Source organism: Hypomesus nipponensis, chromosome 9, assembly GCF_054491055.1.
Source record: "Hypomesus nipponensis isolate SF chromosome 9, ASM5449105v1, whole genome shotgun sequence".
NCBI lineage: Eukaryota > Metazoa > Chordata > Actinopteri > Osmeriformes > Osmeridae > Hypomesus > Hypomesus nipponensis.
Genome location: NC_140369.1, coordinates 20,716,888 through 21,293,603, shown reverse-complemented (window position 1 = coordinate 21,293,603; position 576,716 = coordinate 20,716,888). Strand labels below are relative to the sequence as shown.

General features: G+C 41.0%; 6 protein-coding genes, 3 long non-coding RNA genes and 2 pseudogenes across 44 annotated transcripts; 8 read left to right on the top strand and 3 right to left on the bottom strand.

Annotated features, from left to right (window-relative positions):
• The first annotated feature begins 17,204 nt into the window (after positions 1 to 17,204).
• plekha6 (pleckstrin homology domain containing, family A member 6) lies at positions 17,205 to 150,637 on the top strand. Of its 4 annotated transcripts, XR_014766553.1 has the most exons (27): positions 17,205 to 17,616; positions 44,620 to 44,703; positions 46,666 to 46,798; positions 47,176 to 47,280; positions 48,796 to 48,868; positions 87,301 to 87,401; positions 127,492 to 127,670; positions 129,397 to 129,957; positions 130,082 to 130,586; positions 131,136 to 131,222; positions 131,551 to 131,604; positions 133,511 to 133,579; positions 133,755 to 133,835; positions 133,952 to 134,101; positions 134,944 to 135,039; positions 135,276 to 135,387; positions 136,450 to 136,589; positions 138,676 to 138,843; positions 139,748 to 139,847; positions 140,696 to 140,781; positions 144,371 to 144,529; positions 144,715 to 144,867; positions 144,947 to 145,080; positions 145,264 to 145,412; positions 147,038 to 147,136; positions 147,830 to 147,870; positions 148,614 to 150,637. XR_014766553.1 is itself a non-coding variant. In XM_084704564.1 (26 exons), exons 1-25 carry the CDS (start codon positions 17,474 to 17,476, stop codon positions 147,124 to 147,126), a joined length of 3,711 nt encoding a protein of 1,236 aa, XP_084560690.1. In that variant the 5' UTR covers positions 17,205 to 17,473; the 3' UTR covers positions 147,127 to 147,136; positions 148,614 to 150,637. The 4 variants fall into 4 exon arrangements, 1 of the variants encoding a protein (XP_084560690.1); XM_084704564.1 differs by lacking the exon at positions 147,830 to 147,870; XR_014766554.1 differs by lacking the exon at positions 131,551 to 131,604 and having other exon boundaries at positions 17,206 to 17,616.
• On the bottom strand, positions 42,505 to 95,296 carry LOC146273456 (uncharacterized). Its single transcript, XR_014766556.1, has 3 exons — positions 94,848 to 95,296; positions 43,330 to 43,491; positions 42,505 to 43,131 (listed from the first exon to the last, which is right to left on the bottom strand). It is a non-coding gene; the product is annotated as an uncharacterized LOC146273456 (long non-coding RNA).
• A 16,134-nt stretch (positions 150,638 to 166,771) lies between the features above and the next one.
• Positions 166,772 to 182,051, top strand: golt1a (golgi transport 1A). The gene is made up of 5 exons (XM_084705771.1): positions 166,772 to 166,796; positions 167,960 to 168,051; positions 179,438 to 179,616; positions 181,438 to 181,501; positions 181,682 to 182,051. The coding sequence occupies exons 1-5, from the start codon at positions 166,772 to 166,774 to the stop codon at positions 181,721 to 181,723; spliced, it is 402 nt and encodes a 133-aa protein (XP_084561897.1). The 3' UTR covers positions 181,724 to 182,051.
• Positions 182,052 to 248,304: 66,253 nt separating this feature from the next.
• csf1a (colony stimulating factor 1a (macrophage)) lies at positions 248,305 to 393,617 on the top strand. The gene is made up of 5 exons (XM_084704368.1): positions 248,305 to 248,472; positions 311,752 to 311,865; positions 312,114 to 312,176; positions 390,548 to 390,718; positions 393,379 to 393,617. Exons 1-5 carry the CDS (start codon positions 248,452 to 248,454, stop codon positions 393,577 to 393,579), a joined length of 570 nt encoding a protein of 189 aa, XP_084560494.1. The 5' UTR covers positions 248,305 to 248,451; the 3' UTR covers positions 393,580 to 393,617.
• LOC146273450 (uncharacterized) lies at positions 368,830 to 502,303 on the bottom strand. 31 transcript variants are annotated; one of them, XR_014766497.1, is made up of 7 exons: positions 401,566 to 403,492; positions 397,473 to 401,461; positions 396,855 to 396,953; positions 396,458 to 396,541; positions 396,005 to 396,082; positions 395,833 to 395,922; positions 395,138 to 395,443 (listed from the first exon to the last, which is right to left on the bottom strand). XR_014766497.1 is itself a non-coding variant. In XM_084704362.1 (6 exons), the coding sequence occupies exons 3-6, from the start codon at positions 396,909 to 396,911 to the stop codon at positions 369,568 to 369,570; spliced, it is 480 nt and encodes a 159-aa protein (XP_084560488.1). In that variant the 5' UTR covers positions 396,912 to 396,953; positions 397,473 to 401,461; positions 401,566 to 403,461; the 3' UTR covers positions 368,830 to 369,567. The 31 variants fall into 31 exon arrangements, 4 of the variants coding, with proteins under 4 accessions (XP_084560488.1, XP_084560491.1, XP_084560492.1 ...); XR_014766496.1 differs by having other exon boundaries at positions 396,458 to 396,546; positions 401,566 to 403,491; XM_084704362.1 differs by lacking the exons at positions 396,005 to 396,082; positions 396,458 to 396,541 and adding an exon at positions 368,830 to 369,673 and having other exon boundaries at positions 395,271 to 395,443; positions 395,779 to 395,922; positions 401,566 to 403,461.
• LOC146273452 (uncharacterized) lies at positions 432,055 to 441,941 on the top strand. Its single transcript, XR_014766500.1, has 5 exons — positions 432,055 to 432,514; positions 439,473 to 439,542; positions 439,827 to 439,919; positions 440,357 to 440,580; positions 440,743 to 441,941. It is a non-coding gene; the product is annotated as an uncharacterized LOC146273452 (long non-coding RNA).
• tpra1 (transmembrane protein, adipocyte asscociated 1) lies at positions 444,146 to 472,048 on the top strand. Of its 2 annotated transcripts, none has more exons than XM_084704551.1 (11): positions 444,146 to 444,351; positions 457,562 to 457,748; positions 460,284 to 460,416; positions 460,834 to 460,920; positions 463,323 to 463,395; positions 464,223 to 464,302; positions 464,457 to 464,567; positions 464,671 to 464,731; positions 466,938 to 467,040; positions 468,865 to 468,945; positions 470,705 to 472,048. In XM_084704551.1, exons 2-11 carry the CDS (start codon positions 457,573 to 457,575, stop codon positions 470,952 to 470,954), a joined length of 1,155 nt encoding a protein of 384 aa, XP_084560677.1. In that variant the 5' UTR covers positions 444,146 to 444,351; positions 457,562 to 457,572; the 3' UTR covers positions 470,955 to 472,048. The 2 variants fall into 2 exon arrangements, with proteins under 2 accessions (XP_084560677.1, XP_084560676.1); XM_084704550.1 differs by lacking the exon at positions 444,146 to 444,351 and adding an exon at positions 455,771 to 455,788.
• A 10,463-nt stretch (positions 502,304 to 512,766) lies between the features above and the next one.
• LOC146273449 (uncharacterized) lies at positions 512,767 to 516,083 on the top strand (annotated as a pseudogene). The gene is made up of 3 exons (XR_014766690.1): positions 512,767 to 512,775; positions 514,665 to 514,961; positions 515,165 to 516,083. The product of XR_014766690.1 is annotated as an uncharacterized LOC146273449 (transcript).
• LOC146273448 (uncharacterized) lies at positions 515,610 to 529,360 on the top strand (annotated as a pseudogene).
• Positions 529,361 to 535,177: 5,817 nt separating this feature from the next.
• On the top strand, positions 535,178 to 536,671 carry LOC146273447 (uncharacterized). The gene is made up of 2 exons (XR_014766676.1): positions 535,178 to 535,340; positions 536,000 to 536,671. It is a non-coding gene; the product is annotated as an uncharacterized LOC146273447 (long non-coding RNA).
• Positions 536,672 to 539,907: 3,236 nt separating this feature from the next.
• LOC146273446 (uncharacterized) lies at positions 539,908 to 546,139 on the bottom strand. The gene is made up of 5 exons (XM_084705713.1): positions 545,777 to 546,139; positions 541,922 to 542,137; positions 540,771 to 541,811; positions 540,299 to 540,467; positions 539,908 to 540,204 (listed from the first exon to the last, which is right to left on the bottom strand). The coding sequence occupies exons 3-5, from the start codon at positions 541,297 to 541,299 to the stop codon at positions 540,072 to 540,074; spliced, it is 831 nt and encodes a 276-aa protein (XP_084561839.1). The 5' UTR covers positions 541,300 to 541,811; positions 541,922 to 542,137; positions 545,777 to 546,139; the 3' UTR covers positions 539,908 to 540,071.
• Between the last annotated feature and the right edge of the window lie 30,577 nt (positions 546,140 to 576,716).

The window sequence follows — 576,716 nt, the reverse complement described above, 5'->3', positions numbered from 1 at the left end:
CAGCATGAAAACACTCCAGATGTAAAGCAGGCTGAGGAAACAGCATCAGGGCTTTGGGTGAGGTTTATGATAATAAAACATTTTGTTGTTCAGCATTACAGTCTCATTATCACAGTCTCTTTTTCTGGAGAGTGCATATTTTAGATTATACAGTTATACTAGCTCTTTAGGGATAGTATACAGAATGGCATCTCGATTTGCGTTCCGGGGGGGGGGGGTTGATGGGTGGATGTCCCCACCAAGTCTGAGACCACACCTACGCCCTTGCAAACTGGCATATAGAAAGTGAACAAGAAATGTTGGGGAGGGAGAACAGATGAGAGAACAGGATAATGTGTGATAGATGATGGGGGATGGATTATGTAAGGAAGATTAAGGGTAGATGACAGGGGGAGGCAGGAGTTGTACAGTAGCGGACTGGCCGTCAGGAGAATTCCCGATGGGCCAAAGCACTTTTGGGCCGGAGGGCCGCCAGGAGGGCCGCCGGCCCTCCGACCCATAATTTTTAACTACTAATAAAAATGTCGGAAAAAGATTGAGCAACTCGGTTTGCCGGCCCCCCTTTCCCCCAGGCCGGTTGGTCTATTCCAAATGAACGTCTATGCAGCCCTTAGTGCCGCTTATACACAACAGTGACACTGACAGATCGAAGGTTGGCTATAGAGACAATATAAAGATGGAAAACCATGGTTAAGAAACGTAAACGTAATTACCTTCACTAGACAATGTTTTACCAATTGGACAAAAGGCTACGTTTGTTTTACATCAAGCTCAAAAAACGACTTTTCGCTCAAATCAGCCAAAATAATTCGCTTGCGTGCTACGCACGCTCGCATTAAGCGTGGAAGTCCCAAAGCATTAGCCTGACATTGTCATACTCATAATTCTAGTCAGAATATGAGTCTGAAAACTCTCCGGTGGGCTGTGACTACAGGGCGTGTTTCAACCGAACTCGTAAAACAAATGCCTCTACGCTCAATTGGATAGACCTACAACCAATCAGAGCAACGTAATATGTTGTTTGTTGAAAACGAATTAAACCCAAGGGCTCTTTTGTGACGTTGTTGATTATGTTGCTGTTGATCGTCTCTGTCCATCATCGTATAAAGCCCGCCCAGGCAATTTCATTGGTCCGTCCAGATCCTGGTTTTATGTAGTTGTTCCCAATACGAGACCCTCCAGACCCAACTTCCCGACCACATTTTTTTTGTGGGCGGGGAGAAGTTGGGCTGGCAGCCAGGCTATCAAAGCATCACATCAGGCACAGAATTTGCATGCATTAGCAGGGCGCTCGCTGTGGTTTTTTTACTCCCAGTCCGTTCTTGGAGGTGTATGAGGGTCTGTCTTTTTGTCCGAGGTGCTGTTGAATGGCAGCAACAAGGGAGGGGAGGAGAGTGTGTGTAGGAGAGGAGAAGAGAAGCAAAGAGAGGGGAGGAGACAAAGGAGAGAAGACAGGACAATTGTTCAGACATGGAGGCCCCATGCTGGAAGTACGCTTGGCTGATGACAGCCCTAAACATAGAAAGCTCTCTATCTCTCCCTTATGTGTGAGGTGTGTGCAGTAAGTGTACGGTCTGACTAGTCTTGTTGGCTCCGGGCACTCACAGACAACCACAAATAACCTGGATTCCAGGCACCCAATATCTGTGTCTACCTGTCTCTACCTGTCTTTAATTCACAAGCAGACAGGGGCTGATGCCATTTACCACCACCCATCTTACGCCACCCATCCCACCCCCCTCCACACACACATGCAGACACATACATCTTGGGTGAACATGCCTGCACAAATGTTACACAGACACACATATCCTTTTTTACAATTCTCAGTGAAATGGTGAGACCAGGGACCTCATGTATTAACATTGAAGGGGGAGTCAGATGACGGAGCGGTGAGGGAGTCGGGCTAGTAATTAGAAGGTTGCCGGATCGATTCCCTGCTGTGCCAAATGACGTTGTGTCCTTGGGCAAGGCACTTCACCCTACTTGCCTCGGGGGGGAATGTCCCTGTACTTACTGTAAGTCGCTCTGGATAAGAGCGTCTGCTAAATGAATAAATGTAAAATGACTAAATGTAAATGTAACGTTGCGTACGCACAAAAAGATTGCGTACGCTGGTTTTCACGCACACGGTGTGATGTATAAAAATTCACTTGACATGAGGATGTGTGGGCCATCACGGAAACTTTTGAGCAGATGTGGGAATGTGCGGACCATCCGCAAAGTCTTGTCTGGCTCTGTAACGTGGCAAATTCTAACTGAAAAGTGCCTACTCACAAAACATACCAAAACAAAGTTTCCACTATAGTTACTGTCATACGTCTATGATGTTAACTATTCAAAAAACATAACAATGAAAGTTTGATCGTTACAGTTTTTCTCAAATGCTAAAACACATTTCACAAACGTTTCCTCCATGTTCCCCAATGTCTAAACACAACACCCTTTTCTAAAGCTACATAAACACAACCACACCTTCTCACTTCAAAACTCAAACTTTCACACCAAAACTGCAGCTCGAAGCTTTCAAAAATGTAAACACCATACACATTATTAAACACTAGCAAAACAATTGAAAACACAATGCTCAATTTGTTCTTTGTTTCATAACTGCCAATGCATATTTTTTACTTTACAGTAATGGATCTTCTTAGATCTCTGCAGAGGATTAGGCATTTAGATTTGTGAGTTTCATATGAAGAGTATAAATCTATATATATATAAATTCTGCATGTACACTACTGTAACACAACTCAATGCAAAAACAGAATCTATTGCACACAACAGTACTCTTGAAAACATTGTTGTAAGATCCAAGGACAGCATGCCGGTGGACAAGCCCCTCCAAACCCATGGCCGCACAAAGAGTAATATTACCCCCCCGTTGGCCAGGAACCTCAGTGATGGCTCTTTGGCCAATGATGTTACGGCCTCTATGCCTTCGTTTCTGCAGGTTGAAGCCAGCCTCATCCAGGAAGAGGTACTCGTGAGGTCTGGCCATCGCGTCCAACTGTAATATCCTCTGTGAAAATGTGAAAGTGCACAGGTGCTCAGAACAACAGTCAATCAGGTAGCACAGAATTGTCCAGAAGTAATGTAGGCCACACTGAGCAACACAGTATGTCCACTAACTGTACTGTGAACATGGATGTATACTTACTTGCACATAGTCGTAACGTAGGTCTTTGTGTTGCGCAGAGTTGCGCTCAAAGGGAACCCTATAGACCTGGTCTATTGTGGCCAAGCTGACATCATCAATGCTCTCAAAGTTGACATTATCGGCAATGACTTTGTCTCTGATCTCCCGGAGTCTGATGAGGTTGTTCTCACGAACCAATGAGGGTTTCTTGTGCCGCTGTAAATATGGCAACCCTCCCACCTATATGTGGCATTCTTTCAACTCTAAAGAAAGAAACACGTGTTGTCAATTGACATGTTTTACAATACAGTAACAACTGATTTGAAACCAATAGACTACTTTCACAGGCTTGTAAAATTGTATTGTGACAAAGAAAGCAATAGAGTACAATACCTGTTGTGTTGTCTGAATGCCCTGATAATGGTGGCCATGGTGAACCTACTCAGGTTTGGACGGACTCAGTCCTGCTTCAGCCATTGCCATTCCATGGACAATGATATGGTCAATGACTGATGCCCGCATCTCGCCCGTAATGATAGTGCGAGGTTGTCTTGCTCTCCCTCCTGGACCTTCTCCTCTCCCTGGTTGGCCTCCTCCTCTCCCTTGTTGGCCTCCTCCTCTTCCTCATTGGCCTGCTCCTCTTCCTCCTCTGATTTGAAATCCTCTTCCTCGTTGGCCTGCTCCTCTTTTTCCATGGCCAGCTCTTCTGACTCGAATTCCGCTTCTCCTAACTCTGCTTTCATCCATTTTGTTTGTTTGGAATCTTCAGCAAACTGTGCACTCTGAACTTGCTTTCATACATGTGGTCACAGCATTAGCAACAAGTGTCTTCAATTATGAGTCGTTGTGTGTAATGAATGACGCCAGGGGCCTGTACTACGAATCAAGATCAACATGCTCTGGATTACTTTCAGTTACCCGGCTACGCAAAGCCTAACAATCGCAGTCACGATAAGCGGTACTACGACGGCGGATATCAATTCTCTAACTCAACCCAGATCTTTCCAATCTAGAGACGTGCGCGTTCACATAAAGGGGCGGTGTTTGCACCGTATGTCCAATCGCAAACATGGACGAAACAAGAGCAGCATATTTCACGAAGGAGGAGCAGACAATCTTACAAACTTTGTCTGCTTCTCTTGCATGAAATATTGTAATACAATCATATCAGGAATACAGACATATAATATAGGCAAAATTCAACAAAGTCGCTGCAGCCAATCTGGCAGAAAATAGCAGCTGTAAATGCGTAAGCTACATGACTTATTGAAGATGTGATCATAATTACACGTGTGCATTCCACAACGTTAAACTTTTGTTGCTGTATTATTTTAGTTGCAACCCTGCAGTGGCAACCCTGCAGTGGCAAACGATTGTGGGAGCAAATAAAATATAAAACCATAATTCAAAGCGGTAAGCCAATACTTGTACATATTTTAAGGCCAACAAGTGCAAGGCTGAATTGCCTGAACTCGTCCCTTTTTTAGGATATCTATCAGGGTCACCCCATGGTGGAAGGGGGCATTTCTTCAGACCCTGGTGGCAGAAGGTTGGAAGCCCAGGCATATGTATGTTTCAAGTAGCCTAATCTATGTGACCATGTTCATTCAACAATTATTTATGAATATTGTAGGAGTGAAATGTATTACTGTTCTCTGCAGTGACTGTCGTCCCACTGTGCCATACAGAGGTAACAGTGAAACTAATAGTCATACGCCAGTATGTATGCCATATGTGGTTGCTAAATATTGATCCAATATACCATTTACTTTCTCATCCAGGTCCTAGATGACTGCCTGCTCATTTTGGGGGTACACTTTTGAGTTGTATTTACCACAATAAGGAATGAACCTTGTAATAGTCAAATGGACACCTTCAACTTTGACCAAGTGTGCCTTGGAAAGGGACAATGTTCTTTTGTTTCAGGTTGGAGCAGACAATGTGAGGGGCCCTGTATAAAAAAAAAACCCTGGAGCTCGATTATTAGAGGCTTTTAATTTAAAAAACAAGGCTGGAGACAGAAAAACTGGAATATGAGAAGAGATAGTAATTGACTGAATGAATGACACTAAAATTAGTTACACTGACATATTTTTCTGTATTCCTAGGGAAGGGAGAACACATGAGGATGTATTTGTTAAACTTTTTTTTACGTTTTGGTCTTTTTAATACCTTTTTGTGGCTTTCTTGTTGTGCCGTTTGAATCTTTTCTGGGGGTAATAACCACTTATCTCTTTCAATGTCCTAAAAATGCTATAAAAGTGAATGAAACATCAAAATTCAATGAAAGTAGTGAAATGATCATTTATGTATCACTTGTGAAGAGCTTTGTACAGATACCCATTGTTCTTCTTGGTTTGAAAGGTTTTGATTGGGGGGGAAAAAACAAATTTCTGATACGGAAATGATTAGAAAATGGCTCAAAGCACCCAAGGACAACAGCATGGGTTAAGTTGTAAAATATGATATCATTTGCATACATTTCCAGAAGGGAAATCAGAACATTGAGTGAAAAACCTTGTTTCATTTTGTCAACATATTAGAGTCCAAAGTTTTTACAAAGGGCACTTTGGAAATCTCTTTTTCACCACGACATTAATCAGAATATGGTGGCAACAACCATTAAATAAAATCTGTTGCAAATAGCGGAGCAGACCTTGTTCTTGCTCTTGCTCAGGTTCTCTGCATCACCCACACTATCAAAGTACCCATAGCGAAATAACGAAACGATATGCATAAAGTCTGTGGGACTGTGAGTGCACAGCTTCAATGTGTAGCATTGGCCAAATACGGCTCAAGAAGCTGGAAATATACGTAATTCCCTCTGCTAAGAACCTATATCTTTCAGAAAGATACTGATGAGGAAATGCGAAAGGGTTTTGTCAGTCTCTAAATGTTCTGTTTCTTCTGAGTGCACCTCTGACAATCCGCGTACCAAGCTCCATAGGAACTTCTATGAACGGTGACGACATTATCGTCAAGAATGAGTTAATGGGCGGGGTTTTTATACCGGTTGATCTCTGATCTCCAACTTAACCTGCTCCCGACCAGGTTAGCCGTTCAGCATATGTTACCATGGCGATCTACCCCGGTAACAAGTAATCCACCGTCGTAGTACAGAAAACCCTGGGTTGAACCTGAAGTTACCTCGCTAACCCCAAATCTTGATTCGTAGTACAGGCCCCAGGTGTGTTCATTGTGTTCAAATATTGCTGCCTGTGGCAAGCATTTTGCATCACATGAGCTTTCATTTGAGAATATGAGCAGAGTTCTTTTGCAACTTGTGTTTTAACAAGGAAACTTTTGTTAAGATTTATGAGAACGGAGGATTGTGTTTTGTGAATTGTGTCTTCATGTGAAATGTGTTTATGATGTTGGAAAATGATTTAGTAAATGTGTTTAGACAACTGGTCATTTGGTTTAGAGGATTGGCTTTTGTGTTTTAGAATTTGAGAAAAACTGTAATGTGGATGATCATCAAAATGCCAAAACCCTACGCTAACCCTATAGCTGCCATGCTGTTACGATGCTCCACCACTCGTTTCTTAATTTAGAGTTTTACTTCGGACCATTTCTTCTTAATTTCTGCCATGGTCCGGTTCTCCAAACCCACAGCATTTACGGCCATATAATAATAATAGTATTTGTAATGCCCTTTTTATGAGCTAAATCTCTAAGTGCTACAGGTAAAAAAAACAAAAAGTCGAAAATAGTGACAGTTTTACAGTCCGCCGACTTTCTTTTGTCACTAATACCTGATGACAGGCTGCCAAACAGGACACATTTTCTCGCCACCACCTCTGTTGTCAGAACCTCCATCTCACAGTCTGTGAATGTTTTCTTTTTGGCGTGTTTAACCATTTTCCGTGTTTCTTCGAATTAATGCAGCGGCGTTTATTAAATAACGTTAATTTTTGGTGCAGCGTTTATTCAAAGAAATATGGTAAATCAGACCAAAAAATGACCTAAGGAGCGCATTTATATAGTCCATCTGCATATTCATTTATGGGAGGAGGCAAGGCGGGGTCAGTGGCTCGTTCATGTGCGGTCAATCTCACGTTGATTGTGATTTATAAAGGAAAGGTGTGCAGGACCTGGCGTACGACCGGTTTTATGCATGTGAGTATTTCTGTGCGTAGGTACTTTTCAAGTTTTGGCCGTATGCCATCTTCTGGTATGAAAGCTGCGCAATCTTTTAAACATGAGGCCCCAGGTGTGTATGTGTTACATAAGCTCTCACCCCTTCTCCCCCTGTACTCGTCACTTGAGCCGACTCGTCAGCAACTGCAGGCATTGTACACATCCCCCCTTCGCCAACCAGGTCAACGGACTCCGTCTGCGCGACAGGAGGAGTAAAGCCTGGGGAAGAAACAGGCGCCACCTGCTGGGGCCCCCAGGGCTACGGGCAAGGTGTATCTCCTCAATCTGTTGTAGTGCACCACCTGCTCCCGGTCCTCAGAGTCCAAAGGATTTTCAATCCAATAGGTAAACCCACGCTCACCGTGTGAGTCAAGCACCTGAATAACCCTATAAGGTCCCTTCCAGTGAGGGGCCAGCTTCATGCGACTCTCAGTCGGGTTATTCAGCCACTCCATGTCACCCCTCTCATATGGGTGATGACGCACACCCACGTCATAGTAAAGTTTCTGTCTGTCCTGGGCCATTGTACTGTTCAGTATTGCATCACCGAAGGCGCTCTCCAGCCCCTTCACAAACCCCGCCTGCGTCCTGGGTACCTGAGAGTTGAACAGTCTCGGAGGCACCAACACATCCGCTGGAACCAGTGCTTCTCTCCCATGCACAAGGTATAATGGGGCGAACTGTTTACTGGCATGTTTCGAAGTGTTATAAGCAAAAGCCACTTGCCTCGCAAAATAGTCCCACTCACCCCCATGTGACAGCAGCCTTTTAGCCAGCTGGTCAATCAGGGTACGATTATGACGCTCCACCATGCCATCTGACTTCGGATTGTAGGCGGTGGTGCGTGTTTTCTTTATCCCCAGTGGACGACAGAGACTCTGGATGAACTCTGCTTCAAACTGCCGACCCTGGTCACTGGGTAAAGTCTCAGGAATCCCGTGCACCAGCACATCATCTTCAAACAGACACTCTGCGACGGACTGTGCCGTCTGGTTGGGAAAAGCATACAAGTTAACTACCACAAGCACATATCTATTGCCCTTAGTTGTCACCGGAAACTCTAAGATGTCTGCCGCCACTCTCTGAAAAGGGTGACTGGCCAGAGACCCTCCCATTGGGGCCTGTTGTTTAGGGACAGGAAACTGTTGAGTCTGACAAGACTCACACTGCTCACACCATCGTTTAATGTCTCTAAACATAGACGGCCAATAACATGTTCGACGAGCTTTCTCCCACACCCAGAGAAATGCCTTGAAACAGCTCTGCCGTGGAGGTGCTGCAGAATGTCCGGTACGAGAGACGACGGAACAACAGTCTGCAGTAAATTCTCACTGGTTAGTGAGGAGTGCACAGACCGACACAAAAGTCTGTCAATCACTGTAAATCGACAAAATTCAGGCCATAACTTCCTAAGACACACAGACGACCCCCTCAGGAGGCCGCTGGGTGGTTCCAGATCAACCCCTTCAACCCAGCCCAACAACGTGGAGATATCTGGGTCGGCCTGCTGCAACGCCTGCAGGTCCACTGGTTCCAAGTCCACTGACCAGTCTACAGTTGCTTGCGACTGGCCTATGGGCAGAGAGGTAGGGAAGTCATCCGGAACTTCTTGTTGAGTATGGAAAATCCCCGGATGGTCAGGTATGTCCCCTGAGTCAACGGCATTCATGTGAGTAACACTATTGTCCTCCCCGGCGTGCAATGGCACTGTTTGGCCGGACAAAGCATCGGCATTAGCATGACGCACCCCTTCTCGGTGTTTGATGACCCAGTGCAGGGGATCCAGCTCCAGTACCCACCTACACCTCCGCCAGACGGATCATTGTCAATAGACATACGACGCAGACCCATTAAATGCCAATGATCCGTGGTGATGGTAAAAGACGTCAGTCCCACATAGTGTTTGAACTTGCGCACAGCCAACACCACAGCCCAGAACTCTCTATCAAAGGTGGACCAGTGCTTCTGCGTGGGACTGAGGGCCTGATTGGCGTAGACCACAACATGCTAAAGTCCATCCATGACCTGGGCCAGCACAACCCCCACTGACTCCTTAGAGGCATCAGTGTAGACTTTGAAGGGCACGCTTAAGTCAGGCAGAGCCACTACAGGGGCTGTCGACAGTACACCTTTTAAATGGTTGAAGGCTAAGTCACAGTCAGCTGTCCATTCAAACGGCACATTTTTCCCCATCAGGGCCCAGTTTTTCAAAAGTAATCCAATGGGATTTTTGATAACGGATTGGATTAAATCTTGAAAATTGGTTTTTCAAAAGAAAAAACGGATTACATAATCGGATTAGATCACGTGATCCACTCTTAGTTTTGATCCGGATCAAACCTTTAGTTTGGGTTTTTCAGAACTTTTTTGTAGGATTTGGATCACTTTGATAAAAAAAATCTGGATTAAACTGATCCCATCAGAAGGGTGGATTCAGTGTGGATTTCATACCCAAAATGTAATGAAAACTTGTATGTATCAAATAATACTATATATGTATGTATCAAAAAATTTATCAAATAATACTATATTTGGATCATGCAGTATCTGACAAGATATCCTATTTATTCATAAGGTTTTAATTGTATTTGTACATCCGTCAGCCTACAGTGATTAGGTAGGCTTTAACTTATTCAGCCAAAGTACATATCAAAATTGACCAAAAACAATACATTTTATTCTCTCACTAATTGCTATATTCATCACAATCAATTTTTTTTAGTTTTTAGAATATTTATTAGTGATGCATGCAATGATTACAGAATAACCAAATGCAAAGAATGGCAATCTTTTTTTTTTTATCCAAAACAAATCCAAATCAGAAATAGTGTCTAACTATAGCGTCCCTTGTTGCACGTCCTGTTTGCTCGTTCTGGCAGAATGCAGGGGGTTGGTTAGGGTCTCCAAGGGGCTCAGGTGCATCATTGTCTGTACAGAGAGGGACATTGCGCTTAGTAGCGCCTCTTAAGAACTCCATTTAAACGCTCAATTGCACATCTTGTTCTGTAATGAGCAGTGTTGAAATGTGCCTGCGCCAGTGTATTTGCTGTTAGAAAAGGAGTCAGATGTGGTCCTCAACATCATTGGAGGTGAGAAGCCGCAAGCTCTCCATGGTATTCAAGGTGTTGTAGGGGATGGCGAGCCTTGGATTGAGGAGGAGAATCTGCCAGTTCCTCCTGAAGCTGATCCAGAGAGCGTATTTATATTGGATCTCAGCTCTGTTCTTGAGGAAGAAGCTGGATCCTCATTGGTTGAGCCAGTGGTAGTTGCCACAGGATCTCAGAGGAAAAGCTTGAAGTGCCCTTCATCAAACAAAGATGATGATTACAAGGCACATCTGCAAAAAGAGACAGAAAGGGCAGAAGAACAGCTTATGCTGGGGACACACTACAGAATAATTGGGCCGATTTCGCCCCTTCCGACAATCCTAGGTAATGTCCCGATTTTCTTGATGGTTTAACAGATTATCTTATCAAATGTTCCCTTGGTGTGAGGTGTGTCAAGAGTGACCGAATCTGCTCGGAAGGACGTCGGAGGCGCCCCAATCGCGAATCCAAGCTGAGAGAAGACGGAAGCATAACAAACGGAGTCACGGCGCAGCACAAAGTGAAATGGAATTTATTTTTGGCAACAGCAACCCTATTCTTTTTTGCCGTGAATTTTCTGTGAAAATCATTCCAAACACTATCATCGCGATTTCTTGTTAACAGTCGGGTAACTGGTTGGAAATCTGTGTGTGGTGTGCTGTCTTTGTCAAATCATGGCACACCACACACTGTAGGAGCAAAACGGCTAAATTTAGGATTTTTTTACCTCATGTTTGTGGTCTATCACAGTTTGAAAATCTTACAAGATAAAAAAATATTTTGTATGTCCCCAGCATTAGTCGGGCAGAGGAACAACAAACTCTGACCAAACTGCAGCAAACCAAGGCCAGACTTGAGATCCGCCTCCTAAAGGCTACGCTCCGACAAGCTGGTCTCTCCACATCAGATGAGGAAGTCTGAAATGATTGTAGAGTATTGGACATTAAGTCTTTAAAAAAAAAAGACATCTATATTTGAAACTTGTTATAAATATCCTCAATGTACAGTGTTTGTGCTGTAGGCCCCAGATGAGCGGACTGCTGGAAGAGGATGGGGTGGGGGTTTTCTTTTTTTTTGTTTTTTTTAAATGTGTGTGTGTTTTCATTTCAAATTAAAAAACTTATATTGACCCCACACTGGATATTCTACTTGTTGCTCTTTACATATCTATAGTTCTACATTGTGATTTCCTATCCTTTAGTGATCCTGAAAAGTTCCTATGCGGATCAGATTGATCCAATCCAATATTGATTTGAAAAACTGACTCAAAAGTAAGATGATTTACGTGATCACGGATCCCCAAAAAAAGGATCACTAAATCCGGATCAATTTTATCCGGATTGAACCTTTTGAAAAACTGGGCGCAGGTGATTCGGAGGGGCCACATGCTGGGCAAAATTCTGAACAAACGGTCTGTAGTAAGAACACAGCCCTACAAAAGTTCTCACTTCTGATGAAGTCTTGCGAGTAGGCCATTGTTCTACTTTGTCTGTGTTTCTTGGGTCTGACTGCAGACCCCGCCAAGAGACAACATGGCCCAGCAATGTCACTTGATCTCTGGCAAAGTGGCATTTCTTTGAATTTAACCGAAGGCCCGCAGCTTGGATCCTGGTAAACACCTCTTCTTGATTAGAGAGAAACGTGTTACTGTATATCAAAATATGTTCTAGGTAGACCATACATATCTGCCATGGTAGGCCTCTCAGGACAAGTTCCATCATACGTTGGAGTGTTGCAGGTGAGTTTGTCTACCCCATGGGCATAGACCGCCACTGGTAAAGGCCTCGGCAAGTGGAAAAGGCTGTCTTCTTTCTGTCACATTCTGCCACCTCCACCTGCCAGTACCCGTTCGAAAAGTCCAACGTGCTAAACCAGGAGGAGCCCGCAAGAAAGTCCAGAGTGTGTCATCCACCCGGGGAAGTCGGTGGGAATCCTTTATCGTGACTGCGTTGAGTCTGCGATAATCCACGCAGAATCTCCATTCTTCTCCCCCTTTCTTTCTCACCAACACCACCGGAGCTGCCCAAGGGCTACAGCTCTCTTCAATTACACCATCAGCCAGCAGCTCAGCCACCTGACGCTCAATCTCAACTCTTTTCTCAGGAGATGTGCGATTGGCACGTTGTTTGACTGGGGGATGACACCGGTTCGAATGTGTTGTTTCACCAGGTCACACCTCCCCGTATTTTTCTTGCATGCACTGAAAACACCACTAAACTTATGTAAAAGCTTAGACAGTTCTACTCTCTACATTTCAGTGATAGGAGAATCGTCTAGTGACATAGCGAGCATGGCGAGTATTTTTGCCTCTGCAACATTTACCATTTCCTGAGGAAGTGGAGTGAGATCTGACTCTTCCACATGGTAAAACTCACCTAAGTGCATTCCTTGTTTGAGTGTTCACTCATTACATGTGGGGTTAAGCACACGGGCAGCCGTGACTCCATGTTTGGCAGATGTCACAGTGTGCGCCACCACCAGCCCAGTTGTCTCATGCACAAGTAGCTCACAAAGTCACTACCGTTCAAGTCCGCAGACCCAGTCGGACTGATCTTTACAGACACTATTGTCTCACTCAGAGCGGGAATAGTCAATCCAGAAACCAGTGTCACATTACAGCACCTGGGGATCTTGTCCTTACCCGTCAGCAGGAGAACACTGATGCCCCACAGTTGCAGCCGGGCAAATCCCAGCCCAGCAGGACAGCCTGTGTAACGTCCCGGAGCACATGAAACACGTGCTGCCATGTTCCTAAGTCCAGTTGAAGGGTTAATGTGATGGTTCCTAATGTGTCAAGCATCTGACCATTTACAGCCCAAGCTACAACTAAGTCCTTGTTCAATGGGCGGCCACGCAGAGCCAGCACAGACATACGAAAGTCAGCGCTAATCAAGGACACACTAGACCCTGAGTCCACTAACATTGATACCTCTGACCCTTCAATTACACCCCTGATGTAGGATGTAGGAATTTCATCAGTGTCACTCTTTTTTTCAAAGGAACGTACAGAGCAGTCCCTTGTTGATTCTGACATGCATATATTACAGGTAAAAGGGCCCTCCTCAGGACAAGCTGGTGTTTGGGCCATAACACCAGCTACATCTAGTTTCCATGCTTACTTTGTTGGTCCTCCCTTCCAGGAGATCTGAAGCGCACTCCACGCCTCCTTGGGTCTTCATCATAATAAGTCTGTCTACCCGGACTGGGGCTGCGCCCTCTGGCCCCTGCCCTGGGGTAAAACTCACGCCATTGGTTGCCAGCTTGCTGGTTGTCCCTTGCGGAAAAGGACCGACCCTCTCTGGAGTTACCTCTTTGAGTACCCTGGTTACCCCGCGACTGACAACCGTGCTCCCCACAGTTGCACTGACAGCGACCTCTTGCAGTGGGGCGGAAACGCTGCCACTCGCCCTCAGGTTGGCCGTCACCAGCTCTCAGCCTTTGATTCTTCCCTGCCAATCTGTCTCATCTCCATCCTCATAACTTTCATCTCCTCCAATAGCTTGTCAACTGCCTTGGATACGCTATCCACCCCCGACTCGGACTGCACTGCTGCCACAGCCCCATTCGCTTGTGTCATGTAGCCGGTGTAGTAATTAACGGAGTCCATACATAGGCCCTCGCGTGCATTATCACATCTTCCTGCAATAACCAGGGCTTCTTCCAGATCAGTCGCTCCCTGTTCATGGCACTTTGCTCTCAAAACGGGATCGAGACCAGCAAGAAACCTCCTAAATTTCTCCTCTCTTTGGGCCCTGCCGCCATAGTCTGGAAATACCTCGAGAACTAACTTGTTAATCTCCACAGCATACACCTCCAAACTCTCCTGTTGCGCTCGCGGGCGGGCCAACAGGCTTGCTCTAAAATGCTCCATAAACGGTCTGTGTCCAAATACCTCTTTAAGTCTGTCCTTGACAGCTACATAATCCGTCTGGACAGCCTACGGAAGACTGTCTCATAACTGAAAAGCTGCCTTATTCAGTTGAGTAGGTAGAATTCTCACCAGTTCACAATGATAGTCGTCACCATCGGTAAGCGCTCTGACTGCAAATTATCTCGACCAGCTATGGAAGCTGTCACTCCCCTCACCGCTAAAAAAAGGTGGCAAATCAATCTTCACTTTCCCTCGTGATGCGCGGCTTCTGCCTCTCTCCAATTTGCACATGAAAGGATCCTCGTCTCCATACCATATCTTGTCTTAGCTAACACTATTTACTTCACACAAAATAAATTAACTATCTAGAAATGAATCAATTAATTCTGGATGCACCACCGCTGTCACCAATGTAGCCGACTGTTTGGAGTTCATTTGAGGTTACTTTATGTTGTGTAAATAATAGTGCTGTCAGTTTAACGCGTTATTAACGGCGTTAACGCAAACCCAAATTAACGGCGTCAATTTTATTGCGCGATTATCGCTCTTTTTGGCCAAGCAAACTTTGTAGTTTTTTTCACATGCTGTTGCAACAACTGCCAATGTTGGAAAAACTACACCACACCGGATCTAGCTAGACCGGAAACAAAACAACAGGCACACCACACACGAGCACACACACCATTGTTATCTCACATATATATTATTATTGTGAGAATGCAGCATTCTCACTATTGCTTTTCAACTTCTCAGTTCTTCCACCGTTTTTTGGCCTTTAACTAGTCCTGCATACTTTCACCGATTCCTACAATTTTTGTATCAAAACGTTCAGCTCCTTCAGGAGATGATGGCTATGACTTCTGGTATTTCTCACTTTTATACTTTTTAAATAATTAAGGTTTTTGTGCAAATTAAACATTTAGCTCCTTCTTGATTTTTATGATTGAGCAGCCAGCAGAGTGGCACACTGCTGGCTGCTCTTTTTCTGGTATTCAACTAAATTGTCAAACAAATACCTCTGACGTTCATATAGTTTAACTTACAGAAACAAGTTATACCTTAAAATGTAGGAAAACTTGTCCTCTTTCAGCCAATGTAACTACTAAAGAGCTCACATTGACAGATTTTCAGCTTTGAGCCTTGAAGCAAGAGCAGCCTTTCAAATTCTCTCACTAACTTCAATGGAGAGGTGGGTAAAATAAGAGAATTTCGAAAGTAGACGTGTTTTTAAACTGCCGGTAGAGTCGTATTTCTGGACATTCGTATATAAAGGACATCGCTGGTTTCGGGAGAGTCTTGGGTCTCGGAAAATATCCTCATTTTTTGGATTGGACGTATACTTTTGCGTCTAGGTTAACTTGTTTTAGGTGTGGATTCTGGCTACATCTCTCATAATCGAGCTAGCGCGATGGCTCTCTCCATAACTAAAAACGGTTCGAGTTTTTTTCCACCACAATCGACCAAATTGGCAAAACAAGGTATGTTCATTGAGCTTAAAGTGTACATAATCTAGCAGGATCGTTTTTATTTTAGCAAGTTTAGAGAAATATGCAAAAATCGAGGCGCGACTGTCATAACTGACCGTCACGAACAGCCAAACCAGTGCTGGGGTAGCTTAGCTAAGTGTTTGCTGCAGCTGGCGTTAATCCTACAAACAAACGCTTCGTAACTGGAAAGCTTTTACTTTTAATTGACGATATTGAACACAGATGTAAAGTAACTTGTCTTTACTCTAAATATATTCTCCGTTTTTAATTTGAAGTAGTAGATCTACATTCCACTTTGACACACTTGCAAGAAATGATCCGGTGGTTAGATGTAGCATGATCTTGTTATTTACTTTTAAAAAAACTCACCAGGGACAACGACAACATCGGCAACCCTGCACTATGAATTATTATTTTGATGTAATCTTAACTTAAGTGTCTGAACAGGACTGGGTGTGCAGGCACGCATGATTAGTTTCTTCTCCGTTTTGAGATTCTAGGTTAGAAATGTTGCCAGTCTGTTGTCAATGACCAGCGGTTGCTCCGTATTTCCAGCAGTTCCAGTCATTCCAGCTCTACCTGTGACTGGAGTCAAGTGCACATAGCTCTACCAGTGGAGTTAGGAGGCTAAAGCTAAAATGTTTAATTAAGGAGAAGTGGAGACGGTCCAAACATTCTGATCTAAACAGTAGCTTTGCCAAAGAGGCTCTTTGGAAACCAAAGCCGTGAAATGGGTGTTTCTCCTTCCTTTTTAATCTGCTGTTCAGATGGAGTAATAGGGTTTGTTAGCTTGAATGTAGCGGAATGCTACATTCACCTTCTGTATTAGTACCTGCTGCTAAGTTGGGAACAGGTTGATGAGTACCCACCTAAGATGAATGAATGAATAAACAATAATTTAGTGTGGAGGGTAGTGTATTGCATGCCGCACCATGACCACGTGAATGCATACAAATGTCACGACAAAAATGACACAAAGGCCCAAAATGATCATACTTGGAGGATAATTATTGTGCATCTGGTAACACTGAGTCAACCAATGACAGTTCCCTCTACAGTCAGAGCTCGCGCAAGAATTTGGAACGTAAGGGAGATACCCATTTGAAAAACTTGTAAGGGCATAATAACTAGTTTGTCAAATACCCAGAGAAACACAAATATCAGACAAGGCAAAATCCCAGACAATTTTGGAATCCCTGCCGGACTGTAGGTGTGAGGTAACATAATGTGTATTCTATTCTTCTAGGCAGGGCGGACACACACACACACCAGTGTAGAGGTCCCCCATACTATGTAAACAGTTAGTAGCCCATCAGCAGACCACCACGTGTGTGTGTGTGTGTGTGTGTGTGTGAAGGGTAGCTGAAAGGGTTAAGTAATGACCCTGGCAAAAGTGAAAGATTGGAGGAGTGAGACGGGGAAGGAAAGGAGCCAAAGTCCAGCTGGCCTCTGCTGGGAGTGTAATCCATATGTGTGCACGAGGGAGGAAAAACAAAAGATGTTACTACTGCAAAGAAGCAATTGTTTCTGCCTTTCTCTCTTCTGTTTAAATTCCAGTCATACTGGCCCCTGGACTCTGGCTTCCATTCCACAGTCTGAGAGAGGGAGGGACAGGGAGGGATAAATAAGTCTTAGTGATAGAGAAAGAGAAGGCTAAAGAGGAGAGCAATGGGGGACACAGAGAGAGCAATTTAAGAGAGCGACTGCAGAGCAACATTCTGAGAAAAAACGGGGAAGAAAAAGCGGGGTCATGGAACAGACAGAGACAGAAGGAAAGAAGGAAGAAGGGATTGTGGAACAAACAGAGACAGGAGAGAAAAAAGAAAAGGTTGTGGAACAGAATGAGACAGAAGGAGGGAAGGAAGAAGGAATTATGGAGGAAAAATCTATCAGGTAGGACCCATGTGGGGCTTGTTTTGCTGTGCATGCCTGACTGGTTTTACACACGCATAAACATACACACATTTACAGCATCGGAGTGTTTAGACTGGTCTTGGAGCAACTGGAAATCATGTGGTGCTAATGAGGTGTATCAATGGGTGTAATCACCTCCGTCCACTTGGAGACAGTTATGAAACTACATCAATCAGCACCATGCATGTCTCACCCACAGAGAACCTGTTTATCTTCTGCTCCCAGGAAAGCTTTGTGTTACCGTGCTCAACATACTTGGTGTGTTTACACGTGTGACCAGTGGTGTATTAGCCTGACGTTGTCATACTCATAATTCTAGTCAGAATATGAGTCTGAAAACTCTCCGTTGGGCTTTGAGTACGGAGCGTGTTTCAACCGAACTCGTAAAACAAATGCCTCTTCGCTCAATTGGATAGACCTACAACCAATCAGAGCAACGTATTATGTTGTTTGTTGAAAACGAATTCAACCCAAGGGCTCTTTCGTGACGTTGTTGATTACGTTACTGTTGATCATCTGTCCATCATCGTATAAAGCCCGCCCTGGCAATTTCATTGGTCCGTCCCAAATCTGGGTTTTCAGTAGTTGTCCCCAATACGAGACCCTCCAGACCCAACTTCCCAAACAAATTTTTTTGTGGGCGGGAGAAGTTGGCTGGCAGCCAGGCTAGTGGTGTATAGTAACAAAGTATAAATACTTTGTTAATGTACTTAAGTATTTGTTTTAGATATCTGTACTTTACTATTTATATTTCTGTTTACTTTCACTTTTACTTCACTACATTTTGCAAAGAAAACTGATACTTTTAATCCGATGAACTGAAACCTTCATTACTCGCTACAAAATCAAATTTATCTTTGTGGTGGAACACAGACTGCAAGCAAGCAGGTTTGGCGAATCAGTGGCTAGCTTGCAAGTTGAATCATTGGTTAATCACGTTAATGTGCAATTGCAAACAAGTGCTCCCATAGCCGCGGTTTGTTGATTCCCAGTGATGCCCAGGATGCGAGGTAGCGAGCGACTACATGAGTAGAATTCCACTCTACAATAACTGATTTCATAATGAAAGCAGAAATGGGAGCACCTGCTACCCCCGCAACAAATGACGGTGGTGACGAAGACCAACACCCATTGCCATATCTGCAAGAAATGTTTTCTTATGTTGGAGTGAAAGATTCTTCGTACCGGATGAAGTGCCTCTTGTGCTTACCCAAAGCTACTGAAATATTGGCATTCAAAAACTCCACATCCTACCTCAGGAAACAAATTGGGGTAAATCAAGATTAATCCCACGAGCTGCAACGTTAATGTTTAGTTATCATAATTAGCATAAACATACATATTTTTTACACACTCCTTGTCCTTGGTCATGGTGGCCACAGCACTTAAAATAATAAGATTTATAATTCTCAAAATTCTGACCCTTTGCTTTTTTATTAACAGCATTTACTTTTACTTTCAATACTTAAGTACATTTAATATCAGAATATAACTTTTGATACTTAAAAGCAGTAAATATCAGATACTTTAAGAATTTTACTCAAGTAGTATAATTCTAATAGGTGACTTTTTACTTTTACTGGAGTCATTTTTCAGTAAGGCATCTTTACTTTTACTAAAGTATGGCTTTTGGGTACTTAATACACATTGTGGGTGACTGCCCACACGCATGCTGCATATGGACCAAGCCCCTGCCCCTCGGCTTGAAGCAACGGCCCCGGTGGATGTAGGTGGTATTGCATTTACGGTTCGGTTTCCGACTCTTCCGGTCGTTTTTATTCTATTAACTCAAGTCAACATTTACAAAACTATCTCCCCCAATATTTTTTGTTCTATTCTCGAACCTGGCTCATACTACTAGCTTTTTCATAGAATAATTTCTCCCAATTTTGCTAAGTTTGAAACCAATCCGAAATGGGTAAACTAGCACCACATTTATTTGCTTACGTCAATAAAAGTTGCCTGCAAATGTGCTCGCGGATACTAACAGGGCACAAGCACAAAAGTTTACATTGGCCGATAGCCGATTTACATGGAGCTGAATGAGCCATAGACTTATATTGAATGAGCACAGGGAGAAATGGCTTGAGTTGCCTGCCCTGTTCTAGCAAGTTTAGCAAATGGTTGTCACACATAAAATTGTTCACCCCATTCTGCCCATAGATTCTGCAACTGCAATGACATAGCTCACACGCTCGTAACCATATAAATCTATGCTCGCAACTGGTTGTCGCAAAGTATGATGTGTACAGCTAGTTGCAAGCGTGCACAAGGTCTCGGAGCTAGGGAAAAAAAGAGCCACTGTTTAAAGCTAGACCGGAAGACACGGAAGTGGAAAGATGGCCGCGTCCAGTCTCATGCTCTCGCTTGCCTCACTGCGCCACTGAGCACTTTTCATAGAAATGAATGGGGACGCCATCTTGGAAGTAGCTTACTCTAGTGATATTAACTCTATGATATGGACAAAAATCATCTACGTAGCACTTCCAGACTCAATCCTCAGAGGGCGGTAGAGTCACCTGCGCTCAAAGTGCAGTGGTACCAAGCAGAAAGTTAATAGTTCACCAGGTGCCGGTTCTCTCCTGTTCTACCTGGGAGTTCTGTTCCAGTCTGTGTTTGCTCTCAACTCTCTCACCTTGCTATCAGCCGCTCTGCTATTCCGAACAAGTTGTTCCCCTTTCACCTGACATTAATGCTGCTCTCTCATCCAAATCCTGTGTAGTGATCAGGCATGGGGCGGTACCCCAGGATGGGGGGGGGGTGTAAGGAGCAGTAAGGACATAAGTATATATAGCTACAGAACAAGGATATTATTCTAGACTGCGAGGGCGGTCTAGAATGTTTCTGTTTCAAAGGGGGCCCTACTGAAAGAGTTTTAGAACCACAGAGAAATTAGAACAGTTTGCTGTTTAGTGTCATGGTTACCTGTTACGGTTCAGAATCATGGTTCAGAGCCTTCGTTCAGAGGCATGGTCATTTCTCATTGTTCAGAGTCATGACCCCCTGTCATGGTTCAGAGTCATGGTCATTTTTCATGATTCAGAGTACTGGTTTGGTCTAAATGCTATAATGCTAAACTCATTCCTGTGAGATTGGTATTACATGATACTAAAAGGAATTAGGCGGTTGTTCCATGTGGGGGGGTCAGGGTTGAAGGTCAAGGGAAAGCACTGACCTTGATTGGCTGAGCCTGCTCTTTAGCTCCCTGTAAAGCTCTTGCTCAATCCAGAGGGATAGAACTTCACACACACATACATGAGAACACACAGACATGAACACAATGACTTGTACAAGAGAACACAGACACATGAACACACACACAGATATGAGAATATACACACATGAACATAAACGCAAGAACACACACACATGAATACACTCACTTGACACACTGTTCCGGTCCTGTGTTGTGGCCTATTTCATGAATGAGTAACTGACCCTAACGCTGGGAATACAGGCAGCTGTATTAGTCAGTTCACAAGATCAACAAACTTTGCATGGCTGACATTGACCTCCTTTCGATTTTGTATGTGTAGCACCCTGCTAAATGTGTTTATATAATATTCTGTATGTATTTCTGCATCAAAAGAAAAAATGGTTCAGTTGTCCCTGGTGTATAATGACTTTGTATTTTCTTCTGGATTGGGTGCGGTCAAGTGTCAATTTTGTTACTAGTCAATCAGTGCCAATCAGAGTTGGTAACATCGTTTTTTGGAGGGAGGGGGCGTGAATGAAAAGAACGAGGAAACGGATTGATGTTAGTGATTGGAAGTTTGGATCATTTTACTAACACGGTCCTTTGAATCTCGTTCATTAAAATGAACAAATCTTTTTTTGAGTCTTTTGTTCATTACAAGGGGGGGGGGGGGGGGGGGGGGGGGGAGAAAGTTGGGCTAGCAGCCATTTCTGTTTCCTCTAGCTACCAGTACTGAGCCTATGCAGGTCACGTGAAAAATGATCCAAAGACTGGTACACGAAAGAAGGAGGCAATTGTTCACCTCCCGACTGTGTCTTCGGATCAATATGTGCGTTCGACATGGACTGACCATGCAGCGACGGCTGACTTGAAAGAGTGAATTTTGGTTAGACTTTTTGTCCGACTTGAGACAGCGCCGAGCCTAGGTCACTGTGACGTAGCCATCAAAGTACTGTCAGATCGATTCGAGAACTGCCGGCTGTGTAGCCGAGCGCATTTTCTCAAGAGCAACCGCACAGGTTCTAATGACGACACAGCTATTTCTGATTGGCCAGACTCACACACGACAACTTTGACGCATGTTTTGTATTTATTCTGACACCTTCAGTTTTGCCAATGCTCAAATCTGGACCAAAATGTTTAATTGAATTTTTAAAAAATTGAAGAAAGGGTTTTAGTTCGCCTATATATATAATATAGCTGCAAGCAGTAATGAGGTGGCCAAGCAGTCAAGTGACCCAGAAAACGTTTTAGACATCCTCAGAACAGGGTTCCGAGTATATGCAGCAAGTTTGGTGTGAATCCATCAAAGATTTGCTGAGATACGACCCAACTTCCTGTTTGCTGGCTTCCTGTTTTCTTAAAATTCAAAATGGTGGAAAATGTATATAACCGGAAATTGACACCATAGGGTGTGCTGAACTCAACTAATTTTTGAAAATCGGTCACACGGTTCAAAGTTACGTTTGTAAACACAAGTCCAACTTTGACCCGTTGGTGGCGCTACAGTGATCTAATGGGAGACATGAAACTTGGTGTGAATAAAGAAGGGACTGTCTTTAATGAGTGTGCCAAATTTCACAAAAAGTTATCGCATGGATCTAGGGGCTGCCATTGACTCCCATTGCACAAGAATAAAAACTAGAAAGGTACATTTCCTGAAGAAAATGTGTGTTTGCTGAAAGCATTTGAAACCATGGGCGTCGCCGCAATGTAACTTGGGGGGGTCACGTCCCAAAGTCATTTCGACCCCCCCCCCCCACTTTTGCGATCAAAATATTAGTGCATGACTGGTCTACTAGTCCAGAGATCTTTCCATTGCTTCACAATCAAATCCATTCCACTTTATCAGTAGGGAGAATACCCTTAAGCCTAGTTTATACTTATGTCGCCGACACTTTTGAATTGGTCGCAGACAAAGAAAAAAAAGTGTCGCTGAAGCTGCTGCATTTATACTTCGGCAAACATAGCTATGGTTACATTGTTTACGCTTTGTAACCTAGGTGATTGATTGGAGAAAAATGTCTGTAGCTAATTTTGACAGGCATTATAAAGGTGTGGATATGTTCTAACCTGCTCTGCCAATCTCTCCTCTTGTCCTTCCATCTTAAACAGCTGTTGAGCGTTCACTGAAAATTCAAAACAATGCAGTCAACGACGCGTGCCGTCTATCTAGCCTATCTATCTCACACTTGCGCGACACTATGTGACGACATCAGCGCCAGTAGAAATTTGTCCTGGTAGGCGACACTTTCAAGTGACGGTTAAGTGTCGACCGTGACGCCATTTCTGTCGGCGACCTTTTCAAAAGTGTCTGCGACCTAAGTATAAATTGGGCTTCAGCAATAGAATTCCACTCCACGTTTTCTAAACAAACGGCATCACGCACGCAGATTCAACTCACATACTCTTTGATCGACACATTGCACTTGCAGCTAGCACTTCAGACATGACTGTTCCACAGACGAGATGGACATAAGTAGGTTTTTTTCGAGGAAGAGGAAAGTAAGTCAGAGTTGCCCAAGTTTTCCCTTCAGTGGCCAAAGCACCCTTATGAGACATTTTCTGACTATAATAGCATTAGTTAGCGTTAAGTCACAAAGATCCTTCTGCAAACATTAGGATTATAGCTAGCTAGATAAGCAAGCTTTTTACCAACATCTAGTACTAGGCAATAGCATACTTTATTTACCCATTACAAGTGATACAGCATTTGTTGATTTCTTAATCTGGGTCTGAAATATGTTGTGCTTTAGCCGTGTTCAGAGCGTCTGTTTCAGGCAGAAAGAGATGACAAGGATGTTTTTTCCAAGTGGCTACAAAATAAATTGCTGTTTTTTTTTTTTATTGCTATAAAAACCGTGAGCTAATTTGGAGTTAACCTTAGCTAACATGCTAGTTTTTCAACTAGCATCATCAACAGTAACATATTTCACAGCGAGTACAAGACTTAGCTTCGTTATATCTAATCTAAAAGAGCAATGAGTCACTTAATAAGAGTCATTGTGATCCTGGAGGAAACTAACTGACAAGTCCAGCCAAGAATTCTTAAGTGCCGTTGTACTCCCGGAACAAGTGCGTCTTGATGGAGGTGGGGAGCTGGTTCCACCATTGGGGGGCCAGGCAGGAGAAGAGCTTGTGTTGGGACCGGGCAGTCTTGAGCGGTGGGACAACCAGGCGGTTGTCTGAAGAAGCTCGTAGGTGGTGGGTGGGGGTGTAAGGCTGCAGGAGTGACTTGATGTAGTCGGGTGCAGTCCCGTTCACTGCTGGGAAGGTCAGTACCAGGGTCTTGAATCTGATGCGGGCCGTGATGGGTAGCCAGTGGAGGGAGATGAGGAGCGGGGTAACATGGGAGCGTTGTGGTAGATTGTAGACCAGGCGGGCCACTGCGTTCTGAATCCTCTGAAGAGGGCGGGTTGCACATGCTGGGAGACCAGCGAGCAGCAAGTTCCAGTAGTCCAACTTGGAGAGGACAAGTGCTTGGACTAGCAGCTGGGTGGAGTGCTCAGACAGGTATCTCCTGATCTTCCGGATGTTGTAGAGGGTGAACCTACAAGAACGGGAGACTGCAGCAATGTGGGCCATGAGGGAGAGCTCGTCCTCCATGGTAACCCCAAGGTTCCTGGCAGAGGATGAAGGGGTCACCATCGCAGATCCCAGGGTGATTGAGAGATCGTGGGAGATGGAGGGTTTGTCCGGGTTGATGAGAAGTTCAGTTTTGGCGAGGTTCAGCTGGAGGTGGTGCTCGGTCATCCAGGTGGAGATGTCTGTGAGGCAGGCCTCAATCCTAGCTGAGATCCCCGGATCGGTCGGGGGGACGACAGGTACAGCTGCGTGTCGTCAGCCTAGAAGTGGTAGGAGAAGCCATGGGAAGTGATGTACAGAGAGAAGAGGAGGGGTCCAAGGACGGAGCCCTGTGGGACACTAGTGGAGAGCTGGCGGGGGCCTGACACTTTACCTCCCCAGGAGACCTGGTGGGATCTTTCCGACAGGAAGGACGAGATCCACTGAAGTGCAGTGCCAGTGATACCCATCTCAGAAAGTCTGAAGGCAGAGGGGAAAGTGCAGGAAGTAAGAGAAGAGTTGACATGGAGAAGAAAAGTTATGATGGAGGGAGAGATGGTTTGAAAGAGAGGTGAGGGGACAGGAGGTTGGGCGATGAGAAAGAATGAGGTCAGAGATCTCTGCCTCGGACAGGGGAGAGAAAGAGTTTAGACATTTAGTTGGGTCAGTCATTGAGGGTGAGAGGGTAGGAAAGGTGGGTTTAGGGAACCAACTGTTAATATTGGTGGAGGGAGGATGTTACAATAGAGGAGAAATGGGAGGGGGATAGGGAGCGGAGGTTGCGCCGGAAAGTTACGAGGGGAGGGGAGGTAGGAGGAGTTGGAGGGAGAGAGACAGAGAATTGGATAAAGTAGTGATCAGAAATGTGCAGTGGGGTTCCAGAGGTTAAGTCAGTGATACAGTTACGTGTCAGGATGAGGTCTAGGTGATTGCCTGCCTTGTGGGTCGCCGGTGTGCTCAGCAGCGTCAGGTCAAAGGAGGTCAGGAAAGACAAGAAGTCGACGACCTGTGTTCCTTGGAGGTGGATGTTAAAGTCCCCAAGGATTATCAGCGGGGTTCCATCATCCGGGAGGACACTGAGGAGCATGTCCAGCTCCTCCACAAAGTCGGCTAGTGGTCCTGGTGGGTGAGAAAAAACAATTAACCTTTAGAGGAGTGAGCTCTAAATATTACCGATGCTGCCACCAGAGTGAGTTATTTTTTCAAAACGAAAGCTAGCTAGCTTTAGTTAGCTTCCGTTACCAAGCAACCTAGCATAATACTCGTAGCAATGCTACAACCTGCTAGTGTTACTTGTTAGCCTCCTAATTGTAAATTTTGAAGCCATACTATAGTGTTTGTCATATAGTTTTTGTCTATCGGAAAATAGTCGGTTGGAATGTTCAGAATCACATGGGTGACGGTACTCTGTGGGGCCCGCTTTTGAACGATCACATATACGTGACGCTACTAATTAACAGGTTAAGCATGCTTTGATAGGATCAGTTGGCATCACATAATGGTGTTCAACTGATTTAGCAGTAACAGAGAGTGGTGTGGATGTGTATTTAATATGTGGGGAAAGAAGCAAGCCCGGTTGACCGGGGTGTGTGAGTGAAGGAGTGGTTGATGGAGAGAGCAGCTGGAGTTTCAGTGTTCTCTGGGCGGATCCATGTCTCTGTCAGCGCAAGGGCATGAAGAGAAGCTTGGGATGCAAATGCCGGAATGAAGTCTGCCTTTTTCACAGCAGACTGGCAGTTCCAGAGCCCTACGGAAAGAGAGGACAGGTAGACAAGATCTGGATAGGTAGTGAAGGTTAGAAGATGACCGTATATACTTTGTGACATATCTACGTCTAGTCGGGTAGTGTAATGAACAGGAATTCTAAGGAAACGCATGCTAGCTTCTCTTTCTTCCCCTTGAATAAAATTTTTCTGTCCCTTTGGTTACCCTCATGATCTCGCTTTCTTTTTCTTATACTCAGTCTTTTGCATGAATAATTTGATAAAAAAGTGTTGCTTTGATTTTATCGAGCATTTCACAATCCCCCTCTGAATATGCTTCAAACCACAAATAAACACAGTTATCATTCAAGTAACATTGAGAAAATATCTTGACTACACCAATTAATTTGTACAAAAATGTACCTTAACATAAATGCAATAGATTTGTTTAATCAATGAACTTGATAAAAATTGTACACTGTCATTTTCCCATTTCATGCGGTTTCAAGTGTTTCGTTGTTGAAGCAGAAGGGAAACACATCAGAAAGGATTGGCTCCTACTGATAGGTGTGCAATCTTACCCTACTGTAGTCTGGCTTTAGCTAAGTGAGGAGGAACATGAATGGCAGTGTTAGCCACTATTCACTACTCGTGTACATCCCGTTGCCTGCAGACCCAGATAACCTCAACCGTCGCTGTGACGCCTAAACTTAACCGGGCCTCCCAGGCTGCAGCCGTAGAATGGATTTTTAGTTTGTAGTCAAGCTATAAAAAAAAACTAAACCAAAGTAGGAAGGAGAAATAGCGGACCAGACAAGCTTTTATTTTGAAAAGTAGAAGCATGAGACAGGAGGGCATGAGACGGGAGGGCATGAGGCGGGCGGCTGCAGCCATACACTCTTGGAGCTGTAGGGAGGGTGACAGGGAAAGTGCAGTGAACAGTTTCACCCCTGGGTGGAGCTAGTCATCAATCATGAAGACAAGCTATCCCACTCTGCATCGCTCATATGACAGACAAACCAGTTTCCTATTGTTCTTCCCCCAATTTTGGTGTTAATGACAAGTATCTCTTACATTAACCCTGCAGGTCACATTGATTCAAGCATTCAGTTTCAACAACACTTCTACACAGTTTTGTTCAATTTTGTTCCTGTGGCTCAGGTATATGTGTTGTTGGAACTACAGTAACACAAACACCAGCTACCTCACTTCATCAGAATCACCTACCTAGTGTTTATGTGTGTTCAACCACGTGTGTGTGTGTGTGTGTTATGTGCCTGTGTCTGTGTATTTATGGACATAGTGTTGCTGAGCCACCATCACTGCAGAAATCTGCTGTGTTAATAACTTGGTATTCTGGTATCAGACACAACATCCTGTTGACAAAAGACTTGGCTGCCTGTAGTTGCCTTTACTACCTTTGGCAGGGGCGCTGGGAGGGACAACGTCATGGTTTTAGTAATGATGCCAATCCCTCTGGGTGTGAATGGATAGGTGTGTGTGCGTGGGTACTTTTGCAGGGGTGTGTGTGGGTGTGGACGTACTGTATACTGTTAAAAATAATGTGTGCTTTTAACATACTGTATTAAAGTGAGAGAGAAAATGAAAGAGATGGATTTAGGGAGAGAGCCAGGTGTATTTTCTGTGTAGATACAATGTGGTTGACATTCTCAAAAAGACTCAAACCCTCACTCTGTCTTTTTCTTCTGCTGAAACACCTGTAGCAGAAGTCCATATTCACTGTAAACAAATCTCCTTTTTAATCTCACCGATGAGGGGAGCCAAAAATCGCGCTAGTAAGAGTCTGGATCTAATGCTTGTGTTGGCCATTCAGTATCTTTTTAATTAGATTGTCTGAAGCAGGAGAGAGAGTTCTCCTGTCTCCCATTCTCTATATCTGTTTCTGTCTGACATTATCCTTTTCTCTCTCTTTTGTCGCTTATTCTCTCTTTGCATCTCTGTCTCCTCCACCTCTCTTCTTTCTCTCTTTCTCTTTCTGTCTCTTCCTCACTAAGAGCAGTTAATGGGATTGCACTGTGCATGTGTTATGTGCTGTACAGTATATTTGACAAGGGAGCTTCAAAGGGCTTGCTTGAGACAACACATCTCCAAGCAACCTTTTGTCCTCTCCGTTTGTGGCAGGAATTCCAACAAAGAACATCTTGGAAAGTTCTTCAAGATTTCACCTTTACCACAAGAGTAGAAGGTGGAGAATTATGAGAGGAATATTTGTTTATTGTTTGTTACTTTGTTTTAATGTTGTGTCATCTTGATTCTAGTAACTATTCCTTCTTGTTAAAAGATAACCAAGTCATCTTTGGTATCTACATGGAACTAACATAATAAGACAATCATACAGCTATATTTACTGTACAAGGATGTCCAGAACAATATTTGAACACTTTATGAACCAGCTAGAGACCAGTCCACACCTTTGGTAGGTGTGAAGGAAAGAGGGGGAGTTGAGAACCCAGCTTCCCCTGATAAACTTCTGACTTCAGACAGCTCCTCCTCCTAACTCTGGACTGTGTAAAACTTTTAAGATGACCATCGATATCTGAATCAAGCAAAACCAACAATAGCAAGGTAAATGCTGTTAGGATTTGCATTCCAAAGGATCTCGCAAAATGTATCCTGGGATTCAACAAGATTAGTGCCTGTGCAACACTACCTGAACGATTCTACAGAAGAAGTAACCAAAACACAATTCTAATTTTGACAGACTGAGATCACGCAGACTCAGTCTCATGATCCCTGCAGCGCAGATGCGCTTTGACTTTGGATTCTTCAAATGGGCCTCGAACGCCCATTTGATCAATATCAGCATCATTGATCAACCCTGATCAAGCGTAAAGGTCAATTTATCCTTCTGCGTTTTTACGGAGACAGTGAACGCCCTCTCCGTCAAGGAACGCCCTCTCCGAGCCTGACTATCCGTCCATCCGTCATTTTACGGATACCCCTTGGCTGTGATTGGTCCGTATTAAGAACCTGTAAGTACATGTAAATCAGCATCTGACTTAAAATGTGACGAGAAATCGGCAGTGTAGTTGCTGAAAATGTGCTTGTTTTATTGATGAAACGGCTCATTTGTAAATTTGCTCTGACTTTTCGATAATCTAGCTGGCATCGCAGTGCAGCGCCACCTTCCCTTCTGGCAGTGAATTGTTTTCAGCACCCAAAGCCTTCAGGGTACTATAAATTCAACCAATCCGTCCGACTCCGTCCGTCCGTCTGTCCGTAACGGAGTAGTATAAATCGGCCTTAATGCTCTTTCCATCCCGACAAGGCATTGGCGTGAGCTATGATTTGTGAGGAATGTAATCATTAACTGTACTATTTGTCTTTAACTAAGACCATTTCATTCTGTTCATAACTTGTTCATATTTTCCATATTTACTTTAATAAATTATTTGTAAAATTTTTACGTGTGCTTGTTCGCTATTGTTACGATCTGCTCTATACTCTTAGAACAAAGAGCCCTCTCTATCCCTGCGCCTCGTCCATTAATTATATATAGCGGGACAAGTTATCCGTTACTTCTCAGCATGAGAACTACAAGCTGATATGTGAACTGGTTGAAATGCCTGTCTCACTTTGAATGTGTGAGACCAGGGTGCAAATTATACAATGACAATTGGGGGGGGGGGGGGGGGGTCAACATTGTTCCAGGCGGGTGCTTCGGTGAACTGAAGTCTTACAATCCCTACAGTATCTTACTTGTTTCAAGTAATGTCTAGAGTTAGAATACATGTACCGGCGTTAAGTATTCAGAATACAAATTATGAGGAACTGTAGTCTGTTACAGTTACAATTTAAATAGTTGGTATTTAGAATACAGTTACATTGTTGAAATCAATGGATTACATTACAATACTTATCTGTTTCACAAGTTAATTCCCTCTCAAAATAAAGTAAGGCAACTCCATGCATTTCCCAAAACTTCTATCTGGTGATTCCTACACTGTACGAACACAACATCTATCGCTCCCATGTAATTGCCTCTCGTTCGTTCCTTCTGCAATACTATTGGCTAAGCCAATGCATGGCCATCACATGCAAACTCACGTACCATGGTTGGCCAAAGCATGCCTCTCATCCACTCTCAAGTAGTTCTTAAGAGGGTTCTCCTTACGAGCATGTTCGGGAAACGCACGTAAGAAATAACGATGGTCTGTTAATTTGCTCATAGAGAACCCTCGTAACAACTAAGATCCATCGTTATTGGGAAACGCAGTTTAGTAAGCAGGATTTGATGGCCGCGATTCCTACACTTATAAAATGCAATTAAATGTATTCAGTATTCAGAATACGTTACTCAGATTGAGTAACTTAACGGGATACGTTACAAAATACATTTTTGGGCATGTATTCTGTAACAAAATGCGTTTTGAAAGTATCCTACACAACACTGGTCACACACACACTGATCTAAGATGGCAGGTTGAGATAACAGGCTGTTTTCATTGGTGGTTGGGTGATTGGGAGTTTGGGTGGTTGGATGGTTGGTTTGGTGTTTCGATGGTTGGACTGGAGGTATTCATATGAGTAGTAGCACACATGACAGTCCAGGGTTATTGAGTGAAAGCGTATATCATCATTATCATCATCATCAGCGTACAGCATCATTTCTGGATGAATGGGACACACAAATTCTTGAAAGCTTGTGGCTAATCATCTTACAGCAGTTTTGGAGAATTTGGAGCTATATGACAAATTTCAGTCAAGTTTTAGGAAGAGACACTCTTCTGAGACCGCCCTTGTGAGAGTCTATAATGACCTTCAGATGGCCTGTGATGTAGGTTTATGCTCTTTCGTAGTACGTCTAGACCTCAGGTCTGCCTTTGATACAGTTGACCACAATATCATGATTAAGAGATTACATAAATGGGTGGGCATGTCAGAGGTGGCCCTAGACTGGTTTACATCCTATCTTTCAGATATAACTTTTGATGTTTCTATTGGGGATTCCCACTCTGCATCATCACCCTTGTTTTGTGGTGTTGCACAGGGTTCAGTGCTGGGCCCAATATTGTTTACTTTATACATGTTGCCTCTGGGTCAGATTATACGCAATTTTAACATCTCTTTTACGCAGATGACATTCAGCTTAATTTTACCTTCCAGCAAAATGAGTCATCCAAACTCTCAAGGCTCCTACATTGCATAGACGCCATAAAAAATTCGATAAATCCCTATCTTTTGAAAGTCATATCAAATTGCTTACCAAATCTTGTTTTATCCATTTACGCAACATTAGTAAATTGAGGGCTGTAGTCTCTCAGTCAGAACTGGAGATGCTTATTCATGCCTTCATTTCCTCTCGTATTGACTATTGCAACTCTCTCTTTTCCTCACTCAACAAATCTGTTCTTCACCATCTACAATCCATTTAAAATGCTGCTGCTAGGCTACTTACAAGGTCAAACAGGCGAACTCACATCACTCCTCTACTATGCTCCCATCACTGGCTTCCTGTAATTTACAGGATCCAATTCAAATTTCTCACCATAACCTATAGCAAGGGTTCCCAATCCTGGTCCTCGGGCCTCCCTGCCCTGCATGTTTTAAATGTTTCCCTGCTCCAACACACCTGATTCCAATGAATGGGTCGTTATCTAGCTATGCAGAAACCTGCTAACGACCATTCATTTAAATCAGGTGTGTTGGAACAAGGAAACATGCAGGGCAGGGAGGCCCGAGGACCAGATTGGGAACCCCTGAACTCTTGGACTTTAGATGGTCAAGTTCCTGCTTATCTTGCCAATATTATTCACCTACACACCCCCTTCCGGTCTCTTTGATCTATTACATTTTTACATTTAGTCATTTAGCAGACGCTCTTGTCCAGAGCGACTTACAGTAAGTACAGGCACATTCCCCAGAGGCAAGTAGGGTGAAGTGCCTTGCCCAAGGACACAACGTCATTTGGCACGGCAGGGAATCAAACTGGCAACCTTCAGATTACTAGCCCGATTCCCTAACCGCTCAGCCACCTGACTCCCGGACTATAAATACAAATCTGCTATCGACGTCACGCACTCGTCGGAAGACGTGGGGATAGAGCTTTGGCCGCTATGGCACCAAGACTCTGGAATGCTTTGCCAACCAGAATTAGGTTTGCTGAAAATGTTGAGGGTTTTAAGGGACAAGTGAAGACTCACTTGTTCAGGTTAGCTTTTGAGTAATCTCTGTCTTTGGTCTATTGATAATTTGTATCTGTTTTTATTTATTTTATTGTTTATTATTAGACATTTATGTTATATTGAAAATGTACATTGTAAAGCACTTTGTGACCCTGTCTGTGAAAAGCACTGTGTAAATACATTTTACTTTCTTACTTACTTACACCTGTGCTGGAAAACAAATGGATTGAACACCATTAGAACATGTTGTACATAGCTGACATTAAGTGACAGGGTAGCTTTAAATGTGGCCAGCCCTAGGCCAGCAGTCTCCTTGGCTTGTGTTTTTACTGCTGAGCTTGTCTCTCTGTGATACATGAATCTAATTATGGTCCTATGAGGAGCTGGCACTATGTGAGCTACCAGGTGGATTGGAGGGGTTTGGGAAAGGAGGGTTGGGGTTAGGGGAGGTGGGTCTTGGGTGAGGGGATCAGGGGTCCACGGGAGGAGGAGACTGGAAGGAGTCATGTGTGAGTGATGTTGGTGATCAAGAGGAGAAAGAGATACTAGGATTGGGGCCTCATGTGTCTTTCCATGTTTGGTGCCCACTCCTCACACACACACATACACACTAGACCACAGAGGCCAGTTGCATAAAAATAGACCTAATTAAGACTAGACGGGAGGGAATCAGGTGGCTAAGCGGTTATGGAGTCGGGCTAGTACTCTGAAGGTTGCCAGTTCAATTCTCGGCCATGCCAAATGACGTTGTGTCCTTGAGCAAGGCACTTCACCTACTTCAATTTAACTGTTGCATAAAGCTTCACTATCAGTGACTAAGGGTAAAATAATACACTTCTCAAAAAAAGAAAAGATGGAGGACAAAACAGCGACATTTAACGGAGGAAGATCGATACATTTAAACCTGATGAAAACCTATATCTGTTAGAGGAATACAATACTGAAAATGTTGTCTTATTAACAAATAGGCTAGTGTATGCGTTGTTAAGCTTCTTAATTTAACACCAATGCTAATTCCATTTATCAACAACTCCAAAGCAGATGCCGGCTGGTGCTACCGTCAATAAAGTGAGTTATGTTGTCATCTACTCACTCGTTTAATAAAATGACATTTTATTCTGCGGAAAAGCAGAACCCAGTCAACATTTTCTGCAGTTACAAATAACACACTTATTTCCTTTTATAATAAATTATGCTAAAATAATGACGTAGCCTACGAACAGATCGTTGGCATAGCAACTCAGCCCTTACTGCAAGGTTTAGCCAGGGGAGAGGTGGCTAAATGTTTTATCTCAAATTAAGTCAGTCTTACTATTTATTTAACAGACAGGCTTAGACTAGTCTAACCTGACAATTTAAGACAGTCTAAGGCCGAAACCCAATACTCCCCCTTACCCCTTTCCCTTAGTTTTGCGCGTTCCCGTGAGAGCTAGTGGTGTCCCAATACTCTTTTTGAGCTAGGGGTAGGGCTAAGACTAGGGGGTATACACCCCTTAAAACCAAGTAAGATCGGTAGCTTACTTGAAACCTAAGGCATTGTGAATACTGCGCGACTGGCAACAATGGCGGCCTGATCATCCACAGAGTCCGATAAATGTAATATATTCGGCTTAATTAATTGATAACAAAATTGACAGTCTTGTTTTGTGTTATACACAGTCCTGATCATATATATTTGCAACCATTTTCCTAATTGAAACGTTTCTAAAAATCGCTAGTTTGGTACGCTAATCTTACAGTGCTGAATTGCACAACAGTCCCGCATTTTTGACTAGCATGTCTACAGTTTTAAGTAAACTCCATTAGCAGCAAAAAAATAATAATATCAGTGCATAACACTACTTGCTTTGGAGATATCGATATGTGTTAGATGACGTACCTGTAACCAAGTGGTGTCCCATTTCTTAGGGATATGTAGCCCTTACCCCTCAGTTTCGAGGGCCAAGGGCTAGGGGTAAACTAAGGGCTAGAGGGAAGGGGGAGTATTGGGATTCGGTCTATGGCTAAGACTAGTCTTAAACTAAGTTAATGCAACTGGCCCCAGGTGATTATTTTCACCTTATGTGTAAACTTACTGCAGTTGACTCCAGGATCACTGGGTGTGTCTCATTAGTTGACCTAACCCCCTATTTCCACAGACATGATGAAGATGAATGTGTGAAAATGCATGAGGTCTTCCTGCTTTGTGCTGGCTTTCCCAACACTGGAGGGAAAGAATGAAAGTGCCATTAAACTGTAAACAAAAACAATAACAAAGTATGGAAACATAGACAATATGAAAGTGGGGAGAAGTTGTAACTGAGTTTGCCCTGTCAAGGTAGAAATCGTGGTGGACTACTAAACAAAAAGAATGCATAAAGAATGGTAATAATTATAATAAAATACATCAAATTGCACTGGTAACAATGTTGGGCTCTTCATGTAAATGTCTTGGAACTGTGACAGCATCAATGGAATTAGTACAGTATTCTGTAGGCTGCCATTTAGGCCTAGGTTTTTGATGCAAAAAAAATTGTATAAGTAGATGTTGACAGTTGAAAATAATTTTTCTCATCTAGATAATCCAGAGGGGTATTCTTGGTAGTGGGTTTAGTGAAAACTTTGAGTTGGTTAACCCTGAAAAGAGGCAAACTCCGGGTTTTCGGTTCCAGAAAGAAAGGTACCTTAGTGGAATTTCCAGTTCAAATCCAGTGAAAAATCCCAGTAGATATCCAGTTGAACACCAGTAGAAATTCATTTAAAAATAAATACAAATTTCAACTGGTCTTTATTGGTTTTTATAGGGGAATTGGAACACATTTTACTGGTGTATAACTGGTTTCTACTGGAATGTATTGGTCTGTTCCAGTTCAAAAAGAAAATAAATCAGACCATTTTAGGTTATTGGTCTTGTCTTAAAAAAACCTTTTGGTCAGTGTCCATAGTAACTTACTCTGTGAACCTAACCTGCTTGCTAGCAGGTTTTCCATGACAAACTCTGCGTTTCTACCTATCCCCTCCCACTTTCTGAGCTATACAGTTGGCAAACATGGGATGTCCTCAAATCAAATCAAATGTATTTGTATAGCCCTTTTTACACGCAAGCATGTCACAGAGGGCTTCACATACGCCCATAGAACTGCCCCTCAACCAACCTAAACCCTCAAGGAAGACAAGGAAAAACTCCCAACGGGAGAAAAAATGGAAGAAACCTTGGGAGGAGCAATTCAGAGAGGGATCCCCTCCTCCAGAGACGGTTGGTAAGAGAGAGGAGCAGAACACAAGCTAAACATAGTCATACAATGTCAATGGGTTTTGAAACACCAAAAATCCATTGTTTGGCTTTATAGACGTTGGATGGGACCTGGAAACTCGCTGTTGGCCGTCATGGAGGCTGGTTTCCGGTTGACGACCTGGTCCAGCGTTGGTAGACCGACGACCAGGCAGGTCCTGACAGCTCAGACCCCCCACACCACAGGGGATGTGTGGGGGGGACAGAGAGGAGAACAGGGATTAGAGAATGCCAGGAGCAGCTAACAGTTTCAGTCATAATAGAATGAGATCCCTACCGGTCAAGTGTGGACTAGTGCAGCAATTTAACAAAGCTAAGAGGGTATTTGATGCAGCCCCACACACCAAGACAGCGACAGCCCCCCTTGGTTGGAACATGAAATCTGTTCCGGGGGAAACAACTCTAAAATAGGTTATATTTATACGAATAATGATGAAAACAACGAGCCCCCCGTTGTCTCCAACTAGTAAACTATAACAATAAAAATATACAGCAACGGAACTATTACAGTAACAATATACAATAACAGGTTTACTTTATTTGTAACATTTAAATGGGCAGTGTGAACATAAACTAAAATTACAATTTAAAAGTTACATGTGATACACACATAGGCAAACGTACACCCCAGGTTTACATAGAAAGTACACACATACTTAGCTTTAACAATCATAGGATTGACTAAACAAGAACGTTTTTTATCTAGTTTTAAATGTCGAAACAGTATCAGCCTCCCTAATTGAGACAGGTAATTTGTTCCAGAGAAGAGGTGCTCTATATGAGAACGCCCTACCTCCAGCAGTTTTTTTCTTAATTTTGGGTATTACCAGATAGCCGGCATAATGAGATCTTAGAGTCCTTGCGGGGCAATAGGGTGCAAGGAGACCGGAGAGGTACAGTGGTGCCAATCCATGTAGAGATTTGTAAGTTAGTAGTAAAACTTTGAAATCAGCTCTGGCTTGGATAGGGAGCCAGTGTAAAGAGATAAGAGTAGAGGTTATATGATCAAACTTTCTTGTTTTTGTCAATAGTCTAGCAGCAGCATTTTGTACCCGCTGTAAATTTTTCAAGTAGGTAGTTGGGAAGCCAGAGAACAACACATTGCAGTAGTCCAATCGGGACGTAACAAAAGCATGTATTAGTTTTTCAGCATTATCCTTTGAGAGGAATGTTCGTATTTTGGCAATATTACGTAGATGGAAAAATGCTGTCTTAAAATCCTCCCCCAGTGTATAACCAAGCAAATTAAATTTTGTTTTAGATCGGTCGACTGAACCATGTGTCCTTTGTCCTTTCCTGGTTCCTTTCCTGGTTCAGTCGACCAATCTAAAACAAAATTTAATTTGCTTGGTTACACACTGGGGGAGGATTTTAAGACTTCGATTCAGAGGCGTTGTTAGACATAAAACTCTACTGGGGTATAGGCCCCCCTCACTGGGGCACGGGCCCCTATTCATATCCCCCTTTTTGTTCTTTCAAGCTTGCTGTGCACAATGCACAACAAGGCTATAGAAACTCCCCTTGCTTAACCCACTATACAACAGTTCAATGACGCAAGTTTGATATCAGCTTTGGCAGGGACATCAATAAAAAAACGTGCAAGTTTTGCACAAATTACAAAAAAACATCTGGCTGAAAGGACAATTCCCCGCTCGTCTTTTCGTCAGGCTGCCCTGCTGATCTTTTTTGGTGTAGACCGAACTGTAAAATGGTGAATTTATGAAAGCATGGCTGCCGCCTAAGCCTATGCGGTCTTCCTTGGTCCAAACTCACTCCAATTACAAAGACTTTCATGACCCAAATCACAATTCTGAGCCTACAAGTCTGTGGGGAATCGCTTGTTCTCCTAAAAGCTGCCCTCCTCTACCTTTATGATGAAGAATTTGCCGAGATGCTAAATGATTCACTAATTATAAACACAGAGGGAAAAAGCAAGCTATTTTTTGAGTTCGGTTTTCCGTCACTTCATCTAAAGGTCTCAAAGTGCTCAAACCTTCACCATAATTCAAGAGTAGTGTACTTTCACAAACCCAATAATCAATTCTAGCTTAAAATGTGTAAAAATAGGACTTACCAAACATGGCTGCCTCCAACACATCAAGCGATTCCAGTTGAAAACAACAATGGCCACTGAAAAATAATCGGCAAGCTGCGATTGAATGCAAAATGAAACAGGAGCTAAAGACAAAGCGGGGGGGGGGGGCTTGGTCACCTTACCATTTCCAGAAAGGATGTGTGTGCGTCTCGCCAAGCTCGTGCATGTGTCAAGTAGGGTGACCACCTGTCCCACTTTGCGCTGTATCGCACAGCATTTTCAATATGAGACGTGCAGGACAAGGGGTCAAAATGCTGTGCGACACAACGCAAAGCGAGACAGGTGGTCACCCTACTTGTCAAGGGGCAGGATGAGTCTGTGGGAATTTGGAGCGACGCTGTGGAGCAATTCAATTGAATTCAATCATATATTGACATACCAAGGTGAAATTGTTTATGGAACTTTACAGTGATGTCATCTTGAGCCCTATTAGGTTTGAAAAACCATCGGTCAAAATTATATTTGATTTATTTACACAAAGATATTGAGGCAATGTGGACATTTACATCAATACACCCCTTTCAGCCATTTTGAAAGCCATTTCTTACTCCATCTCACCCTCGTCAATTATACACATCTGTACAATATTTCAAGTCAATTGGACATTTGGTTTACGAGGAGATGAATTTTGAAGATAAAGTTTTAACTGTGCAGGAAAATACATCATGGCGGAACTTATGGGTCCTTGAGGCTTTTTTGTTCCCCATGAGAAATAAGGCATGTGTACCAAATTGTAACAAATAATTGGACCAATGGGGTGGAAATGCCATCACTCAGAGTTTAGGGCGTGGCCTGTGGCACCCCCTACAGTCGAAGGTGTCCCATATTTAGTGTGGGGGTACCCACTTGGATGTAGTATCAATGTGCCAAATTAGAACATTTGTGACCATTACATTTAGTCATTTAGCAGACGCTTTTATCCAGAGCTATTACAATAAGTACAGGGACATTCCCCCTGAGACAAGTAGGGTGAATTGCCCAAGGACAAAACGTCCTTTTGCACGGCTGGAAATCAAACCAGTAATCTTCTGATTAATAGCCCGATTCCCTAACCACTCAGCCATCTGACTCCCTATACAATACAATAACATATAGAGTTATTGTGGCACAATGAGAAGATTAATAATTAGGGATGCACGATATGGAATTTTAGCCAATATCCGATATGCCGATATTTACAAGCTCATTTTGGCCGATTGCCGATACCGATATATACACCTCAGCAATATAATGATTGAAAAGTCTCTCCTCTACTAAAATTAATCTGTTATTATGATAGGGTACTTGCTGTAGATATGGGACATTATAAACTTGATTTGTATCATTTTAGAAATAGACATTCACTCATGAAAACTATTGAAATGATTTCAAATATGGCAGATTTATTTACATTCACGTCACAATTTTCATACTTTTCAAACAGTACCTCCTTGAACTTGAACAACTACAGTTTCCTTAACTGTGTTGTTGTTGACAGAAATGCACAGAAATGCAGTTGTAACTCTTTAAACTTAAAATGTACAGTAAAATGAATGAGACCTTCCAAAACTTCAGTTGGGCCTTAAAACCGTAAAAAAAAAAAACTTCAGCTGGGTAGGCCTAACTTAGAATGTTAAAACCCAAATCAAATCAAACTGAGCTATGCAGTGGTTTCATTATTAATGTGAACTTAGTGTGAAGTCACCACCCTTGTGGGACAAGTCAACAAGGAAGACAAACTAGGTATGGTCTAGGATTCAGATAGATTTAACATCAGATGTAGGTTTTTCTGAACAAAGAGAAGCATCTCTGCCTTTTCACAGGCTATTTTATTCCTCTTTCCATCTTTCACATGGGAGGCAACGCTAAATAACCGTTCGCGGTCAACACTTGTGCTGGGTGCACTCAGGTACTTGCGTTCAGCACACGCAAGAGCAGGGAATCGGGCCTGGTTGCTTCTCCAGTAATCCAAAGGGCTGGCAGTCCTAGGAATTGTGGGTTCAGCTGGGTACATGTGTACCTACAAAATAACAGAAATAGCAGACTGAGTTTTGGCAATGATAGAGCATTAAATTAATAAATGTACAGCCCGATAGTTTAATAGCCTAGTGTATAAATTGAGGCGTTAAGCCTACCTGTGACGCAATTTCAGTTTTGGCTTACCCTTCAAACACCACGTTCTCCTCCAGAATTTTTGTCATATGCATCCAACAGCGATCCTGTTCGGGTCTTCTTCTCTGGAGGATTCCCTGTACCGCCATCTCCACTGCTATCCATTTCATTCAAGACTTTCAGAAGTCGCGAACACTGCTCTTCTTCTCCAAATCAAAGTAGCGATCCTTGTAACGACCGTCAAGCATTGTTGCCACCGAATAAAGTGCCTCACGTTGCACACCGTTAAAGCGCTTACGGTGCGTTCACACTGCAGCGGGGCGGGCAGAGCAGGGCGTCGGCTTCCCATTCATTTTCAATGAAAGCAGGCGTTGACGCCCGCGCAGGGCATTGTGGGAAGGCGAGCGGGGCGTCGCCGCTCGCATTGGGCATTGTGGGAAGGCGAGCGGGGCGGCAAAAGTTGGATTTTCTCAACTTTATGTAAATGAGGAGCGTGAAAACGCCAGCGATGGCCAATCGGGTTGGTTTCTTGTAACGTAGCAACTGTTGTTCATGGTAAACATTTCTAGGTTTGACAATTTCAAGATGGAAGATCAACTCATCGTATGTGTGTCTTCATACCCAGTATTGTATGATACATCTATGTTAAATTACAGAGATGTAAACACAAAATATTATGCCTGGCGCAGGGTTGCTGAGGTTGTCGGCGTCCCTGGTGTGTTGTATTTTGTACTTTTAATTCCGTTTTTCACATTACGTAACTTTCTTCTGTGCTAGCTGCATAGTCTAGCTTACCCAGCACACGATTGACATTCAACGCTGAAATGCTGGCTGGCAGCCACTTGCTATCCATACAGTGAATGTGTAGTGGCAAGTCATAATCTAGCGATTGATTTGCAGAGATTTTGAGTAATATAATAAAAGGTTACACATGTCAACGTTTATGTCTGATGCATCTTTTTTTCCAGCCGGAACAAGACCCGTTACTGTACATAGAGTGCGGGTGGCATTTAATCTTTCACTCGGCCTAAAAAAACTGTGGAAAAAGATAACCTATTGTGTGCTGTAGATAAGATCATGTCAGATCCAGAATGCTTATTGGATTTTTGCTTAATGTGTTTAAAAGTTGTATTTTGTCTGCACATTTGCCATGACATTATACGAACTACAACAGTGATTTAAGAGAACTACAGCTCTGAATTAATCTGTCTGACACGCCCCCAAGCATGGTGCACTGTGGGAAGGCCGGTGGTGCAGAGCGGTAAAAAAGTCTGCAGTGTGAACGCACCGTTACACGACTACTTAGCCGGCCCAGTGACACAGACAGGGGCGTACAGACAGCCAAACGTACCCTGTTGGAAGCTCTCAGTAACAGTGCGTTCCCACTGCAGACTTTTTTACCGCTCTGCACCGCCGGCCTTCCCACAGTGCACAACAAGAAACAACAAGAAACCAACCCGATTGGCCATCGCTGGCGTTTTCACGCTCCTCATTTACATAAAGTTGAGAAAATCCAACTTTCGCCGCCCCGCTCGCCTTCCCACAATGCCCTACGCGAGCGGCGACGCCCCGCTCGCCTTCCCACAATGCCCTGCGCGGGCATCAACGCCTGCTTTCATTGAAAATGAATGGGAAGCCGATCCCCCGCTCTGCCCGCCCCGCTGCAGTGTGAACGCACCGTTTAGGTTTTTTTACATTCAAAGATTATTTTTCACATTCGAAATTTGTTTTTTAACCGCTATTCGAATATATATATATTTGAATTTAGAATATTCGTTGACAGCCCTATTGTCTTTGGTGTTTGCCATTTTTTTTACCAACAAAAAGCGGTAGCGATGCTGTCGAAAGTTATGAATATTACAAACTGAAATGCTTTTTCAACGATTTAGAGGCAAAGAATAATGTTGATACAGACGTATAAATACATACACTTTACTGGATTCTTTATTGTAGTAGCTCAAAACTGTTTATGTCTGATAGACTTGGTGAAAAGGATATCCCACACGTGATTTACAATCTACGTAAACAGGTTTGATCATAGAGCTACCTAGACAGAACAACAACTATGAAGACAAGAAGCCCTGTGACATTTTCCAAACCTGGTTAAATGCCACTTCTGGGGAACTGGCATTGATATTGATAACTTGCCCTCCCATCCTTAGTGGGACGAGACAGCATGATCGCGAGAGAGAGATGAATGGATGGAGGATGGAGAGAGGGCAGGGGGTAGAGAATGGAGGAGAGAGGAGGGACGAACAGACAGACCAAGGGGACTGAATAAGCTGAGCCTTGCAGTTCTTTCAGGGTTGAAGTGGAAAGAGAGAAAGAGAGAGAGAGGGAGAGAGAGAGAGAGGAGAGGCTGGGTACAGTATGCATTCTCAAGGAGAGAAAGGAGGACAGCAGTTACTATATCCACCAACCCTACAGCGACAGCAATAAAGCCTCACTCCTGGCAGTGTGAGAGCCAGCCAGCTGCTCTCCTCTCTCTGTCCCTCTCCTTCTATCGTTCTTTTCTTCTCTCTACCCTCCTCTCTTTGTCTCCCTCATTCTGTCTCTCTTTCTCTCTCTCCCTCTTGCTGTCTCTCATCTGTTTTATGACTGATCCGGGGGACAATGCTGAAGTTCCGTGCAGACCGGAGGGTGAGGTAGGAGAGGGGGCTGTGGGATGGGCCAAGGCTGGGAGGAAGTTGACCGTGGTTGGGGTAGGCTGGCAGTGGGAGGGGGACCAGAAACTGGAGGTCAGACAGGACTGCAATGCAGTGTTGGAAAGAGAAAAAACAGGGATCTGTTTTTATGGCTTTTATCGGTTTGTGTGTGTGTTTGAGAGACTAGTACAGTGGATAGTGTGTGTGGATGCATGCAGTGGTGTGTGTGTGTATGTGGGAAGGCTTGACTTTTTAATTAGCTTGACAGTGCTGTCACAGGCTTTGCTTAGATCTTAAGACACATTACAGTAGAGTTGCTGAAGTGTTTATGTCAGTGGTCATATCTCCAGTCATAAAGTGATAATTCACCGGTCATTTTGACGTTTTGCAGTGTGGTTCTGTAAGCAGGCAAAGCAGTCTCATTTTAAATAGGTTTGTAGGTTACACATGAATAGGCTTTCTCAGGCGCAGGACCCTCTGAGACCAAGTCACACACACACACACACACATAAACACACATATACACAGTTAAGCCTTGTCACAAACACACTGACAATCACAACATGCATGCACATGACAACATCACTCAGCAAACCTATAGAAGACGTATGAGTTAGGAAACACCCAGCCACACACACACGCACACACAGTGGCAGCTGCTCATCAGGGGTTTGTTCTGGTTAGATGCATACTGGGCAGAGGGACTCTGATGTGTGTTGTGTTCTGCTGTCAGCCGCTGCATGCCTGAATGTTGTGTTCTCCCACATCCCCTGTCCTCTTTACCTATCAGAGAGAGAGAGAGGGAGGGGGGGGGGCTGGTTCTGCTTAAACACAGCCAATATGAATCACACCGTTCTGGCTCCTAGTATCATGTCTCCTCAAAATTAAAACAGTGACAGCATTCACTTTTGACTGGTACTGTACATAAGAGTGAAGGTTCTGGACAGAGTACTACAGAGAGGCATGAACCAATATGTGTACCTTGTGTTGTTAAAGGGAGGTGTTCATGGGCAGAACCTGGGGGTGTCTCCAATGTTGTTCTGAGTCCGTTCCTTCTGGTTTAGTTCTCCAAACCTGTTCTTGTCCCTCGACGCTGCCTCCATGCTCAGTGGCTGTTATGTAAGGAGCAGGGGAGTTGAGTCCCTGAGGAAACACAGGACATTCCTGCATGGTTGCTGACGCTTCTTCAAGCTGCGCTAGGTATTGTCAAGAAATTCAAATACGAGAAACAGCATCCCCAATTCTTGTCTGAATGTCTACACTTTCCTCTCTCGCCAAGGTCAATTGACAGTGGTTCCACAAAATAACCCAAAGAGGAGGGCTCGCCTTGCAAAAAGCAATTGGCTGCAATAGGATTGCTGTAAAATACAGTAATTTGCTAGAAAATAGCGGGCGGCTCCTAATATTTGACAGTCCACTGGCACTGAGCTGTCTGTGTTGCTAAACAACTCTCAGATGGCCTCATTAGCTTCTTATAAGGGACAAATTGATAGTTGATTTTCAGTATATCTTTTTTTGTTTGGTTGATAATGCTTTGTACACCCATGCCATGATAAATAAACATCTTCACAAATGTTACCAGGAAAAGTACAAGTAAAAAAAAAAAAAAAACGTCTGGAAAGAAAACGCATTATTTTGCATCACAGATTTTAGTGTCCTAGTAAAGCAAACATTATCTATACTTTTAGATTTTAGAACCAAACCACACCCACACACTCCTTCATACACTCCTAGACACACACAAACACCCACACATGCCCCTTGCCTGGGTCCTGGGAGGTGATAAGTTGAAGACACGAGTAGATGATTCAGACCAGGAAGAGTTACCTTACAAACCTTCAGCACTGCCATATGGACACCTGGAAGTGTCAATGTCATGAACCAAGGATATTCAATGTTTTTTAAGGCTCAGAGTTATAATAGAAACAAAATGATCCTATTGTTAACATAAACATCTGGTGCTGGGATTGTTTTGCCCCAAAACCTATTGGCACACTTACACAAAAGCACATTCTTTCTCACACACAATATATATACACACAATCATTTAATAGTCACCCTATTGTATATCGTATGGCTGTGGTTGGCTCGATGCTTTTGCTGTGATGACAGAGATCAATGTGACCAATCCCTGATCAACTGGCAGTGCTGATATACTTTTCTATTTTCTTCCCTCCCTCTCCCTCTCCCCCCTCCCTCTCTCTCTACACTCACTCCCTCTCTAACTCAACTCCCTGTCTCTCCTCTTTCTCTCCTCTCTCTCCTCTCCAGTCAGAATGACCAGAGTAGACCAGCTGGATCATCAGTAATCCAGCTCCAGCTGGAAGAGAGTGCACACATACAGACATACCTGCAGTAAGTAATCGCACGCACTCGCTCGCGCTCGCACACGCTCGCGTATACTATACAGTACGTAACAGTTCTATTACAATATACAGTACCTGACAGTTCAACTGCAATATACAGTACCTGAAAGTTCCACAACAATACAGTACCTGAAAGCTCTACTACAACATCCCTTTGGCATATTTGCCCTACCTACGCACGCTAAGGACTGCCAGTATTTGGGCAGTACAGTATACTGTATTGTATGTCTGAGTTGTTGCCTTTTAGGACTTTTCCATATTTAGTTTCATTGTTGGTGTACATGTTGTATGTATAGGGTTTTAGGAAAGACAGTACATTTGTTGTGGCTCCATTCATGCAGATGTACTTCTCTACTACAGTAGTATGTGCTGAGAGAAAGAGAAATTTGAGAAGGAAAGCATGCTGTATGGCTTACAGAAAGAGAGAGAAAGAGGGATGGTAGGAGAAAAAGAAGAGGGTTTGAAAATCCAACTCCCCTTGTGGCCCTGTGTAATGAATAGCTTATTGGCGTGAGCAGGACTGGAAAGAATCAATAAGTGAAGCAGTATATGTGTTCAGGGCTCAAGGGCTGCTGAGCTGGGATGGGCCTGGCTGGTTGGGCTGTAGTGGGTTGTAGTGGGCTTGGCTGTAGTGTGCTGTGGTGGGCTGGGCTGTAGTGGGCTGGGCTTGGCTGTAGTGGGCTGAGCTGGGCTGGGCAGTTCTAGGCTAGTCTGTAGTGGATTGGGCTTTAGTGGATTAGACCGTGTTCACACTTCCACTTCTTTTTTTAGAAAAAAGCGCTGCCTTCAGCGCCTTTTGAGCGCCTTCAGCGCGAGAATTCTGTAACCTGAACGGAAATCATATATTTTAGCGATACATTGTCATCCATTATTTTTTGTAGGTTACTTATTGACAGCTAGCTACTATGGCAAATAAAATGCAATTATCTGCTTTAGCTTTGGCGTTTGAGGAGCCATAGCCTGGTAACTAAGGTAGAAGGTTACTAGGGAAGGTACACTCGTACCTACTCTCCTCGTCCTGATTGGTCAGCTGTCAGAAAGGCGCTTGACGTCACCCAGCGCTTTTCTAAAAAGTTGAGAAAATTGAACTCAAAAAGGCGTCGGGTGCTGCGCTTTTTCGGCTGACACTTTTAAAAAAGGCGCCCGCCTTTTTCCTTTTCCCATAGGGTTGCATGTAAAAAGGCGCTGAAGGCAGCACTTTTTCCTAAAAAAATAAGTCAAGTGTGAACACGGCCTTATAGATGGCTGCGGTGGGCTGGGCTGCAGTGGGCTGGTCTTGGTTATAGTGGGCTGGGCTATAGTGGACTGTAGTGAGTTTTACTGGGGCTAGGCTGGGCTGTAGTGGGCTGGGCTGTAGTGGGATGGTTTGGTCTGGACTGCAGTGGGCTGGGACAGAGCCCAGGAGAGCAGTCCTCCTGAAGCCTCTTGAAGGTTAGGAGGTAGTCTAGAGCAGTGGTTCTCAATTCTGGTCCTTGGGACCCCCTGCCCTGCATGTTTTAGACGTTTCCCTTCTCAAACACACCTGATTCAAATTAATGGGTCGTTATCAGGCCCATTTATTTGAATCAGGTGTGTTGGAGCCGGGAAATATCTAAAACATGCAGGGCAGGGGGTCCCGAGGACCGGGATTGAGAACCACTGGTCTAGAGCAGGGGTTCCCAATCCTGGTCCTCGGGCCTGCATTACTAGATAACGACCCATTCATTGGACTCAAGTGTGTTGGAGCAGGGAAACATCTAAAACATGCAGGGCATGGAGGGCCGAGGACCAGGATTGGGAACCCCTGGTCTAGAGTAACCCACACAATGGGTAGTCGTTGTACCACTGAAAGAATGTTGTCTATCTGCTCACATGTCTGTATTGTTCACTCTCTCTTTGTCTATCTCTTTCTGGGTCTCTCTGTATCTCTTCTTTTCTCTTTCTCTCTGTCTGTCTCTCTCTCTGGCACCAGGAGTTGTGATTTGGACATGAATGGAAGGGCAGGAGGGAGAAAACCAATAATCTCCAACGCCAGCGACGTCAACTGTAACTTTAACAGGAACATGGTGTCAGACCAGTCTCCAGAGTCCCAGCCCTACACACGGGTCAGTACCACACACACATACAAACACACATACGCACATCATTTTAACACAGACCTAATGATGCTGCAAAATCCATCCTGTTCCACATGCAACACTATTTCTCCTCTACTCCTCTTCTATGTATCCCTCATCTTTTTTTAAATGTACATTTAATCATTTAGCACACGCTCTTATCCAGAGCGATTTACAGTAACTACAGGGACACTCCCCCAATGCAAGTAGGGTGAAGTGCCTTGCCCAAGGACATGTAATTTGCGCGGCCGGGAATCAAACCGGCAACCTTCTGATTAATAGCCCGATTTCCTAACCACTCAGCCATCCCTTTTGTCTTTTGTCTCCTCTTCTCCACTACCTTGCTTCCCTCTTCCCTTCTCCAGGCATCTCGTACCCACAGGAAGGCTGCTACGTTTGGCAAGCGCTCCAACTCCATGCGCAGAAACCCCAAAGCAGAGGTGTCCAAACAGGGTTGGCTGTACAAGCAGGTACCAAACCACTCACCACAACACAGGACCAAAACACTCACCCCAACAAATGCAGAACCAAAACACTCGCCACAACACAGGACCAAAACACTCACCATAACACATGTGGGCCAAAAACACATCATTATACCTAGTGTTCCAGAGGCCTGTTCCATAAAGGCCTGTTCCATAAAGGCCTCAAAAAAGCTGGGGGGTGTTCTATCAACGTAGATTAAGGAAAAGCGAGAGTTATTTCAAGTTTCACTTACTTCAGCGGGTGTTCTGTTCCATTAAGGTGGTTTTTATTTGAGTTCTAGCTACGTAACCAAGGTAACTTATACTTCTGAACTAGCCTGCTCTGTGTCAGGCTAGTAAGTTGAGCTAAAGTAAAGTGTGTTGCAAATCATTTCAAACACGTGGAAACAGAATCTCAAAAGACAGTTCCGTCGAGTAAATTCCTGCGCGCAAAGCATTTTAGTCCGTGTTCGGAAACATAAGTGCAGACATGAATGAATTTACGTGTTTACTTCATCTCCAAAGAATATATTCATTTAAATAAACAAGTTAAAAGGGTCATTGATTGCAGAACCGAATTTACCTTGTCACAGTTGAGTAACAACAGTTCAGTGGGTAAAATGGACATACAGAGAACCCCAAAGTCCATTGACCACTCTTTCCTATGCAAATCTCACAGTTAAAAAATGTAGTAGTAAAACAGTAGATTTTGAAAAAGCCTGACGTCAGTTCGGTGGCTCCACTTTTTTGGCTCTGGTCTACGGTGGCCGACTTGCAAACGCGCTGCAAATTAAGGAAACACATGCAAAAAGACAAAACACAAGCAAATTAAAAAAACGTCATTCATTTGACAACACATGCGTAGCATTCAGCAAACGTGCTGCAAATACACACAACACAACCAAATACATAAACGCGCTGCAAATACATAAAAGCGTGCCGGACGTTCCCCACCCTGGTTTAGAGGGTGTCTGTTTTTTTAATCAATAAAGTAAACGTCTAAAAAAGGACCTCGACCTACGTTTTATTTTGATGAAGCGGTGGATGAGGGAGCTGTCATAGTACACGGCTTAAAGCGAACACGGTTTAAAGCGTATTTCTGGAAGAAGTCACGTGGCCGTGTGCATTGCTTTTTGCCGTGGTTTACCTCTTGGGCTGCTTAAGAATAGGGTGCACGTGCACTTAGCTGTACTACTTAAATCTGACTTGAATTAGTAGTAGTGCGTGAGCTGAAATTGGCCTTTATGGAACCGCTTTAGCTGCACTTGACTAATTAAACTAATTAGAGTCAGTCCAGCTTTTTTGAGCAGCCTTTATGGAATAGGCCTTAGGACTACAGATTTCCTACTGCTCAACACATTTATTTATCTTTATTTACCTCACACGGGCCGGACTGGGACAGCCCGCTGGCCAGGTGTGGCTCGCAGGCTGTAAAATGCCCATGTTTGCTCTAAACTGTGCCGTCTACTGGCCGGAAGCCTCTTTCGGCTAACTTTGTGTTATTGTTTATTGTTGTTCCAGGCAGGCAGTGGAGTCAAACAGTGGAACAAGAGGTGGTTTGTCTTGACTGACAGATGCCTTTTCTACTACAAAGGTCAGTTCCACATCTAGTATTCTCTATAGAGTCTGCTGTTACAATTGTCACATTTATTTGGCATTGAACATTTGTAGTCTTATTACCATTCATTATTGTGGCGAACAGTACTTTGAACCCAGACTAATCATTCCAAACTCACTAATCAGGGGCCAGTTCTCCTTACGTCGCTTATTACATCCGAGATCAAATGACACATCCAAGATGACATCATCTTGCGTTAATTAATACCGATTGAAGCACAGAAATATAAACCAGTGGCGATTTTAGATCCTTTTTAGGGATGCTCAATCACCCCTAAATTTCATTTCAGCACCCCTAAAAAATATATAAAAATTATTATTGTTTATTATCATTTGATTCTGGTAGTTAATGAAGAAAGGGATATCCTTCGTTTTTTCATTCATTCAATATTTGGCATACTAATAAATAAATGTATTAATTGTTATCCAGTGAAATAAGGGATTTAATAGCAAGGGGGTTTGCAAGGCACTGTATTCATGTCACATTCTCATTTGGGGCTGAGCTCCCCTAAAGGTCTGATCCTAGAATCGCCCCTGATATAAACTATGGCTTCCTCAAAATACCACATGTGGAAACCTGCTCCCATTGACTCCAGTGGTGCAAGTCCAACACGAGTTGAGCAGGATGCTAGCCTGGAAACCTTTTTTGCTGAAGTGGACAAAATTAGCGCAACACTGCATAAGGTCGCTTCAGATGTTTCAACGATCAAATGAACTACTGCTGAACTAAAAAATTGCTGTAAATGCACAACCGGGTTTATTGTTGGAATACTGCTTCAGCATTCCAAGTATTGTTCTTTGAATCTTTATTGTTGGAATGCTGCCTCAGCATTCCAAGTATTGTTCTTTGAATTCAGCATCTTCTTCTTCTATTTCTTCCATGACACCTTTCAGCGCCTTCAAATCTTCAGCTATTAAAACCGTTCAACTATCAAAGAATCAGCAGTTTCATGCCATGGGTGCTATGACTTTTCAGCTTTGTACCTCTTATGCTTGAATTAATATAAATCAATATTCATAATATTTTTAACATGGGTTTCCAATGGAGTTTTCTTTCAAATCCTCTCAAACTTCTTAACACTTCTTCAACTTCCAAATCCTTCTTCTTCCTCAATCTTTCAGCTAGAGCCACCATTTAAACTTTAAAGCGTTGACAAAACCATAAACTATGTTTTAATAATTCAGCTTTTTGATATCTATTCAACTTTTTTCAATATCACTGATTATGTTTCATGACTTTTTCAAACTGTTTCTGAGATTTACATTGGTGTGTACGAGAAAGGCTAGAGTGCAGACTGAATCGCTTAGAGTGGAGGGGAGCTTCAGGTGTCATCGAAAACATATTTCGAGTTTGCCAGCATTGCCACAATTTTCGCTCTTCATGCTTTGTTTTTGGATCAATAGATAGCCAATTTTGTGCTGGTCGTAGACAGTTGTCTGTGGAATCCAAAAGACTTACACATTTGTTTAGAGCCCTACGAAAGCGAGACAAAGTCCAACTCTCGCCCCATGAAGTCCAATGCAAATCTGGTGACAAATTCGTCAGAAAGGCAAAAACAACCAGGTTTAGAAACTGCCGGTAGAGTCGTATTTCTGACCGCACAAACATATAAAGGACATCTCTGGTTTCGGCAGTCTTGGGTCTCGGAAAATATTCTTATTTTTTGGATTGGACGTATAGTTTTGCGTCTAGGTTAACTTGTTTGAGGTGTGGATTCTAGCTAAATTTCTGTTATTCTCTTCCCTCAGCACGTTAGCATTCATAGCTGCACCATCACTGTGGCAACCACACAAACGCACTACTCAGTGTCAAACACAGGTGATTGGTGTTAGCTGATTAGTGGAGACACAACAAGCTATTCAGTCAACTCGTCTCATAAAAGACTAAGAGCACCACAACACAACTACTACCACTACTGATACTGCTATATCTTATGCCACTACTACAACTACTAATTCTGCAGATGCTGCTAATATCTCTTTTACTAACTACTATGCGAATAGTACTGTTTTGTTCTACTACGCCACTGAGTGCGTTCACTTGACCATGAGAAACCAGATAGCCATTGTCAGTTTATGCCAATAATACGATTACTCCGTTTACATGTGTAATTAGTTATGCGATTACTCAAACACGTATACATGATTCTTTTAATTAATTCTTGTATGCTCCACAGACAAAACTTGCACCATCATCCTTCTGCAACAAAGTGTCACCGTGTCTTCATGTATCGACCCTACTGCTATATGTTTCATTCAATCAACACATTGAATCCTACTAAGAAAGCCGAGTAAACGCACTCAATGATAGGCTACATCTGCTACTGATATTACTATCCCAACTATAATTTCAGCTGTTCAAACTATAATATTCTTGTTACGACTAGCTAGCCTACTTCAGTTTAACAGTTCAGCTTTCAGCTTCTTCTGCATTGTAGGCTATTTAAGCTCTTAGCTTTGTTGATGCAGTTCAGCTTCCACAACTATTTATTTGCTTGCTTCACAACGTTCAAACTTATTCTCCCGTAGTATTCAGTATTCAATCACTTAGCTTTGTCAGATGATGCAGTTCAGATACCACACTGCCTCTTTTGTGTGACTCACACATTTTAAAAATTAATTTTAGCTTTCAGCTTGCGGATGTTTTCTCATTTCTGTATTTTCAGCCATTAAAAAAATATAATTTCAGATTTCAGCATTCCAACCCATTTTCAGCAGGAAATGCATGTTCTAGTTCAACTTCTTCTATTTCTTCCATGACACCCTTCAGCACCTTCAGATCTTCAGCTATTAAAACTGTTCAACTATCAAACAAATCAGCAGTTTCAGGCTATGCCTGCTATGACTTTTCAGCTTTCTACCTCTTATTTTTGAATTAATATAAATCAATATTCATCATATTTTTGACATGGTTTTCCAATTGAGTTTTCAAATCCTCTCAATCCTCTTAAACTTCTTCAACTTTCAAATCCTTCTTCTTCCTCAATATTTTAGCCACGGTCACCATTTAAACTTGAATGTTGACAAAACCCCAAACAATTTTTTTAATTCAGGTTTTTGATATTGAATCATGCCTAACTTACATCACTGATTATGTTCCATGAGTTTTTAAATAGTTTCTGAGATTTACATGGGTGTGTATGTGGAGAGCCAAGAGTGCTGACTGAAACGCTTAGAGCTTTGAAATCTGTTTCAAAAAGTATTTCTAGTTTGCCAGCGTTGCAACCATTTTCACTCTTCATGCTTAATTTGTGGATCAATAGAGCTAATTTGGTGTTGATCGTAGTAGTGGCGAAAATCTGCTATCAACTTGGGGGGGGCAATTATATGACATTTTCTCAAGAGCAATTTCTGAGGGGGACACCAAAATGATTGCCGTAATACAGCCTACATTGTAATATGTTAAATGTATATTGAGGAACCATAATTAATACTCCTGGATAATTTATAGTTAGTAACTGAAGGGTTGTCTCAACTTGTTCGAATGTAGTTAGAGTAGTGTTTATTATCAGTCAAGTATGAATGCAGGTGTACAGTATTTACAACCAGCAATACTAAGAAAGGCCAGTATGTACTGTACAATGTACGGGTGCAGTTAATGTAATTACAATGGGCATGGTGTTGTCTCATCTGAAATAATCTCAATTGAACCATCATTAAGTCGGGGAAAATTGCTAAACCATTTCTCTTGAAGTGTCAACACTTTGTTGGCAAGAGTCTGCGGTTCTATAAATTGTGGGTGTGGCTGATATGGTTCAGTGCCACCACTGAGGTGACTAGACAGTACTGTGCCACTGTTTCCTGTTGGCAAAAAGGTTGACCCCCGGCCCTGCCATGGCTGTGACACTGTCATCTGAAGTCTCTCCCTGGCTCTTTCCCTTTCACCACCCTCATTGACTCACAGTCTGTCTCCTAGAAATAGACATAAGGTGTTTGCCTTCCTTCTAACTACCAGTACCCAATACTACACAATTAATCACAACAACAAAACCATTGCCTCAAAGTAATGTTGGTTCAGTCACCAGTTCAAGTAGAGAGTGGGGGTATCCATGGCATTGTCCAACTATGTGTCCCTATTTTACAAGTCGAAAGAAGAGAACCCATCATGTGAACCCATCTCTTGCTGAACGAGACTCAACATACTTACCCGAGACCCCCTGTCCCTACCAGTCTTTGCAGCTGTATTGTCTGTTTGTCATCTGGTGCCTCCTCTGCCTAATGGGATTATTATTAAACATTAAATTAGCACATTTCACATCCTTTTAATGAACATTTTAACAACTAATCTTTGAGATTAGGCCACTAGGGTTCTTTCTTTGAATTCTGGTGTCCTGAAATGCTCTAATGTCCATCTTTCTTTTTTTTCTGCAATTTTTCTACCATGCTGGCCTCACACACAATGTGCAGGTTATTTACAGTAGGAGATGAGGTCTATCTTTTATTACCATTCTTCTAGAATAGGCTTCAATCAACCAGGTAGCTAGACAGTTAGGAAAAGTGAAACGGATTGCATTGACAAGGATTGACAGCTGTATGAGTTCACCCTTTACACAACGCAAACTGTAACCTTGTGTCATATTAATATAATTCATGTTTTGGTTTTATATTGGCTGGCCTCCCAGAATAGCTGAATTTGCAGAGCAAGAGAGCCCCAATTCCGTGTGGTATTTGCCATCATCTTTGCTATCGCCAGTTTACTCCAGATCGGCACACAGGTGCTTCAAAGTCCCTATAGACGATTTAGCTTTTGCAACGAAACCATTTAAGATAACTATGACAATGGCAGAATATAGTATAGTTCTGTTCAGTATCACTAACCATGGCAAATGGATTACAGAGAACTACAATATCCGCGCTGATCTTGGAATAAATTGACGATAGCAAAGTTTCCATCTTTTGACAACGCCAAATGGAATAGGTGCTAGCTAATGTTTGCTCGATTGGTTTGTTTGCTAGCTATTCAAATGCAGCTAGTTTAGTGTGTGTGATCATCGTTGAGGTTCGATTAACTGGATTAATTTCATGTTAGCTAGGCCAGAGCCTGTTTAAGGTGAGCCTTGCCACTCCCTATTAAGCCCCATTGTACCGAATTTGGCTGCAGTTCCACCAGAGTTCCACTGGGTGTGATCGCGAGCGAGTGCATGTTGAATGGGAGTCTATGGAGCTAAACGGCTAAATTTGTCTCTTTCGCCTGATTGTCGTTGAAAAATCTCAGATTTGATTGTAGTTTGTGCATGTTCAACATGGATTACAGGTCGAAAGTTGAATTAACGAGTACTTATGTCATTTAGATTTCTTACATGGTGATTTTTTGTTGCCCATAACACGCTAGCATTCTGCTAATGAATGCTGATTGGTTAGTGAAGGACTGATACGACCATAGCTCCCGCTTGATGGCATCCGAAGCGGAATCAGAATGTCAGAGCATTAGCAACATTAACAACAACATTAGCAAGCCAAAACTCTTTATAGCATGTGTATTGACGGGGAGAGCCTAACCTGTCAGCTGTGTTGTCGTTGCCCTGAGAGAAAAAAGTAAGTGACCAGAGCTTGCCGTCAAGCAGTAGCTCTGGTCGTACGATGTGTATGACGTCAATTACATTTTCAAAAGCTTTTTAGAACAGAAAGGCGACTTTAAAACAATCCAACAGCCAGCAGTGTGTATTTTTTTGCCTCCCCTTTCGAATTCAGAATTCGAATTACTTGACCAAAAATTATATCCTGAGAAAAGTGGATTTTGAGGGGTACCATACCATAGACCTCCATTCATTCTGCACTCGCTCATTAGCGCCCTCACATGGAACTTCAACCAGTTCAGAACCCGGAAGTTTCCCGAGAGTGGCAGTTCTCTCTATATTAGACATTCTCTGGCTAGGCCATGCATTTCAGATAGTTGACACTCTGTCACGTTGTCAGATAAGGAACACAACTACTGCATTGCTAGCTTTTCTCTGACTAATTTAAACAGCTGATGTTACTTAGCTAGCTAGCTAACATAATGACCAATGCAGGGAAAATGGTGAAAGTTATGAATGTTTTATTGTATTGAGTGGTAGAAATAAATTGTCAAACCAATCCTTTCTTACAACTACTTACTGGACATCAGCCACCAACAACACAAACAGATACTGTCCGATTTTTACACATGCACCTGCATCACCTGAGGGCTGGGGCTGTGGATCAAACTATTGTGGGACCAAGGGCGGGGTTTGCAATCATTTAAAACTTTAAAAAGCGCCATTGTGTCCACAATCAGCAAAGCGCTTTTATTGCATATTATTAATGTTATTGAAATTAAATAGTTATGTTTACAGTGATTTATTGGGGGGGGGGGGTCTTGTCCCCCCTGTCCCCCCCCGGGATTTCCACCCAAGGGTCTTAGACAGTTGTCTGTGGACTCCAACTGACTTACACATTTTTTCAGAGCCCCACGAAAGCGAGAAGGCTGTGTCCATAGACATAATATATGGAAGCAAATCGTGAACAAAATTCAAATGAAAATGCATTTCCAGAAATGCTTTTTCATTTTAAGAATGTGGCTTTATTATTTGACTAAAAAATCTAATTTGTAATCAATCATCCTATTTGCATTAAAATTTTCTTCTTTAAGACTGCTCATTCTTTCACTTAATTAAAATGAAAACGAAAAAGACATTTGAAATTTAATTTTCAAAATATGCCCCAGCAAATAGATACCAAAATTCAATTTGAAATGTAAAATTCGAAAATTAAAATGCATTTCCAGAAATGTATTTTCATTTTAAGAACGTGGGTGCAAAATCGTGACCACAATTCAAATTCAAATGTATTTCCAGAAATGCATTTTCATTTTCAAGAACATGGCTGCAAAATCGTGACCACAATTCAAATTTTCGTTTTCATGTTCTGCCCGCAAAGAACTGCCCATAATTCGAAAACGAAAATGTATTCTGAGCGGCGCAGCAGACAGACGTCAGTAGCTTCTCTTCTTCAGCTCCCTGCTGACCGAGCTACCCATCTTGTTCGGTAGGGGGCGGTGTACACATACGCATTGCATTACATGGCAAAATTTGCCGGGTCTTTAGAGGACGCATCACAGATTATGGCGCTACCTCAAATTGTATAGATACTTGTAAGGTATTTTCTTGTGGGCCTTTATTGTGACAGGGGTATGTGGTTCTGACGTTGGAAGAAAGTGAGTGGAGTGAAATGCTGTGTGGGGGAGATACAGTAAAGATGTATAAAGTGTGCCCGAAGACCGTGTCCGTCTCTAATGATTAATGCAAATAAACGAACCCAAACAGTCGGCTACATACTGATAGAATTAGCTGAGCTGGTAGAAACTAATAATATATCTGAGTCTGATGCCCGTGACCGAGTAGAACAAGTCACAGAGAGCTTGGCTGCATACTCTGCCGTCACAGACATAGACATATGGTCACAGACGTACACATTAATGAGGTTGCCATAGTAAACCTCTCTTCAGTCCTGGAACGGCTGGATACTGTGGAGCCTCAAATGGGACGGGGATGACCAACCATCCACATCCCGTTCGAGTCCATTGAAAACTATTTATTAAATGGTTCAAAAATAAAGGACATAGTGGGTTTAAATGGTTTGAAAATAAAGGACCATCCGTCGGAGGATGCAAAGCAACCGATTTATGGAGCTAGACGGCTGACAAAAGTATCTGAATTTGAATATGAAAGATCTGAAATATTTTTGTGTCAAATTTAATAAAACTGAAATATTTTGCCGTTTAATCTATAATATCTGAATGATTTGTATGCCGAATTTAATTAAACTGAATTATTTTGATCCAAAAATACACGTTTCAAAAATTCAGATTGCAGGAATTCAGATTCTTGAAATTCAGATTGCAGGAATTCAGATTCTTGAAATTCAGATTCAGATAGCGGAAATTCTGATTTTGTCTGAAATAGGCCAAAGGTGAAACAGCTTGCTTTCACAGGGAAAAGTAGACGATTTCAGAACGACCAAACTTTACCTCAGAACAAAAGCTCAGTTGCTCATTGGAGGAACAGTATGGAGCAAAGTGCTTATGAAACTTGTGTCTTCTCCTTTGCCAAAATCGGCAGTTACTGTTACCAAGTGAGTCGCAACAGACTCGGAGGGCGGTGGAGACCGATGGAAGACGTGGAACAACTGGCAAAGCTATAGCCTATATATTTATGTTTCGTTGTTTTCTTTTCTGTGTTGGAGTTCTTTTAAGAGCTTGATGCCATCAACATCCAGCCTGATATAAAATCAGGAACTTCAATTGTGTCTCTTAATTATAATACCCACACAGAAAATCCAGGTCGAATCAAGTCACGCTAGCTAGCTACTGTATTGCTAATAGCCAATTTTGGATGGTCAAGCATATTTTTCATAGTCTCCTTATTCCTATCAAAGTCAATGTTCAGCCTATAGGCTATGTTAATTTGCTAAGTGACATTTCATATCAGTTATGGATGTGTTGTTTGAGTATCAAGGGTTAGGGTTAGATTCTTCTTCTAGCACCTTTAAGGTCCTACCACTGGATACCCCCTCTACTGGTCACATCCAGTATTACATTGCATATCAACACAATGGATAGTGAAATATTTGATTTCTGACAGATCGGACATAGCCTAGTATTTAACAGCATATAAGGAGTTATCTATCAGAATATATCTGTAGTAAGGCCGGGTGTGGTTTTATTCATCGTCCACACATCGTCTGGAAGTCAGTTTTGATCAAATACCAACTATCTCCATACTACATCTTGCTGACGTATCGTCTACACATCGAGCCGACGTCGGCAAGACGTATGTGTGCTATCCCAGATGATCTGGGTCTTCCTCAAGCAACTAGCAACTCAGTTTGTTCTACTCGGTCACGGGCATCAGACTCAGATATATTATTAGTTTCTACCAGCTCAGCTAATTCTATCATTGTCTGCACAATTTGAGGAAGCGCCATGATCTGTGATGCGTCCTCTAAAGACCCGGCAATTCAATCAATTTCCTGGCAAATTTGGCCATTTAATGCAATGCGTATGTGCACACCGCCCCCCTTCCGAACAACATGGGTAGCTCGGTCAGCAGGGAGCTGAAGAAGAGAGGCTACTGACATCACTCTAGCCTGACGTTGTCATACTCATAATTCTAGTCAGAATATGAGTCTGAGAACTCTCCGTTGGGCTTTGACTACGGGGCGTGTTTCAAACGAGCCTGGAAAACAAATGCCTCTTCACTCAATTGGATAGACCTACAACCAATCAGAGCAATGTAATATGTTGTTTGTTCAAAACAAATTTCACTTAAGCGCTCTTTTGTGACGTGGGTGATTAGTTACTGTCGTGGAAATTTTGCAAACAATCAATCGTTTAAGCTTAAGTCTGGTGAAGTACAGAGTTAATGTTTATTTGACGTAGATTTAAACATAATAACGTTACCAACATATCATCATCAGCAAACAAACATAAGACAATAACACAAAGACAATTCTATACAGCTCCATCTAGCATTCTAGAATGGAACCGGGAGAATCCAGCCCACCAGCACTACTCAGCTGATGGCCCTGAACCCCCCCAGAACATTCTTCCACAGACCATTTTATAGATACAACAGTTCTCAAAAGTGATTGGTCCATCCTACAGACATGACGCTATAGCAAATCTCTTCTGTCATTGGTTTAATCCTTTCGGAAATCCCTTCGGAACAACTGTCTCTTCCCCCCAGGTGACAAGAACTCTTTCAGGTCACCCAGACTTCCTGTCTCCTAGACTTCACGTCTCCTAGTTAGGTGTTATAAAACTACAGGTGGCATCTCTACCAAATGAGTTGAATAAACATACATTGTATCAAGCTTCTTATCCAACTGTAAACTTCTTCTAAAACATTAATTGTACATACGCCCAAAATGTCTTTCACATTACTGTTGATCATCTGTCCATCATCATATAAAGCCCGCCCTGGCAATATCATTGGTACACCCAGATTCTGGTTTTCTGTAGTTGTTCCCCAATATGAGACCCTCCAGACCCAACTTCCCGACCAAATTATTTTATGGGCGGAGAGAAGTTGGGCTGGCAGCCAGGCTAACGTCACTCTGCTGCGCCGCTCAGAATACATTTTCGTTTGCGAATTATGGGCAGTTCTTTGCGGGCAGAACACAAAAATGCATTTCTGGAAATGCATTTGAATTTGAATTGTGGTCACGATTTTGCAGCCCTGTTCTTGAAAATGAAAATGCATTTCTGGAAATGCATTTTAATTTCCGAATTCTACATTTCAAATTGAATTTTGATATCTATTTGCTGGGGCATATTTTGAAAATTAAATTTCAAATGTCTTTTTCGTTTTCATTTTAATTAAGTGAAAGAACGAGCAGTCTTAAAGAAGAAAATTAAAATGCAAATAGGATGATTGATTACTAATTTTATTTGTGTCAAATAATGCAGCCACATTCTTAAAATGAAAAAGCATTTCTGGAAATGCATTTTCATTTGAATTTTGGTCACGATTTGCTTCCATAATAATAAAGAGTAGAGGCCGCATTGGCTGCTGGGCACGAGAAATGCGGCCGGCATCTTGGAAAGGTCAAATTCCCAGTTGAGTAGCAGCAGAATAAACAAGATGCCGCAACACTGTGCAGCATATTCATGCTCTAATTCGCGAACCATCTTAAATAGGGCTCAGGGGATTACTTTTCACAAGTAATATTTACCATTACAGTACTATTTGTTGCATTTTGTGAATAGAATCTTACCAACGTTGAGAAATTTTGAGCTAGAATCTTTGATATTACTGTACATAGGGGGCTAGGCTAGCTTGTCTATGTTTACTGCACCGGCCGGTGTATACATTTTACACAAGTGGCACCAGGGCAGTCGCAATAGTAGGCTAGTGTACTTCTTCCACAATCGACCGAATTGGCCAAACAAGGCGAAACAAGTGAAAGGAATACTATACAGTGACAGAATACATTTCCGTTAAGTTTGCATCATGTGTCTGATTCTTATCGGACTTGTACCCCATTCTGCCACTGCAATACCTTAGCTCACACTCTCGTAACATACAGTCATGGCCGAAATTGTTGGCACCCCAGAAATGTTTCCAGAAGATCAAGTATTTCTCACAGAAAAGTATTGCAGTAACACATGTTTTGCTATCCACATGTTTATTCCCTTTGTGTGTATTGGAACAAAACAAAAAAAGGGAAAAAAAAGCAAATTGGACATAATGTCACACAAAACTCCAAAAATTGGCTGGTCAAAATTATTGGCACCCTTAACTTAATATTTAGTTGCACACCCTTTGGAAAAAATAACTGAAATCAGTCGCTTCCTATAACCATCAATAAGCTTCTTACACCTCTCATCCGGAATTTTGGACCACTCTTCCTTTGCAAACTGCTCCAGGTTTCTCTTATTGGAAGGGTGCCTTTTCCCAACAGCAATTTTAAGATCTCTCCACAGGTGTTCAATGGGATTTAGATCTGGACTCCTTGCTGGCCACTTTAGAACTCTCCAGCGCTTTGTTGCTATCCATTTTTGGGTGCTTTTTGATTTATGTTTGGGGTCATTGTCCTGCTGGAAGACCTAAGATCTCAGACGCAAACCCAGCTTTCTGACACTGGGTTGTACAGTGCGACCCAAAATCCTTTGGTAATCCTCAGATTTCATGATGCCTTGCACACATTCAAGGCACCCAGTGCCAGAGGCAGCAAAACAACCCCAAAACATAATTGAACCTCCACCATATTTCACTGTAGGTACTGTGTTCTTTTCTTTGTAGGCCTCATTCTTTTTTCGGTAAACAGTAGAATGATGTGCTTTACCAAAAAGCTCTATCTTGGTCTCATCTGTCCACAAGACGTTTTCCCAGAAGGATTTTGGCGTACTCAAGTACATTTTGGCAAACTGTAGTCTTGCTTTTTTTTATGTCTCTGTGTCAGCAGTGGGGTCCTCCTGGGTCTCCTGCCATAGCGTTTCATTTCATTTAAATGTCGTCGGATAGTTCGCGCTGACACTGATGCTCCCTGAGCCTGCAGGACAGCTTGAATTTCTTTGGAACTTGTTTGGGGCTGCTTATCCACCATCCGGACTATCCTGCGTTGCAACCTTTCATCAATTTTTCTCTTCCGTCCACGCCCAGGGAGATTAGCTACAGTGCTGTGGATTGCAAACTTCTTGATAATGTTGCGCACTGTGGACAAAGGCACATCTAGATCTCTGGAGATGGACTTGTAACCTTGAGATTGTTGATATTTTTCCACAATTTTGGTTCTCAAGTCCTCAGACAGTTCTCTTCTGCTCTTTCTGTTGTCCATGCTTAGTGTGGCACACACAATCAAAGCTAAGTGAACTTCTCTCCTTTTTATCTGCTCCCAGGTGTGATTTTTATATTGCCCACACCTGTTACTTGCCCCAGGTGAGTTTGAAGGAGCATCACATGCTTGAAACAATGTTATTTATCCACAATTTTGAAAGGGTGCCAAGAATTTTGACCAGCCAATTTTTTGAGTTTTGTGTGACATTATGTCCAATTAGCTTTTTTTCCTCCCTTTTTTCATTTTGTTCCAATACACACAAAGGGAATAAACATGTGGATAGCAAAACATGTGTTACTGCAATACTTTTCTGTGAGAAATACTTGATTTTCTGGAAACATTTCTGGGGTGCCAACAATTTCGGCCATGACTGTAGGCTCGTAACCATATCAATCTATGCTCGCGACTGGTTGTCGCAAAGTATGACGTGTACAGTTAGTTGCAAGCGTGCACAAGGTCTCGGAGCTAGGGAAAAAAAGAGCCACTGTTTAAAGCTAGACCGGAAGACACGGAAGTGGAAAGATGGCTGCGTCCAGTCTCGCGCTCTCGCTTGCCTCACTGCGCCACTGAGCACTTTTCATAGAAATGAATGGGGACGCCATCTTGGAAGACAGAAGTAGCTGTCTGTAGTTATATTAACTCTATGGTTATTTGTAGTTGTTGTTGATATTGAAAATTCTGATTGGTTTGCATGGCTTTATCCTTCACATTACACTGCCGCCTACAGGTTTGGCATAGTTATGATGGCGCTCGGGGGCGTATATGTGGGTTAATGTAAACAGAAACATTTTTGAAAACTTACTTGTGTGTACGACTTTATTTTTGAAAACGTAGGGGCAGAAATATTCGTTTCTGTAAATACCTGGCTATGTGTAAATGTGGCCTAAGTTGTCTTGAGTATCTAGCCTGGTCCTAACCAGACCCTCGTACATCTCAATTGACAAACGTTAACTTCCTTGAAGTTTAAAACTATTGAATCCGCCCAGAGCCACTCTGATTTGCCATAACCAATCGCAAGCATTCGCCTTAGCCAACTCCTTCACCACAACTGTAACGGAGCTAGCTGCCGTAGCTGGAAAATCAAACTTTTCCCGAACCCCGTGGGGAGGAGGGCCACAACATCATGGCCACCAACAAAACTCACCAAGGAATGTTCTTGCTCCGGCTTTAACCTATGGATATTCGGCAGCGTTGCCACAACCGCAGAATAGTTTCGCTCGCATCTGTCTCTGCCGCCAATACTGAACTACTCAAACTAGTGCACAACATTAACGTCATCGTTCTCAGCCACTCCCTGTTCGCTGATTGGACCTACAAAAAAGTTGTTTCTGGAAACCGACTTTAGAGTCGAGCTCCCAGACCTAGTACAGAAGCAAAATCCAAATTGAGCGGAAGTACGTAGGAGGGCAGAGCCAGGCTAATGAGACAGACCATGCACCTGTTGAACTCTGTATAAACATACTGTCAGATAGATTAAGACGAGGCAGATGGACAATGAATACATCCCTACTGCATGATGAAGTATTTAATAATGAACTAGCAGCGGATTTGTCATCATTTTTCGAGATCAATATGGGTAGCACAGACAGTTTGGGAAGCATCAAAAGCTTATGTTAGAGGCAAGATCATTGGACAATATTCCAAGAAGAAAAAGGAAGCGGAATTAAGTGCAATGGAAGGAGAACTAGCCAGACAATATTCTGACTAGGGATGGGACGTATGGCACTGACGCATCAATTTGTGTTGCAAAACCAATACGCTCAGTTTCGAAAAAGTGGTTTGGAGCTTGTGTCAAATGACGATGCCACGTGATTGATGACGTTCAATGCTTCAGACGTCACAAACTGGTTCAAAGTTGTGGTGCACTTCTAAACCTGATTCACAAAACATATCACAAATGTAAGGAATGAGACAGCTATATAAGCAGAGTGGTTGTGTAGGCTACCACTCTGTATCAGCAGTCATTTAATATTTCCATACACTTAAGCATTCTACCACCCTTATACTGTTTGCAGAACATTGCAAAGTGTGGTGTAGACCAGTACATCACAGTAAAACATATTTATTGTATGAAAATTACACAGTTCTCAAATACACATGTATGGTTTTAATGAATGAACATGAAAATTAGATCATCACGTAGCCTTACAAAAATGAACGACATTGAATAATTAACGAGGCGAAGTACCGCCAGGAACTACTGGTACATCGCATTCAGTTGGTTTAAACGGCTGCTATAATTTTATCTGACCACTAGATGTTACTGTGCTCTCCAATTTCAATGCGCCAATAGTTCAGCTCTTTGGTTCGGCACAATCCGGAAGAAACCACCAAAGCTTCACAAGGCATCGTTCACCCATCCTTAATTCTGACAGCTTGTTTAATAACATTTGTAAATGCAAATGTAAAATATAGCTGCAAGCAGCGATGCAGGTTCCTCCACAAAATGGCAAAATATTATAAACATTTACACAGTAGAAGATCGAGACTTGGACAACAAGAGAACAAAACTACATGTTTGGCCAACAACAATAGGCTAAACGGGGATTTGAACTCAGGAGCGTAAGGTTACAAGTTAGTGTCTCGAGCCTCTCTGCTACACATACCAACTGCTGAGTTTTTATGATTAGTAAGGGCTGAATATGAACTTTCCATAGGATATTGAAACTCTTCTTAAGTTGATCTCTTTCCAGACTCTCAGTCAATGCACAACAAACAATAGTCATGTGGGCAACTGGGCTAGAGAAGAGCTCATATTCAACTCCTTGCGAGAATAGCCTGTGGCAGGACAATAGCCGACTCTCTGGTCACATTAAACTACACAACATGCACAATCAGGGTGACCAACCAGATTATATTAACTAACCAACAATAACATTATAAAACATCTAACTGAACGGACACAACAACTGAAATCCCTGGCACGGCTTTTGTAACCAAACTATTTTCTGCAAGTCTGCGTTTTTTGACATGTCGCACTGCATGCTGGGTACCCAAGGGTGCTGACGCTGATTATCTAGCTGTGCTCCAACTGCGTGATATGAGTATTAGTTTTTGGTCAGCTTTGGGACAAAGGTTAAGAAAGGGTTGACATTTCAAGGTGAAATTGCATGAAATTGCGGATGGTATTTCAGAAGGATGTCTGCCTGTTTAACTAAACAATTAATCAAAATTATGACAGGCCAAAAGCCTGTGCCTGGGTTCAAAGCTGTGACTTTGCACTTTATAGGACACTGCTTCAACCCATTGAGCTACCCGCAAGGATGAGAATATTTGGTCAGTTTTTGTATACAAAAAGAAAGCTGTTTCTCCTGGAGCATGGATTGTTTGATTCAGCCCAAGTTTAAACATCTGTAATTCAATGATCTTTTGACATATCAAGTTGAAATTGCGCATGGTACTTCAGAACGATGTCATCCTGTTTAAATAAATATACATTCAAATTCTAACCTACAACCTTATACTTTGCAGGTCACCATTCCAGCTCGTTGTGTTGAATATTGTTGAGTTCAGTTACTGGACAAAAAATTAAGCTGTTTCTCCTGTGGTAAACGTTGTTAGATTCAGCCGATGTTGAAACAGCTCTACGTCAATCAGATTTTGATATACCAAGGTGAAATTGTTTATGGTACTTCAGAGAGATGTCTGATGATCAATTTACTTCATTCAAGCTAATTCAGTTGTTAATCTGATACAACCATACGTAGACTCCAAGTAGCTAGCTACTGTTGTAAACCTGTCTTGTTTTTACAGTCTCACTTAACAGATGATGTGTTGTTATGGGCTCAAATAAACACTCATTGCTATGTTTTACAACCGGAGGATTGACCGGAACACTAGAAACCGTTCTGTCGAAGATTTTTTTTTGCCTCTGACTGGTTTTGAACCTACAACCCTTTGTTTATCAGCATTTCAGCCAATTGAGCCATGGCCAGATCTGGACTCTTGCCATGTTCAGTCATCAACTGGATGATAAAATAAGATGTTTCTCCATTGGAAAGCATTGTCAGATTTGGTCCAAGCTCAAACAGCTGTAATTCAGTCATATTTTTACATATCAAGGTGAAACTTTGCAGGGTACTTCAGGGTGGTGTCATGTTATTTTGGTTTGAAAAACCATCATTCAAAATTACATTCGATTTAGTGACACAAACTTATTGAGGCAATCTGGATATTTACATAAATACACCCCTTTCAGACATTTTGTATTTGATTCAACTGTCTTAAGTAACATTTTTAAATATGTCAATGATTGAATGAAATTTCAAGTCAATTTGACCTTTTTTGTAGGAGGAGATCTATTTTGAAGGTTTTCCCAAATTATCACTGTACAGGAAAATCCATCATGGTGGACCTTATGGGTCCTTGAGGCTTTTTTGTTCCTCATGAAAAATGAGGCAAGCGTACCAAGTTTCAGAACAATTGGAGCAATGGGGTGGAAATGCAACCACTCTGAAAAGTAGACATTTGGGCTTGGCCTGTGGTGCCCCCTATGGTCGGATGTGGGCCAGTCTGTGGTTGGGCCGTATTTATGGCATGTTGTATCAATATGCTAAATTTCAAAACTTTTTACCAATGTGTAAATGAGATAAATTATAATAATAATAATAATAATACCAACAATTACAATAAGGTCCTCCTGACGGAGGAACTCTAATAATAATAATAATAATAAAACTAACGAAAACAATAGGTTCCCTCCTTACGGAGGAACCCTAATAATAACAATAGGTTCCCTCCTACCGGAGGAACCCTAATAATACCAACAATTACAATAGGGTCCTCCTGACGGAGGAACCCTAATTACACAAGATATTTAATAAAAAGGCTGACTATGCTTTGTTTAGATTAAAAACAACCTTTTATGAATCAGGGGAAAAACAGCCAGCCTTCTGGCTAGACAACAAAGCAATGCACATGTAATTCCAGCAATAAGGGGATTCCAAGGGAATCAATGAGGTCTTCAAAAACTTTTATGAGACTCTGTACAGATCATCAGCTACTCCAAACAGAGTATCAGTGCAGAACTTTCTCATGAAGATAAATCTTCCAAACCTTTCACCTGAACAGGTAGCCCTCTTAGACTAACCAGTGACCTAGGAAGAGGTGCCATTTGATCAATGAAAACAGGGAAATCACCTGGAAATGACAGCTTTCCTGTCGAATACTATAAAGAGTATATAGATATAATTACCCCTATACTGACCGATGTATTTGATGGGGCTTTTCAGACTGGTTCACTCCCACTGACTCTGAATGAAACACTTATATCACTGATTCCTAAAAAAGGTAGAGATCATACAGACCCTGCAAATTTCAGACCAATTAGCCTCATTAATGTTGATAGTAAAATACTGGCCAAAGTATTGGCCTTAGGGCTTGAAATGGTTTTACCACACATTATACATACAGACCAAGTGGGCTTTATAAAGGGTAGATCTTCAACTGATAATTTACGAAGGTATCTACATTTAATGTGGCTGAACTCTTGGTTCATCATTGGTTTTGGCACTGGTTTCAGCAAATGGATAAAAAATAATGTATAACTCCCCCAAAGCAGCGGTCATGACAAATGGTGTAACTTCATTTTTTGATCTTTCCAGAGGAACACGACAGGGGTGCCCCCTTTCGCCACTCTTAAATACAATTGCCCTGGAACCTCTGGCCGCTGCCATAAAAGCAAACCCCTCCATTAAAGGAGTGAATGGTTGTGGTAGTGACCACAAACTAATGCTTTATGCGGATGACATTCTTTTCCAGACCAGTGATCATAAAAACTCATTGTCTGCTCTAATGAATACCATAGGTGAATACGTTTTCAGGCTACAAAATCAACTGGACTAAATCTGAAGCAATGCTCATATCCACTGTCATCCACAAGTAATAACACAACATAACTTCAAATGGATTACTAAGGGCATGATCTACTTGGGTATTAAATTAAGCTCAGACCTACATTAGATGGCCACACTGAACTTTGATCCACAAAAAAGTAGGAAAATGGGGGAAGTTAAATCTGACTGGGGTAAAGTAGATGTTGTTAAAATGATAATAGCCCCACAATTTAACTATGTATCCATGATGCTACCGCTCAGCATACCTGATCACATTTTGAAAAGGTATGATAATCTCTTTAAAGACTTTCTATGGGCTGGAAGGTAGCCCAGATTTAAGTTGAGCAAATTGTATGCACCCAAACATAAAGGAGGGCTGGGTTTACCTGATGTTAGACTATATAGTTGGTCTTTTGAAATGGTCAAGATAGCTAAACATTGGAGTGGGACAGAGTCTGGTTTGGAGTGGGCCGCTATTGAAAAGACTTTGGCCGAGCCATTCCAGCCTATACCTGTAATATCCCTGCAGTCAAGTTACAAAGACAGAGACAATAATCCAATTATTAAACACTCTAGGGAGGTCTGGGCAAAGGTTCATAAAATACACAAGGTTCACATTACAGGCAGCAATATGCATAACTTTGGTTAAACTCAAAAGTAAAAACAAAAACAAACTATTTTGTAGAAGATGGATAAGGGAATACATACAATAAGCAATGTCTATAAAGATGGTGTATATAAGTAATTCACTGAATTAGCTCAAGCGTATGATCTGCAAGAGAAAGGGGATTTTTGTAAATACCTGCAGATGAGACACTGCTTAACAAAAAAGTGCCAGGCAAATGAAACAGGCAACCCAGTAACCGACTATCTTCAGAACCCACCCAACCATAAGGCATCAGTATTCTACAGCAATATTAGGTATTTAACCAGCAGCACATGTGACAATTTGAGGATAATGTATGTTCATAAATAAAAACTTTAATTGCTAAAAAAAAAATCGCATTCTTGCGATATTTAGAATTGTAGTATAAGTTTTATTTGATTTGCTATTTTTGTTTGACCTTGAAGCACATTTGCCTTGGTTTGACGGAATTTTCGATGTGGAGTGTATTTTGTCTAAGCGGACCACATTCATGCCGATGCTAATTAATTATATATTTGATGACCCATTCTGCAGGTAACCAATTCGATTTGTTGTTCAAGTTTTATGTCTCGTGCTGTAAAATTATTGTTGTAAAATTACACTGGTGGCGTTGTTAGCATTTTTTATCTAGGATGACTAGTGAAGGCTAACTACTAACTGAGAGTGAGGTCATGCCGGAAAATATCCAACTGAGGCTTTAACGTATCGACCGAGCTTTAACGAGGTTGATACGCCAAAACCGAAGTTATATATGGATAGTAAAAACTCAGACTGATTGCTTTCACTCATTTTGAAATTTTTGTCAGAGGGCATTGCGGATCCGTATTGAGCTGTGAGTAGGTCACCACGTGGATGGCATGACTGCGTATCAGCCAATCGGAACGCTTGTACTTGTGACTTTGAGTCTTTTGGTTTCACTTCAAGTGTTGTGTCATGTGAGGCAGTTGTTTTTTTGTTATAAATAATCGAGTGTGATGATGAAGTACGGTATGGTTATTTTGTACAATTTCTTTATTGATTTTACAGAACAATTACTATACCGTGATATTGTAGGGCTGTTTTGGCAGCCCCTTTGTCACTGGTCACCCAGACACTCTTCTGGGACAGTCGTTGATTTGCATGAATGCTAAAATGACCATCACACCTTAATGATACACCTCTGGAGAGGTGATCTCAACAGTTGAAGCAGAAGGTGGACAGATGAAGACTGACACTATAATTAAAAGTTTGTGTGCACTAAGAACGGACTAAATGCCCAAGGTCCTCTGACATGAAAATTTCACTTTAGGAGGTTATTTAACATATATTACATATGTGTTCCCCTAGCTTGCCTTTGGTCCCCCAGTGGCTAGACATTTTGATAGGTGTAAACCAAGCCCTGGGTATTCTTCTCTCCCTGGGTACTCTCCGATTTGAAAATGTTCAGCTTATGTCGTCATAAAAGGAAAGGTTACCTGTGGAGTTAGATTAGTTTCATAATTCACAAATGTAACGCGATTCACAAATGTATTTAGTGATTCACAAACAAATGCAATGCGATTCACAAATGTATTTAGTGATTCACAAACAAATGACCCCATTACATTTGTTTGAAACCTGACGAACACGAGTTACAAATCGGATGAACACGAGTTACAAATCCCTGAATTGTGTGTGGATATTTTGGAACTTTACTGACGAGCTTAGATTCACAAATGCATTTTTTCTAAAAGATATTCTCTGCAGCCTATCAGATGTCTCTTCCAATTTTAGATTTTTATCACAGCAAGCTTGCTAAACGTTAGCCTAGGAAACACTTAAAATGACTAAACATGGATCCTGCGATTCTCAAGAATATTCAATCACGTTTGATAATCGGTTTAATAAGATTAACAAGCAATATTTCACCTACATGCTTCCAGATGACATTGCTCCTGATCTCAAGGAGACAGTGTCTGTTGCTTCATGAGATGCAGTTTGTACAACTCCTTTACTGGAAATTGGAAATACATTAGATTACATTAAATGTTATGTTTTGAAGATACTGCTTTTGAACAAATATATTCTTCTTGCATCACATCCTGAACGACACACTTGCCACCTGACAAATGCATGATAGAGATCCACTTATCATACACAAACAGACACACACACATACATACACAGACACACACTCACAGACACACACACACAGATAGACACACATACACAGAAATGGTGACCAACAATGAGGTGAAGGAGAGAATTACGAGATGGTGGAGGTGGTCTCTAAAGTGACAGGTCCAGTCTGACATCTCCACATATATGGATGTTGTCTAGCATTTAACTCCCAGTCTACGTGTGCGGAACCTGTGGATATTTAGCAGCTGTTGCTTTTCCTAGCTCTCACAGTCAGAACATCTTTCTCTCTGGTCTGAAAGGTGGGAAATATTTTATTTTTGACACAAGAGCTCAAACATCATGTGGGACATAGTGGCTAATCCACTACACAGACTCTGTGTTTGCTGAGTGACAGATGTTGTTATACTGTACATACCTGTGGCCCAGAAGCCGGAACTTTGTCAGTTGCTCAGTACTCTGAGAATAGTTAATGAACCACATACAGTTACTGTAACTATTGTAACTAGTAGATTCACTGCATTTTTGCAGTTTTTAACTGCGAGAGAGAGAGACAAACACAGACAGACACAAAAAAGAGTGAACTAAGGGAAGTGTGAGAGAAAAGAAAACAAAATTAGACTCTAGTTTGATCCTTCGTTAAATGTGTACATTAACTTCTTTCAATGTTCACCGCCATTCCCTTGAATGACAGTTGATTGTTCAGGTGTATCCCTTGCCTTTTGCACAAATTCATTTCAGTAACCTAAGCCAGGACACATCGCCACTGATGTTAGGCATGATTTAAAATTCATTGTGTCACTAAATCAAATGTCATTTTGAATGATGGGTTTTCAAACCTAATAGGTTTTAAGGTGACACGCCCCTGAAGTACCATAAACAATTTCACCCTAATATGTCAAAATATGAATGAATTACAGCTGTCTGAACTTGGACCAAATCTGACAATGCTCACCATTGGAGAAACAGCTTTTTTTATTATCCAGTTACTAAACTTTGTATTCCATGCCTGAGAATGGCTCAATTGGCAATTGAATCAAATACAAAATGGCTGAAAGACGTGTATTTATGTAAATGTAAACATTGCCTCAATTTTTTTTGTGTCAATAAATCAAATATCATTTTGACTGATGGTTTTTCAAACCTAATAGGGTTCAAGATGACATCTCTCTGACGTACCATAAACAATTTCACCTTGGTATGTTAATATGATTGAATTAGAGCTGTTTCAACCTTGGCTGAATCTAACAACGCTTACCACAGGAGAAACAGCTTACTTTTTTCTACAGTAACTGAACATGCCAATACTCAACACTGAGAATAGCTCAACGAGCTGGAATGGTGACCTACAAAGTATAAGGTCGTAGGTTCAAATCTAGCCACACTGAGTCTGTCTTAATTTTGAATATATGTTTAGTTAAACAGGATGACATCGTTCTGAAGTACCACGCACAATTTCACCTTGATATGTCAAAAGATCATTGAATTACAGCTGTTTAAACTTTGGCCGAATCGAACAAGCCATGCTACAGGAGATACGGCTTGTTTTTTTCTGACAGAAACTGACTATAATTTCTCAGCCTTGCGGGTAGCTCAATGGGTTGAAACGTTGTCCTACAAAATCCAAGGTCACAGGTTTGAATCCAGGCACAGTCTTGGCCTGTCATAAGTTTGATAACTTGTTTAGTTAAACAGGCAGACATCATTCTGAAATACCGTTCAATGCGTAATTTTATGCAATTTAACCTTGAAATGTCACCCTTTTCTTAACCTTTGTTACAAAGCTGACCAAAAACTAATACTCATATCACGCAGTCGGAGCACAGCTAGATAATCAGCGTCAGCACCTTTGGGTACCCAGCATGCAGTGCGGCATGTCCAAAAATGCAAAGACTTAGTTTGGTAACAACAGCCTTGCGAGGGATTTCAGTTGTTGTGTTCGTTCAGTTAGATGTTTGTAATGTTATTGTTGGTTAGTTAATATAATCTTGTTGGTCACCCTGATTGTGTCTGTTGTGTAGTTTAATGGGACCAGAGAGTCGGCTATTGTCCTGCCACAGGCTATTCTCGCAAGGAGTTGAATATGAGCTCTTCTCTAGCCCAGTTGCCCACATGACTATTGTTTGTTGTGCATTGACTGAGAGTCTGGAAAGAGATCAACTTAAGAAGAGTTTCAATATCCTATGGAAAGTTAATATTCAGCCCTTACTAATCATAAAAACTCAGAGAGTCGGCTACTAAACCGTCACAGGTTATTCTTGCAAGGAGCTGAATATGAACGCTGCCCTAGCCCAGTTGCCCACATTACTTTAGTTAGTTGTGCATTGACTGAGAGTCTGGAATTGTTTTTGGCCAAACATGAAGTTGTTTTGCTCTCTTGTTGTCCAAGTCTCGACCTTCTGCAGTGTACATGTTTATGATATTTTGGCATTTTGCGGAGGAACCCGCATTGCTGCTTGCAGCTATATTTATTATTATTCTTGTAATTTAACTCATGAACTAATTGGTAAAAAGTTTTGAAATTTGGCATATTGATACAACATGCCACAACTACTGACCAAACACAGACCCACATCAGACCATAGTGGGCGCTATAGGCCACGCCCAAATGTCCACTTTTCAAAGTGATGGTATTTCCACCCCATTGCTCCAATTCTTCTGAACCTTGGTGTACATGCCTAATTTTTCATGAGGAACACAAAAGCCTCAGGAACCCATAAGGTCCGCCATGATGAATTTTCCTGTGCAGTGATAATTTGGGAAAACCTAAAAAATCTATCTCCTCTTACAAAAAAGGTTAAATTGACTTGAAATGTTGTACAGATATGTATCATTGACGTATTTAGAAACGCTACTTAAGACACTTAAATAAAATACAAAATGGCCGAAAGGGGTGTATTTATGTAAATTTACATATTGCCTCAATATGTTTGTGTCACTAAATCAAATGTCATTTTGAAGGATGGTTTTTCAAACCTAATAGTGACACCCCTTGAAGTACCCGGCACAGTTTCACCTTGATATGTGAAAATATGACTGAATTACATCTGTTTGAGCTTGCACCAAATCTGACAATGCTTGCCATTGGAGAAACGTCTTATTTTGTTATCCAGTTACTGAACATAGCAAAGTCCTGATCTGGGAATGGCTCAATTGGATGAGATGTTGTGCTGGTAAATGAAGGGTTTAAGGTTCAAAACCAGTTAAAGCCATTTTCTTTTACTAGAACGGTTTCTAGTCTTCCGGTCAATCCTCCCTCTGGTTGTAAAACAGAGCAATGAGTGTTTATTTGAGCCCATCACAGCACTCTGATCATCTGTTTAGCGAGACAACAAGCCAGGTTCACCACAGTAGCTAGCTATTTGGAGTCTCACATCGTAGTGTCAGATTCACAACCGAGTTAGCTTTAATTAAGTATATTGATTGTACAAGTGGATCCCTTGCCTGTTGCGCAAATTCATTTCAGAAACGTAAGCCAGGACAAATCGCCACTGATGCTAGCCATGATTTGAATTTCCCTTCCACGACAATTCATGGCACCACAACAACCTTTTTAATGCACTACGAGTAAGCTGTTCTTTACAGCAGCAACCCAGTAATCCCGTTGTCCAGTTTTTATGTCCCATATATAAATAGGAGTAAATTACAGCTGTTTGAACCTTAATTAAATCTGACAATGCTTGCCATTGGAGAAAAGTCTTATTTTCTGATACAAAAACTGAACGATCAAATGTCTAAGTCTGTGAATGGTTTAGTAGGATGAGACGCAGTGCTGATGTGTTGGTTCTAATCCAGTCAGAGGTATAAACATTTAATTTTTATTACGACAGAAATTACCGTTTCAAGTCTTCTGGTTAATCCCATTTTAACTATTATTTCAATTTTACAACATTTTGAAGGAGGAATCCGCCATTGCTGCTTGCAGCTATATTTATTATTATTATTGGTGGCCAAGCAGCGAAGCTGCAAAGCCATTTAAGTTTTTTTTTGTTATTATTATTATTATTCATTTTCTTCTTCCATTACAATCTATGGCAGCCCCTAGAACCATATGGTAAAACTGTTACATTTGGCACACTCTTTGGGGCCAGTCCCCTCATCAATTCAACCAAGTTTCATGTTTCCCATTGGAGCCCTCTAGCACCACCAATGGGTCAGTTGAAGATCTGTTTACACACGTTACTTTTGAACCATCTGCCTCATAAAAAAAAAAAAATGTTAGAGTTGGATTCCCTGTATCAAGACGAATCTTTGATGCATTGACTCCAAACTTGATGTATGGACCCTGTTATTAAGAGGTCCGAAACAGGTAGTGTCATCTGACCTCTAGGGGCTCTACCATAGGCAGAATTGTGTTTCGACCAATAACTGTTGATTTGTTTGTCTTATTTAAGTTATTCCTTTGTGATATCTTAGGAGCGCCCGTGTCTGACACATGAATTAACTGAATTAATGTGGCCACCATTTTCAATGAATGACTAAAACGTTGTTTCCCAACTCCTTCTACAAAATGTATCAAATATTCACCAAATTTGGCACTGATTATCTTCAGACCTATCACCTTTACATGTCAAAATAGGACTGAATTATAGCTGTTTAAACTTGGGCCAAATCCGACAACTGCGTTCCACAGGAAAAACTGCTTGTATTTTTACACAGTAACTGAACACTAATCTCCAGCACTGAGAATAGCTCACTAGAATAAGTTGGTGTCCTGGCAAGGGCAACGTAAGAGGTTTGAATTCAGCCAAAGCCAACAAGCCTGTCGTGTTACTGATATCATACTGTTATCTGTTTAGCGAGACTGTAAGCCACTGCAAAGGAAGCCTGGTACAATGCAGTCGCTAGACCTGTAGTCTAGCTGTATATAGTCAAAGCAATCCTCACACAAACTATCAAAATTATTGTAAATTTTCGAAACCGTTTGTCCGGTACAAAAATCGCCAACAGAGCCGCCAAACAGAAAGTTGTGTCATAACTCAGCAAATCTTTGATGGATTCACACCAAACTTGCTGTGTGTACTTGGAACCCTCTTCTGAGGATGTCTAAGTCTGGGTCATTTGACCTGCTTGGCAACCACATTGCTGCTTGCAGCTATATTTAGGGTCCCTAATAGGGAAACCTATTATTTTTGTTAGTATTATTATTATTATTAGGGTTCCTCTAGTAGGAGGGAACCTATTGTTTTTGTTAGTATTCTTATTATCATATTTCTCCGTTAAATGGCCCAATGGCTCAAAAAGTCCTGGACCCGATTTTTTCAATTTGGCCCAATGATTCAACAGGTCACTCATTACTCCCAGGTGGCTAGTGGCCCATGTGCGCCCATAGGTGGCGCTATAAAACACGCCCAAAGTCTACGTGATTTCCCCAGCGCCCTATTACTCCAAAATGCCTGAAAATTGGTATTCATGCCTTATTTCTCATGGGGAACAAAAAAGCCCTGAGGTCCGCCATGATAGATTTTGCTGTACTGTCCAAATTTAGTACAAGCTTCAAAACCCTTCTACTCATGAACCATAGATCCAATCGCCTTGAAATTTGTTACAGATGTACATGTTTTTATAAAGAGTCAAATTGAATAAGAAATGCAATACAAAATGGCTGAAAGGGGTGTATTTATGTTAATGTCCACATCAATATCTTTATGTCAATAAATCAAATGTAATTTTGATTGTTTTTCAAACCTAATAGGGTTCAAGATGACATCAATCTGAAGTAACATAAATAATTTCATCTTGGTATGTCAATATAAGATTGAATACAATTGAATTGCTCCACAGAGCACGCTCCAAATTTTCACAGACTTATCTTGCCCCTTGACACTAGGGTGACCACCTGTCCCGCTTTGCGTTGTCGCACAGCATTTTCACCCCTTCCCGCGCGTCGTATATTGAAAATGCTGTTCGATACAGTGCAAAGCGGGACAGGTGGTCACCCTACTTGACACGTGCGAGCTTGGCGAGACGCAAACACATCCTTTCTGGAAATGGTGTGCTGACCAAGCCCCCACCCTTGGTCTTTAGCTCCTGTTTCATTTTGCTTCCAATCGCAGCTCGCCGTTACAAATATAAATAATTTTTCGGCGGCCATTGTTGTTTTCAACTGGAATCGCCCAATAGCCGTGTTGGAGGCAGCCACGTTCGGTAAGTCCTATTTTTACACATTTTAAGCTTGAATCAATGATTGGGTTTGTGAAAGTACACTACTCTTGAATTATGGTGAAGGTTTGAGCACTTTGAGACCTTTAGATCGTGAGTTTGAAGTGACGGAAAACCAAACTCGAAAAGTAGCTAGCTTTTTTTCCTCTAGTGTTGTGAATCATTTAGCATCTATGTGAATTCATCAAAAAGGTAGAGGAGGGCAGCTTTTAGAAGAACAAGCGATTCCCCACAGACCTGTAGGCTCAGATATGTGATTTGGATCATGAAAGTCTTTGTAATTGGAGTGAATTCTGACACAAGGGAGACCGCAAGGCTTAAGCGGCAGCCATGCTTTGGTTGCATCATGTTCATAAATTCACAAATTTACAGTTTGGTCTACACCAAAAAAGACGAGCAGGGCAGCCTTCAAGAGATGTGGGAATTGTGCGTTTAGCCAGAGGTTTTTTTTGTGATTAGTGCAAAACTTGCAAGTGGACTGAGACTGCGTCCCGGGGGTACATTGTTTTGACAGTAGTAGTAGTTTCATTTGTCATCTGCCTGAGAAAGCGACCTACAGTAGCCAGGCTGGTTTTTGCCAATTTCACTAGGTCAAACTACTTAAAAGGTCTCTGATAGTCATCATCACTGTTTACAGGCAAAGGTCGAGTTGGGGCCTGTTCCATAAAGCCCGCTCAAGTTGGACTTAAAGTCCCAAAACAGACTTGAATTAACTTAACAAGTCAAGCGGGGCTAAAGCGGTTCCATAAAGGCCAATTTCAGCTCACACAGTCCTACTAATTCAAGTCAGACTTAAGTAGTCAAGCTAATTGCGCGTGCACACTATTCTTAAGCAGCCTAAGAGGTCAAACATGGATCATACAATCCACCACGGCAAAAGCAATGCACACGGCCACGTGACTTCTTCCAGAAAGAACGTTCCCTTTAAGCCTTGTACTGTGACAGCTCCCTCATCCACCGCTTCATCAAAATGAAACGACATGCCATGATTGACGTGAACGATAGGCTACGTCGTCGAGGTGCTTTTGTAGACCTTTACTTCGTTGATTAAAAAACAGACACCCTGTAAACATATGTAAATTGACCAATTAAATAAATTGCCAACTATTAATGAATACATTACCCAGTAGCCTAACTTTTTAACATGGTTGTGTCAGGAAAATGGAGGAGATGTAGCCCATGGATTTTTTTTTGCAATTGCAGACTACTGTTAACAACTATATAGCTATGATATATAAACTTGGATAATTTAGATTGAGATAGGCCTATCCCTGATGCCTAAACATTTGAAATCACAAACTAGGCTAGCCATAGGCAACATTTAACGTGGCGTGTATCAAATCATTGTTCATCATTGTTTAATGCATTAGGCTAAATGTTGTAGCCCATGTAGGCAATTTAATTGATTTTTTATCAATGTTGAACATGTTAAACTGATGGGAATAAGAAAATGAGAATATCCGTGGTAAATCATCATTTTCCCGTTGGGTCAGTGTTACAAGAAGGTCTGCTTAAGCACCAAGTCACGCTAAGCCTGACAGTTAGCCTGCCCCAGACCAGACTAGTTTCACAGCCTAAGTTGCCATAGTAACCGAGTTTGAACTACGTTGAGCCAGCTTTATGGAACCGAATGAACTGGAAATGACACAGACTAACTGACCCAAGTCTGGATTATTCAGTAAACTCGCTTTATGGAACAGGTCTCTGGTCAGATGTGTATATATATTGACCAGTTTTGAGCTAAATAATCTTGTCAGAGCCTGGAATCAAAACCGTGTTTTGACTGACGTGCATGGGTGTCCATCAGGTCAACACATTTGGATTCAAGTTTGAAATAGTGTTCAACTGCATTTCACAGTCAAAACGGTAGGATATATCAAGAGTAGACATGGACCCTTTCTTCACTTATACAGGTCTGGAGGGTCATGCAGAGGCTTGCTCAACAGAGTGCAACAGACCATGCTGAGAGCCACAACAGAGGATACTGGGTGTAAAAGAGGATGCAACATGATGAGAGAAACACAGACCCCTTGCTGGACTTCCCCTCTCAAGCTGGACGGCTTCTCTTCAGCCAGCTGGCCTGCCCCTGCCTGCCAGCCCTCCGGAGACTGACAGTCACCCCACAGACTACTGTGTCTTCTGGCTCTGCAGACTACTATGTTGAGGACATTGATGAAAAAGGACAAACCAACATTTTACCTTGATGAAAGTCTATATGTTTCATCTTTTCCATGCCCCAGCATGCCAAGCTGCTGACCTTGAGTGTCTTAAGTGATGAAACCAGTTCAAGTGATAGACTTTTGACCTGAATCCAATGATTATTCATCTAAATAAAAAACACTCAAGAGAATTACTCCTTGGATGATTTGTGCTACACATCAGTACATCTCCACATTTGCCTTTGTTTCCATGGGATTCATGGAATTGCTAGTTTCTGCTCCACCATAGTATAATAATAAATTTAATTTAGGACAGCTATTACATTTGTGTGTTATCCTTTCGCATTACACACATTTAGTCAATGTTCTTAAACTCAACCAATTATTGTCACTTTACCATACTGTTCATATTGAACAGACATCAGTGTTTACCTGGAAAGATTGCTGTATATTTCCACTTTTGATATGTATTTCCATCGTAAGTTTGGTCTTTAATTTCATTTGGTAGTGGTATCAAAGGGTCTTAAATTTAACTTGTTTGTACCTGTAGACACCCTGTGAAGCCCCCACCCCCCACTCCAGAAACAGTTGGTGACAGAGAAGTGCAGACATTAAGTTAAACATAGTCATGCCTTAAGTGTAGAGTAATGGATGTTGAAACTCAGTTCTCTGAGTTGGTGCATGTCAGTTTAGGCAAAGCCTTTTAAACCTCTAGGTTTAAAAATAATTTAGATTTGATTGAAACGTTGTCTTTTATGCATTTATAGTTGGATTTGACATTCAGACATTTAATTAATTTAGCAAGTTGTTTAACTCAAACAACCATAGCACAGTACATATGGCATGTGTGCTGCAGTCAGATTTGGCAAAATTGTTAGCTTGGATGTTATCTTTAAATATAGATGGGGTCTTGATGATGATGCGCACGCAGCTTCAAGGCAGAAAGATACGTTCCATTTCACCGCCATACGCTCCTTTCTAAATAAGGTTCGACTGATCTGATTTGTTGATTTCCGTTGCTATGAAAACCAGTTTAGCCAAGCTAACTAACATTTGCCGGGTTCCCCAGATTCTTAACGCTAACAGTGCGTTTACACTGCAGCGACGCAAATCGCTTGCCTTCCCACAGTTCACCACGTTCGGGGGCGTATCAAACAGATTAATGTAGAATTGTAGTTCTCTAAAGTCACTGTTGTAGTTGTCATGGCCAAGTGTGCAGACTTGGGTTTACGTACTCGCAACATCGATCCAAGACTTCAAGAAAATAGTTTGGTTACAACAGCCATGCGAGGGATTTCAGTTGTTGTGTTCATTCAGTTAGACGTTTGTAATGTTACTGTTTGTTAGTTAACTACGGTGGCCCTAAAGTGCAAATCACACCCACTAACATGAAAGCATCCCCCAAATGAAAACACTCCCCCCGAATAAGAGTCAACTCCCCCCAAATAGGATTACGTGCTTACCTCCCCAACCCTCTCATACTCCTGCGTATCTTTGACACGGGTTTAAACATCTATTTCGCTGTTTTGCGTGCAGTTTATACTCAAATTCCTCCCATCCATTTTTATCAACAGAAAATGTGTCTCTACCACACGCACAACTTCATTAACTCTTTTTCCATTATACGTCATTTTTTACGATTTTACGGAGATTCATGATATCAAAGCTTCCAAAAGTATTTTTATATGTTTTTGTGGGGCATTTTCACCTCAACCACCTTTAAATAACAACCAATAATTATTATTTGCCACCAACACCAAGCAGCATTCTTGTAAATATAAATAAGAAAAAAAGATAGGCACACAAACACAGGAAATATAAGATGTAGTCTATACAGGCCAGGTTCTTGCCAGCTATGGACGGGTGGGCTGCGGAGATTTTTTTAAATGATTTCTGATTTAACTCTTATAACTTGAGACAACTATCATCTCAATATTTACCGAAGACGTCTAATTAGTGATTTCCGATTTGGTGTATATATGGCACGCACAATAGATGTGTATACCTGTGTCATAGATATGCAGGAGAATGAGACTGGGTTGGCGGAGCGGACGCCATGCCGACTGCCGAGTCTTCTGTCTCTTTGTTAGGCTGTCACTCATAATTCCCGCCTCTGAGTTGAAGCCACGCCCCCTACGCAAAACCGGGCCAAAAAGAAAAAAAACTAAAACTGAAACTGAAAAAAACATGGAGAAGAAAAAAACCTGAAACTCAAAATTCAATTGAAGCCGTAAAAAAAAAGTTTTGAATCTGAAATCATGAAATGTGAAACTGTGAAAATAAGAAACTGAAAAATGATCATTAATAACTTATTCAAAATTATTCCAGAATTGAATCGAAATTGTATTCAACCTGAAAAAAAAATTGTCACACTTATTTTTTCTTTGAATACATGGTTTTATTTTTCAAGTTTTCGACCAAAATGTACATTTTCAAGCTTTAGTTTTTTGACTAAAGATTTGTTTTCGAATTAACAAAACATTTGGCCCTGATTTAGCTCCATAAAAGTGGACCAGGATAGTTGTTTGGCTATCGATTTTTACATTTAACACGCAATACTTTTGCATAAGTAGTCTACCATTTGCTACATTCTTCGATAGCCAAACAACTGTCCGGGTGCACATAACTGTCAGGCTATTGCATTTTGTACTTCTGTCAATCAATTTCTTATTTCTTGTTAGTTAGCCTAGTCTGCATCCAATCAGCGCTGAAGTGTAGTACCTACCCTTTCCGTTAAGAGTTAATGTAATTTGTTTTAGAGTAAATGTAATGTTGTCTTCCATTTAGGGGAGCGTGTTTTTGTATTGGGGGGAGGTGAACAAGTCATCCAACTTGGGGGGAGTTGACTCGTATTCGGGGGGAGTGTTTTCATTTGGGGATGTACTCATTAAATGTGTTTTGCACTTCAGGGCCACCGTAATTAACACAATCTTGTTGGTCACCCTGAGTGTGCATGATGTGTAGTTTATTGGGAAGAGAGAGTTGGCTACTTTGCATGTAGAGGCAGCACTTGCCAGGAGATGATCAGGGGCTGTGTCTTGGCAGTGATCTACGAGGTTATTGTGTCTTGACTGAGATCTAATTAAAAAGGGTCTCCGGTTTTCAAGCCATCTTTGAGAAAGTTTGTGTACAGTGTTGTGGTTGATGTTTGGTTGTGGAAGGCACATCAAAATCTTGAGCGGCTGCTAAAGCAATTAGGGAAACAGCGTGGATGGGGATAGTGTGCAGGCAGATGTCTTAACATGTCCACATTGCCTTTGTGTCAATAAATCAAATATAATTTTGACTGATAGTATTTCAAACCTCATTGGCTTCAAGGTGACATCATTCTGATGTACCATGTGCAATTTCATGCAATCTTACCTTGAACTGCCAACCGTTTCTTAACTTTTTTCCCAAAGCTGACCAAAGCTATTGATGAAATCTCTGCAGTTTGTGTGTAGCAGAGAGGGTAAAGAGACTGACTTGTAACCTTATGCTCATGAGTTCAAATCCCATTCAGCCGATTGTTGTTGGCCAACTACATGAAGTGGTTTGGCTCTCTTGTCCAACTCTTAATCTTCTACAGTGTAAATTTTTATAATATTTTCCCATCTTGTGGAGATACCCGCATCGCTGCTTGCAGCTATATTTTTGTTTTGTTTTTGATGGCTGCAGTGCAGTTTTGCTTTGAAAACACAAGTGCACACACACACACATTTGAACTTGTGTGAGGGTTCTTCCATAAGGGTGTGGCACGGAGGTTCACAGGAATTTTGAAGGGCAGTTGCTCTGGCCTAAAAAAAGCCCCCCCCCCGCCAAAAAATAGCCTACCTACTAATGATAAATTCATGTAATGCATTACTTCCATCATTTATTCTTCTTGTTAAAACAAAATGTTATAAACTAACCATCAGCAGACATGTAGCTTAGTAACTTACCAAAAAATTAGCATGTGATAACGGGCTGGTTGTCTGGTAGCCGTCTGAGGCTAAACGTGGCAATCTGAGCCTGGATTTATGAAGATTTTAATTGATTTTATAGAACTTGATGATGATTGTTTGTTTGTTATACATTTCTACAACTTAAAACTCACCTTTTCTGACAATGTCAAAGCTGTTTTTTATTAACACAGAATAAAACAACAGTCTCCTAAGTGCAAGAAAATGCAGGCTCAGGTGGCGGTTGCGTGCAGTACCGCAGAGTAAACAGAGTAGGGGGCATACCCCCCTCCCCCTTGTGACTTCCACTCTCCTTGCCCATAGGCTTATCAATTGGTGACAAAAAGTGAATTAGGCTACTTTATGAAATGTTTCGGGTGGCAAATCTAGGTCTACATGAAATTCTGCAGCTGTTTAAATTCACTATTATTTATTTAATTTCCTCGGAGGGGCACTTTGACTCGAGGAGGGCAAACGGGCAGTTCCCCGGGCAACCTTAGCCATAGCCTGTGCACGTCCCTGGGTTGTGGAATGTTGCATCTGTGTTTGGAGCTCTGATAGGCCTCTCATCCCATTGTTTGGCATGTGTTTGCACGTGTATATGTCTATGCATGTGTGTATGTGTATACATGTATATGTGCAATTGTGTGTGTGTACATCTGTATGAGTGTGTGTGTGTGTGGTTGCAACCCCCAAAGCAAAACTATGATGGCAGTCATCACAGACAGGAATGTGTGTGTCACAGTAAACCTGTCCCAGCTGAACAACCTTCCGTGTAAACGGCCTGTTTACAGTATTTTGCTAGTGCCATTTTGATACTTGAACTCTGGACAGTGTGTATTTATTTACTGTGTGTGTTTGTCTGTGTATACATTTCCCAGAGTACAGCCTGTACCTAAGTTCTCCTGAAGTGGCAGGGCATATACAATCTGTCAGATTTTCTGTCTGTCTGCTTTGCTGCTTTTGCTTCTTCTCTGCATGGCACCTGTCTGGTTACGTGAGTACACACTTGTGGCATGCCTGCTTCCTATCTTGTAATTAGCTACACAGTATTTCTTATCAAAACATATTCCTCCTAACAGCCTGTTTACCGTATAGCAACAATACACATACTTCAGCTGTTAGGGATGTGCTAGTATGTAGTACAGGTACTGAGTGTTTCTGGGAGCTGTAGGTTAGAGTTGTGACTGATGAAGAGATATACTTGTTTTGAGCTTTAGTTAAAACCCTGGAGGGCGGTTCTGTATCTGCACTCTGGAAAAGTATTTCTTCCCGCCACTAAAACTCAACACACACACTATGCAAATCTGACCTGAATCTGTGTTTTCTAGGTAAAGAGAGCTGAGAGAGATCTTGGGGTCAGATGGCTGAGCGGTTATGAATTGGGCTATTTATCAGAAGGTTGCCGGTTCAATTCCCGCCCGTGAAAAATGTTGTTGTGTCTTTGTCAAGGCACTTCACCCTACTTGCCTCGGGGGGAATATCCCTGTACTTACTGTAGGTCGCTCTGGATAAGAGCGTCTGCTAAATGACTAAATGTAGATAAATAATTTTGTTATAGTTTAGCTCCCTCTTTCTTTCTCCCTCTCATCTACTCATGACTATAGCACAGTCCGTTGAGGTCATGTCCTGCTGTATTCCTGTGCGGCAGCATTCAGAAGCTCATTTTTTCTTCTTCTTTGTTGTCTTCGTTGTTGTCATCGTTTTATTCTTCACATTCTTTGTATACTTCATATTCTTTGTATTCCTCATATTCTTTGTATTCTTCATTTTTTTTGTATTCTTCTTTGTATTCTTTTTTGTATTCTTCTTTTTTCTTTGCATTCTTGTTTCTTCCCTCCTTACACTTATATTCCTCACACGTCCGTCTGCTGTCCTGGCTTCATCCCCTGCTCCCTCCCTGGCCCAGCTGTGCTGTGAAACAGGAGAGGGAGCGAGCGAGCGAAAGGAAGAGGTGACAGGGCAGTTTACCAGCACCATCTCTATGCTAGTGACAACAGAGGGGCCAAACACAGCCAGTGAACAGGGGTGCAACAACCATGGAGATCTGGAGACAGACAGCCAATGAGCTGCTTGCACTAAACAGAACATGTACATGAATACACAGCTACTTTCTGTGAAGTGTACATATATTCAAAAAAAAAAAAAACATTTTATGATTAGAAAACAATCCCTCTACCTTGACTGTCCTCTTTGTAATTACCTTCCAGTCTGTCATCTTTGTTTTATATAGTAATAGTATATAGTAGATACAGTAATCTAGTCATTTTGGAGGGAGAGAGATTTTTTTCTCACTTGTTAGTCTGTCCAGCACCTGGTTGCCTTTCTTCAAGTGATTTTCAAGGTTGCCATCTTTTTCTTCTTTGGTCACTCAGTCCAGTCACAACCTACCAATGATGAATACAGGCAAACTAAACAATGCTGCAAGTCTCGTCTCGTCTCGTCATCTACCGCTTATCCAGGGGTTGGGTCGCGGGGGCAGCAACCTAAGCAAGGAGGCCCAGACTTCCCTCTCACAAAGGGAGATTTAGTTTCCTAAATCTAATCTTAACCCTCTGGTATCTCTCCACCCCACACCTCATTGTGCAATCAGTAGTTCAGATATAAGAATGTTAACCTGTCCGCCTACTTTACAGTCAGTTCAAAACAATTTGACCATTTGAGTCAGTTACATAAAGTTGGTATTCAACCGTGTTGTGTTAGGGTTCTATATGTGTTCAGGTTCTCTGATTTGTTCAGGTTCTGTGTTATGGTGGGGGTTTTTGTGTTCAGGTTCTTTGTTGTTTTCCAGTTAGGTGTCATGTTCAGATTGTAGCACGAAAGATGTCTGTATTGTAGTGTCCTCCAATACAGTATGAATGTTTTTCGTTGTTAGTATTCTTCACCTGCTAGCTAAATTGCGCGTGGCTGTTGATTCGATAGCGATTGCTGAACGCCCTTGCTCACGTTAGTATTTTAGGTGCATTATTATGTTGAAGTAGTTACACTGCATTAAGATAATTAATTAATAGTGGGTTTCTTGTTATTATTTGCTACAGAATGCTTAACCTATATGTCAAGATCAAATTAATCAGACAGTGTACACGTGCTTTAGAGTGGCCTACCTTAATCAATGGGCAAAGATACTGACTATTTACAATACTTTTTTGAGTCAGTTATTAATTGGCAGCATTTATGCCATTTAAAACATACTTTATGAGTGGAAGGGGTGTCTTTAAGAAGCCAAACTTACTGCTTTAGCGGAAATAGGATGAAAATGTGTGCAATATTACATTAGCTATTAGACAGTAGTACATACAATAGTATTACATTAACCTGCTCCGAAATGTAGTGAACTTTGTTTCGCCTGACACACTTACACCATGAGAGTGTAAGTGTGTTTGTACAAAATATGCTGGCCACATAGGAAAAGTGTGAGAGCGAGAGACACAGAGAGGGGTAAAGAGAGAGTGAAAGAGACCAAGTGATAGAGAGGGAATACATTTTGTAATTACACTCGCACATACCCACACTGATATTATATTTGTTTATTATAAAATGTCATCATGTTTGTATGAATGTTTTATGATGAATGGTAATAAGCATTGATGGCTGGTGGTGATATTGGGTGGGTACGCTATTATATATTCATCAATAGTTCACGCTGCAGTAAACTACATCCAAGATACCAAGTTACAACAACAGAAAAGCGGATTATTAGCTACACTTGCCATTAGCCAGTCCTTTCATTCAAACCAATTTGCATACATTGTACGATTTTGTCGTTTGTCCTTTGGTGTCATTTGAACGATTGGACCATGTGTCCCAAGTCGCTTTAGTTTGAATTTTTTTTCCAAAGAAAACAGATGAAAAAGTAAATAATACACCTCAAAAGTCAGTGGCCTGTGGGCTGAATTAATTTAGCCCAAATTAGCAGCAAATCAAGGGGCCGTGCCTCAAAACCTGTCACACACACTATGAAGATGAATGGTAACTGGTGCGTTTTGGGCTGGAAAAAATAAACCCATTTACATCTTTTTGGTTTTTCTTGTGACTATCTGCTGTTTCTGCTCTAGGTGCCACTCTGTTGTAAGGTTTATTAACAATAATTTTCTCAACTTTATTGTAATAGATATGGAGGGCTTAGCCCTGTTCTCCCATTTATACCAGCCGCCCCTGGTGATTAGGTTCTCTGATACGTGTTCAAATTCTATATTGTCCCTTCACTGTGGACTGATTTGGTAGCATTATTTAAGCAGCACATTCATGCCAACAAAAAAACTGAAATGAAAATTGAATTGAGAGAGAGAAACAGAGAGGGAGAGGCGTGGGTGTATGCATTTGTGTGTATGTGGTTGGTAGATTGTGGTTTGGCAGGTAGAATTGGCTGGGGGCCAGTATTCCTGCAACACTTAGTCACATGGGGCTGATCTCACACATACGCACACACGGAGCAGAGAACGGCATACTGTATAATTGCACAAACACCGCCCCCATGGCTCCCCTCCCCCTTTCCTTATCCCTCCCTCTTTCTTTCACATACACGCGCACACACACCGAAAAAAGAGGAGGGCTCTTGTGTCCGCATAGTGAGGAGCTGTGTCTAGAGACAGAGAGGGGGTAGTGCTGGAGCAGGAGAAACAAGATAACGAAGCACAACGAGAGAGAGAAAGAGAGAGAGAGAGAGAAGAGAGTGGAGGACAGAAGGAGCAGCTCTCTGGATTCCCTTCCAGACACTAAAATTTTAATGACATCCTCCATTATTGAATCAGCAAGTGCTTCTCTCATTCCCCCTATCATCACCGCTCCTGTTTTTCTTCTCCACCTGCCGTGGGGTTTGCGCACGGGTGTTTGAGAAAGAGCACGCGTGCATGTGTGAAAAAAAGGGCATGTGTGCGTGCGTAAATGCGAGAGTGTGTGAGGCGTTAACCATCGCTTATCGCTGGACTGTTGGATCAAGATGGATTTCTATTCTAAGGGTTGTCGGGCCTCTCTGGGATTGGAGTGTGTCTCTCTAGCTCTCTTCTCCACCACGCCACACATACACTCGGTTGCAAGAGAGAGAGGACAGTAGAAGCCGCCTGCATTAGCTCTACAACACGGTGTAGGTTTGACTCTCCCCGTCTCCCAATGAGATGGACTTAGTCTCAATACAACTGCTTTCATGACAAATGGATATGAATTCAGTTTTGATTGATTTTAATGCCGTTCTTTATTTTGGAATTTGAAAACGACTGTTTCTTCCCCTGGAGGTGTTTTCCTGTTGACATCCAGGCCCTGATTTTATATTCTGTTGTTTTGTGTTTGCTTCTCAGACGAGAAGGAGGACGTAGTGTTGGGAAGTCTTCCGCTGCTCAGCTTCCAGATTGGGGTGCTGCAGCCGTCCGATAACATCGGCCGCAAGCACGCCTTTAAGGTCAGTCACCCCGCAGCTCGCTCACCCACCAGGAAGAGGAGTGTGTGTGTATGGGGGGGGGGGGGGGAGGTACTATTGATGTTACCAGGTTGACATGGATCTGAGATATTGTGGGGGTTAAGTGTGGCAGAGTGATTGAAAGTGTGTGTATGTGTAGGGGTGTATGTGTGTGTAGGGGTGTATGTGTGTGTAGGGGTGGGGTTGGGGGGGAGGGTCTTAGATGTTGGGTGAGTGAGTGTCACTTGACAGATAGACTTAATTGTTGCACCTGGGACACTGACTGAAGCTTAGAGGTGAAATATCTGTGATGTCCGGAATGACTGGGGAGGGCTGTAAGGGTGTGTGTGAGACAGAGGAAATTGGTTTCAGGAAAAGGAGGTTTGCTCTGTGTCCTATGAAACACAGAGAGTACAGATGAGAAGACCTGGGGATGAGGTGTGCAACTGTTTGCTTGACTAGGCAGATTGAGCAGTCACCCTCTTATCCCCTTTCATAGTGTCGCTTGCAGGAGCTCCATGCACACAAAAAAATTAGGCCAATGTCATTCTTACATAAAAAGTCCACATAATGAGTTAGTGACATACACCATCAACGGTTCACACAGATTTACTACAAAAATCGATAGGGTGAAAATGAGGGAGGCTAGCGGCACTGTCACCCTTAAGCTAGACATCCTTCCGAATGTGTCATGGTTGGGCCTCAGGCAGAAGGAACATATAGTGTCTAGTTATTCTGACATTGGTTATGTTGAGAACAAAGTTTATGTATGTTGTCTTTGTGTTGCTGACATTGATCCAACATGTGTGTGAGGAGTGTGTGTGTGTTTAAGTGCCCACAGCCAGAAGCAGATAATACACGTGCCAGAGAACTGTGATGATGCAACATCAACAATGACATACACCTGTGTAGACCAAGGACCAACTCCTGGAGCCTTGATGGAGTTTCAATCTGCTTTCCAATCCAACTTTTTGGTTTTTATATTAGTTGATATGAGTCATTGGGTCTGGGAGCATTTTGTTTCCAACTATTCTGTGAAATTATCTAAAAATCTTGTAGAGCTTGCCTAAAGCAAGGGGGGGGCGGGGGGGGGGGGGGGCGACGACTATCTGATCACACTGGTTATGTGATCACACATACCCCGAAGGGAATCATAGGCAGCAACGTCAGTGATGGACTGGACAGAATCTCCTTACTGCCCCCCAGTAGGTGACTAAGACCGCATTTGCTTTCTGGCTGTATGTGTGTGTGCGTATAGGGCATATTCCGTGCCCTGGTTTATATACAAAGGGCTCACTAGCATCTGAATATGCCTGTGTGATGATATCAAACCTCTGCATGCACTCAAGCAATTTACATACATTTACAACTGACACAAGTCACGTAGGTCACAACTATGCCACATGAGCACTACATCTAACTCTTTGATAGATATATAGGCATATGTACAGGCAGGTGTTGTTTGTGCTTCGCATACTGTTTCAATGCAGCACAGTAACACCTGTGCACACCTGCCCACCAAGACGCAAGCTCTTTTGGCTACATTAAGGGATCGCTGTTTCGAAATTAGTTTTGTGCCATTAGCTTTCAGTTGCTAGTAGGTCAAATGAAAAGAAAGTGAGTTGGGTAGTCCTCAGTCGCTTTCCTTGTCTGGCAGAGATGGCAAAAGTGCACATCCTTCACTTAAGTAGATGTAGCCTTCCAATACGAAAGTTGAAGTACTGACTACACTTTCACTCAAGTAAAAGTAAAGAAGTATGGGCTCTGACATATGTGCAACCCGCCCTCTCTAGAGGATTCAGAACGCAGCAGCCCACCTGGTCTTCAATCTACCCAGACGCTCCCATGTTACCCCGCTCCTCATCTCCCTCCACTGGCTTCCCATCACGGGCTTCCCATCCCATCAAGTCTCTCCTCCAGCCTTACACCCCCACCCACCACCTACGGTCTTCCTCTGACAATCGTCTGGTGGTCCCACCTCTCAAGAGCGCCCGCTCCCAACCCAAGCTCTTCTCCTGTCTGGCCCCCCAATGGTGGAATCAACTCCCCACCTCCATCAGAGACACTGAATGTCTCCCCACCTTTAAGAAAAGGCTCAAGACGCACTTGTCCCGGGTGTACAATGGTACTTAGGAATGATTTGCTGGACCTGATGTTAGATTCCTCCAGCAACACAATGACTCCTATTGAGGGACTTGTTGCTCTTGTTGGTTAGTTGTAACTGATTTAAATTATTGTACTCGCTGTGAAATACATTATTGTTACTTACTTTTCTACAAGTACACTCTTGCACTTTTTGAGGTTCATGTTGTTTAATTGGGTGTGCTTTGTTTTCGGCAAGGGCACAACCTTTGTTCTCTCACATATATATTATTAATATTATTATTATAATTATTTTCCCACCCCTAAGCCTCAGTCAATATTTGGACTACATAGACAACATTGATGTCAAAGTTTCCTCTTGGTCCCGATTGAGTTGCTTGTATTTTTATTTATGTTCCGTAGCACAGTTTAGGAGGTTATAATGTTTTTGTGGCAAAAAGTGTCTTCTGTCAACAAAGGGTACTCTGTGCTTGCCTACGCCACTACGTCAGCACACGTTAGCAACAACGCATGGGTACAACGTGAGAAACGTTCTAGCACGCAAGTTGGAGCTTGGATTATGAGTGAAAAATAAATTCCCAAACATTGGACTTTGTTGAGAAAGCAATTTCGAGTGGAACTGCCATCTCTTTTTGATTTAGGTTGTGAAAGTCTTTGTAATTTGAGCGAGTGCGGGTCGCCTGTGATACCACCTAGTCTTTTAGGCGGCAGCCATGCTAGAAACCGTCATAGTAGTATTTTCGTGATTTTATAGTTCAATTTTACGCGGAAAAAAAACTGAAAGAGGGAAATGTTATGACGATATGGCTATTGTGAAGACAGCCAGGTGGTGAGATTTTAATGTAGGTTGCTGGAAAAACTGATTTGTTTCCTTCTTGAACCCTGTCAGCCTCCATAGACAATTGCGGCAGCTGTTGTCAATCCGAGTATTTTCTTTCGTACCAGGGTAAATTCTACATCAAAAGGGAGGGCAGTGTTTTAAAGATATGGCGATTGCGAAGACAGCCAGTGGGTCAGCACATTTTTGTGATTTGTGTCAAGCTTGGAATTTGAGTGAGACCGCATCTTGTTTTGACTTTAGCCTCAGAGTCAGACTCGGCTCGCACACTGGCAGTGTGTAGTAGTAGAGTACTGTCTTCAATGCCACAGCTATGGCTAAACTTTATTATGTCAAAAGAAACATTCTAATTTCCGGCGCTTTCAAACAATCAGTTAAGTTTGGCTAGTAACATCACCTAGCTTGCCTCTTGCAAACTGCTTTTGAATTAGCCATGTCCCCTTAAATTAATATCAAACTTATTTACGTTTTGGGGGGCATATTTTCAGTTAGCAGACAGTACTGTTTGAATCGCAGTTCCATCTGAAATACTGCCAGTGACAACGTTGTTACAGTAGCTTGTTTCTAATGGGGTTCGCTTGTTTCAAAGGGTGTTCTTAATGAATTATGCAATATGAGTAGGCTAAATGCTTGAAATTATCACAAGAAGGGAAAATGGACCCACCTGCAGCGACGCAAGCAAGCACACCCTACAATTTCCCCAGAAATTGTACCCTCTCTAGTTGTAACTTGTTTGACTGCATGCTCTTATGGTTCTTCCCTTTGGCACTTTTTGTTTTTTTACAATGTATGCTTCATGTTTTGGCTACCTGCAATGTTTTGCAGGTCTCGTTGTTGTGATCAGTGACCTATGCACTTTTGTAAAGCTCTCTCTTGGAAGACGCTTTGAATAAAAGCGTGTGTTAAATGAATAAACGTAAATGTAAAAAGTAGTGGTGTAGTGTCCTGCTGGTAACTGGAACTCACATAGGGATGCCAACTTTGTCACTATGAAATAAGGGACAAAGAGTGGCCTGCCAAAGCAGTGCGGTATGGTTTTGTGTGAATATACAGTGTATAAACCACGTGTAAGCCATTTGTCATAACGATAGCTATTTGGCAAATTGACGCATTTACTTAACATATACTGATGCATGTGAGTGGGGTCTGTAATTGGATGATGACTGGTGTCTGATCATTTTGTCTTGTGTCTTGACTGCTGCTGCTGTTGTAGTCAATCAGTGGTTATAATGCAATAAATAATGCACTTTATTCACAGTACAGTAAGGTGTTCACACAAGCTACTATTACAACAAGCTGCACCAAGGCTGCGATGTTGTTATAATGCCGTAGGGGTGGGCAATATTGGCCAAAATCTTCTATCACGGTATGAGTAATTTTATATCACGTTTACGGTATACATCACGGTATAGTAATTGTTCTGTAAATTCAATAAACAAAAATGGTACAAAATAACCATACCGTACTTCATTATCGCATTCGATTATTTCTTACAAACAAAAACAACTGCCTTACATGAGACAACACTTGAGTTAAAAACAAGACTCAAAAGTTACGAGTACGAGCGTTACGATTGGTTGATGCGCAGTCATGCCATCCGCGTGGTGACCCACTCACAGCTCAATGCGGATCCGTAATGCACTCCGACGAAAATTTCAAAATAAGCGAAAGCGATCAGTCTGAGTTTTACTATCCATATAACTTGGGTTTCGGCATATCGACCTCGTTAAAGCTCGTTCGATACGTTAAAGCTTCAGTTTGATATTTCCCGGCATGACCTCGCTCTCAGTAAGTAGTTAGCCTTCACTAGTCATCCTAGATCAAAAATGCTAGCAACGCCACCAGTGTAATTTTACAACAATAATTTTACAGCACGAGACAAAACTTGAACAACAAATCGAATTGGTTACCTGCAGAATGGGTCCTCAAATATATAATTAATTAGCATCGGCGTGAATGTGGTCCGCTAGACAAAATACACCACATCGAAAATTCCGTCAGACCAAAGCAAATGTGCTTCAAGGTCAAACAAAAATAGCAAATCAAATAAAAGTTACACTACAATTCTAAATATCGCAAGAATGTGACTTATATGATGGCTTATATACGATACAACAACCAGACATTTAATTGACACGTGTAATACAAAAATATTGTATAAGAGTATACCGCGGTTGAAACGGTAGAGCCAGATCTCTCCCGGTAGACACATTTCTACCGTCGCACGGTATATACCGTCATACTGCCCAGCCCTATAATGCCGGTTACAAAATGTCAAATCAAACTATTATCACTAAATCAACCCTAAAGAGGGCACTCTCAGAAACAAAGACAGAATAAGACCCGTCCAACAAAATGAGTGACACTCAAAACAACACTTGGATGTGGTTTCACATAGGCACACAACAGCAAACCGAAAGCCCTAAACTGCTGTTCTATATGGAACGCCGAGTTAGTCAAAATTAAATCAATAAATAAATAGGTAAATGAATAGATAAATGCATACATAAATAAATACGGCTATGAAATAACCGTTGAGACCTTTACGCACCAATTTTTTTTCCACATTTATTTCCACTCCACATTTATTTCAGTGCTGTATTTATTTAACATCTCACATGCAAACGAAAGGGGCGTGGTTATCGTCAGACCAACGCAGCAGATAGCTATGCTACCTGTATGGGGGTGACAGTGGCATCACACTGCCAAAAAGCATACAATGTAGACAAGCTTTGCCCATAATGTCTGTGTCGTCTCTGCCTTTGTATGGGAGTGATGGCAGTGACTTAGTAGCCTACGTGTGGGGACTTGATCTTTGATAGCTATGAGGTTGCGCTGAAGTTACCATTATAAACATGGCTTTCGCTCGTGTGACGTGGAACTCGTCTGCAAAGCTAACAATCACTGCCAACACTATGTCTTCCTAGGTGGTATGTTGGCTATCACCGGTCTCGAAGTCGGCAACTGTAGGCCAAGTGGCTGGCTATCCGGCTAGCTAGCTGACAAAATAATAAAAGGACGACATCAGTGTGGCCATTTCAGCTAGAGCTAGCTACTGTAGAGCTAGTAGTGTTGTGCTGTATTGGCACATATGAACAGCCAAACCCGTTTTGTCACTGAATGGTCTTTAAAACGAGTCCAGTGGTAGTGGTTTGATTTAATATTGAATAATTCCATAAACCTGTACCTAATATCTGGGTTTGGTTATTGTGTACCGTGTTGAATGGGTCTTGGTCTTGACACGTCTTGGTTAGTTGTAACTTTAAATTGCCAATAATAACAAAGCATTAAGAAACTTGACTTCAATTTGAAGCAGTAGCCTACTGTAAATCCAAAGGTATGGGTAATGTCTGGAATGGTCTGGCTTCACTTCAGGTCTCGTCTCACTAAATGGTAATGCATGGCATAATGGTGAGGCTAGATCGTTATAATCAGGTGCCTTATCGACCTAGTTGTCCACATAATAGCAGAGCGATGTAGCGGTGGTGGCAGTGATTGTCTTCTTTGTTGCTAGCTGTGTTAGCTAACATTACCTGGCACTTATCACCCCCCACTACCTGTACATCTTGCACACGAACAGTGCTCGATAAGTCTCAAACTATTTAAGACTTCAATATCTATGTTCTGTAGAGCACTTATCCGCCCAAGTACCTCTACAAAATCTACTATCTGTGCCAAAATAATATATCCTGACAAGCCATGCCGTTCAGCAGTGTGATTCCACTGTCACCCCCATACAGGTAGCATAGCTATCTGCTGCGTTGGTCTGACGATAACCACGCCCCTCTCGTTTGCATCTGAGATTTGAAATAAATACAGCACAGAAATAAATGTAGTGTGGAAATAAATGTGGCCTGGAAATACATGTGGAAATAAATGTGGCGTGTAAAAGTCCCATGAAATAAATAAATGTTGTCTTTACAAAAACGTCATTTTGAAATAAATAAATGTATTTATTTATTGATGTCGGTAAATGGATTCAGCTATGTAATTATATAATGCTATATTTATATATTTATTGCCATCTTTTTTTAATTTCAGAATTTATTCCATAGCCATATTTATTTATGTATGTATTTATCTATTTATTTACCTATTTATTTATTGATTTAATTTTGACTAACTCGGCGTTCCATAGTTCTACAGTAGTTGCCCAGGAACAGCGAATGGTTTTTAAATAGTTACTTTCATAAAAATCTACAGTGGGGAACAACAGTGGCTACTAATGATTCCTGAAAGTAGCAAACATCATATTAGTCCTTAGTCCATCAAACATACTGGGTTTACATATAATTAAAACATGTCTGCTGCGATGTCATAAACTGCCGATGGGAACAATGTATTTCTAACACGGGGCACTCAAAGACAATAATTGCATAATTGATACAGAGCAGTGGCATTTCCCATTTAATCCCACTATTTCATACACATTGCATTTACCGTCATAGAATCCCAGATAAAACACAAACATCAGTAAACCTAGACTATGTGCTGACGCTTGTCCTTACCCGCTTCACGTTAATCACCAGCGGCCAGCTCTGATTGAAAACAAAAAAACGACTGTGGCGTACCATCTACCTGCGTTTAATTAAAATTAACGTGGTCACGTGAACAGAACCAGGTGAACCAGGTGGCTCCCTGATTTATCCCTCTCCCACATGTCACATCCATAACGTTAGCCATTCTTGTTCTTTAATAGATAAATTACCCAGACAAGGACATGGGAGCGAGAATGTCACAGAGTGGTGTGAAAGAATCCCTTTACCAATAACACCGTATTTCTTTAAATAAACACCACAGCATTTGATCATGATTATTTTTGGTGTGGCTCAAAGTTTGCTACATTGTTCAGCTTTCAAACAGAATGCTGTGCAGAAAGCACTCACCAGTAGCAATGGATCTGTAGCACGCAAACTTGGGGTTGATGAAAGGCGAATTCGCCAGTGGTGAAGTCAGCTACCTTGCTAAATTGTAGGCTACATGTAATTGTGGCAATTACATTATCATAATGTATAATTTATTTTCAACCGATGTCCTCATTTAGAATTATATAATTGCTTTCAGTATTATTAAGTGACTTTATTTAGTAAGAGTACAGTGACTTTATTTTGAAGGCCTTTTGGAACGCCCATGAGTGAGAGTTGACAAGCTAACAGCAAGCAAGCAAAGCACGGACCTTGTTATCGGATGTTAGCGATCTTAGGGGTCTCTATTCCCTCATGTTGTTTTGTGTGTGTATTTTACTTTGATGAACGTTATTTACATAATGCGCATGTCATTGTATGTTCATATTAAGCTAATGAGGTCGTCATTTTCTCGTTATACTGTAGGTTTATTTTTCACGGTGGATTTGGAGAAGTTGTTTCAAACCTGTAGCAAGAAGCCACTTGAGTCTGCCAGTGCTTCGAGGGAATTATAATACACTTGTGATTGACTTGTGTAATAAATACTGTGTTTTAATTTAACCAATTAAATAACCGTTTTCTGAATTTTTTGGTGAGTCGTTTAATCGAGTACAGCGGTTTTTTTTACACAATGTTCATTTTTGGTGCTGTGTTTAATTGAGGGCAGCGTTTATTGCACAATGTGAATTTTTGGTGCAGCTTTTATTCGAGGGCGGCGTTTAATATGGTACTATGTTTTTTGGTATGGCTTTTACAACTGTATAAAACTCTTTAGGATGACATACACATCCATGTTTTAAAGGAGACATGAAATGCTGTTTTTGGATGCTTTTATATAGGCCTTAGTGGTCCCCTTATACTGTATCTGAAGTATCTTTGCCGAAATTCAGCCTTGGTGCATAGTTACAGCCACTACGAGCAGTCCCTCAATGAGCTTTCCTCAAAACGCGCCGTTTCTGTGTCTGTAGCTTTAAATGCTAATGAGGAGGAAAGGGGTGGCAACATGCGCTAATGTTTACAACGGATGTATCGCAATGGCTCGTAGTCCCCGTTGCTGTAAGATGCCTCGAATTTAGCCATTCTCATCTGATTACCCTGGTTTGCAGAGGGGCACACTCAGTCATTTCAATGTGGAGAAAGGCGGATATCGCGAGCCATAACACCAACAGCAGAACGGTTATCCAAATAACAAAGAAGTGTACAACACTGGCGTTACAGCGTATGTATTCACACACACACTTGATGCCATTTATCTTTACATTCGCAACAGTAACTCAGCTGTTAGCTGCAGAGCTAATGTTACAGCCACATTCTAAGGGTAACAAGCTAGGTAACCATATACAGTAAAGCAACAAAATGATTGCGTTAGTTAACTTACTTGTCCAAGGTTTGTAGCTTGACTAAGGAGGTTTAGTAATGATCCAGAATTTAAGTTCAGCAAGGCCAGCTTTGTGTTGGCTCAAGTCGAGGAAACAATAGTGGCTGAAATGTTTGGCGCAGACATACAAAACTTTGGGAAGTTGTGTCGGCGCATTTCCAGCGAAAATAAAATTGAGATATTGATTGTGCAGAGGCTTGGATGAAGGAACTAAAAAAAGATTTGTGCTTGCATTTGTACATCCAAGCACTGAGCAACTGTTGTGCTTCCTCTGTTTGCCCGCCATGTCTCTCCAGGAAAAACCGATATCGCACTTGCCCTTGCACGGTGGTAACTCAGTTTCTCATGGGCGGGCCAGATGATCTGGGCGGGCAAAGCAGAGAGAGGGGAGGTAACCTTTCTCGTATCTATGTCACTTGGAGATTTTCAAACAGAGCAATTGAGCCTTCATTTTGTCAAAGGCGGAGAAGAGCACCCAGGGCTTTGTTTAGACCTATCGAAAATTCTAGCCACTGGGGGACCAAAGGCAGGCTAGGGGACTCATATTAATCTTAAATAACCTCATAAAATGAAGTTTTTATGTCATGTCTCCTTTAAACAAAAATAACAGTAATTAAGAAGATTTAAGATTACCATAATTGTCCATGTCCAATAGGAAAAATGTTTTATATCAAACCCAGTTTTCATAAAATAAAGATTTGTTGTGGTGCAGAACAAAACGATTGTTCCAAATACAAGTTTTGTGTAGACTAAAATTGAGAGAAAATGCTAATTTCCAACAAAAGAGAACTTGGTGATGGAATGCAAACAATTGAACATCTATCACATCTAATTCCAAATAAAATTAAATAATGCAGTGTTACATTTTTGGAGTGGGATAGCAAAGAGGCTGGATGAACACATTTTGAGAGCAGTTCCATTTTAGTTAACAAAACTTTTTTTTTTTTTTTTTGATATCTCTTTGTAGCTTATTAGGATTCCTCGGTCAGGAGGAACTCTATTGTAATTGTTGGTATTATTAGGGTTCCTCTGGTAGGAGGGAACCTATTGTTTTTGTTAGTACTCTTATTAGGGTTCCTCTGGTAGGACATTGACACACATTGATACTACATCCAAGTGGGTACCCCTACACCAAATATGGGCCACATCAGACCATAGGGGGCACCACAGGCCACGCCCAAAAGTCCGATTTTCAAAGTGATGGCATTTCCAAGTGAACAACGATGGACACTACTCGCCCTAACTGGGCGCCATCTTGGTTACATAGCGGAAGAGGAGGAGCCTTTTTGGCAGCTTTTTCCACTTGGGGTGGAGAAGCGCGTTCATTTTGGCAGGTTTCGCGGGTGTTGCGAGCAGATTTGCGTCCGTCACTTCACACAAGTGTTTAACATAAGTGTTCCATTTGAGAGAGCACTTATCAGCGACGGAGTGCACTGAATATGTAAGTGCACTGTATTGCAGTGTACTTCGTAAAGCGTGCGGTAGTAGACACAGCCCAGTTCTATGAGTTTTTGTCTAATGCTCAAGATATTAAGGCCTTACACTTCGGATGCCACACTATCAAAATTGAACAGCCATGTCAATTTATGATGTTTTAATAACTGTAAACCTTCTGGCTCAATGCTAACTTTACCGCGTAAGATAACATGTCGCCGGATCCATAGTCAAAAACGACTTTTGCTGGTACTACAAGATTTAATTCATATTTTCAAAACTTGACTTGTCGCATAGCATGGTATTGCATTTGTCTCTGCTCCACCCATAAAACACTTGAATAATAAATAATAAAACTGACGGCTTAAAAAATGAATGATAAATGTATCAAAGGGTCATAACACAATGTTTAAATCTTTAAATAAGTCTTTATTAACAATTGACTAACTAATAAAAAAATATGTAGCCTATATGTAGGTAAACCTAACCATAATATAGGCCTACTGTTTTTCAAGTCTATATTGTCATGAGATTTTATTGTTGATTGGCCTAACTTTGTATGTAAAAAAATAAAGGCGTAAATATATAGCCTACACTTACATGCAATTCATACAAAATAACGTGACAAAGGTTATTGAGTCATCCAAAGTTGCTGTAGCTAGCTACATGCAATGCTTTGCAGCCTGCTAAACATGACCGTCTTCTTAACCATTCAAGTGCGAGCGCCGTCCATGCAAATCAGGGACGGCACTCTGAACAGCATCGCCGTCCATGCTCTATGCTTCCCGGACGTCCCTGCTAATCAGGGACGGCATTATTGACGTCCATGACGCTCTGAGAGATTTAGCTCCTACTGCTCTGATCTCCAACTTAACCTGCTCCCGACCAGGTTAGGCATTCAGCATGTGTTACCATGGCGATATACCCGGTAACAAGTGATCCACCATCGTAGTACAGAAAACCCTTGGTTGAACCTGAAGTTACCTGGCAGTACAGGACCCTGGGATTCCTGCCAGCCCACATCGAGAACAACACTGCCAGTCTTTGAGTGAAACATTGTATCTGCTTTGGTTAAATTTTCTTGAAATGATTTACAGCTCAGTGAATATATGTCATAACACTGTAGGCTTTGTGGAGACGATGTGTCATGGTAGCTAAGTTTTGGAGTGCACAGGTATGTTTTGTTTTCTGGAACTAGTTTACCCTAGGTAGCGAGAAAGAAACTGAGGGGGGAATGTTTGTGTCTGTTTATGTGCTGAGGAGAGTACCTGGGTCTCTCTCTCATAATACATTATCTAATATATGTACATATGTAGCTGGTGTAGAGCGCTAAACTCACTCCTCTGGTATGTATACAGACCACACGCTCCAGCGAAGTGTCAGATTTTCGTTGGCTTAGTTGGTAGTCACGCTTGGGATGTCGGAGTTGGTGGGTTTGATCCCAGGTGTGGGTGAACGTCGGCATAGTGTAACTCTGATGGGGGCGAGGCCACGTCTGTTACACATATATACAGTATACAGTACATATAAACGTAAATCAAGGTAGCTTACCTGTGGCAATATTTTAACACACTCAAAATGGCTGACCTGACAGAGCCTCACTGGTGTGTGTGTGTGTGTGCGAGTGCGTGTGTTGGTGCTCTCCTCAGAGCTGCAGATAGGACAGATTCAGTGTCTTTTGTTGACTTGTGGCTTCAGTTAGGGATAACCCAGTCATGGGTGTGGTCAGAGAAGAGGTTATTTACGACCCAGGTCTAGCACCCAGGCTTTATGACCCTGCCTTGTTCAGACTTGTATAAGAGGCAGGGTCACCAGCGTATGGCACCTCACAGCATTTTAAAAACTGTGCTTTACCCCACCCACCCACAACCAGTTAACCAGTAAATGATTAAACCTGAATATCTGCCTTTTTGAATTTGTGTTTGTGAAAGGTGTGCATGACCAGTGTATTAGGATTGAGTTACAGCTGAAGGTGTGCCAGAGTATGTGTGTGAGGTGTGTATGATTCCTCACAGACTTGAGGCGCTTCATTGAGTTTTCAGCGACAGGTATGTTTGTGTGTGTGTGTATGTGTGTGTGAGTATGCACATGCATACATGAATGTGTATACTTTGTATTTGTAAGGTTTACTAGTGTCTTTGTGATTGAATTACACATGTGAGTGTGTTTGATAGTGTGCGTATACACTAGGGGGGAGAGGTGCACACTTGGATGTGTATTGTACGTTCGGGTGCACGGCACGCTGAACGCAGTCACGTATCGAATGGCTCCTGAAAAGAGGCTTGTTGTTTCTTGTGGCTGTTTCAGACACTTCCTGTCCATCTTTCTATTCAGTCTTCCAGCACCGGCACAAGCTCAACCAGTTCCTCTGCTATATGATCCCTTCTACAGAAGACTACGATATATCTAGACAGGTGTCTTTGTCTTGACTATCATGCAGAATATCTGGGTGTTCTTATGGCATTTTACAACAAAAATAGGTTTGTGTGTCACTTGCCTGTTACATTGCCCTGCTCAGCCGTAAAGGAGAATGGTGCCATTCCACACAGTGCCTGCTCTATCTTGTTCCCAACAAGCAGTTGCTGCATGACAGGTGTGTTTTCATGCACTCAGGGGTTAGTCAATGCTGGCGGACTGTACCAAGTCTGTCTACAGGGTTGTGAGAACTTTCCAAGAGAGCATTCTCCAAGGCTGCTGAAGATGTAGCGTGGTGGAAGTGTCTGGTCATGTTGTTGTAAGAAAACAGGTGAATGGAGAGAGAGAAAGGGGACACAGAAACAACTTGATTTAGTCAAAGCTCAAATATATGATGATCAATTTCATCATCAAACTTGATCTGCCTGAACCTGTTTCAGCCTGTTTACATTTCAAATCCTTCTATCCTACAGAACATCAGAACCACTATAGTTAGCATGAAGCTTCTTTCAGTGTTAAGATACTTGTATTTGTAAGCATACCTGCTAATGGTTACACCGTAGAGCCTCTTTAGGCTGGGTGTGAGAGTGCCTGCATTATGAGCCATGCAGATCTGAGTGCCAGCCTGCATTCCAAGAGCCTGTGTTGACTGGTGCTGCATTCTAAAAAGTTGTATTGACTGTATGTCTTGCAGGCAAGGCTGGGCTGGGTCAGGCAGATTTCAAAACATGAATGCAAACACACACACACTCCAATGCAGTCTACTGGCTCAGAATAGTGATGATTGAATATTAATGAAGGAAGTCTTACATAAAAGACACATCCTGGCGGATATGTCTTTGCTGCTTTAAGAACCTCTCAGTCACCTTCACATGGCCAGGACAGGCCACATACGCACATATACAAACACTAACACACACGTTGTCTCAGATGATGGTTTCCTAGTCGTTCACTGACAAGACGTATGGTCATACACAGGCAGCTTCTTAGCAAGCTGCTGTCCAGGGCTCCTCCAGGGTCACATTCCCCTTGAGACAGGGTCATCCCCGGGATAGAGATATAGGACTCTTGAACAGGCAGGGCATAGAGATGGAATGTGTAGATGGGCAACATGAAGATGGGAAGAAGATGGCTGAGAGGACAGCTTTGGTTGCTTGGACTTCAGTGTTTCCCACACATAGACTAATTTGTGGCGGTGCGCCACAGAATCACCACCGGCCACCACATATTGCGTTTCATTATAAAAAATGTTTTTAACGCTATCAAAAACACGCAGCGTATTCGTTCAGCTACATTTCCTTTCCCTGCTCTCTCTCCGTCTCTCTGTCACTCATGTGTCTCACATACACACAGTCACAACGTCAGCACACATTAGCAACGACGCTATGCGATATCAGCGAGCCTTCAGCATTCGTACCGTAGGTAAGTCTAGGAAAGTTTAGGTTACTTTTCGCTAGGTACCTACGAACATGTCTTAATCTGCTAGACAAGTGGGTTCCCCATCGTTCTTTTGGTGAGCAGTCTCACAAGCCCTATTTTACCCGTCATCATTGAGCTGACCAGCTAAATAAGTAGTTATCACTAGCGTTGCTACCTGCATTTATGCAGAAATTGTTTGAAATATTTTCAGGCTTCAACCAGTGCTGCTCAAGCATAAAGACAGGGTCAGGGAGAGAAAGAGATAGATTAGTTAGCCATTGAAGAAAGAGTAGGAGAGGAGGACAGCATCCAACAATTCTTGAGATAAGGGACAAAAGTACTTTTGAAAAGTGACAACAAAAAAATCTACACTACATTTAGTTTAATTGGATATCTTCATAAACACGGGTCTCATCTATCATGCAATGAAAAGGAACAGGTTTTTTATTTAACCACTTTCAAAAAAACAAAAAACATTTACTGAGTAACTTGACATTTGTCAACTCCGTCTGACACATGAAAATGATTTTTTTGTGTTAGATCAATTCAACAACACTGTAAAGTCTTAAAGTGTGTAGAAATGGTGTGCCTTAGCAAGGTTAAGTGATAAATTGCATTGTATACACTTTTAATATTATTTTTGTTTATATTATATCGTTTTGGAATCAGCCATCTTAAATTACCTTCATTTAGTTTACACATTTTCATTGGTTCAATGAGTGGTTCAATCTGTGGTTTTGTGCACACAATACACTGATGCATGTATATAAGTTGGTGTTTTAATATATGAACACACTCATTTGAACAAAATAAACATACATTTTTTTATAAAAATGAAAAACCTCAATCTTGCAGTGTTGACACACATTTGACGGTGTGGACACACAATTGACGGTGTGGACACACAATTGACGGTGTTGACAAACTAATCAAGAATCAAACTGATTAAAGATATTTAACTAGTTTTGACTTGGCAAAGGGACAGACTATCAAGGAAAAGGGTCACTACTTCAAACAAAGAGTACCTGATGACAGGTAGCTTACATGTCAACACCGTCAGAAAACATTTCTGACAGAGTTGACGTCTGACAACATAACATGTTTTTCAACTTAATCATGTCTAGTAAATGGTAGCCATTTAAATTGTCCTCAGTTGCCAGCAGCTGTTAAACTTAACCAAAATAACAACTTTTTTTTCCAAAATTCTTGATTGAAATCATCCCTACTTTGAAGACAGGTTTGAACCATAAAAGCTGTGACCACAGGAATTTCAACTTTTTTGCTGAATATTATGCTTTTTTTTACGAGACCATGTGTTGGAGTACTGCATCCATCAACAGAAAGAAGTCAAAGGGAGTCCTCAGGGTTAAAGCTGACCAATATATGCCTGATTTATTTCGAATTAGAAAAATATCTGACGGAGTTTCCATGAATTGATGACAGATTTTGAAAGACTGTTGTTAATGTATAAAATATTGCAATGTTTACTTTAAGTATTTGGTGATATTTTTATTAAGCCATCCAATTAACCTGATATTCATATTTGTGCATTTTGGGATTATTAATTTTTTTATACTGTGACCTCTATGGAGGACGAGTTCATTTGCATGGGCTTTCATAGTACAGTGCTGGTATTTTATAAAATGGCTATGAAATAATATAAATATATACAATTATATAAATATATAAATATACACAAATCTTTCATATACAACTTATAAAGCGTTTTAAAATGAAATAATGTATAATCTTTTAAGTCAAATTGCAACATTTTGATGGGGGACATGTTTAGTCACTTATTTCAAGAATCAGTGAGCTAATACATATTTATACCATGGTCTGGGTGAATACTCGATTCCGATTGGCTGCAGGGGTGTACATTATAGGGTGTTATTACACGGCTGTTCTTAACGCTGTAGAAAGCTCCATTCACTTGAATGTGGCTTCCCAACGTTCTGCGGTCTGATATCTTCTGATAACAGACCGTAGCTATGAATAACAGGCCGCTGTCAAGGAAAGTGGCCTTTTTGCTTCTGATTCACGTCTTTCATAGCACTCCGCAAGTAGTCCGGTAACTTTTCAACCCCAGCGTACTCCGTTGCTTAGCAACGTCAGCTGATTTAAAGCCTAAAGAATGTTAAAAGTCTATGAAGTTCAACGTCTTTGTCAAACTATTTCTCTGATGATCAACACTACGAATGGTAACAAATAAATTGTAAAAAGACACACTGTGTTAAGTAATTTTGTTGGCAAGTAGCCGTGTAATAAGCGGGATAATGTATAGAACGCCAGTCATTATCGGGAAAATAAGCCCCTTCAGAGCGAAACTACACCGCTTCGCGTCGGGGTGCTGTTCGCCCTGTCGGGGTTTATTTTCCCGATAATGACTGGCGTTCTATACATTATCCCTTACATAACGGACACCTACTGCGTCATTGCAGAAAAACTGTATTTTCACCGTTCTAAATTATTCCGCTGGCCACAGGAGCCTGTACAAAATATCTGAATTCTAAAACTGGTTGTTCCCATCCTTGATTGTGATTGGCTATATTGCGTTCCATGCCGTTGTAAAATCCAGCATAACCTCCCAGGTTGTCCTCTTTAACATTCCATATTACTGCGCATCTAATATTTCAAGTTGAAAAAGACGGCAAAGATGTCCATCTGGCTGTTGCGTGGCAACGATTTATGTAGGAACTATACTTTGTAGTAGCGGAAGAATGATGGTTTATTATTAAACTTGTTTCTAATTGTTTTTATTGATGAAACCATATCAAATATTTGTAGTAACAGTTTTTGAAAAGCAATAAGCCCCGTGAGTCCGTGGTTTACGCTGATTTAAGAACAGGTAAGGGCCTCTTGGGGCTTATTGCTTACATAAGTAACCAGAACAACAGTGACGTGGTCAAAGCCTCCATTTACAATTTTGAAAGACTTTAAAAAGCTAACTTGTATTTACAACAATGAGTGACTTCAATATTTATTTTAACCTATTCGAAAAACATATTTTTTCTGAATATAGGCCTAGTGTGTCAATGTCACGTAACCGCTCATCTCACATCCCATTTGCTGTTCACCTCGCTAATGAATCTTCAGACAGGCTGCGGCCAACACGACAGTAGCAGCAACTCTACACATAAAAATCTTGATTTTATTTGGGGACAATGACATGGCTCGATAGCTGGCTAGTCTTGTTGTTAAACATACTGTGAAATTATAGTCACTGTTTGGAGAAAATGTTGATTGAGGCGATCATCTCACATCCATTTGCTATTCAACTCGCAGACTCCACAGGCTGCGGCCATACTGTACTGTACTGTAGCCTAGTACTAGTAGGCTATATTGCAGATATTGTACGTGACAATCTTGATATTGATTTTGGGACAGTGACATGGCTGGTTAGCTAGCAAATCTTATTGTCAAACATACTATAAAATTATATTTACTGTTTGTCAACCGTACACAATGTTATTGCCTTTAAATCTTGCTAGCATTAACGTTAGCTTTTGGGCTAATATCTCAGCCAAGGGAAAGCCAGTGCTGGTTCCATTAGCTGAGCGGACTATAAAATATTGTTGGCTAACGTTAAAAAACGTTACATTTCTGTTGTAAAAAGCCTGAAAACAAATAAATGTTTAAAAAAAAAAAAAAAAAAAACATTAATTTATGTTTTGTGAACTGTCCGACGCTGCGCTGCATCGCCATTTAAGTTCCCTGTTGAAAATGAAAGGAACAATTAGTGGATAGGCTACATTTTGTAAAGAGCCACGCTCATGGAAAGCTTCGGATAAACTCCAACAGCCGTCTCTGCACTGACCATTTCACGGCGGACAGTTTTAACATGGACCAGAGACAGACGGGGTTTACCAGCACATGGCTTCTCTGGCAGCGCCGAGCCGTACCCCCGGCCGTTCATCCTCCGGTTGCACCTGGACCATCCACCACCGCCAGCAGTTCATCACTCAGTTCTGTGTGCTTGTTATAATTATACGAGATAACTTTGCCAGAGGTATCTCTGCTATTATTAGTGCAAACCGCTAACTTGATATTAGGCTACTCAGTGTAGAATGATGGTATTTTGGTGAAATGGTAATGTGCTACAAGTAGTTGGAGAGCTCACTGTTTGCTGTCTCTGCTGTAAATGTTTATGTTGAAACTCGTTTTTAATTCTACTTTACAGGATCTTTAAATGCGAGCTCACACTTTCAGTGCAAAATCGTTTTTGGAGCTTTATCTAGCCTAATGTAAATGTAACTACGTTTGACTCATATTGTTATATTTTCGGGAAATTACAACCCACATTTTTACCTGAAAGATTCAGGGCTTTTGAGAAAACATTTTTCCCACCCTTGCAGGAACCTATGAAGTGACAGCTAGATCTTAATTTTTTTTACCTGGCTTTTTCAGCTCCTCCTGGCATCTTTTTTCCTATCCATTTTATTATTTTCGAATCAGCTTAATCTTGCTAACTCACTCCACAACAATAAATGATGGTTTAGGGTTGTCTCCATGTAAACAACCTTGGTACACGCACTTGTGTTTGAGAAAGAGAGCATGCGCGACAACTGAAAACTGCACTTTTTAATGCACGGTTTGATCATGCGCTTATTTAAATTAAAACATAATGTAGCCTATTAGCTTACTTATCGGTCACACAGTAACCTAACAAACTTAACACATCGTTTTATTCGGTGTGTGAAAAAACAAAGAGAAAGCAGGTGATCTGCTAGCCCAATTTATGAGCGGGCAGAGCGGCCCACCGGGAATTCTCCCAATGCCCACTCTGGGCCTGAATACTATTACTAAATTAGCAATATTTTAGGGGGTGCTATCGGGGTGCTTTGGTCTTTCTTGGGGGTGCTGAAGCACCTGCTAGCCCCCCTAGCGCCGCCCATGGAAGAGACCCTGTCCTTGCCAGCAGTGTGCATGGGCCAATCATGCGCCTTAAAATAGCATCTGAATAACGTGCCACTGATTTTAGACTACTACACACCTTCTCTTTTTGCTGAACCGCCCCCGGAGCGCAAGTTAATTCCCTAATTCACCGATGTGCGTCTGTTGAGGGAAAAGTCCACTGCGCGTCGGGTGCAAAATAGGAATAAAACATGATTTGTGTACAAAGTCAATTGCACTGGGTGCAAGATAGGGCCCACAAGCTCAAAGGCTACAGTATCTGTGTCATAGAGTCTAGTACTATTAGCACTGTCTTAGCAACACATGACAGAGTTATTGGTGTAACTTTTACTGACATTTACTGGAGGGGGAGGAAGAGAGAGGAAAGAGTCAGGCCTGTTTTGAAGCATGCATCAGTCACACCTGCCTGTACCACTGGGACAGTCATCAATAAAACTGAAGCATGATTTGTTTTTGATCATATTTATAGTATCTACTTAGCAGTGGCGGCTGGTCAATTGAGGGCGCTAGGGCGCCGCCCTCCCTGGTGAAAAGTGTTTTAGATTTTTGTTTTTCATCTAATATATTTTCTAAACAATAACTACTCATTTTAAGCATGACTGTGTTAAAAATACACAATAAAGTGTTGTGTATATATATAAAAAAAAATCAGTTTTTGGATCAATTTACTTCATACTCAACATCTGGGGTGCTAAAATAAGCACCCATCAAAACGCCTACCAACCTGCTGGCAATAGGTGAATTGCTGACCGTTGCTAACAAGAAACACATATTTAGCAAATCAGCGTCCTCAAAAATGATGCCTAAAGGAAGCTGGAATTAGCACCCCAAGCAGAGGATTTGGATGGTTACCAAATTGACTGAATATTTCACAGCCCCACCAAGAATAATTTTCACCAGCTGCCACTGCTATTAGGGTCACGGTTTCGTTTCATGGGGTCACTGTTCGGTTTTGGTTCAGTTTGTTTAGCAAATTAGGGGAGTTAATGTAATGTGGTTTTCCATTTGGGGGAGCGTGTTTTTGTATTGGGGGGAGGTGAACAAGTCATCCGATTTGGGGGGAGTTGACTCGTATTCGGGGGGAGTGTTTTCATTTGGGGGATGTACTCATATTATGGGGTGTGTTTTGCACTTCAGGGCCACCGTAGATCTGTGCTCTGATGAGGTAGAGGAAGGCCATCGGAGAGACGTTGTGAGTAACGTTCTGAAACACATGGCATAGACAGAGAAATCAGTATGACCCAAGTCATCCAAGGTGTGGGAGCATTTCACACTAAATACATCGAAAAAGTGTGTTAATTGACCGAGGTGAAGTTAGTTTCATATTTGACATTCGTGTCACATTCGGAAAACGCTACTTTGTAGCATCGCGTTAGGGACCGGGTGAAAACAACCCATACCATTTTGAAAAATATACACTTTTATACATTTTTGGGAAAATAAAACCTCAAACAGACACCAGAGTATCTTAATAATGTCTGGTATACTTCCACAGCCTTTACTTTTTCAATGAAGTTTCAAATAAAATGATAAAAATCACTAATCTTTGAAAATAGCTTAATCCTCGCAAATCTTAATTCATTTCAAAATTGTGTCAAAAAATCTTAAATATACACCAGATTATTCTAATAAAGTGTGGCCTACTTTCACAACCTTTCAATTTTCAATAAAGTTTTAAACAAAACTTGCTCATCTTGGAAAATAGCATGAAATCCATGCTAATATTAATAACTTTTTCAAAATTGTGTGCCTGTTTGTGCACATTCTGAAGATTTTTTGCACTGTCAGTTCTATTTTTTTGAATAAAGGGTTGGAAATGATTATTAAAATAATCGTTAGTTGCAGCCCTACTCCTTATCTCTTTTTTCTTCTCTCCTTCACCTCACCCCACTCACTTTTCACATTGTCCATCACTAACACGCTTATCCCTCCCTCTCAATCTCTCTCCTCCCTCCCTACATATGTCTGTCTCCCTCCTTCTCTGTCTGTCTCCCTCCTTCCCTCCCTCTCTCCCTCTGTTAGGTCACTACGTACAGGAAGTTTAGCATACATTTTTCATCCATCCCTCCATCATCTTAACAATTCGTCTTATTCTGGAGAGCAAGAGAAAGATATAGAGATACAAAGAGAAATACGGAGAAAGAGAGCTATAAAGAAAGTTTAATAGATACAGAGAAAGACAGATTAAAAGCTAGTGAAAGGAAAAAGAACTGGGTGGGAATTGAGAAATGAAATCATCATGAGCGGGGCATAAAATGACAAGGAGACTAGTACAAATGGAGAGAGGAAAAACAGAGATGACAGGATACTGACCATATATCCACCATCCCCCTTCCACTATCAGTCAGTGATTTGTGGCATACAGTTGAGCAAATGAGAAGGAGAGAGAAGAAGAGAGAGACAAGGAAAGGAGAGTGACAGACACACTGGGGGATGGGTGTCATCAACAGAAAGATACCCCACACTGTTTATGTCTCTCCCTCTCTCAATCTCTCTTTTCCCTTACCCTCTCTCTCCCTCCTCCTTCTCTCTGTGTCTCCTCCCATACTGCTACTGTTACCATGGGGTTTTTTCATCCAATTGCATCAGCCTTCTCTCTACGAGCCTCTATGCAATACGCTCCACGTGGAAGGAAGTGATGCGTTCTTACAGCAACAACATAATTTCTTTCCACTACAATGGCCACTCTGATGTAATATCCACTCCTCATCTGTGAACAAGTGCACAAGGATTTGTAATCTGATTCTCCACATGCATTGCTTCGGATGTTGGATTCAAATTTGATGTGAGTGTGTGAGAGAGATAGTAAGATAGGGAAAGGGTGAGTGAAATATTTATTTGAGAGTAAGAGATTTGGTCCCATATGTGTGTACCATTTGTAAGAGAGAAAGATATGGAGCAGGTGCTAGAGAAATTTAGAGGGAGAAGGAGAAAAAAGAAGATGCAGATAGAGACAGAGAGAAACAGGGTTTCCTGCAGCACTTTTTCAGTTAAGGCGGCCGGTTAAGCAACCCCCCCCCCCCCCCCCCCCCCCCCCGTCTGACGGCAAACCCCACCCTAACTACCACCTTAACTAACACATTTTCTGCGGGAAACCCTGGAGAAAGATGGAGAACGAGAGAAAGAGGGAGAAGACAGAGAGAGGGAGGAAGAGGTGAAGACGGAAAGGAGGACCACAAACACACATGCACAACCCCCCCCACCCACACACCACAAGATATCTGCGCTGTCAATCACTTGGCACTAGTCAATGATGAGTGTTTTGTGTTTATCTGGGATAATTTTAATATCACATCACAGCTGAACTGCGCGTGCACACACACTCACATCCATACACACACAAACACTGATTTATTCCACATAACAATCAAGCCCCAGTGGTGTATAAAGTACCCAAAAGCCATACTTGAGTCAAAGTAAAGATACCTTACTAAAAAATGACTCCAGTAAAAGTAAAAAGTCATCTATTACAATACTACTTGAGTAAAAGTCTTAAAGGGGTCATTGATTGCAGAACCGAATTTACCTTGTCACAGGTGAATAACAACAGTTCAGTGGGTAATGGACATACAGTGAACCTCAAAGTACATTGACACCTCTTTCCTATGCAAATCTCACAATAAAAAAATGTAGCTGTAAAACGGTCAGTTTTGAAAAAAACACCGAACTGATGTCAGTACTTTTTTGGCTCTGGTCTGTACCTTTGTCACGCCCCCAAATTTGCTGCACGCTGCTCTGTGTACTTTCACGGAATTACAAAGAACGTTTTTCAAAGATATCGAAAATGGACTACGGTCGTAAATGCAGTGTTCCAGGTTGTACAGGGAATGCTGACACTTTTCCAGAGTCTGAGTCTTCCCAAGGAACCAAACACTCGACAGGCTGTGATGTTTGTCTATGAGAAGATCCCTGTGCAGTTCGACCCTCAATTACACATTTGCTCGAATCATTTCACAGAGGACAGTTTCAAAAACCTGGGACAATGGAAAGCAGGATTTGCTATGACGTTATTGCTGAAAAGAGGTGCTGTTCCGACCTTATGTTCATAACAATCGCAAGCTGTATGAAGTTGTCGTCGGTAACAGTTATTAGCAATGCTAACGTATTCTGCCAGCATCTAGCATCGGTAGAATGTGATAATTTAGTTTATTGGCATGGGGCTAACGTTATTTCATGTCACACATGTTGTCATGTAAATCCAGTGATGGACAGTAGCTTCGCTACTTGTAGCTACGCTACTAGCATAACTACATTTGTCAGTAGCTTGGCTGTAACGTCGCTATTGAAAAAAACAAGTAACTTTTCAGTAGCTAAGCTCTTTTATTGTAGCCTGACGTTGTCATACTCATAATTCTAGTCAGAATATGAGTCTGATAACTCTCCGTTGGGCTGTGACTATGGGGCGTGTTAGTTTGTCCCCAATACGAGCCCCTCCAGACCCAACTTCCCGACCAATTTTATGGGCGGGGCCAAGTTGGGCTGGCAGCCAGGCTACTTTTATTGATCAAGTAGCGCAGTAGCGTCCTCGAAAGCTAATTTCTCCAGGACACATCTGAAAAGCAAAGCATGGAAAAAGCATCTCACATATCCCGTTCTGCAGTTCACGTTACAACCGATCTCACGGGAGCTGAGTACAGTGAGGGCTATGATCGTCTCATCTTCACTCACACAGTGCCTGCACCGCCAGTCTGACTAGATAACAGCAATTGTGTATTAGCATTTTGGATTAGGCTATTGTTCAATAAATACATCTAAACATATTTTAGCCTTTATCTTGCTGACAATTGTGTTGATCACTAAAATTGCATTGACTTGACATGCATTTTTTTTTAAACTGAAAGTAGCTACTAATGTATCAAGCTACTTTTGACAGATTTTTGTAATTTAGCTTGCTACATTTTTATGAGTAGTAGCTTCTGTGTAGTGAAGATGAATTTATTGTTGAGTAGCTAGTAGCTTAGCTCACTACACATATCAAGTAGCTTGCCCATCTCTGTGTAAATCTACAATTCAAGATGCATGTTTGTCTATATCTATTTTTCAGCAAGATAGCTTGAGCTAACTGAAGCTGAGTTGAATCACGATAGTTTGTTTGCTAAGCTGTAGTGCTAACGTTACCCACCAAAGTTTATCCCGTTTGCTTTGACAACAGTGGAAACAACGAACGTTATCATTCTGACTAGTCAATCTGTTGAAAACAGTGTTGTGTAGACTCAATAGATTTATTTATACGTTTTTATATCAAGTCTACACCTTCTCGTTTCAGTGAGTGTTGTTGGCCTTGTTGCATCTTCGCTCCGCAGCTTCAGTCGTTGTAAACCAACCAATCAGCGAGCAGCTCATCTATATGAGCAAACCATAAAAGGGAGAAGACGTCTTGTTTCATTCTGAGACTATTTCACAGGATGCATCAGGGCTCATAGAACAGCACCCGGGCCATTTTCAGCCCCGCCAATGTTACATACCCTATTTGGAGACCTTAAGGAACATTGTGAAATACCCCAAAAACCCAGTCAATCACCCCTTTAAAGTACCGTATTTTTTGGACTATTAGTCGCTCCGGAGTATAAGTTGCATCAGTCACAAAATGCGTCATGTAGGGGAAAAAATATGAATTGCACTGGACTTTAAGTCGCATTTATTTTTTAATGTATTTCACAAAATCCAAGAACAGACATTTAATCTGGAAAGGCAAGTTATTTAACTACACAATAGCACACAGAACAGGCTGAATAGGTTTCCGTTATGTTAACGTAACACGTTAACAGTTATTCAGCTACACAATAGTAAAAGAACATACCTGGGAGGCTGAATAGGTTAAATTAACAAAACAAGCTAGCGAGTCCAACAAGCAAGTTACCGGTAAACTAGTTCACCAAGCCCCTGATCTCATTCCACATCACTGAATCCATTGAACTTGTTCGGTTCATGTCAGTTAGTATGAATTAACATTTAAAAACATGTTAAATTATATATTGATAAAAGTCTAACCTAAGTCGCAGGACCAGCCAAACTATGAAAAAGAGTGCGACTTGTTGTCCAATTTTATTATATTAAATGTATTTAAGTAGCCTATTGAAAGTAAAAGTACAAGGAAATGCTATTAATAAAAACGCAAAGGGTCAGAATTTTGAGAATTATGAAGTTTATTTTTTTACGTGCTGTGGCCACCATGACCAAGGACAAGGAGTTGTGTTGAAAATATTTGTTTATGCTAATTATGATAACTAAACATTAACGTTGCGGCTCATGGGATTCATCTTAATTTACCTCAATGTGTTTCCAGAAGTTGGATGTGGAGTTTTCGAATGCCAATATTTCAGTAGCTTTGGGTAAGCATAAGAGACACTTCATCCGGTAAGAAGAAGCTTTCCCTCCAACATTAAAAAAATATGGCAACCCAGCTAACGAAATGACGTCCCCTGAACGTCCCCGAATGTTATTAGGACATCGCAAGGGAACGTCCCCATTACGTTTTTTGTAGGGTCCCCTGAAAGTCCCGGGGACGTCGCAGACAAACGTCCCCGGGACTTCCATGTAACGTCCTCATAACATTTAGGAGACGTTCAGGGGATGTTTGTCTGCGACGTCATGGGGACGTTCCCTTGCGACGTCCTGATAACTTTTGCATACCAAATGCAGAATCAATTTCTCAACCTTAATTTAAAGTCACATTTATGCATATAATGGATATTTATTGTATACAAAGTATAAAATGCATATTACCTAGTAAAATGTTGCGTATAGTGCAAAACTAAAGTGAATGTGTTTACTTAAACTCAACAATGTAATTTAACTTTATTTTTTATTTTTTTATCAACTTTAAGTACTTTAAGTAAGTAACAGGATGCTGCTAAGTATTGTGTATTGTAGCTTCTTATGTATATGCTTATGAAAAGAAAAACGATTTACAGTATAAACAAACACTTTATTTAAATGCCTTTTAAAAGCCTGAGTTAATTTTTTTATATTTTAATTGTCAACCCCTCCTCCTTCCCCTACTCCTATTCCTCCCCCTCATCCTCTCCCTCGTCCTCCACAAGTTCGTCCGGAATCAACACCTGCAACATGAACATAGCTACAGTTAGTCAGCAGATCAAATGCAAAGAACATAAAGTGGAAGTGCATTTTATCCACATAATGCTCCTGGAGTTATTTTTAGGACCGTAACAAGTGAAACGGAAAGCTTCCCTGACCTTCATTATCCAGATATTTACAACCATCTAACTAATCAACTTTCCTTCATCTACTCATCGTGAATATTTGTCTGACAGTAACAGTAACTAAGAGATCATGAGCATCTGAGTCCATAACCAGGACAACAATGACGCTATGTGGCAATGACAGCCAACTGTCATTATGATACTTTTCTTGCAATTCGTCTTGGTTCATTGTAGCTCTAGTCTAACTGTCCAAAAGTAGCTTGCTTCCTTTGCTCACGTTTGTATTGTAAGTGCATTATTATGCAAAAGTAGTTTTAATTAATAAATATTGGTTTTATTTTTATTATTTGCTACAGAATGCTTAGCCTATCAAGATCAAATGAAGCAGACGGTGTACATGCTTTCGAGTACCTTAATCGATAGGCTACTGACCATTTACAATATACGTTGTTACGTCAATTATTAATTGGCAGCATTTATGTCATTTAGAACATACTTTAGAACATACTCAAAGTCTTATAGCGGGTCCCCCTTGCTGTCGCATGTCCTTCAGATGACCAACACCTATATTTTGGCCTTCTTGCCCTTTGGCCTTGGCTAAACCAGCTTGCCACACTCTCCCTAGCATCAAAATCCCAGCTCCATGGGTTAGCTCCATGGCCCAGCTCTGTAACTTAGGGGTGGACAATTAATTTTAACAAGGGGCCACATGAGAAACCTGAAATGTGTTGGAGGGCCACATCAACAGTAACTTGAACTTAATTCTGCTCACCATTCATATTCTCCCATTGTAAAAAGCAGTAATGTATATATTTTGATTAGCTGCTACTGGTTATCAAAAGAATAAGGATATTCTGTAAATATTTATATAAATATGTAAAATGTTGGTGTAGATCAAAAAGGAAAAGACTATAGAAGTAATAAACAGTAAAAACAAAAACAATCATTACATCAGTGTTTCATTTTATTTGTATCTAGTAAATCTTCACAAACACTAAACAGTTGTTTTGCAGTATGTTAAAGATATGCAATTGATCAACTTTATACAAAAAACAATACTTTTTTTCCAGTTCATTTTGTTCTGTGAGAGAAATCCAGTGGGCTTAAACAAGTGCATCGAAATCTGGCTGAATGTCTGAGGTGGATAAGCGAAGGACAGCTGCAGAGCTGTCAACTCTCACGCATTGGCCGAGAGACAGGCAACGCCAACCTAGTAGTCCTGCTAACGTTGTAAACAGTAATGGACTAGGAACAGGCACACGGAGTGAAGCAACATAGACACGCAAACACCCACACCCGTGAAATGGGTTAGAGGGGGGTTAGAACGCAGCAAAATTTGGGTTGGCCCTACACCAAGGTTTTTTGAAAAGTTGGCAAAAACTAGCAAACCATCAGCGGCCCGCGCCCACTGAATCAGTGAAGTTCTTATTATATCCGCGTTATTTTTTTTTCTATTCAAATTGTAATCTTAACTTTTTTTCTATTCAAATTCTCCACAAACTAAGAACACAGCTTTGACTTTCACCTCAGTAAACATACTTAAAAGTACATGTCTTGTTAAAAACGTGCCAAAGCCGTTTTCCTGAGCGCCAATGACAAATCCCGAGCGCCAAAGGCAAAAAAAAGTCTGCAATGAAAAGAAAAAAAACGCGTGCAATGCATGTCAGCGAATATGTTCTCAACAGCATGTTTCAAGCAGGCTACAGCCGAACCCTCGTTCTGTTTTGATCAATAGTAATCGAGTTGATAAGCGTGTCTTCTTGTCTGAACAATACGCAACTGTGAAGTGCGCGAATGGACAGAGTGGCCACTGAACTGTCATTCTGCTGCGAGGGCCAGCCTGACGTGCACAAATACACCTGTAGAAATGCAAATAGAATTTCCAATCAAAATGCTGACAAAAGTTTGATTTATGATTTCAAACGCAGCCTCCATTGGTATTCTTAACCTGGAATGATAATATATAGTGCAGTGTTTCCTCTATGGCAAAATTTCTGCCGCCACGGTATCAGACATCAGGCTGTACAACATTTTTGGCCATGGTATCAGCAGTGATTGTTAAAGTGCATGTCGGAGAATTGCAAGGACACGCGCTTGACAACGCAATTGAGATTGCGTGTGTGCGTCTTTGAGAACTGTAAGTCATAGCCTATAACTTATGTTGTCAGTTTATGTGAGCCTGTTATTGTATAAGTCTATAGTCCTTGCATGTTTAAATCAAGTTAACTGGTGATTTTCGTTGTATGTATTCTTCCCCTGCTAGCTAAATTGCACATGTCTGTTGATTCGGTAGCGATTTCTGCCCTTGCTCAGGTTTGTATTTAAGGTGCATTATTATGCTGAAGTAGTTTTAATTAATAAAAAGTGGGTTTATTTTTTTGTTTGCTGCAGAATGCTTAGCCTATCAAGATCAAATGAAGCAGGCAGTGTACATGCTTCAGAGTGGCCAACCTTTATCAATTATTAATTGGCAGCATTTATACCATTTAGAACATATTTTGAGTGTAAGTGTCTTTAAGTAGCCTAACTTTATTGCTTTGCGGAAACAGGACAAAAATATGTTGGGTTGGGGGAGAAAAAAAGGTATATATATACATAGGGTGATTTCAAGTAATGTGGGACACTTTTTGGTAGAGGCTCCAGTAGACTTACAAAATAACTGTTAACTCGCCCCAGTGGTGTTTTTGTAAATTGTTTTAGGGCTTAAGAACATTTTCATGCTGGACTGAAATGGGAATACACAATATTTTAGAAGCTACACACTTTCAAACATAACATGATCCCCTCTCTCACTCAGGCAGTATTTTCAGGTAATGTGGGACAGCTTGTCTGGTAAAGTGGGACAGTCATTGTCTGTCGGCCTAGTCTGCTGATATAATAATTATTAGTTTATATACAACAATACTAGGTGCAAGGGTGTGGCAAGATTCATTTAGTTGTGGGGGTTGACTTATACAATAGGCATAAAGTGTAACTGATGTAAACCTTAGTGATTTGCAGTCCATGTGCTAGCTAGCTAGTCCCGCTGCGTTAGCATTTTGTTGGACTACCGTTTGCGGTCACGCTTACAAGTCTGAAAGCGCTGGTTCAATGACAGTGTAAGTTGTTATTTAGTTGGGAACTTAAGTGCAGTATGATGCATTGGTATAAAACATTTGACAACTGTCGAATTCAATTATTTTTATAGCATAAACACAGCATTACTAGATGTCCCACTTTACCTTAAAAATGCTGTCCCACATTAACTGACATGATCAGGTATGTGGGACAGTCACATAAAATGCCTTTTTTCTTCTAATAAAGCATTATTTTACAAATGTTTGTGTGTGTTTCAATCAGTGGTTAAACCCCTTCAATATGCTGCAATAGTACTCATTGTAACTTCATTTAAATTCCTTTGCCAGCCTTATCATTGAGAAATATAATGTCATATGCCGCTGAACTTTCGATGCGTTTTTTCTGTATATACCTCTTGTCAAGCCAGATCATGCCTACTCTGATGATGTCAGACAAATAAAAACCACTGCATAGTGACTAGAAGTGTTATATTTATGAGTCAAGATCAGCTCTGGTGATTGGATATATATTTTTTTTTTTTTGAGCACCGAAGACCCATTTTGACACAGGAAAAACCCTGAATATAGGTGCTCCTGTCTCGACGAAAATACAGCTTATACACACATGTTGAAGGAATCAGATACGCTGACTACGAGCATAATCTTGTCAACTAGGCTATTCAGCACTTCGTACATTTTTTTGTAACATTTGCTAGATTATGGCCACTACACATTTACTGTATGGCTAGCGAGTGACTGCCAACCAGCATTTCAACGTTGAATGTCAATTGTGTGCCGGGTAAACTAGACTAGCTAGACTACTGTAGTATGCATCTGGCACAGAAGAAAGTTAGAGCTACGTACTAGCTAGCTAATGTGACAAGAATGAATTTTAAAGTACAAAACACCAGGGACACCGACAACCTCTGCAACCCTGCGCCAGATAGAGCTATATATTTTTTTGTTAACTTTTCTTCAATCGTACAGAGACGTATAAAACAAGACTGGTTGTGTAGACACAAACAGTTTCTCCTCTGTGTTGCCAACCCCTCAGTAAGGAAAGTAGTTATTGGTTGTCCTAAAAGTTGCTAAATGACGTCATCGCCCAATTTGCATATTCGTAATGGCTGCTGTGAGCAATAGTATCAAGGCTGCCTGCAGAGCCGGTGGAGAGCTGCTGGTGACAAAATATATTGTCACTAAATTGCAACAAGATAAGGCTATTTGCATGGTTTTAGAGGCAAGAAACAAGGAAACTGGGGAATTTGATTATTAAGATATGGATATATTTAAAATAGTTGCCAAGTGCTTTATTGTCTTAATTAATTATTGTCTTGTCTTAATTAATTATTGTCTTGTTTGGCGTATAATTCAGCCTTACAATACAGACAGTATGCCCGTGTATCATCACCAATAAACGGTTTCAACCAGCCTTTAAACTCAGTGTTTGATTCCCACTCCTTTCTGTATTATTGCGAGTACAGTTTTGACTTCGACGACATAACTAGCTAGCAAGGGTTTCACAAGGAGGTGAGGTAAAATGTGGTGATCAATTTCAGTGTGACAGTGAAGACATATTTATACTTATGTACAATATTTATTTTGCTGTGTAAGCCACGGCAGGAGCAACGGTGGCTTAACACATGCATGATTCATTTGCTGTCTGGATGCGGAGTGTGTGGGTCTGCTACTGTCCGCTCTGACTGCTATTTGTTGTGAGACTGGCCGCCTGTGTGTGCTCTGGGAAGGAGCTCACGGCAGCACCTGCTGATCGCTAACAGTACGTGTCCACTGCAGCGACGCGAATCGCTTGCCATCGCTTGCCTTCCCACAGTTCACCACGCTCGGGGGCGTTTCAAACAGATTAATGTAGAATGTAGTTCTCTAAAGTCACTGTTGTAGTTGTCATGGCCAAGTGTGCGGACTTGGGTTTACGTAGTTGCAACATCGATCAAAATACAACTTGTTTACAAAATACAAAACTGTTTAATAGACATACACGTTGACATGTGTAAAAAACCGTTTTACTATATTCCTCAGTCTCTGCTAATCTGCCGATACGATAGGGAGTTCCAGCCCGGCTAGCTAGCTAGTTAGCACAGAACGAAGTTACGTAATGTGACTAAACTGAATTTGAAAGTACAAGCCCCCACAACTTCGGCAAACCTTGCGCCATGCATCGTTTTTTTGTATTAACATCTCTGTACGAATACAGATATGTATCGTACAGGACTGGGTAAGCAGCCACACAAACGATTAGTTTCTCCTCCAGCTTGAAACCTAGAAAGCTAGAAATGTTTACCATGGTTGGTACGTTACGAGAAACAAGAAAACAGTCCGATTGGCCATCGCTAGCGAAAATCGCTCCTCATTAGCATAAAGTTGAGAAAATCTCAACTCAAATCGCTTGAATCGCGTCGCGTCGCTACCCACAATGCACCACGCAAGCGATTCGCCTGGCTCCATAGTAAATGAATGGAAAACATGTTGTCACTCGCATCGCGTCGCTGCAGTGGACACGCACTGTAAGGCTGTACTGCAAAACTATCCGTATTTTCGCATCAGTTTCCAAAACACCATCAAGTCTCCAAAATCGGAAAAGTCGATAGATTTGTCGCTAGTCGCTTTTGACAATAAAAGTCGCCAGGAACATTGCCAGATCTAGCCAACCTAGAAAATGTTTACCATGAGCAACGGTTGGTACGTTACAAAAAACAAGAAACCAATCCGATTGGCCAACACCAGCGTTTAACGCTCCTCATTTACATAAAGTTGAGAAAAATCCCATTTACAACGCTCTGCTCCCATAGAGTTAATATCATAAACATAATGTCTATGGTTTATATAACTAGAGATAGCTACTTCTGTCTTCCAAGATGGCTTCCCCATTCATATCTATGAAAAATGCTCAGTGGCGCAGTGAGGCAAGCGAGAACGCGAAACTGGACCGCGCCATCTTTCAACTTCTAACTCTTCCGGTCTAGCTTTAAACAGTGGCCAGAGAATGTCTGCAGTGGCTCTTTTTTTTCCCTAGCTCTGAGACGTCGTACACACTTGCAACTAGCTGACATGATGCGAACTTTACGGAAATCATACCTGCAAACTTGTCACTTTTAGGTGAAAATAGCAGTTTGGAATGAAAAAAATGTCATTCACATGAATCCTGTAGATCCGTAGAGTTTTTATTTGGGGGGGGGGATACAATTTTCCATAAACGGGAGTTTCAAAAACCGACTACGGTCGTCTTCACAAAAAAGCATCTTTGGCGATACGTCAGGCGATCAAGTGAACTGTGAAGGCTATAGTAGTCAGCTTGTCGGCTAGTCAGCTTTAGTGATGGGAAGTTCGGACCATTTTACTAATTCGGCTCATTGAATCTCGTTCAGTAAAATTAACAAATATTTTTTTGAGTCATTTGTTCATTTTCATGGGGTTTGTATGATTTGGTAATTTATTATCACACTAGCATTTAATTATCACGGCAAACAATTACACTGCACTAAACTATAAGTGGAAATGTAAAGTGAAAATATCAAAACGGGGGGGCTGGGCTGTATAAAATGTGTCATCTTTTTCAGCCCCTCAGAGTTTGCAGGTATGGGAATGTATGCTGTCACTGTATAGTATTCCTTTCACTTGGTTTTTAGAAATAGGCTATAGGGCCAAATATAAATGGATCTCATCACATATGTTGCTGTTTTTCTTTGTGATATGAGTATGATTTCCAACACATTGTATTGGATTAAATAAACTGTTAACATGAACAGCTCCGTCGTTCTCGCTAGGCAAAGTACGTTTAATAGTTATTTTGGTAACAGAAATCTTCCATAATGAAGACGTACCATAGCTTACTGTCAACTTAATATACAAAAGAAATGCCACGAAATTCACACTGCCTTCAATTTAACATCAGTGTAGAAATGTGGCCTGTGTTTTACATGTTCATCCTACAAAACCAAACGCCTATTAATGGATAAAACGGGATCTAACAAGAATTGTTAATAATGTAATAAATAAAAGCTTTAGAAGTGTGTCTAAAATATACTTTATTGAACATTTGTCTTTGAAAGGGAAATATTAACAGAACTATACCACAAGACGTTTCCATCAGTTATAGTCACTGAGGACCTTCATTGTCCCACAAAAGCAGTCTGGCTTGATGACACGATCAAAAAAAGAATAATTGGTGTGTTTAACAAAAGCTTCTGAAGGCAAAACTAATATTATTTAAATATATGTAATTTCCTCTTGTGGTTATCAGTTAAAGTATTGATCTTTGCTCCAGATATAGACATGTCAACAATCTATGCTCGTGCTTAAGATAATATATTTGCCATCATGTCATTCACGTTTTTACGAAAAATAAAATCTGTTTTAAAATAACGGGAATAAACTATATTAACAACATTTCATGTATGTGTGACAACTAGTGCTGTCAAACGATTAAAATATATAATCGCGATTTATCGCATTAATGTCATAGTTAACTCGCGATTAATCACAATTAATCGCACATTTTTATCTATTCTAAATGTCCCTTGATTTCTTTTTGACCCTTAATTTCTTTTTGTTCTTTTTGGAAAAGTGGTTCGGATTGCTTCGTGCAAATATATATATATTTTTAAACAACATTGCAATCGCCTGGCTTTGACGAGGGGGCGGAGAATTTGTATCAGCTGTGTGCTTGGCCATCAAGTGGTATTTCAGACTGGACGTGCTGCGATGATAGCTCAGTTTACAACGACAAAACACACAGATTACTTATTTTCAATGGAACCATTTGGCAACTTTTTATTCAGAATCTTATTGGCGTCCATTTCGGCGTCTCGCGCTCGCCATCCACTCAAAACGTAACGTTAGCCTACTACCAGAGAATGTCTAATATCCGTAAATGGGCTCTGCTACTACTCTTTAGCCGGTTCGCAAGCCAAACAAGTGTGAGTGCGTGCCTGTTTTTTGTTTACGGTCTAGCTAGATCCGGTGTGGTGTTGTAGTTATTCTAGTGTTGGTAGTTGTTGCAACAGCATGTGAAAAAAACTACAAAGTTTGATAGGGCAAAAAGAGCATAATCGCGCAATAAAATAATATACGCCGTTAATTTGGGTTTGCGTTAACGCCGTCAATAATGCGTTAAAACTGACAGCACTAGTGACAACCATTTGCTAAACTTGCTACAACAGTTGACACCTATAACAGTGAGACCTGGAGGGGCGTGATTGGGAGGAACGGCCCCCCCGATCTGAACCCGAGTGGTGTTCTGTTGTTGGACTTCTGTGCTAAACACGGCTTGTCCATAACGAACACCATGTTCAAGCATAAGGGTGTCCATATGTGCACCTGGCACCAGGACACCCGAGGTCTCAGTTCGATGATCGACTTCGTAGTCGTGTCGTCGGACTTGAGGCCGCATGTCTTGGACACTCGGGTGAGGAGAGGGGCGGAGCTGTCAACTGATCACCACCTGGTAGTGAGTTGGCTCCGATGGTGGGGGAGGACGCCGGTCAGGCCTGGCAGGCCCAAACGTAATGTGAGGGTCTGCTGGGAACGGCTGGCGGAACCCTCTGTCAGAAGGAGCTTCAACTCCCACCTCCGGGAGAGCTTCGATCATGTCTCGGGGGGGGCCGGGGACATTGAGTCCGAATGGGCCATGTTCCGGGCCTCCATTGTTGAAGCGGCTGACCGGAGCTGCGGCCGCAAGGCATTCAACATGCACTCGCTCGCGATCACCCCCAAAGGAACTCTGGTGGAACTGCAGCCAAATTCGTTACAATGGGGCTTAATAGGGAGTGGCAAGGCTCTCCTTAAACAGGCTGTGGTGGGGGCTTGTCTGCTCCGCTCCGCTCGCCTTCCCACAATGCCCTACGCGACCGCCAATGCCTGGTTTCATTGAAAATTAATTGAAAGCCAACACCCTGCACCGCCCGCTGTGGCGCGGAGCGGCGGCTTCCAATCCATTTTCAATCAAACCGGGCGTTGACGCTTGTGTAGGGCATTGTGGGAGCGTATGCGAGCGTCAACGCCCTGTTTCATTGAAAAATAATTCCGCTGCGCTGTAGTAGACACTCACCGTAACAGTGCATTTTTTTACGCTCTGCACCGCTACCCTTCCCACAGGACACCACGCTTGGGGGTGTGTTAGAAAAGTTAATACAGAGTTGTAGTTCTCTTAGGTCACTGTTGTAGTTTGTGTAAAACGGTGTCATGGACAAGTGTGCAGACTTGTTCATGTACTTACAATATCAATCATTATTGATATAAATATAGGTGCTCCTTTCTCGATCAAAATACAGCTTTTACACTGCATGATGCAAGGAATCAGATACGCTGACTAGATGTTGCATGATCTTGTCAACTAGGCTATGGGTACAGTACTGTACATCACCTCAGTAACATTCGCTCGGTTATGGCCACTACACATTTACTGTATTGCTAGCGAGTGACTGCCAAGCAGCATTTCACCGTTGAATGTCAATCGTGTGCCGGGTAAACTAGACTTCTGTAGCTAGACTAGTACAGTATGCAGCTAGCACAGAAGAAAATTAAAGCGAGGTTACGTACTGTAGCTAGCTTAAGTGACGAGACTGAATTTAACACACCAGGGACACCGACAACCTCGGCAACCCTGCGCCAGGTATAACTTTATTGTTAACGTCTCTTTAATCGTACAGAGACGTATAAAACAAGACGATGAGTTTCTCTTCCATCTTGAAATGGTCAAACCGAGAAATGTTTACCATGACGAACAGTTGCTACGTTACAAGAAACAAGAAACCAACCCGATACGCTAGCGTTTTCACGCTCCTCATTTACATAAAGTTGAGAAAATCCAACTTGCAACGCTCCGATCGCCTTCGCACAGTGCCCTACACCAGCGTCGACGCCCGTTTTAATTGAAAATGGATTGGAAGCCGACGCGCCGCTCTGCTCCGCTGTATTGGACACACATCGTAACTCTCCTGTCGGTGAGGTTGCGCATGCGCACATATGTAAATCCCCTGATCACTGTAGTCTTTCGCGACAACATATTTACTACCACTCAACACATTTATTTTTTATTTACCTTACACGGGCCGGATTGGGAAAGTGCGTGTGCCGGTTGTGGCCCGTGGTCTGCCATAACTGATTCTCTGGTGCTCAGGTCGTAATTTCAATTACACAGCACGGAGCATTGTAGGCCTACAAGAATATCTGGAGCACAGCCAATCAGAGGCAAAGACCTGCCTCATCTCTTTCTCTGATTTAGACCACGATATGATCCAACTATGAGTGTGAGTTCCGTCAAAGGAGAACAGACGCTTCGTTTGTGGAGAGGCAGCGGATGCGAGGAGGTTAGGTGCACCCAGGGGGGGGGACTTAGCAGGGGCGGATCTAGAGATTTTCATTCAGGGTGTCAATGGGGTGGCAGAAGGAAGTTGTTGGGTGGCCTCCTGGAGGCAAATCAAACCCAAAGTAGGGGGGTACAGTACTCCCGATGGTAAATGATTAGGCTAGAACATTGTAGTTTATATTAAACAGTAACATTATTATTATTTATTGAAATGTTCTGTAATGTAGAAATAATCTTTTTCCATGGGAAGATTGAGGTTCATGTTGTTTAATTGTAACTTGTTTCACTACATGCTCTTATGGTTCTTCCCTTTGGGACTGTTTTTTCATAATGTATGCTTCAATGCTACCCGCATTGTTTGGGGCTCTCGTTTGGGGGTCTCGATCAGAGACCTATGCACTTTTGTAAAGCTCTATCTTGGAAGTCGCTTAGGGTAAAAGCATCTGCTAAATGCATATACAAAAAAATAATATATATATATATATATATAAAAAATAAAAAAATTTGGGTGGCAATATTTTTTATTGGGGTGGCAGCTGCCACCCCTTAGATCCGCCACTGGAACTTAGGGGGACCAAGCTGTCAGCAAATGATTCCAACTCAATAAGTTATTTTGCGAGAAGTAATATATATGAATATACATCATTGTTTCCCACAGATTGGAAAATAATTTGTGGCGTGAGACTGCTCACCAAAAGAACGAAGGGGAACCTACTTGTCTAGCAGATTAAGACATGTTCGTAGGTACCGAGTAAAAAGTAGCCTCAACTTTCCTAAACTTTAAGCTACGGTACTAATGCTGAAGCCTCGCTGATATCACATAGTCGTTGCAAATGTGTGCTGACGTTGTGACTGTGTGGGAGAGCAGGGAAAAGAAATGCAGTTGAACAAATATGCTGCGTGTTTTACAATAAAAAATAATGAAACGCAATATGTGGCGGCCGGTGTTGATTCTGTGGAGCACCACCACAAATTAGTCTGTGTGGGAAACACTGTACATATATATATATATATATATATGCAATGTTTATTGCAGCTTCAGTATATGAAGGGGTCACATGGCTGAGCGGTTAGGGAGTAGGGGTAGTAATCAGAAGGTTGAGCAGTTCGATTCCCGGCCGTGCAAGTGACGTTGTGTCCTTGGGCAAGACACTTCACCCTACATTTCAATTTTAAGCAGCCAAACGAACGGGGCTACTAATGTCATCTCCATGACAACCAGGAAGACGCCAAGCCTAAAAGCACAAACGCCGGCTCCAAAAATACTTTAAATAAGCATAATACACTTTTTTCTTTCCAAAGTGTTGTAGTACTTTTGTGTGGCCAACGTTACACACGCTAACATCGCCTAATCAGCTGTGTAGTTATGAATTGATGCTTGTTGCCTTACTTAGATAGAGTGGTGGGGACGGATGGGACCAAATTGGTCGCACTGAAGAGCCCTGATTCTACACTTCAATCAAATTGTATCTTATTCTTATTTTTTAAAGTGTTTTAAGTGTTCATGAACAGCAAGAAATGTATGCTTTTTAATCAATGCCATCTTCATAAATGATAACTATGCATATTTATTCAAAATATACAGAAATATCAGTTGCAAAATATAAGTACACCCATGGAAATTCTCCAAATGTTTGATAGTAGTTTAAACAATAGGTTTGGAGGTGATATAGTAAAAAAAAAAAAGTACCAGCTGCAACCGACGCAAGCACTTTCCGTCAAATTCTGTTTGACGGTTTAGGCTTGAAATACGTTTTTGTGGCAAAAAGTGCCTTGTGTGGCACAAGGTAACTCAGTGCTAGCCTTACGTCACAACGTCATCACACGTTAGCAACGACACATTGATACAACGTTCGAGTAAGACAGACAGCGATAACAGCGACCCCTCAGCATTTCTACTGTAGCTAAAAGTCTAGGAAAGTTGAGGCTACTTGGTTCCACCTTGTACTTTTGGTGAGCAGTCTCACAAGCCCTACTTACCCGGCGTCATGGAGCCGACCAGCTAAATACTTATTGAGCACTAGCGTTGCTACCTGCATATACCTACAGCTGGCAGCTGTGCTCCGTTTTGCTCCTAGATTCAGACCGAGCTCCGGTAAATTGTAGACCTAGCTAACTACTACACTTATGTTGTGTGGGAATCACAGCAGCTAACCAGTCGAAGGGCGTACAAAAATACAGGAGCACAGCCCACATTTTCCCCAGAAATTATACCCTCTCAAGTTCTAATATGCCTTTCTCCAAGATGGGTCTGTCTCTGATGCCCTCCAGTGGTTGGTCAGAGCATTTGACACAAATGTCTAACCAGATCCTGAACAATAAATTACATGTCATTTGGAATTTGGATATCTTCCCCCATTTTTATCTTTCAGGATTGTTTCTAAAAGTAATCTTTTAAAGACCCTCACGACTAACTCTGAACCCTAATGTTGACCAATCAACATTCTGACCTCTGAACTTTGACCCTTCACCTAACAACCTCATTATAACCAGTCTCTCTGTTTCCTTCCCTCCACCATCATTGCGAGGACCCCTGAAAATAGCCATCCTCTCTTTTTGCCTCTGTTAAACTCCACAGAGGAGATATGTGTGAAGTAGGTAGCATTCAATCACTCTTTCCTCAACCTAGCTGCATGGGTGTTCTGCATGCTGGACACACTCCAAGCACAAACACACACTCTTGCGCGCACACACACACTATCACACACACATGGTTTGTGATATGCTTTTCTTTTCCTTGGTTCATAATGTTTACCGTAATTGATACTTTGCATGAATTGTTCTACCTAGCGGGTATCGAAACAAGTTGATATGGCTGGTGTGAGCCACTGCTGCAGATACTCACACAACACTCAGAGGAATCTGACATGTATTTTGTTGCTGTCGTGCATGAGTTTGTGTTTTGTCTACCTGCATGACTTGGGGGATGATGACAATGATGATGAAGATAACGTAGAGGCACCCGACAAAGAAGATAAGACAGAAATCTAGATTTTGATGAATGCTTTAGTCTAATGTGTGTCAATTTTTTTTCTCTCTCTCTCCCTCTCTCTCTGTCTCTCTTGCTCTACTTCTATATCTTTCTATCTCCCTCTCTGTCTATACCCATCTACCTCCCTCTCTGTGTCTGTCCTGTCCCCAGGTGTGGTACGAGGAGGAGGAGGAGGAAGGAGACTTGAAGGGTGCCATTGTGTTCTGTGTGCAGGCAGAGCACGCAGGCACGCGTACATACTACTTCAGCGCTGAGAGCCAGGAGGAGCAGGAGCAGTGGGTGGCGGCCATGAGCGAGGCCACGTGGGTCAAGCCACAGCCGACACAGAGGTACACGCACGCATACACACACCCACCCACGCACTCACACACACTTATGGGGCGCAATGCGGTTTGTATGCAAAGGGTTCACTAATACGTTGGTCGAGATGTGTTAACGCTTTGCAAAAGCCGCAACACAAACGCTAAAGCTGTATATGGGTTGCAGGTTCACTCAACAAAATGGACAAAACATAACCTTCCAAAACAAAAAGGGAAACAAAGTTCAGGCTATAAACCCATGGCAGCTAGTTCTCAAACTGGGTGTAGGAACCCCTATTCTGTCCATGGGGACACCATTAGGCTAATATTGGGGGGTTCAGAGAACACCTTTTTTTATTGATATCTGTGGGTTATAGAGGAGACATAACGCTATATGATGCTATAATACACTGATTGACAGAGGCACAATAGATTAGCATCATTAAACTACCCCCAACTGACCAGAGGCCTGTTCCATAAAGCAAGTTTACCGCATAAGCCAGATTTATGTCAGTCTGACTCATTTCAAGTTCATTCGGTTCCATAAAGCTAGCTCAACGTAGTTAAAACTCGGTTACTATGGGAACTTATGCTTTGAAACTAGCCTGGTCCGGGGCAGGCTAATTGTCAGGCTTAGACTGTGTTCTTGCTTAACCAGACGTTCCTAACACTAACCCAACGGGAAAACGATGATTTACCACAGACATTTTCTTTTTCTAATCAGTTCAATATGTAGGCTACATTTATAGAAAATCTACTTAAATGTTTTAGAAAGTTAGACCCCTGGATAATGTATTGATTAATAGTAGGCTATTTATTTTAAACAATGTCAAAAAAGTCTAAATCTAAACCCTCAAAATGTGTTTAGAGGGTTTCTGTTTTTTAATCAATGAAGTTGATTGATCGTTCAGACTTCATGTCAGTCATGGCGTGTCATTTTATTTTGATTGAAGCGGTGGATGAGGGAGCTGCATTGTACATGATTTAAAGGGAACGTTCTTCCTGGAAGAAGTCACGTGGCCGTGTGCATTGCTTTTGCCGTGGTGGATCGTATGATCCATGTTTTACCTCTCGGGCTGCTTAAGAATAGTGAGCACGCGCAATAAGCTTGACTACTTAAATCTTACTTGAATAAGTAGGACTGCGTGAGCTGAAATTGGCCTTTATGGAACCGCTTCTGCCCCGCTTGACGAATTCATCTAATGCAAGTCAGGTTTGGGACTTTAAGTTTAAGTTTTTTTAAGCGGCCTTTATGGAACAGGCCTCAGTTAGGCTGAGTATTACATTTATCGTGCTGGCGATGGGCACGCGTATTTAGAAGACACCTGCACGTGTGGGTAGTGTACACTACACCTGACATACACCACAAAGGCGTGCGTATAGGCAGGTGTTATTTGTGCTTTGCATACTATTTTTCAGCACAGTAACACCTGCACACACCTTTGCGCTTAGACGTGTCAGTTATTTAGGCTAGCTTACAACAAGGGATTGCTGTTCTGAAAAAACATCTTAATATCTTAACCAAGTTGTTATTACGTAGATATTTCCAAACTATAAGGTGTAGTGTTCATGTGGGGTCTGCTACAACTCGCCAAAGTACACATACTTCACTATAACAGGTACTCTGAATGCACTGTGTGCAGTTGTGCCAGGCACGGAATATGCCCCATACACACCTGCACACACGCACTTACATGCACACACATGGACAAACACACATGTACATTGCCTTCTGATCCCTTCTCCTTTCTGACAGGATAAACTCTGAGACCGCGCCCACAGCAGAGCTCAGCCATACCATGGGGACCAGAGGACCCGACACACACTCACAGCACCCCGACACACACTCACACACCAGCAAAGAAGATAACCTCCACACCCCTACACATCCGCAAATCAACGGGATTGATGACATGGAAACCCCGCCCCCTTCCACCCCCCACTCTGAGCAAGACATTTGTGGAGAAAAAGACAAGGTTGGAGACAGAGGAAGAGACGGACCTTCCCCTGGGTCGTGCCCACCTCCTCTACCTCACCAGCAAGGCAACGGCTGGAGCAACTACAGAGCACTTACCAACCCCCACCACGCCAACGCCCCTCTGCCGGGTAGCCATGGCAATGTCTGCTCCCCGCAGTGTCCGGCGGAGGGTGGGGGTGGGCTGAGGGTTGGAGAGCAACCAGAGAATGTGGTGTTGAGACGGGGCTTTGTGCCTCGGACTGCTCCTGAGAGGATGGCACAGAGGAAGAGCTCCATGACCCAGCTGCAGCAGTGGGTGAACCAGCGCAGAGGCCTGGCCGCACACGAAGACATGAACAGGTGCTCCTCCAATTACCTTCTACTTTTAGACAATGCAATGGAATGAAGAGATAGATAGATTGATAGATAGTCAGACAGTTATTGAAGTAATTATGAGAACACTCTCACTTTCCCCCTTCTCCAGCCCCGCACGGTACTACACAGTGAACCGAGGCGTGCCTTCTGACTGTTACGGTGTCTACGGCGGGGGGCCTCCTTATGTGGAGGAGTACCCCCTCTACCCTCCAGGGGTCCGCCCGGACAGCATCTGCTCCGTGTCCGCTGTGAGCTACGACCACCTGCCCCCCCGTTGGGCAGAGGCAGAGAAGCAGCGCTCACTCCGGGACGGCCCTGCCCTCTACGGCCTGGCACCACAGTCACCCTGGGCCCATCCCGGCTACTACCGGGGACCTATGGACGCGGCACAGACCTCCCTGAGACGGCTGTCTATCCAGCCCCGTTCCCGTTCGGTGCCCCGGTCCCCGTCTTCGTCCTCGGGGGGGCCCTACTCACCAGGCCCCCACAGCTTTGCGTCCCCCGCGAGGTCCCCCTCGGCCAGGCTGGATCAGCTACCGAGCAGGATGAGGGAGGAGGGGATCTATGCAGACCCCTCTGTCTATGGCTTGAGGAGGTCTCTCAGCTCCCCCAAGGTGAGGGGGGGAGTATAAGAGTGTGTGTGTGCTTGTAGATGTATGTGTTTAGGCATAGGCGATTTTACTGGGGGTGCATTTGCACCCCCTACTGTTGGGATGAAACAACATTAAAGTGATGTCAGAGTTGTGTGTTCAGTCATGGTCTGTTTTACTCTAATGATCTAGTATTCATTTTAAAAAAACACTACCCTTTGCACCCACAGTTTTAAAACCTAGAATCGCCTATGTGTTAAAGGTTTGTGTAGGAGTGTGTTTTGTTTAACTACCCTTTGACCAATGTCCAATGTCCTCACAAGTATAAATGCTAAAAGGTTTACCTTGTGGGGCTCTTTTGCTGACACAATGCTGACCCTCTTTTGACTTAAAATAATTTTTTAAGTTTAGAGTTAGGTTTAAGGTTAGGGCATTTGTTAAAAAGTGTGTGTATGTAGGCATATCTAAGTGTGATTATTTAAACTTTTTCTTTTGTGTGTCCTTCCTGTCAATGATGAGAGTGCTTTTTATTTGTATTTTGTTTTCTCATCATGACAAATTATTTTCTTTCAGTATGACTACCCTGGGGACAGGATGTCTCTCAGCCAAGGACCATATCACTATAACTACCCGGCCTCCCCCTCTCTACACAGCAAAATGGTATGTGCCACTTGTCAAACTGTTGAAAATCCAGAAAATGCTAAGATAATTATGTAAAGGTAATAGTTATACACACATTCAGTGTATATATGCAACCACACACAGCTGTCATTGGCGTCTGCAGCTATCTACCTGCTCTTGTAACATGCTTTGCTACTGTTGCCTACACAGTGTGCATGTTTATAACCCTATGTCCACTGTCAGTATCTGTCTTTCTTTCTACATTTCCCTCTTCTCTGCTCTCCTCTCTTCCATGATATCCCACACCTCTTGCACTCAATCACTCTTTCGTCATTGTTTCTGCTCTTGTTACCGCTATGTGGCGTAGGAGGACATATTAGACCTGCAACTCCAGAGAAAGCTGGAATATCTAGACCAACAGGTAGGCTTCTGGGGGGGCCATAACATGACTTTTGTTGCAACACGTTCCATTCTGACACAGCACTAAAGAAAAATCCACAGATGTGTGTCTTCCAACTGCTTACCTCTAGAGAGGGCTCTACTCCCTCCTTTATTCCTTCCTTATTTTTCTATTCTTGCTTCCTAGTCTCCCACCGCCCTGTCTCAGTGTCTGACCACTTACACCGTCCAATAATCAGTAGCTACTAACCTGTCTGTCATGTTACATTTCATTTGTAAAGTTGAAGACATTTTGATGGCAATTTTGGTATCACCAATATCACATATTGAGGATAGGCATTTCTCAAGTTGATGTGTTCTACATGCGTGGTGGTTCTTCAGGTAAACAATCAAGATCACTTCACCAACATGGTCACACACATGATGGAGCATTCTTCCCTTAGAGCAAAGCTCTTCTCACAAGTAAGAGAGGCCAGGGTGAGCCCTGAGAGGCAGGCTTCAACTAGATCATCAAAAACAGTGGGATAATTCAGCAGGCACTTAGCAAAAGGCACAGTCACAGATTTTAACTTGGCACCTTTTTGATCTGCAGTCAAGTGCTCTAACACTGAGCTGTACCTACACCTCATATCCCCCACTATATACATACATAATGATACTTTAACTTGTCTTATTAATAAGATACAATGTACCAATGGATTGACATTTAAATATGTCTGGATCTTCTCATTTCCGTAAATACACTGTACTTTTTTCTGCCCTGATCCACTACATGTTGCATCATTTATGGAATTATTCATTCATGTACACACATTCTGTACATCCACACTTCACTGGAAAGGTGATTACATACTAATGTTTTCTTATGCTTATAAAAGGATATATGTGGGCCAGTGTTACCAAGCCTAACTTGGGTCAGTGTTACTAAGCCTAGCCTAAACTAACCTGAGTCAGTGTTACCAGCCTAAGCTTTACCAGGCCAGTGTCACCAACCCAAGCCTGCCTCTCTCTCCTCTTTCCAGTCCTCTTCTCATGCATGTTTTATTGGGTGCTTTCCAACAGTTATATTTGTTATGTAAGGGATAATGAATAGAACGCCGGTCATTATCGGGAAAATAAGCCCCGACAGGGCGAACAGCACCTATAGCTTCGCTCTGAAGGGGCTTATTTTCCCGATAACGCTTTCTACAGCGTTAAGAACAGCCGTGTAATACATAAATATTAATATTTCCTTTTTTTTCAAGCTATTATGTTCCTTTACAGTGCTGGACTGTTTTACCCATCACCACAGTGTGACCTTTCTGCGCAGTACTGAGTTTGTCTGTAGTTGCTTGGCGTCTCCATTTCTGTCTTCACTGTGATTCTTCATCCACCTCTCACATCCTATCAAATCATGTCACTTAAAAGGTCATAAATGACAAGGATATAACCTTTTCTCAGGGGGAGGGTTTAATTTCAGTTGCTCACCCCATTGGCTGATGATGCTGCAGTCTGTTAACAACAAAACATATATACATGGCAAAAAACATATGTTATTTGTTAATTTTATATGATAACCTAACCATCATTGCTACATTTTTATTTACTGATGCTTTTATCCAAACATATTATTATATTATTACATTTACATTTAGTCATTTAGCAGACGCTCAGATTACTAGCCCGGTTCCCTAACCGCTCAGCCATCTGACTCCCTATTATCCCTATTATTAGGATGGTTGTGGTATTTAGATTATTTGCGGTGTTCACTGAAAGTGTTGTTTACAACTGTTTGGATTTTGGCGGTCATGTGGAGTCATGTGGATTGGGGAGGCAGCTGTTCTTGTTGTGTGACTGTATGAATCCTGGAGGAATGATTCCATGTGAGGCAACAGGTTTCCATGGTGATTGGTGTGGTTTCTAAGTGTATGTGATCTCTGTGTTTCCAGGTGCCTCCATTCCACGATGTCTACAGGGACCTTCATCCAATGTTGAAGTTCAACGAGATTGAAACCAGTGTATGACCACAACCCCCCAAGCCCCACTCTCTTCAGCCTACATCCACATGCTCCACAACTCACCACACTGTGTCCCTCCTGTTCACACAACAGTCCCCACAACACACGAACATACTCTGTCTCCGTCTTTCTTTTTAAACTCCTTCTACATTTCTTTCTCTCTCTTTCTGCACAGAAACTTCTGGGTCGTCTGTGTGAGCAAAACAGACTTCTGAAGGACCAGGAAGCTGTGGTCCATAGATTGAGAATGGACAAAGTAAGTACAGATAGCACTAGATACATTCGTTAGTTGGGTTTTGTTTTTTTACATCTTTGATCAAACAAATGGCCAGAAATTCTATCTCCGTGTGGTTTGTGACCTGCGGTTCCCAGGACTGTCTGGAGGGGGCGCTAGTGGCCACACACCAGGAAATGGAGATGTACCCGGCGCAGCCTCTAGCCAGGGAGAAGCTGCTGCTGAAGAAGGAATCCCTTCAGAACCAGCTCATTAACATCAGAGGAGAGCTCTCACAGGCCTCCAGTGTACGTAACAGAAACCCATTTATTTACACTGATATGCATTCTCAGTCCACAAAAAAGAAAATAAACTAAATACTTGGAGAGAAACACCACTATGGGTTTTACTTTTGAAGATATTATAATGTAATAGAGTATTTGTTCAATATCATCTTTTGTTTATTTTTGTTTTTTCAAGATGAATAACCCCCGCTGTTAAGTAAAGCTGGGGACAGACGGAACCTTAATGGATCCTGTTTTTTAGTTTACATTACATTTACATTTAGTCATTTAGCAGACGCTCTTATCCAGAGCGACTTACAGTAGGTACAGGGACATTCCCCCCGAGGCAAGTAGGGTGAAGTGCCTTGCCCAAGGACACAACGTCATTTGGCACGGCGGGGAATCAATCCAGCAACCTTCTGATTACTAGCCCGACTCCCTCACCGCTCAGCCATCTGACTCCTGACTCCTAGTGGATTTTCTTTTGGTCTTCCAGCTTATTCTTTTGGGACCCAAGTCTTGCATGGTGCTTTCTCAAATATAGACCTGTTATCTAAACCTAGGCCTCTACTCCGTATGGTAAAAAAAATCATCTTCAACTACAAAAATTGATTTAGCAGGCACCTTTGGAATAACATATAAGGATCCCCTGTTGTCTAATCTTTAAACTATGAATACCAGCTATGCTCTTACTATGTAAAGTATAGATTAGATTACTTGTGATTTTGTGTGGGACTCAAGACTTTAATCATATTAGATGCATCGTCTACAATGAGCTTTGGTGTAGAATTGAGTTTTTGTTAAGTATGAACGTACAGGGTTGTGGGTTGAAGTCTGAAGGCATGTGTTGTTGTTGTTGCTCCCAGGCTATGACAACTGCACGTATGGAGTTTGAGGCCATGGAGGATGAAGCCAACGCCATCCACGGTGACTTGTGGGAGCAGCTCAATGCAGGCGGACAGGTGAACACAGAGCACATCCACCTAGATTTGCTATCCATTCAATTGTCTGAAAATATTCAGTCAGAGGAAATGTAGGTTTTACGATATGAGGTAAAAAATATCACATAATTTTCCATTACTGTAATTTAGTCATTCGTGGGCAGCAATAAAAAAAAAACTGTAGGTTGCTCTTATCAGGTAAAACGGTGGCTGTGTTTCCCTCACTTATCTGTCATTCTCTCTCCCTGTGTGTCCAGAGTGAGTTGGTTCACAGACACATCCAGAAGGAGTTTTGGAGGGTTCAGGATGTGCTGGAAGGACTGCATAAGACTAACCCGTCCAGAGGCACGGACACTGCCAAGCACCGAGGTGAGACACCACAACCACACAGTGACACCACGTCCTGTTGCAGTGGTACTGACACTAAATGGAAAATACAAGTAGACAGATTTTCAAAAAAATAAGTTTTACCGTTTTTTGTCTGTTGTCTCACTGCCCTCTTTGTCTGACCCTCTCAGGGTGGCCGTGGGTCCTTAAAAAGTCTTAAATCACTTTTCCTAAAAAATAAAGCCTTAAAAAGTATTACATTGTCTTAAATTCAGATTGGATGTGTCTTAATTTTTTGTGTCATGTCACTGACTGGGAAAATGCAGGCAATGTGTTCTGCCAGGTCGAATATTTTTTTCCGGTCGGCTATGCGCTGCGTTGTTTATGGTTAGGTCAGAGCGTAGCCAACTGCGCAGCTTTTGATGACGAAAAGCATCGGCCATACAGGTAATACAGGTTAATAGCCACTCAACTTAGAAACATGGGGAAATGCAAGTTCAATAACAAATGGCTTGAAAAGAACAAGTATTCTTGGTTAAGGTTGGTGCCTGGAAATGCTTATCAAGCGACTGTGTTATGTGTCGGAAGAATTTCAAACTTGGGACAATGGGGATCAGAGCGGTGGAATCACACTTGCAGAGCAAAAACACAGACTACATGAAGGCACGCCAGCAGCCTGCAATTGCTAGTTTCTGCTCCACCATTTCCACCGCTAGCAACAATGTAAACGCTACAATTATCTACAGTTAACTTGCTTTATTATTGTCATCTTACCATGTTGTTAATTTTGAACAGACAGTGTGTTTACTTGGAAAGATTACTTGGAAAGATATTTCCACTTTTGATTTGTATTTCCATCGTAAGTTTGGTCTTAAATTTCATTTAGAAGTTGTATTAAAAGTTCTTAAAAAGTCATAAATTGAACTTGTTTATACCTGTAGACACTGTATCTATTTATGTTGACCATGTATGACTCCAGTTTATTTTGCTTCTCCTTCTGACTATAACATAACTTCCTGTTACTTTCTCCCTCATTCCCAACCTCCTCTCTATTATTCTCTACTCTATGTCCTGACCTCCTGACCCTCCCCTCTCTCCCCACAGTTGCCAGCGGGGTGTCTGGCTCCTTTAGCACCAGTAGTCCTGCCAGTCCCCTCAGCTCCATCAGCCTCACCAGCCCTCTCAGCCCCTTCTCCCCGGTGCCTGGCTCCCAGGCATCCCCATCCAAACAGCTGGGCCCGGAGGTAAGCACCGGCCCCCCTTCCCACCCATGCCCCTACCTGGCCCGCCACCCCGCCGTCTTCCCAGGGTCCAGCCCCAACACCCACCCAAGGTGTCATCCTAGGTCCCACATGAGGTCTAGTGCCGTCCCTCACCTGAGGTCTACACCCAGCCCTAACCCATGGAACTCGATACCATCCCATCCTTGGGGTTTAGTCCGAGTATCCAGCACAGATCTAGTCCCAGTCCCTTTGCAAAGCCCACCTCGGGCCCTGTAGAGACTAAAGAAACACAGCAACACCCTCCCCCTGAAACCCACCACCAAAGCTATAGTGAAATGAAAGATACAAACTCATGCTTTGACCTTAGCGCTACCCACGGCTTGAATCAAAGTAATCAGCTGTCCCCTAGAAACAGCAATAATCCCAACCAAGCCAGTGCTGGAGTACAGAATAGACTCTGTCAAGTAGATACAAGGACCTCCACCCACTCTGCAAAAGACACCCATCAGTATGGGTCTTCAGACCTTAAGCAGACCCCCCAAACACTAGTAGACCATCCACTAACTTCCAAGACAGCAATTGGCTACAGAAAAGACCCTCACCCAGTTTCCTACTCTCTTGTAAACGCTTATTCCTCTTGTAAATGCTTATTCCTTTCTCACAATACTAACCGGAATAACCAGCTACAGTTTTACAGGTAACCACATTGTACTCACTCCCTTGCTCACCGCCGGTTCAAGGTGGCTAACCCTGACCAACAGTACTATCTCTACTTATGTGAAACAAGAGAATCCACCAGCATTTCCTCCCACAAGCATCTGCTTACCTACCCAGACAACAATTTAGCTTGAGGTTAGCTTCAATGCTACTGCTGTCTTATCCAGAGAGAAACATCTCTAGGCATAATGAGTCTTCAATCGAGGTTAACAGGCAAACTCATCTTTAAACCCAGTGACACCAATGATATGCACTTGAACACATGGGAAATCCTTTACTTCCTTCCAATTCAATCAATATAAGTGTAATTTCTTGTGGAACGTTGATGCAAAACAACATTCCTCAAGCATTGGGATTTATGGGAACTGAACTTTTTTGTACTCAGTGAACATGTATTCTCAAAGCAACAGAGCAAGGTTGTTTAAAGTAATTCAAATGGACGCCATTTCAAAAATAAACCAAAAAATATCATTGCATGCATCAGAACTCATGACGCAAATCCTTTAAAAGCCAAATGCCTTTTTTTGTCATCTGAAATATTCATATTTTGATATATGCTAACTGTCCTATGATCCTTTTGTGCTCTGGCAGTCCACCCTTGCTGCTGCTGGTCCAATGAGGGGCTTGTTGTTCCCCAGACAGACTTGTCTGTCTGTCTCCATGAGCCAACAGTAGCTCTTTTATCTGCAGCAGATCAACTTTGGCATGATTTGGTTAGAGTTGGTTATGTTGATGAGGTCCATGGGGGGATGATAGTTTGAACCTTTCTACACTATTTCTGAGGACTATTTTAGTTGGCTGTCTTAAGTGAACCTAATTAGATCCCTGTAGACGTAATGAAACCTTATGATCTAAACAGAAGTCAGTCCATAAAACCTGCAAGGTCTTGAAATGTCAATGTATGACTCCTTAAGTTGAAACCATTGTAGCGGGTGCATCTGGGAAACCTTGTTGGGGCTGATCGAAACAAAGGGCTACTGTAAACAAGTTGTCCCTTCCTTGTCTGATGGAAAATGTCACTTTAAACCAAGACACTCACATAGGATTAGAGTGTTCAAGCTACCATTTATAGAATTCTGCACTATGCGTGCTATAATTATTGTTTTATGATTCAAGTGTCTATGCTTGGAAAGGGAAGAGCCTTATGCTTTTGGTAACGTTTTTTTTTGTTTTTACTATACTGATTGGTGGGACTGAAAAATGTGTGCACTCATTCACTCCCTGACCTCACCTCACCAGGGAGGTAAGCCATTCCTCCGATTGTCTCATTATCCTCTCTGCTCCGCACTTCCACCTGGCTTTCTATCACTCTTGCTGATGCATAGCGCTCTCTCTTCCTCCTCTTCCTCCCTCTCCTTTCTATCCTTATCTCTTTCCCCTATCTCTTTAGGAGATTGGTCCCCCAAGGCCACCCCTCCCTAAATCCTACTACCCCCTGGAGTCTCCCTCCGCCCTCCCCCCCTCCATCCCCCCTCTGCCCTACGACAGCGCCACCTGGCTATGCAGCTTGGGCCTGGACGACGATTATCCCGACGATGAAAGGTCCCGCAGCAGAAAGGTATTTGGTGACAGTTGGGGCACAGGAAAAGGGAGATTCCCTGCCCTTACTGTGAACGGGAAAATATCTGCCCCTGAAACCCCGTCAACAACTGTCCTTAGAAACCCAAGGCTCCTTCCCCACCCTCCACCCATCAAGGATAGGTAGACCACTAACAGATAGCCTTCAGTCCACACACACACACACACACACACACACACACAGACAAACTCAATTTCCATCACACTCATCTCACACTCATACCTTTCTTTCACTTCTCCTTTGTATTTATCTTTATTTCCCTATTTATTTTCTAAATCAAACTCAGTCTGGGTTCACTTTCCTAAAGCATCTTGTCAATACTGATTTTGCAAATACTTATAGCACAAGTTTGGCTACTCAATCACACGATAAATAGATATTTTTTGGGGGTGGAAGTTGGAATAGTATAAATCACAAATATCCATTGAAATATATTTTACTCCTAACTGATTACTATATATCTAGAAGGGACCATGATTCTGATTAGTTTGGTGCTTTTGGATTTAAGTTTTTAAGGAACACATAGATCTGCATAGGAGGAAGAAGTTATCACAGTAGTCTCTTTACCATTCTCCGTCCAGTGCCAGTTGGTTTAGTGATGTGGTTGTGATGTGGTTGTGCTAGTCTCTGTTTGCGTGTGTCTGTGCTGTGTAGACCTTTCCCTTCAACTTATGCTGGATCTCCAAGTGTTGGCTTCCAGGTATATCCAGCAATGGACGATCTAAACATAATCTCACCTAAAATATCCACATTAATGCATATCTGATGCATTAATTGTTTGGATAACAAAGTGGCTGAAAGCTTTGAAAGGGTAGACGGAGCCTACTAGTATATAAATATCTTGGGTTTGTTTTGATAACGGTAATGCCGCTTTGTTTTGCAGCACAAGTTTGGCCACCGCCAGGACCAGTTGCCTGAGGAACGGACCAGTAGCAGCGATGTTCACGAAGTCGATCAAGACAGGCAATCCAGTACTAATAAAGGTTAAGTACAATGTCCATATTAGATTAGATTCAACTATATTGTCACAAGCTCAGATCCAAGCTCATGTGACGGTATGTAACAGACGTGGTTTTGCGAGTTCCGTCAGACTTTTCCGGACCGTGTCCACCCTTCACCGAGGGTCACGCCATCTCTGACTTCCCAAGTGCCACCACTACCAGCTACGCCAAAGATAAGCTAGCTATTCGTTGACGCGGGTGGCCCATTATATACCTGAGGAGTGAGTTTCACCGATTCACATCGGCTACACTCAGAGCCATAAGGCATTTTATGCCTTAAGCAACCAGACATGCAAACATCCAATGTATTTAATCTAGCACAAATTTTCTCCTGTAGGTACATCTTTATTCCTCACTTCATGTATCACATACATGATCCAGTACTGTGAAAACTGATTTTTCTTGTTCGTAAAAGGTTGTACTGATGATGAAGAAGGGTGCACTGTCTGTCTGTGTATTACCTCCAGTTGTTTTGAATGAAAGCAGTTGGTACCAACCGTAACCTGAACAAGGATATTTAAACATGTGGTACTAGTTCCAGTTCTCTTCGTACAACCCTGACCCCCTCAGAGTACCAGTAGTTTTATTAGTAACATCATTACCAGGAGTATTTTCCAGGAACACCTATTGATGCTACAGCAGTTTCCATGCTGTATTATTAGTGATGAATGTTGTGTGCAACCAAGATAATGTAAACTAACAAGTGTTACCACAGCCCAACACGTAGCTTGGGTTAAATACACTGAGATTGATTGAATCCTGATGGAGGGGCTTGCTTACCCAGAGATCAAATGGTCTTAATGTTTCCTGCTGATTTTGTCTGTTTGCAGTTGGGATTGTCCCTCCAAGGACCAAGTCTCCAGTGGAGGTAGATGTGTCCAGACGGAATGGCAGGGTGCCAAACGGTGTCTCCAGGGTAGGCTTACAGAACCCACCAGGCTATGCCACATGGTTTTCTCATGATTAAGCAATAGATGAGATGAATGTGGAGCACACTCAATGCATACTTATTTCAGAAGCTTTAAGTTCTGCACAGCAACCACAGTAATTAATTACTGGTCCATTTACCTTTTTAACTAATCATGTTGTGGAGAGGCCATAATCTTGTCACAGAGCAATCCCATGTCCACATTAGTATTGGAGTAATTGTTTATTCATTTTGTAGTTATTTAAATAGAAGGTTAAAATCCAGTTACCTGAACACATGTAATGCTACACTTGCATTCACAAATTTAAAGCTGGAAAAGCTTAAGGTTTTGAATGCTATTGAGTTACTTTTTTTTAGCTACAACTAATATACAGATCTCATGTTAAAGAAATTAAAATAGTTAAAAACTAATTAAATTGCTCAAAGAAAACCTGGGGCCTATACTACAAATCAAGATTTGGCGTTAACGAGGTAACTTCAGGTTCAACCCAGGGTTTTCTGTATCACACCGGTGGATTACTTTTTACCAGGGGAGGGAACCATGGTAACACATGATGGACGCCTAACCTGGTCGGGAGCAGGTTAAGTTGGAGATCAGAGATCAACCGGTATAAAAGCCCCGCCCACTAACTCGTTCTTGAGGATGATGTTCATAGAAGATCCTGTGGAGCTTGGTGTGCCATTTAGAGACCGATAAAACCCTTTTGCATTCCCTGATGATTATCTTTATGAAATATATAGATTCTCAGTAGGGATGGGGGATATGGTCTAAAATCCATATTGCGATTTACATTGCAGCCTCTTGCGATAACGATATATATCACAATATATAAATTATAATAGAACCATTTCAGAACAGGTTACATAGAGCCCAGTGTTTCCCTCACAGAGTAATTTGTGGCAATACGCCACAGAATCAACACATATTGCATTTCGTCATAATTTTAACTTTTCGCTAGGTACCTACGAACATGTCTTCATCTGCTAAACAAGCGGGTTCCCCATCGTTCTTTTGGTGAGCAGTCTCACGAGCCCTACGTGCCCGGCGTCATGGAGCCGACCAAATACTTATTTAGCACTAGCGTTGCTACCTGTATATAAATTGTTTACAATATTTTGAGGTTTCAACCAGTGCTGCTCAAGCAGAAAAACAGGGCCAGGGAGAGAAAGAGATAGATTTGTTAACCTTTTAAGAAAGAGTAGGAGAGGATGTAATACATACATATTTAATAATGTATGTATTACACCCCCCCCCCCCCCCCCCCAGTAGTTTGCTGCTGCTCGTCGGACTGCTTGAATCCGAATCAAGTCCATATAATGGATGTTGCACTGGTCTTTTTCACCAGCTTTCGCTTTCAGCCATAGCTACTCAAGATGATTAATACGATGATGCGATGCAGCTCATGGCTCTAAATTTCACGGGTAGATTGCGCCCTAAATGCATTATCGCGATGAAGTGCAATAGAATTTAAATCTCTATCATAGGCCAATTTTGTATCGTTTATATTGCATGTCGTTTATATCGCCCATTCCTAATTCTCAGCAGAGGGAATTACTTATCTTTGCCAACTTATTGAGCCGTATGTTGCCAATGCGACACATCGAAGCCGTGCGCTCACAATCCCACAAAATCTATGCATAGTGTTTCGTTATTTTGCTACAGGTACTTTTATGTAGTGTCATGTTGATGGTATCTCTTTTCACTGGGGTGTCTCCCCTTAACCCCTTCTGTTGTCCTTGGGTTGCTTTGACCAGGGCTGTCCCCACTCAGTCGACTTGTCGATTTTCTGGTCGATATGCTCTTGGTCGACTAAGATTTTTTTAGTCATACATTTCACTCCTACAATATTCATAAATAATTGAACATGGTCACATAGATTACTTGAAACATACCCTGTTCATATGTCTAGGTTCCCAAGCCGCTGCCACCAGGTTCTGAAGAAACGCCCCCTTCCACTCCTTGCATCATGGGGCAACCCTGATTGCTGGAGGGGGCTAGCTCCTCAGCAGGAGTGAAGTCCTGTGGAGGAGGGCCCCCTCCAGTTTTCTTTGCCTAATTTGTCTTCCTGTTGGCTGCAAGCAATTTCATTGTTCAATATGCCCTTTGTATACCAATATCCTACAAAAGGACTGACTCAATTCAGCAATTGTACTTGTTGGCCTTAAAATATGTGCAAGTATTTCCTACTGCTACTTACCGGTTTGAATTTAGTTTTTATATATATATATTTTTTTGCTCCCACGATCGTTTGCCACTGCCAGGGATGCAACTAAAATAATACAGCAACAAAAGTCTAACGTTATGGAATGCACAAGTGTAGTTATGGTCACATCTTGTGCCGGGGGCAGTGATATCAAAGGTCATGTAGCTTACGCATTTACAGCATCTGCTATTTTCTGCCAGTTTGGCAGCAGCAACTGTGTTACTTTTTGCCTGTATTATATGTCTGTATTCCTGATATGTTTGTATTATAATATTTCACGCAGGAGGAGCAGACAAAGTTTGTAAGATTATTGTATGCTCCTCCTGCGTGAAATATGCGGCTCTTGTTTTGTCCATATTTGCAATTTGGACATGAGTTATTGACCCAGAACAAATGTCAGCAGTTTTATTTAGAACATGTCAGTTATCAGAAGACTTGTTTGGATATATATTTGTCTATTTCAAAGCTTTCAAGACCCAAGCACACAGACTACGTTCAGAGATAAAATAATTCACAAGTTCTGAACCGTAACAGGGTTTACATTAGGAGTGTGGGAATTGAAAACCTTTTAATATACAGTCTTGTTAAAAATCTCAACAATATCAACCTTGTTCTTGACTTTATCAAAATCCATGACCAGATGATCTAGGAGGGCTGAGGAAATGTTGGAGCCTGACAAAGATTTTATAAATAACCAGATTAGATGGGCTCAGATGTTTTTGAGAAGTCTTCTTCAAAAGAAAATTAGATTTCCTGGTCAACCCCGACCTTTTATCTGCCAGGGCTCAATGAGAGACAGCACTGTTAAACCTTACCATGGCTTAATACGTATCTGTCTAATTTATAGTATCCAATGCCTGAGAACATTGCCAGATTTTTCCGTCAACAGATGTATATTTCACAACAGAAGCATGTCTATCACAGTCACAGAGATAATTGTATTAGTGGTCGGTACAGGCTCATTGTAGTTTACTTCAATCCACTTCTACAAACAATGCTGAAAGACCTGCTCAGCAAAATGATCGAAAAGTACCTTGCAAGAAAAGTTGGATTTTGCTTTTAGGGAACCTTCCATTTTGTAACACTATACATTAGTGTTCCTGTCATCGTCATTTAAATGTGCAATATAACATACACATGCATAGGTAGATGATGTTACAGTGATGAATTACAGGTCCCACATGTTAGTTTATTAGTACACACCTTGCTAGTATGTTAGCAAGGTGTTAAATCTAGCCGAACATATGCTGCCTGGACAGCTTGAGGTCACCTTGGGATGGATCCTCTATGCTGGAGAGCACTGTATGTGAGGGCGGGTGTTTGGATGATTTGTGACATCTACTCCTTTTGGTGTTAATCCTTCATTGTCTTAGGAGCGTCCTAAGAGTGCAGTTTTTCCTGCGGAGGTAAAGTCCAAGATGAGCGTAGAGGAGCAGAATGAGCGTATCCGCAGAAACCAGAGCAGCTCTGTGAGGGACAAGAGACGCAGCCTGAACCTGTCAGGGGGCCAGTCCACTTCCAGCTACAGAGTGGTACGTTGCTGACAGACACTCTCCTACCATTGTTTGGTGTGCTTTTCTTCTGATCTCCGGACCTGGCTCAAGGGAGGCGTATTTCCTGACTGCCAGTGCCAGTTCCTGACATCTAGTTGGCTGGCTTTTGGGCCTGGTTTCCTGACCTGAAGCTCATTGGTTGTCTCTGTGATGTTGCTGGTCAGGTGCGTCGGCGGCTGACGGCCCACGAGGTGGACATAAAGGACTTAGAGGCAGCGGTGCGTGGTGAGGGAGTGGAGTCCCCCAGGGAGGAAATTGCCAGGCTGAGGCGATCGCAGATTGAACCAGACCACTACGACCTGGATATTAATAGCGAAGTGAGTCTGAGCAACATAATACCTTGGCAGTCACTCAGCTCCTGGTGCCAAACCTTGATTTTTGTGATGCTGTTTGCAGCTGTTGGCCCCAGACAAGGTTTTGATTCCGGAACGGTACCTGGACGTAGAGGAGGATGCCCCTCTGAGCCCAGAAGAGCAGAGGGAGAAACAGAAGAAGGTGGAAAGGATCAAGACACTCATTGCTAAGTCAAAGTATGAGTCCCACTGCTGTCTTCCCCATGCACACACGCATAGAGAACAAGGCCCTGAACAACACTTATCTGGAATGTGAAATCGGGTCTCTCTCTCTTTCTGCACACCTCTCCCATCTTCATCCCTCACTCTCCCCAACCTCTCTTTTTTATCCTGTCTTTCTCTGTGTCTTTCCTATGCCAGTCTCCAGAATGTGGTGCCCTTATTGGATGGTCCGGCTGAGGGGAGGAGCCAGAGCCACCCAGAGCAGCAGCTACAGGAGCAGGAGAAGCGCATCGAGATCTCCTGCGCCCTGGCCGCTGAGGCCTCTCGACGCAGTCGCCTCCTCTCTGGTGAGGACACCATCTACTACACCTCCCCACCCCTACCCCATTTTCACGGTTACAGACTCCTAACATCATCAATGCCCTGCTGTTCTGAGGCGAGTTTAATTACTTTAGTTTCAAGACATTTTGCAACATATTCCATGCCGAGGGTGCGGAGTACAGAAAAGCCCTCTTTCCAATTTCCGTACGGGCATAAGGTACAGATAGCATGACGCAGTCCTGCGAACGCAGAGAGTATTTCCCGTCACTTTCCTGCTTTATAAGGACACACAAATAGTATGGGAGCAGACCAAGAATGGCCTTATATATAAAGGCATACCAATGACAGAGCCTACGGGTGGTCAGAGCAGGCCATCCTACCCGAGAGTATAACTCACTCTCCTCCACCACACAAAAAACCTACACATATCATTGTGTTAAATCAAACACAAATTACAACACTTGTCCAGGGTTAAATCCTTATTTGAGATTATTTTCAGATACAATTTCAAATGAGGATTTGGCTTTCTTTCACTGTCTAAAACTGTCTACCAATATCAAGCCTGGGTCTAATCGAATAGAAACTCTTTAACACTCAAATTCAAATGGAATAATGTGTCTCAGTATACCCAGGAATGCCGATGTCACTGTCAACTCTTCCCAAACAACCTGACCCTCATGTGCTTATGTCTACTGCAGTTACCCAAAATCTTTCACACTAACAGTACCATCAGGTTGTAAGGCCATGCTTGCTCTGAAAATGCTTAATCACTCCTTAAAGATGAGTTAATGAACCCACTAATATGGCTCCAGCTCTTGAATTCTTCCAGGCCCTTTAGTTTATGATCAACTAACCTAAACCGTTTGTGTCAAATTAATAAATTTTCTAATGGCAAGACCATCCAAACTTTAGAAAATCTTTTTAAATAGAATGTTTTGGGTACAGTAGGGTGAAATGACAATGGATAGGAGCTTGACATGTGCAGTCTACAGTTGCACATTGTCACCACACTCCCTCAAAACCAACTATTGGTGCCAAAAATATTAAGCATATCTTAACATTTTCTTGCATATATTTACAGTTTCTTCATGACTCACGCCATGCTGTTAATAACTATACTATACAAGCACATTTTGTATTGACGTAACAAGGTGTTGGTTGGTCAAGGACTCCAATATTGAATTCCTCACAAGAAAATGCGTTGGTGTGTATCTATGATACAAATGTAATATCCAGGTCAAATGTTATTAGTGAGTATGGTTTAAAATGTCCGATTTTAAAGCCTTATGAAACATCCTTTGACTGGGTTGGCATAGATATTTCACTCATTTGCTCTCACACAATGTGAAAAACCTGTTAAAAAAACTATTTTCCAACATTATTATCCATCTGTGGGGAATATATGTAGGTCCTATGTAAGATTGCATGTGTTAAAATGGGGCCTTTCTTGTCCTGCTTGCTGATGCAGCGCTGAGCCTCAAGCCCAGAGTCACATCTCTTCTATTGAGATGTGGTCTTCAGTAACTCCCACCTCCAGTCACCCCCCACCACCTCTCATCTTCTGCTGCCCCTTTCCTTTGCTTGGTCCTAGTTTTCTTTCTCTCTTTTGTATTCACTGCTCCTCCCACCCCCTTCCCACATTCCATTCCAGCCCAGTGTGCCCCCAGTCCCCCCACTTCCCCGACCAGCCTGGCCCCTCTCCCTTCCTCCGCTGACTCCGCCCACATCATGAAGGTGTGAATTTGTGAAGGTGAGTCCCCCCGTCCACCACACAGCTTCCACCGACCAAACCTACCCCCCATTCTACCCCTCCCTCTTCTTAAAGTCCAAGATGAAAGTAAAGTAAAGAAACTCACCCCCACCTTCTCCCTCTCTGTCACATTATGGTTTGTTTTCATATTGTAGGCATTTGCATCTTTTTTTATTTTGAACAGAAAGGTTTCAATCCCACTCACAATATAGGTCAAGAACAGAATATTTTATTATCCTAAGGTAACATTTGAAATTCATATTGAGACTATCCATGTTTAATGCTGTCGCTTAATGCCTGTCGCTTAATGCCTTAATGCCTGTCGCTATACTTTCCGGAAGCATCATATTAGCTGACATGATCTGGTGCCACGCATTTCATATTGGATTTGCAATTACTTAATTATTATTTTTAACAGCAAGATGAAACAACGGTGCCATAGTGTCTAGCCATTAACTTGATTTGTCCAGCAGTCAGAACTGTTTAAGGAGGAAGCAATCTTATTAAATGAAAGGAGTGCTGCAGTCCAAACAAACTTCATCCATCTGCAGCTCACAACATCAGCACTGGGCAAAGCAGTAATTTCTGAAAACTGTCAACTGTGCTGTCTTCATTGTGCTTCTTATGGCTTTTTAATCAAAGCCATGAACCAAACCAATAAACCAAAATGTATTTGATTTTGATTCCCTACAGGCTGCCAGCAAGGATGTGAATCTTCATGATGTTCTTGCAGGGTGAATATTGGCAGTTTTACGTGCTGAATGGGGCACTATTTAAGTGGGATGGGAATACACTGCCACCTAAATTATTTAATTGTCAAGTCTAATATGGGTTTGAGGTATCACCACTAAATAGGACCCTAATTCAGAGTGACTATGGCTTATAGAAAAAAATGTAAACATGCAGAAGATGCACGCACACAAACACGCTAGTTACCCAAAGGATTTATTTTCCTGCAACAAGTATTTGGCAAAAACAAATCCAGCCTTCAACCCCAACTTCCAGCACTAGCAGAGACACACATGGAACCACTGCCGTTTTAATCCGTTCTGGTCATGGCCATTCCAAAACAAGGACAACCCAAATTGAATGCAGATACCAATACTTCTTGTATGAGGTCCTGGAGTAGTACTTCCAAAATCTAACTATCTAATCTCTGCATTTTTCACCAACAATTTTGTTGCATACATGCTTCTGTTACATGCATCTGTTCTGTCAACTGGAACAAAATGTAAAATTATTCTGCATTTTCAATTGCTTACAATTTCAAACATAAAGCCTAACAATTATAACATTGTGTCTTATCGATTGAGTAGTTCAATAGTTCATTTGTGGTGTCAGTCGATCAGATGCTTGTGAAATTGCATGCTGCTATTTTTGGGATGTGCTCATTGCTAAATAGAACCACGTCTAAGACCAGGTAGCCTCAGGTTTCTGAAATAAATGAAAATATTTTTCTTTCTTTTTTAATGTCTAGCTCAAGCCCTAGCATCAGTCAAGTTTGACGGAGCATCCTTTTGAACCCCAAAGAAACTTCTTTGTACCACCAGACCAGTGTAACAGTGCAACGGTCCAATGACAAAATACCAAGAAGATGTAACAGGAAGCTATGAGAAGGAGACGGCAACCCAAAATGTGTGGCAAGACTGAAAGTTCACTCCTCCCAACTCTGGAGGCCACTGTAATTGTGTGCTTCACCTTTCATTTGGTCATTCACTGCACTCACATGCTTGTTCTACTCAATCTCAGCCTGTCACAAAGCAGTTTTATGAATAGAGAACAGCAATTCCAACAACAACATTTCAGGTACACGAGACACAGGAAGGGCTAAACCATAAAGTTGAAGAAGATCTTGCGTGCTACTCTGTAGTGCTCCATAGAACCCTGGTCAGTGAAACTATTTTTCACCCTGTCACCCTGCTCAGGGGGTGAATTTGCTGAAGAGAGATTAAAAACCCCATTTGAGTTTTGAGTTGAAATTTGACTTTATTTTGGACTAAATGTTCCAGGAGGGAACTTTCTGTATGTTGTGCAAGGTTCTCGGGTAAGGAGTCCATGAACTGATGTAGAAGCTGATCCTCCATAGAGGATGGGATGAGGAAAAAGAAAGCTAGAAATTGGTATAAGGAAAGTGATCAGATCAATCAGAGGTTGTCTGCAAAGGGCTGAAGGACAGTGCAGATGCTGGATCAATAGGCTGAAGAACAGTATAGATGCTGTACCAATAGGGGTTTAAATAGAAAATAGAAGCACAAGGCGAGGCTGTGTGGTAAAATAACGCCTCATCTATACAAATTCTTAGAAACAGCCCATGAACTTTGATCTGCTGAAGTTACTCCAAACTGACAGAAACAGAGTCCCCCAGGTCCAAGACCTTCTCCCCCCATCCCAACCCACCCTTGTAACATCTGGATCACTGTGATGCTTCCCTACAGCCCCCAGTCACACACCACTCTCATCTGTGTTGTTAGATCCGGCCTAGTTGTGACTGTTTAACATCAACATCATAAGTGCTCCCTCTAACATTTAACATCAAATCCATTGGACTTCTCACAGTCCTCTCACTGTTAACAATAACCGTACGTAAAAATCTTAATGTGGGTAAAATACATTTAGATTTATTAATGTTTTTATAGTATGTGGGAAGACATCAGTGAATAAAGTGACCTTAGAATTGTAAGTCTGTTAGTTAAAAACACTTTAGTTAAATGGGCCAGCAATTTCCATTTTACCAGTTGACAAGAACCTATAGTGTATATCAATGAACATATCATATCCTACATTATCCTAAAATAGTGTGCCATATGTTTTGATCCATGGTTGGGTGTATTCTCAATTTTGTAGTGCAAATACATGCAATTCCAAGTGGTAATGTAATTTAACTTTTCCTGCATTAAGATCTGCAATAGAAATCCTAAAAATTGGGACAGTCCCATTGAATTGGAGAAACCCTAAATACGTTACCAAAACATATGTTTCACAAAAATCTGATATCAACAATATAATTGTATTTGGGTCTAAGTTTGTCATCATTGTCATATGATAAAGTTAACCTTTCATATTGTTGTATTGTTGTTGTTTTTAGGTGTGATGTTTTGGAAAGATATTCATAAAATCATGACGTTTCAAAGGGTATTATTTTGCAATGCTATAAATTGGACTGGAAACATCTCCTGAGTTTATTCCATCCTAATGCATTTTTACTATGTCAAGTGCAAGCTGAAGTTGGAGTTTTTATTAACTTTGTAAAAACAGTATTTTTCTATTCATTTCGATTTATTTTATGGGAACACCCAGTAAGCTTTCTAAACTGCTGTATAAAGAACAAGTATGTTGTCTACTCAGGATCAGGCATCTGGAGGGACTGGTGATTGGACAGAAAGACTCAAATGTTTTAAATCAACATTCTATAACCCCTTTATTCAGTAGAAAGTAACTTCACATGGACAATTTCAGTTTCCTACAGACTTAATTCCCAAACATTAAAGTAGTTTATTCCTCCCTCTGGACTTTCATGTTTTGTCTCTTGGTAAGGAAAATTATTTTCTCTGTCATGTTCCATTTGCGTCTGTAAAAGTGAACCCTTCTGCTGGTAAACCTCTAAATTTCCCCTGTCACCCCCTATCACAGTTCGTCACTCCTATTAGTCATGACTTTCCCTCCCGTGTGCCAAACTGGCAAACAAGCTTTTTAGTATAATAAAAAAAGGTTGACTCATAAACAAGTTTGAAAGAAATATGGAGAATGAATGGGAAGGAATTTGTTTTTACAAAGCAGTTAAAGGATTTAACAAGGCATAAAATACAGTTTAAAGAATACAGCTTATACAGTATATAATATATTTTCAAAAGTTTTTGTTTTATTTAGTTTTTTTGTTTGTTTAGAGAATCGTAAGGTCAAAAGATGCAGTACATATTTTTTTAGTAGCATGGGTATGTTAAGTCAAACAAATTATGTTTTCAGTAAAAAATATACATTTTTAACACATAATCAGGAATGCGTTTTCCACAATAGCGGAGAAAAATAAGTATAGCTGATATATTTTTTATTTATTGCTTTTGAGCATTGTCTTGAAGGCCTTGGTTTATGGGGATTTACAATATAAAGGTAGTTTTGAACAATTGGTTTTGAATGCGTTAAGAAATGCAATACAGCCAAAAAAGGATGGTTCGATATTTGATACTAATGTAGCATTAATGATAATGAGATTTAGCACATTGGTCAATGTACATATTTTAATTTCAACAACATGTTACAGTTAACGTCTTGCTTCTTTGGGAAAATACACAACTGCTTGAACTATGCAAACATATATATATATATATATATATATATATATATATATATATATATATATATATATATATAAAACAATGGTATGCTTGCTTTAGGAATACCTTCTTGCAATAAAGTGAATGTAAACACATTATATGCGTTTCTCTCAACTGAAGATGGTTTCAGAGTTGTCCATCAGATTTTGTAAAAGCATCTTAAAAACTGTCTCACTCTCTTGAAGGATTATAATATTTGTTTAATTTTTATCTTGTTATTGATATTGAGTATCACTGCCAAAAATAATTATACTACTGAGGACCTTTTCTTCCATATGCTAATTGACAAGAATAACTTTTGTCCTACCATGTGTATGTCTGGATAAATAAAGTTTAAAAAAAAAACGGTCTCTCTTTTGGTAAACAAGACTTTATGTATGTTGGGGGGATGAAGTGGTGCATTTGACACCACTTTTATTAGGACACATTGGTTGGTTAATGCTTTGTTTCTTGTTTAGTTTTTTCTCCAAGATTTAAGCGACTATTTGTTAGTCCTAGAAATGATAGCATAGCAAATGAAGGCAGGGAAGCAGGCAACTATATCATCATTCTTGGGTTCAATCAGGATAGCAATCAACACATGGAAAGTCATCCACTCTAATTCACACCAATTTGCCATTTGAAACTATGAAGGTATGAGAAATAATAGACTGATCATCAGAATCAGAAAGGGTGTTAATCGCCATGAAAGTTTGGACAAACAAGGAATTTACTTTGTCAGGAAGGTGTATACATTCAACATATAGGAATTATAAATTATAAATCTTAAATATGTGGTCTAACTATACACTGTACAAGTCCAATACTAACCAACTAATACCAAGGGGCTAAAGTTTGTAAAAATGTAGAATAAAAAAATAAAATAGCCATAACATACAATATAAAAATACAAAAAATACAAATAGTGTAACAGTGCAATTTGCAATATGGCATGGTGTCATTGTGCAGATAGTGATTAAAGTCTGTGTGAGCCCTTGGCCTTGTTGAAGAGCCCAGCAGCAGATGGGAAAAAAACGTTTTTGTGGCGTGTAGTATTGGTTCTGATGGACCAGAGCCTTCTGCCAGAGGGGAGTGGCTGAAACAGTGTGTCCAGGGTGGGAAGAGTCAGCCACAATCTTCCTCACTCGCCTCAGGGTCCTCGAGGTCTCCAGGTCCTCGATGGTAGGCAGCGAAGCTGCGAGGCACCTATTGTTTTGTTAGTATTATTATTACGGTTCCTCCGGTAGGAGGGAACCCTATTGTTATTGGTGGTATTATTATGGTAGTCCTATGGGAGTCAATGGCAGCCCCTAGACCAGAATGGTAAAAAGTTGTGAAATTTGGTATGTTGAAACTGCAGCACATTAGTAACTACCATACCAAACATGGGTCACTTTAGACAGAAGGTGGCGCAACATGCCAAACCCAATTTGACAATTTTCAAAGTGATACCATTTGCTTCCCATTTGTCCCAAAATTCAAACATTTTGTAAACATGCCTTATTGCTTATGCTAAACAAAAAAGCCTCAAGAACCTATAACGGCTGCCATATTGGATTTTTCTGTACAATTAAGGTTAAGGAAATACGTTTTTTTGCTACTCCTCCTTCAATTCTGGTCCAATCTTCCCCAGAATCAAAATGTGCAACAAAGCAACCAAACAGGAAGTTGGGTCAAACCTCAGCAAATCTTTGAGATATCAACACCAAAGTTGGTATATCGGTGGAAGACACTACAACATGTTACCATGTGCAAAGGCAGCTTCATACCTCCAAAAAGGATTGATATAAAGCAGTGGTTCTCAAACTTTTCACACCCCGTACCACCTCAGAAAATATTTGACTCTCCAAGTACCACCATTATGACCAACGTTAATATACAGTAGCGTATACCCTTTTGGCCTCCAGACAAACTTTTTTTACTCGGAGCACAGTAGCACCTGACTGAATTTTTTTGGAGCGCAAGCAGAAAACTAGGGGTACACCTTATATTGACCTGCAATGTAATTATTAATGTAGAGAAAGTACAATTTCTAGGGAAATTGTGGGGTGTGCTTGCGTCGGTTGCAGATGGGTCAGTTTTTTTTTTTTTACTGACATTTTTACAACTGATATACAACAACGCACCACACAAACTTGAGTTTAAATACATTATATAATGTGACATGACATACTGTACATGCAAGTAAAAGCTAAATGACTTAAATGTATGATGCAGCGCTTTGCGAACAGTCCTCCTATTCCACAACACGATACTTGCTGATTATAACAGCACAACAACGCAAATACAGGCAGGGATACAGTAGCTAACAACGCTAATGCTAAATAAGTATTTAGCTGCTCGGCTCCATGGGAAGGGCTCATGAGACTGCTCACCAAAAGAACGAAGGGAAACCCACTGGTTTGGCAGATTCAGACATGTTCATAGGAACCTAGCGAAAAATAGCCCAAACCTTCCAAGACTTTTAGCTACGGTACTAATGCTGAGGGCTCACTGATATCGCTGTAGAACGTCTTATCTATGCGTCGTTGCTAACGTGTGCCGACGTTGTGCACACCCAATAAATTCAAAATTTGTAGGTTGCACCTGCGTAATGGTGCGTTCACACTGCAGACTTTTTTACCGCTCTGCACCGCCAGCCTTTCCACAGTGCACCACGCTCGGGGGCGTTTAAGACAGATTCATTCAGAGCTGTAGTTCTCTTAAATCACTGTTGTAGTTCGTATAATGTCATGGCAAATGTGCAGACAAAATACAACTTTTACACACATTAAGCAAAAATCCGATACGCATTCTAGATCTGACATGATATTATCTACAGCACTCAATAGGTTATCTTTTTCCACACTTTTTTTAGGCCGAGTGAAAGATTAAATGCCACTCGCACTATATGTAAAGGGTCTGTTCCGGCTGGAAAAAAGATTCATCAGACATAAACGTTGACATGTGTAACCTGTTATTATATTACTCAAAATCTCTGCAAATCAATCGCTAGATTATGACATGCCTCTACACATTCACTGTATGGATACCGAGTGGCTAGACTACGCAGCTAGCACAGAATAAAGTTACGTAATGTGAAGAAACTGAATTAAAGTACAAAATACAACACACCAGGGACGCCGACAACCTCAGAAACCCTGCGCCAGGTATAATTTTTTTTGTTTACGTCTCTGTAATCGAACATAGACGTATCATACAATACTGGGTATGAAGACACACATACATGAGTTGCTCTTCCATCTTGAAATTGTCAAACCTAGAAATGTTTACCATGAGCAACAGTTGCTACGTTACAAGAAACAAGAAACCAACCCGATTGGCCATCGCTGGCGTTTTCACGCTCCACATTTACATAAAGTTGAGAAAATCCAACTTTCGCCGCCCCGCTCACCTTCCCACAATCCCCTACGCGAAGTCGCCGCCCCGCTCGCCTTCCCACAATGCCTTACGCGGGCGTCAACGCCTGATTTAATTGAAAATGAATGGGAAGCCGACGCCCCGCTCTGCCCGCCCCGCTGCAGTGTGAACGCACCGTAAGTGCTTGTAAACAATGCTTGCTCTGTCTCAAAACTGGTCACAAAATGCAACCATTTGGTCGCAGTGTGAAGCCCTGCCCTATTGAGCTACACAGTTCGTGCAGTAATCGTGGATGTTTGCATGAGCCACTACCCAAGAACCATCAGGTAGTTGCGCGGGCCAACATTTATTTTTGTTTCGAAACAAAGATATTATAGGGAAAGCAAAACTTTTAAAAATTACATTTCAATTATATCATGGCTAATGTATTTAAATATTTCTAAGATTCTTCCGCGTACCACTAGAAGGGGGCACATGTACCACCAGTGGTACGCGTACCATAGTTTGAGAACCACTGATATAAAGCAAATCAAATTTATTGCTAACGCTAAAATAATGCTTTACACATCCGCCGGCCAAAAACTGATACTCCGATTCAATCATAAGTTCATATGAAGACTCTTGAGAATGTTCAGTTCCAAAATCTGAGAAAAAGTTGACGATGAGATGAGATGTAAGACGATGTAAGATGAAAAGTTGATTTTTAGTGAACGTTTGAAACATGCATGCTTGGCTAATTGCTAGTGAAAATTCCAATGAAATGTCTCCCCTGCTCCTCAGCGCGCTCTCCACATTCTCACACTCAGCCTTTCTCTTGACACACGCGCAAGCTTGGCAAGACGCAGACACAACATTTGATGAGATTGTGGGCTGACCAAGCCCCCACTCATTCCTTGGTCTTTAACAAAAGCCCATGTGTACGGTGGCCCACGGGTGCACACCACAGCAACATTAGCGAAGCAAACAAAAGTTGAAAACACAACAACATTAAAACACAACGACATTAACAAAAACGAAACATTTATAAAAACGCTACATTTCATAAAACCTACTACTAATCTATTACTTACAACACAACAGCATTGGTTCACACGACCAACATCAGCCGAGAACACGAGCATTAGCCAAGAACACCGCAGCATTAGCACAAAACATAACGACATTTGCAGAAACACTGCATTTCAAGTTCACACCCAATATTAGTATACTGCGTATCCATCCAGTCTGCAGATAAGTCAAGTAGCAGAGGCCTTGACTGAAAAATATCCTTGTCTCAAAGAACCAGGGTCCTTTAATGGATGTTATGGATGGACACAGCGCCTGAAATTCAAGATGAACAACTTCAAACTGCGAGGTCTTGGCTGTCCGGAACTTGACGTAAATTCACTCAAGAGGAAGGCAGTACACGATCGGACTCTTGCAAGGAATGTGAAAAAAAAAAAAAAAAGGCTGAGGTCAACTACCTACCACCTCATGCTCAAGGTGAAACTACTGAAAGTTTGGAAAAAGAGCGAGAGGAGCTCTTAAATTAAGTGATGAAAAGAGACAACTCCAATGTGAAAGCTCAGAAGATGGCCAAAACCTTTTCTCTTCGCAGGCAGGAAATAGTCAATGAAGCCCCTGCCATCAGTGACTTGATGAAGCGATGGCCTGCACTTTTTAGTGCAGCACAGGTGAGACTGTTCTGTAACATTAGAAAATAAATGTTGTTATACTAGCATTTTTGTATTATGGATGTATACAGTGTAGTTAACAACTGCTGTGGACTCAAGTGCACATTTATCTTAAATCATGTATATTTTGTGTGCCATGCAGATCTGCCAAGAATTCAAGAGGATAACAACGGTTGGCCTTGAATCAACCTTTTTGGCCAAGCTTGACCAGTGCACTTCCAAACTGATGGCCTTAGTCCAGGACAAGGGTGGAAATGCAGGCCAGAAGATAAGGAAAATAAAGGACATGCTTCTTGAATTAAATAACAATTATTAGTCTTTATTTCTTTAAATATATTGCCATCATTGGTGTACTTGTGCATCAGATTTTTCTTAAACCACTGTTTTTTTGTGTGAATCAGGACGACACAGATGAAAAACGGAGAGAGGCTGCCATCCGCTGCCTTGCGGTTTATCTGGAAGAGAAGGAGGAAAACCTTTTCAAAACGCACAGTGTAAGTAATGCAGTACCCTTTAAAGGTTCGTGTTATTCTGTGGGTACTTTCCAAGTCACACTGATTTATTGTAGTGTTTTATCGACGGAACACATTCTAAAAAAGTGGAGTAATTGAGACAGTGTGTGATGTAGTCTATGTATGGAGTAAAATGTGTCCATTGGTCCATTGGGTTCATTAAATAACACATGGTTTAAAAATTGTGGAAATGGTAACGGAATGGAATATAGTCAGTACACTGTAAAATGTTACCAGGATTTAACAATATTTATCTGCAATATTTCACAATAACTCATCGTATTATAACTTAAAAGGCATATCATGTTGTAATGTAGAATACATAGGAGACAATCACTGCAAAAGAGCTGCAGTTCCGGTGCAGACAGGAGAACCTAGCAGAACGCCTTCTCTGTAGCATTCCATCCAGTCCAGAACCCGGGGTCCTACAGTCTCGACACTTCCGATACTCAAACGATGCGATGTTAATATACCTCTCTGATCTAACGAGTCTGGCTAACTGTCATGACCTCTCAGGTGGGCTATGGCTGCGATGGAGAGCTGGAGAGATGATTGTTCTGCTAGGTTCTCCTGTCTCTGCACAGGAACTGTAGATCTTTTGCAGTGATTGTTAACGGGCCTTATGACTAATCATGGTCAGAATTATGATGGCACATGCTACACCCCTTCACCAGATATTACATATTAATGGTGTCTTTTTGCAATAGAAAACTATGCATTGAATCTATCATTTCATTAAGTTACCATTTTAATAACCATGGTTAAGTCATCATAGAAAAAAGCTTGCCTTTTCGTCAACATTCTGACAACTTGTAATTTCTTCTACAAGGACATGGAGGAGCTCGAGGCAGATCTAATGACACAAGTCATGAAGATTGCCATCATCGGTGATGATAATGCAATTGTTGTTGTCGAGGGAACCAAGATCCTGCAGGGGATTGATGTCGCCACATCCTGTGCTTTGCTGATGGGCGTAATATATGCTGTCAACCTCAGCTATCCTAAGGAGTTGAAGTAGTGAAGGTTTTTCAGAAGCTGTTCCTTGAACTTGATGAACAAAAAGCCAGCTCGAAAATAATGACTGTCAAGTCCTGTCTTTTCTGACTGCTCTGAGCACTTGTTTGATTTTGGAAAGTTCCATATCTATTTTTGTAATGGTAATCCATTACAAAAATGTAAATATAAAAAAGAAAACAAATGGGTACATTTAGTTGTAAATAAGTTGCACACTGGTTTAAAAAAAGAAAACGGTAGCTGGCAGCTGGGGTTAATAGAACTTAACAGTCGAAACTATGTTTAAGATTATGGTACTATAGTTATTTGTACATTTACGTATACATTTCCATGTTTACATGGAAATTCATATTCATGCTTACATGAATAGTTGTTGCCTTTTTGGAGATATTCTTATGTAGAACAACATACAATTTGTTTAATTTAACCCCCAATCTTGGTGTTACAAGTGCTATACTACATTCTACCAACTGAGCTACACAAGACCGGATTGTAGACTCAATTCTATGGGTGAAGAGTATAACTTGTTTCTTTAAGTTTAACTATTTGAAAGGTAGAGAACTTAGTTTGACAATTTAGTTGAATATTAGAAAAAGAGCAGCCAGCTGCTCATGCATAAAATCAAGAGGACGCAAAAATTGTCATGTATTTCAAAGTGTCATCATTCCAAAATTGCTGAATATTTGAAAAAGCTGAATCATTTGGGAATAGTTGAATGTATTGTGAACATTTTAAAGGTTGAATGGTGTCTCAAGCTGAAAGTATGCTGAAGAAGTTAAGTTTGAAAGAGGAGGAAGCTTTTTAAATGATTTGAAAGGATTTACCATTACGTTTAATGGGAGCATAATTTGCACAAAAACCTTAATATATATATATAAAAATAAGAAAAGTGAGAAATAAGAAAAGTAATAGCACGCATTTCCTGAAGAACCTGAACGTTTTGATACCAAAGCACACCCAACTAGAGAGGGTACAATTTCTGGGGAAATTTTAGGGTGTGTTTTTCTTTTGACAAAGTTTAGGCTGTGGCACTGAAGCCAGCAACGCACCACACAAGCTTGAGTTTAAATACATTCTTTAATGTGACATTACTTACTGTACATGCAAGTCTTGATTTGCTTAAATGTACATGTATGATGCTGCTAGTACACCACGGTAGTGATGTGTCGTTTGTGAACGATTCGTTCAATTCTTACAAGGACTCGGGAGTAACGAGTCCTCTCAAAGAGTGATTCGTTCATTTTCTTGTAGCCACGCATCGGGACTTGCATAGGCTCGTCCAAGTAAACAGAAATGATTCGTTCATTTCCCGACTCGGTCTTCGGATTTGAGTCTTTGGATAATTTTTCACATGACCTGCATAGGCTCTGAACTGGTAGCTAGAGGAAACGAACGATTTGTTCATTTCCCGACTTGGTCTTCGGGTACGAGTCTTTGGATAATTTTTTACGTGACCTGCATAGGCTCTGTACTGGTAGCTAGAGAAAACGAACGATTTGTTCATTTCCCGACTCGGTCTTTATACCAGTCTTTGGATCATTTTTCACGTGACCTGCATAGGCTCTGTAGTTAAAGGAAACGAACGATTCGTTCATTTCCCGACGGTCTTTCTAGGAGTCTTTGGATCATTTTTCACGTGACCTGAATAGGCTCTATAGCAAGAGGAAACGAACGATTCGTTCATTTCCCGACTCAGTCTTTCTGCACGTTGTATCCATGCGTCGTTGCTAATGTAACAACATTGTCACCGGCAGTATTTCAGATGGAATCGCGATTCAAACAGTAACATCTGCTAACTGAAAATTTCCCCCCAAAAACGTAAATAAGCTTGACATCTATTTAGGGAGAAATGGCTAATTCAAAAGAAGTTTGCTACAAGCAAGCTAGTTGCAGTGGCTAGCCAAACTTCACTGAGTGAGGGGATTGTTTGAAAGTGCCGGAAATGATAACGTTTGTTTTGACATAAAGTTTAGGCTGTGGCACTGAAGCCAGCGACTCGCCACACAAGCTTGAGTTTAAACTTTACATACTGTCACATATCGACTGAGTCTCAACACTGTTGTTGCTGCCGCAATCGTCAATGGAGGCTGACAGGCTCTCACGTAGCAAACAAATCAACGTTTTTACAGCAATCTTAAAATCTCACTACCTGGCTGTTTTCACAATAGTCATATCGTCATAACATTTCCCTCTTTCAGTTTTTTCGTGTAAAATTGAACTATAAAATTAGCTACAAAAAATACCACTATGACGCTTTCTAGCATGGCTGCCGCCTAAAAGACGAGGCGGTCTCACGGGCGACTTGCACTCGCTCAAATTTCAAAGACTGTCACGACCTAAATCAAAAATGCGAGATTGCAGTTCCACTCGAAATCGCTTTCTCTACAAAGCCAAATGGTTGTGATTTTTTGGGGGTGGTATTTTTAACTCGTAATCCAAGCTCCAATTTGCGAGCTAGAAAGTCTCTCACGTTGTATCCATGCGTTGTTGCTAACGTGTGTTGACGTGGTGACGTAGCTAGCACAGGTTACCCTTTGTCGAAAAAAGGCACTTTGTCCCCACAAAAACTTTGTAACCTCCTAAACTGTGCAACGGAACGTAAATCCAAATACAAGCAACGCAATCGCTAGCAAGACAAAACTTTTGACACCTATGTTGTCTATGTAGTCCAAAATATTGCCGGATCCTTAGGGGGGGCAAAAATAAATACAAAATAAATATATATGTGAGATTACAATGGTTTGTGCTGCCGAAGGCAAGCACACCCCAAAAAACATCTAACTGAACGAACGCAACAACTGAAAACCCTTGCATAGCTATTGTAACCAAACTATTTTCCACAAGTTTGGGCGTTTTTTGACATGCCACACTGCATGCTGGGTACCCAAGAGCGCTGACGCTGATGATCTAGCTGTGCTCCGACTGCGTGATATGACGAGATGCTAGTGACGTGCTAAGGTCTTGGAGTCTCCTTAAATGGAATGCGTCTTTTTGCCTTAAAGCTGCGTGCGCATCAAGACCCCATATATATGGCAAGATAACATCCAAGCTAACAATTTCTCCAAATCTGACTGCAGCTTTGTATACCATATGGTCTGTGTTATGGTTGAGTTAAACAACTTGTTTAATGAATTAAATGGCTGTTAAATGTCAAATCCAACTATAAATGTATAAAAGAGAGAGTTCTAATCGAATCTGAATTATTTTTAAACCTAAAGGTTTAAAAGACAACCTTAAACTGACATGCACCAACTCAGTGTCAACATCCATTTACATTCACATTTAGTCTCTATTTTTTACTCTACACTTAAGGCATAACTATGTTTAACTTAATGTCTGCACCTCTCTGTCACCAACTGTTTCTGGAGTGGGGGGTTGGAGCTTCACAGGGGGTCTACAGGTGTAAACAAGTTAAATTTAAGACTTTTTAAGACCTTTTAATAACACTTCCAATTGAAATTAAAGATCAAATGTACGATGGAAATACAAATCAAAAGTGGAAATATACAGTTATCTTCCCAAACACTGATGTCTGTTCAATATGAACAGTATGGTAAAATGACAACAATCGGTGGAGTTCAAGAACATTGACTAAATGTGTGTAATGTGAAAGGATAACACAAAAATGTAATTGCTGTCCTAAATTATATTTTTTATTACACATGGTGGGGCAGAAACTAGCAATTCCATGAATCCCATGGAAACAAAGGCAAATGTGTGAGATGTACTGATATGGAGCACAAATCATCCAAGAAGCAGTACTTCTCTTGAATGGTTTTTATTCAGATGACTAATCATTGGATTCAAGTCAAAAGTCTATAACTTGAACTGGTTTCATTACTTAAGACACTAAAAGTCAGCAGCTTGGCATGCTGGGACATGGAAAGGATTAAACATTTAGACTTTCATCAAAGTAAAAAATGCTGGTTTGTCCTTTTTCATCAATGTCCTCAAAAAAGCAGTCTGCAGAGCTACTGTGTCTGTGGGGTGACTTTCTGTCTCTGGAGGGGCAAGCAGGGCCTGCAGGCAGGGGCAAGCAGGGCCTTCAGGCAGGGGCAAGCAGGGCCTGCAGGCAGGGGCAAGCAGGGCCTGCAGGCAGTCAGTCAGGGCAGGCCAGCTGGATGAAACTGTCCTGGGGTCAGGGCTGAAGAGAAGCTGTCCTGATTCTGATTCTGTCCAGCTAGAGGGGGGGGGTAGTCCAGCAAGGGATCAGTTTTTCTCTCAGCAGCCTCTGTTGAACTGTGTTGAGCAGGCCTCTGCATAACCCTCCAGACCTGTAAAAGTGAAGAAATTATCCATGTCAGTTGTAAAAAATGAAGCTTTTTACATCTACACTTGACATAAACTACAGTTTTGACTGTGAAATGCAGTGGCATCACTTGAACTTTAATCCAAATGTGTTGAACTGATGGAGACCCGGCCATGCAAAGTCACTCCAAACATTTGGCTCGATTCCAGGCTCTGGTAAGAGTATTTAGCTCTAAACTGGTCAATATACACATCTGACCAAAGACCAACTCGCCCTTTGCCTGTAAACAGTGATTCTGACTGTCAGAGACCAGTACGCTGACCGAGTGAAACTAGCCTGGCTAACGTAGGTCGCTTTCTCAGGAAAATGACAAATGAAATAGGCTTGTTTTGAAAGATCTTATATACTGGCTATCTTCAGCAGACTCTTGTCTACAAAAAGCAGCCCTCCCTGATGTTTTAGGAGTAGAATTGAGTGAACTACAATATCGTTTACACACTGCCAGTGAGTGAGCGAGCCGAGTCTGTGACTGAGGCTAAGTCAAAACAATGTACCCTCGGGACGCAGTCTCACTCCACTTGCAAGTTTTCCACAAATCACAAAACTAATCGGAGCATCTGGCTAAAAGCACAATTCCCACATCTCCTAAAGGCTGCCCTCCTTGACATTTTTGGTGTCGACCGAACTGTGAAATGGTGTTGTGAACATGACGCGACCAAAACATGGCTGCCGCCTAAGCCTATGCGGTCTCCCTGGCGCATAGGCTTATTACAAAGACTTTCTCGACCCAAATCAAAATTCTGAGCCGACAGGTATGTGGGGAATCGCTTGTTCTCCTAAAAGCTGCCCTCCTCTAGCTTTTTGATGAATTTGCCGAGATGCTACATGATTCAGTAATTACACAGAGGGAAAATGCTAGCTACTTTTCGAGTTCGGTTTTCAGTCACTTCAAACTCACGATCTATAGGTCTCAAAGTGCTCAAACCTTCACCATAATTCAAGAGTAGTGTACTTTCACGAACCCAATCATTAATTCTAGGTTAAAATGTTTTACTGAACTTTAGGAGTTACCGAACCTGGCTGCCTCAAAGCCGGCTATCAGGCGATTCCAGTTGAAAACAACAATGGCCCAGAAAAAGAATTTAAATTTGTAACGGCGAGCTGCGATACAAAAAACAACAAGTATAGTGTAGTCACTTATGCGGTACAGTAGGCTACTATGATTGTTCTAGTTCTCCCTCTCCTGCTTTTGGCCATAATTGTCGCCCTTATCTCATCAGAGACCTCGTTCTTGGTCTTTCGCTCTCTTATCCTCTATGGATTCTTTCTTTCCCTGCCTTTCTTCTTTCCCCACCAACCTGTTTTCCTAAAAACTGCAAATTAATCGCCGTAATTCCAATCAGCTTTGAAATGATTATATATTCTGCAAAAACAATATAAAGTTTAATATATATTTTAATCTGTTTCCTGCAGAAACGCACAACATTTGCCATAATTTGGTTTTGAATGTGTTTTTAACAGTTGTGGTTAAAGTGTGTTACAGTTTTTTACAATCACTTTGACACAAATTTCAGTACCGTGATGTCTTTTTTCAAAACTCTAAACACAAAACTCACAACTAATTATAGAAATGCACAGTTTTCTAAACGCTAAGACAATTTTTAATTGCTTGGATACAATACACATATAGCTCAGATCATTTGTTCATTGAACTATAATCATCTGTTGAAAATGACTAAAGTTATCAAAGTATCACCATTTCAAAATGCAAATTCACACATAACATCTGAAATGTCTGTATTTCCTTACATTACAATGATCTAACTGTCAATTGATACTACTGCTCAAAATGAGAAATAACTGTTGCATAACTCTTAATGCATAATTTTATGGAAACTGATAAACAATATTCTAGAACATGAAAGTTTCAGTATAACGACATCCATTGACACCAATTACTATGAAACGTGAACAAATTGGACTAAACCATCAAGTTTTAAGATTTGAAAACCAGCAGCACCTGTAGGTAGGCTGGCCCTTGTAATTGCTTTGTCAATACTATTTGTTGCTGATGATAGATTTCACATTGTGGTATGAGTATTATGTAATACAAAATGAGTGGGAGCCGCCTACAACGACAGAGTGATACGATAGCATGGAGCTGGCAGGTGGTCACAATAGAGGTCAGGGAGTGGGAAGAGGAAGACAACCACCCCTTCTGAGAGGTGGTCAAGGGCCTGGTCAGAGAGGTGGTCAGGGGCCTCGTCAGAGAGGCAGCCATGGGCCTCGTCAGAGAGGTGTGGGGGTACGTGGTAGAGGACAAGTCCATGTACCAAGACAGCGGCAGCAACAGCAACGAGTGTCCTTTGAAATCTACTTATGTTGATGTAGTATCTTATGAAAAATGTAAAACATATTTTGTAGTACAATATTTAATGATTGTACAAACAACTACATGGTGAAACTATGGGTATCTTGTGTTTGAATGTGTGTATCTTGTGTGTGAATGTTCCTATGGTATTTCATGAAAAATTTGTTTTTTGAACTGAAAATTCTGCAGGCGCAAGGTGTCTTTATAGATATAAACAAACAATGCTATGCTTTCAACATGTGACAGTGTGTGTTACAAGTAATGACTGTTTTGAGTTTTGTATCTAGAGTTTTGAAAAAGGACATCAAGGTTCTGAAACTTGTGTTAAAGTGATTGTAAAAAACTGTAGTTTTGAAAAAAATTGCTGCAAATACAGTGTGGTGCAGGTGGTGGAGTATGAATGAGAAAATAGTTAATGGATTTGGGAAAATATGGTAATTGAATGTTTTTTGTATGAAAGCAATGCAAAATGATATACAGTTTGGTACACCCCCTCCCTGATTCACCACCTTACCGTGGTGGATGTCCTAGTGATCCTGGAAGCTTTGTTGTCGGGGGGCTTTATGGGGATGACTCTAGAGGCAGCTGATGTGTACCGGCAGACCAAGCGGAATGCGGCTTTTGCAGTCGCGGAGGCAAAAACCCGGGCGTAGGAGGAGTTTGGCGAAGCCATGGAGAATGACTTCCGAACAGCTTCGAAAGGGTTCTGGAACACCATCCGGCGACTCAGGAGGGGGAAGCAGTGCACTGTCAACGCTGTATATGGTGGGGATGGTGCGCTGGTGACCTCAATGGTGGACGTCCTGGATCGGTGGAAGGAATACTTTGAAGACCTCCTTAATTCCAACAACACGCTTTCCGACGTGAAGGCAAAGTCTGGGGACATCGGGGGGGGCCCGTCTATCTCTGGGGCTGAGGTCGCTGAGGTGGTTGAAAAGCTCCGCAGTGGCAGGGCCCCTGGGGTGGATGAGGTCCGCTCAAAGTTCCTTAAGGCTCTGGATGTTGTAGGGCTGTCTTGGTTGACACGACTCTGCAACATCGCGTGGACATCGGGGACAGTGCCTGTGGACTGGCAGACTGGGGTGGTGGTTCCCCTCTTTAAAAAGGGGGACCGGAGGGTGTGCTCCAACTTTAGGGGGATCACACTCCTCAGCCTCCCTGGGAAAGTCTATTCAGGGGTTCTGGAGAAGAGGGTCCGTCGGATTGTCGAACCTCGGATTCAGGAGGAGCAATGTGGTTTTCGTCCTGGCCGTGGAACTGTGGACCAGCTCTACATCCTCGGCAGGGTCCTGGGTGGGGAGGGCATGGGAGTTTGCCCAACCAGTCTACACATGTTTTGTGGATTTGGAAAAGGCATTCGACCGTGCCCCTCGGGGGCTCATGTGGGGGGTGCTCCGGGAGTATGGGGTACCGGATAATGTGGTCCTGATATGATAGCTTCATCGGGCCCTGACCTTCAGCTCTCACTGGAGAGGTTCGCAACCAAATGCGAAGCGGCTGGGATGGGAGTCAGCACCTCCAAATCTGAGGCCATGGTTATCGACCAGAAAAGGGTGGAGTGCAATCTCCAGGTTGGGGAGGAGATCTTGACCCAAGCGGAGGAGTTCAAGTATCTCAAGTTCTTGTTCATGAGTGAGGGAAGTATGGAGCGCGAGACAGGCAGATTGGTGCGGCGTCCGCAGTGATGCGGGCTCTGCGTCGGTCCGTCGTGGTGAAGAAGGAGCTGAGTCGAAAGGCGAAGCTCTTTATTTACCAGTCGATCTACATTCCTATCCTCACCTATGGTCACAAACTGTGGGTAGTGACCGAAAGAACAAGATTGCGAATACAAGCGGCCAAAATTAGTTTTCTCCGCAGGGTGTCCAACAATGTTCCCTCTAAGCTGCGCGCCCGCGCAGACCAGTTGAAGGACCCGCGCACAAAATGTATGTGTATACATGTGTGTGTATGAGTATGTATGTGTGTGTGTATGAGTGTGGGGAGGCGTTCTCCTAATCTAATCCTGCTACTTTGGTTAATGTTTATCAGCCAGGGTGTGACAGCAAGGTTCAAAGGTCACAGTGATGAGTAGCAAACACAGATCTCCATGAAGATCGTTTGGAAATAAGAGAACGAGAAGAAAGGACTGGCAAGAAGACAGCTCATTATGGTCGCAATCACAGAATTTCAAAGTAAGCGATCTTTCCGACACCAAAATGTATCCTTGAATCCCATTACGCAATAGAGTATTAAAGTGCTTTCTTGCTAATATTACAGCCTTGAGTAATTGCTGGGGCACAGAAACATCTGTAATCATTTATTTAGGCCTAAGTACATTTTGTATGTTTATGGTGGAGAAGGAATGCCACTCTGTCAATTTACAGTTTTTTCAACTGCTTACACATTTATTTTTTACTTTCACTCTTTTTTCCAAAACTTTACATACAAATCTAAGAATTGCACACACAAAATGCCTTGCATCTCTGGCAAAATGAAGCACTGCATTCCAAATATCACAAACACATTTCAAAAGCTAACATTTGTCTTATGTTGCAAACACTTTTACCATTATATTACATTTTTGGATATATCATAAACACACAGTTATTGAAAACCTAAAGCTCTTCTTTCATGAGCTGCTATGTACATTTCTGTACAAGATTGAAAGTAAATGGCAGAGATGAGGAAAAATTCATGGTAAACATGAAAAACAAGCTTGAAACCAAAAGTTTTTACTGTAAGCATTTGTGGTTGTAAATACAGTATTACACAGTACGAAAGAAAGTGTAGTAGGACAAAACCAAACCTAATTTTGAAAAAGGTGATCATGGAATGGTGTGTGTGTGCCATAAACTGTAGCAGACAGTTATATATACTATTTTCTACAATATTGTCAGAATGTTTTGTTCACTGTTCTGTTGCACAGTATGATACAGTAATCCACCAGACTGTAACCAATTATGCAGTGCATTGCAGTCAATGGATGCATGGGGGCTAAAATATATGTATGTGTATAGTACTGTGTTGTGCTGAAACAGCTATGATTTGTACATTAGAACATGTGTACATTACAGTAGATTGTTACATACCTGTAATCATTTCTACAGTAAAGATTCAAATTATACCCAAATGACTCAAATTAGAGATTGGAGAAAGGTGTTGTGTTTTGCAAAAAATGTTTTATGAAATTGAAAACGGAGTCAAAGGCCAAAAATGTGTGTATGGTTTTGCAGATTATATGTGTGGTTCTGGTATTTGAGTGACCGGTTTCAGAAATTGTGTGACAAGTAAAGATTTTGTGTGTAAGCAGTTGAAAAAATCTGTAATTTATGGTTTGTTGTGTGTGTTTCTTCAGGGATTGGCATTGGTCTCACAGGCTTTGGCCTGTTTTTCCTTCTCTTTGGTGTGCTGTTGTATTTCGATTCTGTCTTGCTGGCGTTTGGCAATGTGAGTACAAACCGTGATCACATACGATAACCCACATCCCTCCCTGTCCTCATGTCATCTTCCCCCTGTTCAGCTTAGGACATCCGGTATAGGTCCCAGAGACCCTTGGCAGTGTCAGAATGACAGTATACTCTAAAGTTGTCTCCTGGATCTTTAGTTAAATATCTGTAACATCCCACCATGTTGAGTTTGTCATTCTTAAACCAGATGTTGGTTGTGTTAGCAAGGATATTTAGGGTTCCTCCGGAAGGAGGGAACCTATTGTATTTGTTAGTTTTATTAGTAGGGTTCCTCCGGTAGGAGGAAACCTATTCTTTTTGTTACAGTTTTTCAGAATTGCTAAAACACATTTCTTGAAACAGTCACCCAGTTTCTCAAAACTGTGAACACAAAACCTAATCTTCAAGCACTATTTACAAAACCTCTGAATTCTCTTGCAAAATGAAACCTTTGCCTAAAACAGATCTACCTGTGCTAAAAATCAATCATAAACAAAGTGATGAAAATTATTTACACTATCAAGCAGTCAGTAAACAATACACCAAAAAATAGAAAAAACATTGTTCAAAACATATAGTTCTCAGAGACATTTTTATGTAATCTCAAAACAAATGTCATATTTATCCATCATTGTCTTTTGATGAACAAAAACATGTTCTATCATAGTAGCTCAAAATGGATCAAAAATTACAACTCTGCTTTGCTCTTTGCATTTTTTTGCTCATTCTTTTCCTTGTACCCCTATACAGTACTGTACCCTGCATCTCACTACTCACAACTCACTCTTATTCTTTGATATGAACCTGCAACCACTCAAAATCTATTGAGCAGTCAGTACTGTTACTGTAACAAATGGAAAGCACAATGTTCAGGGCCATACAATTTGTTCATTGCACAGTACACAGCCTACAATGCACTGTACTACAGTATACAATACTACAGTACAAGGGACAACAATTAAAGGAGAAAACATATGATCAATGTGCTTCTTCTTGTCTTTGGGCTGGGTTAGGCCAGAGCACTTTGTCGACATCACAAGCAATATTTTCCCACTTTCAACAACCTGTTTGCTCTCTGGACTGGCTAATATTGGTTGTGTCATATCATTTGAAACAAGTGAAATCAATTTTGAGTGGTTGTGTTTAGTCAAGGACATGTTTTCTCTATTTGTATTTTATTGTTGCCATTTGTGTTTACCAGTATGGATGACATGTGCTTTAGAGTGCAGAATGTGTTTTAAAAATTAGAATGTGTTTAGTTTTGCTGAAAATTGTGAGATCTGCAAATTGTGTTTTACCATGTGAAATGGTTTATTGACAACAAACAGGCACAATTACCTACATGAGTTCAGGAAACTAAGAACTTTGTTCAGCCAATGGGTTTTCGTGTTTTAGCAATTGAGAAAAACTGTAGTATTCTTAGGGTACTCAGTGCTAGCCTACGTCACAACGCCGACAGCACACTTTAGCAAAGACACATGGATACAACGTGCATTGATGTGCTGTTGCACGGCAAGTATCGTGCCGTGGTGTACTAGCAGCACATGTACATTTAAGCAAATCAAGACTTACATGTACAGCAAGTAATGTCACAATAAATAATGTATTTTAACTCAGCTTGTGTGGTGCGTCGCTGTCTTCAATGCCACAGCCTAAACTTTATGTCAAAAGAAACATTCACATTTCTGGCGCTTTCAAACAATCCTCTCAGTGACGTTTGGCTGGCAACAGCAGCTAGCTTGCTCGTAGCAAACTTCTTTGGAATGAGCCATTTCCCCCAAAATTAACTTATTTAAGTTTTTTGGGGGCATATTTTCAGTTAGCAGGCGGTACTGTTTGAATCGCAATTCCATCTGAAATACTGCAGGTGACAACATTGTTACAGTAGCTTGTTTCAAAGGAGGTTCGCTTGTTTCAAAAGGGGTTCTTAATGAATTATGCAATACCAGTACGCTAAATGCTTGAAAAATCACTAGAAGGGAAAACTTAAGGGGACAGACCCACCTGCCACTGACGCAAGCGAGCACACCCTACAATTTCCCCAGAAATTGTACCCTCTCTAGTTATTTTTCTTCTCCTTGCGCCCCCAAAACTCAAAAAGTCCCTGGTCATAGATGTTCTAATTTGCCACATTGATACTACATCCAAGTGGGTACCCCCACACCAAATATGGGCCACATCGGACCATAGGGGGCGCCACAGGCCACGCCCAAAAGTCCAATTTTCAAAGTGATGACATTTCCACCCCATTGCTCCAATTCTTCTGAAACTTGGTTTTGTTCCTCATTTTTCATGAGGAACAAACTAGACTTGTCATAATTCTGTTTAGTTAAACAGGATGACATCATTCTGAAATACCATGCACAAATGTAGCCGCAAGCAGCAATGTGGTGGCCAAGCAGGTCAGATCACCCAGAAGAAACTTTCGACATCTAGTGACTGCGGTTTACCTGGCTTTCTTTGCAGTGTCTTATAGTCTTGCTAAACAGAGAATCAGAGAATTGACAATCTTGTCAGCTTTGGCTGGATTTGAACCTCTGACGTTGACGTTGCCAGGACACCAACTTATCCTCGTGAGCTATTCTCAGTGCTGGAAATCAGATTTCAGTGACTGCGTAAAAATACAAAGAATTTTTCCTGTGGCAAGCGGTTGTCAGATTTGTCCCAAGTTTAAACAGATGTAATTCAGTCCTATTTGATATGTTAATGTGATTGTGGTCTGAAGATAATCTGTGTTAAAGTTGGTGAATATTTGATTTTGTAGGAGGAGTAGGACAAAAACGTTTTATTAATTCATTCAAAATGGCAGTGTAGCGGGGTTTCCTCGTGTTAAAATAGAAATACTTAATTTATCATAAAGTTTGGGGCACCACCCTAATATTGGTTTAGGACATTACGGAATCCTATATTTAACATGTAATAATCAGTCTCATCTTTAGGAATGAATTTGTTGTAAGTGTAGAGCCAATCGTAACATCAGTGAACACGCCCGTCAAAATATCTTTACAATGAATTTATTCAAGTAAGGTAAACAGATCTTATGAACAAGTTACATTATGGGTTTGATATGAGATATTGGTTTAAATGAACAGAATGAAATGGTCTAACTTGAAGAAAGACAGAAATTGTATGGATCAGAAATCATAAACAGAGCTCACGCCAATGCCAAGTCGGGGAGGAAAGAGCGTTAGCCATAGTTACGTTTGAGCAGGGGTTGATCAATGAGGTTGAGGGCGGTTTGCGCCACAGGTCCATTTGAAGAATCAGAAGTGAAAGCACGGCTGCGCTGCTGGGTCATGTGGTTGAGTCTGCGGGATCTCAGTCAAGTCGCAATGATAATTGCGTTTTTGGTTCTTCTGTTGAAACGTCCACATAGTGTCGCGATCACTATAAATTTGAATCTCAGGAGAAACTTGGGGACATCCTTTGGAACACCAATCCCAATGGTGTTCATGCCATGGTTGGTTTCGCTGGAGTCCTAGTTTGATGGTCATCTTACAGTTTTATACAGTTCAGAGTTCGAGGGAGGACCTGTCTGGGGTCAGACGTTGATTGGGGGAAGCTGGGTTGTCAACTCCCCCCTCCTTCCTTCACACCTACCAAAGGTGTGATCTGGTCTCTGGCTGGTTCATAAGATTGTTCAAATATTGTTCTGGACATCTTGGTACTGTTACAAAATATAGTTGAATGATTGTTTTATTATGAGAGCTGTGCGAACATACCAAGAATTGCTATGTACAGTTACTGTATACAAAAAGGAAGCCGTTTCTCCTGTGGCACGCATGGTCAGATTTGTCCCAAGTTTAAACAGCTTTAATTCAGTCCTATTTTGACATGTCAAGGTGATTGTGGTCTGAAGATAATCTGTGCCAAATCTGGTGAATATTGGATACATTGGGTAGGAGTAAAGAAAAAAGTTTTAGTCATTCATTCAAAATGGTGGCCTCATCAATTCGTCTGGTATCATGCATTAACATGCTTCAGACGTGGGATCTCCTAAGATATCAGGAGACATAGGAATCACTGATATACGACAAACAAATCAACAGTTATTGGTCAAAACACAATTTTGCCTATTGTAGCGCCCCCATTGAGCTCAAATGACCCTACCAAATGACCCTACTTACAATGTGTTTACAAGCCGTTTTTCAGACCCCTTAATAACAGGGTCATGAATCCACACACCAAATTTGGAGTCAATGCATCAAAGATTCGCTAAGATATGACCTCACTTCCCTTTTTCCGGATCAGTTGCTGATTTTGATTGGCTGGTAGCTAACAAACAAATTTGAAAATCCAAAATCCATGTGACCACTTTTGTGAGGCTTGGTCTGAAGATCCTCTGTGGCAATTTTGGAGAAGATTCAACAAGAATTGAAGGAGGAGTAGCGAAAAAACGCTTTTCCTTTACATTCAAAATGGCGGAGAATCTATAGAACTGGGTATGATGTCATAAAGTGCGTTGAACTCGTCTTGATCCAGGGAATCCAACAATACCTTTGGACAATGGGGCATATGGTTCAAAAGTAACATGTGTAAACACACCTTCAACTTTGACCCATTGGTGGCGCTAGATGGTTGGAATGGGAGACATGAAACTTGGTGAAATTGATGAGGGGACTGGTCCCAAAGAGTGTGCCAACTTCTGACCATGTGGTTTTAGGGGCTGCCATAGACTCCCATGCCAGAAAAAGATGTGTAATAATGATAAGAAAAGGTAGATACCCTCTAGGTGGCATCGCCGCTTCGCGGCTTGACCACCAATAATAAAAAGAAGAAGAAAAGGTAGAAACCCTTAAATGGCTTGGCCGCTTCGCAGCTTGGCCACCAATTTCATGCAATTTCACCTTGAAATGTCAATTGTTTCTTAACCTTTGTCCCAAAGCTGACCAAAGCTAATACTCTGCCCTTTCTGTTCATATAATCTCAACAGTTGGTGTGTAGCAGAGAGGATAGAGAGACTGATTTGTAAAATTATGCTTATGAGTTCAAATCCCCATTCAGCCTGTGGTTGGCCAAACATGAAGCAGTTTTGCTCTGTTGTTGTCCAGCTCTGGATTTTCTACAGTGTACATGTTTATATTATTTTGCCATTTTGCGGAGGAACCCGCATCGCTGCTTGCAGGTATATTTATTATTAATCTTCTTCTCCTTGCGCCATATACTTTAAACCGTAGAGGACGCCACAGGCCACGCCCTAAAGTCCGATTTTCAAAGTGATGGCATTTTCACCCCATTGCTCCAATTCTTCTGAAACTTGGTTTACATATGTATAATTTATGTATTTAAAAACGTTACTTGGGACAATGGAATCAAATACAAAATGGCTGAAAGAGGTGTATTAATGTAAATGTACACAATGCCTCAATTTCTTTGTGTCAATAAATCAAATATATTTTTGATTGATGGTTTTTCAAACCTAATAGGGTTCAAGATGACATCTCTCTGAAGTACCATAAACAATTTCACCTTGGTATGTCAAAATATTATTGAATTAGAGCTGTTTCAACCGTGGCTGAATCTAACAACGCTTACCACAGGAGAAACAGATTACTTTTTCTACAGTAACTGAACATGACAATATTCAACACTGAGAATAGCTCAATGAGCTGGGACGGTCACCTGCAAAGTAAAAGGTTGTAGGTTCAAAACCAGCCACAGTGTTTGAGTCTATCTTAAATTTGAATATCTGGTTAGTTAAACAGGATGACATCACTCTGAAGTACCACGCGCAATTATTATACAGTAACTGACCAAATATTCTCAGCCTTGCGGGTAGCTCAATGGGTTGAAATGTACTGCAAAAGGGCAAGGTCACAGGTTTGAATCCAGGCACAGTCTTTTGGTCTGTCATAATTTGTATTACTTGTTTAGTTAAACAGGCAGACATCATTCTGAAATATCATGGGCAATTTAATGCAATTTCACCTTGAAATGTCAACCGTTTCTTAACTTTTGTCCCAAAGCTGACCAAATACTAAGTATGAGTATACCTAATACTCATATCATATCACACCGTCAGAGCACAGCTAGGTAATCAACGTTAGCGCCCTTGTGTACCCAGCATGTAGTGCGGCATGTCCAAAAACGCAAAGACTTATGGAAAATAGATCGCTTCCAACAGCCATGCGAGGGATTTCAGTTGTTGTGTTTAGTTACATGTTTGTAATGTTATTGTTTTTTAGTTAATATCATCTTGTTGGTCAACCTGATTGTGCATGTGTATTTTAATGGGACCAGAGAGTCGGCTGCTGTACCCTCACAAGTGATTCTCAAAAGCAGCTGAACATGAGCTCTGCCTAGCCCCGACTACTGTTAGTTGTGCATTGACTGAGATTCTGGAAAGAGATCAACTCAAGAAGACTTTCAATATCCTATAAAAAGCTCTGCCCTTTCTATTCATAAAATCTCAACAGTTGGTGTGTAGCAGAGAGGATAGAGACTAAGTAGTTTTGCTCTCTTGTTGTCCAACTCTCAATCTTCTACAGTGAACATATTTATCATGAAATACCATAGGAACATTCACTTATATCATCCAAACACAAGATACCCATAGTTTCACCATGTAGTTGTTTGTACAATCATTAAATATTGTACTACAAAATATGTTTTACATTTTTCATAAGATACTACATAAACATAAGTAGACTAAGAGAGAATACTACACTGCCCTGCAAAGGCAAAAGACCTTAACTCGCCGAAGAGTAGAACTGAGAAAAACGACTTTCAAAGTTTTTGTACTTTCAAAGTAGTTGTCTTGCCAAATGTATTTTAGGTAGGACACTGGAAATCTAGCAGTTTGATGTTTTAGTGATTACACATTATCTTAATTAGAATTTTTTTTTAAATCTTAAACTGCACTTTTGACCCCTATTTTGAAGTTTCGGTAGTATACTATAGTCTATAGTAAGTGGTCATGCCAAGGCAAAATACAGTAACTTCCGTTTCTTCGCTCACTAAGTTGCTTATCACGATATAAACTCTGTGTGTTATAAGCCAATGTAACATACACGTGGATACCTGTCACAAGACTCACAAGACAAGAGTGTTTTTGATTTAACTGCCAGGGTAGGATACTTACAAATGACTCATGTTTGGGATGTTTTGTGTTGATTTCCAGCTAGTAGGCTAGGCTAATGCTAGATGTGTTTGTTATTGCTAGGTTACGTATTAGTTAAAGTGAAACCGTAACTCCATTTGAACGTTTTTGAGTGCCGCAAAACAAAGGCAAAGAACCGTAACTGATGTTACGGCATTCTGCATTGGCTTTCTAAAGCCAAAGCAGGCTTTTGGAAGTTACGGTTAAGACAAAAACCTATTTTCTCTGAAAAACAGACAAGCTAATTTAAGATATTTGGCTGCATGATAAAGCAGACCTTAACTGTTCCGAAAATATTTTTTTTTTTTCGTAATTTTCGACAAAATTGAAGTTACGGTCTTTTGCCTTTGCACGGCAGTACAGACAGTGGAATCATTGATCAAAATCTGAAATGTATTGCTGAAGTACAATCAAATTACAAAATGTCTTTGTTTTTTTTTTAGAACATAATTAGCTAAAAAAGAAAACTATGCCACAGTACGTGAACATGTACTGCAGTGTTCCTCACTTGGCTCAAAAAACAAACAAACAAAGCAAAATAAAGGATTGATTACTCTCCTATATTTCCATCACCCCTGTCTTGTGGAAGTTTTCAGTCACATTGCAATAGATGTTTTCATTTGACAAACATCTCTGAAAGAATCTTCAGGCATGGCAAATCCAGACCTGACATTGCTCTGCTGTGATGTAATTGCATGGGCGTAGATTTAGGGGGGACGCTAGGTACTGGTCCCCACCAACATTTGAAAATGACAAAATTGTCCCCACCAATATTTTGGCGAATTGTGCTGCTATTTGGATCGATTCCGATGGCCAGGACGCGACAGTTTAAGAAACGCCTAATTTGATTGGCTGAAAACCCGAAGGGTGAGGGTTATCTGACACGCGACACGCACGGGAAAAAGCACATGCTTCTTTACTTGCTTGTTAGGGGTGGGCGATACTGCAAAATTTGGTATTGATCCGATACCAAGTAAATACAGGGCCAGTATTGCCGATATCGATACCAAAACCGATACTTTTTCCTTTGAAAAGCAGCTGATCTACTTTTGTGTAGGGAAAAGCAATGCCTCACTATTTATGAAATCAATGCATAATCAATATGCAAATTTAATGAAAATAGAAAATTATTATGTCATTATTATAACACTTATTATGTTTATTGTATGCACCTGCCCACCAAAGTAAATTCCTTGTTTGTGTACACTTACTTGGCGATTAAGCACATTTCTGATTCTGGTTCTTCTGATTTGCATTTTCATGATCGTTGAATGCTTTAAAGATTTTTTCCTTTAATTAGTTGATCATGATTATAATCATAATAAAACACAGGAAAAAGAGTTTTGCCAAATATTGTTAAATTTAACAATATCTACAATATAACAGTGTAATTTTTGTGATAAAGTCAATAGTGAAAATGAAAAAAAAGTGCAAATAACTGATCAAAAGCAAAAACTGGCTCTCATTCACGACCTTTGGCTTTTTGCCCCAAATTATTACCTGAGGTCCCCTTTTTCGGCCCTGTCCCCATGTTGCGAACTACAGATTTATAAATTTTTGTTCAAAAAGAATAACATGTTTATATTTTTGCCTTTTATGGCACTTCTTCTCTGACTTACTAACTCTCCTGCCTTAGAGAAAATCCTTTCTGCAGGTACAAATTGCAATTATTCCCAGGTGTTTCTTGGCAAGCTTTAGTCTGATGTTGTCATACTCATAATTCTAGTCAGAATATGAGTCTGAGAACTCTCTGTTGGGCTTTGACTACGGGGCGTGTTTCAAACGAGCCTGGAAAACAAATGCCTCTTCGCTCAACTGGATAGACCTACAACCAATCAGAGCAACGTAATATGTTGTTTGTTTAAAACAAATTCAACTTAAGTGCTCTTTTGTGACGTGGGTGATTACGTTACTGTTGATCATCTGTCTATCATCGTATAAAGCCCGCCCTGGCAATTTCATTGGTACGCCCAGATTCTGGTTTTCTGTAGTTGTTCCCCAATATGAGACCCTCCAGACCCAACTTCCCGACCGAATTTTTTTGTGGACGGAGAGAAGTTGGGCTGGCAGCCAGGCTAGGCAAGCTTGCTTAGAGAGGGGAATGTTGGCTCATTTGTTTTCCACCAAAGTGGGTCTTCATCCCGTGGAATTGGCTTCTCTTCTGAGTTCCGGTGCATTTCAATAAAGGCATCAGTGCCAGTTGTGCGATGCTGCTGGGATGCAAGGACTTGAGAGTCAAACTCTGTCCATATCCCACTTTTTGTTGCAGGTGGGGATGGAAAAGCCCCTGCAGTGGAGCTTGAGGTAGTTGCAGGAGCCATTGCTGAGACAGAGCTGGTGGCAGAGCTTGTGCTTGGTTCAGGAACTGACAATGAAGGGGCTGGGGTCTGGTTCACTGATTGAATTTCAGTGATGAGTTGTTTTTTCACAGTGTCAACATTTGCCATGTCACGGAACCCAAAGTTTTAAAATTGTTTCCAGGTAGCTGCTGACAGCAAGACCATAAAAGGGTCCAATACAACTGAAATGCTTATGGCATTGTGCGTACAGCTCAGTAGCTAGCTTGCTCCCTTGGCACTCATGAGATACAATTGATCTCTGAAGTAGTCTAACCAGGGGGAATAACCAGGGGGAATCACTTTTGAAACTGAAACATGTTTTTCAGTCGATATCTCTCTTGTTACTTCTTCAAATGGTCTCAGGGCATCAATGGAGAGACTAACCATGGACCAATCTTCCTCACTCAAGCACAGAGTTTTTTCCAAGAACACAAAGTACTGTAGTGACCGCTTCCTTTTGCTCAAGCAGTCTCTCGAACATGTAGAACACAGAGTTCCACCTTGTTTCCACTGATTGTATCAGTTTGTGTTCAGGAAACTTCAGTTGTTTCTGAATTTATTTGAGTTTCTCTGTTGCTTTTGTGCTGTGGTGAAAGAAAACTATAATAGCCCTGCATCTCTGCTGGATGTCAAGAAGATCAGGGAGAGCCTTAATTGAGTTTTTTACAACTAAATTTAAGGTTTGTGCAAAACATGGATAATGTGGCCAACCTGCTTTGCGCACAGCAGCAACCATGTTGGCACCATTATCTGTGATTACAGCCTGAACTTTGGCAGTTATGCTCCATTCATCAGTGATTCTTTTTAATTCTGAGCAAATGTTGTCAGCACCGTGTTTTCCTGAAAAACTACTGGTTTCCAGGACATAAGTTTGCATTTGCCAGTTCTCATCAATTATATGGCATGAGACAGTTAAATAAGACTCTGTGGCCCTTGATGTCCACATATCTGTTGTGAGTACAACACTGTTTGCAACATCCAGAGATTTTTTCACTTTTGAGCGACACTCAAATACAGTTCATACAGTGTGGGTATTTTCCCTCCCATCAAGGTTTTCCTACTTGGAATCTTGTAGCTATGATCAAGAGTCTTCACAAAATTCACAAAACCCTCATCTTCAACCACAGAGAGCGGTTGTAGGTCCTTCACAATCATTTCAGCAAGGCTCCTTGTGATATCTATAGCTCTTGGGGAATCACCTAGGTGAAATAACAAAATAATTAAGAGTAGTTCCTATCTGCATGTAGCCTAAATATACTGTAAATACTAATTTTCCTTTGACAGTTAACACACAAGGGTTATTAATTCAGCCATATTCATATTTCAGGTTTGAGGTATATCTTTATAAAGAAATATATTTTTCAGTTCCAGTTAAATAATTCATTTACATTTATTGGCTATTATTATTATTATACTGAATATAGTATGACTGACCGAATAGTAGCCTATTGAATCAGTCTGCTAAAATTACCACTATGATGACCAATACAAAACATACATTTATGCTGGAGATGCTTAAATCTTACTTTCACTGCTATAAATTAGCTACCTGGATATTTCTGACCATGGGCCAGTTGCATAAACTTAGTTTAAGACTAGTTTTAGCCTTAGACTGTCTTAAATCTCTGTAATGTAAGGAAATGACAGACATTTCAGATGTTATGCGTGAATTTGCATTTTGAATTGGTTGATCTTTAGTTGTGTAATTTTGAACAGATCATTATAGTTCAATGAACAAATGATCTAAGGTGTATGTGTAAGGTATCCAAGCAATTGAAAATAGTCTTAGCGTTTTGAAAAATTTGCATTTTGATCATCAGCTGTGAGTTTTTTGTCTAGAGTTTTGAAAAAGGAAATCACAGTTCTGAAATTTGTGCCAAAGTGATTGTAAAAAAACTGTAATTTTTACTTTTTTAACTGATGTTCCATGTACCCCCCGCGCATCTCAGGTCCTGTTTCTAGCCGGGCTAGCGCTCATCATTGGCTTTCGGAGGACCGCTCACTTCTTCTTCCAGAGACACAAGCTCCGGGGTTCGACCTTCTTCCTAGGGGGAGTGGCTCTGGTACTTTGCCGATGGCCAGTCATTGGCATGGCGGTGGAGGGCTACGGTTTTGTTATTCTATTCCGGTAAGTTTAAAGGCTCCCACTGTAAGAGGACACTATTTTGAATGAAACAGTAATCTGTAACATATTGCAGTTGGCCACATCTTGATTCATATGAATTTATTTTTTTTGTCTACATACTATGTAGTGGTGTACTTAAGTAGTTTTTTTTATAACTGTACTTAAGTTAACTTACTATTTATATTTCTGTTTACTTTCACTTTTACTTCACTACCTTTTGCAAAGAAAACTGATACTTTGACTGATATATTTCCCCTGAAACCTTCGTTACTCGCTACAAAATCAAATCTATCTTTAGAATAAATAAAAAAATCCTGAGGCCAACGTCGGTGACTGTGGTGGAACACAACCTGCAAGCAGGTTTGGCAAATCAGTGGTCCTAGCTTGCAAGTTGAATCATTGGTTAATCATTTTAATGCACAATTGATAACAAGTGCTCTCAAAGCCGCGGTTTGTTGATTTGCAGTGATGCCCAGGGTGCTAGCTAGAGAGCGACTCTACATGAGTAGAATTCCACTCTACAATGACTGATTTCATGATGAAAGCAGAAATGGAAGCACCTGCTACTCTAGCAACAAACAACAGTGGTGACGAAGACCAACACCCGTTGCCATATTTGCAAGAATCTTTTTTTTTGGGACTGAAAGATTCTTCTTACCGGATGAAGTGCCTCTTATGCTTACCCAAAGCTACTGAAATATTGGCATTCAAAAACTCCACATCCAACCTCAGGAAACACATTGAGGTAAATTAAGATGAATCCCATGAGCCGCAACGTTAATGTTTAGTTATCATAATTAGCATGAACCATTTTTTTTAAACAACTCCTTGTCATTGGTCATGGTGGCCACAGCACTTGGAAGAATAAACTTAAAATAATACAATTCTGACCCTTTGCTTTTTGAATAACAGCGTTTACTTGTACTTTTTCAATACTTAAATACATTTAATATCAGAAAATTTCTTTTTATACTTAAGTACAGTAAATATCAGATAATTTAAGATTTTTACTCAAGTAGTATTCTAATAGGTGACTTTTTACTTTTACTGGAGTCATTTTCCATTATCTCGACTTCTACTCAAGAACTTGAAAATATCACAAAAACTGGAAAATGTAATACAATCAAGCACAACTATTACTGTAACAAAAAAAAGTGGATTAAAGTCTCAAATCATTCCACATCCACCTCTTATGGAAGAGCTTTCACTTAGTCCAAACCTTTTCATTTTACTAGGAAAGTTAGAGCCTGTTAAATCCCATGCACATGGTTATGAAACACATTCATTTTATGCCTGGGGTACTTTCCCAAAAATCAAATTGCTGCCCAGTTTGTGAGATCACAAAACAAATATTTGGGTGATCTTAAACTATTGGTGTAGATAATAATGTAGTCCTTAGAATGTGCTATTGTTCAAAACGACACATAGTTTAAGGGGAGGAACCAGTGACCTCTTGATCTGCATTCAACCGCTCGACCACTGAGCCATAACCAAATGACTACATTAAATAATAGTTTTAATTGGAAGAAACTACCTATTTTCCAATACTTTAACCTGATGTGTGGAGCTTTGGAGTAATAAGATGGGTATGGCTTTAATATGGCTCTGGATCTGACATTTATGGCAGATATTTGAAGTCGTAGTCAATGCCTGTAGAAAATCTCAAATCCATGTTTGTCTCGCAGCTCCACTTCCCAGTGGGTGAAGAACTGGAGAAATGGGTCAAACTGGAAATAAACTGTCTCTCTATCTAGAGACATCAGAACAGAGAGTGGCATCTTTCATTGTGTAATTTCACTGTCATGTCTGTTTCTCTCCTGCTAGGTCCTTCTTTCCCATGGCTTGTGGATTTATGCTGTCGTTGGTGAATATCCCATTCCTAAATATGGTAAGTTATTTATGGTGGTGTTGATTAGTAAGAATTAATCTTTTCAAGATTGTAATTAATTGAAACATCCTCATCAATATGGCCTTAATTTGCTTGATATTGTAAATCTTCTGGTTTCTGCAATTGTTTTCAGATTTCTGTCTTGCTGACTTGTTCTCTCTCTCCTTTTTCATGCACCAGTTATTTAGCAATTTTGTTGGAGGCAGTCCTTCAATGGTCTAACAAGAAAAGATGCAGAAAAATAACAAGATAGACCAGGAGGAAGAGGAGGAAGAGGGTGCACGCTTAGTCTGGCTCTAAATACACTGCCTTTTGACAGAGAATAACAACATGATTGTCTCTATCAAACAAAAGCAATAAGCAGGCATGCAAACTGGTCAGGGGTAAAAAAGGTGAGAAGGGTACGGTGAACCCCCGACCATCTAGGTGGGTTCTGGGGCATGCTCCCCCGGAAGAAAATGTATCACATTTTAAAGTTAAACACATCAATCTGGTGGACTTTGAAAGCAAAATTAAGAGGCTAGATCAATGTAGAATATGTGCTCTTGTAAACAACGTAATGTTCTTTTAGTCATCATTTTTTGTTGTTGTATAGCATACATAATAAAAAACAATTAAAGAAACGGGATTACCTGTGTTGAACTACTTTTTTAAAATATTGAATTAAAATTGTTTCTACTAGATGATGTAAGATGGGTCTGTAAACCTCTCACTCTGCCTCTGATTGGCTGTGAGGTTTAGGCATTAGGAGTGACGATTTGTTCCAGAGCAAGTTGTAAGTTGGCGAAGCCCCCCCCCCCCCCCCAAATAATAATAATCGGATTTGCACGGATCACGTAGTTTACCCATTTTGGTTTCAAAAAGGTGAGTCTCACTTAAATGTGAGGAGTTTGCATGCCTGAATAAGCTGTAGACCTGTACAGTGTAATCTGTTAAATATCCCTCTGCACTCACAAGGATGTGTGTAGCTCCAGTCCAACGACCAACTGACTTTTTGTGTTCTATTTTGTGACATAGTAGTACTAGTCTGAGCAGCGTGCAACCCACCACAGAGGTCTCTTTTTAGAGAAAAATTGTGCTATTTGGTCATGTGATGTGAGGCAGCGTTTCATAAACAACCAAATGTCAGCAGAGTCACATGCTGCAGCAGGACGCCCACTGACGGCAGGACGCCCACTGACGACAGCACCACTTTTGAATCACAACTCTGTGCTCTGGTTGTGTGTGTGTGTCGGGGTTGGGTGGGGGGGGGGGGGGGATAGAAACAAGATTTGACTGTAACTTCAGGGATGGTAGGAAGATCAACAATAACACTCATTAATCAACCGTACAATCAGGTCCTTAGTGACATCTTCAACCTCTCTCAGCCTGTTGGTACTCCCCACCTGCTTCAAGAGGACCACCGTTGTCCCTGTGAGAATTGCAGCTCAAAGTGCTTTACATAAAATCAACAAAATCTATAATACAAGTGGATAAATCTTAAACATATAACAAACTAAACTAGAGAGGGTACAGTTTCTACAGAAATTGTAGGGTGTGCTTGCTTGCGTTGGTCGCAGGGGTCCGTATTTAAATTACATTTTACAACTGATATTTCTGTATATTTTATATAAAAATGCATAGCCTACTTATTTATAAAGATTACATATATTTAAAAGCTTATTTTTTCTGCTAATTTACAACTCAAAATACTAAGAGTGAAGAGTAGAATGAAATAGTTGTCTTCTCATTTCCCCTGCAAGCGGGAATGGTGATCAGCAACCTCATAGTTGAATCAAAACGAATACATTTGGCAGACCGGTGTAAAATTTGACCTAATCTCTATGACTTAAACGTCATTGTAAGTTTTTCGCTTCTTGTGATATTTTCAGGCATTTAGCCTACTCATATTGCATTCATTCATTAATTTAAAAAAAACGTTGTGAAGCTTATTTTAACAACAACGTTACCAGCAGTAGCTATCTCAGATGGAATCGCGATTCAAATAGTACTAGGCTAACTGAAAATATGCCCCCAAAAACGTAAATAAGCTTGACATTTATTTAGGAGAAAATCACTCATTCATAAAAATGTCAGTGGTAGCGATCATTGTCAATAACAAGGACAAATGCAATATAGCCCTGCTGTGTGGATAAGCTGCCCCGGTAAATTGTTGGCTACTACTACTACTACTAGACTGTCTTGGTAGCGATTGTGTGGGTTGAATTCAATTTAACGTTACTTCCGTTGTACGGTCCAGGCTGAAATGAATTATTTTCATGAACAGATTGACAAAGTTTAGGCTGTGGCAATGGAGTTCAGGTTAGTAGTCACTAGTCAGATAGTTTCACCTATTGAAAGACTTTTGATTTAAGGAAGGGTAGTGCTGAACATGTGCCGCCGTTTGACTTCCTACTAGTACTGTAAACAGCTGTGGAGATGTTTTTGTTAGCTACAAGACTAGGCTACAGCATTGCAGTGAGCTACACTGGTTTGAAACCACAGGTAATGATAATTTCACCAACAAATCGTTTACTTGTAATCTAATGTTATAATAAATCCTACAACAAAAATGTTTTTGTGAGGAATGTTTATTTTAACGATTTAAAACAGATGCATCATAGACCGCTGTTGTATGTGTTGCCCGGGCAACAGAGGCTAATGTCATGATGCTAATGCTTCAGTGAAATAGACTACTGTTTCCGAAAGTAGATAAAACTACTTCCTTATATCAGCTTATATTGTACCTTACATTTCACACTGTGTTTCACATCACAAAGTAAAATGAGGAAATAGTTATCACCCTGGCCTCTTTGCTTGTGGCGTTTCTGCAGCTCCCTTGCAGTCCAGCAGTTAGCCTAGCCTAGCTATTTCCCAGAAGTTAACAAGCTGCTAAACCAATGTTCTGCTAGAGGTAGTCACGCAATATTTCGTGACGTTAGTGACGTCAGTAGCGTCAGTGACTGTGGCTAGCAAGTTAGCCACCATTAGCTTCACTTTTGCCACAAAAACTTAATTAAAACCTAAACCGTGCAACGGAACATAAATCCCAATAGAACCAACGCAATCGTGACCAAGACGAACCTTTTGACATCGACGTTGTCTATGTAGTACAAATATTGACTGAGCCTTAGGGGCGCAAAAATAAACAATAATAATAAATAATAATATATATGTGAGATAACAATGGTTGTGCCCTTGCCGAAGGCAAAGCACACCCAAACTAGCCGCACTCTATCTGCGGTCTCTCGAATCCATCTTAGATGCGAGCTGCCACTTGCAATTTCTAATACACAAACATGACAAGAGGGTAGACGGGACTGGAAGACAAGGTTACATTTGAGCATAACACGAGGAGTGAAAAAAATAAAAAAAACACCTCAGCACATGAGCACATGCATTGTACAACATTACAGAACTACATGACTTGCAACGGGGAGGGGGGAGGGGTATGGACAAGCAGCATCTGGACCTCCAGCCATAATAGGCTCTGGGCACAGACCTGGCAGCCATACCGGGGGAACAAGCAGGCGAAGGCGTTGGATCGGGGAAGGGGTGTGATAGCATATATGTAGTAGATGAAAGTTAGTGTATGAGTGTGACTGGGTTTGCGCCTTCATCTAGGCCACAATCAGTCAGATTCTCAGTTTGCAGATAGTATTGCCATGGAGACATCCTTGGTCATGACCCAAGACAGAGACGCAATCCACAGGTGTCTGTGGGAGGGGGAAGGGAAGAGACTACAGAGAGTCTCACTGCAGCGCTCTCCAGGGGAGTTGTTGTTCCAGCAACGGCCTTGGCCAAGGCCTGAGCTGAGAGAGGAGGTTTAGGAGGAGGAGCATGGACCCCTATACATCAACGGATCCGAAGTAGAAAAGGTCAGCTGGTTCAGGTTCCTTGAAGTAAACGTCAGCGATGATCTCACCTGGTCTGCTCACACGGACAAGGTGGTCAAAGCAGCCCAGAAACGCCTTTTCTTCCTGAGGAGACTGAAGAAGTTTGGCATGGCCCTATGTAGTGTGGTCAGAACTGCTGAGTTAATCATTGGCAGGAAGCTCCCAGCCCTACAGGACACTTACCACACACAATGCCTCAGGAAAGCTGGCAGGATTCTAAGAGACTGTTACCACCCATTCTTCAGTCTTTTTACTCCGTTACCTTCTGGCAAGCGAAACCGAAACATTCGGTCTCGCACACGAAGACTGGACTACAGTTTCTTTCCAAGGGCCATCAGGATTTTGAATGAACATTGATATGGACACTGATACACCGTTGACACTTCTCATTAGACACTTTACACACTGTCACTTTCAGCCACTGGTTGCACTTTCAGCTAGTGATTGCATCATCAATATTGCACTAATTTTACCCCACTTGTCTTAGGTTAGTATAGGTTATAGGTTATTTACTTTGTATATTAGGAGGTTTATTATATTTTATTTTAGCTTATCATAGGTGTAGTCTATGTTTTGAATACTCATATATCAGGTTGCTTTGCATTGTCTTGTCCTAAGAATTTCAGTGCCCAGTCTGGCACTGTTGTTCGTGTTGTTCTGTGCATCTGTGCACTTGAATCTGTGCACTTGAATCAGCCACTGTCATCCAGTGACAGGGATGAACACATCTGGGGCCTCATGTATAAAGGATTGCGCAGCTTTCATACCAGAAGATGGCGTACGGCTAAAACTCGAAAAGTACCTACGCACAGAAATATTCACGGTCAACCGGTTTCATGTATAAAACCGGTTGACCGCATGTGAATGAGCCACTGACCCGTCTTGCCTCCTCCCATAAATGAACATGCAGATGGACTATAAATGCGCTCCGGAGGTCATTTCTTTGTCTGAATTACCTTATTTCTTTGAATAAACACCGCCCTCTAACAAACGCAGCACCAAAAATGAACGTTAAGCGCTGCAGCGTTTATTCAAATTTAATACGGTGACTTTGAGATCGAGGTTCTGCCAACAGAGGTGGAGGCAAGAAAATGTGTCCTGTTTGGCGGCCTGTCATCAGGTATTAGCGACAAGTTGGCGGAGTGGAAAACTGTCACTATTTGCGCCCTTTCTTGTTTTTAACTCATAGCATTTTGAGATTTAGCTTCTTTTTTTTTTTTGTAAAGTGCATTACAAATAAAATAATTATTATAGGGCCATCAATGCTGTGGGTTTAGAGAACCAATATAAAACGGGTCCGATATAAAACCTTAAATAAAGAAACGAGAGGTGGCGCATCGTAACAGGATGGCAGCTATAGGGTTAGCGAGACATGCATTTCCCAAGTGATTTTTTTGTTTGTTTGACACCCGCAAGTTTAACAGAAGTAATTAAGTGGTGGCGGCTTAAACAGAAGGCTATATAGCATTTCCCGTTTTGGCATTTTGATGTGATTATCCACATTAACCTTTAGAGGAGTGAGTTTTAAATATTACCTACGCTGCCACCAGAGTGAGTTATTTTTTCAAAACGAAAGCTAGCTAGCTTTAGTTAGCTTCCGTTACCTAGCAACCTAGCATAATACTCGTAGCAATGCTACTACCTTCTAGTGTTACTTGTTAGCCTCCTAATTGTACATTTTGAAGCCATACTATAGCGTTTGTCATACAGTTTTTGTCTATCGGAAAATAGTCGGTTGGAATGTTCAGAATCACACGTGTGAAGGTAATCTGTGGGACCCGCTTTCAAACATCACATATGTGACGCTACTTATTAACGGGTTAATGATCAAACTTTTATTTTCATGTTTTTTGTATAGTCAATGTCATAAACGTAGTAGTGGAAACTTTATTTTGTAATGTTTGGTGAGTTTTGGCACGTTTCTAGTTAGAATTTGCCATGTTACAGAGCTTTGCGGACGGTCCGCACATTCTCACGTCTGCTCAAAACTTTCCGTGACGGCCCGCACATTCTCACGTCAAGTAATTCTTTCTACATCACAGTGTGCGTGAAAACCAGCGTAGGCAAGCTTTTTGTGTGTACGCAACATTTATACATGAGGCCCCTGGTGACCAATCGTTTCTCTGCTTCCGATAGGAAGTAACCAATGATATACCATAATCACATTATAGAAAATGTCACACTCCTTTCCAATACTTAGGTTACATTTTCAAAACTCTTCATACAGGTTGCTCCAACAGTTTGCAAAAAAAAATTCACCCCAAAACATACTATCAAAATAATTAGACCAACTGCAGTTGATTCCTATTATACGCAATGAATGCCTTGACATATCATCAGACACTTCCCACATGGGCATGTCCAAAAAACTGTATGTCAGTCTGTTTTTCATTGAAACAGACAAACCAGATTACCATAAAAGGCTATTCAAGTTCTAGCGTGTCATCACAGTTATGGTTTCAATGCAGATACTGAATTATTTTTTTACAGAAGCCAATGACCTTTCTTACAAATTGCATCAACGCTGTTCTCGAATTGTAGTCTGTCATTAATAACTGAACAACATCCTTTAGCTTGTCATCAGCTAGACAGTCAGGGCCTCATTAACTAAGAGGATTTCAGTACAAAGCGGAGTAAAGACATAAAAACGTATTTGCAAAGGCAGCGCACTTCATCTTGATCTCTTTTGCTGAGTTTGTGCATTGTGCTTGGAACATCAAATTGTGCTGACATGGGGTCTGAATGAACCAATGATTAAAAAAAATCATACTGTACTTCGTACTTCTGCACAGCAACCAACCAGGGGTCTCATTTATAAAGCTTGCGTACGCACAAACGGGGCTGAAAATGTGCGTACGCCACTTTCCACGCAAAGGTTGTGATTTATAAAAAACAAACTTGACGGGAGAATGTGCGGTCCTCCACGCCAACTCTGACCCTCTCGTAGGCCTACGCACATTTTGAAAACAGTTTAAATTGGCGACGCAGATGACCGTACTGTAGTCAGACTGCAGAAAGTAAATGCGGGAAGAACGATTACTCGTAATATTTATATATTTTGTTTTTCTCACATACGTTTTTTTTCACTAAATTCATCATTATCATGAAGATTTAATCCAGCAGTATTATTTGAGCTTGTACTGAGTGATGATTGTTCCATAAACACCTTGTACAGCCCAACTCAAATTTTACATCAAAATTCAGCGTCACATTGTATAACTAAATATATTTCTTTAATACTGTGCATAGCCTATATCATTATATGTCAAAAACTGGAAATACAATCGTTAAGTTTCTGCGCAATCGCTACACTACGTCCTCATCAGTCCAAACATTAATTCATAACAAAACCGTCATAAAGAAACGTGTGTTTAGGCCTACCTATTACGTTTTTTTCAAATTATATCTCGGGGTGGGGGATACCAGTAGGCCTAATTGATGCTGAGACTTCACCAAGGTGCTAACAATCACAAGAATTGGAGTCACATAAATACTGCGGGGACCCCCGTGCGTAATATTGCATGATGGCACTTTTGGCACTGCTGGAGGACTACGCCAATGGCAGAATCAGGAGAGAAAGAGTATTCGGGGACCGTAATGATTTACTGGCCCATGATGATGAGTGGCTAATAAGCCGATTTAGATTCCTTAGAGCTTTGCTCTTGGATCTATGTACTGAATTGGGTCCAGTACTAGAGAGAGCAACACGCCGAAACCATGCCATCCCAGTCCAAACCCAAGTCCTCACCACTCTGGGGTTCCTGGCAACTGGCTGTCTCCAGCGGGAATTGGCAGACAGGTAAGTGTTCTACATCATCTTCAACTCAAACACTAAGGCATGTCTGGATATAATCTAATTGTGTATCATCCTATATGATCTGGTATATCGCAGCCGTCCCTGAGTGCCATAATGCCGGCTGTTTTGGAAGGCATTATTAATATGGGTAGTCGATACATCAAGTTTCCCTACACTGTGCGAGAACAGGCCGAAATTAAAATGCAATTTGCAGCAATGTCCGATTTCCCGAATGTAATCGGCGCAATTGACTGCACTCATATTGCCATAAGGGCTCCATATGTAAACAAATATGCTTACGTTAATAGGAATCATGTCCATTCAATTAATGTGCAAGTCATATGTGACTCCAAAATGGTCCTCAGTAACATCGTGGCACGCTGGCCTGGCTCCACACATGATTCCTTTATACTGGCAAATAGCAGTGTAGGGAACAGACTACAGGCAGGCGCAGGTCGTGGTGGCTGGCTTATTGGTGAGTTAGCATTTAGAAATGGTAACCATTTGTCTTGATGTTGACTATATATAATTATGTATTAATTATAACCTGTAGGTGACAGTGGCTACCCCCTCAGACGCTGGCTCCTTACCCCATTTTTTAACCCGGGGAGCGCAGAGGAATTGCGGTACAACGAGGTCCACGCTCGTGCGCGCTCGGTCGTGGAGCGTGCCATCGGCCTCCTGAAATGCCGATGGCGTGCTTTGGATGCCTCAGGTAGCAGACTTCTGTACCACCCGGCAAAGGTGTGCGCCATTATCAGGGCGTGTGGTGTTCTGCACAATGTGGCACTGAGGAACGGTATCCCTCTCCCTCCTGACCTCCCTCAGCATTGTGACCCCGAACCACTGCCCCCTGCTCGACAAGAGGCACATCAGCATGGGGCAAGAATACGTGAAGATGTCATGCGGCGTTTGTAAGAAAAGACAACTATCAAGTTTCATTTTGCAACAACATTCTTTAATACTTGAACAATTTCAAGTACAAAAGTACTTTCCTTATCTGCTGTAGCTCGCTTGACACGTTATTAATTGCCGTTATCGTGTCTTGCTGCAGGTGAAGGACGGCGTCAGTGAGCACCCGACCACTGCCATGTGCACGAGGTGCACCGCTGACTGGAGCCGAACGCTGGTCTGCCGGGGACCCCTCTCTCCTCGACGGGAACCTCCTGCCCACCCACTGTTCCAGACTCTGGAGGGACTGGGGAAAAAACATTTGATTAGCTGGATTCACGCTTTAAGCCTACAATAAAACTGTTTACCTTTTTCCTCAGTGGTCGCGTCGGTGTCTCCCTCCTTCTCCGACACGATCCCACACACGCTGACCTCGCCAATTATGGCAGCAATTTTACCATCAATTGGCGATAGGTCAGGTGTGCTTGGGCCTCCACCAGTTGTAGCCACACTCTGGCGGTGGGAGAGAATTAATGAATGAGATTATTTCTTTTGCGCAAATGAGCACATTTACCTAACACCTCTTCAAATACACACGCAACACATAAAGGAATACAAAGATGTAGTATACTTTACCTTCAGATCGGACCACTTTTTTTTTTATTCTGCCACTGTGCGCTCTGTCCCACTGGCACCGTTGACGGCAGCCGCAATATGCTGCCACTCGCATAGTTTTTTTAAATTTGTGATTCCACTGCTGTGGCCACCAAATAATGTAGATTTTCGGGCCTCCACCTCGCCTACAAGAACCTCAATTTCTGTGTCCGAGAACTTTCTCTTTTTTGTTTGCCATGATTCAAGAACAATCGGGTCATGAGATTAGGGCTATTAATATAGTAGATTAGTATTCATGAGGTGCTTTGCATTGACCATTTATGGTTAACAATGGGGGTGTTCAGGGCGGGGTTCAATGCTGATTCACGTACGCACACTTGTGGGTAATCTGTGATTTATAAAAGGAACATTGCGTACAGGTGTGCGTACGCACGGTTTTATAAATCTGAATTTTTGTGTGCGTACGCCATTTTAGGCTTTTGGGCGTACGTACACTTTTAGTCAGAATCCTACGCACAGTTTTATAAATGAGACCCCAGGAGAGTTATAGTGGGCATGGGGCAAGCACAGGTGGGGAGAGGGGCGATACTTGGGTGCCCTGCTTGCACAGATACAACACAGGACGCACCACAGGCAGACTGAGACACATTGCGGGACATTAACGTAAGTATTGTATTATTGCAATTCATTCTTTTTTTTTTTTTTTTTTTGTTATTTATTATATAAATGGTGTATATATATATATATATAAATGGTTGCTTCCTGGGCAGTTGCCCAGTTGCCCTATGGTTAATCCGGCCATGATTAACACCAAAGGGCGGAGTAATCTGGTTTGGTAAATACCACGCAAAATGCGGAAATACACCGTGCGCCATTTGCGGTTGGACAAAGGCGCAGATTAAGCTGCGGTCGCAATGTTAGTAAATGAGGCACCAGTTTTTCATCCTTGAACCTTATCATATTTGAAACTTTCTGAATACTGCCTACATTCAGATCCACTTTTTTGATGTTACAGTAAATCACAGGGTGACCATCAAGGAGGCAGACTTTGTATAACTAACATGTTCCTCAAACCACTTGTTGTTCCACTCAAAATGTTCTACATTTTGCCAATGTCATTTCCTGGTCCAGTAATAAAACTCAATTACCCACCTATTGTCTGGGATCCTCAGGGGCAGAACACTACAAGTGCCTATTCTGCTGAGTCATGCTTAGGGAATTCGATCAATCATACCAGACTCAAGTTGGTGACCTATAAAGAAGAGAGGGTGACAGGTAGAGGGGGTTGGAGGTACAGCCATGACCCCCACTACACATGGAAACACCACAGGATGTGGTGACGTAACAGGAGCCATCCCTTATAAAGGGTACCAGTGTGGGCAGAAGAAACAGGATCTGATTGTGACTTCAGGGGTGACAGGTGAGTCCACAATATCAGTTTGTCAACTCCACTAGTAGTCTGTGCTTGTGATTACTGTATTATACATATTTGACCTTGAACCCTTAATTGTTTTAAACTGCAGTGAATTTCACAATGTCACAATTGTCATCAGTATAATGTAAATTTGTAAATACCTGTGGGAAATGTGCTTGTTACCATCAGTTAGATTGGACAGACGTGGCTGTGATGTAAGACCTAGAGGTCTAGGACCTAGATCATGTGGTCTGTGTGCACATGGATGTACATAGAACACTAGTCTTTAGTACTTCGTCCTGGCTAAACCTTCAGACAGAACCTGAGATTTACACACAAACAGCTTGCCAGGTGAAACCGGCCAATGCGCATTTAATGGACTGTTTTTTCCCAGCTCGGTGTTAAAGAATTTGTAACTCAAAGGAAGCGCGAAGATAGCAAAACAAGTGGCTACTAGGCTCCAAAGCTAATTTCTGTAGATTAACGTGGCCATCACAAGCTTTAGGGTCACATTTAGAATCAGCTTTATTCGCCAAGTAAGTGTACACAAACAACACATTTACTATGGCAAGCAGGTGCAAACAATAAACATATGAGAATAGAAAATGTAGAAAAAGTTCTAAATAATTCTAAACAACACTGTACAATGTAAAATATAGAATAAAATAAGATTTGGCTGTTGCAGTGTGCAATGTGCAATTAAGTGACAAATGGACAAATTGTGTTTTTTTAGGTTAAAGAATTCAGAGGCTCAATTACATAGTTGTCAAAATATCTACACAAAAAAAAGAAATCTGTGGATAGCCAATGTAATATCTATGTACTTTCATTCTATTACTGCTGAAAACTGATGTTTGTCTTCTACTTAGTTGTCAGTGCACAATCAAACGTCTTGAATTATTCTTCATCAAGTACACTGGAAATAAGGAAAAATGTCCTCTTAATCATCCTTATAGTGATAGTATCTCGGAATAACAAACACATCCTTCTAGCATTAGCAAGCAGAAATCCCCTGCATGAGCAGAGGTGGAAGCCATAGCCTTCGCTGCCCCTGTTTAAAAATTATGTGACGTAAATGTGATTGTGTGTGCGTACGTGTCTTTGTGTGCGTGTGTTTGTGTGTAAATGTGTTTGGGTGTGTATTTGTTTGTGCATACGTGTGTTTGTGTGTATATATGTGTCCATGTGTGTAAATCTGTGTTTGTATGTAAATGAAGGATAGTGAGAGGTAAATAGATAGACAGACGGTCTGTGTTAGAAAGTTCCTAATAATGTGAAGAACGAGTGGCAAAGAACAAGTGCATTGTATGTGTGTGTGTGCGCAGAAGGGAAGAGTAGATGTGAAGGGAAAGTGACTATGTTCAGAATGTGGATCTGAGATTAAACTGGATTTGGCGCAGTGTAGAATGTGTAGGCAGCTGGAGTACTGAAGCACCCATCAGTGACTGCTACAGTTGGAGGTCTCACCTTTCCTCTGCCTCCCGCTGTTCTGGCTGCCAGTCTTTCATCCACAGAGACCATGTGATCTGGGTTAGCTCTCAGGTCAATTTGGCAAGTTGCCCAGCAACAAAATGTGAGCATAAACGCACTTTCAACCCTGCCCCTCCCCTCAAGGAAACTGAACATCATCAACATGACCATCACGTGTGGTTTAAAAACAAGGCAAAATTCTAGTGAACACTGTGCTGGTCTGCAAATGATTACTAATGCCTTCCTTGAACAGATACTCAGCAGAATCCAGATTTTGCATGGCCAATACCATCACGATGCGGTTGCTGATCCAGGTTCTGATGCTAGCTGGGTCTTTCACAGCGAGCTTCCCTGCCAGCGACTTCACAAATCCCCAGTTCTCTGAAGGTGAAAACACAGATTAAAAACACAAAAGATCAAGAACTGCAATTGTAAACCAAAGACAATATTTTGAAGTTTTAACTTTCAAATACTCTTTTGATTTATGAGCTGTCTTTTTTCAATTCAACAGTGGAGAGACCAGACCGGGCTCTGATGCAAGTTCTGAGAGATTTGGCCAGTTTATCAACAGAACAGCCCTTACCTGTCCTGCTGCTCGACCACTCCCACATGGGCGTGTCCAGTCCACTGATAGAGGTGGTGCCACCGAGGGGGAAATGGGATTGGTACTTAGATAAGACCAACTCACAAAATAAGAAACTGCAAAATCTGTCCTCATACAACCTGAACTCTTTCGGCCTGCGCTATGGAAAGTGATTTACACAGGAGTTGAACTGCCATGATATTAACAATACATTGATCTTGTTCAGGTTGATACCAACTATATGTCATGAAGCTATGAAAGAAAGATTTACTACACACTATTATAATGTATTAATGTATGACTAACATCGTCTTTAGTTGTTTACTCACTGTTGTCCACCTATTTCTTCTAACTGATTTACTTCTTTTTTTGAATGTGTATGGCAAGTCCACAATCATGCTTTGCTTGATTGCATTCATTTATGTAAATAGCATAATATCGATCATTAAATCCTTTTTTTGAAACGTACCATATTTGTAGAAGCATCTCAAAGCTTAAAACATTTAGTAATTTCACAAACTGAATATGGTTTAGATGGGCGAACATAAGGACTTACAGACAGATGAAAGAGAGACAGACATGAAAATTGTGCCTTCACAGAGCAGAGAAAACAAACACAAGGGGTATATTGATAACAGATGCAGGTGAGTACAGACACTGGATACATTAGTAGTATAAATAAGTGTTCAGATCATAAATATTTATTAAGTACAATAAACACAAACAACAGTAGATAAAGTAGCACAGAAAGATTTAGTGCCTACGGTTACTCAAAAAATGCCTTTAAACAAAAGGTCTGGTTGCAAATCTGGAACATCTTCATGTTATTGTTTGAACCCAAATAGCCTTAAGGATGGTATTATCGTCTTCACAGTTACTTGTTGGTATGCTGGCTTTTACCACCAAATAGCCGAATTTGTGTCCGTCATGATATCTGTTCCATGTCATTCTTTATGGAAAAACTGGTTTGAAAAGCACAATTTAAAGTTAGGAACCCAAAGGCACAATTGGTATTGATTATCCTTTTTCAGATGAGATGACTGTATGCAAAGAGCGGTGGGTCCACATTAACACTTAGCATTTGATCTTACTGGGAGATGATGAAGCATCTCATCTTCTACGCTCAGCAGCTGATGCAAGTTGAGGTTATATATGGCACAAAACAGAAACACATGGGACTAACCTAGTATCATCAAAAACAGATCGATTCGGTTCTATGCTGTGTAGCTGAGGGTACACTAACAGTGACCTCCACCTCCCTGGTAACAGTTTTGAATGTAATGTCGTCTCCCATTTGGGGGAGCGTGTCTTTGTATTGGGGGGAAGTGAGTAAGTCATCCAATTTGGGGGGAGCTATTATCAGCTATTATCCTGCGCTGAGCGGAGCCACACCATACATGCTTGTGTGGGATTGGGATGACTGAAGCTCGGGAGAGGGCTTCACTGACTGGACAGGGGTAGGGATTGGGGTTGAAATAAGAATGAACTGTGGCCTGACAGACCCCGGCGCTCGGCCTGCAGCCTATTGTGTGGAGCGTGTGAATTTTGTGCCTTAGTCTAAATGTGTGCGTATGACAGCGGTGCAGTGCAATAATTCTAGTCTTCTAATTGAGTGCAGTGCGGTTTGTAGTCTCGTTATGGGGTGCGTGTGACAGTTTCGGTGCATATGCGAGTTTAATTGTGGCAGCACACTTTGTGGGCAGCAGGTGACTAGGGGGTGCGAGGGCTTTTTTGGGCTGGTTTCACCCCAAATCCCGGTTCTAATGCCACACTAGGACAGTTGTCTATTTTAGTGTAGTGCACTCTCCTGACTTATCTTACCTGTTTATTATGAATTTTGTATTGAATAAAGTATGGTTGATTTTTGCTACTTCTGTGTGTCAATCTGAATCGTTGGGGATTACAACGAGGGCCCAGTGTTGCAATAGAGAAGGTTGTTTGTAACTGGCATTTCACCTATACCTCTCTGTGACACAAGCAGTGCTCGAAGTGGGCCGGTACTCACAGGGACGCAGTGCTGGCACATCTACATTTTACTCTTAGGCGTACCTGCACTTGTTGTTGTGTACTGCTACCTCTCACATGTAGCCAGCCCGGTACTCTACCACTAGATTTGGGTATCGTGTGGATTTTTACGTTTCCTAAACTTCTTGAAAAACTGAAACAGGTAAGTAATCAAAGAAAGGCTCTTTTATAAAGTTTTTTAAAATATAAATATTTAAATTTAACAATATATTAACATTTTAAAGTAGCCTACTTAAATATATAATAAGTAAACTTAAGTCACCCAACACACAACTACTATAATTTAACAATAAATAAGTTACACAATTAACAAGTAACAACAAAATAAATGTTGAGTTGGTATGCTAATTAAACCAGCTTGAAATTTTAGCAGTTCTTTTGTGCAAAAAATGACCATATTTGCCTTTTGTGGCAAGAGACGACACCTCTCCTGACTTGTGGCTTGTCCTGCACAGGAGAAAACTCTTTCAGATGGTGTCGAAGAGTAGCCTGGCTCTGCCATCCGTCGTACTTCCGCTAAATTTTTATTTTGCTACTGTACTCGGTCTGGCCATTCAGTACGTAAGTCAGATTTTGCAGGAACATTTTTAACCAGCCAATCAGCGAACAGAGGGAGAGGGAGTGGCCGAGAACAATGACGTTGATGTTGTGAGCTTGTTTGTATTGTAGTTCCGTAATGGCGGCGGAGAAAGATGCGAGTGAAGCCATTCGTTCCGTTGTGGCAACGCTGCCGAATATCCAACAGCTAAAGCCGGAGCAAGAACAAGTTTTGCTGAGTTTTGTTGGTGGCATTGATAGTGTGGCTCTCCTCCCCACGGGGTCCGGGAAAAGTTTGATTTTCCAGTTACGGCAGCTAGCTCTATTACAGTAGTGGTGAAGGAATTGGCTAAGGCGACCCGCTAGCGGTCTGGTTGGGCAGATTGGTTATGGCAGATCAGATCTGTCCCAGGACCAGGGATTGATGTAGCAACCCTCTGCTTTAAAGGGGCGATTGACTGTTTTTTGGGGGTATTTCACAGTGTTCCTTAAGGTCTCCAAATAGGGTATGTAACATTGGTTGGGTTGAAAATGGCCCGGGTGCTGTTTTATGCCCACTGAGAGATCCTCTGAAATGTTCCCCGGAAAAAACACTAGCTTTTCTCCTTTAATGGAATGCTCATTCATATTTAGATGACCTGTGCGCTGATTGGTTGGTTTTCAACGAGTGAAGCTGGGGAGCAAAAACGCAACACGGCCAACAGCAGCACTCGCTGAAACACCGAAGTTGGAGACTTGAAATAAAAACGCGCAAATAAATCTATTGTGTCTACACAACACTGTTTTCAACAGATTGACTATATATCATTTGAAATTATAACATTACTTGTTTCCACTTCTGTTGTTGAAGCAAACTGGATTGACTTGGTGGGTAGAAAGTTAGGCTACAGCTTAGCAACCAAACCATATCGTGATTCTACTCGGCTTCAGTTAGCTAGCTAGCTCTAGATATCTTGCTGAAAAATAACATGACAAAGATCTGGACAAACATGCATCGTGAATTGTAGATTTACATGACACAGGTTATTTATTTGAATGAAACACAATCAGGAACATTAATCAACGTTAGCCCCATTGCCAATAAACTAGGCTAAATGATCACACATTCAACCTATGCTCTTGCGTTAGCAAGCAAAATTTGTTTACATGCCTACAGTCTAGGTGTTACTACTAGTAACAGTTACTAGCAATGCTAACGTATCCTGTATCTAGCACCTGCCTTTCTCCAGTTCTTTCAAATAGATTAACTATACAGGCGTTAGCAATAAGCCAGACTGCTGTTCGTTTTCTGGCTATTTTTCGGAAGCTTCCCTTCTAATTCCGACTACAGCTAGTCTAGCTAGAGTCATTTGATGTGTGTAGAAAAACGTATTTAGCATTCTACCTGGTATGCTATATACAGGAAACATTAGCATTGCTAATAACTGTTAGCACAACATCATACTGTCCTTATAGCTTGCGGTTGCAATGGGCATACGGTCGGAACAGCACCTCTTTCCAGGTCCAGCTTCCTAGCAAATCCTGCTTGAAATTGTACAAGGTTGTCAAAACTGTCTTGGGTGAAATGTTCAGAGCAAATGAATGATTGAGTGTCGAACTTCGCCGGGATCTTCTCATAAGACAACAGCAGCCATGCCTGTTGAATGTTTGGCTCCTTTGGAAGACTGTGAGTGTTAGCCTTCCCTGTACAGCCTGGAACACAGCATTTACGACCGTGGTCCATTTTCAATATCCTTGTTATAATTCAAAACGTTCTTCTTTGTAATTCCTTATAAGTAGCCTACACAGAGCAGCGTGCAGCTAAACTAGTATCGGAGATAGATGCTACCTCGGACTGGTCTGGATGTAAATTCTGGGGCGTGACAAAGATACAGACCAGAGGCAATGAGAGGGTGATCACCGGTCCTACGTAGGACCGGTAGCTTTGTTGAAAACCTAGCGTTTTACAGCCAATTTTTTCTTTTTGAAATTTGAATAGGAAAGAGGTGTCAATGGACTTTGATATTCACGGTATGTTCATTTTACCCACCGAACTGTCGTTATTCAACTATGACATGGTAAAATCGGTTTTGCAGTCAATTGCTCCTTTAAGAAGTATTCCGTGTGTCGCCGCATAAATTCAATAAATTTGACGTGCTTTCCCCTTAGTACATAATCGTTTTTAAACATTTGTTGCATTTTGCAATGTCGGAATCCTTGGCTGTGAAATACAGCCACACTCTCGCTTTGCTTTAGGCATTTTAGATGCATTTAAAGCTTGCTAACGATAGACCAGGGGTGGCGAACCTGCGGCTCGCGGGCCACATGCGGCTCTTTGCCTGCTCCTGTGAGGCTCTTACTGAGCAGCTGGGGGAATAAGAGGAATACAAAAAATATATACTGTATATGGACCCTTTCGCATTTCGTATCACGTATCACATATCACATATCACATCATTGTTTAAGACTTAAACAAACCACACAGAGCTTTCGCAGGTGGGGTGCCAGGCCCTGAGAGAACTTAATGTACGAGGCACTGCTTATTGACATACACAGGCCTCGACATTAACTTTTTGAGGCACTTGTCCTTCGGACAAGTACATTAACGTTTCACTTGTCCAGACACAAGTCACTTGTCCGGGTAAAGATTTATAATTTAATATTTTTTTTAAATGGTGTTGACGTTTCTAGTTTGCTAGCGTCGGCAGTGGTGTACCTAGCAAGCTTTAGCAGCATTTGTATCAGTTAAATGTATGTAGTTAAATACCAGCTAATATTCAACTGTAAAGTAGGTGCTCAAGCAGGTGCTCAAGCACCCCTAAAAATATATATTATTCTTTATTATCATTTGATGCTGGTAGTTCATGAAGAAAGGGACATCCTTAGTTTTTTTATTCATTCAATATTTTTCATTATAATACATACATGTATTAATTGCTATCAAGTGAAATTAGGGATTTATAATAGCAAGGGGGTTTAGCACTTTTGCAAGGCACTGTATTCATGTCACATTCTAATTGGGGACTGAGCAACCCTAGAGGTCTGATCCTAGAATCGCCCCTGCTCAGACGCTCTCACACCAAACCTTGTACTTCTCACGCTGAGAAGGCAACGCAAACCAAGTTGTCCTGCTAACGTTGTAAACAGAAATGGACGAGGTGCAGGCCCACGGAGTGAAGCAACATAGACACGCGAACACCTGTGAAAGCTTGTCTCGCGGCCATTTATCTTATATTAGATACAGTATAAGTTTAGATAGCTTGCAAATACTGAGGATAGCCTACCGAAGTAGAGTTAGCCAATGTTGTAGCAATGCTAGCTAACGTTAGTTTGCTAGCTGTATAACATTTCACTGGGTCTTACAGCGTTTGATTTACTGAATTTATTATGAAATGGTCTAGCCATTTGCCTACTTGAGCAAGTCACACAGTTTTTAAGCCCTGAGAGTGTAATTGCGATGACACAGTAAATACTTTTTCAGGTAATAAGCCCCAGTTCAAGTGTTAACCATTAAATGAGCTGCACGGTCTGATCTTGGGACGAAGCCACTTATTTTGTGTTTTGCTAATGCAGATTTCGGTCAAATAAATTCGGCAAAATTGACGTAATAATTGGAACATAACGTGAAGTAACATAACATTTTATTTGGTTTGAGTTTTAACTTGTCCAGTGGGACAAGTAAAGTTGTCTTCCACTTGCCCTACAAAAAATCCACTTGTCCCGGACAAGCGGACAAGCCTTAATGTCGAGCCCTGCATACACATGACGCACGCGCAAGAATCACTTTAAACCCGCACGGAGACTGTCCATAATTCCGACAGCTATTATCCTGCGCTGAGCGGAGCCACACCATTTCAGCAAGACGTGCTGACAAATGGATCCAGCGATCCTTGAATCGACTTGCTTCTTTTTAGTTTCCCGGCCGTCTCCTTCCTCCTCGCACTCTCACAGGGCGTGGACTCAAGGCCGATTTATACTTATTATAAGTACTTATTCTGCGTTTTTACGCACACACACACGGGGAACGCCCTCTCCTTCAAGAAACGCCCTCTGCGTGTCTTTGCAGAGCCCTCGCACAGCTCTGCGTGCGCCTCCTGATTTTCCTGACTATACGTGCGTCTTTTTACGGATACCCCTTGGCTATGATTGGTCCGTATTGCGTCAGGGGTGGGGGGCGGGATTGCCGTGACCAACAAGAGAACAGAATCCTTTCACCACCATTGTTGTAAGTTTTTACAACTCTTATTTCATGTAAACAGTACATGTAAATCAGCATCTGAATTAAAATGTGACGAGAAATGGACAGTGTAGTTGCTGAAAATGTGCTTATTTTATTGATGAAATGGTTCATTCGTAAATTTGCTCCGACCTTTCGATAACCTAGCTAGCATCGCAGTGCAGCGTCATCTACTGTTCTGGCTGTGAACTGCTTTCAGCACGCAGAGCCATCGGAGTAGTATAAATTCAACCAGTCCGTCCGACTCCGCGCGTGCGTCTGTCTGTTAACGGAGACGCAGAAGTATAAATCGGCCTTCAGGGGCATTTCTACACGGAGGCCTACACGGGCCAGTGCCCCTGTAAAAATGTCCCTGGCCCCCCTGAACTGACTGAATAATAAATACAATTTAAAAATTATACGTTTTTCTTCTTCGGGTGGGGGGACGGGTCCTCACTGTCGTTTGTGCTTATGCACCAAACGGCAGCTCAGAGTACCCACCCTTTTTGGAGTCTCTGGAGGGGGTGCTGGAAAGCGCTCCTCCCGGGGATTCCCTCGTCCTCCTGGGGGACTTCAATGCTCATGTGGGCAATGACAGTGAGACCTGGAGGGGCGTGATTGGGAGGAACGGCCCCCCCGATCTGAACCCGAGTGGTGTTCTGTTGTTGGACTTCTGTGCTAAACACGGCTTGTCCATAACGAACACCATGTTCAAGCATAAGGGTGTCCATATGTGCACCTGGCACCAGGACACCCGAGGTCTCAGTTCGATGATCGACTTCGTAGTCGTGTCGTCGGACTTGAGGCCGCATGTCTTGGACACTCGGGTGAGGAGAGGGGCGGAGCTGTCAACTGATCACCACCTGGTGGTGAGTTGGCTCCGATGGTGGGGGAGGACGCCGGTCAGGCCTGGCAGGCCCAAACGTAATGTGAGGGTCTGCTGGGAACGGCTGGCGGAACCCTCTGTCAGAAGGAGCTTCAACTCCCACCTCCGGGAGAGCTTCGATCATGTCTCGGGGGGGGGCCGAGGACATTGAGTCCGAATGGGCCATGTTCCGGGCCTCCATTGTTGAAGCGGCTGACCGGAGCTGCGGCCGCAAGGCGGTCGGTGCATGTCGCGGCGGTAACCCTCGGACCCGGTGGTGGACTCCGGAGGTGAGGGATGCCGTCAAGCTGAAGAAGGAGGCCTATCGGGCTTTATTGGCTGGTAGGACTCCTGAGGCAGCTGATGTGTACCGGCAGGCCAAGCGGAACGCGGCTCTGGAGTTCGGCGAGGCCATGGAGAATGACTTCCGAACGGCTTCAAAAAGGTTCTGGACCACCATCCGGCGACTCAGGAGGGGGAAGCAGTGCTCTGTCAACACTGTATACGGTAGGGACGGTGCGCTGCTGACTTCGACGGGGGACGTCCTGGATCGGTGGAAGGAATACTTTGAAGACCTCCTTAATTCCACCAACACGCTTTCCGACGTGGAGGCAGAGTCTGGGGACATCGGGGGGGGCCCTTCTATCTCTGGGGCCGAGGTCGCCGAGGTGGTTGAAAAGCTCCGCGGTGGCAGGGCCCCTGGGGTGGACGAGGTCCGCCCGGAGTTCCTTAAGGCTCTGGATGTTGCAGGGCTGTCTTGGTTGACACGACTCTGCAACATCGCGTGGACATCGGGGACAGTGCCTCTGGACTGGCAGACCGGGGTGGTGGTTAAAAAGGGGGACCGGAGGGTGTGCTCCAACTTTAGGGGGATCACACTCCTCAGCCTCCCTGGGAAGGTCTATTCAGGGGTCCTGGAGAGGAGGGTCCGCCGGATTGTCGAACCTCGGATTCAGGAGGAGCAATGTGGTTTTCGTCCTGGCCGTGGAACAGTGGACCAGCTCTATACCCTCCGCGGAGTCCTGGAGGGTACATGGGAGTTCGCCCAACCAGTCTACACATGTTTTGTGGATTTGGAAAAGGCGTTCGACCGTGTCCCTCGGGGGCTCATGTGGGGGGTGCTCCGAGAGTACGGGGTACCGGATTCCCTGATCGGGGCTGTCCGGTCCCTGTACGACCGGTGCCAGAGTTTGGTCCGCATTGCCGGTAGTAAGTCGAACTTGTTTCCGGTGAGGGTTGGACTCCGCCAGGGCTGCCCTATGTCACCGATTCTGTTCATTACCTATATGGACAGGATTTCTAGGCGCAGCCAGGGTGTTGAGGGGGTCCGGTTTGGTGACCTCAGGATCGGGTCGCTGCTTTTTGCAGATGATGTGGTCCTGTTGGCTTCATCGGGCCGTGACCTTCAGCTCTCACTGGAGCGGTTCGCAACCGAATGTGAAGCGGCTGGGATGCGAATCAGCACCTCCAAATCTGAGGCCATGGTTATCGACCGGAAAAGGGTGGAGTGCCATCTCCGGGTCGGGGAGGAGATCCTGAACCAAGTGGAGGAGTTCAAGTATCTCGGGGTCTTGTTCACGAGTGAGGGAAGAATGGAGCGCGAGGTCGACAGGCGGATCGGTGCGGCGTCCGCAGTGATGCGGGCTCTGCATCGGTCCGTCGTGGTGAAGAAGGAGCTGAGTCGAAAGGCGAAGCTCTCTATTTACCAGTCGATCTACGTTCCTACCCTCACCTATGGTCACGAACTATGGGTAGTGACCGAAAGAACGAGATCGCGAATACAAGCGGCCGAAATGAGCTTTCTCCGCAGGGTGTCCGGGCTCTCCCTTAGAGATAGGGTGAGAAGCTCGGTCATCCGGGAGGGGCTCAGAGTAGAACCGCTGCTCCTCCGCGTCGAGAGGAGCCAGCTGAGGTGGCTCGGGCATCTGATTAGGATGCCTCCTGGACGCCTCCCTGGTGAGGTGTTCCGGGCACGTCCCACTGGGAAGAGGCCCCGGGGAAGACCCAGGACACGCTGGAGGGACTATGTCACTCGGCTGGCCTGGGAACGCCTCGGGGTCCCCCAGGAAGAGGTGGTGGAAGTGGCCGGGGAGAGGGAAGCCTGGGCCTCCCTGCTTAGGTCGTTGCCCCCGCGACCCGATCCCCGGACAAGCGGAAGATGACGAGACGAGAGACGAGACGTTTTTCTTCTTCTAGTAGTCATCATGAACCGAGGAAGGGACATTGCAGCCTTGTTTGCCCCAGTAAATAAAAAAGTTAGAGAAACATATCAAGGTATTGAGAGAGCTGAGGAGCTGGAAGAGGGAGAGCCAGAGCATTTGTATGATTTCAATTTAAAGCAAATTTATAAAAATTAAAAATGTCAAAAGTATTTAATGTTCAACCCTTGTGTTATCTTCGGTCATTCTGACTCATCAGTCATTGTGACCCACCGTCGAATTGCGACAACTTTACCGCATACAAAAGCAAAGTGAAGAATTTTCTTTGTCGGGCTGTCTCATATGGAGGACTAAAAGTGCCACAATGATTTAAATAAATACACCATTAAATAAATAAACCATTAGATAATGACTTAAATGTCTGAGATCCCCCCACATCGCGAAGGTTAAAATAAAAAAGTCAAGAACTCGCCCGGGGCGCCAAATGTGCTAGGACCGCCACTGCCCTGTGGTGTAACGTAAATCATGAACGTAAAAATACATGAGATTTTTTGACAAACGGGAATTTCATTTTAGAGCACATCGAGTCAAGAACAGGAATAAAAAATATTGAAAGTAGAACAAATTCTTGTAATTGAAAAACAGGCAGGCGGGAGGCCCCCAGTGACGCAAGGCGTATAAAAACTGTTATGCTCTGTATTATGACTGTCATTAGATCTGTAAGCCGCGTTGTAGTGTGGGCGTGTGTGGCTCTTTGCTATGGTGCGTTTTAGTTTTTTGGGCTCTTTATGCTGGACTGGTTAGTCACCCCTGCGATAGACTATCGGAGCAAGTGTAATATGTTTACTAGCGATCATGTGCAGTGAATGGTTAATATGCTTTTACGTCTGTTTTGGTGAGCCGAGAGGGAAAATATGGCATTTTGAAAGTAGCCTACATTTACAGTAGCTATAATGGTAGACTACACAGAAAGTGTAATATTTTTACATTCGTTTTGGAGTGAGAGGGAAAATATTTCAGTTGACACATTAAGTGGAACCAAAATGAGGAACCAAAATTTGCGTTCTAATCCGGTCCGATTCTTACCGGTTGCATAGGAACCGGTTCCATAGTGGAACCGGGGTTCCGGTACCCAACCCTATCTACCACTGACAGAGAAAGCGTCAGTGTCCGACTGGTAATGACCCTATCGTTACATAAACTATACTACCCAGAGGGCATTAGCACTAAGTAACTTACTTCAGATCTCGACGAATCACATAAAGGCAAGCAGTCGGCCCACCCTAGCAGAAGTTCACTTCTCCACGGACTCTTGTTCGAAAAAGCTGTCTGATGCCTGCATAAGTGTGTAACAGAGTTTTCACTGCTGAAAACCTAGAAACAAAAAAGTGTGGAGAGTTTGTAAATTGTTATGTTATCCTGACTTCAGAAAATTACTAAAAGTAAAGTACGTTTTTTTAAAGGTCCCATGACATGAAAACTTAACTTTTTAGAGATTACGTAAAGGGGCGATTGATTGCAAAACCGATTTTACCTGTTCATAATTGAAAAATGACACTTAGGTGTGTAAAATAGACATACAGTGAACCTCAAAGTCCATTGACGCCTCTTCCTTATGCAAATCTCACGATTTGTAACTGCTGCTGTGAAACAATAGGTTTAAAAAAATTCCCCGCTGTGAAGTCCCAACTGGGCTCCACCTTTTTTGGCTCTTTGTCATGCCCCAACATTTGCCTACAGAGCAGCCCACTGGTGTTCTGGCACAGGAACATAAATGGAGGTCGCGTAGATCTCCGACACTATGTGTACTTCCACGGGAATTGAAATAAGTTTTTCTAAGGATATTGAAAATGGACCACGGTTGTAAATGCAGTGTTCCAGGCTGTGCAGGGAATGCTGACAGTCGTAGTCTAACATACCTTACTTAGCTAGACTAGCTGTAGTCGGAATTGGAAGGGAAGCTTCCTAAAAAATTAACAGAAAACGAATGGCAGTCTGGCCTATTGCTAACGCCTGTCTAGATTATCTATTTGAAAGAACTGGCAGGTGCTAGATACAGGACACGTTAGCATTGCTAATAACTGAAATGGTTTGCGCAAATGTGTCCAGGGTCGAACTGCACAGAGATCTTCTACGCTATAGTATAGACAAACATCAGCCATGCCCGTCTAGTCAATGTTAACTAGACTCTAGCTCATCTGCTTTTTATTAACAGTGATTTGCAAGGAATGCAAGAACAGCTAGATAGCGAATAAACCTAGACTGTAGGCATGTAAACTAATTAAGCTTGCTAACGCAAGAGCATAGGTTGAATGTGTGATGATTTAGCCTAGTTTATTGGCAAAGATGCTAACGTTATTTCATGTTCCTGACTGTGTTTCATTCAAATAAATAACCTGTGTTGTCATGTCAATCTACAATTCATGTATGTAAGATGCATGTTTGTCCAGATCTATTTTTCAGCAAGATAGCTGGAGCTAGAACTAAAACTGAGTTGAATCATGATAGTTTGTTTGCTAAGCTGTAATGCTAACGTTACCCACCTAAGTCGATCCTGTTTGCTTCGACAACAGAAGTGGAAACAACTAAAGTAATCATTTCAAATGATAGCTAGTCAATCTGTTGAAAACAGTGTTGTGTAGACACAATAGATTTATTTTTACGTTTTGATTTCAAGTCTCTTCGATGTTTCAGTGAGTGTTGGCCATGTTGCGTCTTTGCTCCGCAGCTTCACTCGTTGTAGACCAACCAATCAGCGTGCAGCTGATATTCATGCGCATACCATACAAGGAGAAAATCTAGCGTTTTTTCCCGGGGACATTTCACTGGATGTATAAGGGGGCATAGAACAGCACCGGGCCATTTTCAGCCCAACCAATGTTACATACCCTATTCGGAGACCTTAAGGAACAGTGTGAAATACCCCAAAAACCCAGTCAATCACCCCTTTAACATTAATATGAGTTCCATTTGGTCTCCAGTGGCTAGACATTTTGATAGGTGTAAACCAAGCCCTGGGTATTCTTCTCCACCTTTGAGAAAATGAGAGCTCAAACGCTAAGTTTTGAAAATACCCCTATTATGACGTCACAATAGGTGTTACCTCACCTTTCTCTGCTTGGCCCGCACAGAGAATTTGGCCCACTCATGAAAAAATTAGCTACGACCGTATGAGCGCGACATTGGTTTTTCGTCGAAACATCATGGCTTGCAAACGACCGAAGCATGGCGGTTCTTTCTTCCTCATAGCATTTAAAGCTACAGACACAGAAATGGCACATCCTGAGGAAAGCTCATTGTGGGATTGCTCGTAGTGGCTGTAATTCTGCACAAAGGCTGAATTTTGGGTAAGTTACTTCAGATACGGTATTAGGGGACCACAAAGGCCTATATAAAAGCATTCAAAAACAGCATGTCATGGGATCTTTAAGTAAAACTATCTAGAAGTTTTGTTTTTCACTGTAGAAATCTCAAATTTCATAATGATTTTCCCGTGTAAGAGAGTACTGGCACCTTTTTTCCACTTCAAGCACTGCCAGCAAGTAGACTTTTTAATTCAAATTCAAGTCTTTTATTGTCAGATGCACACGTCCGTTTTGGTGAGCCAGTTAACTGGGCACTGAAATTATTGGAACATGACAAAGCAACCTGGCATAAGATAACATGTAAGTATTCAGTTTAACAGATTACATCTATGATAACCTAAAATATAATAAACCTACTAAATATAAAAAATAATATACAATATACATTACAGTACACTAAACCTCTAATACACATAATAATCTATACTCACCTTATAAACCTATACTAACCTAGAGACAAGTGGGGTACCAGTAGTGCAATATTGCTGCAATTTACATATCAATGTCCATTCAGAAGCCTGATGACCCTGGGAAAGAAACTGTTGTCCAGTCTGCGTGTGCGAGACCGAATGCTTCGGTGTACACAGAAGGCAACGGGGTAAAAAGACTGAAGGATGGGTGGTAACAATCTCTCAAATTCTGCCAGCTTTCCTGAGGCATTGTGTGTGGTAGGTGTCTTGTAGGGCTGGGAGCTTCCTGCCAATGATGAACTCAGCAGACCTGACCACACTACGTAGGGCCTTGTGGTCCCGGCCGTGCAGCTCCCATACCACACTGTGATCTTACCAGTGAGTATGCCCTCTATAGTGCATCTGTAAAAGTTAGTGAGGATGACTGAGTCCATGCCAATCTTCTTCAGTCTCCTCAGGAAGAAGAGGCGTTTTCAGGCCTCTTTGACCACCTTGTCTGTGTGAGCAGACCAGGTGAAGTCATTGCTGATGTTCACCCCAAGGAACCTGAAGCAACTGATCTTTTCCACTTCGGATCTGTTGATGTGTAGGGGTGCATGCTCCTCCTCCTGCCGCCTCCTATAGTCCACAATTGTCTCCTTAGTCTTGCTGATGTTGAGAGAGGTTTTTGTCCCGTCACTATGATGTCAGGGTATCAACCTCTTCTCTGTAGGCTGACTCATCCCTGTCAGAGATGAGGCCCACAATGATTGTGTTGTCAGCAAACTCAACAAGGAGGTTGGAACTGTGTGTTGCCACAGTCATGAGTAAACAAGGAGAACAGGAGAGGGCTGAGCACACAGCCCTGGGGGGGTGCCTGTGCACCAATTCTCACCACCCGTGGCCTCCCCGTTAGGAAGTTGGAGATCTACTGGCATAGGGAGGTGCTTAGTCCCAGGTCCACAAGCTTGGAGACGAGTCTGGAGGGGATGATGGTATTGAATGAGCTGAGCTGTAGTCAATGAACAGCATCCTCACATAAGTATTCCCTTTGTCCAGGTGGGAGAGAGCGGTGTGCATTGTCAGGGTGATGGCATCGTCTGTAGACCTGGTGGACGGTATGCAAACTGCATAGGGTCCAGGGTGGTAGGCAGCAAGGAGCAGATGCATGATTTGACTAGCCGCTCAAAGCACTTCATGATGACAGAGGTCAGTGCTATTGGGCAATAGTCGTTCATGCAGGTGACCAGGGCATGACATTAGCACCCGCCCACCCGCCAAATGCAGGTAGAATTTGTCTGTGGCAGGTAGAGCAGTCAGTCTTACTTGCCACTTTGGCAGGTGGAATTCTACATATCTCTCGCTATATGATTTTTGGTGGCGAAGCGGCGAAGCCACATAAGTGATTCTACCTTTTCTTATTGGTGGCCAAGCCGCGACGCGGCGAAGCCACATAAGTGATTCTACCTTTTCTTATTATTATTACACTTCTTCTGTCATTGGAGTCTATGGAAGCCCCTAGAACCGTATGGTAAAAAGTTGTGAAATTTGGCACACTCATTAAGCACAGTCCCCTCTTTATATTCACCAAGTTTCATGTCTCTCATTGGAGCACTCTAGCGCCACCAACTGGTCAAAGTTGGACTTGTGTTTACACACGTAACTTTTGAACCGTATGACTGATTTTCAAAAATGAGGTACCATTGGATTCCCTGGATCAAGACGAGTTCAACACACCCTATGACGTCAATTTCCGGTTATAAAGATTTTCCACCATTTTGAATTTTAAGGAAACACGTTTTTTCGCTTCAACTACTTTTATTTTTTTCAAATCTTCCCCAGAATTGGCACACATTATCATCAGACCAACCCTTACAGAAGTTATCAAAGGATATTCGATTTTCAAAACCGTTTGTCCGGTACAGCCAATCAAAATCGGCAACAAAGCAACCAAACAGGAAGTTGGGTCATATCTCAGCTAATCTTTGAGAAATCAACACCAAACTTAATATGATGACTCGGAACCCTCTTCTGAGGCTGTCCAATTAATTTGGTGTCATGTGATCACTGGGCGTGGCCGCAGGAAGCAAAAATGTGTTTTGGCCAATAACTGTTGATTTGTTTGCTTTTATTAAGTGATTCCTTTGTCTCATGATATGTTGGGACATCCCCTATGTGATACATGATAACTTGTGATAATAGCCGAATTGATCCGGCCGCCATTTTGAATTAATTGAAAAACGTTTTTTCTTTACTCCTCCTACACATGTTGTCCAATCTTCACCAAATTTGGCAGACAGTATCTTCAGACCAAGCCTCACAAAGGGCTTCACACGATTTCTTGATTTTCAGAACCGTTTGCCCAGTACAGGCAGTCAAAATTTGCCATTAAGCCAGCCAACAGGAAGTTGGGTCCTATCTCAGCAAATCTTTGATGGATTCACACCAAACTTGCTGCATGCCCTCGGAACCCTGTTCTAAGGATTTCTTAAGTGTTTTATGGGTCATTTGACTGCTTGGCCACCACATTGCTGCTTGCAGCTATATTTTATTGTAGTTTTCTCAAAACACATCTAAAATAATTAACTCATTGCAGGGTTCTCAAGCCTCACGCATTGACCGTGAGACACGCATTTTAACCAGCACGTATCGTTTCCCCCTTTGTTATACAGTCTTGGCCACCGTACGTTTGTTGCTAAGCAACACACGCGAAAGCTCGTCTTGTGGGGCTTTTGATAAAACTTGAGGACCCTGCTCAGTGCAAGGCAAGGATGTGGTGGTAACATAACAGGCGTAGGAAAACCTGGAGGGCAGACAAAAAAGAGAACAACTGGTGATGAAAGTGAAACCGAAAATAATTGTGTTGTTTATAGATATTTAACTGGACAAAAAAAATTCTGTTTGATTCATATATTTTCAATACATATTTACACCCCGTTATATGCAATGCTCTTTTTGTCTTTGTCTTAATCGGTTGCACATTTTCATACAAAAGGAGCTTTACACACTTATAAGAGCAGAATATTTGGTGTCAGTGACACATTACATTTTATGTAGTCTTGATTTTGGATGTTTATGTGGCCCTGTAATAGTATTTGTGGGTTTGATTGTTGGGAAAATTGAAGATATAACAAATTTATCCTGTATAAGAATGATTCTGTGTTCAGCATTCCTTGTGTGTAGAGAGAGGCCTACCCCCAAATCTGAACTTTGGGGAACACGAGGCATATGTAAACAAGTTGACCTGGGCTGACCACTCTCTTACTGGAGAGGCCATAAAAGATGTCTGGCCTTATCTGTGTTGGGTGAATCATGTGGTCAAGCTTACAGGGGTCAAAAGGCACACACACTCAAACACGCACGCACACACGCGCGCCAGGTCTGCAAGGAGCCAATGAAGAAGAGCAATGGAACATTTGCATGCCTTTGTCTTAACCAATGACTGTAAAGAGCGGTTCTGCTTAAATAGCTAGCTAGCGCAACAATCTAGTGGACAAACTTTGTAGCACAATGGCGTGTGATGTTTTTGTCTCCTTGTGGGCCGGCCGCAAGCAATAAAGTTTTCTTAAACTTGCTCATCGACTGACTGTGCAATGCTTGATAGATTAATATTTCTGACAAAATGGCCCTTCGAGAGCCGGATTCCAACATCCATTCCACCATCCAGAACCCAAGAACCAAGAATTAAAAATTATGCAGACGTGCATGACGATGGAGAACCTCGCAGCAAATATGGCTGTTTAAAAAGAGGCCAATTTTTTTGGGGGGGAGGTTATGGTGGAAAGGTGACGGATTTCTGGACTAGCTAAGAGGCACAGCTTTCGATGGACAAGGTAAGAATAAATTGTATATATATATATATATATATATATATATAGTCAAATTTTGTGTTCCAAATTGATAAAAAAAAAATCCATAGTGTTGTCGTTAAAGGTGCACTTTGGTCCCTATCAGCTAAGACCTGGTTAAAGCCCAGTGCAGCGAGTAGGGCGTCATATTTACTGAGACCCGTGATCTGTGACACATTGGGAGCAGAAAGATCGGTATAGTAAATAGACGGTAGGTTTTGCTAAGAGATGGTGCCGGGAGATCCGGGAAACAGAATCAGTTACGGCCTGACCGACCAGAATTGAGATATTTGAAATATATTTGAGTTTGGTGGTAGTTAAATACCTAACCAAATGGAAAGATTATTGCTGAATTCGGTGGGAATGCCATTGCAGTAAAACTGAGTTGGATGAAATACTCCGCTGTGAAGTCGTGGACTAAAACTCTAAATGGATCCTTACCTGTAAATGTATATTGGTTGAATTTGACACATAATAACTGATTGTTATTGCTGATGAATTGGGAATTGTAATTTACACATGATAAAGGCATTTGACATGCCATTAGAGAGTGAAGTTCTACATTAGTGCGTTTATTGTTGCTGAGATGTGTTTGTTTTTGATAGATCTGGGTCTGGTGGTAGACACGTGCCTTACAAACATGTGTTATTAAATCCTAGCCAAACGAACAGGTACGAGGCCTGGGCGAACAGGACTCAGATATATGTGTGAACAAAAGATAGGACTTTTCAGTGTACAATGCAGAATTTGAACTCTCGATTTGAGTTAGATAAATTACGTGCAATTATATCATCTACATTTGCTTAATTCAGATCCAGTTGTGAGATAGTGAAGACTAATCACAGGGGTCAAATTTGTGTAGCTCTTCTGGCGCCGGGTGTACCGGGAACAGTGTAGTAACCTATTATGCTATATTCTGTAGAAAGCCGTTGAGGTAAATGGGCCGTCCACAGTCGTTGTGAGAAGACTACAGGATTAAATGACTCCGTGCGCACGTAAAAGATAGTACTACATTAGTCGCTGAGGACTAATTGTATAGTTGTTAAAATACCGGTTTTATTGTGTGTATACCATTTGTGTAATTGTTTTAGGCCTACATGTTGTAAGAGGATAGAATTGTCCCTAGAAAGAGACCGAAGGAGAGTCCAGGAAGTTGAATTTGCAACTATGGTAACAACATTTGTAGCTAACAAACTTACAGATTCAACAGCGATGGCGGCGGGTACAGGCTAGTAAAGGAATAGCAGCTTGACATATGAGATCAAGGATGAGTAACCGCATGACGCATGCGCAGATTAATTGAGAAAATGAGAGATTGAAAAGACGCAAATTTAGAGAAATAGGCGAATTTGATATTAATTTGGTGACTTTTAAAATATGGTACGTGATGAGTATTTTGAAATATTTGCTAACAAGGTTTTTGGTTGTTTGAGTACATTTTACATGAGTTTCAGAAATTCTGAGGAAAGGTGAGTCCAGAGGGTAATTCTGCATAATTATGTGAGTATTAAGGCTGAAAGATGTGTCCGTTTGGATGAATTCGAAGTTTGGTGGTGAACAAATGCGTGATCAACATTTGTTGTAATTCCTAGCCAAACAGGGAGGTTTTTGAAACCTTTCCGACCAGAACTTGTATTTATAAGCGGCATATCTGTGTGAAGGTATTCAATAAGAATGCAGAAATGACACCCCTGGTTTATACATTGGTTTTAATACATACAATCAGAAGAGTTATAGAGCAAAATTAAGTGAATAGAAGGTCAACCATCTGTGTTATTCAAAGAAAAATAAGTTTTTGCTTTGTTCCAGTGCGCGCTGTTTGTTTGATTCGAGTTTGAAGCGGGCGCTGATGGAAACAATGTGATAGATTTGAGTTATTAAAAATTAAGAGTAATTGAGAAAGTAACAAGAGTGTTGCATTAAATTATAATACAAACTATAAAATATTACAATTCAATATTTTCACGTAGGGTTTTTGGTCCGCAAAATTGAGATTTGAAGAATTGTCCGTGCATTACGCATGCCGAGGGCACAATGGCTGGTAAATATAAGAATATTCAAAGGAATATTCTGTATTACTTTCTTTGATAAGACTTTTGAGAAGTTAAAGAATACGGTTTTACGGGCTTATTTTACTCTTGTTAAATTGTGAATTTAAAGGTTTAAAACAGAAAAAGGGAGAATTTATATTTTCTTTTGTCTTAAGGGCATTGTTTGGTTGACGTGATTACGGAGTGTAATACTGGCATGAGTGACTTAGGTCTAGGAGCAGTTAACTGTCCGAACATTGATTTGGTGAAACAACATTATGATAACGATAGTTTTAAGCAAATTGAAATGTGACTCAGAGAATTAGTAGAAGGCTCATTTTGAAATAAAACGGTGAGATTTAGCCAATAATGGCAACCTTGGGTGTTATGGGAACTTATGGGAAGTTTGTGTTTACACAGGAAGGTTGTTTTTATTTGGCAAAGGAATGTGTTTTGTTTATTGGTTTAAATACTTTGATGTTCTGAAAAGGGAACTATCGCATATACTTTAGGTATATGGGAAAACATTTTTCAAATAGTCAAATCTAGGGTTTTTAAGAGTTTTGATAAAGGTATTGGATGCAATTTGGTTACAAATGAGAAAGAGAAAATAACTAAAATATACTTTTATTTAGAGTTTGATTGTAATTTGGCTTTAAGTTTAATTTTGATGTTTTGTCAAGAGCATGACACAATGGTTGGGATAACCAGTTAGACTGTGGTGAGATTGTATTAATGAATGGTATTAGTGCATAAGGAGGGTTATTATAACCTTTGTTCTGAAAGAATTTGGGAAGACTCATTAAGTCTGATAAATTGCTACATTAGGAACATTATGTGGTTTATATTTTCATTTGAGAAACATACAGAATAAATTCTGGTTTGGGATGACAATGGTTTTTATCATATCTTTGACAAAAAGAGGTGTGATTTGGTTAAACAGAGAATCTAAAATTATATAGGTCTTAAACTTAACAGGTTTTAAACAAAGAAAGGTTTTTGGAGTGAAAGAAATTAGACTAACAGTTGATTTTGTTTAAAAGGGAACAAAGAAACAGATTTCTAGACATAAGTAATAGGAGTTGAATATCAAATGATGAGGTATTGTCTTGTTATATATGTTTGCTCAACAATGGAGAAATAGGGCAATGATCACTTGGAAAGATAAGAATTCTGAAGAACTTGTGTTGGTTCTACTAGAAGTAGTCCAAATTCCTGAATAGGTGGATCAAAACGTTAACCGATTTTATATACAAAATGCTAACTAGAAAAGAGATATATTTTGCTAAATTCTGTTCCAGGTGAAGCAGTAAACCAAAGAGTGGATGAGTCAAACCAGGAGATTGGGTATTGATTAAAGTTATTAAAAGAAAGAACTGGTCCAGCCCAGGTGGGGGGGACCAAAACAGGTACTCCTCACCACACCCACTGCAGTCAAAATAGCAGAGAGGACGTCTTAGATGCATTTGTCACATTGTAAGAAAGTAAGGGACATTGATACAGGGACTGATTAGTTACGCACCACAGTCTTGAGGCACAAGTCTGACTACAAAGGGGAGTCATTCTCTTAAAGAAAGGCGCGTCTCAACCTCAGTGAAGAAACCAACGGCCAACAGAGACATAGGGTGTAGACTAAATAGGCTAAAAAGATAGGAGACAGTAAGCAGGGACAGGTAGAAAAGATGGATGACCTATTTCCTCATCTGTAGTATTGTGACATCCGTGGAACCATATTTAGCTTACTGTTGCTAATATTCATAATAGTCTTCCCTATACTATGGTTTGAAAAGGTGATTGCTCCTGTATGATGCTCCTAGTGGAAACAATAGGACAGATAAAGACAACACCGCTGAGACGAGCAGAACACACTAGTATTAAGAACTGGATTTACTGACAGAAAATTAGTGGTTGGAATGGATAATATTTAAACTCGCGAAAAGGGAAGTCCAACTGTCTTGCATGCGCCAAGCTAGACCTCAACTAGGCACAGTGCTATTCCGGCTGATTCAACAGATTACACAGGGTATAATGTGTGCTTCAACATTATGACCATAGTTTTATGTTTACTGAACAATGAAATAGCATCTCATTACTGTTCGCTATGGTTAAAAGATGCAATGTTTAAACCTCAGTGACTATCTACAAGGAAAGATATTGATTATGAAGAATTTGTTTGCTCAACTAGAAGTTCATACTGATAACATTGATTTTATTTTTCTGGGAATGCTAAAACATGTGTGGCAGCGAAAGAGGCAGCCATACAGGTCTGTCTGTCTTGACATTAGAAAAGGTATAATGAGGATGAGACTGTCTTGAGAGATATGCAAGAATTTTCACCAAAATGAGGGGTTGTGTAAATTCACAGGAGGAACTTATGTTACTGAAGAATCTATTTCGTTATGCTATAATATTGAGCCATGAGATTAATCATGTCTCAACAGGAAGGAGTGCTAACGAAAGAGTGTCTACAGCATATGGATTTGCAAACTACTCAAGAAAAACTTTAAGAAAAAACTTTTTTAGCATACCCGATTTGAGTGAGAACAAGATACGCATGAACTTTATTGAGTTAAGAAATGTTGTAAAGATTCAGGAGTGGGCCGATGATGAGTCAGTTGCTTTCAACTGACCTCTGTGAGAATGTAATTTTAATTACTGTGTAGTCTACTTCTTCTGAAATTCCAGACAGGAGAGAGATGCTGTCTCAATCCAGTGAGAGGTCCCTGACCTAAGGAGACTGGATTGTGGTGACGGATTTGACACGTTAAGTCCTGGAAAATGACCCAAGGTGAACAAGGTCATTCCTGGCTAGTTTCAGAGAGGATGGCATGGTACATGTGAGTCAAGCGTGCATTTTGTTTGAAGTCAAATTTAAGGAAAACTCCGCGCTGTGCCTATAGTACAGTGCGTTGAGGTTGCCGATTTGATCAACTACACTACATTTTCTATGGGAAGATTACACAATCATCATGCACACAATCATGGCATCCGTTTCAGCAAATTGGACTTTGAGAAACAAGGAGAAGTAAAGATGTAACTGTTTCATTGATAACAATGCAAATGTTAAATAGATTTAGAAGTGAAATTTTAATCTTGAGATAGGTTAGAAACCTTTCTGTGGAATAAAATTTAGGTACAAACACTCCTATCATGATACGCTCTACCAGTTACGTAAATACATTCCAGTTGATTTGTTATGTTCCAGGGCAGAAGTTTGAATGTTTTGAGAACAGTTATAGTCTGTCGGAAGAGGTGATAACAATGCTGTTTCATTTGTGACTTGATGAAGTATTACTTGGGAATTGCATTAAAGCTTCATGTTTAGTTTTTGAGAAACTTGGTTCTACTACAGAAAATTTATATTAATTTGAAAAGAAACAGAAATTGACAACATGTAATGAGATTTCAGGATTTGTGCCAAAGTAATGTGTCTTATCATGCAAAGGTTGTAAAAGAGTTAGCAGCAGGCTGGAAAGAAATGTCTGTTGATCGTAAATCCTGACTGCTCTGTAGGAGATCACCTTCAGGGGAGGGGGAGAAGCTTTTGCCACCTATAAAATGGAGATAAGGTTGACTGGGGGAGTACATTTAGAGACAAAATCTGGGGTGACTTAAGGGTTAAACAGGTTTTTGTTTGGGTAACTGAGGTTTATGACTCCCTGACCTGGAGAGAAATGCTTATCACCTAACCTGGAGAGGAAGAGCACAATCAGGGCCTGTCTTAGAAAAACCTGACTGACAGTGTACTGAATGTTTGATGGTTTTAGAGATGATCATGTTGACAACAAGTAGGCATGTTCTTATATCCTGATAATTTCTGTATTGATTTCTTTGTTGCAATCTTTGTTTCTATTTTGATTTTGTGTGGAGGAGATCTGAGATGACGTCTAGGTCTGTTGGTGAATGCAACAGACGTCAAATGATCACTGTTGAGTGATGACAGATTTTTATCCCAATACCATGGGCTTCCGTCATGTCCAAGCATTCACACTACTAGACTATAAAGCTGTGTAGTTCTATTGAATATTACACATTTTTGATTTTTATGAATTATTTTATTTTATGTATTTTTATTTTATTGACTGTGTGTAGGCGTGGTTTTGGAATAAGACATTTTATTCAGGATAAACAGGAGGGATATGTTGGGAAAATTGAAAATATAACACATTTATCCTGTATAAGAATGATTCTGTGTTCAGCATTCCTTGTGTGTAGAGAGAGGCCTACCCCCAAATCTGAACTTTGGGGAACACGAGGCATATGTAAACAAGTTGACCTGGGCTGACCACTCTCTTACTGGAGAGGCCATAAAAGATGTCTGGCCTTATCTGTGTTGGGTGAATCATGTGGTCAAGCTTACAGGGGTCAAAAGGCACACACACTCAAACACGCATGCACACACGCGCGCCAGGTCTGCAAGGAGCCAATGAAGAAGAGCAATGGAACATTTGCATGCCTTTGTCTTAACCAATGACTGTAAAGAGCGGTTCTGCTTAAATAGCTAGCTAGCGCAACAATCTAGTGGACAAACTTTGTAGCACAATGGCGTGTGATGTTTTTGTCTCCTTGTGGGCCGGCCGCAAGCAATAAAGCTTTCTTAAACTTGTTCATCGACTGACTGTGCAATGCTTGATAGATTAATCTTTCTGACATTGATTCCCTGACTGCACTTATTAAGTAAGACTTTATTTATATAGCACATTTCATACAATAATTGTAGCTGAAGGTGCTTTACATAAAATCAATAAAAACAATAATACAAGTGATAAAAGTAATAATTAAAATAGCAACAATAATATAACTAATTAAAGTTGTAAAACCCTTCTGAGATAAAATTACTTAAATGCTTCGGTAAAAAAGTAGGTTTTAAGCTGTCTTTTAAATGTCTAGCGTGTTTGCTTCCCTAATATTTATGGTTATGGAATTTGGAATGAGCTGTAGTCTTTCAGTGGTTTTCTTGGGAAGACCAGTGAAAAGTGTGTTACAGTAGTACAGCCGGCTGGATATAAAAGCATGAATTAACTTCTCGGCATCATTTTGGTTTATGAATGGTCGTACCTTTGGTATATTCCTCAGGTGAAAGAAAGCTGTTTTGGTCACTTTATTTATATGAGTTGAAATTCAAATCTGAGTCCAGGATTACACTGAGACTGGTCACCTCTGGTTTAAGACAGGTTGTTAAGCCTCCTAGATTCTTAGTAAGCATCTGTCTAGTATTTGTGGGTTTGATTCCCTGACTGCACTTGTTAAGAACAGTGTGAATCCTTAAGCTTGGAGGAGCTTTCAGAACAAAAATACTTATTTCCTAACTTAGCTACATGTATAAAATAGATACAAAATAGGCAACAGTATAAGCAACAGTAGTGGCTCTTCTGAATAATAAAAGAAAATAAACAAAAATACAATAGTTGAGCCACACATTAGAGAACGTAAGTAAATTAAGACATTTCACTGACAATTAACCATTGTTCATGACATTTCCTCATATAGACTCACTTTCTACTGGTGTACAGTCTGAGCGCCAAACCACACATGGAAACCCGAAAGACACCACCAACAATATCTCCCCTCTGGAGTAGGCAAGGACATACCAATGAACACAATTTATTAGTATACACAGATAATGCAATATTGAATAGTTGTGTGAAATGTGTGTTTAATCGCTTACGCTATTCCACTGTTTCAGCTCACAAGCAGTCACCATACGATGGTATTGGAAGCTAGCTCTTCCAGTGTTCTCCCGTGCTAACTTTTAGACGTGAAACGTGATTTCACCACCCTCGTGAGCTAACCGATAACTGCTCTTAAGGTGACAGTGTAACCCCAACCAAGAAGCCGCTATCCAAGCGAATAAAACAAACAATGGTATTTAACAGCTCAAAAACAATCCCTACCCCTTACTCACCTGGTTACATTTACAACGGTCATTTACATTTGAAAGGATTGTAAATCTAGTTCTTCAATTAAATTGTAGCAAACCGTAGTTTGCTACAATGGCTAGAGAAATTGTTGAGTGGCTAGTAACTTTGGAAAACCACTAGCCACAGTGGCTGGTGAGCAAAATGTTAATGTCAAGCGCTGCAGGTGATTGGTTGTCCTCTTGAAGCAGGTGGGGAGTATTACCTGTATTGAGCAATCACTCCAATACAAGTCATACAGCTAATTAAGTTCAGTCAAGACAATCACGTATTAGATTTGAGGATTTATTGTGACATGACATGGACATGTAGATTTGACTTTGGCGGAGTGGATGATCTAAGGGAAGCACTCCCTGCCTTCTCGATGCAACACATACAAACATGGCATATGAGGTAGGGAGCAATAGAGATATAATCCCACTGATGGACAGAACATACAGACAGCATGGGGGAGAAGGGGATGGTGGAGGGTGGCAGCAGCAGTGATCATGCCAAAAATGGGCTGAGTGTGTGCGTGTTTTTACCGTGTGTGTATGAGTATCTGCGCAGCCTTTTAATGCCGTCTTATCGGACGTGGCCCAATGGGCTTGTGTTGCTAACAGAGGTGTGGTAATGAGTGGATGATGCGCGCTGCCCGATTGCCCCGACTTAACTAGCTGCTCTTATTGTAGCCCTCTGGAAAAGTAGGCTAGATGCTTAAGGTTTATAAACAGTATAAGTTAGAATAAATAAGTTAATGATATAATAAATGTCATTAAGGTCAAAAGTTAATTGATTTAAAATGTTAATTTTTTGTTGTGTAATGTATTTGTGAAAATGTTTTGTGAAAATATTTTATTGCTGTAATGTTTGATTATGAATTACATCTGAGGTCAAAGGACAGGGAAGTGGGTGGATTTAGATTGACGTTAGGAGAATGAGAGAGTGAGGAGATAGCGACCAATGAGGAGAGAAGAATGTTGTAACGGTATAGTGAAAGTGAAGAGTTTATAAGTGAAATAAGAGTTTAAAAGTATTCATTAGTATAGTTAGATGAGGACCCTTTTTACTTTTGGATTGGATACTAAGACAGTTGAGTGGATAACTCAACCGTTAAATAAGTAGAGTTTAGCTGCTGGACAAGTGGCTAGTTTTAAGGCTTAGACTAAGGCCGAATCCCAATACTCCCCCTTACCCTTCCCCTTAGTTTTGCACGTTCCCGTGAGAACTAGTGGTGTCCCAATACTCCTTTTGAGGTAGGGGTAGGGCTAAGACTAAAACCAAGTAAGATCGGGAGCTTGCTTGAAACCTAGGGCTTTGTGAATACTGCGCGACTGGCAACAATGGCGGCCAGATCATCCAGAGAGTCGGATAAATGTAATATTTTCGGCTAAATTAATTGATAAAAAAAAATTATGACAGTCTTGTTTTGTGTTATACATAGTCCTGAACATATTTGCAACCATTTTCCTAATTACAACGTTTCTAAAAATCGCTAGTTTAGTACGCTAATGTTACAGTGCTGATTTGCACAACAGTCCCGCATTTCTCTGACGAGCATGTCTACAGTTTTAAGTAAACTCCATTAGCAGCAAATTTTGTTTAATATCAGTGCATAACACTACTTGCTTTGGATATATAGATTCGTGCTAAATGACGTACCTGTAACCAAGTGGTGTCCCATTTCTTAAGGATATGTAGCCCTTACCCCTCAGTTTCGAGGGCTAGGGGTAAATTAAGGGCTAGGGGTAAGGGGGAGTATTGGGATTCGGCCTAAGCTACCAAGCTAGCGAATAGCTAGTGTTTCAGTAGCGAAGTCTGTGGAACCGTGTCTTCAGTCATCATTCATCTGTCATCTGCAATCGGTTGACGCTACCAGTCGATTCTTCTCTTCATCCTGATCTTCGGTTGGTCTCCACCTGCTGCCGCCCTCCGTCCACTGTGTGTGTGGCTACACACAGGCTCATTGAATCACGGTAGCATATAATTTTTCTTTCTGCCCTCATGGTGAAGCAGCCAATTTATTTTTGGTTTCTTCGAACCCATGCGACGTTCAGGCCTGCACCGTTGAACTGTGGTACCTGTATTCATACTGTTTCATGCTGCCTGCCATTTTATTTTTGTTTGGGCCCATGGGTTGTACAGTGTTGAAATTATATGTCATGTGTATTTGCACCTTGATAACTGAATGACTGAATTGATTTTTCAAAGTAAATAGTTTTTAGTTTTTTTACAGTTGTGTGTACTGATTTTGCGTAGCTTGAGTTAAATAAAAATACCCAGAAGGACTTAGGCCAGTGGCTTTTGCCAGCTGAAGACTGAGTGCTCCTGAACAGCATTATCCAGTCCATCAACTGGAATTTCTAGCTCTTAAGTGGGCGATTGCAGATAAATTCCATGATTACCTATATGGAGCAAAGTATACTGTCCAGACAGACAATAACCCACTTACCTATGTGCTAACAACAGCCAAACTCAATGCTCAGGACATCGCTGGCTGCCTGGCTTACCGACATGATTTTGACATCAAATACCGACCCAGCAAGGCCAACATCGATGCCGAATTGCTATCCAGAAACATGAGTGATGAGGAGGAGAGGGTAAGTGGTAGGAGATACCTCAGAGCGGACTGAAATCAATTTTTCATAGGATCTGTGCTACAGAGACACTTGGAACACCTCCCCGCTATGTTGATCAACTGGGAGCTTCCCCTGAGGGCATCCCTGAAGTGTTTGCTTTCCCTACTCACCTCAACTTGCTATCCTTGAGGCAGATGTCCAAAGCTGATCTGAAAGAAGCGCAGCAGAAGAATAAAGTCATACAGAGAGTGATGGAAGCCATGCTGCAAATGGACGAGTGACAAAGAGAACAATTCAGAATTGAATCTGTTCTGTCCTTCTGTTCAAGAAGGACTACTACACAGAACGAGTCAGAAACCCTCTTGATGACCGGTAACCCAGCTCGTGCTGCCTGTTGACTTCCGAGAGGCTGTCCTGGGTTCCTTACATGATGACATGGGTCATTTAGGAGTGGAGCGGACAACTGATCTTCTGTTGAGTAGGTTTTATTGGCCCAAGATGGCAATAGATTCTGAACAGTATGTCGGGAGAGAATGTGTAATGCGCAAAACCCCGTTCAAGAAGGCTGCCCCTCCGCACCAGATTGTGAGGAATGGTCCCATGGACCTGGTTGGCATAGATTTTCACTCCATGGAACTCGAAAGGGATCAGTAATATATTAGTCATGACAGATCATTTCACATGGTACGCACAGACGTTTCCTAAGAGGAATCAGAAAGCACTCACCGTGGCCAAGATCCTGGTGGAAAATTACTGTGCATTATGGTCTGCTGTAGGGGTGGGCGATATGAGCTAAAATTCATATCACAATATTTTCCACTGTCCAGACAATATCGATATGATATCACGATATATGACGGAAACAAATCTAAATCACAGTTTAATAGCCCTTCTTGGTTAAATTTTATAAGTTAAGGCAAAATATGTATTTGAACCTTATATAACCAAAAAGAGTGAGGCATTAAACCGTATGGACCTGAAAAGTTTTTTATTTGTAATGTGCAAACATGCATTCCGTAAACATGGAACATGAGGTAGGTAGGCCTATATGTTTAAATTAAATTTAAATGTTAAATTAAATTAAAAAGAACACAGGAGATAAAGAAAATAAGGTAATTACAACTTCAAATGTGTATTTGTTTGTTTGTTTTGGCTATGGTCCGTAGATATGTAAAAAAAACGGTAACCTTTTGAAACTAAACCTTTCAAGCCTCAACCATCAATTATCAACAATATCAACAAATCTTCACAAGAACTTTCTTCACAAGTTCCGTGCCAGGAATACTAGCATGTTGACTGTTTCTGGCTTTAGTGCTGCCCTGTGACATGTCACCACATTGCCCCCAGTGCTGAATGCCCTCTCAGAGGGGGCACTTGTGGCAGGGATGCATAAGTATTTATTTGCCAGATGACTCAAACGTAGAAAGTTAAATCCGTGAAATTGCCACCACTCAAAAAGATCAGACTCACTGCTGCCATGGGCAGAATGTAGCTGTTAAGCTCTTGCTCAATGATCTGCCTCTCTGAACATGAGGCAGGTGCACTGCTGGTCTGCTTAAAGAAGCTCCCAAGGCTCTTCTTGGGCTTCTTGGTTGATTGAGGAGCAGTGGCAGCTTCTTTCTCCCTGTCAGTGTGATCCTCTACAAGAGATTATTTTCCCAGTGCTGTGTGGAGGGCTTCGGTCTCTTAGGCAGCTCTCACCTTAAAAAATGAAAATAATAAAACTTCATTTGTATAGCACCTTTCATACATAAAATGCAGCCCAAAGTGCTTTACATTTGAAGCAATAAAACTAGAACAAATGAATAAATACCTTAATGTCCTCCAGTTTCTAAGCGGACATGTACCTGGTCTTGAACCTTGGATCTAGAAAGGTAGCCATGGAAAGCAGCTCATCTGTTGCAGGCTCAGTGTACTTGTCATTCAAGTAATCGAGAACCTTGATCTTGATCTCTTTGGTCAGTTCTGTATCGTCGCAGATTTAGAACCTCTGCATTTAACAGGTTGATGACAGGCTTCAAAAAGGACACGCTCACATACGCTTCTCCTGACAGGGCATCTGTAAAGTCCTGGAGTGGCTTCAGCGCTGCTGTGATTGATTCCAAGACCTGGATGTCTTGCCAGGTAGGTACAAGGTGCAGTGTCTTTTTGTCCCCTGCCAGGACCTGTGTAATGGCCTTTACCTGCTCCAGGACTCTTTCCATCATCTTCAGACGAGATCCCCACCTTGTCGGAGATTCTGTGATGAGCTTGTGCAGGGGCAGGCTTAGTTCATTCTGTGCTGTCATCAGGGCCTTCTGCTTTTTCCAGCTGTATGAGAACGTGCTAACCACCTTTTTGCAAACCCGTGTGGCCCGGGAAATCGCACACTCCTGTGGCCCAGGAGCATTTTGGACACTCCTCTCTGTAAATTGGGAATAGAAAAGAAATCAAAATAATAGGTTGAAAAATAATCGAATCACAATACAATAATAATAAAATAATAATAATGCATTTTTATATAGAAATCACAATACAATATAAATCACAATCTGCTATAATTATAACAATATAATGTACAAAATGGACACTGGACATTACAAATCTAATATACATATACCGTAAAATCCTCAAATTGTGGCCGGGGCCTTTTATATATTTAGGCTGCAAAGTGCACAGCTCTGTATTAGGGGCAGGGCCTTATTTCTATCTAGGTACGCTATGGCTCTTCAGAATGTTCCAAAAAGTTCAGTTGATTTAAACGCTCGCAGGTCTGAATGGGAGAAAAAAAAAAAATCAGATTAATAGAAGTTCCAGGTGTTGCGTAGCAACCCATTACTTGCTGACTTTCCGCTACGTTAAATGACCACACTACTTGCGGAATGATGTGAAAGATGTGAATTGCACAAAACCCGTTGCCAATGACAGCGGTCATTAACTTTTAATCTTTATTTGAGGATTTACGGCATTTTACATTCAACTGTTACACATTTTACAAATCTGATGTGCTTAGATTTAGCCTACGGTACATGGCTGATGTGGGCTGTATTTTTATCTTAATGATAAGCATCATACAGGGTAGGCTACAGTCCATAAAACGTACCAATAGCATTGTGCAGTCTGTGTCCGAAAAACATCCAAGGTTGGCCCACTTCAGCTGCAAAGCCATGATTGTGTTCGATCCACTTTCGGTCGTCATACAAACTTGACGAGACTCTTTTAATCCCCAGGACGACAATATGTCCCTCAGCCCACCTGCAATTATTTCCCCGGTGTGGTCGTCTGGGAAATAAGACGTCTGTAGGCACTTGCTTTTCAGTTTCCAGTCACCGTCTATAACGGATTGTAAGGCTTATATAAGGTTCTGTAGTACGACTTGACCAAAGATCGGCAGCAGTGGAGAAGAATGGAATGTTACTTAACTCATTGTAAACACTGTCCCAGCATTCTGTGTAAAGCTGTGGCAGGCATTTTTGGCTAAAATATTTGCGGCTTGGGATCTCATATCTTGGGTCCAGAGTTCGAATCAACTATCTGAACCCATCTGTCTCCATAGTTTGAATCAGTAGCATGTCCTTTGCTATATGATTTGTAATTGCAGCTGTGATGTCTATACATTTTTTGCTCGTCTTCTCATAGCTAATACCGGCAGTAAATTATAATGTAATTGATTGTTGAGTGGGAGTCTGGCTTGTCTTCGGGCGAGCTCCTGGGCTGACAGTCTCACACATTCTGGTGCATTGTTCATATTCATGGACATGTATGTTTTTTAAGTGATTGAAAAGGTTGGTCGTATTTCCACCTATTGCTAAGACAACACGACGACACAACTAGCATAGGGTAGTTTTTTGGTTGGGGTCGGAGATGTTAAAGCCAAACCAGTTCCAAACAACAGAAGTGCCCCCTTTCTTCTTAACCAATTCATCCTCCTGCTCTTGAGCAACATCAATTTCTGTGTTTTCGCTCATCCTAGATTGTAATTTTTTTCCCCAATAGGGCCTAGTAAACCTGCCTGCACGCTTCTTTGTTGCTAGCACTACATGCGAGTACATGCGACGTGCGCTCATAAAAATAGGTCAACATATTAACATACATTCTTTTATTCGTAAGAACCAAGGAAGGTTGGATTAAAATAAATAAAAAGATGTAGCTACTTAGTACTATTACTCAGTTGAAATTTGGAACAAAAAATATTGATACAAAATTCGAATTTATGCATTATGAATTCATCGCAGTTTCCATGATCATGGCGCGTTTTTTTGGGGTATCAAACCGGTATATCGCCCACTCCTAGTCTGCTGACGAGAATACATTCAGACCAAGGAAGATACTTTGAAAGTCGATTGATTCGAAACCTCTTGACGATCCTGGGGGTGCGAAAATCCCGTACCACACCCTATCATCCACAAGGGGACCCTCAACCCGAACTGATTCAATCGCACTTTACTGTCGATGCTAGCCACATGCATGAGAAGCATGCATGGTGCATGAGAAGAAACGTTCCTGGAGTCAGCATATTCCATACGTTGTACATGCTTTCAACAGTACGAAATGTGACGCCACTGGATACTCACCGTATCTGCTGATATTTGGCAAAGGCTGCCAGTAGATCTGTGTTTCAGCACCTCACCTGATGGCTCCGGAGACAGACACCATTCCCGGTACGTGGAGAAGCTGAAGGGAGATCTGGAAAAAGCCTACAAACTTGCCAGCAAGTCAGCAGACAAGAACCATCAAAAATAAAAGAGCATATGACCAGAAAGTACATTTCCAGACTATCGACATAGGTGACTCATGAGAGTACTCATGAGAAATCTAGGACTGAAAGGCAAACACAAGCTCGAAAGCCATGGGAGCGCTGTGCCATATGTCATAGTCAGAAAACTCCCAAACTTACCAGTCTACCGGGTGAAGCCTACAGATGGACGTGGAGGAGTGAGAACGATGCAGAGAGATCACCTCTTACCCATCACTCAGTCCTTTAGGATGCTAGAGGGCAAAGGTCAGGAAGAGCCACTCATAAGACCAAAGACAAGACTGCAGAGACAGAACGTACACTAAAGAAAGGTTGACGTGGAGCCTGAAGACAGTGATTCATAGTCGGACATGGAGTATGGAGGAACTTGTAGATCCTATGGAGAATACCTGCAACAGCTCCTACCTAGGAGGACCTATGAAGAGTTTGTGGTTGTGGAGTCCCATAGCGAACATGAGCCATTCGCCCATTGACAAAGTCAAGAGGAAGTACAAGTAAGTAACCTTTTGTCAACAGGATTAAAGTACAAGTTAGGATTTTTTTATAGCAATATTAATGATAACTAAAACTTTTATTTCAAGATTAATGGACAAGTAAGGAAAAATAATTACTTCTTAATTTTCAACTAAAACTTTAATAGCTATTAAAAACAGTGAAAATGGAAGTTCAGTCTGTGCAGTCAGAGCTGGTGACAGAGCTCAGAGAGTGGTGTCAAAGTGAGTCCTTCAATGAAAACCACGTGTTAATGGCACTCGTTTCAAAAGGCAGTGAAGTGTCCCAGATCGATGAGATGCTGGAAACTGTGAAGGCCTTAGGACGTGTGAGAGTGCGAGGCAGAATGTACAACCGTAAACTGTATCGTATAACTACACTGTTTGAATGCAGAGAGAGGATTGACCCAACCAAGGTTCCGTCTGAAGTGAAACACCCCACTACAGACATCAGTTGGCCGATTGTCATTGCTTTTAGGCATTCAGCTTCCGATGGGGATGCACCAAATCCACTGAAAGTTCTGCTCGATGTGCCAATAGCTCTGGTGAATCCATCATTCAAGCTGTCGGCGATTTGTTGTCAAAGATGGGGAAATTGTCAGGGGAGAGCAGTAGTTTTCGTTGCCTGCGGATGTTCTCTGGCACATTACCAACACCTGCAGGAGAAGAGGCGTGTGAGCATTGGCTGGAACAGGCTCGTTGGATTGTCGAAGAGAGCGACTAATCAGTCGAAGAAAAACGCAGACGCATCATGGAGTGTCTTAGAGGACCTGTTCTAGCGGTAATGAAAGCAATATGGACGGCTGAGGCTAACGTTACCCCTTCAAAGTCCTTGGATGCTATTGAGAGTGCATTCGGCACGGAGTCAGGTGAAGACTTCTACTTTGAGTTTAGTCAATTGCAACAAGCATGAAAAACGTTCAGATTTCATGAGGCAATTAGAACAGTCACTCACCAAGGTAGTCAGTAAAGGTAGTATTCCTGCCAGTCGTGTGGACACCGAGTAGAGCAGCTACTGCGGGGGGCCGTACATTCAGATCTCATGCAAGTTCAGCTTAAGTTAAGGGAGAGGATGCAGAGTCCTCCAAAGTTCTTAGAGCTGATGGCTGACATCCGAGCTGAAGAGGAATATGCAGCTGCCAGAGTCAAGCTTAACGCGTCTGTCCACAAAGTTCAGGCCAACAAGTATGTAGACAACCGACAGATGGAGATACAGACCTTCAAAGCAGATATTAAAGAGTTGAAATCATTGTTCACTTCCAGGAGCACAAAGTCATTTGAAGACGTGGATGATGACAAAGGGCCTTGGGTCAGTCATCCAGGGCCCGGTGGCTGAAAGCTGTGAAAATGCAGAGGTAGCAGCACCGAAGAAGCAAGTACACAGGTTGCAAAATAAATTGTCATCCAAAGGCTATGATGTACCTGCCAGTGCAATGAGAGTAGAGCCGTCAAGACCTGCTCAATATAGCCGAAGGCCAAACAAGCCAAGAGATTCTGACACAGCATCTGCCGCAGGTGTGGTGAAAATTGACACTTTGCCACCACTTGTCAGAATGCTGAAAATCAGAACCAAGTAATTCGAAAGCTCATTCAGTCTCTCAAGAAAGCCACAGAGGGACAGTCACCTAGCCAAGGAAACCAAAGTCCTGACTGTCTGCTCAGTCAAGAAAAGTGAAGTGACTTCAGTAGGAGGCAGGAACATTCCAAAAATGCTGATAGGTCCCCCCTCTGTGGTGCACTTGAGAGTGAACGGCCAAAAGTGTGATGCTGTACTAGACAGTGGCTCACAAGTAACAATCATCTTTGAAAAATGATACAAGCAGCACCTGGCAGATGTTACAATCCATCCGGTGTCTGGCCTGGCCATCTGGGCCTTCAGTGACACCAGCTATCCTTACCTTGGCTACGTTGTCGTGAATCTTGAGTTCCCTGAAAGTGTCACTGGTTCAAAAGAATCCCTCTCCGTCTTAGCGTTGATTTGCCCTTGCCCCAAAACTCCAGACCACATTCCTGTCATCCTGGGCACCAACGCAAATCTTTTCAAGCGCTTGGCCAACATCTGTAAAGAGACTGCAGGAATTAAAGCTTCTTAACCAGTCTAAAGTAGGGTGACAGTGGCCTGCGAGGGTGAAGAGAACATAGGATGTGTGAAGTGGATGGGTCCCAGCCCGCTGACCATACCTGCTGGCCGTGACTGTAGTGTTGTGTGTCAGGTAACGTTACCGAAGCCTTTGAGAGAGACACAGTCCTTCCAGCTGGAACAGTGATGGGAAACTTGTGCTCAGCTGACCTTGTGATGCCCACCCTGCCACGTGAAACCAAGTCAGAGACTAAGGAGATACCGACAAAGTTGGACCTTCACCTCCTTGACTTTGGTGAATCGCCCATCCCTGAGCATTGGAAAGCAAGACTCCGAAAAAAGCTGTCAGAAAGACCCAGTGTGTTTTTTCTAAACAAATTGGATTTGGGATTTGCAAAAGGCGTGGAACACCCTATCCGCCTGTCAGACACAAGACCACAAGAGAACGGTTACAGAGATGAGCTCCTGCTCCAATCAAACAGACACATGCAAGATCTTCTGAAAGCTGGCATTATCAAGGAGTCGCGCAGCCCATATGCGTCTCCGATAGTCGTTGCAAGAAAGAAGACAGCAGTGTCCGAATGTGCATAGACTACAGAACACTGAACAGTCGAACAGTTCCTGACCAATATATCACTCCTCGCATTGACGATGTGCTTGACAGGGAGTAGTTGGTTGTCTGTGCTTGACCTGAGGTCTGGTTATTACCAGATCGCCATGGAAGAAGCTGACAGAGAAAAAACGGCCTTCATCTGCCCATTAAGGTTTTATCAATTCGAGAGAATGCCACAGGGTATCACTGTAGCACCTGCGACATTCCAGTGCTTGATGGAAAGGGCCATAGGAGACATGAACCTGCTCCAGGTATTAGTTTACCTGGATGACCTGATCGTCTTTGTAAAATCCTTGGAGGAGCACGAGGAGAAGCTTCTCAAAGTGCTAGATCGACTTGAAGAGGTGGAACTGAAGCTCTCTTTAGACAAGTGCCAGTTTTGGTGAAATATGTAGGGCACATAATATCTGCAGACGGCATCGCCACAGATCCTGAGAAAGTTAAGGCCGTCACCCACTGGCTTTGGCCCACAGATCTGAAGTCTTTGAGATCTTTCCTGGGATTCTGCGGGTATTATCGGCAGTTCGTGGCAGGTTCAGCAGTTGTCAGACCCCTCACAGAACTCACAAAAGGCTATGCACCCACTCAGAAAGGCAAGCGGTGTGGCAGAAAATTCAAGCTGGTCTGTGTAAATATGAATAGTCAAAGATGGAAGATTCAATACAATTTATTAAGACTATACAATTTCATATGATTAAACAAAGTACTTTGTGATCAGTCTCAACGAAGGAGGAGGTGCTATCCACACAGATCGTTCGTAGGAGTAATGGCGACTATCACACATGCTCAAACTTATATAAACTTGAGATCAATGGCATTCTATAAAGTCAATCAATCAAATGTAGCCAACTCTGTGATTGGCTCACTCAACTCAGTGACAGTTTAAAACAATACATTTACATATCAAATGTCTCACTGTTCTTTGTGTGGCAAATTTCCCCAAACCAACAGATAATACAACCATGGGAGTTTGACCAGTCAAATGGTCAACTGTCTTTGTATGACCATCTTCAAACAAGAACTTGATTAACATCACCTATGAAACAGGAAGAGTCAGGGCAGCTTGATCCATTTATATATCTCATCAAAGGTGACAAGAACAATACCACCAAACCCACACTGTCTTTAGACCAACTGTCTCTTCCCCCCGCAGTGACAAGTACTCTCAGGTCACCCAGACTCCCCGTCTCTTAGACTTCACGTCTCCAAATGGCATCCATACCAAATGGAGTTTTCCACAGCCATCAAGTTTAACATACTGTAAACTTCTCTTAAAACACATTTATTGCACATATGACTAAAATTTCTTTCACAGCGGCAAGATACAGACAAAGAGAAGACCTACCTGAAAGAGTCAGAACCATTTGGCGACAGGTGGAACCAGGGTTGCACTGATGCTTTCCACTGCATTATTCAGTGCCTCACCAATGCGCCAGTCCTTGCGTTTGCGGACGCCAACAAGCCTTACATCTTACATACAGACACCAAGGGGCTTGGTGCTGTATTGTATCAAGAATTCAGGTTAGCCACCTCTCAAGATAGCCTAACCCGGCTAGAGAGGCGCTACATAAGTTACACTGCTATGCTATTTGAAATAAGTATTGCATTAAGAAAATGTTAGCTACCTAGAACATATGAATAAAACTGCTAATCTTTCCTTCCCAGTGAGAGGCAATTAACGGTAGAGTATTAAGCACCTCCCAACAACTCCCTTTTGTAATAAACACAAACTCCTTAGTAAACGTTCTCCTGTCTCATTTTGTCATTGACTGCACAAGATTACCTACCAGCCACAGCAGTAGTTAGCTAGTTAATTGCTTTGCTATCATCAGGTGAAAAGTCTGACTACAAAGTGCGCCGTCACTTTGATATGAGCTGCATTACTTCTAGCTCTAAGCCTCTGACGGGATTCAGTGGCATGTGGCACTTTGCGAATATCATGTTTATCTCGGCATATTTCCAAAGCAGACAATTCAAGCGAAGGTGAGACTGCTGCTCTTCTCCCAACTTCCAGCTGGAGGGCCCTCGGACCAAACGGGCCCCAGTGTGCCTGCACTGTCTATATTTACGCGCTTGGTGTCAATTGTATTCGGGGAGAGGTGAGCAATTCATCCTATTAGGGTGGGGTATACTCGTATTTGGGGGGAGTGTTTTCATTTGGGGGATGTACTCGTATTAGTGGGTGTGTTTTGCACTTCAGGGCCACCATACCGAACAGTGCAATTTAATTACATATTCAGATTTTAGTGCATTTTTTCCAATCGCGCCCCGTTTGTGCGCTTGATTGGCCATGATGACTGATGTGAAGCAAACTTACACAGCAAACCACGGGTAACAAAAAAATGTCCGACTTGTCAACTCCTCCCCCAACTTGCAAGCGGCACCTCTCGCAGATCGGTCCATTGTCAAACACAGCAGGAAGTGATGTCCTAGCTTCAGATCTGACCAACAGGTAAGTAACTTCAGAGCCCGTCTACGGAGAGCCTTTCCACTCCCAATTAAGCCACATTCTACCAAATGTGGTTGCAGTTCAATCAGAGTTCCACTGGGGGTAATCATGGGCGGGTGCAAAATGAATGGGAGTCTGTGGAGCTAGACGGCTAAATTTGTCTCTTTTGCCTGATTGTTGCTAAGAAATCTCAGGTTTGATTGTAGTCTTTGCAAGTTCAACATGGATTATAGGTCAAAAGTTGAATGAACGAGTACTTATGTCAATTTCTACAGGGTGAGTCGTTGTTGCCCATAACACGCTAGCATTCTGCTAATGAATGCTGATTGTAAGACATCATTGAAATTTTTAAAGGCTTTTTAGAACAAAAAAGCGACTTTACAAAATCTAACACCCTGCAGTGTGTATTTTCTTTGCCTCCCCTTTCGAATTCAACATTCAAATTACTAGACTAAAAATGAAATCCTGAGAAATTTGGATTTTGAAGGGGTATATGTCCATAGATCACGATTCATTCTGCAGTCGCCTCTGAGCGCCCTCAAATGGAGCCTCGAATGGAACTGCAACCAGTTCAGAAGCCGGAAGTTTCCAGAGAGTGGCAGTGCTCCCCTTATTAGACATTCTCTGGTAACTTGTACAGCTGAGCTAACAAGCTCGAGCTTTACTGCTGCTATGTGGGATTGCTAGACCTAACCAATACTATGGGCGAAAATACATGGTGTTGATATCACAGCCTTGAAACATAGCTAGGTACATAAGATGTTATCACCCTGGCCTGTGCCTATAGCGTTTCTGAAACTGTCTGTTTTAGCTAGGTAGCTATGTCCCAAAAGCAATGCTTCTCCCAGAAACGAGCTACTGAACTGATGTTCTACTGTAGGTAATCACGTGCATGTTTGTGACGATAGTGATGTTTGTGACTGTGGCTAACTAGTTAGCTCTACCTACAGTTAGCTTCACTTTTCACCACAATAAATTAAATTATGCCTAAACATTAAAACGTAACCTTTGCAGAGTTTCAAGCAACACTCAGGACCAAGACATTTTGAAAAAGAGAGTGTCTATGTAGTACAAACATTGAGGGACTAGTATTCTAAGGGTTCGGGAAATAATAACTACAGAGGGTACAATTTCTGGGGAAGTTGTGAGGTGTGCTTGTGTCAATTGCAGATGGGTCAGTTTTTTACTTACATTTTACAACATATATTTCTGTATATTATAATTATGTATGCATACTTATTTTTTACAAAGATTGCATAGCTTAAAAAGCATACATTTGTTGCTGCTCATTTATACTTCAAAATACTTGGAGTGTAGTTTGGAATGAAACAGGCTTATCTTCTAATTTCCCTTATGGGGCGACGCAAGGTGACGCAGGCCGACGCGCTTGCATGGTGCGTTGTGGGTAGCGATGCAACATGGACCAAGCGATTCGAGTTGAGATTTTCTCTACTTTATGTAAATGAAGAGCGATTTTCGCGAGCAATGGCCATTCGGCTTGTGTTTCTTGTAACGTACCAACCGTTGATCATGGTAAAAAAAAAAATGTTTCACAGTTTCAAGACGGAGAACAAACTGATCGTCTGTGTGGCTGCATACCCAGCCCTGTTTGATACGTCTCTTTAGTTATATGGATGTTAACCCAAAAAAATAAGGAATGGCGCAGGGTCGCCGTTCTTGTTGGTGCTCCTGGTGGGGTTTTTGTACTTTTAAATCCTGTCTCGTAACAAAATGTAACTGTGCTAGCTAGCTAGCCATGTTGGCGGTACACGACTGGCTTCCCTGAGTGCCCGGTGGCATACAGTAACATTTAATCTTTCACCCTTAATAAAATTTAAAAAATGAAGTTTTGAGAGTAGTAGATAACATCATGCTACATCCAGCCAGCGTATTGTATTTTAGCTTAATGTGTGTAAAAGTGTAGTTTGATCGATATTTTGAATACGTAAACCCAAGACTGCACACTGCCATGACGTTATGTAAACTACAACAGTACATTTAGAAAACTACAACTCTGCATTCATCTGTGATACTCCCCCGAGCGTGGTGCACTGTGGGAAGGCAAGCGATGGCAAGCCATTTGTGTCGCTGTAGTGGACACGCACCGTTGGTGAAGCGGTAATGGTGATAGGCTTTCTGGCAGCCTCACATACTTGAAACAGTCACATGAAAACAAAGAAATTGGGCAATACTGTGTAAAAATTACTCTAACTGATATTATGAATTAGACTAATGGCGCTGTGGAATTGCAGGAGCTAACCAGTACGAAAGTAATTGCAGCTTTGATAGCTAGCTATCTCCTAAAAGTTGACAAGCTACTGAACGGATTTTCTACTGTAGGTAATCGCACGCGGGTTAGTGACGTTTGTGACTGGCTAGTTAGCTACCGTTAGCTTCACTTTTTGCGTCAAAAACTTAAATTATGCCTGAACCATCAAACTGAATGTTTACAGAGATACAAGCAACATAATCGGGACCAAGGCAAACAATTTTACACTGACGTTGTCTAGGTATGCAATTTGTTTTTGGCTTTTAAGGGTGGTAAAAAAAAATATATATATAGCTGCAAGCAGCGATGCGGGTTCCTCCGCAAAATATTATAAAAATGTACATTGTAGAAGGTCAAGAGTTTGACAACAAGAGAGCAAAACTACTTCATGTTGGGCCAACTACAATAGTCTGAATGGGGATTTGAACTCATGAGCATAAGGTTACAAGACAGACTCTCTATCCTCTCTGCTACACACCAACTGTTGAGAATGTATGAGTAGAAAGGGAAAAGAATTAGCTTTGGTCAGCTTTGGGACAAAGGTTAAGAAGCAGTTCACATTTCAAAGTGGAATTAAGTGAAATTGTGCATGGTATTTCATAATAATGACATCCTGTTTAACTAAACAGATATTCAAATTTAAGACAGGCTAAAAGACTGCGTCTGGATTCAAACCTGCAACCTTATACTTTGCAGGTCACTGTCCCAGTCCATTGAGCTATTCTCAGTGTAAATGTTGTCATGTTCAGTTACTGAATAAAAAAATAAGCTGTTTCTTCTGTGGTAAGAGTTGTTAGATTCAGCCAAAGTTTAAACTACTCAAATTCAATCATATTTTGACATGCCAACGTGAAATTATTGATGGTACTTCAGAGTGATGTAATCTTGAACCCATTAAGGTTTGAAAACAAAATGATATTTGATTTATTGACACAAAGATATTGAGGCAATGTGGACATTTACATAAATACACCCCTTTCAGACATTTTGTTTTACATTTCTCATTCCATTTCACCTTATATAAAAATACACCTGCCCTCACACTATTCCAATTCATGCCGTTTACCTCCCTCCCAGCACAAGTCAAGCCAAAGCAGAAATGCTGTAGCGGACGCATGAATTTAGACATCGACCAAATATTGCCTCCTACAATCAAAACACAACACTCGCAACACTGCTTCCAGAATTTCTCGAAGATGGCTTAGACTGCTTTCCAGAACCACAGTCATCTTACAATGAAGAATAGCTTCATTGGTAAAAGGTCTATGGCACAGCCCTTGATGATCTCCTTGCCAACATAAATGTATGAGGCCGACTCGCACTTCCCATTAAACCCCACAACATGCACTCTCAGGGTGACCAACAAGATTATTTCAACTAACAAACAACAACAATATTACAAACATCTAACTGAACGAACGCAACAACTGAAATCCCTTGCATAGCTTTTGTAAACAAACTATTCACCACAAGTTTTGTCATTTTTTGACATGCCGCACTGCATGCTGGGTACCCAAGAGCGCTGACGCTGATGATCTCGCTGTGCTCCGACTGTGTGACATGACGAGATGCTACTGACGCGCTAAGCGTCTCGGCGTCTCCTGAACTGTAACGCGTCTTTTTTCCTTGAACCTGTGTGCGCATCATCAGCAAGACCCCATGTATATGTCAAGATAACATCCAAGCTAACAATTTAGCTAAATCTGACTGCAGCTTTGTATACCATATGTAGCCTACTGTGTTATGGTTGTTTGGGTTAAACAGCTTGCTTAATGAATTCAATGTCTGTTAAATGTCAAATCCAACTATACATTTATAAAAGAGAGAGTTCCAATCAAATCTGAATTATTTTTAAACCTAGAGGTTTAAAAGACAACCTTTGCCTTCACTGACATGCACCAACTCAGAGAACTGAGTTTCAACATCCATTTATCCATTCAACACCCATTTATAAAAGAGAGAGTTCCAATCAAATCTGAATTATTTTTAAACCTAGAGGTTTAAAAGACAACCTTTGCCTTCACTGACATGCACCAACTCAGAGAACTGAGTTTCAACATCCATTTATCCATTCAACATCCATTTATAAAAGAGAGAGTTTCAATCAAATCTGAATTATTTTTAAACCTAGAGGTTTAAAAGACAACCTTTGCCTTCACTGACATGCACCAACTCAGAGAACTGAGTTTCAACATCCATTTACACATTTAGTCTCTATTTTTTACTCTACTCTTAAGGCATAACTATGTTTAACTTAATGTCTGCGCCTCTCTGTCACCAACTGTCTCTGGAGTGGGGGGTGGGGGCTTCACAGGGTTTCTACAGGTGTAAACAAGTTAAATTTAAGACTTTTTAAAACCTTTAAATACCCCTTCCAATTGAAATTAAAGACCAAATTTACGATGGAAATATAGATAAAAAGTGGAAATATACAGTAATCTTCCCAAACACTGATGTCTGTTCAATATGAACACTATGGTAAAATGACAACAATCGGTTGAGTTTAAGAACATTGACTAAATGTGTGTAATGCGAAAGGATAATACAAAAATGGAATTGCTGTCCTAAATTATATTTTTTATTACACAATGGTGGAGCAGAAACTAGCAATTCCATGAATCCCATGGAAACAAAGGCAAATGTGTGAGATGTACTGATGTGGAGCACAAATCATCCAAGAAGCAGTACTTCTCTTGAGTGGTTTTTATTCAGATGACTAATCATTGGATTCAGGTCAAAAGTCTATAACTAGTTTAATTACTTAAGACACTAAAAGTCAGCAGGTTGGCATGCTGGGACATGGAAAGGATTAAACATTTAGACTGTCATCAAAGTAAAAAGTGCTGATTTTTCCTTTTTCATCAATATCCTCAAAAAAGCAGTCTGCAGAGCTACTGTGTGTGGGGTGACTGTCTCTGGAGGGGCAAGCAGGGCCTGCAGGCAGGGGCTAGCAGGGCCTGCAGGCAAGGGCAAGCAGGGCCTGCAGGCAGGGGCAAGCAGGGCCTGCAGGCAGGGGCAAGCAGGGCCTGCAGGCAGGGGCAAGCAGGGCCTGCATGCAGGGCCTGCAGCCAGGGGCAAGAAGGGCAAGCAGGGCCTGCAGGCAGGGGCAAGCAGTCAGTCAGGGCAAGCCAGCTGGATGAAGCTGTCCTGGGGTCAGGGCTGAAGAGAAGCGGTCCTGATTCTGATTCTGTCCAGCTAGAAGGGGGTAGTCCAGCAAGGGATCAGTTTTTCTCTCTGCAGGGATGCAAACGGCGCGCTTTTCGGCGCCTCACGCTTTTTTCACGTCAGTTTGGGTGACTTGTGTGAATCGTGCAGATCCGAATAGTTTTTTTTAAGGGGGGGGGGGGGGGTCTGATTATAATTGCACCAACAGTAATTCTTGATTGCCTCCACCAAACAAGTAAATAGGAAATAAGCAAATCAGCAGTATGTGCGCAAGCCTACTCGTGTGTCTTCTTGCTGCGTATCTTTTACTGTCTATGGCGAGGTGACTCAATAGGCAGATCCGGACCTAGACGCAATACAAGCAAGTTTTCATTGGTGCGTGTCCAATCTAAAGCTCCATCAGGAGCTGTAATAACTGTAATCACCATGACAACTCACTCACTCAACATTAGCCGCAACCTTTGTGGATCACGCAGGTCGTGTGTATCATTGGCAACAACGCAGGCTCATCAATTTGGCTAGCAATGGTTAGCAATTTCGTCAACAAATACCAAGAAAATAGGTTGCAGCAGTTTGTCTTTTGACTACACTTGCAAAATCCGCTAATAGGACTGAGCTCGAATAGCTTCGGCGACTTTTTATAGTACAAAATCCAGACGTCCCGAAATGCAGAAACTCATTTCCGGGAGATAATTGCAGCATTTATCCTGTGACCGTATAGTTTTGAAGCACCAAAAAAACTGTTCAAAGCAGCTCCATTCAAGTCCCTGGATGCTGGGCTTCAACAGAGAAATGCACTGTGACGCTATGGGAAAGTATGAGAAGGAAATCGAGTCAGTCGACCTGCTACTATAATGTATTTGATTCTGAACAAACTCGTCTTCGAGATGAACGTGTTCTAACACATTCAAAATGTTAACACAATAGTAAATATTTGACCATACATTTTTTTGACATTTTAGGGGAAGCCGAGTTTCCCTTGCAGTCTTAAAGAAATCGCCTACTGTCATGGATTTTATTGGGAAGGTGACCTTACACAGCTTGTGGCAAGTAGAATAAACTACCTCTCAAAAGTAAGACCCTACAGGCCTTGTCCTCCATTGATCCTGTGGTGAGGGGCCATTCCCAGGCTATTCAGCTGAAGGAGTTGGCTTGGATCATCAACATTTAGTGCCCTTAGGTGGCCAGGAAGAAGAGGAAGGAGTAAAACCAGAAGAAGTGCTAGATAGTTTAATAAGAGTTTATGTATCGGAATAAAAAATGAAATATAATATTCCAAATAAGTGTTGGTGTATTTTGATCTTCAGAATATAATTTTACTCAGTGTGCATGTAGGGGTGGGCCAGGGATGTCAGGGGGTTGGTGGCAAAGTAAGGATATGGATATTTGCTGTGGGGCGAGGGCTGAAATTACTTCTCTCTTTTTTGACCATACATGTGTTTGCATTCCTGTCTCTGCATCCTCTGTTGAACTCTGTTGAGCAGGCCTCTGCATGACCCTCCACACCTGTAAAAGTGAAGAAATGATCCATGTCAGTTGTAAAAATGAAGCTTTTTACATCTACACTTGACGTAACCTACAGTTATGACTATGAAATGCAGTGGCATCATTTGAACTTGAATCCAAATGTGTTGAACTGAGGGAGACCCGGCCATGCAGTCACTCCAAACATTTGGCTCGATTCCAGGCTCTGGCAAGAGTTTTTAGCTCTAAATTGGTCAATATACACATCTGACCAAAGACCAGCTTGACCTTTGCCTGTAAACAGTGATTCTGACTGTCAGAGACCTTTAAATAGGCCGACCGAGTGAAACTAGCCTGGCTAACGTAGGTCGCTTTCTCAGGAAAATGACAAATGAAATAGGCTTGTTTTGAAAGATCCTATATACTGGCTATCTTCAGTAGACTCTTGTATACAAAAAGTAGCCCTCCCTGACGTTTTAGGACAAGAATTTAGTGAATTACGATATCGTTTACACACTGCCAGTGAGTGAGCGAGCCGAGTCTGTCACTGAATCAAAGTCAAAACAATGTACCCCCGGGACGCAGTCTCACTCCACTTGCAAGTTTTCCACAAATCACAGAACGAATCTGAGCATCTGGCTACAAGCACAATTCCTACATCTCCTAAAGACTTCCCTCCTCGAGGTTTGGTAACAAACACATTTTTGATGTAGACCGAACTGTAAAATGGTGAACTTATGAACATGACACGACCAAAACATGGTTATAGCCTAAGCCTACGCAGCCTCCCTGGCACATAGGCTTATTACAAAGACTTTCTCGACCCAAATAAAAATTCTGAGCCGACAGGTCTGTGGGGAATTGCTTGTTCTCCTAAAAGCTGCCCTCCTCTACCGTTTTGATGAATTCGCCGAGATGCTACATGATTCAGTAATTACACAGGGAAAAAGCTAGCTACTTTTCGGATTCGGTTTTCCGTCACTTCAACTCACGATTAAAGGTCTCAAAGTGCTCAAACCTTCAACATTATTCAAGAGTAGTGTACTTTCACGAACCCAATCATTGATTCTAGCTTAAAATGTGTAAAAATAGGACTTACCGAACGTGGCTGCCTCCAACAAGGCTTTCAGGTGATTCCAGTTGAAAACAACAATGGCCGCCGAAAAATAATTTATATTCGTAACGGCGAGCTGCGATTGGAAGCGAAATGAGGGTGAAGGTGGGGTTTGGTCAGCACACCATTTCCAGAAAGGATGTGTGTGCTTCTCGCCAGAGAAGTCTGTGAGAATTTGGAGCTTGCGCACTTTTGAGCAATTCTATTGAATTCAATCATATATTGACATACCAAGGTGAAATTGTTTTTGTTTCTAGAGATTGATGTCGTCTTGAACCCTATTAGGTTTTAAATACAAGTAGTCAAAATTATATTTGATTTATTATTTGACTTTGGGCGTGTTTTATAGCGCCACCTATGGGCGCACATGGGCCACTAGCCGTGTGGGAGTCCCGTGAGGGACCTGTTGTATCATTGAGCTGAATTGTAAAAAATTGGGTCCAGGACTTTTTGAGCTGTTGGGCCATTTAGCGGAGAAATATAATAATAATAATAAATATAGCTGCAAGCAGCAATGAAGGGGCCAAGCATCATTCGATATGGAAATTCAGTAGCTAAAGAAGCAAAGCAAAACATTTAAAAAAAAACATTCATGTCATTTTGAGACAAAATGCACTGGCTAGATGTAGCAGCATTATATCTACAAAGCACAATCAATCTGACTCTTGAGTATAAATGTCCTGACAATGAAACGTTATCGTTACCATTATGATTATACTGCTAGACAGCTACTGTGGCATACCTGGTTTTGCTAAACAGATAATCTCGTATCACGACATGCTTGACAACTGTGGCTGGATTCGATCCTACGACCTTGCGTTCCAACGCAGCACGTCTAATCCCAGTGAGCTATTCTCGCTGCTGTAAAACTCTGTGTTCGGTTACATTATAAAAAAAAGGAAGCCGTTTCTCCTGTGGCGAGCTTTGTCAGATTTGACCCAAGAATAAACAGCTGTAATTCAGTCATATTTTGACATATCAAGGTGATTGTAGTAGGAAGATGATTAGATGACATGCTCGTGATTACATTATCAAAGTTTCGTCTCCATACGGTAAACCGTCGCAGAGACAAGGCCTCACGTCTGCTTTGGCGTGCTCCTTGTCAAAATCGTTGGCGCTTTACTTGTGAACGGTTTGACTTATCGAGAAACTTTTGATAACTTTTTGTCGGCATCGTCTGAAGATGATCTGTTGCAATTTTCATGAAAATCGGAGCAACGGCCTAGGACGAGTTCGAAAAAGTAGCAATTTCTTAAAATACAAATGACGTAAAAACCATCATGACGACAATGACGTCACAGGGTTCAACCGAATCGTCTGCATCCAAGGAATCCAATGATACCTCAATTAAGAAAAACGGTCTCACGGTTCAAAAGTTGTGGGCGTAAACGCACCTCCAACTTTCACGCCTTGGTGGCACTATAGTGCTTCAGGGATCGACATGAAACTTGGTGACGATAATCAGGAGACCGTTCCAAATCAGTGTGCCAAATTTCAAAACTTCGCACCAATCGGTTCTATGGGCTGCCATAGACTCCTAGTCCTAAGTATAATAATAATAATAATAATAAAACTAACAATTACAATAGGTGCCGCAGCAGCTCTGCCCCTAAATATAGCTGCAAGCAGCGATGCGGGTTCCTCCTCAAAATGACAAAATATTATAAAAATGTACAATGTAGAAGCAAAACGATTTCATGTTTGGCCAACAACAATAGGCTGAATGTGGATTTGAACTCATGAGCGTAAGGTTACAAGTCAGTCTCTCTATCCTCTCTACTACACACCAACTGTTGCGAAGCATGTGTGATGTCTGAGAAGTCTTGTGCAGTTGTCCCACATTGGCAACAAATCAAACTAAACCTACTCTATTCAACCGTGTTGGTTAAACAGTACTAACTAGTTCATTCACTGTGTTAATGAAATGCACTCCACGGCTACAAGCTAGCTAACGCTATACACGAGTCATTAACTTAATCATGCAAGCCCAGGTAACGAAACAATTGAGACCCATTCCCTTCTGACTACAACACCTCTGCTGTTAAACCGTTTAAGAAATGTTGCAACAGGGTACAGTCTGAATCACGGATATAGCTCTATGACATAAGTTACAATTAGGGGGTAAATTGGGGTTTGATATATCGGGGGGCTCTGTGGTTTCTGGGTTTCGATGGCACATGTGTATGCAAAGCCTACTAAACAGGTATCCTACTCAGTTTAATGACTAACGCAGACTACCTAACTCACTACCCTTCGAATACATTTGTATAGTACTACTATGTGCCTCTTTCAATTATATCTTTAACATATGAAACGTTGAGATTGTATCATCTTGCGGAAAAAACATGAAAAACTGAACCTAACAACAGCTAGGCTAGGCCATAACGTTCAGTTCTCGTTCTCGCCAAACAACGGTTAGGGTCTACTGAAATTATTACCAAACTTAACTTTACGCTAGTAGCCTAACAAAATCATTCACTGTTGATTATATATATATATTTATGGCAGAAAATAACCGGAAATTACCAGGCTTCACACCTGTTTTTAGGTCACTTAATGATTTAATCATAGACATTCTTTATTATGTCTATGGATTTAATGGCCAGATATAGTAAAACAACAAAACTTTATTATTAATCAAATGCATACATTACATTTTTCTTTGGCATGTGGCAGCACAGTAAGAAAAAAGGCAGTAAACACATAACTGACAGCACACAAGCCTATAATACCAACAGTAGACTACATAGTAAATGGCAAACCAAAAGGGTAGACAAGCAACAAGTGAAACCAACGATCAATTGTGTTGACTTTCTATAGAGCAAGCAAATCATGACTTTTATAGTTGTTAATTACGAAAGGCAATTCACCTTTATATTAACTATAAAATAAACAATTAAACTAAAGATTTAAGTAAATCGCATACCTTTGAAAAGACTGACTTATTGTCTGTTCTAAACAAGAAATTTTAATCCTTCCATCAATCAAGCTGTTGTAGTCAATATATATAATTTAGTGACTTTCTAGAAAGTTTCTGAGAAAACTGTAGCCTTGTGTTTTGATACTTTGTGCTAATAATATGAACAAGACACTGATGTGTGCAGGTGGCTACAGCTGTATCTCCATGTATAAAAAGCCTGTCTCTGGAGAATGTTTCATCAGATGCCGACAGACTACCCAATGTACGCTGTGTGTGTCAGGTCCTTTCTGCTAGGGCCGGATTAACAAATTCTGGGCCCCTGGGCACGAAGGCATCATGGGCCCCTCCCACCACTCCTCCTATTAACGCAACCACAGCTAGTTATATATGTAAAACTATGTCCGTTGCAAAATAATATTGATTGTTCAGTAGGCTACAGCAGCCAATGAAAAATGAACAGCACACAATCTATAAATGTAATTAAATTATACATACCAGCAGCGAGCATAATAGCATGTAGGCCTAATAATAAATAAAGATGCCTCAAGTGGATTGTTTTGTAGGGCAAGTGGAAGATACATTTACTTGCTTTATTTACTTATATTTACTCTTTTTATATGGCTCTGACCTAATGTAGCTTTTCAGGAAGTGTCCATGTGGTGCCGACATGCTGAAAAGTTACAAGGGAAAAAACAACTTTGTTCTCAATAGAACGTTCTGATTCCAATGTATTCCTATGGGATTTTCATCTACATGACTTCAGCTTGATTTTTCTCAAAATGTATATGTTTTAACATTCACTAAACATACCTTATTTTGAAAAAAACAACCTACACTTCAGTTTAAGATATGTCTCCCAATGGTGCCGACCTGATATGAAAGGTAGCCAAAGCAGCAAAAACTATTAACAGTATTTTCATACACTTTCTCAATGTTTATTTCAACCAACATTTGATAGCATTAACGTGTAAATGTCTATGTGCCAACTGGCATACTTGTTTTTCATTTATTGCTAGAAGTCGCTAGTTATTAAACTAAGAAAAGGACGTGGACCTGAAAATTCTGGTGCCATATTTTCAGACGGCGTTCTCAGCTACTTTCAGGATAATAACCCTATGTTTTCTGAACGTTCGATTCACTGTGTTTGTATGGAGAACCAAACCTGCCATATTTACAAATGAATGAATGAATAAATAAATGTCCACATCCATGCATTTAGACAGAAATAAACGAATATATATACTAATTAATGCACAATTTTCAATCAATAGTTACATATATTTTACATTTATGTATTTATTTATTTTGTATTCATTTATGTATTGATTTATTCATTCATTCATTTATATATTCATTTATTTATTCATTTATTCATTCATTCATTCATTCATTCATTCATTCATTGTTCCCAATATGATAATGAGAGGAGGCCAGTAGGCGTGGAAACTGATGTTCAGACATTGCAATCAATCCAGAGCCATAGATTCAATCTAGCTAACGCCTGGGACACACTGGCTACACAAATACACAAATAAATACATAAATACATGTAAATTATAAGGTAATATTGATTGACAATTGTGCATTAATTAGTACATGTATTCATTTATTTATGTCTAAATGCATGGATGTGGACATTTATTTATTCATTCATTCATTTTTAAATATGGCAGGTTTGGTCCTCCATACGTTTGCTACCTGCGTTCCAGGATAATTCGACAGTGATTACCCTTGGGCAAAAATAACGCGTTCTATTGTCCACCTCAGTAGAGTCAAGAAAAGTCAGCCTCTGCTCACATTACGAGCTAGCACTAGCAACAGGTGCCTCCTCTGACGACCAACCTCCTAAAATAAAAAAGCTGTCAATAGAAGGCATCCTACTTTGTAAATGAGCTGCTCCTCTCGCTTCTTTCTCCTTTTTTTTGCTTTCGCTTAACTTACCCGCTAGCGCTAGGAGTGAGTCGATCCATTCTTTTCTACGCTGCCTGTCTTGCTAGGCTACGTTTTTTTCTTCATTTTTTCAGCCTTTACATTAAACCCACCCTCCCTTACCATTGTACCAATCGTAAAGGGTAACGGTGCGTTCACACTGCAGCGACTTGATGCGAGCGACAACATGTTTTCCATTCATTTTCTATGGAGCCAGGCGAATCGCTTGCGTGGTGCATTGTGGGTAACGAATATTATGCAAATGAGGAGCGATTTTCGCTAGCGATGGCCAATCGGAGTGTTTTCTTGTTTCTCGTAACGTAGCGACCATGGTAAACATTTCTAGGTTTCAAGGAGGACGAGAAACTAATAGTTTGTGTGGCTGCTTACCCAGTCCTGTACGATACATAGCTGTATTCGTACAGAGATGTTAATTTAAAAAAAACGAAGCATGGCGCAAGGTTGCCGAAGTTGTTGGTGCTTGTACTTTCTAATTCAGTTAAGTGACATGAGGTAACTTTGTTCTGTAGTAACTAGCTAGCTAGCTAGCCCGGCTGGAACTCCCTATCGTATCGACAGATTAGCAGAGACTGAGGAATATAGTAAAAAGTTTTTTACACATGTCAACGTGTATGTCTATTAAACTGTTTTGTATTTTGTATACAAGTTGTATTTTGATTGATGTTGCGAGTACGTAAACCCAAGTCTGCACACTTGGCCATTACAACTACAACAGTGACTTTAGAGAACTACATTCTACATGAATCTGTTTGAAACGCCCCCGAGCGTGGTGAACTGTGGGAAGGCGAGAGATGGCAAGCCATTTGCGTCGCTGCAGTGTGAACGCACCGTAACTATGTCTTCTTGTAGTAAATATTCACACGATTTAATTGGTCAATTTGTTGTGCTTAAACAGTGAGTATGTAATCACTGGACAGTTGACTTGCTCATTGTAATTTATTTTAATGCACGTTACCCGACATGTCGTCGGGGTACCCGGCAACTGCCCCGGTTGCCCATACGTTAATCCGGCCCTGCTTTCTGCAAAAAGCTATATTCAATAAATACTTACTACATTCTAGCAGCTTTGGGTGTATTCAAGGCAGGCACACCCAATAATAATAAATACTGTATATATGAGAGAGATTATAGGTTTTGTATTGCCGAAGGCGAGCACACCACATGAATGTTAAGGGTTTGAAGAGTCTCAGAGGAGGGTTTGTGATTTTAAGTCAATGTTGTGCAAATGTTTTAAGTCTAATATTTCAACTTCAGCATGAATGCTACAGTCTGTGTGCTGTGTTAAACCATCCTGCCACAGTTTAATGAGCGAGTAATGGAAAATAAGATGTCCATACACAGATGGCTGAATACATTTAAATAAGACCCCCCCACACACACACACACACACACCGCGAGGAGGAGCTCCTTACTCCTTTCACTGAGTTACTTAGTCTCGAGGAAAGCATTGCCTTATAGATGGGGTTAATCTTGGACAGACAAATAGACTGTTGACCAAAAATATAATTGAATCAGGGGACTCTGGCTATTTTATAAGGATCTCAGTGTATTGGGTATTGCTTTTGCAAGATAACTGGATTAGAGAATGCTCAGTGGGATAGATCTTGGCATGCCAAGGAAGGCCACCAACAAGACATTCCTCGGATGAGTTCTAAGAGTCATTCTTTAGAACATTGTGACAGGCCTCATGTGTAACCTTAGCGTATATATCTATCTGTTAAAAGATCCACACCTAATGGAAATTATACATGTAGGGTTCCATTTACTGTATTGATTTTGCAACCTTGAATTGGTTTATCTTTTTGGTATCATTTGTAATTTATTACATTAATGAACAGTCTGGGTTTAAACCAATATCCTTTGTTTGCCTCAAAATAAGGATTCTTTCTTGGTTTGTTTGTTGCTTAACTTGATGAGGTCCCTATGTAATTCAGTCTTCAATGTGGCTCTCTGTTAACTTCAGTGTGATTCAACATGGTACATGTTGGTACAAAACCGCCGCCTCTAGCGGTTTATTTTCTGTATCTCCCTGTGGTGGGTGTGGCCATGGTCTCGGGTTCCCAATTACTCACACACACTGCCTCAGTCTCCACACCTGTCTCCCATCCACTCATCAGCCCTGCAGTATATCAACCCTGGTTTTCACATAATTCACTGCTGGATTATGGTTTTGTTTACCTTGGTAGTCCTTGTTCTCGGCTGCTACAGTCCGTTAAACATATTTTGTACTTGTCATTCATTTCTCTAACTGTGTTTTTTCCTGTGTCTTCAGGATCGCAAACCCTGCCACCCTGCCAAGCACCTCCACAGCCTACCCCGCTTGTCCCATCTGTTTTTGTCACTGCCATTCCACTCTGCAATAACCCAGGCATTAAAACCTTTCTGGACCAAACCTCATCATTTTTGTTTGTCTGTGTTGTGTGCTTGGGTCCAACACTGCCACCCCTGTAACACATTATTCAATGGCAAATGGATAGATGTATTTGCCAAAGCAGCAGGCAGATAGCAATAATAATAGCTTGAGAACCTAATACTTACCAAATCTTTTAAGTTTCAGAGAAAATGTTTTGTGACTTTTGGTCTATGAAGTCATTCTATTTAATGAAGTTCTGTCTTTCAGTACTTACACAGGAGCAAGGGTGATAGAGGACCATGTGTCACTGACCTCTAAAATCGTTTAATGATGAAGCCACTTTCTGTCCTTGTTAGTGCAGTAATCTGACTGGGCATGGGATTTGAATTTAGTCCAGGTGCATTTTTGTCATACATTTTTATAAAAGACATTTGATTAAAAAGGGCCCCTATCAGTCAGGGGCCCTTAATATCGTCCTAACTTTTCCCCCCTATATGGCGCCCCTGCTTGGGTGACAACATTTGAAAAGAAGAGAGAAGAAAGAAAGCCTGGGAGGGGTTTAAGACAGCCCCTCTACAAAGTATGAATACACTATGGAAATCTCACACACACACCCCTTTATCCACACTAGCATTCTCACACTTTCTACACTCCAGACGAAAAGATGGCCATGCACAGAGTTCCCTCCCAACCTTTCCTTTACTTTGTATAGGCAGGCTTGAATGTAATATAATCTGATATTCGCCAAAGACTGGACCTCTGCGTCAATGACTCTAAAAGTGGACTCTATTTTCAATTTGCCCAGGTCAGCCAGATGAACACACACAAACCCAAGGTAAGAGTGAGTATTTCATGTGCACTTCAAATGTTTTCTTCTTGGAGGGGAGTGCAATATACTCACAAACATTTTAAAGTGTTGACACCCTAAAGGAAGTTTGTGCATAAAAACAACCACATTTTGCAACATTCATTGTAGATACTGTATATTCTTCGGGGGAAACCAAATTAATCAAAAGTCATGTTCAAAGACAGGACTACAATATTACATCCTACTGTGATACCCACATAATGCTGAAGCTCAAACATATTCTGGGTTTTACCTAAGTTATATTATGACATTTTCTTTCTGATGCTTCTCTCTGGTTTCATATTTTTGTGGCAGACATGGAACATGTTTAAATGGGATTGTCAAAAGGTTGAAACACAAACTTCCCTCAAAGAAACAGTCCCAAAGCTTTGCAGTATATGACAGACTAAGAGCTCTCTTGGATGACTTTGGGTACAGGAGAGAATGGAATTGTTCTCCTTGTCTCTAACATCTGTACAGACATAGATCCTTAATAAGCTAGTAGGTCCAAGAAAGCTTGAAAGAACTGAAACCTTTCGAGTTATGCACTTATGAAACACATTTTGTGATGGGGCGAGGACCAAACTGTGCCTGCCAAGAAACATGATCTATGTACATTACATTATCAAACTGACTCTTTTGAGTCTCATTTGCAGTTGTTTTGTTAAAAAATGTGTTTCGCAAAGACAAATGTCTTTCGCAAATGTAATTTGCAAAGACATCTGAAATAAGCTTTTGCTGAATGTATTTTCTCTATCATTGTTTAATTGTTGTCTAGAAACTGAGCAGCTTGTGTGACATTTAAAGTACATATTTACAGTGAAGAGAGAACATAGAAGCTAAGATACAGGCTTTATTGAGTTTCAGTGGACAGATGACAAACCTGTGAAATGATTTCCTTTTCATACTTGAAAAAACAGCCTACTGTATGGTTCAGTTGGTAAATACTTCCTATATAATCTTCCTATAATATCTGAGACAGGAGACTGTTATTTGAGACGCAATCCAGATCTGCGGTGATAATCTTATATTTAGGAATTGTGGGTCTGGTGCCAAGAGAATACTTTTGCAACACAGAAAGTTTAAATGAACTACCATTTAAAACATAGCAGTGGTAAACGATTTGGTAGGCACAATTGTTATTACATGTCATAGTCTTAACAGTACAATTTATTACAAAGGTGTAATAAGGCCCACATTTGGGGAAAGGGTGCAAGGGGTAAGTGGATGTTGAAAAGGGGCAGTTGAAGATTGTGTTACCGAGAAGCTATAACATTCACTTACCTCTACAAAGTCCAACCCACCAAGTTTCTGCTGAACCATTATGAAGTGTAATAGCAGATCCAGATCAAGATTGTAACTACAATGTTGTTACTATAGGTGTTGTTATGTTGTATAATCTGTGTAATAAGTGTTGCCAAGACTTCTAATCATAACAGTTCTGCATGAGATTGCAGGCTGTTGGTTTCAATGTGAAAAGAACAGATCTCTACACATACCATTATGAGTGGTATGTATTATTTATTTCAAATAGTTTCCTTGGGAGAAGCATTGTGCTCAATAACACATAAAAAGTTGAAGGCTGAGGGTGAAGAATGGAGCTAAATGTATAATCCATGTGTTACGGGGGTGGTTATAGTGCACCCAAGCGCTATAGCCAACACATATTCTGGATGGGGAGGTAAGTTCCAGGGTATTTATTTATGTGTTGCACATAGTGAAAATGGTAAGGCAATGTCCAGGCAGGCATGGACAGGGTGGGTCAGGCAGGTTGGCAGATGAACAGAGACTGGAGACACAGGCAAGACTAAAGTTAGCGATAAAAACTTGTAGAGTCTGAGTTTACTGCAGCCAAAAACGTACTACTGTAGGCAAAACAACAATCTGGCGATGAACGATAGGAAAACCAGGGTTGATATACTGCGGGGCTGATGAGTTGATGGGAGACAGGTGCGGAGTGTGCTGAGTGTGGAGTGATGTCAGCGGGGCCGGAGACCAAAGCCACACCCACCACAAGCACACACAGTAAAACAAATAGTGAGAGACAAAAAGCTGCCACTAGGGGGCATAGGTGAAGGGCATGACACCATGAATCACTACTGTTGCTTCTTCCAAATGCCTCTATGTTCTAGCAGCCCTAAGCTTGACCTTTTTTCAGTGCAATACACATGATTTAAAAGGCGTTTATTTATGAGCTTTTTGTAATTGGGTGTGCTTTGCCTTTGGCAAGGCCACAACTTTTGTTCTCTCTCATATATATTTCGGGTTCCTCCGGTAGGAGGAAACCTATTGTTTTTGTTAGTTTTATTAGTATTATTAATAACAACAACAATAATAATAAATATAGCTGCAAGCAGCAATGAAGGGGCCAAGCAGCATTCAATATGGAAATTCAGTAGCTAAAGAAGCAAATCATAAAAAACATTCATGTCATCTTGAGACAAAATGCGCTGGCTAGATGTAGCAGCGTTATATCTACAAAGCACAATAAATCTGACTCTTCTTGAGTATAAATGTCCTGAGAATGAAACATTATCGTTACTAATATGATTATACTGCTAGACAGTTACTGTGGCATACCTGGCTTCGCTAAACAGATAATCCAGTGTCAAGGCATACTTGATGACTGTGGCTGGATTCGATCCTACAACCTTGCATTTCAAAGGAGCATGTCTTATCCCAACGAGCTATTCTGGCTGCTGGGAAGTGCTGTGTTTGGTTACTTTATTTTTTAAAAGGAAGCCGTTTCTCCCATGGCGAGCTTTGTCAGATTTGACCCAAGAATAAACAGCTGTAATTCAGTCATATTTGGGGTGTGCTTGCCTTCGGCAGCACAAACCATTGTTATATGGTATATATATTACATATATATTTATAATTGTGAGAATGCTGTTAAGCCTGCATACTTTCACCGATTCCTACAATTTTGGTATCAAAACGTTCAGCTCCTTCAGGAGATGGTGGCTATGACTTCTGGTATTTCTCACTATTATACTTTTTAAATTAATTAAGGTTTTTGTGCAAATTAAACATTTAGCTCCCTCTAGATTGTTATGATTGAGCAGCCTTTGCTCTTGTTGATTGATGATTGCTCTTTTTCTGGTATTCAACTAAATTGACAAACAAATTCCTCTGACGTTCATATAGTTTAACTTACAGAAACAAGTTATACCATAAACAACCTTATACAAGTTATACCTCTTTCAGCCAATGTAACTACTAGTGCTGTCAGTTTAACGCGTTATTAACGGCGTTAACGCAAACCCAAATTAACGGCGTCAATTATTTTATCGCGCGATTAACGCTCTTTTTGGCCTAGCAAACTTTGTAGTTTTTTTCACATGATGTTGCAACAACTATTGACGTTAGAAAAACTACAACACCACACCGGATCTAGCTAGACCGGAAACAAAACAACAGGCACGCCAAACACTCGTTTGGCTTGCGAGCTGGCTAAAGAGTAGTAGCAGAGCCCGTTTACGGATATTAGACATTCTCTGGTAGTAGGCTAACGTTACGTTTTGAGTGGATGACGAGCGCGAGATGCCGAAATGGATGCCAATAAGATTCTGAATGGAATGTTTGCTTTTAAAAAGTTGCCAAATGGTTCTATTGACAAGACCAGTGATCTGTGTGTTTTGTCGTTGTAAACTGAGCTATCATCGCAGCACGTCCAGTCTGAAATACCACTTGATGGCCAAGCACACAGCTGATGCGAATTCTCTGCCCCCTCGTCAAAGCCAGGCGATTGCAATGTTGTTTTCAATAAAAAAAATATTTGCACAAAGCAATCCGAACCACTTTTCTATGTTGATAAGAGCATTAAAATTTGAAAAAAGATTGGGACAAAAAGAAATCAGGGACATTTAGAATAGATAAAAATGTGCGATTAATTGTGATTAATCGCGAGTTAACTATGACATTAATGCGATTAATCGCGATTAAATATTTAAATCGTTTGACAGCACTAGTAACTACTAAAGAGCTCACATTTACAGATTTTCAGCTTTGAGCCTTGAAGCGAGAGCAGCCTTTCAAATTCTCTCAATAACTTCAATGGAGAGGTGGGCAAAATTCGTCAGAGAATTTCGAAAGTAAACGTGTTTTTAAACTGCCGGTAGAGTCGTATTTCTGACCGCACAGACATATAAAGGACATGTCTGGTTTCGGGAGAGTCTTGGGTCTTGGAAAATATCCTCATTTTTTGGATTGGACGTATAGTTTAGCGTCTAGGTTAACTTGTTTGAGGTGTTGATGCTAGGTAAATGTTGTTTTTTCTCTCTGCCCAGCTCGTTAGCGAGCACAGCTGGTCCATTGCCGTGGCAACCAAAGAGACACGCACCATGAAAGCAGAATGGAGTGACGTTTTGGAAACTGCCAAAAGAGTTGTATTTCTGACCGCAGACACATAAAGGATATCAATGGTTTCGGCAGAGTCTTGGGTCTCGGAAAATATCTTTATTTTTTGAATTGGACGTACAGTTTTGCGTCTACGTTAACTTGTTTGAGGTGTGGATGCTAGGTAAATGTTTGTTATTGTCTTATAGTCGAGCTAGCCCGATAACTAAAAACGGTTCGACTTCCTCTTCCACTATCGACCAAATTGGCCAAACAATGTATGTACATTGAGTTTAAATTGTACATAATCTAGTAGATCGTTTTCATTTTAGCAAGTTTCACAGAAATCTGCAAAAATCGAGGCTCAAGACAGTCATAGCTGACAAACCAGGGCTGGGGTAAGTGTTTGCTGCAGCTGGCGTTAACCACACCAACAAATGCTTCGTAACTGAAGAGTATAACTTTTTATTGGCGATATTGACAACAGAGGTTAAGGAACTTGTCCTTAATCCAAAAATGGTTTCCGTTTTCAATTTGAAGCTGTAGATGTAGTTTATGTAGGAAATCTTCCATTGCATCCTCTCTCTACCGGTTATGCCTACAGTACGGTGTTAATAAATACCACTTTGACACACTTGCAAGAAATGATCCGCTAGTTAGATGTAGCATGATCTTACTATTTATGTATAAAAAAACTCACCAGGGACAACGACAACGGCAACCCTGAACTATTTATTATTATGATGTCATCTTAAATTAAGTGTCTGAACACTGGGGTTTTCATGGGTCTTCGGTGCAAAAAAAAAATATATATATATACATTTATTATTTTTTTCTTATGTTTTCTAATCAATATATTTATTCCCAGGTGTTTTACATCCCCCCCCCCCACACACACACACACACACATGTTCGTCCTATTTCCCCTAAAGCAATAAAGTTAGGCTACTTAAAGACACCTTACACTCAAAGTATGTTCTAATTGGCATAAATGCTGCCAATTAATAATTGACATAACAACTTATTGTAAAAGTTCAGTAGCCTAGCCTCTTGATTCAGTAGCCTAGCCTCTTGATTAAGGTAGGCCACTCTGAAGCATGTACACTGCTTGCTTCATTTGATCTTGATAGGCTAAGCATTCTGTTGCAAATATTAACAATAAACCCACTTTTCATTCATTAAAACTACTTCAGCATAATAATGCACCTAAAATACAAACCTGATCAAGGGCATCAATCGCTGTAGACATGTGCAATTTAGCTAGCAGGGGAAGAACACAAACAACAATAATCACCAGTTAACTTGATTTAAATTTGCAAGAACTATAGACTTATACAATAACAGGCTTAAATGAACTTAGAACATAAGTTATACGACTTACAGTTCTAAAGGACGCACACACGCAATCTCAACTGCGGTGTGAAGCGCGTGTTCGTGCAATTCTCCAACATGCACTCTAACAATCACTGCTGATAGACGGCCTAAAATTTTGTACAGCCTGATTTCTGATACCGTGGCGGCAGAAAATTAGCCATGGAAGAACACTGCACTATATATTATCATTCTAGGTTAAGAATACCAATGGAGGCTGCGTTGGAAATCGTAAATCACATTTTTGTCAGCATTTTGAGTGGAAATTTCATTTGTACAGGTGTATTCGTGCACGTCGGGCCGGCCCTCGCAGCGGAACGACAGTTTAGTTGCCACTCTGTCCATTCGCACACCTCACAGTTGCGTATTGATCAGCCAAGACGCTTATCAACTCAATTACTATTGCTCAAAACAGAACGAGGGTTTGGCTGTAGCCCACTTGAAACATACTATTGAGAACATATTCGCTGACATGGATTGCACGCGTGATTTCTAACATTTTGTACAGCCTGGTTTCTGATACTGTGGTAGCAGAAATTTTGCCATAGAGGAAACACTGCACTATATATGATCATTCCAGGTTAAGAACACCAATGGAGGCTGCGTTTGAAATCGTAAATCAAATTTTTGCCAGGATTTTGAGTGGAAATTTCATTTGCATTTGTACAGGTGTATTCGTGCACGTCAGACTGGACCTCGCAGCGGAACGACAGTTTAGTGGCTGTCGATTCTCACCTCACAGTTGCGTATTGGTCAGACAAAAAGACACGCTTATCAACTCGATTACTATTGCTCAAAACAGAACGAGTGTTCGGCTGTAGCTTACTTGAAACATACTCTGTTGAGAACATATTCACTGACATGCATTGCACGTATGATGAACACAGCTTATTTCTTTTTTTTCTTTTTTTTCATTTATGACTTTTTTTTGCCTTTGGCTCTTGGGATTTGTCAACATTTTCTCTATGCAGGAAAAACCCTGGGACAGGACTGGGTGTGCAGGCACACATGATTAGTTTCTCCTTCGTCTTGAACCTGAAACCTAGATTCTGGGTTAGAAATATTGCCAATGACCAACGGTTTTTACGTTACAAGAAACAAGCAACCAATCCGATTGGCCAACGCTCTTCATTGTTCCACTGTCCTTCCACAAGTACTTTCCAGCTCTGAAAAGAGTTCCAGCAACTACATTTCTGCTAATTTTTTCCTTTTCTCAATTTATTTAGCATCTTTAGGTGACTTCATTTTATAAGGATTGAAAAATAATACAAAATATGAACATAATTCATCTCCCATCTTCTTTAAACCTTCAACTTTTTCTGCTAGGACTTATAACTTTTTTTCAGCCCTTTAATCAATTCTGCCTTTTTTTCCAGCAAGTTCAAGTCATTCCAGTAGTGTCCTTTTACCTTCAAATTCGTTCAACCCAGGCTTCAGCAACTGGTTTTCTGCTAAATTTTCACATGTTCCTGCAGCTCATCTTTCTGAAATTTTCCCCTTTTTGTTTTGCATTTTCTTATTCTTTTCTTCTGTTTTCTGCCTTCATCTTGCTCCAGGTCCTTTCAAAAATACCTTTCACATCAGTATCTTCCAACTGCCAGTACTTTTGATTTTTTTTTCTCTTTTCTGTACTTTTCTGCCTTCATCTTGCTGCAGGTCCTTTCTAAAATACATGTCAGGCCTTTTAAAACTCCAGCAAATAATAGTCAGCTACATTTTCACATTTGTATGCATTGTTTCTCTTTTTGTTTTGCATATTTTTCTTTTCTGTAGTTTTATGCCTTCGTCCAGCTCCAGCCCCTATTTAAAATACCTTTCGGATGCTTTGAAGCTTCAGCTTAGAACTTTCAAAAAATGTTCACAATTTTCAGCTTTTTTTTCAGCTATCCCCATTCAGGTTTTCAGCATTCTCACTTCTGTTTCGCAGGAACAGCCTTTTCTAGTTATTATTCCAACTTCTTAGTTCTTCCGCCATTTTTTGGCCTTTAACTAGTCCTGCATACTTTCACCGATTCCTACAATTTTTGTATCAAAACGTTCAGCTCCTCCAGGAGATGATGGCTATGACTTGTGGTATTTCTCACTTTTATACTTTTTAAAGAATTAAGGTTTTTGTGCAAATTATTCTCCCATTGAAAGTAATGGTAAATCCTTTCAAATCATTAAAAAGCTTCCTCCTCTTTCAAACTTAACTGCTTCAGCATGCTTTCATACGGTGGCCCTGAAGTGCAAATCACCCCCCCTAATATGAGTACATCCCCCAAATGAAAACACTTCTGTTGATCAATTTCATATTTCTTGTTAGTTAGCCTACTGCATCCAATCAGCGCTAAAGTGTAGTACCTACCAGGGGCGGTGTGTTCATTAGGGCGATATGGGCGACGCACTGCCAAACGGGAAAAGGAAGGGATTTTTTTTCTAATCAATTATATCACGGCAACAGTCGTTATCAGTGTTCTAATCTAGACGTCTGATCTGCCACTAAATGTCCAATCAGGCTAAAGTCGTGCTTCAAATGGCCCCGCCCCTTTTGGGGCGATTTCAGTCAGGTTGAAAATCGCCCCAGAAGTCTCTCATAGACTCTCATGTAAAATCTTTTTTTTCAAATATCAGAGCTTTCAATACAATCTCTATGGGTTCCGGGAGGGCTTGCACTTACGCGCTTTCGTCATACGTAACAAAACCATGAACGTAACTAAGAAAAGAGCGGGTAGCAGCGTCAATCACTTACTAACTGTCAAGATGGCTAGCGTTCAGTGCAACTCGATTGTCTCTTTGAAAGAAGTTCCTTTTTGTCGGCGAACAAATCAAGATAAATTGGCAACAAAACAATTAGGACCTCCCAGACCAAATTTAATAATTCAACAGGTTTCTACTAAAGGGGGAAAGTCCTACACCTGAGGATTTTCCCAAAATTGGCATGAACGAAAAACCTGGCTAGCAGGCTGCGATGTAGCTAATGCAGACTTCTGCTACCGCTGCTTACTCTTTCACCCTGAAGGCGGCACGGCAGACAGCACCGCTTGGACAGCGACTGGTGTAACGGACATGCACCATCTTTCAGAAAAGATTAAGAAACATGAGCTGTCAAAGACCCACATGGATAGCTGTTTGAGATTGTCTGCTTTGGGGAGAGTGAACATTGCCACTCAACTGGATGAGGGATACAGGCTAGCTGTCCGCCGCCACAACGATGAGGTTAGCAAGAACCGCCACATCCTCAGCCGGCTAATCCAGTGTGTGAAGTTTTGCGGAGTGTTTAAGTTAGCTTTGCGAGGCAAAGATGAAACTGAGGGCTCCACCAACCCTGGTATTTTTCTTGGACTTGTCAACTTATGGCACAGTTAGATGAGGTGTTTGATGACCATCTTAAAAATGCTAAAGTTTTCAAGGGCACATCAAAGACCATTCAAAACGAGCTACTGGAGTGTATGCTAGCGGTCATGAGGGAACATATTGTGGAGGTGAAGTCGGCGAACTTCGTAGCTATCCAAGCTGACGAGACCACTGACGTTTCTACACAGACACAGCTGGTGCTTGTGCTGAGGTACATAGATAGCAACCACAAAGTGCAGGAGCGCTTTTTTGAGTTCCTTCCCATCTCGGAATCAACCTCAGTCTCAATCACCAGTGTGCTTTTGGAGAGAACGTTCATGTTCATTTTTACAAATCTATACAATTGGCCAGAATATGGTTGTTCATATTTACAAATCTATACAAATGGCCAAAATGTGGTTGTTCATTTTTACAAAGCCATACAGATAGCTGTGTTTACCTTTTCTAGAAATTATTTTCAAATTCTGTTTTCAGGCAAAATGTCTATGACTGTTGATTTTCACAAATCTATACAAGAGAGCAGAATATGGGACTCTATACAAATTTCTTATTACCAATAACTTGCATCAATGTTTTCAGTAGCCTCTATCAAAAGCTCCTGCTTGCTTGTTGTGAATTATGCTCAAGTGCACATATTTCCAATTCAACAATTAGGCCTTTTTGAAGCAAGTAATGTGTATATCAGAATTATTTAGTTAAACTTAGCAGCACCTCATCATTCTGGTTTGGTCTTCAATGTGTAAAGCCAAGTTGCCCAGACCACACTAGATCAAGCCTCACTTGTTCACTCCCCCTTTTTGGGACAACGTTACTTTGCTTTTATTAAGTAGCACTTTGGTCATATCCTACATTCCACAAAATGTAGTTCTAAAGATCCACTTCTCAACAATTTGTCTACTTGTTATTGCCATGCTGTTACTATTTATTGTGTAAGTGTGGATTTCTCTTTTACTCTTAAACAAAAGCTCTTGTTGATCCTGCAATCTGAACAAATACCAAGATGCTGTATTTTCAGCTGATATTTCATTTGTTTATGGAAATGCATATTGTTTATGCAGTGTTGAGGAATGGGAAAGAACACCCTTGATTATTTTTACTGTGATAACTTATTTTGCTTTTGTAAGCCAACACTTTGGAGATCAGTCAATAAATGCTTCTGGTATTGACTTATATGCTGCCCCTGTCTTCATGTTATTGCTGGACATACCTTTTTTAAATGTGTGTAGGTCACCTAAATCATCAGAAAAATTGCCCCCCCTGAGAATTTTTTTCAGGAGCCGCCACTGGTACCTACCCTTTCTGTTCAGAGTTAATGTAATGTAGTTTTCCATTTGGGGGAGCGTGTTTTTGTATTGGGGGAAGGTGAACAAGTCATCCGATTTGGGGGGAGTTGACTCGTATTCGGGGGGAGTGTTTTCATTTGGGGGATGTACTCATATTAGGGGGGGTGATTTGCACTTCAGGGCCACCGTACTTTCAGCTAGCGACACCATTCAACCTTAAACATTTTCACAAGACATTCAACTATTCCCAAATGATTCAGCTTTTTCAAATATTCAGCCAATTTTTTATCGTGACAGTTTTAAATACATGATAAATTTAGCTCCTTCTTGATTTTAATGATTGAGCAAGCCAGCAGAGTGGCACACTAGTTTAACTTACAGAAACAAGTCATACCTTAAAATGTAGGAAAACTTATCCTCTTTCAGCCAATGTACCTACTAAAGTGCTCACGTTTACAGATGTTCAGCTTTGAGCCTTGAAGCGAGAGCAGCCTTTCAAATTCTCTCACTAACTTCAATGGAGAGGTGGGTAAAATTTGTCAGAGAATTTCGAAAGTAGTGTTTTTAAACTGCCGGTAGAGTCATATTTCTGACTGCACAGACATATAAAGGACACGTCTGGTTTTGGGAGAGTCTTGAGTCTCGGAAAATATCCTCATTTTTTGGATTGGATATATAGTTTTGCGTTTGGTTAACTTGTTTGAGGTGTGGATTCCAGTTAAATTTGTGATTCTCTCTGCCCAGCTTGTTAGCGATCACAGCTGCGCCATTACCGTGGCAACCAAACAGACACACACCATGAAAGCAGAATTGTGTGACGTTTTGGAAAATGCCAAAAGAGTTGTATTTCTTACCGCACAGACACATAAAGGATATCAATGGTTTCAGCAGAGTCTTGGGTCTCGGAAAATATCCTTATGGGTTAACTTGTTTGAGGTGTGGATTCTGGCTACATCTCTCATAATCGAGCTAGCGTGATGGCTCTCTCCATAACTAAAAACGGTTCGACTTTTTTATTTTTCCACAATCGACCAAATTGGCCAAATAAGGTATGTACATTGAGCTTAAAGTGTACATAATGTAGCAGGATCGTTTTTATTTTAGCAAGTTTTAGAGAAATATGCAAAAATTGAGGCGCGACTGTCATAGATGACCGTCACGAACAGCCGAACCAGGGCTGGGGTAGCTTACAGTAGCTACGCTAAGCTTAGCTAAGGACGATTTATACTTCTGCGTCTCCGTTAACGGACAGACGCACGCACGGAGTCGGATGGATTGGTTGAATTAAAGGTGCCAGTATGGTACTCCGACTCCGTTACAGATGGGCGGGCCGCCGGATAGGACGGATTAATTAGCATTCTTGTTGCCTTTATGGTTCTCCGAAGGCTGGGGGTGCTGAAAACAATTCACCGCCAGAACAGTAGGTGGAGAAGCGTTTTTTTGTCGAAAACACGCTGCTTTGTTGCGTCTTTGTAACTTAGAAATCGTAGTTGTTTATCTCCCACCTCTCATCACACGTGTGACCCTCCTACCAGCTGTCACTAGTCAGACGATGAGTGCAGCAGGTGCAGTCACATAATATTATATTAAAGACTGTCTAATGCTATATAACCACCTGAAAGAGCAAACTTATCTCTATCATGGTAGGTATTATTTGTGGGGAAAATAGTAGCACTCTATAACTAAATGATATGCTTATCTTATGTACACTATAGAAACTATTAAAAAACGATTCCATGAAATGAATACGTTCTTATTTTCTTTGGTATTTTTGTGATTAGCAATGACGATTGCTGGGTAATATGTATGTTGTTGTGCAATGGCAAGTCTCTATTTGATCATGTGACGAGACGATATGATATAGACAAGGCTCTGGTTTTGTGAATTAATTTCTCCACCACCAAGTGTATAATCCAATGTGAAAAATGATAAACAAAAAGACTGATATAAATGGAAACAAAAAGATCCATACAAACTGTATGTACAGTCAAAACTACAATGTACTACTCTAGGTCACTAAACTGTGGCAGTCAGTGCACAGACAACAAACTCACGTTTCTGAATTCGCTAGAGTAGAGCATAAATTATCTCACAATAAACTTTCTCTCCAAGCAGTTTTCATCACAGTCGTCTTTCAAGAAGACGACCTTTTAGAGAAAACGCCTTTCTGTCGAAGTCTTCAGCGTCGTCGTCGAGTGTTTATGTACCTCCTCCCGGCTTTCCTCACACACAGTGAACGATGGCAGCTAACAGACAAAGACCGTTGATGGAAATGATGTCGTAGCGGACCAATCACGTCCAAGGGGTATCCGTCGCTGTACAGCACGGCATGACGGGTCGACAGGAATTTCAACGGTGCACGGGAGAGCTCTCCGAGGGCCCCGGAGACGACGGAAAGGGCATTCCAGGGCGTTCCATCTATGTGTAGGCCCTTCCCATGTGTCCGTAATCGTGAAGTACGGAGTACCATATAACGGCCTTTATACTACTCTGACAGCTCTGCGTGCTGAAAGCTATTCACTGCTAGAACAGTAGATGGCGCTGCACTGCTATGCTCACTAGGTTATCAAAAAGTCGGAGCATATTTACAAATTAGCCGCTTCATCAATAAAATAAGCACATTCTTAGCAACTACACTGCCCATTTCTCGTCACATTTTAATTCAGATGCTGATTTACATGTACTGTTTAGCTGAAATATGAATTGTAAAAACTTACAACAATGGCGGTCAAAGGATTCTGTTCTCTTGTTAGTCAAGGCAACCCCGCCCCAACCCTTGACGCAAGCGCTTCTTAATACGGACCAATCACAGCCAAGGGGTATCCGTAAAAAGACGCACGGACAGACAGGAAAATCAGTAGGTACACGCAGAGCTCTGGGAGGGCTCTGTGAGGACACGCAGAGGGCGTTTCTTGACGGAGAGGGCGTTCCCCGTGTGCGTAAAAACGCAGAAGTATAAATCAGCCTTAAGTGTTTGCTGCAGCTGGCGTTAATCCTACGAACAAACGCTTCGTAACTGGAAAGCGTTTACTTTTAATTGACGATATTGAACACAGATGTAAAGTAACTTGTCTTTACACAACAGAGGATGTACTTCCTGCGGCAGCTGAAGAAATTCAACCTGCCAAAGACAATTGCCGCGTTTCCCAGATTCGATCGTTCCTAAGGATTTAAGAAGGCTCTTAAGAAGGGTTCGGCTAAGAAAGAGTGCTAAGATAGGGGTGTTTCCCAGACACGTTCTTAACTGCCTTCTTAAGATCCCGCCAAAGAAGCCTCTTAAGAAGCTCTTAGTGGGAGCTGTCCACCGCCGTGGTGTTGAAACTAAATCAATTGATGCCAGGAAAATCGATTACCCACCACTTTATCAGCGCACGAATCACACACAACACCGTGTAAGGCCATAATAATAATACATATTGGGGGACACACATCCCCCCCACTATTCAAATCTGTCCCCCCCAATATATTGATATAAAAATATAAATGTGCTACGCTACGACAGGCAACCACGCACGCTGTCCGAAATTATCATAAAAAATGTAATTCGTACCCCCCAATGTTGACTCCATGGCTACGGCCTTGATCCCTATACATGATAGTTGATGTGTGAGTGGTAGTGGGTTTATTGTTGGGAGTAGTGGATTGGGATCAGTGTGCCATCCACGACACAGACTACCCGGGGGATCCCAGCCATGGCATGAAATCCACTGTGGACCTGGTGGACCTCGTCCCGTGTGGTGGATGTGTCCGGGCATGGTGCAGGATGTCACGGCTGTCACACCCCGTGAAACGGATGCCTTGCTGAGGATGGTGCCGTCCCCCACCACATCCAGGAAGCTCCCCACTGCGTAAAAACGCAACAAGGCCAGGAGCTGCACCTCCGGGTTGAGGGCAAAATTGCAGCGGGTTGCCCTCCGGATGTGTGGGGACTCTAACGTGACGAGGCGTTGGATCTCCATACGGGGAAGCCGGTACTTGGACTGGACATCCCGGTCCGACAGCACATTCAGTGGGGAGAAGTGCTGACGCACATAGGCGTTTATATAAACTATCTGGCTTCGCGCACGGCGACGCTGTTGATTAGCAGCGAGAATATGCTGTATTGCAGCAATGGTGTCTCACTCGCGTGGACTTCAGCAACGCCTTTATATATAGACTGAGGTGCAGCCTCGATCTCTTGATGAGGTTCCAGCCAAGTTCAATTACACCTGTCAGTTTCCCTGATTTCTGTGAAATACCACAGGGTTGTTGATGTTTTTATATCTAATGTCAACTCATGCAGATGCCGAATGTTTGTGAAAACGTAATGAGTGATAGTAATGATGATTCATTTTATTTATGTAGCTACAGGAACACATGAGCAATTATTTATTTTTATATTGTAATTTTTCTTATTATGCTATTATTTTTCTTGCGTCAGTGTTCTGCAGCTGTGGGCGCACATTTATCATCACGCGTGGTTTTAGTATTCCTTTGAGTGTCAGATATAACTTTCCCTGACGCGGCTGCAGTGAGCGTTTGGTCGCTAAGAAGGCTGTTAAGAGTGGGTCAGGCTGATCTTACATTTCCTTCTTAGTGAAAGATCTTCTTAAGCTAAAAACAACTCTGGGAAACACTTCCCAACACCTTCTTTCACAGCGCTCTTAAGAAAGTTTCAGCGCTTAAGATCTTCTTAAGGAATCTGGGAAACGCGGCCAATGATGGTGCACTTCTACACAGCCATCATTGAGTCCATCCTCACCTCCTCCATCACCACCTGGTACGCTGCTGCCACTGCCAAGGACAAGAGCAGGCTGCAGCGTATCATCCGCACTGCAGAGAAGGTGATTGGCTGCAATCTGCCTTCCCTCGAGGACGTGCACACCTCGAGGACCGTGAGACGGGCGAAGAAGATTGTGGCTGACTCCTCCCACCCTGGACATTCCCTGTTTCAGTCCCTCCCCTCTGGCAGAAGGCTGCGGTCCATCAGGACCAAAACTTCACGCCATACAAACAGTTTCTTCCCTTCCGCTGTTGGCCTCCTCAACAAGACCAAAGCTCACACTGACTGAATGTCCTTAAAAACTTTTTGCACTAAACTCAACTCCTGTAATATATGTATTTTATATTATAAATTGGCAACTTATATTCTACTTTATTGTATATTTTATTTAATTGTATTCCACTTAGTACTGCTAGTTTATGTATCCTTAGTATAGTTAGACCACATTTAAAATTAAGATTCCTATATGTTTACTGTATGCGCCTTCCTGCCAAATCAAATTTCTTGTCTGTGCAAACTTTCATGGCGAATAAATCCCATTCTGATTCTGATTCTTTACTCTAAATATCTTCTCCGTTTTCAATTTGAAGTAGTAGATCTACATACCACTTTGACACACTTGAAAGAAATGATCCGCTGGTTAGATGTAGCATGATCTTGTTATTTACTATAAAAAACTCACCAGGGACAACGACAACATCACCAACCCTGCACTATGAATTAGTTTGATGTCATCTTAAATTAAGTGTCTGAACAGGACTGTGTGTGCAGGCACGCATGATTAGTTTCTCCTCCGTTTTGAGATTCTAGGTTAGAAATGTTGCCAGTCTGTTGTCAATGACCAGCGGTTGCTACGTTTTTCCAGCAAGTTCCAGTCATTCCTGTGTTGTCCTCTTACCTTAAAATTCGTTCAACCCAGACTTGAGCAACTGGTTTTCTGCTCAATTTTCAAATTTTCCTGCAGCTCATCTTTCTGAAATGTTCCCCTTTTTGTTTTGCATTTTTCTCTTATTTTCTTCAGTTTTCTGCCATCATCTTGCTCCAGGTCCTTTCAAAAATACATTTCACAGCAGTATCTTCCAACTGCCAGTACTTTTGCATTTTTCTTCTCTTTTCTGTACTTTTCTGCCTTCATCTTGCTGCAGGTCCTTTCTAACATACATTTCAGGCCTTTTGAAACTTCGGCAAATATTTTTTTGCTAAATTTTCACATTTGTATGCATTGTTTCTGTTCTTTTTGATTATTTTTCACTTTGTTTAGCATTCTTCTTCTCTTTTCTGTAGTTTTATGCCTTCATCTCGGTGTATGTCCTTTCTAACAAAAATGTCATGCCTTTTGAAACCTGAGCAAATGACTTTCTACAAATTTTTCAAATTCTTATGAATTATTTCTCTTTTTGCATCATTCTTCTCTTTTTTGTAGTTTTATGCCCTCGTCCAGCCCCCATTTAAAATACCTTTCGGGGGCTTAGAAGCTTCAGCTTAAAACTTTCTACAAAATGTTCAGCTTTTATAGCATGGTCAGATATCCCCATTCAGGTTTTCAACAATCTCACTGCTGTTTCGCAGGAACAGCCTTTTCTAGTTACTATTCTTTTTTCAAACGTTTCGTCTTGGTAGCAATTGAGTTGCTTGTATTTGGATTTACGTTCCGTTGCACAGTTTAGGAGGTTACAACGTTTTTGTGGCGACAAAGTGCCTTTTGTCGACGAAGGGTAACCTGTGCAAGCTACGTCACCACGTCAACACCCGTTAGCAACGACGCATGGATACAACGTGATAGAGACTTTCTATCTCGCAAATTGGAGCTTGGATTAAAGTGAAAAATACCACCCACAAAAAATCACAACCATTTGGCTTTGTAGAGAAAGCGATTTCGAGTGGAACTGCAATCTCGCATTTTTGATTTAGGTTGTGACAGTCTTTGAAATTTGAGCGAGTGCAGGTCGCCCGTGAGACCGCCTCGTCTTTTAGGCGGCAGCCATGCTTGAAAGCGTCATAGTAGTATTTTTTGTAGCTAGCTAATTTTATAGTTCAATTTTACACGAAAAAACTGAAAGAGGGAAATGTTATGACGGTATGACTATTGTGAAAACAGCCAGGTGGTGAGATTTTTATATAGATTGCTGTAAAAACGTTGATTTGTTTGCTACGTGAGAGCCTGTCAGCCTCCATTGATGATTGCGGCAGCAACAACAATGTTGTCAACAGTGTTGTCCTCAGTCAACTGTCGATCTGCGCCTGGTGAGTATTTTCTTAATTTCGTACCAGGGTCAATTCTATATCTAAATGGACAGCAGTGTTTTAAAGATATGGCGATTGCTTAGACAGCCAGTGGGTCAGCTTAGTTTTTTATTTGTGTAAAACTTGGAATTTGAGTGAGACTGTGTCTTGTTTTGACGTTAGCCACAGAGTCACAGACTTGGCTCTACACTGGCAGTGTAGGCTACAGTACTGTCAGAGCCTGTTTAAGGAGAGCCTTGCCACTCCCTATTAAACCCCATTGTACCGAATTTGGCTGCAGTTCCACCAGAGTTCCACTGGGGGTGATCGTGAGCGAGTGCATGTTGAATGGGAGTCTATGGAGCTAAATGGCTAAATTTGTCTCTTTCGCCTGATTGTCGTTGAAAAATCTCCGATTTGATTGTAGTTTGTGCATGTTCAACATGGATTATAGGTTGAAAATTGAATGAACGAGTACTTATGTCCTTTTGATTTCTTACATGGTGAGTCGTTGTTGCCCATAACACGCTAGCATTCTGCTACTGAATGCTGATTGGTTAGTAAAGGACTGATACGACCAGAGCTCCCGCTTGATGGCATCCGAAGCGGAATCAGAATGTCGGAGCATTAGCAACAACATTAGCAAGCCAAAACTCTTTCAAGCATGTGTATTGACAGGGAGAGCCTAACCTGTCAGCTGTGTTGTCGATGCCCTGAGAGAAAAAAGTAAGTGACCAGAGCTTGCCGTCAAGCAGTAGCTCTGGTCGTACAATGTGTATGACGTCAATGACATTTTCAAAAGCTTTTTAGAACAGAAAGGCAACTTTCAAAAAATCTAAAACCCAGCAGTGTTGATTTTTTTGGCCTCCCCTTTCGAATTCAGAATTCAAATTACTGGACAACAAATTATATCCTGAGAAAAATTGATTTTGAGGGGTACCGCTCCATAGACCTCCATTCATTCTGCACTCGCTCGTTAGCGCCCTCACTTGGAATTTCAACCAGTTCAGAACCCGGAAGTTTACCGAGAGTGGCAGTTCTCTCTATATTAGACATTCTCTGGTACTGTCTTCAATGCCACAGCTATAGGTAAACTTTATTATGTCTTATACCATGGTCTGGGTGAATACTCGATTCTGATTGGCTGCAGGGGTGTACATTATAGGGTGATAACGGACACCTACTGCGTAATTGCAGAAAAATTGTATTTTCACCATTCTAAATTATTCCGCTGGCTACACAGGAGCCTGTACAAAGTATCTGAAAGGTACTAAGTAACCATAACAACAGTGACGGAGTCAAAGCCTCCATTTACAATTTTGAAAGACTTTAACAAGCGAACTTGTATTTACAACAATGAGTGACTTCAATATTTATTTTAACCTATTTGAAAAATGTTTATTTTCTGAATGTAGTGTGTCAGTGTCACATAACCGCTCATCTCACATCCCATTCGCTATTCACCTCGCTAGTCAATCTACTTCAGTTGGTCTGCGGCCAACACGACAGTAGCAGCAACTCTACTGTACACATGGCCGATTATTTTCTTCTTAAAAATCTTGATTTTATTTGGGGACAATGACATGGCTCGATAGCTGGCTAGTCTTGTTGTTAAACATACTGACAAATTATAATCACTGTTTGGAAAAAACTTTGATGCGATCATCTCACAGCCATTTGCTATTCAACTCGCTCCACATGCTGCGGCCCTAACTAGTATATGGCCGATATTGTTCGTGAAAATCTTGATATTGATTTTGGGACAGTGACATGGCTGGTTAGCTAGCAAATCTTATTGTCAAACATACTGTAAAATTATTTTTTACTGTTTGTCAACCGTACACAATGTTATTGCCTTTAAATCTTGCTAGCATAACGTTAGCTTTTGGGCTAATATCTCAGCCAAAGGAAAGCCGGTGTTGGTTCTATGAGCTGAGCGGACTATAGATATCAGAGTTGGCTAACGTTGAAAAACGTTAGATTTCTATTGCAAAACGCCTTAAAACATAAATTGATGTTTGTAAAAAAAAATCGTTGGCAAGTGACCATGGTATAAGTGGGATGATGCCCTTCGAGGTGTCCAATATCATCTGATAACAGACTCCGCGCGGAGGACGGTTCACGCCTCCGCATCATCCGTTATCAGATGATATTGGACACCTCGTCGGGCATTATCCCTTACTTATTACACGGCTGTTCTTAATGCTGTAGAATGCTCCATTCACTTGAATGGAGCTTCCCAACGTTCTGTGGTGAACAATTTTCTCATATTTGACCGTTGCTATGCATATTTGACCGCTGTCAAGGGAAGTGGCCTTTTTGCCTCGGATTCACGTCTTTCATAGCACTCCGCAAGTAGTCCGGTAACTTTTCAACCCCAGCGTACTCTGTTGCTTAGCGACGTCAGCTGATTTGAAGCCTAAATAATGCTCAAAGTCTATGAAGTTCAACGTCTTTGGCAAACTATTTCTCTGCTGATCAACACTACGAATGGTAACAAATACATTGTAACAAGACACACTGTGTTAAGTTATTTTTGTTGGCAAGTAGCCGTGTAAAGCGGCGTAACAATGACTAGGCGGCCCGAGTGCAGATCTCACCAACGGGCCCCTTAACCGACCTATCGTCAGGCGAAATTATTGTGTGGATCTTGGAGAGGCGCATGGAAATGTATTTATTATCAGTGTTGCGTTTGAACATGTTCATGAACTCGCTCATAATTTTGGTGAACGTGGACTGAATGTAGCCTACTGGATTAGGCTACTGCCTGATGAACGATACTGTGCAGTGGACGCACTCATTCTGGTGTCTGTGAATGGCACGTTCACAAGTATTTAAACTTGTATTAGATATAGGCTCAATAGCTCATAACATTTGTGTTTGTATTTCACTAATTTGATAGGATTATGATAAAACGCAGCAACTAGCTAGTGTCTGCACTGCACGGCTAGCTACTGTACGTTATCGAAAAGTCTGAGCAAATTTACAAATTAGGAGTGTCATCAATAAAATAAGTACATTTTCAGCAACTACACTGCCCACTTCTCGATACATTTTTATTCAGATGCTGATTTACAAGTACCGTTTAGCTGAAATATGAATTGTAAAAACTTAGAGCAATGGCGGTCAAAGGATTCTGTTTAACTTGTTGCTCACGGTAACCCCGCGCACAGAGTTATGGGTAATACGTGCCGCCATTAAGACAGCAAGGCAGCTCATATGCTCTCTTAAAAAATGACCGTTATGTGACGTATTTCAAGGTATCTTATTAGACAGGAAGAGAAGATTTAAGACATTTCGAACAGACCTCGCTGTCTTAAAAGGAAGGAAGGACGCATTTTAAGAGTTTTCGAACAGAGCCTTGGTTTGATGACTCGGAACCCTCTTCTGAGGATATCTACACAATTTGGTGTCATGTGATCACTTGGCGTGGCCGCAGGAAGCAAAAATTTGTTTTGGCCAATAACTATTGATTTGTTTGCCTTTATTGAGTGATTCCTTTGTCTCATGATATCTTGGGACATCCCGTGTGTGACTCATAATAATTTGTGATAATAGCCGAATTGATGCGGCCGCCATTTTGAATTAATTGAAAAACGTTTTTTCTCTACTCCTCCTACAAATGTTGTCCAATCTTCACCAAATTTGGCAGATATTATCTTCAGACCGAGCCTCACAAAAGATTCACGTTTTTTTTTTTTTCGAAACCGTTTGCCCACTACAGGCAATCAAAATGTGCCATTAAGCCAGCAAACAGGAAGTTGGGTCTTATTTCCGCAAATCTTTGATGGATTCACACCAAAGCTGCGTGTACTCGATACCCTCTGGTTTGCAATGTTTGGAGGAATCCGCCATTACTGCTTGCAGTTATATTTAGGATTCCTCCATCAGGAGGAAACCTATCGTTATTGTTAATATTGTTATTAGGGGCCAAGCAGCAGCGAAGCTGCTGTGGCACCTATTATAATTGTTAGTTTTATTATTATTATTAGGGGCCAAGCAGCGAAGCTGCGAGGCACCTATTGTAATTGTTAGTTTTATTATTATTATTATTAGGGGCCAAGCAGCGAAGCTGCGAGGTAGTTGTAATTGTTAGTTTTATTATTATTATTATACTTAGGACTAGGAGTCTATGGCAGCCCATAGAACCGATTGGTGCGAAGTTTGGCAAGTTTGGCACACTGATTTGGAACGGTCTCCTGATTATCGTCACCAAGTTTCATGTTGATCCTTGAAGCACTATAGCGCCACCAAGGCGTGAAAGTTGGAGGTGCGTTTACGCCCACAACTTTTGAACCGTGAGACCGTTTTTCTTAATTGAGGTATCATTGGATTCCATGGATGCAGACAATTCGATTGAACCCTGTGACGTCATTGTCGTCATGATGGTTTTTCCGTCATTTGTATTTTAAGAAATGCCAACTTTTTCAAACTAGTCCTAGGCCGGTGCTCCGATTTTCATGAAAATTGCAACAGTAACGCGCAAATGATTTTGACAAAGAGGACGCCAAAGCGGACGTAAGGCCTTGACTCTGCGACGGTTTACTGTATGGAGACGAAACTTTGATAATGTCATCACGAGCATGTCATGTAATCATCTTCCTACCACAATCACCTTGATATGTCAAAATATGACTGAATTACAGCTGTTTATTCTTGGGTCAAATCTGACAAAGCTCGCCACGGGAGAAACGGCTTCCTTTTTATAGAGTAACCAAACACAGCATTTCCCAGCAGCCAGAATAGCTCAATGGGATAAGAAGTGCTCCTTTGAATTGCAAGGTCGTAAGATCGAATCCAGCCACAGTCATCGAGCATGTCGTGACACTGGATAGTCTGTTTAGCGACGCCACAGTAGCTGTCTAGCAGTATAATCGTAATAGTAACAATAAAGTTTCATTGTCATGGGATTTATAGTCAAGAAGAAGTGGATTTATTGTGCTTTGTAGATACAACGCTGCTACATCTAGCCAGTGCATTTTGTCTCAAAATGACATGACTGTGTTTTATGATTTGTTTCTTTAGCTGAATTTCCATATTGAATGCTGCTTGGCCCCTTCATTGCTGCTTGCAGCTATATTTATTCATGTTTCATGTTGATCCTTGAAGCACTATAGCGCCACCAAGGCGTGAAAGTTGGAGGTGCGTTTACGCCCACAACTTTTGAACTATGAGACTGTTTTTCTTAATTGAGGTATCATTGGATTCCATGGATGCAGACGATTCGATTGAAGCCTGTGACGTCATTGTCGTCATGATGGTTTTTACGTCATTTGTATTTTAAGAAATAACAACTTTTTCAAACTAGTCCTAGACCGGTGCTCCAATTTTCATGAAAATTGCAACAGATCATCTTCAGACCATGCCGACAAAAAGTTATCAAAAGTTTATCGATGAGCCAAATCGTTCACGAGTAACGCGCAAACGATTTTGACAAAGAGGACGCCAAAGCGGACATGAGGCCTTGACTCTGCGACGGTTTACCGTATGGAGACGAAACTTTGATAATGTCATCACGAGCATGTCATCTAATCATGTTCTTACCACAATCACCTTGATGTGTCAAAAAATGACTGAATTACAGCTGTTTATTCTCAGGTCAAATCTGACAGAGCGCGGCACGGGAGAAACGGCTTCCTTTAAAAAAGCAAAAAAAACAAACACAGCATTTCCCAGCAGCCAGAATACCTCATTGGGATAAGACGTGCTCCTTTGAAATATAAGGTTGTAGGATCGAATCCAGCCACAGTTGTAAAGCAAATCTTGATACCAGATTATCTGTTTAGCGAAGCCAGGTATGCCACAGTAGCTGTCTAGCAGTATGATCATAATGGTAACGAAAACGTTTCATTCTCAGGACATTTATACTCGAGAAGAGTCAGATTCATTGTGCTTTGTAGAACGTTGCTACATCTAGCCAGTGCATTTTGTCTCAAAATGACATGAATGTTTTTTATGAAAATTTTTGCTTTGCTGCTTTAGCTACTGAATTTCCATATCGAATGATGCTTGGCCCCGCTATATTTAGGGGCCAAGCAGCGAAGCTGCGAGTCTCCTATTGTAATTGTTAGTTTTTCTATTTTTAGGATTCCTAATAAAACCTATTGTTATTGGTGGTTTTATTATTTGTAATTCTTGTACCATGGGAGTCAATGGCAGCCCCTAGAACCATATGGTAACTTTTTGAGAAATTTGGCACACTCATTAAGGACAGTCACTTCTATACTTACACCAAGTTTCATGTCTCCCATTTGACCACTCTAGCACCACCAACGGGTCAAAGTTGGACTTGTGTTTACACACGTAACTTTTGAACCGTATTTCAAAAACCGTTTTCAAAAATGAGGTACCATTGGATTCCCTGGATCAAGACGAGTTCGACGCACGCCATGGCGTCAATTTCCGGTTATATTGATTTTCCGCAATTTCCGGTTTTATCAAAAACCTTTGAAAGCCTTCTCCTCCTACAATTTTTTTCCAATCTTCCCCAGAATTGGCACACATCATCATCAGACCAACCCTCACATAAAATTATCAAAGGATATTTGATTTTCAAAACCGTTTGTCCGGTACAGCCAATCAAAATCGGCAACAAAGCAACCAAACAGGAAATTGGATCAAATCTCAGCAAATCTTTGAGATATCAACATCAAACTGGGTAAGATGACTCGGAACCCTCTTCTGAAGATGTCCACAAAAGCAAAAAAAAAATTTGGCCAATAACTATTGATTTTTTTGCCTTTATGAAGTGATTCCTTTGTCTCATGATATCTTGGGACATCCCGTGTGTGACTCATAATAATTTGTGATAATAGCCGAATTGATGCGGCCGCCATTTTGAATTCCTTGAAAAACGTTTTTTCTCTACTCCTCCTACACAATTTTCACCAAATTTGGCGGAGATTATCTTCAGACCAAGCCTCACAAAAGCTATTAGGGATGGAGATTTGAACTGATTTCACTATTCGAATAGTATCCGAAATTATTTTCGAATATCCGGATAATCTATTTTATTAATGTGGTTCCGTTATGTAATTAGCCTGACGTGACGCAAAGCATACAGTAAACACATGAACCACCACACATTCTGGCAATAATTGGGACTGCTAAACTATTAGATTAAATAAGGGTTGAATAAAGAAAACAAATGAAAGATCAATTTATTAACATGACGAAAAGACAATGAACTTGAAAAAACGCTGCGTCTTCAGACATAGGCTCTTAATTTGGCGGAAAAGCGATTAGCCTATCATTATGTGAAATAAAAAGTAGGCAACATTGGACTAAATTAAACACATTGGGTAGGCTATCCTCCATAAAAACGAAAGACACACGGAGAAATATTGCATATTAACTTGTATATTAACTTGGAACCGGAATCCTATAGGATACGGTGCGCCACCACACATTGCGAACATAAACAGCCGATTACGCTAGCTCTACATGGCTACGGGTAAGAAAATAAATAAGCCACAACTGCATTAGCCATACGCAGTTTTATTCAGGAGCATTAGCATGTAAACATGCTCAGGGGAGAGGCAAGTACGGAGTTGATTTACGAGCAGGCCGGCGTAGAAAAGACTGCAGGAACTGAGGTTGTTGCGTGGTACTGCTTAGCCAGGACACTAAGCTTCTTGTAGCGCCAAATGAAATGAAAGGAGACTCGCAGCAGAACGCAGGCGTAGCCTACCTTTTTTGATGGTTTTCATCATTTTCTAACGTCACAACTATTAGAATTCACAACATGACATGACGGTTTTTCAATAAAACCTTTTTTTTTTTTTTATCAAACTACGCTCATAAGTATTCGAAAAAAGTATTCGAATACTAACTTACTTTAGGATATCCGGATATTCGATTAACCACGCCCATCCCTAAAAGCTATCGCATGGTTTTTTGATTTTCGAAACCGTTTGCCCGGTACAGGCAATCAGAATGCCGTTAAGCCAGCAAACAGGAAGTTGGGTCGTATTTCAGCAAATCTTTGATGGATTCACACCAAACTTGCTGCGTGTACTCGTTACCCTCCTCTGAAGATGTCTAAATGTTTTCGGGGTCATTTGACTGCTTGGCCACTTCATTGCTGTGTGCAGCTATATTTGGATTTGGTCAGATTTGGTATCTCATTGGTAAGTCTGCAGCATTGGTTTTTCTATACAGTGACAATTTGTGAAGAATATACATTTTTCAATGGTTCGCTTGCAGTTATATTTATGATTCTTCCTCCATGGGGTCCTATGGCAGGCCCTAGAAGCGCTTGGTCGAAAGTTGTGAAATTTGGCACACTCATTGGGGACAGTCCTCTGGTCGTCGTCATCTGCCGCTTGTCCGGGGATCGGGTCGCGTGGGCAACGACCTAAGCAGGGAGGCCCAGGCTTCCCTCTCCCCGGCCACTTCCACCACCTCTTCCTGGGGGACCCCGAGGCGTTCCCAGGCCAGCCGAGTGACATAGTCCCTCCAGCGTGTCCTGGGTCTTCCCCGGGGCCTCTTCCCAGTGGGACGTGCCCGGAACACCTCACCAGGGAGGCGTCCAGGAGGCATCCTAATCAGATGCCCGAGCCACCTCAGCTGGCTCCTCTCGACGCGGAGGAGCAGCGGTTCTACTCTGAGCCCCTCCCGGATGACCGAGCTTCTCACCCTATCTCTAAGGGAGAGCCCGGACACCCTGCGGAGAAAGCTCATTTCGGCCGCTTGTATTCGCGATCTCGTTCTTTCGGTCACTACCCATAGTTCGTGACCATAGGTGAGGGTAGGAACGTAGATCGACTGGTAAATAGAGAGCTTCGCCTTTCGACTCAGCTCCTTCTTCACCACGACGGACCGATGCAGAGCCCGCATCACTGCGGACGCCGCACCGATCCGCCTGTCGACCTCGCGCTCCGTTCTTCCCTGACTCGTGAACAAGACCCCGAGATACTTGAACTCCTCCACTTGGTTCAGGATCTCCTCCCCGACCCGGAGATGGCACTCCACCCTTTTCCGGTTGATAACCATGGCCTCAGATTTGGAGGTGCTGATTCGCATCCCAGCCGCTTCACATTCGGTTGCGAACCGCTCCAGTGAGAGCTGAAGGTCACGGCCCGATGAAGCCAAAAGGACCACATCATCTGCAAAAAGCAGCGACCCGATCCTGAGGTCACCAAACCGGACCCCCTCCACACCCTGGCTGCGCCTAGAAATCCTGTCCATATAGGTAATGAACAGAATCGGTGACATAGGGCAGCCCTGGCGGAGTCCAACCCTCACCGGAAACAAGTTCGACTTACTACCGGCAATGTGGACCAAACTCTGGCACCGGTCGTACAGGGACCGGACAGCCCCGATCAGGGAATCCGGTACCCCGTACTCTCGGAGCACCCCCCACATGAGCCCCCGAGGGACACGGTCGAACGCCTTTTCCAAATCCACAAAACATGTGTAGACTGGTTGGGCGAACTCCCATGTACCCTCCAGGACTCCGCGGAGGGTATAGAGCTGGTCCACTGTTCCACGGCCAGGACGAAAACCACATTGCTCCTCCTGAATCCGAGGTTCGACAATCCGGCGGACCCTCCTCTCCAGGACCCCTGAATAGACTTTCCCAGGAAGGCTGAGGAGTGTGATCCCCCTCAAGTTGGAGCACACCCTCCGGTCCCCCTTTTTAAAGAGGGGAACCACCACCCCGGTCTGCCAGTCCAGAGGCACTGTCCCCGATGTCCACGCGATGTTGCAGAGTCGTGTCAACCAAGACAGCCCTACAACATCCAGAGCCTTAAGGATCTCCGGGCGGACCTCGTCCACCCCAGGGGCCCTGCCACCGCGGAGCTTTTCAACCACCTCGGCGACCTCGGCCCCAGAGATAGAAGGGCCCCCCCCGATGTCCCCAGACTCTGCCTCCACGTCGGAAAGCGTGTTGGTGGAATTAAGGAGGTCTTCAAAGTATTCCTTCCACCGATCCAGGACGTCCCCCGTCGAAGTCAGCAGCGCACCGTCCCCACCGTATACAGTGTTGACAGAGCACTGCTTCCCCCTCCTGAGTCGCCGGATGGTGGTCCAGAACCTTTTTGAAGCCGTTCGGAAGTCATTCTCCATGGCCTCGCCGAACTCCTCCCATGCCCGGGTTTTTGCCTCCGCGACCGCCAAAGCCGCGTTCCGCTTGGCCTGCCGGTACACATCAGCTGCCTCAGGAGTCCTACCAGCCAATAAAGCCCGATAGGCCTCCTTCTTCAGCTTGACGGCATCCCTCACCTCCGGAGTCCACCACCGGGTCCGAGGGTTACCGCCGCGACATGCACCGACAGCCTTGCGGCCGCAGCTCCAGTCAGCCGCTTAAACAATGGAGGCCCGGAACATGGTCCATTCGGACTCAATGTCCCCGGCCCCCCCCGAGACATGATCGAAGCTCTCCCGGAGGTGGGAGTTGAAGCTCCTTCTGACAGAGGGTTCCGCCAGGCGTTCCCAGCAGACCCTCACATTACGTTTGGGCCTGCCAGGCCTGACCGGCGTCCTCCCCCACCATCGGAGCCAACTCACCACCAGGTGGTGATCAGTTGACAGCTCCGCCCCTCTCCTCACCCGAGTGTCCAAGACATGCGGCCTCAAGTCCGACGACACGACTACGAAGTCGATCATCGAACTGAGACCTCGGGTGTCCTGGTGCCAGGTGCACATATGGACACCCTTATGCTTGAACATGGTGTTCGTTATGGACAAGCCGTGTTTAGCACAGAAGTCCAACAACAGAACACCACTCGGGTTCAGATCGGGGGGGCCGTTCCTCCCAATCACGCCCCTCCAGGTCTCACTGTCATTGCCCACATGAGCATTGAAGTCCCCCAGGAGGACGAGGGAATCCCCGGGAGGAGCGCTTTCCAGCACCCCCTCCAGAGACTCCAAAAAGGGTGGGTACTCTGAGCTGCCGTTTGGTGCATAAGCACAAACGACAGTGAGGACCCGTCCCCCCACCCGAAGGCGGAGGGAGGCTACCCTCTCATCCACTGGGGTGAACCCCAATGTACAGGCACCGAACCGAGGGGAAACAAGTATTCCCACCCCAGCTCGACGCCTCTCACCAAGGGCAACTCCAGAGTGGAAGAGAGTCCAGCCCCTCTCAAGGAGACTGGTTCCGGAGCCTGTGCTGTGCGTCGAGGCGAGGCCGACTATATCTAGCCGGAAACTCTCTACCTCGCGCACCAGCTCAGGCTCCCTTCCCGCCAGTGAGGTGACGTTCCACGTCCCTAAAGCTAGCTTCTGCAGCCGAGGATCGGACCGCCAAGGCCCCCGCCTTCGGCCGCCGCCCGTCTCACACTGCACCCGACCCCCATGACCCCTCCTGTGGATGGTGAGCCCACTGGAAGAGGGTCCCACGTTGTCTCTTCGGGCTGTGCCCGACCGGGCCCCATGGGAAAAGGCCCGACCACCAGGCGCTCGCCATCGAGCCCCACCCCCGGGCCTGGCTCCAGGGGGGGGGCCCCGGTGACCCGCTTCCGGGCAGGGGCAACTGAGAACCATTGTTGTGTTTCTTCATGGTTGGTTTTTTGAGCCACACTTTGTCTGGTCTTTCACCTGGAACCTGATTGCCTTGGGAGACCCTACCAGGGGCATAAAGCCCCCGACAACATAGCTTCCAGGATCACTAGGACACGCAAATCCCTCCACCGCGGTAAGGTGGTGACTCAAGGAGGGGTCCTCTGGTCCAATTCACAAAGTTTCATGTCCCATACTTTGGCACTCTAGCGCCACCAACGGGTCAAAGTTGGAGTTGTGTTTACACACGCAACTTTTGAACCGTATGTCCCATTTTCAAAAATGAGGTACCATTGGATTCCCTGGATCAAGCTGAGTGCAATGCAGACCATGGCGTCAATTTCCGGTTATATAGATTTTCCGCTATTTCCGGTTTTATCAAAAACCTTTAAAAGCCTACTCCTCCTACAAATGTTGTCAAATCTTCTTCAAAATGACCAGATATGATATTCAGACCAAGCCTCACAAAAGTTATCGAAGGATATTTGATTTTCAAAACCGTTTGTCCGGTACAGCCGATCAAATTCAGCAGAAAAGCCGTGAAGCTTTGAAGCCATATCTCAGCAGTTCTTTGAGGCAGTGACACCAAAGTTGGCAGGCCTACTCGGAACTTTATTCTACGGATGTCCTCCAAAAATGGTGTCATGTGACTAAAAGAGGGCGTGGCCGGAAGCATAAACGTGTTTTGGCTAATAACTGTTGAAAAGTTTACCTTAATAAAGTAATTTCTGTGTCTCTTGATGTATTGTGTTATATTAGGATTGACCATCGAAAATATTTCATAATAACCGAATTGACGCGCCCGCCTGCCATTTTGGATTTCATGGAAAAGTGTAAAAACCTTTTGCACGCCCCAAATGTTGTCCAATGTTGACTAATTTTGGCACAGATGATCTTCAGACCAAGCTTCAAAAAGGTGTTGCATGGATTTTCCATTTTCAAAACTGTTTGTTCGTTAGAGCTGATCAAAGGCGGCAGCGAAGCCGCAAAAGACATGTGAGAGCATAACTCAGCAAAAATGTGTCCTATCATCCCCAAACTTTGCTTCCTTCGTTCCCACGAGGAGCAGAGGAGGCCTGTGGTTTTATACCAGAAAAAAAAACAATTTGAACACTCAGTACTCTTGAACGCAAACAGATATTTCAACCAAACTTGGTGTGTTGCATGAGTGCAGCAGGTTACTGTGACTTAATTGTTGCGCAAGTGCTATGGAGGCCTTGTCCTGCTCTGGACGGCTTGGCCCCTCCATTGCTGCTTGCAGCTATATTTATTATTATTGTAGTACCATGGAAGTCAATGGCAGCCCCTAGAACCCTTCGATAACTTTGTGAAATTTGGCACACTCATTAAGGACAGTTCCTTCTATACCTACACCAAGTTTCATGTCTCCCATTAGACCACTCTAGCGCCACCAATGGGTCAAAGTTGGACTTGTGTTTACACACACAAGTTTTGAACCGTATGACCCATTTTCAAAAATGGTAAGCATTCAAAAATGGTTCAACGCACACCCTGGCGTCAATTTCCGGTTAAATAGATTTTCCGCTATTTCTGGTTTTATCAAAAATATTTCAAGCCTACTCCTCCTACAATTTTTGTCAAATCTTCGTCAAAATGACCAGAGATGATTTTCAGACCAAGCTTCGCAAAATTTATCGAAAATAATTTTGATCCTCACAACCAATCAAATTCGGCAACAAAGCAACCAAACAGGAAATTGGATCAAATCTCAGCAAATCTTTGAGATATCAGAACCAATGTTGGAATATCAGTGGAAGACACTACATCATGTTACCATGTGAAAAATTTACTTAATATCTTAAAGAATTACTGATGTAAAGCAAATCGAATTTATCGCTAACGCTAAAATAATGCTTTAAACATCCACCGGTCTAAAACGGATACTCTGATAGTATCACTAGTTCATATGAAGACTCTTGAGAATGTTTAGTATTCAAATCTGAAAAAAAGTTGAATGTAAGATGAAAAGTAGATTTTTAGTGAATATTTTAAATTAAATAATTCAATTTCTAGAGCTTTTTTGCAAAATCCTCTCTCCCCTCCTCCTGCCTGCGCGTGCTCCAAATCCCCACACACTCAGCCTTCCCTTGACACACGCCCGGGCTTGACAAGACGCACACGCAACATTGCAAGAGAGTGTGGGCTGACCAAGCCCCCACTCATTCCTTAGTCTCTAGCAAAGGCCTTGTGGATCTTGATGGTATTGGATTTCCAATTTTGTATGCCATGGTAAAAAGGTCTCCAAATCCTTAAACATTGATAGTAAAGGCAAAGAAACACTTAAACAAAAGCCGATCTTGTTGGTATTGCATTTCCGATTTTGTATGCAATGGTAAAAAGTTATACAAATCCTGAAACAATGATATATATATATATATAAATCTTTATTTCAGACGCCAAGTTCCATGTAAAATAACAGACATAGAGCTATAAAAAGAGAGAAAAACATAAAACATAGATAATACAGTGCATTAAAAAGTATGAAGACTTTTGTGCCAATGTCGTCTTAAGTTCCAAGTGAATCGATTGCAGCTCTTTAGAGGGTTGACCAGAGCCTCTACTATTCAGTTCTCCGACTTGTCCAGTCGACATATGAAACCATACATCAGTTGTCTCAAGAGTGCCTTACAGGTTGGTACGTGCTTAGACACAAACAACTGACTAGCATTATGCCACCTACGCACATTAAGTAGCAATCTAAAAGCATCATTGTAGGTTACTTCCAGTATCTGTATAGTCCTTTTCCTGTACATAGACCACAAATGAGCAGTGTACAATGGTGTTATGTAGGTTCTAAACAGGGAAAATGTAACTGGATCTGAGCACATAGAAAACTTCCTTAATAACATATTGGCCTGAGAATATATTTTACAGCGCTGTCGATATATATCGTTGTCATCTGTCCAATCATCAGAAATTACATGGCCCAAATATTTTATTTCCTCACAAACACCAAGGGGACTGCCAGATAAATAAAAGGTAGGGAAGGTTAATTTCGTTTCCTGATTACTTCTGACTATCATTATGTGGCTTTTCTTTGCATTATATTTTATATCATGATCTATGCCATACTGAGAGCACACCCTCAGCGTCTGTTGCAACAGGCTGTGTAGGACCAGATCATCTGTGTACATCAGATGATTGACAATAGATTCACCAACAAGACAGCCTGTATTTGTCTTATTCAGCTGGCTTGATAAGTCGTCCATATACACATTAAACAAAAAGGGAAATAAAATTCCTCCTTGTCGAACTCCGTTACCAACATGGAAAGGAGCTGATACAACATTGTCCCATTTAACATGAAAAGTTTGATTGGCATACCAGAACACCAAAATCCTCACAAGAGGTTTAGGGACACCTCTCACTAGCAGCTTCATAAACAGTTTTTCATGACATATGGATAAAAATACAGATGAATTAAGACTTAATTACCTTTTATTAGACTTACCTAAAGACAATCTCCTTCAGAGCATAGATACAGAGATCGGTACCATGTTTTCTTTTAAAACCAAACTGATTGTCTGCAGTCAGAATATACATTTCCAATTTCAATAAAAGAATTCTCTCAAACACTTTAGACAAGATACTGGCCAATGCAATGGGTCGATAGTTGTCTATGCTGTTCAGTTTACCAGCCTTATCTTTAACAACAGGCACTAACAGTACTGACATAACAGAGTTTGGTAGAACACCATGAACCATAATTCCAGTGAGACACATGGCTAGTAATGGACTGAGTCTGTAACTGGCATTTTTTAGATGCTCTGCAGAAATGCAATCCATACCACAAGCTTTGTTGTTGTCTAACATGTGGATGGCATCATAAATATCTACTGATCTAACAATCAAGTCTGCAGAGATACCTTTATTTTCATTATCAATTCTCACTGTGTTACTTTTAACACAATTAAATAGTTTACTGTAGTGCCCAAGCCATAGATCAGCAATCTTCTCTGGACAACTAACCCCCTCGATATCAGAAGGGAGGGGAGTTCTGTTATTATTTATGATCTTAACCTCCTTCCAGAAGTCGGTAAGATTGTTATTCTGCATCTTTCTGGCCAGTGAGTCTGCTCTCATTGGGCCTCATTCACCAAATGTTCTTACGAACAAATTTGTTCTCAAACCCCACTTATGCAGTTTTCACAAAGATTCTGGCATTCACCAATGTTTTCTTAGTTGAGATTTGTTCTTAGGTAAGAACAGAATTTACGCACACCAAAGAGCACTCTTACGCACAATTGAGAGCTGACATGTGTGCGCAAAATAAATAGTTATACCTCTTTTGTCCGTTCTAATTTAAAATTGAATATTTCCCTCCTTTATAATTTTCCAACTAATAATTTTCATAATTTTACTTTTTTGTTTTGTTTGTTTAAATAATTACACACTCCATTTACACTTCTGCTCATTTGTAATGCACTTGGAATTTCCATTGTGTATGAATTGTGCTAGGCCTATATAAATACAGTATTTTACAATCACTATGAAAGTTTTTTCAATACCTTTAACAAGTTTCCTAAACTCTTAACACAGTGAGTACAACATCCGTCTTTGTAGGCTGTACAATTAACACATTTCTTGTTGCTTTGACACAAAATGCATAGAGTAAACACAAATTTTAAATGCCTGAACTTCTTTTACACACAAGCTTAACCAAGACCAAAACAATCGATTTTCACTGCCCAATTTACCAATGCTTACACAGTGTCAGCAAAACAGATAACATCATGTTCAAAACCTAAATTATTGGCTAAAGTCAAAGTGAACAGCTGTTTATATTGTGAATTGAAACAGAAAATATATCCCCTGTATTGTATTCTATTGCTACTGAGAAACAGCTTAAGTTATGCAAATACTGTACATCACAGCTAATTCCCAACTAGGAAACACTCAGGTGTTGAGGTTCTTTCAATTGCATGACCATATAGTATAGACAGTAAAGAGAACCTCTTTGGGCTGATCTGGTGTGGGGGAAAAAACTATATGAAGCAACAAAAGAAAGTAAGAATACAGTAATGCCTGCACAAGGGAGAGGAAGACAAGTACCAGGGAAAGGAGTGGGACAAGGGAGAGGGAGACAAATACCAGGACAAGGGAGAGGAAGACAAGTACCAGGACAAGGGAGAGGAAGACAAATACCAGGACAAGGGAGAGGAAGACAAGTACCAGGACAATGGAGAGGAAGACAAGGACAAGTGAGAGGGAGAGGAGTTAGAATGTGTGGTGGCTCTCAGAGAAGGGCCAGAGCTCGGGTAATACTGTAAATGGAAGCTATATTGCATATTTCTTGCCCTGTTGCAAATGAAGCCTTTACTGCAGCAATTATGTTATGTCTTTTTTTTTTTCAATACAGTAACCGTACCATCTATAAAACTACTCTGAGATGGGTCATTCAAAAAACTGTAAACTTGCCTTGCTTTGCCTTCAATTCAAATCAATTATGTTAACAGGGAACTTTGCCATCAAATAATAAGTGACTTATCACTGTATTTATAGACCCAAAGTAGGCTTATTCCGTAAACTAGTACTACAACACACAATGGTATTTATTGCTGCTGCAAAATGTTGCAGATCGTTCCCTGAGGAGGGATCACATCTACCTTGACCATACCGATGTATTTGCAGAGAGTGACGAGTAGGCTACCTGTTGAAACGCTTTAGGCTACCAAGAGCAGTCCTCATGGATATTTGTAACAGTCAAAAAAACTGTCAGTTTTTTTGCTTAAGAATTCAGATTTAAGTTAAACCATTGATTTTTTTACTTCATCAGTTCTGCGCACTTCTCCAGATACAGCATTCACTGCATGAGTAATTGCATACCATGCATCGGTTTTGTTTACTGATTTGTATCCACAGCCGACGCTATTACGTAAATATGATGTGTCGTTTGTCGCTAAGTTCTTGCAGCTGTACCTCCACTTCAGAATTATTATTACCGTTTCAGTCTTTTGTCGAGGCCTCCACTGTCTTTACCACGTCGTTTTGACATTTCTCTGAGTGTGCACACGGCCCTGCCATATCATGCCCTTTTATGGGAATTAACGGGGCGTTTACCTATGCTAAAAGGGAGCAACGGGGCACGAGCTTTCGACTTACGAAATATTGGGATTCATCATTCTAAGAACACACCTGCGAACAATTCTGCTGTTTAAGAACGCTTCATGAATCATAGATGTAGATTTTTCTTAGGAACCTTCTTAAGAACAAATTTAAGAAATAACTTAGGAAGATATTGGTGAATGAGGCCCATTGTGTTTTCATGTCTCTTAATAAAGCGAGTGCATATTTAAATCTTGCATTTGTGAGTTTTTTGTTATCAAGCAGCACTCCATGTCTGGGTCTGCTCGCCTCTGACCAAACTCTAAAGGCTTCTCTAGCAGCAGCATGTTGCTCAGACACAAACTCATTCTAGCCAAGTCGTGTGTTAGGGACCCTACTCTTGTGATTAATAAAAGGTTCACTGGAAGCATAAAGACATTTGACAATATCATCATACATGGCACAGAGCTTTTCAGCATGATGTTTATCGTTGCAATTCATATCCGTGCACATTTGGGCATCCCAAGGCAATTCAACATCACTAAGTATGTCTGTCAGTTAATAGAGAACATCTGTGCATAACCTCTTTGGTCAATTTTGACCAGTCCAGTTTTCTTGAGGGAGCAGCATTACCCTTGTTGGCCAACAAGAGTACACTCTCAACATGTAGCAGCATAGCAACTGGTATGTGATCAGTGGTGGCCAGCCCATAACACATCTCTATACTTTCCAGTGAGTCATGAGCATCGGCTGTGGTCACAATATGGTCTAGCCAGGAAGTTGTGTGCCACCCTTCACTTACATAGGTAAAACTTGTATCAGGCAATAACGCTTGATATAATTAATTTAGTTTCATTACAGAACTGCTGCAGATGTTGTGCGAATAAACACTTATCTGACATGTCAGCATTAAAATCACCCATGACATAGACACAACATGAACTATTGTCCTCTATGAAGGACTGAATAAAAGCTAACCTGTTCTGAAATTCATCCTCATGGTCATAGGATTCATATGGTGTGTACACATTTAAAATAGTATATTTATTTTCATTATGATTAAACTCCAACCCAATAGCCCAGTCAACGTTAAGCCGCACCACCTTTACCGTTGGGTCATATTTTATGTTCCACAGTACAGCTACACCACCAGCTATCCTCCCATCCCAAACGTCTTGATCTATCAGCAGCAGTATGTCCTACTCGGAGGCTACGAGCGTTGTAGGATACAACCCGCATTAATGATCTACCATGGACCCATCAGGGCAGCTGGCCGGTGTGTCTGTCTCCCTGGTCTCTACAGATAGGCCTACATTCCCCCCAGCATCATGACTGAGCTGAAGCTCAGTACCCTGAGAGCGGGGGGTTTGCTCTGGTCTAGCTTTTTTGATAGTATAGACCAAGAGTAACCATACCACAAATGGCCCACTATTACCCATAGGTGGCGCTACAGGCCACGCCCTAAAGCACAAAGATACGAGGCTTTCTGGAATGGATAGGCTCACCAAGCCCCCTCCCTTCACTTCTTGGCTTGAAATAAAGGCCCTTGTGGATCTTGATGGTATTGCATTTCAGATTTGGTATCCCATTGGTAATTCTGCAGAATTGATTTTGTTACAATTTGTCAAGAATAAACTTTTTCAATGGTTCGCAGTGTTTGGAGGAATCCGCCATTACTGCTTGCAGTTATATTTATTATTATTATTCTTGTAATTTATCTCATGAACACATTGGTAAATGTTTTGAAATTTGGCATATTGATACAACATGCCACAACTACGGCCCAAACACAGACTGGCCCACATCAGACCATAGGGGGGCGCCACAGGCGACGCCCAAATGTCCACTTTTCAGAGTGGTTGCATTTCCACCCCATTGCTCCAATTCTTCTGAAAGTTGGTGTGCATGCCTCATTTTTCATGAGGAACAAAAAAGTCTCAAGGACTCATAAGGTCCGCCATGATGGATTTTCCTGTACAGTGATAATTTGGGAAAACATTCAAAATTCCTCTTCTCTTGAACCAAAGGTCTTATTGACTTTGAATTTGGTACATATATGTATCATTGACTTATTGAAAAATGTTACTTAAGGCAATTGAATCAAGTACAAAATGGCTGAAAGGGGTGTATTTATGTACATTTCCACATTAACTCAATATGTTTGTGTCACTAAATCAAATGTCATTTTCAATGATGGTTTTTCAAACCTAATAGGCTTTAAGGTGACATCACTCTGACGTACCGTACACAATTTCACCTTGGTATGTCAAAATAGGACTGAATTACAACTGTTTGAACTTGGACCAAATCTGACAATGCTCACCATTGGAGAAACAGCTTTTTTTTGTACAGTAACTGAACATGCCAATACTCAACACTGAGTATAGCTCAACGAGCTGGAACGGTGACCTGCAAAGTATAAGGTCGTAGGTTCGAATCCAGCCACACTGAGTCTGTCTTAAATTTGAATATATGTTTAGTTAAACAGGATGACATCGTTCTAAAGTACCATGCGCAATTTCACCTTGATATGTCAAAAGATCATTGAATTACAGCTGTTTAAACTTTGGCCGAATCGAACAAGCCATGCTACAGGAGATACGTTTTTTTTTTTTTTTACAGAAACTGACCAGAAGTTCTCAGCCTTCAGGGTAGCTCAATGGGTTGTTGTCCTCAACATTGTCCTGCAAAGCGCAAGGTCGAATCCAGATACAGTCTTTTGGCCTGTCATAATTTTGATTACTTGTTAAGTTAAACAGGCAGACATCACTGAAATACCATGTGCAATTTCATGCAATTTAACCTTGAAATGTCAACCGTTTCTTAACCTTTGTCCCAAAGCTGACAAAAAACTAAAACTCAAATCACACAGTCAGAGCACAGCTAGATAATCGGCGTCAGCACCCTTGGGTACCCAGCATGCAGTGCGGCATGTCCAAAAACGCAAAGACTTGTGGAAAATTGTTTGGTTACAACAGCCTTGCGAGGGATTTCAGTTGTTGTGTTCGTTCAGTTAGATGTTTGTAATGTTATTGTTAGTTAGTAAATATAATTTTGTTGGTCACCCTGATTGTGTATATTGTGGAGTTTAATGGGACCATAGAGTTGGCTGCTAAACCATCACAGGCTATTCTTGCAAGGAGCTGAATATGAACGCTGTCCAAGCCCAGTTGCCCACATGACTTTAGTTAGTTGTGCATTGACTGAGAGTCTGGAATTGTTTTTGGCCAAACATTTATTTTTCGTTTTGCTCTCTTGTTGTCCTAATCTTGTCAAAATGACAGCTTTGTCAGGTACCTTGGAGGGTTTGAGTTTAACTAACCGATGCAACTTTAAATATTACTAGAAGGCACCATAGATAACTGACAACTTAACAAGGACCTGAATGGCCAGACGGAAAAGCAAAAAGACCTGGAGAAAGCTGACGACACTAATGTTCCTCCGAACATGCAGCACATGGATGAAGCTAGCAACAACCCTTTTGACAAGCAGGATGTGGATGAAACTAACGGTCAAGAAAAAGATGGTGACTCGTTTAAGGTAAGTCCAGACGCACAAATTGATTCGGAGTCACTTGTGACTCCACTTCCAGATACTCCGTTAAAACCTCCAACAAAAAAAGCAAAATGCGACAACAGAGATTCTTCTATTCCAGAAGCCATCCTTGTGTTATCTGGGAAACATGAAACTTTTCGGAAAATTTCCGCTATAGAAAAAACGACGGAGTCAACTTGGAAACAAATAGAAAAGCTAACTTCGACAGTTCAGCAGCTCACTCTGGATGTTTAACAACAGCAACAAACACTAGAAGTTATGAACAAATTTATAACTTTATTACAAACAGAAAATATTACTCTGAAGGCAAACATAACTGACTGTCAGAATTACTGCCGAAGGTGGTCCCTGAAGATTCACGGCGTGAGGGAGGAAGATGGAGAAAATATCAGGAGTAGAATCATCGAAATCCTGTGCAAAGTGCCTCCTAATATTTGTGACAACCTTACGATCGACATTGTCCATCGTGTTGGGTAACGACGACAAGACGGCTTAAGTAGATCAACTATCGAACGCCAACTGCGCCAAAATGTCTGAAATCACATTTGTGTGCACACGTCAATTTTTGTACATGTTTTGACGTCTGTACACGTCCGTTTTTGACGTCTGTACACGTTTAAAATTGGGTGCTACCACTTCATTTGTTTCTGAGGGGAAACCAGATAACGATCATTGCAAGAGAGAAAACCTGTCCACACTCAACCAATCTTGATAGAATTAAGGTTAAGAAATAGGCTAATATAAATTGGCGCTGACATTATCAACAACTGTAGGCTATTTTGTACCAACTGAAGACAAAAAAAAAACGTTTGTATACTATATCATATTCACATTTCGAAAAAGGTATACATTTAAGTTTGTTAAAATGCCCACTAGATGGCAGTGTGAGTGCACAAATAGTAAGGGCAGAGCCTCTGGTCAATGTGATGGGTATAGCCAAGGATAAATTGTGGCTCAACAGCATGCAAAATAACATTACAATAAAACAGGTTAGGAATACACAGGGTTGAAGACAGCTGGACAGTACACAGAGTAGCCTTTTTCAAGAAATAAAACAAGTAAAACCCATGGCAATATACAAGTAATATCCAACACAGGGAATGTACAAAATACTTTTAATGTAATTGAAAGTAAATGAAAATGTACAGGGTCTGTTTTTTTCCCCCAGGATAGGGATGGGAACCTATCAGTAGTAATGGTTCCCAACCCTGGTCCATGTGCATGTTTGAGATGTTTTCCTGCTCCAACACACCTGGGGCCTATTCCATAAAGGCCGCTCAAAAAAGCTAGACTTAAAGTCCTAAACCAGACTTGAATACGTTTAATTAGTCAAGCGGGGCTTAAGCGGTTCCATAAAGGCCAATTTCAGCTCACGCAGTCCTACTAATTCAAGTCAGATTTACGTAGTCAAGCTAATTGCACGTGCACCCTATTTTTTAACAGCCCGAGAGGTAAAACATGGATCATACAATCCACCACGGCAAAAGCAATGCACACGGCCACATGACTTCTTCCAGAAAGAACATCCCCTTTAAATCGTGTACAATGACAGCTCCCTCATCCACCGCTTCAATCAATGTAAAATGACACGCCATGATTGACGTAATGAACGTAGACCTTCGTTGATTAAAAAATACCCTCTAAACTAATCTAAATCGACTTTTTTGACATTGTTTAAAATAAATAGCCTACTATTAGTTAAAACATTATCCAGTAGCCTAGTGCTAACTTTTTAACATGGGTTTTATGTTGGGGAAATGGGGGGCGGATTTAGGTTTGTTTTGCAATTGTAGGGTACTGTTAACAATTATATTGCTATGATTATTATACTCTGATAATTTAGATTGAGATGTAGGCCTATGCCTGATGCCTAAACATTTGAAATCAGAAACTAACATCCATACATTTAACGGCTATGGTGCGTATCCTATCAAAGCATCAGGCCTATTCATCATTGTTTAATGCATTAGTCTAAATGTTGTAGCCTATGTAGGCTATTTATGTTGATTTTCTGTCAATGTTGAACTGATGAGAATAAGAAGATGAGAATATACGTGGTAAATCATCGTCTTCCCGTTGGGTCAGTGTTACAGGGACGTCTGGTTAAGCACCAAGTCACGCTAAGTCTGACAGTTAGTCTGACCCTGACCAGACTAGTTTCGTAGCCTAAGTTGCCATAGTAACCGAGTTCGAACTACGTTGAGCTAGCTTTATGGAACCGAATGAACAAGAAATGAGTCAGACTAACTGACATAAACTGGCTTATTCGGTAAACTCGCTTTATGGAACAGGCCTCTGATTCAAATAAATGGTTATAAGCAGGCTTCTCCAGAACTGGATAATGACCCCTTCATTTGAATCAGGTGTGTTGGAGCAGGGAAACATCTCAAACATGCAGGACAGGTCTATAGAGGATAGAGACCTGTGTTATGCAGGTGAAAATATTTTTTTATCTTTTAAGATTTCAAAATGTGAGAGACCACAAACATGAGGACAAGAAAATCCTAAATTTAACCTTTATTAATTAAACCTGAGCAAGGAGCGCATATTGTTAATGGCCCAGATAATGTGATCATATTTAATCTCCATGCCGCTATGTTGCATTGCCTGAGCAGCACCTTTGGCCAGATATCTGGTGCATTCCTTTGCCTATTTGGTAGGCTATTGAATGTTTGAATCCCCTCGACCATACATGGGGCATAGCACACTCATTTCTTTTTTCACTCATACTTTGGTGGTTGTAAAGTTTCAGCATAATACTTTTTCATGCCAAAACTAATCTTTTATAAATGTGTATATGACCTTTCATCAATTTTGTACAATCTCTTTGCATGCTCTGCGCTTGAGTCATTATAGGCTATGGTTGCATTCATCTCTGTTCCCAAGTCGAGGTGCATCATTTTCGTGAAATGAATGACACTGAATAGTTTGCCATGAAATGCTTGTCTTGTTGACTACAAAAACAAATTGTAGGCCTATGTGTAGGCTACAGAGTCACATATATTGAAGTTGAAAACGTTATTTATTAAATGTCTAAAGTTGGCCAATTTAGATTATGTAGGCCTACCTTAATATTCTAACCCAAGGGGGTTAGTATATTATGCAGTGTACATAATGCACTGTATATTTAACCCTTGTGTTCTCCTCGGGTCATTCTGACCCATCAGTCATTGTGACCCACCTTCGTTTGCAACAACTTTACCGCATACAAAAACAAAATGAAACATTTTCTTTTAACCGTTGGGCTGTCTCAGACCCCCCACATTGCGAAGGTGAAAAGAAAATTATTTTTATTTGCTTTTGTATTGGGTAAAATTGGGTAAACACAACGATGGTTCATTATGAACCTTTTGGTCATGTGACCCGAAGGCAGCACAAGGGTTAAACATTAGTTCTCTGCTCTTTTTTTTTACTGTCGAAGGCCGAACACACCACAAAACAAGGCTACAGCAAAATCTGGCTATTGACTTTACTAGGAATTAATTAGCCTACGCACTATAGAGGCTTAATTATTATTATTATTATTGTATGTATATATTACATATTTCCGGTACAGCCAGAGCTCGCCTTTTCTCTACCCAGAAGATGGACTGGCCAGGTTCCCAAATGCAAACAAGTGCACGCTGGTGCTATACCTGTGGGTGAGACTTATGAAAACTTTAAAAGGTGTATATTAGAATAGGTTAGAATATGTTCTGCAGATCAGTTTGGGGAGGACTAAATGTAGTCATAAATTAATTTTATTTTACATGAACACGTTTTGTTCTGTTTAAATGTATGGATTTCAAAGGCATGATACTCATCTTCGAATGTTATGTATGTGATCTGCTGATCCGTTGGGAGGGCTGAATATAGTTTGTCCTACATGTATCCTATTTTCAGTTACATAATGCAATAACATTAAACACACAAAAATTGTATTTGGTCTGCTCATCTTTATTACATTGACATGATGGAGACTGCTTACTCATTCCAAGGCCTATTGACAATGTGATTACAACAGCTAAATTATGTGTGTGTGAACTGTAGTTAAGACAGGATATTGAGGACCTGATCAGTTCCCAAACTGTCTCTATCTCCACCGAAACGATTTGTGTGTTGCCTGAGGTGTTCCAACTGTTCGTCACTTGGTTGAAATTGGTTTAGGGGAACCACAACTCTTTGTAGCCAATCAAAGGCAAGTGCAGCCGCCCCCTGGTCAGCCACCCCCTGGAACTGGCTGCTCCAAATATACGTCGGATACCAGTGTGATGTTGCAAGTCTTGTGTCAGACAACCTTGAACAAAAATGTGATATGGTGACATGTATCTGGTAGTCCTCAAGTCACGTTTTATACGAGGCAGGTAAACGAAGTGAAGAGCCCAAAGATGCTAAGTCTTATTGTCAGGTACACAGAACACTACAAAGTCATACTGGGCACTGACATTTTTGTGACAAGACAAGTTGGTGGCGCTAGAGTGCTCCAATGAGAGACATGAAACTTGGTGAATATAAAGAGGGGACTGTGCTTAATAAGTGTGCCAAATTTCACAACTTTTTACCTTACGGTTCTAGGGGCTGCCATAGACTCCAATGACAGAAGAAGTGTAATAATAATAAATATAGCTGCAAGCAGCAATGTGGTGGCCAAGCAGTCAAATGACCCATAAAACACTTAAGAAATCCTCAGAACAGGGTTCTGGCATGCAGCAAGTTTGGTGTGAATCCATCAAAGATTTTCTGAGATACGACCCAACTTCCTGTTTGCTGGCTTAATGGCACATTTTGACTCCCTGTACCGGGCAAACGGTTCTGAAAATCAAAAAATAATGTGAAGCTCTTTGTGAGGCTTGGTCTGAAGATACTCTCTGCCAAATTTGGTGAAGATTGGACAACAATGTGTAGGAGGCGTAAAGAAAAAACATTTTTCAATTAATTCAAAATGGCGGCCGGATCAATTCGGCTATTATCACGAGTTATCATGTATCACACACGGGATGTCCCAACATATCATGAGACAAAGGAATCCCTTCATAAAAGCAAACAAATCAACAGTTATTGGGCAAAACACATTTTTGCTTCCTGCGGCCACGCCCAGTGATCACATGACACCAAATTAATTGGACAGCCTCAGAAGAGGGTTCCGAGTCATCATATTAAGTTTGGTGTTGATTTCTCAAAGATAAGCTGAGATATGACCCAACTTCCTGTTTGGTTGCTTTGTTGCCAATTTTGATTGGCTGTACCGGACAAACGGTTTTGAAAATCGAATATCCTTTGATAACTTCTGTGAGGGTTGGTCTGATGATAATGTGTGCCAATTCTGGGGAAGATTTGAAAAAAATTGAAGTAGTTGAAGCGAAAAAACGTGTTTCCTTAAAATTCAAAATGGTGGAAAATCTATATAACCGGAAAATGACGTCATAGGGTGTGTTGAACTCGTCTTGATCCAGGGAATCCAATGGTACCTCATTTTTGAAAATCGGTCATACGGTTAAAAAGTTACGTGTGTAAACACAAGTCCAACTTTGACCAGTTGGTGGCGCTAGAGTGCTCCAATGAGAGACATGAAACTTTGTGAATATAAAGAGGGGACTGTGCTTAATAAGTGTGCCAAATTTCACAACTTTTTACCATACGGTTCTAGGGGCTGCCATAGACTCCAATGACAGAAGAAGTGTAATAATAATAATAAATATAACTGCAAGCAGTAATGGCGGATTCCTCCAAACACTGCGAACCATTGAAAAATGTTTATTTTTGACAAATTGTAACTGTATAGAAAAATGTATGCTGCAGAATTACCAATGGCATACCAAATCTGAAATGCAATACCATCAAGATCCACAAGGGCCTTTATTTCAAGCCAGTAAGTGAAGGAAGGGGGCTTGGTGAGCTTATCCATTCCAGAAAGCCTTGTATCTTTATGCATTAAGGCGTGGCCTGTAGCGCCACCTATGGGTAATGGTGGGCCATTTGTGGTGTGGTAGTTACTCTTGGCCTATACTATTAATGTTTCAGGATTTTAAAAACTTTTTACCATTGCATATAAAATCGGAAATGCAATACCAACAGGATCCACATGGGCTTTGGGTAAAGTGTGGTAGTTACTCTTGGCCTGTACTGTCAATGTGTCAGGATTTGGAGACCTTTTTACTATTGCATACAAAGTAGGAAATGCAATGACACCAAGGTCCTCAAGGGCCTATGCTGATATTCAAGGAATGAGTGGGGGCTTGGTCAGCCCACACAGTCCTGATATGTTGCGTGTGTGTCTTGCCAAGCCCGCGCGTGTCAAGGGAAGAATGAGTGTCTGAGAATTTGGAGCATGCGCGGGGAGGAGCAGGGGACACATTTCATTGTAAATTTCCCTAGAAATTAGCCAAGCATGCATGTTTCAAAGATTCACCAAAAATCGACCTTTCATCTTAGAGTCAACTTTTTCTCAGATTTGTGTACTAAACATTCTCAAGAGTCTTCATATGAACTTGTTTGACTGGCTTACGTGTAAAGCATTGCGAACCATTGAAAAATGTATATTCTTGACAAATTGTAACTGTATAGAAAAATCAATGCTGCAGAATTTCCAATGGGATACCAAATCTGAAATGCAATAACATCAAGATCCACAAGGGCCTTTATTTCAAGCCAAGAAGTGAAGCGCTTTAATCTTCACAAGAAGTGAAGTGCTTTGAGCTTTAGGGCGTGGCCTGTAGCGACACCTATTGGTAATGGTGGGCCATTTGTGGTGTGGTAGTTACTCTTGGCCTATACTATCAATGTTTCAGGATGTTTTTAACTTTTTACCATTGCATACAAAATCGGAAATGCAATACCAACAAGATCCACATGGGCTTTTGTTAAAGTGTTGTTGTTACTCTTGGCCTTTACTATCAATGTTTCAGGATTTGGAGAACTTTTTACCATGGCAAACAAAATCTGAAATGCAATACCATCAAGATCCACATGGCCTTTGCAAAAGACCAAGGAACACTCTCCTGAAATGTTGCGTGTGCGTCTTGCCAAGCCCGCGCGTGTGTCAAGGGAAGACCTATGGGTAATAGTGGGCCATTTGTGGTGTGGTAGTTACTCTTGGTCTATACTATCAATGTTTCAGGATTTTTATAACTTTTTACCATTGTATACAAAATCGGAAAAGCAATACCAACAAGATCCACATGGGCTTTTTGTTAAAGTGTTTCTTTGCCTATACTATCTATGTTTCAGGATTTTGAGACCTTTTTACCATTGCATACAAAATCGGAAATGCAATACCATCAAGAGCCACATGGGCCTTTTTTTCAAGCCAATAAGTGAAGGGAGGGGGCTTGGTGAGCCTATCCATTCCAGAAAGCCTTGTATATTTGTGCTTTTTGGCGTGGCCTGTAGCGCCACCTATGGGTAATGGTGGGCCATTTGTGGTGTGGTAGTTACTCTTGGTCTATACTATCAATGTTTCAGGATTTTTATAACTTTTTACCATTGCATTCAAAATCGGAAATGCAATACCAACAAGATCCACATGGGCTTTTGTTAAAGTGTTTCTCGGCCTACACTATCAATGTTTCAGGATTTGAGACCTTTTTACCATTGCATACAAAATCGGAAATGCAATACCATCAAGAGCCACATGGGCCTTTGCTAAAGACCAAGGAATGAGTGGGGGCTTGGTCAGCCCACACTCTCCTGAAATGTTGCGTGTGCGTCTTGGCCGCGCGTGTGTCAAGGGAAGGCTGAGTGTGTGTGAGATTTTGGAGCACGCGCGGGGAGGAGCAAGGGAGACATTCATTGGAAATTTGCCTAGAAATTAGCCAAGCAAGCATGTTTCAAATATTCACCAAAAATCGACCTTTCATCTTACAGTCAACTTTTTCACAGATTTGTGTTATGAACATTCTCAAGAGTTTTCATATGAACTTGTGATTGAATCAGAGTATCAGTTTTTGAATGGCTGATGTGTAAAGCATAATTTTAGCGTTAGCGATAAGTTCAATTTGCTTTATATCAATCATTTTTTGAGATATGAATTTGCCTTTGCACATGGTAACATGTTGTAGTGTCTTCCTCCGATCTACCAAGTTTAGTGTTGATATCTCAAAGATTTGCTGAGACATGACTTCACATCCTGTTTGGCGGCTTTTCTGATGAATTTGATTGGCTGTACCGGACAGACGGTTATGAGGATCAAAATTCCTTTGATAACTTTTGTGAGGCTTGGTCTGAAGATCATCTCTGGTGATTTTGAAGAAGATATGACAAAAATTGTAGGAGGAGTAGGCTTTCAAAGGTTTTTGATAAAACCGGAAATGGCGGGAAATCTATATAACCGGAAATTAACGCCATGGTGTGCGTTGAACTCGGCTTGATCCAGGGAATCCAATGGTACCTCATTTTTGAAAATGAGTCATACGGTTCAAAAGTTGCGTGTGTAAACACAAGTCCAACTTTGACCCATTGGTGGCGCTAGAGTGGTCTAATGGGAGACATGAAACTTGGTGTAGGTATAGAAGAAACTGTCCTTAATGAGTGTGCCAAATTTCACAAAAAGTTGTCGATGGGGTCTAGGGGCTGCCATTGACTCCCATGGTACAAGAATTACAAATAATAAAACCACCAATAACAATAGGTTTCCTCCTTACGGAGGAATCCTAAATATAACTGCAAGCAGTAACGGCGGATTCCTCCAAACACTGCGAACCATTGAAAAATGTTTATTTTTGACAAATTGTAACTGTATAGAAAAATGTATGCTGCAGAATTACCAATGGCATACCAAATCTGAAATGCAATACCATCAAGATCCACAAGGGCCTTTATTTCAAGCCAGTAAGTGAAGGAAGGGGGCTTGGTGAGCTTATCCATTCCAGAAAGCCTTGTATCTTTATGCATTAAGGCGTGGCCTGTAGCGCCACCTATGGGTAATGGTGGGCCATTTGTGGTGTGGTAGTTACTCTTGGCCTATACTATTAATGTTTCAGGATTTTAAAAACTTTTTACCACTGCATATAAAATCGAAAATGCAATACCAACAGGATCCACATGGGCTTTGGGTAAAGTGTGGTAGTTACTCTTGGCCGGTACTGTCAATGTGTCAGGATTTGGAGACCTTTTTACTATTGCATACAAAGTAGGAAATGCAATGACACCAAGGTCCTCAAGGGCCTATGCTGATATTCAAGGAATGAGTGGGGGCTTGGTCAGCCCACACAGTCCTGATATGTTGCGTGTGTGTCTTGCCAAGCCCGCGCGTGTCAAGGGAAGAATGAGTGTCTGAGAATTTGGAGCATGCGCGGGGAGGAGCAGGGGACACATTTCATTGTAAATTTCCCTAGAAATTAGCCAAGCATGCATGTTTCAAAGATTCACCAAAAATCGACCTTTCATCTTAGAGTCAACTTTTTCTCAGATTTGTGTACTAAACATTCTCAAGAGTCTTCATATGAACTTGTTTGACTGGCTTACGTGTAAAGCATTGCGAACCATTGAAAAATGTATATTCTTGACAAATTGTAACTGTATAGAAAAATCAATGCTGCAGAATTTCCAATGGGATACCAAATCTGAAATGCAATAACATCAAGATCCACAAGGGCCTTTATTTCAAGCCAAGAAGTGAAGCGCTTTAATCTTCACAAGAAGTGAAGTGCTTTGTGCTTTAGGGCGTGGCCTGTAGCGACACCTATTGGTAATGGTGGGCCATTTGTGGTGTGGTAGTTACTCTTGGCCTATACTATCAATGTTTCAGGATGTTTTTAACTTTTTACCATTGCATACAAAATCGGAAATGCAATACCAACAAGATCCACATGGGCTTTTGTTAAAGTGTTGTTGTTACTCTTGGCCTTTACTATCAATGTTTCAGGATTTGGAGAACTTTTTACCATGGCAAACAAAATCTGAAATGCAATACCATCAAGATCCACATGGCCTTTGCAAAAGACCAAGGAACACTCTCCTGAAATGTTGCGTGTGCGTCTTGCCAAGCCCGCGCGTGTGTCAAGGGAAGACCTATGGGTAATAGTGGGCCATTTGTGGTGTGGTAGTTACTCTTGGTCTATACTATCAATGTTTCAGGATTTTTATAACTTTTTACCATTGTATACAAAATCGGAAAAGCAATACCAACAAGATCCACATGGGCTTTTTGTTAAAGTGTTTCTTTGCCTATACTATCTATGTTTCAGGATTTTGAGACCTTTTTACCATTGCATACAAAATCGGAAATGCAATACCATCAAGAGCCACATGGGCCTTTTTTTCAAGCCAATAAGTGAAGGGAGGGGGCTTGGTGAGCCTATCCATTCCAGAAAGCCTTGTATATTTGTGCTTTTTGGCGTGGCCTGTAGCGCCACCTATGGGTAATGGTGGGCCATTTGTGGTGTGGTAGTTACTCTTGGTCTATACTATCAATGTTTCAGGATTTTTATAACTTTTTACCATTGCATACAAAATCGGAAATGCAATACCAACAAGATCCACATGGGCTTTTGTTAAAGTGTTTCTCGGCCTACACTATCAATGTTTCAGGATTTGAGACCTTTTTACCATTGCATACAAAATCGGAAATGCAATACCATCAAGAGCCACATGGGCCTTTGCTAAAGACCAAGGAATGAGTGGGGGCTTGGTCAGCCCACACTCTCCTGAAATGTTGCGTGTGCGTCTTGGCCGCGCGTGTGTCAAGGGAAGGCTGAGTGTGTGTGAGATTTTGGAGCACGCGCGGGGAGGAGCAAGGGAGACATTCATTGGAAATTTGCCTAGAAATTAGCCAAGCAAGCATGTTTCAAATATTCACCAAAAATCGACCTTTCATCTTACAGTCAACTTTTTCACAGATTTGTGTTATGAACATTCTCAAGAGTTTTCATATGAACTTGTGATTGAATCAGAGTATCAGTTTTTGAATGGCTGATGTGTAAAGCATAATTTTAGCGTTAGCGATAAGTTCAATTTGCTTTATATCAATCATTTTTTGAGATATGAATTTGCCTTTGCACATGGTAACATGTTGTAGTGTCTTCCTCCGATCTACCAAGTTTAGTGTTGATATCTCAAAGATTTGCTGAGACATGACTTCACATCCTGTTTGGCGGCTTTTCTGATGAATTTGATTGGCTGTACCGGACAGACGGTTATGAGGATCAAAATTCCTTTGATAACTTTTGTGAGGCTTGGTCTGAAGATCATCTCTGGTGATTTTGAAGAAGATATGACAAAAATTGTAGGAGGAGTAGGCTTTCAAAGGTTTTTGATAAAACCGGAAATGGCGGGAAATCTATATAACCGGAAATTAACGCCATGGTGTGCGTTGAACTCGGCTTGATCCAGGGAATCCAATGGTACCTCATTTTTGAAAATGAGTCATACGGTTCAAAAGTTGCGTGTGTAAACACAAGTCCAACTTTGACCCATTGGTGGCGCTAGAGTGGTCTAATGGGAGACATGAAACTTGGTGTAGGTATAGAAGAAACTGTCCTTAATGAGTGTGCCAAATTTCACAAAAAGTTGTCGATGGGGTCTAGGGGCTGCCATTGACTCCCATGGTACAAGAATTACAAATAATAAAACCACCAATAACAATAGGTTTCCTCCTTACGGAGGAATCCTAAATATAACTGCAAGCAGTAATGGCGGATTCCTCCAAACACTGCAAACCATTGAACAATGTTTATTCTTGACAAATTGTAACTGTATAGAAGAATGTATGCTGCAGAATTACCAATGGCATACCAAATCTGAAATGCAATACCATCAAGATCCACAAGGGCCTTTATTTCAAGCCAGTAAGTGAAGGAAGGGGGCTTGGTGAGCTTATCCACTCCAGAAAGCCTTGTATCTTTATGCATTAAGGCGTGGCCTGTAGCGCCACCTATGGGTAATGGTGGGCCATTTGTGGTGTGGTAGTTACTCTTGGCCTATACTATTAATGTTTCAGGATTTTAAAAACTTTTTACCACTGCATATAAAATCGAAAATGCAATACCAACAGGATCCACATGGGCTTTGGGTAAAGTGTGGTAGTTACTCTTGGCCTGTACTGTCAATGTGTCAGGATTTGGAGACCTTTTTACTATTGCATACAAAGTAGGAAATGCAATGACACCAAGGTCCTCAAGGGCCTATGCTGATATTCAAGGAATGAGTGGGGGCTTGGTCAGCCCACACAGTCCTGATATGTTGCGTGTATGTCTTGCCAAGCCCGCGCGTGTCAAGGGAAGAATGAGTGTGTGAGAATTTGGAGCACGCGCGGGGAGGAGCAGGGGACACATTTCATTGTAAATTTCCCTAGAAATTAGCCAAGCATGCATGTTTCAAAGATTCACCAAAAATCGACCTTTCATCTTAGAGTCAACTTTTTCTCAGATTTGTGTACTAAACATTCTCAAGAGTCTTCATATGAACTTGTTTGACTGGCTTACATGTAAAGCATTGCGAACCATTGAAAAATGTATATTCTTGACAAATTGTAACTGTATAGAAAAATCAATGCTGCAGAATTTCCAATGGGATACCACATCTGAAATGCAATAACATCAAGATCCACAAGGGCCTTTATTTCAAGCCAAGAAGTGAAGTGCTTTAATCTTCACAAGAAGTGAAGTGCTTTGTGCTTTAAGGCGTGGCCTGTAGCGACACCTATTGGTAATGGTGGGCCATTTGTGGTGTGGTAGTTACTCTTGGCCTATACTATCAATGTTTCAGGATGTTTTTAACTTTTTACCATTGCATACAAAATCGGAAAAATATACCAACAATATCCACATGGGCTTTTGTTAAAGTGTTGTTGTTACTGTTGGCCTTTACTATCAATGTTTCAGGATTTGGAGAACTTTTTACCATGGCAAACAAAATCTGAAATGCAATACCATCAAGATCCACAAGGCCTTTGCAAAAGACCAAGGAATGAGTGGGGGCTTGGTAAGCCCACACTCTCCTGAAATGTTGCGTGTGCGTCTTGCCAAGCCCGCGCGTGTGTCAAGGGAAGACCTATGGGTAATAGTGGGCCATTTGTGGTGTGGTAGTTACTCTTGGTCTATACTATCAATGTTTCAGGATTTTTATAACTTTTTACCATTGTATACAAAATCGGAAAAGCAATACCAACAAGATCCACATGGGCTTTTTGTTAAACTGTTTCTTTGCCTATACTATCTATGTTTCAGGATTTTGAGACCTTTTTACCATTGCATACAAAATCGGAAATGCAATACCATCAAGATCCACATGGGCCTTTTTTCAAGCCAATACGTGAAGGGAGGGGGCTTGGTGAACCTATCCATTCCAGAAAGCCTTGTATCTTTGTGCTTTTGGGCGTGGCCTATAGCGCCACCTATGGGTAATGGTGGGCCATTTGAGGTGTGGTATTTACTCTTGGTCTATACTATCAATGTTTCAGGATTTGAGACCTTTTTACCATTGCATACAAAATCGGAAATGCAATACCATCAAGAGCCACATGGGCCTTTGCTAAAGACCAAGGAATGAGTGGGGGCTTGGTCAGCCCACACTCTCCTGAAATGTTGCGTGTGCGTCTTGGCCGCGCGTGTGTCAAGGGAAGGCTGAGTGTGTGTGAGATTTTGGAGCACGCGCGGGGAGGAGCAGGGGAGACATTCATTGGAAATTTGCCTAGAAATTAGCCAAGCAAGCATGTTTCAAATATTCACCAAAAATCGACCTTTCATCTTACAGTCAACTTTTTCACAGATTTGTGTTATGAACATTCTCAAGAGTCTTCATATGAACTTGTGATTGAATCAGAGTATCAGTTTTTGACTGGCTGATGTGCAAAGCATTATTTTAGCGTTAGCGATAAGTTCAATTTGATTTATATCAATCATTTTTAGAGATATGAATTTGCCTTTGCACATGGTAATATGTTGTAGTGTCTTCCTCCGATCTACCAAGTTTAGTGTTGATATCTCAAAGATTTGCTGAGACATGACTTCACATCCTGTTTGGCGGCTTTTCTGATGAATTTGATTGGCTGTACCGGACAGACGGTTATGAGGATCAAAATTCCTTTGATAACTTTTGTGAGGCTTGGTTTGAAGATCATCTCTGGTGATTTTGAAGAATATATGACAAAAATTGTAGGAGGAGTAGGCTTTCAAAGGTTTTTGATAAAACCGGAAATGGCGGGAAATCTATATAACCGGAAATTAACGCCATGGTGTGCGTTGAACTCGGCTTGATCCAGGGAATCCAATGGTACCTCATTTTTGAAAATTAGTCATACGGTTCAAAAGTTGCGTGTGTAAACACAAGTCCAACTTTGACCCATTGGTGGCGCTAGAGTGGTCTAATGGGAGACATGAAACTTGGTGTAGGTATAGAAGAAACTGTCCTTAATGAGTGTGCCAAATTTCACAAAAAGTTGTCGATGGGGTCTAGGGGCTGCCATTGACTCCCATGGTACAAGAATTACAAATAATAAAACCACCAATAACAATAGGTTTCCTCCTTACGGAGGAATCCTAAATATAACTGCAAGCAGTAATGGCGGATTCCTCCAAACACTGCGAACCATTGAAAAATGTTTATTTTTGACAAATTGTAACTGTATAGAAAAATGTATGCTGCAGAATTACCAATGGCATACCAAATCTGAAATGCAATACCATCAAGATCCACAAGGGCCTTTATTTCAAGCCAGTAAGTGAAGGAAGGGGGCTTGGTGAGCTTATCCATTCCAGAAAGCCTTGTATCTTTATGCATTAAGGCGTGGCCTGTAGCGCCACCTATGGGTAATGGTGGACCATTTGTGGTGTGGTAGTTACTCTTGGCCTATACTATTAATGTTTCAGGATTTTAAAAACTTTTTACCATTGCATATAAAATCGGAAATGCAATACCAACAGGATCCACATGGGCTTTGGGTAAAGTGTGGTAGTTACTCTTGGCCTGTACTGTCAATGTGTCAGGATTTGGAGACCTTTTTACTATTGCATACAAAGTAGGAAATGCAATGACACCAAGGTCCTCAAGGGCCTATGCTGATATTCAAGGAATGAGTGGGGGCTTGGTCAGCCCACACAGTCCTGATATGTTGCGTGTGTGTCTTGCCAAGCCCGCGCGTGTCAAGGGAAGAATGAGTGTCTGAGAATTTGGAGCACGCGCGGGGAGGAGCAGGGGACACATTTCATTGTAAATTTCCCTAGAAATTAGCCAAGCATGCATGTTTCAAAGATTCACCAAAAATCGACCTTTCATCTTAGAGTCAACTTTTTCTCAGATTTGTGTACTAAACATTCTCAAGAGTCTTCATATGAACTTGTTTGACTGGCTTACGTGTAAAGCATTGCGAACCATTGAAAAATGTATATTCTTGACAAATTGTAACTGTATAGAAAAATCAATGCTGCAGAATTTCCAATGGGATACCAAATCTGAAATGCAATAACATCAACATCCACAAGGGCCTTTATTTCAAGCCAAGAAGTGAAGCGCTTTAATCTTCACAAGAAGTGAAGTGCTTTGTGCTTTAGGGCGTGGCCTGTAGCGACACCTATTGGTAATGGTGGGCCATTTGTGGTGTGGTAGTTACTCTTGGCCTATACTATCAATGTTTCAGGATGTTTTTAACTTTTTACCATTGCATACAAAATCGGAAATGCAATACCAACAAGATCCACATGGGCTTTTGTTAAAGTGTTGTTGTTACTCTTGGCCTTTACTATCAATGTTTCAGGATTTGGAGAACTTTTTACCATGGCAAACAAAATCTGAAATGCAATACCATCAAGATCCACATGGCCTTTGCAAAAGACCAAGGAACACTCTCCTGAAATGTTGCGTGTGCGTCTTGCCAAGCCCGCGCGTGTGTCAAGGGAAGACCTATGGGTAATAGTGGGCCATTTGTGGTGTGGTAGTTACTCTTGGTCTATACTATCAATGTTTCAGGATTTTTATAACTTTTTACCATTGTATACAAAATCGGAAAAGCAATACCAACAAGATCCACATGGGCTTTTTGTTAAAGTGTTTCTTTGCCTATACTATCTATGTTTCAGGATTTTGAGACCTTTTTACCATTGCATACAAAATCGGAAATGCAATACCATCAAGAGCCACATGGGCCTTTTTTTCAAGCCAATAAGTGAAGGGAGGGGGCTTGGTGAGCCTATCCATTCCAGAAAGCCTTGTATATTTGTGCTTTTTGGCGTGGCCTGTAGCGCCACCTATGGGTAATGGTGGGCCATTTGTGGTGTGGTAGTTACTCTTGGTCTATACTATCAATGTTTCAGGATTTTTATAACTTTTTACCATTGCATACAAAATCGGAAATGCAATACCAACAAGATCCACATGGGCTTTTGTTAAAGTGTTTCTCGGCCTACACTATCAATGTTTCAGGATTTGAGACCTTTTTACCATTGCATACAAAATCGGAAATGCAATACCATCAAGAGCCACATGGGCCTTTGCTAAAGACCAAGGAATGAGTGGGGGCTTGGTCAGCCCACACTCTCCTGAAATGTTGCGTGTGCGTCTTGGCCGCGCGTGTGTCAAGGGAAGGCTGAGTGTGTGTGAGATTTTGGAGCACGCGCGGGGAGGAGCAAGGGAGACATTCATTGGAAATTTGCCTAGAAATTAGCCAAGCAAGCATGTTTCAAATATTCACCAAAAATCGACCTTTCATCTTACAGTCAACTTTTTCACAGATTTGTGTTATGAACATTCTCAAGAGTTTTCATATGAACTTGTGATTGAATCAGAGTATCAGTTTTTGAATGGCTGATGTGTAAAGCATAATTTTAGCGTTAGCGATAAGTTCAATTTGCTTTATATCAATCATTTTTTGAGATATGAATTTGCCTTTGCACATGGTAACATGTTGTAGTGTCTTCCTCCGATCTACCAAGTTTAGTGTTGATATCTCAAAGATTTGCTGAGACATGACTTCACATCCTGTTTTGCGGCTTTTCTGATGAATTTGATTGGCTGTACCGGACAGACGGTTATGAGGATCAAAATTCCTGTGATAACTTTTGTGAGGCTTGGTCTGAAGATCATCTCTGGTGATTTTGAAGAAGATATGACAAAAATTGTAGGAGGAGTAGGCTTTCAAAGGTTTTTGATAAAACCGGAAATGGCGGGAAATCTATATAACCGGAAATTAACGCCATGGTGTGCGTTGAACTCGGCTTGATCCAGGGAATCCAATGGTACCTCATTTTTGAAAATGAGTCATACGGTTCAAAAGTTGCGTGTGTAAACACAAGTCCAACTTTGACCCATTGGTGGCGCTAGAGTGGTCTAATGGGAGACATGAAACTTGGTGTAGGTATAGAAGAAACTGTCCTTAATGAGTGTGCCAAATTTCACAAAAAGTTGTCGATGGGGTCTAGGGGCTGCCATTGACTCCCATGGTACAAGAATTACAAATAATAAAACCACCAATAACAATAGGTTTCCTCCTTACGGAGGAATCCTAAATATAACTGCAAGCAGTAATGGCGGATTCCTCCAAACACTGCAAACCATTGAACAATGTTTATTCTTGACAAATTGTAACTGTATAGAAGAATGTATGCTGCAGAATTACCAATGGCATACCAAATCTGAAATGCAATACCATCAAGATCCACAAGGGCCTTTATTTCAAGCCAGTAAGTGAAGGAAGGGGGCTTGGTGAGCTTATCCAAAGCCTTGTATCTTTATGCATTAAGGCGTGGCCTGTAGCGCCACCTATGGGTAATGGTGGGCCATTTGTGGTGTGGTAGTTACTCTTGGCCTATACTATTAATGTTTCAGGATTTGAGACCTTTTTACCATTGCATACAAAATCGGAAATGCAATACCATCAAGAGCCACATGGGCCTTTGCTAAAGACCAAGGAATGAGTGGGGGCTTGGTCAGCCCACACTCTCCTGAAATGTTGCGTGTGCGTCTTGGCCGCGCGTGTGTCAAGGGAAGGCTGAGTGTGTGTGAGATTTTGGAGCACGCGCGGGGAGGAGCAGGGGAGACATTCATTGGAAATTTGCCTAGAAATTAGCCAAGCAAGCATGTTTCAAATATTCACCAAAAATCGACCTTTCATCTTACAGTCAACTTTTTCACAGATTTGTGTTATGAACATTCTCAAGAGTCTTCATATGAACTTGTGATTGAATCAGAGTATCAGTTTTTGACTGGCTGATGTGCAAAGCATTATTTTAGCGTTAGCGATAAGTTCAATTTGATTTATATCAATCATTTTTAGAGATATGAATTTGCCTTTGCACATGGTAATATGTTGTAGTGTCTTCCTCCGATCTACCAAGTTTAGTGTTGATATCTCAAAGATTTGCTGAGACATGACTTCACATCCTGTTTGGCGGCTTTTCTGATGAATTTGATTGGCTGTACCGGACAGACGGTTATGAGGATCAAAATTCCTTTGATAACTTTTGTGAGGCTTGGTTTGAAGATCATCTCTGGTGATTTTGAAGAATATATGACAAAAATTGTAGGAGGAGTAGGCTTTCAAAGGTTTTTGATAAAACCGGAAATGGCGGGAAATCTATATAACCGGAAATTAACGCCATGGTGTGCGTTGAACTCGGCTTGATCCAGGGAATCCAATGGTACCTCATTTTTGAAAATTAGTCATACGGTTCAAAAGTTGCGTGTGTAAACACAAGTCCAACTTTGACCCATTGGTGGCGCTAGAGTGGTCTAATGGGAGACATGAAACTTGGTGTAGGTATAGAAGAAACTGTCCTTAATGAGTGTGCCAAATTTCACAAAAAGTTGTCGATGGGGTCTAGGGGCTGCCATTGACTCCCATGGTACAAGAATTACAAATAATAAAACCACCAATAACAATAGGTTTCCTCCTTACGGAGGAATCCTAATAAGAAAAGGTAGAATCACTTATGTGGCTTCGCGGCTTGGCCACCAATAATAAAAGGTAGAATCACTTATGTGGCTTCGCCGCTTCGCCGCTTGGCCACCAGTAAATATAGCTGCAAGCATCAATGTGGTGGCCAAGCAGTCAAATGACCCATAAAACACTTAAGAAATCCTCAGAACAGGGTTCCGAGGGCATGCATCAAGTTTGGTGTGAATCCATCAAAGATTTTCTGAGATACGATCCAACTTCCTGTTTGCTGGCTTAATGGCACATTTTGACTCCCTGTACCGGGCAAACGGTTCTGAAAATCAAAAAATCATGTGAAGCTCTTTGTGAGGCTTGGTCTGAAGATACTCTCTGCCAAATTTGGTGAAGATTGGACAACATGTGTAGGAGGCGTAAAGAAAAAACGTTTTTCAATTAATTCAAAATGGTGGCCGGATCAATTCGGCTATTATCACAAGTTATCATGTATCACATAGGGGATGTCCCAACATATCATGAGACAAAGGAATCACTTAATAAAAGCAAACAAATCAACAGTTATTGGCCAAAACACATTTTTGCTTCCTGCGGCCACGCCCAGTGATCACAGGACACCAAATTAATTGGACAGCCTCAGAAGAAGGTTCCGAGTCATCATAGTAAGTTTGGTGTTGATTTCTTAAAGATTAGCTGAGATATGACCCAACTTCCTGTTTGGTTGCTTTGTTGACGATTTTGATTGGCTGTAGCGGACAAACGGTTTTGAAAATCGAATATCCTTTGATATCTTCTGTGAAGGTTGGTCTGATGATAATGTGTGCCAATTCTGGGGAAGATTTGAAAAAAATAAAAGTAGTTGAAGCGAAAACGTGTTTCCTTAAAATTCAAAATGGTGGAAAATCTATATAACCGGAAATTGACGTCATAGGGTGTGTTGAACTCGTCTTGATCCAGGGAATCCAATGGTACCTCATTTTTGAAAATCGGTCTTACGGTTCAAAAGTTACGTGTGTAAACACAAGTCCAACTTTGACCATTTGGTGGCGCTAGAGTGCTCCAATGAGAGACATGAAACTTGGTGAATATAAAGAGGGGACTGTGCTTAATAAGTGTGCCAAATTTCACAACTTTTTACCATACGGTTCTAGGGGCTGCCATAGACTCCAATGACAGAAGAAGTGTAATAATAATTATAAGAAAAGGTAGAATCACTTATGTGGCTTCGCCGCTTCGCGGCTTGGCCACCAATAAGAAAAGGTAGAATCACTTATGTGGCTTCGCCGCTTCGCGGCTTGGCCACCAATTTCTGATTTTGTCTCAACATTTTATAGGATTTTATATCAATCACAATTTAATGAAGCAGATTGTGCAAATTTCATGGATGATGTTCAGGCAACCATCCGTTCAATTGATGATGACTTTAAATCATTGTGTGAATCTGACCTATCAGTTAATGAAGTTAAAGATGCACTTTTTTCAATGAAGAAGGGCAAATCTCCAGGAATTGACGGCCTATCTGTTAAATTCTATATACATTTTTGGGAACTTCTTCATGTCTCTTTATTATGTGTATACAATAAATGCATCAGCCACAAGGAGATGACAGCTACAATGAAGTAAGGCATTTTTTCTCTTATCCCAAAACCTGACAAAGATTCTCTATTAATTGATAATTGGCGTCCTATTACTCTCTTAACAATAGATAATAAGATATTGGCTTCAGTTTACTCGAACAGACTTGAAAGGGCTTGACTATATTATAGCTGAAACTCAGACAGGATTTATGGAAAAATTGACATTAGTTGTCTCAGACTGTATCAGACTCATCTTAGATTTGCTAGATTATGCAGAAGCAGATAAATCTGAGGCACTTATTTTATTTCTAGACTTTTATAAGACCTTTGACACAATTGAGCACACATTTCATCTCATCCTCATTTCAACAGCTTTGTTGACATTGTCAGTATGTTCTATAAAGATATTAATATCTCGGTTATAATTAATCTCAATACCTCTAAAAGATTTCAAATTAATAGAGGGGTCAGGCAGGGGTGCCATATCTCCCCCTTCTTATTTATCTTAGTCACATAATTATTATCGCTTAGAATTATATCTGACAAACATGTTGAAGGGATCTCAATATTTGGAAGGGATTTAAAACATTTCCCAATTGGCGGATGACACTACAAGTTTTTTGAAAGACAAGAACCAGTTATGTAATGCTATTAACTTAATAGAGCACTTTTCCAAGGCTTCAGGTTTAAAATTGAATATGTCCAAATGATACATTTTATCTCTGCATGGTTGTGATGTTAGTGTAATTGGAAATATTCCAGTTAAGGATTCCGTAAAATATCTGGGTATATTTATAACTAGAAATCTTATTGCTAGACAACATCAACATTTTTCAAGTAGACTAAAGAAGACAACAAATATTTTTAACATCTGGCTTCAAAGGGATTTGTCTATTTTGGGTACAGTTCTCCTCTCCAAAGCAGAGGGCCTATCTTGTTTTGTGTATCCATGTTTCTCGTTATTTGTAAATGACTCAACAACCACTGATGTAAATTGAATTTTTCTGGATTTTATTTGGAAAAATAAATCACAAACTAAAGAAAAAAATATATACTTTCCAATAGTAAAGCAGATGGTGGTCTAGAAGTCCTAGATTTAATTGACACAGTGAACACCTTTAAAGTTAACTGGTTAAAAAGATGTCTTATAAACCCTGAGTCAATTTGGTATTTGATGGCAAATCATTTGAGTTATGGTATACACGATATATCACAGCCATTACTATCATTGGATGGACTTGACTTAACACATATTAAATGTAAAAATAAGCATATTCGCCAAATTTTTCAGAGAAGGACTGCAGTGGTGCCAAGAGGCAAGTTTTTGTTGAGATCTAAAATTGAGAACATAAACTGGAGGAGGGCTTGGCTTCTACTGTACAAGTATTGTATTTCTAACAAGGCTAAGGAAGTACACTTCAAAATTTTACACAACATATACCCTACTAATTACCTTGTTGATAAGTTTGCCGACATTGACTCCTCCTGTACATTTTGTAAACATAACGTTGAAACATTATCTCATCTGTTTTGAGTATGAAATATCCAAAAGGTTTTGGACAGACTTGGAGTCTTACTTTTTTGAACCAACCAACTATCTACACCTTCAACCTTAAAGATATATGTTTCTACAATAATTCAGGTAATGGTGCCCTGGAGTACCTAATTCATTTTGTCATTCTGTATGCCAAATTCTATATTCACAAGCAGAAATTCTCTTCATCTCCTAATTTTGTGCCTTTTCTCTACTTACGTCTCTTAGATCTTTGGATAACAAAAACAAGTATTAAAATTGTGGAAACTGTAGAGTCATTTTTCCCTGAAACCGAATTTTCATTTTCGTTTGATTATTATTTTTGTCTATATAAAGATGCTGCTTCGTATGTTGTATCATTTGTATGTAAGTTAGTTCACCATCTTTCTTTGGCTCTCGACAAAGGCGGTTGCATTTTCTCCCTCTCCTCCCCTGACCTTCCCTGCTTGGCTTCTATCGTATTGTCTAGTCTTGTGTCTTGTGTCCTATACTGAGAGACTCTGCACCGCTCTCCGAACAAAAAAATCATGGGTTTGATCAGCTGGTCTCTTAATGCAATTGACACCATCTTGGGTTAGGGGGAACCTGACGGGACGGTTGCAGCTGGCTACTCGATGGACGCGTCTTGTGTCCAGCAGCGCTTTCCGTGGAGGACATTGAAGACATCCACCTATTTGGAACCACGATTACAGGCTTTTGCTGATTGGATTAGGCGCTGCCCTTGCATACCGAAAAATTAAGAAAACAGCTACAGCTGTAAAAAAGCCCCCAAAGGCTGGCCAACATGATTGGACCGACGGAGACAGGTGGAAAAAGGAGTAGACGTGCAAATTGGAATGCGGCTACTCGACCAAACAACCCCAATCTTATCTGCTTTTGGCACCCTAACCAGCACATGCCTTGGCCAAGGCCTTTGATGGAACAACTCTCCTGAAGAACGCTGCAGCGACACTTCTCTTGCATTCCCTACCCCCTTCCAACAAACACCTGAGAATTGTTGTCTCTGTCTGGGACCTGATCAAGGCTGTCTCCATGGCAATACAATCTGCGAACTGAGAACTGTCTAATTGTGGCCGAGGCGATGGCGACAACCCAGGCCTACTCATACACAAACTTTCACCTGTGGATTGCATCTCTGTCTTGGGCCATGACCAAGGATGTCTCCATGGCAATACTATCTGTGAACTGAGAATCTGACTGATTGTGGCCTAGGCGAAGGCGCGAACCCAGGCACACTCATACACTAACTTTTGTCTACTACAGTCAGCTATCACAACCCTTCTCCCATCCAACGCCTTCGCCTGCTTGTTCCTCCGGTGTGGCTGGCGGGTCTGTGACCAGCGCCTATCATGGCTGCAGGTCCAGATGCTGCTTGTCCATACCCCTCCCTCCCTGTTGCAAGTCATGTGGTTCTGTAATGTTGTACAATGTATGTGCTCATGTGCTGAGGTGTTTTTTGCCTGTTCCCACACTGTACTCCTCTAGAGCATAGTCTGGGGGTTGCCTTTCTTTCTCCTCTCTCTCCTCATGTTATGCTGACATTTTTTCCCGTCCTGTCTACCCCCTAAGTGGCAGCTCGGATCTAAGACGGATTCGAGAGCCGCAGATAAAGTGCGGCTAGTTAGATCAACACTTTTTTTGTTGATTTTATGTAAAGCACTTTGAGCTGCAATTCTTGTAAGAAATAAAGTCTTACTTACTATAAAAATAAAGTCTTACTTACTTGATGTTCATGTGCTATTACTTTTTACCTGATTTCTTTGTTTTGTGATTGCTAAAATAAAAAATATATAAAGAAAAAGTTGTGTTAGCTGCAATGCTAGTTGACATGAACAAGTCAAGTGTAAATACCAGAGAGTATCTGGTACAACTTCCGAACACTGCTGTGTGCCACAGTGCCAGGCATCTGGAAGTACTTTGTTTTACTTTTCCTGTCGATGACGAGCTGAAGCGTAAGTGGATCGTCGCTATCCACAGCTGGGACAAATTCACGGTAACGCCTCATACCCGGGTGTGTAGCCGACACTTCAAAACAGAAGACATTCGTTAACCAGCATCAGAAACAGGTCGACGGCTGTTGAAAAGGGTGCTGTTCCTCAAAATTAACAACAACTACGAATAACACAATCGACTTCCTTTACTTTTCAGGCGCGAGGTTCATTTGTTTGAATGATTCACAAATAAATTTAACGCGATGCACAAATGTATTTCACGATTCACAAATGTAATGCAATTCACAAATAAATGACCCCATTACAGAACATTAGGCCTACTACAAACTCACATGACGTGATGCATTTTTTATCGCATACCTTGACGTTTGAGAACTCAGTTTAAGCTAGTGCACACGCAAACACAAAAACTGAGTTTTCAGAAAACTCCACTTTGGCCGGAATTTTCAGAAATGATCGTTTTCTGTGATAAAACCTCAGTTTTTGTGTAAATGAAAGGCCAAACCGCATGCAAATATATGCGTTTTTCCGCCTTGTAAACGGGGCCTGAGTCTCACATAGACGTAGTGTGGATTTTTCGGTTTGTAAATTGAATGAACAATAAATATAAGTTATTGCACAAGATTCCTGGATTGGAGAATACTTATGCCAAGGAAACAGTGTGTTGGAAATTCAATTCGAACTGTGTGCGTCCAAAACCCGTTTCTAGCTTGGGTGGTGGCTATCACTACAAGTCACTACACCCCCTCTTTTTGGAAAAACTTAATATGATCACCCTAATACTGTAGACGATGAAACGTATATTTCATAGTTATGTACAATGGACTTAATAACGTATAAACGGTACCAAGTGTATGTTTAGGTGTGCAAGTGCCACCGTGTTCAACATAAGTGGTTAGAAAATGGTTGCGAGGATCAAAACTTGTGTCTTGTCGTCATGAACTCCCAGTAACTCCCATGTACTTCCAGGCTAGGCATCTGTGCTTCCTGCTGCTCCTGTGCTTAAACCTGGCGTGGAGTGGCGTCCCTGGTCCATGTCGGCACTCTATGACAAAAGATCACCTTCTGAACATCAATCACCTGGTAAGGACCACCCATATATTCCCATGCACTGGCCTTTTCTCCTTTCATCAACACTCCAGTCTAGGCTACATATCTCTCACAGTGAAAGATGGCTGTTAAGTAGATTATTCTGTTCATGAGAAATTGGGTTTTCAACACAAAACATGACATAAGAATGATGTGTACATTTTATTGCATTTCATGTCAGATATTCAACATGCTGACAGTAGCATTAAAGTAATTCCTGGATTATGTCTCATGTTATTTAGATTGATAACCAGTTGGAAAATGGTTGTCGAATAAGCTATCTATTCACAGAGCGTCAGAGTTTGGTAAGTAGTTAACATTGTCCTTGAGTCCTTCTATTTAAATTAAATTAAACAAACATTTTACAACAAGTGTCAACATGGATTTTACAGTGTCCCTCAGGTCCACCAATCAGATATTTATTCAGCCTAAACCCATAGACAAAACTCATAGTTTGTTAATTAGTTCAAATGAATAAGGAAACCTGAATAAACAGGAAGTCTGTTTGAGAGGAGCTCTAGACTACTATGGAAGACCAAGCCTGCCTTATTTAGAAAATTATAATTAACTAAATATATCAATAAATATATTTATACATACAAATAAGTTCATTATGCATTAATCAATGTTACTTATATATTGATTAATTTATATTTGTATTAATTTCCTTCAACATGTATTTATTTATTTGTGCTTAAAGGTCACGTGACATGAAAACTTCATTTTAGGAGGTTATGTAACATTAATATGAGTTCCCCTAGCCTGCCTTTGGTCCCCCCGTGGCTAGAATTTTCGATAGGTGTAAACCAAGCCCTGGGTGTTCTTCTATGCCTTTGACAAAATGAAGGCTCAATTGCTCTGTTTGAAAATCTCCTCCTAGTGACGTAGATAGGAGCAAGGTTACCTCCCCTCTCTCTGATTTGCCTGCCCATGAGAAACTTAGCTACGAAACTTAGCGAGCAAACAAACGAAGCATAACAGTTGCTCAGTGCTTGGATGTACAAATGCAACCACAAATCAAACTTAACAAATATTAAACACAACTAAACTTTTTTTAGTTCCTTCATCCAAGCCTCTGCACAACCAGTATCCTAATTGTATCGTCATCTTCTGACATTGCCTTTGCTCCATGTTAAAAGCTCCAAAATGATGGACTGGCAAAAGCTTTATAACTATAAATCTACTCAAAAAATGTACTTAAAAGTATGGTGACGACGTTATCCACAAGCACATGCGACAACGTTGGCAACTTATCCAGTAGTAAATGTCAAACGACAAGTATGTCAAAGTAGTAGAACCGTGATCCCAAGCAAGCATAGACAAATCGCTGTATTTACACCGGCAGACGCTGTGCAAACCACTTCCGGCAGAAATGAACTGCTATGTGTAGAGTTATGGCGGCCCCCTGGTTTTGGCGCGTAAACTTGTGTATTGTGTTGATCACTAAAATTGCATTGACTTGGCATGCAGTTTTTTTTAACTGAAAAAAGCTTCTAATGTATTAAGCTACTTTTGAGAGATTTTTGTAACTTAGCTTGCTACATTTTTATGAGTAGTAGCTTCTGTGAAGTGAAGATGAATTTATTGTTGAGTAGCTAGTAACTTAGCTCACTACACATATCAAGTAGCTTGCTCATCTCTGATGGTTACCTAGCTTGCTACCCTTAGAATGTGGCTGTAACATTAACATTTTTTTTGCTGCAACGGTCATACATGTAGCTTTGATACAGGCCACATGTTTCGGCGTATTTTAATATTCATAGTGGGCCTTTCCTTTAAACCCTTTCCTGCCGGACCATTCAAATATGGGCATTAAAATGCCCATGGTTCCCGCGTCAATATCTTTGCCCTCCAATTGCCGATTTTATTTCTGAAAACTGCCAGATACTCATGACAACTTAAGCTCAAAGTACATGTCATTGGTTAGGGGTTACTGGGAGGGGGAAATAAATGTATCGTCAGCAACGGGAGCCATTGTTTTCCGAGGCGGAGCCAGAGCGGAGACCATGGGAGATTGCCTTCTGTGTTAGATTCACAGCTTCGAATTGAAATCGGAGACGATATTATGAGTAAAGACAAGTTTCTTAATATGTGTTGTAAATATTGTCAATTAAAAGTCTAAACTTTTTACTTACGAAGAATTTGTTTGTGGGAGTGACGTGAGTTATTTGAGCAAAGAATTACATGTCCGGCTTGGCCGTTTTTGATAGGCAGCTATGACAGTAGTAGCACTGTTTAGCCTCGATTTTAGCAGCTTTCTGTGAAATTTGAAAAAACAACATGAACTTGCTAGATTATATAAACTATAAACTAAATGTACGTGCCTTGTTTGGCCAATTCGGTCAATTGTGGAAGAAGTACAAGTAGCCTACTATAGCAACTGCCCTGATGCCTACAGTCGGTGCCACTTGTGTAAAATTCGCTGGCCAATGTTTTCCAGTAATATCCGTTTTATTTCTACAATAGCATTCTTGTGTCAGTTGAGTCATCTAAGTCAGTGTTATGGAATATGACATATCAAGTCTCAGTTCATATCCGGGTATACACCGGCCGGTGCAGTAAACATAGGGGGCTAGGCTAGCTTGGTAGCTACAATTTCAGTACAGTAATATCAAAGATTCTTGCTCAAAATTTCTCAATGTTGGTATTCTATTTACAAAATGCAACAAATAGTACTGTAATGGTAAATATTACTTGTGAAAAGTAATCCCCTGAGCCCTATTTAAGATGGTTTGCCGATTAGAGCATGAATATTCTGCAGAGTGTTGCGGCATCTTGTTTATTCTGCTGCTACGCAACTGGGAATTTGACCTTTCCAAGATGGCGGCCATATTTCTCGTCCCCAGCAGCCAATGCGGCGTCTACTCTTTATTATGTCCAGAGAATGTCTAATATAGAGAGAACTGCCACTCTCGGGAAACTTCCGGGTTCTGAACTTGTTGAAATTCCATGTGAGGGCGCTAACGAGCGAGTGCACAATGAATGGAGGTCTATGGAGCGGTACCTCTCAAAATCCACTTTCCTCAGGATATAATTTTTTGTCCAGTAATTTGAATTCTGAATTCGAAAGGGGAGGCCAAAAAAATACACACTGCCAGGTTTTAGATTTTTTGAAAGTCGCCTTTCTGTTCTAAAAAGCTTTTGAAAATGTCATTGACGTCATACACATCGTACGACCAGAGCTACTGCTTGACGGCAAGCTCTGGTCACTTACTTTTTTCTCTCAGGGCATCGACAACACAGCTGACAGGTTAGGCTCTCCCTGTCAATACACATGCTTGAAAGAGTTTTGGCTTGCTAATGTTGTTGCTAATGTTGCTAATGCTCCGACATTCTGATTCCGCTTCGGATGCCATCAAGCGGGAGCTCTGGTCGTATCAGTCCTTCACTAACCAATCAGCATTCAGTAGCAGAATGCTAGTGTGTTATGGGCAACAACGACTCACCATGTAAGAAATCAAAAGGACATAAGTACTCGTTCATTCAATTTTCGACCTATAATCCATATTGAACACAAACTACAATCAAATTTTGATTTTTCAACGACAATCAGGCGAAAGAGACAAATTTAGCCGTTTAGCTCCATAGACTCCCATTCAACATGCACTCGCTCGCGATCACCCCAAGTGGAACTCTGGTGGAACTGCAGCCAAATTCGGCACAATGGGGTTTAATAGGGAGTGGCAAGGCTCTCCTTAAACAGGCTCTGTTATGTCTATGCTCAGGCCCCTCTAAACCGGAACTCTCTCATCAGGCCCCTAAAGCCGGAACTCTCTCCTCAAGCCCCTTTTTTCATGTGTATCCGAGGTATTAGCGCCACCGCTGGTCGGAGGATACTGTAGGCTATTTATATTGATAGGCTAACTTACATTGAACTTCGGTTTTAGCATAAGTCAATAATGTTTACCAAAGCGGAAATTAGCATTGCGGCTAGCGTTACGTATTGCTAACATTACGATCATGATCACTGTTCTAACCCTGGCAAGCATAGAAAATAAGTTTGGCAGTTTAGCGTCATCTAGTGGTCATTATAGAATATCAAATTTTTTCCGTTGGTCATTTGCAGCAGCAACAGCTGGCTTGTGTTATTGTTTATTGTTTCCACGGCAACAAGAGCCGGCTCTGAAATAATTCATTTTTTAACGTTGATAATACAAACAACACTACTCTCTTAATCTGAAATCAATATCCATCCTTGTATTTATGTTAAATGTTGCTTCATCAATTACCACCTCAATCATAAAGATGTGTAATAGCACTAAACATATATTCCATATTCCAATAACGTAGGATTACGGCACAGTGTTCATGGGAAACTTAGGCTACTGCAGGGGGATAAATTAACAATAACCATGCCGAGAACATAGCCTTATGTATCGTTGATGAAATGCCTCATGTAGGCATTTGGCGGGTGTTAATTTAGAACCCTGTACCTAACGCTAGCAGCAATCAGAGCCGGCTCTTGTTGTGATAAAAATGTGATATTCTATAATGACCACTAGATGACGCTAAACTGCCAAACTTATTTTCTATGCTTGCCAGGGTTAGAACAGTGATCATGATCGTAATGTTAGCAATACGTAACGCTAGCCGCAATGCTAATTTCCGCTTTGTTAAACACTATTGACTTATGCTAAAACCGAAGTTCAATGTAAGTTAGCCTATTAATATAAATAGCCTACAGTATCCTCCGACCAGCGGTGGCGCTAATACCTCGGATACACATGAAAAAAGGGGCCTGAGGAGAGAGTTCCGGTTAAGAGGGGCCTGAGGAGGGAGCACTGCATTTGGACCCTTCTCGTGGTTTGCGCTGATTTTAGAACAGGTAAGGGGGTTTTCGGCACTCCCCCTTACCTGTTCTAAAATCAGCGCAAAACACGGACTTGTGGGGCTTATTGCTTTTCTAAAACTGTTACTACATATATTTAATATGGTTTCGTAAATAAAAACAATTAGAAACAAAATAGTTTCATAATAAACCGTCATTCTTCCGCCACTACAAAGTATAGTTCCTACATAAATCGTTGCCACGCAACAGCCAGATGGACACCTTTGCAGTGTTTTTTTATTTGAAATATTCGATGCGCAGTAATATGGAATGTTAAAGAATGTTATGAGGACAACCTGTAAGGTCACGCTGGATTTTACAACGGCATGGAACGGGATATAGCCAATCACAATCAAGGATGGGAACAACCAGTTTTAGAAGTAAAGATAAATGGCATCAAGTGTGAATACAAATGCTGTAACGCCAGTGTTGTTCTTTGTTATTTGGATAACCGTTATGCTGTTGGTGTTATGGCGCACGCGATATCCGCCTTTCCCCTCATTGAAATTATTATGAGTGTGCACCTCTGCAAACCAGGGTGATCAGATGAAAATGGGCAAATTCGAGGCATCTTACAGGAACGGGGCTACGAGCCAGCTGAGTTACTGTCGCTAATGTAAATGTAGATGGCATCAAGTGTGTGTGTGAATACAAACGTTGTAACGCGAGTTGTTGTACATTTATTTGTTATTAACCGTTCTGCTGTTGGTGTTATGGCTTGCTATATCCGCCTTTCTCCTCATTGATATGACTATGAGTGTGCACCTCTGCAAACCAGGGTGAATGGTTAAATTCGAGGCATCTTACAGCAACGGGGGCTACGAGCCATTGCGATACATCCGTTGTAAACATTAGCGCATGTTGCCGCCCCTCTCCTCCTCATTAGCATTTAAAGCTACAGACACAGAAACAGCGTTTTTTGAGGAAAGCTCATTAAGGGACTGCTCAAAGTGGTTGTAACTATGCACCAAGGCTGAATTTCGGGAAAGAGACTTCAGATACAGTAATAGGGAACCACTAAGGCCTATATAAAAGCATCCAAAAACAGCATTTCATGTGACTTTTAAGATAATAAATTGATGAATCAGATTATCTACCACTTGATTGACTTGATTACTATGGCTGAATATTTGCACTTAAGGACAAGGAAATACAGGCATAAATACATACAGAAATGAATAAATACAGAAATAATTGTATCTATAAATATTGTTACATAGAAGTGTTTATGTATAGAAGAACATTTAATATATATTCATGTTTTTCCTTCATCATTTAATTCCGTATGTATTTCATTTTTTTCCTTATCCTTAAGCTAGCTAGCAGCAATGTGCACATTCACATATAAGGCGCAGTGTTTGCGTCTTATGTAGTAAGTCTACGAGAGACACATATTTTACACAAGATGAGAAAACTAGAATATTTTACACATACAGTAAAAAATATGAATTTAAAAATATTATCGAGGCTAAAAGCAACACTGTTGGCACTGCCAAAGGCAGGGTGGAAAGCTGAAATAATTGCAGACTATGTGAATGGATAAGTGAATTTATCATTGCCCATCATTAAGGCATTAGTAGGCCTAGACCTGACCATAATTACAATTGTGTATTCCATTAAATGAATGTGCTACTTATGTGTATTCTTATGGCGTGTAAGACATTCTTAGCATTATTCTTTGAGCTGCACAATGATTCAGAGGGCTTCAGACTAACATTTTTTACTGGGAGCACTGTAGCCCCTAAGATCTTAGGGGCACAGGCAGAAAGTTAAGGGGCGGACACCTTAAATCAACACACGTACTGTAAAGGGAGGTTTGATTTGTTGTTTTTTTCTCATCCCGATATGCAGATCGCTAGCCTGACGTTGTCATACTCTTAATTCTCGTCGGAATGAGTCTGAGAACTAAAGTTCTCAACCCAATTTTTAAAAATTTGGCCAAATGATACAACAGGTGACTCACAACTCCCAGAACCTTCGTTGGCAACTGGGTTATGGCACAGCCCATGATCAACTCCTTACGAGTATGACATGTTATCATACAATGGCTGATTATCTAGCTGTGCGTGATATGACGAGATGCTAGTAACGCGCCAAGGTCTCGGAGTCTCCCTCTCTCAAGTTCTGCGCTATTAGCAAGCTATTTATTCTAATGTTGTTAGCAATTGAATGGTAATGCAAGGTAGCTAAAACCAATGTAAGTTAGCTTGGCTAAACTGGTTTTCATAGCAACAGAAATCAACAAATCAGATCAGAAAGGGGGGGATGGCGGGAACATTAAAAGTGTAGGGTACAGTAAAAGTTAAATGGAACTTGTCTTTCTGAAGCTGCGTGCGCATCATCATCAAGACCACATCTATATGTAAAGATAACATCCAAGCTAACAATTTTGCCAAATCTGACTGCAACTTTGCATACCATATGTACTATGTTATGGTTGTTTGAGTTAAACAACTTAAAATAATTAAATGTCTGTTAAATTTCAAATCCAACTATAAATGTATAAAGAGAGAGTTCCAATCAAATCTGAATTATTTTTAAACCTAGAGGTTTAAAAGACTACCTTTGCCTAAACTGACATGCACCAACTCAGAAAACTGAGTTTCAACATCCATTTCATTTTGTCTCTATTTTTTTACTCTACTCTGAAGGCATGTCTATTTTTAACTTAATGTCTGCACCTCTCTGTCACCAACTGTCTCTGGAGTGGGGGGTGGGGGCTTCACAGGGTGTCTACAAGTTAAATGTAAGACTTTTTAAGACCTTTTAATACCACTTCCAAATGAAATTAAAGACCAAACTTATGATGGAAATACAAATAAAAAGTGGAAATATACAGTAATCTTACATCAGTTAACACTGATGTCTGTTCAATATGAACAATATGGTAAAATTACAATAATTGGTTGAGTTTAGGAATCCTGTTAAATATGCCTAAAAACGCCTAAACAGCATTCCCAAAGTAAATTGAAAGCTGTTCTTGAACGATTTGGAGTACATGTATGTAAATCAGTGGTTCCCAAACTTTTCTGGCTCACGTCACCCCTAAACATATCTCTCTCCACCCCTATTTTTTACTTTTTACTCTCAACCTCCTTTGTGTCATATTTGTACTTTATGCCATTTGATTTGACCTTGTGATATGTTGAATAGGCTATTGACCTTATTCCTGAAGTCAAAATGGGCGCGGCCATCCGCGTATTCTTATTTCCGGTTTAGATACTTTCCACTTTATAACGGTGCTAAAAGAGTGTCTTAAACAGGCTCTGGTACTATTTGATGGCTAACATAGATGCCCAGCGTCAACTGCAGTTTGTGGCTGCCAAAACAGGTGGAGAAAACGGAATCAGACCCTGTACTATCATTGTTTTGACCATGGAAAGAAGAGGTCTGAGTGTCGTGGGCCGACATACTTTGCATCGAGCTCCAACCAAAGTTGAGGATCTGCGTTGCGGCTGAAGGCGCTGAATAAAAAAAAAACACAGAAGTGTATTTTTGTCTGCTCGTATCATGGGCGTCGCAGCAATGTAACTTGGGGGGGTCACGTCCCCCCACTTAAAAAAAAAGTTGTTTGGACCCCCCCACTATTGCGATCAAAATAGTAGTCCATGACTGGTCTACTAGTCCTGCGATCTTTACATTGCTTCACAATCAATAGGTTTCCTCCTGACGGAGGAATCCTAAATATAGCTGCAAGCAGCAATGGAGGGGCCAAGCAGTCCAGAGCAGGATATGGCCTCCATAGCACTTGTGCAACAATTAAGTCACAACAACCTTTTGCACTCATGCAACACACCAAGTTTGATTGAAATATCTGTTTGCGTTCAAGAGTACTGAGAATTCAAAGTTATTTTTCTGGTATAACACTGCAGGCATCCTCTGCTCCTCGTGGGAATGAAGGAACCGAAGTTTGGTGATGATCGGACACATTTTTGCTGAGTTATGCTCTCACGTGTCTTTAGCGCCTTTGCCGCCGCCTTTGATCAGCTCTACCGAACAAACAGTTTTGAAAATGGAAAATCCATCCGACACCTTTGTGAAGCTTGGTCTGAAAATTGTCTGTGCCAAATTTGGTCAACATTGGACAAAATTTGGGGCGTGCAAAAGGTTTTTACACTTTTCCATGAAATCCAAAATGGCGGCCGCTTCAATTCGGTTGTTATGAAATACAATCGATGGTCAAGCTTGATATCTCACAAGACATCAACAGACAAAGAAATTACTTTATTAAGGTAAACACTTCAACAGTTATTAGCCAAAACACGTTTTTGCTTCCTGCCACGCCCCCTTTTAGTCACATGACACAATCTTTGGAGGACATCCTCAAAATAAGGTTCCGAGGCAGCGTACCAAATTTTGTTTCACTGCCTCAAAAAACTGCTGAGATAGGACTTCACTTCCTGTTTGGTGGCTTTTCTGCTGATTTTGATTGGCTGTCACGGACAAATGGTTGTGGGGATCAAAATGCTCTACCATAACTTTTGTGAGGCTTGGTCTGAAGAGCATATCTGGTCATTTTGATGAAGATTTGACAAAAATTTTAGGAGGAGTAGGCTTTTAAAAGTTTTTGATGAGACCGGAAATAGCGGAAAATCTATATAATCTATATAAAATTTCAAGAGGCAGTGTGGAAGCTGAACTGCATCAACAAAGCTATAAGAGCTTAAATTGCCAACAATGCGGGAGAAGCTGAAAGTTGAACTGTTAAACAGAAGAAGTAGGCAATAGTTGTAACAAAAATATTATAGTTTTAACAGCTGAAATTATAGTTGGGATAGTATTATCAGTAGCAGATGCAGCCTATCATTGAGTGCGTTTACTCGGCTTTCTTAGTAGGATTCAATGTTTTGATTTAAAGGAAACATACAGCAGTAGGGCTGATACAGGAAGAAACGGCGACACTTTGTTGCAGAAGAATGATGGTGCAAGTTTTGTCCGTGGAGTACAACAATTCATAAAAAGAATCATGTAGACGTGTTTGAGGAATTGCATAACTAATTACACATGTAAACAGAGTAATTGTATTATTGGCATAAACTGACAATTGCTATCGGGTTCTCATGGTCAAGTGAACGCACTCAGTGGCGTAGTAGAACAAAACAGTAGCATTAGCATAGTAGTTAGCAAAAGAGATATTAGCAGCATCTTCAGAATTAGTAGTTGAAGTGTGGCATAAGATATAGCAGTATCAGTAGTGGTAGTAGTTGTGTTGTGGTGGTCTTAGTCTTTTAATGAGACGAGTTGACTGAATCGCTTGTGTCTCCACTAATTAGCTAATACCAATCACCTGTGTAAGAGACTGGCGCTTGTTTGTGTGGTTGCCACAGTGATGGTGCAGCTATGGCTGCTAATGTGCTGAGGGCAGAGAATACCAGAAATTTAGCAAGAATCCACACCTCAAACAAGTTAACGTAGACGCAAAACTATACGTCTAATCCAAAAAATAAAGATTTTTTCCGAGACCCAAGACTCTGCCGAAACCAGAGATGTCCTTTATATGTTTATGCGTTCAGAAATACGACTATAACGGCAGTTTGTAAATCTTGTTATTTTTTGTTTTCTGTGACAAATTTGTCACCACATTTGCATTGGACTCTATGGGGTGAGAGTTGGACTTTGTCTTGCTTTCGTGGGGCTCTGAACAAATGTGTAAGCCTTTTGGATTCCACAGACAACTGTCTACAACCAGCACAAAATTAACCATCTATTGATCCAAAATGAAGCATGAAGAGCGAAAATTGTGGCAATGCTGGCAAACTAGAAATATGTTTTCAACGACATCCGAAGCTCCCCTCCGCTCTAAGCGTTTCAGTCTGCACTCTAGGCTTTCACGTACACACCCATGTAAATCTCAGAAACGGTTTGAAAAAGTCATGAAACATAATCAGTGATATAAAAAAAAGTTGAATAGATATCAAAAATCTGAATTATATAAAAACAGTTTAGGGTTTTGTCAACGTTTTAAAGTTTAAATGGTGGCTCTAGCTGAAATATTGAGGAAGAAGAAGGATTTGGAAGTTGAAGAAGTTTTAAGAAGTTTGAAAGGATTTTAAAGAAAACTCCATTGGAAACCCATGTAAAAAATATTATGAATATTGATTTATATTAATTCAACCATAAGAGGTACAAAGCTGAAAAGTATTGGCCCCATGGCCTGAAACTGCTGAATTTTTTGATAGTTGAACGGTTTTAATAGCTGAAGATTTGAAGGCGCTGAAAGGTGCCACGGAAGAAATAGAAGAAAAACAATAAGTTGAACTAGAACATGCATATCCTGCTGAAAATGCGTTGGAATGCTGAAATCTGAAATTATTTCTTTTAAATGGCTGAAAATACAGAAATGAGAAAATACCCGCAAAGGTTTATGACCTCTGTCATTGGCAACAGGTTTTGTGCTTCTAATTCACATCTTTCATATCATTCCGCAAGTAGTCCGGTCATTTAACGTAATGGAAAAAGTCATTGAAACTTAAAGTCAGAAGGTGGGTTGCTACTTGCTACGCACAAAGTTTTACCATTTAAAAACGGCTTTGTTGATTTTACACAAGGCTCAAAAAATATGTTGCGCACAAATAAAGGCAAAAAAATTGGATTGTGCGCTACGCATGCTCGCATTAACTATTGATCTTCCAAACTAGCATTACATCTAACTCACATTGTGCATGCATTAGCAGGGCAGGGCAGGGCAGCTGTGGTGGCGTATACGGGGGCCGGTTCTGGTGGGCAGTCTGGATCAAAGTCCAGGGCCTATTTTTACTCCCACATATACGTAAACCACCTCCGTGGATGCGGGGGTCGCGAGTCACCATTATTATTATGGCACCATTATTTTTGGGGTTGTCGGCTGAAATGTTTGAGAACCCCTGCTCTAGGTGGCACTGTTATCTCCTCTGGATATATTTTTTCGTGATGTTAACATTAATTTGCTAAATGTTTTCTGGTCAGATTTGAATAGCTCTTGGCTAGTAGCTAGTGTGCATTGAATATGTGATGTAATGTTGAATGAACACTACATTTTGTATTGCTTGAGGTAAGCTGAGGTGCAAAGAGAGAGAAAATAAGATGCCAATTTGTTGTTTCATTGTCTTCTGCAGGAGCAAATAAATATAAAAACCCACCCATGAGTTGTGCCTGTTCATGCCCTGAACACATCCGTTACAATGGCATAGCGCTGTGTATTAAGGCCTATACATCTTTTTTTCAATCAAAAATGCTCAGCGCTGGTTAGGGGGAACTTGGCTGAAAAAATATTTCACAAGGGGTACATCACTGAAAAAAGGTTGAGCACCACTGATCTATGGAGGACCAAACCTGCCATATTTACGAATAAATGAATGAATAAATGTCCACATCCATGCATTTAGACAGAAATAAACGAATATATATATGAATTAATGCACAATTGTCAATCAATAGTTACATATATTTTACATTTATGTATGTATTTATTTTTGTATTCATTTATGTATTCATTTATTGATTTATTTATTTATTCATTCATTTATATATTCATTTATTTATTCATTCATTAATTCATTCATTCATTGTTCCCAATGTGATAATGAGAGGAGGCCAGTAGGCGTGGAAACTGATGTTCAGACATTGCAATCAATCCAGAGCCATAGATTCAATCTAGCTAACGCCTGGGACACACTGGCTGAGAAGCACCCTGGAGCACCACAATATGCTACGAATGGCGCGATGCTGTTCACACTAGACGCGCATTTCTCCACGCCTGTCACCAAGACTTTCACCTTCTCTGAGCTTTCCTTTTATACATGTAAATCTGACATGGTACATAAACATGGCATAGGCTACAGGCTATTTAGGCAACTTGTTGCTCCAACAACCGTCGCAACGGCATCCCATTCCCAACATAACGTGCCAATGTTTGGCTTTTGTTGCCGTAGTCGTTGTACAATATGTGCTGTGGGGCATACAACTCCATTTAGGACTAAGCTACTTTTCTTCTTCGATGATTAACTTTGTCGTCAATCTTCACAAATTTCTCTTCTGCTTGATTGGGGGCTATGACAGATCGTCTATCTCGCTCTTACACACAGGACAAATATGTTGGTTTGATAATCAACAATCAGGATTTGTTATTTTAAAATGTTTACATTTTGAAATTGATCGGATATTGTTTTTATCGGGGTAAACACATGGTTGGCCGGTCAACGTAGTCCAGTTGGGTGTTAAGTGATAGCCCACAACTAACGTAGTAAAATCTTTATAACATGTTTGTTTATCCAAATATCATATATGGTGAATTAAATCTTTGTCAACAAGGTCGGCCAGCCTGTCCATGTAGGCTATGTTGTCCATGACAGCAAGGATGGATGTAAGGCTACATAATCGAATACAAAGCGTTGAAAACGATTAGCCAATGGTCTGTCAAATACCGCCTACCTATTTTGATTGACACATCTCATTAACATATTGAGAAGAAGAAATACAGGAATAAATGAATGAATAAATGAATGAATACATGAATTAATAAATACATGAATACACAAAAATACACAAATAAATACATAAATACATGTAAATTATAATGTAATATTGATTGACAATTGTGAATTAATTAGTACATGTATTCATTTAGTTATGTCTAAATTAGTGCTGTCAGTTTAACGCGTTACCCTTTTGGATCCTGTTAAATGTGCCCAAAAACGCCTAAACAGCATACCCAAAGTAAATTGACTGCTGTTCTTGAACCATTTGGAGTACATGCATGTAAATGGACTCTTTTGAAAGCTGACACTCTGAAGTTATGTTCCTTGTTGCCAGGACCCCTGTCAGTCCTACTGGTGTTGAGTCATAGAAGCTTGAACACAAGGAAAGTGAAAGTTTCTATTTCCGCCTAGATTTTGTGTTGAAAACAGAGGCCTAAAGAGGCCTAGAGGTGGTAGGTATTAGCTGGAAGACAGCATTGGACCACAGGTTGAAGCCTTACCCAATTCAGATCAAAAGTCAAACATAATACCACAATATATTCATATTTGACACATGTTTTTATAAGAGTACATCCATGCGTTTTCTAAAAGGGCCTTTTGGAGAGTCCAGAAAACCCTTGTAACCAAGGTCAAATTCTTAGGATAAAAAGGTATAATTGTTATCTCTAATGAAAGGTGGTACTTAGAACTATCATAAATAACAGCTAAATCCCTCATTAGTATTACTGAAACACAAAAACTGAAGCATGTACACATTGGAGTGCTTTATCTGATTCCCAGGATTGGCGCACAAAGAATACTGACATATTGCGCAATCGACTTTTATTTTGAAGGCTCCACAAACCCTGGCATATGGGGTATCGCCATTTACAGCTAGCGCTAAGCTACAAGGATACCTAGCTCATTTCAGAGCAATTCAAGGCCAGTTAGAAAAAAATCGTGTAGAGGGGGCGGGGGGGGGGGCTGGGGGGGGGGGGGCGGGACGCACAGACCTGGTTGGCTTTAGAGGGCTGTCACCGGGGCATGGAAGCTCCTATTGGTTCAACCAAGATGTCTATCAAGAGGTCAGAGTGTAGCGGCCATTTTAAGACTATTCCCGGGTTTCTAGTCCACTCACATGAGTTTCTATCACAGATTATTTGAAACACTTCGTCAATTTTTTTTTTTGATTTGTGAGAATGAAGCAACAAGATCGTGGCTATGTGTGGATATAATTCATTGTTTGGACAACTACTCGACATACTTTGGACCCTTGGGAATGTAAGCAGATGAGGTTTTGATGAGTTGTGTGCATACCTGGAACATTCCTAAGTAATCGTAGGTAAGTACAACTTTTTTCTCTGGCATTGTTGAATGAACGGTCACCGGACAAAGACGTTGATTGTACTTTCTGTTGCGAGTTGAGCTTGAATTGTTTTTTTTGAATTGAGTGCGTTCTCACTGAGGGAGGGGGCGCAGTGTTTCTGGCTCGCCGGCGAGCCAAGGATTGAGAACAGGTTCGGCGTTAACTCAAACCCAAATTAACGGCGTCAATTATTTTATCGCGCGATTAACGCTCTTTTTGGCCTAGTAAACTTTGTAGTTTTTTTCACATGCTGTTGCAACAACTACCGACGTTAGAAAAACTACAACACCACACCGGATCTAGCTAGACCGGAAACAAAACAACAGGCACGCCAAACACTCGTTTGGCTTGCGAGCTGGCTAAAGAGTAGTAGCAGAGCCCGTTTACGGATATTAGACATTCTCTGGTAGTAGGCTAACGTTACGTTTTGAATGGATGACGAGCGCGAGATGCCGAAATGGATGCCAATAAGATTCTGAATGGAAAGTTTGCTTTTAAAAAGTTGCCAAATGGTTCTATTGACAAGACCAGTGATCTGTGTGTTTTGTCTTTGTAAACTGAGCTATCATCGCAGCACGTCCAGTCTGAAATACCACTTGATGGCCAAGCACACAGCTGATGCGAATTCTCTGCCCCCTCGTCAAAGCCAGGCGATTGCAATGTTGTTTTCAATAAAAACAATATTTGCACAAAGCAATCCGAACCACTTTTCTATGTTGATAAGAGCATTAAAATTTGAAAAAAGATTGGGACAAAAAGAAATCAGGGACATTTAGAATAGATAAAAATGTGCGATTAATTGTGATTAATCGCGAGTTAACTATGACATTAATGCGATTAATCGTTTGACAGCACTAGTCTAAATGCATGGTGTGGACATTTATTTATTCATTCATTCATTTGTAAATATGGCAGGTTTGGTCCTCCATATTGATCTAACAAAGCTCATTGCTTAAATACAATGCGGGAGAATACGTTTGAACGTTGTGAAGCAACCGAAGAAACAGTTCAATTTCAAGAGGCAGTTGTAACAAGAATATTATAGTTTTAACAGCTGAAATTATAGTTGGGATAGTAGTAATATGAGTAGCAGATGTTTCATTGAGTGTGTTTACTCGTCTTTCTTAGTAGGATTCAATGTTTTGATTGAATGAAACATACAGCAGAAGTAGGGCTGATACAGGAAGACACGGCAACACTTTGTTGCAGAAGAATGAAGGTAGGCCTACAAGTTTTGTCCGTGGAGCACAACGATTCATAAAAAGAATCATGTAGACGTGTTTGAGTAATCGCATAACTAATTACACATGTAAACGGAGTAATCGTATTATTGGCATAAACTGACAATTGCTATCGGGTTTCTCATGGTCAAGTGCACGCACTCAGTGGCGTAGTAGAACAAAACAGTAGCATTAGCATAGTAGTTAGCAAAAGAGATATTAGCAGCATCTTCAGAATTAGTAGTTGTAGTGTGGCATAAGATATAGCAGTATCAGTAGTGGTAGTAGTTGTGTTGTGGTGGTCTTCGTCTTTTAATGAGATGAGTTGACTGAATCGCTTGTCTTGTGTCTCCACTAATCAGCTAATACCAATCACCTGTGTAAGAGACAGGCGCTTGTTTGTGTGGTTGCCACGGTGATGGTGCAGCTATGGCTGCTAATGCGCTGAGCGCAGAGAATACCAGAAATTTAGCAAGAATCCACACCTCAAACAAGTTAACGTAGACGCAAAACTATAAGTACAATCCCAAAAATAAAGATATTTTCCGAGACCCAAGACTCTGCCGAAACCAGAGATGTCATTTTTATATCTGTGCGTTCAGAAATACGACTATAACGGCAGTTTATAAATCTTATTTTTTGTTTTCTGTGACGAATTTGTCACCACATTTGCATTGAGCGAAAATTGTGGCAATGGTGGCAAACTAGAAATATGTTTTCAACAACATCCGAAGCTCCCCTCCGCTCTAAGCGATTCAGTCTGCACTCTGGGCTTTCTCGTAAACACCCATGTAAATCTCAGAAACGGTTTGAAAAAGTCGTGAAACATAATCAGTGATATAAAAAAAAGTTGAATAGATATCAAAAAGCTGAATTATATAAAAATAGTTTAGGGTTTTGTCAACGTTTTAAAGTTTAAATGGTGGCTCTAGCTGAAAGATTGAGGAAGAAGGAGGATTTGGAAGTTGAAGAAGTTTTAAGAAGTTTGAAAGGATTTGAAAGAAAACTCCATTGGAAACCCATGTTAAAGCTTCGCTGCTTGGCCCCTAATAATAGTAAGAAAAGGTAGAAACACTTAAGTGGCTTCGCCGCTTGGCCACCAATGACTAGAGAGGGTACAATTTCTGGGGAAATTGTAGGGTGTGCTTGCTTGCTTCAGTTGCAGGTGGGTCCGTTTTCCCTTCTAGTGATATGTCAAGCATTTAGCCTACTCATATTGCATGATTCATTAAGAACACCCTTTGAAACAAGGAACCCCCTTTGAAACAAGCTACCGTAACGGTGCGTGTCCACTACAGCGGAGCGGCGGCTTCCAATCCATTTTTAATTAAACCGGGCGTTGACGCTGGTGTAGGGCATTGTGGGAAGGCGAGCGGAGCGGAGCAGAGCGTTGCAAGTTGGATTTTCTCAACTTTATGTAAATGAGGAGCGTGAAAACGCTAGCGTTGGCCAGTCGGGTTGGTTTCTTGTTTCTTGTAACGTAGCAACTGTCGGTCATGGTAAACATTTCGAGGTTTGACAATTTCAAGATGGAAGAGCAACACATTGTATGTGTGGCTACGCACTCAGTCGTGTTTTATACGCCTCTGTACAATTAAAGAGACGTTAAAAAATGTATACCTAGCGCAGGGTTGGCGAGGTTGTCCCCCTGGTGTGTTAAATTCAGTATCGTCACTTTAGCTAGCTACAGTACGTAACCTAGATCTAACTTTCTTCTGTGCTTGCTGCATACTGTACTAGTTTAGCTACAGTAGTCTAGTTTACCCGGCAAACAATTGACATTCAACGATGAAATGCTGGTTGGCAGTCACTTGCTAGCCATGCAGTAAAGTGTGGAGTGGCCGTAACCTAGCAAATGTTACTGAAGTGCTGTACAATATACTGTACCCATAGCCTAGTTGACAAGATCATGCAACATCTAGTCAGCGTATCTGATTCCTTGCATCATGCAGTGTAAAAGCTGTATTTTGATCGAGACAGGAGCACCTATATTTATATCAATAATGACCGATATTGTAAGTACATGAACGTAAGTCTGCACACTTGTCCATGACACTGTTTTACACAAACTACAACAGAGACCTTAGAGAACTACAACTCTGTATTAACTTTTCTGACACGCCCCCGAACGTAGAGCACTGTGGGAAGGCAAGCGGTGCAGTGTTAAAAAACGCTGTAGTGGACATGTTGTCACTGGCAGTATTTTAGATGGAATTGCGATTCAAATAGTACCGTCTGCTAACTGAAAAAAAAGTCTCACAAAACGTAAATAAGTTTTATATTAATTTAGGTGGACATGGCTAATTCAAAAGCAGTTTGCTAGAGGCAAACTAGCTGCCGTTGTTATCCACACTCCACTGATTGTTTGAAAGCGCAGGAAATTAGAAAGTTTCTTTTGTAAAGGATAATTAAGCAATAAGCCCCAAGAGGCCGTGGTTTGCGCTGATTTTACAACAGGTAAGGGGAGTTGTTCGGCACGACGCGAAGCTGAGTTTTCGCCAGTTTTGTTTCGCCATGAAGGGGCTTATTTCCCCAATAATGACCGGCGTTCAATACATTATCCTACACGGCTGCTTGCCAACAAAAATAACTTAACACAGTGTGTCTTTTAACAATGTATTTGTTAACATTCGTATTGTTGATCAGCAGAGAAATAGTTCGCCAAAGACGTTGAACTTAATAGACTTTGAACGATATTTGGGCTTCAAATCAGCTGACGTCGCTAAGCAACAGAGTACGCTGGGGTTGAAAAGTTACCGGACTACTTGCGGAGTGCTACGAAAGACGTGAATCCGAGGCAAAAAGGCCGCTTCCCTTGACAGCGGTCAAATATGCATAGCAACGGTCAAATATTAGAAATTGGTCACCGCAGAACGTTGGGAAGCCCCATTCAAGTGAATGGAGCATTCTACAGCATTAAGAACAGCCGTGTAATAAGACATAATAAAGTTTAGCCATAGCTGTGGCATTGAAGACAGTACTGTAGCCTACTACACTGCCAGTGGGAGAGCCGCCCTTACAAAAAAGAAGTATATTAAAGTATACTATAAGTATACTAAAATATGGATAGTACACTTTTAGTTCACTTTTGATATACTTTTAAGAAGTATGCTTTGAAAATAGTTCACTTTTGAATACTGCAAAGTAGCTTGTGTAGTGCACTTTCAGTTCATCAAGTATACTTCCTAAAGTACTTCAAAGTATACTTTGGAATACTCTAAAGTAACCTGTGTAGTGCACTTTGAGTTCATCAAGTATACTTCCTAAAGAACCTCAAAGTATACTTTGCAATACTTTCAAGTGCACTTTCATTTAATGTAAGTACGTCAACAAGTAAACTTCTAAATGTAATTTTACTATTATTTACTAATGTATTAAAATGTTTATGGGCCCCTCAAACGCCTCAGATCTTGAGTCACTTGGTGAGAACGGGGCCCTCATAATAGTTTACTGCAGATTTGTAGCTCTTCACTACATACTCTGTAGCTGGGGCTTCAAAGCCCCAAAAGGTATTTTAAATAGGGTTTGGAGCTGGACAAAGGCATAAAACTACAGAAAAGAGAAGTAAAATGCAAAACAAAAAGTGAAAAAAATCAGAAAGAATAGAAACAATGCATGAAAATTTGAACATTTTGCAGAACATTATTTGCTGGAGTTTTAAAAGGCCTGAAATGTATGTTAGAAAGGACCTGCACCAAGATGAAGGCAGAAAAGTACAGAAAAGAGAAAAAAAAATCAAAAGTACTGACAGTTGGAAGATACTGCTGTGAAAGGTATTTTTGAAATGACCTGGAGCAAGATGAAGGCAGAAAACAGAAGAAAAGAAGAAGAAAAATGCAAAACAAAAAGGGGAAAATTTCAGAAAGATGAGCTGCAGGAAAATGTGATCATTTAGCAGAAGTCCGTTTGCTGAAGTCTGGATTGAACGAATTCGAAGGTAAAAGGACAACACTGGAATGACTTGAACTTGCTGGAAAAACGTAGCAACCGTTGGTCATTGGCAACAAACTGACAACATTTCTAACCTAGAATCTCAAGACGGAGGAGAAACTGATCATGCGTGCCTGCACACCCAATCCTGTTCAGACACTTAATTTAAGATAACATCAAAATAATAATTCATAGAGTAGGATTGCCGATGTTGTCGTTGTCCCTGGTGAGTTTTTTATACGTAAATAACAAGATCATCCTACATCTAACCAGCGGATCATTTCTTGCAAGTGTGTCAAAGTGGTACAGTATGTATTAACACCGCAGGCTTGAATAATAACCGAAGGCGTGAAGCTAGAGAGGATGCCATGGAAGATTTCCTACATAAGCTTGATCTACTACTTCAAATTGAAAACGGAGAAGATATTTAGAGTAAAGACAAGTTACTTTACATCTGTGTTCAATATCGTCAATTAAAAGTAACAACTTTCCAGTTACGAAGCGTTTGTTCGTAGGATTAACGCAGCTGCAGCAAACACTTACCCCAGCCCTGGTTTGGCTGTTCGTGACGGTCAGCCATGAAAGTCGAGCCTCGATTTTTGCAGACTTTTGTTAAACATGCTAAAATAAAAACGATCTAGCTATATTATGTACACTTTAAGCTCAATGTAGGCTACATACCTTGTTTGGCCAATTTGGTCGATTGTGGAAACAAAGTTGAACCATTTTTAGTTATGGAGAGCCATTGCGCTAGCTCGATTATGAGACATGTAGCTAGAATCCACACCTCAAACAAGTTAACCAAGATGCAAAACTGTAAGTCCAATCCCAAAAATAAAAATCCTTTCGGCCTTCTCTGACGAATTTTATCCACCTGTCCATTGAAGTTAGTGAGAGAATTTGAAAGGCTGCTCTCGCTTCAAGGCTCAAAGCTGAAAATCTGTAAATGTGAGCTCTTTAGTAGTTACATTGGCTGAAAGAGGACAAGTTTTCCTACATTGTAAGGTATAACCTGTTTCTGTAAGTTACACTATATGCACGTCAGAGGAATTCGTTTGACAATTTAGTTGAATACCAGAAAAAGAGCAGCCGCTCAATCATAAAAATCAAGAAGGAGCTACATTTTTCATGTATTTAAAACTGTCATGATTCAAAATTGGCTGAATATTTGAAAAAGCTGAATCATTTGGGAATAGCTGAATGTCTTGTGAACATTTTAAAGGTTGAGTGGTCTTTCTAGCTGAAAGTATGCTGAAGTAGTTAAGTTTGAAAGAGGAGGAAGCTTTTTAATGATTTGATAGGATTTACCATTACTTTTAATGTATTTCATACATGTACACAACATTTCAAGACTATTGGATCAATGGCTGATTAAGTCAGTTTCTGAAATTCTTCACAAATTGTCACTGTAGAGAAATATCCATGCTGCTGACATTATGGGTTCTTGATACTTTTGACAACTTTGAAGCCCGTTCTGTCAGGCCACCTGTGCTCTGGTCAGGCCCATCATGCAGAGATCCATTCTTTAAAAGCTTTGATTACAACAATAACTTTATGAAAGGGAAGATACACTTTAGTAAAGGGCGTGTATGTAATGTAAGGACGACAATTATATTAAGGCCTAAGGGTATAGTTAGAATCAGAATCAGAAGGGATTTTATTTGCCATGTGTGTTTGCACAAACAAGGAATTTACTTTGGCAGGGAGGTGCATCCATTAAACATATAGGAATATTAAAACTTAAATATGTGGACTAACTATACAAAAGGAGCAAAGTCTAGCTATTACTAAGGGGGGTCTAGCTAATACTAAGGGGAATAAAAAATAAAAATATAAGTAGCCATAATTTACAATTTAACCTAAAAATACAAAAAAATACAGATTGTGCTAACGATACAATAGTGCAAATTGCAATGTGCAGGGTGTCATTGTGCAGAATGTGAATGTCAGTGTGAGTCCTTGGCCTTGTTAAAGTGGCCAACAGCGGATGGGAAGAAACTGTTCTTGTGGCGTGAGGTTTTGGTCTTGATGGACTGCAGCCTTCTGCCGGAGGGGAGTAGCTGGAACAGGGAATGTCCAGGGTGGGAGGGGTCGGCCACAATCTTCCTCGCTCGCCTCAGGGACCTCGAGGTGTGCAGATCCTCGAGGGAAGGCAGATTGCAGCCGATCACCTTCTCAGCAGTGCGGATGATACGCTGCAGTCTGCTCTTGTCCTTGGCAGTGGCAGCAGCGTACCAGATGGTGATAGAAGAAGTGAGGATGGACTCAATAATGGCTGTGTAGAAGTGCACCATCATTGTCTTTGGCAGGTTGAATTTATTCAGCTACCGTAGGAAGTACATCCTCTGTTGCACTTTTTTGGTGAGGGAGCTGATGTTCAGTTCCCACTTGAGGTCCTGGGAGAGGATGGTGCCCAGGAAGAGGAAGGACTCCATAGTGTTGACTGGGGAGTCACTCAGGCTGATGGGGGTGAGTGGGGCTGTGTTCTTCCTGAAGTCCACAACCATCTCCACTGTCTTAAGAGCATTGAGCTCTAAGTTGTTTTGGCTACACCAGGTCACCAGGTTATCGGCTTCCCACCTGTAGTCAGACTTGTCCCCGTCAGAGATGAGCCCAATGAGGGTGGTGTCATCCGCAAACTTCAAGAGTTTGACAGACGGATGACTCGAGGTGCAGCTGTTGGTGTACAGGGAGAAGAGCAGAGGAGAAAGGACACAGCCCTGAGGAGATCTAGTGCTGATGGACCGGGAGTCAGAGACTAGTGTTCCCAGCTTAACGCACTGTTTCCTGTCAGACAGGAAGTCTGTGCACCAACCTGCAGGTGGAGTCGGGCACGTGTTGGTGCACAGATGGTGTTGAGGTCAGAGCTGAAGTCCACAAACAGGATCCTGGCGTAGGATGCTGGGGAGTCCAGATGCTGTAGGGTGAAGTGGAGGGCCATGTTAACGGCATCATCCACCGACCTGTTGGCACTGTAGGCAAACTGCAGTGGGTCCAGGAAGGGGTCTGTGATGGATTTGAGGTGTGCCAGCACAAGGCGCTCAAAAGACTTCATTACCACAGAGGTCAGGGCGACGGGTCTGTAGTCATTATGTCCAGTTATTATGTCCAGTATACAATCGTATGAATACTATTTCCACAGTAGAATCTGCATTTGAAAGCCTGGTCACTATCACTGCTAGTGTGGCTAGTTATTTAGCCTGACTTACACTGCTTTTTGAAAAAGCTTTGTATGTCCCCTTTCTTCTTCTTGGGTGGAGGCATATCTGATCTACAAAGCACAAAAAGGGGCAAACATGTACATGCTGAAGGGCAAAGGGAATATTAAAATGTGTTACTCTGGCCTTCTATGTATGTATTGTTGGCAGACAGCCCTGATAAGTTAGCTGCACGGTACCGTTGTCGCCGACACACCCGCTAGCTTGTCTGCGACTGCCAGTGCAAGCAAGCAAAGTAGCATGAGCTTCTTCTTGTGCGTGTCGCGTGTCAGATAACCTTCCCCCTTCGGGTTTTCAGCCAATCAAATTATGGCGTTTCTTGTACTGTCGCGTCCTGGCCGTCGGAATCGATCCAAATAGCAGAACAATTTGCTAAAATATTGGTGGGGACAATTTCGTTATTTTCAAATGTTGGTGGGGACAAGTACCTAGCGTCCCCCCCTAAATCTACGCCCATGACGCCCACAACCTCAGCAACCTTGCGCCAGCCATCATTTTTGTTTTGTTTAAGTCGCTGTAATCGAACATGTAATACAATACTGGGTATGAAGACACATACAATGAGTTGCTCTTCCATCTTCAAATTGTTAAACCTAGAAATGTTTACCATTACTAACAGTTGCTACGTTACAAGAAACAAGAAACCAACCCGATTGGCCAATGCCAGCGTTTTCATGCTCCTCATTTACATAAAGTTGAGAAAATCCAACTTTCAATGCCCCGCTCGCCTTCCCACAATGCCCTACGTCAGCGTCGACACCCCGCTTGCCTTCCCACAATGCCCTACGCGAGCGTCAACTCCTGGTTTCATTGAAAATGAATTGGGCTCTGCCCGCCCCGCTGCAGTGTTAACGCACTGTTATAGTAGCTTGTTTCAAAGGGGGTTCCTTGTTTCAAAGGGTGTTCTTAATGAATTATGCAATATGAGTAGGCTAAATGCTTGAAACATCACTAGAAGGGAAAACGGACCCACCCGCAATTGAAGCAAGCAAGCACACTCTACAATTTCCCCAGAAATTGTACCCTCTCTAGTTGGGGTGTGCTTGCCTTCGGCGAGCACAAACCATTGTTATCTCACATCTATCATTATTTTTTATTATTTATTTTCGCCCCCCTAAGGCTCAGTCAATATTTGGACTACATTGACAACGGCTGTGTCAAAATGTTTGTCTTGGTCTCGATTGCGTTGGTTGTATTTGGATTTACGTTCCGTTGCACAGTTTAGGAGGTTACAACGTTTTTGTGGGGACAAAGTGCCTTTTGTCCACAAAGGGTAACCTGTGCTAGCTACGTCACCACGTCAACACACGTTAGCAACGACGCATGGATGCAACGTGATGGAGACTTTCTAGCTCGCAAATTGGAGCTTGGATTATGAGTGAAAAATACCACCCCCAAAAAATCACAACCATTTGGCTTTGTAGAGAAAGTGATTTCGAGTGGAATTGCAATCTCGCATTTTTGATTTAGGTTGTGACAGTCTTTGAAATTTGAGCGAGTGCAGGTCGCCCGTGAGACCGCCTCGTCTTTTAGGCGGCAGCCATGCTAGAAAGCGTCATAGTAGTATTTATTTTAGCTAATTTTATAGTTCAATTTTACACAAAAAAACTGGGAAATGTTATGACAATATGACTATTGTGAAAACAGCCAGGTGGTGAGATTTTAATATAGATTCCTTGAAAAACTTTGATTTGTTTGCCAGGGGTGTAACTACCCAGTGTCAGGGGTATGCAGCAACAATTTTGGCAAAAACAAATAAGGGTGCCTGACATCATCATGTATAGGCTCTAAATAATAAAGGTTTATTTTAGTGCTGTCAAACGATTAAAAAATTTAATCGCGATTAATCGCATTAATGTCATAGTTAACTCGCGATTAATCACAATTAATCGCACATTTTTATCTATTCTAAATGTCCCTGATTTCTTTTTGTCCCAATCTTTTTTCAAATTTTAATGCTCTTATCAACATAGAAAAGTGGTTCGGATTGCTTTGTGCAAATATTTTTCTTGAAAACAACATTGCAATCGCCTGGCTTTGACGAGGGGGCAGAGAATTCGCATCAGCTGTGTGCTTGGCCATCAAGTGGTATTTCAGACTGGACGTGCTGCGATGATAGCTCAGTTTACAACGACAAAACACACAGATCACTGGTCTTGTCAATAGAACCATTTGGCAACTTTTTAAAAGCAAACTTTCCATTCAGAATCTTATTGGCATCCATTTCGGTATCTCGCGCTCGTCATCCACTCAAAACGTAACGTTAGCCTACTACCAGAGAATGTCTAATATCCGTAAACGGGCTCTGCTACTACTCTTTAGCCAGCTCGCAAGCCAAACGAGTGTTTGGCGTGCCTGTTGTTTTGTTTCCGGTCTAGCTAGATCCGGTGTGGTGTTGTAGTTTTTCTAACGTCGGTAGTTGTTGCAACAGCATGTGAAAAAAACTACAAGTTTGCTAGGCCAAAAAGAGCGTTAATCGCGCGATAAAATAATTAATTTGGGTTTGCGTTAACGCCGTTAATAACGCGTTAAACTGACAGCACTAGTTTATTTTAAAGTATATCAGTCACTGTAGGCCTACTATAATTATAAATAATTCTATATGTATATATAGCATAGGTATATTCAGGGCTTGACAAATTGTGGCAGCCATATTGTGACAAGTGGTAACCTAATCATCACCCCTGGCAACCACATTATTGTAGCAACATTTTTTCATGTACTTTATTTTCATTACAAATAAATCATCATTGATGGCATTCGAGTATATGCTTTGCGGATGTTTAAATTTGCTTTCTGATTTGTTTACTACGTCCCCACTGTCAGACATAGGCTGATTGTTATATTTCCCACATGCAGGGTTTTGATACAGACATGCATTTGCAATGGCAAGATTAGCTTAGCCTATAACAAAACATGTTAAATTATTTCGATTTGGCAATAGAACTAATCAGACTTCATCTGTAAGCAACCCCACTTAAGCTCACGTTAGCAAACACTAGCTAGTCTGAAAACAGTCTGTTAACATAAATATTTGCAAGTCTCCAAGTTTGGTAGAAAATCTATGCATGATTGCACACTGCGCATGATTGATGTAAACCAGAGTTATTGCATTAAGTTTTCCAGATTCTTGTCATTTATTGTACATGCTACCATATCTTTTCCGTTTTCAGCTCAGCAACCTCGGTTTTGTATATTCTAAACTAGCCTTAAACCCAAATTTGGCTGCTACATTCCCAGTGTTAGCAAACGCTAGCTAGTCTGTTCACATGAATATTTGCAAGCCTCCAAGCACACACGTCACACTTTAAATCCTACCTGTTTCCTTTAACCATCCACTTATTTACTACTACTGTTGCATCCCTTGACATGTCATCTCCTTTTCCCTCTTTCTTTTTCTATTTTTAGCCCCCGACAACTGTTTTGATTTGTCCATCATTTTCCATAGACAACAACCCAATACTCGTAACTGCTCGCTCAGCGCTCACGGCGCCCCCGCTCCCTCTAGATGTCAAACTTCTATCTTATGAGATAGGGCGCCTACCCTAGCGGTTCTAAAATGTTTTATAACATTGAGGAAATGCAGAAACGCACAACAGCAGCTATAAATAGAAAATACCAAAAAAAGATTTAATATTTTTTATTTTACATTTATTAATTTTTACCATTGCTTTGGCGCCCCCATGGTGCGGCGCCCCTATGCGCCGCATATAGGGCGCCCACTTTTTGCGCCCCTGTTGCTTGCTATGTGAGAGCCTGTCAGCCTCCATTGACGATTACGGCAGCAACAACAGTGTTGTCAACTCAGTAAACTGTCGATCTGCGTCTGGTGAGTCTTTTCTTAATTTCGTACCAGGGTCAATTCTACATCTAAATGGACAGCAGTGTTTTAAAGATATGGCGATTGGGAAGACAGCCAGCGGGTCAGCATGTTATTTGTGTAAAATTTGGAATTTGAGTGAGACTGCATCTTGGTTTGACGTTAGCCACAGAGTCACAGACTCGGCTCGCCCACTGGCAGTGTAGTAAGTAAGTAAGTAAGTAAGACTTTATTTATATAGCACATTTCATACAAAAATTGTAGCTCAAGGTGCTTTACATAATAATAAAAACAATAATACAAGTGATAAAAGTCATAATTAAAATAGCAACAATAATATAACTAATAAAAGTAGTAAAACCCTTCTGAGATAAAATTACTTAATGCTTCGGTAAAAAGGTAGGTTTTAAGCTGTCTTTTAAAAATGTCTAGCGTGTTTGCTTCCCTAATATTTATGGGTAATTTGTTCCATAGTTTTCGGGCGTAATTAGCAAAGGCCGAATGACCAATCTTCTTATGACTGCTTCTGGTGACCTCTAATTTGATGCATGCATTTGATGATCAAAGTGTTCTAGCTGGTGTGTAGTTTATAAGGGAGTTAGCAATGTAGCTAGGTCCTTCCGTGTAGAGCTTTGTATGTGAGGAAAAGGACCTTAAAGTCAATTCTGAAAGTGACAGGGAGCCAGTGTAAAGTAGCTAGGACAGGACTAATGTGTTCTCTCCTTTTAGTTTTGGTTAATAATCTAGCTGCAGGATTTTGAATGAGCTGTAGTCTTTCAGTGGTTTCCAGCTGGCTGGATATAAAAGCATGAATTAACTTCTCTGCATCATTTTGGTTTATAAATGGTCATACCTTTGCTATATTTCTCAGGTGAAAGAAAGCTGTTTTGGTCACTTTATTTATGTGAGAGTTGAAATTCAAATCTGAGTTCAGGATTACACCGAGACTCGTCACCTCTGATTTAAGACGGGGTTAAGCCTCGTAGATTCTTAGTAAGCATCTCTCTTTTGGATTTGGGGCCACATAATAGGACTTCGGTTTTGTCTTCATTTAATTTAAGAAAGTTATCATTCATCCACTTGTTTAATGCCAACAGGCAGTTGGTAATGGAATTGATGGCCGTTCCATCGTTGGGTTCAGTGGATATATATAGTTGTGTGTCATCCGCATAGCTATGGAAATCTATGTTATGTTCTCTATGTCGCCGAATGGTAACATATAAAGAGAAAAAAGTAATGGACCCAAGCAGCTTCCTTGATCAACCCCATAGCAGTTCAAATTTTTCTTGGACCTATGGTCTCCTAAACTAACAAAACTTCCTTCCGGTGATATATGATTTTATCCAGTTCAATACACTATCTGTGAACCCAATAACCTTTTCCAGTCTATTGATTAGGATGTCGTGATCAATGGTATCAAATGCTGCACTGAGATCTAGCAGGATAAGGATAGAGCCTTTATTTGCATCAGTTTAGTCTGAGGTCGCTAATTATTTTGGTGAGAGCAGTTTTACTGTGATATTTCCTGAAACCTGACTGCGAGACTTCCAGGATGTTATTTTCTTCAAGAAAATAATTTAATTGGACTAAAACTATCTTTTCCAGTACTTTACTAATAAATAGAAGGTTTGATATTGGTCTGTAATTTGCAAGTAGACTGTTATCCAATTTGGGTTTCTTTAATAAGGGCTTTACAACAGCTGTTTTGAAGGCATCTGGGAAGACACCACTTCTAAGGGATGTGTTTATAATCTCTAGCACCGGACCTGAGACACTATCAAACACTCGCTTAAAGAATGTTGTGGGTATAGGATCAATATCTGAGGTTGTGGAGTTAGATTCGCTGACAATTTTGGAAAGTTCACTAAGTGTGATACAGGTAAATGTGCTCATGGTTATGTTGCAGAATCTACTGATGTCAGTTTTGATCCCACTTTTAATAATACTAGCTCTGATCAAAGTTATTTTGTTCTTGAAGAACAAAGCAAGCTCTTCACATGTAACTGCTGAGGATGGGGGTGGGACAGGGACAGTGTTTAGCAGCTGGTCAATGGTGGAGAAAAGAACTCTGGAATTTCTGGCATTTTCTGTAATAATGTTGGAGAAATATTCTCTCCTTGCTAGACGGATGGTTTTGTTATAGGTGGTTAGTGTATCTTTGTAGATATTGTAGTGGATAGTGATCTTTGTTTTCCTCCATTTTCTCTCTGCTGCACGGCATTTTCTTTTCGTTTCACTAACATTTTTATTTCTCTGCCATGGGGAGGTTCTGCTTGTGCACCTCTTTTTGGTTTTCAGTGGTGCAACAGAGTCTAACACAGATAATAGTGCATCATTGAGGTTGTCTACCATTTCATTCAGAGAGCAATCATGACTAGTTGGCTCATATAGAGCAAATTGTTCAGAACATGTCATCATAGCTATATCGTCTAAATTTCTTCTTTGGACTAAGAATTGTTTTGTGTTTTTTGTTAGGATAATTTCCACATTAAAAAGTATATAATGTTGGTCTGAGAGGGGTATATCAGTTATTGAAATATTATTGATATTTAGTCCAGTTGATATCACTAGATCTAGTTTGTTTCCGTGCCGGTGTGTTGGGTCTGTTATGTGTTGAATTAGATTGAAACTGTCAAGGAGATTTAAGAGCTCAATAGTTCTTGGGTCTGCTTTTTTATTTACTTGGATATTTAAGTCTCCATTTAAAACTACTTTTTCATATCTAGTGACACATAGTGATAATAGTTCAGAGAATTCTTGTATGAATATTGGCGAGTGCTTGGGTGGCCGATATATAATAACAAAAAGTATTGTTTTGGTTTTGAGCTCTATAGCAAGATATTCATATGATGTGAATTCACCTAGCTCAGTGATTTTGAACAACAGTTTAGATGAGAAAATAGCTGCGACTCCTCCACCTTTTTTTTTTTTTCCTAGAAACTTGGTGAAAGCTGTAATCGGGTGGACACGCTTCTATTAGAGTTGCTGTTACCGTGTCATTGTTTAGCCAGGTTTCTGTTAGACAGATGCAGTCTAAGTTGTTTTCTTTGATCAGATCATTAACTAGAAATGTTTTGTTATTTAGTGATCTAACATTTAGAAGGGCCAGTTTCATCTGTGGGGTATTAACAGATAAAACAGGTGTTGATAAATCTGTTGGAAGAATATGGATAGTTCTGTGACTTCTAACACTAGTTTCAGGTTTGTAACCATGCATTTTACCATGCCATTTTCTGTTTGTGATGATGACTGGTATGTCTAATAAAATAGCATGGTGGCTGTCCTAGAGTACCGTTTCTTGGAGAAAGTCTATGAGACTGAGCTGTTCCATCACAAGGGAACTCACCCGGGGGGTACAGATCTGTGCAGGGCCCATGACCTTGCAGGAGGCTGTTTGAATGTTCTGGGGTCTCATTTATAAAACTGTGCGTAGGATTCTTACTAAAAGTGTACGTACGCCCAAAAGCCTAAAATGTCGTACGCACACAAAAATTCATATTTATAAAACCGTGCGTACGCAAACCTGTACGCAATGTTCCCTTCATAAATCACAGATTACCCACAAGTGTGCGTACGTGAATCAGCATTGTACCGCCCCCTGAACACGCCAATTTTTAACCATAAATAGTCGATGCAAAGCACCTCATGAATGCTAATCTAGTATCTCATCATGACCCTGGCATACGATTGTTCTTTACAGTGAATCATAGCGCATGACAATTTCTCAGACACTGTTAGCCAAATGGTGGAGCCCGAAAACTCAGAAAATGTGTTTGCCGGTAGATCACCAATCTGTGCGAGTGGCGTCAACTGTGCCAGTGATATACTGCGAGTCGAGAAACAATTTGCGTTGTAAAAACAAAAGCGTTTTGTTATGAACAGTAATCTATTAAAGTCTGGAATGATAACGAGGACGTAGAGTGTAGCGATTGCGCGGGAGCTTAACGACTGTATTTCCAGTTTTTGACATATGAGGATATTTGCACAGTATTAAATAAATATATTTAGTTATACACTGTGTTCTGCAGTTATATAAAGGTAGGACATGTGATGTTATACTGTATTCCATGCAGTCGGGGAATCTCCCCCTCCTGAACTCCCGTAGTGGACAATGATGGTGAGGAAGCGCTGATTTTTATTTATTTATTTGAGTTGGATTGTACAAGGTGTTTATGGAACAAGTATCACTCAGTACAAGCGCAAATAACACTGCTGGATGTAATCTTCATGATAATTATGAAATTGAATGAAAAAAACGTGTGTGAGGAAAACAAAATATATAAATATTACGAGTAATGTTCTTCCCACATTCAATTTCTGCAGTCTGACTACAGTACGGTCATCTGCGTCACCAATTCCAACTGTTTTCAAAATGTGCGTAGGCCTACGGGAGGGTCAGAGTTTGCGTGGAGGACCGCACATTCTCCCGTCAAGTTTGTTTTTTATAAATCACAACCTTTGCGTGGAAAGTGGCGTACGCACATTTTCAGCCCCGTTTTATGCGTACGCAAGCTTTATAAATGAGACCCCTGTTCTGTTCCATGGGAGGTTGATTGGGATGCGTCAGTCAGCTTAGACACAACAGGGATAGGGAGAGAAACTTGATTTGTGGTCAGGAGCATGTGACTGATGTTTGCTGATAGTAGTCGAGATCCTCTACGGTTTGGGTGGAGTCCGTCAGCTTGAAAACGGTCTGCACAGTTCCAGAACACATTGAAATTATCAATAAATCTCAGTTTGTGTGCCAGACAGACAGATGCCAACCATGTGTTGAAAGATTGTAGTCGACTGAAGGCTTCTTTTCCTCTGCAATCGGCATGCAATCGGTCCACTGATGAATACATCTTGATATCTGTTGAGTGTGTTCAGTAGCTGGGTGAAATGTTTCTCAGTATCTCAGTGCCAGTTTTCTTGTGTCGGATATCAAACGAGCCACTGTGGATGATAATCTTAGGGTTGTTTGGTTTATTGTTGAGGATTGTTTGTACCTCTGATGACAGTTCCTCGACAGATGTGTTGCTAAGACAAATATTTTCTGTCTTTGCCAGTAGTAGGCTACAGTACTGTCTTCAATGCCACAGCTATAGCTAAACTTTATTATGTCTCATTACACGGCTGTTCTTAATGCTGTAGAATGCTCCATTCACTTGAATGGGGCTCGCCAACGTTCTGCGGTGAACAATTTTCTCATATTTGACCGCTTTCAAGGGAAGTGGCCTTTTTGCCTCGGATTCACGTCTTCCGTAGCACTCCGCAAGTAGTCCGGTAACTTTTCAACCCCAGCTTACTCTGTTGCTTAGCGACGTCAGCTGATTTGAAGCCTAAATAATGCTCAAAGTCTATGACGTTCAACGTCTTTGGCGAACTATTTCTCTGCTGATCAACAATACGAATGGTAACAAATACATTGTAAAAAGACACACTGTGTTCAGTTATTTTTGTTGGCAAGTAGCCGTGTAATAAGCGGGATAATGTATAGACCGCTGGTCATTAGCGGGGAAATAAGCCCCTTCATGGCGAAACAAAACTCGTGCCAAACAACTCCCCTCACCTGTTCTAAAATCAGTGCAAACCACGGCCTCTTGGGGCTTATTGCTTAATTATCCCTTACAAAAGAAACATTTTAATTTCCTGCGCTTTCAAACAATCAGTGGAGTGTGGATAGCAACGGCAGCTAGCTTGCCTCTAGCAAACTGCTTTTGAATTAGCCATGTCCCCCTAAATTAATATCTAACTTATTTACGTTTTGGAGGGAATATTTTCAGTTAGCAAACGGTACTATTTGAATCGCAATTCCATCTGAAATACTGCCAGTGACAACGTTGTTACAGTGGCTTGTTTCAAAGGGGGTTCCGTGTTTCAAAGGGTGTTCTTAATGAATTATTCAATATGGGTAGGCTAAATGCTTGAAAATATCACTAGAAGGGAAAACGGACCCACCTGCATCAGAAGCAAGCAAGCACACCCTACAATTTCCCCAGAAATTGTACCCTCCTTAGTTATTAGGGGCCAAGCAGCAGCGAAGCTATTGTAATTGTTAGTTTTATTATTAGGACTAGGAGTCTATGGCAGCCCATAGAACCGATTGGTGCGAAGTTTTGAAATTTGGCACACTGATTTGGAACGGTCTCCTGATTATTAGTTTCATGTCGATCCCTGAAGCACTATAGCGCCACCAAGGCTTCAAAGTTGGAGGTGCGTTTACGCCCATAACTTTTGAACCATGAGACCGTTTTTCTTAAGTGAGGTTTCATTGGATTCCGTAGATGCAGGCAATTCAAATGAACCCTATGGCGTCATTGTCATCCTGAAGGTGTTTCCGTCATTTGTATTTTAAGAAATTGCTACTTTTTCAAACTCATCCTAGGCAGTTGCTCCGATTTTCATGAAAATCGTAACAGATCATCTTCAGACAATGCCGACAAAAAGCTATCAACATTTTTTCGATGAGTCTAACCGTTCATGAGTAAAGCGCAAACGATTTTGACAAAGAGCATGCCAAAGCGGACGTTAGGCATTGTCTCTGTGACGGTTTACCGTATGGAGACGAAACTTTGATAATGTCATCACGAGCATGTCATGTAATCATCTTCCTACCACAATCACCTTGATATGTCAAAATATGACTGAATTACAGCTGTTTATTCTTGGGTCAAATCGGACAAAGCTCGCCACAGGAGAAACGGCTTCATTTTTTAAATAAAGTAACCAAACACAGCATTTCCCAGCAGCCAGAATAGCTCATTGATCATAGCTCAAGACGTGCTCCATTGAAACGCAAGGTCGAAAGATCGAATCCAGCCACAGTCATCAAGCATGTTGTGACACTGGATAATCTGTGTAGGGAAGCCAGGTATGCCACAGCTGTCATGCAGTATAATTATAGTAGTAACGATAATGTTTCATTGTCATGGGATTTATAGTCAAGAAGAAGTGGATTTATTGTGCTTTGTCGATACAACGCTGCTACATCTAGCCAGTGCATTTTGTCTCAAAATGACATGACTGTGTTTTATAATTTGCTTCTTTAGCTACTGAATTTCCATATTGAATGCTGCTTGGCCCCTTCATTGCTGCTTGCAGCTATATTTATTATTACACATCTTCTTCTGCCATGGGAGTCTATGGCAGCCCCTAGAACCACATGGTCAGAAGTTGTGAAATATGGCACACTCTTTGGGTCCAGTCCCCTCATCAATTTCACCAAGTTTCATGTCTCCTATTCCAACCGTCTAGCGCCACCAATGGGTCAAAGTTGAAAGTGTGTTTACACATGTTACTTTTGAAAAATATGCCCCATTGTCCAAAATGAGGTATCGTTGGATTCCCTGGATCAAGACGAGTTCAACGCTCTCTATGACATCATACCCAGTTCTATAGATTCTCCGCCATTTTGAATGTAAAGGAAAAGCGTTTTTTTTGCTACTCCTCCTACAATTATTGTCGAATCTTCTTCAAAATTGCCACAGATGATATTCAGACAAAGCCTCACAACAGTTATCACATGGATTTTTGATTTTCGAAATTGTTTTTTAGTTACAGCCACATCAAATTTATGTGGCTGAATTGATGTGGCCGCCATTTTGAATATAATTTTTTTTCGCTACCTCTCCTATAAGGTTAGTCCAATTTTCACAAAATTTGGCACCATATCTCAGCACCTCTTTACCTCATTGACACCAAATTTGGTATAGGGACTAGGGACCCTGTTCTAAAAAAGTCCAAAATAGGTCATGCCATTTCACCTCTAGGTGGCGCTGCAATCAGCAAAAAATGTGCACCATTTATCTTCAGATCAAGCCTCACAAAAGACATCACATGTTTTTTTGATTTTCTACACTTTTTGACTGGAACAGCCAATCAAAGTCATCAGCCAATCAAAGTCGTCAACCAAGCCACCATAAAAGAAGTGAGGTCATATCTCAGCACCTCTTTACTGTATTGACACCAAATTTGGTATAGGGACTAGGGACCCTGTTCTAAAGAAGTCCAAAATAGGTCATGCCATTTCACCTCTAGGTGGCGCTGCAATAAGCAAACATTTTGCACCAATTATCTTCAGATCAAGCCTCACAAACGTTTTCACAGGGTTTTTGATTTTCAAAACTGTTTTTCCAGTAAAGCTGATTAAAGTCGGCGATGTAGCCGCCAAATCAGGAAGTGAGATCCTATCTCAGGAAATATTTGCTGAATTGACATCAAACTTGGTACAGGTGTTCGGAACCCTGTTCCAAAGAGGTCCACAAAAGGTTGTGTCATCTAACCGCTAGGGGGCGATCCCATATCTGACACATGTTAAATAGTGAACCTAGCTGACTTGAAGTGGCCGTCATTCTGAATGAATGAATAAAACGTTTTTGGTGAATATCAAAAATTCACCTAATTTGGCACAGAGTATCTTCAGACCACAATCACTGTGACGTCAAAATAGAAATGAATTACAGCTGTTTAAACTTGGGCCAAATCTGACCACGCTTGCCACAGGAAAAACTGCTAATATTTTTACCCAGTAACTGAAATCTGTGATTTCCAGCACTGAGAATAGCTCGCTAGGATAAATTGGTGTCCTGGAAACGTCAATGTCAGAGCTTCAAATCCAGCCAAAGCTGACAAGCTTATCATGTCTCTGATTCTCTGTTTTCCAAGACTGTAAGCCACTGCAAAGGAAGCCAGGTACACCGCAGTCACTAGATGTCGAAAGTTTCTTCTGTGTCATCTGACCTGCTTGGCCACCACATTGCTGCTTGCAGCTATATTTATACATCTTCTTCTGTCATGGGAGTCTAGGGCAACCCCTAGAACCGTATTGTCAGATGTTGTGAAAATTGGCACACTCTTTGGGGCCAGTCCCCTCATCAATTTCACCAAGTTTCATGCCTCCATTTCAAACCCTCTAGTGCCACCAATGGGTCAAAGTTGAAAGTGTATTTACACACTATACTTTTGAACCACATGTCTCAGGTATCGTTGTATGCCCTGGATCAAGATGAGTCCAAAGCACTCTATGACGTCATACCCAGTTATATAGATTCTCCATCATTTAGAATGTTAAGGTAAAGCGTTTTTTCGTATCTCCTCCTACAATTTTTGTAGATCTTCTTCAAAATTGCCACAGATTATCTTCAGACCAAGCCTCACAAAAGTTATAATATGGATTTTTGATTTTCGAAATTGTTTGTTAGTTACAGCCAATCAAATTGATGTGGCCGAATTGACGTGGCCGCCATTTTGATTAAATGAATATGACGTTTTTTCGCTACCCCTCTTATAAAGTTTTTCCAACCTTCACCAAATTTGGCACATATCCTATTCAGACCAAGCTTCACAAAAGACATCAAATGTTTTTTTGATTTTCTAAACCTTTTGACTGGAACAGCCAATCAAAGTTGTCAACCAAGCCACCATAAAAGAAGTGAGGTCATATCTCAGCACCCAGGGCCGGAGTGGGGCCACTTTTCAGACCGGGAGTGTCAGGCCTAAGACCGGCCCACTTTTTTTTGTATACCAAACAGGGCCGGATGCAGCCTGCTTTAACTGGGGGTGCAGTGAACTTTTCTGGGGGGTATCATGATTACAGAAAGGGATTGTATAATTTTTTTTATATTGATAAAAAATTTTAGACTGCTAAAGATCCGAGTGTTAATCAGGCACGTAGCCAGGCTGTAAACATTCTGGCCTTAGCCCAAACCTAGGACATATGGGTTTGAAGTGATGCAGGATAGGGGCTTCCACACGTAATGCGAGCGTGTGTGAAACATTTTTGGCCATTATTTGAGCGCAAAATAGTTTAATTGTCTCGTCTCGTCATCTACCGCTTATCCGGGGGTCGGGTCCCGGGGGCAGCAATCTAAGCAAGGAGGCCCAGACTCCAGCCCTGCTCCCATCCATCCTCGCTGACGCTTATTGTTACGGTAGGACCCCCCGGCCCAGCTATCGGTAGCCGCCTATCTGAGAAAACCTTTAGGAAAAGACGAGCTATGGACCCAACCAACTCTATTTAGGAGGGGAAAACTCACTCATATGTACAACCCATGCAGAGGCTGAGGTGTCAGAATGCGGAACATGTGTAGCCTACTTATAGAGAAGATAATACTAACGTGACAAATGTCAACAACAAAAAATACTCAACCGGCCCAAAAGTGAAGCGGCCCACCGGGAACTTCCCGATTCTCCCGATTCCCCACCCTGGCCCTGTCAGCACCTCTTTACTGCATTGACACCAAACTTTGTATAAGGACTAGGGACCCTGTTTTAAAGAGGTCCGATAGGTCATGCCATTTCACTTCTAGGTGGCGCTGCAATAAGCAAAAATTAGTTTTCACATGGTTTTTGATTTTCAAAACAGTTTTTCCGGTAAAGCTGATCAATGTCGACGATGAAGCCGCAAAAACAGGAAGTGAGATATCAGGAAATATATTACAGGAAATATTTGCTGAATTGACGTCAAACTTGGTACAGGTGTTAGGGACCCTGTTCCAAAGAGGACCACAAAAGATTGTGTCATCTAAACGCTAGGGGGCGATCCTGTGTCTAACACATTTTAACTAGATTAATTGATGCAGCTGCCATTTTACGTTTTTTCCCTATTCCAATTCAAAATGTATCTAATATTCACCAAATTGGGCACAGATTATCTTCAGACCACAATCACCTTAACATGTCAATATAGGACTGAATTACAGCTGTTTAAACTTGGGCTAAATCTGACAACCGCTTGCCAGTTGAAAAACTGCTTATATTTTTACACAGTAACTGAATACAGTCATTTCCAGCACTGAGAATAGCTCACTAGGATAAACTGATGTCCTGGCAAGGGCAGTAAGAAATTCAAAGCCAACGAGCCTGCCATGTCACTGGTTTTCTGTTTAGCGAGACTGTAAGCCATTGCAAAGGAAGCCAGGTACAACTCAGTCGCTAGCTTCCTGTAGGCTAGCTGTATATAGTCATGGCAATCCTCACTTAGGATGGGTATGGAGGTCTTGTTTAGAACCGGTTCCCAGTGAACCACTTCCTTGGAATCGTCAGCTAAATTATTTAACGATTCTGCTAACAGTTCTCTGTGGCGTTTTTATAGTAAACTTTTATAGTTTATTCAGACTGCAGCAAACATGGCAACTAGGCAGAAGCGTTCTAAAGTTTGGTTGTATTTCACACGACAAAATGACAACAACGGCACTTGTAACGCGTGTAAAAAGTATTTAGTCGAAGGGAGGAAATACTACAAATATGAAAAAGCATTTGAACACGCAGCATAGAATGTAGTTACTGGAATGTCATGTGTTTGATGCATGCAGCAGTGCAGCTGACATTTGCACTTCATCGCTAACTATCAAAGGTAGAGCTAAACTCCTCAAAAGTGATCACAACCACTTGTCACTGTGTGAAGCAATTTGCCTTTATTGTGTATAGTCAATCAAGTGATCTTCTGTCCCGTCGTTTGAAGCATACATTTTAGCTCCGGCATTCATCTCCCATTATTGATCACTTCACGTTAATTCAATTGTCGGAGGGCGTGTGTTATCAGCAAACGTTTGCGTTGTCCTGTTAACCCATTAATAAACTGAGCATATCGATTTTTATTCCATAATTAAACTTAGCATTTTAATTGTTTAACAGAATGGCCAATGTTTGACAATCATATTATATGATTTGACCTTGGCTGAAAATTTAAGATTCTATAGCTAAGCTAGCATAGCTAATAGAAGTGAAGAAGAAGAAGAGCAATGGAAAAATGTAAATGTGTATGTATACATACTGTATATGGTGTGCAGCATTATGGAATTAATTAAATTATATAAAAGGAAATTAATGTAAACTAGAAAGTGCATTTCCTGCAGAAAATGCGTTGGAATGCTGAAAGCTGAAATTATTTTTTTAAATTTGCTGAAAATACAGAAATTAGAAAATAGCCGCAAGCTGAAATGTACTTAAAAAATGTGTGAGTCACACAAAAAAGGCAGTGTGGAAGCTGAACTGCATCATCAAACAATGCTAAGAGCTGAAATACAATGCGGGAGAAGCTGAAAGCTGAACTGTTAAACAGTAGTAGTAGAAGATTCGTTTTAGTAGCTGAAATTATAGAAACAGAAATACTTCTCTACCGGCAGTTTCAAAAACGTGTTCCTTCTGCTTTCTCTGACGATGGCACCAGATTTGCATTGGTCTCTATGGGGCAAGAGTTGGACTTTGTCTCGCTTTCGTGGGGCTCTGAAAAAATGTGTAAGTCTGTTGGATTCCACAGACAACTGTCTACGACCAACACATAATTAGCTATCACAACCAACACATAATTAGCTATCTATTGATCCAAAAAAGAAGCAGTGAAGAGTGAAAAGTGTTGCAATGCTGACAAATTAGTAGAAATACTTTTTGAAACAGATTTCGAAGCTCTAAGCCTTTCAGTCAGCACTCTAGGCTCTACACATACACACCCATGTAAATCTCAGAAACTATTTGAAAAACTCATGGAACATAATCAGTGATATTGAACAAAGTTGAATAGATATCAAAAAGCTGAATACAAAAAAATAGTTTACAGTTTTGTCAACATTTAAGTTTAAATGGTGGCTGTACCTAAATATTGAGGAAGAAGAAGGATTTGAAAGTTGAAGAAGTTTAAGAGGATTGAGAGGATTTGAAAAATAACTCATAAAATATTATGAATAATGATTTATATAAATTCAAACATAAGAGGTAGAAAGCTTAAAGGGCATAGCAGTCATAGCTTGAAACTGCAGAATATTTTGATAGTTGAACGGTTTTAATCGCTAAAGATTTGAAGGTGCTGAAGGGTGTCATGGAAGAAATAGAAGAAGTTGAATAAAGATTCAAAGTACAATACATGGAATGCTGAAGCAGTATTCCAACAATAAACCCGTTTGTGCTCTCCCCCCCCCCCCTTGCCCACTAAAAATCGATAAGAGAATCAATAAGGAATCAAATTGATAAGCAGAAATTGATAAGGAATCGGAATAGTTAAAATCTTATCTCATCCCTAATCCTCACACAAACTATCAAAATTATTTTACATTTTCGAAACGCTTTGATCGGTACAGCCAATCAAAATCTGTGGCAAAGCCAACAAACAGGAAGTTGGGTCATATCTCAGCAAATCTTTGATGGATTCAAAGCTGCATTTACTCAGAACCCTGTTCTGAGCATGTCTGAAATGTTTTTTGTTCATTTTACCTGCTTAACCGGCTTGGACACCTCATTGCTGCTTGCAGCTATATTTACATATTTTGTGCCAATATTTCTGGTTCAATTAAATGTTGAAAATAAGAAGAAATGGGCTATATGTGTTAATAGCCTACATTTAATGTCCTTATTGGATACATTCTTTAAGTATTGCTGGTTCAATTGTTCAGCTAGAAGTGATCACTCAGTCTGAGATAGCTTATTAACAATGGCAGTAGGCCTACAAGTTCTGAAAAAACAATAAAATAACAAAATATCCTGATTCCACATTATTGTTCAATAATGCTCAAATCCACCTTAATTTTGTGATTTGCAAATAATGTATAATGGCTTGGGTCGCGATGGCTTGTGACTTTTAAAATATGGGTCCCCAGAAAAAAAGTTTGTGAAACACTGCACTGATTCCCAGGATTCATGGGTACCAAAGACGTCACTTCCGTGAAGCCTGCCGCCATCTTTGTGTCTGACTCAACCCATTGTATTTGTATCCAATAGTACTAGTTAGTCATAAATATATCAAAAATTTAGTAATAATATAATGATAATAGAAATATAATAATAGTATTGTTTTCTATTGGTTCTTCAAATTTAGACTTTTTGTTGTCTAATTCTAGTGGTTAGTTAGTTAGCTTTCATAGTTAGCCAACGAACAGAGTCACGAACATAGCACATAAATGAAGCAGAAAGACAACGATATTTAGAAAAAAACATTTATTATTGGCTGCGATCCATATTTATTACCGTCAACTTTATTTTGTCCCTTAAAGTCTGCGAAATGTCTGCCCCAACTGTCCTTTCCCGACATATGTATATTGTACAGAATCCATCCCCATACACCGAAGATAGCCTGAAGGCTTTCAAAAGTATATCAATATGCAGTTGCAGGATGGGTGAACCACACCAAGATATGGCATCTGGAGACAAAACACGTGCATGTCATCACAGGACATGTAAGTTATTCAAACGCAATTATCAACCGTGTTATTTTAGTGTTGGTTAAGAGTGCCAATGTGGGCTAGCGAGGTGTAGCTAAAGCATTCCCTAAGCAGATAGGAAAGAATGGTAGAATATTAAATATGTGCATACTATTAAGATATTGGCCAACCTAAAGAAGGTAATTTCCCTTTCATTTTTTTCTCTCAGATATTCTCTTATCCACATACTGTGCTAAGTACAGGTAGGTTTATAACTAGTTGTACATGTCATGTGAGACATCAGCTTTGTTAGCTAGCTTACTACACAATTTGAATAACGTTAGCAACTAGCTAACGTTCGTTTAACAATGTTATAGCTCACCATAAACAACTCAGCTCGTGTAAACATTTTCCTGTTAAAAAAATAATTAGCTAAAAAGGGGAAATGTAGGTCCAATCAGCGAACAGAGGGAGTGGCTGAGAACGATGACGTTAATGTCGTGCACTAGTTTGAGTAGTTCAGTAATGGCGGCGGAGAAAGATGCGAGCGAAGTTATTCTGCGATTGTGGCAATGCTGCCGAGTTAAAGCCGGAGCAAGAACATTCCTTGCTGAGTTTTACAGGTGGCCATGATGTTGTAGCCCTCCTCCCCTCCCCACGGAGTTTGGGAAAAGTTTGATTTTCCAACTACGGCAGCTAGCTCCAGTAGTGGTGAAGGAGTTGGCTAAGACGAACGCTTGCGATTGGTTATGGCAGATCAGAGTGTCTCTGGGCAGATCCAATAGTTTTGCACTTCAACAGAGGACCCGCCTTCAAGTAAGTTAACGCTTGTCAATGGGGCGATCCCAGACCCTCTGTACAAATGAAATGTACGAGGGTCTGGTTAGGACCAGGTTAGGCCTGGACCGTCTACAAACACTAAACGTTTGTAATGTGAAACAGATGACACAAAAATGTAACTGCTGCCCAAAATTAAATTTATTATTACACTATGGTGGAGCAGAAACAAGCAATTCCATGTATCCCATGGAAACAAAGGCAAATATGAGATGTACTGATGTGGAGCACAAATCATCCAAGAAGCAGTGTTTTTTATTCATATGAATAATCATTGGATTCAGGTCAAAAGTCTATGACTTGAACTGGTTTCATCACTTAAGACACTCAGTCAGCAGCATGGGATGCTGGAACATGGAAACATTTAGACTTTCATCAAGGTAAAAAATGTTGGTTTGTCCTTTTTCATCAATGTCCCCAAAAAGGCAGTCTGCAGAGCCAGTAGAGAGTAGTCTGTGGGGTGACTGTCTGTCTCTGGAGGGCAGGGAGGCAGGGGCAGGCAGGCCTTGCAGCCAGGGCAGGCCAGCTGGATGAAGCTGTCTTGGGGTCAGGGCTGAAGAGAAGCCATCCAGCTAGAGAGGGGAAGTCCAGCAAGGGGTCTGTGTTTCTCTCAGCATCTGTTGCATCCTCTGTTACACTCAGCATCCTCTGTTGTTGCTCTTAGTGTGCTCTGTTGCACTGTTGAGCAGGCCTCTGCATGACCCTCCAGACCTGTAAAAGTGAAGAAAGGGTCCATGTTTGTACTGAAATTAAGCTTTTTTCATCTACACTTGATATATACTACAGTTTTGACTGTGAAATGCAGGAGCACTAGTTCAAACTTCATACCAAATGTGTTGACCTGATGGACACCCATGCAAAGTCAATCAAAACACGGTTTTGATTCCAGACTCTGACAAGATTTATTTATCTCTAAACTGGCCAATGTATACACATCTGACCAAAGACCAACTTGACCTTTGCTTGTAAACTTGTGATTCTAACTATCAGAGACCTTTAAGTAGTTTGACCTTGTAAAATTGGTAAAACCAGCCTGGCTACCATACGTCGCTTTCTCAAGCAAATGACGAATGAAACTAGCCTGGCTGCCAGCCCAACTTAGCCCCGCCCACAAAAGAATTTGGTCGGGAAGTTGGGTCTGGGGTTAGCCTGACATTGTCATACTCATAATTCTAGTCAGAATATGAGTCTGATAACTCTTCGTTGGGCAGTGACTATGGGGCGTGTTTCAACCAAACTCGTAAAACAAATGCCTCTTCACTCAATTGGATAGACCTACAACCAATCAGAGCAACGTAATATGTTGTGTGTTGAAAACGAATTCAACCCAAGCTAGGGGTGGGCGATATGGCCAAAATCTTCTATCACGGTATGAGTAATATTATATCACGTTTACAGTGTATGTATCACGGTATAATAATTGTTCTGTAAATTCAATTAAGAAATGGTACAAAATAACCATACCGTACTTCATCATCGCACTCGATTATTTATTACAAACAAAAACAACTGCCTTACATGAAACAACACTTGGCAACAAAAGACTCAAAGTACGAGCGCTATGATTGGCTGATGCGCAGTCATGCCATCCGCGTGGTGACCTACTCACAGCTCAATGCGGATCCGTAATCCCCTCCGACGAAAATTTCAAAATGAGCGCAAGTAATCAGTCTGAGTTTTATTGGGGTGTGCTTGCCTTCGGCGAGCACAAACCATTGTTATCTCACATATACATTTATTATTATTGCTTATTTTCGCACCCCTAAGGCTCAGTCAATATTTGGACTCCATAGACAATGTCGATGTCAAAAGGTTCGTCTTGGTCGCAATTGCGTGGGTTCTATTGGGATTTATGTTCCGTTGCATGGTTTGGTTTTAACCCGTTAATTAGTAGCGTCACATATATGTATATATATATAACAAAAACATCTCCACAGCTGTTTACAGTACTGGTAGGAAGTCAAACGGCGTCACATGTTTCGGCACTACCCTTACTTAAATCAAAAGTCTTTCAATAGGTGAAACTATCTGACTAGTGACTACTAACCTGAACTCCATTGCCACAGGCTAAACTTCAATCGTTTCATGAAAATAATTCATTTCAGCTTAGACCGTACAACGGAAGTAACGTTAAATTGAATTCAACCAACGCAATCGCTACCAAGACAGTCTAGTAATAGTTGTAGCCTACAATTTACCGGGGCAGCTTCTCCACACAGCAGGGCTATATCGCATTTTGCCTTGTTACTGACAATGATCGCTACCACTGACATTTTCCCCTAGATAAATGTTACGTTTTTGGGGGCATATTTTCAGTTAGCAGATGGTACCGATGGTGCGCGATATGGCCAAAATCTTCTATCACGGTATAAGTAATTTTATATCACAGTTACGGTATATATCACGGTATAGAAATTGTTGTGTAAATGGAATTTTAAAAACAAAATAACCATACCGTACTTCATCTTCACACTTGATTATTTATTACATATAAAAACAACTGCCTCACATAAGACAACACTTGAGTTAAAAACAAAAGACTCAAAAGTTAAACCAACATTCTTTCAAAATGGAAAAAAAGTGTGCATTCTGTGCAAATGTTTAGAACAATAAGAACAATATTTAACAATATAAAAAATCACAACATCACACAACTTTGTGTAAGGATATATACACTGTCAAAATAAACTTCTGTGTGCAAAATGTTACGCTGCCAGGTCATATAAGGAATATTCAAAGTAAACATTTGTCACAATAAATAGGGGGAAAATACCCTGAGTGATGTGTTGACCACTATTCTGATAATAAATTATAAACTTAAAGTATTTAAACTACAGATTTTGAGCAAGGAATACCAGTTGGTTGACACTGTCTGGTTTCAGTGCTGTTCTGCGGCACGTGATGATGTTACCACTTGTGCTGAAAGCCCGCTCTGATGGGGCATTTGTGGCTGGGATGCACAAATACTTTTTGGCCAGGCTGGCCACGCGTGGAAAACTGGCCTCATGCTGCTCCACCATTCCAGTGGGTTGGTCTCACCATCAGCCTCCACTGTTTGTATAGAGCTGTTAAGCTCCATTTTTATGGACTCTGTCTGATTGAAAGGCAGCTTGGCCTTGGCGTGATTTGAAGAAGCTGCCCAAACTCCTCTTCTTAGCAGAAGGACACTCTGGCTTGTCTGTGACGGCATTAGCTGGTGAAATGGAGACTCCCTCTGCAGACTTTGCCTGTTCAGCCACCAGGCTCTCCATGTCTGCAGCAGCTTTGAACTTCAGGTGATCCACCCTCTTTGCCTTCATGTATGTCATTTTAAAGCAAGGGTCAAGCAGGGAAGCCATGTCAAGCAGGTCTTGGGTGAATGGTTCAGCATATTTTTCATTCAAGTACTGGAGAATGTTTGTTTTGATGTCCTTGGTTAGCGGGGTGTCATCATCCTGTGGCTTAAGAACCTGCTCATTGAAAAGATGAAGCACGGGTTTTAAGTACGACACTCACGTACTGCTCCCCAGACAAGGCATCTGTGAACTCAACGAGAGGGCTCAATGCCTTGTTCACAGTTTCAAGAACCTCCATGTCCTGCCATATTAGAACCAGGTGCCTGGTCTTTCGGTCAGCCCGAAAGACTTTTAGAGCCTTCTCCTGCTCAAGGACTCTTTGAATCATTTGTTGTCAAGAGCCCCATCTGGTTGGAGTCTCTGTTATGGTGAGCAGGCAAGCCCAGCTCTGCCTGAGCAGTGGCCAGTTCACGCTTCCTTCTCCAAGTATTGGAAAAGGCACTCACCACTTTCTTGCTGACACCAACTGCGCGTTCCACTTGGGGCACTTTCACGCTTCTCTCTGTTTATAAAGATGGGGGGGGGGGGGATTTGTATCATACATGTTTTGACAAAAGCTGACCATTACATTCACATAGCATTTATCATTTTGCTATCATGTATATCATTTATTATTATTATTATTATTAGTAGTAGTGGTAGTATTGAAATCAGAATCATCTTATTTGCTATGTAAGACACTCACCAATGGCTAGATGAAGACGGTGGCCAAAACATTGTAACTGTGTCCAGTCATTCAGTTCAAGTGCTTTTATGTTGTTTGTGGCATTATCTGTGGTAACACAGACTTGGTGACTCTCTCGCAATCCCCATGATTCCAGCGCTTCCCTTAGGTTTAGAGCTATCATTTCTCCTGTGTGGTCTTCAGGGAAATATGAGGTCTGCACACATCTACTGCACAGAATCCAGTCTTTGATGAAATGGGTTGTTAAACTCATGTACGGCTGTGTGGTTCGGCTCGTCCACATGTCCATTGTTGTAGCATAATATGTAATACTGCGAAGTTCCTCTTCAATTTTGTGCCGGCATTCTCCATACAACCGTGGCAACTCGACTTTGCTAAAGTGCTTGCGGCTTGGCATTCAATACCCTGGGTCAAGAGTTTTGACCAATTCTTTGAACCCCTTTTTTCTACTGTGTAGATCGGGACCATGTCTTTACTTATGTGGGTTGTAATGGCATGTGTTATCTCCTTCCATCTTTTTGATGATTTATCATACACAGTGCCTCTGGCAAAAGACTCTTCTAAACTCTTCTGTGACTGAGTTGGTTTTTCTTTTGGAGCAATGGATGCACCGCCGCCGCCAAGCATCTTTTGCCATTCGTAATACTCCTTTGCGTGTTCATTTTTAAATGGTGAAAGAGGTTACTGGTATTTCCACCTCCAGCAATGACCGTCGTGCGACACAGTTTGCACAATAGTATTTTCTGTTCAGTGTCAGATTTTCGAAACCCGAAACATTTCCACACGACAGAGGTCGTGGGGTCTTGGGTTGGTTGGGATCCCTCCTGCTCTGTAGAAATTTCCCTCTCACACATTCTATCATGGGGATCATACAGTGGGGAAATATACAAAATTAATGGCATACAATTAAAAACAGCAGAACAGCGCTCATAAAAAGGTAACACTACTTGTATGGTGGAAAAACGGCATTGCATGTACTACAAGACGTTACTGGCTATTATTTGAAGGCAAAGACAGTAGTAGTTATGAGTATGACAATGTCAGGCTAGAATGAAACAGGCTTGCTTTGAAAAATCATATATACTGGCTATCCTCAGCAGGCTCTTGTCTACAAAAAGCAGTCCTCAACGTTTTTGGAGTAGAATTTAATGGAACCCAAAATTGTTTACCCACTGCCAGTGAGCGAGCCGAGTCTGACTCTGAGGCTAACGTCAAAACAATGTACAGTATCCCCCGGACGCAGTCTCACTCCACTTGCAAGTTTTGCACAAATCACAAGAAAAACCATCTGGCTAAAAGCACAAATTCCCACATCTCTTGAAGGCTGCCCTGCTCGTCTTTGTTGGTGTAGACTGAGCTGTAAAATGGTGAATTTATGAACATGACGCGACCGATGCATTGGTTGCCGCCTCAGCCTATGCAGTCTTCCTTGCGTCCGAACTCACTCCAATTACAAAGACTTTCACGACCCAATTTCTGAGCCTTCAGGTCTGTGGGGAATCGCTTGTTCTCTTAAAAGCTGCCCTCCTACCTTTTTTATGAATTTGTCAAGATGCTAAATGATTCACTAATTAGCTAAATGATTCACTTGCCGAACGTGGCTGCCTCCAACTTGGCTATCAGGTGATTCCAGTTGAAAACAACAATGGCCACCGAAAAATAATTTATATTCGTAACGGCGAGCTGCGATTGGAAGCGAAATGAAACAGAAGCTAAAGGGGGATCAGATGGCTGAGTGGTTAGGGAGTCAGACTATTAATCAGAAGGTTGTTGGTTCGATTCCTGGTCGTGCGAAATTACATTGTGTCCTTGGGCAAGTCACTTCACCCTACTTGCCTCGGGGGGAATGTCCCTGTACTTACTGTAAGTCGCTCTGGATAAGAGCGTCTACTAAATGTAATGTAAAAACATTTTTGCGATCTGACTCAATGGCTGCTGGACATTGCAGATTCAGCCGCTAATAGCCTACTAATAATAAGACTCGTATCACCAGTCCTGTTGTAATCGAATGCTGATGGTATTTAGGATCTCTTACAATGTACTACAAATTAAAAATATTGTTTGTTTCACATGCAAATCATCAGAGCGTGCTTATCACTGCCTGAACTTGCAGCATGCGAACTTATGGTAGAAGCTGAGTGGGGATTGTAGAAGGTCAAGAGTTGGACAACAACAGAGCAAAACTACTTCATGTTGGGCTAACTACAATAGGCTGAATGGGGATTTGAACTCATGAGCACAAGGTTACAAGGCAGCCTTTCTATCCCTTTTACTACACACCAACTGTTGAAAAAATTGAGTAGAAAGGGCAAAGAATTAGCTTTGGTCAGCTTTGGGACAAAGGTTAAGAAACGGTTGACATTTCAAAGTGGTATTGCATGAAATTGCGCATGGTATTTCATAATGATGCCAGGCTAAAAGACTGCAGCTGGATTCAAACCTACAATCTTATACTTTGCAGGTCACTGTCCCTGTCCATTGAGTTATTCTCAGCGTTCATGTTCAGTTACTGTATAAAAAGTAAGCTGTTTCTTCTTTGGTAAGAGTTGTTAGATTCAGCCAAAGTTTAAACTACTCAAATTCAATCATATTTTGACATACCAAGGTGAAATTGTTGATAGTACTTCAGAGTGATCTCATCTTGAACCCAAAAAGGTTTGAAAACCATCAGTAAAAATGATATTTGATTTATTGACACAAAGATATTGAGGCAATGTGGACATTTACTTAAATACACCCATTTCAGACATTTTGCATTACATTTCTCATTCCATTTCACCTTATATAAAAATACACCTGCCCGCACACTATCCCAATCCATACCGTTTACCTCCCTCCCAGCGCAAGTCACGTCAAAGCAGAAATGCTGTAGCGGAGGCATGAGGTTTAGATGTCGACCAAAAATTGCCTCCCTCAATCAAAACACATTGATCGCAACACTCTTTCCAGAATTTCTCTAAGATGGCTTGAAGACCACATTCCAGAACCACAGACAATTTACAATCAAGAATAGCCTCATTGGCAATAGGTCTAATGCATAGCCCATGATCAACTCCTTGCAAGCGTTAATTCACAATGGCCGACTCATTTCAAATTAAACCACACAACATGCACTCTCAGGGTGACCAACAAGATTATTTTAACTAACAAACAACAATATTACAAACATCTAACTGAACGAACGCAACAACTGAAATCCCGTGCATAGCTGTTGTAACAAAACTATTTTCCACAAGTCTTGCCACACTGCATGCTGGGTACCCAACAGCGCTGACGCTGATTATCTAGCTGTGCTCCGACTGCGTGATATGACGGGATGCTAGTGACGCGCTAAGGTCTCGGAGTCTCCTGAAATGGAACGCGTCTTTCTGCCTTGAAGCTGTGTGCGCATCATAATCAAGACCCCATGTATGTCAAGATAACATCCAAGCTAACAATTTCGCCAAATCTGACTGCAACTTTGTATACCATATGTACTGTGTTATGGTTGTTTGAGTTAAACAACTTGCTTAATGAATTAAATGGCTGTTAAATGTCAAATCAAAAATGGGAGTCAGATGGCTGAGCGGTGAGGGAGTCGGGCTAGTAATTAGAAGGTTGCCGGATCGATTCCCCGCCGTGCCAAAATGACGTTGTGTCCTTGGGCAAGGCACTTCACCCTACTTGCCTTGGGGGGAATGTCCCTGTACTTACTGTAAGGCGCTCTGGATAAGAGCGTCTGCTAAATGACTAAATGTAAATGTAAATCCAAATATAAATGTATAAAAGAGAGAGTTCCATTAAAATCTAATTATTTTTAAACCAAGAGGTTTAAAACTGCTTGTCCAAGCACTTGTCCTCTCCAAGTTGGACTACTGCAACTCGCTGCTCGCCGGTCTCCCAGCATGTGCAACCCGCCCTCTTCAGAGGATTCAGAACGCGGCGGCCCGCCTGGTCTACAATCTACCCAGGCGCTCCCACGTTACCCCGCTCCTCATCTCCCCACACTGGCTACCCATAACGGCCCACATCAGATTCAAGACCCTGGTACTGACCTTCCGTGCAGTGAACGGGACTGCACCCGACTACATCAAGTCTCTCCTGCAGCCTTACACCCCAACCCGCCACCTACAGTCTTCTTCAGACAACCGCCTGGTGGTCCCACCGCTCAAGACCGCCCGGTCCCAACACAAGCTCTTCTCCTGCCTAGCCCCCCAGTGGTGGAATCAACTCCCCACCTTCATCAGAGACACATACTGTCCCTCCACCTTCAAGAGAAGGCTCAAGACGCACTTGTTTCGGGAGTACAACGGTACTTAGGAATGGTTTGCTCAACCCAATGCTAGTTTCCTCAAGGATCTGAATTACTTGCTTAGACTTTTGCTCTTTTTGGTTAGTGGTAGCTGATTTAAACTGTTGTATTCTATTTTATTTAATCCTATTTTTATTGCTTTCCTACAGGTACACTTGCACTTAGAGATTCATGTTGTTTAATTGTAACTCGCTTAACTACATGCTCTTATGGTTTCTTCCCTTTAGCACTTATTTTTTGGTTGTTCACAATATGTACTTCTTGTTTTTGGCTACCCGCAATGCTTTGGGGCTATCTTGTTGTTATTATCAGTGACCTATGCACTTTGTAAAGCTCTCTCTTGGAAGTCGCTTTGGATAAAAGCGTCTGCTAAATGAATAAATGTAAAACACAACCTTTGCCTAAACTGACATGCACCAACTCATAGAACTGAGTTTCAACATCCATTTACACATTTAGTCTCTATTTTTTACTCTACTCTTAAGGCATAACCATGTTTAACTTAATGTCTGCACCTCTCTGTCATCAACTGTCTCTGGAGTGGGGGGTGGGGGCTTGACAGGGTGTCTACAGGTGTAAACAAGTTAAATGTAAGACTTTTTAAGACCTTTTAATACCCCTTCCAATTGAAATTAAAGACCAAATTTACGATGGAAATACAGATCAAAAGTAGAAATATACAGTAATCTTCCCAAACACTGATGTCTGTTCAATATGAACAGTATGGTAAAATGACAACAATCGGTTGAGTTTAAGAACATGATGTGTGTAATGCGAAAGGATAACACAAAAATTGAATTGCTGTCCTAAATTATATTTTTATTACGCAATGGTGGAGCAGAAACTAGCAATTGCATGAATCCCATGGAAACAAAGGCAAATGTGTGAGATGTACTGATGTGGAGCACAAATCATCCAAGAAGCAGTACTTCTCTTGAGTGGTTTTCATTCAGATGACTAATCATTGGATACAGGTCAAAAGTCTATAACTTGAACTGGTTTCATTACTTAAGACACTAAGTGTCAGCAGCTTGGCATGCTGGGACATGGAAAGGATTAAACATTTAGACTTGCATCAAAGTAAAAAATGGTTTGTCCTTTTTCATCAATGTCCTCAAAAAAGCAGTCTGCAGAGCTACTGTGTCTGTGGGGTGACTGTGTCTCTGGAGGGGCAAGCAGGGCCTGCAAGCAGGGGCAAGCAGGGCCTGCAGGCAGGGGCAAGCAGGGCCTGCAGGCAGGGGCAAGCAGGGCCTGCAGGCAGGGGCAAGCAGGGCCTGCAGGCAGGGGCAAGCAGGGCCTGCAGGCAGGGGCAAGCAGGGCCTGCAGGCAGGGGCAAGCAGGGCCTGCAGGCAGGGGCAAGCAGGGCCTGCAGGCAGGGGCAAGCAGGGCCTGCAGGCAGGGGCAAGCAGGGCCTGCAGGCAGGGGCAAGCAGGGCCTTCAGGCAGGGGCAAGCAGGGCCTGCAGGCAGGGGCAAGCAGGGCCTTCAGGCAGGGGCAAGCAGGGCCTGCAGGCAGGGGCAAGCAGGGCCTGCAGGCAGGCAGTCAGGGCAGGCCAGCTGGATGAAGCTGTCCTGGGGTCAGGGCTGAAGAGAAGCTGTCCTGATTCTGATTTTGTCCAGCCAGAGGGGGTAATCAAGCAAGGGATCAGTTTTTCTCTCAGCATCCTCTGTTGAACTCTGTTGAGCAGGCCTCTGCATGACCCTCCAGACCTGTAAAAGTGAAGAAAGGATCCATGTCAGTTGTGAAAAATGAAGCTTTTTACATCTGCACTTGACATAAACTACAGTTTTGACTGTGAAATGCTAGCCTGGCTGCCAGCCCAACTTCTCCCCGCCCACCAAAAAATGTGGTCGGGAAGTTGGGTCTGGAGGGTCTCGTATTGGGAACAACTACATAAAACCAGGATCTGGGCGGACCAATTGATTACAGTAACATAATCAACAACGTCACGAAAGAGCCCTTGGGTAGAATTTGTTTTCAACAAACAACATATTACGTTGCTCCGATTGGTTGTAGGTCTATCCAATTGAGCGAAGAGGCATTTGTTTTACGAGTTCGGTTGAAACACGCCCCGTAGTCACAGCCCAACGGAGAGTTTTCAGACTCATATTCTGACTAGAATTATGAGTACGACAACGTCAGGCTCGTGAAATGCATTACTTGAGCTTGAATCCAAATGTGTTGAACTGATGGAGACCCACCATGCAAAGTCACTAAGAACATTTGGCTCGATTCCAGGCTCTGGCAAGAGTATTTAGCTTTAAACTGGTCAATATACACATCTGACCAAATACCAGCTCGACCTTTGCCTGTAAACAGTGATTCTGACTGTCAGAGACCTATAGGCTGACCGAGTGAAACTAGCCTGGCTAACGTAGGTCGCATTCTCAGGAAAATGACAAATGAACTAGGCTTGTTTTGAAAGATCCTATATACTGGCTATCTTCGGTAGACACTTGTCAAAAAGCAGCCCTCCCTGATGTTTTAGGACTACAATTTAGTGAATTACGATATCGTTTACACACTGCCAGTGAGTGAGCGAGCCGAGTCTGTCATTGAGGCTAAGTCTAAACAATGTACCCTTGGGACGCAGTCTCACTCCACTTGCAAGTTTTCAACAAATCACAAAAATAATCGGAGCATCTGGCTACAAGCACAATTCCTACATCTCCTAAAGGTTTCCCTACTCGAGGTTTGGTAACAAACACATTTTTGGTGTCGACCAAACTGTAAAATGGTGAACTTATGAACATCCTGCAACCAAAACATGGCTGCTGCCTAAGCCTATGTGGTCTCCCTGGCGCATAGGCTTATTACAAAGACTTTCTCGACCCGAATCAAAATTCTGAGCCGACAGGTCTGTGGGTAATTGCTTGTTCTCCTAAAAGCTGCCCTCCTCTACCTTTTTGATGACTTTGCATGATTCAGTAATTACACAGAGGGAAAAAACTAGCTACTTTTCTAGTTCGCGGTTTTCCGTCACTTCAAACTCACGATCTAAAGGTCTCAAAGTGCTCAAACCTTCACCATAATTCAAGAGTAACTAGTGTACCTGCACGAACCCAATCATTGATTCCAGGTTAAAATGTGTAAAAATAGGACTTACCAAACGTGGCTGCCTCCAAACCGGCTATCAGGTGATTCCAGTTGAAAACGGCCGCCGAAAAATAATTTATATTCATAACGGCGAGCTGCGATTGGAAGCAAAATGAAACAGGAGCTAAAGACCAAGGGTGGGGGCTTGGTCAGCACACCATTTCCATAAAGGATGTGCGTCTCGCCAATCTTGCGCGTGTGTCAAGTAGGTTGACCACCTGTCCCTCTTTGCGCTGCACGGGCGGCGCCAGATAATTTGTAATGCAGGTGCTGAGGGGGTGCTAGATAATTGACAGGGGGGAGCTGCGCAGTTATATATTTTTATATTAAATAAATACTATCAGGTCAGGAGTGGGACCCACTTTCAGCCTGGGAGTGTAATGGCCAAAACCAGCCCATCCCCACCAGGGGCCGAGCCTTACATTGAACATTCGGGAGCAAGATTTTTTGCATTAATTTCAGTGTGAAATAGTTTTTTGAGCTTTATGTTGCCTAATATAAACACATAAACAAAATTACAACTTACCTTAAAGATTCAGGGCTTTTGAGAAAACATTTTTCCCAACCCGGCAGGAACCTAGATTTATGAAGCAGTGTTTCCCCTAGGATTTCTTTTAGCAGTGGGGGCAGGTCTGTCCGACCCCCCCCCCCCCCCCCTCGGCCGAAATAAAGTTCTAACCCTATATTTTGGAGTAGGTTGGTGTAATAGTCTAATAACAAATGTAATATTGCATATATTTTTGTCTTATTTTCCGTAAAGCAGACCTATGCTGCCAATTAATAATTGATGTAACCACTTATTGTAAATGGTCAGTAGCCTAGCCTGTCGATCAAGGTACTCGAAAGCATGTACGCTGTCGGCTTCATTTGATCTTGATAGGCTAAGCATTCTTTAGCAAATAATAACAATATACCCACTATTAATTAAAACTACTTCAGCATAATAATGCACCTAAAATAGAAACGTGAGCAAGGGCAGCAATCTATATCGAATCAACAGGCATGCAATTATGCTAGCAGGGGAAGAATACAATCAACGAAAATCACCAGTTAACTTAAATGTGCAATAAATGTAGACTAATACAATAACCAGTGGCGACTTGTCATTAGGGGCAGGTGGGGCAGTTCATTTCATTCGTTTGTGTTAAGATTTTATTTCATGTTCATTGGTCGCTGCCTTGTTGCTTCAGACTGCGTTCTACCAATTCGAGTTAGCATAGGCTAATCGTGAAGGTGGGGCTCTGGTGGGGATAGCCCCTCTCTCACAATGCAATGTACATTGGACGTGGGAAAGCATTAATACGCATGCTCAGAATATAATGTAATGTAAACTAGATCACACAAATTTGATGCTAGTGGGGCTGAGAGCCAGTTGCCCCACCACACCGTCATTTCGTATTTCAGACCCGATTGCCTATCTGTCTTTCTGGCGCCAACATTAGTCGGCAAAAAGGAGAGCGTGGTGGGGCTAGCCCCTCTCTCACAATGCAATGTACATTGGAGGTGGGAAAGTATTAATACGCATGCTCAGAATGTAATTTAATGTAATGTGGATCACACAAAATGTATGCCAAGTGGGGCTGAGAGCCGGTTGCCCCAATACAGCGTCATTTTGTATTTCAGCCCTGATTGGCTGCTTGTTGCCAACATTAGTCGGCAAGAAGAGCGAGGAGATGTAGCTAGATTGTCTTAGCTAGCTTGTTAGCTTCACAAACGCCAGATAACTTGAGAAAATTAATAAAGTGGATTTCATAATAAAGTGGATTTCCTCCTACCGGAGGAACCCTAATAAGAATACTAACAAAAACAATAGGTTTCGTCCTACCGGAGGAACCCTAAATATAGCTGCAAGCAGTGATGCGGGTTCCTCCGCAAAATATTATAAACATGTACACTGTAGAAGATCGAGAGTTGGACAACAAAAGAGCAAAACTACTTCATGTTTGGCCAACAACAGGCTGAATGGGGATTTGAACTCATGAGCATAAGGTTACAAATAAGTCTCTCTATCTCTCTCTGCTACACACCAACTGTTGAGATTGTATGAATAGAAAGGGCGGAGTATTAGCTTTGGTCAGCTTTGGGACAAAGGTTAAGAAACGGTTGACATTTCAAGGTGAAATTGCATGAAATTGTGCATGGTATTTCAGAATGATGTCATCCTGTTTAACTAAACAGATAATCAAAATGATGACAGGCCAAAAGATAATGGCTGGATTCCAACCTACTACCTTATACTTTACAGGTCACCATCCTAACTGTATTAAAAAGTAACTTTATTAAAAAGTAAGCTGTTTCTCCAGTGGTAAGCGTTGTTAGATTCAGCCAAAGTTGCTTGTACATTTCCTATGAAAATGGGACAACGGGATGACTGGGTTGCTGCTGTAAAGAATAACTTACTTACAGTTTTTAGAAAGGTTGTTTTTAGTGCCATACTGCCCTACGAAGGCAAAAGACCGTAACTCGCCGAAGTGTAGAACTGAGAAAAACAACTTCAAGTTTTTGCACTTTCAAGTAGTTGCCGTACCAAATGTATTTTAGGTAGGACATCTAGCAGTTTGATGTTTTAGTGATTACACATTATCTAAACTAGACATTTTTGAAATTGTTGATCTTAAACTGCACTTTTGACCCATATTTTGAAGTTACAGTCGTATACTATAGTCTATAGTAAGTGGTCATGCCAAGGCAAAATACAGTAACCGTTTCTTCACTCACTTAGTTCCTTATCACGATATAAATTCTGTGTATTATAAGCCAATGTAACATACACGTGGATACCTGTCACAAGACTCACAAGACAAGAGTGTTTTTGATTGAACTGCCAGGGTAGGAGACTTGCAAACGACTCATGTTTGTGATGTTTTGTGTTGAATGCAGCGAGTAGGCTAGGCTAATGCTAGATGTGTTTGTTGTTGCTAGGTTACGTATTAGTTAAAGTGAAACGCGTAACTCCATTTGAACGTTTTTGAGTGCCGCAAAACAAAGAACCTTAACTGATGTTACGCCAGTCTTCATTGGCTTTCTAATGCCAAAGCAGGCTTTTGGAAGTTACGGTTAAAACCTTATTTCTCTGAAAAACAGACGAGTTAATTTAAGATATTTGGCCACATGATAAAGCAGACCTTAACTGTTCCAAAAATGAAAAAAAATCATTTTCGACAAAATTGAAGTTACGGTCTCTTGCCTTTGCACGGCAGCATAGCTTGTCATGGAAGGGAATTTCAAATGATGCCTAGCATCAGTGGGGATGTGTCCTGGCTTAGGTTACTGAAATGAATTTGTGCAACGGACAATCACCCACTTGGATGTAGTATCAATGTGCCAAATTAGAAAATGTATGACTTTTTGAGATATTGGGGCGCAAGGAAAAGACAAATATTAATAAGAATACCAACAATAACAATTGGTTTCCTCCTACCGGAGGAACCCTAATAATACCAACAATTACAATAGGGTACTCCTACCGGAGGAACCCTAATAACATAAAAAAGTGCGGGAAGCATCCAGCAGCATTCTGTAAACATTTTGTAAAACTAAATTTAAACTAAAACTTTACTAAATTTGTAAAATAAATTAAAACCACAACAAGCAACACATGCAAATAAAATATAGATATATTTTATTGGCAAATCGGTTTTGAAAATGACCGATAACCATAAAAATGCTTATTAACGGCGCCGATCATTGGCGTGGTCGACCCGTATTACAAACATTTTTCTTAAAAACATTCTTTGTACTTTCACATGCACTTCATAATAAGAAAGAATTACAGTAGGCCAACTAGTACTTTTGAATGTTATGGGTGTTTTTATTAAAGCTATAGGCTGCATTTCCCAGATTTGTTAAGAAGCTCTTAATGCTAAGAGCTTTTTAGGAGCACTCTTATAATGCTCCTAAGAAGCTCTTAGCGCTTAAGAGCTTGTTAACGAATTTGGGAAACGCGGCCATTATGTGTAATTCATAGAGGATAGCAGTTAGCAAGCTAGCATTGAAAGCATAGAGCCATCCCTCGCTTTGGAGGTGTCTCCAAAGCCACGCCTCCTGTAGCACACATAAAAAAACAAGTCCACAAACTTCATTAGCTAAATACTTCATTAAATTAACAGTTGAAGTGCAGAGCAGAGGTCATTAGACCCCAGTGAAGATATAGAATGTTTTATCTTTGCACTTGATCAAATTCCAGGACCTTGCTTTCTTAAATTTTCCTAAATGTGTTTCATCACCCAGTATTTATTGCTTTTCAAAATCACACAGTGGAAAGCTAATTTCCTCTATTTTCCTCATGTTTTGGTTTAATTGCACATACTGCCATTTTTCCTCTGCCTTTCAAGGCTGTAATTTGCCTTTCTATCAGCAGATGTTGCAAGGGTTAACTCTGGAGGGCGTGCAGGCAGGGCGTGGAAGCAGGGCCTGCAGGCTGGCAGGCAGGGCAGGCCCGTTGGATGAAGCTGTCTTGGAATCAGGGCTGAAGAGACGCTGTCCAGCTAGAGAGGGGTAGTTCAGCAAGGGGTCTGTGTTGCTCTCAGCATCCTCTGTTGCATCCTCTGTTACACTCAGCATCCTCTGTTGTTGCTGTCAGCATGCTCTGTTGCACTCTATTGAGCAGGCCTCTGCATGGCCCTCCGGTCCTGTCAAAGTGAAGAAAGGGTTCATGTCAGTAGTAAAAAATGAAGCTTTTTCCATCTACACTTGAAATAAACTACAGTTTTGACTGTGAAATGCAATAGGATTAGTTCAAACTTGAATCCAAATGTGTTGACCTGATGGAGACCCATGTAAAGTCACTAAAAACACGGGTTTGATTGCAGGCTCTGGCAAGAGTATTTAGCTCTAACCTGGTCAATATATACACATCTGACCAAAGACAAGTTTGACCTTTGCCTGTAAACTGTTTTGCTGACTGTCAGAGACGTCTAAATAGCTTGACCTACTGAAATTGGCTAAACTCGCCTGGCTAACGTTGGTTGCTTTCTCAGGGTATATGACGAATGAAACGGGCTCGCCTTGAAAAATCAGATATGCTGGCTATCTTAAGCAGGCTTTTGTCTACAAAAAGCAGTCTTCCCTGACGTTTTTGGAGTAGAATTGAGTGAAATACAATGCCAGTGGGTGAGCCGAATCGGACTTTGAGGCTAACGTCAAATTGTCACTCCAATTGTCCTCAAAAAGTCCACAAATCACAAAAATAATTGGAGCATCTGGCTAAAAGCACAATTCCCACATCTCTTGAAGGCTGCCCTACTCGACTGTTTTGGTGTAGACAGAACTGTAAAATGACTTTCACGACCCAAATCAAAATTCTGAGCCAAAGGTCTGTGGGGAATCGCTTTTTCTGCTGAAGGATAACCACCTCCACCTTCTTGGTGAAGAATTCGTTGAGATGCAAAATGATTCACTAATTATAAACACAGAGAGAAAAAGATAGCTACTTTTCGAGTTCAGTTTTCCGTCACTTCAAGCTCACGATCTAAAGGTCTAAAAGTGCTCAAACCTTCACCATCATTCAAGAGTAGTGTACTTTCACAAGCCCAATCATCGATTGTAGCTTAAAATGTGTAAAAATAGGTGACATGACTTACCGAACGTGGCTGCCACTAACACGGCTATCAGGCGATTCCAGTTGAAAACAACAATGGCCGCCGAAAAAGAATTTATATTTGTAACGGCGAGCTGCGATTGGAAGCAAAATAAAACAGGAGCTAAAGACCGAGGGTGGGATCTTGGTTAGCACCCAATTTCCAGAAAGGATGTGTGTGCGTCGCGCCAAGCTTGCGCGTGTGTCAAGTAGGGTGATCATCTGTCCCGCTTTGCGCTGTATCGTACAGCATTTTCAATATGCGACGTGCGGGACAAGAGGTGAAAATGCTGAAAACACAAAGCGGGACAGGTGGTTACCCTAGTGTAAAGGGGCAGGATGAGTCTGTGAGAATTTGGAGCGCATGCTGTGGAACAATTCAATTGATTCAATCATATATAGACATACCAAGGTGAAATTGTTTATGGTACTTCAGAGTGATGTCATCTTGAACCCTATTAGGTTTGAAAAACCATGAGTCCAAATTATATTAGATTTACTGACACAAAGATATTGAGGCAACGTGGACATTTACATAAATACACCCCTTTCAGCCATTTTGTAGTGCATTTCTTATTCAATTTGACCCTTCATAATAACATGTATACTACACATCTGTAACAAATTTCAAGTCGATTGGATCTATGGTTCATGAGGAGAAGGGTTTTGAAGGTTGTACCAAATTTGGACAGTACAAGAAAATTCATAAGTCTGATAATATGGCTCCCTGAGGCTTTTTTCTTCCCCATGAGAAATAAGGCATGTATACCAATTTTCAGGCATTTTGGAGTAATGGGGCGCTGGGGAAATCACGTAGACGTTGGAGGTGTTTTATAGCGCCACCTATGGGCGCACATGGGCCACTAGCCGCCTGGGAGTAGTGAGTGACCTGTTGTATCATTGGGCAAAATTGGAAAAAATTCTCCTACCGGAGGAACCCTAATAATAAGAATACTAACAAAAACAATAGGTTTCCTCCTACCGGAGGAACCCTAATAATAACAAAAACAACTAATAAAGCATGAAAACACTATTCTTTAAATCTATTCTTTATAGCTAAATTTGATCTTAAATCCATCATGGAACATATGAATCAGGTCATGAAATTTCTGTCAGGAGAGTGTGGTGGAGTGTGTATGATCGCGGAAACATGAAACGATTTCAAAGTGGCAGTAAAAAAAGAAATAAGAAAAGGGAGAAGTTAAGGGAGAAATTACCTAAGATAACGCAGTTTTTCCAATCAAATAATGCGTCCGTGGAAGATGAAGACATTTCTGATAATATTTCAAGTGCTGCTGGGCCAAGTTTAGCTATTGCTAGCAGCAGCAGACAAACAGCCACTTCAACACCAATTACCGTATTTTACAGAAAAGAAGCTGCGGCTTGTACTGCAGCATTTTTTTACAGTTTTCTTGTGCCTGTGCGGCTTATATTTCGAAGCGGCTTATTGTCCGGTTTTCAAAAGTGGCTTCTTCACCGTCTCAAGATCTCTACAGACCGTACAGCTAATTTCATGCTCAACACTTGAACATGGACTTATTACTTGAAAGAGGAATTATTTACTGTGTCGTCTTAGTTACACTTTCAGGGCTTGGAAATACAGTGACTTGCTAAAGTAGGCAAATGGCTAGTAGAACATAACATTTCATAATAATTTCAGTTGCAGAAGCAAGACCCAGTGAAATGTTATAGGTTAGCTAGCAAAATAACGCCAGCATTGCTAACAACATTACTAATTCAACTTTGGTAGTGTAACCAAGCTTTTTGTAAGTTTGTTTTAGATATAATTTTATATGATTGCGTGGACAATAAGACACGGACACGGTGTCTTCTCATAACTTGTATTTAACCAATGTTTTTTTGACATCGCCATTCGAACTAGCCTGGCTCTGCCCTCCTACGTACTTCCGCTCAATTTGGATTTCGTTTCAGTACTAGGTCTGGGAGCTAGGCTCTGAAGTCGGTTTCTAGACACAATTTTTTTGTAGGTCCAATCAGCGAACAGAGGGAGTGGTTGAGAACGATGACGTTAATGTCGTGCACTAGTTTGAGTAGTTCAGTAATGGCGGCGGAGAAAGATGCAAGCTAAACTATTCTGCGGTTGTGGCAGCAACGCTGCCGAATATCCATAGGTTAAAGCCAGAGCAAGAACATTCCTTGCTGAGTTTTGTTGGTGGCCATGATGTTGTGGCCCTCCTCCCCACGGGGTTCGGGAAAAGTTTGATTTTCCAGCTACGGCAGCTAGCTCCGTTACAGTAATGGTGAAGGAGTTGGCTAAGGCGAACGCTTGCGTTTGGTTATGGCAAATCATAGTGGCTCTGGGCGGATCCAATAGTTTTAAACTTCAACAGAGGACCCGCCTTCTAGGAAGTTAACGTTTTTCAATGGAGAGATCCCAGACCCTCTGTACAAATGTAATGTACGAGGGTCTGGTTAGGACCAGGCTACATTCGTGTAGCCCTCACTGATTTCACGTAATGTCTGCTACAGTAGGCTATCCTCAGGATATGCAAGCTAGCTAAACTTATACTATATCTAAAATAATTTTGTAGACATAACAATGGATTCTGCCACTAAATGAGTGACCTTGCTTTGTTTCTGGACATACTATCCACAACCGAAGTGTGTTACACAATGTGCATTGCTCTTGGTACCTTGAATGCCCTGCGGCAAGCTGAAAAGCTACCAAGTTAAGGGCATTAGCTTAGTTAAATAAGCGTTGTTGGGGGGGGGGGGGGGGGGGGGGGTGCGGCTTGTTCTTTGCCCAGGGCCTCCAATTAGCTCAAACCGCCCCTGTATACACAAGAACAACCAATCAGAACACATCTTGACCCTTATCAACATATGACTATCAATGCAACAGTAAGTTACACAATGAGGTGTGAGACGCATCAAGCAGCACTCTGTCCAGCAACTCCAGATGTTAGCATATGAGAGGTGGGGGCAGGGTGACACCCAGCCTTACACTAGCCAAGATAATTCATAACAGAAGCTTGGCGAGATCCTTTTGAATGATTATCCAGTGTCACTAGACTCGTGGTATCAATGGCCTCAATGAGTGATTATTTGTTGCTGGTTTTTATCATCTAAATAAGAGTGTCGTGATGCAGGTAAGACGGTTCAGTGGTTAGTTCTTTAGCTTGAGTGTTGTACAAGCTGATTCATAGATGGGTATTAAATGGAATGTAACTTTAGGTTTGTGGTCTTAAAAGGTTCATACCTTATACTTCATAATGTATCTACACAACATTGATAAATCACGAATGTTAGTTGATTACAATAAGTTGGGTACCAAGGTCGACTGCCTTATAGTGATGTGGAAGGAAGTCACATTAAAACATCATTTAAATCAACACAGAAAATAAATTAGAATAGCACACATGAGCACTCATCAATTCCTATCATCTTTGTAGTGTCCATGAACAGTCTAGTCCTTGAGAGATGTTTGTAAATCCACTAAAGGTCAGTTTTTGATAAATTTCTTTGTCCAGAGTTTCTCTATAGTAAGGAGAGGTTGAGGAAGATTTGCCATTTGGCTGCCCCTTCTCCCATCCCTGGGGATAGGGAGGAGAGGGTCTTGTATTAACCCTTTGAAGCTCCTCCAGAGAGATGAGGTATTCACTTGCTATGGCTTAGTGGTTAAGAACGTCATTTCCAAATCTAAGGGTTGTTAGTTTGAATTATGGCCCTGACCGAACTAGTGATAAAGATTCTTCCATGATGAATGCTGGCGTTGTTAATTTTTAGTATATTTTCTTCCCCAAAAACCTTAACTCCTTCACCCATACATAACTTTTTTTCAAATTATTTACACTAAAACAAGAGACCTTGTATAAACTTTCCAGAGCCCCGTGGCCAACTCTTGGTGACACTACAGGCAACGTTCTTTTGAGACCACTAGTAAATGGATGCCACTTCTGCCCCACAACTCCAAGGTGTATAAAATTGGTATACATGCCTTATTTCCCATGGGGAACAAAAAAGCCTAGAGACCACATAGGTCCGCATCATAGATTTTCCTGTACATTTTGGAAAACCTACAAAACAATTCTCACGAAACATGGGTCCAATTGACTTGAATGATGATCCAAAATGTGCACGATACATGTCTTCCTGTAGGGTGATCAGGAATAAGGAATGAAATACAAAATACCTGAATGGTACGCATTTCCATGTGGTGTAAATTTCCATGTGTTCATAAATTGCATTACATTTTGACCAATGGTTTTGAAACATTACTAGACTTGAAGATGACTTCACCATATATTTCAGGAATGTTTCACCTAGATATGTAGAAAATGACTGAATTGGAGCTGTGTGAACTCATGAGTTAATAAATGTAATACCAGGAGACAGAAAAAAAATTATACAGAAAGAACTTCAGCAAACACATCCAATCTCATATTGTCATAGACAATTCTAATGGCACTGTATGGATTTGAACATAGTCAAAATGGTGGTTTCAATTTAATTTATTTAGTTTGCACAAACTTAACATTAAACAAAATACTTTGTGATCAGTCATTACGAAGGGTGTGCTAGTCACAAATCGTTCGCAAGAGTGACAGAGAACTATCAAACATGCACTGCCTTATATAAACTTTAGATCAAATGGCATTCTATAAGGTCAGTCAATCAATGTAGCAAACTCTGTGATTGGCTAACTCAACTCAGTGATAGTTTGAAACAATACATATTTATATATTTATATTTAGTCATTTAGCAGACGCTCTTATCCAGAGCAACGTACAGTAAGTACAGGAACATTCCCCCTAGGCAAGTCGGGTGAAGTGCCTTGCCCAAGGACACATCGTCATTTGACACGGCCGGGAATCTAACTGGAAACCTTCAGATTACTAGCCCGACTCCTTAACCGCTCAGCCACCTGACTCCCTACCATCTCCATACCAATTGTCTCACAATTCTTTGATGTGGCATCTCTCTCCAGAGCAGTAGATAATGAAGCCACAGGGGTTGGCCAGCCAAATGGTCTACTGTCCTTTGTGTGGTCATCTTCAAACAATACTTTAATTAACACAAACAAAGAACAGGACAGCCCCTTACACTGACTAGGGGACAGAAGGCCATATAAGATGCTTCACCCATCCCCCAGGGCAAGCTGCCCACAGAGCCACCAGCACCTCACATTCCTTTGAACTCAACTTAATTATATTCCCTTCTTGTCTCTTACCAATGAACATGGAAGCTTATAGATTTCATACACATACTGTACATCTATGCATATGACCAAAATTTCTACCACAATATCCTCCACCCTTTGAAATGTGTAACCATGTTTTCAATTTTGCTCATTGAAACTACAGGCCACAAATAACTCCCACACGCAACTCCCACGGCTTTCCATACTTACAGCGCGAATAGCCAGTCACATGACCTAGTCTTTAGACAGGGACGTAGTTACTGTCACATAATGATCATTCTAGTAAACTTGTTATATCAGCCAGTTTTCCATAAATACATATCAAGCTTATTTATGTTTTGGGGGGCATATTTTCAGTTTGCAGATGGTACTGTTTGACTCGCGATTCCAGCTAAGACACTGCCAGTGACAACGTTGGTAGAATCAGCTTGTTTCAAAGGGGGTTCTTTATTAATGAATTGCAATATGAGTAAATGCTTAAACGTATCACTTGAAGGAAAAAACTTGAGGGGAAGTCTAAGAGGAGTCGAAGAGGAGTTTAAGTCATAATATAGGTTCGAGCCATATTAACATCATGTATTACCCAATTTCTTCATTTTGATGCAACAGTTTCAACTATGTAAGCAGGGCTCCAGACTAACTTTTTCCCTTGGTTGCACTGGTGCGCCTAACTGTTTTATTTAGGTGCACCCAAATTTTTCCTTGCGTCGCCACAATTTCAAGGTCACCTTTTTATCACGCTCCATATACATTCATATATATTATGTAAATAATCTTAAACAAGAATAAGATGTAGGTAAATATTGGTTTTATTTGAAGCACAATTAAACTGTATATAAAAACATACATATTTTAAGTGCTTCACTGAGCTGCCAAACCAAAACATTGCAAGCAAAATAAAACATTTCAAAATAGAAAGTGCTACTGACCTAACATGTCATGGCTCAAAGTCTTATAGCGGGTCCCCCCTTGCTGTCGCATGCCCTTCAGATGGCCAACACCTGTAATTTGGCTTTCTTGCCCTTTGGCCTTGGCTAAACCAGCTTGCCACACTCCCTAGCATCAAAATCCTAGCTCCATGGGTTAGCTCCATGGCCCAGCTCCGTAACTCAGGGGTGGACAATTTATTTTGAAAGCACATGAGAAACTTGAAATGTGTGTGAGTTCCGTCAAAGGAGACGCTTCGTTCCTGGAGGGGCAGCGGATGCGAGGAGGTTAGGTGCACCGGTACGACATAGGACATTTTTTTGTCGCACCCATGGGCGTAGATTTAGGGGGGGACGCTAGGTACTTGTCCCCACCAATATTTTTGCAAATTGTGCTGCTATTTGGATCGATTCCGACGGCCAGGACGCGACAGTACAAGGAATGCCATAATTTGATGGTTGCACCCGTTCACATATGCGACCAAATTGGTCACACTCTAGAGCCCTGGTAAGGCTGCCAGAAAGCCTATAACCATACCTCTTGCCGAAGGGAAATTAGAAGATAAGTGTTTTATTCTACACTTCAGTCTTAGTATTTTGAAGTGTAAATGAGCAGCAACAAATGTATGCTTTTTAATCCATGCAATCTTCATAAATGTATCCATACTTTTTTTAATTAGAGAGGGTGCAATTTCTGGGAAAATGTTGGGGTGTGCTTGCGTTGTTTGCAGCTTGGCGTGTTGCATGAGTGCAACAGGTTGTTGTGTCTTAATTGTTGCGCAAGTGCAATGGAGGCCATATCCACTTATTTTTTGGTTGTTCACAATGTGTGCTTCTTGTTTTGGCTATCCGCAATGCTTTGGGGCTATCTTGTTGTTATTATCAGTGACCTATGCGCTTTGTAAAGCTCTCTCTTGGAAGTCGCTTTGGATAAAAGCGTCTCCTAAATGAATACATGTAAATAAATGTAATGAAAGGGAGAGAGCCAAACATTTCAATTTTAAGCAGCCAAACGAACGGGGCTAATAACGTCATCTCCAGGACAACCAGGAAGACGCCAAGCCTAAAAGCACAAACGCCGGCTCCAAAAATACTTTAAATAAGCATAATACACTTTTTTCTTTCAAAAATGTTGTAGTACTTTTGTGTGGCAAACGTTACACACGCTAATACACACTAACATTGCTAACATCGCCTTATCAGCTGTGCAGTTATGAACTGATGCTTGTCGCCTTATGTAGGGAGAGTCTTGGGGACGCATCGGGGTCACTAGGAATCTGGGGGGGACATGTCCCCCCCCGTCCCCAGTGCTACCTGCGCGCATGACTGACAGCAATGGAGATGAGAGCACGCTTAAGAAAAAGAGAGGAAGTATCTATCAAAATATAAAATTATTGGTCACAAATCATTGTTCACATTTCTAAATACTAAAAGAGTTCGCCAACACACGATTCTATATAAAAACATCAGATACCAATGCAAAAATGTTTAAAACGATGTATCCACGATGCATTCGCGATTTCCACATATATCCGGTGCACACTTTTTTGATCTGGGCAATCGCATCGTGAGCTTTTATGCCAACGCACCGATGCGAACCGGTGAATCTTAGCATCCCTAGTGTGGAGCCTACTCACATTTCAAAATAAAGCGCACAATCGGATGTTTGGTAACTTATAAAAATAGGTTTTTGACAGAGCTGAAGCAAACGTCCGCGACCCTCTCCACACCAGCTTGTGATCCACTTTCGAGTCGGGACCAGTGTTGGGAATACTGTAACTCTACTACTTTTGGTGGTAACTAGTAATGTAACTAATTACTTTTTTCAATTAAATAAGGCAGTTACAATTACTGAAATTTAAATGGGCTCGTACTTTTTTTGCAAGCCTATATCCCCAATTTCCAGTTTTTTTATCAAAACTTAAACAAGTTCACGGCAACGCAATGTATGAATGAATCAATCCACATTTTAGACTAGCCCACACAATGGCTGACAGTTCCGACCATGCAAGCTTTTTATCCTGGAAATATGGATATTATTTTTCCCTTGTTCAGATTAAGGATAAAAATATACTGGTTAGTTGTAGTTTATTTATATAGAAGTCATTTTAATCTTCACAAGCACCTAATAAAACAACACGCTACTATAAAGCTAAATGCGAAAGAACCCAGTGCGCCACTCCATCAAAACACCCAAGGCCTGATGTTAAACAGAAATATTCCCAGTCTCTAAGCCAGGCAGAAGTAAACAGACTGATTGCAAGGTATGTTGTCGAAAACATGCGACCCATGTCAACAGTTGTCCGTTGCCTTCAGGCAACTAATTAGCAACATACAATAATTAATAACATTTTACAGTCGTCTTGTCCCACACTGTGCCAATGCAACACTATCTACTAACGTAGATGTGTGCGTTAATTTGATAATAGAAGCAGGAAATTAAAAGTAACACAAAGGTCCCTTGTAAGTAACTACTTGTCTATGCAGTAACTAGTAAAGTAATGCAGTTACTTCAGAAATAAGTAACTATTAAATGAGCGGAGCTAGTTCAGGCATGGCACTTGGGCAGCGTGGCAAATCACCCATTGCCGTAGCCAACGGCCATAGGCTTAGCTCGATAGGTGACGCTATAAGATGCTCACATACACGCACTCGCATGCTGTAGTGAAGGCCGGGAGCGCTTCCCCATGTACATCCATTCCACCAATGTTAAACCATTTGTCATGTGTATGAATAAATGGTGAAATCGATCACGTTGACTCTTTGAATTTAGCAAAGATAGGTGTTCATGTGTTCCAAACCAGGTGCAATAGATGATGCCCTTGAGAAGATTAAGGAGTTGGAGAAGCAGAGGGCTATTGCACGAAACCAGGATAAGGGATTAAGTCGGGATATTCAAGTTAACCTGGATGAAATTAGCTTTGAGTTGGTTGCACGAAAGCAGGTTGAATTAAACCCATCCAAGTAACCATGGACAGAGCTCCGGACTAACTTTTTAGGAGCACAGTAGCCCCTGACTAAACATTTTTGGAGCGCAAGCAGAACATTTAGGGGCACACCTTATATTGACCTGCAATGCATTTATTAATGTAACTAGAGAGGGTACAATTTAGTGGCAATGGATTAGACCCCTTTTAGGAGTGCTCAAGCACCCCTAAATTTAATCTCAGCAACCCTAAAAATAATATATTTCTAAAATATATTGTTTATTATCATTTGATACTGGTAGTTAATGAAGAAAGGGACATTCTTAGTGTTTTCATTCAATATTTTGCATAATAATACATAAATGTATCAATTGTTATCCAGTGAAATCTGATCCTAGAATCGCCCCTGGGACAATTTCTGGGGAAATTGTGGGGTGTGCCTGCGTCGGTTGCAGATGGGTCAGTTTTTTTTTTACAACTGATATACAGCGACACACCATATAAGCTTGAGTTTAAATACATTATTTAATGTGACATTACGTACTGTACATGCAAGTCTTAGCTAAATGACTTAAATGTATGATGCACTTTTCGATCAGTCCTCCGACACCACAACACGATACTTGCCGAGTATAACAGCGCAACAGCTCAAACACAGTAGCAATGCTAGTGCTAAATACATGGGCGTAGATTTAGGGGGGGACGCTAGGTACTTGTCCCCACCAACATTTGAAAATGACAATTCTCCCCACCAATATTTTAGCGAATTGTGCTGCTATTTGGATCGATTCCGACGGCCAGGATGCGACAGTACAAGAAACGCCATAATTTTATTGGCTGAAAACCCGAAGGGGGAGGGTTATCTGACACGCGACACGCATGGGAAGAAGCTCATGCTACTTTGCTTGCTTGCACTGGCAGTCGCAGACAAGCTAGCGGGTGGGTTCGGCGACAACGGGCTGTACCGTACAGCTTACTTACCAGGGCTGTCTGCCAACAATACATACATAGAAGGCCAGAGTAACACATTTTAATATTCCCTTTGCCCTTCAGCATGTACATGTTTGCCCCTTTTGTGCTTTGTAGATCAGATATGCCTCCACCCAAGAAGAGGAAAGGGGACATACAAAGCTTTTTCAAAAAGCAGTGTAAGTCAGGCTAAATAACTAGCCACACTAGCAATGATAGTGACCTGGCTTTCAAATGCAGATTCTACTGTGGAAAAAGTATTAAAGGGGCAATTGACAGTTTTTTGGGGGTATTTCATACTATTCCTTAAGGTCTCCAAATAGGGTATGTAACATTGGTTGGGTTGAAAATGGCCCGGGTACTGTTCTATGCCCACAGATCCTCTGAAATGTTCCCAGGAAAAAACACTAGCTTTTCTCCTTTTATGGTATGGCTCATTAATATTTAGATGAGCTGCGCGCTGATTGGTTGGTTTTCAACGAGTGAAGCTGGGGAGCAAAAACGCAACACGGCCAACAGCAGCACTCGCTGAAACACCGAAGTTGGAGACTTGAAATAAAAACGTGCAAATAAATCTATTGTGTCTACACTACACTGTTTTCAACAGATTGACTATATATCATTTGAAATGATAACATTACTTGTTTCCACTTCTGTTGTTGAAGCAAACTGGATTGACTTGGGTGGGTAGAACGTTAGGCTACAGCTTAGCAACCAAACCATATCCTGATTCTACTCGGCTTCAGTTAGCTAGCTAGCTCTAAATAACTTGCTGAAAAATAACATGACCAAGATCCGGACAAACATGCATCTTGAATTGTAGATTTACATTACACAGGTTATTTATTTGAATGAAACACAGTCAGGAACAACATGAAACAACGTAAGCCCCATTGCCAATAAACTAGGCTAAATTATCACACATTCTACCTATGCTCTTGCGTTAGCAAGCTAAACTTGTTTACATGCCTACAGGTTTTACTAGTAACAGTTACTAGCAATGCTACCGTATCCTGTATCAAGCACCTGCCTTTCTCCAGTTCTTTCAAATAGATTATCTAGACAGGCGTTAGCAATAAGCCAGACTGCTGTTCTAGCTATTTTTCGGAAGCTTCCCTTCTAATGCCGACTACAGCTAGTCTAGCTAGAGTCATTTGATGTGTGTAGAAACTTATTTAGCATTCTACCTGGTATGCTATATTATACAGGAAACGTTAGCATTGCTAATAACTGTTAGCACAACATCATACTGTCCTTATAGGCGGTTGCAATGAGCATACGGTCGGAACAGCACCTCTTTCCAGGTTCAGCTTCCTAGCAAATCCTGCTTGCAATTGTCCAAGGTTGTCAAAACTGTCTTGGGTGAAATGTTCAGAGCAAATGAATGATTGAGTGTCGAACTTCGCCGGGATCTTCTCATAAGACAACAGCAGCCATGCCTGTTGAATGTTTGGCTCCTTGGGAAGACTGTGAGTGTAAACCTTCCCTGTAGGCTACAGCCTGGAACACAGCATTTACGACCGTGGTCCATTTTCAATATCCTTGTCATAATTCAAAACATTCTTCTTTGTAATTCCTTATAAGTAGCTTACGCAGAGCAGCGCGCAGCTAAACTAGTATCGGAGATAGACCCTACCTCGGGCTGGACTGGATGTAAATTCTGGGGCGTGACAAAGATACAGACCAGAGCCAATAAGAGGGCGATCACCGGTCCACAGTAGGACCGGTAGCTTTGTTGAAAACCGGTAGCTTTGTTCTGTAGCTAATCTTTCAAACAAGGTTAGGAGTCTAGCCTCGGACAAATTCACAGTTGATGGACAGTCACTGCATTGCTAGACGGGTGCTGGAAAAAACAGTTGTCAATGTGAATAAGTTAACACTGTTGGTTATTCAAATATAATGAATCATTATTTGATTATTAATGTCCAAATAACACTGTATACAATATGGTAGGAGGGTTAAACTTGCGAGCCATAGGATAAGCTATAAAATGAATGAACCATTTTGTATGCAGGAAAGACAGCATGAAAACACTCCAGATTTAGAGCAGGTTGAGGAAACATCATCAGGGCTTCAGGTGAGGTTTATGATAATAAAACACTTTGTTGTTCAGCATTACAGTCTCATCATCACAGTCTCTTTTTTGGAGAGTGCATTTTTTAGATTATACAGTTATACTAGCTCTTTAGGGATAGTATACAGAATGGCATCTCGATTTGCGCTCCGGCGGGGGTTGATGGGTGGATGTTCCCACCAAGTCTGAGACCAGACCTACGCCCTTGTCTGGGACTGTATTCAAAAAGCATTTTATCTTACCACTAAGAGTTCTCTTACAGAGCGGTAAAAGTTTGGAAAAGCTAAGGTCTGGAGGTGATTACATTTACATTAATGCGTTTCGCAGACACTTTTATCCAAAGCAACTTCCAAAAGAGAGCTTTACAAAAGTGGATAGGTCACTGATCATAGCAATGAGATAGCCCCAAAAACATTGCGGGTAACCAAAACATGAAGCATACATTGTGAAAACTAAATAAGTTCCAAAGGGAAGAACCATAAGAGTATGTAGTTAAACAAGATACAATTAAACCACATGAACCTCGAAAAAATGCAAGGGTGTACCTGCGGAAAAATAAAGGAACAAAAATATATTACACTTTGACCCATTGGTGGCGCTAGAGTGCCCAAGTATGGGACATGAAACTTTGTGAATTGGACCAGGGGACTGTCCCCAATGAGTGTGCCAAATTTCACAACTTTCGACCGAGCGCTTCTAGGGCCTGCCATAGGACCCCATGGCGGAAGAAGAAGAATAATAATAACTAGAGAGGGTACAATTTCTGGGGAAATTGTAGGGTGTTCTTGCTTGCTTCAGTTGCAGGTGGGTCCGTTTTCCCTTCTAGTGATATTTCAAGCATTTAGCCTACTCATAATGCATAATTCATTAAGAACACCCTTTGAAACAAGGAACCCCCTTTGAAACAAGCTACTGTCGCGGAGTGTCGCGGAGTGTCGCTGAGCGTCGGCTTCCAATTCATTTTCAATGAAACCGGGCGTTGACGCTTGCGTAGGGCATTGTGGGAGCGTACGCGAGGGTCAACGCCCGGTTTCATTGAAAATGGATTGGAAGCCGACGCTCCGCACCACTCCGCTGTAGTAGACACGCACCGTAACAACGTTGTCACTGGCAGTATTTCAGATGGAATTGCGATTCAAATAGTACCGTCTGCTAACTGAAAAAAAGTCCCCCAAAACATAAATAAGTTCAATATTAATTTAGGGGATAATTAAGCAATAAGCCCCAAGAGGCCGTGGTTTGCGCTGATTTTAGAACAGGTAAGGGGACGACGCGAGGCAGAGTTTTCGCCAGTTTTGTTTCGCCATGAAGGGGCTTATTTCCCCGATAATGACCGGCGTTCTATACATTATCCCGCTTATTACACGGCTACTTGACTAAATAACTTAACACAGTGTGTCTTTTTACAATGTATTTATTACCATTCGTATTGTTGATCAACAGAGAAATAGTTCGCCAAAGACGTTGAACTTCATAGACTTTGAGGATTATTTAGGCTTCAAATCAGCTGACGTCGCTAAGCAACAGAGTACGCTGGGGTTGAAAAGTTACCGGACTACTTGCGGAGTGCTACAAAAGATGTGAATCCGAGGCAAAAAGGCCACTTCCCTTGACAGCGGTCAAATATGCATAGCAACGGTCAAATATGACAAAATTGTTCACTGCAGAACGTTGGGAAGCCTCATTCAAGTGAATGGAGCATTCTACAGCATTAAGAACAATGTAATAAGACAAAATAAAGTTTAGCCATAGCTGTGGCATTGAAGACAGTACTGTAGCCTACTACGCTGCCAGTGGGCGAGCCAAGTCTGTGACTCTGTGGCTAACGTCAAAACAAGACGCAGTCTCACTCAAATTCCAAGTTTTACACAAATAACAAACTATGCTGACCCGCTGGCTGTCTTCGCAATCGCCATATCTTTAAAACACTGCTGTCCATTTAGATGTAGAATTGACCCTGGTACGAAATTAAGAAAATACTCACCACACGCAGATCGACAGTTGACTGAGTGTCAACACTGTTGACAACATTGCTTCCGCAATCGTCAATGGAGGCTGACAGGCTCTCACGTAGCAAACAAATCAACGTTTTTACAGCAACCTATATTAAAATATCACCACCTGGCTGTTTTCACAATAGTCATATCGTCATAACATTTCCCTCTTTCTGGTTTTTTTGTGTAAAATTGAACTATAAATTAGCTACAAAAAATACTACTACATGACGCTTTCTAGCATGGCTGCTGCCTAAAAGACGAGGCGGTCTCACGGGCAACCTGCACTCGCTCAAATTTCAAAGACTGTCACAACCTAAATCCAAAATGCGAGATTGCAGTTCCACTCGAAATCGCTTTCTCAACAAAGTCCAATGGTTCGAAATTTTTGGGGGTGGTATATTTAACTCATAATCCAAGCTCCAACTTGCATGCTAGAACGTCTCTATCACGTTGTATCCATGCGTCATTGCTAACGTGTGTTGACGTGGTGACGTAGCTAGCACAGGTTACCCTTCGTCGACAAAAGGCACTTTGTTCCCACAAAAACGTTGTAACCTCCTAAACTGTGCAACGGAACGTAAATCCAAATACAAGCAACGCAATCGAGACCAAGACGAACATTTTGACACAGGCGTTGTCTATGTAGTCCAAATATTGACTGAGCCTTAGGGGGGCAAAAATAAAAATAAATAAATATATATGTGAGATAACAATGGTTTGTGCTGCCAAAGGCAAGCACACCCCAATAAAACTAACAATAACAATAGGTGCCTCGCAGCTTTGCTGCTTGGCCCCTAATAAGATTACCTAAAATAGAATACAACAGTTTAATCAGCTACCACTAACCAACAAGAGCAACAAGTCTCTAAGAAAGAGTCATTGTGATCCTTGAGGAGACTAGCATTGGGTTCAGCGAACCATTCCTAGGTACCGTTGTACTCCCGGAACAAGTGCGTTTTGAGCCTTTTCTTGAAGGTGGAGGGACAGTCTGTGTCTCTGATGGAGGTTGGGAGTTGATTCCACCACTGGGGGGCAAGGCAGGAGAAGAGCTTGTGTTGGGACTGGCCTTGAGTGGTGGGACCACCAGGCGGTTGTCTGAAGAAGACCGTAGGTGGCGGGTGGGGGTGTAAGGCTGCAGGAGAGACTCGATGTAGTCGGGTGCAGTCCCGTTTACTGCTCGGAAGGTCAGTACCAGGGTCTTGAATCTGATGCGGGCCGTGATAAGTAGCCAGTGGAGGGAGATGAGGAGCGGGGTAACGTGCGAGTGTCTAGGTAAATTGTAGACCAGGCGGGCCGCTGCGTTCTGAATCCTCTGAAGAGGGCGGGTTGCGCATGCTGGGAAACCGGCGAGCAGTGAGTTGCAGTAGTCCAACTTGGAGAGGACAAGTGCTTGGAAAAGCAGCTGGGTGGAGTGCTCAGACAGGTATCTCCTGATCTTCCGGATGTTGTAGAGGGTGAATCTACATGACCGGGAGACCACAGCAATGTGGGCCGTGAGGGAGAGCTTGTCTTCCATGGTGACCCCCAAGGTTCCTGGCAGAGGATGAGGGGGTCACTGTCGCAGATCTCAGGGTAATTGAGAGGTTGTGGGAGATGGAGGGTTTGGCAGGGATGATGAGAAGTTCCATTTTGGCGAGGTTCAGCTGGAGGTGGTGCTCAGTCATCCAGGCGGAGATGTCTGCGAGGCAGGCCTCCATCCTAGCTGAGATCCCCGGATCGGTCGGGGGGAAAGACAGGTACAGCTGCGTGTCGTCAGCGTAGCAGTGGTAGGAGAAGCCATGGGAGGTGATTATTGGTCCAAGTGAGGTAGTGTACAGAGAGAAAAGGAGGAGTCCAAGGACGGAGTCCTGTGGGACACCAGTGGAGAGCTGGCGAGGGTCTGACAGTTCGCCTCCCGAGGAGACCTGGTAGGATCTTCCCGACAGGTAGGATGAGATACCCCCCGATTGGTTGGGGTCAAGCAAGTTGTTCTGAGAGAGAGTTAGACAGTTGGTTAGATACAACACGGTCAATTGTTTTAGAAAAAAAGGGTAACAGTGATACCGGTCTGTAGTTCTGGTTAACCTATTGGTTGCGACCAACCATGAAACAAAAAAAGCTCAATTGCATTACTGTGTGCCATATTCACCAAGACAAACTGGACAAACTGGACAGACAGCAATGTCTTCAGGGAAATGAAAGGAAGAGAGACGTTTTGGGGACCTATTGAGTCTTAGCCTGACGTTGTCATACTCATAATTTTCTGGTCAGAATGAGTCTGAACTTGGACCCTCCAGTTCAAAAATTCCATCTGCACCCCTGCTGTCAGTGTCCGATTCTCGTCAAGTCTCTCGGCCAAGTTTTGCGCGATTTGGAGGCGTGTTCGGGCGAGTGTTATTGAAGGAAGAGTTACATGTTCCTACGAATTGCTATAAATCCAAGATTTGCCAATACTTCAGATTTGCCAATAAAAAGACCCATGCAATTGGCAAGATATGGTGTGCTGCTATAAAGTACACAGGCAGCAAGGCTAATTTAGGTAGTCATCTGAAGAGGCTACGTACATGGTATTTGTGTGGGGACGTCTACCTTCCCCTCGGATTCAGCTATGGCTACAGTCAGTGGCTAGCTCCACCGGTACCCCTAGCAAGAATAGGAAGCCATTCTCCGAGAAACAAATCCCTGTTTTGTACGACAAAGCAAAATGAGAGATAGCTGAGTCATTGAGGCAAAAGCTAAAAAAGTAGGATGAGGTTGTATGAGTTCAATTTAGTGTGTGAGGTGTTATGACAGTGTTTACAGCAACTTGTGACTGTCAGTAATAGTTTACCCTTTTTACATCTAGAGAACCCATATAACAGGAAAAAAAGACAGGTTTGAGGCAAAGTCCAGGCCTGATTTGATTTGATCTTTTGTCAGAGACTTAGTTTAATATGTGAAGTAAAACCATCACTTTTTTAGTCAATTCATGATTTGCTGTCTGACAAAGAAATCATTATGTACCATATTTAATTGCATAGCATCATATTCTTTCACATCGCATCTCGTTGAATCGCATCATGTCGAATCACACTGCATCGCAATACGGGTGAATTCCATTGTATCGTATTAGTAGTTGCTTTTATGCATCTTTAATGTATTGGATCATTGGCAGTGCATCCAGATGTGTATCGCATCGTCCTCAGTGATGGAGATGTTCATCCCTACTCCACACCATGCCAATAAATATACTATTCTTCCACAGGTCCAGATGGGGCCTGGACAGTGGCAGACTCTGTTTGAAGGGCAGGGATAAAAAAATTACTGTACAACATGGGACCCCACCAGTGTAACAATGGAAATGGGTCGAAACCCTTAGTGCCGTCTTTGGGAAAGCATGCCCTAGTGGGCACATTGTAGGGGAGACTGTAGGGCACAGCATCTAATTTTCTCTTCTGGAAAGGCCAACATTTGTGGACACTTATGTAGGGGTAGCAGAAAGAGCACTTCAAAACAGCACCCTTTCCATTGGAATGAAGGGCATGGGAACAGCCAAGTTTGGACAATTATAAGGGCACCTTATAGGGCACTGCATCAGATTTTCTCCACTAAAAGGGCACTCATTAAGACATTTTATATATATTTTTGTATAGAGGGCAAACCATTTATTGCATTAAGGGGATATCCTGTGCACTCAAGCATATTTCCCAATGTGAATGACAGCCAGTCTCTTGATCTAATTTTTGCCACTCTAGAGGGCATTTTAGCAACGCCTTTTCAACCATGGGGGCAGGCAGTCAACCCACGTCTTCCAGTGGGCCCGGATACACACATGTAGACAACAGTCTATTGCACCTACTACATGGGGAAGCCTGAAGGAGAGGATTAAGGAGATGATTAAGTAATACAGAGGCTTGTCAACCTATAGGCAACTTTAAACAATGACTGTCACATACCTGCAATTGAAGAGAAAGTATCCTTGATTTTTTGTGTTTCAAGATGACCTGTAAAACTCAGTCCACCCAATACTTCTGCAAGTGTAGACTTTTTTAATCGACCCTGTCACCGGCACTTGCCGGTCACCAGCCCAGCCCACTGGGAATCTTCTTTCATCTTTCTCACGATCAGCCACTCTGTGCTTACCATTTTGGGAAAATATCAAACCTCTTCTCTTACTCCAAGTAACATGAAGGTTAACATGAAGGTTAAGGCCTTCTCTGAACTATTTAGGTTTGGGGGTTGAAAGGATGCAGATTTCTGACCCTCTGACCAAAGGAATGTAGCCTTTATGTACCCTAACTAATGGGAACTAGACTAGAACCAAACTCCTTGTGATGTCACACATATCTATTCTCTGTCCTCATAAATACGGCTGGGTTGCACCAACAAGGATTAACTCTTAAAACTAGGTTTAAACCAGGTTTGTCTTTTTATCCAGTTGCAACTTTAAACCTAGTTTAACCTTAGTTTACAATTAATCCTAAGTAAATCTAACCATGGGAGCTAGGAATAAGGTGGATATACGTAAGGGACACGCCATAACATTGTGTACGGTTGACAAATAGTAAATATAATTTTACAGTATGTTTGACAATAAGATTTGCTAGCTTACCAGCCATGTCACTGTCCCAAAATCAATACCAAGATTTTCACGAACAATATCGGCCATATACTAGTACTAGGCTACAGTACAGTATGGCCGCAGCCTGTGGAGCGAGTTGAAATAGCAAAATGGATGTGAGATGATCGCATCAATCAACATTTTCTCCAAACATTGACTATAATTTGACAGTATGTTTAACAACAAGACAAGCCAGCTATCGATCAATATTTGTATGTGTAGAGTTGCTGCTACTGTCGTGTTGGCCGCAGCCTGTCTGAAGATTGACTAGTGAGGTGAATAGCAAATGGGATGTGAGATGAGTGGTTACGTGACACTGACACAATACATTCAGAAAATAAACATTTTTCAAATAGGTTAAAATAAATATTGAAGTTACTCATTGTTGTAAATACAAGTTAGCTTGTTAAAGTCTTACAGTCTTAAAGAATAATTTAGAACAGCGAAAAGACAGTTTTTCTGCAATGACGCAGTAGGTGTCCGTTATCACCCTATAATGTACACCCCTGCAGCCAATAAGAATCGAGTATTCACCCAGACCATGGTATAATAGTGTATTAATTGGACCAATATGCCGTTCCTATTGGTCTAGAAGACGTTTCTCAAAAGTTAATAAATGCGTCTATTGACCTCCCGAATGTTCGCAGAGGTAAATAAACGTTTTTAACCAACCAGGGAGTTGTTCTGTTCAGTTGTTATGTTGCCTTGGAGATGTAGTGACGTCACCAGTGCAAGTGCAGCTGATCTGACAACATGGCGTCTGCTCCAGATTCGACATGTTTGATTGGGATTTTGACACGTATTGTTGTAGTATATAAGAAACCAAATGTTTACTCTGACAGGTCAGCAAACGCTTTGTCGCCTCGATTTGTTAAAACAATTAGTTTGTAAACAAACGTTTTAACAAATCTCGGTTTACAAAGGCGTTTGCAGACCTGTCGAGTAGTAAACATTTGCTGTTTGTGTAGGACTGCTATTTGATTAGAGAACCAACATCACACCTTCTCTCCATGCATGAACATTCCAACATGCATGAACATCCGCACTTTTATTTATACTTGTATTGTATTTATATTGCATTAATTGTAGAGGTTAGAGCCTTTTAGACATACAATTAAATAAGTATGCATTTTGGTTCTATTAATCTAAATTACTATAATATAGTTTAGATGTTAATGGTCTTACATATGGTTAGTCAATGTGTATATTTTTCTGTACACATTTTATGTTTATAGACTTTCTGATAATGTTATAGAAGCTATGGAAGTAGTATTTGCATTTATCTCTGTTCCAGAGTAAAGTCTGTTACATCAAAGCAGTCTTTCCACAAATCCTGGAGCTTCTAAATACCCAGTTCCAGTACGGCAAGAGGTCAGACAATAGACGCTATGTCAGCGTCCTAAAGAAGATCATCTTTGACCTCTATTCTCAACAATGTATACCGGAGATCAATGAGGAGCTTGAGGTGAGCACAGTTGCTGTCCAACGTGAGACATGAACATTAGTCATAAGCTAATGTGATAAACAATAATAATTACTAGTTACATTCTTTTTGTTTCTCTGTATTTGTTTGGAAATGCCTACTGAACGTTGCTTAAAGCCCCGTCACACCACAACGTTCTGGTCAATGTTCTGTGCACATTCTAATCACTCAATTTCAAGCATTCTAGGGCGAGGTGGGCACATCTGGCATGTGACTAATGTGTGACTAACGCATAACTAGCGTGGGACTGACGCATGAATAGCATGGGACTGACGCATGAGGACCGTGTAACAACAACCAAGTAACGCTAGGGTAACGACTGACTAACAATAGCCAAACACGTGCAACGTTAGTCAAACGTTCCACAAGCGTTCTTCAGCGTTATCCAGCATTTAAAATTAAACATTGAAGAACCTTGGGCTCCATGAAACTTTTGTGCATGTTCAAAACTTTTTTGGGGGACCAGCGTTCTCCGCCGATCACCAACAATTACCAGAATCACCAGCGTCCACACATCGCTCTTTTGGCGCTATACCAGTGACCATGGACAATTACCAACGTTTCCTCTATCATACAACGTTGACCAGAACGTTATGGTGTCACAGGGCATCAACAGGCTAAGTAAGGGCTATGTTTCACCTCAGTAAATATGAACTAGTGACAGCTAGAAGATAACAGGATGTATTCTAATATAGAATTGAGTACTTTATTTATCCCTGGGGGGAATGTTTTATGTCATTAAAAGCATGTTATTGAATACAAAAAAAAAGAAATGTAAGCCATGAAGAAGCATTTTAAAGTGTCCAAGAAAAATGCAAAAAAATGACAGTGGTAAAGTTAGTTTGAAGTTTGATATTCAACAAAAATTTGGATTGCCAGTGCTGTCTCGTCTTATCTTGTCAACTTTACTATGCATCAGCCTTTACAACCAGCCATCTAGCCAATGCAAATATTTTGGGACCATCAGTAAACTACTGCAGATGTAGGCTAAGTAGGCTAAGTAGGCTTATGTCTCGGATGATTATCATTTGTTGTGGGTTCATACACTATTCTCCACTCTTTTCAATGCACTTTTTTATTAACCTTTTTATTGTAGGCGTAGAGAGTATGTTACATTCTTTCAGCAGTCAGTTTTAGGCTATTCAAGAACGGGGGGCCATTTTATTTTACTTATATTAAATATGTATTTATTTTAAGTATATACATGGGTGAACTAATATGAATGAATAGAAGAAATATGTGCTTTGTTGGTATAATGTCTGCTGGAATGTAAAACATTTAACACTTAGCACATTTAGGCTATTAATTAATGCAATGGAAAAAATATTGGCATAGAAAAAAAAACAGTATGAGCTTTTGCCAAGTGTTTCATTATGTTCAGTTTCAGTTAATCATTTTCATGTTGATGCATCTCAAAACAATACCATGCACAATGGTACAAATATAAAGTGGTTATATAATATAAACATTATAAACAGTAGTCCTTGGCATGCCTAGGTAGTGCAAAACGTGTCCACGGTTTGCAACCCAATGGTGTCCATAAAACATCAATTAGTATGCCATAAAATACCACCCGGCAGATTTGGGTTTAGTATCCTGCCAGTCAGGGGATGCATACAGCCTGAATGCATCCTCATGAATCCTTCTGTTTATTCGTATTTGCTCACCCATATATTCCTCTGCTGGTCTCCTTTAAACCCTTTTAATTGCCCAAGAGTCTACGCAATTTAAGATGGAATTTAAGATGGTGCTTAAATTAGATTAGAGTTGGTAAAGGTCAGAAATCAGGCTGGTGCCTTGATGGTCTCTGCAAAGAGATCCTTGTGACATTGGTTAGTAATTTAATGATGGCCCCTGTTCAGAAGTTGGTCTCTCTCAGATAAGTTGCATTGAAACTTGCACAGCCTAAATACTCTGGTGCTATTATCTGTAGAGTAAGCAGCCCCATTATTGTCCATTCTTCTGTTCATTCCTTAAAGAAGATATGCAGCAGCAACAAAATAAAGTAACTCATTGATATGTACATTGCTGCACACCAAATTACAGCTTCTTACTTTGAGATTTGAGTATGTAAATACGCTCTCAAACCGAATGTGTAGCATCTGCCTTCCGTAGCATAAAATTCGACATTTCTCCATTGAAAGTGGTTGGGTGGACAATAATGGCTAACTGCTAAAATTAGGAAAATAACATTTCTAGGCATGTCTATTTTGGATTTTGCAACTGGAATGTTATAATATAGTTGTGTATCTATATATTAAAGTACAATGCTGTTACATTACGTTTTTAATTTGTATTATATAAAAAATATAAATAAATTGTAACGAGCGTCGACAGCTAGGTGGACGATAATGGGACCCCTTACGCCACTTGTGATTGATGTTATTTTGTAAGTGGTTGCTTTCTACTTGCAGATTACCAACTGCTCACATTGATTTGTAACTGCTCCTTATGAAGTTGATTCAAATAAAATAGCTTTACTCAGTGTCACTGATTAGATTTGTGCAAATGCCACTAATGTTTCAGAGAATCAGTTAATAATTGTTACATTTACTGATTGAATCTTGGCAGTTGATGGTCTGATCATCCTTGCTCCCCATAAGAGCGTTAAGTATCTCCAGTTGGTCTCCTCTCGTTGGCAGGATAGCCCAGTGAAGTTTGTTAGGGTGCACAGCACTTCCCCCAAAGAGGCTCTGCGGACAGTAAAGGGCGTGTTCCAGATGTACATGGCAGTGCTCAAGGAGAGCCACAGGGCCGTGGACTGGAACTGTGAGGAAGAGTATGCTGAAGACTACCCACAATCCACCACAGGTATGAGGAATGTATTTAGTGATGTAATTTAGAGGTTGAAACTAAAGGTTCATGCCTGTCAGACTATTTTCTGTACTGTCGGCTTGGGAGCTGCTTCTCCGTCATCGAGGCCGATAATATACAAATTTCAATGCCAACGATCCAGTACATTAAATGTACATATTGTAGGGCTGTATTGGCAGAGACCTGAATGATACAGCCCCTTTGTCACTGTTCACTCAGACACATGTCTGGGACAGTCGTTGATTTGCACAAAAGGGACTGTAATGTTAAAATGACAATCACACTTTAATGACACACCTCTGGAGAGGTGGCCTCAACAGTTGAAGATGAACCGAGGAAGACTCTGAAATTAACATTAAAAGTTGGGTTCTTGTAAATATAGTTCTTAACAGCTTTTAATGTCATGTTCAATATGATTGTTTCTTATTTTATGTATTACATTCTAGTAATACTTGTAATGTTGTAACATGTATATTTACAGGTTGTACAGAGTTTGTGCATGCAGTCCAACATGTGTTTACATATTCCCTTGTCTTGCAAAGACATGGTCTACTGCAGCCTTGAGTAGACCGGTGATGGTCCAATTTCAATTTGTATGCGTTAGACAACCTTTCTTTCATATCGCCGGTGTCCCTATTTTAGTATGCAGGTTCGGGTGTATATATGGAGAAGATTTACCAATCACTTTGATTTTTGTTCACTATACGAGCTCCGATGCGTTAGGCTCCTAGTATCACTGTGATTACCTTCGTTAATGATTGCTCCAAAGGTATGTTTTGTATTTGATTATGTTTCGATATTATTGTATTGATTATCTTACTATTTAGATAATAAACTATCATTGTGCATTTTAAGTTACTGGTTATCATTGTACGTATCTATCACACTAAGGCGGTGAAAACCTTGATGCTTAATCAGACCCCAGGGCAGGCCCATAGAAGGAAACGCCCTGTGGTTGTTGTTCTGTTAGACAACTCCTATCTGCCTGCCTCTAGTTAGTTTTCTTATATGAGGTCAGTGTCCTGAGCTGACCTGTTACAGGCTAGTTCCTCAATACAGAGTTTTTAGCCCCCCCTAACGAGGGTCCTCCCCCCTCGTTCTAAATTAAAAACCTGTACTTTGGGTGACCCTTTTTTTAAACATTTTAAACAATTTGAAAAAAAAAACCTTTTAGAAGAAACAGAAATCCCCCAAACTCTTGAATATATGGATATATGATTGAAATAGTAAGCTAGTGACTGTCTTTGTGCATTTGTCCAGATTGATGTTCTGTAAAAGGTTCCCCCTTTTTAAGGATACCTCGGTGTTGTCTACTCATATGGTTGTAAGCTTAGCAACATGTGTGAATATATAAAATTCCCTTCCTTCCTTGGTTGGCAAATACCCCAGATTCTCAAACACAGTTTTACAAAACATGTTGGCATTTGATCAAACATTTAGTTCACACACAATAGTTACAATAACTTGTGCAGTGCCTAGCATTTGTTCAGAATTGCCTTTGTTCTGCTGTGGCTCGAGATCCTGGAGTAAAACTCCCCCTGGCGTTCTTAGGCCATACTCTTTATGGGGAGAAACCATGGATAACCATTATTACAATACAACATTGGTTTGGAAGGGCAGTCCTTCACAAACTTTCTTTAATAATTTTACACACATGAGTATATGACCATTGACTAACTATATCATTACACAAAAACCCAAACCAAAGAAATCAACTAACTTAAGAAATCTAAGAATACTCATTGAGTAGGTGTCCACGACCTTGAAGCGGCTCGATTGACTTGTCGAGGCCTTGTGTGGATTGGTCTGGATACTCTCCAGCCCGCTTATCCCTTGATGACCACCCCATCCTTGGCCCATCCGGGCACTGGGTAGAGATCGGGATGGGAGGCCCTGTTTGTGAGCAGATAAGGGGTATTGGGATCAGTCACCTTTAAGGATCTCACAGCCCCAACAGGGAAGGCATAGTGGGTTTTGACACGAGACCGGAAAATGGTTATGCATCAGCAAATAAGAAATGACAAAAATATCAAAGTTAGTAGCACTGCGAGTCCTATTTTTAGAAGACTTGCACCCCAACCCTCCAGATCTAGTTTCAAGAACTCAAACCACTCAGTTCCCTGACCCGCATTAGCTTTCACCTCATTTGTCAATGCTCTTAAGTCAGACATGGCTTGGGTGAATCTTACTGTTGGAGCAGTATTATCTGGTATAAACGTGCAACATACCTGTCCGATCAGAGTGCACACCCCCCCTAGCTCTGCCAACAGCCAGTCCAATACCTGTCGATTCTGCCATGTCATGGCAGAGGTTGCAGACAACTGCTGTCCCAGGGCGAGGAGGGCGTCATCGGTATAATTGATGAAGCGCTGCTGGAAGATGGAAGGATAGATTCAAATCCCAAGGCCACCTCATTTCTAGCTTTAAAGTCATTGGGCACCCTCCTTTGCTTGCCTATAGCGTCGATCGGTACGTCAGATGTAAAGGCGCGGCGAGCATGCGAGGCTCCCTGGATCTTTTCTGCTGCTTGAGCTAGTTTGAAGTGGAAGACATGAGTGACTGCATGCACGCCAGCACACCTCCCTCCCCATCCCAATGGTAGAGTTGATCTTAACCCTGCCTTGTAATCACAAAGCCAAAAAACATCAGCGACTACTCGATTTTGGTAATGGTAGGGACAGGACGGTGGAATTGGACGCCTTGCTTTCTCTCCCTTAATCTGTCTGGCCTGTCCATCTATCAGTTTAGTACAGACTCTACCCACTTCCCAGATGTAACTACAATCCCCCTCTGGCACAGTTCCAACATCGACAGCACCCTGCTTCTCATAGCACTCAAATTACTTTTCCAAAATTAGAGACACACCTGTTGGTAGTGCTATTTCCTCTTGTAGCTGGGGCAACATACCATCTAGATACTGACAGCCAACTCGGACGTCTTCCTCACACTCCTCCCAACCTAAATGAGTGGACGTAACGCACAACTCCGGGTCTAGGCTTGGAACAAACATAGCAATCGGTTAACCCATTAGCCTGCGCAGTGAATTCTGTCCATAGATACCACTGGTTGTACAGCGCCTCCTTAAGCAGCCCTCTAAGGTGAGTTATTTTCCCTGGTCCAGCTCCGGTCCCCCAATCCAAGGGGACTAGTGCAGGGACGGGTGATGCTTGCCTGATCTGCATCGGGTCCTGAACCTGTATTTCATACTCCACTCCCTGGGCCCGTGTCCATTGGGGTGCGAACCGGACCGGCACATCCCAGCCCTTTCCTGCCCTGGTGATCGTGAAAGTGCATTTGGACTCACCCCATGCCCGCAAGGTGTCCCTGGTTCCTGCTCGAGACAAGCCGCAGATACTATCATCCCCTGCCCTCACTGTCATGGGGTGAGTGAATCAAGCCTCTCCTGGGGTGACAAAAGGTATTTTAGTCAACAGCATTAGATTACGTGCAACCGGGGGTGCTGGTGGTGCAATGGGATCTGCCTGTCGTCTACGTCTCCTGAAGGCATCCTGGTTAGGTGGTAACTCTAAGTGGCATCCGTCGTTTACATCTACCTTCCCCATCCCCTTTATGAGAGGCTGCGGCTAGTACACCCTAGCTTGTGCTTCAGAGATCAGCAGTAAGTGGGTGCGGTCAACCATGCATTCATTCTCAAAACACCCAATTCTAGCGGTCACATGTATTGGTCCCTTTTCTGCTGCCACCATGCAATAAGGGGTTTGAACATCGGAGGCCGACCTCTATAACCCTGAGATCGTTTGAATTGACAGAAAAGATTCTCCGTCGGTCTGTGAGAAGGTTCCCCTAACCTCACAGATCTGGTTAGCACAGCCGTAATACAGTTTTCTAGATGGAAAAAGGCAACATGATTTGCTCGGGCGTATGGGACTTGTGTGGGACTGACTCTGAAAAGTCTATGTACCTGGTATCGGTTAGCTGGTCTTTCTCGTGTTCCCGTGGTTTTGTTAATCTGCACGCTGTGTAGGTTAACACGTACGTGGGGGAGCTCTCTTCTACTTATCCAAGCCCCTCCCTGGCGTACTGGGGCACACCTGTTTAGCTCACATAATACAGTCATAGGGAGGCGAAAGTTGTTAAAGCTTCGGAGGTGACATTTACCTGAGTCTGCTATTGCTACCAACCGGTGTGTTGGATAGTCGGTCAATTGAATGTCCCACCATGTGTCACTCTCCTCTATCTTGGCAGTGATCATCATTCGCCAGTGCATTATCACTGGTAGATACCGTGGAGCCGCCATCAACCAGATCTGTAAAACACAGTCCCCCATGTCCCTCTACGCCCAGTTAGTCAGTAATTTACCTTCTATTGGGGTTTTGTATGGTCTTAAGGGATAACTCTGGGGACTGGGTATCTCCTTTTCTCCATTCTTAGGGTCAGCTTCTAGTCCTTCTAGTCCAGCCTTTGGCTGTCCCTCAATTAGTAGCCCTCTTGGTTGAACTAACTGGGCATGACACATAGTAGTCCAACAACTGACTCTTCTGGTGATTCTTTGACTGGGGCCCCTTATAACACATTTCTCATCTGACACACCCTCCACCAAAAGTCTCCACTCTCTGTTTTCTGCTGCAATTTCTAGTTGTTGTATTGCTGGTAACCAAATCAGTGTTTAAGGACACAAATGCATCTCTAGTTGCGATGGGAGAGCCGTGGCTAGTGCATTTACCGCACATAATATTAGGCTATGGACATTTTCCTGGCTCTGTGCCACCGCTTGGTATTTTTTGTGAGGGTAGTCACTTTCCATGGTTAGTTGGCCGAGAGGTCTGAGACCCCTTCCTACTATCTCAAACATGTTCTGAGAGGGTGTTCGTTTGGGTTCACCTGTTCCTGTCTGCCATGCAGACCCTGCCACTAAACATGCTTCATCAACAGTTTGCTGTTACCGGTATCAGTTTTCTTCCTATGTTATCAAGACCACACAATTTTCCCGTAATGATCATCCAAACATCCCTTATTTTTATATACAGATGGTCCTGCGCGACCCTTAGTTCTCCTTCAAAACTTTCTAATGTATTAATTACTGGCATTGCATGGGCCATCACTTGTGCTATGCACACTGCATCAATGTTAGTACTGCTCACCCCAATTCCCACAACGTCTCGTGTCCTCCCACCTACCTCTCCCTCACCGAGCGCGTTGCTCAGAGGGAGATTCTGCGGTGTGAGTATGGGATCTGCCAGGGTCGCCTCCCTCTCGCTTGGAGGTGGTTGCTGCAGTGGGTGTGTGGGGTCTGGCAGGGTCGCCTCCCTCTCGCTTGGAGGTGGTTGCTGCAGTGGGTGTGTGGGGTCTGGCAGGGTCGCCTCCCTCTCGCTTGGAGGTGGTTGCTGCAGTGGGTGTGTGGGGTCTGGCAGGGTCGCCTCCCTCTCGCTCAGCTTGCCGTCTTCTGGTGGTTGCCCGGGTAATGGCACCATCAGGTTTACCGGCGAGGCTGTTGGAGGTTTGGCAGCCCCCGGCGCCGGCCCCAATTGTAGAACCTTCCCTGGCTCGACCCCTGGATCTGGCTTGTGGTCCAGACTGTCTCTCCCCTCCTCTTGGGGGTTACCCAGCCGGGGAATCCCCAACTCTTCTGTCTCTCCTCCTATATTCAGGAGGACCACACACAAGAGAAGATTTGTCTGGAACATTTTTGCTTTGTTTTGAATATGCAGGCAGGGTGTCAATTGATGTTGGTGGATTGGGCCAGGGATCTTTAACGCAGTGGTTTAGGTGGAACCACGTGTTTGACCCCTCAACCTGTACTGCACTAGCTGTTGCTTTTGTCACGGTATGTTAGGTTGGATTTTGATGACGTCCGGGGCCCGTCCCTCCTGCAACAGCTCTGCCCTCCTCCCCTCCTAGTGGTGGATTGCTTCTTGGATTTTAGAGACCTGTTTCACAAAGGCATGTAGATCTGAGTTTGACACCTCAAACTTTACTTTGGTCTGGTTTTGATGCCTGTACGCCGGTACTGGCATGTCATGGCCGTCACAATCTTGTGCAAGGTAAGCTTAGTTACTCGGTGTTCCTGACTACAATATTTCATTAGAGCGATCGGAAGAGCCTCAACCCAATTTAATTTAGTTTCCGAACACATCGTATTTAATTTTGCCTTTAGGTTGCTGTTTTCTCGTTCCACGATCCCTCGTGACTGAGGGTGATACACACACCCCAGTCTCTGCTGAATTCCCAGCCTTTGTTAAAAGCCTTTTACCGTCTTATCAAGAAAAGGCCTTGCCGTCGGAGCTCACTATCGTAGGGATTCCAAAACGGGGCATTATGTCTCTGGTCAGGAACTTAATTACTGTTTCAGCACTTTGGTGTTTAGCTGGTGTGGCCTCTATCCATCTGCTAAAGCGATCCGTCAAAACCAGCATGTAGCGTTTGCCTTGAACTGGAACAATCATATCAAAATCAAGGGAACGGTCTGCCTGCCATTGGCGTAAGTCCAATGGCCATTTCTAAACCCTTTTTAGAATTGTTCTTTAAACAGATGTCACAGTTGTTTAAAACCGAAACTACTTGCGCTTTTAGGTTTGGAGACCAAAGTCCCATTTTCCTGATTCGGATCACGGTCTCGCCTCGCAGTGGTCTACACCATGTGCCTCTGTAATGACAGAAGATAAAAGGTCAATGGTGGCAACAATCAATCCCTCATGATTTCTCCACACCCCGTCTTCTCCCTGAACTGCACCTCTGTCCACCCACAACTGTTTCTCCGCCTCTGAGGCAGCTGCCTGGACCTCTGTCATGTCTCTATCGATCAGTTCTGGGGTTATCTGTACTACTGTCAAAACTGCACCTTGTCCCCCCTCCTGTGCTGCCTGTTTTGCAGCCTCCCCTGCCTTATTGTTTCCCATGGTGGTAGTGGAAAGATCATTTTGGTGTGCCTTGCACTTTATTATTGCTATTCTGTCAGGCAGCATCATGGCGGTAATTAAGGACATTACTTGGCTGTGATGCTGGATGGGGGATCCATCAGTTTTCCTAAATCCCCTAGACCTCCATAATGACCCAAAAAGATGACATACCCCATGCGCATAGGACGTGTCTGTGTGAATATTTACCGTCTTGTCCTTTGCCAATTGGCAGGCCTCTGTGAGGGCTATTAGTTCGGCCTTCTGGGCCGAACACGGTTGTTGACATACCTCAGCTTTATGTGTGTAGCGAATGCCCCATTTCCTGCAAGCTCCACCACCACATACCCGGCTTTCAAACCATCTGCTTCTCTGAAACAAGATCTGTCCACAAACAGGGTTAACTCAGGCCTTTCTAATGGTTAGGATGCCAAATCAGCCCTTAGTTTGACATATTCTGATGTTTCAGCTTCACAATCGTGTGGTATGCCCTCCTCTGGCAGAGGAATAGTGTCAGCCGGATTTACAGTTGTGCTTTTAATGCTTACGTCTGGGTATCGCAAAAATGTTACATATTACAATCATTTAAATAAACCTTTATCAGAGCTTTCAAAAAGGAGTGTCCAAAATGCCCGGATCAGCGTCTGTAATTTGCGTCTGTAAGAACAAAATGTGAGACAACTCATCTGGTATTGGTACACATTTACTTAAATATTAACGTTTTCTTTCTTGAGACTTTTGTGTTTGGTTCCCACAGCTCCGTACTTAGATCCCAGCCCCAAACCTGGCCCGCCACCCGCACCCAAAAGATATTAGTTGGTGGGGGCTTTTTTTCACAGCCGTGTGCGCTCAGACACCATGTTCTGTGTCGCAGTTTTTATTTTTACATTTAACCTCTTCCTATTCTTGCTATTTAGTTCCAAAACCGTTTTTCCTGTTTTGCACTTAATAAAACCTTAATCTTTTATCTGACTCCATTCCCGGTTTTGTGGTATTCTTCCGGGAATCAATCCCTGTTCCACTTTGAGCGAGGCAGCTTGTTTTACCACGCTTTCTCCTGAAGTGAAACACAAGGGATTCTTTACAAGTCTCGAATTGCTACCAAAACACAGAAAAACAGCTTATACATTTTATTTTAACATTATTCAAATATCCATTTACCGTCGTTTATCCAGCGTGTTCGTTTGTGAATTTTCATGGCTCCCTTCAAATCCACTCAAACTTCAAACATAGGTACCTAGTTTTTAGCTGGCTAATTGATGTTAGTTCAGTGAAAAACTTAGACAGGGCATGGATATGTTACAACAAGAATTGAGCTTTTAAGTCTATTGAAAGGTTAGTCCCCCAGATGCCCCACAATATAACATCTTTAGTCCAACACAATTTCTTTCAAACAGCTTATAATTTATAGCTCAACTTGTCGTAAATAATTTTGTAGGTTCCCGTGTATTTGTGGAAATAAATCAGAGTCTCGAAGTGAAGAAAATCTTAAGTCCGAACAAGTCAACAATAAACTAAGTCCGAAGGTTGAGAATGGTTCTAAATGTTGACAAGTCAAAAATAAACAAAGTCCAAACGTAGAAAATTATTCTAAGTGTTGACCCGTCAAAAATCAGGCTAAGTCCCAACATTGAAAATTATTCTAAGTCCAAACCAGTCAAAAATCAGGCTAAGTCCAAACAGATGCACTGAAACTCTGAAAGTATATACTGAAAGTATTGATGCAAAAGTTTTATTCCAACACAGGGTAAACAAGTTATCCAAGTGAGTAAGCTAACAAGAGCAGACTGGCAAGTTTCTCTCCAAACATCCCCTTTTATACTGTATTTTCTGCCTATTATTTGTGTCAATTTTTGCTATTGGTACAACACTGTTGGTCACAGATACATTATGCATCCTCACATTATTGGTACCTTTCTGTTGATTACCATTTCTACGCTTTGTAACCCAATTGGCCCCTATTCTAGGGTTTCTGATTACAGAAGCTGTGTCACGTTGGCATCTCTGTTCTTACATAAATCTGACCATGTCCAGGCTCGTGTTGGGTGCACACATATGTTACGCTGTCTTCTAGTTGGTATGGGATGCTCATGCTTTATAAATATAGGAAACCCCTAGACACAGACCTAGGCCTGACCTGGGTGACAGATTCAGACTTGGTTTGCAGGAGTTTTCCTGCAGCTCGGCCATAAGTACGTTCTAATTTACGGCTAAGCCTCTGCATTCCTTTGAGTGGTACTTTCCTATCCTCCTTTGCTAAAACCAACGTTTAACACTTCTATTGGTTTTACTCAGTCACAGCTTAGCACTAAATTTCACATAGTACAACTTAGAGTATAATATAAGGAATAACTGAGACATTCACTTTTCAATTAGATAGTTCCATAAATGTAACCCATCTCCATTATTTTCAGCAGGGTGATGTAATTTTCTTCATCAAACTTTTTTGACCAGAGTTACACACAAATTTAACCATTTGGTGATTAAACGCACTTTCCGGGTTATGACTTTATTGAGCTAGGTCATAATCCCAAAGTTATGGCCTATTGACAGTTCTTTCCGTATATTTCTGCCGCCAATCCTTGTACCCAAGAGATTGGTATTTTATGGACTTGACGTCAGATCCTTCCCATCACTTATCGGGTACTATAGAAGAAAGCTTTTTAGAGAGAAGCACACAAACATTCATTCTTTTTCATTCTTACAGGAAGACATACAGGTATCTGACAAAAACAGATATGTCCTAGCACAATACAAGCCTTTGCCTTTGAATCAATCTTAACCTTTTGCTTTAACAGTTCAATCTGTGTCAAAGCATTATAAGGTGTGGGTTTTACTTGCCCACTCCATAGTAATGTAGATTTCTCAGGATCTCGTCGGGCGTCACCACTTTGTAGTGGACTCAAGTTTACTTTCTCCTTGGTCCAAGGTGGAGATGATCTGACACGAAGTATTTCTTAGTCAAAGTCAATTTGAACAAAGGTTTGCTTTATTGTGCCAAGAATTGGATTACATTCGTTAGGCGTCTCAGCTCCAGAGAAAACCCGGCTTATCCTTAGTGCAACAGACATTTATACAAGTCATACGTCACACAAATACTTCATTGGCAATTGGCCTGGAACTCTGATAAACAGATGGGGCCTATTTCACAATACCGTCGATTCATTTCTAAAGGGCATTCCCCCCCCCCCCCTACAGCTGCTTCCCCATGTCAGCCTGACCTGTCGAAGTATCAGAGGGAACAGAGCATTCTGCTGATTGCTTAATTGGACCCCAGGGCAGGCCCATAGAAGGAAATGCCCTGTGGTTGTTGTTCTGTTAGACAACTCCTATCTGCCTGCCTCTAGTTAGTTTCTTATATGAGGTCAGTGTCCTGAGCTGACCTGTTACAGGCTTGTTCCTCAATACAGAGTTTTTAGCCTACAACAATATTAACAAGAATCGGTGACAAAGGGCAGCCCTGGCAACGTCCAACCCTCACCAGGACCAAACTCTAGCACCGGTCGTACAGGGACCGGACAGCCCCGATCAGGGAATCCGGTACCCCGTACTCCCGGAGAACCCCCCACATGAGCCCCCGAGGGACACGGTCGAACGCCTTTTCCAAATCCACAAAACATGTGTAGACTGGTTGGGCGAACTCCCATGCACCCTCCAGGACCCTGCCGAAGGTGTAGAGCTGGTCCACTGTTCCACAGCCAAGACAAAAACCACACTCCTCCTAAATCCGAGGTTCGACAATCCGACAGACCCTCCTCTCCAGAACCCCTGAATAGACTTTCCTAGGGAGGCTGAGGCGTGTGATCCCCCTAGAGTTGGAGCACACCCTCCGGCCCCCCTTTTTAAAGAGGGGTCTGCTGGTCTGCCAGTCCAGAGGCACTGTCCCCGATGTCCATGTGATGTTGCAGAGTCGTGTCAACCAAGACAGCCCTACCACATCCACTCCGGGCGGACCTCATCCACCCCAACGCCCCCCCCCCCCCCCCCCGACATGATCAAAGCTGTCCTGGAGGTGGGAGTTGAAGCTCCTTCTGACAGGGGATTCCGTCAGACGTTCCCAGCAGACCCTCACATTACGTTTGGGCCTGGCCTACTCAGGCCAGACCGGCGTCTTCCCCCACCATCGTAGCCAACTCACCACCAGGTGGTGATCAGTTGACAGCTCCGCCCCTCTCCTCACCCGAGTGTCCAAGACATTCAGCCTCAGATCCGACGACACGACTACAAAGTCTATCATCGAACTGAGACCTTGGGTGTCATGGTGCCAAGTGCACATGCTTGAACATGGTGATTGTTATGGACAAGCCGTGTCTAGCACAGAAGTCCAACAACAAAACACCACTCGGGTTCAGATCGGGAGGACCGTTCCTCCCAATCACGCCCCTCCAGGTCTCACTGTCATTGCCCACTTGAGCATTGAAGTCCCCCAGGAGGACGAGGGCATCTCCGGGAGAACCGCTTTCCAGCACCCCCCCCCCCCCATAGACTCCAAAAAGGGTGGGTACTCTGCGCTGCCGTTTGGTGCTGTGACGCCACGAGAGGCTACACAGGCCTCAGCGGGACAGCTCAAGTAGTGCGAGGACACTAGGTTCAAAACGTAAACAAAGGTTTTATTAAAGTTCTTCGGATTTAACAAAACTGCGTTCCAAACACAAAAAAGGGTAACCTGGGCTCAGGTGGGTCTTCAACCGACAAAACTTAAACAATGCCTCTTCTTGGCGGTGAAATCAAAGTCCCGATTCTCTCAGGTAAGTAAACTTCTCAATCTTACGTAAACTGGAGCTCCAGCCTTCCGTGTCCCTCGCGGTATCCCTACTGGGGCGGCCAGGTATGTTGTAGGGGGCCCAACCTGCAGCTCGTCTCTCAAAACCTCACACACCACCTAACTCTGGCTCTCCCTCTTCAACAAAACCCCTCAAGTCATCAGGGTCTCATCAGTCCCAGGTGCGTGGGAACGCCCCGCTATGAGGGAGGGAAGGAGCTCCCAACTCCCCCAGCAGAGGGAGCCACAGCTGCTCAGGGCTGCAGCCACCTCCGGGTAAAAGTAGCACCCCTCCGGTACCCAGCCTCTCGTGACGTCACAGTGCGTAAGCACAAAGCACAGTGAGGACCCGTCCCCCCGAAGGCGGAGGGAGGCTACCCTCTCGTCCTCTCGTGAACCCCAACATACAGGCGCCGAACCGAGGGAAAATATTCCCCTTCAGCTCGACGTTTCTCACCGAGGGCAACTCCAGAGTGGAAGAGAGTCCAGCCCCTCTCGAGGAGACTGGTTCCAGAGCCGATGCTGTGTGTTGAGGTGCGGCAGCCATCGTTGCGCAGCCAACGATAAGCAAAATCATACTCATCATGGATTACTCAACTAAATACACACTGTTTATAGTGGACAGCTTGGATACCTATCTAACTAGACAACATCAGGGTGAACACTCAAATTAACTAAACTATAGACCATAGCATTACACATGTCAAAACAAAATGAACACAACAATAAAACTCCAAACAATGCTTATTTAACTAAGGTTAAATAAGCATTAAATAAGGTTAAATAAGCAATGCCCTTAACTTAGTAGCTTTTCAGTTTGCCGCCGGGCATTCTGGGTACCAAGAGCAGCACGAGTATATGCGATCTTACAGCATTGTGTAACACACTTCGGTTGTGGATAGTATCTCCAGAAATAAAGCCAAGTCACTCATTTAGTGGTGGAATCCATTGTTATCTCTACAACATTATTTTTGTATAAGTTCAGCTAACTTGCGAATCATGACAGCCTATTGGATTTTTTTTTAAAGTTTGTTCAAAGTATTAACGTTAAAATTGGTGAAAGCATGATGGTAGTCTACTTTTTATATATTCACAGATAGTACACTTTTCTTAGTATATTTAAAATTACTATTGAAAATGTGAATATGCCTGAAGTACTCTAAAGTATACTTTTTTTCACCTGGGTGGGACATTGACACAGTAAGCTACCAAAAAACATATTCTACGTATTTTAATGGCGAGCTAATTAACACTAAAGTAAGTTATTAATTTCCGTATTACTATTATTTGTATATTTGTATATTTTGTCAAAACAACAGGGAGCCACTGGAGAGAGGAGATTGAGGTGCAAGAGGCAGGCCACTGACCACTTATATGCATTGCCTGATTCCACTATGGCTATAAAGTCCAAACTTGAAGAAGCCTCAGCGAGTGAGGAAACTGCAGCGGAAAACTTAAGTTTGAATGCTCCTCAGGTAAAATAAAAATATTACATTGAACGTTTTGTGTATTTTATGTTCTTTGTTGACTTTTTGACCTAGTTACTATTAAAAAGAGACCGACTGAATCACTTTTGCTCATTGAATTTCAGATCTTCCGGTTCATCTCCGGTCAAAGCAGGGCATAGAGTACACCAAGGCCCAGAGAGATTTTGCCCTTACGCTTCATCTGCATGGTCCAAAGGCATATCACTACCTGAGAGATACTCTGCATATTCACCTGCCACATCCCAGTTCATTGCAAAAGTATTCTTCATGATGTTTAATTTTACACTGAATTACATTAAGCACTACAGACAATATAGGGATGCTTTGGTCAAATACGGATGTGTCACTCTGATGCTGGATCCAATGTCAATCAAAAAACACGTTCAACATGATCCTCATACACAAACAATGTTTGGATATGTGGACATGGGGGATCAATTGAATGAGACTGACATAGCTTCCGAGGTTCTTGTGTTTATGGTGGTTGGGCTTTGAGGTTATTGGAAAGCTCCAATTGCATATTATTAGTCCATCACACCAGAATCACAGAAAGTGGTAGTAGAACATGCATTAGAAGAGCTGCATCATCGTCCGATAAGGGTGTTGTGCATGACAATGGATGGTCATGCATCAAATGTCAGTATGTGCTCCCAACTTGGGTGCAATCTAAAAGCAGACCCATGTGAGCCCTTGAAGACCCATTTGCCACATCCAGTAACCCATGACAATGTTTTTGTTATGACGGACCGTGCCACATGCTGAAGCTGACACACAATATGTTGCAGGTACATGCTCATTATTGCCTATCTGCTCTGGTTGACTGTTCTGCTTTTATACATTGTATTTACATAATTGTGCAGACAATGGTGCTTTACAGTTGAGGTGTGCAGTGAAAAATCTGATTCTGCAGGCATACAGCCCAATTAGAAGCATAACTGGCAGTATCAATTGGAGGTACATAGTTCAGCTGAACAATGTCCAAAAGAAAAGTGGACTACATGCGGCCAACCGAGTCACGGATAAGCATGTGAACTTTGGTAATCAGAAGATGAAGGTATGTTTGCATGATGATTAATTTATAGAGGGCCGCAATAGAAATGGGCTTTAGGGATTTAGTGTTTTTATACTTTTTGATGATGTTTGTATCTTGTGCTAAACTCAATCATAAAAGTCTGGCTGCTCAGATTTCGAGTAACTCTGTGGCAGTGGCGCTCCGCACCTTGCAGGACGTAGGGATGGGCGTGGTTAATCGAATATCCGGATATCCTAAAGTAAGTTAGTATTCGAATACTTTTTTCGAATACTTATGAGCGTAGTTTAATTTAAAAAAATGTTTTAATGAAAAACCGTCGCGTCGTGTTGTGAATTCTAATAGTTGTGACATTAGAAATGATGAAAACCATCAAAAAAGGTAGGCTACGCCTGCGTTCTGCTGCGAGTCTCCTTTCATTTCATTTGGCGCTACAAGAAGCATTGTGTCCTGGCTAAGCAGTAGGCTACCTCGCAGCAACCTCAGTTCATGCAGTTTTTTCTACGCCGGCCTACTCGTAAATCGACTCCGTACTGGCCTCTCCCCTGAGCATGTTTACGTGCTCATTTTCCTGAATAAAAATGCGTATGGCTAATTCAGTTGTGGCTTATTTATTTTCTTACCAGTAGCCATGTAGAGCTAGCATAATCCGCTGTTTATGTTTGCATTGTGTGGTGGCGCACCGTATCCTATAGGATTTCGGTTCCAAGTTAATATCCAAGTTAATATGCAATATTTCTCCATGTGTGTCTTTCGTTTTTATCGAGGATAGCCTTCCCAATGTGTTTAATTTAGTCCAATGTAGCCTACTTTTTATTTCACATAGTAATAGGCTATCGCTTTTCCGCCAAATTAAGAGCCTGCGTCTGAAGACGCAGCGTTTTTTCAAGTTCATTGTCTTTTCGTCATGTTATTAAATTGATCTTTCATTTGTTTTCTTTATTCAACCCTTATTTAATCTAATAGCTGAACAGTCCCAATGATTGCCAGAATGTGTGGTGGTTCATGTGTTTACTGTATGCTTTGCGTCACGGCAGGCTAATTAACGGAACCACATTAACAAAAATAGATTATCCGGATATTCGAAAATAATTTCGGATACTATTCGAATAGTGAAATCAGTTCAAATCTCCATCCCTAGCAGGACGTGGGCTATGCAGAGTTCAAAGATTGTGAGGCTACTTCAGAATTAATTAAGATAATGCAACTAGGGATTTGCATCATCGACCAAAAACATTTCCCAACATTCTATATTTCCCAACATTCTACTGTTCTTACCAACATTTGAGTGATTAATTGCTTACATTTACTTTTATTCATTTAGCAGACATTTTTATCCAATGCCAGGAGATAGCTTTACAAAGTGCATAGGTCACTGATAATAACAAAAATATAGCCCCAAAAACATTGCGGATAGGCAAAACATGAAGCACATATTGTGAACAACCAAAAATAAGTGCCAAAGGGAAGAACCATATGAGCATGTAGTTAAACAAGTTATAATTAAACAACACAAACCTCAAAAAGTGCAAGAATGTACCTTCCCAGGGTGATTGAGAGATCGTGGGAGATGGAGGGCTTGGCCGGGATGATAGTTTCTGTTTTGGCGAGGTTCAGCTGTAGGTGGTGCTTGGTCATCCAGGCCTCGATCCTAGCTGAGATCCTCGGATCAGTTGGGGGGAACGACAGGTACAGCTGTGTGTCGTCAGCGTAGCGCTGGTAGGAGAAGCCATAGGAGGTGATTGGTTTAGTAAAATCCAGAACTCAACTGAACTTAGTCACTTAGTTTATGAAGAGATGGACAAAACACATTCTTCATCAATTGCCATTGTCGAGCAGCAGGATTGTAGAACCAGATCCAGGAGAGACCCACGGCGGTACCAGTATAAAGCAGAACCGGTGGTGCACAAAACCAAGTAAGGGATTCCTTTTCCAAAACCCCATTCACAGACTGCTTTATGCTTGGTGCGCCCTGCTGTCCCTCTGCAATGCTGGTAATGTAAACAATTTAAGAACCTTTTATTGTGACTCTGGTCGAGTATGTAAAACAATCTGTATTCTTGATCTGAGGCAAAGGATCTGTTAACAGAGAATACGGCCCATACCCTTGATCTGGGGGAAATTATCTGATAACAGAGAGTATGGTTTTACAGATACAGACCAGGGGTGAACCAAATAAGGAAAGATATGTGTTACTTTAAAGATGCATGTTTATAGCTGAAAACTTAAGTTGAACAGAGATCTTTTTGGGATTGTTATTTTGGTTTTAATTTTTTTGTCATAATGTATTAGTTCATAATGTATTACGGTAGGTTCACACTGCAGCGGAGAGGGGCGTCGGCTTCCAATTCATTTTCAATTAAACCAGGCGTTGACGCTCGCGTGGGCATTGTGGGAAGGCAAGTGGAGCGTTGACGCTCGCGTAGGGCGTTGTGGGAAGGGCGAGTAGAGCGTTGAAAGTTGGATTTTCTCAACTTTATGTAAATGAGGAGCGTGAAAACGCTAATGCTGGCCAATCGGATAGGTTTCTTGTAACGTAGCAACCGTTGGTCATGGTAAACATTTTCTAGGATTCAAGATGTAGGAGAAACTTATCGTATATGTGTCTGCACACCCAGTCTCGTCACTTTAGCTAGCTACGTAACCTAGCTCTAACTTTCTTCTGTGCTCGCTGCATACTGTACTAGCTACAGTAGTCTAGTTTACCCGGTACAATATTGACATTCAACGTTGAAATGGTTGGCAGTCACTCGCTAGCCATACAGTAAATGTGTACTGGCCATAACCTAGCGAATGTTACTGGAAAAATGTTTGAAGTTCTGTACAGTACTGTATAGCCTAGTTGACAAGATCTTGCAACATGTAGTCACTCAGCGCATCTGATTCCTTGCATCATGCCATGTAGAAGCTGTATTTTGATCGAGACAGGAGCACCTACACACGTGGACAAAATTGTTGGTACCCCTCAGTCAATGAAAGAAAAAACTCACAATTTTCACAGAAAAAACTTTAATCTGACAAAAGTAATAATAAATAAAAATTATATTAATGTTAACCAATGAAAGTCAGACATTGCTTTTCAACCATGCTTCAACGGAATTATTTAAAAAAATAAACTCATGGAACAGGCCTAGACAAAAATGGTACCCCTAACTTAATATTTTGTTGCACAACCTTTTGAGGCAATCACTGCAATCAGACGATTCCTGTAACTGTCAATGAGACTTCTGCCCCTCTCAGCAGGTATTTTGGCCCACTCCTCATGAGCAAACTGCTCCAGTTGTTTCCGGTTTGAAGGGTGTCTTTTCCAGACTGCATGTTTCAGCTCCTTCCAAAGATGCTCAATAGGATTGAGGTCAGGGCTCATAGAAGGCCACTTTAGAATAGTCCAATGTTTTCCTCTTAGCCATTCTTGTTTTTTTAAGCTGTATGTTTTGGGTCATTGTCCTGTTGCAAGACCCATGACCAGCGACTGAGACCAAGCTTTCTGACACTGGCCAGCACATTTCTCTCTAGAATCCCTTGATAGTCTTCAGATTTCATTGTACCCTGCACAGATTCAAGACACCCTGTGCCAGATGCAGCAAAGCAGCCCCAGAACATAAGAGCCTCCTCCATGTTTCACAGTAGGGACAGTGTTCTTTTCTTGATATGCTTCATTTTTCCTTCTGTGAACATAGAGCTGATGGGCCTTGGCAAAAAGTTACATTTTTGTCTCATCTGTCCATAGGACATTCTCCCAGAAGCTTTGTGGCTTGTCAACATGTAGTTTGGCATATTCCAGTCTCGCTTTTTTATGATTTGCTTTCAACAATGGTGTCCTCCTTGGTTGTCTCCCATCTAGTCCACTTTGGCTCAACGACGGATGGTGCGATCTGACACTGATGTTCCTTGAGCATGAAGTTCACCTTGGATCTCTTAAGAAGTCTTTCTGGGCTCTTTTGTTACCATTCGGATTATCCGTCTCTTTGATTTTTCATAAATTTTCCTCCTGCGGCCACGTCCAGGCAGGTTGGCTACAGTCCCATGGATCTAAAATTTCTGAATAATATGTGCAACTGTAGTCACAGGAACATCTAGCTGCTTGGAGATGGTCTTATAGGCTTTACCTTTATCATGCTTGTCTGTAGTTTTCTTTCTAATCTCCTGAGACAACTCTTTCCTTCGCTTCCTCTGGTCCATGTTGAGTGTTGTGCAGACCATGTCACCAGACAACACAGTGACTACCTGGAGGCCTTAATAGGCCCACTGACTGATTACAAGATTGTAGACACATGTGATGCTAATTAGTGGACACAACTTGAATTAACATGTCCCTTTGGTTACGTTATTTCAGTCTTTTATAGGGGTACCATCATTTTTGTCTAGGCCTGTTCCATGAGTTTATTTTTTTTAATAATTCGGTTGAAGCATGGTTGAAAAGCAATGTCTGACTTTCACTTGTTAACATTCATAGAATTTTTATTTATTATTACTTTTGTCAGATAAACGTTTTCTGTGACCATTGTGAGTTTTTTTTCATTGACCGAGGGGTACCAACAATTTTGTCCACGTGTGTATATTTATATCAATAATGATCGCTATTGTAAGTACATGAACCCAAGTCGGCACACTTGACCATGACACCGTTTTACACAAACTACAATAGTGACCTTAGAGAACTACAACTCTGTATTAACTTTTCGAACACGCCCTTGAGGGTGGTGCACTTTGGGTGCACAGTGCAGAGCATTAAAAAATGCTGCAGTGTGAACGCACCGTTAGGCTTCAAAGACTTTATGCGAGAGACCAACTATTAAAGGTAAAGTGGAAAGTATTGTATGCACGTTCCTCAAAAGTTGAGTCTTTGTATGCGCGTCCCATGATCGAGTGCCTGGAAGGCGAGGATAGTTTGGCTTGAAAAGGCCATCTTTGTAGTTCACTACCACTTGATATTGTAGTTCTTTTATTCTTCAATATTGTGACCGTTTTACAGTGCTTTGTGATTTTGTGACTATATTCTAAAGTACTGTGTGATTCTTGCTGCTGTAAATCATGTTGGCTACATACCGTTATGAGATTTGTTACAGATACATTCATTCAGATACATTGTAATTCAGTGTAATCTAACTTCCAGTACGGGATTGATAGAAACGTTGTTAGTCCAGCCCGATATGTTTGATTTACATGGAATTCAAACATTGAGAAATGGAATGCAATGTTTCATGACCCCAGACATTGTTGTCCGTGGAAGGAACGTTAGATACGTAAAAATATTGGAGAGTTTAAAAGCGGTTTTAAAAGACAAGGAAACAAGTAGGACGTGTAAACAATTTGTCAGTTGTCCAATGTTTATGATAGGGTTAACTGAAGCTACGAGACAACGTGGCATTGTCTATCTTGAGAAAATACGGTCAGATCAACCCTTACAAAAAAGAAGTATACTTCAAGTTTATTTTGTAAGTATACTTAGTATAAAAAGTATACTATTATCATGTTACTTAAAGTATACTAGCAGTGTACTTTTTTGTACTAAGTAAACTGAATTGGCCCACTTTTTAGGTCATTTAGTACACCATTTTCTGTTTCTAAGCATACTTCCTAAAAGTACGTTATTGAGTACGTAGTGAAGAACTACGAATCTGCAGTAAACTATTATGAGGGCCCCGTTCTCACCAAGTGACTCAAGATCTGAGGCGTTTGAGGGGCCCATAAACATTTTAATACATTAGTAAATAATAGTAAAATTACATTTAGAAGTTTACTTGTTGACGTACCTACATTAAATGAAAGTGCACTTCAAAGTATACTTTGAGAATCTCTAGGAAGTATACTTCATGAACTGAAAGTGCACTACACAGGCTACTTTAGAGTATTCCAAAGTATACTTTGAAGTACTTGAGGAAGTATACTTGATGAACTGAAAGTGCACTATACAGGCTACTTTGCAGTATTCAAAAGTGAACTAGTTTCAAAGCATACTTAAAAGTATATTAAAAGTAAACTATGTTCTAAGTATACTTCTTAAAAGTATATTAAAAGTGAACTATTTTCTAAGCATACTTCTTAAAAGTATATCAAAAGTGAACTAAAAGTGTACTATCCATATTTTAGTATACTTATAGTATACTTTAATATACTTATTTTTTGTAAGGGAAGCTAAATCTCATTCTGATAGAGAAGCTAGGAATGCGCCGGAGCATCTTGAGATACAGTGACAATATGAATAGAAAAGTGAGTGAGCTAGAATGAGTGAGTTTTGAGCTAGACAAACAAGAGGCTGCTAGAATTGAACTACAGCAGTTTAAGAGACAGAGGGTCCGGGAGTCATTGTTAAAACCTGATCAGACTGAACAAAGTCATACAGTGAGGGAACTCGAGACATTGCTTGAACATGCTAACATGAAGTTGCTTGAACAGACTAACAGTGCCAAAACTAATTGTGAGAAGTCAGTAGTTGTGAAACAGGCTGAAGGCAGCGCTAATTCTCAAGGGAAACAAGAGAGACTACCTAAGATTTGTAGCCTATTTGCCGACGAAGAAGTGATGTTGTTGCTACAGCTGTGGCTATGCAGAGTCTCCAGAGACAGGGAAAATGCATTGTTAGTGGAAGCAGCGGGTCAGATGCAGCCAGCACAGAACCTACAAGAGAAGGTTGAGGTTCATACCACAGAAAATATAATTGGTGAGGTTAGTCAGGAAGGCCTAAGAACAGAAGAGGCACTATTGCTTATGAGGTTGAGGAAAGGGTTCACGTCAATCAAGCAGAGAAAGAGAGCCCCAACCATGAAAGGTCTGTCAATATCAGTTGAACCCCCAGGTATCAATGAACCCTAACAGCCTATGTACCTTTATCGCCCATATTCAGTGACTGAGCTGAGGGAGCTAGGAAAGGGATTTCCTGACATGAGAGGACTTAACAACATTGCTAAGAGATTTGCAAATAGTTATCAATGCCATACGATAATGATTTGAATCAAGGGTTAGAGGTTGCACTCCAGCCCTGTGTGTTGAGAAAACTTAAAGCATAGATTCCTGATGGTGTTTAATGGCTGCAATACCGGAGGGGTGTTGCTTGACTGGAGTAAAGTGTATGATCGCAAACAGAGAAAAGAGGATCCTACAGCAGACATGAAAATCCCTCACCTTTCGGCAAAATTCGCAGTTTTGAAAGGGGAGTGAACTGCAAAACAGGTGTGTGTGTCAGAAGGGAGCGTGAGTGCATGGAAATAGTAACGTGAAGGGCCTTGCATCACCAGTGCAAACCACCATCAGAAGCTGAAAGCACTCCTGGCCTCGGTGAATGATGGTTTCAATCATTTTTATATTTTCTGATATATCTAAATTTAGTTACCCAGGAGCTTTGTTGACATAGATTTAGCTAAAGTTAGCTACAGCTTGATGAATTGAGTCATCGAGCAGGAGAGAACGCAACGTTAGCCAGCTAGCTAAAGCTCCGGTGGAAAATTCCAAATGAACTTATGCAGCATTTAGTGCCGCCTACACACAACAGTGACACTGACGGATCGAAAGCTAATTTGAGACAATATAAAGATGGAAAACCAGGCTAAGAAACGTAAACGTAATTACCTTCACTAGACAATGTTTTACCAATTGGACAAACGGCTATGTTTGTTTGTTTCAAGCTCCCAAAACCTTTTCAGTCAAATCAGCACAAAAGTATACGCACACTCTCATTAAACCATTGAAGTCCCTAACTAGCATCACATCAGGCAGAGAAATTTCATGCATTAGCAGGGCGCTCGCTGTGGTCGCGTATACGGGACCGGTTCTGGTTGGCCGGTCTGGATCAAAGTCCAGGGCCTATTTTTACTCCCAGTCCGTCCCTGCCATTCTATCAATAAGCAGACCTGCCAACCTGTACGCAATTTGTGTAGCGGATACGCATTTTGACTTCAAAGTACGCTGGTACTTGTATTGGCTGTCAGTCATGATGGAAGAGTAGAGTAGAGTTAAGTTACAGCAAGTCCACCATTTCTTGTGGGGGTTATGCATTAAGCCATTTGTGGTGCCCTTACCACATTGTGCCTCATATACTGTACATTTTAGACCCAGTGACAGGCTGGCATGAAATGGCTTGCATAATACTTAGTAAGGAGGCCATAATAATTTTTGACTATGGCTTAAGTTAAGTTTCTCCAGCTCTATCCAGGTTTGCAAAAAAGTATCTCAAAATGCATCAGATTGATGCTTTAAAATATGGAATATTTAAATTTTTCTTATGAGGGAGCCTGCACCCGGACCCCCTTAGAGGGGTAATATCCTTCTCACATTTTTCACCCCTGACCTGTTTTCATGCCTGTACAGGTTATCTTGAAAGACTTACTAGGATTTTTGAAAAACATTCTGGTTCTACAGCAGCTGCAGCCCCATGCCACTTTGTCATGTGTTCATATGTGGATTGCTTCATGAACTCCCGGTAGAAGTAAAAAAAAAAAAAACAGATTCAACATTGGGAGAACGAAATGTTGATATGATTATGGATTATGTCAAACATAATTGTACATTGATGCAGGAGAATGCAGGAAAGAAAGTTGAGAAATTACTGACATTGCAAATGAATGTCTTACTGAAAGAAAATAATATGTTTAAAGGAAAAATGAGAGCCAGGGGCAAGGGGAGTAAGAGATAGACAGGGATATGTGCATACTCTGTAAACAGATATGCCACAGGGCATGTGATTGTCCAGGCACAGACTGTGGCGAAAATCTGTTATCAACTTTGGGGGGGACAATTATATGACATTTTCTCAAGAGCAATTTCTGAGGGGGACACCAAAATGATGCAATGTAGTTATAAGTAGTGTTTCTTATCAGTCAAGTATGAATGCAGGCATACAGTATGTACAACCAGCAATACCAAGAAAGGCCCGTATGTACTGTACACTGTATGGGTGCAGTTTATGTAATTACAAAGGGCGTGGTGTAGTCTCATCTAAAATAATCTCAATTGAACCATCATAACATCAGGGAAAATTGCAAAACCTCTTGAAGTGTCAACACTTTGTTGGCAAGAGTTTGCGGTTCTATAAATTGTGGGTGTGGCTGATATGGTTCTGTGCCACCACTGAGGTGACTAGACAGTGCTGTGCAAATGTCTCCTATACTGGTGCTGCTGGCAAAAAGGTTGACCCCCGGTCCTGCCATGGCTGTGACACTGTCATCTGAAGTCTCTCTCTGGCTCTTTCCCTTTTACCACCCTCACTGACTCACAGTCTGTCTCCTAGAAAAGACATAAGGTGTTTGCCATCCTACTTACTACCAGTACCCAATACTACACAATTAATCACAACAACAATACCATTGCCTCAAACTAATCTTGGTTCAGTCACCAGTTCAAGTAGAGAGTGGGGGTATCCATGGCATTGTCCAATTATGTCCCTATTTTACAAGTCTGAAGAAGAGAACCCATCATGGTGCCAAACAAGAGACTCAACAAACTTACCTGAGACCCCCCATCTCTGCCAGTTTGTTCCTGCCTACCTCCAGCTCTATTGTCTGTTTGTCATCTGGTGCCTCCTCTGCCTAATGGCATCATTATGAAACATTCAATTAGCACATTTCACATCATTTTTATGAACATTTTATCAACTAGTCTTTGAGATTATGCCACTAGGGTTCTTTCTTTGCGTTTTGGTGTCCTGAAATGCTCTGATGTCCGTCTTTCTTTTTTCTGCAATTTTTCTACCATGCTGGCCGCACACACAATGTGCTGTTTATTTACAGTAGGAGATGGGCTTCTATCATTTATTAAGATTCTTCTAGAATAGGCTTCGATCTACCAGGTAGCTAGACAGTTAGGAAAGGTGAAACGGATTGCATTGACAAGCATTGACAGCTGTATGAGTTCACCTTTTACACAACGCAAACTGCAACCTTTTGTCATACTAATATAATTCATGTTTTGGTTTTACTAACCCAGAATAGCTGAATTTGCAGAGCTAGCGAGCCCCAATTCCGTTTGTGTGGCATTTGTCATCATTTTTGCTATCGCCAGTTTACTCCAGATCGGCACACAGGTGCTTCGAAGTCCCTGGAGACGATTTAGCTTTTGCAATGAGACCATTTAAGATAATTATGAAAATAGTAGAATATAGTATAGTTCTGTTCAGTATCGCTAACCATGGCAAATGGATTTCGAAGAACTACAATATCCGTGCTGATCTTGGATTCAATTGACGATAGCAAAGTTTTCATCTTGGACAACGCCAAATGGAGTAGGTGCTAATGTTTGCTCCATCGGTTTGTTTGGTAGCTATGCAAATGCAGCTAGTTTAGTGTGTGTGAACCCTGCAAACATAGTGAAATCGCTTTGGTGCGATTAACTGGATTAATTTTACGTTGGCTTCGTGCATTTCAGATGGTAGACACTCATGTCACCTTGTCATATAAGGAACACAACTACTGCATTGCTAGCTTCTCTCAGTTACTGACTATAATGCAAAAAGCTGGTGATGTTACTTAGCTGGCTAGCTAACATAGTGATCAATGCAGGGAAAATTGTGACAGATATGAATGTTTTATTGTATTGAGTGCTAGAAATAAATTGTCAAACCAATCCTTTCTTACTAAACTAAACGACACGAACAGATACTGTCCGATTTTCACACACGCACCTGCATCACTGCTGAGGGCTGGGGTTGTGGATTAAACCATTGTGGGACCAAGGGCGGGGTTCGCAATCATTTAAAACTTTAAAAAGCGCCATTGTGTCCATAATCAGCAAAGCGCTTTCATTGCATATTATTATAAGTGTTATTGAAATTACATAGTTATGTTTACAGTTATTTATTAGGGGGGACAAATCATATTCTTCCCAGGATTGGGGGGGTCGTGTCCCCCTGTCCCCCCCGGGATTTCCGCCCGTGGGCACAGTATACAGAAATAGTCAATACCCCTCACTCACATACTCCATACTACTGCACTCAACCCCTCCTGTTTTCTTCAGAACGAAGAGCTTGCTGTGGCATGCTCAAGGACACTCAGACAGTAAACAGCCACAATCAAAACTAGAGAGCATACAATTTCTGGGGAAATTGTGAGGGTGTGCTTGCGGATGCCCCAGCTGCCCATAGTCTTCTGGTGTTTACATATTTAAAAAAGCATTTAAGTGTATGACTGCAGTTCTGACCATTGTGTTCCCTTGATAATAAGTTTGTAAAAATTACATGCATCACTCAGATGGAGGAGAGGTGATACTGGTTGGTTGGAAGAGAAGGAGGCCAAATGTAGCTCATGAAGATGCAGCGCTAGGTAACTTATTAAATTGTAATCAGATAAACAACTTGTTGGTTGCCCGACAAGAGGATGACACAGCATCTGCTTCTTCAACTCCTTAATCCTCTCAGGGCACCTGTTGCACCGGGTTAGAAAGACATCAGCATAATGTAGCTAATTTTACACAATACATTAAGGATTAAAAAATCAACACCCATCTTTGCTATATTAAAAGGGTCAATTGTAGGCTATGGGACATCAATATTACAGTTAGTCTAATGATGTGTAGGACCGTGTTTCTCAAGTAGTGGTTCCCGACTCCCGACCCAAGTGGATCGCAAGCTGGTGTAGGACATATTGATTCATAAAACCATCTAAACTCCGTATATTAATGTTTTCTGTTATTTAAAAGCAAGCTCAGACGTATGAATGGAAAAGGCATCTTTGTAAACCATCCTGGTCTGTTGTTATGTGTAAACCGAACATTTCACTTAGCTACTTTACTTTAAATAATCACTTTGTATTCTACCAAAGACAACAAAGTTGACTAGACTAGCTAGATTTTTTTTAGCTAACTGGCTACCACTACGGCACTAGCTGGTGGCTGGACGATTTGTACAGTACCTCCCAGAAGAGGTCTGGAACGGAAGACTAACAAGGTAGCAAGTTAGCTGTAGCTAGGTCTAACACTTGGTAACACTGCAGATAGTAGCAGATGTGCTGGGGTAACAGCTAGAGCTAACTCCTCTGTGAAATAGCAGACCACTGTTTCCGAAAGTAGATCTACTAGCTTAGCTCTAATAATATCAGCGTAGTAGCTATAGAGCTATCATATTTAGCTAGCTAGCTACATTTCACAAACGTATTTCATATCACAATGTAAAACGAAAACATTTGGCAGACCGGTGTAAAAATTGACCTAATCTCTATGACTTAAATGTCATAGCAAGTTTTTCCCTTCTCGTGATATTTTCAGGCATTTAGCCTACTCATATTGCATTCATTCATTTATAAAGAACCCCCTTTGAAGCTTATTTTAACAACAACGTTACCAGCAGTAGCTATCTCAGATGGAATCGCGATTAAAATAGTACCATCTGCTAACTGAAAATATTCCCCCAAAAACGTGAATAAACTTGACAATAAGTTAGGGGAAAATCACTCATTCATAAAAATGTCAGTGGTAGCGATCATTGTCAGTAACAAGGCAAAATGCGATATAGCCCTGCTGTGTGGAGAAGCTGCCCCGGTAAATTGTAGGCTACTACTACTGTACTACTGTCTTGGTAGCGATTGCGTTGGTTTAATTCGATTTAACGTTACTTCCGTTGTACGGTCTAGGCTGAAATTAATTATTTTCATGAACAGATTGACAAAGTTTAGGCTGTAGCAATGGAGTTCAGGTTAGTAGTCACTAGTCAGATAGGTTCACCTATTGAAATACTTTTGAAGTAAGGGGTAGTGCCGAACATGAGCCGCCGTTTGACATCCTACGAGCTGTTAACCGCTGTGGAGATGTTTTTTGTAGCTAACGCTACTAGCGTTCTTCTAGAGACTATGCTACAGTACAGCGTTGCAGTGAGCTACACTGGTTTAAAACCACAGGTAATGATAATTTCACCAACAAATCGTTTAGTTGTAATCTAATGTCATAATAAATCCTACAACGAAAATGTATTTGTGAGGAATGTTTATTTTAACGATTGAAAACAGATGCATCATAGACCGCAGTATGTGTTGCCCGGGCAACAGAGGCTAATGTCATGATGCGAATGCTTCAGTGAAATTGTAGACTACCGTTTCCGAAAGTAGATGTACTTCCTTAATAATATTACCTTATATTGTACATTACACATCACAATTGTGTGTCATATCACAAAGTAAAATGAGCAAATAGTTATCACCCAGGCCTCTTTGTTTGTGGCGTTTCTGCAGCTGCCTTGCTGTAAAGAAGTTAGCCTAAGCCTAGCCATCTCCCAGAAGTTAACGAGCTGCTAAACTAATGTTCTGCTAGAGATAGTCACGCGAGTTTTCGTGACGTTAGTGACGTTAGTGGCGTCAGTGACTGGGACGTTAGTGACATTAGTGGCGTCAGTGACTGTGGCTAGCAAGTTAGCCACCGTTAGCTTCACTTTTCGTCACAAAAACGTAATTTCTACTAAACCGTGCAACGGAACGTAAATCCGGATACAAGCAACTCAATCGCTACCAAGACGAAACTTTTGAATCCTAGGTTGCCTATGTAGTCCAAATATTGACAAAGTTTTAGGGGTGGGAAAAGAAATAATAATAATAACTAGAAAAGGCTGTTCCTGCGAAACAGCAGTGAGAATGCTGAAAACCTGAATGGGGATCGCTGACCACGCTAAAAAAGCATAAAATTGTGAACATTTTCAGAAAGTTATAAGCTGAAGCTTCAAAGTAGGGATGGAGATTTGAACTGATTTCACTATTCGAATAGTATCCGAAATTATTTTCGAATATCCGGATAATCTATTTTGTTAATGTGGTTCTGTTATGTAATTAGCCTGACGTGACGCAAAGCATACAGTAAACACATGAACCACCACACATTCTGGCAATAATTGGGACTGTTAAACTATTAGATTAAATAAGGGTTGAATAAAGAAAACAAATGAAAGATCAATTTATTAACATGACGAAAAGACAATTAACTTGAAAAAACGCTGCGTCTTCAGACTTAGGCTCTTAATTTGGCGGAAAAGCGATTAGCCTATTATTATGTGAAATAAAAAGTAGGCTACATTGGACTAAATTAAACACATTGGGTAGGCTATCCACCATAAAAACGAAAGACACAGAGAAATATTGCATATTAACTTGGATATTAACTTGGAACCTGAATCCTATAGGATACGGTGCGCCACCACACAATGCAAACATAAACAGCCGATTACGCTAGCTCTACATGGCTACTGGTAAGAAAATAAATAAGCCACAACTGCATTAGCCATACGCATTTTTATTCAGGAGAATTAGCATGTAAACATGCTCAGAGGAGAGGCGAGTACGGAGTCGATTTACGAGCAGGCCGGCGTAGGAAAGACTGCAGGACCTGAGGTTGCTGCGAGGTACTGCTTAGCCAGGACACTATGCTTCTTGTAGCGCCAAATGAAATGAAAGGAGACTCGCAGCAGAACACAGGCGTAGCCTACCTTTTTTGATGGTTTTCATCATTTTCTAACGTCACAACTATTAGAATTCACAACGCGACGGTTTTTCAATAAAACATTTTTTTAAATCAAACTATGCTCATAAGTATTCGAAAAAAAGTATTCGAATACTAACTAACTTTAGGATATCCGGATATTCGATTAACCACGCCCATCCCTACTTCAAAGCGACCGAAAGGTATTTTTAAATAGGGGCTGGAGCTGGACGAAGGCATAAAACGACAGAAAAGAGAAGAAAAACGCTAAACAAAGTGAAAAAAATCAGAAAGAAGAGAAACAATGCATAAAAATGTGAACATTTAGCAAAAAAATATTTGCTGGAGTTTCAAAAGGCCTGAAATGTATGTTAGAAAGGACCTGCAACAAGATGAAGGCAGAAAAGTACAGAAAAGATAAGAAAAATGCAAAAGTACTGGCAGTTAGAAGGTACCGCTGTGAAAGGTATTTTTGAAAGGACCTGGTGCAAGATGAAGGCAGAAAACAGAAGAAAAGAAGAAGAAAAATGCAAAGCAAAAAGGGGAAAAATTCTGAAAGATGAGTTGCAGGAAAATTTGAAAATTGAGCAGAAAACCAGTTGCTGAAGTCTGGGTTGAACGAATTTGAAGGTAAAAGGACAACACTGGAATGATTTGAACTTACTGGAAAAACGTAGCAACCGCTGATCATTGGCAACAGACTGGCAACATTTCTAACCTAGAATCTCAAAACGGAGGAGAAACTAATCATGCGTTCCTGCACACCCAGTCCTGTTCAGACACTTTAAAATTATGTCAAAATAATAATTCATAGTGCAGGGTTGCTGATGTTGTTGTCCCTGGTGAGTTTTTTATAGTAAATAACAAGATCATGCTACATCTAACCAGCGGATCATTTCTTGCAAATGTGTCAAAGTGGTATGTATTAACACCGTAGGCTTGAATAATAACCGAAGGCGTTAAGCTAGAGAGAGAGATGATGCAATGGAAGATTTCCTACATAAGTAGGCTATATCTACTACTTCAAATTAAAAACGGAGAAGATATTGAGAGTAAAGACAAGTTACTGTAATGTTCGCCTCAATGCTGCAGTGTTAGATTAAGGAGGCGAGGAATGGTTTGCGACTTCCTTGCATTTATTTAGGCAAAACAGATTAATTCTTATCACTCTTGGCCGTGACCACGCCGTGTATGCTTCTAGTTGTTTCACAAAACCCCAACTCTCTCGCTCTCACCAACTCCCGGTTGTTCCCCCTCTCGCGGGACAATCCCTCCCAATAGGTCTCAACAGCAGATCCACATCAACCTTGCTGATAACATTAGTGCATAACATAAAACCATGTAAACATTCGTCTAACCGATTGACAATAACAGGAACACAATAACTCAGCTCGTTACATTACTTTACATCTGTGTTCACTATCGTCAATTAAAAGTAAAAACTTTCCAGTTACGAAGCGTTTGTTCGTAGGATTACAGTAACGCCAGCTGCAGCAAACACTTAGGCCTACCCCAGCCCTGGTTTGGCTGTCCGTGACGGTCAGCTATGACTGTCGAGCCTCAATTTAAAATAAAAACGATCTAGCTAGATTATGTACACTTTAAGCTCAATGCACATACCTTGTTTGGCCAATTTGGTCGATTGTGGAAAAAAAGTCGAACCGTTATTAGCCTAGTTATGGAGAGGCATCACGCTAGCTCGATTATGAGAAATGTAGCTAGAATCCACACCTCAAACAAGTTAACCTAGACGCAAAACTGTACGTCTAATCCAAAAAATAAGGATATTTTCCGAGACCCAAGACTCTGCCGAAACCAGAGATATTCTTTATATGTCTGTACAGTCAGAAATAGACTCTACCTGCAGTCTTGAAAACGTGTTCCTTTTGGTTTCCTGGTGTGTGTTTGTTTGGTTGCCACGGCAATGGAGCAGCTGTCTTCGCTAACGAGCTGGGCAGAGAATCACGAATTTAGCTGGATTCCACACCTCAAACAAGTTAACTTAGACGCAAAACTATACGTCCAATCCAAATAAATGAGGATATTTTCCGAGACCCAAGACTCTCCCGAAACCAGACATGTCCTTCATATGTCTATGCGGTCAGAAATAAGACTCTACTGGCAGTTTAAAAACACGTCTATTTTCGAAATTCTCTGACGAATTTTACCCACCTCTCCATTGAAGTTAATGAGAGAATTTGAAAGGCTGCTCTCGCTTCAAGGCTGAAAGCTGAAAATCTGTAAATGTGAGCTCTTAAGTAGTTACATTGGCTGAAAGAGGACAAGTTTTCCTACATTTTAAGGTATAACTTGTTTCTGTAAGATAAACTATATGAACGTCAGAGGAATTTGTTTGTCAATTTAGTTGAATATCAGAAAAAGAGCAGCCAGCAGAGTGTGCCACTCAGCTGGCTGCTCAAACATAAAAATCAAGAAGGAGCTAAATGTTTAATTTGCACAAAAAACCTTAATTCTTTAAAAAGTATAAAAATGAGAAATACCAGAAGTCATAGCCATCATCTCCTGAAGGAGCTGGACGTTTTGATACAAAAATTGTAGGAATCAGTGAAAGTATGCAGGACTAGTTAAAGGCCAAACAACGGTGGAAGAACTGAGAAGTTGAAAAGCAATAGTGAGAATGCTGAACAGCATTCTCACAATAAATATATATGTGAGATAACAATGGTTTGTGCTAGCTGAAGGCAAGCACACCCCAATAATCAAGAATAGGCAAGGCAGAGAGCTTCTCTTTTTCAAGTAAGACACAGACCTGCTAGGATTTACTTGACACCCCATAGTTGAAAGAAATACATGTTCATCCCATAATACTTCCAAGTATTTTATTAGCCTTTAGCTCTTATGGGTGGATAGATGGATCTTTGATGTATTTCTTTCTATGAGGTGTCAAGTAAATCTGTTGGAAAGGAATTTGTTGTGCAAACTGAACCGAAATTAAATGCACAACAGACTTTTCTTATCTATTCCTAAGGATAAAGAAACAATTGGCTTAGCAATCCCATACACATCCCTCAGCAGTGGAATGCAGAGATTTTAGCGACGACAGATGTGGCCTTGCTAGAAGCTGGGCCTGAGCTACTGTGGTCCACACACGCTAATCATATTGGGCACATTAAGAATGCTACCCCAGTTGTTATTATCATTGATTGTAGTACGACTCTTGAGAACCGTACTTCAGTATGCTGGTAATAGAGAAGTAGGTAAAGGTATTGTCCCAGTTATTGATGCTTTGTTGAAACAAGGAGTCATAGGTAGACTTAAGGTCAATTTGATCCTTTAAGGCTAATGAAATACTTGGAAGTATTATGTGTTTATTAACTACTTACTAAACTCGACCGTTCGGTCATGCCGGGAAATATCAAACTGAGGCTGGAACGTACCTGACCGAACTGGAACCGAGGCTGGAACCGCATGACCGAACGGTTGAGGTTAGTAAGTAGTTTATTATATGGCATTTTTAGCTTCTTTTCATTTTGTAAACGAAAATAAATGGTACCTCTAGGCTAATTGTAGCTAGCTCTCAAGTCTTGTCACAGTGTTTCATGTGTTGCCTAGCAACTCATTAGAAAGCGGACAACATGGTTCTGCTAAAATGGCTTTAATTTCAACACAAAATAACGACACAAGTTATGGAGGATTATAGGGGCCAAAACTAAATAAATAAATATTATAACACAAAGCTTAAATAAATGAATATATAATGTAATGCCTAATTGACAGACAAAATATATAAATTGCTAATTAAATGAGACACTAAATATATAAATGTTACATGTATTTGTGTGTATACATATTTACGTTTTAATGTGTTCACATTTATTTATTTATACTTACATTTATTTATTTATACTTACATTTATCCACGGTGTAACTTTCTGCAGCAAAATAAATCCGTCGTCCCCCGTCACCAAGTCAGGGGGCGGGTTAAAGCCTCTGATTGGTGAATGAACAGTATTACACACCAGGCAGACTCCACCAATCGATCAAGCTCTCTTCAATCTAGAGGAATCTATCGCCTCACTCTGCTGGTAGGGGTGTGCAACACTGCAAGATGTGGTATAGATCCGATACCAAGGAGTAAATACAGGACCAGTATTGCCAATACCGATACTTTTGGCTTAGAAAAGCAGTTTATCTACTTTCGTAAAGATTTACACTTTCGTGTCGGGGAAAGCAATGCCTCATAATTGATTAAGTGAATGCATCATCAATATGAATATTTGAATGAACATTTAAAATGTTTCCTTTAATTAATTGTTCATGATTGTGATCATAATAAAACACAGGACAACGATTTTTCTCAAAAATACTGTTAATGTGTGCCGCTGAGTCGTGTTACTGCACGTACACGGCAACAACTCAGCCTAGCAGGGGAGGGGCAAAGTGAGTTTGAGCGAAGTTAGACGGTGTTTGCACAACCACTAGCCTATGATGTAATGGGAGTTGTGTACTCAGTGTGAAATGAAACTTAAGTATCGATCTTATCACGCTATCAATCAGGCTATTGATACCAACGTTGGTATCGATAGTTGCCGGGTTTCCCAACCCGGCCACTGTTGGTCTTGAGATCGATTTGCCGATCGATTTGCCCACTCTCAATATGATGTAAAAAAAGAAGTGAATTGGCAGGTGCCTCCATCTCTTCAGCTACCGCCCACATTTCAACCACTGTAGCATTCAATATTTCATTCATTGAATACGCACAAGGTGCTGCCATCTTGGAATAGTCAAAAGCAGTCAATTCAAGTTGAACCACCAATCAGAGGCTTGAACCCGCCCCCTGACTTATTGACGTGGGAAGACGGATTTATTTTGCTGCAGCAAGTTACACCGTGGATAAATGTTAGTATAAATAAATAAATGTAAGTATAAATAAATAAATGTAAGTATAAATAAATAAATGTGAACACATTAAAATGTAAATATATGTATACACACAAATACATGTAACATTTATATATTTAGTGTCTCATTTAATTAGCAAATTATATATTTTGTCTGTCAATTAGGCATTACATTATATAATTAGTCATTTATTTAAGCTTTGTGTTATAATATTTACTTAGTTTTGGCCCCTATAATCCTCCATAACAAGTAAGTAAGTAAGTAATACTTTATTTATATAGCACATTTCATACAGGAATTGCAGCTCAAGGTGCTTTACATAAAATCAACAAAAACAATAATACAAGTGATAAAAGTAATAGATCTAAAACATATAACAAACCAGACTAGCCGCACTCTATCTGCGGTCTCTCGAATCCGTCTTGGATCCGAGCTGCCTCGTGCAGTTTCCAAACATATAACAACCCAGACAAGCCGCACTCTATCTGTGGTCTCTCAAATCCGTCTTGGATTCAAAGTCTAGTCTTCATCCTCACTTTCGATGACAAATCTTTTCAGCATCATCTGGATAGTAAAACTCAGCAGCTGACTCGTCGATATCGCTCATTTTGAAGCTGACGTCAGAGGGCATTACGGATCCGTATTGACCGGCGAGGAGGGCAATACGCGGCTGGCATGACTCCCCATTAGCCAATCAAAACGCTTGTACCGTCGTTGCCATATAATAAAAGCAGCAAATGCCTTTGTTATACATCCTGTTGTGCCTAACCCTGTTACGATACTTAGCAAGTAACCCTGTTACTTTCTTGCACTGTGAATGACTATTGTTTGCTTTCTTCTCTGTTCCCATTGCAGAAGAGTGCCAGTATCTGTTTGCATTCACATTTCGCCAGGTCCACTATACATTTCAGTTCTACCACAGGGGTACACCGAATCACCTACATTGTTTAGTCAAGCATTACGAGAGGACCTCCAGGAGGTCACCTTAGCAGCGGGCTCTACTCTGGTACAGTATATTGATGACCTTTTTGATATGTTCTAAGAATCTTGCCTCCTGCCAACAGGACACTATTGCTGTGCTACAGGCACTGGCTGAGAAGGGCCACAAGGCCTCAAAGGCAAAACTGCAGTTATGGTCTGAGGAGGTCAAGTATCTGGGCCATACACTCAAAGGTACAGAGTGGTATTGACACCTGATAGAGTGGAGGCCATCCGATGGATACTGAAGCACGTTTTCAGCTGCCTTTCTCCCTATGTATGGTGTTATCACTGCGTTCAGAGATGTTAGGAGCTTAGCAGTAGGGTTGGAGTCCATTGGTAATGAGACAGCCTTAACTGCGGTTGCTTCTGAGATGAAGGCCATAAGGTAGTGCTACACTGCCCTACAAAAGCAAAAGACCGTAACTCGCCCAAGTGTAGAACGGAGAAAAACGACAAACGTTTTTGCACTTTCAAAATAGTTGTCCTGCCAAATGTATTTTAGGTAGGACACTGGAAATCTATCAGTTTGATGTTTTAGTGATTACAAATTATGTAAATTAGATTTCTTTTTTTATGTCGATCTTAAACTGCACTTTTGACCCCTATTTTGAAGTTACGGTAGTATACTATAGTCTATAGTAAGTGGCCATGCCGAGGCAAAATACAGTGACTTCCGTTTCTTCACTCACTTAGTTGCTTATCACGATATAAACTCTGTATATTATAAGCCATATACACGTGGTTACCTGTCACAAGACTCACAAGACATGAGTGTTTTTGATTTAACTGCCAGGGAAGGATACTTATAAACAACTCATGTTTGGAATGTTTTGTGTTGAACGCCAGCGAGTAGGCTACGCTAATGCTAGATGTGTTTGTTGTTGCTAGGTTACGTATTAGTTAAAGTGAAACCGTAACTCCATTTGAACGTTTTTGAGTGCCGCAAAACAAAGGCAAAGAACCGTAACTGATGTTACGGCATTCTGCATTGGCTTTCTAAAGTCAAAGGAGGCTTTTGGAAGTTATGGTGAAGACAACAACCTATTTTCTCTGAAAAACAGATGAGTTAATTTAAGATATTTGGCCACATGGTAAAGCAGACCTTAACTGTTCCGAAAATGAAAAAATATAATTTTCAACAAAATTGAGTTACGGTCTTTTGCCTTTGCACGGCAGTACAGAACCGTATGGCACTGGATTTTCTGTTGTCAGGTCAAGGAGGTACCTGTGCTGTGATAGGTCATGACTGTACTATTGTAAATAGATAAAGGTAGATTGTATTTTTATCCCAGATGAATCTGCTAATATCACAAATATGGCTGCTCACATTAAAGAGATAATTTCCGCTTTGGGGGAACCTGAAACTTGGAATTGTGCTGACTGACGTCCTCTTTTAGGGGTTTCATTTTCAACTATCATTCAAATGGCAATCACTGGGTTGGGCATGTTAATTGTTGATTGTGGTTTGTGCTTTGAAGACGTGTACTGCCTGCTGTGTAGAGGAGAGATTATTGTAGCCCAAATCAAGCCACAGACAAAAGCAAGCAATGATTGACATGTCTGATATGCAATCTCAAGTACTAAGTGACTACTTTCCCAATGTAATAAAGATGGCCATTTGCCTCCTTCTATTTTCCAACTGATATACAATGCTGTATGCAATCTGAATAGATCTGTCCTTAACCAAAGATCAATCAACAATAATTGTTAGTATAAAAGTAATAAAGTAATAATTATTACTTTATTACTTTTATACTATTTGAAATGCTCAGAATTTAATGAACAGTGTTTGATCCCTGCTGTGTTGAGCTCATGAGAGCATGACCCTTGGTTATGTCCAGGAGAGAAATATGCCAATGTTTTGTATCATTGATGAACTGTCATTTTGCTGTTTGCTTATGAAGTGAATAGCTATAAGATAGTTATTTTGTATGGTCCGACTAGGAGGTGCCTGTGTTACTGGGATTAATCAGAGGTCACAATATCACCAAAGTGTATAATGCCATGCAACTTTGAACAAGGAAAATAAGGTAATTTCTAGGAGCCCTATCTAGAGAACTAAACAAAAGCTATTCACTTCATTGACTTTGTACCTTTTCAATTGTGATCGGGTACTACCTAATACTTCTTAAAATCCTATACTATGTATGCTGTGCTGAGAAGTAACAGATAAAGTATTGTTTGAATGGTAAGGTTTTGAAATGTTATGAAACTTGTGAAATGCAAGGCATTACACCTGGCCCCAGATAAACAATTGATAAATGTTTGTTGTGTTGACGTTAAATGTCAAAAGAGGGGACTGTGGAAGAAATTGGGATTTCCTGTGTCTTGTGTGCTTACATTATTCACTAATCAATAGAACTAGTCATTGGATACTATTTAGGATGTTCTCATGTAAACTTGCTATTAATAAGAATAGATTGTGTATGTGTCAGACTGTTGTAACGTCATGTTTCTTCTCATTCTTGTGCCCTATAAAAGATGGTCCTCCGGCCTTCGGAGCTGAGAGAGACATGATTGAGACCTAAGCCTGGTGTTGTGTTGTCATTTATTGTCAGAGGTCTGGTTTTCTCTCCCAATCTGCAGATTGATAATACTTATTAAAATCCAGAATTCAACTGAATTTAGTCACCCCATTTATGAAGAGACAGACAAAACATTTTCTTCATCACCTGGGAAAGGTTTTGTAAGATTGCAGAAAGAAATATAAAAGGTTATAAAAGGTTGGAAAACATTTTTTGCCGTGGAAACAATAAACAATAACACGAGCCAGCTGTTGCTGCTGCAAATGACCAATGGAAAAAATGTGATATTCTATAATGACCACAAGATGACGCTAAACTGCCAAACCTATTTTCTATGCTTGCTAGGGGCAGAACAGTGATCATGTTCGTAATGTTAGCAATACGTAACGCTAGCCGCAATGCTAATTTCCGCTTTGTTAAACACTATTGACTTATGCTAAAACCAAAGTTCAATGTAAGTTAGCCTATTAATATAAATAGCCAACAGTATCCTCCGACCAGCGGTGGCGCTAATACCTCGGATACACATGAAAAAAGGGGCCTGAGGAGAGAGTTCCGGTTTAGAGGGGCCTGAGGAGGGAGCACTGCATTTGGACCCTTCTCGAAAGATCAGGCAATACCTCCGATCCTGGAGATCAGCTAAACGTGTGCTCAAAAAGATAGACACAGAGCATCTGATTGATGACAGCCACATGGACAACCACGTTGATGAATGATGAGGAATCCGACCAAGAAAACAACATAGAAAGTACATCACTTGCATCAGATCTGGCAACCTGGGCCACTGACTGTCAGGTGAAGAACAATGCCGTTGATCAGTTGTTGAAGATTCTTCAGAATCATGGCCACTCGGATCTCCCATCCTCCGCTTGTACCCTGCTAAAAACACCAAGGCAGGTAAATACAACACATACTGCGAACAGACGAAGCATTCAGACATCAAACCCAAGAAAAGCACCATCGTGGCAACACTCCCCTGCTCAACTTGCCTATCGACATGGTAAAAGCCTTCCCCATTGACTACATGCATCAGGCATGGTTGGGTGTCATGAAAAAGCTTCTCCTTATCTGGAGCAGAGGAGAGAAAGGTTGTAGAATGTCTGTGACACAAATACAGGAGGTGAGCAGCAGGCTTCTTCACCTTAAACCTAAAATTCACTTCATCTTCTCCCGCAAACCACAAGGTCTTGAAGAGATGGAAAGGTGGAAAGCCACAAAATTCCGGCAGTTTATGCTGTACACCGGTAAGGTGGTGTTGAGGGGAATCCTGAGGGATGACCTGTACATCCACTTCTTGTCCTTCAGTGTGGCGATGTGCATTTTAGTGGCCTCTACGACTCTCAAGCAGTATTCACAATACGCTCAACAACTACTGCAGTACTTTGTTGTGAGAGGACGGGAGCTTTATGGCAAGACATTTCTTGTGTACAATACGCACACGATGCTCCACATAACTGCAGATGCCATTTTGTGTGATGGGTTGGACATCTGCAGTGCCTTTAAATTTGAAAGTTTCTTGCACACCATGAAGAGGAAAGTGAGGAATGGAAGATGCCCCCTTTCCCAGGTGGTGAAGAAGATCGAGGAGAGAAAAGAAGAACCCCTGCAAATGCAAAAACAGAAAATTACAAATAGCCCAAAGGACAGAGCGTTCGTGCTGGATAGTGAGGAAGGCTGCGATGTCATTGATGAGACAGAAAAAAATGGGTGCCACCTGTGCCGTGTAGATAGTAATCTGTAACCACTGTTTTTGGAGCCTTGTAACTCATCCATCATTGGAGTGTTTCAATACAAGAACACAACCACAACGAGATGGATTCCCTGCGAAACAATAAAGAATATCGCCATGAAGACACAAATGGAGGATAAAATGATCATGAAAATCTTACACAAACTATGAGTATGTATAAATGTTGTGAAAGTATACTCGCATAGTATATTATTTACTATGTAAAGGGTAATGTTTTAAGTAACTGTTTGTCTTACTATTTTCAACAGAATGTACTACATTGTAGAATTCCTTGAGGAAAACCTGGTGGGAATAGTGGCCCAGTGTTGGACCTATGAAGAAAATGAGGTAAATGTCATATTCTAACAACCCTTGTTAACTATTTATACCGTGGCGTTGTTGAATACTCGATTCTGATTGGTTGCTAAACTTTTCAAGAGCATACATTACTTCTTGATAATTGTTGACAAGGAGATCTTGGAAAGTAAAAATGTATGTTCCTAAACAGTCTTTGCTATGCGATTAACTGTCTGTATCAAGCTAGGTAGTGAGGGGTCCCATTATCGTCCACCTAGCTCTCGACGCTCTTAGAAATGTTACCAAAATTTTGTTTTAATACAAATTAAAAACGTTATGTCACAGCATTGTACTTAAATATATAGATACACACCTATATTATAACATTCCGGTTTTTAAATCCAATCAGGATATGCCTAGAAATGTTACTTTCCTGATTTTAGCAGTTAGCCAGGGGGTCCCATTATTGCCCACCCAACCACTTTCAATGGAGAAATGTCAGTTTGATGCTGCAGACGGCAGATTCTACACATACGGTTTGAGAGCGTATTTACATACCCAAATCTCAAAGTAAGAAGCTGTCATTTGGTGTGCAGCAATATAAGATCTGTACATATCGATGAGTTACTTTCTATCGTTGCTGCATATCTTCTTTAAGAAATTAACGGAAGAAATGGTTGTGACGATAATGGGGCCCCGAACGTTGGAGATTTAGAGTGGACTATAATGGGACCCCTTACACTACCTATATATTTTTTTAATTGGGTGTGCTTTGCCTTTGGCAAGGGCACAACCATTGTTGTCTCACATATTTGTTTTTCTGTTTCTCTTTATTGTGAGAATACTATTGTTTTCCTGTTTCTCTTTATTGTGAGAATGCTGTTCAGCATTCTCACTATTGTTTTTCAACTTCTCAGTTCTTTCGCAGTTTTTTGGCCTTTAACTAGTCCTGCATACTTTCACCGATTCCGACAATTTTTGTATCAAAAGTTCAGCTCCATCAGGAGATGATGGCTATGACCTTTGGTATTTCTCACTTTTATACTTTTTAAAGAATTAAGGTTTTTGTGCAAATTATTCCCGCATTAAAAGTAATGGTTAATCCTTTCAAATCATTAAAAAGCTTCCTCCTCTTTCAAACTTAACTACTTCAGCATACTTTCAGCTAGAGACACCATTCAACTTTTAAAATGTTCACAAGACATTCAGCTATTCTAAAATTTAGCTCCTTCTTGATTTTTATGATTGACTTTTTTAATGACTTTTTCTGATATTCAACTGTCAAACAAATTCCTCTGACGTTCATATAGTTTAACTTACAGAAACAAGTTTTACCTTAAAATGTAGGAAAACTTGTCCTCTTTCAGCCAATAACTACTAAAGAGCTCAAAATTACAGATTTTCAGCCATAAGCCTTGAAGCGAGAGCAGCCTTTCAAATTATCTCACTAACTTCAATGGAGAGGTGGGCAAAATTTGTCAGAGAATTTCGAAAGTAGACGTGTTTTTAAACTGCCGGTAGAGTCGTATTTCTGACCGCACAGACATTTAAAAGACATCTCTGGTTTCGGCAGAGTCTTGGGTCGGTTGGACGTATAGTTTTGCGTCTAGGTTAACTTGTTTGAGGTGTGGATTCCAGCTAAATTTGTGAATCTCTCTGCCCAGCTTGTTAGCGATCACAGCTGCGCCATCACCGTGGCAACCAAACAGACACGCACCATGAAAGCAGAATTGGGTGACGTTTTGGAAACTGCCAAAAGAGTTGTATTTCTGACCGCACAGACACATAAAGGATATCAATGGTTTCGGCAGAGTCTTGGGTCTCGGAAAATATCCTTATTTTTTGGATTGGACGTAAAGTTTTTGCGTCTAGGTTAACTTGTTTGAGGTGTGGATTCTAGCTACATTTATCATAAACGAGCAAGCGTGATGACTCTCCATAACTAGGCTAATAACGGTTCGACTTTTTTTCCACTATCGACCAAATTGGCCAAACATGGTATGTACATTGAGCTTAAAGTGTACATAATCTAGCTAGATCGTTTTTATTTTAGCAAGTTTTAGAGAAATCTGCAAAAATCGAGGCGCGACTGTCATAGCTGACCGTCACGAAAAGCCAAACCAGGGCTGGGGTACAGTAACGCTAAGTGTTTGCTGCAGCTGGAGTTAATCCTACGAACAAACGCTTCGTAATTGGAAAGTTTTTACTTTTAATTGACGATATTGAACACAGATGTAAGGTAACGTATCTTTACTCTAAATATCTTTTCCGTTTTCAATTTCAAGTAGTAGATATACTTATGTAGGAAATCTTCCATTGCATCCTCCCCCTCTAGCTTCACGGCCGGTTATTATTCAAGCCTACGGTGTTAATACATACCACTTTGACACACTTGCAAGAAATGATCCGCTGGTTAGATGTAGCATGATCTTGTTATTTACTACAAAAAAAACTCAAGAGGGACAACGACAACATCGCCAACCCTGCACTATGAATTATTATGTTGATGTCATCTTAAATTAAGTGTCTGAACAGGACTGGGTGTGCAGGCACGCACGATTAGTTTCTCTTCTGTCTTGAACCTGAAACATAGATTCTAGGTTAGAAATGTTGCCAGTCTGTTGCCAATGACCAACGGTTGCTATCTTTTTCCAGAAAGTCCAAGTCATTCCAATGTTGTCCTTTTACCTTCAAATTCGTTCAACCCAGACTTCAGCAACTGGTTTTCTGCAAAATTTTCACATTTTCCTGCAGCTCATCTTTCTGAAATGTTCCCCATTTTGTTTAGCATTTTTCTTCTTCTTTTCTTCTGTTTTCTGCTTTCATCTTGCTCCAGGTCCTTTCAAAAATACCTTTCACAGCAGTATCTTCCAACTGTCAATACTTTTGCATTTTTTTTCTCTTTTCTGTAGTTTTCTGCCTTCATCTTGCTGCAGGTCCTTTCTAACATACATTTCAGGCCTTTTGAAACTCCAGCAAATAATCTTCTGCTAAATTTTCAAATTGTTATGCATTGTTCCTCTTCTTTCTGATTTTTTTTTTCACTTTTTCTTCTCTTTTCTGTAGTTTTATGTTTTTCATCCAGCTCCAGCCCCTATTTAAAATACCTTTCGGGCGCTTTGAAGCTTCAGCTTATAACTTTCGAAAAAAATGTTCACAATTTTCAGCTTTTTTAGCATGGTCAGCTATCCCCATTCAGGTTTTCAGCATTCTCACTGCTGTTTCGCAGGAACAGCCCTTTCTAGTTATTGTGAGAATGCTGTTAAGCATTATTTACACAATTTTTTTCCTGTTTCTCTTTCTTCTTATTATTATTATTCCATATTCTTAGTTCTTCCGCCGTTTTTTGGCCTTTAACTAGTCCTGCATACTTTCAACGATTCCTACAATTTTGGTATCAAAATGTTCAGCTCCTTCAGGAGATGATGGCTATGACTTTTGGTATTTCTCACTTTTTAAATTCTTTTAATAATAAGGTTTTTGTGCAAATTATTGTCCCTTTAAAAGTAATGGTTATTCCTTTCAAATCAATACAAAAGCTTCCTCCTCTTTCAAACTTAACTACTTCAGCATACTTTCAGCTAGAGAAACCATTCAACCTTTAAAATGTTCACAAGACATTCAGCTTATAACTTTCTACAAAATGTTCACTATTTTCAGCTTTTTTAGCATGGTCAGCTATCCACATTCAGGTTTTCAGCATTCTCACTGCTGTTTCGCAGGAACAGCCTTTTTATTGTTTCTCTTCACACCCCTAAAACACAGTCAATATTTGAACCACATAGACAATCTAGGTGTCAAAAGGTTCGTCTTGGTAGCGATTGAGTTGCTTGTATTGAGATTTACGTTCCGTTGCACACTTAAAGTAGACATTAAGTTTTTGTGGCGAAAAGTAAAGCTAACGGTGGCTAACTTGCTAGCCACAGTCACTGACGCCACTAACGTCACGAAAACCCACGTGACTATCTCTAGCAGAACATTAGTCTAGCAGCTCGTTAACTTCTGGGAGATAGCTAGGCTAACTGCTTCACTGCAAGGTAGCTGCAGAAACGCCACAAGCAAAGAGGCCTGGGCTGCGTTTCCCAAAAGCATCGTAAGCCTAAGTTGATCGTAGAGTCCATCGTACGATGGATCTTAGTTGTACAGGCCGTTTCCCAAAACCATCGTAGCTAAAGAGGCACTTGAAAATTGTTGTAGATTAACGAGAGCTCAAGACCAGTCGTAGATCGCTAAGTGCATCATAGCACAGAGACTCAGTGGAGACACACGTAGGCCGACCATGAAAACTACATTAAACTCATGCTGAAAGTTACTTCCGATGGAAAATAAGATTATTTTGGTTCTCTTTTTACAACAGTTATGATGGAACTGGGATATTTGTTAAGCCATACAAGTTTAAGTGCCGAAAACATATCTGAATCCGGTTTATTGTCAAGTAAATTTAGGTTACACAAAATAATTTGATTTGTTGGGTTCGGTGCATTCAATGAAGGTATTAAAAAAACTATGTCAGTCTTATTCAAAATACTATAAAATTGAAATATGGCTGTTGTAATGTGGAATAGGAACTAGAAATGCAATAACTTAACGCTTTTACCAGTACAATAACCCAACAACAATTGAACATTGAAAATGTTTATTAGAATTATAGGGCTGGTAGCACGCCAAGCCCGGTGTATGAAGAGACTGGTGGCAAAGCCGAGTCTGATGTTGGGAGATGGTTGCGCCCAGGTAATGGAAAGACTCCACAGGGTTGACTGGGAAGTCACACAGGGTGAAGGGGCCAGGAGTGAGTGAAAACTACTACAAATACAAAAATCATATAAGCCATTGAAGGTAGTATAAGTCCTGCACCGCAACCTCTGGTTGTGGGGGATTGGATGTGGTCAGGGATGAGGCAAAGTAATGCATTTGTGACAGCCTGCACAGATCTTGAAACTGAGGCCTTGAGAGCCCATGTCCATCTCCAATAACCTCCAGAAAACTGCCAGTGGCATAGAATCTTAACAGTGCGTTCACACTGCAGACTTTTTTACCGCTCAGCACCGCCGGCCTTCCCACAGTGCACCACGCTCGGGGTTGTGTCAGACAGATTCATTCAGAGCTGTAGTTCTCTTAAATCACTGTTGTAGTTCGTATAATGTCATGGCAAATGTGCAGACAAAATACAACTTTTACACACATTAAGCAAAAATCCGATACACATTCTAGATCTGACATGATCTTATCTTCAGCACACAATAGGTTATCTTTTTCCACACTTTTTTTAGGCAGAGTGAAAGATTAAATGCCACCCGCACTCTATGTTCCGGCTTGAAAAAAAGATGCATCAGACATAAACGTTGACATGTGTAACCTTTTATTATATTACTCGAAATCTCTGCAAATCAATCGCTAGATTATGACTTGCCACTACACATTCACTGTATGGATAGCGAGTTGCTGCCAGCCAGCATTTCATGGTTGAATGTCAATCATGTGCCGGGTGAGCTAGCTAGACTATGCTGCTAGCACAGAAGAAAGTTACGTAATGTGAAGAAACTGAATTAAAGTACAAAATACAACACACCAACCTCAGCAACCCTGCGCCAGGCATCATATTTTTTTGTTTACGTTTCTGTAATCAAACATAGATGTATCATACAATACTGGGTATGAAGACACACATACGATGAGTTGCTCTTCCATCTTGAAATTGTCAAACCTAAAAATGTTTACCATGACCAACAGTTGCTATGTTACAAGAAACAAGAAACCAACCCGATTGGCCATCGCTGGCGTTTTCAAGCTCCTCGTTTACATAAATGTGAGAAACAGGCAACACTGAATATATGATACAATACACAATTCAGCCTTTACTTAATTTAAATAAACATTGTATGCTTAGGCTATAAGGTAACCTAAATGTGACACTACCTTTTTGATTGGGCAGAAGATTAGGCTAAAAAATGGAGGGCCTTGTGAACTTAATTTCTTCAAACAAGAGCTTCCTCACCTCAATTTGGAGACAAGCCCACTTAATTTCCAAGACCTCCTATTGGTATTTAGACTGTAGCCGAGTGCACTGTAGTAGCTAACAAAAACATCTCCACAGCTGTTTACAGTACTAGTAGGAAGTCAAACGGCGGTACATGTTCGGCACTATACCCTTACTTAAATCAAAAGTCTTTCAGTAGTTGAAACTATCTGACTAGTGACTACTAACCTGAACTCCATTGCCACAGCCTAAACTTTGTCAATCTGTTCATGAAAATAATTCATTTCAGCTTAGACTGTACAACAGAAGTAATGTTAAATCGAATTCAACCAACGCAATCGCTACCAAGACGAACACGGTCTCGTAGTAGTACCGGGGCAGCTTTTCCACACAGGGCTTATCGCGTTCTGCCTTGTTACTTACAATGATCGCCACCACTGACATTTTTATGAATGAGGGATTTTCCCCTAAATTAATGTCAAGCTTATTTTCATATTTTCAGTTAGCAGACTATTTGAATCGCGATTCCATCTGCTACTGCTGGTAACGTTGTTGTTAAAATGGGCTTCAAAGGGGGTTCTTTATTAAGCTTCAAAGGGGGTTCTTTATTAATGAATGAATGCAATATGAGTAGGCTAAATGCCTGAAAGTATCACGAGAAGGGAAAAACTTGACTATGACGTTTAAGTCATAGAGATTAGGTCAATTTTTACACCGGTCTGCCAAATATTTTCGTTTTGATTCAACTAGAGGTGGCTGATCATGCAGGGGAAATGAGAAGACAACTATTTCATTCTACTCTTCACTCTTAGTATTTTGAGAAAAAAATATGCTTTTAAATGTATGTAATCTTTATAAATAATAAGTAGGCTATGTATTTTTATATAAAATATACAGAAATATCAGTTGTAAAATTTAAATACAGACCCCTGCGTCCAACGCAAGCAAGCACACCCTACAATTTCCCCAGAAATTGTACGCCCTCTATTTATTATTTTCTGGCATAATAATAATTTTTCACTCGCTTTGCAGAAACCGAGCTGAAGAACAAGAACCAGACCAAGGTAGTACCAGCCAACAGGAATTCGCAGTACCTCAAAAGGTGAGTTAAAAAACTAATTGAAAATGTAACAGACAGGATGGCTTTCATATCAATAATATTCATACTACTTTACAACACAACTTTCGCTCTCCATAACCCCACACTTGCTGAATATGGCTCCCTGCTTTTACCCTTCCTCTTCCCCAAGATAAAGATATGACACAGTAAAGAGAACATCAAAAGTGTTTATCCATGCACAAGGACACTACTTTGAAGGGGATGGGCGTTTTTATTTTATGTGATTGTATAATTTTCTGAAATGTTATATCTATGCTTTTGGATAGGCACATGATGATTCCATTGCAGCAGTTACTTCTGGAACAGCGATTGGATCAGCAAATTTTACGGAATCTGATCATGAATCAGAATCTCTAATGGTGAGTTGAAAAACAAATAGTAAATGTAACAGACAGGATGGCTTTCATATCAATAATACTCATACTAGGCCTGCACGATAAATCGTTATAAAATCGCGATCTCTATTCACTGGCTACGAAGCTAGCCACGCAATCATTTCTAGTGCTAACTAGAAATGATTATGGATGAAACTTCCGGTGAGCTAGCGGAAGTTGGTGTTTGCTAGTAAAGCTAATGTTATGTTAGTCCCAACGAGCCGTCAACAATGTTTCTTTCTCTAAACTATAATATATTTTAAACTTGGTTGTGTTATAAAATGTAATTGCGGAGCTCTGTTACCTGTTGCGCTGTTTGCGGTTGTACAAACAACCGAACGAAACTTAATATGTGGCTTCAACGACAGTTACAACTAACGACCCACAACTAAAATGGATTGTTGTTGTGACAAACTGTACAGTTTTCATCGCCTGCCAACAGATGAGGAACAAAAAAGAATGTGGCTGAAAAACTTAGCCTTGAAGAGACCACCCAAAACACTGTATGTATGCTCATTTCCTTTTGTGAACAAACACCTGACGGAGGAAAACCCGTATCAGACTTTATGGTTGGGCTACGAAAGACCTCCACAGAAGAGACGTCGGGTCCTCAGAAGGATTGACAGCTGTGCCAGGAGAAGATCAGGTAGGCTATGATTTGAGATGTAGAGATGACACAGCATTGTAGTGGTTGTAGGCTAAATAGGCTTCATGTCATCAAAACTAAATAGTCTTAGCAGCACAATCAAACAATAATAGTGCTAATGTCTCATACCCATATATTTGTGAACTGTATTGTTACCCTCAGATGAGCCTGAGGAGATGGATCGGGATGAGGAGCCGTGCTCTACATCAAAGCCCTCCTGTGATGCCCAAACACAGTGGTCACATCTATTCAAAAAGGCCTACCATTACGTGCAGAATGAGTGCTACATCACCGCCAGAATTACCTCATCCTGTTGCTGATAGCATTTTGGAGAGCGATGCAGACTCCCTCTTGTATACAGGGATTCCACTCTGAGTTTTTTACCCTTGTATCCTGCCTACAACCATTTGCTCCGACTTCTTCATCCATGCCTGTTGTGAACCAAATCCTAATGACCTTAATGAAGCTAAGACAACATTTTGTCATGGCTGATTTAGCACGACGATTTAACCCTTGTGTTCTCCTCGGGTCATTCTGACCCATCAGTCATTGTGACCCACTGTCGTTTGCAACAACTTTACCGCATACAAAAACAAAATGAAGCATTTTCTTTTAACCGTTAGGCTGTCTCAGACCCCCCACATTGCGAAGGTGAAAAGAAAATAATTTTTATTTGCTTTAGTATTCGGTAAAATTGGGTAAACACAACAATGGTTCGTTATGAAACTTTTGGTCATGTGACCCGAAGGCAGCACAAGGGTTAAAACATCTCAAGGTCAGGTCAGCAAGACAGTTGGAATTTGGATAGACATAATATCTGAACACACCAATGATCTTGTTCTGTGGTTGCCCGTGAAACAATCAGAGCAACAGTGCCCCAAGCTATTAAAGAATGCTTTCCAAACATAACCTGTGTAATTGACTGCACAGAGACTGTCTTACAGAAAGCCAAAAATCTGAACAGTAGAAGTGAATCATACAGTAACTACTATGCCAACAACACTGTTAAATATTTAGTGGCGATTTCTCCCTCTGGAATAATCATGTTCATTTCAGATGCTTATGGTGGCAAATGCAGTGACAGGTACATAACACAGAACTCAGGGTTTCTGGAAAAACTACAGAAAACTACAGAGTTTGCTAGGCCAAAAAGAGCGTTAATCGCGATAAAAAAATGTACGCCGTTAATTTGGGTTTGCGTTAACGCCGTTAATAACGCATTAAACTGACAGCACTAGGTGCAACGTATGTTTGGAAAATGATTGTGTGTTATATATCCTCCTTTTGTGTATGTGTCTTTATCTGTTCATATGGGCCAGGAGTCTGATTTAAATAAATAAATATACTGAGGCTGCAATAAACATTGCATATATATATGTATATATATTACATTACACAAAATAACTATTTGAGTTGGAATCATTTGCTGACAGCTTGGTTCCCCCCCCTTTCAAAAATTCCATCTACACCCCTGGCTATAGCGCTTGTCCCCGTACTCGCTATGGCTTTTGGGTTGACAGTTCCTGGAATTGTGTCGGACATAGCAACAGTAACTAAGGGGGCGGGGCCTGGGGAACGGTCAATTTTTCTGAAGGTTTGTGGTTTCATTTTCTGCGATTTGCCTCCAACAGAATTCGAAATCACACACGTGTGTCTTCTTCTTTGGTTCTTTTAATGGCAGTTAGCAAACAATGCATCATTTCCCCCTACTGGACTTGAGTGTGATACAGGATACAGGATAAACCGCACAAGTTGTTCTTCCCCACACAAATCGACTGTCCCAAATACTAAATGATAGCTACGTAAGAGCCCACATGATCACATCACAGTAGGACTACGTACAGCCTTGTCCAGGGGTTCCCAATCCTGGTCCTTGGGCCTCCCTGCCCTGCATGTTTTAGATGTTTCCTTGTTCCAACACACCTGATTTAAATTAATGGTCGTTAGCAGGTTTCTGCATAACTAGATAACGACCCATAGGCCTAGTCGATATGGTTTTGTTTAAAGTTAAGATCAAATTTGAAAAGTGGGACTGTTTAGTTAGTTCATCTACAAGCTAAACGAGATGACTTGTATAATCAGAAGGCAAGAGGTGCTTATATTAGGTCGAGAGCTAAATGGTTGGAAGAGGTGAAACAAAATTCACACAATTTCTTTAATAAAGAGCTTATTCCAATAACCAGCGTGTTAATACATTGAATATTGATGGGGTTATGACAGATGACTTCAAAGTTATATCCAATTATTGTAGCAATTTTTATAAAAATGTATTTAGCTCTAAGTTTTGCCATAAAACTGCGGATAATTACCTGGACTCTTTGAATGTTAAAACTATTGAAAAGAGCCAAATGGAGATGTGCGATAAGATTATCTCTGTAGGAGATTAAGAATAATTTAAATCCGCTAAAAAACAACAAATCACCTAGTACTGATGGGCTAACATCATCATTTTACAATGTATTTGCCGATGACCTACCTCCGTTTTTATTGGAGTTCTTTACGGAAATTGCCCCCCAACTACTATGACCCCATGGGTGACTGTTTTAATACCCAAACCCAACAAAGACAAACTGCTAATTGACAATTGGCGACCAATTTGCTTGCAAAACAATTATTATAAAATTCTAGCGGTACTTTTGGCTAAAAGACGGCACATCCCCTAGATTCGAGGTGTCTAGAGGTATATGGCAGGGATGCCCTACCTCCCCCTATCTCTTCCTTTTAGTGGCTCAGTTGTTGGCTGAACCTATTAAAGCTAGTGCTGTGAAAGGTATCTCTCTACTATTACTATTGACACAGCTGGCAGACGATACCACACTATTTCTGAACAATCAGTTTCAAATTCCTGTTGCTATAAATGCAATTAAAGAATTTTCAGAGGTATCTGGTCTATATTTGAATGTTAATTGTTAATTAAGTCTGAACTTATGTATATTATGGAGTACACTTCCTCTTCTCTTTACAACATTCCAATTAAAAATTAAGTTCTGTATTTGGGTATTGTAGTTACTAATTTTTCTCTTGTCATTAAAAAATCAATGGCATTGAGAGGTAGGGTGTTGATTACTAAGGCATAGGGGTCTGTCTCGTTTGACTTATGCAGCTTTCATCTGGAAAAATAAGACACATTATATAAGAAAGACTGTTCTTATGGATTCCTATGAAAATGGTGGACTAAATTAGGGCTGCAACTAACGATTATTTTAATAATCGATTAATCTGTTGATTCTTTTTTTGATTAATCAATTAATTAGATTTTTTCTTTTTCCAAAAAACATTTATTTCCAACCCTTTGTTCAAAAACAGAACTGACAGTGCAAATTCACAGTGCAAAAAATCTTCAGAATGTGCACAAACAGGCACACAATTTAGAAAAAGTTAATAATATTAGCATGGATTTAATTCCAAGATGAGCAATTTATTGACACCATAGACCTATTAGGTAAACACGACCGAACACTATTTTTGTTGTAAACACCAGTTCCATATATTCACACCATCGCGGAAGATAAACGTCTGCAACGTGAAAAGGAAGTTGTCACACTCCACAGATCTTGAAAAAACGAAAGCTGATTGTCAGCTGACCAAAGAAGGAACGTATTATTATTTAGCTAGCTAGCTACTGTAGCAGTGCTGGACATGTCGTAGTTATTTCCCCTTAGTAATAAGTACATTGAGTATACTGCTATGTCGTCTGCTTCTGAACTATAGACACTATTGGGAATAATAACGTTAATTGCCCTTGAAATTAAGACTAGAGCTAAGTGAACGGTAAGATGAATTTTGTGAAAGTCGAGGTCCCCTTCATGCGGGCACGATGGTGTTTATTTTGATTCAAAACATGTGAGCCATGTGAGTGGAATAGTGATGATAGACTACTGAGTATGAACATGTAGCTTGTTGACAAAAATATAGTCGTAGCCGCATTATTTTGTTTTGGTTGCTACCGTACTGATCCTTGCTCTCACACTGACAGGGCGTTTGCAAAATAGTAAATATACTACGTACCTGGCTAACAACATGCTAGCAACTAGACTGTTGAACACTGTCGGAGCAAAGGACAACTATTGAGCTAACTGTTGTGACTCAGTGCTAGCTACATTGTAAAATGTTGATTCTATTCTGTATAATACGACGATATGATTTGATTTATGTTATCGTTCCGGACAGACGCGCACTCAACTAAAACGTATAACATTGGGTTGACAACTTTCTCAATACCAAACACGGGACAAAAGGCGGCGTGCCTGTGTGATGATGCACCGTGCCACGGCAGCGTGGGTATGGTGTTGTGTGAATTTACCAGTAGCGGTTAGAACCGAAACTGTACTGTACTGTAGCGAGTGGTACGTGACAGTGGAGCGAGTGGTACGTGGCAGTAGGTAGTGGTACGTGCCAGTGCCTCCCCTGGTACGGGAGGGTAGCCAGTGGTACATGCCAGTGCCTCTACTGGCACGTGACAGTTGCTAGTGGTAGTGCCAGTGCATCCACTGGCACATGACAATAGGTGCATTCGACATGACCTGACTTCATGCGGCGCTGCAGCCGGCTGCAGGCGGCTGACTTGAAACTGTGAATTCCGGTTAGACTTTTTGTCCGACTTGAGACGGCGCCGAGGATACGTCACTGTGACGTCGCCATCAAAGTACCGTGAGATCGATTCGAGAGCTGCCGGCTGTGTAGCCGAGCGCATTTTCTCAAGAGCAACTGCACGGGTCCAAGTGACGATACAGCTATTTCATGATTGGCCAGACTCACACACGACAACTTTGACATATGTTTTGTAATATTCGGACACCTTCAGTTTCGCCAATGCTCAAATCCGGACCAAACTGTTAAATTGAATTAAACATTCATGGAAGAAAGGGTTGTACTCCGCCTCTTCACTAACGGAAAGACTACGTTTAATTATAAATAGAGTAAAGTAAGCAAACAGAGCTTAATTGGCCGTGACTGACGTCAACGCAGCAAACCACGAGAAGCTGAAATGTCCGACTTCACAGAGACGTTTTCAACTCCTCCCCGACTGCAAGCGGCTACTCTCACCGGTCGTTTCATGCAGCCGCAGTCCATGTCGAACACACCTAGTTACTGTTCTGTTGATAGTGGTAAGCAAGGGTCTAGTGGCAGTTGCATTGGGTGTCTTGCTTTTGTTTACTGTTGTGTAACTGCCCCGCGGCCATTTTAGAATAGGATAACAGGCTATAAACTTTCATTTTTTAAATATAAGTTAAACTGTTCATGCTTACAGACTCCAAACCATACTTTTAATGTCTCACTACAAGCTCACCATACAAAGTAGTCAATTTAGACATTATATTGCACATAGTGTAATGATGTGACTTTAATGTAAAGCAGACTTGTACACACAAAATGAATTAGTAACAAATTATTTTACTCAGAGTAACTGAATGTAAGCGTGCACATGAGCCACCGTTGTACACCCTCTTAAGTCTCTAATGCACATCGTTGTGTTGTTATCAGTGCCTCCTAGTGGCGTATATCATTAATTGTAATAACTGAAGTCAATAGCCGCCATTTGCATTTCGATACTTTGAGTAAATATAGTTAAAGTCTTTTATTTGTCAGGTACACAGAACAACACAAGGTCAGACTGAAATTCTTAAGACAAGACAAAGCAAGCACTTGGCATAACATATAAGTACACAGAACATAATTTACATCTATGCTGAGCTTAAATAAGTGAAACTTCCTAAATATACAGACAGTAATAAATCAACTATATTAACCCTAATACTAAAACTTCCTAAATTACAGATAACAATAAATGATACACTATACTAACCCTAAATGCACATAAAACCAATTTCAACCCTATAACCTATTCTAACCTAAGTGTACAGTACAATAGTGCAAAATTGCAGATCAGTGACTATGTCAATGACCATACAGGAGCCATACACTGAGGTACAGTAGTGCAATGTTACTGATAGTGCAACCAGTAGCTGAAAGTGACAGTGTATAAGTGACTAGTGTGCAGTAAATCAATGTCCATATCAGTGTCCATTCAGAAGCCTGATGGCCTTTGGGTGGGAACTGTTGTCCAGTCTGCGTGTGCGCGACCGTATGCTGCGGTAACGCCTGCCAGAAGGCAATGGGGTAAAGAGACTGAAGGATGGGTGGGAACAGTCTCTTAGAATCCTGCCGGCTTTCCTTGGGCAACGTGTGTGGTAGGTGTCCTGTAGGGCTGGGAGCTTCTTGCCCATGATGAACTTAGCAGAACGGACCACACTTCGTAGGGCCTTGTGGTCCCTGTCAGTGCAGCTCCCATACCACACTGTAATACAACCAGTCAGAATGCTCTCTATAGTGCATCTGTAAAAGTTAGTGAGGATGACTGAGTGAGTCCATACCAAACTTCTTCAGGCTCTTTAGGAAGAAGAGGTGCTTACGGGCCAATTTGACCACCTTGTCCGTGTGAACAGACCAAGTGAGGTTGTTGCTGATGTTCACCCCGAGGAACTTGAAGCAGCTGACCTTTTCCACTTCAGATCCATTGATGAGTAGGGGTGCATGCTCCTCCTCCTGCCCCCTCCTATAGTCCACAATCATCTCCTTGGTCTTGCTGATGTTGAGAGAGAGGTTATTGTCCTGACACCATGATGTCAGGGTGTCAACTTCCTCTCTGTAGGCTGACTCGTCACTGTCAACGATGGTTGTGTCGTCAGCAAACTTAACAAGGAGGTTGGAGCTGTGCGTTGCCGCACAGTCGTGGGTGAACAAGGAGAACAGGAGAAGGCTGAGCACACAGCCCTTGGGGGTACCTGTGTTGGTGATCAGTACAGATGAGGTGCGGTCACCGATTCTCACCACCTGTGCTGTGTAGTTGTTAATAATAGTTCATTATTTTCATATGAAGAACCATGTCAATAAATGACACCCTATGATTGCAGATGTACTTGCTGGGTATTATACATATTGGAAACTACAAACTCTCCTGGATTCAAATTTGGTTAAATCACTCAGATATCTTTATCACAACTTAAGTTACATCATTTTAAAGTCGACCTGTGTCAAAGTGATAAGGGAGAAAATCCTTTTGTTCGTAATGACGTGAATGTAAACGTCAGTTTAAGTATAGGCTACTTTAATAACTTCTCAGCAAGTCATTTCAGTGATCAGTTGTTATGGGCTGCTGCAGCACTCAAAAGAGCAGGCAAACTGAGCATTTGATTTGACATGGCTTAAAAATCTTGCTACCTGACATGTCCAAAAACTGTTGAAATTAACAGTTTTTCATAAGTAATCATATACTTTTTGTACATTACAATTAAGTTTAGGGTGTTAACTATACAAAACATCAAAAATATCATTACGATTTTCGATCTTTTATGGCTTATAGCCAACAATGAGGGGCGGCGACATCCACGTGTTTCCGCAGGCCGCCACACATTTAAAAAAAAGTAAAAGTTGTTGTCCTATTCTAAAATAGCCGTGGGGCAGTACATGACAGTAAACAAAAGCTGCAAGACACCCAATGCAACTGCCACGAGACATTTGCGTACCATTATCAACAGTAACTATCATGTACCAGTGGAGGCGCTGTCCAGTACCACTAGCTACTGTCATGTACCAGCGGAGGCACTGGCATGTACCACTAGCTACTGACACTTACCACTAGTTCCACTGGCACGTACCACTCGGTGCCAGTAGAGGCACTGGCACGTACCACTAGCCACTGTCACGTACCACTCGCTCCACTGGGACATACCACTAGCTACAGTACAGTTTTGGTTCTAACTGCCTCTCGAATTTACAGTTAAAATTCATGCTCTTGGACAATTGGTAAGGCAAAAATGTTTCACGTTCTATTTAGTCTCTAGCTTGACTAAAACAGTCGTAATCGTTATGCAAGTTTATGTGAATAGACCTCAATGTAAATGATCAGAGAAATCACCATTTGGACAGCAAAAAACAAACACAAACATCCAATCACTAGAGCTGATCTTGACTCCTAAATACAACACTTCTAGTCACTATGCAGTGGTTTTTATTTGTCTGAAGGCGTGATTTGGCTTGACAGGTTGTCCGTACAGAAAAAACGCATTGAAAGTTCAACGGATTGTATAGCATTGTTGTATATAAACTAATTATTATTAATATTAGCAGACTAGGCTGACAGACGATGAATGTCCCACTTTACCATACAAGCTGTCCCACATTACCTGAAAATGCTGCCTGAATGAAAAAGGGGGTCATGTTATGTCTTAAAGTGTGTATTTCTATTTCATTCCAACATGAAAATGTTATAAGCCCTAAAATCATTTACAGAAACCAGGGCTCCAGACTGCGACCAAATGGTCACATTTTGCTACCAGTTTTTGAGACAGTGCGAGCATTTTTTACAAGCACTCGCGCACGTGCGACCTACACATTTTGAATTCATTGGGTGTGCACAATGTCAGCACACGTTAGCAACGACGCATAGATATGACGTTCTAGTAAGACAGCGATATCAGCGTTCCTTCTGCATTAGTACCGTAGCTTAAAGTCTAAGATTTAGGCTTTTTTTTGCTAGGCACCTATAAACCTAGCTAAAAGTCTTAGAAAGTTTAGGCTATTTTTCGCTAGGTTCCTATGAACATGTCTTAATCTGCCAGACAAGTGGGTGCTCCTTCGGTCAAGTATCGTGTTGTGGTGTTGGAGGACTGATCGAAAAGTGCATCATACATTTAAGTAATTTAGCTAAGACTTGCATGTACAGTACGTAATGTCACATTAAATAATGTATTTAAACTCAAGCTTATATGGTGCATCGTTGTATATCAGTTGTAAAATGAAAGTAAAAAAAACGGACCCATCTGCAACCGACGCAGGCACACCCCACAATTTCCCCAGAAAATGTCCAAGGGGCGATTCTACGATCAGACCTTTAGGGGTGCTCAGCCCCCAATGAGAATGTGACATGAATACAGTGCCTTGCAAAATTGCTGAACGTTAACCCCCTCGCTAATATAAATCCCTAATTTGACTGGATAACAATTAATACATTTATGTATTATTATGCAAAATATTGAATGAAGAAACTAAGGATGTCCCTTTCTTCATGAACTACCACCATCAAATGATAATAAACAATATATAAAAAAATTATTTAAAGGGCGATTGATGGCAAAACCGATTTTACCTTGTCATAGTTGAATAACGACAGTTTGGTGGGTAAAATGAACATACAGTGAATATCAAAGTCCATTGACACCTTTTTCCTATGCAAATCTCAAAATGAAAAAATTTGGCTGTAAAACGCTAGCTTTTCAACAGTCACCGCAGTGACGTAGGACGGGGGGCCGCCGTTTTTGGCTCTGGTCTGTGTCTTTGTCACGTCCCAAAATTTACATCCAGACCAGCCCACTCACCGGTGTTTCTGCCCAGTCCGAGGTAGCGTAGATCTCCGATGCTAGTTTAGCTGCACGCTGCTCTGTAGGCTACTTCTAAGCAATGACAAGGATATTGAAAATGGACCACGGTCGTAAATGATGTGTTCCAGGCTGTACAGAGAAGGCTAACACTTATAGTTTTCCCAAGGGCCCAAACATTCGACAGGCATGGCTGCTGTTTGTCTATGAGCAGATCTCGGCGAAGTTCGACATGCAATTATACATTTGCTCTGAACATTTCACCCAAGACAGTTTTGTCAACCTTGGACAATTTCAAGCAGGATTTGCTAAGAAGCTGAACCTGAAAAGATGTGCTGTTCCGACCGTACGCTCATCGCAACTGCAAGCTGTACGTAGGCAACAGTATGATTTTGTTGCTAACAGTTATTAGCAATGCTAACGTCTCCTGTATCGAGCATAGGTACAATGCTAAGCACATTAACATACTTTACTTAGCAAATGACTCTAGCTAGACGAGCTGTAGTAGGCATTTGAAGGGAAGCTTCCAAAAAAATAGCCAGAAAACGAAAAGTAGTCTGGCCTATTGCTAACGCCTGTCTAGATGATCTATTTGAAAGAACTGGAGAAAGGCAGGCGCTAGATACACGATACGTTAGCATTGCTAATAACTGTTACAGACAAAATCATACTACAGCTTGCTGTTGTGATGAACGTAAGGTTGGAATGCACCTCTTTTCATCAACCGCTTCATAGCATCCTGCTTTACATTGTCCCAGGTTTTTAAAACCGTCCTTGGTGAAATGGTTCGCGCAAACTTGTCGAGGGTCGAACTACACAGGGATCTTCTATGCTACGGTATAGACAAACATCAGCCATGCCCGTCTAGTCAATGTTAGATTGACTCTAGCTCATCTGCTTTTTATTAACGCTGATTTGCAAGGAATGCAAGAACAACTAGAAAGCGAAAACACCTACTGTACTAGTAGGCATGTAAACTATTTTAGCTTGCTAACGTAACAATGATTTAGCCTAGTTTATTGGCAGTGGGGCTAATGTTGTTTCATGTTCCTGACTGTGTTTCATTCAAATAAATAACTTGTGTTATGTAAATCTACAATTCACGATGCATGTTTGTCCAGATCTTTGTCAGGTTATTTTTTAGCAAGATATCTAGAGCTCCAACAGCTAGCTAACTGAAGCTGAGTAGTAGTTTGTTTGCTAAGCTGTAGCCTAATGTTCTTCCCACCTAAGTCAATCCTGGTTTGCTTCGACAACAGAAGCAGAAACAACTAACGTTATCATTTCAAATGATATGTAGTCAATCTGTTGAAAATAGTGTTGTGTAGACACAACAGATTTATTTGCCTGTTTTTATTTCAAGTCTACACCTTCGGTGTTTCAGTGAGTGCTGCTGTTAGCTGTGTTGCGTTTTAGCTCGCCAGCTGCACTTGTTGAAAACCAACCAATCAGCGCGCAGCTCATCTAAATATTAATGAGCATACCATAAAAGGAGAAAAGCTAGTGTTTTTTCCCGGGAACATTTCAGAGGATCTATCAGGGGGCATAGAACTGCACCTGGGCCATTTTCAACCCAACCAATGTTACATACCCTATTCGGAGACCTTAAGGAACAGTGTGAAATACCCAGTCAATCGCCCCTTAATATTAGGAGTGCTTGAGCACTCCTAAAAGTAGTCTAAAATTGCCACTGAATTGTACCCTCTCTAAATGCATTGCAGGTAGGGATGGGTATCGTAAATTTTTATCGATATCGATACCATTTTTGAGACTGCTTAACGATTCGAGTCTTTATCGATACCACTATCGATACTTTTCTATATCTTAAGTAAAACAGATAGAACAAGGGGAAGGTGTTGCTCTCAGGAGGAGGCTGGCTCAAAGGAGCATATAGGCACAATGGATCCTGACTGGCTAAATCTAAATCTGTCCACTACAGATGTACTATCCACAACCTGGATGAGTAACTGACTGCGATTGGTTGGTTGACGAAAAGTGACATTGTCAAGCTCATTGACTTTATGAAAAGTTGTACACGTTTCAACAAAAGGCACCTGATATAGCTAAATAACCAGCTAACCAAACCCAAACCTTCCTTATCTTATCCCTATTTTTTTCTGTCTCTGTTTTTGTTTAACACTATGCTTAAGCATCCCACAGAGCCATGCTCATGGTGACTGTTTTGAATGATCAGCAGTGAGGGGGGGGGGGCTTGTCTTTACTCACACACTGCTCGTAAATAATTTTTGCAGTTCGCACACACATCAAATTTTAGGGGCATATGCGAGTCAAATAGTTGCACTGTTGAGCCCTGAATTGGCTTATTATTGTCAACAACGGAGACTCGTTACGTAGTTGGGGTGCGCTCACTAGAGGATTGTCCTGCAAAGTCAGCTGGAATTTGCACCGTTGCAACTCGGACACAGTCGAAGTACTGCATTTTATCTTTATCTGATGCAGGTGCTTTTTCATCGCAGTTGTTTTCCCCCCTTTACAAGAAATTACTTTAGAACATATATAGGACTTTGCTTTGTCTTTATCTTTGGCTTTAATAAAATGTAGCCAAGCCTTTGACTGTTTCGTGCGTTCTGCCATCGTAGCTAGCAACAAAATGATAAATGAAGCGAAGTAGCGCGTGAGGCAATTAAATTCTTGTTTGTTTAGTTTAAAGGTGGTTGGCAGGCATTTCAATTGAATTAGTCATTTTATGAGTCAAACATTGTATGTTCGTGCACCAGTGATTTGATTTAAATAACATTAATTGTTTCACGAGACATAAATCAACGTTACATTATATTTCTTGGTCTCGATAGCGGTATCGATAAGCTTGGACCTTATTGATATTCGGGTTTTGAGAAATTTGGAACCGGGTCCTTATAGAACCGGTTCTCGATACCCATCCCTAATTGCAGGTCAATATAAGGTGTGCCCCAAAATGTTCTGCTTGCGCTCCTAAAATGTTCAGTCAGGGGCTACTGTGCTCCTAGCCTGATGTTGTCATACTCATAATTCTAGTCAGAATATGAGTCTGATAACTCTCCGTTAGGCTGTGACTATGCGGCGTGTTTCAACCGAACTCGTAAAACAAATGCCTCTTTGCTCAATTGGATAGACCTACAACCAATCAGAGCAACGTAATATGTTGTTTGTTGAAAACACGTTCAACCCAAGCGCTCTTTCGTGACGTTGTTGATTACGTTACTGTTGATCGTCTGTCCATCATCGTATAAAGCCCATCCTGGCAATTTCATTGGATCGACCAGCTCCTGGTCTTACATAGTTTGTCCCCAATACAAGCCCCACCAGACCCAACTTCCCAACCAAATTGTTTTGTGGGCGGGGCTAAGTTGGGCTGGCAGCCAGGCTACTGTGCTCCTAGGAAAAAAAGTTAGTCTGGAGCCCTGAAAACACGACTGGGGTGAGTAAAGTTTTTTTGTAAGTCTACTGGAGCCTGTACCAAAAAGTCTCCCACATTCATGGCCACGGAAACTATGGGTGCAGAGGGTGCTGCAACACCTCGAATGTATTGAATTTAGTAACAACAGCAACACTAACTACATCAATTGCAGATATCAGAACAGCCATACCTGCAGTCTGTGAATGTTTTATGTGTTAATTACTTTGTCTTTGCATCGTACCAGCTGAGTAACAGAATGCAACAGTCTGTGATGTGATGTACTCTTTTCACCCAAATAAACGTACCGGTACGTAAATTTTTTTTACCAGGAAAAATCCATCCCGTATGTTCTTATTTTGGATGGTACATTTATTTTCGTTTTGAAAATCGAGACAATTTTTTTTTTTTTTTTCCATGATTTTTTTTCGGAAGGGAAGATAAACTCTTTGATGTGAACGTTAGCTACCTTAGTTGCTAGCTACTGGCAAGTAGCTTACATTATCTAACGACGTTAGCTACTAACTGAAGGTTGTCAGTGCAAGTTCAGGATTGTATGCTGCACAAAACGCAGAATATGAGGTGCTGGGAGATGATCATTAGAAATATCACAGCACCTGCAATTGTGCTGCGCGGCAGTCGTGTCTACTATAAGTTTGTTGTTTGTTGAGGTGTACCAGTAGTCATGGCATGTTTGTTATTTGACAGCTATGTATTGTAGCAAGTCAAGGGGTGTGGGGTTTCCACAACAACAAGCGGAACAAAGACTTCAGCACACCCAGTCCACTTTCTGTGTATCAGGCACTTTAATTCGTCACATACATCATTTTATAGGCCATCCCACAAACAATCAACCCCCCTACGAGACACAGCCTGTCTCATTGAAGCAGGAAGTCCCTATATGGCTCGGGGGTGGATCCAACGGGCGGCCAGATATCTGCCCTCAATCACCACTCCCCTCACCTCTCCCTGCCGTCTGCCACTGTATTTCCAAGCTACAGGCATTGAAGTATTTTCCTAGCAATGCAAATGCAATGCTTTGGTAGTGGTTGTCATTTTGACTGTATGCTGTTGTAGGAAGAGTTTAGTACTAGTACATGTATGTTTGTAACTAGACAGCCTCTTTTTAACTAGACAGCCTCTTTTTTTACTTTGTAATAACTATCTATTTAAAAATGACAAGTGTTGAAGTATTTTCCTAGCAATGCTTTGTTTGCTTGTGGTTTTCATGTTATGTTGCAGTCATGTTGACTGTACGTTTTTGAGGAAAAGTACTACCATATATTTGTAACCAAACAGCCTCTTAAAAAAAAATGTTCTAACAATGATTATGTATTTCCAAACTACAAGTGTTGATGTTTTTTCAATGGTATATTTGCTGTCCAATTGTATTCCTGATTGCAAGTGACAGTAAAAGATGCACACTTTCACTGGTAGGAACACATTTTCATAGCATATGGACACAGTTTGCGTGTCGATATGGCAATTTTCCGGGGGGTACTTTTAATCCAGGGGGTACTTTTATTCGATTTTAAGGATTTGTCTGTGGGGTACTTTATTCTGGAGGGTACTTTTATTTGGGTGAAAAGAGTACATTGGTCGCTGTGACGTAGTCCTGTTTTGGCTCCGCCTATACAAAACGTGAGCTGAAAACGGAAGAAAAACTGTTTTAACGGTCTAACTCCACATTTCAGTGCCACAGTTTTTGTGCTTTGCACATGCTTTCAGGAACTAATTTCACACGTATATAATGTACTGAGAAGCAAATCATGGAATTTGCTTTACAGGATCTTTAACTTCCTTAAAGGCGGGTACTCTATTGAAGTTTAAAACTATTGGATCTGCCCAGAGCCACTCTGGATCTGCCATAACCAATCGCTAGCGTTTGCCTTAGCTAACTCCTTCACCATTAACGGAGCTAGCTGGAAAATCAAACTTTTCCTGTACACTGTGGGGAGGAGGGCCACAACATTATGGCCACCAACAAAACTTAGCAAGGATTGTTCTTGTTCCGGCTTTAATATATGGATATTCGTCAGCGCCACAACTGACCGAATAGCTTCACTTGCATCTTTCTCCACCGCCATTACTGAACTGCAACTCAAACTAGCGCACAATATCAACGTAATCTTTCTCAGCCACTCCCTCTGTTTGCTGATTGGACCTACAAAAATTGTTCCCAAAAACCGAAACCCCAGACCTAGTACAGAAGCAAAATGAAAATTGAGCATATGTACGTAGGATGGCAGAGCCAGACTAGGTCAAATGCAGTGTGCCAAAAATGTGCTTTATAGTGGAAGATTTATCACATCAGTTGAACTGCAGACATTACAAAGGAACAAAAGCAGAGACAAAATGTTGCACCAACTTTGTTTTTTTTTCTACAATATTTTTGTGCCACAAACTGCCGGCTGGATGAGCATGGTTAAAGTTCAAGGTGCAATGTTATGAAAAAGTAGGATGTCCCAGTTGAATTGCATGCAACAGTACATCACAAGGGCAGCTAAACAAAAATTGTACGTTGTTTTTGTGTGCGATTTGGGAAACAGATGACACCAACTCTATCTACAATCTAGTGTTAGGCAAGCAAGAAAAACTATTGTTACCTAGCAAAATAACCTAAAATAAAGTACAATGACCTTGAAATACATTTTAAATATTGCTATAGGTATACACGGGCATACAAGCTGCTACAAATTCAAAAAGGTAGTCTAGCCCTATTCGTCCATGAAGAGATCTCTTGTTCGGCTCATTTACGCTATACATACAACTGATGCGCATGAGGTGACCTGTGATCTGATGACAGATGATATCACGGCGTGATCAACACATGTTCTGCTATTGCTGTTGTATCAGATATAGGATCTGTAAGTGTGCCCCACACAGTAAGAGTGCTGTGTGGAGATCAGAATAGACCGTAATCAACATACGGGAGAACGGAGGTCCCGTAGGCAACAAAACAATTCAGCACAATATAGGAGATGTCCTGGGTAATACGGAACAGTTGGCAACCCTGCATCACAAAGTATCATTTAAACTCAAAAATAATTTAAGTCGATAAAATCAACCAATATATTGGTAATTAGGGATGGAGATTTGAACTGATTTCACTATTCGAATAGTATCCAAAATTATTTTCGAATAACCGGATAATCTATTTTTATTAATGCGGTTCCGTTATGTCTTTAGCATGACGCAAAGCATACAGTCAACACATGAACCACAACACATTCTGGCAATAATTTGGACTATTAAGATATTAGATAACATAAGGGTTGAATAAAGAAAACAAATGAAAGATCATTTCATCAACATGACGAAAAGACAATGAACTTGAAAAAACGCTGACTCACCAGACGTATAGGTTCCTAAATTGGCGGAATAGCGCTGAGTTTATTACTATGTGAAATTAAAACTTGAAATACTTTGGAAGACATTTAACACATTGGGTAGGCTATCCTCGATAAAAACGAAAGAGACACTTGGAGAAATATTGCATATTAACTTGGATATTAACTTGGAAACGGGATCCTCGGTGCGCCACCACACAATGCAAACATAGCCGATTACGCTAGCTCTACATGGCTGCTGGTTAATAAAAAAGCCACAAAACTATTTGTCATACGCATTTTTATTCAGTAAAATGAGCATATAAACATGCTCAGGGGAGAGTACGGAGTCAATTTAGGCCGGCGTAGAATAGACTGCAGGAACTGAGGTTGCTGCGAGGTAGGCTACTGCTTAGCCAGGACACTATGCTATTTTTCTTGTAGCGCCAAATGAAATGAAAAGACACTCGCAGCAGAACGCAGGGTCATGTAGCTTACCCTTTTTGATGGTTTTCATAATTTCTAACGTCACAACTATTAGAATTCTCAACACAACGCAAAGTTTTTTCATTAAAAATAACTTTTTTATATTAAACTAAGCTCATAACTATTTGAAAAAAGTATTCGAATACTAACCTACTTTAGGATATCCGGATATTCGATTAACCACGCCCATCCCTATTGGTAATACTGTAACATTTTGGTCAACGTCTGTGAAAAGTCAACATGGCTGGAGTCAAAGTCCAACTGCATGTGGTATTCCAATAACAATGGCATACTTTGCCAATCATGTGCATTTTTATCTCTAGCTGTTTATGCATGAAGTACGTAATTTAACACCACAGAAGCATTTCCTGATGTTTACCGTTTTTGTATACTAGGCCCAGGCACTATGCTTGACACGGCGGTGACTGCGGTGGTAAGGTTTGCCAAGTACAACAGCAGTGTGTTCCCCACACCTGTGGACAACACTTCTGTATTTCCTACCTGGCAACCCAACTCAGAGGCCAACATCAGCAAACCTCACAAATGTCTACAAGTCCTTTACGAAGACATTGGGGACTCCAGGTAATTGTCCTTGGAAGTGTTTGTTCAAAAAAATACCTTTTTGTATCTGGCATTGGTAAAGTTTTTGTCTTCAGGTTTGAATCTTCAAATGGTGTTTTCAATCCACAAGTGAGAGGTAGGGCTCGGCGATACAACAATCTTGATTTTTCATACTAAAATCTCCCAAGATAACGATAATACATTTAAGATGTATTTCGATAGTTGTTTTGAGTCAGATTTCCTCTACCAACAAAAACCATACATGAATGGCCAGTCAAACATGTGGTTGACGCATGTCAATGGGACGCCAACTCCAAACAGATTTTAGAGTAGAGATAATGTGTCTACGTAATAGGTATATGGGTCAACACTGCTGATGTTACTGCTGCTAGCTAGCTAACTCCTACTACCAGAACACACACAGCTAGCTGGTTAACTCTTATGTAAACCAAAATCTATTGTTGTTTTCTGACATCACAGAACATCAAAGCTGGAGGGGCCAGAAGAGCACCCGTGCTTATGGTATTGACAGGACAAGGCAACACGTGAACAGCTAGTTACCATAGTCCACAGCTAGTGTTACCTATTTCACCACAAAAGTTTGAAATTCATTGTGCTACAGAACCTTCAACAAAACAATAGCAAAGCAATTGGTAACAAGATGCACATTTTGACACCTTTCATGTCTACGTAGACCATTTCAAAAACAGTAGCTATCGCTGTTAAAGATTTATACGAGCAGTGTGTTTTTAGGTAACAAACAAACTGATTGGGGTGTGCTTGCCTTCGGCATATATATTTCACATATATATTTAATATTATTATTATTATTGTTTATTTTCGCGACCCTAAGGCTCAGTCAATATTTGGACTACATAGACAACGTCGATGTCAAAAGGTTCGTCTTGGTCGCAATTGCATTGGTTCTATTGGGATTTATGTTCTGTTGCACGGTTTAGGTTTTTATTAAGTTTTTGTGGCAAAAGTGAAGCCAACGGTGGCTAACTTGTTAGCCACAGTCACTGACGCTACTGACGTCACTAACGTCACGAAATATCGCGCGACTACCTCTAGCAGAACATTAGTTTAGCAGCTCGTTCTTCTGGGAGATAGCTCGGCTAACTGCTTTACTGCAAGGGAGCTGCAGAAACGCCACAAGCAAAGAGGCCAGGGTGATAACTATTTACCCATTTTATTTTGTGATATGAAACACAATTGTGAAGTGTAATGTACAATATAAGCTGATATAAGGAAGTAGTTACATCTACTTTCCGAAACAGTAGTCTACTATTTCACTGAAGCATTAGCATCATGACATTAGCCTCTGTTGCTCGGGCAACACATACTACAGCGGTCTATGATGCATCTGTTTTCAATCGTTAAAATAAACATTCCTCACAAATACATTTTCGTTGTAGGATTTATTTTGACATTAGATTACAAGTAAACGATTTGTTGGTGAAATTAAAATTACCTGTGGTTTCAAACCAGTGTAGCTCACTGCAACGCTGTACTGTAGCCTACAGTAGTCTAGTAGCTAAAAAAAAAACATCACAGCTGTTTACAGTAGCCTACGTAGGAAGTCAAACGGCGGCACATGTTAGTGACCACTAACCTGAACTCCATTGCCACTGCCTAAACTTCAATCTGTTCATGAAAATAATTCATTTCAGCCTAGACCGTACAACGGAAGTAAGGTTAAATCGAATTCAACCAATGCAATTGCTACCAAGACAATCTAGTAGTAGTTGTAGCCTACAATTTACCGGGGCAGCTTCTCCACACAGCAGGGTTATATCGCATTTTGCCTTGTTACTGACAATGATCGCTACCACTGACATTCTTATGAATGAGTGATTTTCCCCTAAATAAATGTCAAGCTTATTTACGTTTTTGGGGGCATATTTTCAGTTAGCAGATGATACTATTTGAATGCCGGTCTGCCAAATGTATTTGTTTTGATTCAACTATGAGGTTGCTGATCACCATTCCCTCTTGCAGGGGAAATGAGAAGACATCTATTTCATTCTACTCTTCACTCTTAGTATTTTGAGTTGTAAATGAGCATTAAAAAAAATGCTTTTAAATCTATGTTATCTTTATAAATAATAAGTAAGCTATGCATTTTAATATAAAATATACAGAAATGTAATTTAAATACGGACCCCTGCAACCAACGCAAGTAAGCAAGCACACCCTACAATTTCCTCAGAAATTGTACCCTCTCTAGTTCATCTTCTGATCTCTTTAGGGTTCTGTTCTAAGGAGAGTACTCTTAAAACTTTAAATTCAATTATATATTACTATATCGTGATCATTTCCGACATCGATCAATGTGAAAAACGTGATAACATTTTTGACCAAGTGACAATGTGAGGCATGTCTTAGCTAGGTTAGTCTTATAAACAGTTGGCATTCTCCTTTGCAGTGACGGAACATTTATAGTTGGATATGTCCTGCAAACTCAAGTTCAAATTCTCAACCCTTACCCTTAAAAAAATGTCACCATTGTGAGATAAGGTTTGTGTCATGTGTCTGCTCTTAATCCTCTCCTAGAGTTCGGTTTTGGGATCTCTTGCTGCTGGTGCCCAATGTGGCGTTCTTTATATTCCTGATGTGGAAGCTTCCCTCCGCCAGGGCCAAGATCCGGCTAACCTCAAGCCCCATCTTCATCACCTTCTATATACTGGTATGCTGCATTATTATATTGCAACGACAGTACGAGCGTTCTGATTGGCTAATGGGTATTCATGCCAGCCGCATATTGACCTCATCGGTGGTCTGATACGGATTATTATTGCCCTGCTCTGACGTCATCTTCAAAATGAGCAATATCAAGGAATCAGCTGGGTTTTACTATCCAGACGATACTGAAGACATCAACGGCGACAAAGAAATTGTTAACTTTCTAAAAGAGTCGTTGTGTTGGAATTAAAGCCATTTTAGCAGAACCGTGTTGTCCGCTTTTTATCATAAGGTATTGGATGCAAAGCAACACCTGAAACACACCGTGAGAAGACTTGAGAGCCAGCTACAATAAGCCTATCATTTATTTTCATGTACAAAATGAAACGAGCTAAAAATGCCATATTGTGTGTCCCCTGAGGTGTTTGTGGTTGGAGCAGTGGGAATCACCCGGGCGATAGTGTCCATGACCGTCAGTGCCTCCAGTGCTGCTACCATTATAGACAAGGTAAGGCAGCACACATAAATGTAACATTTGTAAAATATAATAAATATAGCTGCAAAAAGCAATTGTTCCTGCAAGGATTGTTCCTGAAAGTTGCAGACAATTAGAAAATGTGCATGGTAGAGAGACATGTATCTCACACACCATTTTTCACAAATAATCACTTAAGGTAAAAAATAATGTGGACATTGAGTTCAGGGGGGGGGGGGGGCGTTGATAAAAGTGTATTGATCTATGAAGAACTCTGTGCAAATAATTTGATCAAACACATTAGTCGTACATGAATGGTGATGACATGGAAAAGCCACACCCACAAAACTGGGTAAATAAACAGTTTATCGCAGTTCACAAATGGTCAAAACACAAATTTGTCTAGAGCATAGGCCCAAATATACAGTATTAATAAAAACATTTACATACAATTTCCCCTAGGCTTTAAAGCACGCAGTTTGTACTTTTATTGTAGAGTAGAAACATAGCCTACAGTTTAAAGCATTACTTCAACAGAAAGCGCCAGGATCGGCTACGAATGGTGCAAGGCTGTTCACATTAGACACGCATTTCTCCACGCCAGTCAATAAGCATTTGACTTTCTCTGAGCTTTCCTTTTCAACATTGAAAGCTGACATAAACATTGCATGGGCCTTATTTAGGCAACTTGCTGTTCCAACAGCCATCGCAACAGCATCCCAACGTAATGTGGCAACATTGGTCTTTTTTGCCGTAGGCTAGTCTTTGTAAAATAGGCTACGTCTGCGTGAGTGTATGCCAGCTCATCTGTCTCACTCTGAAACACACTGTTTTGAAACAACTGACTAATATTTTGGCTGGAAAGCCAACGCCATCATCAATCAGGGTTTTTTATTTTTAAATGTTTAAATTGATCAGCATTTTGACCGGAGTTGTTATCAGCGTAGTTAGGTGTTAAGTGTAGGGCTGCAAAAACAAATAGATTAAATAGATTAAAATCGATTATTAAAAGCATTGGCAGCAAATTTCATTGTCGATTTGTTGTGTCGCGTGACTATATGCCACTCAATAAGTCGCAGAGATGTTAGAGTATTAAAAAAAAGTTTAGTTGAGCACGGAGTAGAGCAGAGGTAAAGGAAAGACCATCGGAGAGACATGGCGGAGGCAGAGAAATCAGTATGACCTAAGTCATCCAAAGTGTGGGAGCATTTCACACTAAATACATCAATAAGTGTTGATTGACCGAGGTGAGGTTAGTTTCATATTCGACATTCGTCTCACATTCGTAAGACGCTACTTTGCAGCAATTGGGGACCAGGTGAAAACTACCCATACCATTTTTTTTTATGTAGACTTTTATAAGAATTTTTATGAATATAAAACCTCTGGTATACTTCCACAGCCTTGACGTTTTCAATGAAGTTTCAAATTAAATTATATAAAATCACTAATCTTTGAAAATAGCTTAATCCTCGCAAATCTGATTTTTTTTCAAAATGGTGTCAATTTTTTTAAAATATACACCAGATTATTCAACTAAATTCTGGCATACTTCCACAACCTTTCAATTTTCAGTAAAGTTTTAAATAAAACTCAAATAAATTGCCCATATCTGAAAATAGCATTAAATCCACGCTAATATTAATAACTTTTTCAAAAGTGTGTGCCTGTTTGTACACATTCTGAAGATGTTTTGCACTGTGAATTTGGACTGTCAGTTCTGTTTTTGAATAAAGGATTAAATGTATGCTTTTTTGTTCAGTTTCTTTATCCGATTCATTGATTAATAGAAAAAAGAATTGACAGATTAATCGATTATTAAAATAATCGTTCGTTGCAGCCATAGTTAAGTGACAGTACAACCAACGTAGTAAAATCATAACATGTTTTTTTATTCATATATACCAAATAACATGGTGTGTTTTATCATCTTCATTTTTTGTCAGGGTACTGAATCAGTGCCTATTTGGTGATTTTCGTCTGGGTTCCAGAAGGATTGTAACACTACTCATAGCCCTAATCCCAGTATTTCCCCATGGTACACAGGGAGAAGATGTGTGTGTTCACAATATCAAGGTTCAGGGAGGTGTCATGTCACTTCCTTTAGTGGCATTCAAATTACACTGCTCTGTTTTAGTCCTTGCATCACTAGTTATGAGGGAGCATAAAGGTCAATATATAATGTTCTTTTTATACTTCTGTAGCATAATTCTTTATTCCAAATGGTTTAACAAATGTGACCGTTTTGAGTACCTTGCTTCAAACCAGTTAAAATATATCTATTGATGCTATTTGCCTTATGAACACTGATGTAACACTGTCCAACTGCATGATTCCATTATTTATAGGCAAATTATTTCAGATGATTGTGTAATTTACCTGGCACCAGATGGCTTGTTGAATATAATACATTGTTAATATTATTCCCCCATTAGGTGCTGTGGGAGATCACCCGTTTCTTCTTGCTGACTATAGAGCTCAGCGTTATCATTCTGGGACTGGCATTTGGTAGGTGTTTTACATTAGCATTCAACAGATGAACACTTGTAACTACCTGTATTCTGCCTGTATGTGCGGGAAAAAGGCTTTAAAAAGTTGTGCTACACGGGTCAGTTTTTGTACGTTTTTATTTCAAGTCTCCACCTTCGATGTTTCAGTAAGTGCTGTTGGCCGTGTTGCGTCAACTTTGCTCCGCAGCTTCACTTGTTGTAAACCAACCAATCAGCGCGCAGCTCATGTATATATTCATGAGCATACCATATAAGGGAGAAAAACTTTTGTTTTTATTTCACAGGGTGCATTAGGGTGCATATAACAGGACCCAGGCTATTGTTACATACCAATGTTACATACTAGCCTGATGTTGTCATACTCATAATTCTAGTCAGAATATGAGTCTGGAAACTCTCCGTTGGGCTATGACTATGGGGCGTGTTTCAACCGAACTCGTAAAACAAATGCCTCTTCGCTCAATTGGATAGACCTACAACCAATCAGAGCAATGTAAAATGTAGTTTGTTGAAAACAAATTAAACCCAAGGGCTCTTTTGTGACCTTGTAGATTACGTTACTGTTGATCAATTTAATTGGTCCGCCCAGATCCTGGTTTTATATAGTTGTTCCCAATACGAGACCCTCCAGACCCAACTTTCCGACCACATTTTTTTGTAGGCGGGGCGAAGTTGGGCTGGCAGCCAGGCTAGTTACATACCCTATTCAGAGACCTTAAGGAACAGTGTGAAATACTCTATAAAATCAGTAAATGACCTCTTAAAAAAAACACCACTTTTGTCAATGAAAGAAAAAGGGATGATTATTTTTGGCTATTCCAACAGGTCACTTGGAGAGCAAGTCCAGTATAAAGCGTGTACTTGCCATCACCGCTGTGCTAGCTCTGGGTTACTCCATTACACAGGTAAAGTGTATGATTCTGTTGAAAGTCTGAAAGAAGGCAAAATAAATGTGCTTTTTTATATAAGAGAAATTACGACATTAAGTGATGGATTCTGAATAATTTCTGTAACAGTTTGTTTAATTGTCTATGATGGCTCTTGGGCCCTCCCACTCAGGGTACATTGGAGATCATATACCCTGACGAGCACCTATCCGCAGAGGACTTCAATATCTATGGCCACGGGGGACGACACTTCTGGTTGGCCAGCTCTTGCTTTTTCTTCCTGGTACGTGGCCTATTGCTGTGCTTTATAGTGTAGTATGGGAAACATGCATTATAGGCAATTACAAAGCTTAAACCTCAATTTGACCTAATCTTTACTCATTAAGGTGTACTCTCTGATCTTCATCCTACCCAAAACCCAGATGAAGGAAAGGATATCTCTCCCCTGTAAGTTTGTAGTCTTCCTGTTGCCTAGTTTTATCCATATTAAAGTTTACCCTCCTAAATACCCCCCTTCACCTTCTGGTGTCTTCACATAACATTCAGTTATTTTAAAATAAAAAGTATATTGTTGGATATTTATCTATAGTTGTTTAGTTGTGCCTCACCAAAGCTCTGTAAGTTACTTACAGTAGATCTTCTGATGGAATGTTGGATGTTGACTGAGTTTGCTTTTTAAAGTGTAAACACTAACACCTCTCGAGTTAAACCCATTATGGCTAATACTCATGCATGTCTAAAAAGTAAGTGGACACTGCTCAGTACACGGACAATTGTTTGTTGATCCTCTAATTCCAATATCATGGGCCAACATTTCTGTATGGACCATGCTATTTGCATGGGAGCATTATCAAGCCAATTAACAATACAAATGCACATATGCTTTTTTTTCAGTTCAGTTCCGATTCCAATATGTAAATTTGTATATCTGCTGATTTTCTTAAATATTAGGAAAAAACTTGTCATAGTCCATGGCAACAAGGGTCCATTACCTGTAAGTGTTAATGACATGACATCATGAATCAGTTATAATAAATATATTTTCTAACTATGGCCTACACATTTCTAGCGTAGCCTTGGCCCACCACATAGGTCCAACAGTGAAGAAGTGTCTAAGGAAAAATAGTGTGAGGCAGCAAATTATGTCCATGTACTTTTCTATCAACTGCAAAAATTAAATAAGATGACATTTCAAAGATTTAGAAGAAGCAGTGTTTAGCTATTGTGCTAATTGTGCAATTTAGCTATTGTGCTAAAATTGTGCTAAGAATTTTTTCAAAATCCCACCGTGAAAAGCTAATTTAAGGCTATTTCACTCCTGCTTACTGTTAAATAGCTGCCAGGTGTGCGTTCTGCCATTTATTTTCTTGCATTCCAAGTCTCGATTCTCTTCTTTTCTATCAGCAGATGTCGCAAGGGCACCCGTATGCACGTCTAATGTTATTCAGACAAAGTTTAATATATAGGCCTAGTGTATAAATATACCTATAACATGTTTGACATTCTTTAGCCAATAAATCACATTTTGCTGAATGATTGAAGGGCTAGACAACAAACGCTCCAATGAAATAATCACAGACTACCAACACAGAAATAAATGACAGATTGCTGAATACTGAATACAATAATGTTCATTTTAAGACCATGCCTTTGCTCCATGCAACAAGTGCCATCTAGCGATCATTACATGTCAGTAACAACGTCCCTGTCTGTAACGGCAAACTACAGAGGGTACCATTTCTGGGGAAATTGTGAGGTGTGTTTGCAGCTGGGGCAATTTATTTAACTACAGAAAAGCACCACAAAACCTATTGTTTAAACTCATCTAATCTCCAAATATTTGGAGAAAGACAACATGGCTTTTTCACAGTACTTACATTGTACTGCTAATATTTCAGAATCTTTAAAATAAGTGTACTTATTAATTATGAAGATTGCATATATTTAAAAGCATACAACATAATTTATTTTGCTTATTGTTTTCTACTTCAAAATACTAAGTGTGAAAGTATAGAATCTTCCTGAGTGTAATAGGTACCTCAGGCTAGAGATGATGTGTACCTCACATAGTTGAAACAGTTCAGCCATAGTTTGGATAGAAATTGGGCAATCATGTGTAAAACGAAATCCTAATCTATTTGTATTGTGACTTAAACTTACCTATTACGTTTTCCCTTTCTACTGATGCATTTACTCATACTGCATTTCCTTAATAATGAAATCCCTTTTAAATCAAGAAAATTCAAACAACTATGCCAATGTATTTTCATGTTGAGTTGGAATCGCAAAACAAACATTAATATCTGCCATCTAAAAGTATTTGCAAAAAGATGTAAATAAGCTTGACATTTATTTGAGAAAAACTGCTCGTATCACAGGTTTGCTTGAAATACAGTTTGACATATTCCCAATTGAACTGCTGTCTAGAAAGTAATTAAGACAAGTTTGTTCATACCTAGGCACCTAGCGAGACTAGACTTTACTACTATGGGCTCGCGGTAAAGTTCTTTACCCTTAATATTTTGTTTGCATACACAAATTGATTCATTGTGTATAGAGAATTGTACTCTATTGAGGTCACCAAAAATACACCTGTCTGATGGTTGAAAAGATTCCAATAGACTTTTACATCGTCTGCCTTTTTGGAAACTAGCTAAGAAGAGCTTCTACGTGTATGCAGCCATCCTGTCTTTGCTCAACTTGGTCCAGGGCTTGGGCAGTGCCTTGCTTTGTGCTGACATAATAGAGGGACTTTGGTGAGTATGTGTCTGTCTTGTCTTGAGATTGCCATTGTCTTAAAGGCTAAGTCATGGATATGGATGTAAAGCTGATGTTGTATATTTTATAGAATTACATGTGTCATTTAGATCTCATAAAATGTTGACCTGGTTAGTCAAAATAAATCGGGCGGTAGTAAGTAACAGGTAATACAATGGATCGATGCATTTTAAGAGATAATTGAACATATTGAATGATATATAAACATTTCAAGTCCATCTATTTAGATGGACTCCTTCTCAAGAGTCACTCCTGCAGTCCTTGGGGCCCACATTTTTTGTATGCTGTGGGTAACTGTTAGCCCAGCTCTAATGACTTGCATCATTAGCTTGTCCAGTTCTACAGTGCATCTGGCCAGTATTCACAGCACTTCCATTTTTCCACATTTTGTTGTGTTACAGCCTTATTCCAAAATATATTCAATTCTTTTTTTCCCTCAAAATTCTACACACAATATTGCATAATGACAAAGTGGTGAAAAGTTTGTTCTTATATATTCTTTAAAGATTTGCAAAAATTATCTTGGCTGTGTGCTTAGGATCGTTGTCCAGTTGGAAGATGATCCTTTACCCCAGTCTGAGGTCCAGAGTGCTCTGGAGCAGGTTTTGATCAAGGTTGATTTTGTACATTACTGCATTCATCTTTGCCTAGATCCTGACTGGTATCTCAGTTCCTGATGCTGAAACCCCCCACAGCATGATGCTGCCACCACCATGCTTCACTGTAGGGATGGTATTGGCCAAGTGATGAGCGGCACTCGGTTTCCTCCAGACATGACGCTATGCATTCAGGCCAAATAGTTCAATCTTTGTTTCATCAAACCAGAGAATTTAGTTTCTCATGGTCTGAGAGTCCTTCAGGTGCCTTTTAGCAAACTCCAGGCGGGCTGTCATGTGCTCTGACATGCACTGTCAACTGTGGGACTTATATAGCAGTGTTTCCCATACATTGATGTGAAATAAACGTTTTTTTGATGCGCTCAGCCCCTTCTTGCCCTGCTAGTGTTCTCTCTCGCTCACTTTAACAGACCCGTCTGTGAAAAGCCCACTCAGCAATCAATGCGCGGGACGAACGGTTAGTATTATAATTCTCTGCACAAATGTGTCGAAAACTGATAAATTCAAGTTAAATCTAATAATATTCATAGTTAAATACATTTGGCAAATATAACAATTGGCCGGTCTAATGTAAAGTTTATATTATGTTAAGTCCCAAAACGATTTTGCACTCAAATTGATTTTGTGCTCACATTGAATGTTGAAGTCCCTATCTATACTCGCATCTAACCGACACAAGGACATAAGTTTGGACTGAGGCCCACATTTTTACATGGTCTGGCTTCGCCCCTACCTAACACCACAAATATAATCACATTCTGTGGGAAACACTGTATAGACACGTGTGTGCCTTTCTAAATCATGTCCAATCCATAGAATTTACCACAGGTGGACTCCAATCAAGTTGTAGAAACATCTCAAGAATGATCAGTGGAAACAGGATGCACCTGAGCTTAATTTAAAGTGTCATGGCAAAAGCTGTGAATACTTATGTACATGGGATTGTTTTATTTTAAATTTCACCTTATCATTATGGGATATTGCGTATAGAATTGTGAGGACATTTAAAATATATATATATTTTGGAATACAGCTGTAACATAACATGTGTAAAAAATGAAGCGCTGTGAATATTTTCTGGATGCACTGTAATTGACCCCTGATGTCTCAGTGTTGTTTTTCTACAGCAAACTGAGTCAGGTAACTAGTAGACCTCGCTGATGTGATTTATGTTGATTAAAACAGCTGCGTGGATGTCACCACCTTCCTGTACTTCTCAGTCTTCGCTCCGCTCATCTATGTCACATTTCTCAAGGGCTTCTTCGGGTATGTATGAAAAATTATACCATGTCTAGCTGGATGCATACTGTCCTTTGAATTGATATGGTCATATCTTGCTATAACACTCATTGTGTAGTCGGCCTATCTTTGGACTATTGTCTTTGATCTGGTCTTTGAACTTATTAGGATTCCTCCATCAGGAAGAATCTATAAATTACTTTTTGGGGAGTATTCTTTTTATTCTCTGTATCTCTCTAAAGTGCTCCCTAAACTATAATCCAAATGTAAAACGTTTGTCCATGAGTAACTCCCATCCCACAACTGGCACACATGAATTCATAGGAGGTGCTACAGACCAGGTCCAAAGTCTATGATTTCCCCCATAAGTCTGAAATGCCTGAAAATTGGTTTAACTCAGTGGTTCCCAACCCTGGTCCTCGGGACCCCCTGTCCTGCATGTTTCAGATGTTTCCCTGCTCCAACACACTTGATTCAAATGAATGGATCGTCATCCAGCTCTGCAGAAGCGTGCTTATGACCATTCATTTGAATCAGGTGTGTTGAAGCAGGGAAACATCTAAAACATGCGGGACAGGGTTGCCCTGAGGACCAGAGTTGGGAACCAGTGGTTCAACTGACTTATTTCTCATGGGCAACAACACAGCCATTGGGACCCATAACGGCTGCCATCTTTGATATTTCTGCACATGAATGTGTCCAAAACTACAAAATCTCCTCTTGAACTGCAGGTCTGATTTATTCAGTCATTCATTCAAATTGACCTGAAATCTGGTTTCATGTAATTGAGATACATATCTGACAATTGTATGTTTGTGAATAACAGACATGTCCAATATGGTGGATTTATTTGCATATTAGAGAATTTACACCCTTTTTACATGTGTCCACCAATCAATGCTACATTGACTTAGGGATTTTATCTGTACCACACACAAGGATGACAATAGAGTATGCTACCATGTGCAATGGCAATTTCACATCTCCACAAACGATGAAAGGGAAACTGGATTTCAACACTAAAATAATGCTTTACACATCCGCTGACTAAAAATGTATACTAGTTCATATTCATGACAGTGTTTAGTAACAAATCTAACTAAATGGGTGAATGTAAGGTTAAAAGTATTGTGAATATTTGAAATATGCATCCTTGGCTAAATGCTAGTGCAATATGCTCAGTAAAGTTTACCTCTCGCTACAAATGGCGTGCATGCTCCAAACTCTCTCGGACACAAGCTGTTAAGAAGACATTCTATGGCTAGTTTGTTCTATCAGTTCAATCAACCAAACACAGCTTGGTCATTTTTTAATTCTTATTTGACATATTGAAACAAATGACTAGACTTACAATTGGCCTGATCAGAGCATAGTTGGCACTACCGACCACTCCTCAAAGTTGTCATTTTTAAAAAGATGGCATTTTGACCCCATCAGGCCAAAATGTGTGAAAGTTGGTGTGCATGCATTATTCTTCATGGGGAACAATGAAAGTCAAATGAAGTGTGAACTTAAAAACAGCCATTGCTCCAATTGCCTTGAAATGTTGTGTACATGTGTGAAATACATGTCTCTATCATGCCAATTTTGAAAGGGTCTGGAAACGTTGGGATTAATTTGCCATTGCTGCTTGCTGCTATATTTATATTTTTAGGTAAATGCAAGTTATTTCTTAACGTCAACCATAATGTACTGTATCCCTCATCTGCAAATTTCCTACTTCACCAATACTCTGTATTTCCATATTGTGTACTATTCTCTCCTTTTCTTTCTTCCACTCCTCCAGCTCGGAGCCAAAGATCCTCTTCTCTTACAAGTCCCAGGTGGATGAGCCTGATGAGACGGACGTGCACCTGCCCCCCACCACCTCCTCCAGCCTTGGTCGCAAGGAGTTGGAGCAGGGCTCCTTTTACTCCAGCACCCAGATTGATGGGTCTGACACTGGGGCCTATCTGGATGACGTGGCATCGGGACCCTATGGGGCCGGTAGCATCAACAGCATTGACAGCGACCGCTGGAGGACCATCAACGCCTAGCAGGAAAGGGGGAAAAAAGAAGGAAAGAAGTGGAGCAATGGGAAGGATAAATTGAGTTGGACTGTGTAGGGAATGACCATGGTGGATAAGGAAGTAAACAATTGAAGCAAAAGAGCATGGAGAGGGCTTAAGTGGGAGCTCTGCTGGGGTATATTGAGACTAATTAGGAAGGCGAAGCCAGAAAGCCAGAGGAGATATTGCACATGATGCCCCACCTCCTGTCAGGATACTAAGAATTGAGAGACTAAGATTGCACCTGGTTAGCTTTCAAGCAGGTGACAAAGTCCTAAACTGAAGAAATTGTACTCCATTTGGATTGCATCCCCTCCATATCTGCTGTTGCTGCCTCATTCAGTCTGTTTCACACATTTTACAATACCTACTTTAGCCACAGCTACTGTGGAGGAATACTTTCATGCTTTGTAAGTAAATCAGTGGTTTATCAAGATTAAAACAAATCAATGTTTAGTGTTCCAATTATATTTTTCTTTTCTGTTTGGGATTATTGGGAAATATAAATGTATACCTAATAATTGTGACTCCCTTTCAAGCTAAGCCTCAGTTGTCTCACAAAAGGACCTTCCCTACAAATAGGGTGATGTGGTATTGTACCACATTGTGAATTCTTTGATAACTGACATTTTGTTCTTCATGTTTGAAAGGTTGTGTAAACTCATGTTTTCATGATTTTCTCCACATAATTTATTAGTGTGAGTTGATGCATCCTTGGGACCAGAATACCGAGCAGTGCGTTTGGTACTGTATGTGTGAGACTCGCTGTTGGGTCCTGGTTGAGACCCAACATGGAAGCATTCCCAATGGCAAAATGTCATAGATATATGTAAGAATTTGCTGTTTATATTGATTTAAGTTTGGTGATTCATTCCTTTTATGTTGGGGATTATGGTGCACCATATTGATAATTCCTTGTATTAGTCTAGTATTAAATCTCATTCTCAGTCAATAAAGACCTTATCCAAGAAATGTATTAGACGATATTGCAAATATAAGTGTTTTGATGACCCCTTTAAATTTGAAGATACAGAAAGTTAGTTTTCTATCCTGACAGTTTGCAATAAATCACATTTTAAAGATGTGGGACTACTTAACTCAAATAATTGACATAAGACAGAATTCATATTTAATTTTTGAAGCTGTGTTCTTGTACTATTGCTAAGGACAATAACATAACACACGGTTTGTTTGGTGACCAACTACCTATATAATAAAATGAGGTATTAAAATGCTTCAGCTAAAATACCCTAAAAGGGTGTGACAGAGTGACATCATCATGCAATAAATCACACCTCTTCCACCACTTGCGTCTCCTGGAGGTCATGAAATTGACTATGGTACGGGTACAATTCAGCAGCCATAGGGAATGTATTTTGGGGCTTGAATTCAGACTCAATATTATGACGGACAGTCTATATTCAATGTCTGTGTTTAACACTTTGATGTTATCAGGCATAACAACAGATGTTTCCTTGAGTATTTCAAGAGTAGCATGTATGTTTAATGCTATAAAAATGTTATTGATTAAAAAGGCATTTTCCAGAATGACATTGCTGAGGAATAGACTTGACTCTTTACTGTCTAGGCATTATAACAAAAAAACAGGACAGTGACAAACGTTTCAAATGTGACAACATTGTTCTTTTTTTCTCAACATGGTTCCTCTGGATTCCCATGGTAAAACCTGGAAAGTTAGCGGGGGGGGAAAACATTGATTCACCGACTCTCTGGTCCCATTTAAATACACAACATGCACAATCAGGGTGACCAACAAGATTATATTAACTAACAAACAATAACATTACAAACATCTACCTGAACGAACACAACAACTGAAATCCCTCGCAAGGCTGTTGTAACCAAACTATTTTCCACAAGTCTTTGCGTTTTTGGACATGCCGCACTGCATGCTGGGTACCCAAGTGGCTGACGCTGATTATCTAGCTGTGCACCAACTGCGTGATATGAGTATTCGTTTTTGGTCAGCTTGGTACAAAGGTTAAGAAACGGTTGACAACAGGCCAACAGACTGTGCCTAGTTTCAAACCTGTGACCTTGCACTTTGCAGGACAACGTTTCAACCCATTGGCCTACCTGCAAAGCTGAGAGATTCTCGTCAGTTTCTGTATAAAAAAAGACAGCCGTTTCTCCTGCAGCATGGATTGCTCGATTCGGCCAAAGTTTAAACAGCTGTAATTCAATGATCTTTTGACATATCAAGGTGAAATTGCGCATGGTACTTCAGAACGATGTCATCCTGTTTAACTAAACAGATATTCAAATTTAAGACGGGCTAAATGACTGTGGCTGGATTCGATCCTACGACCTCCTACTTTACAGGTCACCGTCCCAGCCCAGCGAGCTAATCTCAGTGTTGAATGTTTTTACGTTCAGTTACTGTATAAAAAAAGTACGCTGTTTCTCCTGTGGTAAGCGAAAGTTGAAACAGCTCTAATTCCATCATATTTTGACATACCAAGGTGAAATTCTGTACGGTACGTCAGAGTAATGTCACCTTAAAGCCTATTAGGTTTGAAAAACCATCTTTCAAAAATGACATTTGATTTAGTAACACAAACGTATTGAGTAAATAGAGACATTTACATAAATACACCCCTTTCAGCCATTTTGTACTTGATTCAATTACCTTAAGTAACATTTTTAAATACGTCAATGATACATATATGTACCAAATTTCAAGTCAATTAGACCTTTGGTTCAAGAGAAGAGGAATTTTGAATGTTTTCCCAAATTATCACTATACAGGAAAATCCATCATGGCGGACCTTATGGGTCCTTGAGGCCTTTTTGTTCCTCATGAAAAATGAGGCATGCACACCAAGTTTCAGAAGAATTGGAGCAATGGGGTGGAAATGCAATCACTCTGAAAAGTGGACATTTGGGCGTGGCCTGTGGCGCCCCCTAGGGTCTGATGTGGGCCAGTCTGTGTTTGGGTTGTAGTTGTGGCATGTTGTATCAATATGCCAAATTTCAAAACTTTTTACCAATGTGTTCATGAGATAAATTACAAGAATAAATATAACTGCAAGCAGTAATGGCGGATTCCTCCAAACACTGCAAACCATTGAAAAATGTTTATTCTTGACAAATTGTAACTGTATAGAAAAATGTATGCTGCAGAATTACCAATGGCATACCAAATCGGAAATGCAATACCATCAAGATCCACAAGGGCCTTTATTTCAAGCCAGTAAGTGAAGGAAGGGGGCTTGGTGAGCTTATCCATTCCAGAAAGCCTTGTATCTTTATGCATTAAGGCGTGGCCTGTAGCGCCACCTATGGGTAATGGTGGGCCATTTGTGGTGTGGTAGTTACTTTTGGCCTATACTATTAATGTTTCAGGATTTTAAAAACTTTTTACCATTGCATATAAAATCGCAAATGCAATACCAACAGGATCCACATGGGCTTTGGGTAAAGTGTCGTAGTTACTCTTGGCCTGTACTGTCAATGTGTCAGGATTTGGAGACCTTTTTACTATTGCATACAAAGTAGGAAATGCAATGACAGGTCCTCAAGGGCCTATGCTGATATTCAAGGAATGATTGGGGGCTTGGTCAGCCCACACAGTCCTGATATGTTGCGTGTGTGTCTTGCCAAGCCCGCGCGTGTCAAGGGAAGAATGAGTGTGTGAGAATTTGGAGCATGCGCGGGCAGGAGCAGGGGACACATTTCATTGTAAATTTCCCTAGAAATTAGCCAAGCATGCATGTTTCAAAGATTCACCAAAAATCGACCTTTCATCTTAGAGTCAACTTTTTCCCAGATTTGTGTACTAAACATTCTCAAGAGTCTTCATATGAACTTGTTTGACTGGCTTACGTGTAAAGCATTGCGAACCATTGAAAAATGTATATTCTTGACAAATTGTAACTGTATAGAAAAATCAATGCTGCAGAATTTCAAATGGGATACCAAATCTGAAATGCAATAACATCAAGATCCACAGGGGCCTTTATTTCAAGCCAAGAAGTGAAGTGCTTTAATCTTCACAAGAAGTGATGTGCTTTGTGCTTTAGGGCGTGGCCTGTAGCAACGCCTATTGGTAATGGTGGGCCATTTGTGGTGTGGTAGTTACTCTTGGCCTATACTATCAATGTTTCAGGATGTTTTTAACTTTTTACCATTGCATACAAAATCGGAAATGCAATACCAACAAGATCCACACGGGCTTTTGTTAAAGTGTTGTCGTTACTGTTGGCCTTTACTATCAATGTTTCAGGATTTGGAGAACTTTTTACCATGGCAAACAAAATCTGAAATGCAATACCATCAAGATCCACAAAGCCTTTGCAAAAGACCAAGGAATGAGTGGGGGCTTGGTAAGCCCCCACTCATTTGGGTAATAGTGGGCCATTTGTGGTGTGGTAGTTACTCTTGGTCTATACTATCAATGTTTCAGGATTTGTATAACTTTTTACCATTGTATACAAAATCGGAAAAGCAATACCAACAAGATCCACATGGGCTTTTTGTTAAAGTGTTTCTTTGCCTATACTATCTATGTTTCAGGATTTTGAGACCTTTTTACCATTGCATACAAAATCGGAAATGCAATACCATCAAGAGCCACATGGGCCTTTGCTAAAGACCAAGGAATGAGTGGGGGCTTGGTCAGCCCACACTCTCCTGAAATGTTGCGTGTGTTGGCCGCGCGTGTGTCAAGGGAAGGCTGAGCGTGTGTGAGATTTTGGAGCACGCGCGGGGAGGAGCAGGGGAGACATTCATTGGAAATTTGCTTAGAAATTAGCCAAGCAAGCATGTTTCAAATATTCACCAAAAATCGACCTTTCATCTTACAGTCAACTTTTTCACAGATTTGTGTTATGAACATTCTCAAGAGTCTTCATATGAACTTGTGATTGAATCAGAGTATCAGTTTTTGACTGGCTGATGTGTAAAGCATTATTTTAGCGGTAGCGATAAGTTCAATTTGCTTTATAGCAATCATTTTTAGAGATATGAATTTGCCTTTGCACATGGTAACATGTTGTAGTGTCTTCCTCCGATCTACCAAGTTTAGTGTTGATATCTCAAAGATTTGATGAGACATGACTTCACATCCTGTTTGGCGGCTTTTCTGATTAATTTGATTGGCTGTACCGGACAGACGGTTATGAGGATCAAAATTCCTTTGATAACTTTTGTGAGGCTTGGTCTGAAGATCATCTCTGGTGATTTTGAAGAAGATATGACAAAAATTGTAGGAGGAGTAGGCTTTCAAAGGTTTTTGATAAAACCGGAAATGGCGGGAAATCTTTATAACCGGAAATTAACGCCATGGTGTGCGTTGAACTCGGCTTGATTCAGGGAATCCAATGGTACCTCATTTTTGAAAATGAGTCATACGGTTCAAAAGTTGCGTGTGTAAACAAGTCCAACTTTGACCCATTGGTGGCGCTAGAGTGGTCTAATGGGATACATGAAACTTGGTGTAGGTATAGAAGAAACTGTCCTTAATGAGTGTGCCAAATTTCACAAAAAGTTGTCGATGGGGTCTAGGGGCTGCCATTGACTCCCATGGTACAAGAATTACAAATAATAAAACCACCAAATATAACTGCAAGCAGTAATGGCGGATTCCTCCAAACACTGCGAACCATTGAAAAATGTTTATTTTTGACAAATTGTAACTGTATAGAAAAATGTATGCTGCAGAATTACCAATGGCATACCAAATCTGAAATGCAATACCATCAAGATCCACAAGGGCCTTTATTTCAAGCCAGTAAGTGAAGGAAGGGGGCTTGGTGAGCTTATCCATTCCAGAAAGCCTTGTATCTTTATGCATTAAGGCGTGGCCTGTAGCGCCACCTATGGGTAATGGTGGGCCATTTGTGGTGTGGTAGTTACTCTTGGCCTATACTATTAATGTTTCAGGATTTTAAAAACTTTTTACCATTGCATATAAAATCGGAAATGCAATACCAACAGGATCCACATGGGCTTTGGGTAAAGTGTGGTAGTTACTCTTGGCCTGTACTGTCAATGTGTCAGGATTTGGAGACCTTTTTACTATTGCATACAAAGTAGGAAATGCAATGACACCAAGGTCCTCAAGGGCCTATGCTGATATTCAAGGAATGAGTGGGGGCTTGGTCAGCCCACACAGTCCTGATATGTTGCGTGTGTGTCTTGCCAAGCCCGCGCGTGTCAAGGGAAGAATGAGTGTCTGAGAATTTGGAGCATGCGCGGGGAGGAGCAGGGGACACATTTCATTGTAAATTTCCCTAGAAATTAGCCAAGCATGCATGTTTCAAAGATTCACCAAAAATCGACCTTTCATCTTAGAGTCAACTTTTTCTCAGATTTGTGTACTAAACATTCTCAAGAGTCTTCATATGAACTTGTTTGACTGGCTTACGTGTAAAGCATTGCGAACCATTGAAAAATGTATATTCTTGACAAATTGTAACTGTATAGAAAAATCAATGCTGCAGAATTTCCAATGGGATACCAAATCTGAAATGCAATAACATCAAGATCCACAAGGGCCTTTATTTCAAGCCAAGAAGTGAAGCGCTTTAATTTTCACAAGAAGTGAAGTGCTTTGTGCTTTAGGGCGTGGCCTGTAGCGACACCTATTGGTAATGGTGGGCCATTTGTGGTGTGGTAGTTACTCTTGGCCTATACTATCAATGTTTCAGGATGTTTTTAACTTTTTACCATTGCATACAAAATCGGAAATGCAATACCAACAAGATCCACATGGGCTTTTGTTAAAGTGTTGTTGTTACTCTTGGCCTTTACTATCAATGTTTCAGGATTTGGAGAACTTTTTACCATGGCAAACAAAATCTGAAATGCAATACCATCAAGATCCACATGGCCTTTGCAAAAGACCAAGGAACACTCTCCTGAAATGTTGCGTGTGCGTCTTGCCAAGCCCGCGCGTGTGTCAAGGGAAGACCTATGGGTAATAGTGGGCCATTTGTGGTGTGGTAGTTACTCTTGGTCTATACTATCAATGTTTCAGGATTTTTATAACTTTTTACCATTGTATACAAAATCGGAAAAGCAATACCAACAAGATCCACATGGGCTTTTTGTTAAAGTGTTTCTTTGCCTATACTATCTATGTTTCAGGATTTTGAGACCTTTTTACCATTGCATACAAAATCGGAAATGCAATACCATCAAGAGCCACATGGGCCTTTTTTTCAAGCCAATAAGTGAAGGGAGGGGGCTTGGTGAGCCTATCCATTCCAGAAAGCCTTGTATATTTGTGCTTTTTGGCGTGGCCTGTAGCGCCACCTATGGGTAATGGTGGGCCATTTGTGGTGTGGTAGTTACTCTTGGTCTATACTATCAATGTTTCAGGATTTTTATAACTTTTTACCATTGCATACAAAATCGGAAATGCAATACCAACAAGATCCACATGGGCTTTTGTTAAAGTGTTTCTCGGCCTACACTATCAATGTTTCAGGATTTGAGACCTTTTTACCATTGCATACAAAATCGGAAATGCAATACCATCAAGAGCCACATGGGCCTTTGCTAAAGACCAAGGAATGAGTGGGGGCTTGGTCAGCCCACACTCTCCTGAAATGTTGCGTGTGCGTCTTGGCCGCGCGTGTGTCAAGGGAAGGCTGAGTGTGTGTGAGATTTTGGAGCACGCGCGGGGAGGAGCAAGGGAGACATTCATTGGAAATTTGCCTAGAAATTAGCCAAGCAAGCATGTTTCAAATATTCACCAAAAATCGACCTTTCATCTTACAGTCAACTTTTTCACAGATTTGTGTTATGAACATTCTCAAGAGTTTTCATATGAACTTGTGATTGAATCAGAGTATCAGTTTTTGAATGGCTGATGTGTAAAGCATAATTTTAGCGTTAGCGATAAGTTCAATTTGCTTTATATCAATCATTTTTTGAGATATGAATTTGCCTTTGCACATGGTAACATGTTGTAGTGTCTTCCTCCGATCTACCAAGTTTAGTGTTGATATCTCAAAGATTTGCTGAGACATGACTTCACATCCTGTTTGGCGGCTTTTCTGATGAATTTGATTGGCTGTACCGGACAGACGGTTATGAGGATCAAAATTCCTTTGATAACTTTTGTGAGGCTTGGTCTGAAGATCATCTCTGGTGATTTTGAAGAAGATATGACAAAAATTGTAGGAGGAGTAGGCTTTCAAAGGTTTTTGATAAAACCGGAAATGGCGGGAAATCTATATAACCGGAAATTAACGCCATGGTGTGCGTTGAACTCGGCTTGATCCAGGGAATCCAATGGTACCTCATTTTTGAAAATGAGTCATACGGTTCAAAAGTTGCGTGTGTAAACACAAGTCCAACTTTGACCCATTGGTGGCGCTAGAGTGGTCTAATGGGAGACATGAAACTTGGTGTAGGTATAGAAGAAACTGTCCTTAATGAGTGTGCCAAATTTCACAAAAAGTTGTCGATGGGGTCTAGGGGCTGCCATTGACTCCCATGGTACAAGAATTACAAATAATAAAACCACCAATAACAATAGGTTTCCTCCTTACGGAGGAATCCTAATAACAATAGGTTTCCTCCTTACGGAGGAATCCTAATAAAACTAACAATAACAATAGGTTTCCTCCTTACGGAGGAATCCTAAATATAACTGCAAGCAGTAATGGCGGATTCCTCCAAACATTGTGAACCATTGATTTTTTTTTATTCTTGACAAATTGTAACTGTATAGAAAAATCAATGCTGCTGACTTACCAAGGGGATACCAAATCTGACCAATTCCAAATATAGCTGCAAGCAGCAATGAGGTGGCCAAGCAGTCAAATAACCCAGAAAACATTTTAGACATCCTCAGAAGAGGGTAACAAGTACACGCAGCAAGTTTGGTGTGAATCCATCAAAGATTTGCTGAGATACAACCCAACTTCCTGTTTGCTGGCTTAACGGCACATTTTGATTGCCTGTACCGGAAAAACGGTTTCGAAAATCAGAAAACCATGTGTTAGCTTTTGTGAGGCTTGGTCTGAAGATAATCTCTGCTAAATTTGGTGAAGATTTGACAACATGTGTAGGAGGAGTACAGAAAAAACGTTTTTCATTGAATTCAAAATGGCGGCCGCATAAATTCGTCTATTATCACAAATTATTATGAGTCACACACGAGATGTCCCAAGATATCATGAGACAAAGGAATCACTCAATAAAGGCAAACAAATCAATAGTTATTGGCCAAAACACATTTTTGCTTCCTGCGGCCACGCCCAGTGATCACATGACACCAAATTGTCTAGATATCCTCAGAAGAGGGTTCCGAGTCATCATACCAAGTTTGGTGTTGATATCTTGAAGATTTGCTGAGATATGACTTCACTTCTTGTTTGGCTGCTTTTCTGCTGAATTTGATTGGCTGTACCGGACAAACGGTTGTGAGGATCACAATTCTAATCGATAACTTTTGTGAGGCTTGGTCTGAAGATCATCTCTGGTCATTTTGAAGAAGTTTTGACAAAAATTGTAGGAGGAGTAGGCTTTCAAAAGTTTTTGATAAAACCGGAAATAGCGGAAAATCTATATAACCGGAAATTGACGCCATGGTGTGCATTGCACTCGGCTTGATCCAGGGAATCCAATGGTACCTCATTTTTGAAAATGGGACATACGGTTCAAAAGTTGTGTGTGTAAACACAACTCCAACTTTGACCCGTTGGTGGCGCTATAGTGCCGAAGCATGGGACATGAAACTTTGTGAATTGGACCAGGGGACTGTCCCCAATGAGTGTGCCAAATTTCAAAACTTTCGACCAAGCGCTTATGGGGGCTGCCATAGACACCCATGGCGGAAGAATAATAATAACTAGAGAGCATACAAGTTCTGGGGAAATTGTGAGGGTGTGCTTGCGGCTGCCCCAGCTGCCCATACTCTCCTGGTGTTTACATATTTCAAAAAGCATTTAAGTGTATGACTACAGTTCTGACCATTGTGTTCCCTTGATAATAAGTTTGTAAAAATGACATGCATCACTCAGATGGAGGAGAGGTGATACTGGTTGGTTGGAAGAGAAGGAGGCCAAATGTAGCTCATGAAGATGCAGCGCTAGATAACTTATTAAATTGTAATCAGATATAAACAACTTGTTGGTTGCCCTATTATGTCCTATTATCCTCCTATTATCGTCCTATTATGTAATTTGAACCCCCTGAACGGCATCATTTGAGTAATGAGGGCAAGCGCAGGCTTATTGATTACTTAAAAAACGTTAAGTTTCATTATGCATGATAGAGGAGCCTAGTTAGAGAAGGATTTAGCAGTTTTATTATTAGAAGCCTATTTTATTAATAATTTTCAGAGTAACCTCAAACCTTTCTTTTGTTTCTTTGACCTTACATTTTCTTTGAGAGCTTAGTGGTCTCGGTTTAACATCATTATTTATAGCAACATCATTACCGGACACTGTTAGCTCGCAATGTGGACAAAGAATGCCCCTGCAACACAGTTGTAACTTGGTAACAAGTAGCCAGCTAGAAACCGACCAGAAGTTTGTAGCCATATAAAGGCCTATATATATAGGCTACTTGATTTGGCTGCAAGATTTGCTGATTTTGAGTGTCCAAGATATGATGGATTCTGATCTGTGTCAACAGTCTAGCCATGTAGCTAAGGCTTGTCCGGGAAGAGTGGATTTTTTTTGTAAGTCTGGAAGATCAATTTAGGCTAGTGCTACTTGCCCCAATGCACTGGACAAGTTATTAAAACTCAAACAAAATAAAATGCAATGTTAGGCCTACTTCACGTTATGTGCCACTCATTACGTCTATCGATTTTATTTGAGCGAATTCTGCATCAGTAAAACCACCAACCCAAGATCTCTACAGACCAGCTAATTTCCTGCTCAACACTTCAACGGGGGCTTATTACTTGAAAGATGACTTAGGCTATTTACGGTCGTCTCAGTTACACTATGAGGGGTGGGAAATACTGTGATTTGCTTAAGAAGGCAAATGGCTAGTAAAACATAACATTTCATAATAATTTCAGTAAATCAAGCAGCGCTGCAAGACCTAGTGAAATGTATATCCTACAGCAAAGCAAGGCTGAAGCAGGCTGACATTAATTATTTTCATGAACAGACAAAGTTTTGACATTGACAAAGTATAGGCTGTGGCAATAAAGTTCAGGTTAGTAGTCAGATACTTTCACCTATTGAAAAACTTTTGAGTAAGGGGAAAGCCGAACATGTTCCGTCGCCGTTTGACTTCCTAAACAGCTGTGGAGATGTTTTTGTTAGCTACTCATTAGTGTCTCGGGTAGGCTACAGCGTTGCAGTGAGCCGCCACACTGATATGAAACCACAGGTAATGGTCATTTCACCAACAAATCGTTTATTAATGTCAAAATAAATCCTACAACAAAAACGTATTTGTGAGGAATGTTTATTTCAACGATTAAAAACAGATGCATCATGACCACTGTAGTATGTGTTGCCCAAGCAACAGAGGCTAATGTCATGATGCTAATGCTTCAGTGAAATAGTAGACTACCGTTTCCGAAAGTAGATGTGGGCCTACTTACTCAATAAATATCAGCTAATATTGTACATTACATTTCACAATTATGTTTCACATCACAAAGTAAAATGATTAAATATCACCCTGGCCTCTTTGTTTGTGGCGTTTCTGCAGCTGCCTTGCAGACTAGTATCCCCCAAGTTAACAGATGCGAAACTAATGTTCTGCTAGAGATAGTCACGCGAGTTTCGTGACGTTAGTGGCGTCAGTGACTGTGGCTAGCAAGTTAGCCACCGTTAGCTTCACTTTTCGCCACAAAAACGTAATTTCTACTTAAACCGTGCAATGGAACATAAATCCCAATACAACCAACGCAATCGCTACCGAGACGAACCTTTTGACATCGCCGTTGTCTATGTAGTCCAAATATTGAGGCATCCTTAGGGGGGCGAAAAGAAACAATAAATAATAAATAATATATATGTGAGATAACAATGGTTTGTGCTCGCCGAAGGCAAGCACACCCCAATAATACTACCAATTACAGCTTCGCTGCTTGGCCCCTAACTAGAAAAGGCTGTTCCTGCGAAACAGCAGTGAGAATGCTGAAAACCTGAATGGGGATAGCTGACCTGCTAAAAAAGCTGAAAATATTGAAAATGTAGGCTAGTAGAAAGTTATAAGCTGAATGTCTTGTGAACATTTTAAAGGTTGAATGGTGTCTCTATCTGAAAGTATGCTGAAGTAGTTAAGTTTGAAAGAGGAGGACTGAAAGTATGCTGAAGTAGTTAAGTTTAAAAGAGGAGGAAGCTTTTTTAATGATTTGAAAGGATTTACCATTACTTTTAAAGGGAAAACAATTTGCACAAAAACCTTCAAAAAAATTTAAGTATAAAAGGGAGAAATACCAAAACACATAGCACACATCTCCTGAAGGAGCTGAACGTTTTCTTTTTTTAAAGATTTTTTTATTTTTATTGCTGAAAATACAGAAATGAGAAAATACCCGCAAGCTGAAAGCTGAAATGAATTTCAAAAATGTATGAGTCACACAAAAGAGGCAGTGTGGAAGCTGTACTGCATGATCTAACAAAGCTAAGAGCGAAAATAGCCTACAATGCGGGAGAAGCTGAAAGCTGAACTGTTAAACATGAGAAGAAGTAGGCTAGCTAGTCGTGTTAACGTTTTAACAGCTGAAATTATAGCTATACCATTGAGTGCATTTACTCGGCTTTCTTAGTAGGACTCAAACATACAGCAGTAGGGCCGATACAAGAAGACACGGCGACACTCTGTTGCAGAAGGATGATGGTGCAAGTTTCGTCCGTGGAGCATACAACGATTAATAAAAAAGAATCATGTAGACGTGTTTATTGAGTAAATAAGCGCAACTAGTTCTGGCAGGGCAATCGGGCAGCGCGCGTCAGTCAGTGATCGGGGACATACGGCGTCTTCTTACTCCACCTTCCTTCCTCCACCCACTACCACACCCATGTTAGCAGCGCATATCCACTGGGCCACGTCCGATAAGGCGTCTTTAAAAGACGCGCGGATATGCACACACTCACCCCGGTCGTTGTATAATCAGTGCTGCTGCCACCCTCCACCGTCCCCTTCTCCCCCATGCTGTCTGTATGTCTATCCAACAGGGGGATTATATCTCTATTGCTCCTTGCATCATATGTCATGTATGTGTTGTATCGAGGAGGCAGGGAGTGCTTCCCTTAGATCAGTGTTTTCCAAAGACTGGGTCGCGACCCTCGGGTGGGTCGCAAGACATTTTTTTGGGGTCGCCTTGTCACGATCTGCATCTCTACCAGTGGCGATTTCTTTAAGACTGCAAATATAAAAAACTGCAAATATTTACTATTGTGTTAATGTGGTATACTCTAAATTGACACCCTGTGTTTCTTTATACATTAATACGTTATTTATGTTGTAACCTGCACAGCATTGATTAATAAGAAAAAGAGAAGCGGAACTAATTAGTTTGAGTGGTGTTGCGCCCAGTTTTCGCTACGTGAGGGGCTCCGCCCTCCCCTTCAGACAACATTTGGGAAGAGAAAAGCACGCTTCTGTTTCTATTCCTGCTAATACTTTTCTGTATTTACCAGGTCAGTATTTGGTTGAGAAGTCAACAACTTACCGATATAAAGATGAACTTAATGTATTTCTTGATGAAAAGTATTGTTGTAAACAAATTTTAATGGTCAATGATGAGTTCAAAATACCAAGTTAGCACCGCACCTAGCGGCATGTTCTGTAAATAGCGACCGTTGTGGCGAGATGAAAGGATTAGCATTATATATTTTTACAGCTGTTTTACACGCTGGGGTCCTGAGTATTTGACCAAGGTTTAATGTGTTTGAATTTTGATAACTGTTGTGGAGATGCTTACAAAAAGAATGCACTTAGTTAAATGTTATAAGGTGTACTTCCATGCATAGAGCCGACTGTGAATATCACCGCCCCGTGCTAGTTATTGAACGTGTTAGTGAGGATTGTCCTAACCTACTTGAAGGAAATGATGACCGAGAGTACAATAATTGAGTATAAATTATTGAATTAGTGACTAGTAATGTGAAACAAACTTGATGTGAAACAAAGGGGAAGAAACCATGAATGTGATTTGATTAAAACAATGGACAAAAATCAGCATTTAAGCATGTACAATAAAGCACTATAGGGACAGTTGGAATGTTATGTAAATGTGATGTAATAAAAGAGAAGATTTGGGAAGAGAAAAGCACGCTTCCGTCTCCATTCCTGTTAATACTTTTAACAGTTAGTTCAGAATCAGCTACGTAGTACGTATTCGTGCAGGTCAAATGATACATTCTTTCTCATAAATTCCCGTAGCATGGGGCTGCTTTGAACATTTTTTTTTAATGTTAATTGGATAAATGCTGCGATTATGTCCCGCCCACGGACACTCAGCGTCTCTGGGGGTGAATGGAGGAGTGGGCTGGCCTGGATGCTTGCATTAGGCGTGATGATTGGAGGGTCTGTCGAAAGACTGCATCTACTTTTGATTGACAGCGATTTTGTACTATACAAAAGTTTCCGAGGCTAATCAAGTTCAGTCCCATCGCAGATTATGCAACTGTAGTTGAAAGACAAACTGCTGTAACATATTTCTTTGTATTTGCTTGACGAAATTGCTAGCCAATTTTCATCATACATTTCATACAATTATAGACTACGTTCCTTGTTTCAGTTTAACCTAATTCACACATTTCCTTCGAGTTTAATAATTTTTCGTTTGATCGTTCGTTCATTCATTCAGTCATACAGTAGGCCAGGCCGCCAATGAACTCTGCAATATAATGCAACCTACTTTTCAGACACATGAGGGAGCTAGTAAAGAGTCAGCGAATCGTATATGCCTGCCCTGAACGAGTGTGCCTGCAGCTAGGTTTAACCCTTGTGCTGCCTTCGGGTCACATGACCAAAAGGTTCATAACGAACCATCGTTGTGTTTACCCAATTTTACCCAATACAAAGGCAAATAAAAATAATTTTCTTTTAACCTTCGCAATGTGGGGGGTCTGAGACAGCCCAACGGTTAAAAGAAAATGCTTCACTTTGTTTTTGTATGCGGTAAAATTGTCGCAAACGAAGGTGGGTCACAATGACTGATGGGTCAGAATGACCCGAGGAGAACACAAGGGTTAAATAGATTTGAGAAATGCTTGCTTGGTTGACCAAAAAGAAGAGTAATGATGAAATATCAGCAAATGTCGGTGAACTTCAGGAAAGCGAGAAAAGTCAGGAGCCAATCCGCTATGAAGCTGCGACGAGTGTTAGCATTGAAAATACAGAGGGTGTATGTGAAAGTGAGGCTAGCATTAACGCTGTTGTTGCGCAGGGATCGGAGCCTGCTGCAAATAAAATAAAATTGGCGGCAACGGCAAGGCTGTACAAAGACTATTTTTTGAATTATGGCTTTGTAAATTGTGCTGGTCCTAGCCAGGATGCAAGGCCAATGTGTGTCATCTGCAGCGAAAAACTGGCGAACGAGAGTCTGAAGCCATCTAAACTTAAGAGACATTTAGAAACAGTACACCCCGATTTAGTGGACAAACCGTGAGATTTCTTTCAAAGAAAGGTACAGGAGATTAAATCATCTGCAAACGGTCTCCAGAAAAATGTCACATTAAATGACAAAGCCCAACTTGCCTCTTACATGGTTGCCTACCGTGTGGCCATTGAGAAACAGCCACACACTATTGCTGAGAAATTAATTTTGCCTGCCGCAATTGACATGGTTAGCGCTGTCATTGACGAGAAGTCTCCTGAAAAATTAAAATGCATCCCCATGAGCAACAACACTGTCTCCCAAAGAATACACGACATTGCAGACAACCTGGAAGAGCAGCTTGTTACCCGACTCAAGACAGCAGGATGTTTTTCAATACAACTTGATGAGAGCACTGACGTCTCGGATTGCGCCACCTTGCTGGTTTATGTCAGATGTGTGGGAAAATGAATTTATGGAGGACTTGTGTTGCTTGAATATTCCTACTGGAACCACAGGAGAACAGATATTTCGTGTCTTGAACGACTATGTGGTTAAGTGTGGACTTGACTGGGGCAATTGTGAAGGCGTAACGAGCGATGGGGCTGCAAATATGACAGGCAGGAATAGCGGAGTTGTAACACGAATAAAGGAGGCAGCAGGCAAGGAAACTACATGGAATCATTGTTTCATACACCGCCAGGCATTGGCATGCAAGGGCATACCCCCCGCCCTCGACAAAACACTGAGCGAAGTCATTCGCGTTGTAAACTTCATTAAAGCCAGTGCACTTAACAACCGGCTGTTTGATCAACTGTGCATTGACATGGGAGCAGAACACACGCACTTGCTGTTTCACACTGAAGTACGCTGGTTGTCCAAAGGCAGAGTTCTGACCAGATTCTATGAGCTTACACATGAAATCCATGCGTTCCTCATCCAGAAAAAGTCCGCTCTTGCCGAATTATTCAATGATGATTGGCTTCTCAATTTGTCTTATCTGGCCGATATCTTCTCATCCCTCAACAACCTGAACTCGAAATTACAGGGACGCAACGACAATGTTTTCCTTAATTGGAAAAATGTCCAGGCTTTCCAAAAGTCCTTGAAGCTGTGGCTTGCACGACTCAGAAGGCCAGACCCAAGTCACTACATGTTTCCCACTGTGTTGAAGCACGTAGAAGAACATGATGTTGCGGCCACACAACTGAAACACCTACCTGCGCTCATTCAAACTCATCTCGTTGCGCTCATTGAGAACTTTGATCGCTATTTTCCAACAGAGAGGTATGCCATTCTGAATGACAAAAGGTGGATCCAAAATCCCTTCCAGTTTGAGAGTCCTGAGGCTTTGCTTGAGTTGACGCTTAGTCCTGCAGAAGAAACCGAGTTGTTGCAGCTCAGCTGCGATCGCACTCTGCAAAGACGCCATGGATCAGTAACTTTATCGTCATTCTGGATTAGCATTGCGTCAGAATATCCTGTCCTTAGTAGGGCCAGCATTTCTATGCTTATTCCTTTCACGACCACATACATGTGTGAATTGGGATTTTCTGTGCTCACAAAAATGAAGACAAGATACAGAAACAGACTGAATGCTGCGCCTGATATGCGTGTAGCGCTCTCCTTATGCACCCCGGACTGGAACACACTACAAAAACGCAGACAGGCCCACCTATCTCATTAGTAGGCTAATGTTGAAATGGTACAACATGTTTTGTATAATTTGTAATCTTTTGTTGAAATCTTATGTTGAAAAGAAGAAGAAATGGGAATGTTTTTTTTTTATAGCCTACATTTAATGTCCAAATAGGCACTTATTGTATATACCTTCTTTAAATATTGCTGATCCAATTGTTCAGAGAGATGTGATCACTCAGTTTGAGATAGATTATTAACAATGGCAGTTGGCCTACAAGTTCTGAAATAACAATAAAATAACATTTATAAAATAACAATAAAATATCCTCATTAATGGTCAAATCAATTTATTTCGTGATTTACGGATAATGTCTATTGGTTTGGGTCGCGAAGGCTTATGACTTTTAAAATATGGGTCCCCAGAAAAAAAGTTTGGGAAACACTGCCTTAGATCATCCACTCCGCCAAAGTAAAACTACATGTCCATGTCATGTAACAATAAATGCTCAAATCTAATACGTGATCGTCTTGACTGAACTAATTACACATGTAAACGGAGTAATTGTATTATTGGCATAAACTGACAGTTGCTAGTAATTGGGTTTGATGAATGATGAACTTTATTGGTTCGTCGAGAATAACATAAATTTGCCTAGCATCCACACCTCAAACAAGTTAACCAAGACCCAAAACTATACGTCCAATCCGAAAAATAAGGATATTTTCAGAGACCCAAGACTCTACCGAAGCCATTGATATCCTTTATGTGTCTGTGCGGTCAGAAATACAACTCTTTGCAGTTTCCAAAACGTTACCCAATTCTGCTTTCATGGTGCGTGTCTGTTTGGTTGCCACGGCAATGGAGCAGCTGTAGTTCGCTAACGAGCTGGTCAGAGAGAATGACACATTTAGCTAGCATCCACACCTCAAACAAGTTAACCTAGACACAAACCTATACGTCCAATCCCCCAAAAATTGATATTTTCCGAGACCCAAGACTCTGCCGAAACCAGAGATGTCCTTTATATGTCTCTGCGGTCAGAAATACGACTCTACCTGCAGTTTCCAAAACGTTACCCAATTCTGCTTTCATGGTGCTTGTTTGATTGGTTGCCACGGTGATGGTGCAGCTATGATTGCTAACACACTGAGGGCAGAGAATAACCAACATTTACCAAGCATCCACACCTCAAACAAGTTAACCTAGACGCAAAACTATACGTCCAATCCAAAAAATGAGAATATTTTCCGAGACCCAAGACTCTCCTGAAACTAGACATGTCCTATGTCTGTGCGGTCAGATATACGACTCTACCGGCAGTTTAAAAACACGTCTACTTTCGAAATTCTCTGACGAATTTTACCCACCTCTCCATTGAAGTTAGTGAGAGAATTTGGAAAGCTGCTCTCGCTTCAATAATCAAAGCTGAAAATCTGTCAATGTGAGCTCTTTAGTAGTTACATTGGCTGAAAGAGGACAAGTTTTCCTACATTTTAAGGTATAACTTGTTTCTGTTAGTTAAACTATATGAACATCAGAGGAATTTGTTTGACAATTTAGTTGAATATCAGAAAAAGAGCAGCCAGCAGTGTGCCACTCTGCTGGCTGCTCAATCATAAAAATCAAAAAAGAGCTTAATTTTTTATTTGCACAAAAACCTTGATTCTTTAAAAAGTATAAAAGTGATAAATACCAGAAGTCATAGCCATCATCTCCTGAAGGAGCTGAACGTTTTGATACCAAAATTTTAGGAATCGGTGAAAGTATGCAGGACTAGTTAAAGGCCAAAAAACGGCGGAAAAACTGAGAAGTTGAAAAGCAATTGTGAGAATGCTTAACAGCAAGCTGAAAATAGTGAACATTTAGTAGAAAGTTGAAAGCTGAATGTCTTGTGAACATTTTAAAGGTTGAATGGTGTCTATCTGAAAGTATGCTGAAGTAGTTAAGTTTGAAAGAGGAGGACTGAAAGTATGCTGAAGTAGTTACTCGTAAGTTTGAAAGAGGAAGCTTTTTTAATGATTTGAAAGGATTTACCATTACTTTTAAAGAGAGAATAATTTGCACAAAAACCTTAACATTTTTTTTAGTACAAAAGGGAGAAATACCAAAACATAGCACACATCTTCTGAAGGAGCTGAACGTTTTTTTTATATATATATATATTTTTTTTTATTGCTGAAAATACAGAAATGAGAAAATACCAGCAAGCTGAAAGCTGAAATGAATTTAAAAAATGTGTGAGTCACACAAAAGAGGCAGTGTGGAAGCTGAACTGCATGATCTAACAAAGCTAAGAGCTAAAATAGCCTACAATGAGGGAGAACCTGAAAGCTGAACTGTTAAACAGAGAAGAAGTAGGCTAGCTAGTCATAACAAGAACATTATCGTTTTAACAGCTGAAAATATAGTTGAGATAGTAATAGCAGTAGCAGATGTAGCCTACCATTGAGTGCATTTACTCGGCTTTCTTAGTAGGATTCAAACATACAGCAGTAGGGCCGATAATACAAGAAGACACAGCGACACTTTGTTGCAGAAGGATGATGGTGCAAGTTTCGTCCGTGAAGCATACAAGGATTAATAAAAAAGAATCATGTAGACGTGTTTATTGAGTAATCGCATAACTAATTACACATGTAAACGGAGTAATTGTATTATTGGCAAACTGACAATTGCTATCGGGTTTCTCATGGTCAAGTGAACGCACTCAGTGGTGTAGTAGAACAAAACAGTAGCATTAGCATAGTAGTTAGCAAGAGATATTAGCAGCAACTTCAGAATTAGTAGTTCGTAGTGTGGCATAAGATATAGCAGTATCAGTAGTGGTAGTAGTGTTGTGGTGCTCTTAGTCTTTTAATGAGACGAGTTGACTGAATCGCTTGTCTTGTCTCCACTAATCAGCTAATACCAATCACCTGTGTAAGAGACTGGCGCTTGTTTGTGTGGTTGCCACGGTGATGGTGCAGCTATGGCTGCTAATGCGCTGAGGGCAGAGAATACCATAAATTTAGCAAGAATCCACACCTCAAACAAGTTAACGTAGACACAAAACTATACGTCCAATCCAAAAAATGAGGATATTTTCCGAGACCAAAGACTCTCCCGAAACCAGACATGTCCTTTTTAAATTCTGTGCGGTCAGAAATACGACTCTACCGGCAGTTTAAAAACACGTCTACTTTCGAAATTCTCTGACGAATTTTACCCACCTCTCCATTGAAGTTAGTGAGAGAATTTGAAAGGCTGCTCTCGCTTCAAGGCTTAAAGCTGAAAATCTGTCAATGTGAGCCGTTTAGTAGTTACATTGGCTGAATGAGGACAAGTTTTCCTACATTTTAAGGTATAACTTGTTTCTGTAAGTTAAACTATGTGAACGTCAGAGGAATTTGTTTGACAATTTAGTTGAATATCAGAAAAAGAGCAGCTGGCTGCTCAATCATAAAAATCAAGAAGGAGCTAAATTTTTTATTTGCACAAAAACCTTAATTCTTTAAAAAGTATAAAAGTGAGAAATATCAGAAGTCATAGCCATCATCTCCTGAAGGAGCTGAACGTTTTGATACAAAAATTGTAGGAATCGGTGAAAGTGTGCAGGACTAGTTAAAGGCCAAAAAACGGCGGAAGAACTGAGAAGTTGAAAAGCAATAGTGAGAATGCTAAACAGCATTCTCACAATAAATGTATGACTTACACAAAAGAGGGAGTGTGGAAGCTGAACTGCATCATCTAACGACACATGCAGAACATGAACTTTGAGTGTCCAGTTCTTGAGATGAGCGTGGGAAACAGAAAACATTCTAATTTGTACACAGACATTCCTGTAATTATTAGAGAGATTATATTTTTTCCCGTTGAAAATAGTCTCAAATAACACCTACAGACATGGCCACGGTAACTAGGGGTGCTGAGGGTGCTGCAGCACTCCCTGCTGATAGCACGAGAATTTAAAATTATATGACTTGAAAATCCGCGGCACCGCCCCGCAACATTAAACTGAGTTTTCTCTTTTTTTTTATACCTATTAAAAAAAGTTACATCTGTAGTGTTAAGGGTCAAATTTGACCCGGTAGTAATTATCGGTGGTTTAACCCTTGTGTTATCTTCGGGTCAATGTGACCTTTCAGTCATTGTGACCCCCCCCATGTGTTGCGACAACTTTACCTCATACAAAAATAAAGTGAAGCATTTTCTTTTAACCGTCAGGCTGTCTCACACCTCCCAAAGCCAGAGGGTTCAAGGAAAATGCTTTTTATTTGTTTTTGTATTGGGTAAAGTTGTCGCAGCACAACAATGGGTTGTTATGAACCTTCGGGTCATTGTGACCCGAAGGCAGCACAAGAGTTAAGCAGGGAAATAAACAGTACATGTTGCCAAATCATAAATAATTAAAAGTTCAACAACAAATAAATACTATGAATAAAAACCTAAAATAATAGTACATTAATACTGTGTAAAAGTATTCAAATTATGTTTCATGCACCTGAATCGTATTGACTTGAATTCAATTTTAGCATGCAGCAAATTCTATGATCCCACACACACCCATCCCATTCTCTCTTTCACTCTTCTTTCAGGATCTGGGGGTTTCAACATGGGGAGGAAGTTTTGGTGCTGGGTCGGGGCCAGGGTAGGATTAGGGACAGGATCAGGAACAAGGGCAGGATAAAGAGCAAGGGCAGGGGCAGGGACAGGGTGAAGTCTCCTTCTGCATTCATCAGGGTAGTGAGGGTGGTGAGACAGGTTTGCTTCTTTCCCCACATATTAAATGCACATCCACACCACTCTCTGTTACTGCCAAATCATTTGAACACCATTATGTGATGGTAACTGATCCTATCAAAGCATGTTTAACTGTTCTTTATCGCCCACCAGGACCACTAGCCGACTTTGTGGAGGAGTTGGACATGCTCCTCAGTGTCCTCCCGGATGATGGAACCCTGCTGATAATCTTTGGGGACTTCAACATCCACCTCCAAGGAACGCAGGCCGTCGACTTCTTGTCTTTCCTGACCTCCTTTGACCTGACGCTGCTGAGCACACCGGCGACCCACAAAGCAGGCAAACAGCTAGACCTCATCCTGACACGTAATTGTATCACTGACTTAACCTTTGTAACCCCACTGCACATTTCTGATCACTACTTTGTCCAATTCTCTGTCTCTCTCCCTCCAACTCCTCCCACCTACCCTCCCCTCATAACTTTCCGGCGCAACTTCCGCTCCCTATCCCCCTCCCATTTCTCCTCTATTTGAACATCCTCCCTCCCTCCCATTGAAGAGTTCTCGTCCCACCCCACTAACACTGCTACCGACACCCTGTTAACCACTTTAACTGCATCACTTGACTCTCTCTGTCCCCTGTCAACCAGACCTGCACAATCTTCTCCCTCCTGCCCGTGGCTTACGGATGTTAATTGTGAAGAACGGTCCACCCTTCGGTCAGCTGAGAGGAGATGGCGCAAGTCCGAAGACGGTCTGGACTTTGATAAGTATCACTCCTCCTTAAATCCTTCTCTTCTCACATAACTGCTAAAACCCTCTACTTTCTAAACAAAATGTACTCTGCTTCAAACCCCCACAAACCTTTCTCTACCTTCTCCACCCTTCTTAACCCACCTCCCCCACGCCCCCCCCCCTCCACCCTGACAGTAGACGACTTCTCCTTCTTTGAGAAAAAAAGTTACCAACATTAACAGTCGGTTCCCTAAACCCACCTTTCCTACCCCCTCACCCTCCATGACTGACCCAAGTAAGGGCCTCATTTACTAACAGGATTGCGCCCATTTCAGGCGTTAAATTGCGGGTGAAGACATAAAACCGTCTTTACAAAAGCACATGAGTAAAAACGCAAATTGCTGCTGCTGCTGGGAGGGTATAAGGGAAAGTGGGCGTGTGCCGCAAAGAGATCGGAGGAGATGAGTATTTCTTGCTTGTAACGTTAATGTTAGCTGTAACTTCATGAACCAATATTTCTATCTCCTGTTCGCTGAACCTTCTTTTTCTTTTCCTCAAATCACCCATGGTGACAGTAACATGGAGGCGATTTCTCTTGTCTTTTAACGGCGCGCTAATTAACACTAAAGGGCGGAGTAAGGCACTGATTGCCCGACGAGGATCTGGTTTGATAAATACCACGCAAAATGTGGAAATACACTGTGCGCTATTTGCGGTTGGGCAAAGACGCAGATTAAACTGTGGTCGCACTGTTAGTAAATGAGGCCCTATATGTCTGTAACGCTAGTTCCACTTTACTGCTTATGAACAGCGCCCAAGTTTGTTTACCAACACTCTACTAAATAGAATACGCTAATAAACCCCAGTATGAGTGTGTAATTAACAGGTAACGATGTACGAGGTCTACAATAAGTGTAGAGTGCGTGACTGGCTACTTCCCTTGAACCTACATATGAAAGAATGGTGCAAACTTAATTGTAAATAGGAACGTAGAAACAAGGATTGACTTGAAAAGGATGACCCCTTTAATGATTTGGTTGGTCATAAAACTATTACCCAAAGTAAATAGTTACAAGAGGATTAGCGTTAAATATCTTAACACTGTTCTAGTATCCAATACAAAATGAACAATAACCACCCACAAGTAGGGAGGACAGACCAAAAATTTCCTATCAGTTTTGCTCCGTTTTTCTTTCAATTCCGTATGTAACCTAACGTAACTTAAACTAATCCGAAGTCAGATTTCAGTTACCTCTATTAGTTTTCTCACAAATCCAGTTTTTAGGCGTGATTTTAAACCGGGATTTTATACTAGAAAATGTAGTGTGAGTGTAGCAGATCTCGGTGTGTCAAATTGTGTCAAATTGTTATTTTTATGTGTGTGTGTGTCTGGCCCGGCGCTACACAAGTTGTTAAGGCCTCTCAGTTATATTTATTAAACTTTGTTTAAGTTTTATGTATAAAGATGTATTTGTTTTTCTATAATGTAGCTCCCATCACTGAGTAAGTCTCTCTCATGCGTTAATAAGTAGCCTAAAGACCTATTGGGGGGCTTATCACTGAACCTTTTCAGGGGCCCAGCCATTTCCATGGGCGGCCCTGCCAGTAGGCCTACAGTGTTTGGTCATTTAAATTCTCTCTCTGTTTTGAGCTCTGCATTTACCTGCTCGAACACTTGCAAATTCCCTTTACATCCAACTTCAAGGTGATCTATGTGCAGTAGCTCAAACACCACACCGAGACACGATTCTTTATCACTAACTCTGACTAAATGATTGAATTCCATATTTTATCATCAAAGTAATGTTCGTGGAGTTTAAAGTTATTTGTAATTATATTAAACGTTACAGGGTGCACTGGCATTTGAAATACTAGGTTACGCTACGAGTGATAATGTCGATCATGATCCCATTTGTTAAGGTTTCTAATAGTAATTTACCACAAAATGATACCTAAACTTTTGCAAGTGGCTATGTGTTGCTCCCCTCACCTATGAATGCAATTTCAGTAGTTCTTGTTTTTTTTTATCTGTCATAGAATTTCTTTTCTTGCCAAATTGATTGCCCGAAAGAAAGAATATTCGCGCTTTTTAAAATAGTTTTGCATTTCCTGACAGACAAAAAAGGTAATGATTGGTTCCGATTTGTGCTACGTGACAACAGCATTTGCATATCACAACCATGAATCATTTCGGTAGAAACATGTATTTAAAAAGTCACCAAGAGAGTGGGTTTTATATTACCAACGTTTGTTTTTTGATCTGCACACTGTAAATATACATGTAAAGTGTCTAAAATATATATGTTTTAAACCAGTAACCATGACCGATACTTGCATTCACATACGGGTATATATACTACGGCTAGAGCACAGAGTACGATGTGAATCAGTTGATTGAGCATTGGAAGCAGGCTAGCATAAATCAAGCGCGGGAGTTACAGAGGCTCAAAACGTCTGACGTCACAGGTTTCTGAAAGACTCATTCAAGGAGCCAAAACATGGGGGTTGGTCCAAGATGGCGACCTGTGCAGACGTTTTACTCTGAGCTCCGAGATTCTGACCGAGTACCAGTTGTTTAAAATGAATAATTAAGATTATATTATTGATAAATGGAGTGAACGGTTGCTCTTGCTTCCAGTAAACTAATTTGCCCGAATAAGGAGACTTTAGTTGGTCATATTGAGTGAATTAACAACTAGCTAGCTAACTATTCGCTGTTAGCCAAAGTTTTGCTAATACCAAGACACGTGCGATAAGATGTCAAAGAGAGACGCCAAGAATGTGAGAAAGGGAGGTTTGATGATGGATATAACTGATGAAAGCTCGTTTCCCAGTTTATGTACTCCTCTGCCTCATACTCCATTAAAAAGCCCAAATCCCAAGAAGATCTGCACGAAAGAAGATTTAACAGTATCAAATGCCGACATCCTAAAAGCCATTAATGGTTTGAATGACCGTTTTTTGAAGTTTGAAGAAATTGTAATGAAGAATACAGCCGAGATTGCCAGAGTGCAGGAAAATGTGAAAGGGCTGGAAATCCAGTGGAAAGGGACTGATGACACAGTGAAGAAGATGAGTGACCAGATGACAACCCTGTGGGAGAAACAAGAAGAGTCGGAGCGGTACAGTAGGAGATGGAATCTTCGTCTTCTGAATCTTCCAGAAAGCAGCAACGAGGATGTGAGGAAGGAGGTGCTGGAGATTATCGCTGAAATCATCCCAGAGGAAAAGAGCAAGCTTGGGTTTATGGTGGACACCGTGCACAGGGTCGGACGCCCAAGAGAAGATAAAAGCAGTCGTCCCATCATCATTCAGTTCACTATGCGCACCTTTAGATACAAAATATGGAGAGCTTCTTTAAACGCCGACGTCATCAAGAAGAAGAACCTCCGGATAGCTGAGGATTTAACCCAACAGGAGAGACAGTGCAGAAATAAACTGTGGCCTCTTGTGCAGCAAGCACGCGCCAACGGGAAGAAAACTAAATGGCAGGGTCCTGTTGTCATCATTAACGGTGTGAGACACACGGCATGACTTGTTAAAATTACCTTAACGTTAGGCAAACTTTTCAAGTTCGATATACTCAAACTTAGTGGGTTAATTTGCTCTCCTTGTATGAAACTAATAGGGCAATATGTTCACTCCAATAGCTAAAACAAGAGTTTCAGGAGTTAATTTAGGTACCCGTGTTCAGAACGTTCTACTTGGCGGTAAGCTAATCTCTGTTATTTTCTATCTCAGAGTGTTTTTTCTTTAACTAACGCTAGTTCATATAACCTTACAAACATCCAGTTAAAACGTATTATTTTCTTTATTATGACAGACTTCCATTTTAGTTCCTTAAAAATATTATCTTTTAATGTCAGAGGTATCCGCGACAGCACCAAAAGGAAATCAATTTTTTTGTTCAGTAGACGACAAAATGCCGATTTGATATTTTTACAAGAGACTCATTCGGTCGAAAGTGATGTGAAGTTTTGGAAAGCGCAATGGGGCGATCATTGTTATTTTTCTCATGCCTCTCAACAATCAGCAGGTGTCGCCATTTTCCTTAACAAATTTAAAGGAGATATAGTTGAATCAGTGATCTCAAATGAGGGTAGATGGATAATCCTGGTTTTCAAATTTGACAATTCCTTCTTTATAGTTTGCAATTTATATAATTATAACAATGCAGCTCTGGCCAAAATAATGTTTATACAACTTTGTACTAAACTTGACACCTTTAAAAACAAATATAAGGATGCACACTTGATTATTGGAGGCGATTATAATGATGCTCCAGATGATCTTGTTGATAGAATGCCTGTTAAATCAATTCCATGTTCAAGATTTAAAAGTACTGTATATATTTGTGAACAACTGTCAATTATAGATGTTTGGCGATATTTAAACCCCGACATTAACGAATTCACCTGGAGCAATGCCAGTGGATCCTTACAATCTAGGATTGATCTATGGCTTATATCTCCCTCTTGTTTGCAGTTTGTGACAGACTCATCACATAGTTATGCCCCACTTTCTGATCACAAATTAATTTCAATCCATTTAGCAGGAACAAAACAACAGAAGGGTAATATACGTGGTTATTGGAAACTAAATAATAACTTATTAAAAGACGCTGAGTTTTGTGATTTAGTCAAAGAAACAGCAAAAAGCATATTTGGTAATAACGAAATGAATCACATACAAAAATGGGAATATTTCAAGTTTAAAATCAGAGAAATGGCAATTAAACGAAGTAAAGTAATTAAAAAACATAACATAGCCAAAGAAGTCAGTATTATGGATAAATTAAATGTGCTAATGAATAAGGGTAATCTTTCAGAGGAAGAAGAAACGACAATGAAAAAATTAAAAGAGGAAATAGATAAAATGTATATTGAATTGGCTAAAGGGGCATTTGTAAGGTCCCGAGCAAAATGGCTGGAACAAGGGGAAAGAAATTCGAGTTATTTCTTTGCTTTAGAGAAGAGAAATCACAAAAGAAATAATTTAACTACTCTTAAAATTAATGATAACATCACCTCTAATTCTTTGGACATTGCAAGACATGTTGGTACATTTTATAGCAATATTTACAAATCAAATATTCAATTTAGTGATTGTGATAAATTTATTGAATCAGTTAAAGAATTTACACCAACTATATCTGATCACTTTAAGATGGAATGCGAACGTCCCATTACTAATGTGGAAATCTCAGAGGCTGTTAGTGCAATGAAAAAAGGGAAATCTCCGGGTATTGATGGGCTTTCAGTTGAATTCTATTTGCATTTTTGGGAAACCATTGAAAATCCTTTATTTGATTTATTCAAGGAATGCATTTTAAATAAGGAAATGTCCACAACTATGAAGCAAGGTTTAATATGTCTTCTCCCTAAACCTGATAAAGATCACTTAATGATAGAAAATTGGAGACCTATTACACTCCTAAATATTGACTACAAAATTTTATCATTGATTTTTGCTAAACGGTTAAAAAGAGGTCTTCATGAGATAATACATGAAACACAAACAGGATTTATGTCTAACCGTCACATTAGCTCTAATATAAGACTTGTTCTTGACCTGTTGGACTATTCTGATAATATCAACACTGATGCACTGGTACTATTTCTTGACTTCTATAAAGCATTTGATACGGTAGAACACTACTTTTTACTCAAAACACTTCAGATTTTTGGTTTTGGACAACATTTTATATCTTTAGTAGAAATGCTTTATAAAAATATTGACAGCTCTGTGATATTATATCCAAACACCACAGAAAGATTTCCTGTACTGAGATCAGTTCGCCAGGGATGCCCTATTTCACCGTTCTTGTTCTTGCTGGTGGTTGAATTATTGTCATTACATATTCGACATAATCCTATCATTAAAGGTTTATCTATTTTTGGTAAGGAAATTAGAATAACTCAACTAGCGGATGATACAGCTCTCTTTTTGAGTGACAAACATCAGATTGAATATGCTATAATCCTAATTGACCAATTTTCAGCTGCTTCGGGTTTAACACTTAACAAATCTAAATGTGAAATCTTATGTTTGTATCAGACAGAAGAGGAAAACATGTTTAATATACCTGTTAAGAAATGTGTTAAATATTTAGGCATTCATATTTGCAAGGACCACATGGAACGTCAACAGCTTAATTTTTCATCTAAATTGAAGGGGACTAAAACAATACTGAATTTATGGCTTCAGAGAGACATTTCTATTTTGGGAAGGATTCTTTTGACGAAAGCAGAAGGGATTTCAAGATTTGTCTATCTTGCACTTTCTCTCAATGTTCATGATTCAACATGCAAAGACATAAATACTATGTTTACAAACTTTGTATGGAAAAATAGACACCATCATTTAAAAAAAGTGGTGCTCTCTGGTTCTAAGGATGAAGGTGGATTTGAACTTCTGAACTTTGGGGACTTGAATTACACCTTTAAGGTGAAATGGTTGAAGGAATGTCTGAGAGCGCCAGAGTCTTTATGGTACTTCATTCCCAATAATATTTTTCGCAGTATAGGAGGTCTTAAATTTGTATTGAAATGTAACTACAGTTTTACAAGATTGCCGTTGAAACTATCACAATTTTATCAACAAGCTCTTTTGGCCTGGAAGCTGTGTCATTCTCACAACTTTTCTCCACACAAATCTATTTTATGGAATAATGAATGCATCACTAGGAGGAACAAGTCACTATCTGCAGAATTGGATTGATAGAGATATTATTTTCTTAAAAGACCTTTTTGATTGTAATGGACAATTACTTAAATATGAATCCTTTCTCAGAGAGAAGTCATTCCCGATAACATTTAAAGAATATAGCTCGGTTTTCAAATCTATACCTACTGGCATATTAGAATTAATGAAAGGTTATAAAAAACAAAATGAGGTTTCTGGATTTAATTCTACTCTTTATATAAACGGTATTGATATTATGAGCAGCAAATGTACTAATAAGCTAATTAGAAATTGCTTCCAAAATTCAAAGAAAATAACACCTCGTGGAAAGTTTTTCTGGAATTCTCATTTTACTGATATTAAATGGCATAGGGCATGGCTTGTTCCTTTTAGATATTGTATCACAAATAAAGTTAGGGAATTACATTTGAAAATACTGCATAATATATATCCTACAAACTTGTTTATCTCAAAATTCATGCCTGTTGATAATTACTGTAGCTTTTGTAAAACAGAACAAGAATCGTTGACCCATCTTTTTTATGGATGTTCATTCTGTATTACATTCTGGAAAAGTCTTGAAGATTATATTGTATTTAAAACGACACATACAGTCTCGCTTGAAGGGAAACATATTATTACTTATTTTGAATGTACAGATAGCAATTTGGGTAATATTGTTAACCTATTTATTTTATTAGGTAAGTTCCATATTCACAAAGCAAAGTTCTCCAAATCAACCCCATGTTTTAAAATGTTTTAATTGAAACTGACATGTACTTCGAGTCTCTTAAATTGGTAAAAAATAAGAAAGGTAGTATAACAATGGATATCTGCTCAAAACTATTCAATTAAGAATTATTGCTGTAAGTGTCTTTAAGGAAGTTTGCAAGTCTGTCACCTTGTAACATTTTTTATTTTTTGTCTCATTTTTTTCTTTGTTGCAAATTGTGAAAATGTGTTTAGTTGTAAATTGATTTATAATAATAAAATTAAATTTAAAAAAAAAAAAAAAAAAAAAAGGAGCCAAAACATAAAATGTATATCTTTCGATTTTCTTTAAAATTTGACTGATGATGTCTTTATACGTAACCTAGCATTTCAGGAAGTGTCAATGTTGTGCCGACATGCTGAAAAAAGTTACATGGGAAAAACCAACCTTTTCCTCAATAGAATGTTCAGATTTCAATGCATTCCTATGGGATTTTCATCAACATGACTTCAACTTGGTTTTTCTCAAAATGTATATCTTTAAAAATTGACTAAACATACCTTATTTTGAAGAAAACAACCTAAACTTTCATTTAAGATATGTCTCCCGGTTGTGCCGACCTTCTATGAAAGGTAGCCAAAGCAACAAAAACTATAAACATTATTTTCATATACTTTCTCAATGTGCATTGCAACCAACATTTGATAGCATTAAGGGGTAAGTGTCTACATGTTAACTGGCATGTTTGTTTTTAATATCTCGCTAGTAGTCGCTAGTTATAGAGCTAAGAAAAGGACGTGGACCTTAAAATTCCGGTGCCAGATTTCTCAGGGCGTTCTTAGCTACATTCAGGCTAACTTAGCATTCGATTCAATGCGTTTGCTACCGGCGTTCCACAGTATTTGACAGTTGGTTAGCCTTGGCCAAAAATGACGCGTTCTATTGTCCTCCCTACCACAAGTGTTAGCAATACAAACAGTAGGTTATCACATGAACATCTTTTACAAAATAATAAACACAGTTAGGGGCCCCCAATAAACAAACACATCATATACTAAAGCCGGCAATACTATTTATACATAAATGTCCCTACTCAGTACCGAGTGCTAATAAAAGGTCTCTGACGGTGCAGGCCTGATGTGGAGAGTCGGTGTAGCCCAAGCTGCTGTACGATAGCGGCTAATGCTACACGCCCCAAGAGCGTGTACTCACCCACCCGAAGGTTGTAAAGGCGCCCCGAAACAGCTCCGGTGCGGAAAGAAAGTAGAGAGAAACCACACTCCGAGGAACAAAAGCTCTGTAAACTTCCAGCGTTGGCCCCGCCGAGTGGATTGAACAGGCTGGACAAACAATCCAGCGCGGTCCTCTCAGGTGCAATGGTACACGGGTCCAGCGTTGTCCTCAGTCTGAAGAGGAGATCTTCTGCTCTCGGCTAAACCAAATGAATCACTAGCCACAGTAACAACGACCGCGGGACTTTGGCAGGAACACGGTACCCGATGAACAGTTCACTCAACTTCAACGGAGGTCAGTCCGTAAACCGCTCCCAATCGAGGCTAGCCGTACACCAATATAGAAACTAGGTTTAGCTAGCTTACACCCTAGCCCTCGAAGCTACGTTTATATAGCTTACACTGGTTCTTCCAGTTGACGCACCACAAGAGCTAACCGTCCAGCTTCTCTCGTGAGCGGTCGCGTCCCCAAGAGACTGAAAATAACATAACATATGTACAGTGCCAGTCAACCAGGGCGTAACTTCTGCCCCAACAAAAATTAACAGGCAACCAATTACAAAAGTGCAATTTTGCTATTTCCCTTAGATTGCCACATTCATTGACCAAACACATATTCAATTTTACTGGTAGTAGTAAATAACAGACATTTTAGAATACACGATAAATTAAATGTAATTAATTATTTGTGCATACATAAACCAACCCAGGGGTTTACATGTCTAAACTCTTTCTCTCCCCTGTCCGAGGCAGAGCTCTCTGACCTCATTCTCTCTTATCGCCCCACCCCCTGTCCTCTTGATCCTGTCCCCTCCCATCTCTTTCAAACCATCTCCCCCTCCATCATAACTTTTATTTTCCATGTCCTAAACTCCTCTCTTACCTCCGGCACCTTCCCCTCTGCCTTCAAACAGGCCAGAGTTACCCCTCTACTCAAAAAACCCTCACTTAACCTTGCCGTCCTCCAGAACTACAGACTGGTATCACTGTTACCCTTCTTTTCTAAAACAATTGAACATGCTGTATCTAACCAACTGTTTAACTTTCTCTCTCATAACAACCTGCTTGACCCCAACCAATCGGGCTTCAAGACCGGACACTCTACAGAGACTGCCCTCCTTTCAGTCACCACTGCCCTCCAGTCTGCCAGAGTGGCTTTGAGGTCATCCGTCATCATTCTGCTGGACCTTTCTGCAGCGTTTGATTCGGTTAACCATCAGATCCTGCTCTACAGACTTTCTGAGATGGGTGTAGATGGTGAATTAAAAGGCCAGAGACGCTTGGTGTTTGTCCCTGGCTTGGGAACCACAATTCACTTTTGGTTAGATTCTCAGGGAAATAATTGACTCGTTAATATCTGACTCCATTTTAGAAATGTGCACAAGTGCGTTACCTGTAACCTTGAGCGCTAAACAGTTAATGACATGACACTCTGACGTAGGTAAAAATCGCCTGCTTGATCAGAGCACCGACCCTAAAGTATGCGTGTTCACTAATCAGTCGTTTATCTCTACTATAATATGGATTTAACCATAGTAGACCTAGTAGGATATGTAATCGATCACTCAGAGGCTCCTGTAAATTCCTTCGGAGCATGGAGATCCACTGATCCACAAGTGACTGTAAGTTTTCACCGCTGTAGCTTGATAGATACGTTTCAAGGAGAACAAGTAACTTCAAAAGGCACAATAATAGTTTATTATCTAAATAGTAAGATAATCAATACAATGATAATGAAATATCATCAAATACAAAACATACCTTCAGAAGAATGGTTAACAAAGGTATTCACTATGAAAACTAGGCGTCTAACGCACCGGAGCTGTATCGTAAACAGAACTCAAAGTGATTGGTAAAACTTCTTCCTATATACACCCAAACCTGACTAAAATGGGGACACCGGTCATATGCCTGAGAAGTTGTCTAACGCATACAAATTCAAATTGGATCATTAATCAAGGCTGCAGTAGACCAAGTGGTGCTGTCCCAGAAGAGTGTCTGGGTGACCAGTGACAAAGGGGCTGACAAAACAGCCCTACATTGGCATCACTGGCACTGCACTCCAGTGGATCTCATCCTACCTGTCGGGAAGATCCTCTCCTGAGGAGGCAAACTGACAGACCCTCGCCAGCTCTCCACTGGTGTCCCACAGGGCTCTGTCCTTGGACCCCTCCTCTTCTCGCTGTACACCACCTCATTTGGACCAATCATCACCTCCCATGGCTTCTCCTACCACTGCTACGCTGACGACACGCAGCTGTACCTGTCGTTCCCCCGACCGATCCGGGGATCTCGCAAACATCTCCGCCTGGATGACCAAGCACCACCTCCAGCTGAACCTCGCCAAAACAGAACTTCTCATCAAACCCTCCATCTCCCACGACCTCTCAATCACCCTGGGATCTGCAACGGTGACCCCTTTATCCTCTAGCAGGAACCTTGGGATTACCATGGATGAAGAGCTCTCCCTCACGGCCCACATTGCTGCGGTCTCCCGGTCGTGTAGATTCACCCTCTACAACATCCGGAAAATCTGGAGCAGTGGGGAACCTTCAGGGCCTTCTACGCCTTCAGAGAAGGCCTAAACAAATTATAAATAATAATATATTTAATACTAATAATAAAGTATTCAATAAATAATTTAAAAAATATATATATCTCATTTAATTTAATGCAATACATTGAATACATTTTCTCTCATCTATGTTCTATAGTTAAGCTTACTGTCAAGTTCATGTCCTGAAAACATCTTATCTAATCAGAATCGTCTGTCTTTATTAAGGCCCAGTTAGCTGGCTCATTCATTGGTTAGGACTTCACAAATCCTGGGGAAGGCCAAGCTTTGTGTTTTGGTGTGAAGAGTGACGAGCAAATCGACCAATCACGCTTTGATTTCAAGTGGGCGGGAACAAAACAAAACATTTTAGGCCTTCATGAAGTCTTAATCTCTTGCAGAGTGGTGAGAGCGGTTGAGAGACAGAGGCAACGTCCACACTAGCCCGGGTACATTTAGAAACGCACATGTCTGCATTTGCACCTCCCATCCACACCAATACGGCATATTCGGACACTGAAAACAGAGCTTTTCGAATATGCTCCCTAGCCGGAGACATTTGAAAATGCCGGGTTCGCGTAGTAGTGTGGACGGGGTCTACGGAGCTTTTCATATACGATGATGTTCTGTTGCCATGACACTGGGGTTAGCTTGCGCTCTACAGCTATAACCGCTAGCTAATGTCAAGATGAACATGGAAGGTGAAAGAAATATGCTGCTCGATCTCTATAATTTATTTACCAGTTTAGTTAGTGTACAACTTCAAATAAAAGTATCATCACTTAATGGATGCACGTTACTCCTACGCAGAAGGCGAGCGTTGTACTCGGTATGCCTGAACAGATGTTATTGACGTTATGTCATCGTTAGCTACAGTAATTAAAGGATTACACTTGTTTAACCCATTCAATTAATCGTATTGTTGCTTTTTTCCACAATGACTTTTTTCTTGGCAGTGATGGCCGAGGTGAAGGCCCAGCTGTAGTACTCACGGTTCGCCACTGATCTGGAGATACCTGTCTAAGCACTCCACCCAGCTGCTTGTCCAAGCACTTGTCCTCTCCAAGTTGGACTACTGCAATTTGCTGCTCGCCAGTCTCCCAGCATGCGCAACCAACCCTCTTCAGAGGATTCAGAACGCAGCGGCCCGCCTGGTCTACAATCTACCCAGATGCTCCCACGTTACCCCACTCCTCATCTCCCTACACTGGCTACCCATCACGGCCCACATCAGATTCAAGAACCTGGTACTGACCTTCCGAGCAGTGAACGGGACTGCACCCGACTACATCAAATCTGTCCTGCAGCCTTAAACCCCCACCCGCAACCTACGGTCTTCTTCAGACAACCGCCTGGTGGTCCCACCGCTCAAGACTGTCCGGTCCCAACACAAGCTCTTCTCCTGCCAGGCCTCCCAGTGTAATGAACTCCCCACCTCCACCAGAGACACAGTCTTTCCATCTTCAAGAGAAGGCTCAAGACACACTTGTTCCGGGAGTACAACGGTACTTAGGAATGGTTTGCTGAACCCAATGCTAGTTTCCTCAAGGATCATAATGACTCTTGCTTAGAGACTTGTTGCTCTTGTTGGTTAGTGGTAACTGATTAGGGTTCCTTCGGTAGGAGGAAACCTATTGTTTTTGTTAGTATTCTTATTATTAGGGGACAAGCAGCAGCAAAGCTGCTGTGGCACCTATTGTAATTGTTAGTTTTATTAGGGGCCAAGCAGCGAAGCTGCGAGGCACGTTTTGTTTTTGTTAGTTTTATTATTATTATTATTATACTTAGGACTAGGAGTCTATGGCAGCCCATAGAACCGTTTGGTGCAAAGTATTGAAATTTGGCACACTGATTTGGAACGGTCTCCTGATTATCGTCACCAAGTTTCATGTTGATCCCTGAAGCACTATACGCCACCAAGGCATGAAAGTTGGAGGTGCGTTTACGCCCACAACTTTTGAACTGTGAGACCGTTTTTCTTAATTGAGGTATCATTGGATTCCTTGGATGCAGACGATTCGATTGTGACGTCATTGTCGTCATGATGGTTTTTACGTCATTTATATTTTAAGAAATGCCAACTGTTTCGAACTAGTCCAGGCCGGTGCTCCGATTTTCATGAAAATTGCAACAGATTATCTTCAGACCATGCCGACAAAAAGTTATCAAAAGTTTATCATGAGCCAAATCGTTTACGAGTAACGCGCAAATGATTTTGACAAAGAGGACGCCAAAGCGGACGTGAGGCCTTGACTCTGCGACGGTTTACCGTATGGAGACGAAACTTTGATAATGTCATCACGAGCATGTCATGTAATCATCTTCCTACCACAATCACCTTGATATGTCAAAATATGATTGAATTACAGCTGTTTATTCTTGGGTCAAATCTGACAAAGCTTGCCACGGAAAAACGGCTTCCAAATCGGCATATTCCAGCAGCGAGAATAGCTCATTGGGATAAGACGGGCTGCTTTGGAACGCAAGGTCGTAGGATTAATCCAACCACAGTCGTCAAGCATGTCGTGACACTGGATTATCTGTTTAGCGAAACCAGGTATGCCACAGTAACTGTCTAGCAGGATAATCATAATGTTAACCATAATGTTTCATTGTCAGGGGATTTATATTTAGGGGCCAAGCAGGGGCCAAAAAAAAAAAAAAAAATTGTAATTGTTAGTTTTATTATTAGGGTTCCTCCAGTAGGAGGAAACCTATTGTTTTTGTTAGTATTCCTATTATTATTATATTTCTCCGCTAAATGGCCCAACAGCTCAAAAAGTCCTGGACCCGATTTTTTACATTTGGCCCAATGATACAACAGGTCCCTCACTACTCCCACGTGAAGTGGCCCATGTGCGCCCATAGGTGGCGCTATAAAACACGCCCAAAGTCTACGTGATTTCCCCAGCGCCCCATTACTCCAAAATGCCTGAAAATTGGTATACATGCCTTATTTCTCATGGGGAACAAAAAAGCCTCAAGAACCTATAAGGTCCACCATGATAGATTTTGCTGTACTGTTCAAATTTGGTACAAACTTCAAAACCCTTCTCCTCATGAACCATAGATCCAATCGACTTGAAATTTGTTACAGATGTGTAGAATACATGTTTTTATAAAGGGTAAAATTTAATAAGAAATACAATAAAAATGGCTGAGAGAAGTGTATTTTTATGTAATAAATTTTATGTAATATTTTTTTGTTAATAAATCAAATATAATTTTGACTGATTGTATTTCAAACCTAAAAGGGTTCAAGACGACATCAATCTCTAGAAACAAAAACAATTTCACCTTGGTATGTCAATATATGATTGAATTCAATTGAATTGCTCCACAGTGCACACGCTCCAAATTCTCACAGACTCATCCTGCCCCTTGACACTAGGGTGACCACTTCGTGTTGTGTCGCACAGCATTTTCACCCCTTGCTCCGCACGTCGCATATTGAAAATGCTGTGCTATACAGCGCAAAGAGGAACAGGTGGTCAACCTACTGACACTCGCGAGCTTGGCGAGACGCACACACATCCTTTCTGGAAATGGTGTGCTGACCAAGCCCCACCCTCATCCTCATTTCGCAGCTCGGCGTTACGTATATAAATTATTTTTTGGCGGCCATTGTTGTTTTCAACTGGAATCACCTGAAAGCCTTGTTGGAGGCAGCCACGTTCGGTAAGTCCTATTTTTACACATTTTGAGCTAGAATCAATGATTGGGTCTGTGACAGTACACTACTCTTGAATTATGTTGAAGGTTTGAGCACTTTGAGACCTTTTAAATCGTGAGTTTGAAGTGACGGAAAACCGAACTCGAAAAGTAGCTCGCTTTTTCCCTTTTAGCAGAACAAGCGATTCCCCACAGACCTGTCTGCTCAGGATTTTGATTTGGTTCGTGAAAGTCATTGTAATAAGCCCATGTGCCAGGGAGACCGCATATATAGGCTTATGCGACATCCATGTTTTTGTAGCGTCATGTTCATGAGTTAACCATTTCACAGTTCGGTTTACACCAAAAATGTCGAGGAGGGCAGCCTTTAGGAGATGTGGGAATTTAGCTTTTAGCCAGATGCTCCGATTATTTTTGTGATTTGTTGAAAACTTACAAGTGGAGTGAGACTGCGTCCCGGGGGTACATTGTTTTGACTTTGCTTCAGTGACAGACTCGGCTCGCTCACTCACTGGCAGTGTGTAAACGGTATCGTAATTCACTAAATTCTAGTCCTAAAACGTCAGGGAGGGCTGCTTTTTGTAGACAAGAGCCTGCTGAAGATAGCCAGTATATAGGATATTTCAAAACAAGCCTATTTAATTCGTCATTTGTCTGAGAAAGCGACCTACGTTAGCCAGGCTAGTTTCACTCGGTCAGCCTATTTAAAGGTCTCTGACAGTCAGAATCACCGTTTACAGGCAAAGGTCGAGCTGGTCTTTGGTCAGATGTGTATATATTTACCAGTTTAGAGCTAAATACTCTTGCTATAGCCTGTGTTTTGAGTGACTTTGCTTGGGTTTCCAACAAATTTGGAATCAAGTTCAAGTATTGCCACTGCATTTCAGTCAAAACTGAAGTCTGTGTCAAGTGTAGATGGGAAAAGCTTTATTTTTCACCACTGACATGGACCCTTTTTTCACTTTTACAGGTCATGCAGAGGCCTGCTCAACAGAGTGCAACAGACCATAATGAGTGCAACAAGAGAGGATGCTGAGTGTAACAGAGGATGCAATAGAGAATGCTAAGCTGCCGTGCAAAGGCAAAAGACCGTAACTTCAATTTTGTTGAAAATGATTTTTTTTTCATTTTCGTGACAGTTAAGGTCTGCTTTATCATGTGGCCAAATATCTTAAATGAACTCCAATGAAATCCAATGCAGAATGCCGTAACATCAGTTACGGTTCTTTGCCTTTGTTTTGCGGCACTCAAAAACGTTCAAATGGAGTTACGGTTTCAATTGAACTAATACGTAACCTAGCAACAATAAACACATCCAGCATTAGCCTAGCCTACTCGCTGGCATTCAACACCAAACATCCCAAACATGAGTCGTTTGTAAGTATCTTACCCTGGCAGTTAAATCAAAAACACTCTTGTCTTGTGAGTCTTGTGACAGGTATCCACGTGTATATTGCATTGGCTTATAAAATACAGAGTATATATCGTGATAAGCAACTAAGTGAGCGAAGAAACGGAAGTTACTGTATTTTGCCTTGGCATGACCACTTACGATAGACTATAGTATACTACTGTAACTTCAAAATATGGGTCAAAAGTGCAGTCTAAGATCAGCAATTTCAAAAATTTCTGGTTTAGATAATGTGTAATCACTAAAACATAAAACTGCTAGATTTCCAGTGTCCTACCTAAAATACATTTGGCAGGACAACTACTTTGAAAGTGCAAAAACTTAGAAGTCGTTTTTCTCAGTTCTACACTTCGGCAAGTTACTGTTTTTTGGCTTTGTACGGCAGTAGGGGCAACACAGACCCCTTGCTGGATAGCTTCTCTTTTGCCCTGCCCCCAAGACAGCTTCATCCAGCTGGCCTGCCCCTGCCTTGAAATCTCAGAAGATCACAGAATTACAGCTGTTGAAACTTCAGCCAAATCTTATTAAGCTTGCCACAGAACAAATGGCTTACTTTTCTATACAGTAACTGACCACAATGGTTCTCAACACTGAGAATAGCTCAGTAGGCTAAGACAGTGTACTGCAAGGAGCAAGGTCACAGGCTCAAATCCATCCGCAGTTTTTTGGCCAGTCATAATTTAGATTATCTGTTTAGTTAAACAGGATGACATCATTCTGATATACCATGTTCAATTTCACCTTGAAATGTCAACTGTTTCTTAAGCTGACCAAAGCTAATACTCAAATCACAGTTGGAGCACAGCTAGATAATCAGCGTCAGCGCCCCTCGGGTACCCAGCATGCAGTGCGGTATGTCAAATAGACAAAGACTTGTGGAAAATAGTGCGGTTACAACAGCTGTGCGAGGGATTTCAGTTGTTGTGTTTGTTCAGTTAGATGTTTGTAATATTGTTGTTTATCAGTTAATATAATCTTGTTGGTCACCCTGATTGTGCACGTTGTGTATTTTAATAGGACCAGAGAGTCGGCTGCTGTACTGACATAGGCTATTCTCACAAGGAGCTGAGCATTAGCTCTGCCGTAGCTCGGTTGCTCACATGACTATTGTTAATTGTGCATTGACTGAGATTCTGGAAAGAGATAAACTCAAGAGTTACAATATCTGCTGTTTTTCAGCCATCTTGGGGAACATGTGTCAATTGTGAGGCATGTTTTTGGACCACCCGTAAACCTCATGTGGCCTCTGCAGCTTTTCTTGGCATGACTTGTGCTGGGAGAGAGGGAAACAGCATGGATGGAAGTTGTGTGGGCAGATGTGTCTTTATATAGGGTGAAATGGAATAAGAAATGCAATACAAAACGGCTGAAAGGGTTGTATTAATGTACACATTGCCTCAATATCTTTGTGTCAATAAATCTCATATAATTTTGACTGATGGTTTTTCAAACCTTATTGGCTTTGAGATGACATCATTCTGAAGTAGTACCATGTGCAATTTCATGCAATTTGACATTGAAATGTAGACAGTTTCTTGGACCTTAACTCTAACCAAAATAAGCGCTCCATTGGTTTCCTACTGAGAACCATGGCTTCAGATTTTGAGGTGCTAATCCTCATCCCAGCTGCTTCACACTTGACTGCAAAACGATCCATTGAGTGTTGATGGTCATGGACCGATGACAGGAAGACCACATAATCTGCAAAAAGCAGCAATTAAATTCCCATCCCACCGAACCGCACCCCTCCCCACTCTGACTACGCCTCGATATCCTCTCCATGAATATCACAAACAGGGTTGGTAATAAAGTGCAGCCCTAGCGGAGGCCAACCACCACATGAAACAACTCGACTTTGTGCCAAGGACCGGGACCCTGTACTCCCGAAGCACCTCCCACAGTATGTCCCGGGTGACCCGGTTATATACGCCTTCTCCAGATCCACAAAACACATGTAGACCGGATGAACATACTCCCTGGCCCCCTCCAGGAACCTAGAGCTGGTCTGTCGTTCCACGGCCAGAACAGAACCTGCATTGTTCCATTACAATCCGAGGTTCATCGTCTGAACCCTCCTCCCCAGCACCTTAGAGTAAACTTTACCAGGTAGGCTGACAAGTGTTATACCCCTGTAGTTGGCACACACTCTCTGGTCCCCCTTTTCAAAAGGTGAACCTCTACCCCGTTCTGCCACTCCTTAGGCGCTGTCCCAGACTTCCATGCAATGTTGAAGAGGCAGGTCATCCACCACACCCCCTCCAAATCAAAAGCTTTCAGCATTTCTGGTTGGATCTCATCATCCCTGGGGCTTTGCCACTGTGGAGTTGTTTGACTACCTCATTAACCTTCTCCAGGGAAATTGAATCCGAATCCTGTGAGGTAGTGTGGCTCAAACGTCCAGAGATTTGCATGAATTGAGGATTTAATAAAGAGGTTCTTCATTCCACGAACCAACAGAAACAGAAGCAAAAAAACTAAATACTTTGCAGGTTCAAATCATAAGTAACCTAAACAAAATGACCTCGTTGTGGTAGCACAACCTTCCCCCCAATCAAGCAACCCTTCACTGGCTTTATAGGGTGGGTCCCCTAGCCCTCTTCAGACTACCCAAACCAAGATGCGGATGATCTCAGCCATCCGATACAACAGAGACATACATGAATACACAGTACCTCCCCCCCCTCCACTTGGTTCAACCCATGATGTAATCTCTGACATCACCTCCACCATAAAATCAGGAAGTGCTGGGCGGCCCCCTCCCAAACCGGAGTCCTGAATGGTGGATCTAAACAAAGAACCGTGAGTGTGCAGAAATGAAACGAACATTTGTTCAGTCTGCATCCTGCAACATAAATAAAAGGTATCATTACTAATCAAAGATTGTGACTGTGTTTGACGATAACAAACCAAATACTCCCACCTAAACCAAGTAGAGTACGTGCACATGCAACTGGTAAGACTAACCAGACCTCATGACCCCAACGTGACAAGTGGTGAGTACAGGGGTGTTCTCACCCACTTTGTCAAAAATCCCCCCATCGGCCTCCGGCTCTGCCTCTATCATACAAGGTGTGCTGACAGTTCTTCAAAGTGTTGCTTCCACCGCCCAATAACCTTGGATGGTTTTCCAGAAGTGCCTTGCTGCAGACCGAAAGTCCTTCTCCATGGCTTCTCCGAACTTCTCCCACACCCACTGTTTTGCCTCTCTCACAGCAGAGGCTGCAGTCCTTTGGGCCTTGTCGGTACCTTGCACCTGCCATTGGGACAACATATCCCGGAAGGCCTTTTTCTTCAGTCAGACGGCTTCCCTGACTACCAGTGTCCACCAAGGTGTTTGGGGGTTACTGCCCCTTGAGGCACCTAAGACCTTGAGACTGCAGCTCTCCATCATGGCTTCAGCAATTGAAGCTCTGAACATTGCCCTCTCCAGTTACAGTTTTTTTTCAAATGCTTACACACAAATTCCTTACTTTTTACACAATTTCTGAAACCTGACACTCAAACACAAGAACCACACCTCAAATCTGCAAAACAATACGCAGTTTTTGGCCTTTGACTCAGTTTCCAATTTCATGAAACACTTTTTGCAAAACCCAACACACAATTTTCCACGTAACACACAATTCAAACAGGAAGCATCTTGATTTTATTTTTCAAACAAAAACAATAAAAATGCCACACTAATTCATCAGTGCCTCAAACTAACTCCTTACATGTGCAAACACTCATTGCTTTACTCAACACCAACCAACCATGGCTTTAGAATAGGTCTATAAATAGCTTAATTTGAGTTGATTGAGTGGTGGGTCAAATTTGAACCTTTACTGTGAAAAGATTACAGTATATTGTTACATACCTGTTTACACATGTTCTAATGTACACCTAATAGCTGTTTTGAGCACAACACATGGTATACTATACACAAACATATTTGAGCACCCATACATCCATTGACTGCAGTGCACTGCATGATTGGTCACAGTCTAGTGGATTACTGTATTGTACTGTGCAACAGTACAGTGACTGTAAGAACACATTTTGACAATATTGTAGAAAATAGTATGTTACTGTATGCTACAGTTCATGGCACACACAGACACACCATTCCGCTATCTTTTTCAAAAATAGGTTTGGTTTCTGTCCTACTACACTCTTTCTTTTGTATTGTGTAATACGTATTCACAACCACAAATGCTTATAGTAAAAAAAAAAAAAAAAAGTTTAGTTTCAATCTTGTTTACGTGTGTCAATTAACCATGACTGGTTAATTGAAAAGACATAGACACACACCTGAAAACACTTACTTACAAAACTGAACACCAATCAGCCAGCTACAAAAAGGCCTCAGTTATGCAATTTTTACAACTTTGCAAGCATGGAGGCAGGGAGAGCTAGAGGCAGAGGAAGACAGAGAGAGAGAGGACGTGGTCAGAGGCCACGCAAGGACCATTATTTCGGATGACATAAGAGCAACTTTGGTGGACCATGTCATAAACCATGGTCTGACTATGAGGGAAGCTGGGTAGAGAGTCCATCCTAATCTAAGCTGCTTCACAGTTTCATCCATAATTAGGACATTCCGACTGGAAAACAGGTATGTCTTCAACTCTCTACTCTACTCAGACTGTATCTAGAGTATTTACTGTACTGTACCATATCATGTTTCTGTATCACATTTATTGTATTCTAGGGTGGCTAATGCTCCTTTTTCAACAAAAGTGGTAGTTTTGTGAAACATACTGTGATAACGTGTTGAGATGTTTCAGTACTGTGTATGGTAAATACAGTAAAGTTCAGTATACACAGTACTGTAAAAAAGAAGCAAACGAGAACAATTTGTAGTTGCATTTTTCTACGGAATGGCTAGAAGACCTTGGGGGTGGACGCCAACGCCTGTTCACCCAACAGCAGGAACTTGCCATAGTGAACCAAGTCAGAGCAAACAATGCAATCCGTCTCCACCAGCTACAGCAACAAATACTTGCAGATGGGCAAGTATTCAACAACATAAATCGAGTAAGCATTACAACTATCAGACGGATCTTGGTAGAGCACAACATGACCATGAAGCAACTGTACAGGGTCCCATTTGAGAGGATCGGTGTCAGGATCAAAGAACGTCAACAAGAATATGTACAGGTAAGTGTTTCAGTCCTTTACACATACAATAAAGAATGGGTGCAGTCCAGTAACAGATGAATATGTACCACTGGATTAGTTCCACATAGATACATTCAGGTACCTGTGTGGTGGGGGGGTGGGTCGGTTCTGTATATGTAGTCAATGTAGTAAGTGTGTGTGCTTTGAGTAAAGCCATCCACAATATGTATTTTTTGTTACAGAGAATCTTGGACATGGATGGAGCTGCCCAGTCCCATGAATGTATTTACATTGACGAGGCTGGATTCAACCTTAGCAAAAACAGACGACGGGGACATAATATAATAACCCAAAGGGCAATTGTGCACGTCCCGGGGCAGCGCTGGGGAAACATCACATTGTGTGCTGCCATAAGTCTTCGAGGGCTACTGCACCATCATGCCAAACTGGGTCTCTATAATGCGCAACACAATCACATTTCTAGATGCACTTCATGATGCAGTGGTACAGGATGTGTAGTGCAGGCCAGTTTTGTTGTTGTCAAGGATAATGTTAGTTTCCATCGGGCTGCTCTGGTCCAGAACTGGTTCACCAACCATGATCAATTTGAAGGTCTGTACTTGCCCCCTTACTCGCCATTTCTAAATCCTATAGAGGAATTATTTTCCGTTTGGAGATGGCGCATATATGACCACCAACCACATCCCTGTATGCCTCTTCTGCAGGCAATGGAACAGGCCTGCGGAGACATTGAGGTGAGGTCAATCCAGGGATGGATTCGCCACACAAGGGGATTTTTTCCCCGATGGTTAGCGAGAGAAGACATTGCTTGTGATGTTGTTGAGATTCTGTGGCCAGACCCCAACAAATGGCAGGATCCATAAGCCCACTTGCGCACAATTGTGTTTACAGTGTATTGTTTGTTTTATTTTTTGATTTAACTGAATTTACTGTAAAATACACTAAAGTAATGATTTCAGTATTTCATTTTTTTGTTGTTGTGAAAACATGCCTTCTATAGAAATGAATAAAAACATTGAAAACAAAAGACTGCAGTTTTTTATATAAAGTAGACTAGTGTGTTGCTGCTGATCTGAAAGTGTATTCATATGATACAAGTGGGTATCATTTTGTCATCAGTGACATTTTGACAAAGGATTGTTAGGTTTTGATAGCAGAGTTTCAATTTGACATACATGTGAATAGTTTATTTCCCAGTGTTGTGTCTTCTTTGCTTGTGTGTAGAGTTTTGACACAATGAGCCAAATTTTGCAAAACGTGTGTAAGCAATAGGCAAAAACTGTAATCTTGAACAGAAATGTACAAAGGAGCTCATGAAAGAAGAGCTTTAGGTTTTGAATAACTGTGTGTATATGATATATCCAAAAATGTAATTTAATGGCAAAAGCTTTTGCAACATGAGACAAATGTGTGCTTTGAGACATGTTTGTGATATTTTGATTGCAGTGCTTCATTTTGCAAGGCATTTGCATTTTGTGTGTTAAGTTTTGAAAAAAGAGGACAAAAAAAATGTGTGTAAGCATTTGAAAAAAACTGTAAATGCCCCCAACATTGCCTGAAAAGTTGAAAATTTCTTGAACGTTTCCAGTTCACCTGCAATACTCGCTTGGGCTTACTAGGTCTGTCCAGAGTCTTCCCCCTCTATGCGTAGGGAGATGACCCTCTTGTCCACCGGGGTAAACTCAAAAGTAACTCCAAACATCCCCTATCCAGGAGTACGGATCCAGAGCCAAGAGGTAAGCCCTGTAATTCCCATCAAGCCCACCCCCAACACTATCCCCTGTCCAGGCAATTAGGCTGAACACAGAAAGACAGAAAAACAAATTTGGTCGGGGTCCCTCCCGACCAAATAAAAGTAATCAGCAGAAAGTCTGACCAGAATAGGGACTGGATGGGTCGGGCTGCACCACTAGTCCACCTAGGTGTAGGGCCGGTGCAAAGTCCTCTTGTCGCAGTTCTAACTCGATGCACGGCCAATGTCTTTCATTTCACTCACGAGAAGCTGCTTGTTGGTTTGATGCGGGTTCCCCAGCCTGAATGATGTCCCCCTCGAGATCCCCGAACAGAAACGGCAGGAGGTGGATTCCGTGGCGCTCTGGAACCTGCCAACAACAAATAAGCAGTGAGCCTTCAATAACCAACAATTACAGCCACTCGTTCATGCTGCAATGGATTTGCTGAAGTCACCGTTCCTTTCTGATCGGTTTGAAAGGGGACATACAAAGCTTTTTGAAAAAGCAGTGTAAGTCAGGCTAAATAACTAGCCTCACTAGCAGTGGTAGTGACCAGGCTTTCAAATGCAAATTCACTGGAAAAGTATTAACTGGTGATATTATATGTTACCCAGGATATTGTTACAGCTAAACCTAGCTTCTGTAGCTAATCTTTCAACCAAGGTTAGGAGTCTAGCCTAGGACAAATTCAGAGTTGATAGACTATCACTGCATTGCTAGACAGGTGCTGGAAAAACAGTTGGCAATGTGAATAAGTTAACACTGTTGGTTATTCAAATATAATGAATCATTATTTGATTATTAATGTCCAAATAACACTGTATACAATATGGTAGGAGGGTTAAACTTGCTAGCCATAGGATAGGCTAAAAAATGAATGAACCATTTTGTATGCAGGAAAGACAGCGTGAAAACACTCCAGATGTAGAGCAGGATGAGGAAACAGCATCAGGGCTTCAGGTGAGGTTTATGATAATAAAACATTTTGTTGTTCAGCATTACAGTCTCATCATCACAGCCTCTTTTTTTGGAGAGTGCATTTTTAGATCATTCAGTTATACTAGCTCTTTAGGGGTAGTATACAGAATGGCATCTCGATTTGCGCGGATGGGTGGATGTCCCCACCAAGTCTGAGACCAAACCTACGCCCTTGATTGAAGGGAGCTTGGTATGATGGTGCAGACATTTGTCTTACCATGGACCCCAAGTCTTTTTGTTCAAAGGAGTGTTTACCCAGGGTGTCGTCCATTGAAGTACTCCACCCATTCGATACCCCACTCAAGATCTGTGGAGTGTGGGTCATAGTTCATGGTACAGTGAAAGTTTTTTGGGTGCATCATTCCAGAAATATAATCCTTGTTATAATCCTGTCTCATGGTTGTGCAACAGTCCAACGTCCAATTTTGTGGATTTCAGGAAAGTCCAGAGTGATCCCAGTGTTTCCACACTGGATTGTCCCATTCAATTTGCATAGTAAGTCTCTTCCCTTAAGGTTCAATGGTGTCTGGGGGAATATACAAGGGGTGCTTCAGTTCTTAGTTGCCCCTCATCTGGACACAAAACTAAGACTCATATTGTCGGCAACCAAAACACAATGTATCACCCTGAAAACCTCCCCTCTCTCTCCCTCTGCCCCTCCATGGGCCTGTTCTTCCTCCATGTGGGTTTGGGGAACTGTTCCTGATAGTATGCTGGTGTTAGACCATATGGGCTTTTACTAAGCTGGGGTGCTGGTGGTGCCATACTGTTAGCTGACATAGTTCTAAGGATTACTAATTCACTGTCTTAAATATCTGTTTGGTGTCAATAATAGGGGGTTGGACTTAAAGTGTTGGACTTAAAGTCATTAGCTATCAAGGGGTACTTAGCATATAGGGAATATTCTAATTGAAAACAATTGTCTTGCCACAGCTTTATTTTCTCTACAGTAAACAGGTTAAATACAAAGCTGTAACTGTCTCTAAATTATATAAAATTGTTTGACCTGTGAGAGGTTACTTTGATCTCCAAATCAACAATTATTACAGTGAGTGCTACTTCAGGTTTGCTCTGGACCAGACAAAACTCTTGTTGTGTGGCTAGTACACTTTCTGTTTCGTAGTATTGATAATTGGTCTATAGACCGGGGAGAAGTTCGTCTTTTGCAACCGACATGCGCAGTTGAGCCTGCTTGACAATTGTGTGACGTAGGGTGATAATTGGTCTATAGGCTTAGGCGGCAACCATGCTTTGGTCGCGTCATGTTCATAAATTCACAATTTTACAGTTCTGTCTACACCAAAACAGACGAACAGGGCAGCCTTAAAGACATTTGGGAATTGTGCTTTTAGCCAGATGGTTTAGTTTGTGATTTGTGCAAAACTTGCAAGTGGAGTGAGACTGCGTCCCTGGATTACTGTACATTGTTTTGACGTTAGTCTCAGTCAAACTTGGCTCACTCACTGGCAGTGTGTAAATAATTTTGTAATTACTCAATTCTACTCCAGAAACCTTAAGGATGCTTTTTGTAGACAAGAGCCTGCTGAATAGCCAGATTGCTTTTTCAAAGCAAGCCTGATTCATTCATCATTTTGCCTGATAAAGCGACCTACGGTAGCCGGGTTGTTTTGCCAATTTCACTAGGTCAAACTACTTAAAGGTCTCTGACAATCAGAATCACTGTTTACAGGCAAAGGTTGAACTGATCTTTGGTCAGATGTGTATATTGACCAGTTTAGAGCTAAATACTTGCCAGAGCCTGGAATCTAACCCATGTTTTGAGTGACTGCATGGGGCTCCATCAGGTCAACACATTTGGATTCAAGTTTGAATTAGTTCCACTGAATTTCACAGTCAAAACTGAAGTCTGTATCAAGTGTAGATGGGAAAAGTCTGGAGGGTCATGCAGAAGCCTGCTCAACAGAGTGCAACAGAGACATACTGAGAGCAACAACAGAGGATGCTGAGTGTAACAGAGGATGCAACAGATGTTGAGAGAAACACAGACCCCTTGCTGGACTTCCCCTCTCTAGCTGGACGGCTTCTCTTCAGCCCTAGACAGCTTCATCCAGCTGGCCTGCCCCTGCCTACTAGCCCTCCAGAGTCACCCCACAGACTACTGTGTCTACACAGCAAAATATCCAGTGTAGTTAGTGTTCCTCCGTCAGGAGGAACCTATTGTAATTGTTGGTATTATTATTATTATTGTAATTTATCTCATGAACACATTGGTAAAAAGTTTTGAAATTTGGCATATTGATACAACATGCCACAACTACGGCCCAAACACAGACTGGCCCACATCAGACCATAGGGGGCGCCACAGGCGACAAAATGTCCACTTTTCAGAGTGGTTGCATTTCCACCCCATTGCTCCAATTCTTCTGAAACTTGGTGTGCATGCCTCATTTTTCATGAGGAACAAAAAAGCCTCAAGGACCCATAAGGTCCGCCATGATGGATTTTCCTGTACATTGATAATTTGGGAAAACATTCAAAATTCCTCTTCTCTTGAACCAAAGGTCTAATTGACTTGGAATTTGGTACATATATGTATCATTGACGTATTGAAAAATGTTCCACATTAACTCAATATGTTTGTGTCACTAAATCAAATGTCATTTTCAATGATGGTTTTTCAAACCTAATAGGCTTTAAGGTGACATCACTCTGACGTACCGTACACAATTTCACCTTGGTATGTCAAAATATGATTGAATTAAGCTGTTTCAACTTTCACTTACCACAGGAGAAACAGCTTACTTTTTTATACAGTAACTGAACATCAAAAGATTCAACACTGAGATTAGCTCACTGGGCTAGGACTGCGACCTGCTAAACATAAGGTCGTAGGATCAAATCTAGCCACAGTTATTTAGCCCGTTTTAATTTTGAATATCTGTTTTGTTAAACAGGATGACATCGTTCTGAAGTATCATGCGCAATTTCACCTTGATATGTCAAAACTTGGGCCGAATCGAACAATCCATGCTGCAGGAGAAACATCTTCCTTTTTTGAAACTGACAAAAATGTCTCACACTTGCAGGCAGCTCAATGGGTTGAAACATTGTACTGCAAAGCAGAAGGTCACAGGTTTGAATCCAAGCACAGTGTTTTGGCCTGGAATAATTTTGATTACTTGTTTAGTTAAACTGGCAGACATCATTCTGAAATACCATGCACAATTTCATGCAATTTAACCTTGAAATGTCAACCGTTTCTTAACCTTTGTCCCAAAGCTGACAAAAAACTAATACTCATATCACGCAGTCGGAGCACTGCTAGATAATCAGCGTCAGATCCCTTGGGTACCCAGCATGCAGTGCGGCATGTCCAAAAACGCAAAGACTTGTGGAAAATAGTTTGTTTACAACAGCCTTGCGAGGGATTTCATTTGTTGTGTTCGTTCAATTAGATGTTTGTAATGTTATTGTTGGTTATTTAATATAATGTTGTTGGTCACCCTGATTGTGTATGTTGTGTAGTTTAATCGGACCAGAGAGTCGGCTGTTAAATCAATACAGGTTACTCTTGCAGGGAGATGAAAATGCATGCTGCCCTAGCCCAGTTTCCCACATGACTTTAGTTAGTTGCGGATTGACTGAGAGTTTGGAAATGTTTTTGGCTAAACATAAAGTTGTTTTGCTCCCTTGTTGTCCATGTCTCAATCTTTTGTAGTGAACAGATTTATAAAATTTTGCCATTTTGCGGAGGAACCCGCATCGCTACTTGCAGTTATATTTTAGAGTTGTTTTTATGGTGTTAATTTGTTAGAGTTAAAAAGTGTTGATTCTGGTGTTGATTTGAATGGCATCTACACTTGAAGAGTGAATCAGTGGTTGGAGTCAGCGTAATTACAGCGAGTTGAGTTGACATAATTGACTCTGGTGATAAGTTGATCTGATTTCCGGTTCTTGCACATTGTTTCCTTTTTGATTAATGGCGGACGAGGAGAGGAGAGTTCAAACAAGTATAATATTTGATAACCACTTAAGTTTTGACAAATTTTCATGTTTCATTTACGTTTCTCACAATTCAGAATAATATAAGAAGTACGTTTCTCAACATTGTCCGGGTGCTAACTTTATTTCCTTTCATGTACAATGACAGACCATCGATAGGATCTAGAGGCTGTTTTGCTAGTTCCCTGGCAAACTGAGGTAAGAGTTGCATAGTTTATTTTAGTTAGCAGTTTTGAACTTAAGTTTTAAAAGGCAGCGGAGAACATTTATCCATTAATCAAGCAAGAAGTGTTAAGCTGAACTCTCTGCCAGTATGACTTAAGTTAACGTGTGCTCATCACATGAGACCACGTGCATACTTCATCTGCAATATGTAGGCTACTACAATTACATGATAGTAGATACGAATTAATTCGCTCTAATTTCACTTTAATGTAACAGTGTGGTGCTCGTGGGAACTTCTTTAATATTAACAACGTCATAATCAGTTTTTTTTCTTGACCAACAGCTTTCATCATCCTGGTTAAAGTTCAGTATCAAGGTGTAAAGAAATTTGTGAAATATCTCAGCGATTCTACGTTCCAAGATTTTCTTAATGAAGGCAAGAAGCTTAGAAATGTGCTTGAAGTATAAGCCAACTCAAGTAACCAGGGCTTGAGTATGTTAACACCTTACAATATGGTCTAATTTGTTGAAACATTAAGAATCACTGTACCGTGTAAGGCACACTTTGTCCCCTGTAACGTTGATTTTACCTCCACTTATAAAAGTTTTTTTAACTTTAAAGCATTACATCTTCTAAATATATGCTCATGCGACACATCAAACGAAAGCTCAGACACATGATTAAACTAAGCCCACTCAAAAAGCATAATATGGTTCATAGCAGTCATACAACTGTTATAAAGTTAAAGAAAATACAGAAATACAAATTTACACTGCGCAGCTGGTGTCTAAAGCCATGCTTCTGTTTCCTTGTATCCTGACCAACAGAGATATTTTTCCAAAAACGTTTTTTTCAAACCTGGCAACAAAACCATTTTATCCAAAACGAGCTGGTCTCCTCACAATCTTGAGGTTTCTGGCCGAATCACAACGTAAAATCGCTAAACAGTTGTTGATCTCTGGACTTAGTATCGCCGTTCGCTTGTAATCCAAAGGCGCTACATGCAAAATGTAAGCATCATTGTATTCTGTAAGATCTGAGCTTTCCAATGACACCAAGTATGAGTCAATCAGTCAACGGGAACCTTTTCTAGTCGAGCTGAAAGCCTATCACGTCTCTGAGGCGTTGTGGGACCCACGCGGAGATAATTGATCTTTGCTCAGACCAGTTACATTTCCAGGTTACGAGACTGTCAAATCTTTATAACCAATGAGCAGACGAGTCGATAGACGCCAAATTTGACGTTGAAATGTTAACCATATAATGGCTGAAGATGTGTCAAAGCAAAAACAAGGCCTCGAATAATGCAAATCAGTCCTGAACAATGTATGATTACTTATTTCTATATATTTATGAATATAGTTATTTCAAGTATGCATGAGATTGATGTATAACTGTTTATGTATTTGAGATGTGTTGTATTTTGTACTTTTTTGTAGGGATGCACGATATTGAATTTTAGCCTATATTCAATATGCCGATATTTACAAGCTCATTTTGGCCGATTGCCAATGCCGTTACCGATATATACACCTCTGCTTTTTAATTATTGAAAAGTCTCTCCTGTACTAGAATTAATCTGTTATTATGATGGGGTACTTTCTGTAGATACGGGACATAAAAAACTTTGTATAATTTTAGGAATAGACATTCACTCATGAAAACTATTGAAATGATTTCAAATATGGCAGATTTATTAATATTTTCACATCACAATTTTCATACTTGAACAGTACCTCTTTGAACTTGAACAACTACAGTTTCCTTAAAACTGTGTTGAAAGTTGCAGAAATGCAGCTGTAACTCTGTAAACTTAAAATGTATCGCATCACTGACACTTTAAAAACAAATAGCTATTTTGTCATCCTCCTTTGATACTGTGAAGTCCTGCCACACAGCCGACATGTTGAATCATGTTGTTGGCGCTCATAGTAACTTCTAAAACTGATTGTTCCAATCCTTGATTCCGGCTATATCACGTTCCATGCTGTTGTAAAATCCAGCATAATCTTGTTGTGTTGTCCTCATAACATAACATTCCATATTACTGCGCATCGAATATTTCAAATAAAAAAAGATGTTACAAATTACACGGTAGCAAGCAACCTAGTCGTAAAGAGAATTTGTTGTGAATTTTGATTTGCTGGGTGGGCTGACATTTAACGAGTGGTGGGAGACTATTAACAGAATAGAGAAGAAAGAGTTTAAAAAGACCAGGCATGCAGAGAAGACAGAGGCTGAAATTGAAGCGTTAGCAAAGGCAAGGAATGAAGCCGGCAATATATAAAGACGATATGGGCCGTCCACTGTTTTCACTCTGTTGCGTGGCAACGATTTATGTAGGAACTATACTTTGTAGTGGCGGAAGAATGACGGTTTACTATTAAACTATTTTGTTTCTTAAATTTGATTGTCTTTATTTATGAAACCATATCAAATATTTGTGGTAACAGTTAAAAAAAAGCAATAACGCCCGCAAGTCTGTGTTTTGCGCTGATTTAGTATAGTTAGGGGGAATTGTTAGGCACAACGCGACGGGCTTACTGCTTAATTAAACATTTGCTTCGCTTGCGCATTATTTAAACGTCACCTTATCGGCCAGGTACATTGGCAGAAAGTTTAATATCTGCAGATGCCGATAATTAAGTTTTGAAGCTTTAATCTGCCGATACCGATGACGTGCAGATATTATCGTGCATCCCTACTTTTTTGGCTTTTTTCTTTGCACTTTTAAAACTTGAAATAAGAAAAACGCACACACATCTGTAGAAAAAAAATAATATAAAATCAATTTGAGTCTTTTGGCTTCTGGATTTTTTCTATGGTAAGCAGATACATGTGGCTATGGCCTAGAGTTGTCTGTATTATATAAAGACAACCATAGCTGTGCTCACAGCAGTATATTTTCATCATTTTACAGATGTCTTGGACGGAAAGAGAACACCTCCATTCTAGCCTCTGTTTCTCTGTCAGTAAGTCCTCAAGTCACCCTAACACTTTTGTGAAAACAATTGAGAATTTTACCTTTCTAATTATGTCAGGAACACCCCAGAGTGTCAAAGTATATGGGAGCTGTACCACTTTTAAGTTGGGTATGATGTTTACGCCAAAAAGCATGGAATTTCATGTGTTTCTTTACCATTAACTAACTTAAGTATTAGTTAATACAAATATAACCTTTTATGTTTTATAACATAAAGTTCATAGTGCATTTAAGGCAAATGACGATGTGTAAGGACACACCGTCATTTGGGCAAGGCATTTCACCCTACTTGCCTCGGGGGGAATGTTCCTGTACTTACTGTAAGTCGCTCTGGATAAGAGCGTCTGCTAAATGACTAAATGTAATGTAAATGTAGCAGGCGCTAATACAACAAGGGATTCATCACAAGTTGGCAGTAACATGAGAGGTGCTAATCATGCAAATATTGTCTAAAATAGTCCAGGATACAATTAAGTGCTCACTTATGAGTTTTTAGCAGTTTATTAAATATTGTCACAGATTTGTTTGGGTTAATATATAAAACGAGAACTTGAGTTTGAGATCCAGTGATGAAAAAGTGGACAAAAGGATCTGGTATATCTGCAGCAAGACATAGCAGAATGAGAACTTACAAGGGTGTATCTTTATCTTTACAATTTGTTTTTAAGGGTTAGTTCACCCAAAAATTTAAAGGTCATTAATTACTCACCCTCATGTTGTTCCAAACCCGTAAGACCTTCGTTCATCTTCAGAACACAAGTGAAGAGATTTTTGATGAAATCCGAGATCATGTGCAGCAATGTAATTACCACTTTCAAGGCACAGAAAGGTAGTAAAGACATTAAAATAGTATGTGTGACTCCAGTGGTTCAACTTTAATGTTACGAAGTGACTAGAATACTTTCAGTGGGCAAAAATAACTAGTTTATTCAACAATATCTCTCCCATGGCTTTCCATTACACCATTTAATTAGTAAATGGCAGCACAGCACTGGGCCTTGAAAGTTAAAATGATGTAGCTGCCTATAGATGGTTCAGAAAGCTCTGATTCCATCAGAAATATCTTAATCTGCCTTTCCAAAGCTGATATTAAGTAATGTGGGTGAGTAATTAATTACATTTTTTTTAAACATTTTTTTGTTTGTTAAACTAAACCTTTAATTTGTATTTGTGATGGAAAATAATTGCTTCAGAAGAACATTCAGATTTTGTTTGATTTAATGCCTTCAGAGAAAACATTAAAATTATGGTTTGCTTTTTTCTGTCAAGAGATTTCACCCACAAGTACCTCAACCCCCAGCACATGCACTGACACTCTTTTACTCTCTTAAACAGACCATGAAGAGACCCAGAGCGCAGTGTAAAATCAAACGGCAATGGTCAGCAACAGTTTTAACATAGACGCTGAAAAGGCAAAACGGGTATGTATGCATGTTTTTCCTTATGGTTAACTTTTCCCTATAATTTCACAATTTTATTCTGTTTTTTTTGTATTTGTTTTTTATAATAAAAACACACAGCTGTTAATTGATGTAGAAAGACTGTTGATCATTAACTAATATATTTGTTTACATTGCAGGAGGATCCCCACCCACAAACAGCGGGAAACCAATGCTTTGGGCATTATTTCTCTCTTTCCTAGCCTGAAAGACCAATTTTCAGCAAAGGGCTATATAAGAATTGTTTGTATTGATGTACTTGAAACACAATTTAGTTTGACATGTTTTATGCTCCTTTTTTCTGGCCTGTAAATTTTACGAAATGTTCTCGTCTTTTTTGACAGGAGCATTTCTACAATCTGGAAAAGGGAACGGGGTTCACTCCTGGCGCCTTAAAACTTGATCGCTTAGTCACACAGCTGATGAAACTGAAGTAATGCAGAAGATGAAGGACACTTTTAAGCATAGACAAAACTGGTCCATAGTCCTGACGTCAGCTGACGTCCTTGATGTGTTTCCAAGATATTTGGATGTAAAAGGATTGGTAATAAAACTTTTATTCCACTTTTCCAAGATTGTTTTAAGTGTATTTTAAACCTGCTTTTGGTTACTCTTTAACATAATTGCTACTTTGAGTCATGTGTTTATATAAATGTCACTCTTGCTTGTACATGCCTTTCAGACAGTGATAGACTAAGAAATCATGAATGTGTATTTACTGGAATTATTTTAAAGTCTATCAAAACATGCACACTATCCATTTTGGTGGTAAAGGATTAAAAAAAGTCCCAAGTAACCTCTTGAAATCTTGTTAATATGCTTTGTCATTAGATAAATCAGGATTTGCTCTGCTGTTCAATGCTGAGACATCCAAGAAGTTTCTTAAGATGTGTGAGACTGCATTCAAGCAAAAGATCATCAATGAAGCCAAGTCTCTTACCTCAACAGCAGAAATTTGGTGTATTCTCAATGCAGCTGGTGGACAAGGATCTGAATATAGTTGGCATGATTTGTGAGGATGTTATAATGTAATATTTTCTTTGGTTTCTTGCTATTGTGAGCACAAAGTTTTTTTTTTATCACCCCCATCTACTCATTCAGATTGGGACAGTGACATGTCATCTGTTCTGCTGCTGCTGCATCTCCTGCCTCCTCCTCCAGGGAGGAAGAAGACTAAGATCAGTCCAACAGAGCCTGTTGACAGACTTGTGCATTTTCCTAAGGTAAAACTCCCAATACTGTTGCAAAGATTTGGGTTATAAACCCTAAAATGCAGTGGTTTTCATTAATTGTCCTTGGGACTGAAGCCTCTGCACATTTTGTCTCTCTGACCTGACACGCTTAAGGATAGGATAGTTCACCCAAACATGTCACCCTCAGGTTGTTCCAAATCTGTATACATTTTTCTACTGCTGAACACATATTTTGAAGAAAGTTAGTAAACTATCCGCTTTAGGCAGCCATTGACTGTCATACTACTTTTCTTTTCCGATTGTGGAAGTCAATGGCAGCTCAAAGTGGCCTGTTTACAAACGTTCTTCAAAATATCTTCCTTTCTGTTCAGCAGTACAAAGAAATGTATACAGGTTTGGAACAAGCTGTTGTGTGTGTGTAAATGACATCATTTTCATTTTTGAGTTTACTAACCCTTCAGTCTAGTTCATGTAGCTCTTACCTAATGAGGTGAAGATCTGAAACAGGTTTGTTGAATAAGTGAGACATGCAACATGTGCAGAGCCGTTGGTCAGGATAAAAAATTGCTAGCGTGTGACTGTTTAAATGTACCTTTTAGAATCTCTAACTGATTGCTTGCATTATAGTGACCAACAGCTCTCGAATTTCCATGTACAACTCTTTGTTCTAATGAAGTAAGTTAGTCACATAGCTTGGTTTGGCTGAGGGTGAATCAGCAAAACAATTCTGGTGGTGGTGGTGGTGGGGTGTTCCTTTAATGGTTATCCTTTCATTGTAATACACAAAGCAACTGGGTTTGTCAGGCTCATATTGGCTTAAGGTGTGTCATATTTGTTTTTATTGATTTAAATTCTATTTTAGTTCATTTGAAGGTGAGGAAGTTAACAGTAGCAGGTTTAATGCATTTATCATTTCACATTGTAATTCGTTTTTTTCCTGTTTAATCTATTTTTTTTTCAGTCCTGCAACAGTATTGAAGGCCATCTCTGTGGGAGGGAGGGCCAACTCCTGGGATCAGGAAGGATCTTGGGCAGGATCGACCACTTTTACGTTGTTGTGGACAAGCGCCTTATCCCTCGCTCTGGAACCAGCTCCTTAAATGCCTTTGATTAACTTTTCAAAGTTCACTATGTCTTCAACTTGTCCTACGAGGAAGCAAACGTTCAAGGTCAACTTCTTTACCTTCCTGCAGACCACAGTTTACAACATAGACGTTGGTCTTTCAAGTGAGTCTCCCAGAGTAAGGGAACTGCGTGCAAAGCTTTTAAATTAGTTTAAATGTTAGTGTTTCCTCTGTAAAATCTGGCACGCACGGCCACTCGTTGATTGCTCATTTAACATTTACATTTATTCATTTAGCAGACGCTTTTATCCAAAGCGACTTCCAAGAGAGAGCTTTACAAAAGAGCATAGGTCACTGATCATAACAACGAGATTGTCCCATTTAAGTCGCACACAGTTTCTATCCTTCGCTTAAGTTTAAGTTGTTGTGTGCGCAGAGTGGCTGTAGACGGCAGTTTTGCTCATATTCTGAGTTTCGAAACAATTTGAACAGTTTTCATGCTGTTGATGGCAGTTCCGCTTTTGATTTGTCATGAGGTGAACAGTAATCTCAAAATGTTAATAATAATCAGCCAGGTTCTTTGTTTGTTGGAGAAAGTGATCCCCAAGTTGCTCTCACTGAGAATGTTAGCTTTTCCAGGAGAGACGGCAGATATATGTGCCTTAATTGTAGCCAAATTACAGTGCAGTGGCCAACAGCTTGGTATCATCAGTTGTTTCAGACCTTGATGACCTCACTACAGAAATGCATACCCAAACTCGTCAAGATGTGATTTCTGTCATTCCTCCGAATAACCCTGTCAGATCAGCTGTCAAAGAAAGTTTAGCTGATTTTGAGAGTCCCTTTTTCATGTTTAACACCAAAACTAAAATAACTAATTATTTCAATGACAAATGGGGAGTTGTGGAGCCAGTTGAAATTGTGCTTGGCATGAGATACGACTGAGGAGAAACAAAAAAACTGGATGTTATGATCAGGTCCCAGTAAAAGGTACATATGTGTATGTCCCAATTTTGGAAACTTTAAAATGTATGTGTCGAAACGTAGATGTATGTACTCTGCTGACAGAATTTACAGGAAGGCAGAAATCACATTTTGAAGACATTTGTAATGGAAGTTACTTCCAGAGTCGTCCATTATTCTCAAAACATCCCAGTGCTTTACAAATTCAGGTGTACTACGATTAATTTGAAACCGCAAACCCTCTTGGTTCTAAACGTGGAGTACACAAGGTTGGTGCCCTTTATTTTGTGCTTTGAAATCTACCTCCCAAATTTAATTCAAGACTGATGAATATCTATTTGATTGCTTTATTTCATGCAAGATGTAAAAAACGTATGGATTTGACCCCATCCTGGAACCGTTGATTCGTGACATAAAGATTCTAGAGACAGATGGAATTGAACTACCCATATCAACGAGTAGAGTGTATGGCACAATATGTCAAGTAATTGGAGACAACTTGTGGATGCACTCAATACTTGGGTTAACAGAATCATTTAGTGGACATTACTCCTGTCGTCTATTTTTAACTAAAAAGGCTGATATCCAGTTATTTTACAATGAGGATGTTTGAGTTATTTTGCGTCGACACTCAATAGTCTCCAGTATTTTCATGTGTGCCACAACTACTCTCTAAAGTGATGCTTGGTCTCCTAGAAGGAGTTGTGCAATTTGAAATGAAACTACTGTTTGAGGATCTTTCGGAAAATGTTGTTACACGCAGTGAATTGCTCCCCAGAATATAATCAGAACAGGGCTCTAGAGTGCGACCAATATTTGTACGGGTGTGACAAAAAATGTTCCTGGGTCGCACCGGTGCACCTAACCTCCGCTGCCTCTCCAGGAACAAAGCGTTTGTTTCTTCTTTGACGGAACTCACACTCATGGTTGGATCATATCGGGGTCTAAACTAATCAGAGACAGAGATGGGGCGGGTCTTTGCCTCTGATTATATAACTGATAATCAGTTATGGCAAACCTGGGCATTGTACGGCCCGCGGGCCAAAACCGGCCCACAGGCTGTCCCAATCCGGACTGCGTGAGGTAAATCAAAAATGTAATAAATAAATGTATTGAGCTGCTGTAAATATGTAGTCCTGAAAGACTAGTGATAAGGCGATTACAAATGTGCACTTGCACCACCTCACCAACAGGAGAGTTAGCCCTTGAAAATGAAAAACAAAAGGTCAATACAGAAGCAGGGGCGCAAAAAGTGGGTATGCGCTATATGCGGCGTTTAGGGGCGCCAAAGCGATGGTGAAAAATAAATGTAAACAAATGTAAAACATTTTTTGGGTGTATTTTCAATATTTAGCTTCTGTTGTGCGTTTCTGCATTTCCTCATGTTATATAAATGTTTTGAGGACTAACAGGCGCCCTATCTCATAAGACTCCGTCATAGAATTTTGAAATAGAAAAGGGAGAGGGGGCGCCGTGAGCACTGAGCGAAGATGGATAAAGCAAAAAAGCTGTCAGGAGCGAAAAATAGAAAAAGAAAGAGGGAAAGGGAGATGACATGTCGAGGGATGCAACATCAATTAAATATGTGGATGGTGAAAGGCAAAACTTAAGATGTAAAGTGTCACGTCTGTGCTTGAAGGCTTGCAAATATTCATGTTAACAGCTAGCGTTTGCTAACACTGGGAATGTAGCAGCCAAATTGGGGTTTAAGACTAGTTTAGAATATGCAAAAACAAGGTTGCTGAGCTGAAAACTGGAAAATATAAAGTAGCATCATGTACAATAAATGACAAGAATCTGGAAAACATAACTAATGCAATAACTCTGGTTTACCATCATGCATCAAGCTAGATACCAAACTTGGAGGCTTGCAAATATTCATGTTAACAGACTGGTCTCAGATTAGCTAACGCCACTGTTTTCTAACACTAGCAGTTGAAGTGGGGTTTATGGCTATCTTAATCCAAACCAATGTTTATAATAGCAAGATTTAGATTTTGGTTAAACCCTATGGTACCAATCCCATGCATGACATATCTCAATTTTATTTAGATAAAATAACAACTGGTAAATATAAGGTAGCCTTCACAATAAATGACAAGAAGCTGGAAAACATAACTTGTGCAAAAACTCTGGTTTACCATGGAATCAATAATTATTCAGATGTATAGCTGTTCATATTAGCTGTGCTGTCAGACATACAGGCTGACACAGTAATTCAGGAGTCGTCTGACAGATTTAGCAATCTTCAGCTATTGTCCGAAAAGTTTAAGTTCATCTATAAAATGGAACACATGACAAAAGCTGAGTTGGAGGAATCAGTGACAAGATATGCCCTGGCTACCAATGATGTTTCAAGGGATATCATTCAGGAAATGTACCCAGCGAGCCGTGTACTTAGGGGTCATGAAAAGGCTCTGGATAAATTAAATGTCCTCCTACAGGAGAACCTTGATTTGGTTTTTCCAAATCTAACGGTAGCTCTGAGAGTTTTCCTGACAATGCCAATGACAGTTGCCTCTGCAGAGAGATAATTCAGCAAGCTAAACCTGATAAAGACATATCGTTCCAACATGAGTAATGATCGCCTAACCCAATTAGCAGTCATTTAAATAAAAAACAGTGTGGCACGAAGTATTTCATTTGATGCAATACTAGATTAATGGGCAAGTGCAAAAGCCCAAACCCTTACTATGTTACAATTTAGTAGGAACTAAAGAGCGCTCTAGAATCTTTGGTAGCAACACTCGCTTTGGAAGTCGCTTTGGATAAAAGCGTCTGCTAAATGAATAAATGTAAATGTGACACTGTTACATAAGCTACATTATAGGAGGGTTCTAAAGGATCTTTGTTTGTAGGCCTACTTTTGCATTTTAAGGCATTATGTTGCATTGGTTATATGTTATATAGGTTATAATGATAATGTTAATGTTTTTCAATTTACAACTGTTTATTATTTGTTAACATTGTTAATAATACCATATAATTATGTATCATTATGGTAGGCCTACAGTGGCTGATACCCTTGAAAATAAACTTTTACTATTTAAAGCCCATACATGATGATGTCCGGCACACTTATTTTTTTATGGGGGGGGCGCCAAAATTGTTGTTGCATACCCCTCCGACACTGGGTAGTTGCGCCCCTGTACAGAATGTTGCGTGGGCTGATGGTTAATGGTTTGCAAGTTAAACTGCAGGTCCCTGATCCATCACCTGTCAGCTGTCCTTCGCATATCCACGTCAGACATTCAGCCAGATTTCGATGCACTTGTACAAGCCCACTGGATTCCTCTCACAGAACAAAATTTGTACAAAGTTTATCAATTGCATATCTTTAACATTCTGCAAAACAACTTTTCATGGTTTGTGAATATTGACTACTTACATATCAAATGAAACACTGATGTCATGATTATTTTAGTTTTTACTGTTACTTCTATAGTCTTTTCCTAGTTGACCAACATGTAAAATATTTCTAAAAACATTTACAGAATATTTTTATTCTTCTGATAACCAGTAGCAGCTAATCAAAACATATACTATACTGCTTTTTACAATGGGGGGAAATGAATAGTGAGCAGAATTAAGTTCAAGTTATGGTTTATGCAGCCTCCAACACATTTCAAGTTTCTCATGTGGCACCTTGTCGAAATTAATTGTCTACCCCTGACTTACGGAGCTGGGCCATGGAGCTAACCCATGGAGCTGGGTTTTGATGCTTGGGAGAGTGTGGCAAGCTGGTTAAGCCAAGGCCAAAAAGCCAAATGACAGGTGTGGCCATCTGAAGGGCATTCGACAGCAAGGGGGGACCCGCTATAAGACTTTGAGCCATAAAATGTTAGGTCAGTAGCACTTTCTATTTTGAAATGTTTTATTTTGCTTGCAATGTTTTAGATTGGCGGCTCAGTGAAGCACTGATGACAAGATTTTTTTTTCTATGTACAATTTAATTGTGCTTCAAATAAAACCAATATTTACCTACACCTTATTCTTGTTTAAGATCATTTACATAATATATATGAATGTATATGGAGCATGATAAAAAGGTGACCTTGAAATTGTGGCGACGCAAGGAAAAATTTGGGCGCACCTACATTTTGTGCTGGTGCATCTAAATAAAAAAGTTAGGCGCACCAGTGCAAACAAGGGCGAATAGTGTTTTTACTGTATGTACATCGTGACTGTCTCCTGACCAAGTAAGTGAGTTTAAACTTGTAGTATTGCGTTGTGTTGTTGCTAAATCTTGTGTCTGGGCAGGGCTGCTAAACAGCAGTTATCCAGGCCTTAAGTTAAGTAGCTAGCTAGAGATCGTGCTCAGGGTACTTGCCGCTGCGTGAGACCCTGGCCTTTGTTTACATAATTAGGGTCATTGTAGGAAGCAGCTAAATAGCCCTGACATCTGTAACCAGATTCAGAGCGAATAGTGTTTTTACTGTATGTACATCGTGACTGTCTCCTGACCAAGTAAGTGAGTTTAAACTTGTAGTATTGCGTTGTGTTGTTGCTAAATCTTGTGTCTGGGCAGGGCTGCTAAACAGCAGTTATCCAGGCCTTAAGTTAAGTAGCTAGCTAGAGATCGTGCTCAGGGTACTTGTCGCTGCGTGAGACCCTGGCCTTTGTTTACATAATTAGGGTCATTGTCAGATGCGCCTTGCATATTTAAGGCAGCTGGCACTCTAGAGGCAGCCTCGTCTGGCAGCCTCGGTGCACAAAGACTCAGTCGAACAAAGACAAAGGAGTCTACCTGCGGGAGTCCACCGAGGAAGGCCGACGAGGAGGATCACCTCTTCTGATAAGTATCAACCTATTCATATTCATAATTAGATTATATTCTACCTAGAATTTATTCATAGCTAGCATGTGTTTCTTTAGCATTCCTGTTCATTACACTACCCGTAGACGTAGATATGTCACAAAATATATACGGTCTACTTCTAACCTTCACTACCTATCCAGATCTTCTCCACCTGCCCTCTCTCTTTCCTTAGGGCTCTGGAACTGCCAGTCTGCTGTGAACAAGGCAGACTTCCTCCCGGCGTTTGCATCCCATGCTTCTCTTCATGCCCTTGCGCTGACAGAGACATGGATCCGCCCAGAGAACACTGCAACTCCAGCTGCTCTCTCCGTCAACCACTCCTTCACTCACTCACCCCGCTCAACTGGGCGGGGTGGTGGGACAGGTTTGCTTCTTTCCCCATATATTAAATACACATCCACGCCACTCTCTTTTACTGCCAAATCATTTGAACACCATTATGTGATGATAACTAATCCTATCAAAGCATGCTTAATTGTTCTTTATCGCCCACCAGGACCGCTAGCTGACTTTGTGGACGAGCTGTACATGCTCCTCAGCGTCCTCCCGGATAATGGAACCCCCCTGATAGTCCTTGGGGACTTCAACATCCACCTCCAAGGAACGCAGGCTGTTGACTTCTTGTCCCTCCTGACTGCCTTTGATTTGACGCTGCTGAGCACACCGGCAACCCACAAGGCAGGCAAACAGCTAGACCTCGTCCTGACACGTAACTGTATCACTGACTTAACCTCTGTAACCCCACTGCACATATCTGATCACTACTTTATCAAATTCTCTGTCTCTCTCCCTCCAACTCCTCCTACCTCCCCTCCCCTCGTAACTTTCCGGCGCAACCTCCGCTCCCTATCCCCCTCCCATTTCTCCTCTGTTGTAACATCCTCCATCCCTCCCATTGACGCGTTCTCGTCCCACCCCACTAACACTGCCACCGACACCCTGTTAACCACGTTAACTGCATCACTTGACTCTCTCTGTCCCCTGTCAACCAGGCCTGCACGATCTTCTCCCTCCTGCCCGTGGCTTACGGATGTTATTCGTGAAAAGCGGTCCACCCTTCGAGCAGCTGAGAGGAGATGGCGCAAGTCCAAAGACGGTCTGGACCTTGATAAGTATCACTCCCTCCTTAAATCCTTCTCTTCTCACATAACTGGTGCTAAAACCCTCTACTTTCTTAACAAAATTAACTCTGCTTCTAACCCCCACAAACTTTTCTCTACCTTCTCCACCCTTCTTAACCCACCTCCCCCACCCCCCCCCCCTCCCCCACCCCCCCCCCTCCCCCCACCCCCCCCCCCCTCCACTCTGACAGCAGACGACTTCTCCTCCTTCTTTGAGGAAAAAGTCTCCGACATTAGCAGTCGGTTCCCTAAACCCACCTTTCCTACCCCCTCACCTTTCATGACTGACCCAACTAAATGTCTAAACTCTTTCTCTCCCCTGTCCGAGTCAGAGCTCTCTGACCTCATTCTCTCTCATCGCCCCACCTCCTGCCCCCTTGACCCTGTCCCCTCCCCTCTCTTTCAAACTATCTCCCCCTCTATCATAACTTTTCTGCTCCATGTCCTAAACTCCTCTCTTACCTCTGGCACCTTCCCCTCTGCCTTCAAACAGGCCAGAGTTGTTCCTCTACTCAAAAAACCCTCCCTTAACCCTGCCGTCCTCCAGAACTACAGACCGGTATTACTGCTACCCTTCTTTTCTAAAACAATTGAACGTGCTGTATCTAACCAACTGTCTAACTTTCTCTCTCAGAACAACCTGCTTGACCCCAACCAATCGGGCTTCAAGACCGGCCACTCCACAGAGACTGCCCTCCTTTCAGTCACCACTGCCCTCCAGTCTGCCAGAGCGGCTTCGAGGTCATCCGTCATCATTCTGCTGGACCTTTCTGCAGCGTTTGACACGGTTAACCACCAGATCCTGCTCTACAGACTTGGAGAGATGGGCATCACTGGCACTGCACTCCAGTGGATCTCATCCTACCTCTCGGGAAGATCCTACCAGGTCTCCTGGGGAGGCAAACTGTCAGACCCCCGCCAGCTCTCCACCGGTGTCCCACAGGGCTCCGTCCTTGGACCCCTCCTCTTCTCTCTGTACACCAGCGGTCCCCAACCCCCGGGCCGTGGACCGGTACCGGTCCGTGGGTCATTTGGTACCGGTCCGCAGAGAAAGAATAAATAATTACATTATTTCAGTTTTATAAAAAATAAAAATAAATGTATTTTTCATGCACCTTAAATATTTGTTTTTGTGTTGCGTCTTATTTTGAAGGCATGTTTAAATATTACCATAGCGACCAGAGAGTGTTTGGGGCAGAGCGGGGCAGAGCCGCAGAGACATGGACATAATAAGGGCAGAGAGGATTCATGTTATGTTGTTGGCACGATGTTACGAGGCCGCTGCTAATAAAGTTGCATAAGAGTACACAGTGGATTCACGTTTATTATTGTATTTAGAAAATGCCACCGTTTGTATGCCGGTCGTATCATTTTATTTTATGTATTTATGCGCCACGCCTTAAAGGCCGGTCCGTGAAAATTTTGCAACATTAAACCGGTCCGTGGCGCAAAAAAGGTTGGGGACCGCTGCTGTACACCACCTCACTTGGACCAATCATCACCTCCCATGGCTTCTCCTACCACTGCTACGCTGACGACACCCAGCTGTACCTGTCGTTCCCCCCGACCGATCCGGGGATCTCTGCTAGGATTGAGGCCTGCCTCGCAGACATCTCCGCCTGGATGACCGAGCACCACCTCCAGCTGAACCTCGCCAAAACAGAACTTCTCATCATCCCGGCAAAACCCTCCATCTCCCACGACCTGTCAATCACCCTGGGATCTGCGACGGTGACCCCCTCATCCTCTGCCAAGAACCTTGGGGTTACAATGGATGACGAGCTCTCCTTCACGGCCCACATCGCCGCAGTCTCCCGGTCTTGTAGATTCACCCTCTACAACATCCGAAAGATTAGGAGATACCTGTCTGAGCACTCCACCCAGCTGCTAGTCCAAGCACTGGTCCTCTCCAAGTTGGACTACTGCAACTCGCTGCTCGCTGGTCTCCCAGCATGTGCAACCCGCCCTCTTCCGAGGATTCAGAATGCAGCGGCTCGCCTGGTCTACAATCTACCCAGACGCTCCCATGTTACCCCGCTCCTCATCTCCCTCCACTGGCTACCCATCAACGCCCGTATCAGATTCAAGACCCTGGTACTGACCTTCCGAGCAGTGAACGGGACTGCACCCATCTACATCAAGTCTCTCCTGCAACCTTACACCCCCACCCGTCACCTACGGTCTTCTTCAGACAACCGCCTGGTGGTCCCACCGCTCAAGACTGCCCGGTCCCAACACAAGCTCTTCTCCTGCCTGGCGCCCCAATGGTGGAACCAGCTCCCCACCTCCATCAGGGACACTGACTGTCTCCCCACCTTCAAGAAAAGGCTCAAGACGAACTTGTTCCGGGAGTACAACGGCACTTAAGAATGCTTGGCTGGACTTGTTAGTTTCCTCCAGGATCACTATGACTCTTATTGAGTGACTTGTTGCTATTGTAGGTTAGATATAACGAAGTTAAGTCTTGTACTTGCTGTGTAATATTTTACTGTTGATTGCTCTTTTACAGGTACAGTCCTGCACTTTTGTGGTTCATGTTGTTTTAATTTGTAACTTGTATAACTACATGCTCTTATGGGTCTTCCCTTTTGGCACTTGTTTAGCTTTTTCACAATGTATGCTTCATGTTTTGGCTGCTTGCAATGTTTGGGACTATCTCGTTGTTATGATCAGTGACCTATGCTCTTTTGTAAAGCTCTCTCTTGGAAGTCGCTTTGGATAAAAGTGTCTGCTAAATGAATAAATGTAAATGTAAGGGAAAAAGTTAGTCTGGAGCCCTGATTCATATGATTATGGATATTTGGAGAGAAAAAATGGTCCCACAAAGGTTCATCTAGAGCACAGTGGAAATAGTATAGGGCTCAATTCTAACCAGTCACTCTGTCTTGTCAGAAACATTCCATTGCTGTTTGGTGATATTGTAGGAATAGGTGATAAAAATTGGCATTTGCTCCTGCTCTTACTTCAAATTCTAATTCTGGCGTTTTCCCCTAGTATTTCTAAAGGCATGACTGTCCTCCTGAAGCATTTAACAATTGAGCACCATGAGTTATTTAAAGAATTTTAAAAAATCCCGTAGAATTTATGGTAAAAAACTGGCAGCTGTGGTTGCCAGAAATCTACCGTAAAAAATATGGTCGAAATGTTCTTCTGTTTACAAACTCCTGTGTAATTTACGGAAAAAACTGGCAATTGTGGTAGAAATCTACCGTACAAAATACGGTCGAATTGTTCATATGTTTAGAAAATCCTGTGAAATTTACAGGAAAAAACTGGCAATTGTGGCAGAAATATACCGTAAAAAATACAATCTAAATGTTTTTTCTGTTTAGAAAATCCTGTGAAATTTACAGAAAAAGCTGGCAACTATGACTGAAATCTACCGTAAAAAATATGGTCTAAATGTTTACAAAATCCCGTAAAATTTACGGTGAAATACTGGCAGCTGTGGTTGCCAGAAATCTACCGTAAAAAATACGTTCGAAATGTTCTTCTGTTTACAGTAAACTTAAAAGTGAACTGTAACATTTACAGTAAAAACTTGTTTTGGTTGCTATAAATAAAACATTCAGAACTGGTATGAAAGGCAAATATATATATTTTTGAATCTTTACCAGAATGCCAATTCAATAACACCACACCATTCTACAGAATGAACCAAATGAAATACATTCTTTGACAGCAATAACACAGCTTTTTACAAGCTTCTTGTTTTGCATAACAGTGCAAAAATGTGTCTTCACCCCAACTGATGTTCTGGGCATTGATGGTTGTTTGTTGTGTGTGTCAGGGCCAGAGGTAACATCTGACACACTCTCCCAAGTAGGCTACATAAGTGTTAGCTGCTCAAATCATTCCTTATAGTACCATACCATTAATAGAATATCTTTATTAGTATAATGACAATAAAGATATTCTATTCTACTAATGGTATGGTACTACAAGGAATAATTTGAGCAGCCAACACCTATGTAGCCTACTCGGGAGAGTGTGTCAGATGTTACCTCTGGCCCTGACCACACACAAACAACCATCAACGCCCAGAACATCAGTTGAAGATGCATACAAATGTGTTCAATAGTAGTACAAAACAGTATACAAGCCAAACATAGCTTTCCAAGGACAGGACTTCCATATAAGTAGTTTCAAAGTCATTCAAAGTCCAAGAATAACAGCACATCCTTCTACAGAATAAACCAAATGAAATACATTCTTTGACAGCATTAACACAGCTTTTTACAAGCTTCTTGTATTGCATAACAGTGCAAAAATGTGTCTTCACCCCAACTGATGTTCTGGGCATTGATAGTTGTTTGTTGTGTGTGTCAGGGCCAGAGGTAACATCTGACACTCTCCCGAGTAGGCTACATAAGTGTTAGCTGCTCAAATCATTCCTTATAGTACCATACCATTAGTAGAATAGAATATATTTATTAGTATGATGACAATAAAGATATTCTATTCTACTAATGGTATGGTACTACAAGGAATAATTTGAGCAGCCAACACCTATGTAGCCTACTCGGGAGAGTGTGTAGATGTTACCTCTGGCCCTGACCACACACAAACAACCATCTACCCCAGAACATGAGTTGAAAACGCATACAAATAAGTTCAATAGTAGTACAAAACAGTATACAAACATTGCTTTCCAAGGACAGGATTTACATTTACGTAGTTTCAAAGTCATTCAAAGTCCAAGCATCTTAATCTGCTCTCCATTCATGATCAGCAAGGTCTGCTATGAGTGTAAGGACTCGGGGGTTCACTGGGAGCTGTTTTTTGTTTTTCCTTGATTCGACTTTGGTGCCTTTCTCAGGGTTTATGCTGAAGAAGCACCTAGAACAGAGAATTAAATTACAGAATGTGTTTCTCACAAATATATACACTAATTTAAGGGATGGTTCTCACAAAAAAATGTAATACTGCCTACCGTTGCATGAACTCCAGAGTAGAACCCAGTTCCAAAGGGTAGTGAATGTTAAAACAGTAGTAACTGCCAAACATCATGCACAATGCAGAGATGAAAGTCGAAATGTGTGGAGTTGTTATTTTCTGGTCAATGCTCAGCATGAACATTTTGGATGCGTAGCAGGAAGATCCTACAGACAAAAGCAAACAATAAAATGAACTTTAACAGTCACTTGGCGGAAGATATTTTGAAGAATGTTTGTAACCAAACAGTTGTGGGGCACCATTAACTCCGGTAGTATTTTTTTCCTGGAAGTCAATGGTGCCCCACAAAGTGTTTGGTTACAAACATTCTTCAAAATATATTCCTTTGTGTTTAGCAGAACAAAGACATTTACGTTTGGAACATCATGTGGTAGAGTAAAAGTAATAATGTTTGGGTGAACTGTCCCTTTAAAAAAATATGACACTGAATGTTATTCATTCAAACTTACCGCAGACAATGATGCAGGGTGTTGCTGGTAACTTGTCTACCTCCACATCTTCGACAGGGTAAGACTCTTCCACATACTGAAACATCACCTCTTCCTTTTCATCGAAGTAGGCAAGCAGAAGAAGCACCACATCTTTCAAATCTTCACTGCATCCCTCAGTTTGGCACCTCATAACTTCTAGTTTTGCAGCAACTTGCATTACTTTTGTCTTCTTTTCTGCACCAACTGTTTTGAGAAAGTTCAGGAGCCGCTGTCCTTTTTTATCCAAGCTTTTAAAGAACATCTCCTTCAGATCAATTCCAGTCAGCTGATTGAAGTGTACACATATTCCATCCTCTTGAAAGAGAAAAGGCCAGTTCTCACAAAGCTGTTGTATGCTTGCTCCGTTATTTATGTCTTTGCGTTGAGAGTAGTATGTTGCTTTCAAAAGGTTGCTAAGTTCTTCTGGGTCAACGTTTGTTGTTTTAGACATGATCTTCATCCGTTCTTGTTGATCCAACTGGCTCTCTTTAGTCTCATTGAGCGGCATACATTTTAAATTCCAGTTTACACAGCCATAGGTGTCTTGAACCACTGCCTTTTTTCAGGAGAAATCTCCTCTGTGTCAGAGTCTTCTGTTCTGTTGCGCTTTCTGATTTTTGGCACGTTGGGTCTCCACATTTTCGATGCGATTCTGAATTTGCTTGACCAGCGAGTTATATCCTGAACCGATTATATCCCCTTCGATGACATCCTGCAAGGATGCAGGGTATTTGCCCACCATCTGTTTGGCAATAGCTGTAGAGCCTTGTTTACTGGGACAGTCACATACCTTCATCATTTCAGACACGACAATTCTGACCATATCTCGTCGCATTCTTGGACTTGGTCTTTTCTTCCTTTCTAAAGATTGAGTCAATTCTTCTGGAAACTTCTGCCATGGAATCTTAAAACTGTCTGCCCAGTCCGAAACAACTCTTGAAGTCTTGCCCAACGATGGGGATGATGAACATGAAGCACTGCTGCTCTCTCTGGAACTTGACGAGCTATCAGCACTTGGTTCTAAAAACACAGAGGTAAAAAATGAGTTATTTGATCACTTATGATACCAGATTATTTAGGAAAACTATAATTTTTATACATTATGAAATCAAAGGATGAAATGTACTTACTGATCTGGCTCCAGGCAGATACAAGTTTTCTGGCCTGAATTGGCCGTAATGCTGGCAAGAGATCTGATTCTTGAACGTATTTAAAATCCTCAGGTGATGTTGCTCCAAGTGAAGTCAGTGTGTCCACAACTGTTTGCAGCACCGAGGGTGAAAGATCTTTCAGTACCTCAGCAATTGCACTGGTTACTACACTGCTGTGTTCCGATTCATCCATGACTAAAACAGAGAACAATTTGTTGTCATTAAAATGTATTAAAGGTATGAAAGAAATATGTATCACATTTTGGTTTGTATTATTTAAGTTTTTGCATTGATTATCAATCCAATCTAATGTTACAACAATGCGAGACTTGTACTGAACTAATGTGACACTACGCTGTGTTTCAGGGGAACTACCCTACATCCTTGCAACATGTACGACGTCAATGGGTAAAAGTCAAGCAAGTTCTCAATGTTCAGATAGTGAACTCTTTCGCTGGTATTTCTAAGCGAATACAAATGATACTCAGGAAGAAAATCAGCTATAAACACCCTGGTCAGCAGATGAACACGCTCCTCTGTGACAAACATGAGCAGAAGTTCACCAAACTCCACTGTCATCATTTCTAATGATAAACAGTTGGCCCTTTTTGAATACAGTTCCTTTATACTGTATTTCCACAGAAACCTTTGTTTCTATTTCACTGAAGCTGAACTGACAAACTGCATCTTTGACCGTTTCACTGTAAAGCTCAGAATAAAATGGAGAACAGTCTTTCATTTGCAAACATGGGGGAGAAGACCCAGCTGTCAAATAGGCCTGAAACAATTGATGCCTTTCAGAAAGGGTGTGACACAAGTTTTTGAAATTCTTCAAATGTCTGGCACACCTTCTGGAGTAACTATGTTTACTTTCAAACCTCATTGTCCATAATCTGATCAACGGACCAAATTTGAGTATCAGACCTGGATAGTGTCGCAGGTAATGATGTTTTGGTTTTAGATTCACTTCTGGAAAGGCTGCTTTTCTAGACTCCAAGTATTCTTGGATAAGAACATTCAAATAAGTAACCTGTGACACAGAGATTTTCTGAGCACAAATCAGTTCAACAATGTCCTTTAGCTGTAGAGTTAATTGCCAAACTTCATCAGCAGGATCCATTACTCTATCACCAAGTATAACAGGTAGAAGCCGTAAAAAATTCCAATTTTGAATGGCCTGACCTGCCAGCTTAGTTCCATGTTTACTGACCTCAGAAGGTTTTGTTAAAGCATCCGAGCCATTATATTTGAACTGCCTGATTCGACGGTTAAGAATTGGGTAAGTGAACCACTTCTTCTTAACAAAGTACTTGATGTAAACAGCAACATCATAAGACAACACGCCTTCAAAAATATCGTGACCAAGGCAAGGTGGCAAGCCAGGTTGGCACACTTTAAAGTTCTTCAAACAGTTGAAAACTGAATCAAACTTTATGCCTTGAACAGTTGCATTTTCTGTCTGTAACTGGTTAACAGCAGCACTGTAGCCCTCAACAGTGCGTGGTGGACCACATACATTTGGGTCAACACTTTGGAATTTATCTCTGGTAATTAGACAGTACCTGCAAAAATAGCTGGACTGACTGAAGTTTTCTGTGAAACCACCGATGCAGTGGGATCCTAAATTGTCTCCAGCAATGCAGTAAAGAGTGCCTTTTTTAACAGATTGATCTGACAAAGAAATCCCATTTTCCTCAAGGTCTTTCAGGTCCGCTATTAGCTCTGAGAAAACACTTTCATGGGCAAAGTATTTAAAGTCTTTCTCTCTGCACAACATAACCAGCTGCATATGTTCTGTGTTTGACCTGAGATGAACTGGCAAATTAACAAGAGAGAGATATACAGCCAAGATGCTGTGTTTCTTTCGTGCAGAACCTAAAGGGTTTACCACCTCAAAAGCATCCTGATAAAGAAGTAGCTAGAGACTTGGGTTGTCTTGAGAGACATCTCTGCACTTCAGTATTTGGCCATCTGTGCAATCAGAAAGTACATCAGGAGAGTTTGTTTCAGGCAGGTGCATCGAAATGCAATTACCCCCAAACTCTGAATTTAACAGACACTTCAATGTCTCTTTCACAGGTACATAGTATGCAAATCGCTCTGTACGATTCACATCTCTACCTAAAAGTATTCTTTTTGGTTCAACATATTTGAAAACTTTTTTAACCCGTTAATTAGTAGCGTCACGTATATGTGATCGTTCAAAAGCGGGCCCCACAGAGTACCGTCACACATATGTGATTCTGAACATTCCAACCGACTATTTTCCGATAGACAAAAACTATATGACAAACGCTATAGTATGGCTTCAAAATGTACAATTAGGAGGCTAACAAGTAACACTAGCAGGTAGTAGCATTGCTACAAGTATTATACTAGGTTGCTAGATAACGGAAGCTAACTAAAGCTAGCTAGCTTTCGTTTTGAAAAAATAACTCACTCTGGTGGCAGCGTCGGTATTATTTAGAACTCACTCCTCTAAAGGTTAAAGGTCTGAGCCCTTGAGTACTCTGTTCGCATAGGTCCCTTATGACAAACAGAAAACAAGTCTGATTCCTGCACAGTAGAAAATATTTGAGAAATTGTCTCTGTGGGTAACGACAAATTCTGCAGAAGTGAATGTAGCTTACTTAAAGTATATGTCTGTCCCAATTCATAAATATTTTGCATCTCATCTACAATATTTTGTATTGTAGACGCTGGGAGAAGAAACTGACCTTGTAATTTCAGATAAAATAAGCTAACATTTCTCAAATACAAATCATCAAAATTTTGAAACAAACCCGTTTCACTTTCTTCTGACACAAATGCATCTAGGTCAACAGGACATTGCTCAGTTGAAACAGACGGTATCTCTGATGCAGAATGCCGATGTGAATCGCTAATGCTGTTTATGGAACAGTTCCTGTGCTTCCTAGACATATGACTGGTAAAAGAGGACATGATTTGAAAAGCACTTTTGCACCCTCTCACTGGACAGTTAACTGCACGTCCTTCCTTCCTTCATATGGTTCTTTAAGTGAGCAACAAGACTGGTCACATCCTGGCACTGATGACTACATAGTGAAATACTGCATGTCAAGGCTGTATCAACCACTGCATGTGCAGTCACAGCAGTGGTAGAGCTGTTATGGCGCCGATAGAAATGGCTCTTGAATGCTACATATTTGGAAAATAACTGTTTGCACTCAACTGCTGCACATTTGAAAATGGCGCGAGGTTCGTTACGATGCAGTCTGCAGTGCAGAACATATTCCCTCAGACTTTGCACTGTTAAACTACAATAACAACAAGTGTACATTTTAATTGGTTTTCAAAACGTACCTATCCTGTATTCAACATGTAACAAATGCGAGATATCGTTTAAACATGAAGTTTGCCTAGCAAAATGTCATAGAACGACATCCTACTACTAAACCTATTTACAAACGTTTAAAATCAAATACATTTGAGCGAATTTGTGTATTTCCAATGAGTAAGTCTACTGTATATATTAAAAAGAGAATACGTTAGGTTCCATCAAGACAGCCAACAGTTACGATAACGACATGCTAGTAGGCTATATGAAAATAAAATAAACGCTTTACAACACACATGCTGTAGTCAACAGCTTGTAAAAATATTATTTAACTTCATCTTCTTTATTTGTGCTTAACAGACAGATTTTGTGTGGGGAAAAATTTTCAGTTTTCAATTTACGGGCTGTGACTTTCTTCTAGCTTGCTGTACTGTCTGTTCCAGAAAAAACGCCAGTTAAACGCTTTACAACACACATGCTGTAGTCAACAGCTTGTAAAAATATTATTGAACTTCATCTTCTTTATTTGTACTTACCAGACAGATTTTGTGTGGGGATTTTTTTTTCGTTTTCAGTAGCTTGACGGTCTGTGACTTTGTTCTTGCTTGCTGTGCTGTCTGTTCCAGAAAAACCACTAGTTCAAGGGCAAAAGGCGCGAGCGCACGTGATGCAACTTCCTAAGCGCTTATTGGACAATTCAAAAGATAATAACTTCAAATCATAAAATGTTTGTAAAAATATGGTTTCTTTATATTATGCAGCGTCATGGTACATATGGGACAACTGAAAAGCCAAATAAAAAAAAGACTGAGCTTCAACACACACAAATTATCTTTTTCATCAAGGAGTCATTGAAATAATCTAATCTGGGAGACCGAGGTCTTTTCAACGGCTCTTAACCCTTCTATTATATTGCGGGTCAATTTGACCCATTTACAATTTTGAGTTGTCTAAAATACTAGTTAAACTCTCGTTTTCATCATAAAATTAAATGAATTTTCCACATTTAGGGTCATGATGAACCTAACTGCAAAATATGGACAATGTCTGTGTAGATTTTGTATTTAAACTAAGGTACTGTACCAGAGGCTTTACTGTATCGTCAATGAAGTACGTGTTCAAGGGTGTTGTTAGGCCCGACTCGCAGTGGAGGGCCGGCAAACCCTGGAACACGTACTTTGACGATACAGTACTGCCTCGAGTACCTTATTGCTTTTATGATACGGTCACCTGCGACATTATAGTAACTAAATAAATACTGCTGCCTTTCAGCACAAAATAGTTATAGCCAACATGTTGTGTATCGCATTTCAGTGGCCGAGAGAAAATAGTCCCGTACTTGTGGCTGTTGCTATGCAACGGACAAACAGCATTGTGAACGTCCCGTTTGTTAGCCTAGCTACCTAGCTAGCTAGCTAGAGATCTCGCACCATCTCATTCATTCACATTGATTAAGTTGTCTTTGGATGGTCATACAAATTGAAAAGGTAGTCTATAGTAAATTAAACAGAAAATAAAACCGTATCTAACAACGTTAATTATCTCCGTGATTGTATAGTACATTTACATTGTTGTAACATTGTACATTTTTGCTGGTCTGCCAACTCTCGCGTATTGGCCGTGAGACACGCAATTTTTACAAAGCAATAATGCAAAAGTTATACAACTTTCTTGTATTTATATGTACAGTACTTATCTGTGAAGTCAACAATTAATTCATGTTTAATAATTAACAGTTTTTTACTGTTGCTACTTTACAGCTTTTCACCGTTACATTTGTTTTTTACGGTGAAATAATATATTTTTTACAAAGCAATAATGCAAATGTTATCGAGCTTTCTTGTATTTACATAAACAGTACTTATCTGTGAATTCAACGGTTAATTCATGTTTTTATAATTAACAGTTCTTTACTGTTGCTAATTTACAGTCTTTCACCGTTAAAGCTACAACTTTTTTTTACAGTGCAAAAAGATTGCTGCCCAAACACCATTTTATGGTGCATTATCCAGCCTGTATTCGCAAAATTGGACAGTCAGTCCACATGTGGAGCATGAGGTTCGAGGCTAATCATAAGGTTTTTAAAGGGGCAATTGACTGGGTTTTTGGGGTATTTCACACTGTTCCTTAAGGTCTCCGAATAGGGTATGTAACATTGGTTAGGTTGAAAATGGCCCGGGTGCTCTTCTATGCCCCCTGATAGATCCTCTGAAATGTTCCCGGGAAAAAACAGTAGTTTTTCTCCTTTTATGGTATGCTCATTAATATTTAGATGAGCTTCGCGCTGATTGGTTGGTTTTCAACGAGTGAAGCTGGGGAGCAAAAATGCAACACGGCCAACAGCAGCACTCACTGAAACACCGAAAGGTGGAGACCTGAAATAAAAACGCGCAAATAAATCTATTATGTCTACACAACACTGTTTTCAACAGATTGACTACATATCATTTGAAATGATAACATTACTTGTTTCCACGTCTGTTGTTGAAGCAAACTGGATTGACTTGGGGGGGTAAAACGTTAGGCTTAGCAACCAAACTATATCGTGATTCAACTCAGCTTCAGTTAGCAAGCTCTAAATATCTTGCTGAAAAATAACCTGACAAAGATCTGGACAAACATGCATCGGTAATTGTAGATTTACATGACACGGGTTATTTATTTGAATGAAACACAGTCACAACATGAAACAACGTTAGCCCCATTGCCAATAAACTAGGCTAAATTATCACACATTCTACCTATGCTCCTTGCGTTAGCAAGCTAAACTAGTTTACATGCCTACTACAGTCTAGGTGTTACTAGTAACAGTTACTAGCAATGCTAACGTATCCTGTATCTAGCACCTGCCTTTCTCCATTTCTTTCAAATAGATTATCTAGACAGGCGTTAGCAATAAGCCAGACTGCTGTTCGTTTTCTGGCTATTTTTTCGGAAGCCTCCCTTCTAATGCCAACTACAGCTAGTCTAGCTAGAGTCATTTGATGTGTGTAGAAACATATTTAGCATCCTACCTATGCTATATACAGGACACGTTAGCATTGCTAATAACTGTTAGCACAACATCATACTGTCCTTACAGCTTGCGGTTGCAATGAGCATAGGGTCGGAACAGCACCTCTTTCCAGGTTCAGCTTCCTAGCAAATCCTGCTTGAAATTGTCCAAGGTTGTCAAAACTGTCTTGAGTGAAATGTTCAGAGCAAATGAATGATTTAGTGTCGAACTTCGCCGGGATCTTCTCATAGACAACAGCAGCCATGCCTGTCGAATGTTTGGCTCCTTGGGAAGACTGTGGCTGTGTCTACTACCGCTTTTTACGAAGTACACTGCAATACAGTGCACTGCAAAACAGTGCACTCCGTCGCTGATAAGTCCTGTCTCAAATGGAACACTTGCGTTAAATACTCTGCTCGCGACACCCGCGAAACCTGCTTAAATGAACGCGCTTCTCCACCCCAAGTGGAAAAAGCTGCCGAAAGGGCTCCTCCTCTTCCGCTACGTAGCCAAGATGGCGCCCGTTTAGGGCGAGTAGTGTCCATCGTTGTACACAGTTTTTTTGGACCGTTTGGAGTGTGCCATCCGGGTACTTTCAGTGCACTGAATTCTGCTGGTTGCGTGAGTGATGCGCCCTAAGCACTGAAAGTCAGTGCTCGAAGTGCACAAGTGCGCGGTTGTAGACACAGCTTGTGAGTGTTAGCCTTCCCTGTAGTGTACAGCCTGGAACACACCATTTACAACCGTGGTCCATTTTCAATAACCCTTTTATAATTCAAAACGTTCTTCTTTGTAATTCCTTATAAGTAGCCTACACAGAGCAGCGCGCAGCTAAACTAGTATCGGAGATAGACGCTACCTCGGGCTGTTCTGGATGTAAATTTTGGGGCGTGACAAAGATACAGACCAGAGCCAAAAAGGGCGGTCCCCGGTCCTACGTCACACCGGTGGCTTTGTTGAAAAGCTAGCGTTTTACAGCCAAATCTTTTCTTTTTGAGATTTGAATAGGAAAGAGGTGTCAATGGACTTTGATAGTCACTGTATGTTCATTTTACCCACCGAACTGTCGTTATTCAACTATGACAAGGTAAAATCGGTTTTGCAATCAATTGCCCCTTTAAGAATACACATACAGACATACATATAGAATTTCAAAAACATCACCAAATCTCTGGAAAAAAGTCATCAGATGTCAATAGGCTAGCTTTTGGAAACGACACCATTCAGTCAAGTTGAGTGTGGACCAATGAAAACATTTTGTTGCAATGATGTTGAAAATTTTGAAAAGTTGGCAGGAATGCAACAGAATCCAATACAAACAAGTGTGCTTTCCATGAGCTGGGTTAAATTAGATGGGACAGAATATAGACCAGACCTCATTGTATGCTATGAAATTGAGAATTAAATTCCTGTTTTCAGTCGGATTCGAAAAATACTCTTCATTGACTGCACTGTGTATTTTATTGTCAACAAACTTTTCACAGAAACATTTTCAGAACATCATCATGCATTTTAAGTAGAGAGATACTGTGAGTTGGGTGAACTTGTAAAAGCCAACAGCTTGAAGTTCTACAGGCCTTTTGATCTGCAGTGTACATATGGGTCAGATGATGGGGAGTATATTGTACCTTCCTTTGTGTTGGTGTAATTGTTTCAACTGTGTTGTTGAAAATACAATTTCTAACTGATGCAGCGTTTTGACTTATTTACACACATGTATTTTTTGTCAAAATACCAATTACACTTAATTACCTTAATCAGGGTTTGTATGAGCACTATAAGTGCGGAAATAAATCACTTGGTGTTGAGATATTGACACACCTTGTGTAACTTCAACACTAACTTGGTTTAAATGAGGGGGTAAAACACTAGTGGTGTTAACGGTGAACACTTACAGTGTTGTTTTTACATTAAGCAAGTGTAAAAGTAACACTATTTAACCATTGTGCTACCTTAGGGTCATTTTGACACACAGCATTGTTGTGACAACTTTTCATGATAAAAACATAAAGTGAAACATTTTCTTTATCCTTCACGCGGTATCGGGGTCATTTTGACCCACATGTTGTGACAACTTTTCATGGTAAAAAAATCAAACATTTTCTTATCCTTCGTTGTGACCCACAGCTGCGTTGTCTATTACATCACCCTTGCGCTGTCTCCGGGTCCTTGTGACCCCCCTGCCATGTCCGCATTGTTTATTACAACACCGCCACTAATGTGGCATTGTAATAATGTGTTTTGCTACATGTATATTCTAAAATAAGGAGGAGAAGGAGGAAGCATACACCTGGTCCAAGCCACTAGTCTGAAGCCTAGTTTCATTGTCAATATAATGTTTCAGTGCTTTTGAAACCCTCATGAGTCAAAGTTGAGTCATAGTTGGTGTGTGTTGATGATGACAGTGATATAGACACATTCCCAGACTACCATGACTACCCAGGGAGGTAGGGATGGTGAATGCCTCCAAAATAATTGAAACCAACACACGCGCACACTGACAACTCTGAGAGACAGGAAGAGTAACACAAAAAGTGAGAACATTTCATTTCGATATGTTATTGTATATAAACAACCTTAAAAATAACAACATCAGTGACCCACAAACGCTATTTACAGAAAAGTTTCTTTCAGACAGCGGACAAAATCATGAATCTGCAGACTACCCTCGTCTAGGACAAAGTATTTACACACATCCAACCCACACCTACATCCACATCCATATTCTGTTAGCTGGAGTGTAGACTAAATGACTCAGACTCTGTGGTAGTAGAGGTTCCTGGGCATCTAGGAGGCGGAATCCTCAGACTTGAGACGAGGCGATCGAGTGTTGAGTCCTCCCGTCTGGCGGACCTCCTGAAGTCCGCCCCCAGGAAGGCATACAGCAGCGGGTTTAGACAGCAGTGGGCAAGTTATCCTTGTAGCTTAGTGCTAGCTGTAAATGGCGATAACCCATATGCTAGGTGTTGTGGAGCCTTCAAAATAAAAGTCGATTGCGCAATATGTCAGTGTTCTTTGTGTGCCAATCCTGGGAATCAGATAAAGCACTCCAATGTGTTCATGCTTCAGTTTTTGTGTTTCAGTAATACTAATGAGGGATTTAGCTGTTATATATAATATTTCTAAGTACCACCTTTCACTAGAGATAACAATTATACCTTTTTATCCTAAGAATTTGACCTTGGTTACAAAGGTCATTCTGAAGTCTCCAAAAGGCCCTTTTAGAAAATGCCTGGATGTACTCTTGTCAAATATGACAAATAATAAAACATTTGTCAAATATTAATATATTGTTGTATTATGTTTGAATTTTGATTTGAATTGGGTAAGGCTTCAACCTGTGGTCCAATGCTGTCTTCCAGCTAATACCCACCACCTCTAGGCCTCTTCAGGCCTCTGTTTTCAACACAAAATCTAGGCATAAATAGAAACTTTCACTTTCCTTGTGTTCAAGCTTCTATTACTCAACACCGGTAGGAGAGTTCAAAAGAGTCCATTTACATGCATGTACTCCAAATGGTTCAAGAACAGCTGTCAATTTACTTTGGGTATGCTGTTTAGGCGTTTTTAGGCACATTTAACAGGATGCTTAAGAGGTTGTAAAAGAGGTATGTGCTTAAAAAATAAAATGGTGAAAAAGTGTTAAAAGTATGTCTGTCATTGTTATGCATTGCAGTAATTTCTTACTGTTGACAAGGAGAAAAAAAGAGTTATGAAAACAATATCTTATTGACTTTCATACGTTTAAGCAATAAAAGTATTAAAGAATGAAAGACTGATAAACAGAAAAAAGTTTGAAGATAGAAAAACTGACAAATTTTAGTGATTAAGATGTATATTGCATAACAGTTATCGATATCATAGCAGACAAAAGTATGTCAGCAGTATGAAGGTGAAAAAAATAGTTGCTTTGACACCCAAAATGGTGAGACATTGTTAAAGGCATAGCTGTCATTATAATGCATTGCAATCTTTTCTAACGTTCAAAAAGGAGGAAAAAAGAGTGATGAAAAAAAATCTGTAAGGAAAATCTTATGTAATTTCATAAATGTTAAAGCGTTATGTTATGCTCTTAAGACAGTCACCCCCATTACCCTGTGCAACCCCAGTCAACACTGGAGTTCTGCCGCGATAGAGAACTAACATCAGCTCCCTCACCAAGAAAGCACAAGAGGATGTACTTCCTACGGCAGCTGAAGAAATTCAACCTGCAAAGACAATGATGGTGCACCTTTACTTCCACGTCTGTTTGAAGTTTCTTGGCGAATAAAACGCATTCTGAATCTGAAAAGTATTAATAATTTAAAGATGTAAAAACAGAAATACAGTTTGAACAGTGGAACAGTGTTTCTAGCTCTTAAATATAGTGATGAAGAGCGTTGGCCAATCGTATTGGTTCCTTGTTTCTTGTAACGAAGCAACGGTTGTTCATTGTCAGTAAACCTACATTCTAGGTTTCAGGTTCAAGGTGGAGGAGAAACTAATCAGTCACCCAGTCCTGTTCAGACACTGAATTTAAAGACAACATCAAAATAACAATCCGTGGTGCAGGGTTGCCGATGTTGTCGTTGTCTCTGGTGAGTTTTTTTATTCTTTTAAATTCAATCTCGTCACATTACGTGACTTTGCTTAGCAACTGCAAAAGCTACTCTAACTCAGAATGCTGCTGCAAAAAAGCGGAACTATTGTGGGTGGTAAATAAGATCATGCTTCATCTAACCAGCGGATCATTATTTGCAAGTGTGTCAAAGTGGTATTTTTACAGACTGTGTTACAGTTACACCGTAGGCGTGAATAATGCATGCATCGTCATCGTCGTCCATCTGGCACCGGACTTTAGCTAGGGGTGAGAGACCAAATATTTTGCTCCGTTTTTCTATCAGTTCCGTAGCCTATGTAACCTAACGTAACTCAAACTAACCCGAAGTCAGATTTCAGTTACCTCTATTAGTTTTCTCACAAGTTCAGTTTTTAGCCGTGATTTTAGGTCATTGTTGGAAACGTTCCACCACTTTAAGCTTTGAGTTTTGTGGCACCGAGAGGCTGTCAAGCTCCCTTTAAGAACGCCATTGTTCAACGTCACATAGCTCTACTTCTAGCCAGAGCAGGAAATATGACTTACATTTGTCATTTAGCAGATGCTCTTATCAGATTCTCTGCTCTTGTCCAGACTTACATTCTTTGTACATTGCGAGCTTATGCGGTGTCCAGTACTTCGCTATAAATAATTATGTTAAATCGAGACCACAAATATGCAAATGATTATCACGTTTAGCATTACTGGTGTAATGTAAATTTGTGGCCACTTGGGGGTGTTTTTAACATTGAACAGGGTGCTTGTGTGTGCTTGTTGTGACATTGCCCATTATTTTCAAATACCTTGATTTGAACACGTCTGTTTGTTTATGATGGACAAAAAGTATAAACTAATTGTATTATAAATAATATATTTTATTTATAGGGATATTAAACTTATGGTCCAAAATGTAGGGTGAGTTCAGGTAATGTGGGACATCAGGTAAAGTGGGACAGTTATGCATTTTGATGATTTAATATGTGCAAAACTGACATCCAATCACCAGAGCTGATCTTGACTCGTAAATACAACATTTCTAGTTACTATGCAGTTGTTTTTATTTGTCTGACATCATCAGAGTAGGCGTGATCTGGCTTGACAAGAGGTCTATACAGAAAAAACGCATCGAAAGTTCAGCGGCATATGACATTATATTTCTCAATGATAAGGCTGGCAAAGGAATTTAAATGAAGTTACAATGAGTACTATTGCAGCATATTGAAGGGGTTTAACCACTGATTGAAACACACACAAACATTTGTAAAATAATACTTTATTAGAAGAAAAAAAGCATTTAATGTGACTGTCCCACATTACCGGATCATGTCGGTCAGTTAATGTGGGACAGCATTTTTAAGGTAAAGTGGGACATCTAGTAATGCTGTGTTTATGCTATAAAAGTAATTTAATTCGACAGTTGTCAAATGTTTTATACCAATGCATCATACTGCACTTAAGTTCCCAACTAAATAACAACTTACACTGTCATTGAACCAGCGCTTTCAGACTTGTAAGCGTGACCGCAAACGGTAGTCCAACAAAATGCTAACGCAGCGGGACTAGCTAGCTAGCACATAGACTGCAGATCACTAAGGTTTACATCAGTTACACTTTTGCCTATTGTATAAGTCAACCCCCACAACTAAATGAATCTTGCCACACCCTTGCACCTAGTATTGTTGTATATAAACTAATAATTATTGTATCAGCAGACTAGGCCGACAGACAATGACTGTCCCACTTTACCAGACAAGCTGTCCCACATTACCTGAAAATGCTGCCTGAGTGAGAGAGGGGATCATGTTATGTTTGAAAGTGTGTAGCTTCTAAAATATTGTGTATTCCCATTTCATTCCAGCATGAAAATGTTCCTAAGCCCTAAAACGATTTACAAAAACACCACTGGGGCGAGTTAACAGTTATTTTGTAAGTCTACTGGAGCCTCTACCAAAAAGTGTCCCACATTACCTGAAATCACCCTAGTCATTGCCTGTGAAAAAAACCTACAGGTTGATAGCTCTCAGAGGACAATTGGGAACCTCTGCATCCATGGTGAAGGTTCAGGGGAGCAACTTTGATCTATTACTTCTATACTAGCTATGATAGTTGGCTTAACAGGGAGTCACCCCATTAGAAGGCCCCCTGTCTCATATCACCAAACTGTACTACTTTTAATCCTACCTGTATCTACTTTTATAGACATAGTCCGTTTTAATATTGCAAAGCTAAGTCTGTCCGTGCCGCACAGGCCCACTTGATCAGACAACCCAATGCTAAAACCAAACAAATACTACTACTACTTAGCCATTACAGTTATCAGATATTATGGCAGACCATTTGGCTTAACAGGGAGTCACCCCCTACTGGGGCCCCCTGTCTCATATCACCAAATGGTCCATCATGAATATCCTCAAGCTACCACAAAGCCTGAATATTACATACCAATAGCTAAATGACACACTGCAAAGCTAAGACTGTCAGTGCTGCACAGGCCCACTTGATCAGACAACCCAATGCTAAAACCAAACAAATGACTACTTACCCAATACAGCCTGAATATTACATACCCATCGCAAGACAACAAACCTATTTATAAATCCTAACCTCATTCTCGTAATAATCTGTGAGTAATGGGTATTTTACCACTGAGCTGGCTACTCTGTCATCTTCCCCCTCTTCATAATCTATTAAGAACCCATCTTTCCCATTAAAAGTAACTACTCTGCCTGGCCACCAACATACACTATCGTCCTCACTGCTAATAAACATGTGCGCTATTCTTTTCCCTACAAGATCCTCTGCACTAACCACTATTAATACTAGTTTATTTTCCTGGTATTCGGTCCATAAGAGCAACCAGTACTTTTTTCTATAGCCATCGTATTTTATTGTTCTTTTACAATCTATAACTGTCCCGTTAAACCACCTATCTTACCCATGCTCTACATACAAATGTTTAACTCTCTTACCAAGTAACTGCTGTGGCATTTCAATACTTGGAAGTCTGACTATACTCAACCCTCCCCTCCTCCGCCTCAGATCTTGTGCCTTAAGGTGCTGTTCAGCAGCATCCCTCAAAAACTCTACCTTCCTATCAGCAACAAGATCAGCCGATGCAGTGCCACACCCTTCATCTAAACTAGTGTCTACAGGCTCAATGGCATTAACTACAACACTCTTCGAATTACTGATGAGCTGATGTACTGGGAGCCTCTTGCCATATTTTGATATATTTAAAATCCCACTATCATTTCTCTGCCCCAACACAAAACGACGGAACTTTAACTGAGCAACTACTGCTAGTATTAAATCTTTCCCTAAATTACTTACCTGTTCATTAACCTCTAACTCGCTTGTCCATAATCCACCATACTTATCAAGTTCAAGAGTGAGCTGTTGTTTCCTGCGCACTGCTTGAACCTCTCTAACTACCTGCCTATCCTGTTGATTTTTAAGCACATGCAATCTATCTTCTTTAATTCTATGCATTCTTTCACAGAACAATGCCCTCTACCCTTTCACAGATGTCCGAGCTGAGGCGAGAACTTGAGCTCTTCTATCTGAATCTAACCCTGACAACCATTCCCAGGACCTATTCTGCTTAAACATGACCATACCCTCTAATGCTATATTTTACTTGCCCTGAACTTTGATCTAATCAAATAATCAAATATCACAAAATCCCTCTTGCATGAAACATTTGTTTTGGGCACTGATCTGAGGACATGATACTGATCTTCAGACACATCATCATACCGTCCATGTTCTAAGTGGTCCGCTACCAACTTTCACTAAACTAGTAAATACAAGTTCTAGAACTTGTTGAGTCATCAAACTCTTCTGACGTTGACTCCAACAACTTATCTAAGATGGGTCCTCTGTGGATGTCTACATCCTCAAACAGAGTGACCTCATCCTTCATAAACTGCCTGCTGTCTGCCTGCCTCTCTCTAAGCTTTATAACAAGGATTCTATACCTATCATTCATTGCTAATACATGTTCCTTCTTGGAAAGAACTCTCCAGAACGGTTCTGTAACCTGTTTGATCCCTAATGCCCTACGACCTGCTATAAACTGACTAATATTAAGGTCAGCATGGACAGCCTGAACTAACCTGTTCTCATTTTGAGATAACCGTGTAAATTCCAACACGTCAGAGTAAAGATAGTAAACTCCTGCTGCATTATGGAACATTACATTAATACGGTTACCTTTAAATGGAACCAATGGAACATGATCAGAACCGTGCTTATTAAACAAGAAGGTTCTGAACTGGACGGCTTTGCCACTCTTCTCACCGCGCTCCTGAACGGTCTTACAAACAGAACGGATGAGCCTCACGGTACCGCTCTCCCCCCTGATTTAAGGGTTGAATCTAACTTTAAGCAACCCACCTTATCTCCCTTAAAAACTAGTGTCTCCAACATATCTAAATTAACACCTGTTTGATGTGCCAGTCCACAATTCATTGACTACAGCAAGTTTATACTTTTCTGAGTCAAGTAACTGAGTATAACCATCGACTATTTCTGGCAATATTTGCATTTGGGTCAATGACAAATTAAGCTTTAAAAAAATATTTTTAAAAAGTGTTTTCAAAATGGATGTAATGCATGTTTTTGACATTGGAGCAATGTATTTAAACAAGTCTTATTTGATAAATAACTTTTAAAAGTGATTAAATTCATTTTTTTACTGTATTTTTAACTTCACCACCCAAAAAATGTCAGGTGGCGCAACCAAAGATTTTTTTAAATATATATATTTACCTACCATTTACTCAAAGTGAATTTTTTAGCAAGTGTTCCTTAGTGTGTATACAGTGTTTAACAGATTATTATTTTGTGTCTGTTTTTTGGTATTTACAACAATTTAAGATTGTTGCAGCCTAGTGCCAGGTATTTTGTAAATGTTAAGCATCCAATTTTACATTTGAAGACAGAAAAATTGTTTTACGAATATACAAATTAATGTATTCAATACAATAGCTATGCACATAATAGTTTAAAACCATTTGTCACTTTAACCTATTATTTATTGGTTTAAATACAAATGTTACCTGGTCGCACCACCTGACGATTCAGTTGTGCCACCTGACAACAGTAGTAATGACAGGAAATATGCAGAATAATTGCATTTTTATTTCAAATACCCCCAAAAATATTTTAGTTAACAGTCTCTGCTGATGTTAAGGTAGTAAATTGATCACATTTATCAAGACTATTAAAATAAAAGTAGTGAAACGATCAAAAACAGGATATAGGCCACAGGATCACATTCGGTATAGGATATGGTGCAACAGATTGATTAGATACACTGTAATGAATTGTAAATTAATAACAACAAAGTCACACTCTAAAGTATCATGTTTTAGTTTAAAACTTTAGTGTAATATTTAAACATAACACCATTGAAACGTCTAAATATATTCAAATTCATTCATAGAAAGTATTCCAAGATTTTAAAACATTCAATTAATAGCAACTGGAATGTAACAATAACTAAACACAAAATAAAAACGTATTGTTATTTAACAAAAAAGTAATGTTTGACAAAATATTTCAAAACAAAACAGAAATGTTCACATTACTGTTGGCTATTCTCTGTTTAATTCTTGTAGAGCTGATATGCCATTTCAGTTGTGGCAACTAAAGCAGTCCCAGTCTGAATGAGTTAGCCGTGTGTGCCGTGAATTAAGAGGCTCTGGTTCTGATATTACTTTGAGCACATCCTTTATATAGTAAAAAATGATATCAGCTGGATGGGGCCAAGTGAACACATTCTTTCTTCCCAACTGCTGCATGCAGCTCACCTCAATCTCATCACCAATAACCTGAAGAACCTGTCCCACGAATGGCTGACCTTCGTATTTCACTAAGATGAACTTCCCATTCAGATCGTCATCTTGGGCACTGGCCTGGGTACCGGCTGTTTGCAAGTTGACCCTTGTGGTATTGTGGCACTGGCAGATATGTGGTCTGTTGCAGAAGCAGGAGATCTCCCTGTGCATTATGTTCCCTGGCTCAGTGGAGATGACCTGGTGTATCGCCATAGTTCCCTTTACAGGCTGCACAGCTTCAGGAACTGCTTCATCAAATTTTCTGATGTTCTCCTCACTCACCCAGAAGAACCTGATGTCAGATTTCCTCTCTGTTACAAGGCGGTGAAATCTTCTGGGGTCTGGACGTCTGCTCCCATTTTGACAGCAGAGTCAGCAGTGCGCTTAACTGCACCACCAACTCCATCGGGGGCGCCTTTGCCGTGGGACTTCTCAGAGAAGTTCCAGGTCACCTGCTTGAAGCCTGAGAGGAAGGGGATGGTGCTGAGCAAATAACAATTCTTCTTATTTTGGTACTGAGTGACAGGACCGTCACTCATTACGTGTAACGTTGTGGGGGATGGGTTGCATTTCCTCATTACATCCTTCAGCACTGGTTCCAAGTGGGCCCACACAGCTCTCTCATCGTGCCAAAGAGACGCAGAGATGGTGGCATAGAGCCAGCTGCTGTATAAGCTACACAGGTGTGGACAGTAGCTTGCTTCCGACTTCCTCCGAAATGGAAAGACTGCACCTCACTATTAAGCTTGCAGGAGAAGTTTTCGGAAAAATCAATATGGAGGACGACCTCATCTTCTCTTAGGCTTTCTTTCAAAGCCCTGCATTCTTTAACTTGGTGTAGCCAATTGTAGTGGTGTTTGGCTAGGCCGTCGAGCTTCTGGTTGAAAAGTTTCAACAGTTCTGTACAGGGTCCAGTTTGGGCTTCTTTAACAAAATTCATATATGTCTTAAGCCCCTCTGTCACAGGTTTTCTCTTCCACTGACTCCAGGTCACACTCTCTTCTGTCTGAGGTCTTGAAACTTCAACCTCATTGTAGCAACATTGTGGACAGACTCTATACATACATGGCTTGTTTTCTGTACTGCATGCGATTGAGGACAACAGCTGAGAAAGGCTAGCAGTTTTCAGAAGACCTTTCTGCTGCAGTTTGTCACTAAGGAGTTTGACATTTTCATGGTCCAAACAAGCACGTGTTCCTGTCTGAAACTTTTGGTTGTGTAACAAAGAAAGGACAATACCGAACAAATTGTCTGTAAGACAGCCAGTGTGACTTCTGCATTTCACAGTTATACTGCGGATGGAGTTCAATTAAAGGTTTGACCAAGACACGCCTCTGTTGTTTAATTTTGTTTTTTGTGACCGTGTCCTTTCTCCCTGGCAGTAAGCGACTGTTCTCATCTCGACAGAGGAAGTCAGCTACTTTCTCGTTTCTCTGGATGGCCAGTTTCTTCCCTGATCGTTTCCCTTCAGTATTCAATTTTTTATTTTGCTTCTTCGATTCTTTGGCCCTTAATCTTTCTACGCGCTTTCTTAATTTTGCAGACTCTTTTTTGGCAACTTCCATCTCACTTTTCATTTTGTGCATTTGACGGCGCCATTTAGCTTTCTCTCTAAGCCATTTCACATTACTGTTGGCTACTCTCTCTGGTGTTGAGGATGCTCTGGGTGGATCTAAACTGACAATATTCCCTCTATCAATGTTAGGAGGGTTAAGTTGAAACTCTGCTGGGACTTCTATGGGAGTAGTATCCATTGACTCTGGTGTAAAATTCAAAATGTCCTCCATAGCCCTGTTCCTTTCCCTGTGCTTTCTCTGGTCTTGCTTCCACTGTTGTCTTGCTTTTTTCTGTTCTGTTGTGGACAGCTGGCTGATGGGGGGTTTCACAATGTTTCCCTCTCTCTTCCTCCTCTGATAACTACAAAACATGAGAACTGATCAACTAGCATATTCCCATTACAAACTTTGAAAGGTCTGACAACTGTATAAAAGTAACACCTACAAAATCCAGGCTTGCATTACAGTTTATCATACCTTTCTTTTCTTTTTGCAAGGTATGTTTCTCTTGCAGCCGGATCATTTTTAGTGCGCTCCCTGTGTCGTGCAGATTTTTCCTTAGTTGATAATGGCATCTAAAAATCATTTTTTAAAATCATAAAAATCATAAAAATGTTTGAAACTGTATACCATCTTTAATATTAAACTAATAAACATTTTAGAAAATGAATAGACAATATAAGAGCCTTATATATCATATAATAATTAATAATAATATTATAAGATATAATGTATAGTTAAATTCCTTGCAGTTGCGTCACAGTTGACTGACTGGTTGCACCACCTGACTTTCCCCTCTAATTTCAAATTAAACAGGCCTCTAGTTGGACGCCTGTATTAGTTTTTGAGTTCAGGTTCAAGGTCATTCATATAATATTTTGATATAAAAAGAGTTTTATGATAAAAAAACATTTCCCTAGTTTAACATTGGTTGTACCACCTGACATAAAAAGTGTACCAATCTAACTATGAGGTGAAAGTAGCTATTTTTATCAAAATTTTAGAGAAGATTACCAACCTTTTCACTCGTCATAAAGGTCAGTTGGGGTCCTCTGGATGATGCAATATCCTGTTTACTATTAATGACATTCCACTTCAGAATAAAAGCCACATTTTTACAGTTGCGCCACCCTGACATTTGAGAACATACAAATTGCTGGACAAAAGTTTTTTAATGATCTCAACTAGATCAAAGTATTGATATTTGGAAAATTTGATTTATTTGAAAGGTTTCAAACATAAAATCATGCCACAGTATCTTACTTTGAATTTATTATCATTAAAACACCATTTTCAATACTTTTTTTGGTCTGTTAATTTGCACGGACGGTTGCGCCACCTGACATTTTGGGGGTTTGAGATGCCAAAACACAAAATAATATATTTTTATTTAATTTACTGAAAATGTATTCAAACTAAATAGATTAAAACGAATAAAGTGATGCATGTCATGAATTGATTCAAACTATTTAAAAAGAAAATGATGCAGTCGGACACAAAACTATGCATGTCATGTCTTTGACCCATATGGTACTGAGAGAGTATTTCATTAAATTTCTTCTCAGTACTTGCTCTATTGCCTACCAAATTAGTAATTTTTGAAAAGATCCTGTCTGAGAGCCCACCCCTATTGTCCTCTACATGCACCGTGTTGACTACATCATGCACCATTTCAACAATTGTGTATTGATACTGAAGTCAGCTCCATTACGGTCTGCCTAGTTTTATCATTAAATACACGACCATCTAACATCGAGACTAACGCGCTTCTGGTCTGATCTTCAGCTTTAACACTTCGATCTTGCCAGTACAGTATTTGGTCATTTAAATCGGTCATTTTGTTCGGTAAAGCTACATCTTTCCTCTTGAGGTTTTTGCTTTTATCTTTTACCCTAAGACCTTGCATTTGTAATTGACTAATGTTCTTCTCTAATCTCTCTCTGTTTTGAGCTCTGCATTTACCTGCTCAAACTCATGTGCTACTCGCAAATTCCCTTTACATTGAGCTTTAAGGTGATCTATTTGAACGTCTTTCCTCTCAATTTTTCTATTTATGTTACGTACATTGACCAGACTTTGTCTTTCCGTAGATTTGATTAATTTAGCTCTAAGCGATTTTCTTTCTTTCTCAGCCTGGTATATTTTAAGCCCCATAACTTTACGTTCTTTAGTTAATTTATCTAAATCTACTTCTACTTTTTGGTACTCTATTTTAGTGTTGTTAACTATGCTAACTTGTTCATGTAAACCAATCACTAAATCACTTGCTTCTCTAACATCAAAAATGTCATTTTGACTTGTCTCAAAGGCATCATGAGACGCACAGGGGGGAGTTTCTACAACTTCACGCCCATATGGAGGCGTGTTAACTCTGTTAAGGAACACCTCACCTAGACATGAGTCTTTATCACTAAGTCTGACTAAATGATTAAATTGTTTTATTAGCTTACTTACAAAAGTATGTATTCTCTTCCATATGTTATCATCAAAGTCACATTCATGGAGTTTAAAGTTATTTGTAACTATATTAAACGTTACAAGGTGTGCAGGCATTCTATATGCTAATTTGTGACTACGCGTAATAATCTCGATCATGATCCCATTTGTTAATGTTTCTAATGGTAATTTGCCACAAATCCTAAGACTATTTGGATCTAAAATGATACCTAAACTTTTGCAAGTGTGTTGCTCCCCCTCACCTGCAAATGCAATTTCCGTAGTTCTTGTCTTTTTATCTGCCATAGAATTACTTATCTTGCAAAATTGATTGCTGGAAAGAAAGAATATTTGCGCTTTTCTTTTTGAATAGATTTGCATTTCCTGACAGACAAAAAAGGTAATTATTGGTTCCGATTGGTGCTACGTGACAACAACATTTGCATGTCACTACTATGAATCATTTCGGTAGAAAAATGTATTTAAAAAGTCACCAAGAGAGTGGGTTTTATATTACCAATGTTTTTTTTTGTTCTGCACACTGAAAAGATACATTTAAAGTTTAAAATATATTTTTTTAAACCAGTAACCATGATCGATACTTGCATCCACCTACGGGTAAATATACTAGTTTCTGAGGCACACAGGGTCTGACGTCATAGGTTGCTTAAAGACTCATTCAGGGAGCCAAAACACAAAATGCATGTCTTTCGATTTTCTTTCAAATTAGACTGATGACGTCTTTATACGTAACCTTGCTTTTCAGGAAGAGTCAGGGTGGTGCCGACATGCGGGAAAAAGGGAAAAAAGGGAAAGGGAAAAACCAACATTTTTCTCAATACAACATTCAGATGTCAATGCATTCCTATGGGATTTTCATCAACATTTCTTCAACTTGATTTTTCTCGAAATGTAAATGTTTTAAAATTGACTAAATATAACTTATTTTGAAGAAAACAACCTACTCTTTTATTTAAGATATGTCTCCCGGTGGTGCCGACCTTCTATGAAAGGTAGCCAAAGCAGCAAAAATGATAAACATTATTTTCATACACTTTCTTGATATGTATTGCAACCAACATTCGATAGCATTAAGAGGTAAGTGTCTACATGTTAACTGGCATGTTTGTTTTTAATATCTCGATAGTAGTCGCTAGTTATAGAGCTAAGAAAAGGACGTGGACCTTAAAATTCCGGTGCCAGATTTCTCAGTGGTGTTCTTAGCTACATTCAGGCTAACTTAGCATTCGATTCAATGTGTCTTCACCCGGCGTTCCACAGTATTTGACAGTTGGTTAGCCTTGGCCAAAAATGACGCGTTCTATTGTCCTCCCGACTTTAGCCGAAGAAGCTAGAGAGAGGATACAATGGGAGATTTCCTACAGTAAGCTAGATACTGCTTCAAATTGAAAACGGAGACAATCTTTTGATTAAAAACAAGTTCCTTTACCTCTGTTGAGGAACGCCGATAAAAAGTTAATACTGTTAGGAAGGATTTGTTTGTAGGTAATGAACGATAGACGTAGCTAGTTTCGTCGTTCTATGGCAGCTATGATGACAGTCGTAGCTAAGCTAGCCTTGTAAGCACTCGTCACTACAATGGCCATAACTTTAAAACAAAAGATCATATTTCAAATCTGTCTGCTGTTCTACATTGCCCATACAATTATGTATATATTTATCAACTCTAACATGGCCTGTATCTTGCATTGAAAGTGCTCGAAAATTAACTTGTGTAATGTATGGTGGACTGAGAAAACATGTTTGTCAAAGTGGAGCGAGCAGATGTCGTGGGAGAATTCCTACTGTATTAGATTTACTGCTTCAAATTGAAAATGGAGAAGATATTTAGAGTTAAGACAGGTTTCTTAGAATCTGTGTTCAATATCATCAATTAAAAGTACAAACTTTTCAGTTACTAAGCATTTGTTCGTAGTATGGCCAGCTGCATTAAGCCTTTCGTGAACTCCGGTTTGGCTGTTCGGGACGGTCAGCTATAACAGTGTTGAGCCTTGATTTTTTCAGATTTCTGTGAACTTGCTTAAACAAAAATCGATCTAGCTAGATTATGTACAATTTAAGATCAATGTACACACCTTGTTTGGCCAATTTGGTTGATTGTGGAAAAAAGCGGAACCGTTTTTAGTTATGGAAATCCATCGCGCTAGCTTGGAATTGCGTTATCCCACTCATCACTTCAGTGGTTATAACTTTTAAATAGTCTATCTCAAATATGTCTTCTCTTCTGAATTAATGACAAAATTACGCACATTTCATACACTCGAACCTGTCCTCTATCTTGTTTTGAAAGTGGTTAAAAACTATGTTTTTGAAAAAAGTATTGATGACGGAGAAGATTTGTCAGAATGGCTCAGTGAAATCGTCTTGATAAAGGATGATTTGCCTAATATAATCATATAAGTATTTACATCATTAAAAAGCCTTACATCTTGTATTCAAAATGGTATGAACAATTCAGGGGTGCGTTTCCCGATAACGATGGATCGTAGCTGTTACGAGGTTTCTCTACGATCAAAATAAGGATCCATCATTATTTCTTACGTGCGTTTCCCGAACATGCTCGTAAGGAGAACCATTGTACGTGTCTCTTAACTGTTATAACATGTTTCTGTGGGTGTTTATACATGGTAAAGCTGTTTTGTGAAGAAGTTTAGCCATTAGTTTCAGTTTTTGAGACTTTCATTTTTGTATTGCTTTAAAGTGCTTTTCAGCTCCTGAATAGCGTTTTCAATGCATTTACAATGTTGGCATGTAACTTCTGGCTGAATGGTTTTCTTGATGTTTTAACTGTTATAACATAGCCTGGCTGCCAGCGCAACTTCTCCCGCCCACAAAATTTGTTCGGGAAGTAGGGTCTGGAGGGTCTCGTATTGGGGACAACTACAGAAAACCCAGAATCTGGACGGACCAATGAAATTGCCAGGGCCGGCTTTGTACGATGATGGACAGATGATCAATAGTAACGTAATCAACAACGTCACGAAAGAGCCCTTGGGTTGAATTTGTTTTCTACAAACTGGTTGTAGGTCTATTAAATTGAGCGAAGAGGCATTTGTTATAAGAGTTCGGTTGAAACACGCCCTGTAGTCACAGCCCAATGGAGAGTTTTCAGACTCATATTCTGACTATTATTAGTATGACAACGTCAGGCTAGTAAAGAGCAGGCTAGTAGAGCAATAAAAAAATGAAAGTCTCAAAAACGGAATCTAATGGCTAAACATCTTCACAAAACACCGTTTCCATATATTTGTACAGCCACAGAAGCATGTTATAACACTTCAAACATCAAGAAAACCATTCAGACAGAAGTTACATGCCAAACTTTGTAAATGCATTGAAAACGCTATTCAGGAGCTGAAAAGCACTTAAGAGCAATAAAAAAATGAAAGTCTCAAAAACGAAATTTAATGGCTAAACATCTTCATTGAACACCTTTTCCATGTATATACAGCCACAGAAGCATGTTATAACACTTCAAACATCAAGAAAACCATTCAGACAGAAGTTACATGCCAAACTTTGTAAATGCAATGAAAACGCTATTCAGGAGCTGTAAAGCACTAGCCTGGCTGCCAGCCCAACTTCTCCCCGCTCACAAAATAATTTGGTCGGGAAGTTGGGTCTGGAGGGTCTCGTATTGGGAACAACTACATAAAACCAGGTTCGGGACGGACCAATGAAATTGCCAGAGCGGGCTTTATACGATGATGGACAAATGATCAACAGTAACGTAGTCAACAACGTCACGAAAGAGCCCTTGGGTTGAATTTGTTTTCTACAAACAACATATTACGTTGCTCTGATTGGTTGTAGGTCTATTAAATTGAGCGAAGAGGCATTTGTTATAAGAGTTCGGTTGAAACACGCCCTGTAGTCACAGCCCAATGGAGAGTTTTCAGACTCATATGACAACTTCAGGCTAGTAAAGAGCAGGCTAGTAGAGCAATAATAAAATGAAAGTCTCAAAAACAGAATCTAATGGCTAAACATCTTCACAAAAACACCTTTTCCATATATTTATACAGCAACATAAGCACTTTATAACACTTCAAACATCAAGAAAACCATTCAGACAGAAGTTACATGCCAAACTTTGTAAATGCATTGAAAACGCTATTCAGGAGCTGAAAAGCACGTTAGAGCAAAGAAAAAATGAAAGTCTCCAAAAGTGAATCTAAGGGCTAAACATGTTCACAAAACACCTTTCCCATGTATTACAGCCACAGAAGCATGTTATAACACTTCAGACATCAAGAAACCCATTCAGAGAGAAGTTACATGCCAAACTTTGTAAATGCATTGAAAACGCTATTCAGGAGCTGAAAAGCACTTTAGAGCAAAGTAAAAATGAAAGTCTCAAAAACGAAATTTAATGGCTAAACATCTTCATTGAACACCTTTTCCATGTATATACAGCCACAGAAGCATGTTATAACACTTCAAACATCAAGAAAACCATTCAGACAGAAGTTACATGCCAAACTTTGTAAATGCATTGAAAACGCTATTCAGGAGCTGAAAAGCACTTTAGAGCAAAGTTAAAATGAAAGTCTCAAAAAGTGAATCTAAGGGCTAAACATCTTCACAAAACACCTTTCCCATGTATATACAGCCACATAAGCATGTTATAACTCTTCAAACATCAAGAAAACCATTCAGACAGAAGTTACATGCCAAACTTTGTAAATGCATTGAAAACGCTATTCAGGAGCTGAAAAGCACGTTAGAGCAAAGAAAAAATGAAAGTCTCCAAAAGTGAATATAAGGGCTAAACATCTTCACAAAACACCTTTCCCATGTATTACAGCCACAGAAGCATGTTATAACACTTCAAACATCAAGAAAACCTATCAGATAGAAGTTAGATGCCAAACTTTGTAAATGCATTGAAAACGCTATTCAGGAGCTGAAAAGCACGTTAGAGCAAAGAAAAAATGAAAGTCTCCAAAAGTGAATCTAAGGGCTATACATCTTCACAAAACACCTTTTCCATATATATACAGCAACATAAGCATGTTATAACTCTTCAAACATCAAGAAAACCATTCAGACAGAAGTTACATGCCAAACTTTGTAAATGCATTGAAAACGCTATTCAGGAGCTGAAAAGCACTTTAGAGCAAAGAAAAAATGAAAGTCTCAAAAAGTGAATCTAAGGGCTAAACATCTTCACAAAACACCTTTCCCATGTATATACAGCCACAGAAGCATGTTATAACTCTTCAAACATCAAGAAAACCATTCAGACAGAAGTTACATGCCAAACCTTGTAAATGCATTGAAAACGCTATTCAGGAGCTGAAAAGCACGTTAGAGCAAAGAAAAAATGAAAGTCTCCAAAAGTGAATCTAAGGGCTAAACATCTTCACAAAACACCTTTCCCATGTATTACAGCCACAGAAGCATGTTATAACACTTCAGACATCAAGAAACCCATTCAGAGAGAAGTTACATGCCAAACTTTGTAAATGCATTGAAAACGCTATTCAGGAGCTGAAAAGCACTTTAGAGCAAAGTAAAAATGAAAGTCTCCAAAAGTGAATCTAAGGGCTATACATCTTCACAAAACACCTTTTCCATATATATACAGCAACATAAGCATGTTATAACTCTTCAAACATCAAGAAAACCATTCAGAGAGAAGTTACATGCCAAACTTTGTAAATGCATTGAAAACGCTATTCAGGAGCTGAAAAGCACTTTAGAGCAAAGTAAAAATGAAAGTCTCCAAAAATGAATCTAAGGGCTATACATCTTCACAAAACACCTTTTCCATATATATACAGCAACAGAAGCATGTTATAACTCTTCAAACATCAAGAAAACCATTCAGACAGAAGTTACATGCCAAACTTTGTAAATGCATTGAAAACGCTATTTGGGAGCTGAAAAGCACTTTAGAGCAAAGAAAAAATGAAAGTCTCCAAAAGTGAATCTAAGGGCTAAACATCTTCACAAAACACCTTTCCCATGTATATACAGCCACCGAAGCATTTTATAACTCTTCAAACATCAAGAAAACCTATCAGATAGAAGTTACATGCCAAACTTTGTAAATGCATTGAAAACGCTATTCAGGAGCTGAAAAGCACGTTAGAGCAAAGAAAAAATGAAAGTCTCCAAAAGTGAATCTAAGGGCTAAACATCTTCACAAAACACCTTTCCCATGTATTACAGCAACATAAGCATGTTATAACTCTTCAAACATCAAGAAAACCATTCAGACAGAAGTTACATGCCAAACTTTGTAAATGCATTGAAAACGCTATTTGGGAGCTGAAAAGCACTTTAGAGCAAAGAAAAAATGAAAGTCTCCAAAAGTGAATCTAAGGGCTAAACATCTTCACAAAACACCTTTCCCATGTATTACAGCCACAGAAGCATGTTATAACACTTCAGACATCCAGAAACCCATTCAGAGAGAAGTTACATGCCAAACTTTGTAAATGCATTGAAAACGCTATTCAGGAGCTGAAAAGCACTTTAGAGCAAAGTAAAAATGAAAGTCTCAAAAACGAAATTTAATGGCTAAACATCTTCATTGAACACCTTTTCCATGTATATACAGCCACAGAAGCATGTTATAACACTTCAAACATCAAGAAAACCATTCAGACAGAAGTTACATGCCAAACTTTGTAAATGCATTGAAAACGCTATTCAGGAGCTGAAAAGCACTTTAGAGCAAAGTAAAAATGAAAGTCTCAAAAACGAAATTTAATGGCTAAACATCTTCATTGAACACCTTTTCCATGTATATACAGCCACAGAAGCATGTTATAACACTTCAAACATCAAGAAAACCATTCAGACAGAAGTTACATGCCAAACTTTGTAAATGCATTGAAAACGCTATTCAGGAGCTGTAAAGCACTAGCCTGGCTGCCAGCCCAACTTCTCCCCGCTCACAAAATAATTTGGTCGGGAAGTTGGGTCTGGAGGGTCTCGTATTGGGAACAACTACATAAAAGCAGGTTCGGGACGGACCAATGAAATTGCCAGAGCGGGCTTTATACGATGATGGACAAATGATCAACAGTAACGTAATCAACAACGTCACGAAAGAGCCCTTGGGTTGAATTTGTTTTCTACAAACAACATATTACGTTGCTCTGATTGGTTGTAGGTCTATTAAATTGAGCGAAGAGGCATTTGTTATAAGAGTTCGGTTGAAACACGCCCTGTAGTCACAGCCCAATGGAGAGTTTTCAGACTCATATGACAACTTCAGGCTAGTAAAGAGCAGGCTAGTAGAGCAATAATAAAATAAAAGTCTCAAAAACGGAATCTAATGGCTAAACATCTTCACAAAACACCTTTTCCATATATTTATACAGCCACAGAAGCATGTTATAACACTTCAAACATCAAGAAAACCATTCAGACAGAAGTTACATGCCAAACTTTGTAAATGCATTGAAAAGGCTATTTGGGAGCTGAAAAGCACTTTAGAGCAAAGAAAAAATGAAAGTCTCCAAAAGTGAATCTAAGGGCTAAACATCTTCACAAAACACCTTTCCCATGTATTACAGCCACAGAAGCATGTTATAACACTTCAGACATCCAGAAACCCATTCAGAGAGAAGTTACATGCCAAACTTTGTAAATGCATTGAAAACGCTATTCAGGAGCTGAAAAGCACTTTAGAGCAAAGTAAAAATGAAAGTCTCAAAAACGAAATTTAATGGCTAAACATCTTCATTGAACACCTTTTCCATGTATATACAGCCACAGAAGCATGTTATAACACTTCAAACATCAAGAAAACCATTCAGACAGAAGTTACATGCCAAACTTTGTAAATGCATTGAAAACGCTATTCAGGAGCTGTAAAGCACTAGCCTGGCTGCCAGCCCAACTTCTCCCCGCTCACAAAATAATTTGGTCGGGAAGTTGGGTCTGGAGGGTCTCGTATTGGGAACAACTACATAAAAGCAGGTTCGGGACGGACCAATGAAATTGCCAGAGCGGGCTTTATACGATGATGGACAAATGATCAACAGTAACGTAATCAACAACGTCACGAAAGAGCCCTTGGGTTGAATTTGTTTTCTACAAACAACATATTACGTTGCTCTGATTGGTTGTAGGTCTATTAAATTGAGCGAAGAGGCATTTGTTATAAGAGTTCGGTTGAAACACGCCCTGTAGTCACAGCCCAATGGAGAGTTTTCAGACTCATATGACAACTTCAGGCTAGTAAAGAGCAGGCTAGTAGAGCAATAATAAAATAAAAGTCTCAAAAACGGAATCTAATGGCTAAACATCTTCACAAAACACCTTTTCCATATATTTATACAGCCACAGAAGCATGTCATAACACTTCAAACATCAAGAAAACCATTCAGACAGAAGTTACATGCCAAACTTTGTAAATGCATTGAAAACGCTATTCAGGAGCTGAAAAGCACTTTAGAGCAAAGTAAAAATGAAAGTCTCAAAAACGGAATCTAATGGCTAAACATCTTCACAAAACACCTTTTCCATATATTTCTACAGCCACAGAAGCATGTTATAACACTTCAGACATCAAGAAACCCATTCAGAGAGAAGTTACATGCCAAACTTTGTAAATGCATTGAAAACGCTATTCAGGAGCTGAAAAGCACTTTAGAGCAAAGTTAAAATGAAAGTCTCCAAAAGTGAATCTAAGGGCTAAACATCTTCACAAAACACCTTTCCCATGTATATACAGCCACAGAAGCATGTTATAACACTTAAGACATCAAGAAACCCATTCAGAGAGAAGTTACATGCCAAACTTTGTAAATGCATTGAAAACGCTATTCAGGAGCTGAAAAGTACGTTAGAGCAAAGTAAAAATGAAAGTCTCCAAAAGTGAATCTAAGGGCTAAACATCTTCACAAAACACCTTTTCCATATATATACAGCAACATAAGCATGTTATAACTCTTCAAACATCAAGAAAACCATTCAGACAGAAGTTACATGCCAAACCTTGTAAATGCATTGAAAACGCTATTCAGGAGCTGAAAAGCACGTTAGAGCAAAGAAAAAATGAAAGTCTCCAAAAGTGAATCTAAGGGCTAAACATCTTCACAAAACACCTTTCCCATGTATTACAGCCACAGAAGCATGTTATAACACTTCAGACATCAAGAAACCCATTCAGAGAGAAGTTACATGCCAAACTTTGTAAATGCATTGAAAACGCTATTCAGGAGCTGAAAAGCACTTTAGAGCAAAGTAAAAATGAAAGTCTCCAAAAGTGAATCTAAGGGCTATACATCTTCACAAAACACCTTTTCCATATATATACAGCAACATAAGCATGTTATAACTCTTCAAACATCAAGAAAACCATTCAGAGAGAAGTTACATGCCAAACTTTGTAAATGCATTGAAAACGCTATTCAGGAGCTGAAAAGCACTTTAGAGCAAAGTAAAAATGAAAGTCTCCAAAAATGAATCTAAGGGCTATACATCTTCACAAAACACCTTTTCCATATATATACAGCAACAGAAGCATGTTATAACTCTTCAAACATCAAGAAAACCATTCAGACAGAAGTTACATGCCAAACTTTGTAAATGCATTGAAAACGCTATTTGGGAGCTGAAAAGCACTTTAGAGCAAAGAAAAAATGAAAGTCTCCAAAAGTGAATCTAAGGGCTAAACATCTTCACAAAACACCTTTCCCATGTATATACAGCCACCGAAGCATTTTATAACTCTTCAAACATCAAGAAAACCTATCAGATAGAAGTTACATGCCAAACTTTGTAAATGCATTGAAAACGCTATTCAGGAGCTGAAAAGCACGTTAGAGCAAAGAAAAAATGAAAGTCTCCAAAAGTGAATCTAAGGGCTAAACATCTTCACAAAACACCTTTCCCATGTATTACAGCAACATAAGCATGTTATAACTCTTCAAACATCAAGAAAACCATTCAGACAGAAGTTACATGCCAAACTTTGTAAATGCATTGAAAACGCTATTTGGGAGCTGAAAAGCACTTTAGAGCAAAGAAAAAATGAAAGTCTCCAAAAGTGAATCTAAGGGCTAAACATCTTCACAAAACACCTTTCCCATGTATTACAGCCACAGAAGCATGTTATAACACTTCAGACATCCAGAAACCCATTCAGAGAGAAGTTACATGCCAAACTTTGTAAATGCATTGAAAACGCTATTCAGGAGCTGAAAAGCACTTTAGAGCAAAGTAAAAATGAAAGTCTCAAAAACGAAATTTAATGGCTAAACATCTTCATTGAACACCTTTTCCATGTATATACAGCCACAGAAGCATGTTATAACACTTCAAACATCAAGAAAACCATTCAGACAGAAGTTACATGCCAAACTTTGTAAATGCATTGAAAACGCTATTCAGGAGCTGAAAAGCACTTTAGAGCAAAGTAAAAATGAAAGTCTCAAAAACGAAATTTAATGGCTAAACATCTTCATTGAACACCTTTTCCATGTATATACAGCCACAGAAGCATGTTATAACACTTCAAACATCAAGAAAACCATTCAGACAGAAGTTACATGCCAAACTTTGTAAATGCATTGAAAACGCTATTCAGGAGCTGTAAAGCACTAGCCTGGCTGCCAGCCCAACTTCTCCCCGCTCACAAAATAATTTGGTCGGGAAGTTGGGTCTGGAGGGTCTCGTATTGGGAACAACTACATAAAAGCAGGTTCGGGACGGACCAATGAAATTGCCAGAGCGGGCTTTATACGATGATGGACAAATGATCAACAGTAACGTAATCAACAACGTCACGAAAGAGCCCTTGGGTTGAATTTGTTTTCTACAAACAACATATTACGTTGCTCTGATTGGTTGTAGGTCTATTAAATTGAGCGAAGAGGCATTTGTTATAAGAGTTCGGTTGAAACACGCCCTGTAGTCACAGCCCAATGGAGAGTTTTCAGACTCATATGACAACTTCAGGCTAGTAAAGAGCAGGCTAGTAGAGCAATAATAAAATAAAAGTCTCAAAAACGGAATCTAATGGCTAAACATCTTCACAAAACACCTTTTCCATATATTTATACAGCCACAGAAGCATGTTATAACACTTCAAACATCAAGAAAACCATTCAGACAGAAGTTACATGCCAAACTTTGTAAATGCATTGAAAAGGCTATTTGGGAGCTGAAAAGCACTTTAGAGCAAAGAAAAAATGAAAGTCTCCAAAAGTGAATCTAAGGGCTAAACATCTTCACAAAACACCTTTCCCATGTATTACAGCCACAGAAGCATGTTATAACACTTCAGACATCCAGAAACCCATTCAGAGAGAAGTTACATGCCAAACTTTGTAAATGCATTGAAAACGCTATTCAGGAGCTGAAAAGCACTTTAGAGCAAAGTAAAAATGAAAGTCTCAAAAACGAAATTTAATGGCTAAACATCTTCATTGAACACCTTTTCCATGTATATACAGCCACAGAAGCATGTTATAACACTTCAAACATCAAGAAAACCATTCAGACAGAAGTTACATGCCAAACTTTGTAAATGCATTGAAAACGCTATTCAGGAGCTGTAAAGCACTAGCCTGGCTGCCAGCCCAACTTCTCCCCGCTCACAAAATAATTTGGTCGGGAAGTTGGGTCTGGAGGGTCTCGTATTGGGAACAACTACATAAAAGCAGGTTCGGGACGGACCAATGAAATTGCCAGAGCGGGCTTTATACGATGATGGACAAATGATCAACAGTAACGTAATCAACAACGTCACGAAAGAGCCCTTGGGTTGAATTTGTTTTCTACAAACAACATATTACGTTGCTCTGATTGGTTGTAGGTCTATTAAATTGAGCGAAGAGGCATTTGTTATAAGAGTTCGGTTGAAACACGCCCTGTAGTCACAGCCCAATGGAGAGTTTTCAGACTCATATGACAACTTCAGGCTAGTAAAGAGCAGGCTAGTAGAGCAATAATAAAATAAAAGTCTCAAAAACGGAATCTAATGGCTAAACATCTTCACAAAACACCTTTTCCATATATTTATACAGCCACAGAAGCATGTCATAACACTTCAAACATCAAGAAAACCATTCAGACAGAAGTTACATGCCAAACTTTGTAAATGCATTGAAAACGCTATTCAGGAGCTGAAAAGCACTTTAGAGCAAAGTAAAAATGAAAGTCTCAAAAACGGAATCTAATGGCTAAACATCTTCACAAAACACCTTTTCCATATATTTCTACAGCCACAGAAGCATGTTATAACACTTCAGACATCAAGAAACCCATTCAGAGAGAAGTTACATGCCAAACTTTGTAAATGCATTGAAAACGCTATTCAGGAGCTGAAAAGCACTTTAGAGCAAAGTTAAAATGAAAGTCTCCAAAAGTGAATCTAAGGGCTAAACATCTTCACAAAACACCTTTCCCATGTATATACAGCCACAGAAGCATGTTATAACACTTAAGACATCAAGAAACCCATTCAGAGAGAAGTTACATGCCAAACTTTGTAAATGCATTGAAAACGCTATTCAGGAGCTGAAAAGTACGTTAGAGCAAAGTAAAAATGAAAGTCTCCAAAAGTGAATCTAAGGGCTAAACATCTTCACAAAACACCTTTTCCATATATATACAGCAACATAAGCATGTTATAACTCTTCAAACATCAAGAAAACCATTCAGACAGAAGTTACATGCCAAACTTTGTAAATGCATTGAAAACGCTATTCGGGAGCTGAAAAGCACTTAAGAGCAAAGAAAAAATGAAAGTCCCCAAAAGTGAATCTAAGGGCTAAACATCTTCACAAAACTCCTTTCCCATGTATTACAGCCACAGAAGCATGTTATAACACTTCAGACATCAAGAAACCCATTCAGAGAGAAGTTACATGCCAAACTTTGTAAATGCATTGAAAACGCTATTCAGGAGCTGAAAAGCACTTTAGAGCAAAGTAAAAATGAAAGTCTCAAAAACGAAATTTAATGGCTAAACATCTTCATTGAACACCTTTTCCATGTATATACAGCCACAGAAGCATGTTATAACACTTCAAACATCAAGAAAACCATTCAGACAGAAGTTACATGCCAAACTTTGTAAATGCATTGAAAACGCTATTCAGGAGCTGAAAAGCACTTTAGAGCAAAGAAAAAATGAAAGTCTCAAAAAGTGAATCTAAGGGCTAAACATCTTCACAAAACACCTTTCCCATGTATATACAGCCACAGATGCATGTTATAACTCTTCAAACATCAAGAAAACCATTCAGGCAGAAGTTACATACCAAACTTTGTAAATGCATTGAAAACGCTATTCAGGAGCTGAAAAGCACTTTAGAGCAAAGTTAAAATGAAAGTCTCAAAAAGTGAATCTAAGGGCTAAACATCTTCACAAAACACCTTTCATGTATATACAGCCACAGATGCATGTTATAACTCTTCAAACATCAAGAAAACCATTCAGGCAGAAGTTACATACCAAACTTTGTAAATGCATTGAAAACGCTATTCAGGAGCTGAAAAGCACTTTAGAGCAAAGTTAAAATGAAAGTCTCAAAAAGTGAATCTAAGGGCTAAACATCTTCACAAAACACCTTTCATGTATATACAGCCACAGAAGCATGTTATAACTCTTCAAACATCAAGAAAACCATTCAGACAGAAGTTACATGCCAAACTTTGTAAATGCATTGAAAACGCTATTCAGGAGCTGAAAAGCACGTTAGAGCAAAGAAAAAATGAAAGTCTCCAAAAGTGAATCTAAGGGCTAAACATCTTCACAAAACACCTTTCCCATGTATTACAGCCACAGAAGCATGTTATAACACTTCAGACATCAAGAAACCCATTCAGAGAGAAGTTACATGCTAAACTTTGTAAATGCATTGAAAACGCTATTCAGGAGCTGAAAAGCACTTTAGAGCAAAGTAAAAATGAAAGTCTCCAAAAGTGAATCTAAGGGCTATACATCTTCACAAAACACCTTTTCCATATATATACAGCAACATAAGCATGTTATAACTCTTCAAACATCAAGAAAACCATTCAGACAGAAGTTACATGCCAAACTTTGTAAATGCATTGAAAACGCTATTCAGGAGCTGA

What these genes read in the sequence shown, in the direction of transcription:
- plekha6 (XM_084704564.1), top strand. Translation starts at nt 17,474, where the DNA reads ATGGAACAGACAGAGACAGAAGGAAAGAAGGAAGAAGGGATTGTGGAA. An exon ending in AGGGTTGGCTGTACAAGCAG is followed by an intron (nt 47,281 to 48,795) that starts GTACCAAACCAC and finishes TTGTTGTTCCAG; the next exon opens with GCAGGCAGTGGAGTCAAACA. An exon ending in TGCCAAACGGTGTCTCCAGG is followed by an intron (nt 140,782 to 144,370) that starts GTAGGCTTACAG and finishes TCATTGTCTTAG; the next exon opens with GAGCGTCCTAAGAGTGCAGT.
- golt1a (XM_084705771.1), top strand. Translation starts at nt 166,772, where the DNA reads ATGGTCGCAATCACAGAATTTCAAA. An exon ending in CGCAATCACAGAATTTCAAA is followed by an intron (nt 166,797 to 167,959) that starts GTAAGCGATCTT and finishes GTGTTTCTTCAG; the next exon opens with GGATTGGCATTGGTCTCACA. An exon ending in ATATCCCATTCCTAAATATG is followed by an intron (nt 181,502 to 181,681) that starts GTAAGTTATTTA and finishes TTCATGCACCAG; the next exon opens with TTATTTAGCAATTTTGTTGG.
- csf1a (XM_084704368.1), top strand. Translation starts at nt 248,452, where the DNA reads ATGAACACACACAAACCCAAG. An exon ending in TGAACACACACAAACCCAAG is followed by an intron (nt 248,473 to 311,751) that starts GTAAGAGTGAGT and finishes ATGTACTTCCAG; the next exon opens with GCTAGGCATCTGTGCTTCCT. An exon ending in TTCTGAACATCAATCACCTG is followed by an intron (nt 311,866 to 312,113) that starts GTAAGGACCACC and finishes CATGTTATTTAG; the next exon opens with ATTGATAACCAGTTGGAAAA.
- LOC146273450 (XM_084704362.1), bottom strand. Translation starts at nt 396,911, where the DNA reads ATGATAGTATCTGCGGCTTGTCTCGAGCAGGAACCAGGGACACCTTGC. An exon ending in GGACACCTTGCGGGCATGGG is followed by an intron (nt 395,923 to 396,854) that starts GTGAGTCCAAAT and finishes TCCATCTTCCAG; the next exon opens with CAGCGCTTCATCAATTATAC. An exon ending in AGTATTCTTAGATTTCTTAA is followed by an intron (nt 369,674 to 395,270) that starts GTTAGTTGATTT and finishes TCACTTTGACAG; the next exon opens with GACCGGAGGGCCATGCAGAG.
- tpra1 (XM_084704550.1), top strand. An exon ending in TGGGTTACTCCATTACACAG is followed by an intron (nt 464,303 to 464,456) that starts GTAAAGTGTATG and finishes CCTCCCACTCAG; the next exon opens with GGTACATTGGAGATCATATA. An exon ending in GACATAATAGAGGGACTTTG is followed by an intron (nt 467,041 to 468,864) that starts GTGAGTATGTGT and finishes TGATTAAAACAG; the next exon opens with CTGCGTGGATGTCACCACCT.
- LOC146273446 (XM_084705713.1), bottom strand. Translation starts at nt 541,299, where the DNA reads ATGCCGCTCAATGAGACTAAAGAGAGCCAGTTGGATCAACAAGAACGG. An exon ending in ACCCTGCATCATTGTCTGCG is followed by an intron (nt 540,468 to 540,770) that starts GTAAGTTTGAAT and finishes TTTTGTCTGTAG; the next exon opens with GATCTTCCTGCTACGCATCC. An exon ending in ACTCTGGAGTTCATGCAACG is followed by an intron (nt 540,205 to 540,298) that starts GTAGGCAGTATT and finishes TCTCTGTTCTAG; the next exon opens with GTGCTTCTTCAGCATAAACC.